Source organism: Xiphophorus couchianus, chromosome 4, assembly GCF_001444195.1.
Source record: "Xiphophorus couchianus chromosome 4, X_couchianus-1.0, whole genome shotgun sequence".
NCBI classification, from domain to species: domain Eukaryota; kingdom Metazoa; phylum Chordata; class Actinopteri; order Cyprinodontiformes; family Poeciliidae; genus Xiphophorus; species Xiphophorus couchianus.
The window spans coordinates 15,311,741-15,726,267 of NC_040231.1; the positions used below are offsets into that span (position 1 = coordinate 15,311,741).

The window sequence follows — 414,527 nt, forward strand, 5'->3', positions numbered from 1 at the left end:
ATATAACCACCATATTATGAATATGGTGGCATATTAGAGTAGCTCTGTTGTGTTGTTTCTGTGGACTTGTTCAAAATGTTGTTTTTTTGTTGAGACAGTGAACAACAAAAAACACACCATTCCCTCTATCTATGGAAGCTATGCAGCTGGAAAGATTTTTGCTTGTACTTTTACGCTTTCGCACATTTGTTATGACGCATAGACTATGACAACAAAGTCTTATTTTTACAACTAGGAGAAGATTATGATCAAATACTTCCAAGTATAACCCCAAATCAAAGAAGCTGAAAAGGAGGCTTCATAGATTCAGAGCAGGACCAAAGAGTACAGACAGGAGGAAGTTCAAACCATCTTCTCCATCGAGCATACCAAGCAGGATCATATCCCAACTCCAACGTCTCTCTGCCAGGTTTTCCAACCATGTGGCAAGATAGAGATTTGAAGAGGAGTGGCAAAAGCAAATGAGGTAGATTAGCATGTCCTCGCCATCAACTAATGGAGTCATCCAGGACATGCTACTATAAAATATCATTTCTGCTGCCTGGATACTGAATCATTAGCAAGTCATGATAGCTATGAAACTGTCATACAACAAATCTGTAGTCAGAGGCCTCTTCAGGTTCATTGCAAGACTGACTGTTCCTGGAGCTTCTTCCTGCACACAATAACAAACTATGACTCCTTGAAAATTCTTGGACAGACTTTTCTTAACGACAAAGTATTTTTAAATTTAATGTGTTATTTGTATTCAATAAAAAATTTCAGGGTTTTGAGCTAACATCGCTGATTTCTTCTGACTTTGTATTAGGTTGTGTATTATAGCAAAAATACTAATTTGCTGTAAGTGATTACAACTTAAAACACAATTCATTTCCAGAAATAAAATAAAACTTCATAAAAGAAGTAATTGTGCAGAGTTATGAGATTAAAAGATGCTGACTCAACACGAGTTGTAATATCTTAACAAGAAGCCTTTCACACAGCACTGCTTACCTGAAGCAGTCTTAAAAATAATCAATACAGTTGAATAAAAGACTGCAAATTTATTTCACAAATGAAAAAAAAAAAACTTCAGCAAGTATCTTGACACTTTAAGAAACCAATTTCATTTTACATTCAGTTCATAAAGGTTCTGTAAAAATGCCAAGTTTTTAAACAAATTTAAAGTTAATTCTGGACAGTTTTATCCAATACGAAGGCAGCTCTATAATGTCAAAATCTTTATCTAATTCCAATATTTAAGTGATTTAGAAGTCAATTAAGAACACACACCTGTAAGCAAGTTATTCAAACAAGCATCTAGTGAAAAACAAAATCCACACATTCTAATGACCTGATACATTTAAGACATTTTAAAAAGTACGGTAAATTTAAACCTATCTGTAGCCAAAACTAACATCCAAAAACATTGTGGAAAGTTATAAATAAGAAAGTTTGTTAGCATGAAGCAATAAAGTAGGTCAGTGTAGGTTTTTCCAGCATCAGGGTACATTTACATGTGAATTTTGTTTTAAACCTTAAAAAAATAACAATTAGAAGTCATCGCTATAGTTTTATTCTCACACCTTAAATTAGAAATTATTACAAATGCTTTATTAATAAGTTAGAACTTGATTTCAGTATGGCTACTACCTTTTCAATTTACAAAAGTCAAAACATTCTAGATCTTTTGCACGCATCTGTAGAACCAATTTCACAAAACCAAAATAACGGAAATATTTCATTTAAGAACAAATAACCTTTATCCCCTCAGCATCACCTTGTAAAGGTGGACCGAGGCCAACTGTGCATGTGTGGCGGCTGCAGTTGAGAGACTTCAGTCTGAAAGATCAGTGCTCCACCAATTCTTTCAGTGCAGGAGGTTTTTAATGTAGCATCATGCGAGTAGAAATGGATGCAAAATTTCAAGCGGAACTCCAAAGATTTGCACTGAAAGTCTTAACAGAGATCCAGGACCGATTTGTTAATGGTAGGGTTGGTCCAGTCATTCCTTAGATCATCCAAGTGGTTGTCAAAGTCAATCAAGTTCTCATAGGACCTGCCCACCAGCAGGGCAGACGTGATCTTCTGTGCTTCGCTCCAATCCTCAAAAGCGTCCCTTGAAAAATATCCAAAAATATCCACCCAGTAAACTCCGGTGAATATACTTCAGTTTTAGTAAAACAGTGTTTGTGTCTCAGGTACTTACGTTGTGACTTCTCTGACTTTCCACTTGTTTTCATGGTGATCGTGGATAAACACAATGGGCTCAAAGCAGCTCATTGTCAACCTGCTGCTGTCCACCTGTAGAAATCACAATGGAATAATTTGATGTCATGCATAAAAAGCCATGCTAGTTTAAATGATACAACATTACCATAACAATAGCGGCTTCACTGAAGTTCTCCGAAATCCTGGAAGCGACTTTTTGAGCAACCTGATTTGGTCTGAACATAGAAAAAATTATGCATCACCTTAATTTAATGCATTTAGTTTCACTGAAAAAGCAGGACTGGGATTTCCATTTAAATCTTTGTACCTTGAGTCCTTTGTCTGCTCATTGGCTTGATAATATCCGACAATGATGTAGTTGTTTTCTTTACACCAAGTATCAATCTGACATGAACAGAAAGGAAGCAAACAGGTAAGGTCAGAATGACAGCTGAGATTAGATTATGAACATTTTCAAAAGACAAAGAACAAGACCATTTTTGATTTACTGAATGCAAAAAGATGAAAACATTTTCACCAAAATGATGGCTATGTTAAAATTATATTTTATATCTGTGGACTTAATTTTAGGAGCTGCAGTGATATTTCTATGATCTTAAGGATTAATAAAGAAAAAAAACTAGAGTGGGTAGAAATTGGAAGTGATTTCAAATAATAATTTAAATCAATCAGGAAAAAGCTGATTTGTGTATTTGACAAAAACATCATAACCCCAGAACTTTTGACCAACCTATATTTTAACCCAGATATTATTTTTTTTTTTTTTAATATACATTTTATGTAGCCAAAATTGCACAACAACTCAAAAACCGGTCACATTGTGTTAATAAATTATCTGTGGGATCACAGGAGTGAAAGTTTCATTAATGACAGCACAGTGCAGCCATCTCTCCAAACATTAAAACACTAATAACAAGGATTTGTTGTAAAGATTCTTATCACCAACACCTTTTAGCAAAATCCTCCACATCAAGTCGAATAAAGAAAAGATGGTGGCAAAGACTGACTCGCATTCATAGAACTGACATAACCTCAACAACAAATGAGCTTTAAATAAAACTAAGCCCATACACTGTACCCCTCTTTTTTGAGGAGCACATTACTCCCAACCTGATCTGCCACATAAGCTAACAGCTGCATGTGGAGTTTAACTGGTAAAAAAGAAGAAAAAAAACTTACCAGTGTCAAAGCTACTTCCAGCATTGGTGCCAGAGCAAGAGTACCGTGGAAAAGAGGAACACAGTCCACGCACAAAACTGGACCACTGTGACCGTCTTTCTTTTTCCCTTTTGTCTTTTCTGCCACCAGCAAGCCATTCACAGCACAGTGAGGATATTTGGCAGTATGTAAAAGCATTTTACAGTACGCCTGACTAGTCAACTGAATAGGCATGTCTGTAAGAAAACAGGTGGACGGGCAGTTCCTTTTAAAGTGTCAGAGTGGCTAGTTGCGGCGAAGAGCGACTGCTGCTGCTAGCTATCGTTACCGATCATGCCAGAAAAAAAAAGTAGAAATCAACCTCAGCAGTTTCCTTAATGTCTGAACACAGGGAGTCTGCTATGCATTCAGATTGGTACCTATACTCTTTGTAGTTATTGTTAGTTATAACAGTATTTTCTGTAAAATGAGTAACTCGTGTTCAGTCAGAGGAGCTAATCTTACGTCCACCTTCTATTCGTTTCTGTAGCACCGGTGGAGCCGTAAACAAGTGAAACGTTGTCGTAAAGCGCCTACGTTCCAGTCGAGCTTCAGCTTATGTCAGCGGAGGCCTTACGTTCTTCCGTCCAGATATCCAGCGCTTTTCAGACCGTCGGCGGACAGGAGAAAGGAACGGTGCAGGTCGTTTATCTGTTATTTACTTACAGCTCTTTTATTGTGTGGCAATATAACACAGTTAAAGCTTATTTTACAATGTAACGTTGCGGATATAATAACATACAATACCTCATTCGGAACGGAAGTTTTATTCAGTTACTTTGTAGAGCGACTCTCGGCTAATTTTCCGGTTAGCTATCGTTAGCATTCGCAGGTACATTTTTGCACAGGGTGAATATGTGGATGTAGAAAACGTTTCACTGGTCAGACATAAGCTTAAGATGATTATTTTTTCTGTGCGTAAGAAATAAATAATACCACGATGTTGTTTTAAATAAGCAGAAAGGTTTTGTGGTATTTTTTTCCGGGGCACTGTGACCTTGTGTTTGTAGCTAACGCTAACTTTAGCTTGTCCTCACAATGAGCGGAACACCTTTTAGTTTGGTCAGCCATGTAACTGCTTCCATTTAATTTAAGTGAGTTTTATTAGTGATGGTCGTACGCAAATAACAATTATAGACCTGATGTATAAATAATTTAATTCAGTATGAAGTACTTTATGTACCAATTGTCATCTTTTTTTGCTATCTACAGCAAACGTTCTTTTAAGTATTTGATGCATATTCAGTTTATCACTGGGTCTGTGAGAAAATAGGCTGCGTTTCGTCTTAAGTTGAAGTATAACAAGATGTAAAGTTCCACAACTTGTTTTGCATTGTATTGTCCTATTGTTTCCACAGAATGCTGGCATCAAGAGCCCTCAGCCTTATTGGCAAACGAGCCATTTCTGCATCTGTCTGTGTACGTGGAGCACATGGTGAGTCCTGGTGCCAAGAGGAAATGAATATTTTCCTTTCCTGGCTGTTGATTATAACAATACATGGAGTTGGTTCCTGTTAAAATTTAACTGCTCGGAAACTTCATTTAAATTGTAACATTCAAAACTAGAGTTTATTGATCCATAAATGCAATTATCACAGAATGCAGCTACAAAGATTCCTGCGTCCTCTGCATTTCTAACAAATCATCTAATTCCTCATCTTACGTTGTCTGTGTGTAGTTTTAGATTTGTCACTAGGAACCCCTTCACTAGCAAATTATTTTACAGTAGGCGTACTAATAGTATATGTTGATGTTTTCTTGCCAAATCTTTATGGTATAGAAGACGATCGTTCACTTAGACTAGGGATCTCAAAATCCAGGCCTCAAGGTCGTATATCCTGAAACTTTTTGGTGTGTCCCTGAATCAAATGGCTTAATTACCTCACTATGGAGTCAAATTCTGCTAATGACATTATTTGACCCCTGCGTCAGACTGGCGACCTGTCCAGGGTGTACCCCGCCTCTCGCCCGGAACGTAGCTGGAGATGGGCACCAGCAACCCTCCCGACCCCATTAGGGACAAGGGTGAACAGAAAATGGATGGATGGCTGGATGGACATTATTTGACTCAGGTGTTTTGAAGCAGAGACACATGTCAAAACAAGTAGGAATGTAATCTTAGTCAAAGTATAAGACTGACAAAAAAGTGAATACTAGGTTGGCTGTTATTGCTGGTATGCAGCTGTTTGATATCCCACATGTGTGCTTTTAATCAGGAGTATGCAAAAAATTTTAGACATCTGATCAGATTGTTGTAGCGGTAAAGATCAAGCAATGAATGTTTTATATTCTTGTGGTTTGCAAAGCCTGCTGCATTCAGATATCTGTTAAATATGCCACCAGGGTTCAATAATCCCATTAAACTATAAAATAAACATTTCCAGTGGTTTAGTTAGGTGTCCTCTTATGGTTTCCATTGTTTGTTTTCAGAGAAGTCTTGTATGAGGTTTGGTACAAATAAATATCTACTTTTATTCTCTCATTTAACATGGAGATACTTATATGTTTTTGCTTGTTTTTTTCCCTACTTTGTTAAAATATTTTTTGTTTGAAAGTAATTAGTAGACAAATTCTAACATACATAGCCTAGTACTGTTACACCTATGGGAGGGTTCATATAAGAAATTGAAATTAAATTCTTGAAATTCAGATGCAAGAATTTAGCTGTTTTTCTTTATGCTGTCTTTTGCGGTAGTAGTTATTACTATAAACTGGCTATACAAATAAATTGCATTGTTTGTACTCTATATCGCAACCATCGAGTATAAATTGATGTTTAAATAATAAACTTTCACCGTCAAATTCACTGCGAGTATGGTTTATACGACACCCTATGAATGGATCACTGGTCCCCCCACGCTAACACAGCAGCGGTTGATTAGCTAATTTAAACACCTGCTTTACTGATGCTCTGTCAGTTTGTGTGTAGGTCGCCTTTTAATTTTTAAGCTGAACCAAAACACACCTTATTCCACAACACATCTGTCAAAGTCAAGCATAACTGAACTACTTCACTCTCCCTATTTTTTTTTCTTAGTTAAAACTTATTTCTCACCTTGTTATCTAGACATAGTGTAGACAGTTCATAGCAAAACGCTATTTAAATAATTTTTTAAAATAAGCTTACATTTAAGTCTAGCAGGAAAATGGGGGAGGGAACTTGCATGGGTGACATCATGCTGCAAGGAGTATAGTTTAAAATGACATTGGAGTTCATTTAAGAATATTGTGATATATATTGTTTATGGTGATATAGCAAAAACTATATATACATGTCAGAAGCTTGTTACTTTTGTATTTATGTTAGAACACATATATTGATTTGAACAAAGGTGTTCGGTTTAAAATTTCACACAAGTGTGTTTTTTTTCTGCAGGCGTTGCTAAGGTGGAGGACTACACTCTCCACCCCTACTTTGACAGGAGGGAGACCCCTCTTCCTGAAGTGGCTTATGTGCAGCAACTTACCGCAGAACAGAAGTCCCTGAAGGAGAAGGAGAAGGGCTCCTGGGCTGCTCTCAGTAATGAGGAGAAGCTTGCACGTAAGACTGGCGACACACAGCCTTTCTTTGCTGGTCAAAACCAATTTTAGCATAAGGAAAATATATCTTGCTGTTCTTAACACTCAGAAACTCTCCTATCAGCCATGTACCACCAATATGATTTGCGCCACCCATTTGTTGAGACCGGGAAGACATAAAGTTTATTGTGCTGTTCATAAATTTAGATCTTTGTGTCTTGTCTGTGTTCAGTGTACCGCATCAGCTTCAAAGACAGCTTCGCTGAGATGAACCAGGGATCAGAGGAGTGGAAGACTGTGGTTGGTGGCATCTTGTTCTTCCTGGGTTTCACTGGCCTGATTGTTCTTTGGCAGAGGAAATATGGTAAATAAGGAAATATTCATTTGTAAATGTCATTTTATCAACAATATCTTAGTTTTTAGAAGAACAAAAATGGCTTTCTTGCCGTCTATTGATCAATTTTACATTTTCCACTTGTAGTGTACGGACCTGTCCCACATACATTCGACCCTTTGTACAAGGAGCAAGAGCTGCAAAGGATGTTGGACATGAGAATCAACCCAGTCGAGGGCTTCTCAGCCAAGTGGGACTACGAGAACAAGCAGTGGAAAAAGTAATGGGTCTCTACAGTTACCTCCTGTGCTTAGATCCAGGCAAATCTAACTTGAGAGATACAAGAATATCTATATTTCTGGTTTTATCATTTGTTCAAAATACTGCAATCTGTGAATTGTGGAAGACCACTTCCTCCTAAGGTTCCTGTGTATAATAAAATAAAAAACGTGTTCAACCAAATAAAGCCTCTCCAGTTATTTCTTTGCGTTGAGTCTTCTTTTTCCATAAGGAATCCATAACCTAAAGACAAGGAATACACTATGGTTATCTTAAATATGCTTAGCAGTATTTATTTATGTAAAACTTTAAAATTATTTTTAAACAATTGAACTAATATTTGGATGACCATATTAACAGACGTTTCTGTTGCAACTGTCATTGCATACAACTCAGCTTCATCAAATATACTTTAGGGTTGTTTTACAAGCCATGGTGATGACTGGATTAAATCAGCTGTTTTGGCACAAAATGCTAATCAGAATTCTAGATGAAAATGTAAAGGTCCCTTAGATCCGTCAAATGCATGACAGCTTTCTGCTGTATTCTCAGGGTTTTCGTATAACATACGTAGTTGGCACAATAATTCTTAATTGTACCAAATGTGTCAAATTTCAGACCCATCTGTCTTGGAATAAACATCTTTTGTCCCTCTGTGTTGACTTTTGTCTATTACTTCCACAGCTCTTTTTCTGAAGCCATGTTTCCTGTTAAGCCATATGCAACAACTTGGATCTGCAAGCTCTTTTGTATTGTTATATAGGTTTTTATTTTGGAAATGCAAATCACAGGTCGATAATTTTTCCTACATCATTGATTTTGTTGTTAGTCCTCCAAACTGACCAATCTGATATTTTTTGTAATTTGAAAAAATATGTGCCATTAATTACAAAAACCCAGGATGTTTGGTTCTGATGCATACAGTAGCGTTTTATTGTAGATACAGTTAGATGGTATTGTTGCGGGGACCTTGAAAGAATTTGAGGAGTTAATATCTTCCATGCATGAGAAAATAGTGTAAACAAATTGCTTATTTAACCATCTAATGTCAGGTACTATCCAACATTTCTATTTGAATAAGACAGCCACCTAAAACAGTTTTTGCTAAAGACATTTTTAAGTTGAGGTGCTGATGTGCTGGTGCTCATTACTCCTTCACCCTCATCACCAAAAAAAAGAATATTCTACACAGACTCAGCATACAAAAGATTCATAATCCTCTATAGATCTCGCCAAACAAGTTCACCTACATATTTTAAACGGAATGTATCTATCAGTGGATCTGTTACGACAGTGATATAAATAATCTAAGCAAATAACTGCATATTTTACAGAAGGACTGAAAGTTTGGATCAAATATATCTTATACTATGTGAGTCAATGCATATTATTGGCTTTTGCAAGAGGTTTGACATTGATTATAAGCTCATTATGGAAAGGTAAGACTTTCTGGCAGATGAAGATATTATCCATTGTAAATTGAATGCGCGGTTTCTTAAAAAGCACTGAAGGTTTCAAATCATTTTTTTTTAATCGAACATTAATTACTGTATATTGAATTACCATTAAGTAGCTGGAATGCCATTATTAATGTTTGGAACAACGACAAAAGATTTATTGTGGTTTCTAATATATGTTACAACGGCCTGCCATAAGCAGCGTCTGAGTTGACTGCAGCACGCCGTGATGCCACTTACCGGATGAACAGTTGTTTCACGTCAAAACAATCCGGAAGACGGTAAAGCATGACGGAACTGCTGCTCGGCGGAGGCGAGGTCAAGGCTACGGTGATCCCAGATGTTCATAGAACTATAATCGGCTGAACCTGTGGGTTATCATGTACAATAGGTGTCGGCAATTATCTGCTTTATGAGCCAGGACTAACACACATCAGTGTTACGGTTTGCACTGCAGGTCCATGCTGACATAGCGCAGCTTTTCCAGATATCCGAACTGGTGTAGCTCCACCGTAAACAGGTCCAGCGACATCATGGGGAATGGAATGAATAAGGTCAGTTGTGCTTTTGCTTCCCTACTCAGGAGTTATGCTGTTTGTGGTCCCTCTAATGTAGCTGTGAAAAGCCTTCCTGATAGTCTGACAAGTCACTGTCAGTCAGACTGAGCTGATTGTCTATCGAGTTAGACCTCCAAGGAAATGCAAGTTAGATATGGAGTAGGCTTGTCTGGTATTTTGGAGATTCTTTAATGATTTCTAATGTCAATGCTTATTACCTCTTTACATAAACCATTACTGAAACTCATTTGTGATCAAAATGCATTTGGTAAATGCTAACTAACAGATAATAGCAAGGCTCAGATTGTTAGGCAGGGGGCGCTGTTGCAGAATACTCAAAAGAATACTCATAAATTATTTAGATTTTTTTTTTAAAATGATAAATAAATAATATATCTGTCATAATGATGTGGAAAATATGTCACTCTTGGAAAATACATTCACTTCTTGAAATCCTGTTATTAGGAAATTTAGGTACATTTGAGAAGATGATAATGCTTTATTCAATGACACACAGTGGGAAAATATATATATATATATATATATATCTTCACTGCTGAGAGGATATTAATGTTTATTAATGTTGGAATTCCCCTTTTTCTGACTCAGTGGTGACCGTTGTGGTCCAGAAGCAGCACCCTGGTGCCGCTCATCACTTTGTCCTGCATGGCCGCTCCAAGCCTTGTATGGCTGTGAGGACATTGCTAAGTTCTTAAGCCTTAAATCCAGCCTTACCTGACCTGGAACGAGCAGAGTTCTGGTCTCTGAGTTGGAATGGATGAATGAGTGATTGTAATGCAAGATGTCTGTGTCTGTTGCTTCACAGGTTGTTGATGGACTGTACCTGGGCAACATAAGAGGTAAGACAAACATGTTTCAAAATATGTTAACGCGTTAAGTTTAAGCTTAAAGAACAGACAGACCATGTTAGACTCTCAGTCAGCATATTTGCGTTGGATAACTGTTAGCATAGCCTATTTAGGATTGTTTCTTATTGATTGATGCAACACAGAGAGTCTTCCATTGAATCCTTTTTTAAATATTTAGTTTTATGTCAGTGTCAGTGGGTAATTTGGAGTGTACCTCCACATTTAAAAGCACTAGTAAATCGTATGCTCTTTGTGGTTAGTAGCACAGAACAAACCAACAGTTAAGCTGCATCAAACTGGCATCTTTTTTGGCCGCTTTTACAAACTGATTTCTGTTTGTGTTTCATCGAAAGGATAAATATCATGTAGAAAGAGTGACTGATGAGACTGCAATAAGAATCAGTAATCATGTGAGTGTTCTGATAACTGGTTTGGCTAGGTGCACACCCTCAGCCCAGCTAAGCTGGCATTTGCATTTCCACTAATTTTAGCTCCTCCACCCGATTGCAGTGGCACCACATCTAAAATTAGTCCAGCTGACAGGATCAAGTGATCATAGGACTAACTATTGCAAAGAACCTGTTCTCAGCTCTGTCTCAATTTGAACCTTTAGCACCGCTGGTCAAAGTTACGTTTGTTTCGTGTAAAATATTAACCCAGAAGTATGCATCCTCATTTTTACAACCTGTCCTTTACAGTTGTGTCTAGCTGTGGAGCTCACAGTAGTTCTGTTCATTTCAATGAAAAAGCAAAAAAATAAACAGCAGTTGTGGATGAAGCTGAGTATTGTGAGAAAGGGAAGAATGTTTGAGATGCAGAACTTTGGTATCAAGGCAGAAGACAGTGCCTATTCAAATGGAAAGCACAGATAGCAAAGTCTACAGTTTGAGTGCAAACTGAGGAACTAAAATTATTTATGGGCATTTATCAAGTAAGAAGGTGATTGTCTGATTTGGATAAAAATAAAAACACTACAATTCTGGCCGCAATCTGATAGACACTGACAATAACAGCTTGAGTTCTCAGTATTACAAAAGTGACTATTTTAATCTGGCAGCAACATTACAGTATCAGCCATCAATGCGTATGCTGACCTAATCTAATCCAGCTCTGGAGCAGTTTGTGTACCGAACTTCAGATGCATTTATTTCTAAAAAAAGAGCCATACACTGGTTTTCTTTTGTCTTTACTCTTTAATGATATTTATTCTAGAGGCTCATAGAAGAATCATAACCACTGTCTGAGTATCTTATTGCCTGTGAATGGAGTTCTGGGTTTTGATCCAGGCGTCACAAAGGAAGGGAAGCTGTGTCGAACCAGCCTCTTTACACAGCAGACATGTCTATACAGGATTTTTTTTTTGTTGTTGCTGCAAGGTTACCCTGAAGAAATACTTTTTTTTAGACTCTGAGTTAGCTGAGATTATTGTTAGATGATAGCCAGTCACAGATGAATTCATACTGACCTGTTTTTCCAACATTCTGTGTTGTAAAACCTGTTACAAAAAAAAAAAACCATTCAAAAATGTCTGGGAGGGGTAATTCAATCCATTTAATGCTGTGATTCCTTGTGAATATTCTCAGCCTGTTTCTGAAATTAGAACTTACTGTTGAGCTCACAACATGTAAACACAAGTTGAGCAACTGTTTGACTGATGTGTTTCTTGTTTTTCTTTTCGCAGATTCGGAAAACAGAGAAGGTCTCTCCAAAAACGGAATCACCCACATCCTCTCAGTATACAACAACGCTAAGCCAGTGCATGAGGTTAGTGAAGAAACCAGCCTGGGCGGTATTTTTGGCTGTTGCGTGGTGTGTTTTTAATGCATCAAACCAGTGCTTCCTGTGGAAAATTTTATCTGGTGATTTTTCTAAAGGCTTCTGTCTCTTTAGTAAGTGTAGTTCAGCCTGTCAGCCAGCAGGGGGAGCTAGTGACCTTTGATTGATGTAAAAGAGTTTGTGGCATCAACTAAAGTGTAAATTCAGTGTGTTAAAAGAGGTTTAGTTTAACTAAAAATGCAAAGCTCGTGATAAATAAGGTACACCACATTAAACAAAGATTTAAAACCAGCTTTAATCACAATCTGAATTCTGCAGTTGACTGCTTTTAATCCTTGTTTTTCAGGACATGACATACCTTTGTATTCATGCGGCTGATGCTTCCAGTCAGAACCTGTGAGTAAACAAGTGGGGTTATTAGGGCTTGTTTTGTTTTTGTTTTGTATGTATCATTAAGACTGTCTCGGTTAATAATGCCAGTGTAAGAATTAAAGAAAAGTTTATCCACCTCATTGCTAATTTTATTACTATTAATCTTTATATATTTAGTGGAAGGTTTTTTCTGTACTATTAAATTTAGCTCAAATCAGCTTTATTTATAGTAACTTCTCAGGTTTAGCGTATTATGAAATTTTGGAGGAAAAAACATCTTTATCCAAATGGGGAACTTGAGGTGAAGATAACATTACTGTGCCTCATGTTTTTATTTAACATAAACAAGGAATAAAAGGTGACTTAATAACTTAGAATAACTTATTAGTCTCATATTCTACACTCTACTGTTTATGTTGACCCAATTTGAGCTAACCATCACCTTTTGAATGGATGTTTTCACATTTCATTGCAGTAAATGGTCACTTCCTTACTATGAGCTCTCCAGTACCTTACAGTTAAACTGGGATGTTTTTGTTTAGGGTAGCAAGGTTGGTTTTCACCTGGTTTTCACCAGCCTTGTTACTCTGGGTTATTATCAGACATCTACAATTTGTGGTTGTTTATCTAAAGAAAATGCTATTTTTCCCGAAAGGTTTGTGGTTTATTTAGATGCAGTTTTACAAATCTAATTTGTATTAAAATGTTTAATTTTAAAGAGACCAGGCTTCCTCTCAGAAGCCTTTTTAAAGTAACCACACTCGGTCAGCTTCCTGCTCTCTCTAACTTCAACATGCTGATGGAGGCCTGTGTTGTCGCAGGTGGAAGCCTTTAGTTTGCAACTTCCCTGAGCATCGCATGGTCTGACCTCAGTGTGAACTTTACACTTCTGATAAAGAACAGCTGCTGTCTTGAATATTTTCAGCCATTTTATTTACATTCATATTCATGTCGCTTAGCGGACACTTTTACCCTGTCATATTGCTGTGATGGAGACCCATCATCTCGATCCGGGGCACGACAACATGTGGCAAGTTCGAGGATCAAATTCCTAACCTTATCAAAGATAGATAATCCTTCTGTTTCTGACAAATGGTGCTAAATATTTGTGACTGAAATTGTAAGTCAGTAAATTGGTTCGGAAGCACTTACTCGTTCTTTTAATTTCTATTTGAGCTGCAAGGGGGAACTTTATTTTGCATATGCTTCTTCTGCAGCTTGTAATGACACAAGGTATTATGTCATATGAGTTTGTTCATCTTTGTCATGTGATTTAAAGAGATATGAAAGGCGAGGTGTAATTATCTGATGGTTCTTTCATACCATTCCTATGGATTAAAGTCCATTGAATGAGAGTGTTGCCTGTTGCTGCACACTGCTGGTTAGCTAACTGAAATGAAAGCTTCTACATGTTTTCTGTACAAGAAAGACAGATTGAGCTATTCCCTATTTAAGGTGTAAAAAAACTATAGGTTTTAAAGTTATTAGGCAGTTTTATTTACTTTGAATTAAATGCTTTCAGTATTTACTAAACAGGTAGATGAAGTCCTTATGTGGTTCATTTAAAATGTTCTGCTAAACCAAACAAAAAACAATTGGTAAGTGCTTTGCATGGTTGCTTTCTTTTTTTCCCTCTATTACACATATTAAACCATCTTCTTTTGGTAGTTTTTCAAGCTTAAATTCTTAATATTCCAAACAGGTATTACAGTTTTTGTGTTACTCCTGAAATGCCTAAATTTTTGACAGACTCAAGTGTATCAAGATGATTGATCAAATGAGCTAAAAAAAAAAGGCCTACACTGAATTTTCCAGCCAAATGTTCGGGCAGAACATAAATCCTCCATTGAAAATTTCAGTATTATGTACCGGATACGTCATTTTTGATATGGGTGATCCAGATCCCTTTTATTATTAATGCAGGCCCTGCATTTATAGGAGGTAGAATTATAAGTAATAAGCTGCACATAAGACAGAAAGGGATTGAATGTGAGGCGTCTTTGACCCAAACTATGATCCTGTTCCAGAGAAGTAGAGCCTGAGAGGAAAACGCTGCTTCTCTACTAACAGTTAAACGAACCACAGCAGGTTATGTCTTCTATGTGTTTTGGAGGGAACTTCTGTGTTTTCAAGTCATCGGCAGCCAGGCTGAGTGTTTGCAGAGACATGAGCTGCACCTCCACTCTCAGCAGTGGCTGCTATCACAACACATTAGTCATAGCAGTAACATGTCTTTTGATTAGCTCTGTGACTTCATACGACACTGTTTGTTTTAACTCATAATTAAACACCGTGCTCAAAGAGAGGATACAAAAAACCATCGGTCTTGGTCAGTAGTTGGAGCATTAATGAGCCGTCTGCGTTGTTACAGTGCAAACTGATGACCGATTTTGAGATCAGGCTGAGAACTGCTCGACTTAGTGCTCTCTGTTTAGAGCTCTGGGCTGTGTAATTTATAGGGTGTTGGTGATGCTTCTGCCAGCAGAGTCGAAGTGTCAAGAGTGACTGAATACATTCCCGAAGAAGCCCTGACACTAGAAAAGCATTGATTCTGCTAGGTAATAAAAGAATCTCAAAGCAACAGAGTTTCTCCGTTTTAACCTCAGTTTCAGCGTTAGTAGGTTCAGTTATCTGGGCTCTGAGGAGGAACTCGCTTGAAGTAAAACTCTTAATGAGAATTTAACTGTTGTGGCTGTTTGGCTGTTCTTGATTGGGCCAGGTTGGGGTGTGGTGGAGTGGGGTGTGGATGTCTGACCTCCACTGTCGCAATCAGGCGTCCTTCCCTCCGGCAGCAGAGGAAGGAAACCTCCCAGTGACATCTGGCTGTTTGCTTCGACCACCCAGGGCTTTATAATAAACCCCCTCTGTCACAATCACTGGTCTGACTGAGGAGAGGAGAGGGTGAGGCCAACCGCCGTCTTGCCTTGCTTGCCATCACACAGGGGCCCCTACGGTCAGACCTGATGGCCCTTCTTATGTGTTCAGTGCATGACAGAAAACAGCATTAATGGTGTCTTGGGCTGCTGATTTGGTCTGGTTTAAGAGTGACAGCTACACTGCATTAACTGCTCTTTATAAATTTTATTCTTTGGCTTCTTCTAATGCAGCCTGTATCGGAAGTTCATCTTGTTTTTTATGAGCATTGGTTTTAATGCATAGAAATCACAGACCATGAAGGCATCAACTGATTTGCATCAGCATTTGCATTTGTGCAAGTCGTCCCCTAGTCCAAACTGGTTCCAAAACTAAGCAGATGATTGTAATTTAAGAAAAAAAAAAGGAAAAATCAGCATAACATATACCAAATATACCACAGATTTGCAGAAGCTCGTTATGCATTTCAAACATACAGCAACTTCTATCTGCTAAAGCTCAGTTTTTGCCCTTTTTCTGTCTTCTTAAAACCTCAAACTTCTCTGTCACAAGTTAGTTTTCTGCACATTGAACAAGTACCGCCGGAAACCTCTGTGCTAGACGAACAAAGCGAAGTGCTGAGGGAGACGTTTTAAAGAAGGCTTTGGATCTCAAGGAGGAGGGAAAAAAACCCGAAAAGCGACAGTCTATTTTAGCTCCAGTCTGTTAGTGAGTCTGCTGTTGAGTAACCAGCATCTGCTCCTCCAGAGGCGCCGTTATCAGCCACGCACTTCTTGATTATGCAAAAGCTAAAGGATATCATCGTTTTCAGACTGAATACACAAGAGGCCAGAGGACCATTTGTCACACAGCTACACCAGCTCTGTCCTGGTGCTGTATTTTGGGGCTGTTTTTTGTTGTATTCATTTCAAAGTGATGTAACTTTGCACATAAAGAAAAGGTAGACGGTTACTTCCCTTCTCTATCCTCGCTGTCTGTGCCCTGGTCTACCACAAACTCTCTGTTTGAGCCAGCCTAATACTTTTCTCACATGACATGAGTGGAAAAGTAGAAAGAGAAAAAAAACCCCTCCTGATAAGCAGTTTCTTAGAAAAGACTGAAATCTATTAAAGCAGACTCATGCTATGTTGTAAACCTTTCGGAGTGCATTTGTAGTTTCAAGTGTCACAGTCAGGACATCATCATAATTTCTGAAACAAATTGGAACCGCATCGCTCTGGCCTTTACAGAGGGTTTCAGTTCAAGGTGTCTTTTCTCAGATCCCATTTAACGTAACCCATTTTTAGCTCCACTACCTGCATCGCTGACAAACAAGATGCTTCTTTCCCTTAATTTATGAGTGACTATATTTGGCTTTTTACTTTAGACATTATTGCATGTTGCACAATTCCTATTTTTCTTCTTGTCAACATTTCTCTTGTGTTGCTTTTCCAGACTGCAGCATTTCAAAGAGTGCATCGGCTTCATCCACCAGTGTCGCCTCAACGGTGGAGCCTGTTTGGTTCACTGGTAGGTTTTTAAGATTTGAGCAGCTTCCTCATGGTAGCTGAGCGTGTCAAGTCTGCTCCCTAAATAAGGGTTATGAGAAAATCTCTTTCCAGATTAAAGCATTGTCAATGAGTGACTTGCTCTTCGGGTCTGAAGTTTACATGCTGTCAAAATAGGCATGTTGGTCTTTTTAATGGTGCATATAAATTTTGCCATGGTGTTTTTGCTACACAAGCGTCTGGCAGAAATCGTGCTGCATTTGGAAAGTTCATTTGAATATTCCTGGCTCAGACCGCTGCTGCTAAGAAGAGCCCACAACATCTCAATGAGAGTGTTGTTAGGGCCATTTCTGAAGCTTTATGGAAACCCACTTTATCCCAACATCAGGTTAGAACACCCCATTGGGTCCCAGGTTCCTCCATCTCTCACCCCAAACACTGAGTTTGACTTTAATATTGAAACTAAAACTGAAATGGAACTGAGGTTATTTCTCTCAGTTGATCTGATTTTATTAAATATTTCTATAAATAAATGAAATCTGTATGTGGTGTTAAGAAGCTTGAGAGGGGACGTTTTGTGAGCTGTTGCTATGGAAGTTGTTTAATATAATTGTAGCAACAGGTTCGTCTACAATCTGGTAGGTTTCCATTAAAATATTCAATAATATGCAATGGCTTGATAAATAAATAAACTAAATGAAAATGCTTTAAATGGAGAGAGAAAAATTTAGCTCTTAGTCCACAAAATAATATGTTTCAAGTTGTCAAAAGTGTGGACACAGTTCCAACTCCTAAGCATGGTGGTGGTAACATCATGCTGAGGGTCTGTTTCACCAGCAGGGGTGCTGCTGCAATGCTCAAACTGGAAAACAAGTTTGGGTCCAAAGCAAGAAACCAGTCCATTTAAATGAACTCAATGAATGCTGCCATATAGAGTGATGAAATCCAGAATTATGGCAGAAACTTGTTGTTGTGTGTTGGAGAGCCGCAACTTGCTGAGGGATTTTTAACCAGGTACTAATGGTTATGTGAATAGTCTGTATGTATAACTTTGTGCCAGTCTGAATGCGATAAAGAATGCAGACATATGCACCACGCTTTTTTTTTTTTTTTTTTTTTAGTAATGAAAGTAGTTTGTTGTATCATCATTCCAGTGCAAATGCATCAATGTGACATAATGCTGGTTGCTGAGTTACACAGTTCCTTTTTTGCTGTAGTCTTGCAGGTGTGTCGCGCAGCACCACCATGGTGGTGGCCTACCTGATGACCGTCACCCACTACAGCTGGGAGGAATGTCTGACTGCAGTGAAGGCTGTTCGCTCGTTTGTCGGCCCAAACTACGGCTTCCAGGAGCAGCTGCAGGAGTACCAGAACACGCGCGTCTCAGAGGTAAACCTGACAAACCCAAAAGCAGAGAGAAGCAAACGCTTTGGTGGTTTGAATGTTGAAACTAAACGCAATGCAGGTCTTTAGTTAAGATGTTTTCACCGTCTTAAGAACTGCAGGAATTTAGCGCTCTGTAAATAGTTTCAGGTGTTAATTGTGATTCAGTACTGAGGCCGGGACAGGATGTGACAAATGCAGCCATCACATGCAGACTGTGGTTAACCTGTCAACTGTTAATCGCAACCATCTCAGACACACTTTGAGCTGTCTCCCAAAGTGGGTTAATTTCTGTCTCCTGCAGAGGACAACGAGCAACTATGATTTGTTACCCTGTAAAGACTAGAGGTTATAAATACAAACCAGTTCAATAAATCCACATATAACTTAACTCTGCTTCTCAGCTTTACTTTATATGCATGACACTCTTTTTAGATTTTTCTTGGTAAAAAAACAAACAAACAAAAAAACCAAAAATGAAAACCCGACTGTTGCAATTCATAACAGTCGGGGGGCTATGCTGGCCCAAAAATATGAGATTTTTGTTTGTAATGTGAAAACATGAAAATGTTTAAGGGATTTGAATACTTTTGGAAAGCATTAGAAATTCCAAAGCATTCTTATCAAAAATTCTTTGTGCCAAAAACAAAGTAAAACTAAAATCTGAAATTTGAAGAAATCGGAGATATTTATAGATTGCATTTCTGTTTCACTACATTTTTAAGACAAAACGACAGTATACACCTCAGGGTCTGAATTAAGTCATTTTACAGTCATATTCAATAAATTACAATATGCAAGTATCAAGCAGAGGTTCTATTAACCTCACCTTTCTGCGTAATTCTTTTTAATTGGTAATATTCTAATCTTAATAGTCTTGTTTTCTTTAGCTGCATCCAGAAAAATCCTCATAAAGTCTTGAAATCGTCAGTCTGTACGAATTTAATCTAATGTGTTTCACTTAGTGAAATGATTTAAGGAAACAAATGAACTTTTCGGTAATTAAACAATATATTATGCCGTGAACAACTTACAAAACTCTGTTCACTCCATCATCTGAAAATGGAAACGGACACAACTGTCCACCTAACATGACAGGAGGCGACCAAGGAGGGTTTTATTCAGAGGATCATCCAGGAAGGCCACGGTGACTCTGGAGGAGCTGCAGATGACAATCTAGATTTTACTTTAAACTAAGTAGCAGTTCTTTTTGTAGTTTGCTGCCAGCCGAGCAGGGATCATACCAACCGTGTGAAAGAAGGTGCTCTGGTCAGATGAGACCACAATTGACTTGCTGGAAAATCACTTTGTGTGGTGGAAAACTGACACCGCACATCAAACTGAAACCAGCATCGCCACCGTGGAACATGGCGGTAGCAACGTCGTGCTGTGGGAAAGCCTTTCTCCTGAAAGGATAGGGAAGCTTGTCAGAGTAAAAACACTGTTGTACATAAACGCCAGAACTACAGTGGAATGGTTTAGATAAAGTGCAAATTTAAATCCAAGTGAATATCTGTGTAAAGACTTAAAAAGTAAAATTTATTAGTTAATTTAAAACAGAGTCAATTTGCAAAATGACTCTAAAAGATCTTTTACCAGACTTAACTTAAGCTAGTTTCCATCTGTTGTCCCTGAGCAGATAAGTTAATAAAACAGTCTAATATCCTAAAACATACATTTAAAATCCCCATCTACTCTAATAAGAATCACTGTAGAAAGTCATAAAATGACAAGAATATAAATAATACTAAATGCTAAACTTCTGCTCTGAAAATTGATGTCTACTGATGCTCTTCATTCAGTCTGACTGAGTTTAGGCTATTTTGCTGAGTAGAAAAATGAAAATAGTGGAGACCAGGTAGTTAATGGTGGTTCTACTAATTACTGACTCAAGCAGCTCAATGCCATCCTTTTCAGGTTTTTATTTGTAGAAAATGTTGAAAACCCACATGTGATTTTCATTTTACTTCACAATTCTGCAGTGCTTTATGTTGCTCTGTCTCCTAATTACCAGTAGAATTAAGAGATTAGGGGTGTGAATACTTATGCAAGGCACCTGCACATCTAATCTGGCTTTGACATTTTTCAAGGCAGAAAAATCCAAGTCAAAGTCCAGGAAAATCTAAAGTAAATTTAAGTGCCAGATTCAAATATTACTGGTGCACAGTTTGGTCCTTTCAACAAATTGTCTTTGATTCATCTGAAGAATGTGATCCGTACCGAATTGAACGCGTCCAACGTGAGCTTGCAGCGGCTGGCTGTTCTCAGCCTGTATCTTTTGCAGAAGACACGCAGAGTGTGTGATTCCATGACCAGCCCGTGTGAGAAGGGGAACTGCAGGGGGTTTGCTTGGATTGCATTAGCCTGGGTCTGCTCATCACGTGTTAAGCATTACTGTCAGCATCTTGCAACATAGCATGACTTCAAAAAAAAAAAAAAAAAAGAAACCTGCTCATTGTTTGAAAACGTTGCACTGATTTCTAGGATTAAAGAGGAAATGTGTTTTCTGCATCTGTGATTTTCCCACATGTGTAAGAGAGAAAGTAAAGCCTCCACAGATGATTTTTGTATTTAAGATTATCTGATTAACAAGAACTTTCAATTATTTATCTAAACACGCATTTGTTTGAAAGTGTTAAAGATCCTGCGGACCTGAGCAACCTTGAACGTTGATAACTTTATCAGATCATTACAGTTTAACCAATCCCTGCCTTTGAACTGGATCATTGTGTTATGATTAAAACATTTTGAAGGGTGAACATACATTTTAAAAAGTTTATTAAATATCAAACACTTTTATTAACTATTGTATTTGAAATTAATGGTTAGCGCCTAACAGTGGAGTTTTGAAATGTCTGGAAAAGTATTTAATTTACTTTTATATGGTAATTTTCCAGGCCTGTATGGTTGAGGAAAAAGGAAAATAGATAGACTTTTCTCCACACAAGAAAAAGGTCATTAGTCAAAATCAACAAACATGTTTTACAGAATCAGCATTTCGCCTGGGAGACTTTCTTCCTTATTTGACATGTGTAACAGTTGTAGATTTTGAAAAAGGGCTGCTAAGCCAGACGCCACAAAAGCAGCGGTCCATTAGCACACTCTGACAGCCAGCCCATCAATTTAAGCATTATTATTTTATTATCTGTGAAATCTTCTGATCGTAAGGCTTGACTACAATTTAAACAGATTCAGAGTTGAATGCCCAGAATCTTTTTTTTTTTTTAATCATTCTAAATAAATATTGTGTACATTTAAATCTGGAGAACTATAAAATAATATGTAGGAATCTTGTCAATATGATCCTGTTTTTGTTCAGCAGCTGCTGGGCTTGAGTTGTATCAACTCAGATGAACCAGATGTGACTAATCCTGCTTGTACTTTGTGGCTTTTGTGGAGTTATAAAATATTTCAAGGTGACACATTAACATTTTGCTAGTTTCTCTTGATGTTATCTTTACTCTGGTTTCATCTTCTTTAAATTCATCTCTTTTACAGCTGGGTTAGTGTAATGAGTCAGTGCTGTGGTGTTTGGCTCTTTGGATGAATGTGACAATACTAATTTAAGGAAGATGAATGTATTACTTTCACAATAACTTTCACTTCAAATAATATGTCATGGCACAAGTTAGTGGATAAATCCTGAATATAATTTTAACTTATGATGTTAAATGATATTCTTGATGTTAAAGAAAGTTTTTAAAGAAAGGCTCATATATGTAATTAAATCCAAAGTCATGTAAGCTGGACAGTAACATTAAGAATATATATTTTTTAAAAGATTACAATCCTTTCATTCTTTATTTTAACTCTTCTAACAAAATTCAAGTTCTGCTACAATTTCACTAAGAAGTTTCATTCTTAGGTTATTATCTGTTATATCAGGTATCTATTCAGCTCAGATGTTTGAAACATGGAAACAATTGTTCCAACAGAACAATGATCAAAAAGACACATCCAAACCGATTTTTGGAATGCATAAAACAGGGTGGCAACAATGGCATTTCTCAACCATGGGGATTTTTCTGCTTTCTTTAATATTTTAATATTACATCCGATCGATTAAAAAACTATTTTTAAGCAGAAACGTGAGCTTAATGAAAAGTGTGTTTAATACCTGCTTACAGGTTATTTTCAAAAGGTGCTTTTGACAAATAAGACTAAGTAAATTTGGTCTAAGTAAATCAGGAGATATATTTATTAAATATGATTGTACAACCAACCGTTTGTGGTCAGTTGGATGTTAAGGGAGGGCTGTATGTATTGTATGTAGCCTTGGTGTTTAATTTGGATGCTCAGTGGATTTGTGAAAAATCCATTATAAATACATATATATTTTTAAAAATCATGACATTTTTATGTTGTGATGTATTTCACCTTTGAGAAATACAATAAAAATGTTTTATTCATTATTATTATTCCTGAGCATGGCTCACCACATTATTTAGGGTAATGAAGGTCTTCATTGCTTGCTTCTTTTTATGTCTCCAGTACCGAGCTTGGCTTCAGTCCAGTTTTCGTCCCAGTCCGTTCAATGACCAGCAGGAGGTGGAGGCTCTGTTAAACCAGTATGCTGAGCAGCAGGAGAGCCAGGGCAGAGCGGTGGACCACAGCTGGATGAACCGGGGTGTAGACGCTGCTGATGCTGAAGGCGACAGCTAAAGCTCCAGCTCAGTGTACCAAGTCAGCCCCCATACCGAATTCAACTTTAGAGTTTGGATTAAAGAAATCGGGGTTTTTTTAAGCTCTGGATATTTATTTAGAAATTTGCTACAAACTTTGATTTCTTATATCACTGAGCACTGCCATTGCTATGGTTTTGGTGACGCCTTACAATAAACACCCCAGCACTTTAGCCATAATGAGTAACTTCCACGTATCTTTTTTTGTTTTGTTTGTTTTTGTTTTGTTTATTTATTTTTTTTTTTACCATTGACTCAGCAGCCTTACATCTGACTGATTAATGCTGTTTCGATTAAAAACTGTTTGCCTTTTTGAAAAATGAAATGCTCCAGTTCAGCCATAATGTCTTATTTTTACGTACATCCCTTCAGTTTCTCCAAAATAAACTATTTAACACCGCAGCTTGTGAAATCATCATGTGCATTTTTAAGTGCATCTGATTAACAGATAATGAGAAAGATTTTTTTTTTATTATTTGATCACATTACACAGACCAAAATGCATTACCTGGACCCCACAGTGAAACTTCCTGATTTGGTGGAAATAATGATGATGTGTAGTAGGTCACAGAGTGTTGCACAAACTTCTACTTTCCCTGCTCAGGAGGGAACTTAATGCTCCTTGTCAGGCTGTAAGTAGAAAAAAGAGAACAGTTAAACAATAAAAGCAGGAGGTAACATTTGGTGACAGATTGCTTTAATTGTCCACAATAATTTATGGCACTATAAACACATTGAAAATGTTTTAACATTTAGAAAATGTTACTTGAGATAAAATAAACTCAATGAACTTTGAAGAGTAATCACCCTTTGATTTCCAAACACCTGTCTTCCTTTTAATGCCTCTTTGTAATGCAATTGTGGATTTTTAAAAAAATATATATTGTTAAATTTCTGTTCTGTTTTAATTATGTATATATGATTTATTTTGTTGTTATGTTTTATAAAGAAATGCAAAATTGCTAATAAATCTGAAGCTCTTGCAATGAGTGTATAAGCCAAGTTGAATCATGTATTATAAAAAGAACTGATAAGGCCAATGAATCACGTTAAACATTTACTTCCTTTTTTTTTAAAAAAAAAAAAAACTTAATTATACTATCATTATTCATGAAATTCTGAAGAAATTGCAGACATTCAGAGATGGCATGCTAGGGCGTGCCGTGGTGGCGTAGCGGTTGGCGCGACCCGTATTTGGAGGCCTTGAGTCCTCGACGCGGCCGTCGCGGGTTCGACTCCCGGACCCGATGACATTTGCCACATGTCTTCCCCCCTCTCCTTCCCTGTTTCCTGTCAGCCTACTATCATATAAGGGACACTAGAGCCCACAAAAGACCACCTGGAGGGGTAAAAAAAATATGGCATGCTAGTCTTTGATATATTTTCAAATATACCAGAAGGGATTCGAGAGAAGTTTGGAGTGAACAGCATTTACTCTCATGCACCAATATGGAGTTTGCATGTTCTCCCTATGCATGCATGGGTTCTTTCCGAGTACTCCGGCTTCCTCCCACAGTAAAAAAGTTGAACCCGAATTTCAGTTTTCTCAGAAAATTAAAGACATGATGAGACCAATAAACAATCATCTATGATCCAGTAATATTAATATGTCAATATTAATATTAATATGGCCAGTAGAACCTTGAAGTACTGCTGGTGACCTTTCAGTAATTAAGCAGACAACTCCAGAATTAGAGGAATTTCATGAAAGGTTGTTGTTAAAGATCTACCTGTTTACAGAGATCTTGATGGGAAATTGAGTGGTAGAAAATTTTAGTCAAATAGGAAAATCACAGCTTTTTAGAGGATTGTGAAGCAAAGCCCATGTAAGACTTTAGTAGAGATTACAAGGCGTGGGAGAACAAGCTTCAAGAGCCACCATATATTTGGGCATTAGCTGTCCCATTCCGTGTGTTGAGCAAATCCTAAACTAGAGGCAGCACCAATAGAGTTTTACTTGTAATAAAACGGAAAATATCAAAGATCAGAATTTCTATTTTCAAAGAAAAACAAAAGAAGACAAGAAATGTTGCATTTCAGTTGGGAATTAATGTTCTTGAGTCTGGAGGAAGACTGGAGACATTCAGAATCCAAACGGTGACCATTTACGGAGCCATGTCACTTTTGTTCCACTGATGAATCAAGTCCAGTCGGTGCCTCCATCTGCCAGCACATTTTAGAGTACATCATTTTTCCTTCTGCTGATAAACTTTATGAAAATATTGATTTCATTTTCCAGGAGGACTCTGCAGCTGCTCACACTGCTGAATGTACAAACACTTGATCTGATAGCCATGATTTAACTGAGTTTGATTGGTCAGTCTGTGGAGTATTGTCCAGAGAAAGATAAGACATCAGATTGAACAATGCAGACAAAGTGGAGGACAATGTTAAAGCAACCTGAGCTTCCTGAACAGCAGAGTTGATCTCCTCCATACTACTCAGCACTGATGCTAAATTAATTCAGATATTTAGAGCAAATAATGTTTCTTTTTATTTATCTTGTGTTTTGTTCACATTAGCTGAACAGTTAGCTATAAACCCTAGTGGTAAAATTGAATAGAAACACCCTGGCTTGAGTTGCTAATGTGAGATCAGGCTACATAACACACAAATTTCACTTTTTTATTTCATTCACTGAAATAAACCAACGTATTGGTTATGTTTCAATTTATTGAGATGCTCAAAAAGTGGTTGTGTCTTTAGCCTTTAAACTGTCAACATTTGTATGGAGACAGTTGGACAGGTTTAGGCATGCAGCTTCCTGGCAGGAAAAACAAACAAACATACTTACAGTAAGTTTAGCAAGCTGTTGAAAATTCCCATTTCGCTCAGTCCATCCGGTTATTTCCAGATTTTAAACTATCAATAATAATTGTTCTCCGTTTACTGGAACATAACATTGTCAAATAAGTTCAATATCATAGGGAAATTGCACATTTTGAAACCTGGTGTGGAGATAAACATCTTATGTTGAACTCCAGTAAAACTAAAGGAACCTTGGGATTGGGATTGGGAGCACTCGGTCATGTGATGTTCGATGGAAATATTATTGAAAAAGTGCTCATCTTTAAATTTCTTGGCATCATTACACCCAATAGTTTGGGCTGGAGGGATCATGTTGATTATCGCTGCTCTAAATTAGCCGAAAGACTTCATTTCCTGCAGAGACTTGGGTTGTTTGGAGTCCAAGCTAAGATCATGCTGACTTTCTATGATGCAGTTTTCGGGAATTTAATCAAATACGCCATGGGCTTGGTTTGGCTCGCTTACCTTGAAGTCCAAATCTAGACTTGCTAACGTAGTGAAAACCTGGATGAAAATAAGCAGGACAAATTCTCAACCTCTTCCACTGCAGTCTGTCGATGACGCTGCAGTAATTAGACAGGCAATAAAGATCTTGACGGATCCATTTCATGTTCTGCTTGGTGACTAATAATGCCGTTACAGAGTCATTTGTTGCCAAACCAACTGTTTTAAGCAATCCTTTTCCAACCTCCATCTCTCTTCTTATTAAATTGTGACTACTATTTGGAGGATGACAGGGAAGGCCTTTGTTGCATTTCATGTTGTTATGTATCTTGTACATTCATTTAATTATTTATCTTTTATTTCTTTTTCTTGTTGTTTTATATAGCACTAATCACAAAAGGTCAAATTCAAATTGAAGTACTCATGATTCAGAAGAGGTACCAAAGCCTCCTACCCCACTGTTGTGATCCTTCAAGGATAATGAGGTAAAGACAATGAATGGATAAGTCAGAAGTTGAACCTTGGAAATGTTTGACCTTTTTCTTTGGATATGAGAAAGCCTGTTTATTCAGACAGAAAGATTACCATTGCTGAGGGTGTGTGTGTGTGCCATTACTTTGACACACAGTTGCATTAAAAATAAAATCAGCCCAGCCTCACCAACCAAATCAATCACTGTATTATGTTTCTACTTGGTTTAGTAGGAGCAGCAGAGTGAGGGAAATCCAACAGATTAAACAATCATGACATGCATGTTTTTGATTTTAATATAAGGTGGCCCTCACCCATTTTATGATTATCTTAAAATCATAAAATGGGGATTCCAGAATTTTTTCCAGAAGATCATGCTTTGATTAAAACATTGATTAGACAGAAGAAAAGAAAATAATGTAGAAAATAAAAGACTGCTGAGCTAAAATGATCTCAAATTATAAAACAATGACAAGGACTGAAGATGTCAGACCTCTCACACACCTGGGATCATGGATCAGTTTGAACACATTAAAATAGTAAAAGTGTTTCCCTCTTTGGGAATAGTGTTACCTCATCCCAAAGAGGAAATGCTCCCGAATGACGTGTTTCAACAAGATGTCAGACCTTTCTCCAAGCACACCTTCAACTGAGCAGACCAACAAAATGAGGTGTGGAGAGGCCAGTTCACATCTTGGACCTTAGCTTAATAGAAAAAAAAAATGTTGTGTGACATCAAGTGTGTCACAGACAAATCTAAGAAATTACAGAAAAACTGTGGAATGTAATTCAGTCATTCTTTTTGCAGTTTATACTGTTTTTAAACAAAAATAGACTCTGCTAATTGTTCTTTTTTTCCTTAAGAAAGATGATCAACTGACCAGTTTTTTTTTCTTAGAGTTTAATTTTGTGTGGCCTTTTCAATGCTTTAAAGCAATTTATGTATATAAATAAATGCTGTTAAACTGCTGGTTTTTACTCAATTTGCTATGATTGAACAAAACTTTATAAATGACAAATAATTGAGTTATTTACCTCTGTGTTGACCTTAAAATTATTTCAGACATGTAGCCTATTTTGGAACTAAGATGACATAATGAACATAGGTGATTTATTGCGTTTTTTAACACAAATAATAATTCTGAAGTCTATTTCTGATGCGCCCCTTGTGTGTTCTCTGGTTCTCTATTTCCATGGTTAATATCATGCAGGTGCATTTCTGAAGAAATCTGGAACATGGCTTTGGTCCACTCTGTACAAAGCGCCACTGTGGCAGCACAGCCGCTTTTTCTTTTGCGGTTTCACATTAGATTTGCGTGGGCGCGGATAGGAACGCACAACCTCCTCGTTCTGTCGCACAGAAATCCCCCTCTTCACACAGTAACTTGTGACTTTACGGCTTTTAATCAGTGCTCCCCGTCCTCGGAGCTTTCGGCGTGGGCAGAAGCTTTACAACCATCCCCTGTGTCAGGCCATTTCTTGTAAATACCAGCAGTTCAGAGAAAGAACCCTTCCTGAATGGGTCGTCGAGGCGCAGCCATTGGCTGGAGAGATTGGCTGGTAAGCCCCTCCCTCCTGTTTCATTCATGCAGCACAACAAACTTTATAGGCAGCTTGTTCAGGGGAGCGCACTTGATTTATCCTGAGGCATAAATCAGCATCTCACACAGAGCCAGGAGCTCACCAGCCTGACTTACTGTAAGTGATTTTACTTTTGGTTTAGCAGAAAACACTCACAGACTCGACTTACAATCACTCATTTAATAGTTAACTTGATGATTGCCAGAAAGAGTGATGGGAATAATTTAGATGTTTTTGTTCTTATTCTTATTATAATAATAATAATAATTATTGTTATTATTATTATTTAGGTAAAAGTGAACAATCTGAGGCAAAAAGACGCGCTGTCAAGATGTCAAACTCGGGTGGTCGCAGACTGAAGCAGTGGCTGATAGAGCAGATCCAAAGTGCGCAGTACTCTGGGCTGCAGTGGGAGGATGAAAGCCGCACCATGTTCAGAATTCCGTGGAAACACGCAGGAAAGCAGGATTACAACCAAGAAGTTGACGCATCTATTTTCAAGGTTTGAGTTTCCTGGAATCTGGATTTTTTCTTTCTTTCTGTTTGCTTTTTCTTGAGGCGCTGCAGCTAAAACGTAATTGATATTGAAGAAACATTTTGTTTATATGATAAATAAAAAAATCTTTCTGTATTTCTTTTTCTCTTCTCTCTTGCTTTTTAGCTCTCCTTCTTTCTTTCCTTTTTTTTTTTTTTTGTTCGTTTGACACCTTGCTTGATATTTTTTGCTTCTTGCCCTCTCCACAGGCCTGGGCTGTCTTTAAAGGCAAGTTTAAGGAGGGGGATAAGGCTGAGCCTGCAACATGGAAGACCAGACTCCGCTGTGCCCTCAACAAAAGCCCTGACTTTGAGGAAGTAACAGAGAGGTCACAGCTGGACATTTCCGAGCCATACAAGGTGTACCGCATCGTACCCGAAGAGGAGCAGAAACGTGGGTTTTCCTTTAAACCTGCTCACTTGTCATGATAATACATAATTAAGTTATTTCTGTAAAATCTCAACAGAATCGTAACACGTGTTTGTTTGTTTGTTTCTTTCTTTTTCACCCTCAGATGGTAAAATACCAGTGATGACCATGACAGGTACCGCCAGCTCTGGTGACCACACAGACATGGCCTGCAGCCCTACAGAAATAGAGGAGCTCATTAAGGAGGTACGGAACTGCCTTTCACTTGAAATAGTTAATCTTCACATTGCTTTAGCGTTTTGATGCTCTCAAGTTCATCACCTCTTTGTATTTTTCTCCTTTTGCGACACTTTTTGACCTTCAGTATCATACTGCTGTTCTCTCCTTCAACACTTGTTGCATTCAGCATGCATACCCTCCTCCCTTGTACACCACAAGCTAATGCAAACTGCTGTGTGTCTTTTTGCAGGAGGACAGCTGCAGCATCCAGGCCAGCCCAGAGTATTGGCCCCAGAGCAGCATGAATGGTAAAAAAAAAAAAAAAAAAAAAAAAAATTGCTCTCATGTTGATTATTTGAACTGTTAGCATTTCTCTATGTGTTGGACATGCAAATATTTATCTGCATCTAAATTTCGTCTCAACTTTGTAAGACTAATTAGAATTTCTGAGACATTGACTTTTTTTTTTTTCCATTAAAAATAACCCCAGTGGAAAGCTCTGCCGTTTGTCCCGGCTGCTGTGGGTGCTACATACAAGCTGTTTGCTTGTCTGTCTGTTGAATTCTGCAATGGAACAATTGACTAATATCCTGTTTAAGTCTGCTGACTAAAGTGATTATTTCTCTGTAAATCGTGCTAAGGGAATGCTATTTCTGATGATGCAGCAAAGAACAGACATGACACTGAGGTTGAGTCCACTACAGTAAAACAGAGATGAATTACAGGAAAAGTCATGCCTTCTTTTTGTAATTCACAGCTTTCTCTCTGCATCAGGACCCGATGCCATCAGGCAACGTCAATTCAGGTATGAAAACAGTTCCTTTTTCAGGGATTCTATAAAATCTATTAATTAAAATAAGTGTTATCATATATTCTGTCATTTCTAAACTTTTTTTCTTCCATTTCTAGGTTTCTCCCAGTTGATGATCTCTTTCTACTATGGAGGGAAGCTGATGTACAACACACTGGTTACTCATCCAGAAGGCTGCCGGATTTCCCCCCAACAGCACCTGGGTCGTGGCGCCCCCTACAGTTCAGACAGCATGCAGAACATTCACTTCCCCCCAGCAGAGCTTATAGAGTACGAGCGGCAGCGCTACTTCACCCGCAAGCTGCTGGGTCACCTGGAGAGAGGCGTGCTGGTGCGTGCAAACCAAGAGGGCATCTTCATTAAAAGACTGTGCCAGAGTCGAGTCTTCTGTAGCGGGCTGGGGGATGGCAGCTCCCAGTATGGCTCCATGCCCTGGAAACTGGAGAGGGATTCTGTAGTCAAGATTTTTGACACAGGAAGGTTTTTTCAAGGTGAGTCTCAATGTTTGGAAAGCTAAGATCAATGATTAAGACTCGTTTTCCAAGCAAAGGATGTGACAGAGGAGCGATGATATAATATGGTGGCCTAAAGGTCTTTTTCCTGTTGTCATAAATGTTGCAGCTCTACAGCTCTATCAGGAAGGTCAGATTGCTGCTCCGGATCCCTCGGTGACGCTGTGTTTTGGAGAAGAACTGAATGATGTTAGCAATGCCAAGAGCAAATTGATCGTTCTACAGGTAAGACCTGTCGACTCACAACAGAACAGCTGAGAAAATGTGAATCTGTTGAAGAGACACAAAAATCCAACAACAACAAAAAAAAACCTTCTCTCCTTTCTTCTCCTCCGACAACAGATCACCATGGTGAACTGCCAACACATGCTGGAGTCCCTGAACCTGCGTCGCTCGCAGCCTTACACCAGCAGCCCAAATGTGGAGATGAGCGATGATGTGGCCACCGAGCAGATGGCCAGAATCTACCAGGACTTGTGCAGCTACAGTGTTCCCCAGAGGCCGGCCTGCTACAGGGACAACATGCCCATCACTGCCTGACCAGCTCAACAAGATTCACCTATAAACATATCAGACATTCTATAGAATTTTCATGTGCACCAAAGAAGTGAACTGAAAGTTACTGAGGATAAGAAAGCATCATCTCCTCTCTGACAATAGGACTTTTAGAGGGAGGCTCAATTTTCAAGCTTCCATTTTGGTTTTGCATGGATTTTCTGTTGCATCCATGCAAGGGAGATATCAACTTTATCAATTTAAGATATTATGCTACAAGCAGGGATTGATAAATACTTTTCATTGCCAAAGATTCATTTAAACTAGGTTTATATAAGTAGGCAGTTATGTTCTCAAACTGGATTTTACTTGTTTTTTTTCACAGTTTCAGGAGCTTAGATGATTAATTCTTGTGTGTGTCAAAGTAAAAAGCAGTCGAATAATATCTAATTTCATACTATCGTATTTTCTACAGAAAATGAAAATATTTTTGTATTAGTTGACAAAAATTGCATAATGTTTGGATGCAATGTGGCATTAAAGTACAGATAGGTTTTACTATCAAACTGTTCTCTGAGTAAACTGTATTTCAAATAAAGAGTTTTACAGAAATGCACGTGTGCTTGTCTTTTAACAATTATCAAATCGTGTACAAGTTGAGTTTTAGGTCAACTTTTCAGACCATTCAGAGGACTAAAATTAAAATTTTCTCTCTTATTGTTAAATTTTAGATTTCTTTTCGCATGTGTTGCTTTTATAACTCATATAAACCTGTCTTGGTAACTAACCCCACATAAAAAAAACACAAGACAAGCTTTCGTGTTAAACTAATGTCTGTGACATGTTAGTTTCTGCTTCTTAAAGTCTTTGTTTAATCAGGCGTGAAACCAATATTTAAAATTTAACTGCACAGCGGGTCAAGCATATTTCCTCCCTCAATGTCAAAAATGCATTTATTCGATCTAAGATATTCCTTTATTATAAATAATAATAACTATTCTGGATGTTCCCTTTTATGTCAATGTTTTATTCTAAACGGCACAATGAATGTTAAATTTTGCAGCAGAATCTGAGACGTTAACACATGTGCTTCATATGATGGTTGGATGCACAAAACACTAATAAAGATGTATCCCTAAATTAGAACATCACTGAAAATTTTCAGTAATTCCATTCAACACTAATATATAGGTTCAATAAATTTGGCTTGCAGCTATATTTTGAATATTACATAAGATCAATAATTAAAAGGAATTTTGCTACAGGAAAGTCAATACATGCTTGCGGCACGTTTTTGTCTCAGTTACTGGATCAGAGAGCAGATCAGCTGTCGATGTTTAGATATTAAGGAAGTCCAGGCTGTAAATTTTCATCAAATTCTTAAATCAACATTGTTGCAACTGCATCTGTTCCTATCACGTTTTTTTTCTTTGACTCAACTTTCCAATAGAACTCAATATAAAACTCATCAGCGTATTTAGGAAAAATCTTTTGCTGCCAACCCTCCCTGAGGAAGAGTGCCACTGAATATGCTGTTTTACTGCTCTGATGTTGTATTGAAACGTCTTTTGAAACCTAATTTTGGTTTTTCATTAGTGAACTCAGGAGTTTCACATTTTGAACTAAGTTACTGTCCAGATAAAATAAATTACATTTATGATATTTTGATTTGTTTTTTGCTTTTTACATGTGCAGTCATGTAAAAACAAACAAACAAACATCTGATTAAAAGTTGACTCAATATTGTCTCATTTTATTTCTAAAGAAAGTGTTTTAATTTCACTTAAACAGCAGCAATTAACATTGTTTTACTCTTTGAACTAGACAAAATCAACAAAAATGTATTTTTGATCAACTGCTCTTTGCTTTGAATGTCAGCTATGGCGTTTATTTTATAAATCCTCCACTTTTAAACTTCTTTCCAGACAGTGAAATTATTGATTTCAAGCTCATTTATCTCTTTAAATCTTTACCAGACTCATGAGTTGCAAAAGTCTTCTCTTTGAAGGTTTCTGACAGAAGTTTCAATCATCATCAGCACCCAATATGATACATATTTAATTTTAGCCATTTAAATTTATTCCTCACTCAAAAATGCTCATTTTCTATAGTTTTCTTAAGTTATTTAGCAATGAGCAATTATCTAGAAATGAAAGAATTTTTTTTTACATCAATTTATGTTGGTTTGAAAAGAACACCACTTTCACATTTAAAATTAAATAACTTAATTCTCTTCAAAATATTTGAACAAAAGTGTAATCAGAGAGACCAAGAATATTTTAATCACACAACAAAAGTAAATTCAAGGGGGATTTCTTACTATAAATAATTATAAAACTTTGCTCAAAGGGAATTCCTTGATCTTTGAGGTATGCATTACTTACTATGAACACGTACTGAGTTTAAAAGGATGAAACTAAAACCTTATTGGAAAGTAAAAGAGGGATCTAGACAGGGAAGCTTCTAGACACTTTTTCCAGATGACTAACAGAGAAAGGACAGGAAGAGAGGCGACCAAGTGAAGCTGAGTGATTCTGTGATTCAGAGTGAGATTCCTTCATCTGCTTTTCCTGCTTTTCTTGCTGCTGCTCTTTGTTGTGCAAAGGAAGACATGATGGCATTAACCTAAAGGCCAAATGGCAACACTGTAAAAGAAGTGTGTTTACATTATGTGTCATGTAGGCAAACATACACACACTCCCACACACAATATGTTTTCAGAGCTGGACCTGCCGGTATGTATCATTGACCTACTGCGCGTCCCAAGTACACTCGAGGTTAAGGGCAAAAACGAATGACCTAACATTCTTTTTCAACATTTTCTGGCAGAGAACACAATTCCTGCTTCAGATACTAGATACTAGAAAGTCGTCCCGGTACTAAACAAGCAGCAACAAACCATGACACTACCAACGCATGTACAATTTTATTTTCCTTAAATACTGTAGATTTATGTCGGATAAAGAGGACATAGTTCTTTACATAGTTCCAAATACTTTGTTTCCTCAGACAGCTGAATATTTTTCTAAAAATAATTTAGAGCATCATAAACATGTTTTTGGTGAGCGTACGTTTGGCTAGCAGTGGTTTTAGCGTTGGAACTCTCCCACAGCTGCCATTTTTGCCCATCGGGGCGCTTTAGGACTGTGACGTATTCATCAGGGCGACATCCTGGGGAAAGAAACAGCTTTCTGTGGTGACTGGTGTTTTGCAAATAGCACTCGGTAGCTTCAACCTAGAGGTAAATGTCTAAACAGTTTGTGTCCAGACTGTGTGGGGTTTACAGAGAGATTAGCTGCCTTTGTCCTAACCTCTGCAGATGTAATTATTTGTTGCTCTCTGGATCTGTCCTGTGTTATTGATGAATGTCCTCAAGACAGAGTGAAGAATGGCAGACAATGATCAGCAGATCCTGTGGAATGTTGCATTTCTTAAGTTGAAACAGGAAGCACAACGAAGGACTAACAGTGCCAGTAATGACCATCTTAGGGCTTATATATCTTTTAATATGTTTTCATCAGTACATAAGAACTACATAAAATAACATATTAATACACTTAAATTAGATTTATTTGTCTGAAAGGTACATCAACCTTAATATTTATGTCCCTCCTGAACAAGCATCTGTATATATTCTGCTTTTTGAACATGAACAGTTTTTGCCCATGTCATGAATGTTAAGTCATGAATGTTTATGTGCATGTAAATACTCGATGATGTACCAACTTCTTAAAAGTGTCCCATTTCTGAGTTTTTTTTTTTTTTTTTTACTATATCTAAGTTTTTTTATCTATATTTAGTAACTTATAAAGGTATAGTTACTATCTTTATCTCAGTTTCACAAGTGTTTTGTAAACACCCTAAGCTTACACTGTACTTCTTGCTTGCTTATTGAGTGACATGTTAGCTATCTGAAAATCTCATACTCCAGTTAGGCAGAATCGCCTCCCTCGCAGTGACGAGGTACCAAACAGTGACAGTTTTAAAATGATTGTCGGGGTGAGTATGTGTGTGTTTCTTTTCAGTTCCCATTACAGAAAAGGCTTTAGTTTCTACAGATCATTTGAACACTTTTCGCTATTACTTAGTGAAATCCCAAATAAATGAAAATCCAGCTTTCAGTGAAACTTACCAAGGTATTTGAAAAAGTTCTAAAAGTATCGGGTTTCAAATGAGCTGAAACTCCTTTCAGAAACAAGACAACAATGTTCATGCAGGCCTTTCGAATTGTATTCACACCCCTTCACCTTTTGCTCGTTTTCTCCCATTATAACCATCGTTAGTAGATTTTACTGTGATTTAATGGGATCAGCCAACTCAAAGTAGAGCATTATTGAATCTGAGCAAAAATGATATCGGTTTTTATAGTAAATACAAATCTGATTAAGGGTGGCTTAAAATCTCAGCCCTCTTGAGCCAATAGCTGTATGGTTAGGGTCAGTGTCCTGATGGAAGATTAGCCTTTGCCCCAATCTCAACTCTTTGACAACATCTGATTGATGTGTTTCCATGACAGTAAAGTATTAACTCACACTCATCTCTCAATTAATCAGATCAGTTTTCCTCTACCTACTTACGAAAGCCACCTCCACAGCATAATACTGACACCACCGTGGTTTTATACAGATGATGTTTTCAAGTGGAAGTTCGGGCTGAGACTCTTAGCTGAGTTTCATGGAGTTATATATTGTGATTAAATCATTACAGGTGGACTCTACTGGCTATTTAGGATTTTTGTTGCAGTAGATTTTATGTAGGTGTATTAGATTAAAATTATACACCACAGTTTTTAGAGTGTTATTTACAGTTACAGGACAACAATGGTAGTACTTAGTGTTAGTCCATTATACAACATTTTAAGAAAATACATTGAGGTTTCCGGTGGTAACATGAAAAACCCTCAATGCAACTGCAAGTTAGTAGGCATGTATTTTTAAACACAATTTGATGCGTTAAAACAATCTGTGTCTAATTATTTTTTAACACAATGAGTCACAAAAATCACCTTGTTAAAGAAGTCATGTGCACTTCATACGACATCTCTGGATAATACCTTTCACTTAAATTAGAATACTGAGTGAATGGTTCATTGAACAAAAACACAGATGGAAAAGGGGGTCTCACTCCCTCTGTGTATATTTGTGTGTGGGCGTGTGCGGGTGTGTGTGTGTGTGTGCGGGTGTGGAGGTGTGGTATTATTATAATGAGTCTGTACTGTCTAATTTCTACAGAACAGGAAGTTCAGAAACAGTCTCAGAAAGCTGATTCTGTCTACTCTTGAAATGAACACAGTGTGTTTAGATGTAGCTGATATCTCCAGTAAATTCTATGAAACAGGCTAATGTGACCTCGGCTGATAATTTGTGCTTAATTATAGCATTAAACACTGATCAGGAATGTGTATGAAATTAGAACATCAGGCTCCTTCAACATTTTGTCTTTTATCATTCTAATAGGAAGGTAATCTAAAGATGATTTACAGACCTACAAAACATATCAGGGATTTGGTCCTCGTTTATCTTTTTTATTATCAGAACCAGCCTTTTTCCAGTGTCATGGTACCTTTTAATTATGTTTACATTCTATATAAATAAGACTCTTGTACTGGATGGTTTGCTTTGTCTATTTTATACTGAAAGTCTGGCCCATTTTAATGATTGATTCTCTTATTTTTATTCACTAATAGTCAACAAAAAAGTAGAGGTTAAAACATTTTCGTTTCTGCTGTCACTGACAGCACTGGCAGTTTAATTGGAGTTGAGAAAATGGCGTTTAAATAGAGTAAATTTTGGAATCAACTTCAGAACCACTTTGACACTAAGGGACTTTAAATACTATAAAACTTCTAAGATCTGATGCTAGCTACTCTAATCAGCCATGTCATTGTTTAGGAGTGTTGCAATTAATTTCATCACAAAATTTCATTTTTTAGTGTGCCTTGCTTTTTTTATTTCATCTTTGCAGGGAACTTTTGTAATTCACGTGTGTTTACATGTGTTTCATTTAATCTGTCTTGATCTGGGAACTATAGTAAAAGTATTATTTTGTGTTATAGCACTATTTTTTATTTTGCATGAGTTATTTTATGTTTTAATTTAAATAGGGGAAAACAGTTCATTGAATTTAGTTTATAAAGTGCAATAAAACTTACTGGAATATTTGTACCTGATGCTTTTAGGTGCCCTAACTGCAAACAAAAGGTAAGGGTGTCACAATTGGTTATAGGACAAGCATGCAACATTCACAGAGATAAATAATTGTTCTAAAGATGAACAAATCTCAACAGGTTTTTACCAAACTTCTTTGGAAAACCACTAATGAATCAAGAAGGAAAATAAATTGAAGCAGGATTAAAAAAAAAAACATTTTTGTTGTCCTAAATGTTTTTTGTTGTGAATAAATTAAACCAGTGCAGTGTTATCTTTGTTTTTAATAATACCTTTAGCTTGAGAAATCACCATGTTGCTGTTGCCACCATGAGCTTAGAAAAAACAAACATCCATTATGAGAAAAAACTGCAAAGAATAGAGCTGGGCATATACAGTAGGTATTACATACAAAAAATAATTGAAAGCTTCATTTATTTCAGTAATTCAATTCTCTAACTAAAACATTATGTAGGTTAGCTACACAAAGATTGATGTTTTCTAGTCTTTAATCCTGTTATAATGATTTTCTGCATACAGGCCAATATATATATAAAACATTTTAATGCAAAACGTATTCTTAATAACTCCTTAAAGGTTGATGTTATCAAAAGAAGAGCATACTCTAATTTATTGAGTTTGGAGCGTTAAATTAATCATTCTCACTTTATTTTGTCACCTATAGAAAAACGTGTCATGGTCAGTATTTCAGGTTATACGTAAAAGCTACCCTTCAAGCTTCTTAAAGGCTCAAGGCGACAGTTCAGCATTCTTTCATTTACATTGTTTTTTCTTAAATTGTTTTTCTTTATTCACATCTTTCCAATTAACTTCCTCTTCAGATGTGTTTACTTGTTTACCACTCATGGTGTTCACTATAGTACCGGCTGATCATTTACATTTTTGTGCCTCATGTGATGTCACTGATAACGCCAATCTGCATTTCATTATCTAGTTACGTTTTGCAATTGTTTTAAATTCCTTAGTAGGGAAACAAGCACTAATTGATAGCTAATTATATAGAAATACAGTGGACAAAAATACTGGAGAAAAATCAGAGCATGTTTAAGCTTTCATCCATCCATCCCTTTTCTTATACCCTTATCCCATTGGGGTCAGGAGGGGTTCTGGCGCCTATCTCCAGCTGTCAACGGGTGAGAGGTGGGGTCACCTTGGACGGATCGCCAGTCCATCGCAGGACGTTTAAGTTTTCATGTCCGACATATTGGGTTGTCCTACATAATCCATTCAAAAACAATGAGCTGCAATCAAGGAGATATCCTTTCCATATAAGACTGGATTTTCAAAGGCTATTGCCATTTATTATCTTTTAAGTCTTATAAGTCTGCACATGTGCTTAAACATATAAAGAAGAGAAACATACAGTACAAGTTGATAAACTGCCTTTCACAAAAACCTTTGCAGTGTAGTGATGACGTTAGTTTCGTCAGTAAAGACTTCTTTTTTTTACCGTAGAAATCTTTCATTTACAAAAAGGGTGCTGCATTCATTTTCATGTCAAACAAAACAAAAAATAAAAACAGAACCATCTGAACATGGAATAACATTTTCTCCCCAGTGACACTTTTACTTTTGACACCTTATTTCTTGGAAATGGCTCTTTACTTTCACTTAAATTACATTTTTAAGTGAATACTTGTAAAAAAAAAAATATTGTAATACTTAATGAATGTAATAAAGGATTAGATTTTTCTCAAACCTCAGAAAGGGAAGGAACTTAACTAATGCTTGTGTACATTTCTGCTCACATTCAGTGTCTGCAATCTGGGTCTCTTAGTGTCGCAACATATCTCTGCGGCGTCTGAGGCTTCCCACAACAAACCATCAGAGACGCTCAACAAACAGAACTGATGTTGCCATCATACGCAACAGTGGCCTTCTGCTCCAGCATTTCAGCTGCCTGTCTCTCTGCAGGGACGGCTTAAAGGAAGCACTTCTGATTTTTCAGAAAAGCAGCACTTCAAGGAAGCCACCCAAAAGCGGAATAGCTATCATTTGGAAGTCTTTTTTTTCCCTCTCAATTCAGTAAAAGGAAATACTTTTTAATGTGTTTTGATGTTTCAGGATTTTTATGTTATTGCTGACTCCTCAGTTATTGTCCCAGAGTGTGGCTGCAGGCTCAGCACTGACCTTTCTTTGAATTTGCAAAGTTAGCTCAAAGCACAAATTCTGACGAAAAAGAAATTAGATTTTATAAAGAAGTTCAAGGCGCAAATGATTCCGAGGCGCCGTTCATATCAAACTAGGCAAAAACCGACTGCAAGTGTAGAGAATATGGTGGGAAGTTATGATTTACCCTGAGCAGCTTGCGTTATGCAAGCTGAGGTGCTGAAGGCGTTGGTGGGGTCTCTGGGGAGAACTTTGGTTGAGAATCTGTGGCTGAGATCAGAATAGGTATTTAGAGAGGAACTGGGAGAATGCTGAGGACGCTGACACTGGAGAGGCAGGTGGGACGCGAAGCCCACATCCTGGGCCACCTAACCACACACGTTGTGTACCTACACACTCCTAGCAAGGTACTGAAGCCACTGACCGAGGATCATATCCTCTAATCAGTATCAGTTCATGTCCATCACACTAGAAGGTCCTTGTTGCCTTGCACTCCTTGGTGACTTCTTCAGGGTTAGCTGTAGACAAACAACAGCACGACGCACAGACATGAATGTTGTAAACCAGCTTTAAAGTGATCATGTGTCGCTTTCAAATCGTCAAACTTTAACCACTCGTCTCGTAATCCAGCACCATTAATTTTTCCTGATTACAAATGTTAATTTAATTTAGTTAATTTGCTGATGCTCTTACTGCAGTCCATGTATTTTACATATTCAGTTTACATTGTGCAAGTAGAATAAAGGCATTGTTAAAATAATAAATATACTTAAAGATACAACCCAATAGTGTTTTTTTTTATTTTTTTTAACAAAATCACAGTGCCAAAACAAAAGCATTTAAAAAAACAAAAATAAATCGATGTGCTTATTGTGAGTTTGGGTCAAATATACAGTAAAATACATAAAAACTTGGCTGACCAGCAGGTCTGCGAACAACTTTAGTAGATTTTGACTCAGATTCAGAATATAAATTGGACTTGAGAAAAAAAAGGGGTTCAGTCTTGTTTGTTTGAGATGCAGATTTTACTCTGAAGATTTGAAAGACATGTTGGTGGAACTGAAGTCAGAAATATGTAGAACATCTTCAGACCTCTAAGCTGCCAAAATATTTTATTTATTTTTTATTCTTCTATTAATCAGCTCATAATCCTCTCTTACATTTTCCATCCAGCTTGTTTCTATGCATTTGCCATTAAAATGTTGTGGTATTAACATGTACAATGGCACAAAATGCAGCCTGAACTCATGCTACTTTAACTCACCCAAAGAGCTTCTCTCTAAGTGCTGAGCTTTGTTTTTTTTTTGTTTGTTTGGATTTTTTTTTACTTCTTCTCTATGCTGCTGATTGAAATGATGGACAGTGTGAGTTTGCAGATGCATGAATGGTGGGAGCGCTGGGAAGATTGGGATCATTTGAATTCTGTCTGCCTGGTGATCATTTTTGGCCGTAGTTCTGCAGGAAACCTGGACCTGCTCTGTGTAAGCTGAACAAGTGGGATTGTTTTATTTCTTATTTTTCTTTTTTTTTTTTTTTTTGGTGAAATTGATCAGAAAAACTATTGATTAGCAGAACTTCAAAAATGACAAAGAAGCTAAATGAAAAGCTGTGGAGGAGAGTTCCAAGCTGCCATCAGTGGTGCATTTGATTTTCCAGAACAAATGTTCACAGACAATACAAACCTAACAGGGTAATGAAGTGCGCCTTCCCAAGCAAGATTCTCAAAATAAAGTGTTAAAAAGTTAAAAAGTGTTGGGGAAAAACCCCTAAAAACTTTAAATCCTGCTGTTACGACCTCACAAAAAGGTCAAAGTCAAGCTGATCAAACCACCTTCGAAGGAGGAATTTGATCAAAACATGTGAGTAAAAAAAACATGGAAGATCTAACCTGAAATGAACTCTGATCTGTTGCCTTTTGCCTAACGGAGACAGGAACTTGTTTTTGAAGGATGGCGGATTTTAGCTTGATTAAACAAACAAAGATGACTACATCTTTAAAGTGAGCCATACTTGAACCCCTCAAAGCAAATGTAGGAGACATGACACCGGATGTATCACATCTCAATGAGTGGGTGAAGGGACAGCTGAAGATTGCATCACTCTAAGCTCTTGTTGCTGCACTCTTTGACAACAGTGATCCTTGACCGCCTGATTTGTCTCTGGACAGGAAACACAGGAAGGAGCCCAAAAAGAAGATCCAGTGCACAACTTCTGCCCCGAAAAGAGGAACAGTTGGAACAAGGCCCAGTTGAAGAGTTGGACTGTTTAATCCTTTTATTTTTATAAAATAAAAACTAAATAAAAAAAACTGTCTTGTTTATCAAATGAAGGGAGTCCACCTGCCGGATTTCTAAACGTTAGTGTTTTTGACTTGTGATTAGAAAGACTACCTCAACAGACATGAACATAAAGACTGCCTATAAAAAATAAAAACTTTCATCCATTATGTGAGTAATTTAGTATGAGAAAAGAGCTGCTCTGTTTCATATTTGAGAAAAACAAAACCTATGAGATGAAGAAGGTTCTGGATGGTGCAGGGGAAGAACAGGGGTGGGGTAAAGGTCTCAGAGGAGCCCAAGCAGGGGAACGTTAGCGCTCACACCTCAGTGCTCATTCTTCTTACATATGTGTGTGTGTGTGTGTGCGCGTGAGCACGCCTGTGTGTTTGTGCATGCAAAGTACCGAAACGGCAGGATGTGGGTATCCGAAAAGGTGATTATTATGAGGTAAATGAAAGATACCTGGTAAAAATGGGTATTTTAACATTTCCTCTTAAATAAAAGCACGCTGCCTGTTTTTTTTAATTTAAAAATGTCATTAAAAAAAAGAGAACTGTTTTGAATGAAAGTTGGGAAGCAGTGGAATGTGAGAGGAAAAAATCACATGAAATCTGAGGTGTTGGAAATCATTAAAAAGACAAGCAAACAAAATAGATTCTGAAAATGGCAAAATTGCTTGCAATGTGCTTCAGAAAAGTTGTGATGGGGGTTGTGCACCGCAATGTCACTTCACTTCTTCTTTTAACAACTAAACAGTGTTTGGGATCCGAGATTAACTTGCGTTGATTTGAAAGTGAAAATATTTTGTTTGTTTATAGGATTTTAGCCTCTACAAGCTCAGGCCTCCTTTGTTTTGCCTTCTGTTTTCCTTTGTTGAAGTTTCTTGATTTTAAATACAGAACCCCTTTATTATGTTACTAGAAAATTAAAACAGTCTTACTTGAAAAAAAATGTATCTACACAACAGCATTTTTACATTTTCCCTGGTACTTTTTGAAATGTGCAAGTTTTTCAGATCATGCGCTCCAATTCACACCCACACTCTCAATGAGGCTCTCTTGTAAGTGAGAGAGACTGTAATGCTGAAGACAAGTCAGATATTCCCCCTCCTTCTTCCCTGGAGGTGGCACTGTCCAATAGTTTCCAAAAAGGAATTTCTACATTTGATTCATAAGAGCTGGGGCATTTTTCCACTTCACGCCGTTCCCCCTAACTGCAGAGGTGGCAAAGTTCACAGGAATTTAAGAAGCAAAACAATGACTTCCAGTACAGACAGGAGCCATTTTTATTCCAACCAATTTAGTTTATATTAACATAAATCAGGGAATTTTCTTTGGTGGCTCATTTTTTTATTTACACAAATATTCTTAAGTGTCCTGATTATTTTACGGCAAAGATTTTTGAAACTTTGAGCCACCTTGTAGGTTACTTTATTTTATATTTATACTGGGTTTATGTTTTTGTTCATCCTAGATTTGCTAAAGGTAATGAACTAACTAACTAACTAACTAACTAACTAACTAACTAACTAACTAACTAACTAACTAACTAACTAACAAATAAATAAATAAATAAATAAATAAAAGTTTGAGGAAGTGTAAGCGTGTTCAAATTCAAAACAAAAATCTTTTAACCACTGACTTTTCCAGTTCTCAAAATTTTCAGCTTTGTTTATTCAGTTTGATACACAGGATTAAACATTTTCTTCTACACTATATTTTAATTTCTTTCTCTACATACCCATTACAGCAATTTCCTACATAATTATTTTATGTAAAGATTTTTTACATGATCTTGATTACTTGTCTGTATTGTTGTTCATGTGTTCCTCACAACTGGTGAATTTTTGATTCATAGAGGAACAGAATCCTTGTGGCTTTTCAAAACTCTGTTTCTAATTATAAGGAGTGAGTGAATAGATCGGATTAAATACGTAACCTGCTTCTGAGTTATCTGCCATGACTCTGGCAGCAGGTGTTGATGGAATTTTAAAATTTGCTCTAAATTGGTCCCAGTGCAGCTGAAGGAGCTGTCGACCACAGACCTTAGCAGAAACTACAGTCACGTTGCATACTTCCTCCTTTAAAATACCAGGCTCCAAAAATGACCGACACATGATCATGGTGGAATTACCTGCTAATACCACCACCTTTTAAGCAGGAGCTTTGTTAATAAAATCAACAATTAGTTGGGCAGTCTGAGCCTGTTCATTTCTTTGCTACATGCATGTGGCCTGAGAAAAATCACGATGCTCCAAAGAAATGTATTTTTATTTAGTAAAGTGTATTTGGAGAAACATACAGCTCAGTCTTGCTGAGAGAAGAAAAATAGTGAAAAATTTACAGCAACCCTATAAGCTGCTGAGGTGTATTTTTATCTCTAAATTTGCATGTTTCTCTGTGAGGCTGGGCCCACTTGAAGAAGAGCAACGGCGGCAGTCCATGAAAGCGTTGATGCAGAACTTCTATGGCTGGTTAATCGTGGTAGTTCTCATAGTTTGCCGTGCACATCAATAGACGGGGGGAAATCCTACTTATGTAACTTAGGGGTTGGAAAATGTTCTCATGTCATAAGAGGGCATAAAAAACAAGGCAAGGGCAAAGTGAAACTTATAAAAAAAGGGGAAACACCTAATTCATAAAACTTGGTCTCTGTGTGAGGAATTTTATTCATCTTTAAGTTATTTTGTTGCACAAAACATTTTCAGAGTGAAAGAAATATTCAATTTTAACTGGCTGCTGAATTGTTGTGCATCACAACTTTGTACTGCCATCTAGTGGCAAACAATAAAAATGTAAACTCTGTTCCTTTGTTTCTTTGTTTCTCTCTCTCTTTCCATTTATGTGTTTTTTCTTTCCTTTTTCTGTAATATTTCATCCATTGATTTTATCCTGTTTTTATTTTTCACTTAGATTTGAAAGAAGCCAACAAATGATTGGTATGCAAAATAAATAAATTAATAAATAGAAAACGAACAGGATCATAGAGCAAAGTTGTCATTATGAAAAGATATCAATGGCCTTAAGTTTTAGCTCAGGAAAATCAGATCATATCTGTATCTCGTGTAGGCGGTCAGAGTAATTTTTGCAGCAGTCAAAGAACAGAGAGGTCACACATGTGACCACAACAACACAGACATGTCTCACTGTCAGCCATGACGCATGCACTTTACAATCAGTCTTACTTTGGTTGACTGAAACTTTTTGCTGATCAAAATGATAAAACAATTGATATTTTGCAATAGCTGAAGCACATTTTCTTTTTATGTATTTCCTCTCTGTTGGTGCATTTGCTTATATTTTGACATTTTCAGCTGCAGAAATAACTTAGACTCTCTTTGAAGTTAAAACCATCGAGGAGGAAACTCAGTTTGTGGTTTTGTGGATTCTCAAGTCTGATCTTATCTACAAACCAGTCATCCCATAAAACCACAACTGATAAGAGAAAAATCGTCATGAATCACTACTTGAATCTTTACAAAAGTGAATATTGAAACCGTTGTTTTACCGAGGAACGCAGTGTGAGGTTTTAAGACTTTTGGACTGAATCAGTAAACTGAATATTTGCCAAACTTCGACTGACTCACACACCTTGTTGATGCTGATGCACAGCTGTAGGAGTCTCTGAGTATTTGTTTACTAAATTACTAAGATGTTCCATAATTATCCCAGCCAGAATTGTTACCTGATCTATACAGAACGACTCACTAATCCTAATTGAATAGTTGGCAGAGAGTGCTGGTGGTGACAATGTGCACTCAGTCCATAAACCATCAGTCACGGTTTTTAGTCCCATTAGACACTGTATTTAGACAGAAAAGTTGAATCAACTAATGGATAACCTTTACCACGTGTCCTTGTTGCATCTGTGTGGGAAAAGTAGGCGCAGTTGTTTTTTCAGTGTTATTTGTGGCATGAAATGAAGAGTTCCTTCAAATTTTGGGGATGTGAGACTACCTTTTGTGGTATGAACAAGCATGTTTCTATGAGAAAGGGGCTTTCTTTTGCTTGTGCCTTGTGTGAAAAGAGATTCGTTTTTTTGTTGTTGTCTTTTTTAGTTTAGTTTAGTTTTTTATTGCAAAAAACAGTTCAGTCAAAAACCAGTAGGTGAAATTTCAGCAGGGTCTTTTGTTTGAAGAAAACTAAAACTTTGTCGAACGTGTTGAATAAAATGCAATATGGTACAGCTATGATAAGCACCAGACTTCGCGACCCTGCAAGGAAGTATTGATAATAAATGTATCTATGGCTGAATGGACTGAACACAACCACATCTCCCTCATCACTTAACAATATATTATCATGCTTTCTGATTATAAAGAGTGACTGTAAATTTGCTTATAAACTGCACTGGGAATTAAACTGTTTACCGTCTTACTGAATTTTTCCATTTATGCTTTCTTGTCAAATGTAAATGTTTCATACCACCAAAGCAAATATAATTTCAGACAAATAATCTTTTGAGAGAGTAATACTCCCCCAAAAAGAGAATTTCATAAGTGAAGTGAAAAACTATTCAAACCAACCTGGCACCATGTGAAAAATCCCCCAAGAAAAAAACTAGAACAACATCTAAAGCACCGCAGGCTTCACTTGCCTCGGTGTTCATCATATAACCATATGAAAGTGGCTGGGAGAAAGTGTCATCGGACTCCGAGGCCACTGCTGATGAGAAGAACACAAAGACTCGTCTCACATTGGCCAAAAAAACATCTTGAAAATATTGTTTCATCTGAGGAGACAAAAGTAGAACATTTTGGCAAGTGTGTGTTGTGTTACATCTTGTTTAAAACTAAAGCAGTGTTTCAGAGAAATAGAATTATACAAACCAGCAAATTTGGTGTTGGAAGTGTGACGGTGAGGGGCTGCTTTGCTGTTTGAGAACACGGACAAAGTGACATAATTGTTGAAACCAAGAGTCTTGGTTGTTCTACCTGAAAACCCTAAAAGAGAATATGTGGTCTTTTGATGGAAAATCCACCAAAACACATCAACATGCCCACCTTTGAATATCAAGGTCTTAAAGTGGTCTAGTGAAAGTCTGGACTGAAATCAGTTTGAGATGCTATGGTATGACCTTAAATCCTCTACCAATAGTAAGCAGGCAACCAGAAAGAAAGTTGCCTGCAACTGAAAACAAGTTGCCTTCCATCGTGTTCCTTAGTGTTGTACAACTCTGGAGGAGAGAGTTGTGTCTTTTATAGATTCCATCCTCCAATCCTTACAGTCAGGCCAAAGCAGCTGATGGGGTTGTCAACTTCCTCACTGCGTCCTCAATCAGCAGAAATCTACTGCAGAGTAGAAAAAGGACCATGTTCATCCTGCTGAGCCCCTCTGGGGGCTGAATTACGATTTCCTGAGTGACGGCGAGGCCTGGGAAATTGGTCTGAATGGCCATCCATAAGGGTGTCTGCATCCTCCAGAACAATGTGGTGACCCCTGGGAACTAAGAAGGTCAGACAAGGGAAGGTTTCCACACTCATGTTCATACACATATATCAAAAACATACGCGCTTCACACACAGAAGCGCACACACACAGGCACGCAGATACACAAAAGCACACTTATAGGTAGTCTAAGTAAAAACAGAAGAGATAAAATCTCTTTACCTTTGATAAGTCTCAGCAGACTAACTCAAATAAACCTCTCCAAAAGGAAAAGAGCTAAAAGAAACCCACTCCTGCTTTTATGTTCCCTTGTTGTGTGATACAGTTGTCTTGGAGACTACAGATAGCCGGAGCCCCACAATAAACTGATCCTGTATCAGGCTGCTAGTCGTTAATCTCCGCTGTAGGTGGAAAAGTTATAAAGTTGTGCGTAGACTAAAAGATGAGATTTCTCCGTATCTCTGTCTGGAAACCTAACAGATCTGGATTTAGTCTGACCCCAGACCTCCTACATACATGTCTTGCTGTTCACCACCCCCTGCCTAACACTCCTTTCTCTATCATCTATCATTTCAGCAGGACCACACACACATGCATGACATACACAAACACACACGCACACACACTCTTGATTAACCTCACGCAAATTCAAAGTCATCCCTCTGAGGTGGCAATGACTGTGAATAATACCTACATTATGTGCGAAGTTGGAAATGAGACTAACGTTTTATTATTCAGGTAGTACACATGAGAAAACATGTATTCATTTGGAAAAAATGTCTTCTCTGTGGGATATTTGGTGCCTGTAAAACATGAGCGCAGCTCTTACGTAGGTAGATCAACTCACTCCCCACTCTCTAATTGTGATCTACATCACTGGGTTTCCCTCCACAACCCCCCTCGCAGTACAGATGTGGTGCAGAGAGCCAGACTGGTGGTCATTCCGAACGCAATTTCCTGTAATAGAAGAGCGCTTTGAGACAATGAGCTCAGAGAAAGCCGATACCAGCCAGAGATACCCAGCGCACCGGGGAATTCTTCCCTCGAATGACCCCAAAAAACACTGCTCAAACATATTCACCAACATTTGGGGCTTGTTTTATCCCTACTTAATGTGAAGACTTTCAAACAACGTTGAAACCACGCAAAGAAATGCATTAAGTTAAAGGTTTGGTTGCATAAGTTTAAGGATGTGCTTATGACTGCAGATTGGCTATTTTTGTTAGTAAAGCAAGAAAAGAACATCTCTTTGATTGCTTTTTCTAATTTTCTTTCTTACATTGAGCATTAGTCAGACCGACTGTAGCTCCAGACCTGCTCTAACCGTGACCCCTAGCAGCTCTCACCTTTCCCACATTGACAGATCTCCTTCTTGTTTTTCTCTTCTGTGGCTGCAGATATATTTCTTGATGGATGGACCAAAACAAAGGACAATAATTCATAACAACCTGTTAGCCAATGCAGAAGTTCACCTTCCAACAGGACAACACAATCTGACATGAGCTACAATCGGATGGATCAAAGTACTTTCAGTTTAATAGGTTTTCTACTCTACAAAACTGAAGATCAGTGGTAAAACCTCAACGCTTGATGTTCACAGATGCTCCTCATCAAACTAAGCTTGATATTTGTTTTTTAAAGAATAGGAGAATTTTTAATTATTTTTTTCTAGATTGCAAACTTGATAGCGACATGCCAGTTGTCACTGCACAGGTGGTTCAGCTAGCATTGCTGGATACCAATGCTAGCCACATTTTTCAGACCTTTATTTGTAAACAATTATGAAAATTATTTGTCCATTTTCTCTTCAGAACTATCCTGTATTTTGTGTTGCTTTTCACATAAAATCCTGTTAAAATACAATGAAGTTGACTGAAACAGGACAAAAGGTTAAAAAAAAAGTTCAAGCTGAAAGAATATGTTTGCAAAGGGCTGTACTGTGGTTGTATAATATATCCTCTGACTAGGATTAGTGGAGTGAAAGACTAATTAACATTTGTTTCAAAGTTACGTCTGCTCAATAGTTTATGGACTAGTCTGCTCAAACGTCCTCCTCATGGTGGAGCTAGAGTAAAAGTCAGGGAACAATGAGTGAGTTCAAGAGATTTTTTGGTTGTTTACTAGGTTTTTTCAGACTTTGAACAACTTTTGAAAGAAAAACAAAAAACATTTCTATAATGTAATTCACCCTTGAGCTTTTCTTGGGCAAAAGTGTCTTTAGAAAATGGACATCCAAAAATTTTAAGAGAAAAATTCGAATTTGTATTTTTTGTCACTTTTGTGTTAACCGTCTTCGACGTCAACCTTTCAAGTGTTTACATTGCATCATTATATAGTGCCGCAGTCTTCTGTGCGTAGGAGCTCCATGACGAACACAACCTCAAGTGTTTAGCCTTCTTGTACTCCTGGAGGCTTCGGCAGAGCCAGCAGATTACTGTCTTGCATAAGCTTCAGCATCAAGTCACAGGATGTTGATAACATCCAGCAAAACTCCATCTCTCTCAATAAGGCCGTGCATTTCTTTCTTTCTCCCTCTACCTTTCCACCCACACACAGCAGACAGGGATTCGGTAAACGAAAACCAACACAAGATGAGAATGTGCGTCGGTGAATTTCGTAATGGGCCACAAGAATAGCTATAAATGCCTGCTGCTCTAATCACCCTGTTTGATTTATTACCAGCACCATATAATCGTCATTATTGTAGTGGGCAGGATGACGTCCTGTCCTGATTGCTAAAGAGTTTAAGAATTTGAAGAAAGAAGCAAAACCTCCAGGATCTTCTCTTCAGTTTGACCTCTTTCTTCAATAGTGGAGTGAAAAAATGTTTGCACCCTTACAAATTTTTAATAACCCTTATTAAATCATGATTTATGTGTGATTAATCACATTTTCAACTTCAACAACTAACCCAAGCTTGATTACCATCAATCCTACAGAGTCAAGAAATCACCTAAACTGAACTTGTCTGACAACTGGAATTTGGCTAAAATATTTCAAAATGTAACGCGAAATTCAACATATACCCATCAGTCATCAGAAAAAGCCACAAAGGCTTCAGCAAACCACAGGGAGAGCCTTTATCCACAAAATGAGAAGAGATACAACAATGGTGAACACTCTCAGGAAAAACTGTCGAGCCAAAATTACTCCAAGAGAGCAATAATATATTTTTTAGAAAGTCAAAAAAGAATCCAATACATCTAATGCCCTGATGAAGATGACTCAACAATAAGAAAACTACTGGGGAAAATGAATTCCAATGCCACATCTACAGCTGACTGAAAGAAGCAGAAAAGGTTAATATTATATCATTACAATTCCCAAGTCATGTAGGAAATTATTCTGTGGTCTGATGAGACAAAAATGGAACCTTTGGATCATCTGGCATAAAACAAACAAATCCTTTCAGGAACAAAAGATAATGGCAGTCAAATATGTGGCAGCAGTGATTAAATGGGACTGTTTTGCAGCTTTAAGGCTTAGTAGATTTGCTGTAAAAAATGGAACCATGAATTCTGGGCTCTACCAGAAAATCCAGAGGAAACATGTGAGGCCACTATGCGGTCAGTTCTTCACCATAAGCTCAAGTGTTATGCAGCAGGACAATAATCCAAAGCCCACTTGAAAGTCCATCCCTAAATGCCTCAAATAAAACAAAATTAATGTTGGGAAGGGGCCTAGTCAAAGGCTGGATTTATATCAGATTGACCTTTAACAGCCAATTCACAAAACCCTCCAACCTGTGGACCAAAATTCATCCACTGCAAGGTAAAAGACTCATCACCATTTGTTGCAGCCACTAGATGGCAGTTTCTATGCTTCAAGGGCATTTACATTTTCCAGATGGAGAAAGTTTAGTTTCAACAGCTTATTTCCCTATACCAGCTGAATAATCATTTCAAAACTTTTTTTTAGCATTTACTCAGGCTATCTCTGTTCAATATTTATATTTTCTTTGAAAACTTAATATATATTAAAAAAACTGAGAAAATTTCTGAGGGGGCAAATATTTTTTCACATCTCCATAACCTGTTCTTTGCCTTTGATTTCAACAGGGTAAAACCTATTTATAAGCGTCACCAGTAAAGTCCAGCTTGAAGCTAATTAATCATGCAGGTCATCGGTTCTCAGCAGCCACATATAAATTTGTTCCCCTCTCTCTGACATTAGATGGAGTGTGAGGGTTATTCTGCGTTTACTCGTACGCCTCCCGCAGGTTGGCAGCTGTCCAGGACTGCTCAAGCCCTTCGTCAGGTCCGGGACTTTAGGAAAGATCTTCTAGGCCTGATTACAAAAGTGTCACAGAATGACAGATGAAGGCTCTAAAGAGCTCTATCTTTAGCTCTGGGTAAGGCTGTCTCTGCTCCAGACTCCACTTGGCTCTTAAAGGCAGAATAGCAGGACGAAGAGGAAAGGAAGGACAGGGGAGAAAAAATAAGTCACTTCTTGGGAAGAAAGTCGCCTCTATGAGTGTGGAGTTTTTGTTGAATTATTGTTAATCAAAAACAAACACATGTGTAGAAACAACAGCAACAGATTTCCAAATGGGAAATCTTTATTCATGACCAAGTGTTAATAATGACTAATCTATGTACATCTAAAGATTCATCCATATTGTTTCTGAATAAGACAAAGCAGGATTTTCCCCCTTTGTGTCTGCCTCCCCCCACTTCAGGCCTCTGTTGGTTTAACCCTGGTGGGCAGCAGGCAGACCTGACAGCACCCAGACACTCTCATGTGATTTATAGTGTGCTCTGAGAGTGCAGAAGAGATGACCACTCCGATTTGACCTCTGCCATCTTATCAGCCACTCATCAAGAAGCAGAAAACACTCAGACTCGTTGTCGCTTACTCATCCAACCCTCGTACGGAGGGAGAGCTGAACATTGTTAGGTTAAAATGTTTGAATCTCTTCTATTTTGTCCTCTTGCAAAGGACCTTGAAACAATGAGTAAGATGGAAAAATTGTGCAGTCAACTTTACACAAAGTGTACTTTCCCAGATTTTCAAAAAGAGCGTCACTTGTAGCTTCTCATGCTTGAAAATTCAGATTGTGCATGACTTCTTTTTGTTTTCTGTAATTTACTGAATCGCTGCAAAGCATGACTCCAACAAGGGGACCCAACTTAAGTTCAGTATTATATTTCTATTTATTAGTAGCAAAAATAAGAATTTTACCATTTTTATTTTTATCAGAATTCCAGAAATCCCAAAACAATAGGAATATTTTTGGATTGGAATCTTGTTACTAATTAATGCTTCTTTAAATGATGGGTATTGTTGTCAGCAGGAATACTCAGCCACTAACCTATTTCTGTTGTAAAGTCCATGGCTTTACAGGCTGCTTCTCTTTCTGAATTAAAATAAAGGCTGCCCACCTTTCTGTAAAGCATGATAAATTGCATCACCAGTCACACACATTGTTTGATAATGTGCCAAATGTGTGTTTTCCATAATTTATTTTTTTTTACCGTAACAATACTGCTCACAATAAAGAGAGACTATTTGTTGCTGCAGAACTCAGATGTTCCCAGCTATCCCTTTAGAAGTGTGCAGAGGACAGCTGAGACTCAGTACTATCAGTTTCTTACAAGAATCAATAACAATAGGGAGCCCTTCAAAACTTGTAAAATGTATTTTAGTGTGAAAGACCAGCAGCTTCTGGCCAGTAGGGGGAGCCATACCCAACGCTTTGAAACTTTAAACCTTCTAAAAACGGCATCATCCCATCCAAGCACAGCTTTGAAAGCTCACTGTCTTTTCTCCTTTCAGTCATTCTAGAATAATAAAAAGACATTAATAAAATAAATTAAAAATGAACAAACAAACAAAACATTTGGAGCACAAAAGCTGTCCAAAATAATAATTTATAATTTAAACTCAGTGCAACCAGAGTAGGTCATGCACCTACACCTGGTGTCCTCTATTCCCAGTCCAACAAAAATAATTTTTTTTCCACAGAAATCACCTCAGAACATCTTTCAAAACAAGCACTAGGTTGGGTTTGAGGTGACGTAAACACAAATCTGTTTCTGTGGTTTTGGTACACCATGGATTTTTTTTTTTTTTTTTTTTTTTGGAAAAGGAACAGCAGCCCAGCATTACAACAACAGAGGCCACACAGACAGTGGCGATTAGTGCCTTTTTCTGGACACATGGACAGTCAGATGGATAAAAGCAGAATAAGACAGAAAAGGATCATTCAATGTTGTATGATTTCAGCAGATAACTAACAGTGAAAATGGCAAACAGGAGTAAAAAAGCAACGTAAAATCTGCTTGCTTTCAAGTTGGCGTACATTTACACATGACTGACTTGAGCAATGCATTAAACTGCAAGCAAATGCCGAGACATCAGAGTTAAGTACAACACTTTTATTCTTTCTTAAAGATTTTTACATTGCCTGGTTCCATAACAGAAGAAAAAAGAAGCAAGAAAAAAAAGTATTTGGATTGCAGGAGGGGAAGAAACGAGCCAGATCACTGTGGTAAAGTCACCCTGACACAGAGACAGAGACCAGACAAAAAGCTCCCCCTCGTAAACTCCAGAGTTAGTCTTCAGTGATCTGGCACAAATAGCCATGGAGTGACACTAACACAGATGCCTTCATCGACACCGAAGCGTTAGACATTTTGATGTACGCATGAACTCTGAGTCAGAGAGGATGGGAATTTAATCTGTGGGTGTATCTGAGCTCATTTTTATCAGCAAGTGGGATTTTTTTTTCCTGGTCTCCACCATGCAGGGATCAATCAGACAGGAGACAGCTGAGGGCAGGCGTCACCCACACACTCCTCCTTCTTTTCTGTGAGCCTTGGCCCACCCAATTCACTGCATCAATCAATGCACTGGCTGCCAAAAACTCTCTTCCCTAATTCAACAGGCCTCTCTGCCTCCCCAAACACACAAACACATCAACAGATCTTTGCTCACTTGCACTAATGACCACCTCTTCAAGGAGCAGAGGTGAATTGAGGGTGTTGTGGAGAGCGAGGCTTGCCACATATACAGTTCTGTGAGAAAGTATTTACCAATTTACTCATTTCTTCTGTTTATGCTGTTTTGTTGACCTGAAATGTGTCATCAAAACTAATTTAGATATAAGACAAAGATAACAAGAATGAAAAACCAGGTGGTTTTCAGCGTGAAGGTAAAAAGCTATCCAACTCAACCTATTCCTATGTGAGATATAAACACTGCCATCAAGTGTTTGGGAGTTTTCTTTACATAATTGTTTTAAATCAGCCACATTGAAGGGTGTCTGGAATTAGTCTTTTTTAGTTCATGCCAATAACAGAAAAAATAAATGTCGTTTTTGCCCAGTCTCTTTGTAAAAAACATAAACTGAATCAAGTGTAGCAGTGCTTCCAATGTTGCTTTGACTTTGTTTGTGACCTCCGGGATGAACTCTTGGAGTAATTTTGGTAAGTTGGACAAACCTGGGAAGGTCCATCACTGTTATTGGATTTATGGATAATGGTTCTCAATATCATTTGCTGAAGTTCCACAGCCTTAGAAATTAATATGCAAACCTTTTCCAGGAACATTTTAATAACTCTTTTCTGTTCTTGGATTTCTTTAGATTGGGGCATAACATGTTGCTTTTCAACATTATTTGTCTACAGCTCTGCCTAAGTTTGGCTTGTGAAGTTGAACTAAGATTTCCAATAACACATGGTTAATCACAACTAAATTATTACTGAGCACAGCCATAACTAATCTTTAAATAGGGTCAGGATTGCTTTTTTTCCCCTAAATAAATGAAATCATAACTTGTAAAACAGCTTTTGATAAAATTTAAATGGCTTTTAAGATATGATACACTTAAAGGGATGTGAGTTTCATAATCGGAAAGTCAGCTAATTTCAAATGCACTAGAGAAATGAACAATATAATAAACAATAATTGGAGCTTTTCAACATAAAAACAGATTTTGTCCATATTAGTAATATAATAATCACTTATGTTGAAACGCCTGCATGCTGTTCTCTTCATCCCTTTCGTAAATATGTGGGAGATGAAGATGAAGAGCAGATGATGTTCGGATATTTTGTGAGTTCTCAGTTAGTTCAATGTCTACAGCATATTTTTGCAACAAACCTCAGCTGAAACAAAACAAGTGAGGTTAGTCCGAAATAAAGATATTAGAGTAAGATCCCCAGAGAAAGCAATAATAAAAGCTCAACTGCTCTGTGGGGGTTTCAGATTACCTCCCATTCTTATTCCTGGTATTCTTCCACAGCAGAACCAGCGGTTGTTTGTAAAGGATTTGTAGGAAGCTATAAATGTTTCCGTCTTACGGCAGGCTGATGGTGACTAACCCGCCGCACAACCGTCACCAGATTCCGAGGCAGATAACAAGAACATTAACAGTGACATCATCCTCACACGCAGATGCCATTCGTCTCTTGATGCCCCTGAGTACAACAGGAAAATACAAACAACGGCAACAAGAACCGCAGAATAACAATGGGCTCAAAAATGGAAAAAAAACTCCATCATAACAGACTAAACAGAAAGTGGGATGGAGTGAAAGGCTTTGCTGACCCAGAATATCATGAAACAGACACAAAACTTGTTATTGTTGTAGTATAATCTTAGACTAGCTGGGCTTAATCAAGGTAAAGCACATCTTCTTATTTTCTCTTTTTAGTTAACTATTTTAGTATTAAAATAAATAAGTATGCTGTTTTAAATAAACTTCTCTCTCCAGGAATCCCACATCAGCCAGTGGATGAAGTAGCCTGACCAAACAGCTTTAGGACTCACAAGCTTTTGTGGAAAACAAGAACTAAAATCCAAAACATAAGTTTTTATTTAATAAAATATTAAGTTTTAGATGTTATTATCAAAAAAAGATTTAACTTTCTAATGTTCAACAGCAATTGTGATTTGCAGAGTTTTATATCAAATAAAGCGCTTTAGAATTATCATGTTAGAACTATATTGTTTTAGAATGTTGTGAGCAGCATGTACACAAGGGTGATTGACAGCCCTGAGGCTCCCCTCCTGGCTCCTATTAGTTGTTTCTGATGGAATGTTGTATTTGTTCAGATGACAGCAGGACTGTAGGGAGAAGGCAGAGGAGTTTGATATTTTCACAGATTGTCTGTCCCATACCGTACTGTCATGACAGAGTGAAAGTTTTAACACATATGTAAAAAGTATATCTTTTTAAATAAAAGTCATATGCTGCTGCTTTAAACCTGCTTTTTGTGTGATCGTGACGCACACTTGTGACATCATTAGTCAGTGCCTTTAGCTGACACAGCACAATTACCACCGCTGATTTGTATTTGTTTTTGCCTCTTTGCCAGGACTCCCTAGAAAAATTTATTTTTAGTTACGATGGGTTTTTATTCTGGTAAAGTTAAATAAAGTAATAAAAAAAAAACATTGTTCCATCTTCTGTAAATCCAAAAAGCCAAAAGAAGATGGCTGGTAAAAAAAAAAGAAAAAAGAAAAGTTAAACCTTCTTCAAGTTCTCAGTAATCACTGTTAAAATGTACTTTTCATTCATCATCCATGTTTTCATTTTTGACAAAAAGGTTTGCAGCTTACATAATCAAATTTGGAACTATGAGGGAAAACAATCTAATAGAGAAATGTCAGATTATGCTGCATGCATTGTCTAGTTGTATCTGCTCAGATTCATGTGTTTGTTAAGCTATGATGTACATGTGTTTGTGTTAAACTGCCACCGCTTGCCTACTTTTATTTCCCCTGCAGGGATACTGATAGTCCTTCAGATAAGCTCCAACTCCATTTACAATCACAGCTTCTGAGATTGAGTCTTTCTTCTCTAATAAGTAAATTACCTCTAATACCTTCTGCGATGTACTTGGATTCTCTCAGTCTGCTCGGACACTCATCCAATCCAGATGTTAGGCTGGTCTGCAGGGGAATACACGCAGCATCTAATGTATGGGAGAGCAACAGACAACCAAAGGCTCAGGCATATACATGTCGCCAGTAAATGTAATCGATAGCTTGTCTTTCTTTTGCTTTCTGCTTCAGTCTGAAATGAACCCCTCGGTGTTTGCAGTTTTATATATTTTCTTCCTCTCAGCTCTCTTTATTTTTCCCTCTTTTGTTGTACCTCCTGTTCGCCATCAGTGCAGCCCGCTTTATCCCCACTGGACTCGTTTCTTTTGCACAATAACAAACACAGGTTCGCATTAGGGCTACGGCCCATTCTAGCTGGCTAATGAGGATATCAATCGATCTTAAGGTGTAACACCACAAACTGATTTTTGGGGGGGGTGGGCAATTTTTTTGCTGATTAAGAACCCCACCTGGAAAACATATTTATGCACTCTGCTTGTTTGACATTCCTCAACAGCTGTGTATCAATGATGTAAACACAGCGAGGCTGCTAACTATTGCTAATGATATATCCTTAGTTTACAGATGTATCCATCATTGGTGGATGATAACTTCTGGTTTTGGACAGGGCAAAAAAGATTAAAACTGATACCACATGGGAAGTTCAAAGTATGATGAGTCTATTTGTATGTTGGAATGTGTGTCTTTAGCGGTCGAGGGTGGGAGGACAGTGTTGTAGATGGTCGCTCTCGCCATCAGAGGCCTCCATGGTGGCTGCTGGGCCATGTGTGCCAGAGGACATGGCTGTTTTGTTTCATGTGGTTTCCAAAAATATAGAGTTATGGAGACACAGTCAACCCCACACCATCGTCACCACCTCCACCCTGCACAAACACTCACAGAACAGAAAGAGTGAGAAAGCAGAGGGCAATCCAACATGTCTGCTGTTGGCTGTGACCCGTACCTGTTTCTGTGGGTTTTACAGGCAGCTTCACACCGTCAGGTCACGCATCGCTGCGCCGTAAGGTCTCTGAACACTGACTCTTTGTGCAGCCACAGTAGTGCGTGGGAAGAGCCTTGTGCCACACACCACACAATGTCTTCAAGATAAAATGTGTCACTACTAGAATATTATAAGTACGTCAAGTTCATAAAGTCGATATTTTAAAAATATTTTAAAAGGAGAAAAAAAACCATCCACTTGCATGACATTCCCCACTGCCGACTTTAACAATTAAACTTAATGACAATTTCATCTGACAGCTCTTCAAAATGCATTTACTGACAACTAATTTCTAAACATTAAGTGGAGAAATTCAGAGGGCAACCTAGAAACTACTTGTGAGTAGACGAGATAAAAACGCAATAAAAAGAAAGAGCAACTGGCATTTCAGCATGAGAGCCTTATGAACATCATGATCAAATATCAACTGTCAGGAGCAAAAATACTGGAGAAAAGTTTATTTTTATGATATGAGAAGATGCTGAGGAAGGAAGCAATGGATATTTTAGCCTCCAAAAACTCTAAATGATAAATATAAATAAAACCTTAATAGATTTCAAAGTATGAAATTATATAACTAGAAATATTTCTAAAAAAGATTTTATTAAATATGTTGGAAAGAAAGCTTATGGATAAACTTCATGAAATAAAATGATATCACTCATATATTTTAAAACATTTCCAAAAGTTTGTGATGAAATTTAGTAAAATAATAAAATAAAAATGCAAACATGGTTGAGATGACATCATGCTTTGAGCAGTTTTGTTTTATATGGGCGACATTATTGTTCTGTTGTATATTACGTGCATCTAAATTTCATATCATGTGTTCTATGCTTTTGTTTTAATAAGGTGAGGAATTGCAAGATGATGAATCAAAAACAGTAATAAACACTTGAATCTAGTTTAATAATATACAATAAAGCTTTAAAATGTTTACACAATGGGTTTTTTTTGTTGTTGTTTTGTTTTTCAGCATCCTGAGAAATGCTGAGAAACATTTTTCAGGATGTAGTTATACTGAGTCCTCCCTGCCTGTATGTCATATTTCACTTTACTTTTTGTGTTTGTGTGTGAGTGCATCTCCACTGAAGAACAGACGCCCAGGCTCTGGAGCAACACAGGCCAAACGAGGCCCATCTGGAAACCATTGGCAGAAGCTGGAGCCCTGCAGCTATGAGAGCTTCTGCCCACTTTATCCATGTTTTGTCTCTCCTTCTGTCTTTTTTTGTGTTTCAATGCATCTTTGTTTTTCCGCAAGTGTACATATAAAAATGTAGGTATGTAAAGTAGACAACCCTATAGAGGAATGTGTTTAACAGCGCTGCATATACAAAGAATGACTGACACGACGACCAAACACCCAACGACTTACATCTTGGTAATGGGCAGCATCTTTTCCATTTTGATCCCAGAGGGAAGTGGTGGAGATTCTTATCATTGCAGCCCCAGAGACACTGAGCTGATTGTGTGTGTTTGTGTTCGCATGTCCACATGTGTTAGTGTGTGTGCTCTCAGGGCTACGCTGTGTCCTGAGAGAGAGGTGGATGTAGCAGAGCCCTGAGGCCACAGGAAATCCACAGAGACAGAGAGACTGAGAGAGTGAAGGCTGTCAGAGGCCAGAGGAGACGGTGACATAGATGGCAGAAAAGCAAACTGGTGGAGCAAGATCTCCAGACTCTGCTGCAGTCCACCATAATGGAAAAGTTCAGGTTACAAGGTGCTGCTTTTCAACAGTTAATCTGTAGGTTGCTTTTGATGTTGATTTTTCATTCCTGTGCCTATCCTCATAGAATTTTGTGTTACAGTACATAACCAACGTTCTTGGTCAAACTTTCCAGTGAAATCTATTCATAGTTTACTTTTACTCATTTATGTAACTTGTCTCTCTTTAGTCATCCTGTGAGTCAGACTCGTTTCCCAGTTTCTCCTTTAGATGGTCGCTCTTTGAGCAGCAAGCATCAGGTCTGCTACAATCCTCTCCGACCTGACTTTGCTTGTCCAGCTATTTCAATCTATTGAAGCTTTATTGGGTGAATAAACAATCTCATGCATGTTTCTCCTAATGAAAGAGTTGCTCTGTAGAGGAGACCTGCCAGACTTGTTCACAGACCTCCACCATGTATCTGTGGGACACTGTTCCCCATCCCCCAACTTTCCTCTGTGTAGTTTTTGTTTTTATCCCTTTCATTTCGGCATATTATGATTTCATTCGGGCTGCTCCTGTGGCCTTTAACAGTTCACTTCCATTTGCAGTGTAGAACCTTCATGGGCCTGCATTCTGGTTTCAGAAGACCACCCACGTACCCACACATTCATCCGCTGCCTCACTCGCTCCCCACCGCCTGCAGGCCGCTTCATGAAGGCAGAAACTCACTGTCCAAACAGGAAAATAATCATACTTGCATCAATATTCCTGAGAAGAAAATAATCATATACAGGGAGAAGAAGGGGTGAAAAAAACCTGCAACAAAGAGTTAATCTAATATCCAGAAACTTTCCTCTCCTGTGGATTTATCAGATTAGGCGCTGTTGTCAGTTCGATTTTTGACAAACTCTTTCATAGCCTGTATTTTCTGGCAAAACATATTTTTCTGTATTATCTCAGCTCAATCAGCAGGGAGCGTGCTGTATGTTTAATGCTGTCCTGCTTGAAGGGAAAGATTCACTCCGTCCTCAAGTCACTCAAACCATTTTGTAGCATCTACATCCTTCATATTATGATGCTGCCACCACCATGTTTCATCGTGGGGATAGGGAGATGTTATCTTTTCCTTCGTCCATTGCGTTTACATGTAAGCCAACAAATTCAGTTTTGCTCTGATTTGACCAGAGCACATTTTTCGGGTATTTGTTGTTTTTCCTGGACAGCTTGTAGAAACTCCTAATGTTTCTTTTAATGACTTTTTTTCAACAATGTTTTGCTCTTAGATCTGTGGAGAGCAACTCAAACAGTTTTGGGGATTAATGTTTTATAACTCAACACTGCTTCAAACTTCTCCAAAACGTTTTTTTTCTTGATCTGCCAAATTTAACCAAAATTCCTTTTTTAAATTAAAAACTGTAAACAGTATTTTAACAGAAACACAATTTAGGTTTTTATAAAACTAACAAATTACCAAAAAAAAAAGAAAAGTTTATCTAAGCTTTTTTGACTTGTAAAAAGAATCTGATTAGATTTACTTGAGTTAAATTCAAGTGAGATTACCCTTTTTCCATTAAGATTTTTGTGCACATCAAAGCATGTGGCAGGCGAAGGGCACACACAAGCATATGTTCAGCCACCCACAGAGGATTTAAGAGACACAATGGATATCAGATAGATGGCAGATCCTCTAAAGCTTTAAAACGAAGCTCACAAATTACCCTCACCTCCTCCACTTCTTCAGAGGCATGTCCGCGTTCATTCGGTCCTACTCTCTCCTCCCGCCTCCCTCGTCCTCTGTCATGCTGCCTCTCGTGTTACTGTGTGTAGATTTTGTGGGGTTTACAAGACAGCTGAGTCTGGAGAAAGCCCAGGAACAGAGACAGGAAGACCAGAGAGCAGTTCCTGAAAAGGCTTTTCGGTGACATTGTTTTTATTGGCAGATGAGTGAGGGAAAAATGTTGCACATGTACAGCAAGGTGCGCTAGTAAAAAATAAAATCTGAATGATCGTACATAAATTAGAACAGTCTCACGGGTTCTGCTTTATTCCAAAAGGGAATATTCCCACAACTACAAAATGTTGTACAGAAGTTTGTTCTAAAAAAAAAAAAACATGAGCTGTAAAATATATGCATATACAAAAAAATAAACATGTTAATGTGCAAAATATGCTAAATTTTTCTTGACAGGCACAATACCAAATAAAGCACATTTTATTTATTTATTATTTTTTTCTGCATGGTGCTTATTCCATAAACTGAAGTAATTGCCACATTGAGGAGTTTATTATTAAGGAAGTAAAAACAATTTTCATCAAAACTTCAATAATATCTGCATTATTTGCATTTACAGATCATTCTCAGTTTAAAGAAAAAAATATTTTCTTGTAAGCATTGTGTAATTTTCTCTATTTCATACTGAACTTGTCCTATAAATGTACATGTATTCTCATGACAAATCTAAAAATTTCTTCAATTGTGCACGTGTGTGTATTCAAGAGAGAAGGTTTTGTGCATACAGTGAATCGGCATGTATGTTAGTGTCACTTGTATGTTGCATGGTACTATGTGTGTCTGCTTGGTGTATACTACTGAGTCGGAGGGAAGACATAGAGAGAGCACCTTGTTAGGTAAACTGTTTGACATTCGCATGGAGGATGTGATAAACAGGAAGCAGGACCCCCCACAGTGTCCCACAGCCACACGCCAGGGTCACAGCAAACATCCCCAGCATAAACACGTCCGATACGTAGACATTTATAGTTATCAAGCCTGTCAAAACATCAAAGGAAAAGCATGAAAGTTGTCTCCTTAGATACAGAACCAGATTTGGTGATGTCAGTCCCAAGCTTTGATAGCTTCGTTTTTTCCTACAGTTTGAGGTTAGACTTGCCAGAGGATAAAAAATGAACAGCACTTTTATGACAACACAAAGTGTTTATCCAGGGTTTTATGTTAAAGATCTGGGGTTTGTGGATTCAGTTCTTTTTATCATACCCATCGCTGTCTGACCTCTGACGTTTCTTTTGTTTTGTTTTTATTTTTTCACTACTGTTACAGTGAAACTTGAGGGCAGAAACAGAGAGCGTGTATTAAAACAATTGTTCCTGTCTGGCACTGGTACATCACTCTGCCAGAGATGTGGTAAATATTGTGCTTCCTGTCTCCTTCTAAACTCTCTGGGTAATTGGTTTGTGTTAACCTTGTGACCCAGTTATTGCAGGCCCGGACTGGGCTTACTTATTCTAATGTGGCATTTGTTTATAATCAAGAAAACATATTTGTATATATGTGTTTTCCCATTATTTTATTTCAGTAAATAACCAAACGAATATAATAGCATTCTTTTTTTTAGATATTATGTCTGTTTAAAGTCTGGAGGAATAGATTAAGTGTAATTTCTTTTTTTTAACATTGTTTTTTAGTTTTACTTGGTTTATTGTTTTTGTTGCACATTTTTACCTAAAACCTTCACAAATCAGATTTTGCACACATCGAATTATAACAATGTAATAAAATTTACAATAACACATAGAAACTCTAATGTGCATAAAATAATTCTGGTACAGAAATAAAAGAAATAGAATTGGACTAATGTTGGATTCTGGTAAATGCTTTCATTTTATGAAAAGGAAAAATAATTAGCTAAAAGTGAAGTGCAAACAAAGATTTAAAAAAATAAGGTTCTAATTTTATTTTTATTTTATTCTCAAACAGTGAGGCTCGATACTACGCTTTGTGTCAGTCTTGCTCGTGCATCAATTCTCCCTGTGGTGACTGAACGTCATGGAGGAAATCCAGTTCAGTGAACTCTCACCCTCTGCAGCAACTGAAACAGCAACGCTGTAGTGATTAAAAAGAGAGTTTGAGGTTATCTCTTCTTGCTTAGTTGTTCAAAAAAATGTAGGTCAGCAGCATAAGAGTTGAAATTAAAGGGGGTTACTGTTTTATGAGAATATAAAATATTGCAACCCAGTCCTATTATCAGAAGTAAAGTAGTTGCAGTATGTGCATGCGTGTGTTTCCAGGTTAAAGCTGGAAACACACTGCTGCTGAGTGGTTGGAGATACAGGAAAAAATTTGCAATTAGGAAGCTCCTCAACAGCCCTCTACAGGCCGATTAGATTGCAGAGACTTGCTAACAAGCAGGAGTGTTAGAAAAAGCTGATGTCCTCTGGTTCCTCTTTGTCTCGTCATTTCTTCCCATTTCAATTGAAAGTTTTTCAATTTTTTAAAAAATTTTCAAGTATTTTTAAAAATGAAAAACAAAACACCTCAAATTTTTGTCTTTAATAAGAAAGGTACCAAAACTGTAATTTTAACAACACTGTTAGGCTTTTCTTAATTCTAACAAAATAAATTCCTTTGACAGATTTAACACCGGCAGGATTTGAGTTTGAAAAACATTCTGAAAAATATACATGAACTTATACAATTTCCAAAGGCAAATGAATTGCTGTCCTACGTCTTGTTTCAGATTTTTATGGTTTTATTTAAATTTTTACTAGTGTCAGAATAACATTTTACACATTGTGATGCATAAAAATAAAACTTTTAAAAATGTCAAAGACAGCAAAGGATTTTTCATGAGAATTTCAGCTTCACTATTGGAAATACTCTGCAGAGCGATCAGAGTGGTGGAAACATTTTTACATCGGTGTTTTGAAAGAACTTATGATATTATGAAGTATTGAATATTTTTTGAAGTGTAATATTTGCCAAAGGGAAAAAAAACAAATAAGTTGCACCGTTAAAAAAGAGGAAAACTATATATATATTTTTAAATTGAAACATTGTTTTTGATAAAGTTAGAAGCTTTTAAGATTATATGTAAATATAGCTTCTTATATAACTTTTAATTTTTACAATGATCCAGAGCTTCTAACTTTTACTTACCTCAAAACAGCAGGAATGCAGCTTCATTATTATAATTACATTAAAAAACAAAGACCAAAGAGAATTCCTCTTTTCTTATTACACTCCAAGCAAAGTTATTCCTAAAATGATGCACAGCCTCCTTTAGCTAATTCTAAAGTTGTCAATTGTGCCTTTTCATAGCTTCTTCTCATCTTACAGTGCAGTAAAATTTCACAGAATAAAGTGCTACACATGAGCAGCAAAAATGTATGAACATAGCCTCCTTTTCTAAAAAATCAACTCCATCTGCAATTCGAGCATCTGCATAGCGTTGCACTCCAGGTTTGATGTTTCCAAGCAAAAACTCTGGTTGCATGTGTATTTTTGGAACAAAGTCAACATGACAAGTGGCCAGCAAACCAATTGTGAGCTCCTTTAGCCGTCCTCCAATTTGGACGCCTGCACTTCCACTCACCCATCTGGACCTATCGCAGTCAGATACGTCCAGTCCAAGCACAACATTTCTTTGTTTCCACTGGAACGGACCCTTTGAAAGTGCTGGCCTCGCCTCTATGAGCCTCGCCGATTGCATAAAACCATTTGGGGCTTGAGTGTGAGTATGGAAGTGTTCAACTTGCCTACAGACAAATGGTGCTTGTCCAACATACTAAAACTAATCGGAATTTTGCCACAGAGAATAAAAGACATAAAAAAGACCATGAGACGATGTCAACAACCTGTCAGTGCTTTGCTGCCTCCTCAGCCAAGTCTCCTAAGCACTTCACATCTGATATGCTTAAGTGTAATTCAGGCTGCACCAGAAAATGAAAGGCACGTCCTTTCATTCAAGGGATGTGTCATAAGGCTTGTTCAAGGTATCTACTATCTATGGTAGGAAAATGATGGGCTATTATGGACCATCCCTGGGGAGTCGGTCAAGAAAGATATGAGTGGTATCTCCAGTCACAGAGTCCATGACCTTAATATGTAAACAGTGGGAGGGACGATGATGCAGAATTGTGTAGCCAGTCTGGCAAACTCCGTCATTCTGCTTTTAAAACACACAATCACCACTATATTTCAAGAAATGTAACGTACACTCATTAACTATTTTTAAGTTTGTGACGTATGGTACATATTTTCATATTTAACACAATTCATATGAGAAAAATGTTATAATTTTCTTCTACAGCACGTTTTATTTATTGTGAATTCTAAAACTGCTGTAACTGATAAATGAAAAGGTAATATTTTAGAACTGATCAAAATTTTTATTACCCAAATTTCACTCAATATTTAGGGATTGAAATCGACTTTTTATTGAGAGGATCCAGTTTATTTGTAGTCATAAAATGAGGATGGAAAAGTTTGAGAAAGATTGGAGTTAGTTTTTTAAACACCATGAGATTTATGCATGTTCGAATATCCATTAAAAGGTAATTTAAAGATAAACTAATTTAGAATCAAAATTTAAGATTTATGTAAAAAGTAAAGTGACACCTCTATTACTCCGGAACAGGTGCATGCATTCAGAATTATATTTTTTCTTTACAATCACCAAACTTTGTGTATTTCATGATAATTGTGAATTGGACCGAAAACTATTTGTAGTTTTCAGGGGGGGAAGGTTTTCACAAAGCCAAATAAGAAAAGTGTGCTTTGCAATTATGATCAAACTCTTTAAATAAATTACAGGCATCTCAGAATGTAAGGTGAAAAGAAGTGTATTGAATATGAAAATGTAATATGTATTTGCACTGAATTTTTCTCTCTCTTTAGCTAAACTGCTTAGACTCAGTGGCATTGGAAAGAACATGACACAAATGCCGTGCGAGGTTGAAAAAGTAATGTCAGTAGGACCACTTCACCTCTCGCCTGGGTGGTCCTTGTGAGGAGAAGTATAGAGGACAAGCAAACATTCAGATGTAAACTGTAAACCAGCTCCACTCTAAAATGAGCCAAATGCTGCCGGCACTGGCCACAGAAACAACATGAGACTACTGCGCTGACATTTGGGGAAAGACATAACAATAATGAGAGAGAATCTGACACTAAACCGTGGAGAGTCATACAAATGTGATGAGTCACTGAAGTTCAGAAATAGATTAGCATGGGGGGTTTGCTTCATCGTACTTTGAGGAGCAGAGTGGTTGTTGTTGCTGTGAACTTCAGATACGAAGACCATTTAATAGCCTGCAAACTGTTGACTCTTTAATGATACCAGACAGCCACGTACACTTAAATGCACACATACACATCAAGTTAGAAGAAGTAGGAAATGACACAATTTGCTTGTGATTCCAACTGTCAAACATGAAAACGCTGACCCTGGCTGAAAAGGAGCAGTATAATCTCACAGCAATCAACTGTATGCTTAAAGCGGGCACTTTGTTGAGTCCACACAGCAGCAACTTAAAAGCTAGGTGAGCCCGAAGACTAGATGCCGACCAGTTGGGGGGAAGGGAGTCGACTTTAATGACAAATCCTCTCAAGTAGATGAACCAGAGAAACGTGCGTGTCTGGCTTTCTCACAGCCTCCTCTGGTACTTTGAGAAGGAGGCATGTTAAACTGGTTAGAGGAAACAGGAGAGTAAAAGCTGGCAAAGCAGGCGGGCAGGCTCTCGTCATCCCTCACCACAGGAAATTAAGGCAAACAATCAAGAACCTATATCCTGTCCAAGAGACCACACTGCACTCAGATCAAAATAGTTAGCAGCAGCGTGTGTTTGTGTGTGTTGGGATGTGCACCTAAGAGTGGGTCAAAACAGAGAAGCCTTGAGTTAAATTATTCAAATAAATCAGAGTTCTCCAGTCTCTTAAGAGTGCAGTACATGCAGTTGAATAAGTAAAATCAAACTATAAATACACGCAGCCACCTATTTGTGGACTCACCTATTGGCAGATTTTTCAGAACCTGACTCTAAAATATTTGTTGTTTTCATATGGTAAATCTAAATTATTTGAAAAGAAATAAAGCACATTGGTGCAGTGCTATTTTAAGCCAGTGTTTGCAAACCAGTCAGTCTAGGAGCACCCTTTATTTTAAGCATACAAAAGGTTTTAGAAACCAAACAGAATATGCGCTTTGCTGAACTGGAACTATATGCACGCCGCTCTGCAACTGCTCCTGCCTTTTCAGCCTCACATTTTCATCCCTATCCTCTCCTCATCGCTTCCTCTTTACCTTCGAGTCCTGCCCCCATAATCTGTCCACTTCCCCTGGATTCTTATGTCCTCTGCTCTTCCTCCTCTGCCTCCCCCTCGGGGTTCTCAGGTTACCACGCATCGCTGCTCCAGACAAGAGAGGGATTCTTTCAACGAGCAAATTACAGGCAATTAGGAGCCAAAAGGATAACATTTAGTGCGCAGGGGAAGGTCGCAGCACGAGGACGGAGGGGCGTGATTTTGGAACACCCAGGACCTGCATGGAGAGAGGAGGGCTGAGAAGAGTGTGTGGGAGTGTTTGTGTTGTATTAGGTGTATGTATACATGTTTAAACAATGTGCTGATAAGAACTGTTCAAATCCTGAATCATCCGTGGTCATCCACCAACCTCCTCGCCTGCGTCACAGTCTGCAACTGGAAGAATTTGAGAGAGTGACTGCAGCAGACTTATCTAAACTCCAAGATCCTTCACAAAGTTTTACAGTTTTATTCCAGTTTGGATCCAACTTTTAGAAAAGAGGGAGGTGATTAGATCTGAACTAGATGAATGGAAAAATGTATGTCAGCATCTTTGCCAGGCAGTGATTCCTTGAGGCATCCCATCCATCATATGTACCACTTGTCCTTGCAGAGCAATCACAGGATGAGAGACAGGGTGTGCCGTGGGCAGGTCACCAGTCCATCGCATGGCAACATAGAGACACAGAGGACAAACAATGACAAGCACAAACTCACACCTAAGGACAATGTAGAGAGACCAATTAATCTAAAAGTTATGCTTCTACACAACGGGAGGAAGCCAGAGTTCCCAGTGGAAACATGCAAACTTCATGCAGAAAGATCCCAGGCCAGGATTTGAACCACAACCTTTTTGCGGCAAGACGACAGCACTAACGACTTGTCAGCCCCTGAAGCATCTCAAACAAGTCCAGTTATGCTCCTTTAGCTGTGAATAAATTACATTTGGTTTGTGCTCCTTCAGAGATAGTGGCCTAGTTATGTAATTCAACCAGACTACTTCATTTATACCATGGACTGGAGAGTTTACAAACATTTAAATGTCCGAGCTCCACTGCACAATCAATGTTCTGTCTTTGAAATGAACAGATACACTGCATCAACACGGGGTGGGGGGAAGTACAGGAGGGGTGGGTGAGTGTGTGCAAAAACTGTTGCTCTCAAGCTGAAGCAAAAATGAGGCCTGGAGGAGCCAACATCTTAATTCCAGGCCCATCATAATCACCGCTCCATCACAAAATGGATTTTGTCAGGGCATGCCAAGTCTACTAAGAGCTGCTGCAGTTAAACATTAAGCAGCTGCTCTTGCCTCCAACTCTCTCTACATCACTGAAACATGCAAGGTAAAACACACACATGCATCAAAAACATCAGCACACATACAATGCTTTGCAGAAGCTAAGCATTTGTCATGTTATAAAATATATTGAAGCCTAAACCTTCAATATATTTCATTAGAGCTCTATGTAATATGTCCATAGCATCTGTTGGACAAGTCCAAACAAACATTTTTGGCAATTTTCTTTGCTAAATAGCTCAAACTCAGTCACTTTGGATGGAGAGATTCTGTTTTCAAGTCTTTTCACAGATTCCACATTGTGGTTCTGGCTAAATGTTTAAAGGGGCAGTATTTTGTAAATTCAACTTTTTTGAGCTTTACGTCATGTTCTGTTATTCCCTCATCAAAAACATACTTGGTGTGTTGCCTTAATGCTTTCAAGTGTGTTTGAGAAATTGTTCAGTCTCCCCTGGTAACCATTACGTTTGCAGAAATGTTTGCTCTCACTAAAGGCGCAGCCTTTTCCACACAGCTCCTCAGCTGAGTTTCTGCCTCACAGAGCACCCTGCCCCCACTCAGCTCCTTCAGACTAGCCTGCAGCAATTAGCAAACACCTGGTGGAACTGCACATCTGCAGAGCTCATCATACAGACCACTTCTCAGTAAAATGCTAAAGGCTTATTAGAGGAATGTTGTTGTGATGACTTGCTTAAGACGGAGTTTTGAAGAGAGCAGGAGCTTTTAAAAAGACAGAGGCCCAATTTCACTGTGTTAAATTGCGAAGTCAAAACATCATTTTCATAACTACTGCAGGTAACATAGTTACTCAATTGTGTTATAAAATTGCAGAATACTTGCTTGGAAAATAGATAATTCTGCCCCCTTAAAGCTGTTGTTTTAGTGGAAGGTGAATCTTCTGTCCAGTTTGAAATCTTTAGCAGCTTCCGTTCCAGGACTGTCCTGCATTCAGCTCATCCATCTTCCTAGTACATCTGACCAGTTTCCTTTTCCCTGCTAAAGAAAAACATTCCCACAGCATAATGTTGCCACCACCTTGTTACTCTGTTTTCAGACTAATAGGCAGTATAGGCAGTTCATCTCATGTGATGTTATATATTTAGGGTGAAAAGTTCAGTTCTGGTCTAATCTGACTAGCGTACCTTGTTGATTGTTGTGTACAAATTTAGTGCTTGTGTCTGCGTGTATTTCATACAAAGTCTGGAACTAGTTGGATTAGCTCTGCATCTAACGGTGGTGATATGTGCTGCAGTGATCTGCATTTTGCAGCAGCTGCTTATGTTGCGTTTGTGCGTGAACTTGTTGCTCGTACCTGCCGCCTCTCTGCTGGCTGGGAATGCTGAGAATGCTCGTCTCTGACCCTATGCCTTCCTTGTCCTGAGTGCCCTGCCCAGTCCAGAGGGACATTGATGGGGAGTTGTTGGGGTGGGGGTGAGCGGTTAGTGACAGTTCAGTTACTCTCACCAGAACCCGCCGTGTTCTGTCGCAGAGTGGCATCGCCCACCCTCAGTGCCAGAGAGGAGAGTTTATTTTTTTAGGTCCGGCTCTCCCGAGCGCTTGCTGCAGAGGACCACCGAGTGCGGGTCCCTCTCTCCCTCTGGCCTAAGCCTCTTCTACTCCAGCCGGAAATAGATTTATTGGGGATGAGAGGAATGAAAGCAGAAAAAAAAAAATACTTGTGACCCCCACTTAACTTGCAGTAAACACATGACTGTGGTAGTTTAATCAAAAGTGCATGGCCTGCTCTCACTGTCAGAGCAGCGGGGTTATGGGAGTGTTGTACACAGGTTGTGCCCTCTGTAAGATGGAAACAACACAACCAGACACTTTAAGATTTCCCTTAGAAATAAAATAGAAGCTAGGCTCAAACGCTGTCTCTGGATGAGAAAGTTTGGCGTAAGATTGCATTAAGCCATGTGTTGAATGATTCAGATGGTACAGAACGTGCTCCTGCTGAGGGCTTAAAACACACACTAGAAATATCCCATTTTTGTTTGACATCACATTTATTTTAAAAAATAAAGCCTCAACCACTTGTGTGGCATTTTTAAGCAAAGACTTTTTAGCCAATCAATCGGCCCATGTTTCAGCTGTATTTTATTGGATATATCCAAAGATGAGAAGATTTTTGTTGGTAGATTAATGGCATTGATGACAGCAGCAACCAGTGACAGGCTCCTGCATTCATTTCTAATAATTTTACGTTTTATTCCTGTGGCCAAATGTTTCAGCAGCGGTACAATTGAATGTGTCACCGTCTCTTTGCTGAAGCACAAAATGATTAGATAACATCCTCTCCAGTTAGTCATATTAGAATAATATGCGAAGCTGAGGATGAGTCCTACAAAGTGAAGGGCAGATATAATCAAAATGATTACTTCTTTGAGTTATCAATAGTCACCTCTAAAAAAGTGCAATCACGTTGAATTCATTAAAACACACAATTTGTGTTTTGAAAATTTGTATGTGAAATTTTTTACAGGTTAAAAATAATGGAAATTATTTGTATTTGTTCCAATTTCCCATCTTTATCACCCAAAAATGCATATCACTCAAAATGTATTATTTTCAGCATAATAAATACTATATATTCATAAGTAATCACACCCCTGGCAGATTTAGTTTTTAATAATGTTTTCTTGAAACTGAGCTGTTTCTCAGTAATAGTAGTTACAATGGATGGATGAATGGATAAGATGCAAGAAAGATGCAATAAAAAAAATAAGCCATACCAATGTGGCAAGAATGATTCATATAGATTTTATGTATTTTTCCTAAGTAGCCTTTGAGACTTGATATTTTGATGTTTCTAGTTTTAAAATCTTTAATAGGCAGGTGAACGATAATATTATTAAAACATGATTAAATCAATAAATGTCAGGGATTGTCCTAGTTTTGGAAAATGTTATTAATTTAACTATTTCTTCTTAAGTTGAGACTCTAATAATTCAGAAACACCCATCCATTCGCTGTTCTTTGAATTCTATCCAGCTTCCTCCAGGTTGCAGAACAATACAATAACAATAACTTGGTTTTCAGTTGCACCTTCCTGCTCTGCTTCTCTGTACCCTGGCCTTCTTCTGACCTCTTCACATCCTCCTGTTTCTCCTCACTTCCTGACATCTTCCTGGTGATGAATTCAGTCAACACAGAGCTCAGTGTGGACGCAGACAGATGTCCTGTGTATCTGAAAAACCACGCTGACCATTTTACAGAAAGGTCTGAGGATATGCACACACATCACTGGCCACCATCGGCACTAAATAAACAGCCTCGTGCTCCTCAGGGGTGATGGCAAATATAGTTTCAGAGATTTGACCAGCTCCGCTCACAGGGCAGTGGTTGTGTGGGGCCTAAGAACGGCCTTCCTGTCTAGACCTGTGGAGATAGAGTTAATGAAATTCTTAACGCTGTCTGAGTGTTGGCTGCGGCCTCCATCCTCGGTTCGTTCCTCCCGAAGCAGACCATCACACCTCTGGTTACACCTTTGTCTCCTCCATCCCACCCCCTCACTCTGTTTCCCTTCCACCCTCTGCTGCCTCCAAACACTGAAATACCCGCTCATTGTAAGTCTGGATTTCTTCTCCCACGTTTCTCATGCTTTCACGCGTGCGCTCCGTCTTTCCATGGAGGAGCACCGTTTATGAGACAGTCTAAGAATAAATAGTGGTCAGCAGTTCAACGCTTTGGCTCTAGCAGCTTGGTAAATATGGCTGACTGGACCCAGGCAGGGGGAAAATGTGTGAGAGTCTAAAACAGCGGGCACACAGCTCTGCCAGCGAGAGCACCTGGACGGTGTTAATCACAATTTAACATAAACAGCACTTCAAAACACACACGCGACCAACTGCGCATGCGCCCAAGCTTTTTCCGTCATATGAAAGGAGGTTTCAGTGTTGGCCTGTAGAACACTTCAATAGTAAAATGTGTGGTAATTAAGACCATAAATAAACACATTTTTTTGTAGCCTTCTCTTTTTTTTCCCAATTAAAAATGGGAACATTTCTGAGGATTCATAACAGAATTCATAATACCTGACTAGTGAAATTGCATTTAAATACTGTGCTAATGGGCAAAGCACCGGTCATTATGAACTTTTGCCACTCAAAACCTTTCAGCTCTGGTCATTTCAAATCAGATTTATTTTTTTTTTATAAAATATAGTCTTCTGCATGATATTTTATACTGTCTACCTTGATAATATTTTATTACAAGACATATCTGGTGTGATAAGTTATCATAGTGTGTCACATCTTGTAGAACTCCACTGGCGTAAATTTGGATTTAAAACTGTTTTAAGAGGATCTAAAATGTAATTAAAACATATTTACTGTTTATCAGCATAATTCATGAACCCATGTTAACTACACACAGAAAAGGTAGTCTGCCTGAAACTTGGAAAATTACAAGCAAGGTAAGAAGGTAAAATAGCAGCGTTTTAATAAGAAATATAATGAATTCACATTATAATAAGAAAATTTTATTATTTGAAGCTGGGTTCATTGTTTGTGCAATAACTTTAAATTGTAACATTCCTCTTGGCACAAATACTTCACAGTTTAAAATAAATAAATAAATAAATTGACTGGAATAAAATTGCGCTCAATAATCATGATACTAACTTTTCCTACCACTATATCCTTACAATATGAAAATCACCCATCTAAGTTTAGGTCTAATATTAAACTGCTCCCAGTTTTGAATCAGGAGCAGTGTCATTTGAATCAGTGACACTGTGATAATCAGTGAGCAGATGTTGTAAACATACACGTACAAACAAAGACTTGCAGCCACACGCACATTTAGAGTGAAGCAGACTGATTCCACCGCACGTTTTTCACAGGAATTTTTTTTTTTTCTGCAGCAGAGCTTTTTAACTTGGTCTTGTGGCACTTGGCCATCCAGTAATTTATCTCTGTGGATTTTGGACTCATGCACACTGTCACTTAACATACAGCCAGCACCGTAATAAGTAAACACACACTTTTTTCAGCTGTCAGACATCCGCCTAACAGCTAAACGTCTCCAGGCCCTCCAACACGGGGGACTCTTAGTCTGACTCGAGCATCAAGCTGGGTCTGCTCGAGTGCTTGTCGAGTGAAGAGGAGCTCCACAATGACAACAGCCATGCTTTATTGCCCAATATCTGGCCTGTGATAAACATGGAGGGGGGGAAGGGTTTTCTATGTGTCTCTGTATCAGTGTTTGTGCTTATCAGTCAGAAGAGAAAGATGTAATATCTGTTTAAAGGCTCTCGGTGAAGGCAGGCCACACAGCGGGCCTGCTGGTTGCTTCATTTAATCTTTCACAATCTGGCTTCCCTCTCATAACTGCAATACTTAACTTTTTTTTTTTAAATGTGCTAAAATTTCCATTCATATATCAACTTTATAGAATGATATAATATTTCAGAGTGAGCTGCTCTTGAATAGGGGATTTATTTTTTTAAAAATGTCATGTATAAAAATTGATAGATCATTTAACAAACGCACAGCTGTTCTCAAGCATCCTTGTAGCACTGATGCATTTTAATAAGAAATAATGAACATTTTAGGATTAAAGCTTTTTGTATGAAGCTTTGTTTTGCTGCCAGTCATCATAATTTGTGTGGCTATGTTGGTTATTTTATTTTTTCTATGATATTCCTTTAGAACAGTTGTTTTCATTCTTGTGTTAAAATCCTACAGTCTGACAGCGACAGTCTGCAACCTTTAACCACAACAGGTCAGGTCTTGGTTTTAAACATAGGCTCTGGTTTTAGCACGGGAGGCTGAGCTGATGAAGTGTGATCAGTTTAGAGAGATGTAACATCATATCAGGCTTGTAGATACAGAGAATAAAGCACTATTAAATAATTTATGCTCAAGTAGGTCATGGTAAAAGAAGAAACTACTTCATCTCTGAAGGAGCTACAAGTATTTTCTCTTTTCTTCCCCCATCAGATCCAGTAGGCATTTTATTTTATGCCCTTTTACAGAGAAACTTGGAGTGAACTTGCAACCTTAATTTTATGGGAGGCACTGCAGTGGTCATTCTTCTCCCGTGGAGCCAGCTGGAGGAGCTTGACTCCAAGCCCATTACCGCTCAGTACAGCTGTGTTTCTGCCAGACAACAAACCTGATCCATAGCACATTTCCAGCTCCCCCTGACTTGCTTTTTATCCTTCTTTTGCAAGGCAGCACACACTGAGCAACTGCTTAGTGCAAACCTGGATTTTCAGTGGCCGGCTCACACATAGTGACCTGTTTAGTTGTGAAACTCCAGACCTTCCCCCGCTTGCTCACTCATTGATTAACTCGGAGAGTGTTTGGCCATTAGGGTCTGATCTGCAGAAATCAAACCAATATGTGAACTTTGTGATTAGTGTCAAAAGTATTACAACGCCTTTCACTCAGAAGCTAGGTCTCAGTGCATTCCATTCCTGCTCCCCATATCTCTGGCATGAAATACAAATACCCTCCAATAAAGGAGAAATGCAACGGAGAGAAACAAGGTGGGGGTTATCGAGCGCTTACATATTTTCCGAGTCATTTTCAAGAACACATCATTGAGGAGCAATCTTTCTTCCAGCTTGAACACACAAAAAACACACACCCTAACACACATTCAGTTGTAAAAATATTTCTCCATCGTCAAATATTTGGGGGTTGTTAGGGAAACATGAGGCTCCCCAGCAGAGAAAGATCTGAAGAGCGGTCTGCTCTCTACCTGTTGCTCTGACAGACCTCCCTGAAACTCACCAGCTGCCATTCACCTGTAAAGGCCACCTCACTGCATAAATATAAGTCAATGCACCCAAAGGGCAAAAGAGACCTGCACAAAAGCCTTTTTCCCAGAACAGACTTTGACGCTGAGCCCCAGCCAAACAACTAGCTGCTGTATCATTTTCACCACCCAAAAAATGTCAAAACCAAGGACAGGAAGGAGGAGGAACGGCAGGGTTACAGTACAATGGCAGTGGTGTCTGAGCGACGGGGAAAGAAAAGAAATGACTTTCACCACACCGAGTGGGTGTCTGGGACCGGGAGACAGCAAGATGGTTGTGCTGAGTTGTCTGCTTTCAATCTTTAAAGGAAATTATGACATGACGAAAACTAATTACAGTTACCATGTTAGGGAGAATTGTTAAAGTAGCCTTCATGAAAATTAAAATCAGGATGCAGCAGTTTTATCCAGAAAAAAAAAAAATACAACTTAACAACTTAAAAATAACATTATTGGAATTACATTCTGCTGGGACAAAGCCACTGAATCTAAGTGGAGAGCTTAGGTGGGACAGAAAGAAAGAGAGAATGAAGGAATTTTGCATATTCATTTTTTTTTCACTTCACTTCATTACACTCAGTACTGATTCAATAAGTATGTGTTACATTTGTTCACTTTCCACAAAATGGTTGATGTTAATTTCATATTGTATATATATTTAATCATGTCAATTGCCTGTGAAACTGCAGCAAAGTTAAGCAGTACCCCTGCCTCTCTGAAGAGGGCGTCCAAGAGCCCCTGGTCCTACATGCAGCCTCTCCCTAGGCGGTGAGGATAATGCTCCTCTACTGTGCAGAGACGGTTGGTAAGCATCAAGAACTGACTGACTTTACTTAGTCTCAATTACAAAATACGAACAAACTCTATCTAAGCTCACAAATCTTAACAGGACTTGCGAAGTAAAATTAAATTGAAAATGGTGGGACTAAAATGAAGGAGACTGATGCATCCAAGTATCCTGGAGAGTGATATCTGGGTGTACGGTCCCTCTATAGCAGTACTGAACACTAAATTTGACACAAAAGGAATGAAGCAAAATTTGTGTATCTTTAAAGATAAAAACCTCTACATAAACAAAGCAAAACACCTGAAACTCAATCACAATTACACATAATCTGGAGGGTGAAGGAAGCAGCATTTCTGACCTCAAATTAAAATTTTGACGTAGCAATTTTTCCCTAAGGACAAAGAAAACGAAATAATCTAAATTACAGCATCACAATTGAGATACGATATCATGTATCTCTGAAGGCAGAAGCCAGGCAGGAAGTCTGCGATAGGAGCAAATTGTTATAAGGAAGGAAATGTTTAAGTCCAGAGGCATGATAGCTGCTGACTCTGTCATAGCTCTCCTCTCAAGACAACTGAAGGGAGTCTTAAAATTGTGCTGTGCTGCTTTTTACTGTTTTGAGATTTTTAGAGAGAAAAAAAAGCTGACTTTGGAAAACATAGGGAAGTCTTTAGCTAAAATATAAAGCTTTTCTTTTCTACTACAGTGTATGAGGTCGCTGACCATCTTTTAAACTTCTCTGTTAAAAATAAAATGTATGCTAAGGTTATGACCAAACACAGGGTTTTGCTCAATGAAATCATAGGAACTGCAAAGAAAAGCACTGAAGAAAAATGTTAGATTTGGATGAAGAAAACACACAACACTCTTTGTTTTATTTTGTTATGTCTTTCATTATCAAAATGCTCACACCTGCTACAATTGGGTGATGACGTGTGGACATATGAGTGGAGCATACATTCCTACCACAAAGTAAATGCAGAAGGTTTTTGTGTGACTTATTTTGTTGCTGTTTGGCTTCATGTGTTTTGGAAATTAGATGACATTGTGTTGCTCACGTCTGTGGAAACAAGACAAAGGAAGGCAGGAGTACAATGGGAATAATTTGTCAAACAAGATGTAAAAGTGTATCAATATGTTGCTCCAAATATAGTGCTAAACAAAACTCACAAAAATTGATAATTGGTAATGGTGTTTGTTTTTATTTGGTGTCATCTGGGCAGATGCCCGGGGTGAGAAGATTTACTTAATATGGATTGTTTAGGGGCAGCAAAATGAAATAACCAATCAAACCCCAGTTTCTGAACAGGTTTTGCATGTTTCAATTGAGATTTTAAAGAATTGATCTTTGGTGATTGATTCCAAGTCATTAAGTTTGGAAAGACTCCTTGCCATTGCACTAATGTTCTTCCACCTCCACAAATTTACCATCATATAGGTAAATTATGATGGTAAATCATAATCCAGAGAGTATTTTTGCTCTGGGCTTACTTCCAGTCAAGAAAAACAAGATAAAGGTTTACCTTAAGCCTAGATCTGCCAGCTGCACAGATAAGCCTAGGGTTAACTGCACGTTTGCCCTGCACTGGCTACTTGTTGAAAATATAATTCGTTCACTTATTTCTTAAATAACATCATTAAATAAATAATGATAAAAAAAAAAACTTAGAGAAAGACTTAGCCAGTCTCTTCACTTCTTTATCTTGAACAGCTTAATCAGAGACAACCTATTTCATTCTCTTTTGGATGTTAACTTTTAATGCCATAACTCAACCCATTGGGCTAAGGTTTTATAATTTAATTAAAAACCACATGAAAGTAAATTCCAGTTTAAATCAGGATGAAGTTTTGAATGGAATTTTGTGAAAAAGTACAGGTTACATGCAGGGAGGAAAAACTTCTGTGACTCTGTCATCTTGATGGGCCACATCTGTACCTCCACTGCCATGCCTTGAGATCACCAAATATGGACATTTTCATGCATTAACATGTACAGTCCACTTCTTTGCAATGGTTCACAAAGTTACCTCCACCCAAAACTAAGCCCCAATGTTGCAGTAGAGTTTTGTGAACATACTGTTGTAAATCTGAGTTGTATGCGTCCATATTGACTGAAGAATCAAAAACATATTAAAGGGTCAATTGAGCAAAGGAAGAATTAAAATAGTTACAATAATCTTATTTTTAGCAATAATTTTGTATTATTTAAATTTTGCAACAATTAAGGCAAACATAGGCAGCTGGAAATATGTTTTAAAATTATTACCATCTCTTGGAGCTTTATAAGTCATGTTGAGGTATAGTACCATCCACAACTTTGAAAACTACAGATGTCAACAATAGGCCCCTTTAGGAAAAAGAAAAAATTCAATGAAAGAAAGGCATTTAGGAAAGATACAAGGGAGAAATATACAAACAAGTATTTGCTTGCTCCAGCAATGTAAAAAATAGATTTGACAACTTATTTGGTTGTACTCCCTGGTCCAGGCTATTTTAATCAATATTTGTTACAGTTCATAGCTGAATTTTCTTTCAGCTAAGCTGTAGTATTTCATCCCAGAGTAAAAGATGCACATGTGGGCTGGAGTCCTGCAGAGGTCTGGAGCTCCTCTCTCCACAGATTTAGTCTACAAAAGCAAAAGACAACAGACTCCACATCTGGACTAAACCACCATTGGTGTCATCTCCGCTTGGACACTGATCCAAGGCACATCTGTGCCTGTGTGCCATATAGGAACAGGTCAAAATAGTGCAAGTGGAAATATGGACTGTGGCAACAAAAGACAGTATATCTATAAAAATTCAGATTTCCAATCCAACGATATGCTTGAGAAGTTTTGGTCTAGTTTTAAATCCCACCATAACACATAAACAGCTATTTTTAATGATGTGCTCTGAAATGTGGGCTCTACTAGCGCTGCTGTTTAAGACCTCACAGCTCTTTTTGACACAGAGAATCATGACATTGTTTTACCTCGTCTGGAAATGTTTCTGGGCATTAAGGACATTGTACTCCAATGGTTACAGTCATATTTGCTGAAAAAGAGCTTCTCCATTCATTTTGGCCAACATTCTTAATCAGCATCTTCTTTTAGCACCAAAAATCTTTTTACTGTATTTTGTTTTGTTTTACCACTGAGATAAATAACGAGAATGCATATTAGCTCCCTTCTTTTCTCATAATCAACAGATCTATTTGCTCATTCAAGCTAATAGCTCTCCTTCAGTCCATTCACTGCAAAATACATTCACATTTTACACATTCAGTCTTAAAAGGAAATATATTTAATGCAGACTGGTTTCAGCTAAGGTCACTGTCAAAGGTCAAGGTCTATTTATCCCTTCAGGAATTGGAAAAGAGGTTTATGCCATAACCACATTACTTGGGTTTTAGCTTCCTTGCTTTCAAATTTGTTAAAAAGTCATATTGAAACTTCATTTTTGGTTGATTATGTCAGATCACACTACTAATAAATCACTGATGTTCTCAAACCAGCAACTGTTGCAGATTCTTAAGTCCTTTTCAGCTCTTGTACCCAAACTTTGGAGAAATTTCTATTTCATATGAGATCTGTCCGGGATTATGAAGAGTCAAAAAACGTCTGAATAAAACACATTACCCAGACATTTTGCCTGCTTTGAATGTAATACTATGGCTTTAAATGAATTGTACAATAATTTAATTGCTTATTGATGTTCATACTTGTATTTTGTTCTTGATCAAGTTACTTTTAATTTATTATGCTGAGACCATAATATTTCTGTTTAATATTTAAAACATTTCTTTATGCATAGGTCTGTGAATTGCTGCAGTAATATTGTGGCGAGTCTTGACAAGGTGTTAGGGGGTTGTAAACAGATATGGAGCAGAACGGACTCTCGTGGTGCAGCTCCTAAAAGGCCGTTCACAGTTCACTTCACAGAGCACCCCAAGTCCCGCTTCCCTTTATAGATTTTTGTTTCTCTGCAAGTCTCCCACACTCTCCTCTGTCTTCTGCAAATTTTCAGAGCAGTGACTTGCGAATGTATTCAAATCTCTTGAACTTTTTCACATTGGGTCAATGACAATGTGAAACACTGATGATCAACTGAAATATCATCACAAAGAACTGCATGGGAGAGAAGCTGAAAATAATGCATGACTTCAAAGAGAAATTAAATGTAGCTCATTAATTCAAGATTCTTCAAAGAGTTATTGAAGAGAACGGCTGTGGCTGTGGGAAGGAAGGGTCTAATGTAGTGGTCTGTCATATTACAGCAAATTTGAAGACGTCTGACTGAAGACTTTCAGAAGTCACCTGGAATATACTTTCGAATAATCTAATCTCACGATTTACCAAATTGCTCCGTGAAGGCCTCAGAGGTTTGCTAGAGAATTTTAAGGAACAAATAGCATCACAAAGACTGAAGGACATCAGACAACTGCGATAGACTGGCAACCTGTCCAGGGTGTACTTTGCCTCTCGCCCGGAACTTTAGCTGGAGATAGATACCAGCACTGGTACCCGCTAGGGACAAGGGTTAGAAAATGGATGGATGGACATCAGACAAGTCAGAGATAAAGTTGTGAAGAAATTTAAATCTGATCAAAGATCTGCAGCAAGCCTTTAAAAATTGGAAAAATACTGAACGAACAAAGACTTGTTTTTGTGTCATTTGACCCCTTTCACATCCACACAAATTCCTGCAGATTCACGTTGGTTTCGTCAGGTTATAATAAGGCTACAATGTTTTCCGTCACCTGCTTTTCCTATTCCTGACTGTGACAGATGAAACGTGGGAGTGAAGGAGCATCCAAAGTCGCACATGATGGCAAAATTCCAGCAGCTGTACTCGGATGTCCCCTCTTCCTGCTATTCTATATATGTCACCAGGCCTTCTGCACAGGGTGCTTACAGGAGTCTTGTTGGCGAGAGACTTGTATTGCCATACTCGCACACTTTCGTTTCACACAAACACCTAAGCACTGGAGTAACACACATGCTTTACAAACTGACATGGACATCTAATGGGGGATCATTCGCAGTGTCTGCGTTTGGCTGACCGAAGGGTTGTGGCTGCACACCTCTCGCTGTCTGCGTGTCGCTGTCAGCCATGGGAAACACGGCAGTGCAGGAGGGCTGTGGTCAGGGAGTGACGTGATGGGAGAGCATGTGTTTCCAGTGGAGAGGTTTAGCCATGCATGCTGTCATGCTCAAAGACCTGTGGAGGAAATTCTCAGCACCCCTTGGCCTCTTCGTGTCCTAGGTTTTAGAAAAGGTGTACTCCAGCTGGCCAAACATGAACATATGCCTGGTATGTCATATTCAGTTCAAACTGTTACCATTCAGTTTACCTTATTCATCCTCTTTATTTGGCTTTTATTCTGTTTGTGCAAACACTCTTTGGCAATCTGCTGGAGCAATAAAAGTCCCTGTGGTTGTCTTACAGCTTAATAACACCAGCAGGAGTGATTCATTCAGTTTAACTGCGAAGGTTATGACTTCCCCCTGCTGCTTTCTAAATATAAGTCTGTGATAAAATCATCAGTCATTTATATTTAAAAGTAATCTGCATTTTAATTGTTCCCATTCCACCACATGTAGGTTCCCTCTGACAGATATTATGAATGACTTCAGTGCTAAATGGACTGTGACAATCCTTCTGTCATCATACAGCGATACGTCTTTCCATTCTTTCTCCTTTTTTCTTTCCTTGCCTCTTACAGAGTGTTTATTTCTCTCCCTGTCTCCCACTCTCCTCCCCACCCTGCTTTTTGCCCTATGATAGAATTAGGGATTATATGAACCGTGGAAATCGCACTTCCTAAAGAAACTACTATTAAACAGCTGTCGCTAGAGAATGTAGCATGGAATATACTGAAGAGGTAAAAAGGCTGTTTACTTGTAGTTCTGTTGACACACCAGAAAATATCCACGATGTCAGTAGGTTGGTGAGAGAGTTTGGGGTCAGTTGGATGTGCAGGTACAGATTTCTGTAGGACATCGAGATATAAGCAATCAGATCCTGACTGCAAGAAAACATATATACAACTGGAGGATGTGTATATGTTACTAGATGCTTAATGAAGAAAATGAGGAAAGAAGCCAAGATTAAAAAACTGTTTGGTAAAAAAAATAATAATTCGAGATTCATAACATCAATGGAAGTAATTGATGTTATGAAGTAATTTAGATTAATTATCCACCAAGCCAGTATTTTCTTAAGCTTGAAATTAACATTTAAATTTGGGATTTAAAAGTTAATTTAAATTAACATTTAAATTCTGTTAATTTGAACAGAACTCTGAGTTGCAATACAGCAACCGTTTGCAGAATAAATAAAGTGCATTCCAATCAGACCACTTTACTGCAAGGTTTGATTTTAAGTGTTAATTTTATGCATTTAAAATAAATGCAGCAATTATTCTATTTATGTTTATGCTCATTCATGCACACAATGAAAATGGAGATTTGCAGAAGCTACAGAAAATGCCTCCCTGCAGTGTGAGAATGCAGTTCTGTCATTTCTGCTGCTCAGAACTGAAACATGTGAAAGTTCTCTTATTTAGAAACTTGTCTCCACTTTTACATTTCAATATACACATTCCTAACTAAAATTTACATTCAGACGTTCCACTATAAAGTTTTTGAGTTTAATGAATTTTTTTGCTAAATCTCTTAAGTGGTATCTCCCAGTATACTGTACTTTTAATTTTGTACTGTTTCTCAGTTTTATTTTGGTGCTTTATGAAAGCAATTTATTGAATTTGTCAAAAATTTGTTTTCCTGGAATATTTTGTTCATTAAATTTTTTTTGCATGCAAGAGCTTCCAGACCGATGTACTTTACAGTATATTTAGGAAAATTGGTAAACGCTTGTGATGGTTGCTTTGGGCAAAACACTAAAACACATTCTTTAGTCGTCCTTCTATTCTATCACTGATGCTAGTTCCTAAAATCCTTTATTTTTTCTCACAACGAAGGTCTTCGGAACAAATACATACTGAAACCAGCTGTTTATTTTTGGAATGGTCTGTGTTAAATCTAATTTGTGTAGGATGGGTGCTGGGAGACCCAGGAATCCCCTGCAGCTTTGGAGGAGGAAGAAGAAGAATGTGACCCTCAGAGGTCAGTGGTCCCCTCTCCCAGGTTACAGGGGCTCTTGCACTCGGACTGGACAGGGGTCACAGGTCAGCAGGCTCACTCATTCAGCTCTGCGCTGGCGCCTGGCGGCACAGCCCTCAATTTGTAAAGCAGGAGAGGGTGACCCCAAAGGGCCTCTCCTGGCTTCCCTGGCCAAACATAGGTCTTAAACACTACCAGCCTCCCCATGATGCGCCTCGTCTTCCCATTAACTCCCTGCTCCAAAAACCAGGACCCATCAGTTTAATGCACATGCTCAACACCAGCCCAGCCTTAATAAGAGGAATTACCCCAGCAGAGGCTAAAAATCCAGGAGCGGGGGGAAGCATGTACGCTGTCATCCCTGCCTCATTACTTTGTGAGTTTATGTAGGATCATATGTTGCTTGCATAGTGGCATAGTGGCGGGTCAAGGATGCTTAACTCCTTGACCCGCTCTGTAAATAATTTGATTTAGATAATGCAAAACTACCTTCTTACACCACCATCTAAAACTACAGGATAAGAGTTAATTTGTGCTCAATTTTAATGTTTCTGGTAAGACATTTTTCACATTATGAAAAAAATACTTCCAGCACATTTAGCCTCTTGTGATAATGGATCCCCACGGTGATGCTAATCTCTGCAGGACTGCGCAGTGGAAAAAGCAAAAGAAACACTGAGTATATGACCGCCTGGTTCTGAGTAAGCTGCCAGTCTGTCTCTTTCCACTGATGAGACAGACTGAACTGATACTGACTGTTACAGAGAGACCAATTATCCTGACCAATGAGAACGGGCCTCTGACAGCATAATTACAGGCAGCTTTGCCCTGCAGCAACCATATGCCTGGCTACAGCCACCAGTTACCCAAAAGTCTGGAACCAGAGTCAACAGAGAAGTAGAGATGGGACAAGTGGGTTGGCCTCAATTAATTCACCAGGACCAAGTCTCCTGTCTTGTCCTGTACATGAGGGCTTCTCCATGCTCCGCTATTAGCCTGAACTGGGGCCTGATTTGGCCCAGCTGGAGGAAGCAGGCCATCAGAGTTCAGTTGGTGCAGACAGAAGTAAAGTAAACAGCCGTGGTCACTGGGCAGGCCGTTAGCAGGCCTCGGACAGATGAGCAGGGGGCGGGAAGACCACACACATACACTTACAACCAGACCACACAGGGGCCAGAGCATAGGGGCCTATACACGCTAGCACACGCCCCATCGGCAGGGTTCCCCTGTGGGCAAAAACACACTGCAGGTCACAGCGAAGCGGCATGGAGAAACAACAGACTGGCACAGACCTGGGCTCAGTGAGCTTGGATGAACCCTGACACAGGCCTCTGCGTGAGAGAAGAACCGGCTTGCCCGACCCGCTGACTGCAGAGTTAATCCCTTTTAGGCAGCAGCGCCATAAACACAAACAGGAAGAAAATCACAAGTATGCTGCTGTTTCCCAGCCAAATCTTAAAGGGCAGTGTGGAGAGTGAGTCCACCTCAATGGTGGAGGAGCATTTTCAGCTATGATGAAACGCACATTTCCTAGGAGATGGGTTCAAAATAAATAATTTTTAAATTGTCTTCGTAAAACTGAAGTAGTTTTCTCCTGTCATTAATATGATATATAACATGTTATTATGCCTAAAATTTGGACCTAAAGCAACCTTTTTCTTATATGAACTGTCTGCTTTAATGAGTATCCTTACATATTTGTAAAAGAGACATCTTTTTGTTGATAGTAAAAAAGTACTTTTACATTTTTTAATAGAAAATCACATTGACTGTAAAGAAATGAACCACCTAGCTGTGATGTAAAGAGCCAGGCTGTCAGAGACGGCAGAAAAAAAAGCTTATCATGCTTCACAAATCTTCTGAACACACAAGTTAGGAGCTTGGCAAACATATTAACACTCCAAGGCTAAACCCAAATAAATAAAGTGTGTACCACACAAACACACCCACTCGCCTTCTCTTACACACACACACACACACACACACACCCACACACACCCACACACACAACATACACCCTGTTTCTCTCACTTTCCTCAAGTCCACATGACCATCAGTCTTTTTCTTTATCTGGACAGTGTCAGAATGACCCATGGGAGAGCCTGTGCATGTGTGTGTGTGCGTGTGTGTGTATGTGTTTGTGTGTATCACTCTGACATAGGGTGGGGTGAGGAGTAGCGCTCTCAATCACAATTACTCCCCGCTGCCACCAGTCATGCCGCCTGCCTCACATCATCTCACCATGTGAGCGCTCACACTCGCACACAATCGCAAACAAGAAAAGACAAGGTCAGCGTTTCCACTGGAAAGACAAGATGTTCTGTGAGTCCAAGCTCACCTCCAGAGTATCCAGTGCAGCTGTCAGAAGCATCAGGCCAAGCAGCGCCGCACCGCACCATCTGCTCGCTCACAACACGCCGCCCTCCTGTGCAGCGGTAATCCTCGGCACCCTGCCTCCTCTTCTTTCAACGCTTATCTTTCTTGTTTAATACCACATTTATGATAACGAATGACAGGTAGCTTGGGTTGCCTTCTCTTTGCATCTGGCTTTCATCTCATGAGGGAACAAGCTGCATTTTTTGCGCTATCGCAGGAACCCTGCAAGCCTTCAGAAATCCTGATGACTGGGTGGGCAAAGCGCTCAGGAGAAAGATTTCCTGGCTTTTTAAGAACGTATGAGAAACGCAGCAGATACATTTTAATTCACAGCATTTTATTCGAGATAATGTTGGGTTTTATCCAGTGATACAAAAAGGATTCTTTAAGAAAATTTCAGTAGTTCTGAGCTCTGCAGATGTTGACCGTTTTTATCCGGGGGTCAAGCTGGACAAGGACGCAGATGTGGTTCAATGTCTGGACAGGAAGGGTCAGGGGCAGCCATTTGGGGTCATGGTTGCATGATGGAGGAAAAGAACTGGAAACCGTTTGCAAGGGTGGAAGGTGGTGGGTGATTTTTGTGGGATGGTGAGGTCCGATCGCAGTTATGGGGAGTCTGGGGACAGAGACTTTCAAGGGAGAGCTGGGCTCTTGATGTAGGGCAAGGAGCTGGAGAAGGTCATGCAAGAGTGAAATATGGCTGTTTGTCTGGCAGAGGGGAAGAAAAACACAGACTCTCTCCTTCCTGCACTGTGACAATCATCCTCACCATTCACACCTTCATCCTGCAAAATAATTGAAAAATCAGCTAAAAGTGAGACACGGTAATTAAGAGATACGTAACCACACAATTTTGGAAGAAGAAGACTATATAGAAATGATTAATTTTTGCATTTTAATTAGTATACAAGTAAATCTGATTTTTTTTTTATACCTGCCATTCAAGAAAGAAATACAGTTGTTCTCTATAGAATTGGCCAAGATCCATCAAATGGCAGAATTTTTTCCATTTTCAGGTGAGCAAGTTTCTGGTGAGACTGTGATCCTAATTAAATGACTGAAAGTCTTTGGCTCCGATTCTTCCATTGTTCCTCCAGACAGGAGAAATCCTGACTTCTCTAAATTAGTCCTTAATAAGACTCACGTAGGCCACTTCCTTTTGACCCCACACATCTCATCAGGACTTGTATCTCGGTTCCTTTGCGGAAAAAGGAGTACTGGTGAGGAAACCTTGCAGCGGCAGTGGAGCTGCGACGCAGGAAGGCACTGAGAGGTGACTCATTTGATGTCTGGAAGGATGGCATTTGAACTCTAAAACGCTTCAACACATTTAGTGCTTTGCTGCCAAAATGATGTGTCACATGCAAAAGTACAAAAGCATGGATATTTTTTTCTATTATTATTATTATTATTTTTAAACAACAGTAGCATTTTTCTCTGTTCAGCATTTTTCTCTGCGGTCAACCTTCAGCGTTTTGCTTTTTGATGGATGGAAAATGCTCTCTGTCTGGCTTTGAGAGGCAAAATATCATCAAACTTTTACAGCTTTGCAGGTGACAGAGACTTTTTTTAAAATTATTTTTGCTGTCTAACATGCCCACCACTGACGACGCCCCTGTAGGATTATGACCAACACATTTAGCATAAAAACATTCAAGCCCATAGCACACCTACGACTTTCTTTTTATTCTGCAGCACAGTGAAATATGTAAACCTGCACAATAAGCATTTTAGAAATATATTTCTCAATACAACATGTAGTTGCTTTTTTGTGTGACTTGGATAGGTTTTCAATGGACTCTTGGAGTAATTTTGGTAGAGTAGCATCCCCCAGAAAGATTCATTCATTGTGGTTCACTGGAGTCCCAAAACCTTTTAAATGACTTTGTGATCATTTTCAGACTGAGAGATTTCAGCGTCTTTCTTTCTCATTTGTTGTTGAATTTCTTTAGAAGTTCTTTATGTGTTAGTTAGTGAGATCATTTGGCTTCATGTTGTCAGACAGGTTCTATTTAAGCAGTGGTTTAATTTGACAGTTTTGTCAGTAAAATACCACTAGTGAAACTGAACTCAGCTTTCATTTTTTCTTAATATCAGAGATTATATTGTCAGCTTTTTACATTTCACCAGCTATTACACTTACTGTTCAAACAATTAAACTCATTGCTTCGAGTCTGATTAAAGGTATCTAAATGTTGACAGAAATTTTTTTTTTTTCAGATTTTGTGCATTAAATGCAATTCTTGCAAGTGAAATTCACTGTAAGATTCATAATTTCTCACAAAATAAACCAAAAACAGTGAAGTTTACATTTTTGTGGGGATGGATTTAGAAAAAAAAATACGCTAAAGAGAAAGTAAAACGAAATTTTCTGTTAACTTTCCTCCAGCATAATTTTTGGACATGTTTTTAATTAGATATAACTGTAAGCCCTTTTAAATAAAGCTCAACATTGCAGATGTGGATCGACAGAGTGCAAGGCGTGCTAATAGAACCCTCTAGATGGCGTCAACATGCTGATCTGTTGGTTTTTGTGTGAAAACAATTGACTACATGATGGCAAAAGAGAATAGGGAACTGAATGACTCACTGAGACAGCAAAATGTACAGATTTAACTTTATAGTGTGTATTTATTTCAATAATACACAACGTGGTGTTTTGAGAGGAAAAAAACTTAATATTTTAAAAGTTTTAAACCACAGAATGTCTACTTTTCTTTCTTCCACAGACACTTGTACACACAGTGACCAGGTTTTCATGGTTGTTGCCCTTTCACATATTTGCACATATCTATGGCACTAAATACTCATAATTGTTTGATCGGTGTGTCAGCTGGCTGCATATGATTGGGCCTAAATCATCCCTGCGAGGAGGTGGGCGGTGGTGGGAGCATGAAGCGTCATGCAGGCCTCTTACATCTAATGATTCGAGGGTCCCAGGGTCCCAAACTGTGTGGTCCTGCACAGACACAGCAGACTCAGTGAAAAGCAGAATGCCCCTCTGCCCCCCGTTCTCCCTCTGGGACAGAAACAACATTCATTCTCTGGATCAAATGGCAGCACAACACGCCAGTCGACGTCAGAAACAAAAGAACTGTTGTGTCACCCAATATCAGACACAAGCATTCGGGCAACTTACAAGGTCAGTGTCAACAAAATGACATGTGGTTTGAGGAAGTTACCTCAATATATTAATGTTCACAAACTAATCAATCCCACAACATATTACAAATTATTTAGTCTCGTAAAATATGACAATTTATTTTGAGTGTTCGCTATCACGCATTAATAGAAATATCAGATATTTTGCTTTTATTTCTCAAAATAATAATTTATTTACTAAAAATGATTACACTTCAGTACAAACTGTTAAAACAGGTAATTATTAAAATACTAAATTTAATGTTAATTAACCTAATTTACTGTAGGAAGCCAAACAAACAACACTGAAGAACAAATATAATGATGTTAATTTTGCTCTAGATCTTCAACATAATAGATGTTTTTGACTTGGCAACCCTTCAAAATACTAATTAACTTGATAAATTTTTCAAAAGAGCATTGTTCCTTCTATAATACAAGAAAGGGTGATGCAGCCTAAGTTTGATTGGATATTTTCTTTTTCCAGTCCTGCCAGGGTTAGAGCTAGAACCACTCAATGTGTTGGATAGAGGGCCTTACTTTCAGACCAACCTGCATTTCTGCTCTGGCCTTCCAGGAACACCAGACTCCTTCTCTCTCAGCTGGAGGAATAGTTCACTTTTTCTGCATTAACATTGTTGTTGTCCAAAAGGGAATTAGGGGACTTTGAATTCAGAAAGAGGCTTCCTAACACTTGAGTCCCTCAATTGGTGGAAAGAAACTTAGTATGCAGAGAGCCAATAATGTAAAAACCACAGAACAATTTTGTGATGCTGTGCATCAAATTCAACAGCATCTTGGGCATCAAGATGCATCAAATCCATTTTAATAAGCCCCAATACAAATGACATAACTAAATGAATGATTACAGATCAAATTTTATGAATCACCTCCACACATTCACCACATTTTTTGCTCTGTCACAACTAAACTTTATGCTGGATTGTCAAAACATACATCCAAAGGAAGCTGAGACTCCACAGTTTTCAATAATACTCGTCATAATCCTCTATGCCACGAGAAAATAAACAAAAGAATTCAACTGAGAAATGTATTGGAAATGTTTTGTTTTTTTTATTTATTTTTGTTCTGGTCAAACAGAAAAAAATCACTTCTTTACTTTCGTGATTTTGATATTGTCATCTGATAATCTGCTTATAGAAACAGTAATGGATTCAGAGATGACACCAAAGCCAAGTGGATCTGAGTGTTTTCCACCATAAAATGTCTCCCGGGGCTTCGCAGAGCATCAAAGGACAAAAGATGATATTTGGACAGGCCTATTTTCAGCCTACAAACAGGCATCTGGCAGCCTTTACTAAATCTTATCCTTTCATTTTCTCTTCTTATTTTTCACTTTAGTTCAAGTCTAGTTGTTTTTAACAAACTTTGTGTCTTTTAACATTATTTCTATGTGTGTCATTTAATTTGCTTGTTCAGAACATTTACCAATGTCTCTTTGTGCTCTTTATGGTTTAAAGCAGAACTCGAGAGGAAACCTTAATCAGAGAGAGTCCCTGAGGTGTTGATAGGGGTCGCAGAAAACCAGAGGTCTTCTCTGACCCATCACGAAGAGAAGCAATGAACAGGGACTCCTAATCATGCCTGCACTGTCATTCACATGAAGATTCTCACACACAGCCAAGTGGATGCACACAAAGGGAGGAATGGCTTCCCTTCTGAGTTTCTGCTCAAACAGCTGCCGACATCCCAGATGTTGTGCTATGATGAAAATGTAACCATCCAAGTCTGCATTTGACGTTTGTCCAGAACAAGACCAAAACACACCTACAACACTTAGAGATGAGACGAATAAATAGACATATAGAAACTGTTATATGGATTGATTAGGTGTTTTGAAATCATAGAGGATTGGGACACTGAATGTTAAATAAAAGAAAACAACAGACTAAAGAGAGAGTCGTGCACAGACCTCCACGTGAAGAAAGTCAGAGAAAATGTCTTCCAAACCAGATTGTTTTTTTCCACATCTTCCTTGGATAAATTATTGTCAAATTTAGCCGCATTCCTTTGCACGCATTATGGCCAATATTGGTGCTCATGTGAGAGAGAGTTGCAAGGCTTTGATTCCCCTCTCCCATTCGCGTGTTCTTGCTTCTTTGTGTGTGGGAGTGTGCAGGAATTCGTGTCAGTCAGCTCTCGAAGAGGTCTCAAGTATCTGTTTTTCTGATGTGTGATCCGTAAATATTTGAAGTGGAGAGGGCTGAGCTGCGTTGTTGGACAAATCTAATTAACCCGAGGCTTCCTAAGTCTTTCTCTGTCTGCTGATGTGTGCGGTGGTTCCATACATTGCCAATTCACCTCCTTAAAAAGGCTTGGCGATTCTAATCTTGATACATCAGCTGGACAGCTAACCTGAACTGGTGTGGATGCAGAGGAAAAATATTGTTCATATAAATATAAAGTTACAGAACAAAAACAACAAGATGCTGTTTTGACCCACAATGTCGTCATTGTTTCAAGACAATAAGAGAAGCTGAATTGATGTTTTCTGTCCTGTTTCTCGTCGGAGCATTTTAATAAAGTTAAAATGATCACTTTTGGCTCTTCCTCCTGCACATTCTATGTGTTTAGCACCAAACCATAGTAGCCTCTGATTCAGTGCATTACACATATCTTCCCCTCTGTTCTCAAGCTGACCCTGGCAGAAAACATAATGCCTCGGGAGCATTGAAGCACTGCAGGTTCTGAGATATTTTGCCATCCTTTTACTCAGATCAGACATGAAGCCTCTTCTCCCGAATACGCCGCCTGTCTTGGAACGTCCAATTGAAGATACGACTTGGGTGAGGATTGAAGAGATGAAAGGCGGTGTGTGGGGGGGGTGTGTGTCTCTGTTTTGAGGATTTGGTTTGCATGATTTCATTAGTGCGCCGCAGTCTCAGGGTAGACTCGGTTTTCTTAGCACTGACTCTGAGCCTCACTTTTCCATAACGCAGCACAGGATTCAGTTTCACATTAGAAGAGCCTGCTTAAAACATTTCTTCTGTGAATTGCTTCCTTTTTTACTTTTTATTTTTACAGTAAGTATTGAGGAAAATTAAGTCACTACCTCAATAGAAGTGATAAGACGCAGTGCTTTTGTGGGCTTTTCTTAAACTTATAACACTTTAGTCCAACTTTAGTCAGGGAAATTGCTTGATCCCTTGCAATTTTTCTGATTACTGATTCCATGTCACAAAATCCCATAAAGATTTAAAAACTTATGTTGCACTGCCTCACAGACAACCAATGAAATTTGTTTTGCTGTAAATGTGCAGTGTTGCCAGCTGTGACTGGATACACTGACGAAGAACTAACGCCTTGTCCAGATGTTCAATCACACACAGCTACAGGGGAATTAAATGAGACCTTGAATTAAAAAGCGTCACACACTGAGCATGTAGTTCACTTCCCCTGTGCTCCTCAGAAGTGCTATTTAATTTCACTGCATACCACCAACAGTGTACCACAGAGGCAAGATGATTAGAAGGGCTAATTAGGAGCTGCTAGATGGTGAAGAAGGCTTAGAACAATGCTGCTTTTATTATGATTTCTCTTTAGTCAATGTATTTGTGTGCAGTATGTATTTATAGCTGTAAATCAGTAGAATCCCTCTGGCCATCAAAAATGCCAGTTTTTTTTTTTTTTTTAACAAGAAAAGGTTTAGCTTTTCACCTAAGCTAGTTTTTAATCCTTATAATGACACACATATTTACATTGTTTCACTTACATTACAGTGTCTTGCAAAAGCAAGTCGGTTTGCTTTAGAAGCAAGTTCCAAAAGCATTTTGAACTTTTTCACATTTCCTCTCATCGCAGACATAAACTGCAATATTTTTTAAATAGATTGTTTTTTTGTTGTAGAGGAACATAAAGCAATAAATGTGAAATGGAAACTAAATGATGTTACGGTATAATGTTCTCTCGACCTGTAGATATAATCGTTCATAGAACAATTTTTAGCTGCAATTCTGATTCCAAATCTTGTGAGAAAAATTCCTGCCTATTCGTCTTTGCAGTCAGATTGGATGGAGTGCAGCTGTGATGAGTAAGATTCAAACTTTGCCCAAATTAGAGGTAGCACAAGAAAATGGTAGAATTTGAATTATTTCACTGTAGCGCTGGATGTGCTACTGGGAGGTGAACCTCCACACCAGTCTCAGGTTTTTTGCCGTCTCTAACAGGTTTTTTTCCCGCCCCCGGAGTCGCACTGTTTTAACCTCCATCCATCTTTTGAACAACCAGTGACCAGCTTTCCTGTCATATAAAAAAAAGACAGAAATAAATTACAATAAAGTCTATACTATATCAATGTATAGCTCCTCAGACTGGAGCAAATTAAGGAAAAAAGAAATTGTTCCTAAAATTGTTTAAGCCACAGGTGTATATGCTCCCAGTGTAATGAGACAACCAAACATTGTATCTGTGTCCATCAATGAAGATTTTCTTTAACAATGCGTCATAAGACTGTATTTATGTAAACTGCAAAAAACTTCAAAGATAGTGCGAAATTTTTTTCAAAGGTCGTAAAGTCTTTTTTCCGTCTAACACAACAGCTGCGACAATTTAATTTATGTCCTTGTCTTCAACATCAACTACAGCAGTAGCATAATCAGCCCTTCTCAGGCATGATACAGACTTTTTAAAAAGCTTTAACACAAGGAAATGTAGCATTTTCAGTTGCTTCCATCCATCACTGCTGTGTTTCACACAAACACCATTTTCTCAGCTTGCTATTATAAATAGTTATTGATATATGACATTTTGATGTGGGAAAAGCCCGCTGCTCTGAGCTACAGTTTAATCTTGTGCATATGCCAAATTTTGCACAGGGATTTGGACTCCCTCCATCACTGTCATAGACACGACTAAATGAAGCCGCAAGTAATAATGACTTTAAAGTGACTGACGTCTTAAAAGAATGACCATCATTACCTTCACAGATTGATGAAGCCATTAATGATATACATCTTGGGCTTCAAGAGGGCAAAAGGTCCACCTTCTGAAAGAACCTGTCTTCTCTGATTGTTCAAATGACTCTTTGACTGAACCTAAACCAACAGCTAGTTAGTATCTACATGCATCACAAAGTGGTGTCTGTAAGTAAAGCTAAGACATGGTGGGTTCATGATGGCTAAGACATGGTGGGTTCTCTCCGTTTCTTAAACCATTTAAGAAACTCTGGGTTGCCAGGTTGAGACTGGGTAGTGCAAAAGGTTACACCCACAAATAAGTAACATTGCCCCTGAAATTAAAGTATTTTGATGACTCAAGTGCAACATAGTTTAACTGATCAGGATTTTTGATGGCCTCAGACTAACATTGTTTTGCAGTTAAACATACATTTTAGAAATTCGATTGGGTGATTTCTTTACTTTAAACTAACAATGTTGTTGTGAAGAAGGTACAGAACAACAATATTTTCTTTTTTCAACTTACTTGGTGGGCTGCACAGTGGAGCAGTTGGTAGCACTGTTGCCTTGCAGCAAGAAAGTCCTGGGTTCAACCAACTCAGCAGGACCAACCATTTTCCTTTCAGCAAGGGGGGTGTTTTAGGTTTAGCTTGATTAGTCGGTCCTTATGTAGTATTGGTGTTTAATCTTGTTTCCCCTATTGTGTAAATGGTCAGGCCAAATTACTATAGAATTTACCCTTCTATATCTTTGTGTTGGGTAAGTTTGTGGTGTTAGATTACATATACTTATTTTTGCACAGTTCATTTTATGCAACGCAGTTTTTACAGTAAAGTTTTACCTATCGACCTCTTTAATGGGCTCAGTAATTACAATTTCAAATAACTTTGTATGTGCTATACAAATGGGTTTGTATAGTACATTTAAAACAGCAGTTGACCAAAATACTTCAAAATTTACACCAGCCATCATAACACAAAACAATGATTAGAACAATAAAAATAAAACACAGAGATATTTAACAACAAGCAGAAGCCATGTTGAACAAAAGTATCAGAAAAACAGCAACTAGAGATGTATTAAAAGCAAGTGAAAACAGATGTGTTTTTAAAAGAGATTTAAAAAGCGGAAGTGAAAATGTCTGTCTAATGTCAGAGTGCTGCTTCTTCCAAAGTTTTGTGCCACAGTCAAAAAAGCCAGATCTCATCTGAGCTTCATCCTAGTTTTGGAGATAACCAAAAGCAGATAGATTATCTTAGTGCCCGGGAAGGGATATAAGGAGAAATAGGTCAGAGAGATATGGTGTGCAAGAACGTGTAGGCATTTATAAGTCTTCAAAAGAATTTTAAAATCTATTCTATGACGCAAGGGGAGCCAGTGAAGGGAGGGCAAAACTGGTAAAATGTGTTCAGAACTACGAGTTTCTGTTAAAAGCCAAGTCGCAGGTGAAAGGAAAACCTGACCAACTCCAACATAAAGCACATTTCAATAATCAAGTCTGGTTGTAATGAAGGTATGAACTATTTTCTCAAGGTCAGGTTTAAGTTTAACTATCTGACTCAATTGGAAGAGATTTATTTTTTTTTTAAAAGTCTTAATCTGCTTATCAATGTTAAAATCAGAGTCCAAAATCATTTCCAGATTTGTAGCACTGTTTAAGATTCACAGGGGAGAGACCCCAACATAGGGCTGAACAAAATCACTTCAGTTTTATTATAAAAGGTTTGACGCCAGATTATGCTGCTCTTGTAATCTCTACCCAGTGCTCTCATCATGATAAAATGATACTCTGGTCAACAGTACCATAGGTGAAGTCCAGTAGCACAATGATAAACATTTGTGAAAATTACTATCTGTCTACTGTGTCCTAAATCCCTCACCTCATCTGTGCTCCATACAGGTGCCCATAGTTCCTATATATAGTCCCCTCAACGTGATCTCTTTAGTCAGCCAGATTACTGCAATGGACAGGAAAAGTAAAATGAATGCAATCAGATTTTTAATTGTTGTAGCAATGCTGCATCTCTCTAACTCACCATAAATATAATAAACATAGATTAACAGAAAACCTTTCACAACATCGCATACGGAGGAATCCGACATGGTCAGATTTGCTAAATCATCTATAACACAGCTGCCTTCAGCAGTGTAATGCACCGACAGCTGCGTTATCTCACACAGAAACAGCATTCCAGGGTAATCCAGCTTTAAAGCATTTAAATGGGTTTATTAGTCAGAAAATAATACAATGTCAAGAAAAAACACAGTGGAACAAAGTAGACATCTCTGGTACAAGTGCTTTACATTGCTAAACTGCTACTACCTCTTAATCATTTAATGCATTGATTGGTTCAGATGCTGCCGAATAAGTGGTCTATAACAGTGGTCATATACATCCGACAGGGATTGTATGCAATGGGATCTTTATCCTAGCACTGGGACAAGTCACTTTAACAAAAATCCCCACTCACACTGTCTCTAAACACAACATTTTAGTGTTTTTGGCCAGAGACAATCCAGATTTTGGAAACAGAATGTTTCTTATAGGAAAGACAGATGGCCACTATTAAATCCTGTTAGCATCAATTAATTCATGAAACTAGTTTCCTTGATTTATCTGCTTGATTTATCTGTCCACAGACTGGAGCAGAGTTAAAATATTTTAGCTTTTCTGTAGTACACAGGCATGGTAAGCTGAAAATGTTCTGCCTCATATAGATAAATAGCTCCCACTTCCTCCAGAGCATAGCTTTGGTGGATGCTGAAGAAAACCTTTATACATTCAGGGCGACTGTGGCTCTATGGGAAGAGTAGTTGTCCTGTAATCAGAAGGTTGTAGGTTTGATTCCATCTTCCTTCTGCCACATGTCAATGTGCCTCTGGGCAAGGCACTTAACCCCAAATTGCCTACCAATCACTATGGGTGAATGTGACTCTAGTGTAGCATGGTCTGAATGGTGAAAACGATTGAAAAGGGCTATTTAAGTTCAGTCTGCTTAACATACAACTATGCATATACGAAGTGCATCTCTTCATCTGTGACATCACTAGACATATACTACCTGACTTTCAGTGCAATTAAAGCGATCTGTTAAGAAAACAAATTTTACAAATTTTTCCTCTTCTAAAATTGCAAACATTTCATGTATTTGTTTTGTATGTTTTTGTTCATTTACATTTATTTTTGCAGTGAAAAACAAAACATTTGGAACGGCATCTCATAATTTACTGAAGGAACTGATTCCTTATGGTCTACATCACACACTGTAATAAGAAAGAGGATCAAGACTGAAGTACTGACGTATTTCTGCTGTTTTTGAGCTGCACTGAAAATGAAAGGCTTTGTCACATAACAAACGAGACATTACATAGAGTTGTTTAGTCTCAGTGGTTGTTTCTTGCAGACCACTTCAGGCTCTTCATGGCAAATACGAAGGAATTTGGTTTTGGTGAGCATTTTCTCAAAGCTTGCTGTCATAGAGAATACTTTGATAGGTTGTCACTGTATTAATTGTCAGGAATGTAAGACAGACATCCCATTTAAGCCATTTTGGATTTTGTCAATTAGATTTTTCTTTGCAATTTATACAACGGCAGACATGCCGTTTTGTGAGTTTCCCAGCTCAGAGATCAAGACTGATTCATCAGCTATGGTACTTAAATTAATACATGCAAGCAGAAAATAGCCTGGCCCAATAACAGCTCTATTTAAGTCAATTTGTCAGATAAAATAACTTTAAAAAGATCATGCATTAACCGGATGAGCTGACAAGCATCAAAGAATGTCTTTGTAGATAGTATAATTATTTAACTAGTTGTTGAAATGGGTGAAGAAACCGATTTGTGGAGCTTTAAGCTTTGTAATAATAGCTTCCCTCTTCCTCATCGCCCTCCTTTGGTCTTATCTAGCTTGTAGTGCCTGATGGTGAGGCAGTGTTGGATCGTGAAGGGAAAGAGAGAACACGCATGCCATGTCGTCAAGTCTGATAAGAGACCACTCTGAGTGTACCACTATGTTTAAGAGCAAGTTTATGCGTGTGTGCGGGTGCGTGCAGGCGTGTGTGGGGGTGTGTGGGGGTGTGCGTGTAAGTGTGTGTGTTAGGTCTGGGTCCCTGATTGCCTTTGCCAGGCTTCCCACATTAAAGTGGTCTCTGGCTAGAGGGGAGAGATTCCTGACTACACGGCAACATGCAGCAGGGTGGGGAACACAGCAAGGAAAAGATATGAGGCAAGGGAGTAAAGTGGGAGGTAGGGAGCATTTAGGTGAAAAGGAGCTGCCAACCAACTCCCAGGCTTCTTCTGGCCTGAATCCAACTGTCCGACACACACTTGTTCACTCTTCTTTCCCTCATTTTCCCCTACAAAAACACAAACACACACATGTTCTTAAGTGTGGACCGCACAGGGGGTAGCCCCCTAACCCCTCTGGCCCCATATCCCGTTCCTCTCTTCCCCCTCTCAGCTTTAATTGAGAAGACAAATGGATCTTTCAGGCCCCACTAGTCCGCCACCATACATCAGTCATGACAATGTTAGCTTTATAACAGTGAGCTCGTCATGAGCCGAACCATATGTTTGGCCCATGCCAAACACACGAGCGAACACCTCAGTGCCATGCTAATGGTGCCCCAGTAATTACCTGTTGTTTTATTATTAAAGACAATTTAGGTCCTAATGGAATTCATTTAACATTGTGCTCTAGCCCAACCCAGATGTCACTGTAGAGGGATTGTATTTCTCAGTGCCGGACGGCAGAGAGGTAAAGATAATTTTGACAAGACATGACACAGAGTGAAACTATCCTCCATTTTCTGACAGGCTTTGTTTCCCATTATCTTATAACTTTCAGTCATCTCTATTTTTCATTTGCAATAATTGGTAAGTTTGAGTATACCCCCTTCAAAAATCTGATGTCAGTCATAATAATATTATGACCTTGATGGAAGCAGTAAGTGTTTAGTGAGTACGGAGTTATTGTCGGGTCAATCTCATCCTAAACTCCTGGCTAATAGATGATTAGTTGTGACTCCGGATTCACTTTGCAAGCTTTCTCTTTCTTGAAGTGGAATTATCCAGAAAAATAAGCAACAAGAAAGATGTGACATTGCAGTAAAGCCATTTTTTTTTTGTTTGTTTGTTAGCTTTTGATATATTGCTAAATTCAAAAACAACTTCTGTAATAACTTTCAATTAATTTGGGAAATATTTTGTATTAAAAATAATTTCTTAAAAATTTCTTATTTAATTGTTTGTTTTTTGCCAGGCAGATGTTAGAAAGAATAAATTTCCCTTATTATTTTGATCAGCACATTGATGGACGTCAACAAGAAGACAATGAACAGCTTGTATGATAAATATATTTTTATACAAGCAAACATTTTTAAGGTTTATGTCCTACAGATGAATTAAAATATAATGACTTACAATGTGACATAAACTAGTTGCCAGAATTTATATCTATGAGATTTTTTTCTTTTTTTTTGAATCCTGTGACCAGTGCCACAGGTTTTCTGATGTGGCAGTTTCTGGTTGATGAGTCTGCAGAGAAAGGAGCTCTAAAGACAGGGTGGAAACTGCTGTGGCACCAAAGTTATGTAAGATCTGGCATAATTTTATTATGTCAAGCCAACCAAACCCAAGACAAAGTCAAAACCTTTGGGACTCTGGGAAAGAAAAGACCAAGTCAAAGACCACTACCACTGTGAGACCATTTTTAGGACAAGTACTGTTATCAAAATGATTTATTTGTTGCTGCAAACATTTGAAGATAATTTCTGTCACAGAAATAGTTACTCATGAAAGGAGTAGGAAGGTGAGCTATATAATTTAAACTTGAGGCCTTTGCCCAGCCAACAAGGCAGCTACATTGACTTCATTTGATATTATAGTTGAGAAGTTAGCTCTGTTGCCTTGTATCGTGAGGGTTCAAATCCCAACCTGGGGTCTTCTGCATGCCTGTTTTTTCTCCAGATAGTTTACCCTGTGTCTTGCCCATTGACCGCTGAAAGTAGGCACCAGCACCGCTTGTGACCTTTCTAGGGAAAAGCGTGTAAGATCATGAATGGAAGGTAAAATGATGCATAAAGCCAACACGATGCTACACGGACACTTGTTTGTTTGTTTGTTTTTTTTGGAAAACTCACAGTGGTGCGAGATATTCCTGAGTTCACATGTAATTTATAGATAGCCAGAGGGAGCACATAGGCGACTCAACTTTGTTGGTTTATGATGGAAAGAGGCATAAGACCAAAAATCTGAAACTGTGGTCTCAAGACCGGTGTCCAAGTACCACAACACTAAATCGAACCGTGAGCATGATTTGTGCTCAGGTAGATAAAAATCATCAGAGTTGTCTATAGAACAAAACAAATATTCCAGCCCCCTGGAAGTTAATTTTCATTTTCATTTAAGAAAATTGTGACAAATTTCTCCAGTAGCCATCTTTAAATCTTTAAAACATCTCTTTGCTTGGATTTTCAACCAGAATGCAAGTTTTAATTTGATTTTATTTTCCTCATGTTTGTGTTAGTTATGCATTCAGATCCTTTGTTTTTTAAATCTTTTTTTTCCCTTTTACGTTAAGGGTTTAACATAAATTACCTTTATAAATATAATTGGTCTTGAAACACTGACATTCAAAATAATCATTAATACCTTACTACACAGTTTTGTTCAAAATGTCTCTGAGCTTCAAATTTTTGGCATTTACCAGATATTAAAATTTGATGCAGCTGGCTGCATTCTAACTAATGTTTTTCCTTACTGTACTGAACCTCCACGTTTTTACATGCAGAATATGATGGTTGTATAGACAATAAGGATGATGACTACTTAATCAAAAGCAACACTTTTAAAATGAATGAAATATTTCCAGTCTGTTGAAAACATTCTTTCCACACCAGATTCATCAAGCGATCATGTGCCAAAACAAACAAACAATAACTGCTGGATAACATCATGAATGCCGAGTTGCTTCTCAGCTTGAAATAGAATCAGACGTGTTCATATAAGTGGTGGGACACAATTAAAAACAATTATTAAATTAATTAGAGGCCTCGTAGTTAATCACAATTATTAACAATTTTAGCAATTCTTAGACTTAATAATTATATTTTTCATTTTTAACAATATTTTAACTTATATAAACAAGCACCTAAATCATCCCTAACCTTGAAAACTAACCCTGGCTTACACGCGAACTACAGCACTAAGTCATCAGATGAAATATTCCGTATTAGGCCGTTGTGAACTGGAACAGAGCATTGAAGGATTATTTTTTGTTGTTCATGAGTTGTTTCATGGAAAGCCATTTGCTCCCTAAAGTGTACCTTTCAGAAAGTGAAAAAATTGCACTCACTCAAACGAGAAGCTAGCTCAAATGACAAATTTTGTCATACATGAGAAACTCTGCAGAATAATCATCCATTATGTGAGGCTGTTGATATTATTGAGTCGGAAAAAGAGAAATAAAATGCTTGTGCACTTACCAAAATAACATTCAGAAACCAATAATCTGCTAAAATATGAAATAATTGCATTAGGTTAGTGCTAATGAAAGGTCACAGAGAGCGCATTCATATATAGAAGCAAAACTCAGTGTGCTTATCAGTACATCTTGTAGCTTCCCCTTCCTTTTCTCCTAACTCTAATCTCCAGAGGGGTTTCTTTCCCTTCATTAAAGCTGATGTGTTGCTCTCTTATTTGTTACTGTACCTTTCCCCCCCCCCCCCCCCCCTTCACTTTTTTTTTTTTTTACAATTTCTAAGTGTATTTTCCATCATCATTAGTTCCTAACACAGGAAGCCAGTAGGGTGTCCTGGGACTATCATCCTTAGCTCTTCTTCCTGGTCGCTGCTCTCATGGCTTTTTATGCCTGGTATTCAGCATGCCTCTCCTCTGACTGGACACACTCTCATCTGAGGCCAAAAAAAACAAAATAACAATCTTCCCTCCCCTCATTTGTTCACTTTTACACTTTGGTCTGTTTTCCAGTGTCTCACCACAGATGTCATGTGACACCCACAGATCTCAGACAGCGTTCTCATGGTTTCTGTCAAAGCAGTGGAACTTATCGTATCACACAGAGCACAGTATGCACACAGAGAGGCGAAGGCAGGGACACTCTGTTTTATGACAGTTTTTCTCTGCCGTCATCCCCCCTCGCTGTTACTACTTTTTCTTCTTGTCTCTCTTGTTCCCAGCAGTTTGCAAATGTCGGCCAGGGTATTTTTGCTATTTTTTTTTATCAGAGGACTTCCAGCAGAACTCCAGCAGGCTTTCCCAGGAGAGGAGGCTACAGGAAGTCGTAGGCTGATAAAACCGAGTCATTACTGAGCCAGCACAGGACCCCAGGGTTCATTACCCCCCTCCTCCTACACTTACTCTGCAACTAGTGGACCACTGAGCCCTGCACACACCTCAGATATGTTGCACATTTTAACTTACACTTATCTTTTTTTTTTTTTTTTTTTGCATACTGTACAAATGATCCAAATAGATTTGAGAGATCTCTGGCCTGGGTGCAAGAACATGGCGAGTTTATACACAAGACCAGATTCTTAGATCCTTTAGAAAAAGCTCAAGAAATTCGTCTGCATTAAGTTATTGCTCAGCACTATGTAGAGCGGAGGTTGGGTGCAAGGAAAGAACATAAGAATAAAAACAGCTGCCTCCCAATCTGACGTCACAGCCTTGAACACAACTGATGTAGCTCCCAGGAATAGCACTCAAAAAAACGTGGAGCTGCCCTTCGTGTCTGCTAGCGTGGGGATGCTGGGAAATAATTGGCACTGATGATCTCGTAGAAGTGATGACAGCTGACAGAGAGAGCAGCTGCAGGTGAGAGAAACACCAGAGCTCAGCACCATGAAGAACACGGAATGAAATCACAACCAGGGGAAAAAAAGACTGAAGAAATTAGGTTAATGTTTTCACTCTGTTAATATGTACAGCATCAGATTTCAAAAGCATTTTTAAATAGACTGACATTTTTAAGTATTCTAAACTTTCAGTCACTGACAAGTAATTAACATGTTATTTATTAATTAACTAAAGTTTGCAGCTATAGACTAAAATTACTTCACTAAATTGAACAGTGATAAAAGGCAATTCCTGCATGAACCAATGTGTTTATATTGTGATATAGTCTGAGAAAATATTTTCACTTTATGTTTCAATCTTCTGTATTCTTTCTTTTCTTGCTACCAAACATACTAAACACAAACCCCTGAGATTTGGTCTTTCTATAGAACCTGCCTCTCCAATTGAAAAATATTTTTATTCATAGCCACTTATTCCATCCGGATGACATCCTGATATGCTCAAAATAAAAGACACCTGTGACCTTACTATGTGGTTACATAGTAAGGTCACAGATACACACATACTATGTGGTCACATATAGTGACCACATAGTAAGTTCACTTCCTATGTGACCTTACTTTCACACTTTCACATGTGTGAAAGTTTCTCTCATAATCATGGTCTTTATTACATGTCCAGAGGACAGTTTGTGTTTTCCTGCTGAGTTTCAGAATGGCAGGTGTTGCCAATTTGGAATTCTGAGCTCTGATTGGATGGAGAATTTGAAAGGACCAACCAGGACTCAGGATGGCAGGACAAAGTGAGCTCACCTTTAGGGCTTTCTCTCTCCTTCTTTTCCTTGATGATAAATGTTTTACATACCTGTGTTTAGCTCTGCTCCACATTGTTTAGTTTAAAGACTTTGGTGGAAGTTGGAAGACTGACTAAGTTTGGGGCAGCTTGGACGTTTTCACCCGTGGGTAGGTTTCTTTCCATCAGACACAACAGGTCAGTTGGCTGGCGTCATTCATGCAATGTTTCAGGTGAGCCTTTTGTTTGATAGGATATAGACAGTAGTATTCTACCTTTCTTTGTTTCTTACTTTGTCTCTTTCTTTTCCACTTATAATAGCTGACAGTTAAGCAAGGTTTTGTTTTGTCTCCTTGCCAACACTTCCTTTTTAAAATTTTGAAACTTAAACAAACAACAACTTTTTTTCACTTTACAAGGACTCAATTTACTGTGGTCTTTGTGTCACTGTCTCCCTTTACATTCAAGTGTTGTAATACAATTTGGGTCGTGTCTGTGATCTATTTTTCCTGCTCTGCAGACAACCACAGTAATGGATAAGTTATTGCAACTGTGTTTAAATATTAGCTTTCACTGTCAGGATTTTATTAGTGTTTCTTGTCATAAAAAGGTCGAGTTGAGTCATCGGGATGACGTGCTGTCTATTGCAGCTTATTTTAACATTCCTGTGAAGAAGCATGGTGGTAAAAAAATTTAATAAATAAAATAAGAATATTCTACAACAATCCTTGCAGGATAGATTGAGCTAGAAATCATTTGACTAAAAGTTAAATTCAAAGAACCTTAAAATAGTCCATAATTAGTTTTACCACTACTTTGTGATTAAATACTAATACACTTTTATTCAATTAAATTATTGGAAAAATAGTAATTTGGACATGAGTTGAACATTTGTTAACGAGTTGAACAAATGTAACATGGGGTTAAAGCAGGGCTGTCCAAAATTTTGCCAGTTGAGTCAAAATCAAAAAGTCAAAAGTGCTCACTGGCCAACAAAATAATAATACTAATAAAGAAGATTAAAATAAAATCAACCTATTAAAGTTGTTTGACTGTTGTTGGTAGAAAAGGAATTAGAATCACATCAAAACATTTGCTATATAAGTTGAGTAAAAGCTGATTTAGGCACAGCAAAGTCAGCTTTTTAATAAAAGTCTTTAGAAAAGAAAAGCTTGTTGGTAATTCACCCTGATTAAAAATAAAAGGTTGCAGCATCACACATTATTTTTTCAAACTTAGTTCTGAATGCAAACTGAGAAACCATCTAGAGATCCACCGACCTGTACTATAACTTATAGCTTACCAGTCTGTGTGATGACAGTACAGCTGTTTGTGCTGATATTTATCTGTCAGTCCAGTTAACAGACAGGAGTTTGGGAACGACATCAGCTGAAATGAGGAAGTTCCTGAAAGAGACACAATAGTCATGTCTGGGAGTGCAGTAAAGTGTTAATTTCTTTCTTTAGTGACAGTTCTGGTGTTAAAAGTTAACAGGTCCAAACGGTCTAAAGGCACAAAGATTGCTGAGAGGAAATAAAAGATCAGACTGATATTAAGATTACAAAACTGAATGTTTTATGAATCCTTATTTATTGTTTTACTTTGTGGCATGACTGGCCTACATTCACAGGAATTGGACAGGAAACAGACTGGGACACACAGGGGAAGACATCTAGCAAAGATCCCAAGGTCGGAAATTAAACCTCACTCTGCTGCATTGAGAACTAATAGCCTCTGCATACGAAGATGAATATATCTTAAGATGGAAAATAAATATTAGAATTTTCATTAGTCGTACTGTTAAACCAGACAACCATTTCTCAAGAGACAGCATACTTTACATATGTCTGACAGTTTTAGAACTACAAGTAGCAGGACCAAATGATTGGGCTGTACAATCTGTTCCTCTATTAATATGAAGTTAACTCCCTGTACCTACTGTTGGAAATAAAAAACTACCTCACTGCACACAATTTCTTGATAAGATTTGTTTCAGCAACAAATTAACTTGTGCTAAGACCTAAAATGCTTACATTTATATTCAAGAAAGATCCCTATATATTAGAGATGTTTTTGATAGCTGCTCAAATACTGAAATGATTTGACTTTGGGTCACAAAGACCAAAAGACATCCCATCCACCCCACTGTCTTCAGTAAGTAGGTCTATAAAATGTGTCTGGTTGGTTCTTACATTCCTTTACCAATCCAGAGAGAGCAGTCAAATGACCCTGTTGCTCTTGGGACTCCCTCCTCCTCCTGCTCTTTCTATAAAGGCCTCCCCCCCACACCAGCCCATCGGTGCAGCCAGTTTCCTTATCTGTTCTCCACTCAATTACCCTGGGCTGCAGAGGGCATTATAGAAGCTTCAGAAGCACAGCCTGGAGGTTACACTGGGCTAAACTGGGAGGAGACAGAGGTCACTGATGGCCTTTTAACCCTTTGCAGAGATAAAGAATAAAAGGGGAGGGATGTCGTGATAAAGTGGTTCTGTGTGTTTTAGTGAGTGTTAATTGTGCAAAAATAAAATAATGTATAACATAATACACTAATGTTTTTAATCGAAGAACTTAGGGTGTGGTAAAAGCTTTATACAAGGTATGTACAGTATTTAAAGTAGTCAATGCTTTATGTTCATTATTCTGAGAACCACCATTTGGAGGAGTTACAACTGGAAGCCTTTTGTAGGAATGTCTCTAACTATACTTTGCATTTCTTTTCCTTCTTTCCCATTCTTATTTGTAAAATAGCTCAACTTTGAACCAAATGGTTAATCCTTAATTAGATTTGGCTCTGGGCGTTTTTGTTCATCCTAACACAAAAATCTTTAATTTAAACAATTCTGTGGTAGCTCTGGTTTTATGTCTAAAGTTGTTCTATTGGAAAGTGAACCTCTACCTTAGTCCCAAGTATTTTGCAGGAATTAATGGTTTTCATCCATTGTTGCTCCATCCAGTGTCCCTGTCTAATGTTGATGCAACCACCAACATGTGTCACTGCGGGAATTATATCTTTCACTTAGGGAGAAGTGAAATGGTGGTTTTCACCAACAAATAACATGCAGCTCTTTTTTATGACATCTGACACCCAGAGCACCTTCTTAATCATGTTTGCTATTTCCTGCATAGCTTGTGGCAAACAGAACTACTTATGGCTTTCTTACAACCATTGCATGTGTCATTCCATGAAGGCTTGCAGATGTAACTGATTTTCCTGTCTACAGGTTATCCCACCTTATTTGTGGATATGTGCAGGCCCCCCAGAGTTATCATTGTTCTTTTGACTGATTCTCACATTTTCTGCCGGATTATGTCCTCTAAGGTGGGCAGCCATGTTTTGATAGGATTGCAATATAAACGCACATTACATTACTTCAAAAATTGTCATTTTAGTGAATTGCAACATTAATCTGTGGAATATTGCATAAATAAATGACCGTTTGAATGTAATATTTGGTAAGGTATTGCATTTCAAGAGTTAGGAAATCATGTTCTACAAATCAGTGATGGACTAACTGACCCGAATGCCCACTAAAGATATACATCTTCAGTGGTAGAGATGGAGGAGTGCATTGAGAAAAATTATGACATGAGATTCTGGTAAAAAAAAATGCCAAGTATCCTGAATATAATTGTTGATGTTCTCTGAGGACTTAGTTAGAAGTTATATTTATAGTGAAAGTGAATAAAACATTTGGTGATGATACATTTTACTTAGGGGTATCAGATTAAAAGCTGCAGAAAATAAATGAATGTTTTTCAGAAGTTTTTTTAATTAACCTGTTCTTTTCCTTTCATTTTAAAATTATGCTTTGTGTAGATTTATCACATAAAATCCCAGTGAAAAAACATTGGAAATTATGGTTGTAGTGTGGTAAAATATAAATACAATGGCATGTCTCTAGTTTGATTTAGCTGGTAAATAAAGTGAAATTGCTTGCAAATTCCTTCTGTGACAGCTAACTTTAAGCGTATTAGTTATATTACGATTTTAATTTTTTTGAATCCTTCTACTTTTTTAAGACTCTGGTTAATAAACCATACATCCTTCTCTTAATTGCAGTACTTATGTCTTCATCTTGCCGTCTGTCGCCACCTCTTTCATGGTCAATCAGACGTCCTTTTGCCACTCTGAGCTGTTATCTATCATCCGTTGGCACAAACTTATCGCTCTGTCAGCACCCGGCTGCTCCGTGTGAGCTATCACACTCTTTGTGACGAAGCATCCTCACCTGTCCATCCATCAAGGCAGAGGCGCTCGGTGGCATCTCTGGCTGTTTGCGTGTTTGACAGTAATTAGGAGGGAGGTGTTGAGAGTGAAGCCAGCTGCGTGCGACCCGTGCTCAGCAGTCAGCCAGACAACTCCGCTCTGACAGGAGACTGATGACAGGAAGAGACTTAAACTCTTCAGCACGTCTACTGGCAACTTTCAGATGAGCAAAGGTGGGGAACTTAGTCCGACGCCTAAATTAATAATTGTTGGAGAACCTGTGTATTTCGGCATACATGGACAGTGGTTCAGTGCTGAAGGGTTTTGGGTTTGTGCTCAAGGCCAGTGCTTTGTTGCATTCGCGGTTGCACCACAAGGCTTTTTAGTTGACGGGTGGTCTTTCCAGTCAGTACTCTGCTCTGCCAGTCTGAATGCCATCAACAGGGAAGGATTTCACAAAGATTTTGTTGGTTTGTGTATATGTGCATGCCTGCGTATGCAAAAATATGACTGAAACAATGCTCCCCCAACTGTTTTTGTCTTCATGTGTGTTCCACGTGTTGCAGCCACATTTCGGCAAATATTTATACCGGGCGTAAAACACTCTTGATCTCGCTCCCCTGTTTATTCTTCTGTTCTTTCTCCACATTGACTCTCACACTGACCTTTATTCATCCCGATCGAGAGTGACAGGAGGGCAGGCACTAAGAGACATGGGGAGGCCAGACCAAGACCAAGTGAGCATGGCGCAAGGTCAGGGGTGGAGACAGACAGGCAAAGACAAAATCTTGTGTGGAAGTGAGGGAAGTGAGTGTTCGCCTTGATGGATGACTTGTCATCTAACAGAAATCAAAAGCCCAATCTACCAAACCCTCTTGTAGCAAAAGCACACAGCGTAGTCATGCAAGGAGGTCCGTCGGGCTAATTGTGGAGTAATTTGACATCTGTTGACGCCTGAAAACGTGTTAGCTACTACAGAGAAAGAGAACGAGGGATAAGGGGAGGGTGGTGCTGTAATGATCCCTGCCTGATTTCTAAATGAGGCACATGCCTGCTGACCAAGCTGTTCGCACACGCCTCTGAAATGAGAACAAAAACATCCAGATCCAGTTACAGGGCCGAGTATCGCATTTGTGGTCTTTGTCATCAGCTCAGCTGCATTTGTGGCGGCATGATCAATGGGGTTTTTGTAATGATATTCAGCCTGAAACATGAAGTAATGTGTTGCTGAAACTAATGAGCTTTGTTGCTGGGTGGCCTGCTGGACACACACATACACGAACGTTCAAACACACCTAAATCATGAGTACCTTATCCCGATCTAAATCTCTCGAGTTTATTCGAGATAAAAGAACAAGAAAAAAAAAAATCGTGCGGCATCACAAACTGTGCACTAACAACAGACGAAGCATCCATTTTGAAAAATACAGGTGAGACCATTTTGTGTGAATTTGGATCGTCTCCTGTGCTTCCATGGATTTTTCTTCCAGTTTATCTTTTTCTTAACTGTTAACTTACTTGCATTTAAATTAATCGAAAGAGGGAAGATATGCATGAATGAAACAATGTATGTCTCCATTCAAATGTATGTAGATAACACAGTAAGTTATATACATGGTCTCAAAGCACCAGATGGCCGTTCATATTGAGCTTTTTTCTTCTGGAGGTCTCGCCCTGTTAAATGGTGTTTTTCCTTTCCACTGTTGTAATATGCTTGGTCAGGAGGAGGGATCACTGCACAGTCAATGAGCCAATCAAATGGGGATTCTTCGATAACTACTAACTACTTTTTTAGATACTAACAATCGGTGTATAAACAGTTCTTGACTGTATTGTGTTATAAATTGGAAGGACATTGACAAAGCATTTAAATATGTTTATGATCAGTCTAATATAAATATTTTTTAACTAAATTTATTGCTACAACATTGACTAGTTTTTCATTCATCATAGATATTTTTTAAATAAAGAGAAAAATTTATAAATTCATAAAATAACATATGAAATATGTAATTGCCAAATATCTGTCTCATTGTCTCTTTCTTATATTTTTGAGAAATACATTTATCTGCTTTCATTTTTGTTTTAATTTACACTGTATTAAAGATACTTATACACCTGTTTGAAATTATTTGTACATTTTCAAATACTTTTTTCAATTGCAGAGTGCTTTTGTTAATACTTCGCTCAGCGATTTTAAACTGGGAGCAGGACAAAATGGCAAGAGATTGGCACAAAATAAGGGTGTGAAATGGAAAAAGGATGGGTTGACCCAGAATGATATGGGTGAATCTATAATTATGGTCTAGGAAATAGATTAGAAATAACCTATGGATTTAAGCCTGTCTAACAATGGCATTAAATTAAAAATATCAGATAGAATCAAAATGTTTATCTTAACTTATGTCTACCAATGGGTACTAAAATAGAGAATTTCTTGAGCAGAAAAATTAAGAGCTAAAATCCAACAAACTTCTAAATGTAAAATAAACAGTAAAAACAAAAGGACTAACCACAAGGATCTGACTATGTAAACTTAAAATCTTGCAGTTATACATGCTGGCATAATGATTAACTAAGGCAGTATGGGTGCAAATATAAATAAGCCAGAGCCCAAATTAAAGGAAGACTGCATTAAACAAAAGTAAAATAAACAACAACACAGACACACAGAACAACGTAAAGAGCAAGATATTGGTGTGTGGGTTATTTCACATCGCAGAAATAACCCAAAAATCCAATTACCCCAACTCTGCAGGATGAAGATCTGAGTCAATGAATATAATGAAGCTGGTGTTAAGAATAAATAAAAATTATATTATTGTAAGTGTGCCACATAAGCAAAGAATAATCAATGAAATAAATGTGTTTTCAAGCTGTCCCCAGATATATGGACTCAATTTAATAACCTGTTAAATCATTAAAATATCAGCAGCAAAGAAAACATTTTCCTGTCAAAACTGCATCAGACAGCTTAATTCATGAATTATTTTTTCAATAAATGACATTTCTGAGTTGCTAACAGGGTGCTACCACGTCTCCAGCTGTGAGGAGTCCTTCAGCTTTACCTCGACATTCTTTCCAGAGTGAAAGGTTCTCTGCTTGTGTAAGGAAACAGATCTGGTAGCTGAATTTCTCTGCAGTGTTTTTGGCAAAAAAGTCTGGAAGAGGCTTTCTAATCATTAGTGAGGCTGGCACGAGAGGTTGACGAATATCTGTTAACACTCTGATGTTATTCAGCTAATATGGAGACAGTTCTTTTTCCCGACTGCAATCACAGCAGCAGTTTGATTCTCTTTTAAATGTCAGCTGTCAAAATAGGCCTTCTAGCACTAAATCGCCAGGCAGAACCCACCCGGGCCAAATCCTTGCCTTCCTCACAGTCCGACCTTGCAACAGATCTGCCTGACTGGCCTTGCTGCTTTCCGAGCAAACTCATGTCGAACAGCTGACTTAGATGAAAGAGGATTCCAGAGTTCAAGACAAACAATTAGAAGAAAGTCACAACGAGCAGACGAGGACAAAATGGAAAAGCGCTAAGATTTGGAGGAAAGCTGTCCTCTCTGGACAATGACATCATAGCATTCCCAGCTTCCATTAGAGCCTAATAAATGAAGGGCTAACAAGGCAGAGTGGGTGGGAAACACTAGGGGAAAAAGGTGGCGGGGTGCCCTTCCACCCCCGAGTCTCTGTCAACTCCTTCATGAACACTTGAAGGAAAGGTGGGAGGGGGGGAAAATATTTGCAGCAAAGTAAGGGTGCAAGGAGGTTTAAAAAAGAAGAAAAAAAAAAACTCTCGGCCCATTAGAGAAATCAGGCTGGGACTCTAAAAACACCCTGAGAGCAGAGAGGCCGAGTGGCCCTCCTGTAAACATACGGTGGGTGGCAGCCCCCGAGCGCTCTGACAGCCAACAGCGGCCATGATGGATCTGCGGAGTTATCTCATTTTCCACTGTTTTAATTAGAGGCCAGCCTGTGAGCCTCGGCAGCTGGCTCTGCTGTACTGACTCCTGCGGCCTGACAGAGAAAAATGTCCACCAACGCTGCAGCCAAGTTAGGAACGACCAGAGGACAACACCAGAACGAAATCCAACCTCTCGGTTCCATCGTTGTGTTTACTGCGCAACAATCGACAACATAATTTAATATTTACAGTTTGCCTCTATCTGCCTTTGATAATGTTTTAGATTAAAAGTTTAAATAATAGGCCACCTTTTGCGTAATTTGCAGGAGAAAAAAAAATTACCTGCATTTACAGCAAATTAGAGCCACGCATCTTTGATGACAATGAAGGGACGAGTTAAGGTATCAGGTATCCGACCACAAAATGGCTTGGACTGCATTTAAGAGCGTAACCTGTTATTAGGTGGCACTCCCAGGCCTCTAATTGAGAAGGATACTGTGGGGATCTGGTAAAACAAAACAGAGACAAAAGGCCAAAAGAGAGAAAAAAGAGCTACCTCACACAGTTACTATGGAGAAGATATGCTTGCAATATGCACTTAGAGGAGGCATAATGGAAGAAAAAGTCTTTTTTTGGAAAAATATATGAGAATTCTTAATGTTAATTTTATTGTTTTCTTATACCTGAATGTAAATGAAATGTTGCAACCACTACAGTAATTTTAGGGTTGTTGGTTAATGTAATAATTTCAAAAATGTTTTTATAAAGTTTGTCTACAGTATCTAGAAGAGAGTTAAAAGCTCTCAGAAAGAAGTACATTGTTTAGATGTGTCTTTTCAATGTTTTTGTTTTCTTTGCAGATCCAATAAAAAAAATCACAATGTAACAACTGAACAATAATTTCTGAAAATGTGGCTTTCGTTTTCAGCTTCACTTTTCAGCATATTTGTGTCATCATTCTTTGCTGCTAAAATGGTGAAAACGTTTGTTGCAAAAGCGAATACAATGTGAAGTTTTCCCTCTGGTATCTCCACTTCACAATTATTTTCCAAATCCATTAACAGTGAATCAAATCACCGGACTTGTAAAACAAAGAGGAAATGATGAGAAAGGAATGTTTTAAGCTGTGAGAAATAAATCCTGAGATATTATTGTAACTTATGCTCATCGAATCACTAGCATATACTGTATATATTACACACTAATGCAGTTGACAGGCCTGTAAAAATGTCAAGGAGAAATGGAAAGACAGTCTGAGAAAGCAGGTTTACCAGCGATCTGGTAAACCTGGTAAAGTGGTGAAACTGTGGAAATGAAGAAAATAAAATCATGTCGTTGTTTATATCTGAACCCCCAGCGGTAGGCGTGTGTGTGTGGCTTTGAATTTGTTACAATGCAATGACCATTTTCCTAGCACACACTACATTATGGGAACCAACTGATCCTTATGGAGCTGCATAAAAAGAAGTGCTGTTTCTGGGTTCTGGGTTGGGTTTAGGACTAAGATCTGAAGTGAGTTTAGGTTATAGGTTAAGGGTTAAGTTATTGACGTGAGTGGAAGTTTATTCATTTATTCATTAGGATCCCCATTAGTCTCCACTGAAGTAATTACTAATCTTCCTGGGGTCCAACTGATAAAATATAACACAAAGTCCTTGTGTAGATAGAAAGACATACTGTGTGTGTTGGGGGGAGAAGTCCAGCCATTCTCACTGTTTACACCTTGTGCTATCCTGTATTGACTTCATAGGAAATTTGTACATTCACAATCATAACAGAAATATTCAAACTAACTTTAAACTTAAACTCTCACAAGTACTGTAATTCACTTCGCAAGATGATTTTAAATGGAAACTGAGTGAGCTTTTAGAAGGAAGTAGTTTTCAGTTTAAATTTTTATCCAATAACTTTTATTCAATAACTTAATGAAATATAAACTTTACACCAAATATGTATTAATTTAGGCTTGCCTCAGAACAGGTTTGGATCAGAACAGGGTTCAAAATTTGAGCACATACAAACACCTCAAATTTCACCAACTTTAATATTTTTTTTCCTGAGCACCTCAAATGTCCCTCCTTGACTTTAGATGTAATCAAAACTATCTGTTCTTCCTTCTTGCTCTTTGTAATTACAAACAATATGTAACCAAGGGATAGAAAACAATCTAAGACATGAAAATTAACGATTGTGTTAAACTTGAATGATTTTTTTTTTCTTATATATCAAATGTTTAAAATATTTCATTTTGAAGATCAATGCCTGAACACAGCTTAATCTGTAGAGGTAGAGTAAAATTAGCATATTATATTTGTTTTCTCTGCTATGGACTGGTTACCTGTAATGGTGCAGATGACTTGCCACCTGAAGACTCCTGTGATTGTCCAGTCCATATATTTCCCTGGACAATGAATGCAATTTTGCCTAATTCTATTCGGTCATGGCAATTTTTATCTGCACGGCACCAATTTACAGTACTCAGTTCAAGGCATTTTCTTTGAGAGACACACATGCCATGATTACCCAAACATTGTATATGCAATTCACTTTATTCCAGTTCTGCATACGTACACAGAATGACAAAGTTCATCACAGGAAAACAAGTTATTTGTTGCTGTGCCAGATATTTTTACAGCAGGCCTAAACATTAATGCAAATGGATGCATATTATTTGTTCTCTTGACACTTTGCCAACATTCTGTTGGTGGTATCCTGCTCACAAAATGCAACTTCTGTTTTTTACACAACCAGAGCCTAATCTAATGCCTTATTTCCATGATGTTGCTGCTTAATCAGCCTCTCCCTATTAACACACCTCAACCCACCACCCCTTCTGCCTTTCTGCCTGTTTTTAGCAGCCTCCATTGCAGAATGGCAGGGTGTTATGACAGCACGCTACTGTTAACTGTGTTTGGTTTGGGAGGACAGGAGAACACACACATACTGACATTCTCCGACACATACGCTCAAAGGATACTGACATCTTCATCTCCAGAACTGGCATTGGACAAGAGAGAATGCACTCAGGCATATTTGTGTTTCCAGCATCATCTTCTCCAGATGGAGTTCATCTCCACTCTATTCAAAGCCATATTTTGACTGTTTACTCAGAATTCCTCCATATCTGGCTATTGTTAATCCTGCTTGTCTCTGTGAATATATTCAGAAACATGTTTGAAGTGGGAGTATATATCTGCTGCATGCTCAAGTCAAGTAACACACAGCCCATGTGTGCTCACTTAGGGAAAAAGTGAGAAAGTTTTCACAAGTTCTGGTCATGCTTTGGTGAGTCCATAAGATTGTGAACTGTTTGACCTGCCCAGGTGGATGCTGTTCTCCGAAGTGCATCCTGCTTCCTGAAGACATTTGTTTGTACACACGATGAGTTAGTGTTCGCTGCAGCAGGATGTTTGGGACCTGCACACGTGTGTGAGTACACTTCGGTATGTGGGTGGCTGAATCGTTGGTGTACATTTGCGCCCAAAAATCAACTGTTGGAGTTTTCAGTGACCTTACCATAGACATCGAATTCAGTTTTTTAGTTAGAAAAATCTGTCCTTGTCCTAAAATAATGCATTGGGTTTGCTAAGAACCACAGATTATGGAAATATGAAAAATAAAATTACTCAAATCAGAAGAATTTTGAAAAAAAAAACAGAATGATCGACAAAGTGGAGCCTCAATGTGCCATTGTCTTCCCCCATCGCCACATTCAGTTTTTCCACATTTAGCGCCGAACACTTTGATGCATGCTGAAGGAATGCAGCTCGAATAATCACTTGGGGGAGCATGAAGAGGAAGGAGAGAGGTGTGTTCCTCTGATGAACCGAAGAGGTGATGGAGTCGATTAAAGAGGCCACAGGGTGAGAAAAGATGGACATTTAAGAAGAAAGGATTGGAGGACAGAGAGTCAGAGCAGGAAGGAGAAGCAGAATGAAAGTAACTGGGGGCCTCCCTGGCTGTTGTTACGCTGTGTGCGATCACTTGGCTTGATTTGGATTAATGCTTTAATTGGGAAACACACACAGACTGTTACCATCTGTATCCCATAGCAGTGGAGCAGATGCCAAGACAAACCATTTCTGCGTCACACTGACAGATTCCACCGCGGTAATAAGAGAGCTCAAATAAAGGCTCTGTGTGAGAATGATAGGGCTTTAAGGACAAAATAGTTTGAGACTGGGTGGCTTTAGGTCATCAGAGCGGCACAGCCAACCCAGAGTTAACATCACAGAGGCTGTTTTGAACAGCCCGGGATGTAGAGGTTTAGAAATCCCTTATGATTGCAGAAAGACTTCTACTTCTGCATGAGTTTTAAAACAGTGACCATTAAAAACAGGAGATAAATTAATATTTTCAGTTGGAACACACTCATTTACCATAGTGCTATTAAGGTATATGTATGCAGGTACGGTAATTAAAAAACGGTGAGGGCTTGTTATGCTTTTGCTGTGTATGGAGGAGAGTGCACTATAACAGACAACAAAGGTAATATAAATAAATAAATGTTTAACATCGTTACAGTATGTCTTTGCTTGTCTCAAATGTATAATAATTTTAAAAAATTCTATGCATTTAAGACTGTCTTGCCAGTAGGGACAGAAAATTTGCTAAATTATTTTAAAAGGTGAGTTCAGATTTGTATCTAGTCAGACATACATTGTCTGTTTTAGGCTGAACATGAACCAAACACACATAAATGTGTTGTCTGTGTTTCTTAAGGATATGAAGGTTTTGAGTTTGAGGTGTGATTAATAATTAGTTTCCACTACTCTAAATCTGTACTGACATTTCCAAAAAGCTCACAAACTAACTATTTAAAGTTGGGTTATAGAATCCTTAATTTTGACTCTTAATGAGTCTAAAAAACTACATTTCTCAATTTAAAATACTTCATTATCAAATATCTATATATATATATATATATATATATCTATATATATATATATATATATATATATATATATGTACAGTCTCATTTTAGACTTGTATATAAGTCTAAAATGAGAACAAAAACATAAAATTTGCTGTGATATTTAGTCTTATGTATTCACAGAATGTATGTTTGGTATTATGTCATTATGTTTGCTGCTACCTGTAATTAATACAAGTTTGAAATAATTTGACCTCTTTTTAAAGGTAGGTATAAAAATATATTTTCATAGGCAACATATTTTTGGTATTTTACCATTTACCCTTTTAAGATTGTCAGCAGAAGTTTCCAATGAGCAATAGGTTTTTTGAATGCTTCAGTGTAATTAGAAGATTTGGAAACAAATTTGATATTCCTTTACTGAGACAGACATGCAGAACATTAATCAGATTAATCCCATGATAACTCTAGAGGAGCTTCAAATATCTAAATGTGGGAAAATCTGTCTGTGGGTCAACTATTAGTTGTTCACACATGAAGGAGTGGAAACAGTCATTGTTGAAAGAAAGAAAGGGCCACATATAAAGTTTGTTGAAGAAGCCAATATTGTCAAACCAAAATCAAATTTGTTGTCCTGGATATAAAATGCTATACACGGTAAACAACTGGCACAGGAAGTTCTCAGCAACCTGAGAACACCATGCACGTGGTCAAACATGGCATTGGTGGCAGCATCATGCTACTGGGTCAGATGTTTTCAAGATGGTCAAATTTGATGAAAAGTTGGAGGAAGCGGAATAAAATGTCTCACAAAAAAAAACAGTTCTGGAACTGGGGGAGATGTTCATCTGAATGATCCAATTATCCGTTGTAGAATGTTTTGCACAACCTACTATTTTGCTTGTTGGTCTGGGTAGGAGTTATGAGAATGTGTTTAGTCTATGCATAGGCAGTTTCAGATGGGGGCAAACAAGGTCCAGTGGCCCTGTAGAACTATTCTGGCCACTGTTGTGGTTCCAATGATAAAGACATGGGTGTGATGGACAGGGGGTATGTATAGGACATCCCCCCACCTCATGCCAAATGCCCCAAGTACCTTTTTCAGTCATTACAATTTCTTAACTTGGTGTTAACATGCAGCAATGTGGTTTTCCGAGCAGTCTTTAAATGCACCATGAGAGCACTTTGCTATATAGTGTTGGTTGTAATTTTGGCGGCTGGCATTACGGAGATGCAGCACTGTGTGTTGCTCTGCAGACAAAGTGTAAACGCTCGTATTGACTATAGTGGTTGCATAATTACTGCGGAGTCGGTTCTGTGGCGGAGTGGAGATGGAGTGGAGGTGTTGACGGCGGTGTTACACCTGTCCATCACCGAAAGAAGACATGCTGCTGAGCAATGGGTTTCCACAATACAAAGAACAAAGTCAGAGTGGAGAGATTAGACAAGCAGCAAGGACAATGATGCAGAATCCTCTTAAGTAAGGAGAAATTATGACTTGCTGAAAAAAAATCTAAATGTGTTGGAGACATAAACTCTTTTCAGGTAATTATTCTGGGGAGAAATTGAAAGTTATATATCATTTCCTTTCTAGTTAATCATAATTGTGAACCTACGTGTTGGTTTGTTACGAAAACTAAAACAAAATGCTTTGAATGTTGTGAATATAACATGACAAAATGTGAAATAAGGATTGTGGCAAAACTTTTTGAGTTGGTTTAATTGCATGTTTTCTGCTGATTTATAGCATCCACTGCAGCATTTTGTTCTGTCAAATTCAGTTAAATACACTGAAATCAATGGTTGCCATGTGGTAAAATACAGTAAAATTGTGATTAAATATAAAATGTAAATGTAAACTGTAAAAAAAAAGAAGGCTATTAATACCTTCTCAAACCATTGCACCTTTAGACTTCTGTCCAGCACAGAATCAGTAAACACAATTCTCTACTTTGTAATTAAATTTAATAGTTAAATACATGAGCAAACACATTCTTACAGACAATTATGAGAAACTGCTTTCATTGTGACAGGCCGTCTTTCTTACCAGAGCTCTGCAGCAGAACAATGTAAAGCTACACACCCTGTCTGTGTGATTCTGTGACCTGTTGGACCCCTGGGCTCTGGAGCACCTCTGTGACCCAGACCGAGTCCCCGCTACAACATCCCACTGTTGACCCCCATTCATTTGGACCGACCTTTCTTATCAAGTCTGCCAGTTTTGACTCCTACACACATGTGTCTAGCTCCCTTCTCTCTTCTACCTTCCCTGAGACCATTCTCCTTCCCTCAAAACCTTCAAGTCCTCTCTCACCCATCTGAAACCAAGCTGTGGGAAATAATGTTGACTCAGCAACAACTCAGGTGTCAATGCCTCCGTTTTAAAGCCGAAAGCCAAGAAATCTGACGTTGGGTGAATAATGACGCGATAAACATTTTCAGAATAATTGAAAAGCCAAAGCCTTCCCTTCAGGTTCACCAAGAATGCTAACACAGAGCTGCCAGGAGGGCTTTATTTTTCCAGTTTTTTTTTTAGTCCTGCCATAGTTTCACATGCAGCCCATTTCATTTTGATCACCCAGGCCAGCATAACACTGACATCATTGCACTCAATTAACAATGAATAGTGCGAGGAAAGTACATACTCAAATATCTACTGCATATTATCCCCCCTGGCAAGAACATCATGGTCATGGTTCCTCACTTACTGCCTGTGAGATACATGCAGTGACCACTGCTGCAGCAGCAATATGCAAACAATCTCTGCAGCAAAAAATAAGAACTGTAGCCAGAAACAAGAATTAGGAATTAAAGGGGAAAAAAACAACACACATGAGCTAATTTCTTTCCGCTACAGGAGTTACAACAGGATAAAGGTTAAGGGACATTTTTGTGATTTTTAAACTTTATTCTATGCAGAACCTTTGTTTTTGCAAGATTGCAGATCTTGGTATAAATTTATTACATTTTTCTTAAAGCTTTCTACCTTTTTAAACAAATAGAGCACTCTTTCCATTTGGCATTTTTTGGGATACAATTTTGTCTCATTAGAAATTTATTTTTTGATTCACTACTACAACAACTTAATTTTTGGTAAAGAATATTCACATGTTTAAAATACCTAAATTGTATGTTTGTTTTTTTTATTATTATTATTTTCAATCAGATTTTTTTCATGTATTGCAAGTGTACACATTTATTACATATATGTAATTGGAAAAAAAAAACACGTTCTTGAGGATTAAAATAAATGGAGTTTAAATAGTACCATTTAAGTAGTTAAAACTTTTGGAAATTTTAAAAATATTAGCTTTACATGGGGAGGTGGGAAGCTTTAAATGGCTGTCATAAAACCTTATGAAGAAGGTTTCTTTTGCTATTAGAAACATGTCAGATATGTCTCTTCACCCCATATAATATTTGAAGAAGTATAACACATAATGTTTCTGTGGCAACCTACAAATCTTTTCTGCATCATACATGGGATGAGGGGTAAAAAGTCTCCTTTTTATGTTTCTGTCTCTCTCTTTGAGTCTCTTGTCCAGTTGTGCTGACCACTCATCACCTGCAGAAAAACACCAACTAAAGAAAAGACAGATCAGAAAAGGTTCAAGGAGGATAAACATGGGGTGGGCAAAATTACCGGTGCTAAAATGTGGCAGAGAAAGGTGGTTTCTCTGTGCCTACTTACGAGCTAAAAATACCTCAATGACTAGCCAAAAGCACCGCCAGCCTACAGAGGTATCCTTGCCAGCACCTTTCATATGAATCACCTTCTCTTAATTTGTGAAGTGTAATGAGCATCCTGAAACATCCAATTACAGATTCCCATCTAACGAAGTAAACAGCGCTTCAAACAGAGCTCCAAACAGAGCTCTCGATGAGGAGTTTGTTGTCAGGTAATGCTGGATGTCTGCAAAGATGTGGGGGTGTAAGTGTTTTCCTTGATAGAGCTGCTCTGGTGTTTTCCCATATTTACGTCAGTACACATGCGTGTGTGTACAGGCCCATTGAGAGGTTTACATATGGAGAGTAATAGGATAACTCTGGCCTCAAGCAGCAGAGAAACAGGTGCTTATCTTGTCAGACAGTTGTGCTAAGCCAACCTTTGACCCTTGGTTAAAAGCCAATTGAGAAATTAAAGCAAGAAATTTGCACACTTTAAGCCACCCTCGCTGCTTTCAGCTCCCCTTTCTCTTACGTATGCACTTCAGGACACAAAACCTCCTGAAAGAGGTAAAGGTCAGCAAGACGATGAACCACTTAAATAACCAATTTCCAATATTCTACTCAGGTTCTTCGGATTAGGGTTATGGTTAACCCTGGAAACATCAGCAGAAAGTTCTCATTTCTGCTGATGTGAAATGGGAACTAAAAGACAATAAAATGGCAAACTCAGTAGGAACAGCGGGTTTGAGATTGTCATTTTTACAACATTAAGCATGAAAAGACCCAACCATGGGGGAGCAGACAGGGTAAAGCTGACTGATGTGTGGGGTCTGACTCACATGCATTCACCAGTGAGGTCTGGGTAACTGATTTAGTTTTTTCAAGCACAAGACATTGTTCAAGTTTTTTATTTTGTTTTGCAATGTCTGCCAAGCTCCTTCAAAATATGCCGCATTCATTTACTGGAATCTATGACAAACACACTGACTGGCTCTGGGAAGTGAATTCATTTGGCTTGAAAAAAAATCAGTTGTATTGGAAACGTTTTAGTCTTTTGTGCTAATAAAACCTAAATTTGACTCAATTATTTCAGACAGACGTGACATATTTTCCAGCTATTTCCAGGCTCAATACAGCAAGAGGTTTCCTCTGCTATTGTATGGTAGTACTTTAGTCTTCTCATGACTGCCGTAACTGGCATCATCATTGCAGGTGAAGTCACTGCAGAGTGGTCCTTATGAGCAAATCATCAGAGTGTGAGATCACTCTGGGGAGAAACTAAGACACTGGTGATGGATTTCCAAAGACTGCCACACCAGCACCGATGAATATCTGGGGAATGATCATTGAGAAAGTGTACTCACTTGAATATTAAACAGGACCAGAGCTGCAGCACTGATATATTTTACAGAAAGGTTCAGAGCAGACTTTACCTTGTGAGGAGAATGAGGAAACATTGTCTCTACCAGCTTAGCAAATCATGAGACTCAATGGTAATCTGGCTTTATGTTTGGTGTCCTTGTCTTGCTGGAACGTACGTCCCAGGTTCCAGTCTTTTTACAGGTCTTGTTCCAGATTTGTTAGATATTTAGATCCACCCATTTTCCCATCAGTTCTCAGAAGTTTCTCTGTCCTTACCAAAGAATAGCATCCCCACAGCAGGAAGCTGCCAAAATCATGTTTTGTGGTAGAATTGGTCTGTTTATTATTAGATTTTCACCTCATATAATGTTTTCCACGAGGACGAAAAAGTGGCATTTTGGTCTTGGTAAGAAGATTCTCCCACAACTCTGCATCTCTTTCAGATTTTTGCAGCTCCTAATTTTTATGATTAATACCGACCTTGTCCAGCTTGTCAGTAAAGATGGACAGCCCTGTCTTGAAGACTTATAGTTGTACGATATCCTTTTCAATTTCAGAAGACTGACTCAAAGATGTGCTACTTCCTCACAATTTTATCAATATTTCTTGGATATTTTTGGCAGACAAGTGGTTGAACTTGCTTTCATTTAGGGGTATCCAATTAAAGGGGGTGAATACAAATGCAAGGTACTGCATTTGAGTACTTTGAGAGAAGTCTAGTTTCTTTCATTTCTATCAGTGGCGCACACAGCAAGCATAAAACAGACGCTCATGGGCGTACCGACATTCACTCTCGTTTTAAGCACATAAACATAAATGCATAAACAAGCAGTGGGATAGCTGAAGGAAATCCTCAGTCACACCAAAACAGGAACACAGAGCAATTATACAAACCAATAACAGCCAAAAGCTTAAGAGAAACCCAAGCTTAGAAAAACATGTATTTTAGAATGCAGCCTATGAGCATCAAAGACAGACGAAAACATACAGTTCACAGCCATCAAAATACAATATGACACTTAAAGGAGAACCACATGAGGTAAAATGAGAGACATAGATCTTGTCTTACCAGGGGGACATTTTCATAAAATCTCTCTGAGAACTTGGAACGCTAACAAATAAAACACAGTGGCTATAACACATTAGATCTAAAAGAGGTGTTGAAAAATAAAGGAGTTGTGCAGATAGAGACAACTCTCAGCTTCTTTCATAGTTACACGTTACAGAATGCAGAAGCTGAAAGAGACGGAAATCTGGCAAATGCTCACAACCTCAGTAGTCCTGCTTATAAGTTGCTATTAGCAGGACTAACAGACTCCAAGCATTTTAGACACAATCCTGATTTTTCCTCATGAAAATGAATGATCTTGTACAATATGTTTTAAGAAGAAACCTTCACATTATTGTAATAAGAATGTGATTTGAAAGAAAAGCAGGTAATTTGGCAAGCCGCAAAAATTTAACATCTCAAAATAAGTTAAACTATACATTAAAGGTTCCTCATTCTAACTTTCTGCTAGTTTAGTGTAGAACTTATGAATCTCTTTTTCCTTTTTTGTGATTACTGTAAAATGTCTCAGCTTTGCTTTCCTCCCCAAAAGAAGCTGCCAAGTATTCGGGCTTTCTTTGTTAAACCCAGCCTCCCTGTTTCCCCAATAATCTCCGGGCGGTGGAAGGTGAAGAGCAGTGTGTCCTGCTGCAGCCTGAGGGTTCAGGGTGGATCTGGGACGGCAGATGATAATGAGCAGGGGGGATAAAGTAGAGTTATGGAGGTCTTATCACCCTGAGCCCCTGGGTCACGCAGTGCTGCTGGTGGTCAAAGACCCTTTAACTATTAAAAATGAAATAGAAATGTTCCTTAGAGTAACAAATTATATTTTTTTATTAGGGGAAAAAGTTATATTTACAGCTTTTGTGGAATACAAATACATCTGCAACTCTGTCAAACTGCCTTCTCAAACTAGCAAACCAAGGAAAGAAAGGCTTGACCTGAGGTTTCTTGAGGTCTGATTGATTTTAATCCTTGGTGCTGTCCCTGGATACTATACGCTGTGTGGGGGGTCAAACAGGCAGACAGGGCTGGGTGTCACTGGAAGGGGCGGGGCACCCAGACCTCACGCTGTGATTTGTTGAGGTGCATCAGACGGGAGTTGACCAGATTCTGAATAAATCACTTTAGTGGCACCAGTGACAAAACCGTGATAATATCCTTGAGATATCTGCAGGAACGTGTGTGTGTGGGGGTGTGTGTGTAATAAGACAGGACAGCTATCTCACAAAGATTCAGCAGGGACATAAATGAGAAAACTCAAATATTTGTGTTATATTTTATTTTCTTTAAAAATACTGTTTTAAATGGAATTATTTTTCTCTTTCAATTTATATTAACAATTATTCTTGTTGTAAAAATAAGCTTCAATATCTAAAAACTCACACCTGAAAAGAGTCTACAAGAAAGGTAGTGGAGCTAATATCGAAGTCAAATGTTAATGCTGATAGTGAATATGGATGTTTCTCAGGGAAGGACAGATTGACATGCACTGGAGTAACAACGGAAATAAAGCTGCAGAGGAAGTGAAGATTTAAACTCAAGGACAAACACTAAACACTGAAAACTAACTTATTTCACAGTTGGGTTTGTATGTTATTTAGTTCATTGAGGACTCTAGTTTCATTTTGTTAACATGATGAACAATAGTTTGTTGTTTCTGTAGAAATATTTGTTGGTTAAATAAACAGGAAGAGTCCAAAGCAGAGATCTGAATGAGTGTGGAAAGAGAAACAGGACTAGAGTTTGAGGAGTCAGACGTGAGGTTCACTCTTTTTCGTAACACATATTAGAAAATGTCAAAATGTGTGGTTTGTGAAGAGTGTTTGAAAATTACATGTTTAGAAAAAACTATAATTAAATTATTTTTTGATGTCTAAAGATGATTATTACCACACAATAAATTACGTCATAAAACACAATTTAATTTTGTTTAATCATTTAATTTTGTCCTGAGTTTTTTTATTATTATTATTTTCCATTTGCTGAAGCATTTGTGATTTATATCCTGAAAGGTGCTATATATATATATATATATATATATATATATATAAAACATTTGTTACTTACTTTAACTGCAGTAAAGGATTAAAAACACATTTTGAGTTTGCGCTGATGTTTCCTCTGTGTGCTTATTTTAGCTTTATTGTTATTGCTTCATATCCTAAAACATAAAGACAATGTCATACATGCCTCAAATTATCCCATCTCATTATTGGGGGGGACCATAAACAGGAAAATTTCTTAAGACCAATTTTTGGGGGAGTTGGCGAGTGTTACCCTGCAACCTCGGATGGCTGAGGGTAGTAGATGATCTTCCCTCAACGTGTGATGCTGCGATATGGAAAAGACGAGACACACACGTTGAGCTGCTTTTACCTTCAACAGGAAGATTTATTCTTCTTATGATGACCGTACTCCATATACAACACAACATATGCAATACTTCATATCAAATACTTCAGGTATCACTGTATAACTTCAACAAATAACCCTTCGATTCAGTACATTACAAATGACTGCAATATCCCTTTAAACCGAACAAGAATTATTTTTAACATGCTCCATCATGAATTTTATTGAATGACAAAATACTTTAGATAGCTTTTAATTATCCAAACCAATTAGTTTTGTTTTAACTCAAATATCTTGTCCCTTTTCCTCAGACCTTTTGTATTTTTAACTGTCAAAATAAAAATATATGGATTTGCTTTTAACTATTTTAATAGCTTTTACAATTTTTATTCTGCACAGCATATACTTTAATATTTAAGCAATGTAGCTTTTAACTGTATCCACTGTTTTAACAACATTACAGTATTTTATCTCTTACACAAAAAAACTACAAACTGCTCCGTTAATACTGTCTCTTCAACCATTTCCTCATTGAGTTTGACAACAACATTGTTTGTTATTGAAATAACCCATAAAGAAAAGACACCAGAAAAATGTCTTTTACCATTTCAAAAGTGAAAAATACAATAAGTTCAAAATGAACTCAATCTCTAGTCCTTCAATTGTTTCTCAGCTAGCTCAACACATGCACATAGTTCGCTAGCATTAGCATTAGTTAGCCTCCCGAAATACGTCCCGTTTTCTACACAATGTCCATCCAAAGCTGTACAAAGTGACCCACCAGTTGACTCTCGAGTCTATAACCTCTTAACTTTTAAAGGACACCACATTTATGCATCAACATACATTTTTACTGACCTGCGATATGGAAAAGACAAGACACACACGTTGAGCTCCTTTTACCTTCAACAGGAAGATTTATTCTTCTTCTTCTTCTTCTTCTTTTCCTTTTTTATGGCGGTTGGCAAACAACTTTTAGATGTGCATTACCGCCATCTACTGGAATGGAGTGTGGATCGGGACGCTAACTATATACACCCCCCTCAAAACAAAACAAAACAATAAAATAAAAAAAATAAATAAATAAAATAAAATAAAAATAATAATAATAATAATAATAAAAGATTTATCCTTCTGGTTGTGCTCAATCTTTTCTTGGTCACCAACGCGTCAGCGCCCCTAGCGGCCATGTGTAGAATTGCATGGACTAACTGAAATAACACTACAGAACTTATTACGATGAGAAATTAAAGATACAAAATGAAAAATTATGTTGGGGTGCCTATTTTCTTACTTCTTGGTTTTGTTTACTAACAACTTGTTTTTCACCCCTCTACACGAGGTTCCATTGAAATCTACCGTAAAACATTTTAGACCACATTCAAGCTGCAGAACCAAAAAGGACTAGTAATACACATCAAATGTGTTTTTCTAAGTAAGCAACCTGTTGAGAAGTAAAACTAAAATTCAAATGTTGCTTAGACATGAGTTTTGTTTAGTTTGACTGATTTAATCTCTACTCCACCTTTACAAAAATTTAAGGTTCTAAATAAAAAAGCTTTAATGTGTAACTCCTCTTAATAAAATTCCTCATAAACATTGATTTATTGTAATGGTTCCCAATATAAGTTATGGGCTATTTAAATCATAACTTGTTAAGTTGCTTTATTTTTAAGCCTTTTTTAGTTTTGTCATGTCCTGGGTGACTGAGAATAAATAAGTAGATAGAAATGAATATCTGGGAAGTATCATAATTTAAAGCACCAGGGTTTATATTGAAAAATATTCAGATTTTATTTTGTGGTTTTAAAGGCTCTACATTGTAGACAGTAAAAAATAAAGGCAGCTTTCTTTTTTTTCTATCTGTTCTCGGCTCCCAAACACAGAGCTGGGTCCACTTGCTCAGCCTCTCCCTCCCGTTTCAAACTCTTCTAACTAAAAGATAAAGAGTTAAATATGAATGAGATGTTTGCTACCTTTGAAAGCTTAAGTCTATGAAAGCAGTGTAGCAGTTTTGCTAATGAAGCAGCTTATCAAGATTCAGCCAAAGTAAGAAAATAACAAACTGCAGTCTGATTTTTATTGTTAATGTGTTTCTTCTTATTGAGCAGTGAATGTAAATAAAGGTTTACATGTCTTTTGTTTTAAGTATTTACTTACTGGAGGGTTTTATGTTTGTGCTGCAGAGCCACAGCTAACAGCTAGCTCCTCACGGCTCTGATTTGCCGTTTCTCAGCTGCTGTTGTCCTCCTACACTTTGGACTGAACCATTATTCTAATAATGGTAGGGGGGGGACCTAAAAATTTATTCTTTTTTTTTTTCTCTGAGATAAATGGCAGATTTATTTCGTTCTTTTTTTATTTTGCCTTCTCATGCTGATCTTGTTTAAATGCAAACGTTTCTTCAAAGATTTTTTGGGGGGGGCAAATTCTAGACTTTTCCAAGATTGGGGGGTCCGGAACCCGCTGCTCCCCCAGGATTTACACCTATGTTCCTATACACAGATTTTGAGATGAACGCAAATGTTTTCCTTTTTTTTGCATTTGTGTTTTATATTGCACAAGTTTGATTATTAAAGAAGAGCACCTCTAATTCATTTTAATGAATAACTTCATGTTTTTCACTATGTGGGAGCGGTATTCTGCTAAAATCAATTTAAAGTTCCCGTGGCTAATGCACAGTGCAGCAGACTGGAAAGATGAATTTGCATTGGCACAGTACAGGGACAGGCAGGTCGGTGTAACCTGCAGGAGTATCATGAGCCCAGCCAGGATGAGTCAATGAAGGATTGCCTTACCATTAGCATTCTCACTGCAGGCCAACCACAGACCCAGAAGCTGATGAAAAGATTGATTGGAGAAGGTTAAAATGCCATTTGATACTGCTGAGTTTGATTTAATGACCCACTTTTAGGATTAAAAGAAAATCAGCAGCGGTGGACCAGCAGGCAGACGAGGTGACAAGTTACAGAGCTTTTCTCGGCTAATCATTGTTATCCAACTTGTTGGGCCCTAACCCCTGAAACCGAAAAATAGTATATTTTTTGCAACAAATAACCGCCTGAATATCAGGGACAAACAGCAGACATCCATCAGCGTTTCAATAGCTAACAGAGCAAGAAAAACGGGGGAAAAAAATAAAACAGGAGCGGGCCTCCACCTCTCCCCTCATGTCAGTATGTATCCCATTATGGTTGTACTGTGCGGACAGAGGAGCTCTGCCTGCTCACCACAGCTTTATTTATTTTACTGTCTTTCATCTGCAAACCACCGCCAATCTGCATCAGAGGGAAATCCACTCTGTGTATCCCATAGGTGTCATTTAGGATTGATTCCCTGGAATTAGCAGATGTCAAAGTAGAACCATGTGGCTGTCGGTCTGTCTGTCCTCCCCAACACCTGTGATAAGACTGTTTGGATTCAGGGGAACCTCACATGAGAGCCTCTGGTGCCTCCACATTAATTTAGCATTATGGATTCATTCTCAGGGTTTACATATTCAGTGTCTGCTAAACATTAACATGGAACTGTGAAATCCAGTTTTATCTGATCGACCCTGCTTGATAGAATGCTGTTTAGCTAAAATATTCAGTTCAGAAAAATAAAGACAAAATGTTTAATAACAATGTTGCCAAGAATTTCTGACTCACTTGTGTAAGATCAATACCATTCTAAAGACTGTGTGTGTGAACAAAAATAGTACAACCTTTATTGATTTTAATACAAGAAAATGAGACATTTAATTAGAAGTATGCTTAGGCTGTGATCCAACAGATATTAGAAGTATATAATATCATAATATGCCACACATGGTTAATGTTATGTATCATTAGGCTGCAGGATCCATTTATTTAGAGAAGTGGGCAGTGTGAATGCTACATATCCTCTTAAAAATGTGCAATAATATGAGTATAGGAAATAGCAGGACCACCAGCGACTTCCTCTTTGCTGAATTTGTTTCTGACAGTGTTTGTATTTGCTCTGGACCCCACCACGCAAACACGGAGAAGTCATCAGAAGGTCTTTAAGTGGTTCTTGAATTTGGCAAAGATTAAGACCCCTAAGCTAAATTTAAATGGAACCGAGTGCTTTCGCACGTGAAATGTTGCACAAAACCGAAATCTCACATTTCTCTTAGTTTATGATGTTTCTTTGTCCCACATATATTGAATATCATGTAGAATTATGGATAAAAGCATCACAGAAAGTTATAAGCTTGATTTGTGAAAGTTTATTGTAAACATGTTCATAACATTTCATAGTTTCATTAAAGGCAAAGTCAGTGATATAAAAACAGAAGTCAAAAAATTGCAATACAGGAATGAGCAGCAAGAATGGCTGTAGAAGAAACTCTCATAAATAACGGTACACACATTTACAGAACCTTAAAAAGTAATAATACTTATTTGACATATTTCATGATTGGATTAGAGACAAACTTCAGTGTATTTTATTGGGATTTCTTGTGACACAGTACTGCATTATGGTAAAGTGGATGAAAATTATACATGGCTTGAATATATTTATTTTACAAATAAAACTGTGAACTATTGGTCTGCATTTGTATTTAGCTTTTCTGACTCAACACTGTGTAGGAACAGCGTTAGCTGGAGTTACAGCTGCCATACAGCTGGGAATATCTTCTTTAGCTTTGTTCCTCTGGAGACAGATTTTTAATCAATTCTTATTTGTAAAATAGCTTAAGTTCAACCAGACTGGATGGAGAGCAGCTGTGAACATTGATTTACGGGTCTTATAAAATGTTTTACAAGAAATGTTGTTCCAGGCCGGGGGTGTGCAACCCTAACAATTCAAAGAGCAATTTTTGCCCTTTGCCCAGCTAGATAAAACTTGTTTAGAGCAGCAAATGTTAAATAAAGTTTTGAAAATATTTTGATAAATATTTACTATGGAAAATCTGATGTTATTATTAAAGAACCACAATGCTATTTCTATTTTTAGACTTTAAAGCAAATTCAAACTTGAAAACTGTTTTTTCTATTGGATGTTATACAGCTATGTAAAATAATAGTTTCCTAGTCAATGACAAAAAGAATGTGACTTTTAGTTCCATTCTGTTGTAGAATTTCAATGCAATTATTCCATGAAAAAACTGGAAAAACTACTGAAACATGCATTTGTTAATATATGAGTATTTAGAAACATTAGTTACTAATCTTTTTTTTTTTTTGCTAAAGTTTTAAATAACCATTGTGGAAGGTCCAAAGAGCTACTTGCGGCTCTGGAGCCGCAGGTTGAGGACCCTTACTCTAGACTGGCCGAAGACACTAGCTGTGTTTACGGTTGTTGTCCTGCTGAAAGATAAACCTCCACTCCAGTCTCTACTTTAGCCTGTATTTATCTCCATTTACCTTTACTTTAACTCAGACCAGCTTCACAGTCCTAAGAAGAAAAGTGTCCCCTCAGCATGATGCTGCCACGACCATATTTCATGGGGTTGCGACATGTATTATTTTCCCTCCACACAGTCTTTTGCATGTTGGCCAAAACGATTGGTTTCGTTTTCTGTGTCCCCTCCATGGTTTATGGGATACTGTAAATGAAACCTCATTTGGCTTTGCTTTAACAGTTCAGCGTCACTCTTCCAGGGAGGCCAGGTGTGTGAAGTGCTTCAGCTGCAGTGTTCCTGTCAACAGATTTACTTGGATCTCTGCAGCTCCTTTAACTAACACCTTTAACTTTTCCAGGATTTCCAAACCTCTGAGGCCTTTGCAGAACAGCTGGATTAATTCAGAGATTCAATTACATACAGATTGAACATTTACTAATTAGGTGTTTCCTGATGTGCACTGGGTTTTTTAGGGGGCCAAAAAAATTAAAATGGGTTGAATACAAATGCACACCACAATATTAGATTTAAAAAAAATGATCTTCACATATGAAAATCATTTGTCATTTGCACAAATATGCGTTTTGTTTTGTTTTCACAATTTTGCTGCTTTAGACGGCATTATGCCTGTTTTTAGTTGAGGAAGTCGAAAAGACAGAAAGCAGGGTAGAGTTGCTCAGTCCAACACCAAACATCTGCCACCTGAGTGATTGCTGATCCAAACTGCCCATGGCGAAGGCTCAAACTGTGGCTTTTAAAAGAGTCGTTTCAGCCTAATACATGGCCCATTACCAAATGGCCATTCATCACATTAACCCCATGTCTAAAGAGCCGCCAGTGCGACAAAAAGTACAGTGCCATAGCGCTCTGTGTCTCCGTTCAGGACACACTGAGCAGAGAGTCCACTTTGCCATAACTGTGTTTACCTCAGAGATACACAAACGCAGCCTGCTGCCAGCTCTATTAACAACGCGAGTCTGGATCTCTGCTGATCTACAGGCATGAACTCATTAACTATGCAGTGTAAAAATGAGGATTTTCTGTTTGTACCACAGACTACCACACTGCACTTGGTACTAGATGGTCCAGGCAGTGCAAAAAATGCAACAATATGCTCGCTTAAAAAAAAAAAAAGACGTCTATATTTAAAGAAAAGAAAATGAGAAAACTAAACCTGTGCAGCAAACCTTTAATTAGCACAAAGTTGGAATTAAGGAACTTCAGGCCTGGCTGCGGTGAGCCTGATTTCTTAATAACATGGTGATAAACACAACAATCAATCAAGGCTCCTGACAGGACTTACAATTCAGGAGAGATTGGCCAAAATAAGAGTGGTTTCACTCTCTCATTGTGGCGGTGTGTATGCTGGTGTGTAAAAGGACACCGGCTGCAGTCTGCAGCGAAGCTACTCGCACCAAAGTGGTGATGGAAAGAGTAAAAAGCATCACTTTAATTTTACAGGACACAACAGCACCAAGTGAAGCCGCGTCTGGAAAACAACAGCTGTGCAATCCGTACTGTAAAGTCACTCAACCTTCAGCACAACAATGACGCTTAATGTTTGAAAAAGCAGAGGAAGGCACAGTAAACACAGGGATGTGCAGCCCTTTGGTGTTAGGTGTCACTTTTGATTTAGGTACATCATCATATATGACAGTGTAATTTACATTATATTATTCTATCATTCTAAGCATACAAACACCTCAAAATAAACTAATGTCCCAGTATTTAACATGCAAGAAAATAACGCTAACAATGTGTCGTTAAAACTGTTAGATTGGTTTGTGCACAAATTTCTTTGCATATTAACAATCAAGACCTAAACCTTTAATTTTAGTCAGTGAATTGATAACAATGACTGATTACAAACCTGACTGACATGCAGATTATAACCAAAAATTGAGAAAATACAGCTTTTCAAAAATGTACAGCTGATACACTTTAGCTTTTCATTTACATAGTATGTATTTTAAATATTATCAAAACCTAATTATAACAGAGAAATGGCTGAATTACTGTATACCTATGGAAGGTAGGATTATAAAAAATAATAATAACTGTACTGGTAAAAATCAAAGAACACATTCCTGTGTGTTGGATATGAACACTCGTGACTTTAGTTTTGGCAGTGTTAGGACAGTTTTAGGCCAACGCAGTTTGTGGAGGGAAACTGTCACCCTGAACATGCGAAGAAGAATGATGGTTTGCTTCGTACTTTGCTTTTATCCACAAGAAAGGTGTACATTTCTGAGAGTTGATGGAAAGATGGATGGAGATAAATGTGCAGTAAGAGGCCACCAAAGACTTTTGACTGGGATAGAGGTTCACTTTACAGCAGGACAACGAATCCAAACAGCATCACAAGAGCTCAAAGTCACACTTCAATCAAATTGAGAATTTGTGGCAAGATTTAAAAAGAGATAGTCACACAGGGCTCCATCCAATCTGACTGAGATTGTGCAGTTGTAATTTCAGAAAAAGGTAGTTTTGAGTTCTGAGTCAGAAGTCTGAATACAAATGCATCCCACTTTTCATAAATTTTATTTTATAAAAAGTTTACAAACCATCTGTAGTTTAAGTTGGAATGAGTCGTTTACAAAAGATAGAAAATGTTTATCGAGACAATTTTAACTGATCCCTGATTCAGAGAAACATATTAGAATGTGAACATTTCTAATAAAATCTCATAGAATGCATTAACTAATATTCAGATTCCATCAAAGTTTCTGAAAAGAGCTTGTTTGAAGCTGGGAAACAGAAGCACACCTACCCCTGCAGCGATTACATGCTCTGCCCCAAGCAGTCTTTGCTTTCCTCGACTACAATCCTCAGCTTTTTCTGCTGCTTTCTGTTGGAAGATCATTTGCTCAGCAGAGGTGATGTGAAACAAATAACGACTCTGAGAGGTAAATCACAGCAGCTCCTCTCTCTCACCTCGCCACTTTTAGCAGACCGTGGCTGATTTCCTTCCTTGCGTGACTCCGGAGTGTAAACACTCGGCAAGAGTGACTCATCACTATTTGTCACTTCCATGGCCTGATATAAACACGAGAAAGGGTCAGGGGTCATCTTGGGGTGGCGTGTGGGTGGCGGGGGTGCAGCACATCTCCCCGTGAGACATCTTCCATTCTCCGAAGAATTCACAGCTTCTTGTGGCCAAAGCCGCACGCCTGCCCACTCGAGCCTGGAGGAAGGAGAAAGAGAAACAGTTAGACACAGGCAGGGAGAAGGACAGGCGATTTAGGTGACAGATTACCTTCCCTACCACACGGCTCTTCAGCAAAATGGAAAGAATGCAGTAGAGATGAGCCTGTGTCTCTTCCTTTACTGACAGGCACAAGAAAAAGAGTGATAACTGGAGGCAAGATGGAGCGGATAAGGTTGGATCTGGCCGTGTAGAGTAAATGAACTTCATTCTGCTTCATCTACTGAGAAACTGATTAATAAGCCATGAAAGGATTGTTTACATGGGTTTGCCAACTTGTTCTGTGCACCAATTGGCACTAAGAGAGCACTGATCAGCACTTTGGCCTCTTTAACCCGACATTATTGCAGGGTAGTTAGGGTGGAAGGGAGGGATAGCCACTTCCTTTCAGGCCCCCAGTCTGAAGACGGGCCAAACGGAGTCCGGCATCAATCACTATGCACTCCGCAGCTTTCTCAATGCCATTGTTATAGAGCAGACCAACGGAAAGAGGCCGGTAGCAGGTGAAAATAAAAAAGCCCTCTGACAATTACAGGGTAAGATTTCTCTCCCAGCGTCGTTAGCGTTTACACAAGCCAGAGGGAGCAGAGCCTGTCCACTAACGCGCATACAAATATTTAGTCAACAACATTCTCCAACTGGCACTGACACATGAATACATGCGGCTACAGGCAGACATTACGGGCGCATATAACCGGCCGCTGACATACAAATGCGTGTGTGCACAGAAAAGTAGACAGATTTGCTCTAATGTCTGCTAATGGCACCATTACAGTAAGAACAAAATGAAGTGTTAGACCACAAATAAAGGTTATGGCATCACTCTGCTGATATGACTCAAATTCGGTGCTTTGCAAATGTATTCAAGCGCTCTGAACTTCCTATTTTGTCAGTTCAACAAATACTGATCAATTTGTGGAGAAGATTACAGCTGGATTACGTTCTAAACTAAGAAAATTAAAGATTGTGCTAAGCTATCTATCTATCTATCTATCTATCTATCTATCTATCTATCTATCTATCTATCTATCTATCTATCTATCTATCTATCTATCTATCTATCTATCTATCTATCTATCAAAGAATTGAATCAGATTCATTAGCTGTTAATAGCCTGTTGATCCTTCAGGAGTATTCTTAATGCATTTTGTGCTTTTATGAGTATTAAAGCAGGTAAGCAAATAATACAAATTTTATTATGTTGTAAAATTGAGGTGCCAGAAGTAAAATTACTTTTTTGTTGCATAGACGTTAAATATATCTGTAGTATCTGTAGATCTCTGTCACACGATGCCATACATGTGATGCTTCACTGGGACCCCCCTCCGCTCAGGAAATGCTTTCGGCCTTTTTCCCACCCCGGTGTTCCAATGTGGAGAGTCGGGCATTATATGACTGAATCCAGTTACCATCCCAGAACATTCCTGGCTGATTCCAACCACTGCTTTTGGCTACGAGTTCCCACAGACAACGAGGATATGCCCCAGTTTGAAACCGGCAGGGGCACTGACTATCAAGCTGTAAACTACCAAAGCTGTTTATGCCAGAACAGAGGAGTTTGAGCTCCACAATAGGCAATTATGCCCACCCATCCCCCCCTTCTCTTCTTCATTCAATTTGTGGTTTCTCTGTAGGTGGATTGGGTTGTGCGCAGATTAAAAATAGTCGGCTCATTCCAGACAAAAACTGTGAGGGACACTGAGCACACATTGCACCAATGATATCTCCCATTGTGGTGCGTTGTTTGGGAATTCTTAATTGCTTTTTCCGAAGCAGTGTGCCACAGGAAAATCCCCCTTCAGACGAGAGCAGAAAAGGGTTGGTGGGCTGCGTGTAAACACCATAGATGTTATGTAAACATGGACGTATAAACCCATGTTGCCCCATGTGCACCCATCAAACTACCATCAAGGGGGTATCAAAGGAGCTAACCTGCAGCAGAGCCAGTTGTGGCCTGCGAGTGCCCTCCCTGTCTCTTTTGTGTTCTCCGCTGTGGTTTCTGCTTCAGCTCTCATTATTGATGTCTCCCCAAGTTAGACAGGCCATGATGGACCAACTCTGGGAGGTGTGCGCGGGCCTGCAGGGTGGGGCCCCAAACAGGCTCCCACTCACCGAGAGGCCGAGGCGTTGCAAAGAGGCCAAGCCAGCAGAAAGAGAATTGAAGCTAAAAAAAAATAATAATAATAATAATAACTTGTAAAAAAAACAACATGTTTTTGTGTTAGCATTTGCCTCATTTTACAAAAATAAATTACACATCTATAAAGCTTTGCAACTAAGTTAGATGCATCACTATGTTGCATCTTAAAAGAAATACAAGTGTGGAATCATGAGGAATTGAGTTAACCTAAAACCCAAAGTCTGTGGTTCTTTAAATCATCATCTTGACAGTAAAATAAAGTTAATGAATGTTTTTTCCAGTTTTGAACTGAAGCAATCATTTGCGTTCACAGCCCTCATCCATTAGACAGATGTGAACACCCCCTCTCACTCTCCCACACACACACACACACACACGACAAGCAAAAAGGAACCTGAAAATTTACTCAAAATGATCTCAGGATTCTTAGAATTGGAAAAGAAAATCATGAAAAATCAGAAGGGATAATAGTAAAAGATGAACTACTATTCTGGAAAAAAGTCATGAAAGTCATGAAGCTGAAATAAATATATTTGTTTCTCTAAAAACTCATTAAATTAAAAATCACAGCCTTGTCAGATTTAAAAATGCTACATTGTGCTATTTTACCTTTCAATTCTAAATGAACATGTTTCTGAAATGTTTATTCTGTAATATTAATTTCTTTTTGGTACAGCTGTTTTTTCTTCTTCTTCTTCTTTTTAATCCGAAGAGCTTGAGTTGAGTTTAAACAGGTATAAGCAATGAAACATTATGAAACATTTTCTGTGCAACCGTAAACCACATCTGGACGGTTGGGAGTTTGTAAAAACTCTGGACCTGCCAAACCCTTCCCTCTGCGGCCTTCATGTTCATTTATGTTGTGGTGTGCACGGAACCTAACATATAAAAGTGACTAAAAATGCCACGGTCATCCGGTTAATCAACTTTATTTCATTAATATTTGGTACAAACAAGTGAGAGCATAAATAGGACATTAAATATTTATTTTTAAAAATATGGCACACTGGGGCTCATTCGTGAAATGTTCTTGATCAGGATGTTTGGAGTTCTCATAATAACATTTGTGGAAAAATACCCACACTTTGGTTGAAATCGTACAAGTGTTAAATTTAGAAAAAAAAAAACAAACAAACAAAAAAAAAAAACATAAAAATAGCCTGATACAGGTTAAAAGCAACAAAGCAACAGAGCTTTTCAGGGAAGTTTTCACCCCAAGTCAAACTGGCTTGATTTCAGCTTTGAAATTAGAAATCTTTATTAACAACTTTAATGTGTCAATGTTATTTTTCGTAGGTCCAATTTCTAGATATCACACATATTTTCCATGAGTCCTGCTTGCCCAGGTGAAGTTGCTGTAACAACTAATTGCAGCTGTAGAGGTTTGCAGAATTAAGCCAGAAATAAACCAATGCCAACCATCAAATGTAACTATTCTTTTGTCTCAATTGTGTTTGTTTTGGTTTACTATATTTTGCTTATTTATTTTTGATTTCTTGCTGTTAATTAACTTTTATACAAGTTGGGGTTTTCTTTTTATTTATTCATTCACATATTTACTTATTTCATCCTTTTTGTTTGTTTTTATTAGTGTCTTGTTGCCATTAACAAAGTTGACTTTGAAACTTGCATTGTAGTTTGTTAACTAGGCCTTTCTGTACATCATTTATTATTCCCCACAATTTACCGTGTTTAGCTCATTATTTCTCCCTTTCTCTCATTGTTGTTTGACTTCCATCGCCCTTTGATTTTATCTTGCGTTGCGCTCGTTCGGAATGGAAAGTGATATGAATAAAGACAGATTGACTGAGATTATTTTCTTCCTTCAGAAGGACGAATAATTGCACCTTATTTCATTCTTCCTCATATCACTGTGCAGAAAATAAACTGTTGTCGTCATAAAACTGTCAGTTAGTTGAATGTGTGAGTTAAATTGCTCCGCTTCTTTTAATTTTAAAAGACTTTATTGACTCGATGGTTTAATGTAGCGTCAGATCGAAATGAGTTTTTAAGTCTTTCCTATGAATAAATTCAGCATATAAAACAACTTTATATTAGATTCTCTATTCTCTCTTTTTTTAGATGAAATTAACGAATTTGTTGAACGCAATACCCGCAGCATGATATGCGCATCATCCGTGGCACATTTTTGACTTAAAAATCACCAAATGCAAAAGAAACAGGCTCCAATGTGTCCATCTCGAATGACCTAAAATACCCTGATGAGGGGTTTTTTTTGTTTGTTTGTTTGTTTGTTTTTTGGACATTTATTTCAAATTATGACCCCGGATTCCACATATATCCTTATTGTTTGAACAGTTTGTCATCTGAAAATGAACACAAATCAAAGGGAACATAAAGACTAAGTCTCTGCGCCGCGACGTACAACGAAGCACAATTCAAATATCGGTTTTGGACGCGCAAAAACCCATTGAGCGCATTTGCGCCGCGGCTGATTGCTGGCGGCGCCCATCAAACCCGCTTCGCATTGACGCAGCGACCCAATGCGCGCAATCAGCGGTCTGCGCGCAGCCCAGTCCCTTCCCGATCACATAAACAGCACTTCAACGAAAATATACACGGCCACCTACTGCGCACAGGGAAAGTGATGGGGTGGGGGGGGGGGGGGGGGGGGGGGGGACCCGCGTCGGCTTTACACTGTTTTCAATTAAAGTGACAATGCTGAGTGAGCTGCAGACGACCCCCAGGAGGCAAAGGAACACAAAAAAAAAAAACAATTTATATCGCAATTAATCCATAAATACATTTAATTCGATTGAATAGTTCAACTGTCATTAATAAATATGTGGCATTAAGACTCAGATGCATTGATTAAACCAATTAGTTTCTTTTTAATTTGTGAGTTGTGCGTAATACAAACTGTGTGCCGGCTCTGTCTCTGTTATTCGCCATATTATATAACTTAATCATTTATTGCCGCCAATCATGGCCAGAAAATTATAGAGATAAAAGACAAAACAGAAAATGCAGCAGACTTCAAATCAATTGCAGGCCCGCTGATGCAAATGAAGAGTCTCTTTAACATATCGTTTAAAATATGTTGGCATTTGAGTCTTTTAGTTGCATTTAATTACATTACTAACCGTTTCGAGCATATATTTTTAGAAAATATGCTCAGTATAGTAATTGAGTTAACATCACGCGCATTTCCTCTTGAGGCTTTGGGGGCATTTGGGTGATAAACCTCCGTACGCTGACCTCAGAAACAGAGATTTCTCCCAAAACTTGACTCAAGTTCAGTTCGGATGGACTCAGGCCCAGTTGATGGATTTTTCTGGAGCGCTGTCCTCCAAACAAAGTCTGTGCGGCCCCTCGGTGACCCTCTGCCGCCCTCTTTCACCACCCAGGAGACAAACTGTTGAAACTATTACTCAGAGGTGATGCTCTGTGGATGAAAAATTCAATTTATGCTTAACACTTAAAATGCGAAGGCGGGTTTCGATGTGCCAATGTTTCAGTTCTGTCCTGCTGACCACTGCTACTATTGGATATGTGATTCACGGGCTACTGCAGGTGTCATTTCTGAGTTTATCTAGATAAATACATTTAAAAAATAAATAAATAATAAAAAAAAAAACTAAGGATGGCCAGGTAGGCCCAGATGGCTCTTAATGTTTCCATACATCACAAAGGTCACCTACAGATGCGCCTATAGAAGGTTTTGTAAAGGTTTCACTAATAGAGCTGACACAAACACGACCCTGTGTGATAATACGAGTTTTATTCAGGTAGGTTGCACTTGCTTATTAGCTTGAAATTTAATCTGAAAAGAATTTTTTGTATGTTTTTTTTTCAAACAACCACAGTCAGTAAATTCATGTTTTCAAGCATCTGCTGATTTCATTAGTTAGAACCTGTGTTTTAGTCCCTATGAAATGATTAAAAATACTGTACGTCTCCTAGCTTTTGAATGAAATAGAAGAAGCAACTCCTCAAAGACTTTCCTTTGCTCACTTAATTTCATGTGTTTAGTGTTTGATACTTGGGGCCCACGGTGGCAAATTTATGGAGGTGGTCATTGTCCCCCTGGATCCCTTGAACTCGCCACTGATCATGTATTTGTGTCTCGTTTTGTTCTGAACAGGCGCTAGAAAAGTTTGTGTTTTTTTTTTTTTAAATAAAACACCATTAAAGACTGAAGTAATTCATAAGACAATGACGATGTTCCAATTATAAGGAGCAGTCGTAAGACATGTATAAGTTAATGTAACATGCATTTTTGCGCTTGACATCTAGACTGTGTTTAATGTTTCAGAGTGTTGTACCTGAACTGAAGTGACTGAACATTCCTGAGGGTGCAGCGCTGTCAAATATTTCATGTTGGGACGTCATGGAAAAGTGCAGGACTTTGTCTGTGACGGAGCAACAGGGAAGCTCTGATCTCGGCTCCCAAGCCTCTGCATAAAGTAATGAACAAACTAATCTTTTTTACCACTTTCTCATGGCAGCGTTTTCCTTTGTGGCTCAAACTGTTGAACATGTTGGTAGAAGGTAGAGTGACATTAATGAATGGCCTCTCCTGAACGCGCAGCTGAAACGTGGAAAAAGGAGAAGGCCACTTTGATCGCCGAATCATTGTCCAACACTGATGGATACACATTTTTATGTTACAGAAACTGACAGAGCCGGCCTGATGCACAAGCAGACTTTGCGGCTGCTGAAGGCCACTGCTGGCCTGGGAGCCAGGAGGAAACCTTTTCTATAAATTAATGAGCTTTTAGGTTTATGAAATGTTTTGAAAGATAAGTCAAGGTGGCTGCATTTGTTTATATTATCGTTTGTTTGTTTATTTATCATTCCCTTGTACATTTTTATTATAGTATAGTGTTACATTTACAGCATATAACATAAACCTTTTTCAAAGCTGCTGAAGTGACTGAAACTTAAACAGACTATAAAGCCCGAGCCTTTTCAGTGTCATTCTGAAATCTAAATAATTCCTAGCTTAATTTAACATATATTTACATTATGAAATTATCTTATGAGAAATTGGTGCTGATTTTATTTTTTTTAAACAAGAGTAAATATACGAGATAAATTTTTCTTTAACATTTGCTCGCTGCCTACTGGATCTGGGATATTGCTAATTGATCTGCAAGTCAGAGAAACGTATTGGATTTTGCTGTCTGCAGAAATGTGGTGAACATAACTGCCTTTAAATCTCTGAATCCTTTAAACGGTCTAGTCATGTTACCCAACATCTGCTGTTCTCATGTTTAAATTCATTTTTTTAATCTGATCTTTTTTTAAATCATACTATAATGATTTTCCTCTAAATTAACCATGATGCTGATTAGACTTTAAGGAAATGATCACATAGTTTTTACTTTTGTTTGACTTTGACATTAGCGTAACTTTAGAAGTTATAACACAATCCACCTAAACACATTACCAGACAAACAGTGTTGCTTAATTTTGCTATTTAATTAAAGAGCAATGAAAAAGCAAAAGACGGTCCTGTATAGAACAATTTGAGAAATACTGAACATAAAAATGAACACTTTATTCCAAATGGCATTCAGTTATAAATGAGAAGTGATTGTGTGCTTATCGAGTTAGAAACAATCAGGACTTTGTGTGAATTGAATCCATTCATTCATGCTCTTTACTCGGTTGTAAAAAAGCTGTGGGACGTAAAATTCAAAAATGATGAACCAAAGTTGTGCTGTGAAGTGGGCCCCCCTCATATGAAATCCCGAATTAAGGCCTTGGTCCTCCTTGAGCCGTCTCTGGAAACTGGCCTGAGACGCATGAACAAAAAACTAAAAAAATAAAATAAAATAAAAATAAAAAATCTAAATATGCCTTCTCCTTTTGGAGTAATATGACATGAGGCGACTGAGCGTGAGAGAGAGGAAAAGCCTTAATGGAATGAAGTCATCAGCGGTAATTAAATGCAGTGGGCAGAGGGGAGCACGGGAGCGCGCCTGCCTGTCCCTGGTGCGCGCTGGGTGGTCCGCTTCACTGTTGAATATGCGGCTCTCAGTGCAAGCGAGCGGCCGAGCAGAGTCGAATCAGTGACGCATATGGGCATTTATGTTCGACTTTAACTCTTCTATATGTCTGAAACAAAGGGCGACATCTAATTTCCAACATATTTACCTTTTTTATTGTGAAATATGTGCATGTGAAGCAGCCATACACATATTAACTGAGAGATCATTTAAAATCGTCATGTAAATCTGTTACCTACATATTTACACGAAGGCGCTCTATCCAGGTGTTCTCTGATTTTACGCAGAGGCCAGATGTTTACATTTTTTTTTTGAAGCTTCAAAACAGCCAAGTATGATTTTCACGCAGAATGAGAACCAATAAATAAAACAATGGAAAGGTTAACTTAACCCGCGGGTTTCGAAGAAACTGAAGGCTGCAGCCATCTGAGATCTCCTGGGAACAATAAGGAACTTACTGTCAACAGTTTTAGGCTATATGGACTGATCTCACTCCCAGGGTGAAACAGGCTAAAGCCACAGGTCAGCGTAAAAATAACAAAACAACAACAACAACAAAAACATGCACACGCAAACTTGTGCGCAGCGTCCTCTGATTGATCTGTAGCCCAGTCATAATTTCTAGAGCTGCATGCATGTTTTAAACTCAATCTTAGTCTTTCCATCTACTCCATCTCCCACACAGCGAGCGCAGAGTTGCTCCTAACGCGCCGCGTCTTTAAAGCGGCCACAGATCTCGTTGTGAGTCTGGTGAATCCTTACCTCGGATCCCGGATCGCGCCGTGATTTCTCTCCCCTGCAGGAGTCGATCTCAAGTCCTCCGTCCGAGTTTGTGCGCTCCCAGCTCGGCTGAGTCTCCACCTCACTCCTCCCGCGTCCCTGCGTAAATATTATGACTGTATTGCACAAACAATATACATTTGTAAAAGAAGAGAGAGGGGGAGAAAAAAGTCCAACATGTAGCCTGCCGTAAGGACGACGCGCGTTTTTTTCTTGCCATATCTCATTAGTTTGTGTGGTATTAGCAGATCTAACCAGGCTTTTGCCTGATTTTCTTATTTAAAGAAGGTCCGGGAAAATGTTTACATTTTGTTGTATAAACATCCTGCCCATGTCCCTGACTATCTTTCACAGAGATCCGGAGGCAGATTTTGAATGTGAGGAGCGCGTTGTCTAGTAGATATAGTTTTATACTTTTTATGTTGTTTTTTTTTTTTTAAGTGTTTAATGTGAGTCATATCCTTCCTGCTGCAGCTTCAACGAGGCTCATTGACTCACTCGCACATTTAAAAGGAGACATACTGTAGAGATTGGATCATTTCAAATGAAAATTTTTATTATTTTTGTTTAATTAAAAATATATATATTCATGCATAAAAACAAACATAACCTCAAATTGGAACACAGTGTGACACAGATCCGCAGCTGAAGACAGATGCATATAGTTATTTTTATGATCCAGGGGTGGAATGAATAAATTAATTTGCTCGAGATAACATATAAAATCCATATCTGTTAGATATAAAATCATTCTACTAAAAAAAAAAGTGAGCGCATGCACGCAGATGTGCATGTTTGCAGCCCACCACTGGAGTAGGAGGGGACTGGGCGGGCCCCCAGCGTTAGGATGACAAGGCGTACAGCTTCCAATGCGCCGATGGCAACAGATAAGTAAAAAGTGAGCTCCGCGGACGCACGACAACACAGCAACTGAAGTGGAAAGCGGCTCCTGTTCTGCTCCGCGCTCTATTTCGGACGTTACCTTAAAAAAAAAACAAAAAAAACAAAAACGGCTTCAGACAGGACAGAATTTAAACCAACGAAGGAGAGTCTAAAAGACAGTCGTCCGCTTTTGGGTTTGGGGTCTTTTCCCACCCCTCCTCTTTATGCCAGGGAAGTGTTGTCAAACTTTCTAACCGTAAGTGGAGAATTTTTTTTTTTTCTTTGTCTTTGCCACCTCGAAGACTGAATCCAGGCAAACTAATGACGGCAGAGGTCCAGCAGCCCCCAGCGCAGCCTCCTGCCCAGAACAGCCCGATGTCCGCGCCGGAGAAGCCGCATGGACAGACGGTGGTGATGGAAACCGCGTCCTCTACCACGAAAACCAAGAAGACGAACGCAGGGATCCGGCGACCAGAGAAGCCCCCTTACTCGTACATAGCCTTGATAGTCATGGCCATCCAGAGCTCCCCAACCAAGCGGCTGACGCTCAGTGAGATCTACCAGTTCCTACAGAGCCGCTTCCCGTTCTTCCGGGGCTCGTATCAGGGATGGAAGAACTCCGTGCGTCACAACTTGTCTCTGAACGAGTGCTTCATTAAGCTGCCCAAGGGCCTGGGCCGACCGGGGAAGGGCCACTATTGGACTATCGACCCGGCCAGCGAATTCATGTTCGAGGAGGGCTCCTTCAGAAGAAGACCCAGAGGCTTCAGGCGCAAATGCCAGGCGCTGAAGCCCATGTACAGCATGATGAACGGCCTGGGATTCAACCACATTCCCGAGGCGTACAACTACCAGGGGAGCGGCGGGGGCCTGTCTTGTCCGCCCAACAGCCTGTCTCTGGACAGCGGGATCGGGATGATGAATGGACACTTGGCAGGTAACATGGATGGGATGGGTCTGTCCGGCCACTCCATGTCTCACTTGTCGAGCAACAGTGGACATTCCTACATGGGAAGTTGCACGGCGTCCACTGGGAGCGATTACCCCCACCACGACAATTCCGCCTCCCCGTTGCTGACCGGCGGGGGAGTCATGGAGCCTCACCCCGTCTACTCGAGCTCGGCTTCGGCGTGGGCCTCGGCCCCGCCAGCGTCGCTCAACAACGGGGCTTCGTACATCAAGCAGCAGCCGCTGTCTCCGTGCAACCCGGGGGCGAACAGCCTGCAGCCGAGCTTGCCCACACACTCACTGGACCAGTCGTACCTGCACCAGAACGGACACAGCAGCACAGACTTACAAGGTATACTTAAAGCTTACGATGTCACAAAACTGTTCAATATTCCGCGATGCTGCTGCTGTGAAAATTAACACACACACACACAAAAAAAAAAAAAAAAAAAAGACCACACTCCTAAACGAGAAGCACCAAATTTAATTCACACGAAAGAAGTAGATTTTTTTATAGGCTGCATGAAAAACGGACACATAGGTTACTGTGCCAAATAAGCGCAGTGCAAACAACACCGTCTTAATTCTGCTGCCTTATTACGGAATATCCTAAATTAATGCCACCAGGGGAAATTACCACCTATTTTATCCTTCTGAAATTAACGTGCAAATATCAGTTTCCCTTTGAATAAAACTTGAATGAGAACGAGACGTTAACTTTCTTTTATGGAAAGGATAAAGACAAATAAGGCGTGGGGATGGCAGAGAAGCGTGCCAATCTCGGCGCTAGAAAAGCAAGCGCGGTAAGGTCCAGCCTGCCTGGCCCCGAGGGCCCCGAGGGCCCCGGTCCTCCGGGACTGGCGTGCAAAAGGGCCGCTGTCAATTAACCCTTTTTAGCCCGCCTCTACTTTCGATGATCTTGATTCTGCCTCTTTAATGGACTTCGGCTTTGTGAGAAAGAGAAAAACAAAACAAAACAAAAAAACAACAACGTGTTCAACTTACCGTTAAAATTATGCAAACAAAAGTGTAATTTGGAAAATTTTAAATTAAACCTGAAAGAATGTGTTTTTGTGTAACTGTTTAGAAGAGCCAGGATTATATTTTCAGTTTACATATTCTATGCCAGTATAATAATTTTTTTATTGCTCTTGTATTTATAAATAAATCTACAATTTTTTCAATGAACTTATGGCATCTTCAAAATTAAATTTCCCAGAATTTATACACATATGATTTTTTTTTTCTTTTAATATTCCCCATCCTCTCTCCGCAGGTATTCCTCGGTACCATTCCCAGTCGCCCAGCATGTGCGACCGGAAGGAGTTCGTGTTCTCCTTCAACGCCATGACCTCCTCCGCCATGCACTCACCGGGAAACAGCTCCTACTACCACCACCAGCAGGTCTCCTACCAGGACATCAAGCCGTGCGTGATGTGAACCCCGCCGGGACACGCTGCACACCGCATGGACGGTGTGGGAATGTGTGTGTGTGGGTGCGTGTGTGTGTGTGAGTCACTCGGACTGGAGCCATGCAGACAGCAGCACGGGAACAGAGAATTAAAACAACAACAAAAATCACCACTGAGAGACTTTTGTGCTGAGGAGAGAGAGCTCCTTGCTTCCTGTAGACCGGAGTAATTCCCTGTGTTGTTGGACACCAGACGACTGAAGCCACACAATAATAAAATAATAATAATAATATATAATAAAACAAACAATTCCATACCTTCAAAGTGGCATAACAAAGAGAGAGAGAGAGAGAGAGAGAGAAACGTGCAGTTTGGTACTAAGTCCTGCGGAGCGGATGACCTCTCACTTCTCACATGTTTAATCATTTTTTGTAAAATATGCACACCTTCGTTTTTTTTTTCCGTTTAAAGTTTTTTTTTATTATTATTTTTTATTTCTAATTTTCATGTTGTTGACAGATTAGCTGGAACAAAAATACCCGGCGTTGATTTCTGAATAAATAATTATGGACATTGCATAGGCCTATATACTGTACGTCCATACTGTATACTGTGTAAAAAAAAAAAAAAAAAAAAAAATTGGCACTTTTTGAATCGCCTATAAGCGCAACTTTTTATTTATTCTCCAGGCCTGTATTTTCAGTTTCCGGCGAACTGGCCAAGGAGTTCCGTGCTTTATTGGCAATATTTGTCAAGATGCGTGTTATTTGTTTTTTTTTTTTTTTTTTTAAATGAAAATAAGGATATATTGTAAGCACTGTCTCGTTTGTCAAATTTATGTGGACTATTACTTCTATCACTTAGTGTAGATATCAGGAAAAACAGCGAGGGTTCATCCTGTGTGAGCTGATGTTTTATCTTTTTTTTTTTTTTTTTATTAAAATAAAACCACCCGAATTCCGGGGCTGTTTGACCTTCTAAGTCCATAAAACGGGAGTTTATCTTGCATTTTAGAGGAATGTTGTGAAGAAATATGTAAAGAAAAAACGGCAACCATTGGGAACCAACGTGCGTTTCGCTCAACAATAATTCAGATCCCTTCTTCCTAAAATTAGGATTTATTTTTTTAAAAGAAATTTGGAGAGGGGAAAAAAAATCACTACGTTAATTCATTCAATTTGAAAAATGATCGATTCCAAAGGAAAAAATTAATAAATCAAATAAACTTTGATTCACAAAGTCAGGTGTTTGCGCTGGCTGGTATTCAACATTTTTTGTTGTAAATAAGAAACAAAAGATATCTCACTCCAGCGTAAATTTCAGATATATTACTCAAAAATAGTCATAATTTAAAGTAAAATAACATAAAACTAGAAAAAGAATCTCAATCTGCATCAAAAATGCTAATGAATTGTTTCTGCTACAGCCTTACTCATTCAGGGCTACATAAAAAATACATATATAGGCTATATATAGTTGTGCAGTGGAAAAAAACTACATAATGACGAATAACCTAACATTAACTCATTATTACACGAAACAACACGACACAATTAATGTAAACGTAAATAATGAATATGTGTAGACCAGCGTGTTCTAGACCCAAATCAAAACATAACTCAGCATGGTGAACATTTATTAAGATTTTCTATGGGCAACATTTTTGGTTGCGGCTCTCGTTTCTTTAGTGTCATCCTTTGAATTAACCCCCGGAAAGACGCTAAAATATATTTTGGTTCTAGTCTGAAGCCAAATGCAACGCCACCTGCTCCGACTCGCAAATCTTATAATCCGGAACACACAGGATCGTTTTGCTCGTCTTAGTCTGTAGGATCTGTTGGTGCTGGAGTCCAGGCGCGCATCCTCACAGAGAGCAACGCACTTCCATTTAGTTGCTCTGATATCTCGCATGACCACTGACTGAACCCCGGTGAAATACCACGCTGCGCGGCCTGAGCAGGGGCAACGGCACTTTAACTAACTGATGGCATTTGCTGAGGTTCACGACTCTGTTGGGGCTCAGGAGAGAGAGAGAGAGAGAGAGAGAGAGACAGAGAGAGAGACAGAGAGAGAGAGAGAGAGAGAGACAGAGAGAGAGGGACGGGCAGCTGTTCCCAGGCCAGGCCTGGTTGACAGCTCCATAAAAAGCCCGAGCCCCGCTCCGTGCAGACAGATGCACCGCGGGCTGGTGTCTCAGAGGAGCCGGGCTTTAGAGCTAACAGAGCTGACACCAAAGCGGTCATTTGTCAGGTAACATTGAGATCTGTAAAAAAAAAAAAAAAACAGAGCTACAATACATTACACACCAATCAGGATAAGGGGATTGTATGATTGAGTTTCAGATGAATCTCTTGTGAGAAGCTCAGGTAGACAGGTTCAGAGGTGAGCTGCAGTGAGAACTTCAGAAAGGCAGTGACTCATTAGGAAAAAACTTCTGATTCGCTCCACTTTTAAAGTGCAACTGGCGTCTTATGTGTTACATTATCACCCCGTTTTCAAAAAGGAAAATGATTGTCTTAACGTCATGCATAAATGTAAGCTCTACCATTTGGAATAGCTTTTAGTTTGAAGACTGAGCTCACATTTCGCATCTCCCATTTTAACAAAAGGGCACAAGTTCGTCCTCTTCAACATCCATCACAACCAGAACAAAGTTTGGTGCAACTGTTTAATATGGGGGGGAAAAAAGACAAATGCTGTCTAGTTATGACTGGGTGCTTTAATAGTGTTATCAAACAGATTAAACAGAGGATCGAATCAGGATGTCACAGTAAAAAAAAGTTCAAATGACTAAGAAGCAAGCCTGCCTTAACGTAACAGCTTTACACAAAAATACAAACAATGATCTTAAACTCGAACTACAACACCTGAATTTTGCAGGTTAAATCACACAAATAACTCAAAAAATAATGACGGCCAAACTAGGGCTCTCTAGATTTACATAAATCTTAGCTAAAATAGCACAAAAGGTTTGACTTTGAGTTTGTCCAGTGGGACATGTGTGGTTTCAGTGGTTTCCAATGCTATCTTAAATACAAAATTTGACAACACTTCTGTTTTTTAGAATTTGATCAAAGAAAACGAAAAATGAACGCTTTAAAAATATATATAAATTAAAGACATGGCAACTTTGTGCATGCAAGTTTTCTTGCAAACTGAAAGGTTTTTGAAATGTCACTGTAAAGTCTCATGCATCCATAATCAATATCATTTACACGGTTTCCAGATGGTGGGAGTCATTTGCGTCGTTTTTCTTGTTTAGTTTTTTTTCCCCAGCAGACTATCAGCCCTAAAAGCTTTTTTATAGCTGGAAAAGCTTGACTATGAAAAATACATTTAGTGCGTCTTTAAATTAGAACAGAAAGCTACAGAAACATCATGACCTTCAGCAAGACATTACACAAAATAAACCTTCAGGCAGGAAGATCACCTAAACACATGGAGTGAGAGTTGGGTGTAAACAGAGAAAGGCACATGTGGGAATCTTTAAGCTTATTTCAAATGTTACAACAAATACAATTCAGGAAATGTTTGATACTGACCCTACGTTTAATTTCCTCACACCTTCAAGTCTTGTTTTTGCTGGAAAACTACAACGAACATTAAGCTCATGTAACAGATTCCATTTGAAATGATAAAAACAGAACAACACTTCTAAAGATATTAAACATGCATTAATATGAAGATACTTTGTGGCGGTACGCTGCCTGCTGCTGTTACTGATCAGCCTCCTTGGCGGCGTCACTTTTAGCATCTGGCGGGGACGCTTTTGACTTCGCAGCCGCGGATGGTTTTTGTCTCTGTCCGGACCTTTTGTGTCCCCGCTGGCTCTTGGCCAGCTCGGCCTGCAGGCTGTGACCGTTCAGGCTCAGATCCTGCAGCGCCTCCAGGGCCTGGTCTGCCACCTGAGGGTCGCTGTAGTCCAGGAAGGCTCTGTGCTGTGCGCCCTGCCAGGTGAGCCTCAGCGGGGCGGCGTTCCTCTCCCTCAGCGCGGTCTTCAGCTCGCTGACGCGCAGCCCGGCGGGGATTCCTCCCAGGTACACGGTGGTCACACTTTGAGGGAGCTTCCTCTGGGTCGTCGCTTCACCTCTACCTTCCTCTGGGCCCTGCTCCCTCACCATCCTCCTGCTCCTACCTTTCACCGCTTTGCCAGCCTCTCCCTCCTCATCTCCTCTGCCACTTCCCCTGCTGTCTTTCCTGGCTCTAGCAGGCTGCTGTCTGGGTTTCTGATCTGGCTCTCCTTTTTTCTCCTGTCTAGATTCCTGGCTGGTTTCTCCCTCAGTATCCTGTTGTGTATTCCGCCTTGGCCTCCGTCTGGGTTGTCTTTTCAGTTGATTAGTTTGCAGACCGGGCTCTGCTGCATGCGATGCTGTCCCCAGAGTCACGTCCTTCCCAGCCTGTTCCTCCAGAGCACGCAGCTTCTTCAGGATGGGAATTTTCTCCAACTTTTCTGCGTCCAGCTAAAGACAAAAGAACCGGTTTTAGCCCATACTGCCCGCCGTTAATAAATATCTTTACAGCCTCAGGATATTTCACTTCCCACACAGTTAAAAATAACCGCTGCCGTCTTGATTTGTTGGGTCTTCAAGTGTCCTGGCAGCCTTTGATGCTGACCAGTCATGTAAAGGATACAAGCCTATTGTTTTTCACACTGGCCGTTCCTCCTGAACCCTGCAGAGCCAAGGTGGCTGGGCAGAGCCGCCTTTGATGATCAGACTTGGCCTTCCTGGCTGGGAGGTCAGTGGGCCTTGTTTACTTACATGTGTGTCTGAGAGAACCCAGAGGTTACACACAACATGGCCACACGATGAGAATGATATGCTCATCGTGTCTGATGAGAAGAAATATTATCAACAAGAAATTCACACACAGTCTCTGCCAGTGGAAATAAATAAGGAGGAGGATTCAAGCCACACGATATTATAAATACACAGGAAAGAAAGTAATGATTGGACATCACACAGAGAGGATACGTTCAAACAGCAGATGTATTGTGCATTGAGGGCTATATGAGTGAAACACTTGCATAAAGAAACACTTTTAAAACACTCGTGTCTCATGAGAACATGAGTAAGCCGGGTTGGCCCACTAGGAGGCAGTGTGACCTTAATAAAGTACGTAGGTACTGAAGCTCAGTCTGGGGTAAAGCCTTTAAGGTAAATTACATTTGCAAAACCTGCCTGATCAAAACCTAGAGGCAGACGACTGCCAATATGAAACAAGAACATCAGCAAAAGCATCTGCAAGAGAAATAAGCAAGCAAGTTCACCGTTTCAACAGAAAAAATAAATTCAATAATATTAAAAATTGTATTTCTTTATATAAAAGAAATTAAAAATATCTTATAAATATTCAATATGTGCATTGGGCAGAGGGGAAAGACCCTAGAAGTACCTAAAATGCAGTAACACTCAGGTAAAATAGTTAATAGGAAGTGAAAATATTGACACATTTTACTAACTTATGACCAAGTTATATAATTATATAATGTATCTTTATATCATTATAAAGGTACAATTATAATGATTTAATTGTACCCTTTAATTACAATTTTATAAATATATGCCAATGTGCCTCTAGGCCAGGTCTCCATCAAAAAAGACATTTTATCTCAAAGGATTTCCAGGTATAATGATGCTAAAAATGACAAAAAAAAGAAACAAATAGGACTGATGCAGTGCCTTAATTCATGCTATTGCTTTTCTTTGCAACTTCTTTTTTATTTTATAGATATATGTCATGATTTTTAACATAACCATGACAAAGCAAGAAGTGTTTCAATGCAGAGGAGCAGCTAACTGGGTTTATGAAAACCAAACAAATACTCTGATGCTGGATGAGTAAAAAATTTAATATCGCTGTGGTTTGAAGCAAAGCCAGTGGTGAGGAGGATTATGTTTATGGAAGTTTTCTATTCATATGTAATTCATATGTAGTTTCCTGGAAAATAAAATTGATATGTTTGGGTCATTGCGAAAGAAACAGCTGAAATACTGGAAAGGCAGTATTGTGTGCTACAGACAGGCAAGGCTGTGAGTAGATACGACCAAAACAAGCTATACACAGGCTTTGGTCAAAGTATGGAAAAAGTGACAAAAGTCAAAATGTATTCCTCAATACATTCACCCACGCAAAATCAAAGGAAAAATTCAGTTGACTTTAGAGATTAATCTAAAGTCAGTAGAAGTTATAAATGCAACTTCAAATGGACAACAGAGAACAATGTCTGACATAAAATAAAAAGATTTTATTGGTATAACAACCTTTAAGTAAGAGTATATTCTCAGTTTTTACAGAAAAAAAATTACAACATAAAACAACATTTAATTTATTGTATTTAAAGCATAACAGCAACAATTGTTCCTATGCTGCAATTGAATCTATTAAATATATTAATATTAAAGCTTTAGTTTTTGTGCAAAAAAAAAAAGAAAAACAACAACCTTTGAACTGTAAGGGTCCCTTTCTGACTACGTTTCAACTAACATGATATATTTCTCAACCTGAGAAAGTTAATTTAAATCATCATGCCAAAAGAATAACCAAAATGTAATCTCACACTAGCAGTACACAAGCCAGATAAATAGCCTTAGCTTTTACCTTAGTCCAGATGATTCCCTGTGGTTTGGGCAGCTTGCATTCAGTCTTAATGACTCTGGTTGGTGTGAGGATGTAATCAACAGTCAGGTCATGACTTCCCATCAGCTCCTCTGGAATGTCTACCACCTAAAACACAAATGGAGCAATTTAATCATTTCATTAAATGGCAAAAAAATACTATAAAACATTTGCAATTTTCCAGAAAATCAGACAAATACTAACCTGGCAGTCATGGACAACAGTGACGACCACAGTGGAATCATTCACAGCTCCCATCGAAGCCATCATGGCCCACTCCAGATCAGCATAACCCTCTCCCTTTCCAATCCGACAACCTGCAGAAGGTGCATGTTCAGGCATTTTTCAAAGAAATGTTTATTTTTTGTATTATATAACAGACAGAATTAAGCTAATAATAATTAAAAAGAAAATGTTTGTCAACAGCGTTATTTTATTTGGGTGAATAAATGAGAAAATTCCAATACTTTCAGATCTGAAGAAACCATTTTAAATACCATATATATATATATATATATATATATATAGTTTTGGGGGTTTTTTAAACAGCAGTCTTTGGTCAAAAAGAACAAACCTTTCTCAGAAACCGCCACTGAGCCAACCACCACCAAGTCAACCTTCACTTTTGCATCCAGGCCAACAGGAACACTGAAGTCCTTCACACCCTGCAGCAGATTTAAAAGTTACAAAAACTTAAGACAATTAGAAGAACCTCTTAATTTCTCTGACTCTTATGAATACTGTTTCAGGTTGAAATTGCAAACCTGAGATGAAGCACAAACACGCAGCTGTTCTTTGTTGGCACCCTGCGGCGGGGTGATCTTGTTGAAGAGACCAGAGCGAAGACGAGGAGTTGGAACCAACAAAGTCTTCTGTGCCTGTAAATTATGCCAAACAATAGACCACTAAAGACTGGGAATTAGACTAACTTTAATTAAACATTGATATATGACTGGCATATATCAGAGAACTGTAGAGTGAGGATGAAAGTCGCAGTAAGATTCAAGATGAAATGACATACGTACACTGTTGCGATGTTACTAATTATATAAAGTAAAAAAAAAATTAAAACTCCACTAAATAGTTTGTTTTCCATGTACTGTTTTATAGATTTATATCTCCAGATTAATCTGAGCAACTACAGTTTTTTCATAAAAATGCAAAGAATTTTTTATTTTTAAGAAAGTGCTTTTTGGTGCTTTTCTTCCAGCAGCCGCATGCTACCTGCAGCACCGCGAACCGAGCACCCTCCAGAGGTTTGTCAGGATCCACCTTCACCTCGGCCGTCTGGGCGAAAGTCTGCAACTCTGCCACTTTGCTGCAGGCTCCGAAAGCCCCCTAGAGAGGAAAGAATAGCAATTCACACAAGTTTGTTTTTTTTAAAACGTTTGGTCAACTTACTTCCAGCGTGATAAAGCGAGCCTGCTGCTGAGGCCTGTCTGGGTTTACTTTCACTGTCTGGCTTGAACTATACTCCTGAAGCTCTGCAAGCCTGTTGCATGCTTGATTGGCTGCCTGATCAATAAACACACAATAAGAAAATAAACCAGAAGAATAAATAAATAGCAGGTTTCTGCTATTACTATTTTAGAGGCAATGTAGCAAATAAATTTGTGTTTACACCCGATTTAATTCAATTGGGTATCAATCAGTTTAATGAACACTACTACTGAGAGGTAGTACTACTTGTCATGTTTACAAGATAATTTTGTCTTAATTGTTCCCTGATTTGTAGCAAGTATAGCTAAAAACAGGGAACTTTGTAGCAGGTTTCTAAATCAATTAATCTGTTGCCCAAATTTAATTAAGCTTAGAGGACAACTTGTAGATATATCATAGCTGTAGTACCTTGCCATAGCATCCATTTTTATTGAACATTATATTTTCCCACATTAAAAGCAGAGAACACGCATTCTTCACTAAAGTTACCCAACAAACCTCTGAAGCCTTTGCAGAGCATCTGTATTTACACTGCGGTTAGTTTGCACAAGGGGTGGACTATATTTGATAATTAGGCGAACTTTTAAATCAAGTGGTTTCACTAGATTTAATTTAGGCGTATTAGAGGAGGCACACAAATTTAAATTAAATTGTAAGTTTTTAGAATATTATGTAAGATTTTCCTTCCACTCACTTCTCCATGATTTACTCTTTTAAGCAGAGCCCACCACATAAAAACCTAATAAAATATTGTAGCAAAGCTGCGCATTACCAGTCTCTTCCATGCACATGGTGTCGAATATGCCACTCAGCAGAAAACCGACCATGTGACGCAAAACTAAAAAAGGAGTTTTGGAATTAACCCCGTCAGATTGCATAGATGATCATCTTTCTCTGTAGAAGAACTGCAACGTTTGTCTGTGAAGTATCTCTCCTAAGAAAACTGAGAAAAACAGTTGTTCCGTGCTATTTTTAGGGTCCCTAAAAAATAACGACCCCAGAGACCCAAAATAGCCCACAAGCAGCACTCATGGTGGAAGAACTATTAGCATGAACAAATAATAAAAAACGTACTACGATGTCGGAACACGTCATTTAAAAACGCGGTGGTTCTTCTGTAGTCGGAACTTGCCTTAAAGTTTGGGATTCTGTTGTGGACAGGCCTGGGAAAGTTAGCCAAGTTCTTTTCCTCTATGTAGTCCCAAACCCTCTGACGGATGTCCCACTTCGACGCTCCTGGACGTCAGAAGAGGGAAAAGAGGTTAGGAGAAGTCCAAACAGACGAAGCTACATCAACGATGGTAGCGACCTGGACAGAACCTTAGCTACATTTATAAACAGAAGTAAAGCGAGGAGGAACATTGTTCTTACCGGGGTTTATTTTAATGACAGGCTCCATGATGTTGTTGGGGTTAGAAATGAGCTGCTTCTTCAACACTGACTTGCACTGGAAAATCTTCCACGTGAGCGCTAACATGCAGAAACAGCTGCTTGTCAATGTTTATCACTGCTACGGAAGCTTCCAAAGGACAGTTCTTTTTTTTAGAAAGCGCGAACTCGATTTCTACGCAGCCGTGAATGCAAGTATTTCATAAAAACAATGTCTTTCAAGTTTCGCTCTTATCAAGAAGCAATGTCCAGTTGATGTGCAGACAAAATACTGGCCTTTTTTTAATCCCTGAATTATTTAGAGGTCAGAGAAAAGCGATCTAACAAACAGAAACATTTTCATTTAAATTTGATCGGGATTTAACTTTAGTTTTTTTTTTTTAAATAAAGTAAAATAAAGAAAAACGTAAATAAAGAGTGAAGAAAAAAAAACTCTGGCTCATTGGAAGGAAATCATAAATTAGCATTGAATGTCTGTTTTATACTTGAGATAAAATCTAACTTTTCACTTCTAAGTTTTACAAAAGAAATTACATAAAATATTTGTGCTGTCTGTTTTTCTGATCAAACAGCTCTCTCAAACACATTCTTCTTTCTAAATCAAAAATTGTGTTCTGACAACGTGACATTATCTCATTTTTCCAGTAGAGGGCGAGCTGCACCAGCTTATTTTACTGGGAAGAGGGAGGCTCCATTTCCTTCTTATCTAAAGGTATGGCAATTTCTTTTTTTTCCTCTAACAAACTGTCTTTGTTGCAGTGAACAGCTCTTCACTGCCATCCAGACACCACGCCTTAATTTTCAATATTTCACACTAACTGACCCAACTGGGTTTGTCAACTTGACTAATGGGTTTGTGTCCCACTCATGCACGTGTCCTCCCTAGTATTCCTCCCACCAGCTTTCCATCTCCAGTGGTCCACTGCTCCCCCTGACTCCCCCACTCTCTCTTGCAGTCTGGGCAGCTGGCCAGCCCAGCCCTCCCCATTTTTCTCTTTCTCTCTCCTCTTTGCTCTGGATTGCTCTCTGTTTTCTGCACACACACCGAGCCAAGCCTCACAATGCTGCGTTTACCAAAGCAAGTGGCTGATAAATTTGCTGTGATGTCGCCGTTGCCAGACCTCCCTGTCCGCTCTGTAGTCTTCACATGGCTCTGATGGCAGAGCGGGACAGGTGGACTGAGCTGGAGGAGGAACTCCACATCTCCTCTTTGGGACAATTTGCACAGCAGTAGAGAGAGAGAGAGAAAAAAAGGGAAAAGGGTGGAACGGAGCCAGTTCAGAGCTTAGGTCTCTCTGTGTCCACCCACCTCCACCACCCCCTCTTTACTCTCTCCTATGCACATTCACTCGCATACATTCCCCTTCCCCATTTGTGTCCTCCACTCTCCGATGCTGGTGTGGTGAGCGGCAGAACACTCTAGGCTGAGCTGCATGGAGGCACAGGGAGGGGCAGGGAGCCCAGGTAAGAGCCATTTTCCTGTTCTTTCTTTTAAATGCAGGGCTGAAGCAGAATCCTGTCTCGCTCCAGGAGGCTTGTGCTAAAAATTATGTCTTTTTGTTCCCTTTTTTTCAGATATACTGTGTGACTATCTCTGCTTTTGGTCTCCGATCTTAAGCAACTCTTGAAGAGTTCATTAACGATATATGTGGTTAAATATAGCACCAAAGCACTACTTATCATTGTTCTTTTACAAGGGATGTAGTAAAGGAGGGTTGATTTTTTTTTTCCTCCCCATTCACACAGTTTAATCTGCTTTTAAATCAGCTCACAGGAGGTCAACCGTGCAAAGGCTGGACTGCTGAAATACAAATTGTGGAACAATAGTGTAGCCTTTGTGTAAAAGCCACCCAGAAAAGCCTGTGCTACGGTGGCACTGAGGACGGCTTTATTACGGCTGCTGGACAGAATCATAATTGAAAGTGATGACATTACAGCTGCATTTTGTGTTTAGCACTGGTATGCTATAGATAACAACACGCCCATTAAGCTGTGATGAATAAAAGGGGGATGTTCAGTTTATTGAATTTTGTTTGGGTGGGTAATAAGACATGAAGACAAAACAATTGTTTTTGACAGCTGAACATTATTGCTCTATAAGTCATTCAGGATTACCAGAAATTAATTGCACATATTCTTCTGTTCTGATAGATAAACTAATCATAAAAACACCCTGTGCTTTGCATTTCTATTACAAACATCTGCGCAAGTTTAATAATCGAACAAGAATTCAGTTAAAAGTGAGCGGCTGCAGCTACTTTATGCTGATGCAATTGGTAAGTGTGGTTTGTACACCATTTCAAATGGAGCATTACCAATTCAGATCCAGCTGCTGAGAGGAGTCAGTGTTACAAAGTCATAATTGTCCTATAATGAGGTCCATAAGCCACCAGCTAAATTACAGAGCTAATCTCATGGAAGTTTTCAATACTGAAACAGTTCTAAATTATTTATAAAAGAGTTGTCCTTAAATTAACGCCACAGATATATATATATAAAAAAAAAAATAGCAACAAAATACAAAAACAACAAGCACCTAAATGTGTCTGAAAAATAAATCAGGACTGAAATAAATAATTTGTAACAATCCCAATTCATGACATGAGTGTACACTTGCTGCTAAATCAACCAGGTTTTAAATGATATTTACCGTTCTCTGATTTCAGTTACACAGAAGTGGAGGCGTGACTTCATTTCAAACACTGAAATACACACTTTAAAAACTAACACTTTCTTTACTCTTGAATTTGTAGCATCTCTGTTTTCCCAATTATCCCAGTCATGCAGCACCGGTACAAAAGTTGAAGACATTATTAAAATGTGATTCAAAATTATGGGACCTATGACGGTTCCTTGTGGAATTCCTATTTCAATTCTGGAATATTTAATGCGATCAATTAGAAAACATTGTTTCCCCAAATTTGGATATAATTCAAAGCATGACAGCGGCTTTTCAGACAGATTGTGTCTTGAGTGATTTGAGATTAAGATATTGTGTTAAATGCCTTCCTATGCGGTAGGATTTCCTTTGCCAAGTAGCTGACAGTCTCCACCAGTGTTTGCATGCTAAAGCAAAATGTGTCCTTAAAGGGTAAAATAAAAGTCAGTAAAATGACACATTTCATGAAGGTTTAGTGTATAAGTGCTATCAGGTAATGTCAGGTCATTTGTATTTAATTATTGCTCATTTGTGTTGTCATTGAGTACTGTGGAGATAAACTCGGATCGTTTGCCATCTATGCCGTCTAATTATTGGAGGAAAACCTTTCCTTTGTCATCAGTTCTACTCAGATTATCTGTGGTTGGATTGTTAAGGAATGCGCCATGTGTTTGCAAACCCCAGCAATTTCCTATTGCTGGCTGACCGACATGAAACAAGACAACAATCGATGTTAACAGCAGAAATTATTTTTGACTTCATGACTGTAAACCAACTCAGTTTGGCAGGAGATGTTGACTGAAAATATAAAATCACCTACAGAATGAAGTTTGTGTATACTTTACATATACAAACACAGAATACAGAAGAAACATTGACGGCATCTTGAATGGTGTATTAATTTGTCCCTCTTGTCCTGCAGTAATTGAGTGTTAATTCGAGATCAAATTCAATCTGACCCCAGATAATAATCTCACTCTAGACCATTGTCATACTCCTATCTATTCGTCTTCCTTCACATGTCCTGGGTTAGCGTCTGCAGAGACAGTTGCAGCAGACCGGCGCAGTCAGAGGGCAGCCGCATCCTGAGAGAGACGCATATATGACAGCCAGCTTTGTTTTTATGTGTAAGCCACCCTTGCAATTGACCCGAGCTTCTTCAGCAGGTGGCTGCTTGATCAGGCCAGCTGGGTAAACTTCTTCTCCTCACATGTAGATGATACTGGGATGTCTGGAAAGGCTCTTTTTGTCTGTTGCCATTTTTATATTCTGACTGAAGTCCAGAATCATCTTTCGCCAAAACCACAGATGCAAAAAAAAAAAAAAAGAAAGGGAAAAAAAACTCTGTGGGAACTTTAACATGACATGCATTCTGAGCATTAGACATAGAGAACCGTAAAACATCTTGCATTTTAAAACTGTTTTTACATTCAAGTTCAGCTTTTATGGATATATGGCTGAACAGAGACACTGCTGTAGAAACTGAAACCCATCACGCTGTCCAAATATTGAGTAAACATTTCATTAGGACTACAGAGGTTAAACTGAAATCTTTCAAGGCTCAGCTCCTCAGTGGGGGAAATAAATCAATACCCAACGAGTGCCATTGCTTCTCAAAGGCATATCACAGTATGTCCATCTTCCCCCCTCGCTCTACTGCATTCAGCCGTCTTTGTTCCAGAAATTTAACAATCTTTGAGCATATATTGCACGGAGAAATGGTGGCTGCCATCTGCTGAAACCCATCTGCTGCACTCCCACACTGCACTGCAATAGTTCTTCAGGTCTGATCGTTTCTCCTTAAAAACGGAAGATTTTTAATATCATTGTGTAGTTTCTAGTTGCTCGACCCACCGTCAACACTCTTGTATTTCGGTGAAATGTGCAGCACCTTTCATGCACCTGTGCTTTTCTTTGCCCAAACTTTGTTTTCAGCTGTGTCTTTGATGTCTTAACCCCGATCAAGCAGAACCTCTGTGGAGCATTAACTCCTAAATGTGAAAGTGTGCTATTATAAATTCGTTCTGTTTAGTGACTTTAGAAGTGAAGAGGATGATTGTTTTCTAGTCAACCCTTAAAACACAAACTCATCAGCTGAAAGAACGTGACTGCATGGTGATGAATGTCACATCTGAAAATGAAATGAAACATAACATGAATACCTAAAATTCATGTGATGCTCCATATGCCTCAAAGAATGTTTTTCTAAACTTCCTCATTTTGTTAGATTGATGCCGGTCCAGACAGTTTGATCTAAAATCTAAGCGAATGTTGTCTGCTGAGATCAGATTAACACAAGGACAACACATTATGACTCGCATAGTTTTTCATTTTCAGTGATCTCACGAGGTTTGTTGACTGACGCACTGTAAAAAAAACAACAAAAAAAACTCTTCTATTAGAATAAAAAAGAGCATCTTCTTTATCTACACCAATTCAGTCCACCATACTTTTTTTTTTACCCCTCCAGGGGGTCTTTTGTGGCTCTAGTGTCCCTTATATGATATTAGGCTAACAGGAAACGGGGAAGGAGAGGGGGGAAGACATGCGGCAAATGTCGTCGGGTCCAGGAGTCGAACCCACGACGGCAGTGCGACAAGGACTCAAGGCCTCCAAATACGGGTCGCGCTAATCGCTACGCCACCACAGCACGCCCCCAGACCACCATACTTAACGTGTAAAATAACGGAGAAGGTGTCGAGAAACTTTAGCGTTGAAAGAGAAATGATCACACTTTGCCTCTACATTTGTCTGTTCATTTCTATTCAGTATTGCACTAATGCACATTTACAGTATCTCTGCTGTTAAATGCTCCTATTGATCACAGTGCTTGTGTGATTTGGGTTCTTGTTGAAACACCTAGTTTTATCATCGATCCTTCTGTCTTTCCAAGAGCATTTCCATCACAGGACTTTTTTTTCCCTCAAGGCAATTATGTTTCTTTCTTGTAAAAATAGAAATAACCAACAGTTTGGTTTTTCATAAAAGATGAGAATGTTGTCCTGGTTATGTCTGCTTGGTCAAGCATATGTTTTCCATTTTTTTCTATGATTATAATCTCTTCTACGATGTTTAAATTGTGTTTAATTAAGGCATAAAATGGGAAGTTAACATTTTTCCAACACAGGAATCAGCACATTGACAGCAATGGCTGCAGGGACACAAAGAAAGGAACATTTTCCTCATCAACAATTACTTTAATCTTTGATCATGAGAACAAAGGAGGGAATCAGAGAAATGAAATCTCATTTTGCGTATTCAGTTTCAAAGCTCAACACTGAGTGGCTCAGTGTGTGTCTTCACCTCTTTCTGCGTTGTGTCTGTGCACTGCTGTGTCAGATAGAGCTGCTGTTTCACCACTAAGAAATGTTGCTTTTTTATGACATCGCTTACCAACAAGCCTAAAACTTTAGGGACTTTGGACAAAAGTGGAAAAGCAAACATTTATCAACAGGGACATGATCACTGGGTTTCTTTAAATAAAATTAAAAACAAAGGTTTATATTGGAAAAACCATTTAAAGGTTCTAACAACAAAGATGCTCACATATTTTTCAAACATGTTAACACTTAAAATATACGTTAATATGAGCTGTGGATAAAACCTGCAATTTTGAGTCATAAACTTGACTAGAGGTTGTAAGAATGAAAAATCAATCACATAAGCGAATGTAACAAAAATGATTGGTGAACACAGAGTTTTTTCAGTACAGAATATGTCTAACAGAGTATATACACAAACTTGAAAAGCATAATATAAAGTTTGAAACGTTTTCTAAGTCTTGATAAATATGGAAAACTAAAACAGAGTATGAAACATTTTTCTTATTCCCAGCCTTTATTCTTTGATTGTCTAAATGTTTTAATCTTTCTGTTTTGGCACTCTGTTTTAATTTTCTACCTTTTTCCCTCCACCCTACCTTTCCTGCCTTATTTCAAGTCATTCATCTCATTGCCACTTTTCTTAGGTGTTTTTATTCCTTTGCTATCGTTCGGTCCCTTCTCTTTGGAGACAATGAAGATGTCTGTGTCAAGCTGACACTCTGTTCTGAGAGTCAGATTTCCACATTCTTGTAACACTTTTGTTCCTGATTTTTAAGTGGAGATCAAACATATAGAAAAAAAATCTAATTTCCTAAAATGTTTTTTTTTTTTTTTTAAATGACAAAAATCCTTGGATCAATAACTTTCTTTACCTCCACTCTCTCCCTTTCTGTTTCTGGGACCATGTGACGATAGAGCCCAACAAAGACATCCAGAAGCTACTGAAGCCGTCCAGCTCAGGGGATTTATCCAAGGAGCTGTTCCAGCACCCGTCAGGGGAGGCAGAGGGCAGCCTGTCGGGCCACACTGCCAGCCTGCTGCACATCAGGGAGAAGAGACGTAAGTGTCAAAAAGATGGGTAAAGACAAGGAGATATGAGGCTAAGAAACATTTGAGAATATTGCTTCACTAGAAAGGAACCCTTTGAACTTTTAAAAGTGAAACTTTCTGACAGATTAGCTGCCACACTTCTCGAGGAAAAAAAAAAGAAAGGCGCTTTCATTGTTAATGATGATAAAAACTATGTTGATTTAGATCACATCTAGCATGCACTAATTCTAAATTTTTAAGCCTTCTTAACCGTCTCTGTCTCCTTTAAGTATTCTGCTCCACCAGACTGCAGTGACACAGTTTCATCTGAAAGGACTCATTGTGTCACACAGAGGCTCGTGTACATGTGCCACCAAACCTCACGGCCGCTGAAGCACAGCAACTGAAAATACAGAAGCGACATAAATGACAACAAGGCCACTTTTATCTGCTTCACTAACTAAACAGGTCTCTGGGATTTAAAGTGACACATTAACCAGCCTTGGTACCTGGCAGGTCAGATAATATGCTGAGACAGGAGAGGGAAATTAGTGAGAAGACAATGCTTGAGGAAATAAACGACCAGAATTTTGGTTTAAATGCAAGATATTAATGATACTATTTTAAATAACATAAATTATTTTAAGAAGATCTAATTAAAACTTTAAGTGAAGCAAAAGATGATCAACAAATTATATACATTGAGATCAAAGTGACTCATGTCTAAGAAATATCAAGCTAAACTCCACTCTGTTACAGTTTTTTTTACTTGTAAAATACTTTTGTAACTTCAAATCGAAACCATACTACATGTACCACCACAAATTTACATAAACTATGGAAAGTTTTAACTCCCTAGACCCTAGAACATTGTTACTCAACCTCATGCTGCAGTACGCAGAATCTCTGTCTGCCCTAAGGAAGATTAACTCAGTTTATTGAATTCTTGAAGAGGCTGAAAGGGCAAAGGTTTGGAACTTTTTTCTGATAAATGCAGCTAAAAATTATTTGACCAGTTGCGGTGGAATTTAGATCATTAAACTTTCAACCCTAGACATTTAGGCCATATTTACAAGACAACAATTTCTGGTGAAAATGGAAGAGTTTTGTTGTGTTTGTACCAGTGACGTGCGGTCAGGGGAGGCAGAGCCTTACCTGTCATCATGGAAAAATAATATATAATGATAAAATTATTTATATTGCTACTTTCACCCTGTAGTTTGTACTATAAAGTACCTATTTTTCATTTAGCTTACCGATTCTGATTATTTTTTCTTCAAAATCGCTGAATTTTCGCATTTTCCCATTCAAATGCTCGGAAGCGCAGCCGGTGAGGCAGCAGCGAGCTGAGCCTCACCTGGGATTGCGCAACCTCTGGCTAACTGCACTGGCTGCCATTCTATGAGAGCATGCTCCTCCTGTCTGTACGTCGCCAATAACATGGTTTAAAAAACTTTTAATATATAAACTGATTTTCCATCATTTAGCTTATCTATATAATGTACAGTGCTTGTTGTCACCAACTGTGTGTGTAACGTGTTTCGTGTCCTGAGGAGCGATCAGAAACGGCAGAGATCAGATTCGAGGTGAGGCAGGCAGTTCTCTTGCCTCATGGCAGGGGGCGCTCATGATCCCAGACATTGTGACTCCACAACTGCAGAGTAAGAGAGCTAGCCATACAGTCAAGTGCAGCGACATGTTTATAGTTTTCTCCTCTTACCACAGCAATCACTTATTAATAATCGCAAAATAAACATTAAGCCTAAAACCAAACTACTGCAACAGGCTGAATGTTCTGCTCTTTGTGTGGGGAAATATATGAGTGTTTTTTTTTTCGTTTTGCGGCGTTATCAGTTGCTATGGCAACGAGTCTGCGCGCAGCTGCGCTGATACAGAGAGCGAGAAAGACGTGGTTTTGTTTTGAGTTGTACTTTAACGATTTTTCCCTTTGCTGTGGAGCACAGCACGAAATTAATAATATCTACATGTCCAAGTTTGATCGAGTTAATTATTATTAATTATTCTGCGGCGCCAGCTTTGCCACCTAATCAGACACACATAGTGCCCAGTATCTGGAGGAGCGGTACCTGACGGGGAAACGCGAATCGACGTGCCTTCAAGTAGAACTATTTTTTTAAACACTTGCGCACCTAGCACCAACTAGTGGCTTGGCGAGGGCATTACACCTTTTCGATGTGTACCGTTACTGTGTAAACAAATATTGTAATTAGAATGTCTTCATGTAAATGTGTTAACAGAAATGGAACAAAATTAAAATTTTTGTTGTATCACTGTCATGTAAACAGGGCCTTACGGTGGTCATAAAATATAGTTTGGTGTGTAAAATAATGTGTGGCACACGCACACAAAGGCAAAAGTGCAGCAGCACATCCTTCATTTCAGAACATGAAGGAAGTGTAACAGACAAATCAGCAGCATATAAACAATCAACAGTAGAAATCCATGACATAGGTTGATATTTCACAAAATGCACATCATTTCTTAAAATTTGACAGAAAACGTTTTTTTTTAAATGCCAACATCTATGGCAAGATAAGAAAGATTGTTTGAAAGATAAAGCACCAATAAATAAATAAATAAATAAATAACAGAAACACTCAATTAAAGTACTGTGTGAAATCTTTTTGTTATAAACCAGCAGAAAGGAAATTGCAAAGGAAAAAATATACATATGATCTAAACCCTGCTTTCTTATTTTTTTTAAAGACTCAACCCGTGTCTAATAGTTGTCTATCCTGCCCTTTTCATTGAATTGTGTCAAATCCATCATTTTGCATGCAGAGAGAGATTTATTTACATGTGCTTTAGGCAAAAAAATTCTTCCAGTTTTTTCGGCTTCAGCTAAGGCGTGTCTCAGCAGGATTTAGTAGTCCTCCCCAATCATGTCTCAGAGGCTCTCTGATCATCTTTTGAGATGAGGCAGTTGTTTCAGTGCCTGCCTGGGAGTGAAATCACACTGATCAATAATTTAAGAAGTAAAAGGGCATAGAGGATGCAAAAAAACATGAGGGAAAAAACCCCCAAAAACGTCTGAAAAGGAAGCGTAGCTGATTGGGAATTATGTTGCAATAATAAGGAACATTTTTACCACATTATGTCTTATACTTATGTCTTTCTTCCCTTCTGTTATTGTTGCACATTTATCATCTCTCCTGTAGCTTCAACTCTCCCTACTTTCCCTATCATCCTTCCTCTCCCGCTTTTCTTTTCATCTCCTCCCCCACAATTCTCTTCATGTCTCATTGCCTCTAGTTTCCACTTACCTCCGAAAAAAGATGCTCATAAAAGTAACTGCTAACAAGCCTCTTTCAGTGAACTAAATGAAAAATGTATTCCTTGAAATACTCAGACATAATTGTAAATGATAAAATCTGTCTATTATCTATATTCTCTCATTTTTACAGCCTCCTTGTTTCAATCCCACATGTCTCCCGCTACACCCTGTGTTGAATGTTCTTAATATATTTGACAAATTACTCATTGCTACTATTTCAGCATGATGGATACTCTTCTATAAATCAATATTGGGTCTGTTTGGTGTAGAATGGAGGAAATGAGGTACAGCAGACAAAGAAACCAGCAGGAGATTTGGCTCTGCCTCTTCAACATGAAGCAGCCTTGAAAGCGGCATGCAGACGGGATAATAGCAGTTTTCAGCCTGCCATTCTCCTTTTGTTCTCCTCTCAACGTCTGACCCAAGAGCTTTGCTTTAGACTTTACAGGGTAAACTGTTGTCAACTAATTTATGAGGAAATCACACGTTCATCTGCTACTGTTTCTTATCTAGATCTAAGCTAAAAAAACCAACATATGTTGTTAAAATGCCGTGTTCTTGAGATGTAAAATCATGAGACAATAAAGAATCATTTTAAAAGTGGATTCTTATTAAGTTTAAAAACATGTAATAAAACAAAAGGTGCAATAACCTGAGTGCATAAGTATGCTTTAAGTCAGTTTCAACAGTCAGGTTCTTGAGTTAATGTCTGCCATTTGTTAGGAAAACTAATTAAATATAGTAAAGTTCAACTTTCTAGTCAGACACTCCTAACATTTGCACATTTGCATTCTTCTACTAAAGCCATAATTTGAAGAGATGTCATAAACTGGGAAAAATTATATTATTGTACAAAGGTATTAGTCTGGAGAGAGTCCAGGACAGTTTGTATAAATACCACAAGAACAACAACCGGCAATAACAGGAGATAACTTGGAACCACAGAAACATTGGAGGTGCTAGACATTCTTCAAAAAGTCCTAAACATAAAAGATGGAAACTGATCACAGTGGCTGCCAAGAGACTCATAGCAACATTGAAAGTCCTGTGGGAATTTGTGCCCAGCATTGGTACACGTGACAGCAAGCTCCTAGTTCCCTAATCTGTTCTTCCAAAGAAAACATCCATATGTGGTTAACATCTTTTAAAGTTTCACAGTGAAATATGGTGGTGGCTTTATTCTGCTCTGAGGTTACTTTTTAATTTTAGGTTAATTTTGCAAAGTAGAGAAATGAAACAAAGGATCGTTCAACTGCTCTGATCCTTTGGTGTTCGGTTTTTGGTTTCCTTTAATGTTTCTGCTTTGATCATTTCCTTTAAAGACGCAGTATTAAGTATTTTAAAGGAACATAGTGCAACTCTATAGCATATTTATGTAACTATGTTACCTTCTGTTGTTGCGCAGTTCCACCAGGTGTTTGCTAATTGTTGCTGGCTGGTCTGAAGGAGTTGAGTGGGGGAGGTGCAGGGAGGGAGGCAGAAGCTTGGTAACTTGGATACTGCATCGTCGAGGAGAAATAGCCACGCCGTGAAGGTGGTGCTAGGTTAAATCAGTTGTTTTGGACAGCTGAATAGTTGTCTCAGGCATTTTGTCCTTGGGCAAGACACTTCACCCACCTCGCCTGCTGTGGTGGTCAGATTGTATGGCAGCCTTGTGTCTGTCAGTCTGCCCAGGGCAGCTGTGGCTACAGTCTAGCTCACCACCATCGGCATGTGTGTGAATATGTGAATTACTGGGTGTAGTGTGAAGCGCTTTGGGAGTCCACTGGACTAGGAAAAGCGCTATGTAGCTGTTTGTGCATTGGCTCTGCCAAACGAAACCTAACAAAAATAAACTGTTTTGAAGGTGGGCACACTCACTCAGTCAGGTTATTGCAGCTTTTTTGATGTTTATCTTTCTTCCTGCTTTAAATTTGTTTCTAGTGGAATTTCGTAAGATATATGTGAAGGTAGTGAAAGTTTGTAAAGTGATTAATCATTATATCAAAATCTGCTTTTGTATTGCAGTGTGCACACTTTTTGAGCTTCTCACTTTAACGATGGAGAGAATAGCAAATGCTTTTAGACTCCTGCTGCACTGCATATATAAATTCCTTGCGTTTCCGATTAAAATTTTACCCTTGCCTCAGTGCATTACCAATTCAGCTCCCCTGGATACCTGGTTGCAGTGCTGAGTCACACACTTTAATGCATGCTACATGTAAATATGACCCTGCTGCGTAAGGCAGCAGAGCGTTTGACCTGATGAAGAACAAGCGTTGGTAATAAAATGAACAGGTGCAGCGTAGGGGAGAAAAATGAAATAGTGGGGTGGTAAAGAAGTGGCTGTATTCATCTCCTTCCAGCCTACAGTCACACACACAGGCGTCAAGCTAAAACAAATACACTCAGTGTACAGCAGTGAGCACTGATGAAACTGGAAATGTTTAAAAAAAGACACAGAAAAAGAATAATTGTCCAATAATCTGTAAGAGAAATAACAATGTGCACAACTAGTATATTTTTAGCCCTTCCTCCTGACTGAGAGCATGCTGGTTTCGTCACTGTTGTCCACAGAACCTCTGAGCAGTGTGTCGTCTCTGGAGGTCCACTTTGACCTGTTGGACCTGACTGAGCTGACAGACATGTCTGACCAAGAACTGGCCGAAGTCTTCGCTGATTCTGATGAGGAAAACCACAGAGAGTCCCCAGCAGGTAAGCCCTGTGCTACAGTAAACGCAAAGGAAGGAAGTAAATGAAAGAGATTTACAATTATTGCTTAAGTAGCAGTTGTAGCTCTGAAAAGACAAAAACACAACAGTTCAATCAGCTCAATTGTTCTCCTCCATCCAGGAAAAAAAAAAGAGCTCTATCAGACATAACTCGGCCTGGCACAGTATTCAACGGATGACAAAAGAAATCTACAGTAACAAGAGAAATGTAAAGAATCGCTAACATTGAACGAAGAATGTTGATAAATGTGTCTGACCAATCTCACAATAGAGCTGAGCCATCCATTTGCAGATGAGTCTGTTTCAGCGAGTTACAGTTTCAAATGATTATCGCAACAGGATCCGAAAAACCCTGCTGAGCAATGAAGAGCTCAAAGGTCAAGTGACCCTCAGCGTCACAGATAGTGTTCATATTTGTGGTGAGATTTTTTTTATTTATAATTATTTTTAATGATAAATACAGAAACAACCATAAAAATTAAAGCATGAACAATAGTCGTAGTAATATTAATAATAAAATAATATTCAGTGCAAAGTAGCCTACAATGTCTTTTTTTTTTTTTTTTGGTGGGGGGCAGTGAGGGACCTGGATAATGGATAGGGGGGCGCTGGCCCAAAAAAGGTTGAGAAACACTGAGACCAACACAAAGTAGCTTATATTAATGAAGTACATGCTTCTTTAGTTAAAAATATGAAGGGAGATAATCTCTCTTCATTAGGTTTTAAAATAACATCTTAAACTTTTGAACATCTCATTGAACATTGTTCAGTCCATCATCTGAAAACCGGAAGACATAACAAACCTAACAATAAATAGAGACACACTGAAACTGACAGGCTGGGCGAAGGGAGGATTAATCAGAGATGCAGCCAGGACACTCAGGGGAACTCTGAAGGAGAGATTTATATCTCAGGTGGGAAAATCACTTCACAGGACAATGTGGCCTTCGTGGAAGAGAGGCAACGAGAAAGATTAAAAAATAAAAGAGGCAAATGCCTTCTGTCGCAAGGGGACAACTCAAACATAAGGAGGGTTGAAAACTTACACTTCAACCTCAAAGTGAGTCATGGTGGTGGCATGATGGTGCTGAACCTCTTTCTAAAATGGTTCACCGTTTTTGGTGAAGAAAGAGACAAGACATAAGTCTTTATGGCACACCAGCAGTCAGGGTGATGAGGAAAGGATGTGGGCAACACAAACAAAAGCATGAAATACATGTGCAGAAAAGTTCAGACTGAACTCTTAGACGTGGCACTGAAATGTGGAAGCAGTGTTTGCTCAGCTCTAGCAAAGTGGCAAATCAAACAGATTTATGTAATCAGTCTCATGGCTGCTGTCTCACATTCACCTCCGAGCTAAAAATAGCATTTTTGTCATTTTCTCCTTGAACAATGCAAACACCTTCATCTTCAAGAAATCCACCCTCTCCCTGTTCTCTTTTCTGTTTATTACTAAAACTAAAAAAAACATTTTTTATTTTTATTTTAGTCTCATTGTACAATGAAAGTGGAAGCATTGTAATCTTACATTTTATAATTGTCTGACCTTGAAGAAAGTATTAAAAGTTGTCCAAAAAAAAACAACCTTTCCTCTTTATTTTGGCATTTAGAAGACAGAAATCATTTTGCTGATCTTAACAGGCCTAAAATAGAAAATGTTTGGTATGATTTAAAATCAGACAGCGAGAAAAAGGTTTTGCATCTTTTAAAACAGAATTTGTGAAACTAAACAGGATCAGATTTTCAGGCAGCTATTCACAAAACACGCGGAATGTTCACAGAGCTACGGAGATTTAAAAGCAAGCAAGACGCAGCGATATGCAAGATTAATTCTTTCTGACAGCTAAAATACACAAGTGAACGAAATATCGGTTTTACATTGGATTCTACTTTTTGTGAATTGTGAGGTTTCCACTCAAACTCGGATCAGATAGCGTTAAGCTTTGGTTGCGAGAGAAAATCGCTCAATGGAAAAATAGTGAGGACGTATCAGGGTTCAGACGATGGTTAAAGCGGGGAGAGAAGCTGAAGATGGGTGAGTGAGTTCAGGCTAAATGCAGGCTGTTAAATAATTGATTTTCCCCTTCTGGAAACAAAGCCTGTTTCTTCTCAAGCCATTTAAGCACAACCAGAATGCAAGGAATTCCTTTGTGCACTTTGTCTTCCTAGTTTCAAATCTTGTGTCGTCTGATTTTATTTTCACCTTCCTTCAGGCAAGCAGCAGTCTAAATCCCTATTTAGATTGTGTAAGTTTGGACATGTGGCAAAGCATGTTCAGTCTAGAAAGCTCAGAACAAATAGCAATTAAAGGCTTTTTATTCTAGAGAATCTGAGCAAAAGAATGACGGGGATTTAGTTGGTTTGCTCTTCGTTTTATCCTCAAGTCAGATTCACGAAACATAAAATTTAGATACACACAGACAACCCACCACGGGCAGAGATTTGTCACTTCAGCTGCAGGACGAATGTATGGATTTCAGAGAACAAAAATTAAACACAGAAGCATTAGTCCAGGATTTTACTGAAGAGAAGCATAGAGTGCACAGAGGTAAGGGCTTCTTATTGGAGAGAAACAGAACGAAACAGAGGAACGCTGAGCTGGTAGTATCATCTGTGAGACGATAAACAAATAGAGGAACATAATGACCAAAACATCTGCCTCTCATTCTGCTCTTTAAAATTTAGGAGCTGCCTCCTTTGGAAACATATGAAACAATTATCCGATCTCACAATGCAACAATTTTGGTCAGGAACCAATGAAGAGAAGCCAAAATTGGGAAAAATTAGCTTTTCTTTTAGTTTTGATTAGAACTCCTGCTGCAGCATTTTGGATCACCTGACCCGTCATCCACACTACACTTGTCTTTATGCAATTGCTTGAAATGCAAACAGAAAAGTTAAGTTTGATCCCACAAAGTGTACATTTAACAGCTGCTTTCTCTCTTCAGCCATTCAGCTATGTTCCTCCTTTGGGAGCATGAGTCTGTCTATAAAAGCACCATTGAATGTAAAAAGGTCAGGTTCCGGCTCAAACTGGCTGCCTTTAGCACTTACCTAGGCCTTTAATTACTTCCAGATCATTATCAGCAACTGCTTGCCCTAGTTCACAAACGCTGGTTGAGCTGTGCAAGAAAAAAAGAAAACAAATTGTTTTTTGCAGAATTTGGGAAGAGCTGATATGGATTTTTAGACATAATTACTTTGACAGTTTACAGTGATGTAGGGTTTATTACAATGTCTTCAAATGAACAACAAGACATCTTGAGCTGTAATCATAGGACTACCAACTGTTATGTAGTTTTATAAGCTATACCTTACAAATTAGAGGAAAACTGCAGACATCTTGTGATTCAGTAACACTAAGTGAATCAGAAACTCACTGACTGAAGCAGAGAAATCTATATTTATAGCACTGTCTGTCTGGGAGCTTAGACAAAGCTGGCGCCTGCGAAAGCAAAAGAACAAGGGACAAAAAAGAAACATCTCAACTATTGTAGTTTGTAGTTCATAAATATTTTTTCCATTTTGTCTTCTCATGTTTTCCCGCAATCCAATTGTCAGGAGAGATTCAAACAGAGCACACAAAACAATCATATGTGCATTACACAGGCAGGATTCAGCTTGCACCCGTTGCAGACATTTATTTCGTGGCGTAAATGCACCAGGGAGGTTTCTCTCATGGCACATGTTACTGCGGAGTCCTCGCTGCTTCACATGAGTTTGACATCTCATTAAATCCAGCAGAGGCAATCAATCATCTGAGATCAATATTTGTCTTATTCCAACGCCTCTCTTTCTTTTGTCGCCTCTCGGTCTTTAATATATGGCAGAATACGGTGTGTCTCTGGGGAGATATCTACGCGGAGAACTTGAAAAGACAAGACCCAACATCAGGCTGATGTGTGCAGAGGACAAGAGCTTTACTTCACTCATTTAAGGCTGATTTTATGTTATTGACGAAGGTTCAACAACACCACCAAGTGGCGTGAAGTGGCAACAACACCAACACCTTAAAGTCTGTCCCATGTCAGATGAGAGAATGTTAATATCTTCACTCTCTTTTGAGAGATTAATTTGTTTATTCTATGTGATGGTCAGGTCTCTTTTCTTCAGTGAATTTCTGTCACATTTCCAACACAAATATCAATGTGTTTAATTGGAATGGTGTGCCCTATAACTGTGAAGTGGAAGGAAACTAGTTAAAAGAATCTGGGATTTTTAAACAATTTTTTGTATAAACAAATGTAAAATCTGGCTTTTTATTTGTATGCAGTGAGTTTTGGGATTTATATTTACCAACTTTTCACATTTAGAGATTGAAATTATTGCACATTCTAGTTTGCAAAATAACTTGAGCTCAGTCATGGGGAGTAGAGAATTTATAAGCAGCTATTTTGAAGCTGTTACATATTGACTTAATTAAGAAATAGGTTTTGACTTGGCTAATCCAGTGGAAATACATTTTTTCACATAAATCATTGTATTACAGCTCTCTTTGTGTTTGTTTTCCTGTTGGGAGGTAACTCTCCTCTCCTGTCTCCAGTCTTTTCTTCCAGAACTGTCCTGTATATAGCTGGTGAAGCTAAAGTGTTTACAGCGAGGTTTTCTTTGTCTTTTTTTTTCATCCACACCATAAGTCAGAAAAAATAAGTTTTTGGCTTTTGATTTAACATGGGTTTTCTAGTTGAAGCTCTCGTATGAAGGCCAGATTTTAGAAATGCACAACCATCTATAGTTCTTCCACCTGAGCCGTGGATTTCTGCAGATCCTCCAGAGTTACCATGGACCTCCTGGCTTTCTCCACTAATAATGTTGTCCTTATCCAACCCAGTAGTTTAGAAGGATTGTAGGTCTTGGTAGGTCTCTAACAAACCTCTGACATCTCCACAGGACAGTCGGTGTTATATTAAGATTGAATTACATCGGTGGATTCGGTTTTTCTTTTTTTAATGAGGTAATTTACGAAGGTAAAGGGTTTGACTGAATTTAAAACAATAATTTTCCTTCCACTTAACAATGACGTGCTACTTTGCTTGTCAATAAAAAAAAATTTTAAAAGGCGATTAAATGTCCTGGTTGCAAAGTGACAAAACACTAATCATTTCCTTCAGGTCTTTTTATGGAAGAGGAGTTTTCATAGTATATTGCTATAATTCTGTTTTATACTATATACAGAAATAAATGAGTTCCTGAGATAACTGCAAGTGTACTTTTGTAGGGTGCAACATTACCAACGTTAACACTCTTATTCTCCTTGCATAAACTGTTTCTGAACAGCCTGATTTATGTGCGTCTCTTTCTTAAAAACCCTCAAGCTGTTTAGCTCCAGTGATGTGTTTGTGGCCCTCAGGTTCCCACCAGCCTGTGCTGCCTAGGAGCGGCTACATGCGCTCTCCCTCGTGGACGCGCTGCAGTAAAGTGGAGCTGCCTCGTGAGAGGAAGCACCACAGTGACTCAGACACAGCAGATCCCTTAATGAAGCTGGAGAGAGCGAAGCATCCATAAAGCTCAACCCGAAACGAGCCTGTTGGACAGACGCAGTGGTGAAACCAAGCCACCGAGACGCCTCCATCTGCCACTGTGCACGCACGTGACGCCCCGCAGTGCTGGCGCGTTCAGGCTCAACTCTGGAAACTCGGCTCTCTGCTCTACAGACAATGATGACGTGCAATAATCTCACTGTTCCCGCTCATTTCTCACACTAACTAACCCAAGCAAACCTGTGCAGTCATCGTGTTTTTATAGCGGAGGGTTCTTATTGCACTCTGAGCTGCCAGATGATTTAAATATTGTTTGTTTTTTTTTAGATAGACAGGGTATGAGGTCAACAGAGTATCAGCACCTTCGTCCTTACAGCACCTCAGGGTGGGCCAACATTATGAGATTGGCAGCAAAAGTTAAAGCCACAATGATGGCAGATCTTGAGAGGTTAGATGAAACATAAATTAAAACATCCTTGCGCTTATTGAGACTTACAGTTTTTTTATTAATTCATCAGGGGTTCCTGCTGCCTGTGAAGTTAGCAAAGTTAGCCCTAATGAAGATATGTGGGGTAATATCTTCATTATTACAATAAATGTGTGTTGGAATGCAAAAAGCCTGAATAAAAAAGTTGCACTTCTTTCTCTAAATTGTATAGCCAGCGCCCCCTGCAGGATTGTAGGTGGTGTACACAAGCAAAGTCAAGTAAATACACCCAAGTAGCAGCAACTTGCAATAATTTGTTCCATACACAGATTTCTTTTTTTTCTTCTTTGCTACCGATTCCCTCCCTCCAACCTCCAACCCTTAGAAAAATGTGTGGCTGCCACAGTCGATGCTGCAGGGATGCAAATGAGCAGAACTTGAAATGAAAATAAATTAAAATAAATTCAAGGTCATCATAATTTGTGTGGATGCCAAAAAAAAAAAACGCAACAAAGTGCCAACATTTGTTTTAATAGTAAAATTAACTCAAGATATTTCTTTACTGTCAGTGAATGGATAACAGATTGCTTGGTTTGTCACATGTTCAGCCTGCCTATAGGAGGACTGTCAATAACTGAATGCTGTGGATCAAATGTGATGCTAGAGGACGGTTGATGATTCAATAAAATTGTGGCTCCTTTTAAGTTTTGTATTGTCATTTTCATATCCAGCAAACACCTTTCTTTTTTGAAAGAAATTGTATAAATGTAAATTAAAAATGTATAAAATTAGTAACATTGCAAAGAGAAGCCAATTTGGTGTCTGCAACAGGTTTACCCACAGGATGAGTTAAAAATGTTTAATTAATTTCTATTTCAATAATTTTTAAGACTACTAAGACTCAGTTTCTGCAAATAATTATGGATATGTCATTCATTCTCATTTCTAATTTTAAAAAAAACATTTTAAAAAGTGTCGTATTTTGCAAATTTTGAACAAATGTTATAAACCCATTTGTTCTGAGCAGGAACAGAAAACATAAACATTGAGCTAATGTCATTTACAGACAATATAAAGTTATACAGTGGTTTTCATGTCCATGAATTAAAAGAGCTTGTCTTGCTCACATAGGTGGTTACAGAAATATTTGCATCTGAAACGTCTGCCTGGCTTTAAAGTTATGGAAAACATGACGGTGAAGGCATTTTTTAACGTCATGAAACAAAATAAAACAAATCTTCTAAAATCCTAATTTAAAAAATGTATTTTCTGATAAATAAAAATGGAGTAAAGGACATTAATTTGTCTCTATTTCATGAAGGAGATGATCAAGTTACAGTAATAACTTCTTTCATATGTCCATAGAGCAAATTTTACAATGAGTGAAAAGTGGGTCAATGGGCATTACGGTGCACAGAAAGTCTGCTACAGCCACAAATTCATCTTTATTGGAATGTTACATGTTGTACCAGCACAAAGTAGTGAATTGAAATTACTGAGTTGGGAATAAAAACAATTTATAGCTTCTAAAAAGTGTGGCATGCATTTGTATTCACTGATAATGCTAAATAATCAATTGAAAACAAGGGATTATAAATACTACAAAGAAAACATGTGTGTCATTTATTATCTATAAAACTGCAGCTATTTCATGGAGGCTTCAGAGATCATTAACATTAATGGAAAAAACAGCATCAGGAAGACCAAGAAATAGAGCAGACCAAACTGGGAGAAAGTAGTGGAGAAGGTTAAAGCGTAGTTAGAACAGTTTGTTAAGCTATAAACATGTCACAGAATGCTGTTAAACACAGTGTCTGAAAATAAAAAGAGTATTACACTGCAACCTGTCCAAGAGTTTTCTATGAAGACCAGCAGCGTGGTCTTCATAGAAAAAGTGTCAAAAAAAAGCCATTTTTGAAGGAAACTCAATGAATTTCAGGGTGCAGCTTCATGCAGATGACATTACTGAAAACTAATGAGAGAAAGTGCAGAACAAATTCTCAGCAGAAGCAGCTGTTGCCAGCGTTGATGGGGGATGGATGTAGCTAAATCCAGGGTAATGATGGAAGAAAACCTGCTAGAGGCTGAATGTAATGATTCAGATCAAATGGTTTAGATCAAAGCAGAGTGATGAGCTAATCAAAGGGAGAAGATCATATTCAATTTAGCAATCTATCATAAGATCTGGGTATTACACATCCACTCTTCCATACATTTTTGCAGAAACTGAAACATTTTGCAATCAAGGCAAATATTTCATGTAGATTTGGTTCTAGAAATGTTTGAGTCATGGTGAAAACATCAGCCCTTTTTGGAGATTTGTAAAAAAGAAAAAAAAAACTCCCTTGCTTTATAGTGGTGTACAACATAAATCCCCATCAAATATGGATGGATGGATGTGGTTGTAATGTGACAAAATGTTAAGTTCAGGGGATACTAATATTTCTGAAAGGTGCAGTAAATTTGTTAATGAAGCATGTGAAAAGGCGATTTGTTCTGTTTTTCATCCTCTCCACACTTTAGTCCTTCAGGTTGTGGAGTTTCCTCTTCATATTCTAATGCTTCACAAAGCTCCTCATATGAGCCGTTCTCTTGAAAAGGCCGAGGCCCAAGGAGCTCCACCATGTCCGTTCTGTCCAGAATCTCTTTTTCTAGCAGACGCTTCGCCACCTGTAAAACAGAAGTGCTCTTTAAAATGCGGAAGTCTGCGTAGGGCACAGCAGGTCAACGGGTCGCACCTTTTCCACCATCTCCTTCTTGTCGACAACAAGCTGAAGTGTTCGCTGGAAGGCGACGTCTACAAGCGAGCGGACCTCCTGATCTATGAGCTGCGCTGCTGACTCACTGTAGGGCTTCTCTGTGACGGCGTTTTGCTGAAGATGGAGGTCAAAAGAAACATGACCCACAGCCTTGTTCATTCCGAACTGAACAACCTGAAGAAGCAAATGGAAATGTTCACTTATAGAGTGAAGGTTTGACTAAAAATCCAACATGCGAGACAAACGTTTCAAATTATGTTAAATCTCGGCGGCGGTCCGGACTGCTCATTGAGCTGATTACCTGCTCGTACGCCATCTGTGTGACTTTCCTGAGGTCGTCCTGGGACCCGGTGCTGACTCGTCGAAAAAAAACCTGCTCGGCCACGCGTCCTCCTAACATCATGCACATCCTGTCGAACAGCTGGTCCTGGTTCAGCAGGTGCAGCTCCTTAGATAAATACTGTGCATAGCCCAAACCTCTCCCCCGAGGAGCAATGGAAACCTGACGGTAACGTAAAGTAAAAATCTTCCAAATCAGATAAATAAATGTAATTACTAGGAGCTTATTGGATTATCCGGACCGGGTCCAAGGGAATACCTTAAGCAGTGGTTCTGCATGCTCCAGGAACCATCCTGCTACGGCATGACCAGCCCTGTGATACGCCACGGTTGTCTTTTCTAGAAGCTGTAACGGCTGAGTGTTTTTATCCAGACCTCAGATAAAAGAAGGTGCCTTACAGAATCAGTACTTGGCAAAATAATATTCCAAAAATGTTGCATGAAATGCCTTATTTTATTACATTGTTTAAAAATAGATACAAATAGTATGTATTCACATCAAAAAGTGATTTTGTGACACATGATGTAAGAAAACTTAATGCTGTTAACATCTGGTGGGTGAATCCGCACAGAAACATTCACTATGAAAGAAAATAATCCAGTCATGAAAAAATGATATTAAATAATCAGTTCTTTATTAAAAGATGCTTTCTTTTAATAAAGAAAGCATTTTGATATCAAATGCTTTTTTTTTTTACAAAAGAGTTGAACTTCGACAACAAAAATGAACATTGTTGCTTAATAAAATTATTCATGTTAGTTTTAGGTTGACTTACCTCCAATGACCCTCTCCACAGCCTGCTCAAAGTGCTCAGCACTGATGCACTGGCTGACATGACGTGCAGCTCTCAGTGCAGCTTCATTACAAACATTGGCAATTTCAGCCCCTAACACACAGGAGAAACAGCCACAATGTATCTAGTGAAACTGACTAAAGCTGGGACTAAATCGTTTTGTTCCAGCCTCTGCAGCAAAACGTTCAGCTTTTTTTGGAAAGTTAAGCGGTAAAATTAGCATCAGCAACAAATGCATGAGCCCCACTTTCCATTCTTACCTGTAAAACCCGGGGTCTGTGCAGCTAACTTCCTGGACAAAGCTTCTAGGTTTAAACAAGGCTCCAACTTCAGAGGTCTCAGATGCACTTTGAAGATGGATGCTCTGCCTTTTATATCAGGCAGGCCTACAGGAAAGAGAAAACAAGCCTGGTATGAATTTTACAGTACATTTCTACTGGAAAACCAAGTTCATTTGCTGGAGGAGGAAACTGTCATCTGAATATCTAAATGAACTCAAAAAGTAGTGACACAGAACTGTGAAAAGGGGAGCTTACATTGAAATTATATTCAACTGTCTAAATAACTTACAAGCTATAAATTTAAAAGATCTTAAGGAGAACCTTTCTTTGTAAGGTATCTCAAATAACAATGTTTATTCCTTAAATTTAAAAGGTTTGTGACGTTACAACTACAAACTTTAATATGTTTAAAGTCACATAAGTGATTTTTTTCTTTGCAAGCTGATAAAATACATTCTTTGTAAAACATTAATTTATTTACGAAAATAAAAATGCTGCAAAAAAAGGCAACTGAGTAGAAACAGGTGAAATAAGTCTTGAAACAGGTATTAACCTTGCAGATTAACATGATCTAAGTCTGTAGAGTTCTGCAGAAAGAAAGATATACAACTAACTGCAACTTCAAATTAGTAATAAACAAGATACTCAAAAGCAAAACCCTCTGATTTACTGTTAACATTAGTCCCAACCCGAAGGTTGGTCTCCAGTTATCTTACCATTATTTCATAAAAGAATCGGTTTCAATCAATTATCATATTTGTTTTTGTCAGCAATAGACCAGCTTGTTACGAGCAAATCAGATTTTAACTGGAACAAAAACGATCAACCATCTCCACCAAAACATAAAAGCAGCCAGACAAACACAGCATGGCTTAAATGACATTAGAGGAGAGCAGAGATGAGAAAATATGTGCAAATTTGATAAACTTCAAAGACTAAGCTTGGCATCTTATCTACAGAAAAAAAAACTAACACTGTTATGCCCGGGCGTTGTTGCGACTGCTGTCGAGTTACAGCAGCAACAACGACGACACTCATGCGACACAGCATGAAAAAGCACCATGTAAACAGGAAAATGTTGCAATTAAAATTAAATTGTTGTAAAACACTTACATAAGAGTAGAAAGTTATACAACAAGACGGGGAATAAATGAAAGGGAAGTGAGATTCCCAAGAGTTCAGAGAAGAGTCTGTGCTGTACTTCACCCAAATATACATGTCGATCAAAGCGGCCGGGTCTCAGCAGAGCCGGATCTAGGACATCAGCTCGATTAGTGCCGGCTAGCACGACAATGTCGGTGCTGCTGTTGAATCCTGCAGTCATACAAATAGGCCGGGGTTTTAAAATGTTGCCTAAGGAATTGGAAAAATAAATGTGCTTAATTGCTCACCATCCATTTCCACAAGCAGCTGGTTCAGAGTGTTTTCCTGCTCGCTCTGCCAGCCAAAGCTCCCGCTGCCTCTTTTCCTGCCGACCGCATCGATCTCATCGATAAAAACAATGCAGGGGGCCATCTTGCGGGCCATGGCAAACACATCTCTCATCTGACAGAAGACCAGATCATAAGCGATTTGTAACACGGACAGATCATTTTTTTAGGCAATTTGTGAGAATGGAGGACTGACCCTTGCAGGGCCCACCCCAGCAAAAACTTCCTGAAACTCGGAGCCATTAACTGTGATGAAGGGGACACTGGCCTCCCCTGCTGTGGCCTTCGCCAGCAACGTCTTCCCAGTACCAGGGGACCCAGATAACAGCGCACCCTGAAAAGACAAAATGCATGTCATGAGTAGCATGTCAAAATAATCGTGACAGTAGAAATCTGAGACGCAATCAAATATGAAAACACGCACAGACTTACCTTTGGGATCTTGGCTCCCAACTCCCGGTACTGATTTGGGTTTTTCAGAAAATTCACGAACTCCAAGATCTCTAGTTTGGCCTCTTCGCAGCCTGCCACATCCTTAAAGCAAACATTTCCAAAGTCTTTAATTATCTTTGCTTTAGATGCTTTCATGCTGAATGGATTTCCTTTCAAACTGCCGCCGTGTGCCCCGGCTATGGGCCCCTGTCGCTTTGCAAATAGTAAGAAGCCAGCCAAGAGGAACGTAGGGAGAACACTTAAAACCATCGTCCTGAGGAGGAATGAAAAGGAAGTTGGTGTTAGGACAGATGCTGGAGAAGAAAATCTAATTTACATGTTGCTTCAGCTTGAGGAAAGACTCTCACCCGTCACTTTCACTGGTGTAGAGGACGGGTACTTTCTGTGTGGAGTCCAGGCCCATTTCCTCCTGAACCATCTCCAACTTGTGTTCAAATGAGGCCACGCTGCCAATGTTAAACCACAAATAATCCTGAAACACAAAACCAAAAAATGGCATAAGAAGTGGCCCCTTCCTGAAGAGAGTCAGGTCACGGCACAGTATTATCTTACTAACCACTTCTGATGAGTTCACTCCATCGGCCGGAAACACTTTGACGTACTGTTTATTGACCACAGCTACACGACCAACCTGTGTGAACAAAATGATCTGTTTACACTATTGATGAAAGGAGATTAGCTGAGAAAGACTCCAGGAGCGGCACTGAACTAGACTTACCACGCCTTTGCTCAGATACAGAACAAAATCCTGCCAGGAGATCTGGACTCCAGTTTCCCTGAAGTGGAAGTACAAAAAGGCCGTGGTCATGCCCGCAGCGCCGAGAGCAAAGTTCTGCACAGTCCTTTCATCAAAGGCAAAATCTTTCTGGAGGACGAGGAAACGTTGAAATGAGAACAGATGAATCAGAGCTTCTGACCACTGTCACATTAAGTTTTAAATATTAAACCAAATGAAGCCCAAATTAAAGGTAAAACCTTCCACCACATAAGTAAAGGTGAAAATGGTCAACTTAGTTAAAACCTTAAAGCTCAACCATTATTTCACCTACTTAGCTTTAAGCATCACATCAACAATACCATGTTACTACAGACTAAGGGTTTTGTCATTTCTGAAAAATGTAATTAAACTGTGTAATTGTGGTGAAATGTGAACTATTTCATAAATATATTAATTATATATTAATTAAATATATTAATTCTGACTTCTACATTTTCTATGCACTGTAAAAAAAAAACGTCTCTAACTTGTACACTAAAATTCTGGCAACAACAGCTGAAGGTCTTTTACCGTAAATTAGAGACTTTCTTTTTTTACAGTGCAGCAATTTTTTTACACCTTCACTTTGAGCATTAAGTATTAAAAATCCCTCCGTATCCATACGAGCAGTAAATCACCTTTTCAATTTAAATGCTTATGCCCCGCTTTTACTTGCATCCACAAACAGAACCGAATCTTTAGCTGAACAAAACGTGTCACTGTTATAAGAAAACAATGTGAATTTCAACAACTTTGGAACATTTCTATTTGAAACCATGTTGGACCCAGTATGAAGCCTTACAGGCCCAGAGGTTCTGAAAGCAACATAAACTGCTTTAAGTCTTTGATCTATAGGATTAAGTTCTTTTTTTTTTTAATTTATAAACCTTTTATTGCTTTGTTTATCCATAAAATGCTCAGCATTTGGAAACAAACTTCCTATTTTTTCACATTGTGGTAGAAAACAACAAAGCCTGTCCCTCCTTAGTAAATCAGAACAATCTTTCATTAACAATTTATTGGATAAAAAGGGTTTTCTTTGTTTAGCTATAGGCCAGTAAAGTTACAGTCAATTGAGCCTCGTTTCAAATATTGCTTTATAACAAATAAACTGCATAATTATAAAACATAATTTAATTATTAAATATTATCTTCTCATTTGAAGATAAAAAAAGACATTCCTGTGCTTTTCTTATCCAATCTTTCTTTTCTATGAAAGTGTTAAACTATCGCATACAACTTTATTTTACAAAACAAGATAAACGAGTCTCACGTGTTTAAAGAATGTGCAGAACATTTTGACAACATAACTAAAGTAGAGTCTTCACCTTGAATCGTTTCCACCACTGAGATCTCTCCTTTTCTCCTCCTCCTCTTTCACCCCTGCCATCATTCCCTTCACGCCTTTCGGTTCGAAGTGAGTCTTGCTCTCTACTTCTTTTATCTAAACAACAAAAACCAGATATAAATTGCAGAAAAGCAAACCACATAGCAATTTAAGAAATGCCTCTCTTAATGAGGACTTTTTTTTTTTTCTTCCTTCACTTTCTGCTGATGTTCGGCTGCCAGTTCCTTCCTTTCTCTTCGGGAACAACTTTTCAAAACCTGAAAGAACAAAGGAAGTTAGGAAATCAGATGGCTAACACTGGCCAAAAATATTTGGGTCACTGGGCCTGGTCAGTCGGATTCATTGTATTGTGTGACAGAGTAAGATGGCTTGCTGAGTGCTTCGCGTACCTTTCAGAGGCCTGTTTGAGCAGAGCAGCCGTGCAAAGCTGTGTTGATGCAGTTCTCCACATCTTCCCTGAATGAGCAATGCCATCTGCAGTTAAAAATATTTGACAGGAAATGAACATCACCAAGGTATTAGCAGAAAAGGTTCACTAAAAGCCCTACGATTTATGGCAAGCGAGGAGTTGTTAGGAAAAATCCACCACCTGTTTTCTTCCAAACTTTACAGGATTATTGAAATCTTATTACATTAGTTAAGTCCTTGTTGCACTAAACTGTGGGACATTTCACCTCGTTTTATGAGGTAACAATGGCCTTGCTAGTATCTCAAAGACAATAATATTGTTTTAGTCAATCTAACATAACATATTGACTCTTCTGTCCATAATTTGTGCAAAAGCAGAAAGGGAAAAACTTTTCCCACTGCAATGCTAAAAAGAGACTTCCTTCTCATCCATCATGTTAAACTAAGGACTGCAAAAAGAACATCATGGAACTGAGGAAACTGTCTCATAAACTACATAATCAAAAGAACCGGGCCTCTTGGTCCCAGGAGAATACAAACAGCCGAGGAATGATGCAGAAGCAGAGCTACTGTTGTTTGTTTGTTTGGGGCTTTGAAGGGCAGCTGTCAGCAGAGATGCAAAGTTTTTTCTCACGACAGATATGTTCATGGCTCATTGTAGGAACTCACGCATCTTACAGCAACTGCATTTTTCTATGTAGAAATATATATATATTTTTGCAAAGTTATACATTGTTATACATGCATCCATTTTACTTAAAACATTTCTTCTTACCGAAGCCCCTTTGGAGCGCAAAGTAGCTGAAACTGTGAAAAAGTTTTGTCTCCACGTCCGAACCGTCCGCGCTCGGTTCCGAAAAGACCACATGCTGAGGACGAGGATTCCTGTCAGACAGAATAACGAGGAGCCACAGTCCCCCTCATATCTGCTCCCATCTGCCCGCAGACGCGCATCGGATGAGCGGAGAGGAAGCTGTGCTTTGCACTCATTAAAGACCAGCGCAGCGCGCACCTAAGAACAAGTTCAAACCAAAGATCTCGCGAGATGAAAGTTAATTGAAGACGCATTTAAAGTGGAATGTAAATAAATATATCTCGAACATATTTCAGTTTATTACCATTATTTATCTGGTGTCTACTTTTCTAGTTTATGGCTTTGTTTCAAGATAGCACCGGACGTCTCCAAAGGGACACCCTCTTCATGTGACCTCACAACATTTTTGTTATGTAATCTGACTAAACTAATGCAAAAGCTTCAATTTGGATGCATGCTTGAATGTGCTGAAAAACAAAATTGCTTTTCATCCTCAGCTGTCTGAGACTTTTGACGGTTTTAAGTCAAAATTGATGGACATTTGAAACTGCTCATGTTTCAGCTCTCTTAACAAAACCTTTAGAGCCACGTGGGTACAGTGCTCCATTGGTGATGTGCAATCTGAAAAAAACTTCTCCTCTCATCTTTTTACCACATTTGAATAAATGTGCCTTTACCAGCATCATGTAATGGGTGTTTCACTGGTGCACTTCACAAATCAGATGGCATTTTCTTTTTGACAGGAAAGATTATGTTAAAATATAGAAAAAAAAAAAAAACATTTCAAAACATTAGCCATAAAGTTTATTTATTTCATGCACTGACCAGTCGTTTTACAACAAGGCATTGCTTTCACCAACAGCATGTATGGTCATTAAGTTAAAAAAAAACAACAAAAATAAAACCCAATATATTTACAGTACTACAGCGCTGCTGAAAAAATAACACAGCCAAAACATTGATATTTTAAAACAAATACTTTGTTCAAATGGTTAACAAAATTGCCACCTTATAAACTCCTCATGTCTACACAAAACTTGTTCTCAATAGCATAAGACTGAAACCATCAACACAATGACATGAAGATGTTTGGATAGCAGCTGAACATCCAACCCATTAGCTACATCCTGAATGTACGGACGAGTTCACAGATTTAAATAACAGAGAAGCAAAATTAACTCCTTTAGTCCAAACTGTACTGCAGAGGCATGCTTCGGTTAACCTGTTAGTGCAGATTCAGAATATTGTTATAATCACTTCTTTTTTTTTTTATCTCATCAAATTATAATAGTTAAAGTTTATTCCTCTACTAACTGACTGACAGAAATATGAGCATAAATGCATACTGAATGATGCAAATAAATATTGCTGTTTGCCCTGTAGTTGTGTTTATGTAAAGACTTCATAAACTATTTAAAACTGATTATTAGGGTTTGATTTGAAAAAAAAAAGAAGAAAATATTCTGAAAGAACCTGCAGAATCAGGACAGAATTAAAATCTGTATTTTTCTGTTTAGTTTTGCCACAATAATCGATATTGAGCACATGATTTTAGTTTTATATGAAAAATCACAAAACAAGAAGATGAGTAGTATATTTATGATGGCTAACATTTTTCCATGTTGTAGTGAAAAGCAGGGAATTTCGACTTAATACATCAAAACATTTTATTAAAGGACATACGTTTAGCTGCAAGAAGAGAAATACACAGTTTCTTCTGGCGTCATCTTGGACTCATGTCAAGAAATTGTTCTAAAGGGAACTGAAATGTGATCTTACACCAGGAGCCATGTTCACAAATATTCCAACAGTAGCACTGGGTCACCTGAGACGCACAAGAACGTTCAGTACACCAGGTTCTAAATGTTTTAGTTCCCTGTTTCACATTGTAGTGCACAGAAGAGAAAAAGACAAATCAAAAAACAAGTCAAACATAATACCGAGACGGGAAGCTAGTTTGGCCCCGACTAAGAGTAATGAACATGTTATAAAAAACAACTTGTGCTTCTTCCTGGAGTCTAGCTCATTTCTCTTCTTCCACCTCATCCTGTTGGCGGTCAGTCATTCGAGCGCATCGTGGACAGGTGGTAGAGTTGTCATAGTAGCAGTCTCTAAACACATACACGATATATGCAAAATATAGACAAGTTAAACAGTTGCTTTCTTAACTAGAAGAATGACTCAGCAACTGCAAATAATACAGATACTTGATTTGTTTATGTCTTTAAACTTGTAAAAGTGGTGAGAGGGTCAGTTGAGTTTGCTTCTCCGGCCTACATGTGTTAAGTATCTGCTTAAGGCTTACGACTGTTTCCCATCAGGCATTTTGTGGTGCTCTGCAGGACGACGGGTCTCTGGGTGGCTTTTAGTGGCCATCTGATCCCTCTGTGGTCAAAGCAACAGCTGTGTCTGTTTTGTCTGCATGAATTTGAGATTATTCCCAGTGCCATGACCAAATGAAAGAGATCCTGAATAAAAGGTGTAAAAATTATCTTCCTCTTACGTGGAGAGAGTTTAGATTTATGGCCTGAGCCAAATCCAACCTGAAATTCGGGCCAGATCAGGTCAGATTTACTGGCTTACTATTGCAATATGTACAGTCAAATGAGAATGTACAATAAAGTTCTGTTAATCTACTTATCACAGCCTAAATGGAGGATTAGACAGATGAATACCCAGGGGTGTCAAACTCACTTTCATTTCAAGCCACATCAAGATCACAAATGTCCTCAAAAGGCCGGTTGTGGGAGAACGTATTAATAAAACTACCCATTAACAAACTGTTAGGGTATTAATGAAAAGCTGTCTCTGAATTCAAATTGAATTGAAATTAAATACTATTGAACGTCTTTTCATATTGAAGCAATTTGGCAGTTTACAGCTAAAAACTACTGATTGATAAAATCATCTTTAAGAACACAACTGTCATCTTGAACGTTATTTTTTTATGCTTCCTTCTAGAATCTAGAGGGCCGCATAAAAACATATGACGGGTCGATTTTGGCCCTCGGGCCTTGAGTTTGACACATGGTTTAACCTGTTGAGGAAATAAAGGAAGTTAATCAGACTGACACAAACACAGTCTGACTTACTGTGTTAATCAGCGGCTTTGCCCTGCTCTGCTCGAGATTTCCTTACGTCTACAATTTCAGCCTTAAAAGTTGAGAGATTTCAGTTTAATTCAGTTTAAAAGGTTGGTGGCTCCTCACCTGTGGAAGACGGCAGAACACTCGTGGCACACTGAGGTGTGACTGTCAAACGGAAACAAGATGTCTCCCTCCTTACAAAGCTCACAGACAAAGCCTTTGGCCTGACAACGCTACACACACACCACACACACACACACAAGTACAACACAGAAACGGAACAAGAGTGGCATCAAGTTTAGATACTTAATGAATGATATTTTTAACTGGTCCCGTAGCTAAAGTGCGAATAGAAAGCTGTATAACGTTTAGTGGACTGGGCTCACCTCGCAGTCCAGCTTGATGTGCTTGGCAAATGTTGTGTGGATCTCAGTGAGGGAGCAGCTCAGCCTCCCAGTGGAGATGTCGATCAAATCCTGTAGTGAGTACATGTCGTCGTTTTCAACAAAGTGCTGGCGATCCTGCAGCTGTGGAGCAGAAACACAAAGGAAACATGAAGCAAAACCAGAGCAGTGTAGCCTAGAACCTGTGCAGGCAACTTGAACGCAGCAACTCTCAACTTTGAAAGAAACGGGTGAATTATAAATTAGGAAACGGATAATTAAAATAGTCACTTGTATGTTCTAACGTGTTTAAAGTTTTTATTTCTAGGTTTCCCATTCCTTCTCCTGAACAAAGAAACTTCTGTTTTGGTGCTCAAATGGCAAAAGTGGTGATTATTTATTATTCTGTAATCATTCATCTTTAACAAGATAGTAGCCCAATAATAATGTGTTCATGGACATAACAGAGTAGAATTGAAATGTTTGAAAATTATGAGTTTCTATATAACCAAAGCAAATACTAACCATAAAATAATAATTTAAAAAATCCAAAGAGGATTGTTGAAATTAAAATGCTCAACATTTGAGAGATTCTATTAAACACTACCGCCTAGATACTTTTACTAGGTGCACAATTCCACCACAAGAGGGAAAATGTTTCACTCTGTTTTACTGATTAAAAAGAATGCTGCTAAGTCATTTTGATGTTTGTTAAGTTGATAACTCAAATAGTTACTGACCTGCAGCAGCAGCCGAGCCTCCATCGCCTCCTTGCAGGTAATGAAATAAGGTTTCATCAAGAGGATATCATGGCGAAGTTTCTGTGAATCCAAGACACATACAAAAATAAATGTTGTTGTTGGAACTCCCAGCATGAGATCGCCACCCTCAATTAAAAATGTGGTTTTTTCTCATTACAATTATCAGCAGCTGTAAAACAAATTTATGAAGAACCAAAATATTAATGAGACAAAAAATCTTTAACAGAAGCCATTTTGTTACATATCACTCAAAAGTTTACAAGTGCTAAGAACAGCTCTCTCTGTTTTACTTAAATATCATATAAAACTCACAAAATCAGTCTGTAACAACAGCAGTATTAAAGAGAACTAGAACATTTCTGAAAAAAATTAAACAGGGCCTGCCAAAGTGTCGGCTGGAACCCAGTGTTCTGATGCTAAAAATTAGCATAAATGCTAAATAAGATACAATGTACTCAATAACAGGTGGAGAGTCACAAGCATGTTAAATTTAGTGTATAAGCTCAAAGTAGCCAAAATGTTGTCAGTGGCATGGGGTGTAACTAGCATGTTGTCTTACATTGACTTCCTCCATTCAGTGTGCTGAACATGGCTAGTAAATAAACAAAATAACTAAACAATATATTTTAGGGAAATGGTTACTGGTAAGGTGGGCAGTAGCTTCTGGTTGTAAATATATTATAAAACAGACATTCAACACAAATGTAAAAATCTGATTTATACTTCGTGGCAGTTCGTTACCAGAAAAAAAACGCTCATCTCTTAGCACCAAATTAATTATTGCTCATAAAACATAAGCTCTTTTGAAATACTCCTTACCTGCTTAGACACAAGAAATTTGCAGCTGATAAATTTTGCAAAAGTAAAAATCAGATGTTTACTTTGCGGCACTTTGTTAACAGAAAACGCGCTCATCTCTTAGCAGCAGATCTCCTATGCTCTGCTATGGCAGGCTCCAATTAGGAAGGTTTAAAAATATATAAAGCAATTTCAGCTGTGTTTCAGCACTGGGTAACATTTAATTTGAGTTTTCTAATGTACCTTTAGGTGTAACAGAGCTGGTTTGAGAGCAGCAATCCAACAAAGAAGGGTTTAAAATGAGCTACCAGGTCAAAACTCTACACATGTCCCCAAAATTGTGAACTCAAAGTGAAATTTAAGATTTTTAGGAAGAGAAATAAATCAATTTCCTCACCCTGATCTCAACCAGTTCCTCCACAAAGTTGAACAAAAGTGGGTTGATTTCTTTCAGCTTCAGCACAGGTCGAGGCATCATGAGCGTCAAGTAACGCATGGAGGAACGACAAACCTGGAACAGAGAAAATGTCCTCTGAGAAAAGATACTTTTACACAAGAAACAAAGATGTACCTTTCTTATTATTATATATCTAGCACTCACTTCCCAAAAAAATTGAGAATAGTGTCAGTGCCATTTTTAAGCAATCTCTGAAGTGGTCAAAAACAAAAATCTTGATTGGTTGTGGTCTAACAATCACTTAAATTTTTGGTGAAATCGCCATCCATCCATCCATCCATCCATCTTCTTCCGCTTATCGGAGGTCGGGTCGCGGGGGTAGCAGCTTCAGAAGGGAGGCCCAGACTTCCCTCTCCCCAGCCACTTCGTCCAGCTCCTCCGGGGGAATCCCGAGGCGTTCCCAGGCCAGCCGAGAGACATAGTCCCTCCAGCGTGTCCTGGGTCTTCCCCGGGGCCTCCTCCCGGTGGGACGTGCCCGGAACACCTCACCAGGGAGGCGTCCAGAAGGCATCCTGACCAGATGCCCAAGCCACCTCAACTGGCTCCTCTCGATGTGAAGGAGCAGCGGCTCTACTCTGAGTCCCTCCCGGATGACTGAGCTTCTCACCCTATCTCTAAGGGAGAGCCCAGCCACCCTACGGAGAAAACCCATTTCGGCCGCTTGTATCCGCGATCTCGTTCTTTCGGTCATGACCCAAAGCTCATGACCATAGATGAGGGTGGGAACGTAGATCGACCGGTAAATCGAGAGCTTCGCTTTTTGGCTCAGCTCTCTCTTCACCACGACGGACCGGTACAGCGCCCGCTTGACAGCAGACGCTGCGCCAATCCGCCTGTCGATCTCCCGCTCCCTTCTTCCCCCATTCGTGAACAAGATCCCGAGATACTTAAACTCCTCCACTTGGGGCAGGACACCCACCCTGACCCGGAGAAGGCACTCTACCCTTTTCCGGCTCAAGACCATGGCCTCGGATTTGGAGGCACTGATCCCCATCCCGGCCGCTTCACACTCGGCTGCGAACCGATCCAGCGAGAGCTGCAGATCACGATCTGATGAAGCCAAAAGGACCACATCGTCTGCGAAAAGCAGAGATGAGATCCTAAGGCCACCAAATCGGATTCCCTCAACACCTTGGCTGCGCCTAGAAATTCTGTCCATGAAAGTGATGAACAGAATCGGTGACAAAGGGCAGCCCTGGCGGAGTCCAACTCTCACCGGAAACGAGCCCGACTTACTGCCGGCAATGCGGACCAGACTCTGACACCGGTCATACAGGGACCTGACAGCCCGTATCAAAGGGCCCGGTGCCCCATACTCCCGGAGAACCCCCCACAGGGCTCCCCGAGGGACGCGGTCGAACGCCTTCTCCAAGTCCACAAAACACATGTAGACTGGTTGGGCGAACTCCCATGCACCCTCCAGGACCCTGCTGAGGGTGTAGAGCTGGTCCAGTGTTCCACGACCAGGACGAAAACCACACTGCTCTTCCTGAATCCGAGGTTCGACTATCCGACGGACCCTCCTCTCCAGGACCCCTGAATAGACCTTGCCAGGGAGGCTTAAGAGTGTGACCCCTCTATAATTGGAGCACACCCTCCGGTCCCCCTTTTTGAACAGGGGGACCACCACCCCAGTCTGCCAATCCAGGGGAACTGCCCCCGATGTCCATGCGATATTGCAGAGTCGCGTCAACCAACACAACCCTACAACATCCAGAGCCTTAAGGAACTCCGGGCGGATCTCATCCACCCCCGGGGCCCTGCCACCGAGGAGCTTTTTAACCACCTCGGCGACCTCGCCCCCAGAGATTGGAGAGCCCAACCCAGAGTCCCCAGGCTCCGCTTCCTCAGTGGAAGGCATGTTGGTGGGATTGAGGAGGTCTTCGAAGTACTCTGCCCACCGGCCCACAACGTCCCGAGTAGAGGTCAGCAGCACACCATCCCCACTATAAACAGTGTTGGTGCTGCACCGCTTCCCCCCCCGAGACGCCGGATGGTGGACCAGAATCGCCTCGAAGCCGTGCGGAAGTCTTTCTCCATGGCCTCTCCAAACTCCTCCCACACCCGGGTTTTTGCCTCAGCAACCGCCCGAGCCGCACGCCGCTTCGCCCGCCGGTACCCATCAGCTGCTTCCGGAGTCCCACAGGCCAAAAAGGCTCGATAGGACTCCTTCTTCAGCCTGACGGCATCCCTCACCGAAGGTGTCCACCAACGGGTTCGAGGGTTGCCGCCGCGACAGGCACCGACAACCTTGCGGCCACAGCTCCGATCGGCCGCCTCGACAATGGAGGCACGGAACACGGTCCACTCAGACTCCATGTCCCCCACCTCCCCCGGGACGTGTTCGAAGTTTTGCCGGAGATGGGAGTTAAAGCTCCGTCTCACAGGGGATTCCGCCAGACGTTCCCAGCAGACCCTCACAACACGTTTGGGCCTGCCAGGTCTGACCGGCTTTCGCCCCCACCACCGGAGCCAACTCACCACCAGGTAGTGGTCAGTGGACAGCTCCGCACCTCTCTTCACCCGAGTGTCCAAGACATACGGCCGCAGATCCGATGAAACGATGACAAAGTCGATCATCGAACTGCGGCCTAGGGTGTCCTGGTGCCAAGTGCACATATGGACACCCTTATGCTTGAACATGGTGTTCGTTATGGACAATCCATGGCGAGCACAGAAGTCCAGCAACAGAACACCGCTCGAGTTCAGGTCGGGTGGGCCGTTCCTCCCAACCACGCCCCTCCAGGTCTCACTGTCGTTGCCCACGTGAGCGTTGAAGTCCCCCAGCAGAACAAGGGAGTCCCCAGGAGGAGCACTCTCCGGTACCCCCTCTAAGGACTCCAAAAAGGGTGGGTAATCTGAACTGTCGTTCGGCCCGTAAGCACAAACGACAGTCAGAACCCGTCCCCCCACCCGTAGGCGGAGGGATGCTACCCTCTCGTTCACCGGGGTAAACCCCAACGTACAGGCGCCGAGATGGGGAGCAACAAGTATGCCCACTCCTGCCCAACGTCTCTCTCCCTGGGCAACTCCAGAGTGGAAGTATGTCCAGCCCCTCTCAAGGAGACTGGTTCCAGAACCAGAGCCATGCGTCGAGGTGAGACCGACTATTTCTAGCCGGAACCTCTCGACCTCACGCACTAGCTCCGGCTCCTTCCCCACCAGAGAGGTGACATTCCACGTCCCAAGAGCCAGTTTCTGCAACCGAGGATCGGACCGCCAGGGTCCCCTCCCTTGGCCGCCACCCATCACACAGTGCACCCGACCCCTTTGGCCCCTCCCACGGGTGGTGGGCCCATGGGAGGGGGGGCCCATGTTTCCTCTTCGGGCTGAGCCCGGCCGGGCTCCATGGGTAAAAGCCCGGCCACCAGACGCTCGCCATCGTGCCCCCCCTCCAGGCCTGGCTCCAGAGTGGGGCCCCGGTGACCCGCGTCCGGGCGAGGGAACACCAAGTCCAAGGTTTTCCTTCATCATTGGGGTCTTCGGGCTGCACTTTGTCTGGTCCCTCACCTAGGACCTGTCTGCCTTGGGTGACCCTACCAGGGGCATGAAGCCCCAGACAGCATAGCTCCTAGGATCATTGGGGCACTCAAACCCCTCCACCACGATAAGGTGGCAGCCCATGGAGGAGTGGTGAAATCGCATCATAAACAAAATGCAAAACTTGCAATTCTGTTCTTTTTTTAAAGTAAGAGCATTTCCACATGTACAATGCAAAGAAATCTCATGGGATTAGGATTTAACTGCTGTCTAGCCATAAGAAAACCACCGATCATTAAGCTTACATACCAAACCATTCAAGATTGATTAGACAGTGTTAGGATCTGAGGTGGCAGCAGGTGATCGTGTCTACATTCAGTAACTTTATGTGTCCAAAGCAGCTCTTCAAAGCAATGTGAATCCATGTGATGTCCAAAACAAAAAAAAAAAGAAAAACATGATTTACCGTGAACTGTGTTTTAGTAGTTAACTGAGTTGCTAGGAAAATATACCCATAATCTACCAAATTAGAAAGACCATGAAACTTATTTATTTATTGGCATTCCTCTCAACAAGAAAATAGAAAATAAACTGAATTAAACCGTGAAAGACGCGGAAACATGATTGTAAAATGGGTTGAAATCATGCAGTTATTTTGACTGCCTGGGGTTTCAGTTGCTAAGGTCAGTAAGTCCTGCCTCTGGACTCATTTCCAACAAGTCATTCTTTGGTGCATCAACTTTTATCGCATGCCTGCTGATGATACCTTGCGCGGCTCAAACTCCCAGTTGTGGATGACCCGAGCTGGAATGATAGCCGTGTCGTTCCAGTGGCACGTGCTGCAGTAATACTGGCCTGTGTAATCACATTGCCTGGCCTCGCTGGGAACACCTCCTGGAACATAAACATGGCGCATTACAGTAAAGCTAAAGTAAGTAAAAAAGTAGAGAAATTAAATCATGCAGCAAACAGAATCACAGCCTCATGTTGTTCATTCAGAGATTTAGGATTATACTTACTCTAGTGGAGGGGGAGTACAGGACTCCTGCACATTTCTCAACATACTTTAACAGAATGACATTTATAGGTTCCCCATTCTTATTTTAGCCAAATTTTAAGCAATAAATTCAAAACCTCACAATGAATTAATGGCAGATTTTGACAACTTTCCATCTCATTTGTACTCACTCAGTGAGATAGGAGTGCGGCATTCTGCACAACGGTAGTCTTGTCGATCTAGTCCTATTTCTGGGCAGATGCTTAGTTCATACTCCGACTGGTGGCTCACCTTTGACCGGACGCAGGGCTTCGTGATCTGGTTCATACACTTGCTGTGGCAACGGTAATAGCATCCTGAAACAAGAAAACACAATTGCATGCTACGAAAAGCAAAAAAGAAATATTTTCACTTACTCAGACAAAGATTGCTTTTATCTCGAATGTCTTAGAGAAAGCTTTAGTAAATGTTAAAAAAACTAAAACTTAGTTTCCTTGTGACTTTAAACTGTGATACTCATGAAGTAACAAGAACCTGAACGAAACCTGCTTCACACAAACAAACTGATATTCTCTTTAACTTCCCCTCTAGCAGAATCAGAGCTGAACTGTTCGTTTCATTTCTTCATTTAGACACAAACTGACCTTCAAAAAATTAGTAACAATAAAGTATTATGAACAGAAACATAGGCAATGTTAGTGGGATTTTGGATAATCTTTCTGAGTAAAATAAACCCTTCATTGTATGAAGGGTTTATTTTCAGAGTGAAGCTCGGGTTCGGCGTGGAAAAATGTAATCATCTAGACAAAACAAACGTGCCTCAATCTGTGTGATGATGTAATCAGAAACATGCATATCTGTGTGACGACATCATGGTGAACGTTGTGGTGCAGCTCAAATTATTCTATTCTAAACTTGAAAAATGTGTTCATGAATAAATGCTGCAAACAGTTTCATTAGCAGTTCATATCAAATGCTTTTGAGTTAAACTATTAAAACTCCAGGGTCCAATTAAGTCCTTTAGTGTGAACGACAAACACCTTGTTGCTTTCTACATATTCTGTGGTGCTTTGTAGTTTTCTGCACTAACACACCCTGCAGTGCTGCATCAGTGTATATTATGGTTTACCTGTGCAGGTGTACCAGGTCTGGATTAGACCCCAAATGATGGTACTGCACTTGTCACAGGTCTGTTTCACACTTTTACTCTTCTCTTTTGAAAAGCGGTGCTCCAGTATGACTCTCAGATTAGGCTCATCTTCCTCTGGGTCCTTCAGAGGAAAACAGCAAAATGAGACTCAGATTTTGAGATAATGTGGTTGGGTTTGTGGATATATATCAAAAACAGGGTTTAATTCGAAATAATGATTCATTTCTGTAATCATCATTCATCATATGACCTGAAGTGTAATGCTGTTAGTTCTGAATAATTCCCAGTGTGCCACTCAGATTTGTCAGGAATATTTTGAAGAAGAAAATAAAAAAAGTTACTCAAATAGAAAAATAAAACACAGAGGAACACATCATCCATCCTCCTGAAGCAGCATTAAAACAAACATCCGTGTTGTGTCTTCGTCTCAGTTCTAACCTTAAGTTCCTGCAGTTTAAGTCGCAGGTGGATCAGTTTGACCACAGTGTCTTTTTGTCTCTCTGAATGCTCCGGCAGCTCCAAGATCAGCTTCTTACATTCTTCTATGGCCAGTTTCAGCTGTTCAATGTCCGAAGCCACAAAGGAACCCTGAAAAAACATTTTTTTAAAAACAACAAAAAAAAACATTAATTTAAGATGGAAGTCTTTCTACTTTGCAACAGTTTGATTGAATCTCAGCAACAGCCATTTTGGTTAATGTCCTGTCAGCAACAATGGTTGTATCATGGCTACAGGTTGGAATAAAAGTCAGATTATGTAAGATGATTTGTTTAATTAAACAGATCAAGCAAAAAGTATAACAAGTCATGGTCGAAAAATAAACACCAAACATTTGATTTTGGTCAGTCTTTTTACCCTGCGTCTATTTATGAGAATTTTCAGTGCTCCAAGACATTTCTTAAATTAAGGAGTTCAGCAGTTTAACACTTTCATTGTGTTAAGAGCAAAGCACAGCTTCAGCAACAAAACAGAAACAGGGATTCACTGATCCTGGCCAGTTTACACATCTTACTTTCCAACTGTTACAGAAAAACATTTAAAACTCACCACAGGTCTGGAAAAATGGTCCTCAGCTAGGCCAAGGTCCATGGTGCGGTCAGAACTGTGGGTTTTGGTCCCAGAAAACAGATCAGAGCTTCCTTCTGAAAACACAGAATCACAACTTTAAAGTTAAGTTAAAGTTAAGTACTGGTTGCTCAGTCCTCCATACTGCCTCCACACACAGGAGAATCACAAACTGAGGAACAAACTGAGAATTGTTTTAATTACTGTCCAGTAATGTGTAACCAAGCTGTTTAAAAGGACATGTGATCACCGTCATAACAAAATGTAGATCAGCTGAGTAAATGAACTCTGAAGTTTAATTCATTCTGCTGTCAGTGTTTTTTTTTTACATCCACTTTTTTAATAGTCATTTAGACCAAAAATAATTTCTCCTTTTACCACAAATTCTGCAACTGCCACTTATTTATTTGACTACGCTGTGCATTATGTCAGCAACTAAGCAGTAAGTCATAATCATGTTGCTTTCTGATAAGACATTAAAACTGAAAATCTGACACCAACATGTTTTTTTCAAATGTAAATAAAAGCAGCAGGCTGTTTAGTTTCTAAATTGTTCCTATTTATGAGCCGGTGCCTAGCAACACCATATTAATCCAGATAAAAGGGATTACACTATGGCAAAAATGCACATTGGGTATATATGCTTTACCACATATGCCACATATGCTTTACAAAACTACAAACCACTTGTAAATCCTAGCAGTTATTGCATTTTTTTGTCATTTTAAAGTGAAAATACATAAAACTGCATCAAAATTTAACAGAAAAAAAGGATACATTTTTGTAAAAGCTGCGTTAAATCAATATGAAAAAAAAAACAACAAAAAAACTTGTTAGTCCAAGAAGAATAAACATAACTAAAAAGACTAAAACTTTCTTTTCTTTTTTTTTTTTCGCAAAGACTGAAGATAATCCATTTTAATATCTATCAAATTCATTTGGCTTAAAACTGAAAAATGCAGAAAAATGTATCCTTTACCTGTGTACACTTCAGAGCAAAACATCTTTAACTTGAGTGTCGAATCACTTGCAATGTAAGGATCAGCGCGGATAAAGTGTTTTGAGAAGTTTTGCTTGAGCTCCCAAATCCAACAACCAAGGAAGTGTTACTAATTTCCTGCTTACACTTTTGCTTCTCATTTGTTCTGGTTTAGCTACAACATTTCCCACTTCTTGTTTTACAGGCCTGGAGTTGGTCACAAGAGTCCATTTGGCTTTTTTGTTTTCGCTAGTATTTGACTGACCTTAAAACTGTTTCATTATGTTCAACCATTTCTTAAAAGTGGATTTTAAGAAGGAAAGTCCTGCACCAAATGTGAGGAAGTTTGCAAGGAAGTGACATTAACAAAAAGCAGATAAAGGGGAAGCCCATGAACGCAGAAAAAAATATCCCATAAGAAAAAATAAAATAAAGACTTAAATGTATAAACTTTCTAAAAGTGAAAAGACAATGTTTGTGATGAGTATTTTGTTCTCTCCATTCAATTAGAGACCACATTTGGGAAAGTTTTTAATCTAGAGTCAATCAAATTTTATGTATATATCACCTTTCAGCAACAAGGCATTTCAAAGTGTTTTACATCACAAAATTACAAAGTCATAGAACACACAGTCAACAACATTACATTTTCCACATCAGATTATTTATTGTTTCATGATTAGGTTTCAAACGCAACTCTAACCAGATGGGGTTTTAGTCAAGATTTAAAGGAACTCAGTGTTTCAGCTGTTTTGCAGTTTTCTGGAAGTTTGTTCCAGATTTGTGGAGCATAGAAGCTGAATGCTGCTTCTCCATGTTTGGTTCTAGGGATGCAGAGCAGACCAGAACCAGAAGACCTGAGCGGTCTGGAAGGTTGGTACAACAGCAGCCGGTCTTTAATGTATTGTGGTGCTAAGCCATTCAGTGATTTATAAATAACAGCAGTATTTTAAAGTCTATTCTCTGAGCCACAGGAAGCCAGTGTAGGGACTGTAAAACTGGTGTGATGTGCTCTAACTTCCTGGTTTTAGTCAGAACACGAGCAGCAGCGTTATGGATCAGCTGCAGCTGTCTGACTTTTTAGGCAGACCTGTGAAGACACTGCTGCAGTAATCAATGCAACTAAAGATAAACGCATGGATGAGTTTCTACCCAACTCTTCAGTCAATTCAGTAACAAGTCACTGAGGTCCAAAAGTACCTCAGTGCAGGTTCTGTTGGACCTCTGTATTTTATTTATTTAAGACTGTGGTTCTTCCACAGTCTGTGTTTATATGGATGTCATTGAACACCTTGACTAGGGCAGTCTTCACATTGTTTTTACAGCATAAAAAACAACTGATTTAATGTAGTTTGTAAACTTTTTACAAGATAATTCTTGAATAAGATGATGTATGATAAGTAGACAAACCAAACATAAGTCCAAATCTGTATCCCGATAAGTGATGAGTAAAACAAGCCAGGTTTTTGGTGTTAAACTGTAATTAAATACCTTTCTTTACCAGAAGAAAAAAAACTGTTAACATTTCTCTTATAACTTGTTTTTGTCTCATAGTTATATATTTTTGTTTATACTTGTGTTTTCCTACTTAGCTGTGATTAACAATAATTTTCTTTACCATGTTGCTGGGTTGCCCTCCCTCCTTCAGGTTCTTCCTCTTCTCCACGATCAAAGGGATTGAGGCGAGTTTGACGGAAATGTGCAAGTCTCTCATCATACTCCATTTTATCGGCTACATCTAAGAAAGACAAAAACCAACTAAGGTGACACACAGGCAGTCAAATTCACTTCTCTTGTTCTTGATAGTCAGGGCTAGTTTATAGTGGAAGCTGGCTAGCTAATGTGTCCACTTGCTAACTGTACATTGGAAAATGTTCTGCTGCTATAGAAAATATTATGTCAGTGAAACCCTAATTATGATTTCAACAATCCAGAAAACTAAAGTATGAATGCTTTAGATTCATAGAACTGTATGCCTGGTACCTTTAAAGGTGTCTGTTAAAATTGTTAAAAGCTCACTCAAAGAAGGAATGACTAAAAATGAATGGCAATGACAATGCTTGTCATACAAAGAACTAATTTGCATGTGTTCTCTGTCTCTTCTCAGAATCTGAGAAACAGGAATGAGTTCAGATAATTAAATAACAGCTTAAAGCTTACAGCCAGTGCAAGTAGACGCTTCATCACCTCATTATAAACCAATCAGGACTCCCGTCGAATGGTCACCTAACGCAACGCTTCACATATTACTGCCGAAAATAATCTTGAATATGGAAAACAACAAGTTTCAGCCATCCTACCACCATGAAATGGCAAATAAACACCATCCCGGCTAAGGCTAACGAGCTAACCAGCTTCAAAAAACAGTGTTTTCTTCTGTTGTTTTGATACTAATTCTGACGCATTTCAGAGCGAGTGTGTATAAAAGCTTACCCCGTTCTTTACCGTGTTAACATCAGATAACAAGCAGCTAGTAACGCGTATTTTGTAGCGACTAATATTGTTAATATGGGCTGCTCTCGGAGTGTTGTTTTGCCCCTGTCATCAGCAACATCACAAAGCGAAGTGTAAATTTACCTCCGTCTCAACAGCTGCTTCCGGTTTGTTTCCTTCAGAATAAAACCCTTAGGCGAGCATCTGTGCACTTTTGACGTGGGTTATTTTAAATAAAGTAAAGATTAAGATCAAATCAATGCATTTTATACGTTTAAGAGGGGCTTGATTTGATTTAAATGCAATAACAAAGTTTAAAGTGATGTTTTAAGCTTTTATTTTGAAGTTTTAACATTTTCAGCCCCCAATCCTTCCAATAAAATAGTTGAAATTTGCCTAGTGATTTTTCACTTCATCCTATGTAGAATAGCCAAATAATTACTGCTGAATTTACTTTGAAATTTAATTGAGGCTCAAGTAGAATAAAATAGACAACAATCTCTGATTGTCTCTCATTGGGAAATTCATCAGCAAGACTTATTGGTAAAAAGAAAAATAAACTTGCACTCACATAGGATTCACTTTTTAAATTGAAGAGTTTTAACTTTTTTAATTAAACAGAATTTTGAAATAAGACTGAAAAATGCATAACGATAACAGCTCTTGGATTACAATTATAACAATTTTATAACTACTACTATGTTACTGCTAATAATAATATTAACAATAACAACAACAACAAAACTAGAAGAACAAGAAGGAGGGCACGGAAAGACTATAAACTAAGACATACACCAGAAATGTTGATCCTGAGATGCACAGCCATGTTAGAATTAAGTTGGTATTTGTACAAACTGCTTTTTACCTGTGTAAAACAAAGCAGAGACCAATAATCCATTTCCAGATGATGTACGGTGTTCTGTGAGATTTTTCAAAGCTTTGGATAGTGTTTTGTATTTTAGCTCTACTTCAAACAATCTGCTGTGTTCCTTCATGACCGGTTGGGCGTCTAATGGTCAAACACCTTCGAACTTCACAGAATGGCTTTGTAAAACCAAATGAAAAACAAAGAGGCACCTTCATTTTCATTTCATTAGTAATGAGAGACCAGTCCTTTGGATAAATGTGGGAATTCCCCCATAAAGTAGACACTTTGACCAAGAGAGCATTACCAAACTGTCTAATTCCAGCAAAGTATTTTATCTTATCTTCTTTGATCATGCCCACCACCCGCATGCAACAACGACTGTCTTGTAAATTTTAACATAGGGATTTTTATACATCATTTGAATGTGTGAACATTTTTCACAAAATGCCAATGGCTCTTTGAAGAGAGTTGAATGATATTATTCAGTGACTTTTCAGAGTAAAAGGCTCATAACCTGAAGCACTTTGCACTTTCCTAGAAACAGTAATCATGAGGGCGTCATGTTGAAGCTTTAAACACGAAATGACAGTAAATATAAGCATAATTAACTGTGAAATGTACCACTTGTTGGCTTGTCAGCCACTGGAAAGGATTAGCAAACCTAAAAATGATTTAAGAAATGGTGCAAAAGATAAAGAAACATTGTGGAAGTTCACACACATAGTGCCCAGTAGTAAAGTATTAATATTCTATTAAAAATAATATTTTTTCTAAAAACAATTAGTGCTTATAAAATAAAGAGGTGTAAAGAGCAGCAAAAATCCACTTTATGAATAAATGTAATCAAAAGCTTACACTATAATAACTATTCTGTAAATACTGTACACATCGCTCTTGATGATCTTAAAATCTTTAGGTTAACAGTATGGAAATTAATTATGATTGCATTAGTTTTTTGCTGGAGCGATTTGGTCTGTGCTATGAACAAAGCTGTGCTGTATGGAAGGAAGAGGAAGTCATAATCCTGCCTGACTCTGAAAACGCTGTTCCCTGTAAATAAAGCAGTGACACTGTCCCCTAATTTATTGTAATGAGTTATAATTAAAGTCAAGTGGCCTCTCCACATCAGATCCACTATTAGGTTCATATGAAGAAGAAAGAAAACTGATGCAAGTTTTCATAATGTAGTACTTGTGTCACTGATTTGACATAAAGCAGTCAAGGTGTGGTTAAAAGGTGAGTTTAAAGATTTATTAAAAAACCCAGTAATCTCTCATGTGTACATAATCTAAAATGAAGATTTTTGCAGTTTTGTGACCAACTGTGATCTAAACTTAAGGATGATTAATTGTCGCCGGTGTTGAACAATGTTTAGTAGTTGCATATTGTTACTCTGGATAAGGACATTGCTATCCTGTTGCTCTCCTCTGGGTTAGAGAGGTCTAAAAAATCCAATGATGACCCATTTTAAGATTCCAAGATTACTGACAAAGACTTATAGATCTTTAGTTAAAATGTCCCGGTATTTGAAAGCGTCCATGGCGGCATGAAGTCTAGAAAACTTTCTGGGGCTTTTCGAAGAGAAACAGATCCACTGGATCACAAATAGTCCAGCGGGCATGAAGTGGTTTTCCACAAATCATCCTTTGTTTCCTGTTAATCCTGCATGAAGTTTTTTCTCAATCTGACTCTCATCTGACTAAAGTATATGGTTACAGTTCACGTCGCAGTGATTTTAGAAACATCAAAAATGTACAAGAAATACCTGGAGACAAGGTCTAACAGTTATTTGGAACGTTGATGACCCAACATGCAATGTTTTGCCTCAGTTTCTTGGGTTTTGTTCCTCCTACCTTACCATCCCACTCTAAGGTAGCTGAAGTAAAGCCTTAAGATGATATCTAAACATGTGAAGATAATGTTCTGGCTTCATACGACCCTAAGAAAAGAAGGTTTTAGCGTTTGTGGTAAATTATATGTGCATTTCTTCTCAAACAGGGTGTTGAGAAGAAAACTTGTTCCAAAAGATTCAGGACGAAGGCAAAGATTCACATTCAACAGGTCAGTGACTCTCGACATACAACCAGGACTAATGTGAATGAATTCATATTAAAGTATATCGCACGCTAGTACGACCAAGTCAAAGAATCATAGCAAGACTTGAAATCTGATGTTCAGGCATCATCCATCCAATGTCTTTAATCTTGAACTATTTTCAAAATGTCCAGCAGACATGCACAGCTAGAAATATCTCAAAGAATGGCAACTCTGTTTGCAATGAAAGGTGGCTTCACAAAGCATTGTCAATGACAGGCCCTGCAACATAAAGCATGTGAAGACTCCTTGGAGTAAATTATTTTTTTTGTTGTTGTTTTTTTTTTTTGATAAATAACACATTTTTAATTGAACTTTTTTTTATTATGAAAACAATAAGACTAGAAAAGTCAACTCTCTTTTTTTATAATAGTGTCACACTGACCATTTCACACATAAAACAGGTAAAACTACAGCTTTCATCAGAAATATTTTACCCCCAGAGACACATATTTGCAAGTTTACATACAATAAAACAGTCTTTAGAGGCCCTGAAATGGCTATGATTGTTGTACAATCATACAGAAACAATAAATACTAAAGACACAATTTGTCATTTCTCTTAAAACATAATTACTCATCTCCTTTCCAAGTCTTACATGTAGAGAATGGATCAGTCTTGGATCTCCTTAGTCGAAACAGAAAGGCATCCCTTAGCTATGAACTAAGGTTTTGCTTAGTCTATTTACACAGAAAGCTTAGCTACATTTTTTTTTTCCAGTTAGTATTATTAATCATTTCTATTAACCTGTGTTTATTTTAGGAACAGGTGTAAGAAAAAACAAAGAGAACAAATAAGATAAGATGGAGGTTTTGTTGTGTCAAAAAAGATTTTGCTAAGCCATTTCGATTTCATTGGCTACAGTGATGTACTAAAAGCTGTAAATACAGTGGTACGCATTGATTCAAGTTATCGTATGTAAACCTAAAACTTAAATTGAAACTTTTGAAACGGTAAATAAAACTATAGAACAAGAAGCGCATAAAATAAAGAAAATAATCACAGCTTTACATTGAATTTCTCTCTGAGGTCAATATAATAATAATAATAATAATAATAATAATAATAATAATAATAATAATAATCTTCACTAGCAGAAAGATGTTCAGACCTGAGCAGACTAAACTCAAATCCGGAACCGCCGCGTCTTTGAAGTTTCCCGGGAATCACGTCTCCAGAAACAGCCTTACTTTGATTAAGCCTCCTTTCATAAACGTCCCATGCAATGAGCCTCGGGCGTTGAGCTGCTCATGTGATTTTTTTTTTTTTTCCCCATCAGTGTTTTTTTTTTTTTTCCTCTCCGCGTCTCATTCGCACTTTTATTTTTGGACGGAGATGTTGACTGCAAGCATTGTTTAAGAAAACAAGATTTCTGGAGCGGAAGGATCGTTTCAACAAGGCGCATTTTGAGAGGCAGTTCAATCGGTTAACTTTATTGGAACCACGATTTACTGAATCAATGCAGTGAATAAACTTAGTCTTTTTCGAAATAAAACCCCCAAAACAAAACTGTTTGGGTTTTTCTTTTCTTTTTTTGTTATGTAAATCATAAAATATACCTTAATATTTATTCTTTTTTAGATTTATCTGTTTATGGATATTGTACATTAATGAACATTTTTAACAACACAAATGTAAATTGATTACATCCGACGTCAATTTCTATTGTTTGCCCCCTACCAGATGGTTCATGCTGAAAGATGTTATAAGTTATTGCAATAGAGATAATATTGCTTATTATTATTATTATTATTATTATTATTATTATTATTATTATTATTATCATTATTATTGTTGTTGTTGTTGTTGATTTGGTTATTGATTATAGTAAAATACCATACGCATCTTTGTTCTTCATCATTTTATTTTTTCCTCCCTCCATTTTTACCTCCAAACAAAACCTTTGGTACCATATATTTAAGCCGTTGCATATCAATATTTGTTTATTTTCAGTTGGTTTGTGAATTATGGAAATGAATAATCATAAAGGTAACTCCCGTATATTTTAATCCAACAACGTTCTGCGGATCCCCGTTCAGGCCTCTTACAAAAAATATTGCAGATTAAGATGCCGAATAACTGACTGATCCGCTGGTGGATATTTCTTTTGTTTCATAAAATGTTGAAATCTAATATTATATTTTCTTGCAGCATAAAAAAAAGTCACTTTAAGTAACTGATTGTCAGACGAAATGTTGACACAAATGATCACAGAAAATATGTTTTGTTTCTCGCCTAAATTCTAGGCGGCTGTGACCTTCTAGCTGTCAAATATTTCACTGGACTTTGATATTTATTAATGTAAAGTTAAATGACTATTTTTAGGTTAAAGATCTCTTGAGTTATCTGACAGCATTGTCAAAGAAAAGGCCCTGAAGTTAGAAAGTATTGGGCATTGAGCGTTCTCGAGCAACAATGAAACGGCAAAATCTCCCAGTGAAACTAATCCCAGCTCCATGCTGGCATTAGTAAACGTCTTCATAAGATTCCTCCTTCATCTTGTAAGTGCTGCGTGCAGCTCGAGGACCAGTCCGCCCAATAAAACCTTCACAGAGAAACAGTTCTTCGGATGAAAGATCGCACGTTGACCTAATTTGCCTCAATTTACCGGTGACGCGCACGGCCGCTACATGCCAAAGCACCAGGAGCACAGGACCAGCTCCTGCAGGGTTTTGCGCAGCTCCTGGCTCCTGTAGGCATAGATGAGCGGGTCGATGAGGGAGTTGCAGATGATCAGAATTAGGAAAAGGTTAAAGTTCCGGAAGAAGCAGTTGCAGAAGGGACTGGTGGGGCAGGCGAGGATGAGGATGAGGTGGAGGAAGAAAGGCCCCCAGCACAGAATGAAGACACCGAGCAGGATGGTGAGGGTGATCGCGCCCTTCATGCTGGTGGACTGGCGCCTGCCTTTGTGAAACGCGGTGATGCGCCGCGAGTGCACGTGGGCCAACACGAACATGTGTAGGTAGAGCGCCGCGTTGAACACCAGGGTGATGCAGAAGAAGGTGACCAGGCACACGATGACGGCGTTGTCGGTGTGGTACACGATGAAGAGGATGCTGGAGGCGACGCTGGCCAGCCACACCACCGCGATGATGCTGACGGCGCGCTGCGTGGTCATGATGCTGTGGTAGCGCAGCGCGTAGAAGATGGTGATGTAGCGGTCCGCGGCGATGGTGCACAGGAAGGAGAGCGAGGACACCACGGAGCTGCAGATCATCACGTCGATGACGTTGTCCAGGTGGCGCAGCATGCCCGGGTGCACGTCCAGAAGGCCGTGGTCGTTCAGGAGCATGAAGATGGTTTCCACCACGTTGCTGACGCTCACCAGCATGTCGGACACGGCCAGGCAGCAGATGAAGTAGTACATGGGCGAGTGCAGGTTGCGGTTCCTGATGATCGCCAGGATCACCAGGATGTTCTCCACCAGGCTGACGATGCCCAGCGCCAGGAAAAGCTCCTGCGGGATCCGGATCTGGACGCAGCTCGACAAGTTCCGCTCACCGAGCGTGGAGTTCGTTTCGTTCTCGTCCATGATTTCAGTCAGCGGGTTGAACTCCACGTGGAGATAGCGCAGCGAGCTGTTGTTGAAATCCATGTCGGAGTTCTGAGTAATGATGACGGACAGATTTCAGCTTACCTGGAGCAACAGGGGGAGACTAAGTTTCACCAGTCCATGGGAAGATGATTGCGCATCGGCTGTTTCAAATGTGTCCTGTGATAATCAGGCAACTCGCAAACCGCTTGGAAGCTGGTCCCAACAAAGCTGAGTTTGTCCAGACGACCGTAAGACCCAGGGAGTTCTCAGCTGTGAAGGCGAAGTCAGGAGAGACGGCGCGTTTGGCCATTTGAAAAATCCGTCTCCTCTTCCAAATTTTCCCCACTGTCATCGAAGCAACTCTACTTAGACAGACATCCATTAATTATCCACGAACGCATTTCTCTTGTCCGTCATGATTCTTAGTCTTTGCGCATCTGATCTGCTAGAACCATCCAATCCGTTCTGGACAACACAGTAAAGAAGGAAAACTGGAGACGTCTGTTCCAGATGGAGAGTGAGCTGCTTGAGTCATTTTGAAAATAATCCTGAGCGACTTTACCAAACTCCTCCTCTCATACAGACGTCAGTTGGAAATGGTCCCGTCTCAGAGTTTGGGTTCAGCGATGTTCAGTGTTATGTAAAAATATTTATATCTTAACAAGGACATTCACAAGAAAGCTCCTTTAAAAAACACACCAAGCAAATGCTGTAGTTCTGAATTTTACTCTCAACAAGAGTTCATGACAGAAGACTTCTATGCTTCTGAAGGCTGCCGTTTACCAGAGAGCTGAAAGGTAAAAGCTTTTATTATCCTCCCAAAAGATTTTACAACCTAGAAGAATCCAGAGCAATATAAATCTCCTTATTTCATAAAGCAGGACAAATAATTAAGGACCTGCTTTTTATGCTTTAGTTGGCAGTGTTTTACTGTGGAGCCTAAAGACTGTTCAGGATTGGAGGATTTTGATGAGTGAGACATGGCTCACTGCCCAGGGCATCACAACCTTGTGGGTGGCACATGTACTCCAAATGAAAAGACGGACGGACGATGGGAGTTTTAAATACTTTCAAAATGTAGTTAATTCTAAAATATTTTGCAGCCCTTTTCAGATCAGTAAACACCCAACTATAGATCACTTAATCCTTTAACATCATAAAAGTTGTTTTGCCATTAGCCAATAGGGGCACAGCTTATAACTCATGGCATTCATTGTAGCACAATGCACATCTAGCATTTATACAATATCTGCCAGAGGTGTGGCAGATATTGCTGCTGATTAGTTTGCACTGCTAAACACCAGTACCAGAAATGTTGATTTCTACTGGGATGTACTTTTAAAGAACACTGCTACTGGAAACTTTTTCCTCCTGAGACATATTTTCCCTTATATTTACTGTAATTTGGCCAATCAGAATTTGATATTCAAGAAACTTCTTGTTTTTAAAATGGCTTAACTAATTTCTAATAAACTATAATTGTACTTAAAACATATGAATGTTTTAAGTGCATAGTTTTAAGTATATGTGTACTTAAAACACATAGGTTTCTAAAATCATCTCAGGGGTGGAGCTAATGAGATAGAAATCTTTTATGCAGATTTCTAATAGACCTTTTTAACAAGACAGCAGCCAGAATGACTTAAATTCACCTCTATAAACGTTTATAAATATGTGTTTATAACACATTTATAGAGTTGAGCTGTGAAAAATCCCTTTGTCTTGTTTGTGAAGCTTTGTTAGATGTTCTGTTGTTTACAGCTGCATCCCTAAAATGACATAAACAGATCTGAGGTCATTAGGTCAAATTCCTCTAGACAGTGGTTATGTAAAAGAAAAAAGGCTAAAAATAAATGTACTTACTTGAAATCAGTAGACATTTTATGGATAAATGGAATAGATTCATAAGATTTCTGTGCACTCAAGTGTATTTTAGCCAATTTAAAAGTTGTACTTTTTCAAATTACATCAATGTGAAAAGATGTTCAGTATTATTTCTTTCACGAAGACAGCAGTTCATGAATATTTTTTAATAGTTTGCTAACGGCTTTTATCAACACATTCTGTTGCAACAAGCGTTCATGATCTCGATAAAGCCCAAACATTTATTCCCATTTGATGGATTTTGGGATATCTGTCATGAAGTGGGGTGTAGATGGTGAGGAGAAAAGTGGTAGACCCCGGTGGAAATGAAGGCAGTGATGATTTAATGACAAAAATCTCAACAATCCAGACAGCACAGGTGAGCAGAGGCAACGACTCACACTGGTAGTAACTGGACTCGACTAGAAGACAACAGACAAGGACCTGACAGAGAACAAGAAACACAGGTGGGTATAAATACACAGGGGGTGATCAAGAGAACTACACACAGCTGGGATCAGTCAAGGGGGAGACGAGACAACACAGAGACTCAACTGACACAGAATCCTAAATAAACACAGAAAAACTCAAATCCTTACAATAACACCTAGTAAAAATACAATGTTCCGTTTCTCTAAAAACACTTGAGCGTCACATCATAACAATTAAAAAAGGGGGTTTTGGATACAGAAATGCTGAGTCATGTTATTGCCAACACAATGCAGGGGAATGCTGCCAACTCAACAGTCATCCAGCAGACAGCCATCAATATTCTCCAAAGAGTTCATACCTAGAAAGGCTGGCTGTTCTCACACTGTTCTACTTACTGTATTAATGGAAAATTTAGCGGAAGGAAAAAGTGCGTACATGCCCACAGATATAAAACTGCAAATATCACTAGCAATAATTATGGTATCACTGCGCTTTACTGCCCAACATTGTCGTGAGTGTGTATTTAATCAAAACGGGAATCTCACTTTTTAACTGAGGTGAATCTCAAATTGGGACTCTCAAAAATGACATGAACTTTATTTCACCTTTCACACACTTCCAAGTGTATGTGTAAGCCTTTAAATAGAAGAATCACATAAAAAGGTCTCCCGACCTCAGCCGTAGCTCCAGGTGGACTTCAACAATGACATCCATCCACACCATGTGGCTTATTGAGCCACAAAGTCAAAGTAGCTGCAGTCGCAGCTCATGCTGCTGACATGCACTGCAGCAGTATGCATGTATCCACAGTCTGTTAAAATGTTAACATGTAAAATACAGGAAAAAAAAAGAAAAAAAGTACGCAGAAGCTCAAAACTAATGAGCTAGAAGTGATCACGTTTCTGCACTAGGGTATTTTCTTGTGCAGGAGGTTTGACAGGAACACCATGATAAGCACAGCATGAGGCAAAGTCATGATTCAGTCAAATTAAGTTATATTTAGGCTCTCTGCTCCCTATCAGAAATGACAACATTTTCCTCCAGAGATAAACATCTGTATAAACAGCCTGACCAGACTGAAACAAATAGCGAACAAAACCAGAGATAAATAAGCATAATTTACTGTTGTGGCGCTGGGAGGAGCAGCGTTCTGCTCTCAGAGTTTAGTTGCTGCAGCGAAAGCCTTCCATGGGAAAACACCGAGCATCTCGGCAGAGAGGAGAGGAAAATACTCAGTTCAGTAATCAGTTTAACAAATACAGAAATATCTGCACTTTCACAGACTTGTGTTTAACCTAATAACAGGCTGACGGAATAACTCGGAAAAAATCAAATGCTTGTAAACTGACCCAGATATAAATGTTACTCTGACAAACTGACATTGTGGGTGGATTTCAAGGCAGAAGCAGAGCTTAAATACGATGTAAATAAGTGGGGAAAAAATCAACCACAAGAAGGTTTCAGCAGAATTTCTCTTCTTTTCGGACATTTCTCCAAATTATTTCTTAAAACTTTCGCTTTGGTGTATGATAATCTCCAGTTGAAATTTCTCCTAGCTCAGCTTATGTATTGATCAGTGTCTCTTCACTGGGTGAAAACCACAGCAAGAAGCTTAAGTGCCTCCCAAAAGTATTCACACCACCCCTTTTTTTTCACATTACCATCACAAATTTCAATGCATTTTATTGGGTTTTATGCAATAAGCCAATATGTTATAAAACAGTCAAAGACTGTAAGGCAGCTAGTTTGGGATTAGCAGTCCCTCAGTCTCTCCGTCCATCTGCATGCTTCACTGTGGAGATGGTGTGCTCAGGATGAGTTTCCCACCTCACACAGCAATTTGCATGTCATGCCAGAGAGTTCAAGTTTGTGCTTATCTGACCAGAAAACAATTTTTATTTAAACATTTGCTGTAAACTGCAACCAGGGCTTCCAACAACTTCTAGACTTCTACAAAGAACCTGCACATAGCTGTTAAAATGCTGAGGAGTCAAAAATGTGCTTTAATTACATACAGCTGATTTTATTCATCAATTTGTGTTCATATTCACCTAAATTCAAGTGAAACAATGTTGTTTTTATTGTATTAGCTTAACATCCTAATCATAACTGACTGATTTGATTAAATAAACAAGCATTTTATTGAATAGAAAATTCCATGTTTGGAAAGTGAAGAATGTCATTGGCAACCTCAACTATTATTCAATAATAGTTGAACAGGAAAAAAAGTGTTTTTTCCCCATTAGTTTTATTCTGTTGTAGAGTTTTAATGCAGATTTTGAACCAAACTACGTAGAAAAACGGGTATAGGTCTGGTTTTATTAAAATGTATTTTTATAAAACATCATTCGACAAAATTTTGGACAAATTATTAATAGCCAATACATGGACCCGAAGGGACAAAGATTGGAAGACCACTGTTCCCTGATAACAGGTCGCAGTTCCTTTCACCACATGCTTGCTCTATATGATGGATTGAACGTCTTGATTTGAACTGAATTTGGAAAAACGTAGATTCTGTATTTGGATATGAATTGGGCCCAGTAGTTTTAGAAAACACTTGAGGTTCATTTATAAATTGGATTTGTTTTTAAAACAAAAAAAAATTGTTATTCAGTAAATTCAAACAAAAACAATTCTACCAAAAATGAATTTATTGATATATTTATGTCCTCATACATATGCAGTGTCAACTCTCCCTCACAGCACAATCTTTTATTACACTTTAATAAATTCTCTGTGCATGTTTCTATAAATGTTTCTTCATTAAAAGTGTTTTTTTTTCTTATTAATCTGTGTATTTAATGAGAAATAAAACTGTAATGAGTGACAGGTGGACTTGATTATTTAAAGAAAACAGATTAAATATTTAAAGTCTGGAAACTAATTAATGTTCCACAACCAATATAAAAATTTTCTCTGCTTCATATATTGCCAATAATATTTTCTCCACTTTAAGAATGAATTGCTTTTAAATTAGATTTTGAAGCTGTTATGTATAACCGTAGTTAAACATAATTGTTCTCACAATAATAAACGGACTTCATTTTGTCTGCAAACCAGAATGATCTGAGGAGGAGAAAAGATGCCTGTTATTTGTCATTGGTAGATTAGTGAAACTCAAGACATAATAATTTACTTGCAGTTTTTTTTTTTTTCTGGGGTTGCAGGAAAGTTCCCCTCGTTCAAACAAATTTAAATTTTCTTTTCTAGACAAATTTTTAAAAAAAAGCACAATTAAGATGTCCAAGTCCAAATGCTCATAGCCGTAAGAACATGTCTTCTGTTTTTATTTCAACTCTTTGCATTTTGAGCGCTGCTCTCTCAGTCCCATTCGTCCTCGTCCCTGTAGGGGTTGTCCTCTCTGGGCGGCTCCTGGAATCGGATGTTTGCCAGCATGTCCCTCATGGCCACCATCAGACGATTCACCTCCTGGTTCAGCTCCTGGCCGACTCGCGCTACTTCCATGTCATCCTCCTGTCTCAGTCCGCCCTGAAAATGAGGGGGGGGGGAAACTTCATAATTTAACTAGGAACCAGCTCGATTATTCTCTACTGTTGAGATCAGGTGGTTTTTGTAGCAAACAAGATGATGCATTTCCATGTAAAGAACATCCAGACTCTCTCTCTCTCTCTCTATATATATATATATATATATATATTCCACTTTACTTTATTACTTTTATCCATTTTATATCTCTTCCTCTCTTTAAGTAGATAATAATATCAGGAAGGATGCAGATGGAAACATGTAGAGGGCATGTCTGTTTACTCATGTACAGCTGACCCCAGGATGTTCATCTGTACAGAGTTTAGTAAAACTATTCATACACCTTTAACATTTCTAGCAGAAAACGAACACTGCCCATCGTCCGGAACACACCGCTGCTATGGTAAAACATGGCGGTGGCAACATCCTGCAGTGGCATAAGATATTTTTCTTCAAAAAGGCATAAGTAAGGCTCTACAAAGTTGTTGACTAAGGGCGTTTAAATAAATTTGCACAACACAATTTTTTAATGTGTAAAAAATAGAAGAAAAGGCAAACAAAGTACAGCTAAAATACTTTGAGTTTTGTAATTGTAACATGTCAATGTTTAGTGGATACTTTTGCAAAGCAGTATTCATGTTTATGTACGGTTGGGTTTCTTAAGTTACAAAAATGCATTGGATTACAAGAACATTGACGAGGGAAAGTGAGTAATACTTATGAACCCCTGAGTACACACGTGTCTCTGCTTAACCTCGTTTAAGGTCGTTCTGCTGCTCGCGAATCACAAGCAGCATCCTGTAGCAGCACTCTGCAGCCTTTAGGTCCCAACCAGTGCACATATTATAAGAACATTACTGTCCAGGGGATCCATCCATCCACTGGTAAATGGTAAATGTCCTTTCCTTGTGTAGCATTAGTCATTCAGCCATTCGGTCACACGCTGGGCCAGTCTGACAGCAGTGAGGCTGCCACGCACCGCAGACTCCTGCTGCTGCTGACTTTATTCTGCATCAAATCACTTCGTTCCACAATCTTCTGTTAGCCCTTACAGTTTTCAGTGGTTATGGGTTTGTGAGATGGACCACAGGCACAATGCTAAAGGTGTGACTTCAACCCGTCCTTCCGTGTTGGGACCGTTCAGTTGGTCTCAAGGATGGATAAACACATGTAGATCAATGAACAACATGATCGGAAAGGGGCTTTTCATTTGGAGATGATCTCATCCTCGTTCTAATTTTGACAGAAGAACAAAAGGAGAAATGGCCTTATAACAAACAAAAAGGCTCTCGATGTTCTTTAGGGATTAAGTTAGGGATCTGTTTCTGCCTCACAAGATCAAGATCCCAAGTGTTTTGTATTTTTGTTAATGATAGATGGCAGGAGCCTTTCTGGCCTGAGAACACTTTGGGATCCTTCAGGAATAAGCTGGAGACAGTCGTTGGCCAGAGAAATCTATGGATTATCCTTTTGGACCCGTCACATCTGCAACCCGACTTCATGCGAGCCAAAGAGGGGTTGATGTACGGAAAGATGGCAGGTCGGTGCATGACCTTCATGTTTCAGATCTGCCTGCAGTCAACAAAAAGCCGACGCTACGACACGAAAACTAAAGCTCACTTTAAACAAGTCAAGCAGTTTATGCACTGCTGTTGACCCAAAACAACTTTTCACTTCTTTGAAAACCTGATTCATTCCCCAAAAAAATTCTATTCAGCAGATGTAATAAAATTCACATTTAAATTAAGTTTTGTACAAAATCCGACAGTACGTATTTTGTTTTTTTGCTCTCTTTTTTTTAAGGAGCGTTCTGTTCCTGTTAAGAAACAAAGACTTTCAGTTCTCAAAGATGGGATGCTAAAAGCCTGAAACACTGTAAAAAAAAACACAACAGATAAAAGCTTTGGACAAAATGAAATGATCAACTTTAGTTCAGTAAAACCAACTTCTTAATGTACCACAATCACAACAGCTTTAATCAATTTACTTAAAAGACAATCAAATCAAAATTCAACAAAATGAGCAACTGTAAACTTTATTACACACAATTCAAAGTTTGAACCAAACAACATGTCTAAGAAGGTTTGACTTATTTAATCAAAAATGATTTAACACTAAGAAAGTACTGTATGTGTTACCAAAATGCCACAGCTTTCTCCTGGCACTTTTCTAAAAGCCTTAGAGGATAGTAAAATATGAAAATAAAACTGGAAGATCAACTAGGGGAAGTCACCTATTTATTTTCCACACATCAAGGATTCTATATATAAAAAAGAGGTTGAATAATAACTAAGGAACTCAGTGACATTTCCACACAGCAGTCCTTCATCATCCCAATGAATAAGTCTCATTAATAGCAACCATGCTGCAAAGACAAACAACTTTGTGAATGTTTTCATTGTTGTTCACCAACACGCTGGCAAATGGGAGACAAAATTAACTGCAAAAAGGTCATATGCCTTAATAGATGCTCTATAGTTGTTGTCCCTTTAGGCTAACCATGAGCTTTGGAAGGAAATGTTTCATCAGTCAAGGGCATGTGCTAAAATACAGTATTTCTTCCTAGCTGTTAGCAGCACAAATGTTTCCACAAAGCCTGCAGTGTGCTGCGGCCTAATAGCTGTATCTATGTAACTGCCAACCAGAAAACTAGAGATGAAGCGCCACAACAATGTTTATGAGGGCTCAGGCAACATCATAAAAATTAGTGAAACTATGAGGAAAAGAACAAAAAGTCTCAGAAAATACTTGGAGGATTCATGCGTAAGATTCACGAGTACGATCGGCTAAGGGGTTTGCATTTAATTCAGCATTTGTAAAAGACCAAATAGTGGTCCTTTCAAGCACTTGTGAGTTAATGTGGAAAGACAGATTCAACCTCCATGCAAGCAGATTAAATTGATCAAGAGGTCATGACAATGATTGTCTTCAGAGAAATTACATGGGATTCAACAGCAGTAAACACATGCTGACCTAAAAACATCCTTCCATATATCATATTTAAATGGCAATCCCTTAAACACTAGAACAAATTGAATCAGGTGATAAACAAGATCATTGGTTCAAATAAGCTCTCTGTGAATAAATTATGATTCATCCATGCATAAGGTCACATGCCTTAGTAGAAGTAGAATCATTGCTGCTTACATCTACAATGATTCTTTCTATTCTCCTAAATCAGCAGTTTGAGCTCAAACAGCACAAAAAAACTGCTACAGGAATCCTTTATTTATTTATTAAGTTAAAATAATATTGCTATCTTCGCTGCACACAGATGTATTATTTTTTTTTGTTATTTTTTTCCCCATTAGTAGATTTGCTTGTTTATGGATGTGCTGCTAAACAACCCAAGTTGGCTTTGTCTCAAAGTCATGAACCGACAGCTGGAAATTGTTCTTTGGGATTTTCTGGTGGGAGCAAAGTTTATGGTCCAATTTTCCAGATCCTGACATAGCAACCAAATGTGTCACTTATTATGTAGTCAATGAAATGGGCTTTGATGAGATGAAACACTCAGGAGTATTAAAAAAAAATCTGCAGAGCAAAAGCTTTTTCAAATCGCTGTTTGTAAATGTTTTGATAGGTAGATGTATTGATTTTTATTCACTAAGATCTTTGTAGAGGACATTTCTATTTCATGTAAATTCAATGAACAACAAAGGGTTTATTTTAGATCCACTGTGGTCAAACTGATAGAATTACCACTGGTGGTGCATGGACTGTCAAAGCATGAAAGGTTTTCTTTGGATTCTGTTTCGTTCTTTGCTTGTTTGCAGTACAAACCTGAATAAAGCAGCATGTAGTGAACAAACACATCACAAAATATGGGTCACACTAAATAACATGTAAGCAGCAGATGGCCAGTATTTGAAAGTAATCTCTTTGTTGGTTGTAAGCAATTATTATAATAATTATTATAATTATGTTAAAATTGTGCACATTTTGACATAATAAAATCTAGGAAACTGGATTAAATTGTCTCCATGTCTCGGACTGTTAAAGTGCTCAAGTTATGCTCACTTGAGCATAACTTTTCTACTTGAATGAATTTTACATCAAAATTAATAGGCTTAAACTCAAAGATTCCCCTGAAATTGGTCAGGTACTCAACATGCCTGAAAAAGCAAAAACTCTGAAAAATCTCCAGAAACCTAAAGAGCACACTGCAAAAAAAATAGCAAAGTAAGACTCGTTGGTAGTAATGTGGGATGATTAACTTTACAGAGTTGTGAATGCATTAAGAATTATTCACCGATGCATTAATCTCATAAAATCAGAGAAGCATCCATAACAAAATAGCACATGTCCAGGTCAGTCATTTACAGGCACTAGTTTCATCACATAAAACCAAGATCTAAAACCAGGACAGAACTTTGCAGCGTTTAGATTTCTAGTACAGCATTTATGATTTCTTTTTTTCCCCAAACACTACATCAACTTTCTCTTATTTTTGCTGTAAGAGAAGCTTGGCTCTTATTTGGACAGAGGTTAGGCACATCCCTCTGTCCAAATGTGACAGGAAGTTCTGCATAAACCCTTAAGGCTACAGGAAGTAGAATATTAAGGACTGCTTTACTTCCCGCCTGTCGAAGAAGCAAGTTTATATCGACTGTAATGACCAAACTCTGGACACAGAGTAACAGAATTTAAGAGACAAATAACTTGTGTCTGTGGGGTTTACAGCTGTGATCACATGTCATCTCCACATGCACAGCATGGGTTCTTAATTAGTGCTTTCAGCTCATATTCAGTGCCAATGTCTTTGGATATATTAGCAGTTTCCTCTTTAGAGCGTAGAGAGAGAAATTCACAAACTACTCCTGGAACCCACCGAGTTGACATCAGGGTAATAATGTGGGTCTTTATTGTGATTTTGTTCTGCCATTTATGTGACATAATTTGAATGATTTAATCTTTCCAAGAATCCAGCAGCAGAACTTGTGTAGCTCACCTGAAGGTTGAAGTTTGGGAGCAAAGAACGGAAAAACAGCGACAGCGTGCTCTCATTGGATGCACCAGCATGCTGCCTGAATGTGAAGACACAAAAATCACTAAATCGGGACAACGCTTTAAATTTATAATGAACTAAAGTTAGAAGAATGCTTGTTCTATGAAGATCAGAAATGCATGCACATGAATGCATCACATCACCTTTCTGGTCTGGTGTATGAAATCACAGAGTCCAGTGGAGGCAGAGGGTCAAAACCCATCACAGGCTGAATGGTCACCTCCTACAAGAGTCAAAAATATACCGTACATTTTTTTAATTATCACCTTCAAAGAAACTATTGGCTTTTTAAACTTTCTGCTGCATTGCTGATGGCTACAGCCTGGAAAGAACAGAGTTCATCACAGCCAAGAAAACGTCTGGACTTTAAATAGAAGAAACACGAGTGTGTTCTCAAGGTTTGGATCATGAGTTGGTAAACTTTGTTGTGGAGTGGAGCCGGGCTTTTTTGCCTGTCGGTTTGAAGAAGAAAAAAAAAAAAAAAAAAAACAAGAGCATGAGGATATGTTGAAATTTGTAATCTGTGTGCTGGAGCTGTGGAAATGTTGCTTCCATCAGCCTATTGGTGTTACGGCAATAATAATAGATAGGAAACCATAAAGCAGGGATGAGCTGATCAAGACTTGAGACCAATCAAAACTGGTCATTACATATTATAGTTAGAATAAAGTTATTGAAATCAGTGCTCCATCTATGACTGACAGATCAGTAGTGCTAGAGAAGAGTGAACTGGGATGCTGCACTTCACCAGGCGCATAAGCGACTGAGTGCTTTGTAAGAGTGTTTATACTCCTTGAACCTTTTCACATCTGTAGTTGTGCCATACTCTTTCCATTTTCATATGAAAGCTTAAGAAGTGCTTTGCAAGCTGCTTTATACTTCTTTACTACTGTCACTGCTGTGCTTCTTAAATCTTCATTCTGCTGTTTATTCACTCATTTTCTCCAAAAGACCCATATGAAGTAGCACAACATGTGAAAATTAAGGCCGATTCCACCACAATGTTTTACTGCAGCTTTAATTCGGTCCAGTTGACATGAAAACCACAAACTGCAGGGTGACGACAGCGATCAGGAGTCATCCTGATGACTCCTGATCATCAGGAGTCATCAGGATGACTCCATGTTAGTCTAACATTAGTCTAACATTGAGACTAACATGCCTCAATGTTAGTCAACATTGAGGCATGTTGACTAACATGCCTCAATCAAGAGCCAGATTTAAAACTTGGGGTCGGAGTATCGACATGCTTGCTAAAAATAGAGTAAGTTTTGCCATATTAGAAAACAGCTGTGCAGGAGATTTTAAAGATATCTACAGAGAGAACAATAAATACGCTCAGATATGGATTTGTTTTTCTATTTAATAAACCCATCAAAACTACAAACTCCTAACATTTTCAGTTTAGTGCATCAATTCACACCATGTGTTTTAATGCAACTTTTATGATATTAATAAATAAAGAAAGTGTTAAAGGAAATGGAAATATGCAGGATGATTCATTCCTTCATTTGTTGCATCAAAACTACTGTGACTATCAAATAAGAACATTATGTTTTATTCTCCTTTGAAATCAAATTTAATCCAATTTAAAGAAAATCTGATATTGACATCAGCACATAAAGCCTGATCCATTCAATTTTCTGAGAGACAATGTCATTGGAAACTCAGCTGGTTACTTCTTACAAGAGGCAGAGTCGAGGTGGCTTCTTTAATCTCAGAGAGGAGAACATGGCGATGGATGTTTCTTGGTGCACTCTGGTATCTCTGCTTTCTCCTAGAACAGAGCGATAAATGACAACACTTACCAAAATTAATGAACTATTAATATAGAGTCCAAGTTCATCCGAGAATAAATACGTTGAACCCACTTAGCTCTTTAAGCAACATATGGTTGATCTAAGTATTGGCATTTTTACGTAACATGGCTCGTCTTCGTTTGACGCATCACAATGCCGGCAGAAATATGGGTGAGGGCAAGCAAGCAGGAAGTGTACAGCTTACTTGTTCTCACAGTCCTCTACGAGAGGATCTTTGGCATCGACCCGGCGAAGCACCTCCTTCACTGACTCCTCCAGCCAGAGCATTACCACCGCCTCCTTCCACAGGCTGTACGTTCTCCCCACATACAGAGCCGTGAGCTCAGCCAAAGCTGGTGGCTGCCTGGAGACACATGACGTTTGGTGGATTTGAAACAATGATCTTTATCTGCAGCATATGTTACATAAAGTTTTTTTTTCTTGGTTATACAGTGTGGACAGATCAATTTTAGCATGCAGCATTTATCCAGTAGCATTTGTGCGTTATGCGCTACACTAGGAAGAAAAAGGAGACCTACCCTATCTGACTCTTTGGACCAAAGAAGCTATGGGAAGAGACTGTGCTGTCAGGCTGAACAGTGCATAGATCCAGCAAAGGCATCAGAACTGCAAAACAACACAATTACAGCCGGAAATAAATTATGAAAACCTCTCTATAAGTTGTGCTCTTAAACAGAGGGTGTGTGAAGGATTTCATCTAACCTCCAGGGAACATTATGAGAGCGCTCTGCAGCATCTGGTCAGCTTGTTGCCTCTGTTTGTCACTTTCTTCAGGATCCACATCATCTTGCTGACTCAGGTGGAAATGACAGAGTGCGCAGGAGAATGCAAAGTTTGGCAGCTGAGACAGATTTCTATGCTCCTGGAAAAAAAAAAGAGTTATATAAAACAATTTCAGTATCAGATTTCTAATGAATTAAGTGTTGCACACAAAGGCCCAATTTTACCTCCCAGTCCTGATACAGCTGAAGGAGAGGCTTGTACTCTCTGGAACGAAGCATGAGGAAATCGATGAGCAGCAGCATGCAAAGCGGGTCGGAGTCTGGGTCTAAACTATGAGACACAAAACCACAAGTAAAGCAGTCACTTAAAGCACTTAGAAACATGTAGACATAATATAATGAGAAGTCTAATATTGTTTTATAATGATTTACAGAAAACTGTGAAAAATGTTTCATTTAATGGTTTATTTATATGTAATGAAGCATCAGAACCTATATTAATATTTTATCTACGAACATATTCATCAATTTTAAATCTGAGGTACAGATCAAAGACAACAAACATTGTTAACATATCTGACTAAAGCACCTTCTTCCCTGATCCAGCCTGTTATTGTAGACAGACAGTAGCAATCCGCTGTGATCTTCAAAGTCTTACTTTGGATCCAGTTTTCTATCCTAACCCCAATTTAAACTTCTACACAAGTTCATCCCTGATTTGTCTGCTGTGTTACGTTGTTTTCATGATGTTGTTTGTTCGCGAATGTTGTCTGACTAATTCTGTGCTCTAATTGAGAGGCTTCTCTGGGCAATTGGATGTTTTCAGAGTGAACTGAATACAAATGTCTGACTCACTTTTCAGATTTGAAAAAGTGTTGAAAACATCCTTAACTTTTGCATCAGAATTATGCAACATATTGTGTTGGTCTTTCAATGAAATTCCCAAAAAGGCGAAATAAAAATTGCTGAAGTTTGTGGAAAACATTAAAAAGATTAAGAGGAAAGAATACTGTTGCCAAGAACAGTAATGTCGGCATGCAGAGCAGCAGCTCATGGGACTCTACATAAACTACTCTTCTAAATATTGCATCCAGTGCAACTGTAACATCAAGTACTGAGATTCTGCAGCAATTTTGATCCAGTGAGTAGATCGACTTCGGATAATCACTTTTAAGAGAACTACAACATTTTCAGGAAGTGCAGCAAAACCAAAATATCAATACTTGCACACAATACACAAAAAATTAGGGCAAATGTCCATCTAAATTTCAGACAATGAGCAGCAGACCAGTTTATGAATGCAAAATTCATATTCATGGCTTCCTTATTTAAATAATACCTTGCATGTATCATAATAGTCGCAGCTTGAATTTTCTTTTTAATGAACAAAATGCTAGTCAGAAATGAATTTAAATAAACCCATAATAATTCAAAGTGAAATTCTGTTAGGTTTGACTTTCAAAAGACTTTCTTCTTTTACCAAAGGATCAGTTTGCAGTACTCCAAAGCGGTCCGTGGGCATCCTCTCTTCTCCAGGAACATCATGTGCTTATAAAGAGCCAGATAAAATGCTCTGCAAACAAGGATTATTAAATTACTGGATTGCTGAGCCATAAAACATAATGAATTAAGTTCAAATCGTTAATCTGGGGTCAAACTGACGCCTTCCAACACCAGGAGATAAAAAAAAAAAAACAAGAACACAGCCAACCTGTTTTCTGGTCGCAAATAATCCAGCTGGCTGGTTCCTGATGTTAGGCTGAATAAAGGGTGAAAAGCACACTCGAAGCTGTACAAAGCCCGTTCTGCACAAAGAATAAAAAGAAAAGACATTTTTCTAAAGGACTTCATAACATATATTGTTGCTGCCCAATGAGGAAAAGCAGGGAACAACAATGAAACAAACATGCTCTGGCAGTCATAATCTTATTTACAATCTTGCCAGTACGTCTTTACAACCTAAAATGATCAAAACTGAGAACCTCTGTCTTATGGTAAAGTTGGGCTGATGGCATGTAAATCAATTATCCAGGGTGGAAGAGTCACAAATTACATTTGTGACTCTTCCACATAGACTAAAAAATGTTAAAGTCCAGAGTCTGTGATAATAAACATAGCATTGTGCTTTAAATGAAGCCTGAACCCTGATTGCCTAACAGAGGCTGGTTTGTTGAGTCACATTTTGCAAAAGCGCACAGCTCTGAAATGATTCAATTTGATAAACTCATAAACAAAAATAGGATACATCAGTTTATTTGTCATCATTTTTGGCCAAAGTCACTGACAAACATAATTGTAAATGTGAAGCAAAAAAAATGCACTGATCTCTGCAGGATTTTAAAAAGTAGCTTTTTAATTTAGTTTCACCTTTACTTTAAGGATTCTCACAAGACCAAGAATAGTGAAATGTAATGATCTAGACACAATATTCCGCTTGTCCTCTTAGGATACGATGATGAAAACCAGACTTATAATTGACAGCATTTTGTAAAGAGAGGCTGCATCGTTTCATGTTTGTGCCAAAATCAGTTGTCTATAAAAAAAGGACAAACTTGGAACAGATCGACTTTGTTTTCTAAAATAGATCAGCCTGCGAGGCTTTATGGACGAACCGACAAATGAGTTAGAATTGCAATATGAAAAACCACCACGTTCAAATCAATTGAGGAATGTTTTACAGGGTCGTTTGTGGGTAATACTTGATACTAACCAAAGTAAATAAACTTAAATCTTCACATCAGGCTTTCAGAGTGCATGCAAAACACAAATCATTTGTTCCTAAAAAAAAAACTGACATTGGGTGCAAAGAGTTCCTCTAAAAACTTCAGCTCATAAAACTCAATGCATTCTAGTTTTGTCCTCACCGATGAGGTCGCGCGCCATCTCTTGATCCTCCTGTATCCTGCAAACATCAGAAAGCTGCAGCAGGGAATCGATGTGATACGGGTTTAGCTGAAGCAGAGCCTGCAGAAAATAAAGCGGAAAACAGAAATATACCGCTGGATTTTAGTAAATAAAGATAAATTTAAAATATGGAGTTTCTGCAGGCAGTGCCTTCTCTGATGTTAAACAGTCGCCATCAGAAGGAGGAAACACTAAAACGGGACCGATCCGAAGGATCCGATAATCTCCATATATAAAGGTGGAAACATCTCAATGTTTTCTATCTAAATGTTTAGTAAAGAGCCATAACCAAATTAAATACATACAATATGAACTTCAAATATAAAAATAGAACAATTTAAAACAAGCAAAAATAAATAACTACAAGAAAGTAAAAAATTAAAACAAAACTCAAACATAAAATAAACCAATATCTGGAAAAATGTCTTATTTTGCTTTTTATCTTTTGTTCTATTTAATATAACTGTTTGTCTGGTTGGACTCAATAGGTTCACTTTGAAATTAATTTTCTGACAATAAGTCATGGTAAAATACAGGAGGGACATTAGACATTAATTTCTTTACAGCAAAGTAAAGACAGATATCTATGATTATATTTGCTGCCTTGAGATGACCACAAACAGAGCAGCAATGGAAAACTAAAGGACTTCTTTGTATCTTTATGTAGATTTTGAACACCTTCTCCTGTCCATGAGACTCTTGATTCTTGATTTAGGATTTTTGTTCATAAAATACACAATATTTTATCGCATGTTGAAAATTTGGACCATTATTATCTAAGTTATATAAGTTGGCAGTGAGCTTTCCATGTCACTACCTTTTTTTCTAACCCTTGGTGATTGCTGCAAAGGAAACAAATAGATGCAGAACATCTTAATTTTTACATATGCAAATGTTTAAACTTTAAAAACTTTGTGCTTTTAACTTTGTTTGAAGCATTTACAGACCTTTTCTAAGAATTTTTAGAGTTCTTAGAAAACTTTTTGAGTTCTTTGGCACACATGAGGTGTTTCCAATATGCTTCCCTCAAAACCTAATTACAGTGAACCCTCGTTTTTCGCGGGGGTTACGTTCCAAAAAGAACCCATGATAGGCGAAATCCGTGAAGTAGGAACCTTTATTTTTTTTACAATTACTATACAATGAAATACTCCATAATACATTGAAACCAAAGAACAAAACCTTTTTACAGGCCCAAGCATTTGTTTAACAAATAAAAGTACTGTATAAACGTTTTTTTTTGTTTGTTTTTGTTTTTTTACAAATAACTACTGTACTGTAAAATAATAATTTCAATCATCAATACGAACTGAAGGCTTCAAATTGCGGAGATCAGCGCCGCCCCACCGCGACCCGAGTCCTTGGATTAGAACGGGAGAAAATGAAAAATGATTATGAAAAAAACAAAACAAAGTACAGTAGGACAAATAGTGACTTACATGTCACTACACTGCTCTTCTGACTGAGCCGCTGCATCCTGACTCCGCTCTGTAGCGTTTTTTGTTTTTTTCTTCTAAAGCCCACGGTGCAGGTGTGTTTTTTCGAGAGAAGAACATAGTTATCGGTAGTTGTTGTCGCTCTTTTTTCTTCTGGGCAAAAAGATTCTTGAAATTGGCAAGCTTTTTCACGTACGTGTACATATTAAACCGCGACGTTACTGACACACAGGTAGAGAAGAAGCGGAGAGACTGTTTAGCCAATCAGAATGCAGAACACAATGCACAATGCAAATCCGTGAAGCAGCGAGACCGTGAAAGGTGAACCGCGATATAGCGAGGGTTCACTGTACACTGAATCGTCCCTGAATAGTTTGATGTCTGTGTTTTAACTGCTGGAGCTGTTTAGGCAAACTATGTCCTACTGGAGCTGCTCCTCTGACTACAGCCTGGTAAAAAAAAAATGTGGGTTGTTAATAAAAGTGCATTTCCACTGCAGGAACCATTTCAGGAAGTCCATCCATCCATCCATCCATCTTCCTCCGCTTATCCGAGGTCGGGTCGCGGGGGTAGCAGCTTCAGAAGGGAGGCCCAGACTTCCCTCTCCCCGGCCACTTCTTCCAGCTCTTCCGGGGGAATCCCGAGGCGTTCCCAGGCCAGCCGAGAGACATAGTCTCTCCAGCGTGTCCTGGGTCTTCCCCGGGGCCTCCTCCCGGTGGGACGTGCCTGGAACACCTCACCAGGGAGGCGTCCAGGAGGCATCCTGACCAGATGCCCAAGCCACCTCAACTGGCTCCTCTCGATGTGAAGGAGCAGCGGCTCTACTCTGAGTCCCTCCCGGATGACTGAGCTTCTCACCCTATCTCTAAGGGAGAGCCCAGCCACCCTACGGAGAAAACCCATTTCGGCCGCTTGTATCCGCGATCTCGTTCTTTCGGTCATGACCCAAAGCTCATGACCATAGATGAGGGTGGGAACGTAGATCGACCGGTAAATCGAGAGCTTCGTTTTTTGGCTCAGCTCTCTCTTCACCACGACGGACCGGTACAGCGCCCGCTTGACAGCAGACGCTGCGCCAATCCGCCTGTCGATCTCCCGCTCCCTTCTTCCCCCATTCGTGAACAAGATCCCGAGATACTTAAACTCCTCCACTTGGGGCAGGACACCCCCCCTGACCCGGAGAAGGCACTCTACCCTTTTCCGGCTCAGGACCATGGCCTCGGATTTGGAGGCACTGATCCCCATCCCGGCCGCTTCACACTCGGCTGCGAACCGCTCCAGCGAGAGCTGCAGATCACGATCCGATGAAGCCAAAAGGACCACATCGTCTGCGAAAAGCAGAGATGAGATCCTAAGGCCACCAAATCGGATCCCCTCAACACCTTGGCTGCGCCTAGAAATTCTGTCCATAAAAGTGATGAACAGAATCGGTGACAAAGGGCAGCCCTGGCGGAGTCCAACTCCCACCGGAAACGAGCCCGACTTACTGCCGGCAATGCGGACCAGACTCTGACACCGGTCATACAGGGACCTGACAGCCCGTATCAAAGGGCCCGGTACCCCATACTCCCGGAGAACCCCCCACAGGGCTCCCCGAGGGACACGGTCGAACGCCTTCTCCAAGTCCACAAAACACATGTAGACTGGTTGGGCGAACTCCCATGCACCCTCCAGGACCCTGCCGAGGGTGTAGAGCTGGTCCAGTGTTCCACGACCAGGACGAAAACCACACTGCTCTTCCTGAATCCGAGGTTCGACTATCCGACGGACCCTCCTCTCCAGGACCCCTGAATAGACCTTGCCAGGGAGGCTTAAGAGTGTGACCCCTCTATAATTGGAGCACACCCTCCGGTCCCCCTTTTTGAACAGGGGGACCACCACCCCAGTCTGCCAATCCAGGGGAACTGCCCCCGATGTCCATGCGATATTGCAGAGTCGCGTCAACCAACACAACCCTACAACATCCAGAGCCTTAAGGAACTCCGGGCGGATCTCATCCACCCCCGGGGCCTTGCCACCGAGGAGCTTTTTAACCACCTCGGCAACCTCGCCCCCAGAGATTGGAGAGCCCAACCCAGAGTCCCCAGGCTCCGCTTCCTCAGTGGAAGGCATGTTGGTGGGATTGAGGAGGTCTTCGAAGTACTCTGCCCACCGACCCACAACGTCCCGAGTAGAGGTCAGCAGCACACCATCCCCACTATAAACAGTGTTTGTGCTGCACCGCTTCCCCCCCCTGAGACGCCGGATGGCGGACCAGAATCGCCTCGAAGCCGTGCGGAAGTCTTTCTCCATGGCCTCTCCAAACTCCTCCCACGCCCGAGTTTTTGCCTCAGCAACCGCCCGAGCCGCATGCTGCTTCGCCCGCCGGTACCCATCAGCTGCTTCCGGAGTCCCACAGGCCAAAAAGGCCCGATAGGACTCCTTCTTCAGCCTGACGGCATCCCTCACCGAAGGTGTCCACCAACGGGTTCGAGGGTTGCCGCCGCGACAGGCACCGACAACCTTGCGGCCACAGCTCCGATTGGCCGCCTCGACAATGGAGGCACGGAACACGGTCCACTCAGACTCCATGTCCCCCACCTCCCCCGGGACGTGTTCGAAGTTTTGCCGGAGATGGGAGTTAAAGCTCCGTCTCACAGGGGATTCCGCCAGACGTTCCCAGCAGACCCTCACAACACGTTTGGGCCTGCCAGGTCTGACCGGCTTTCGCCCCCACCACCGGAGCCAACTCACCACCAGGTAGTGGTCAGTGGACAGCTCCGCACCTCTCTTCACCCGAGTGTCCAAGACATACGGCCGCAGATCCGATGAAACGATGACAAAGTCGATCATCGAACTGCGGCCTAGGGTGTCCTGGTGCCAAGTGCACATATGGACACCCTTATGCTTGAACATGGTGTTCGTTATGGACAATCCATGGCGAGCACAGAAGTCCAGCAACAGAACACCGCTCGAGTTCAGGTCGGGCGGGCCGTTCCTCCCAACCACGCCTCTCCAGGTCTCACTGTCGTTGCCCACGTGAGCGTTGAAGTCCCCCAGCAGAACAAGGGAGTCCCCAGGAGGAGCACTCTCCAGTACCCCCTCTAAGGACTCCAAAAAGGGTGGGTAATCTGAACTGTCGTTCGGCCCGTAAGCACAAACGACAGTCAGAACCCGTCCCCCCACCCGTAGGCGGAGGGATGCTACCCTCTCGTTCACCGGGGTGAACCCCAACGTACAGGCGCCGAGATGGGGAGCAACAAGTATGCCCACTCCTGCCCGACGTCTCTCTCCCTGGGCAACTCCAGAGTGGAAGTATGTCCAGCCCCTCTCAAGGAGACTGGTTCCAGAACCAGAGCCATGCGTCGAGGTGAGACCGACTATTTCTAGCCGGAACCTCTCGACCTCACGCACTAGCTCCGGCTCCTTCCCCACCAGAGAGGTGACATTCCACGTCCCAAGAGCCAGTTTCTGCAACCGAGGATCGGACCGCCAGGGTCCCCTCCCTTGGCCGCCACCCATCACACAGTGCACCCGACCCCTATGGCCCCTCCCACGGGTGGTGGGCCCATGGGAGGGGGGGCCCATGTTTCCTCTTCGGGCTGAGCCCGGCCGGGCTCCATGGGTAAAAGCCCGGCCACCAGACGCTCGCCATCGTGCCCCCCCTCCAGGCCTGGCTCCAGAGTGGGGCCCCGGTGACCCACGTCCGGGCGAGGGAACACCAAGTCCAATGTTTTTACTCATCATTGGGGTCTTCAGGCTGCACTTTGTCTGGTCCCTCACCTAGGACCTGTCTGCCTTGGGTGACCCTACCAGGGGCATGAAGCCCCAGACAGCATAGCTCCTAGGATCATTGGGGCACTCAAACCCCTCCACCACGATAAGGTGGCAGCCCATGGAGGAGCATTTCAGGAAGTAGGAAAGTTTTTGTCCCACCTTATTCAAATCAGGAAAAAACAGACCTGTGAGGAAGGCAAGACCCTGAACTAAAGATGGAGTGGTGGGAAGGTGGTAAATATTTCTCAGTTTCTACTCATATATAGTTCACATTTTCTGTTAACTTTAAATTACATGGCACATTCAAATACACTGATAAAATTTATCAGACCTGTATTAAGAGAACATTTGTAAAGGTTCCAAAATGTTAAAATATTAACATTATAGTTACTTGGCAAAACAAATTGCAGAAGTTTAAGCTGGAACAAAATATTTAGCAATGACTCCACTAGATTCACAAAGCTTCATCTTGTAGATCAAAAGATAAAACAGGTTTAAGCTCCATGAGAGGAAAACTCACCACAATGTTGTTGGGATCCATGGACTCAACAGCATCTAAGAACTTGAACTGCGCTTGTTGGTAGTCCCGGTTGTGCTCAAAGGTGAAATAATGAACGCCATTCTTGGACTCCAGCAAGGTCATCGAGATTCCTGAGGAGGCAGAAATTAGGGTTACAAACTAAAAAGAATTTAAATACAAAGCATATGAGCTAATTTATGTTAAACTTGTATTAATATAACAATAAAAAAGGGGGAAAAAATTATGAATTAATTTTGACTAAAAGGGAAAACTATCAAATAAACTGGATTTATTTAGTAAAGCAAGATTTTATGTAACACTCTTTATTCTAAGGAATAAGATTTATACAAGCAAACAAAAAAAAGATTATGAGACTACTTTACTTTCAATTCAATAAAATAATTAAAATCTACAACAAGCCAAACCGTCAACTTTAAACCCAAAGATTATAATGCAAATTTGTGGTACCCTGCAGTTTAACATGACTAGTAATGTCGCTATTCCAGTGATTGTAGATTTTAATCACCGCTAAATTACTATAAAATAGATAAAGTAGTATACAAGACATTGTGGGTCAGTACGCATAACAGAATAACCTATTAGGAATTGCTCAGATGACCTGTTTAAAGCATAAACAAAAACAGGAACTGCGTGAGCAAGTTACTAAACACCTAAAACACAAGGCTCTGTGTGCAGATGAGGCTTGGCTTCAAAAGTTTCATAACCTAAATTGATATTTGTGGGGGGGAAAAATGCCATCAGGCCATGGCATGAATATCCATCAGACAGATAAGGTAATGAATCAATAAGGTTTTTCAGTTTGCGGACAATAAGCCAGTCTTTGTGATGACGTCATGGTCCCAAAAATGCTTTTAGTCAGTTTTATGTTGCCTGCAAATCTGGGAAACAGAAAAGTTTTGCTAAGCTACTTTCAAGCTCTTGTAAATGTTGCTATTCAAGCTCTCGTAATGAGAGCCTGAATAGCAACATTTACAACATTCTCGTAAAAGTTGCCATTCAGGTTTCCTAAAGAACAGCTGGATGTTGTAAATATTATTTAAATTAAGGAGAGTTGAACAGATATACAGAACAACTGAACTATGAAATCATGTGGCTCCTTATCATCTTGTGTTTTTGCTAAAATATTCATAAAACAAACTTTTTATTCAAAATATAACACTTTACAACCTCACACTTTGGTATATTTAATTGGGATGTTGTGTCGCAGACTGACACCAAGTAAAGCGTTTAACTTTACAATAATGTAGAAGGTTGTGTTGGTCAATCACATAAAAATTAAATATTTTGTTAATATTTAGTACTAAAGACCCACCGGGTCGGCTAAAGCGAGGCCAGCTCTCCTTTGGGCTGGTAATCCAAGTGCTGCGGTGAAAGTGCCTGTTTCTTTGCCTAGGTCTGTTCAGAAAGAAAAAAAACAACTTTATGAATCTTACACATCAAAATGACAAATACTTTTCATTTTTAAAACCTCTTACCTTTGATCACCCAGAACAGCCCGAGCTCCAAAGTATCTCTTCAGTTCAGTCTCTGGGTTGAGATTCCTGAGGAAACAGTCACTTTGTCAACATTGATGAGCTTCATAATTTTCAGTCTAAAACAAAATGTTAGACAACGATGAGAAAATTTTGTGGCAGGCAGGATCACTACCTTCTGGCAGCTAACGTTTCCCTAAAAATTAATCACGATCTAACAATCTACAACAATATTAGGAAAACATGTGATTTGCAGTAACACTGGTAAATGTTGCAATAGCAATATGACTCTAACAATGAATGTTGATGAGTGCTACAGTCTTTCTGCTTTTGGTAATAGCAAATATTGATGCCAGATCAAGAAGATTCAAAATGTCCACCTCAACAATGATTTATGGAAGAAGTTGCTCTGGTTACCGTCTGCTCTTTCAGCATTGGGACACCTTTACTCTAACTTCTTAATGCCTGGTCCACCTTACTACCATTTATCATCCAAACCTGTCCATGCTGCATTAAACTACTGATCAGATACTGGGACAGAGAGCTTGAATGCATGGCACTTAAAATTACTGGCCCACATTTATGATAGTCCAGTCAGTTCTTTTTGATAATCTTGTTGCGAACAGTAATACTGAGAAAATGATCAATTTGCGATATATTGTGCAGCCCTGGTCACAATGACCTAAAGATTAAAGTTGTGACATGTAAGGATTGACCACAACCAAATTTTTTTACAAACAACAATTTAATAAAAAGGAAAATATTATGTTTCATTAAATCTGAAAACATAAAACTCAATGCATTTATTTTTTATTCTAATTTAATTAAAGCATGATTTTCATCCTCTTTAGCTGCAATCTAAACGCACCCGACAAATCCGGCAGCAACTTCATGCTTTCACGCTCTGGTTTGAATCTATAAAGCTATATTTCTCTGCTTCTCCTATCTTCAGATGATAAGAAATATTCCAGCCTCGTCGATAATTTTACTCCATTGGAATCACTAATTTTCTTACGACCTTTATTTTAAGTCTGTGATAGAATGGCCGCAGTGCTAACTCTGCTGAATTGGCTCCTGTTGTGTAACAACTGAAACATGTAATCTTGCTAAATATATCCAATGCGTTATCATGACAGAGCACATTAAAATCAGAGTTGTGTTCATGTTTTTTGTCAGGTTTCTATGCATCTTCAGCATCAAACAGGTTGGTGTTCACACCTGTGTTCCACATGAAGCACAGATCTTCTGACTGAGCCGCCGCAGTCCTCACTTTGCAGACTCACACCGTTGGACAGCTCCAGGTTCTCCAGCAGTAAATCAATATTTTCAGGTGCGGCTCCCTAAAAGTAATAAAAATGCATGTTGAGTGAGTTGTGACGTCATATTAACTGTTATGTTGTTCCCAAGATTAGTAAAGATTCTGTGAACCGAGGCAGCACTGACTCCATAAACTCTATAACTGAATAATTAGCTGTAAAACATTCTGCCTTATAAACTGTTCTATTATTCTATGGATGTAAATTAGGCTCAGACTGAATTATGGAATTGTGCTGTCAGAATTGGATATATTCCATACATTTAATTGTCCATCCTCTGATGTCGTTTTAGTTTTCTTCTTTTTTTTCTTCTTTTTAACTCTGTCTCCCGACTGTAAAAGAAAAAACAACACAGATGACAGATACAAAATGTATCTTTAGATAAAACAGTACATTAGGAAGATAACTTCTTTCTAATTGTTTTAACTTTACCTTTGTGGACTCTTCCTCATGCTCTTGACCTTGATTCTCAACATCTTTGTTATTATTCTTTTTGGTTCCACTTGCTTTATTTTTCCCTGGATCTTCATCGGGTGAAACTCTATCTGACTCATTTTCTGCATCACATATCTGATAAAAAGAAGTCAAAAAGGTGTATTGGTGGGAATAAACCATAAAGTGTCAACATATTGCATGATAAAACTGGTCTTCACCAGATTCTAAAATGATTTCAGTAACTTCAAATGTACAAAAGCACACAACAGATCCTGAATTGACAAATGTTAAAGATAAAGCAGTCAGTCAGTGTCAGTACTCTGACAGTCAGCATATGCCAATGTATTCTCTATAACATTTATATTTTTGAGTAAGAGGCAACTTTACAAAGCAGAAATTTGTCCTAGATACATAATTTTTACACCAGTCAATAATGTAGGAATGAAACTAATTTACCCTCCACTCTGTTATTTTGGTTTCTCGCTAGACAAGCTTTAATTGTGTTAAACTTACCAGTACCTACTGAGTTGTTTAGTCTAACAAAACTACAGCATGTTAACATTTAACTGAGATTAACTGTTAGCATGTTTTAGCCCTGTAAGCTACCAGGAGCTGATGTAAACAACTGGAGACAAAAAGTACCGTTGCTGTACAAGAAACGCGTCACTCCATTTTTAATCGTCACCTTACCAGTTCATAAATGTTACTGAAGTTTTCCTGAGCCTTATTTTTCTTTGTCTTTCGGCTGCTACTGCTTTTGCTATTGGAAGGAGGAGAAACATTAGCAGCATTAGCAGCATTAGCAGCATTAGCCGTGTCCAGCTGCTCCTCCCCAACCTCAGCTTCAACCTGCTCCTCCGGGCTGTCTCCCAAACTTAGGTCCCCGAGGTCCAAGGCCTCCTGACCCCTCTGTTTCCCTTTGAGTCTTCTCAAGGCCCGTGTAGACATTGTAGGCTATGTGTGGCTTGACTAAATATAAACTGTATAGTGTTAAAATGTTGTTTTCATAGCTGTCAATGCCACACCAGTCAGATGAGGGTAAAATTCACAGACTCTTTCTTCTTCTAAGTGTTTACGGACAGTTAGGGTGAGGTCTCCCTCTAGAGGTTAGAGTGAACATAGCATCACTCCTTTTTCTTCTTTTTCAAATAAAATCAATTGAAATGTACTCAAGTTTGACAAATTGCTATTATTAAATAATGCATTTATTATATTAAAACAAACTAATCAGTGGAAACAACACTTTTCTTAGCATCACCAAGGGATGGACAGTCCTTCCTGGCCACCCAGTATTATAGTGATGGCCAAGCATAGCTACTTTTTCTACCTCGTGGAGGCTTTATTATGCAAAATTAAGTTTCTAAACTGTTGCAAACTGTGGCAGTCAGAGTCTGGTTGAGTCTGAAATAGCAAAGGATTTCCGTTATTTAGCACTACACTATGTGTCTTTTTTCCATATTTACTGTCATTTAGAAAGAACAGTGTGGTGTGTGACTGGTAGTTGTCTTCAAAATGCCGGTGTGAGAATGCTTCAGGGGAAAAAAAGACTCTGCAGACACAACTTCAGTTGAGCAGTGAAGGATTTTATTTCAAACTGCAGCTTGTATCAGAACAACCCAATTATGAGGATATTTGGCCCAGTTATAGAGGCCTCTAGACAGCACATACACAGTACCGATGTATAAGTCTTACTTTCAACAGAGTTTTTTCTACACCTTACATATCAGGTCTTCTTTAGATATTGGTTTATTTTGTCTCCACATTGTGCTGGGATCCATACTTGTCATTATGGATCCAATATGGGTGTGTTTGGAGCTTAGAGGTCTGCACCAAACACACCTGTAGGCCTTTTTGGTTTGTTTAGTTTTACTGTTTACTTTTAGTTTGTTTTTTAGTCATCAGCATTCTGGCTATTGGGCTAGCTCTATCTAAAACCTTCAGATGATATTTCTACAGACACTAGCTGGACATTCATATTTTTTATTGTACTCATGCACAAAAATTAACAAATCTGGGGATATTTTTCTTTTTATTTACAAAAGCAAAAAATACTCTCTGAATTTTTAAATCATGTTCCAAAAAACAATTCATAAAATAGAAGTTAGAAGAAATAATACCTCAAATACTATGACTATTAATTTTTTTTGCAGTTGTTTTTGTATGTAGAGTAAAATTAATTATTTCATTTTTGAATACATTAAAACAGCTATTTTTCTTATACACACACTCTTTGAACTTGAGTCAACACTGTGGAGCAGAGTTTCAGTCTGAAACCTTTCAAGAACTCTGCAGAAATGTGATTGCAGAGTTCAATTTATCTCTTCAAACTTTGAGTATAACTAAAATCCAGTGGAAAATACGCTCCAACTTCCTGCTATTTCAAACCTAGATATTTTAAAATTCTTAAATTGGAAAAATGGCAACCAAACTGAGACATGCTTTCAGATGTAACATGAACTAGACTGTCAGACTTATTGAAAGAAGGAACCATTTTTTTCATGGTTGAGGTTTCCAAACAGCCAGCAACCCATTAAAGATAAGCTGTGACCAGTAACAGGATAAAAATAACAAAGTAGAAAACCCTGTTTCATGAGCAATAAAATGACTCCAACATGCAAAACGTGTTTCACGAGCAAATCTATAAATACACTGCTTCCCTCTTAAAAAGAATAATGGATCATATTTAGCATGATTGTAGACAAAAAGAAAAAATACTTTGGAGGACAAAGGGAATTTCTGTAATACTGAAATCCAGTTGTTGCGAAAAGAGGAACTTGCAAATGTCATTTCTTTAATTATTTTTTAAAGGAAACAGAAAAAACAGAAGTCTACAACCAACGATTCAAAGGAAGCAAAAGATTTATTTACAAGATAATTAAACTATGACTAACACCAAAAAACAAATGATAAAAAGGACAATATCAGCTGGAAACAGCTAATGTTATCTAAAGGTATAAATAGTACCATAAAACTGTAAACAACTGTAACCCAAGGCTTTTAAACACAAACACACAGAAATTACAGTTACGATACAAAATTCTTCCATAAGGCGTTTGCATGCTAATAAGAATTTACAAACTCAAACATAAAGCAGCATCAGGCTGTGACCTTTGCTTCATCGGACCGGTAAGCGCTAACATCTAGCATACAGTACTCTAAAGTGACAATAGTTGCCCTTGGTTGCAGTCTAGCAGCTACAGAATTAAATTTGCCTGCAGCATATTTTGTTCATCAAAAGTAAAAAAAAAAAAAAAACTAAATTTCGTCATTTATTTTTCTCTGAACTATAGTTCCAGTAATCCGTGACGTAGGAAGGCTCTGCCCGCTCAGAGGCATCAACAAACTTCTGAAAACTTTTTTCATCTACAGTCACTGAATCCAGGGAGCTTCCACAATGACTGTCATTTTTTGACAGAGGAGGGTGAATAATAAGGGCATAGTTCTGGACCTGTTACTCATCTGCAGTAACTGGGATGGGGTTATCATAGGCAGCTGATTCAAGGTCCTTTGCTTGTTTCCTGCGCATCTCTGGAGGAGGTCTTGGTGGTGGGTTCTGTGGAGGATTCTTGATGCTCTCTGCGACTGGCTTTCGCACTTCTTTCCGTGGAAGAATGGGCTCCCAGTGCTCACCTCGAATAGCTGCCTGGAAAACAAGACAAAGACATTTTGAGTCTTTTGAGCATCTATCTAGCTACTAAAACTTATAAATAATAGTAAGCTGGTTATTTTCTAAACATTGTTGTTTGTAAAGCTATAAAAACTGTGCTTTTAACTGCATCAACTGTGTACACTTTATCTTTAGCTTGACCATTTTGAGCTATTGAATAGTTCAGCAACATCTTTGACCGGTCAAGTTTCAAAACTCTGAGGTCATGTCGCAACTGTGGAAGGACTGAGCAACAATCTCTTCCTTATTACAATTTCCTTGTTTCTGTACTTCCTTTCTTAGAATTCACAGTTATTAACCTGCTCAAGTGGAGCCAAAATCTGATAAAAACGTTTTTAAAAAAGTCAATTTACTGCAAGGTAGATGAGGCTGGCAATGCCGAGGCAGACACATCCAAGGACAGTTGCTAACATAAAACCTCCGGGAACACAGATGCTGAAAAGGAAAAACAAAGGACAGAAGGCGATGGAATGTTAAGCCTTTTGTTTAGCCAGATTAAATGAAGAGGAGGAATGCTGTTTTACAACCCGAGTAGGCCAATCCCACCAATCCATATTTAAGGCCTCCAACAAACTCATCAAGAGAGATTCCAAATGTGCATAAAACCCAAATAAACTCACGCTGCATGTAAAAATGCTCTGACGTAGTAGTTCCTTGTCAGCGGTCCAAAGGCTTTTACGCACACTGTGAAACAATACTGGCCCCTAACAGACAGTAAATAAGCATCATTTTATGATCATCACATAACATGAGTGCAAGGCAGATGAAGAAAATAGAGAGAAAACTGCAGCACTGCTTACGTTCTTTCCACACTTGTTCCTTTGGCCCTCTTGCCTCTTGGATATTCAAGCAGACACACAAACACGCCAGCGGCACTGGTTTTCTGTCAAGGCTGACACTTCATTAATTCCTCACAACCAACAAAAGAAAGTGTGCCAGTATAACCAAAACAGTCAACAAGACAGTCATTTAAAAAATACTTATGGCAGGACATTAACTATACATCTAATGCACAACGTTTTGCAGATATTGTGCCTAGCACAGATTTACAGACAGTACTGTCTATAAAAATTGACACTTTTTAAACATACTTGTATTTACTCCAAAAACTATTTTATACATGCCTTTAATATAGTATTTTAAACCTTGTCAATTTATTTTATGAGATAGATAGATAGATAGATAGATAGATAGATAGATAGATAGATAGATAGATAGGGTGACTATAGTTCCACATTTCCTGCATGCAAGGACTACATGAAACTCCTTAAAAAAGGAAGTTTTTTTTAAAGGAAAGGAAAAGAAAAGAAAGCTATATTTTCCCCCATCATCTGAATTTTTTGAAGTGGGTTTTATTCCTTGTCAGGTGTAAAGGATACACTGCATAAGCAGCAAACTCCCAGCCTCTGAACTGGCCAGCCACACCTACTATTCCTCCAGCAAGAAGAACTGAAAGAAGGAAACAGGAAGGTGAGATTAAAACAAAGCACCTTCTGTGACTCCACGCCAAAAAGCCAGACTGTGTTAACATGTATTCTAATTTATCGTGATGTTGCAGTAAATTGTTTTTGCAGAAACGCTGAGAGAGAAACGGTTCCAACTTATACGTTATGAAGTCAATTAGTTCTCTCAAACCAAAATTTTAAAATGAGCTCAATTTATTTGAATTAAGTTTTCATACTCACTGAGCCCCGAAGCTAGAGCCTGTTCATTGGCCCACATCGCCCACTCTATCTTCCCCATCGCGACCACCTGGACAGCTGCTGAAAGTCTCTGAAGCGCTGCGGGAGGGAACGGAGCGCCACAAGGAAGAGACTGTGTTTACGTGATTAAAAGCACGCCGATTTAAGGGCTGGTGGGCGGGGCTTGCGTTAACCTGTCCCTATTTCGCTCGTCATTTCCGAAAAGTTGCCTAGACAGCAGAGAGGAGGGCTTAACAGCTCCGAACTTGCCGGACGGCAACGACAACTGACGGGAAGAATGAGGGCTGGACAAAGAAAACATTTTTTTTTTATGTGTAACTTTTATTTACCTGTAGAATGTTTTACTGGTGTTCTCTTCAATAAGGAAGATGTTTTTCTAACTTGCAGAATCTTTATTGATGGAAGAGAGGATTATTAGTAGCTATTGGGACAAACCAGATATGCATGATTTTGAAAAAATGTAGTTTTATAATAAATTTTAATTAATAAACGTGATAGGCCATTACTGTAACTTTTAATCATCTAGTGCTCCACCTGTCATTTTAAGAGATTTCTTTCTAAATCTCAGCAATATATGCATATACTTTTTTAATGCAATTATTACCTTTAGTTCTCACTATACAAAACTAGTAATGAATATTGAAACCCTTAAATGTACGTTTCAACAATTCCATTTTATCTTTTAAAAAAAAAAACCTGACATGGAATATTATCCAAACTGCTATATTTGCATGAAATGTAAACAACTCTTCACCATATGGACAATAAAACATGACATTTAAAGGTATCTCAACACCCCGGAATGGAAAATCATACAGAAAGTATCAAAATCAAATTTAAACAAAAAGTGCAGAGATAGCTCAATTTAGTTTAAATGGCATTTAAATTACATTTTTAACAAACAAAAAAACAATACAGAACTTGGCCAAATTTTATTATTTGCATCAACATCGCTGAAGTTAATTAAAATAAAAATATTTATGAAAAATACGTAAAATTCAAGGAATCCAGAAGAAAACATTTGACTAGATTTAAAATCACTTGACTGGATTTACACTTTAAAATAAAAACAAAGTACGAACTTGGTGCCAGAGTACACATTTATTTACGATGTGACTTTCTAGCTAACAACACATAAAAGAAAATGTAGAGAGCTACACAGGAATTTGAGAAATGAGTGTTTTCAGATTGATGAGGAATTTTTTAAAGGGACTTACTGAGTGGTAAAATCTTATAAAAAACAGATTCTTTTTTTAATACAAAATAGAAATAAAATGCTTCATCTTGTAAATTTCAGATCTCCTGAGTAAGCTTTATTGCCGCTGAGCAGAATTAGCTTCTTGGGGTAAGAGACTTCTCAGACCGTCTTCTTCGGTAAACCTTCTGCTGAGAGGAGGTGCTCAGACGGATCGTCAACAACACGAGGGCCTGGTCCAGCCTAAAAGGTATCACACATCATTAAAAAAAAGACAAATCTTGTGTGCGCACATTTGTTGAAAATTATTTTTTAATTGTGCTTCTTCAAACCTCTGTGCTAATTATGTAGTTGATTCCCTTTGGAACGGGCTCTAGGCCAATATTCTGCTTCAGCTCCATGGAAAGAGCAGCACCCTTGACGGGAAGACCTTTAATAAAACTAAAGATAAGTAGCAAACACTTAGTGACATCATCCAGAGAACTAAAAGCAAACACACCCTACTAGGTAAACATGAGCTTCAACAGGTTATATGTAGGTGGCACCAGTTTATTATTTTGTCATTGTTTTTGCCTGTAGAGGACCAAGAAAGTTATCAGGCAGCTTTCCTTTTTGTGTTCTTTAATTTGAAAGAAAGAACCAGCAGAAATCTTACAAATTAAGCTATTATCTGAATGGGTGTCTATATTGAGAAACTGTTTCAGATTGATAGCTGGTAACATGGGCAACATCAGAACATATTTATAAAGGTTGCCAAATGTGGGTCATTGTGACTTATTGTAGCTTGACTTCTGATTTGCTAAATTCATATAAACTACGTAAGATCTTTTTTGGCACCACTGCAAAATAAATGCAAAAATGTCTTCTATGGAAAGCTTAAAGTGATTGTTCTGAAAATGTTCAAAACTAATGAAAAAAGCTGATAAAATGACTGATAAATGAATAAATCTAAAAAGTACATTTATCTGTTAACGTACTCTTCTCCATTTCTGTCTGGGGGGAAGAAGTGCTGAACCAGCTGCACAAACTCTGGAACAAACTGCTGCAGAGTGAAGATCACAGCGTTGGGACCTGCATCAAAACTGTAGGCCACCTACAAGAGAGCAGACAGGGTGTGAAGAGCAGCTTGAGAGATGCTCTTTCCTGTTCCTCATTTCAAAAACAACCTGCAAGTTTCACATCTTCATTACACAACCGGACAAGTTCAGCTGCAACAAATTAGGCAAATTTGTGTTTTAAAAAAAAATAGACGAAGATAATGAAAAGTTTGCCAATGTAAAAAGGACTAGTGAGGTTAGTTTGAAAGTTTAAACTTTCACAGTTTTTAAAACTAAATATCTAGTCATATTGGTATGAGATCTTAATCCATCAAAAAATATAATTCCTTTAGCTTTCTGTTGTCAAAAGAAATAATAATAAATCATAAAGTAATAAATCAATATTTGTATTCAAACTGAATTTTCACAGGTATTTTACACAATGACTTTCTCTGCTTAGGAACAGATTTTCCAGTTGCTCACCCTGGTCTCCCCACAGTATTTGTTATACCGATGCACCAAGTGAATGATCTGCTGGGAGACACTGTTGAGGTAGAAGATAGGTGGGTGGGTGTCAAGGCAGGTGGCATGAAACTGGTTGCTGTCCTTCATGGTCAGCTCTGCAAATGCAGGAAAATCCTTTTTTCGCACTGCTTCGATCATATCTACCATCCGACGTGGGACGATAGCGTCTGCTCGGTGCTACGCACAAACACACAAATCATGCTCAGTGTTTCAACCACTCCGATTAAAAACACAGTGTTGGACTCAAATAAAGTACCTGTAACAGTAAACTTGTTTGTACACTGGTTTGCATCCCAGAGGTGCTCCCTATTGGTTTCCGTTCAGAACTAGCCTGAAAAGAAAAAAGAAAGTGTGAGGTTACTCAGCGAGGAAGAAGCCATTACTCCACAAGAAACACAGAAAATCAGATTACACTTTGCAAATGTACGCAGGGACAAAGTGAAATTTTTGGGTTCATGTTTTCTGTTCTGATGAAACTAAAGTGTTTGACCATAATAACCACACAAGCACTGAAGTAACATCTCAAGATATCAGCCAGGAAGTTGAGGCTTGGGTACACACAGGTCACAGAAAAATTAAAGCCCGTTTCAGCAGAAATAAAGGATTATGTGTCTTTTTATACAGAATAAGTATAAAAATACCTATTTCAATATTTTTAAACTACTGTGAAAAGCTAATCTAATAACCACTTTATTTGTAGATATAGAAATGGCAACAACAATTCACAAGAACATTTTTATTCCCGTTTGTGACAGTTTAATTCTCAGAGTCAGACCTACCACTAGAACAAGAATCCTGAGCTCAGGCCAGTGACTCTCTGGCTCCACCTGCTGGGCTACACTGTCTTTCCCATCCTCTTTGCTTCCCATGATCCACTGGACAAACCCGCCATACATGCTTCTGCAGGCACTGCCTGAGCCCTGACGAGCAATCCCAGACAGCTCTCCTTCCACACCGAATGCCTGAGCCAGAGTATAAACTGCAACACAAAATGCATAGAACAAAAAACACTGGTAAAAAAAAAAATCTACCCAATAATAGTAACATAATAAAATAGTCACTTTTGTCAAGCACTATAACAGCGGACACTAAGAAACAGAGGTGTGACCAAGTCACTGTGTTGCAAGTCTCAAGTAAGTCTCAAGTCTCTGTCCTCAAGTCCGAGTCAAGTCTCAAGTAAAGACAGGCAAAAGTCGAGTCAAGTCTCAAGTCAGGAACCTTTAATTTCAAGTCATTTCGAGTCGTTTTAATTATTATTTTTTTTATAATTTGCAATTATACATAAAATTCAAATAATAGACCATTTGTTCGTTTTAAAATATGTATTTATCTCAAATGATCGAACATGTGTAGCTGAACACAAAGTATAAAAAATATTTTTAAATTGGACCACTTTATTGCCCAGTTCTGTTAAACTTGATATTCAATAAAAAAAGAGGAAAATGCTGACATTTCCACAGCACAATACAAAGAACCATAACAGCAGTTTTTTCCTCTTTTCTCTGACCTGTCAAAACAATATATTGTCAATATAATTTCCCAACGTAGATGTCTTCAAATACACCAACCATCCTTAGATGATACTAGACCCGGCTCATCATCATGATGGGACAGAGAGACTCTGTTCCCTGTGTTCAGGTCCAGAATCTGCTTTCTGTTCCGGAGCCCCGCTCACTATCCACCGGCTTCCTGAGCTAACACGGTGCACATTATTTGTGGAGGCATTTGAAGGACCGGATTTATGGTAAATCATCACCAATTTAACCCGGAGTACACATGCTAACACGAAGTTAGCTAAAGTCAACTATCTTACAGCAAAAGAAAAGCGCCACCTACCGATCTTTGTGAAGCTTCAAATGCCGGACAAAGTTGGACGTCGTGGCATCTCCATCCGATATTCTCTTCTTGCATGTTTTACAAGTTGCAGTTCGTTTTTTAGTCGAAAGTTCATAACCTACGTAGTCAAAAGAAATTACTCGCGGAAGCATATTCGAGCGGTTATTTCGTATTTCGTTCCCTGAGCTCTGTAGCTTTGCTGCGTTTTTTTAAATGTCCAAATCCTGTTAATTTGATTGGTTGTGCTGCAGCTACGTACACATACATACATAAGGAGAGAGGAAAACCATAGTGACGGTCTGCGCATATTGATACGGAATGAGTGAAATTAATTAATGACGCCACTTTATAAATAATGTGTTTTAAATTTTAAGACTTTGAGTAAAAAATATCAAGTCTTTTCAAGTAAACAGCTTCAAGTCGAGTCAAGTCCCAAGTCAATGGCATGAAAGTCAAAGTCAAGTCCGAGTCTTTGAGCATTTTTTCAAGTCAAGTCTCAAGTCGTGATTTTAACGACTCGAGTCTGACTCGAGTCCAAGTCATGTGACTCGAGTCCCCACCTCTGCTAAGAAATACACAAGCTCACCAAGACAAGCAAATCCAGCTGCGGAAGAGGCGAGTCCAGCAGCAGTGGGGAAGTTGTTAACAGAGCAAATGTGGACTTTATGAGACAATCCCACTGAATCAGTCGCACGAGCGTCTCCATCATTACGTCTCTTCCTCGCTAACCGTCTGACTAAATAGAAGAATAAAAATAAACGGATAATAGCCTCTGCTTTACTAGAATAACATTTCTGTACTCTACAGATTTCAAGAGGAAAAAATAAGCAGACATGACTTACTTTCCCTCAGACAGGACTGCAGTCTTTGATGGGTAATGTCCTCCTCTTTGCCATTGAGCCACAGTCTGTCCTCCTGAAAGGATCGGCTGATTGCAACTGTTGTTGTCGTTTTCAACTGAGCATAGGAAATAATGCAAGACAGGTTTATACCACATAGCATTTAACTACTGATGTCATAAATTATCATCATGTACTCCAATTTACACAACTCAATGTCCAAAAGAAAAGCAAGGTTGTTTTTTTTTCTAATTTAAAAGCTTGATATGACCTTCAAAAATGTACAAAGAAAGGTTTATAGATCAAGTCAGTCACACATTTTAACACTGAAGGGTTTAAGTTCAAAAGCACGAAATACAACAGGCATCCAAATGGGAAATGGGATGGTTAGATAATCTTACATCATGATCATTTTGAATAAAGCTATTATGGTCCCGTTGTTTTTCACGCAACGTAAAACGAAAAGAATAATACAAATGCTTTTGTAATCAGTTGTAACTACTCTTGTTTGTTCTAAAATATATTGCTTATTCTGTATTACTAATATTGCTGCTAAATTTTCATTGTATACATAATTCATATACAAAAATCTTAATATAAAAAACACTCCTGCTGAGTTTTTTTAGCAATACACCAAATTTTTACTCCATGTCTGCTTGTGTTACTAACAAGCCAATATGCTGCTTATTAATACTTACTAAAGTATGTATTAATAAGCAGTGCTAAAAATTGCAAGAAGGCCTAACTTTTGTTATTCATTAGCTGCGATCAGAAACAGTTTCCCCAACCTGGTCTTGATGCAAAGTGACGCTCATAGATGAATTGATGGGTAAAATTAAATCTTCATCCCTCTTCCCCCCTGCAATATAAGGTAGTCACTTTAGTAACAGATGAGTTAAAGACTATAAAGGATGATTTTCACTCAAATGGTCACAAATATGGAGTTTTTAAACCACCATGTAAAGATAATGTAATGTAATGGATGTTTTACATGTTTCACGACTATTACTAAAACAATTGAGGTTAAATCAAGCAAGTCCAGGCGGTACTTACAGTATTTAATGACAGCTATATTCACAGGAGCGGTGCACGTAACTATACTCGGTTTGTCCATGCTGTCTTCAGGCATAGTTCTGTCTGTGAGCCGATTTTTGGGCTACCTTCAAACTTAACCTCCTCTGTACGAAGGGTTTCGTGTGTTTAGCATGATCTCTACTGCTAATCCAAGCACACCGTAGCTGTTTCCTAGCAAGCTCTTCTGATTGGCTGATCATAAACATGTGGCTTTACCCTCCACCAATCAAATGGAACTTAATAGACGTAAAAGTCCAACTGGCCAATGAGCAACCATCTGACCACGGTCGTGCAGAAGTGGAGCAAGGACACACGCCTACACAGAGACTGGGACATGTTTTACTGTAGCAAACCAATAAGTTTTCAAAAAGCAACATACAGGTTACAGCCTGATAAACTTAAATATCACCAAAACGTTCATATATTTTAGTGACTCAATTCAAAAGGCCATGATCTGAAGTATTTTTATTGGCTTTATTTTTCTTTTCTAAAAGCAGAATTTGAGTTTTTAAGTACATGGTATCCCTAATCGGCAAAAATTAACAAACAAAATGCCTTTGTTTGCTTTTAACTACTTAAAAAAAGAACTTTTTGCTATATTATTTTACATAATTTACAAATCTTTCATTTGTTAACTTTGTATTAACTGCATCTGTGATAACTTGTAATTCAGCATCTTGTAGCCATTTAGTAAAGAGTATTTTTGTTTACTATTATACAATATTAGTCAGTTGGTAGCACTGTTGCTTTGCAGTAAGAAGGTCCTGGGTTCGATTCCCGGCCCGGGGTCTTTCAGCATGGAGTTTACATGTTCTCCCTGTGCATGCGTGGGTTCTCTCCGGGTACTCCGGCTTCCTCCCACAGTCCAAAAACATGACTGTTAGGTTAATTGGTCTATCTAAATTCTCCCTAGGTGTGTGTGTGTGTGTGTGAATGGTTGTTTGTCCTGTGTGTCTCTGTGTTGCCCTGCGACAGACTGGCGACCTGTCCAGGGTGTACCCCGCCTCTCGCCCGGAACGTAGCTGGAGATAGACACCAGCACCTCCCGACCCCATTAGGGACAAGGGTGAACAGAAAATGGATGGATGGAAAACAAGAAATGTAACTACTACGATTAACGTACGTGTCCAACGAAAGCCAGTGCTTTTCTGCTATTTCCAGCGTCCACCGGAAGTAGGACCCATAATGGTTTCATTCTGCCAGGAATAAGGTGGATAAATGTGATACAGATTACAGTACCCCGAATCCTATCTGCTGCACTCATGGGTTCACGTTTCACTGCTGAACAGGTTTTAGAAACTTTTTTCTTTTTTAATGACCAGAAACACAACTGATCCCAAGAAGTATCAAAAAACAGATTGGGAGGAATCCAACTCATTGAAAGATGCAGATTTAACCACAGAAGAAGAAATGCCTCAAGCTGAAAGAGTCTTTTCTGTTAAAAAATGAACAAATACCATGGCCCTCAGCAGCATTCAAATACTGTATGACACGATAACAAAACAAAATGTCATGAAGATGTATCATTAAAGGCCAGTAAAATATGGGATCAAGTCATGTGTGACCTGCGATGCCAAAACCAACTACGCTTAGAAGATGCTAATCAACCATATGGACAAGAAGCCAGGCATCATCCTAGACAATTACAATAAAGGAGGTGTGGACAACCTAGATGAGATGATTGCAACATACAGGAACAAAACACTTTAAAATCTAATAAATTACAAGGAGATAAAGACAGACATTTGTACACGTTTTTTATTTTCAACAGTTTTTGGATACATTGGCAATCTGTTAACTCTGGCTTTGGAAATTAAACCGAAACTTGAAAATATCATGGTTCCAACTTCCCGTGCAATTAAATGAAACAGATTAATTTGCATAAATTCTTAAATGAACCATGGTTATACTTGAAGGTGGAAAAAAAAAGGTTTTAATGTATAAGGCTTTTTGTATTATTATTTTTAATGAAAACTTTAGAAGCACGAGTCAGCAACGAGAAAACAATGCAAGAGAAATGTTCAAACCTAACAGGACATTAGTTCTGAATAAAAAAAAAAGATTTATTGCAGAACAGTTCAGATAAAATGAATGTCTTGCATCCCATGTCTGCAAAACAGAGTTTAACCATAAGGAGGGAAATAAAAAGAACAGAACTGTTGTGAGGAGGAGTCAGACAGTGTCATCAGCTATCATGGGCCTGCAAAAACCTTTGTGAACACTGTGTGCTTCCTTTAAATCCCCCTCCACGCAGGAGAATATTAACCTAACATCTTTGTTCTTCTGTTTTGTTGTCTCCGTTCCAAGGACACAGAAGGTAGTGTGGCATCCCAGGAATTTAATGAGTAGACACGAGTCAGAGATCCTCGCAGAATCCCAGCAATGCATTTCACCTCCTGGAATTTTTTTTGCCTCATTCCAGCGCTTTTGTCTAAACTCAGTAATCATCCTCATCGTCTGAGTCCATCACCCTCCGTCTGTTGAACTGCCAGTCAGGCACAAAGCGCAGTGTGAGGCGAGATGGACAGAAACTGAATTGATGGTTTTAAGGCATTTCAGGGGAACTTACTGTAACTGTGGTCTTTTTCTCCGTTTGCTGACTGACTTTTTCTAGAATCTCTATTAAGCCGGACTCAGAAATCTGAAAAGAGAACATTGCTCGTAATTCTGCCGTGGAGATGATAAAAAGCACACAGTGTTTTGTTCCTTCTGTCTTACCTTTCCTCCTAGCTTTCCAAATCGAGCCATCTGAATCAGATAGTTCTCGACCGCATTTGCCTTCTCTGGCTTCACCAATGCAAGATTGCTTACTGGAAACAAATATGTAATAAAAATGTGTGTAATGGCATGCAAAATATGCATTTAGTAAAATCTAAATTTGAGTGTGCCCTTACATCTTGCTCGAGCAGACTGGTCCAGGACTTGAGCCAATATCGAGTTCCTCATTTCAGTTTCTCTGTAAATAAACAAAAATAACATTTCCACATTGGTTCAGCTGAACCCAGTTAAAAACAAAAACTGAAATGAAAATTATTTTAAGCAAAAATACACCAGAACACCTGTACAGACACACAGTTGCAATGACAAATATTACATTCATGGCTGAATATTTACAGGATTTATACAACTCAAGAAACCTGATGTTTAAGCTGATGGTTGACAAAGATCTGCACCGCGCATAACCAAAGTACAATAAAGTTTAAATAAAATGAGTGTTATTTATTCTGAAGTGCAATAAATAACACTCATGTTCTTGAAGTTGTTTTATTTAATTATCAGCCAGGGGAAAGAAAGGTTCAGTAAACTAAGCGGGTTGTCCAACTTTTAAAGGACAAGTAATAATGATGGAATAAAAATAAGATATTGCTTTGAGAAATATCCAACATTGCTTAAGTGCCAAGTGCTTCCTGAACCGCTCCAATCTTCTGTCTTAAAGCAATTCTAAACTGTGGACAAGTTAGAATGATCAATTGTTTTAGTTTTTAATGTATTGGTCAGGAGTCCATTTCAATACTTGATTGAGATCAGCTCAGAAAATCCCAAACAATAACTGTCTTGTATGAGAGGAAGGATCAGTACAACAAAAGGAAAAAATACTAAATCACTTTAGCTCCATGATTTTAAATATCCCAGGAACCTTACCTTTGTTTAGCTTCTTCACCATGCTGATTATTTGAAGCATCCTGAAAACAGACAGCACAGCTTTACTCTATTAATTCTGCACTAAAATTACAGAACACAGCCTAAATGTTTACAGTTCTTCTTAAATACATTACTTTAGGATTTCTGCTCTTGGTTGGTATAAATTTGTGCAAATAAGATAATGAATCATCCTGCAACCCACGCGTCAATGAGCCTCGGATACATTTTATTGTCAAATCAAGTTTCTTTGTACTGTACATTTCAACAATGATGGCATTTAGTCAAATAATCGAGAATAATCATTATCAAATATGCATCATTATTAAATATTATTAATCAAAGGCCACTCTAAATAGATGAGTTTTAGCCTTGAATTGTATTGTGTTAATACAGATGCACCGATTACATTTACTGATTTCTGGTTTCCTTCAAAGAGATCCACAACTAGTTGTAACAATAGACTTAATTTAATAAACATTTATATCAGATGTAAAAACAACTCTGTAAAACTACTGTAAGTTTTTTTTTATACATTTAAATAAAATATTATCACAGAGACATTGCCATGCTGTTAAGGCTTAAAATACATTTTGGGTAATTGACCTATGCTAGTTGATGGAGCGCTGGCTCAGTCCACAAAAAAAACCTGTAATTTTTGCGCAATAAGTAACGTTCAGCTAATAAAATACCACTTCAGAAGGGAATTAAATACTGCAAAGAGCTCAAATTTCTAACAAGATGCAACATTTTTGAAGTAATTATTAGTTTTCTATATAACAAAACTCGAGTTTTAGATGTAGAAACTAATGTCTGCACTGGTACTTTTCAGTCAGTTTTGCTGTTACCAAATTTTCCTAAAATGTTTTTCCTAAGTGTTTACATTTATGAAAATAACTCTGATCAGTTGCCTTATGTGATGTCACACAAGACGTATGTGTGAAAGTTTAATTTGGTACACTTTTATCCTGATTAAGTAATGATTTCCAACTGGACAGCTAACCAAATAGAAAAAAAAACAATCAATGCTATAATATTCTATATATTTTGTTAATTGATTGAACACACAAAAAAAAAGACTGGCTTGTAACTTTAAACATTTATTAAAAGCTTCAAATCGAATAATGAATATCAAAATACTTTACCATCTTTAACCCAACACTTAACGGTTGTATTATTAAACGACAAAAAAACAACACTATTTTTACAAGTCGACCAGTTTTTGTAGAGTTTCAGATTGCAGGGGGTGTGCGCTGACACAACAACACAAAGCTAACGCCGACATGTTGCTATGCATCTGGTTAACCCGACCACCGGAGGAACGTTTTACACGTTGATCGGACTTCGCTTCGTTTCTTTGCGTGATCTGGTAATTGGGAAAACGACCCTGTAATCAGATGGTTTTCAGTGTTTAGCATAGCTACATTGTTAGCAATGAAAGGACTGAATTCAGCATCTCCTTATAAGGGGGCCTCCATCACGTTTCCAGCTCCGGTGCACAGTCCTCACCCCTTGCTTCGCCTGCAGTTCCGCCATCCTCTGCCGCCTTATCGCCTCCAATTCTTCGTCTGCCATTATTATTCACGGGAACGTTCTCCTTCGGATGTAAAACGAGATAAGATACTGTACCCGAAATGCACACTCCACTCAAATCAGAGACAAGGCCCTACCTTAGCACAGCCCCAGATGGTCGAGAGCAGATCACACAGATCAAGCGCTCAGGCGAAAGCAATGGAACACAGATGGGGATCAATGAAGCTGCTGAGCCGAGTTTTCTATTTGAAACTCGCCTCAGTTCATTTTTTCATAAATAAATGTCAATGTCAGTGTCGAAATTATTTATACAGCACTTTAGAAACAGGTTTAAAACGTGCAGTACAAACATTATAATAAAATAAGTTGATGAAAAGAAAAAGAGAAATAATACAAGAAAAAAAAATATATACGAGGTATATATGAGGTAAAAATAATAAGAGTAATAATAAGTAAAAAAAAAAGAAGAGACTTTACATGAAGGAATATAAGCTTCCAAGTGAGGACTGATGCTGTCTTGTTCAGATATCATATGTGGGTGTTCTGTGTGTGATTAATCAATTGATGACATAGTTCATTACTGTGGCATTTACCAAATGTAAATAATTTTGGTAATTCTGACTGACCTAAAGCGAGAATTTTGGTTAAAGCAAATTCTAAGAATTATGGATTTAACTTTAGAAAGTGAGCAAAAACGTATGTATTTTCATTGTCAACTTCTGAATCAAATATGGGGGGGAAAAAACACTTTTATTCATTATAACTATAACTGATAACATTTCCAGATCCAAATAAAAATACTATGATTTCATATTTGCAGAAAATGAAAAGGGTTAATGACAAAAATACAATACTTGCAGTGTGACTTTAAATGCTGAAAAAAAAGTTTGTTTCACTTTTTGAAATGCACAACACTGAAGAAGAACAATGACAACAAGGCATTTTCATTGTGAAAAAATCTATTAAAGTAAACATGTTGCTATATTTTACATTATATAAATGATGCATAGTTTATATGCATAATTATATACATTGTGAATAATGTATACAATGTGACACTATTGACATGTAAATTGTGATTAATTAACACTGTTAATAATCACTTAATTGCAAGCTAATCATAAAATCAGTAGAATAAATACCAAAGTTTAACATTAACTCATGCTGGTGTTTGCACCAGACTACAGTATAGCTTTGTGGTAATACATATAACCATTTATTTTAATGGTTATTTTATATGGTTAATGGTTGTAGTGCTACTTTCTTCAAGGAAAATAAGCAAATAGATATTTCGCCAGTTGTGCTGCCAAGAGGGTCATTAGTGGAGTTGCTAAAGCTTTTTTGCAGTCAGATCGTGATAAGTTGATAGAAGGTTACTACAGATGCTCTCTAGCTCCCCCTGTATGTGCTGAAGGAGAAACGACTCACAAGCAGCGCCACGTGATACCTCTGGCCTGGATCAGTTATAGTGAAAACAATCTGGGTGGAAAAAGCAGAGATAAGCCACTTACGTACAGCTCTGTCAGTGAGGTTACAATTGTTCACATGTTCATAGGAGTTGTGATTGAACTATGGCTGGCATTTTCTCACCTCAACATAGGGATAGAAGGAGGTCTGTCCCATACTGGCCCAGTACTGACCAGTCTCAAAGTGCAATTTGTAGACAGCAGGTAGAAACTGCTGCTGTGTGATCAGTCCTGGACATCGCCCATCACTGTTAGTTGTCCTGTTGAGAAACAATAAGCTTTTAGATGCGTGAATGGATATGACTCCCAGTAGATCTATATTAATGGTGTTACCCAGAGGTTATCAGATGCCAGACATCGGCTGAAGGGTCTTGTTGGTAAAGTCTGATGGTCATGTTTGATCCTGGGACCCCCAGAGCAGTGTTCAGCACATGGGTGGTTAGAGGACTGGGTGAGCCTGACATAGTTGTGATCTACAGCAACAGAAATTAAGACTTGATGCAGATGTAATGTTAAAACAGATAGGTACTTTTGTTTACCTAAATATCAAGAAGGAACCGCAGACAACGTTTATGAGTTTTCAACCAAACTTCTGCAGAAGGAGGAAGCATAGCAAACCACTTCTCCAAGGTGTTTACCGTGCGTTCTGATTTTCTGTAGCATAGCCTGTCTTTTTATTAAGCAGGAGAAAGAAAGGGAGTCAGAATGAAATGTGGGAGAGTTATAAATCAAGGGGTGGCTATTCTGAAACAAGGAAGAACTACATTCTACACACAAGCAGTTCAAGGAGAATCCCAAGATAAGAAGCAGCTGCAGCGTCAAGGTTTAGGGAAAAAGCAACGTTTTGTCTTTCACACGGTTTAACAAATTCCTCCTCTCTGGGGTGTGAATACTAAACCTTTAAATGAAAAACAAACTGGTAACTACTTATGTAAGAATGATAACAAAACATAATTATTCTAACAAATGTATCTATCTCAGTCAATTCTTTTGTAGTCCAATTGCTCAAAATAGATGAAAACTGGAATCGAATTGTCTTCCTTCACATATTAACTGGGGGAAATTAAGAGACTGGAGAAACATGTAATAGATGCAAAACCAAACTTTAACTTTTAAAGAATCTCTAGACTTAGTTTCTGTCTTTGTACTGAGCATTAAATGTTGTCTGTTGGCTGCTAAAATTTGAGACACTTGATGTAAACAACAAAGACACTTCAGATTCAAAAATGATTTATTTAGAAGATCACATGATCTGTCACTTTCAACTTCAGTTACATTTTAATATTAGCCTAGGACCATAAACGAGTGGACAGTTTAACTAGCACTATCCATCCATCCATTTTCTGTTCACCCTTGTCCCTAATGGGGTCGGGAGGGTTGCTGGTGCCTATCTCCAGCTACGTTCCGGGCGAGAGGCGGGGTACACCCTGGACAGGTCGCCAGTCTGTCGCAGGGCAACACAGAGACATACAGGACAAACAACCATGCACACACACACTCACACCTAGGGAGAATTTAGAGAAACCAATTGACCTGACAGTCATGTTTTTGGACTGTGGGAGGAAGCCGGAGTACCCGGAGAGAACCCACGCATGCACAGGGAGAACATGCAAACTCCATGCAGAAAGACCCCGGCCGGGAATCGAACCCAGGACCTTCTTGCTGCAAGGCAACAGTGCTACCAACTGCGCCACTGTGCAGCCCTTTTTAACTAGCACTAATTTAATATAATTATTGCATCAAAATTGTCTTTTTTACTGTATTTTTAATCTCACCCAGAGCTCATAATAATGGCTTACATAATATGTTAGACAGTAAGTATAAATTGAGATAAAGTTTTATAAAAAAGCTCTCTGCTTACCCGACTTTCAGAGACAATGTGACTCTTCAGTTGCTGCAGCCTGAATTCACTCATGTTCACTTGTAAATAATGTGACGTGGTTCTGCAGTTTTTACTGTTACGTTTCACTTAAATTGATAGTTTGATGAAAATAATCAAAATTCTACTCACAATACGCCTGTAAAATCCTGCATACAGTCCCACTCGGTCAGCACGGCTTTCAGTACACAGAACCTATCTTCTGTCAACAGTAGGCCTGTTGTGCAAGAATTTCCTTTGGCCACAGTTTTAGTTCAGCTCTTTGAACTTAGATGAGGCATGGCAGAGCACAGTCAGCTGTTGCGGGCCTGATAAATAATTTTGCATAACAGTTTTTTAATGAATTCTACCTATGTATTAAGGAGTATTGTGTAAAATCAAGTTTTTTGAGCTCCTCCTTGGCGCTGCAGTCTCCAAGCCGAACTTTGTCCTATCTAGGTCTTGACATCTGTGAACAAAACTCTTCATCCTTATTTTAAAACAGTAATGTGAGGCACTGACCATGAAAACGGTCAGAAAACGGCCTTCAAGGGTGCCGGGACTCTCATTTGAGACTTTTCAAGCTTCTTTAAGCTCCAACTTCAGTTTCTCAATGACAGTATTTTTAACTGATGAGAATCAAAGAGGGACATAAACCCACAGCTGGTGGAGGCCATTACGTTGCTCCATGCAGATTTATCTAAGCTACATGGATCTATACGTCTCACTCTAAATGATTTCTCTCTTAAAGACACAGCTGCTGGAGGAATTGCTGGAGCTGTGCTTGTTGCTCTTTCCAGCCGTTTTGGTAAAATAAATCAGATTTTATATCTGTGTAACAAATCAGCAGGATGCTGTACGTTGATGATAAAAAAGACAGAGCTGTAAAAATATACAGATTAAAAAATATATCTGTTTCTAAGATGCTTGGTGCCAAGGATATGTATTATCACACAGAGTTTTCAGACAAATTGCTCTATGTGGAAAGAGTTTGCAAACAGTTTGTGTATCAAGTGTGAATATAGATGTATCAGCCCACATCCACACAGAGTGAATGCTACTGAGTAAAGCCTCTTTACCTTTAAAATGAAAAACTTTTTAACTCCTTTCCTCTTTTGTGTCTTTGTCTTTCTAAATGACATCACCAAACAATGTGACGCACACGTTTATACTTAATATAATAACACATTTACTACAGGGACCATTAGTGTTTGCATTTTTTATCTTAAAAGTGAAAATAGAAACAGATAACACGTGAAGAGACAGATATTTATATATTCTTTCTTTTAAAAAGTACCACAAAAGAAGTTCTAAATTAAGATATGATTCAGAGAGCTAAATGCTTACATAGTAGTAGACAATAACACACAATGTTACATGTTGATCTTGGCCTTTAGACATTTTAAATGTCAAATATGTGGAGGGGTCTTGAGGTGAGATTTTATTAGGATATCTGATGCAAAAAAATCGGAGAAAGATGGAATGGTAACAGCTGATTGTTCATAAAGAAACAACTGGCACTCCTTCATTCTCATTCATGTTAGGGTTTTTATGCATCAGGGCATAATAAAATCATTGGTTGTTTTGGATTCCAAAATAATTTAAAACTAGCTTCACAACTTTTCATTAAACAAAACTGAAGCCATAGCAGAGAAGCAAGTAAATCCTTCCAATGAAAGCCATAGGATTTCAGAGGGAAATAAGTAGCAGGTGGATATGATTCAAACATCATAAATATATCTATATGTATATATATATTTTTATTTTTTATTCTTTGCCTATTTCCCAAATTGTACAAAAGATTTCTCAGTGGAAAACATTTAAGGCAGAAATTTTAAAAAAGGAAACACAAAAGAAATATAAAACCTTCATTTTAGACTTTGCAGACCTCAGTTAGCTTATTAATTGTTAAAGTGCATGACAGTGCAATTTTAAAAAAAGTTAAACAACTATGGATTGCCAAGAGGTTGGCCAAAAAGTGTGCCTTGAAACGAAACATTCCTAACACAACATTAGATCAACAACAGAATTACTGAAACAGGGAAAAATCAAACCATTGCAACGGCTCAAAGTCCAGACCTCAATATGACTGAAATACTGAGGTGGGACCTTAAATAAACGCTCCGTAATCAAACATCAATAATGAAGTGAAGCAAGATTGTAAAGTCAACCAACATTCCTCCACAAAATGTGAGAGACTAATAAAGTCATATGGAACAAATGACTTCAAGGTTGGTGCTGCTAACGTTGGTTATATTAAATCATAGGATGTGCTGAGTTTTTCACACAGCACTTGATTTTTCTTTGTCTTTGTATAAAAGATAAAACATTGCAGTATTTGTTTTTGTGCACTTCAGGTTAGATTATTTCAGAACCTGGTGAAGATCAGATAATTTTTCTATTAGGTCCTGACGCATGTAAAACACCAGACCTAAAACAAGGTAGAATCTTCATTGACCACAAGCTTGTATGCTGCGTCTGCTGTGGGTTTTACTTGAAGGTTAATGTTTCTCTTCCTCCATGTTTGGTATTTGATCCACATCTTTCATATTTTCCTCGCTTTCTTCCTCAGGGTCAGAACTGTCACTACTCATCTGTGACCGACGGGTAGAGAGAACGGGTAGGGAGGAGGAAAACAAAGAGGATGTTCATTAGCTGCCAGTTCAGAATGACTCAGGAAATTCTCACATGCACCTTTAATGATTTGTCAAAGGAGAAAGAATGCACATACTATGTGCTCATCATCTTCATCATCATTAAGCACCTTCCTGTCAGGGCTCTCTTCGTAGATCCAGTGGCGGGAACTGGGTGGGAAGAAGGAGGAGAGGGAATTCTCCGGACTGCTAGCTAACACGCTGAACGTTGAGCTGAGCGGACTGTCCGCTCTTGTGGGAGAGTCTGCTAAATAAGATGAAGCAGAGGCACTACTTTCAGCTTTCACACAAAAGATAAACCTCAACTCGCTCCTGAGATTTAAGCACAAAACAAAGTCAGTAAGTACCTTTCTTAAACTGATAGCCAAGACGGCGTAGTGTGTTACCAACAGTGTGCTTGGTGACTGTGGTCCCAACTGCCATCAGGTCATTAACAAGCTCCTCCCGTGTTGTTGTGGGCTGATCCACCACTTTCCTTATGATCATCCTCATCCCTTCAGGCAAGATCTTGCATGGAGCTCCAGATCGAGGACGATTGACGGTCATTTTATACTTCTTCCATTTTCTAATAATTGCACCAACAGTTGGCACCTTCACGCCAAGTTTTTTGCTGATGGTCCTGTAGCCCAGTCCAGCTTTGTGCAGATCCACTATCTGGTCCCTGACGTCACATGACAGCTCTTTGGTCTTGCCTATTCTGTGGGAGAGGTTGGAATGAGAGAAACTGAGCCTGTAAGCAGATGAGTTTTATTGGATTTTAAAAACCATTTCTTTATTCCACACAGTGTCAAACTAGAGTCTATTTCAGAGAACAGTTTTGTTCCGTGATTTTTCTCAATGAAAGTTTGAAGTCAGAAATACATTTTACACCTGGTTCTCCTCAGGATATATCCCCAGTACAAACTGTAAGGTGTAAAGTGGAATTGCAGAATAAGTGAGATGAGGTGATTGCTGCAAAAGCAGCATGACTCAGCGATGCAGGCAGAGCAAAGGAAACAGTCTGAGCAAGACTTTGCTCAGCAGAATCTGATGCAGATGTTTCTGATGCAGAGCTGTGATCTGAAAGGATCTTAAACTAAATCTTAACAATAATTAAACAAAGATATACATTATATATAAGATATAGATAATATACATATGCATAAACCAGCAGTAATATTTGATCATGTATGCAGAACATCCCATTTATTTTGAAGAAGTCCTCTCAGAATGATCGAGGCTACTACCAGAAGCTTAGGATATCCACAATAATATCAAAAAGTTTCTAAAAGTTTCAACAATTTCTAAATAAAAGTAATATTCTGTCAGTGAACCATGTTTCTGCCTAATACCAGTATGAATTTTACGGATTTTGGGATGTATTTATTGTATGATCACATCATAAAAATACACAATTTTCCTGAATTTACCTTAAATTTTACATTAATCTTACCAAACCACTGCTGGAAAAATTTAAACTAAGTAATGTGGACTTAATTTTTGTTATGGAAAGATTTGCTAGCGTCATAACAGCATTGCAAAGGTTAAAGAAAAAAACCTTCTGAATATTGTCTCTGTTGGCCAAAGCCAATGGACCCAAAATATACTGCTCAAAAAAATAAAGGGAACACTTTAAGTGTTAAACACCTGTTTAAGTGTTCCCTTTATTTTTTTGAGCAGTGTATATGACACCTCACCTTTGTTTGGGTTTCTCGTCTTGCTGATTATTTGAAGGGTCCTGAAAAAAAAAATAAGACAAAGAAATAAGACAAAAGAATAAGAAATAAGACAAAAAAGTCACCTGAAATATCCAAGTATTTGGTTCTGTTCGCTTATTGCAAACCTTCATTTGAATTACTTTTTACAGAATCTAAGATAATAATGGGCTGGATATTATTGATATCATTGTTAAGCTAAATCGTTAGTGTTGTGAACAGGTTTCAGTAAATTTTACACCCAGTTCCGCCTCACCCCGAGCTCTGCCTTCTGCTTCTTCGCTGCTCTCCGCTTCCTCAACTTGTCTGCCATTTTTGGTGACAGAAATGCAGACCCACAAATATTTACATGACAGAAGGCATCGTTAGTTCACGTTCCTCTCAAAACAGAGGCGACAACCTACCCACTGACGGGGAGGCGTAATCAAGAACAGAAACAATGATCCAGGATTCAGGGGGAAGCAATGGAACACAGACAGAAGATCACAAACCAGGGGCTCATTTCTACTGAACAGAGAAACTATAAATCAATAAAAAAAGAAGCATGTTTATGGACTCAACAACAAAGCAAAAGCAAAGTTTGTTCCTTACCTGATCTTAAAAGGTAAATACACAATTAAAAATATGACCTGAACTAAAAACAATTTGGTTCTTGACAGGTAAAGTATCTAAGCTAGGATGTCATCACATCCAAAAAGGCAACCACTGGAATCAAACTACAAAAGACGTCCTATACGTCCTGTAAATATTCTATATAACTTAGCTTTTAAAAAAGCAAATCAAGGAAAACACATACAAATACTGACTTCAAAGATTTATTTCTGGACACTCATTTGGCCAAAATATTAATGTTCAACTCAGCAGTTGTTAATTTGGATGTGTGCTTGCACTCACTGTGATGTTGAAAAATATTTATATACCTTTTCATCTTCAACTTTCTAGCAGACACCTGAAGGTTTTGGATCAAAACAGATTGGTGTTTGGAACTTTGGCTTGGTATGAAGGGTTAATAGTCATGCTTTTCCTGTTTCTAAAACAAATACCTGCTGGACTTAAGCTTATGCATATTATTCATAGTGCGCATTAAAAGGTGCAGTCAACATCTTGTACATAATCTTTTTAAATAGTGTTGGAAGTATTTGCCCTTTCTTGACATGTTTAACTTTGCTAAAAGGCGGGACCCTTCAAACAGTGCAGTTTCAACAACTTAAATAAGTTTACTGTAAAACAATTATACTTCTTTTCTTTTTTATTGTTACTCTCTTTAGCTTTACAGCTTTATGTTTGTAATATTTCTATATTTTTAAAGCTGTATTTTACTTGACTCTTTATTTACCAATTTACTTAACAATATATTGTTATTTAACTAACACATTTATTTTAACAGCAGTGAAAATAAATGAGAATACAGCATTTTAGGTTACATCACCATTTCATCAAATCACTTGCACCACTTCATTTTAATGGGGTTCGGTTTTAAATCAATGTCAATATTATGCCAATAGAGTACAATGTAAAGCACAATACAGACAGAACAAATATTGTTCCTTAAAAAAAATACTTCACTCATTATTCACAGCACACTTGAGTTATTTAGGTCCCATTTTGAAAACAGAATCAGTTATTTCAGTTACGAAATACATCTGCAGTAATCCCTGTCGTTCTGAGTCAGCCAGCGAAAAAGGCGGTTCCTTATAGTTGCTCTCTAGCTCCCCCTGTATGTGCTGTACGAGAAACGACTCACAAGCAGAGGGACGTGATATTTTTGGTCCGGGTCAGTTATAGTGAAAACAATCTGAAGAACAAAAGCAGAAAAAAAAAAGAAATTAAAAGAAAGCAATAGAAAAGACAAACAATCTCACATTCTTATATTAATAATGTAACAAGGACTTGAATTGAATAGAAAGTACTTCAACTTCTTTTCTTGATTGCTCATGATTTCAATTATAATCCAAATTGCTTCTTAAGTTGTACATTTAGATTAAAGACATACTATTACAATATTATTCTTGTCATAGTTAAACATATTGCACTGTGTTTTGAATCAATGACTCCAAGACATTCGTCTTACACTTAATGTGGATAATTTTCCATTTTTCAGATGTGTCGTACTTGAAAAATCTAGATGTAAAGTGTGAAATGCTGCTGACACATTTAACATGTTGGTCTTGTTGGAATGGATAGAATATTTAGGGAGGAGGCTTTTAGATGATTGGTGAAAACAAGACAAGAGGTGCTGTTGCTTTTTATTCAAGAGCTCAGACTGCCTTTTGCTTAATAACTAAAAATCTAAGCCACCAACAACAATGTAAATAATTCAGCAATGCAGCTTAGAATGAAAAGTCACGGTTGGCCTTTTCCTACCTCAACGTAGGGATAGAAGGAGGTCTGACCCATCCTGCCCCAGTACTGACCAGTCTCAAAATGCAGTTTGTACACACCAGATTTAAACTGCTGCTGTGTGACCAGTCCTGGACATCGCCCATCATCATTTGTTGTCCTGTTGAGGAAGTACACATTTTAAACTTGGAGATATTGTGAAAACGTATTTGCCGCTTTACGGGTTTCCTGAGATTTTAGACGATCTGAAACCTTTAAAAAGTAACAACTGACAAATACGCCAAAGGAGGCAAATACTTTTTCACAGTTTACCATTTTCAAAGAACATTACCCAGTGGTTATTAAGTGCCAGACATCAGCTGAAGGGTCTTGTTGATAAAGTCTGAGGGTCACGTTTGACCCTGGGACTCCCAGTGCAGTGTTCAGCACATGGGTGGTAAGAGGACTGGGTGAGCCTGACATAGTTGTGATCTACAGCAACAGAAAACAAGACGTGTTTAGCTACTTTAATCTGGAAACGACCACATTATGAATTTGTTAAACGACGTCAAATATAAAAACCTTAAATTTGAGACAAGTATGTATTTCTAGGTGTACACATTTTCAGTGTTCACAAAAGTCCACTTTGACTCCCGTACTTCAATAAGAGACAGAGGAAAGTACTGAACGGAAGGAATTCCATTCAGTACTTTCATATTACCAATAGTGCTGGCTCTGTTCTGATTCTAATTTGGTTTGTATGCAATTCAATTTGGGAAAAAATGGAAAGAAAATATTAATTTGCTAAATTTGGGTGCTCTGATTTAAGCTGTGAATAAATCAGGAAATCCAGTTATTTCATCGGTAGCTGAAGGGGAAGCTCATTTACACATTAAATTTTATATCAAAATATTACAAAAAGAGGTATTTACACCATGGTGCCACTAAGAACAACCGTCATAAAGATTTATGGTTCCAAAATTGAAATAGTCTATAAATGAACTTTTAAAAATATGTTTAAAAATACAATTTATACACAACATCAAGTGAATAAAGAATAATATGTCAGTCCTGTTTACAGAAAAATAAGATATAAACTCGTTAAAAGCTTTCTGCTCACCGTACTCTTAGACAGAATGTGCCTCCTCGGTTGCTGCAGCCTGAATGCGCTGATGTTCACTTATAAATAACATCGGATGTGGGTCAGCAGCTTTGCTGAGAAATTTAACTTGATTTTATGGTTAAGTGAACAAAATCATATTTTTACTCACACTAAGCCTGAGAAATCTTGCACACTGTCCTACTCAGCACAGGAACTTATCTTTTTGTCAACAGTAGGCCTGTTGTTCAAACGTTTCCTTCGGAAACACTTTTAGTTCAGCTTTCTGAACTTATATGAGGCACGAAAGATCGGAGTTTATTGGTGGGGGAGTTAAGAATCCGTGAAAAATAATGCAACAGAGCAATTCTTTATTATTAATGTATAATAAAGGATTATATCAATATTGCATACAGGCAATTACCTCCGTGTGAAAGGTTAATTTTCTCCTATGTAATTTTCTTCCCATGGTCCAAAAACATGCAAACATGTGACTGTGAGTTGACCTTCGTGGTTAGATGGCTGAGGATCTGTCTATGCAAGAGAAGAAAACCTCGCTGAAAAAGGTGCATTACTAAAGAAAGTGGTTTTTGGACAAACTCAACAAGCATCTTAAAGCTCCAAGTTCATTTTCTCTGTGTGTATATGTTAACTGTTGGAAAAGAAAGACTATAATAAACCCACAGCTGGTGGAGGCCATTTCATTGCTTCATGCAGACTTATTATGTTAGCTATATGGATGTGTCCGTCTCCCTCTCATTGATTTCTCTCAGGCGTACTCGGTTTATACAGAGGCAGCTGCTGGGGGAACCGCTGCAGTTGTGCTTGATGGCTTTTTTCAGGACTTTATTAAGTAAATCTGATTTTATGTCTGTGCAGCAAATCAGCAGGATGCTGTGAGCTGCTGATAAAAAGGATGGAGCTGTAATGCATACAGATTTTTAAAAAAATGTATCTGAGTTCTTTATCTGTTTCTGCGGTGCCAGGATGATGTATTATCACACGGACATTTAGAGTCATCGTTCAGAGAAATGGCTCAGAGAGGAAAAAAAGCTGCAGTTTGCAAACAGTTTGTGGAGTATGTGTGAGATTACAGATAAATCAGGACTGGCAACGTGTGAATGTTACTGAGAACCGTCTCTTTACAGATGTGCTCTTTAATAAACACATCTGAGGACAGAGTGAAAAGAAAGATTTGAGGTCATTGGGTAACAATTTGATCTGGACTCAGCTGTTCTCCTTTTTCTTTATGGTGTCCAAATTGAAGAAAAATCACTCTTGAACCTCGACATCACTTCTTCAACCCTTGTCTTTTATTCTTCTTCCATTTCTGTAACGGTCTTTCAAGATAAAAACATACCACAATGTGCTGCATACATACTCAATATGAAAATACTTTCACTACAGTGACAACAAGTATTTTATCTTGATAGTGCAAACCAAAACATGTAACAACATAGGAATTAGATAATTATTTATAACATCGTTATTTTCCTTTAAAAAGTACCACACAAGAAGTCCTAACTTAATATTTAGTTCCAAGAGCTAAGCAATTACAGTAAGGTATACAGTAATACACAATATTACACACTGATTGGGGCCTTTACACATTTCAAAGTGCCAAATATGTAGCAGAGGAGACCTGGAATATTTCACCAGCACACCTGTTGCAGAGAAAGTACAGTTCCTTACAAAAGTATTCATAACCTTTGACCTTTTCCACATTTTGTCACGTTTCAACAGCCAACTTCACTGAATTTTATTGAGAGTTCATGTGAAAAACACGATGCAGAAAGTTATGAAATGTAAAGAAAATGAGATGCATGTTTTCAAAAGATTTTCAACAGTAAAAATCAGAAAAGAGTGGAAAAAAAGCCCCCTTCACTCTGCTACTCTTGAATAAATTCCTGTTGTCTTCAGAAGTTGAAACCAAAAGTGAGCTTTTGGTCTACATGCACGACACTAACACTGCACATCAACGTGGATACACCTTCCCCAGGGTAAAACATGGTGGGGGCAGCATCATGCTTTGGGTTTCCTTTGCTTCAGTCAGATTTGGCAGAGAAATTGATAGAGCTATAAAAAAAAGAAATGTTTATAGGGGTAGACAGGCCTTCCAGCAGATAAGTGACCCTAAACATACAGCCAGAGTTACAGTGGAAAGGCTGATATCAAAGCCCATTAATGTGTTGTATTGTATGAAGTTGTTCTCCATCCAGTCTGATTTAATTTTTTCCTTTAGATCTGCAGTTGTTTCACTTTTGAAAAAAGTCTGCAATGTATCTATGCAGTGATTAATGCTGGTAATTGTGTTATGTAAAGAAAAGACAAATGTAAGTAAAATACATAGGGAAGCTTGTGATCAGAACTGATTCATTTTCCATCAGTGTGATTCATGGGGAGTATTGCTGTTCTTATTGATCCATGCCCTCGGCGGAATCGATTCATTTTAAGTAGTGAGCCTTTAATCTTTACTCAGCTTCCAGCTTTAATTTACATTTACGTTATATATAGAATCAGTGCGTCATTCTGTTTCTTTCAAGGTAATCTGAAATAATCTTAAATCTATTCATGTTTTGTTGTCACATCCTTGTTTCTAGGTCAAATAAATCCAAGCAGCTGTGGTAATAATGAATATGTTGTCTGATCTGATATGTCCAGGCCGTGTTGAGCCTCTGTTGGTGGGTGTTAACTTGAAGGTTTAGGTTTCTCTTCATCCATGTTTGGCACCTAATCCACGTCTTCTACGTTTTCTTTTTGTTTGTCCCTCATATTTCCTCCTCAGGGTCGGAGCTGTGGCTGCTCATCTGTGACAGACAAGCAGGCAAAAAGACAGACGTGGAGACGGGGAGGTGAGAGGGACAGACAAAGAGGAGGTTCATTAGCTGCCAGCTCAGAATGACTCAGGAATTTTTTTTTTTCTTCTGTGGAAATAACTTGATTTCACAGACTTGGTTCATGTGGAACTTAGGAGACAGAAACTGGAATGTCTCACTCCAAATGGCTACTTTAGGAGAATAATGAGCCACTTGTTCCTTAGTGGGGCAATGTTTGGGGGGGTTTCAAAGAATACAAGCAACACATGATTGTCACACACCTTCATGTCGGGACTCTCCCTGTGAATCCGATGGCGGGAACTGGGTGGGGAGAGGGAGGACAGGGAATGCTCCGGACTGCTGGCCGTCACCACATAAGACAAGCTGAGCGGACTGTCCTCTCTCAGCGGAGACTCTGGAAAACAGGATGAGGGAGATTATACCTCTTGGAGATGAGGAACTAAAATGAAGGATTTTCGGTGAAACAGTGTGTAGAAAACGAGCTGTGACCGGCTGGCTTTTGTAGCGGATGACAGGCAGACCATCAGAGTGGAAGTGACGGGATGAAGGACAGATGTGGAGTGAGTGGGAGGGAGATGAGAGGCGGATAGGATGCATGGTGACGGACAGACGAGTCAAATGATGGGGGGGTAAATTAATATAATGATGAAAGCTATCAATCCATCAAGGTCCCTCAGCTGCATCTCACACAAGATGTGGATTGCTCCACAGGGACTCTGTGTGTCCTTTGTGTTTCTGTAGATTATCAGTTTGTTTAAAGCTACAATTTAAAGTCAGTTTGCAAATAGGATCACAGGATTTTGGCCCTTTCATTTGCATATTAAGCGCCTTGCAAAAATATTTATTTTGACTTGAACCTATTAACTTCTTTTCATGTTAAGCCAAAAATGTCACTTTATTTTATTGAGATTAAATGTGACACACCAACACAAAGAAGTGTATAACTGTGAGACAAAAAGAAATTTACAAATGTTTTTCCCCAATTTTTTTTTTGCCAACTAAAAATCTGGAAAAGTGAGGCATGCTAATGTATTCAGCTACACTTTATCCTGCCATCTTCACTGCATGACACCATGACTTTTGGGATTTGTCTCGTCCACTTTTTCATGTCAAGAAACTGAAATGTCTTCTTTGCATAAATCAATCTCATTCATATTGGGTGGAGAGTTGCGTCCTGACATATATTGTCAATTAGATGTACAAACTTTACTAGACCATTCCACCACAAGAACTTGCTTTAATCCACCCCATTCAAACCAGTCGTGGTTGCTCAGTACCATTGTCCTGCTGTGAGGTGAACCTCCACTCCAACCTCAAGGGTTAAGCAGCTTTTTAAAAGTTTTCTTCCAGAATTAGCCTGCACAGTATTTAACACCATTCATCCTTTAAAATATGATCAGTTTTGCTGTCATCACTCAACAAAACCACACCCACAGCCTGATGCTCCTGTAGCACATTTTAAGATTGGGATATATCATTTTGGATATAAACATTATATAAAGTAAATTTGTATGACTACAGCATCTTTTTCCATGTTTGCTGTTTTATTTTTCTTCTAATAGAGGCATCGTTCTCTTCACTCTTCCAGTGATCCAACATTTGTTATGAGCTACAAAATCTCTACCTCTGATGTGGACCTCTGCAGCTCCTCCAGGTCGGCTTTTGGCTACTTCTCAGATTAGTGCTAACCTTTCGTCAGTTTACGGGGAACAGTCTTGTCTTTAGTATATATGCAGTTTTCTCTCCATTTGAGAAGCATCAATTAAAGGGTGGCTGTAAAATGTTCAAAGCCTGGATGTTGTTTTATAACTTAACTCTGCTTTAAACTTGGTTCCTTGGCCTTCATGGTGCTTTGTTCCTTAATATGCCTAAAAATTAACATTTAATTCCACACATATGTGAAGCTAACATACCTGGTGACTTCTAAAGGTAATTATTTGAACTACATTAGTCACATATTTAAAAATGTTTCTGAATATTTTTGCAAGGCAGTCAGTGTTATGTTTGCAAGCTGGTGTAACTAATGATAAACATCCACACGATGGCAGCAAAATCCACGCAGTACTTTAGGTAGTGCTCACATAGTTTCCTTATCTTACTCCACATATTGCTTAAAACTATAGCTGTGTTAATTCACTGTGGCTAGTATTCAATTTGAAGCATATCATTACTGGATGATGGAAATAACGGACTGATTAGTTGAAAGAGTTGTGGCTTCATTCATGCATAACATTCCCATCCTCCTCTGCCCCTGCAGCACCAATTCTGAGTCATTATGGTCTGGACTGGTGCCTGCCAGGACTAAACCAGAATGAATCTGAAAGTAGGCGCATCACACTGAGTCTGTTTTAAAGCGATTTTGATGCACCAATAGATTATCTATCGTTTGATCTCAAATCCGTGTGCCTCCGGCGTCGTTCTGAATGAGTGTCTCACCTTTGTGGTCGTTCTTCTGTGTGTCCATCCTGTCAAGGCTGTCAAGAAGCCCATCGATCTGTGTCTTTATCAGAGTCAGCTCTTTTTTAATCACCTGCAGCTCTTCCATCCCCACTGAAGGAAAGAGGGAGAGGGAGGTAAGCGACAATAAGAATTACAGAACCTGAAGTGCCTTTCAGTTCAGCAGAGGTTCAGGTCTAGCTAGTATTTTTTTTTAAATTGCTGCAGCTTGGTTCAGCAATGATAATGTATTTTAGGAGGAACAGTGCAGGTATTTGATTAATACTTTACATCAGTATGTTTATGTTTCAGGGTATGTTTTTTCATATGGCCTATATGATGTTTTAGTTTGCTCAGGTATTTTCAGGCATCAATCACAAACTTGAGTTGAATGCTTTTTTTCTTTTTTTTTTTACCATATTCCCTCATTCCATCCTCCTACATCATTAATCCCTTCATCCTTCACAGCGCTTCACTTATTCCACATTTTGTTATATTACAGCTTTATTACAATTTGTATTAGTCATCTCTGCAACCAACTTCCTTAAAGTCTGAACAAACGGTTGGCTGCTTTAAATCAGAACTAAAATTTACTGAAGCTACTCCAAAGATTTAAATACTTTTTTAAACAATTAGCTATTTTCATATTTTATTTCATATTTGCATTTTGTTGTTTTTGTTTATTTTTATATGATGTTTGCACACAGTTTTGTCATGTTTTCTTCATCTTTGGTCCTTAATTTGTAAGAGTTGGAACCTAAAGCTAGCTTCTCTACCAAATGCTTCTGTTATAGCTACAAGGTAGCATTTTTTTTCCACACCGTTTTTGAAAAGCTTAAGTGAATCTGCCTCAGCCCATTCATATTACTCACACTTGGCCGTGTTTGAACTTGTGGAATGGGCTCTTGAGCTCTTAGAGTGGGTTCTGTCTCGACTGCGTCTGTGCCCAGTGGAGTAGGAGTAGGAGTAGGAGGAGGAGCGGGATCTCTTGGCCACACTTGGTCCTGAAGGGACAGGAGAGAGGGAGGCTGGCACACGCTGATAGTCACACGCCCTGCAAATTAAGCAGACAAGACAGTTTTCAAAGTAACTTATATTTAATTGCGACTGTATGCAACCGGTTTTGTCTGTGTAGCATGTAAAGCTTTGTTACGGTCTAGTCCAAGTGAGACGGAAGCAACACATTTAGCCACAAACAAGAAAAAAAATCTAACAGATTCTGAACTAAAATATTTCTGAGATCAGGAGAAAAGACCATGAGTCTTATTTCACTTTTCTCAAATTTTAAAATGATTTATTTTTAGAAAACTTTACTAAGCATATGTATTTTATAAGAAGCAGTTGTTTTGTTCACACAAACACACAATTAAGACCAAAATTATTCTTTAATCAATAAGAACAAGTTTCTTCTGACTGTAAGAGATCCTAATGTTTCGGCACAACTCACCTAAAGTCCTGACTTGATTCTGAGTCTGACAGAGAAAATGTGTCGAGAGCTTAAGATTAGGGTGATGGCAAGGAGGCCTTCCAACCTCAAAGACTTGAATTTCATCACTACATATGCAATAAGCTAGTCTGTAAATATTAATAGGGTTTAGTCCTGTTATGCCATAAAAAATTTTCTATTAATTACTGAGAATGATATGGTTTTTGACATGTCACTCTTTAACAAAATGTAGAAAAAAAACAAACAAATGAATAGTTTTAATTTTTTTCAAAACCTGCAACTCTTTTTGAAGTATTTTACTGTTTTTTAGAGATGCTTGTCTCATTGCCTATCAAAAAAAACAAAAAACAAACTTGGTTGCAGAAACAATATTTTACATTTAAATTTACCACAGGATGGGCAGCTTTGAGCCCAACTCTATGTGTAATAAAGCTCAATATTTCTGATTTGTTCAAATCATTAATGGCCTAAACACTTTCAATTATTTCATCAATATTCAAAACAAAGTCAAATGCGGTAACATTTGTTCTACTGTATTCAGCCAAAAGCAGCAGACTGTAGACATTGAAATAGATTAAATAAACTAGGTAAAATGAGGAGGCAGCTATTAAAACAAATACGCATCTTTGCACTGTTCCTTTGTTTTTTTAAATTTTGTCTCCAGAGCAAGAGAGTGAAAGTGTTTCCTCTGGCGCCGGCCTCCTCTCTGCGGACCGCTCCATGTCTCTATCTGTCACTGAATGTAATTGGTTCTGTCAGGGCCAATCAATAGCGCCCCGCCAGGCTGGTAGTGCTGCAGACAGCGGGTGTATCACAGTCAACCTCTATAGTGGTTACAGAAATGACACTTTGTGCATAACTGTTTCTGTAGAGAGAGAAATATGGTGGCGATTTAAAGAAATAAACAAATAAAAAGAAAATCCTCAGCACTCACTGACCCACTGAGTAGGTGAAACACAAGCCACAAGATCAAAGTTCACCATTTAGAGATCTGTCTGCACTCAGAGTATTGCATCAGTAAGGACAGTCAGTAAAAAGCAGCTTGAAGTAATTATTAATATTTTATTGCAGTAACATAGTCTCACACTGAAAAATGTTGTAAAAATCAGCAGAAAATTACACAACAGCAGCATTTTTTATAATTTATACTTCTTAAAGTTGATCAGAACGCCTACAGACTTTTAATTATTAATCCACATCTTTCGTTTTGTTTTTTTCCTGGGTAGAAATATGTATGATATGATATAGTGATAATTGTCTATGAGCCACTAGCCTGGATGAGTCTGGACATTTACTCATCTCTTGATGTGACAAAATTGGAGCCCAGACACAATTCAGATTTTACATACATATATTGGGCAGTAAAGATGCGAAATCAGTTTATCTTGAAATGTCTAAAAATCAGAACTGACTAAAAACGAAAATTCAGTAAGGGTGCAAATACTTTTTCCACAGCGCTTTGTAAATTAAATCTGGGTATTAATCAGAAGCAGCGAGCATCCAAAAAGAGAACTGAAATCATGATGGTGAAGTAGATCCGCTGATTGAGTTGTCATTGAGTCGCAGAGCTGTGAACTCATTTCTATGTTTTGTTTTCTGAGAAGCTGTGAATCCTGGCAATGAGACCAATGGACATACTGCGTGGTTCTGCACCTCCAGAATAGAGCGTCGTCACGTGGATGAAGTGCATCAGGACACCATAACTGAGTGAGTTTACGTGATTTGAGCAGCAGGGAGTCTCATTCTCAGGGAGCATCGGGAGAGACGGCAACCAAAGACTTATTGGAGTTTAAAGGCTTTTCGAGCGGTTTGCAGGGGGCAGATACACAACGTGATGTTACACCGGCTTTGAAGTGTCATCCCAGAGAAAGGAAGCTCAGACAATGAGAGAAAGCAGACGGGTGAGGATTACAGAAAAGTGTGTGGGCGTATGTGTGTGAGAGAGTGTTTGTCTCTGTGGATTAGACCGTGCATGTAAAGCAGCTTTGTCAGCTAGAGCTGTTATCAGTGTGCTGAAAGACACTTTACTTTTGTGTTTGAACAACAGGACAGTCCACCAAAAGACTAATTTCTCTCATCCTCACAAAGTGACGCTGTCAACAACAAACACTGAAACACAAATGCACGCATCATGCATATGCACACGCGCGCATAGACTTCGCAGATTTAAACCGAGAGGGATATGCATATAAAAATAAATATTTCATTTTTTGCCATACACATTCACACACACACACACACACGCAGCTGTCTGTAGTGTTAGCCAATAGCACGGAAAATAATCAGGCACTGTGTTAGACACAAATTGAAAATCAGTGGCGAGTGTTCCCCCTAAACAGAAAGAAAATGCAAAAGAAGAAAACAACAGAGAAAAAAAGACAGTGGAGCAAAATTGACATTAATTTAAGCAACTGATGAACAAACTTAGAAAAAAAGAACTGATAGAAAGAGATGCACATTAACCATGTGTGTTTGTGTATAAGTGTCCTTATGTATTGTGACCGTTTCCAGTTATTCAGATGTGCTGAGTGCAGCAGTTAAGAGTTTGAGCCTGAGGGATGGAGGGGGCTCCCAGAGCAATTTTAGTAGATGACTGATTACACGGAGCCACTCACCACCTTGTCCACCTGACTGCTGAGCTTACAGTGCAAACATTTTAACTGCTCAGCCAAGAGTTTATGATACTTACTCAACAATAATGCTTACACAGTTTTACAGAGACATGTTGTCAACTTCTCCAGGCAGCGAGACAGAATGAAAATCAAAAGGAAAAAGCTTCAAGGATTCCACTTCCGTTTGAATTGTGAGACAGTTTTTTTTTTTTCTTTTTTGTGGGCTCTAGTGTCCCTTATATGACAGTAGGCTGACAGGAAACGGGGAAGGAGAGGGGCATGCGGCAAATATCGTCGGGTCCGGGAGTCGAACCCGCGACGGCCGCGTCGAGGACTAAGGCCTCCAAATATGGGTCGCGCTAACCACTACGCCACGCCCTATTTTTTGTTTTTAAGCATATGCACTGACTGATGGCACTTTTTAAATTTCGTTGTTCTTGTGACAATGACAATAAAGATTTATCTTATCTTATCTATCTTATCTTCTCTGATGTTCAAATCTGAACTATGAATTGGTTGGAATATCATCACTTGTGGATTTATACTTTTCTTCCTTGTTTATTCATTAACAAGATATGATGAACTATTATTACACCATTTAAATGTGTTGGATGTAATGATGCCCTTGAAAATTCTTGACTGATTATAGAAAATGTGAATGTTAAACTACAAATGAACCATAATTGAACAAGAACACTAATTAAAGATCAGATTTAATAATATTTGATAATACTGATTTGTGAAAATTCCTGTATTTTTACAAGATTTTCTGTTTGACTTTGTAAGGCATCACTTTAAAACGCATTGATCTAAGAGTAAAGCCTTGTGGGATCCCTGAGGCAGGACAACCTGTTCCTCGTTAAACTTTAATATGCAAGACATGACAAAGATTGGGTATCTGATTTAAATCTGGACTTTGAAATGGTCCTTCTGACAGGAATATGTTTATCTTAACAGTTATTAAACTTTTAGGTCTAATTTTATATTGTTTTTAGCCAAGAAATTGAACCTCCTTCAATTTTGGTGTCTTTCCTCAATATAAGCAGGTCTACTGATGGTTACTACTTGTAAATGGGCATGCTTAAGTGGAATAAATGTTTCTGCATCCACCCATTGGCTTACACCTTACTAATACCAAAATCTAAAACCAGATGCTGAATAGGGTTTGCTGTAAAGAACAACACACATTCCTGCAGTAAAGCATGAAAACATCTGAACAAAGCAGTTCTTAAAAATCTTCAAAACATTTTACTATCATGGAGCCACCTTTTTGTTTTGTTAGGCCAGTGTAGCTGCGTCTTTTCCCTTTCAGTCAAATGTCTTTTATTAAACCACACAGTGTTTTTATCCAATCCACAACCAGGAATTGTGCTGACAGCGGGTTTGCAGCGGTCTCTATAAAGGGAACTGCATCTTTTTCAGGTTTGCAAATGTTTAATGCTTGATTGTGACTACTAAAAGCCAATACTAAACCGAGACAGAAAGATGGACAGGCTGAACGTAGACAGAAATCAAGACCGTAAAATCCCGTTGCTTTGTGTGACACACAGACATGCAGTGAGGTGTGTGAGAGACCCGACTTTCTGACAGTACCTGTCGTAGTAGTCCTCGTGGTAGCTGTCGTAGTCCAGATCAAACTCTGACCTGCAGAACAGCGAGAGATAAAGTCAGATCAGATGGTTGGATAAAATGTTGACAAAACTTTGATGAGGCACTTTTGTTGCTGCTGTCATTGATTTCAGTTAAAGGCTGTAATTTGTTGAGGGGTTAGTGGGTAAATGTGAGAGTAAACACAGTTTTTGTTTTTTGCTGCAGCCTCTTCATCTGGAAAAAAAACACTGCGCTCATGGTCTCCAGCCAGCTGAAAGAAAACACTGGGTTTTCTTTTTCTGCTGCGGCATCCAGGTGGAAAATCCATAAAAATTGGATCGCGCTGCAACCGTATCACCCACTGAACACATCGATGTTTGAGCTTGCTGTGGTGAGCCACGAACCATGAGAGACGGGAAGAATGAAAGGCAAATGAATGATGTGACAGTTAACTTATAAACGTTGGTGTAGTTGATGCATACCTGTAAAAAAAAAAAAAAGGACTCGAGGAAGAGAGAAGTCACACTAAGCTCCAGCGAGAGCACATTCTGGTGTGTCAGACCTCATCGTTCCTCCCAAATCCCTGCAATGAGTCTCTATTAATCCCTGCATGTGGCTCACCATCCCTCAGTCTGCTTCTCTGTCTCACTGACTCTGTCCTCATCATTATGTCCTTCTTTTTTTTAAACTGACTTCAGTCTCTGAATTAAACTACAAAACTGTCCTTAAATACATGTTTAATAAAATCATCGTAAAGTTTCAACATGTGGAATATTCATCTGTCTTTTACATACAAAGTGACTGAAAGCAAAGACAGAAGCTGATTCGGTGAAGACACTGTAAAGGACGGCCACTGTGAGATTTCTCTACTGGTTTGTCATAAATCCATAGTCATCTGAACATCCATAAGATCTAGGAAACATGTCCAGCCATGGTTGTGCTGCACTGGAAGAAAAATCAAATAACTGACTCAAAAGATGTTTTTTAATGAGAATATATGACGAATAAAATGTCAAACAAAACACCAAAAATGGAAAATGTTTCATCCATCCATGGACACTTTCAAAATCAGGATAAATACAAAGGAGCAGACAAAAGTCTGACATTTTATGCATTGTTTGATTTTGTACAAATGATTACGGACAGTGTTATGGAACCTAGTAGCTTAAAAAACAGCAGTTTTATGGCTACTCACCAATATCAACCTATTCAAGTAGTTTGTTATATAGTTTGTCTATCCATTGTCTACACTGGATTATCCTTTGTTAACAAATAGAATATATTGATGAAAATGAAATTATTAGCATATTTTATCTGCTGTTGTACTTACATTCACCTCATATTTTTGTTTGTTAGAACATGAAGAGCAATAAACTAAATTTAATGCTGAAGAATGCGCTGCATGTTATTTTTGTATATTTAAATATAAATTATAAAGATCCATTTTATATTGCTCATTTTATATTAGCAGAAATTGATTTTTGAAAACTTTCCTCATATCTTTCCTACTAAATAAACAATCTGTTTATCAATTTTAGGGTAATCCTACTGGTGACTCATTGTTCTCAGCCTCTGTCATATTATTAGAGGAAGCTAAAGTGAGCACTTCACATTATTAAAGTCACAAAAGTGTTCAAAAGAAATGAGAAAACAGCAAAGGGAAAACTCTCACAACCTATTTGTGTAATTGTGTGAATCTGAACTCTAGACTCGTTTTGGATCAGATCGTAATCACATTTTCTCCAACTCTGCTCTCACTGTCTGCACTGTCTCATGCCAACTAGTTTGCTGAGCTCATGGGACAGAAAACCTCCAAATAATTTATAGCAAGAGCTCATTTACTACAAATGTACTGTGCAATTTCAGTCCAATTTCAAGGAGGCCTTTTTGTTGTCCCATTTCATACAGAAATGATTCCTGTGTTGTTGTAGCTCTTTCTGTCAAGCTACATGAAACATCTTTGTCTTCCATTTGAGGATTCAATATTATGAAGGCATTTCTGGCCTTTTACATCTTGTTCCTGTAAAAGAAAATCCATGTGGAAGAGGAACCGAGCACAGAAACAAGCTGCAAATCCTCAGCTTCTCAACTAGGCTGACCTTTGTTTTTCTGAGTGGATTCATCTTGAAGAGAAACAGAAAATAACAGTCATTGAACGAAATCCTCACTGAAGGGGAACCGAACTGCTGCTCGGTTTCTGTTCAGTGCTTTTCCTTGTGGATTTCTATCTTGGGATCGAGTGTTTGGTGGACGAACTGCCATTCGGTAAATAATCTTTTTGGAAAAACAATAACATCAAATAGTAATAATAATTCATTTGTGATGTTCTACTTGTAACAGTCTGACAGAACTACAAATTATTACTAACAGAACTCAAAAGTGCAGAAGAAATTGCACAAAATACCTCTTTAGATTAATTCAGTGGTTGTTTCATGTGGGATTAAGCAGGTCCTGTGACCTGATCCTCTCACAGCAGCATAGATTAGGTTTACTATTGTAATAAATCAATTTATTGCTTGTCCCTTTGTAGCAGGCACTCTTGAAAATGCATCTAACCAGGATGCCAATGTTACATGTCTACTAAAGGTGTGAAAACAGTATAACAACACAATCTTCAATGCAAGCGATGTGAAAAAAAAAGACTGCAAGTCAAATATTTTGAGAATAAATGAGATGTTTAAAATGACCAATTTTATTTATAAAGAACTTTAAAAGAACCACAGCAGAAAGAAAGAGCTGCACATAACTGTGCACCATAAACATACGAAACTAAAACATATAAACATGACGTAAGATGATAAAACACTAAACACAAATAAAACAAATTTTCGCTGATGTTAAAGGAATAAAAATGGGTTTCAAGACCAGTTTCAAAAGTAGGCCGTGAATAAAGCTCGCTAATGTGGAGGGGTAATTTATTCCACTGCTGAGGAGTTGCACCGGTGAAGGCCCTATCCCTCTAAACTTCCTCCTAAACCTTGTACCTGCAGGAGGTGAATGCATTGCAAGAGCATTCAGGCCTTTAAAAACGAAACAAAAAAGTAAAATAAGCTCTAAAATTAACAGGCAAACTGGTAATGTGTTCAGTTTTAAAAGTACTAATTAAAAGTGTTTTGAACCGGCTGCAGACGAGGAGGACTGACTCACCCCAACATACAGTCTATAGCAGTGATGAAATAAAATCACTGTTTCAAAGAGCTGCCAGAAAAGTTTATTGTTTCCAATTCAATTCAAAAATACATTATTTATCCAAAGGGGAAATGAAATGTTACAATCTAAATGTAACACATATTAATCTAAGGTTCTTCAAAGAGTATTTGCAGATGGTTGTGGGAAGGAAGGACGTTATGTAGCAGTCTGCATTACAGCAAATTTGAAGAAGCAGCCTCTGACTGAAGACACTTTGCTTTTTTATGACAGTCTCGTAAAGAGGATGCTCAGGGTTATCCATAATTTTCTTGATTTTATTTTTACCATCTTCCAGAGATTCCACAGTAAGAGTAGAACAGAACCATTTGATAAAATTGTAAGAGCAGGACTTTAAAACTGGCCTAAGTTTAAAATCATACAAATTGTCAACATTTGGTTTGATAGTCCAAACGTGGACTCACTGGGACCACTTGGTCCAAACACCATCACCTCTGTTTTCATTTCATAAAAACTTAAGAACTTCAGGGCCAGTTAAGCTTAAATATCGTAAAGCTTTTGCAATGAAAGCACCGCCCTTACATAACAGGTAATTGTTTGCTCAGCGGACAGACCAATATTTAGTGTGATAGATTTAACTGTGCATAATATCATAAACAAATATTTAATTCTTCATTGTTTGTAATGATGGCCAGGTATTGTCGCTGAGTTGGAGTAATGACACGTTGTCAGAGTTTTCACTTGATTTAGTGGATATAAATCTTCCACAGGTAAGGACCGCCCCTTTAAACAACAATTACATGCAAAGAAAGCAGCCAAGCGCCTCGGCCAGCAGAGAGAGAGAACAGCAGCAGATGGACAGCGGGGTCACTAAAGGCTAATTAATTTCTTTTCATAATTTCTCAAGTGCCAAAGCAATCCATTAGACGTGCTTGGCAATAAATCATCTTGGCCGCAGCGTGCCTCTGTGTGTGTTTTGTGCACACCAGTAAAACGGCAAGTGGCTTTTGTGAACAGGACATCTCAGAGATTCCTTCCAGCAAGCAGAACTCAACTAAGGCAAGAAAACATCAGTATTTTACAGATTCAATGGGGGAAAAAATCCCTAGAAGGTGTTTGGGATGAAGTATTGACATGTTTAAATGGTTTAAAGTTTGACAAATGCAATAAAAATGTAGGTGACAGAAAATCAATGACTGGCATTTTTCTTTTTTTTCTCATTGATTTTTTGGACACTGCGACATCTTTGGTGACAAATAATGATTCATTCTTTTATATTAAGGCTTTGTCCGATTAGAAGATTGTTTGAACTATTTTTGATGGTTTAAGTGATACTTAGAATCGATGGGATATTTAAAAGTCATAATATTCTTACAAAGAAAATAATTTCAATAATAGGAGATTAGCTCTTCAAACTGTGTGTTTGTTTTAAAGACTCAAGCCACAAAGTCAAACTCAAGACTCACAGGCACAGAGTGGCAATCTTAAAAATTAAACCCAAAATAGACTTACTATGCGCCGATCATCTTTTGAGATAACACTTGTAAGTCTAATACTCAGAAATATTGCAGATTCATTACTGCATGTTATAAATAAATCTTACATTGACTAATTAGTTTTAATAATTGTCAATATTGAATAACAGGAAATGTGTTATATTGTTACATTTTGCCGTTTTCACTATGCTTTGTGCTTGGTAGGTCTAATTGCATAACTCCTTGAGAAATACATTTCTCTTGCACCGTTTATAAGATTTCAGCACTTGTCCCTGATGACAATGTGTAACATTACACATATTTATATATCTTACCTATCTTCTGCAATCTAAATATGCTCTACAGCTTTGAAAACTATACTGACTGAAATCTCTCCTAACCTGCTGGAATTGGTAGACAAAGTTACAAAAAACGTTACTAAACTGATTTAGTATGAGTGTAACAGAAGGAGAACAATTGGGTTTTTTTTTTTTTAATTATTCACTTTTCTGTTTGTTAGCATATCATTAAGTGCCCAAAGTCACTTAATTATAGAAAAAAGTTGATTCTCTATTTATTTCGTCAAGTTTGAAAAGATCTCACTCTGTCAGAGATTCATATTTTCCAGAGAATAATGTCCAACTCTCAACTTCAGATGAGAAGCAAAACATCTTCATCCCCATGCTCCTCCAGCTTACACTTCAAACCACTGTGTTTTTGCTCAAACTATGTGGTGCAGTCAGTAAACCAACATTGACCTTGGATTAGAAATAACACACCAGAAATACTTTCTTACTCAAATCAATTCTAATTGAGATTAATGCTACACTCACAGAGAACAGGACTCTAATGCAAAGTTTAGTTTAAAATCATAATCTCTGCCTCTTCTGTCTGAACTGCTGGACTGAAAGGCATATTTGCATTCTTCCTTTATGTAATAAGTCACACAGTAGCTTTGGGAATGTTTAATATTTGCCAAACATAATAAGCCAACAGGATCAAGTTACAGTGTGAGTGATGAAAATGTGTAGAAAAGTAAACTAATAGAGTGATTTTGGTTTCAAGTGAGGAATAGAGTGAATAACTGAAAGAACACAAAATTATTGCGATTATTATTCTTCAGGTTTTCTCTTGATGAATTCCTGTTGAAACCTAAGCTGTGACTTTTTGAGCCTAACATTATTTATGATCTCATACAGATTTTGGTGGCTATGTTACCTCCTCACCTTAATGTTTAACAAAGCTGATTGGTGCTGATCCGTTGATTTGGAGAGTTTTTGGCGGGGGTTTTGAGAATTTTGTCCTTAATTCAAATGATCCTTGCCTCTCTGGAAGCCTCCTCTCAGACCAGACACCTGATGAGCCATTAAGGAGGTTTTGGTGGAAGAAGCTAATAGGTGCAGCTGCAAAGTATCAACGAGTTTTGTCACAATAATGATGTTCTTTATATGAACAATTATTCAGGAGAGCAAGATAACATTAATTCCTTTGAAAAGGAGCCTATTCATTTAAGAAGGTAGCTCTAATAGGTGAGCTAAGGATTCATTTGGGATAAATAATGGAATCCAGGCAGGAAGGCAAACAGTTTCTGCAGATAGATGGTCAAAATTAAGAAGTGGGTATCACTCCACATTCTACCTTTGTGACAACAAAAGGTTTGTGTGTTTTGTTCTCATCAACAATCCTGACATCAATCCCCAGTATCTGATAAGGTCCAGTGGACATGAGTTAAAAATGTGTCTCCCATAATGCATCACTACTTGTTTCCTTCCGAGGCTGTGGTGGATGCTGAATCTAGTTACCACAGCTCCTAAAGCACAGTGGTTTACATAATGTGGATGAGCAAAATCTCAGTTATATAAAAATGTATGGAAAGCATAATGCAGCACAACAATCAAGAAAGAACACAACCACACCTACACAGAGAAACTGAAAACAGCATGAGTGGAGAGGAAAATGAGATTATGTCTGAAAAAACTATGCAAAGCCATTTTCCCCCTTGGCTTTAAAAGAAATTAGAAGAAAATTGGGAGTGTTGGTGGACTGACAATTAGTGGAGAGACGTAAAGAGAAAGAAGAGAGACTGTTGGATTTTGACCATGATCAAAATGAGAGCAGAGAGGCTTTGATGAGGGAGGAGAGGAAGATAAAGAGAGAGCTGGTAGCATGTTTGCCCTCTCAGACACTCTCAAAGGACAGACTCTGAGCTAATCTCTGTCCGCTTCTGCTTTCATTTAATCACTGCCACTATTTGTCTCTCTGCTCCGCTCACACTCAGTACATTTCTCTTAACTGCTCTTGTTTCTTGTAAAAATATATCAGTCTCCTTGCACAGGAAACTGCTCTTTAAAAACACTTATATGCAATGAAACATGGATTACAGCCATTTGTGCAGCTTTAATATTTAATTTATCTCGATTGTTCAGCAATACTGAATCTCTGAAAATGCATGCAGTATATTAAATACTTTTTATATATTTTTTTGCACCTTTTAATAAAAATCCTTACTGCTTGTTCTGTTAGAAGTTATAATGACAAGAGAAAATAACTTGCTATATCTTCCACATGGATCCATTTTGCAGTGTTTGGTGCTTGTTGTGACCTTGTTTGCTGTACATTTGCAGCACAATATAATTTCCATAGCTATTCAAGGGATAATTTATTATTATTCAAGATAGATGTAACCAATGTCTTAGCAACTGGTGGACTTTAAGTGTATGATATATATGTTTGGCTTTTTATACATTTCTTCTTCTGACAGTTTTGGTCCTCTATAGAGATCAAAGTGTTGTCAAGTATTTGAATTGTCCAATCAAAGACAAAACCTAAATGTGCTCTGGGGAGCTGGCAGGAGTGCTGACGGACATCTTCAACCTGTCCCTGGCCCGCGCTGTAGTACCGACCTGCTTCAAGTCTACCTCCATCGTCTCAATCCCCAAGAATCCCAACCCAACCAGACTCAATGACTACCGTCCGGTAGCCCTTACCCCCATCATTACCAAGTGCTTGGAGCGGCTGGTCCTAGCACATCTCAGATCCTGTCTCCCCCCCCGCACTAGTCCCCCACCAATTTGCATACAGGCAGAACAGGAGCACAGAGGATGCAGTCTCTATAGCGCTGCACTCTGTCCTTTCCCACCTGGACAGTAAGAACACTTCCGCCAGACTGCTGTTCTTAGATTTTAGTTCAGCATTCAACACTGTCATCCCATCACAACTCATTACCAAACTCACAGACCTCGGCATCAGTCCACTCATGTGTAACTGGTTGCTCGACTTCCTGACCAGTCGACCTCAACATGTCCGGCTGGACAACCACTTCTCATTCACCATCATCATAAACACCAGAGTGCCACAAGGTTGTGTGATGAGTCCCTTCCTCTACTCCCTCTTCACCTACGACTGCAGACCTGTCCATGGCTCTAACGTCATCATCAAGTTCGCAGACGACACCACGGTGATCGGCCTCATCAGAGATAATGACGAGGCCGCTTACAGGGAGGAGGTAGACCGTCTGGCTGAGTGGTGCGACAAAAACAACCTGCAGCTGAACACCGAGAAGACCAAGGAGCTTATCGTGGACTTCAGGAAGAACGCTGACCTACGTCCACCCATCCACATTAAGGAGACAGTGGTGGAGCATGTGGACACCTTTAAGTTCCTGGGAGTCCACATCTCCGAGGACCTGACTTGGACGGCCAGCTGCTCCAAACTCATTAAGAAGGAGCATCAGCGCCTCTTCTTCATGAGGACCCTGAGGAAGAACCACCTGTCCTCAGAGATCTTCACGAACTTCTACCGCTGCACCATTGAGAGCATCCTCACCAACTGTATTACAGCTTGGTACGGGAACTGCTCTGTCTCCGACCGGCAGGCGCTGCAGAGGGTGGTGAAAACTGCCCAGTATATCGCCGGGGCACCGCTCCTTGCCATCAAAGACATCTACAGGAAGCGGTGTTTGAAAAGGGCCGGGAAAATCACAAAGGACTCCACTCACCCAGCACACACACTCTTTTCCCTCCTGCCCTCTGGGAGGCGTTACAGAAGCCTACGGACCAGAACCACCAGGCACCAGAACAGCTTCTTTCCCACAGCTGTCACGCTTTTGAACGCCTCCTGACATAAAACATAAACTATAAGGACTGTACTCCCCTATCTTCTCATACAACAATAACACATGGACTATCCTCACACACACACACACACATCACGGACTGTTTTCTTCACACACACATAAACCTGTAAATTTTATCTGCCATTATTTATCTATAATCCATTCCCTAACATTCTTGTATATTGTGTGCTGTGGAAAAATTACAGTTAGGTTACACCTGCTAGTTGTATTGCTATATGTTTATTCTAAGTTCTGTATATTCCCACCAAGTTAAAGCTGTTTGCGCTACATGCACAATGTTGGACGTTGTTTTTCCCCAGCTGCATGGGAACCAGTCTGATTCCCATGCTTTGGATCCCTTATCCCTTTGTACAAAACTCATGTGTTGTCTCTGCCTGGGAGAGCTTTCCGTTTCAGACTTGCTTCATTATTGATTGTCCTGTGAGCTCTCTGAGTTGTGCACAATTCATGAATAAACCTGATTGAGTGATTTTACCTGAACAGTGCTTGGAAATAGTTTTTTTCCACGACATTCTGTATATTCTGTATAATCTGTGCATATAGCTCCCATATTTATATTTATACACAATATCTACAGTATATCTCTTGCTATAACCCCTTATAGTCCATACATACATAGTCTTGTACATCTGTAAATAAATATTTATATCTTGTAGAGCACTTCTGGATAGATGCAAACTACATCTCGTTGCTTGTACTTGTGACAGTGCAATGACAATAAAGTTGAATTCTATTCTATTCTATTCTATGCTAAATCCAACTTAGAATAAGTCTTGAAAGTTGCTATTCACAGACTGCTGGCTGATCAGTGAAGACGTGTCATCTGGAGTCATAAATCAATTCTTTGTCTGACACTCCAATGGACATGTCTGGGTTTGGCAGTTGCCAGGACAACAGCTCCTAGCTGAGTTCATTGTGCTAAGTGTAACATTTGGTGGAAGGAGGATTATGGTGTGGCACTGTTTTTAAGATTTTGGGTTCAGCCCCAAGATTTGTTTAGTCCTAATGAATCAGCACTAGCAATGCTCCTAACTTTGTACGAACAGTTTGTTGAATGTCCCTTCCTGTTTCAACATGACTGTACAACAGTTCATAAGCATAGTTCATCAAAATATGGAAGAGTATCTGCTGAGGAAGTAGTTCACTGGCTTATACAGTCTGGATCTCAACCAGAGAGAACAACTTTGGGAAGAATTTAAGTAGAAACTACAAGTCACATTTTCTCATCCAACAACAGCGTCTGACCTCACAAATGCTCTTCTGGGAGAATAGTCAAAAACTCACAAACGGGTCCAAACAGGTGCAAGGAGTGGTAAAACATTACATTTGATGTTGGACCACTGTAGCAATGGGATGTCACTCAAGTTCAAGTGTGTGAAGCAAATATTTTGGCAATATGATTTCAACCAAAACATTTGGAATAAACTGAAAAAGCATTGGACTGCAGCTGAACAGAATCTACAGTTGCAAAAGATTTGTTTGCCATAAGAATGGATTTGTTTACTTTTCTACATAGATGAATAGGTAAATTGTTATACAAAAACAAATTGCTAAACCTATGATATTGTATTATATAGCCATATGTACCATTTATTCTACCAAAACTCTCTTACTTATAGTACTACAATAAATATATGCAATAACACAGAGGTACCTACAGAAATATACAAGGTTTGAGCCAAACAACTTTGATATTTCCAGGGAAACAACTTAAACATGCGGTGATTACACACTTTGCTGCTTCAATCAATGACACATATTGTAGTAGCTAATCAATAGTCTGGTTCTACGTATCTATTACTGCTTGGTCCACTGGCCTGCAGAGTAATGGCAAGCCAAGGAGCTCATAATTTAATTCCCAACAGGCATCAAGGTTAAATTACAACCTTGGAAAAATTTATTCACTCTGAGAAATGGCAGCAGGTTGGTAAAGGCGGTGTGTCAGACTGCACTCAGTCGTCCTCTCTTTACTAAACAGCTGACAGTCCTTCGGGTCTGATTGCAGAGTCACAATCAGAAAGAGGCACATTAGATTAGTTCATTGATAGAGAGGAGCTGCGAAGTGCTGCAGCAGCAGGAAGGCATTGAGCAGACCCCAGAAGGATGGCAAAGGCGGCGCATAAAAGACAGAACATTGCCAACAACAGAGAGGATGTAGGTTTTTTTTCCCTGACATCTCCCATCACATCTATGCAGATGACATCCAGCTGTATGCATCTTTTAAACAGCACCAGCTGGATAGGCTTTCCACCCTCGCCCGATGTTTACCTCGGATCAGTGACTCGCTCTCCAGCAATTTTCTGGTTTTAAGTTTCAACAAGGCACAGACCTTGGTCACCCACTTACCATAATCAATCAGATTGTTACTTCTTTTAGCCAGTAATCAAGTCATAAGTCATTGAATATGGATAAAGCATGTAGGAGTTACAGTTACACTTTCCATCTACGTAATCTCTTCCTCTCTACTAGATTCAAATCAGATGATAGCAGCAAGTGGCTCTTTGTTTATGGTGTTAAACCCGTCTCCTCTTAGAATAGCCTAATTTTCCTGCTTTCAGTCTTGAATGAGCAGAATAATAGATTCTTCTGCATGACTTAGGACCATCTGCACAAAACTCAATATGTAACGAAATGAGCGAGCGGTGCATCTTTTTATTATTTCGCCACTTTGAAAACAGCTCTTTAATTAAAGCCTGTCTGTGTGCATGTTGTATTTCTGTTTGAGACGGCCATCATGCACCAACAAAGAAACTGTGAATTTACTGGTTCATCAAAAGCAGTGGATATGAAGAGGAGAAGTAATTGAAATTTCACAGATCACGATTTCTGGTGCCATTTAACAGCATTACACCATGAGATGATAAGTTACAGTCAGCGTGGCTCAGTCTGCACCCTTGGAGAGTGCGAGGCGCCCAGACGTTCTCTAACAGGGTCCCCGTCACAACGCAGCTAAGCTGCCAAGTTAAAAGGTTACTGGAGGCAGCCGGGAATAAATAATCCTTCCAGTCTTTAAAGTTCTTGCAAGTCCCTGTGTCATTGTCATGTCCTGGACTACTCTATTGTCCTGAAATTAGTGAAGTATTAAAAGCTAAAAGTAATTTTGGCTCAGCTGCGTGAAGGGCAAAGCAGCACAGTTATACTAATTCAGTCATTTTCTTTCACCTTAACGTAAAGTAAAATAGAAAAGGAGGAATAGCCAAGAACAAAATGTGATTTTGTCTTGAATAAAATTAGGTAATTAGAAGAGAAGGTGAGTGTTTAGGGACATCCAGTACAAACAACATGCTGCCATTCAGAGCTGTTCTCAGGAGAACCATTCTTGGTATTCAGCTTTGATCGACAGGACTGACATTTGTTGAGTCAACTTCCGACTGGAGTCTGCAGTTCTCACTGGACAAAACTTTAACCTCAGCTAACATCAAGCCCTGCTCTGTCAATATGGTCTGTGTATCTTAGTCATTCCTGTTAAGACGGAGAGATCAACAGAGTCAAATATCTGTCAAAGGAAGGCAAGTGTCCAAGTCTACGACTTCTGAAAAATAAACCATCCAGTTAAAATACGCTGTATGCATAATGGAGTGATGCAAGACTAATGAAGCATAACAAAATGAAGAAGCAGCATAAAATTGTTCAGGGCATACACTTTACCTTTTATAGATAATTACTGGGACTCCATTTTAATAAAATTGCTGTTTTGAGTTTTGGTATGAAGTGATAAAAACACACAGATGTAAAAAGTTAGAGATCTTTTTTTTTCTTTTAGGAAATTGAGATCGTTCGACACTGCAGTTTTTCATCCGTTGCTTTAGTATGAACTGCTGCAAATTTACAGGATTATAAATCAATGGGTAGTTCCAAATGATGACACAATTGATTACACACACCTTTTAAAATTGACTTACTGCTTGTATTTCCCAGGTTTTTTTATTTTTTCAAGTGATCCATAGCCCAACACTTTTGTTCTTTTAAACATCAACAATAAGCTATAGATTTTTTTTAGAGGGTTCATTATTTCACGCCTTAACAGCATATTGGTATTGCAGTACAAACTCAGTTCAATCCAAATTTAAACTGAGATTTTTATGCACGCTGTACACTCCTCTTGGCTTTTTCTGTTAGAAAATGACTGCCATGTTGTCCTCAAGCAGAGTGAAGGGGAACTTGTAGGGTAAGTGGTAGAAAGTAGATAATATGAGTCATTTTGAACAGTAAGAGACGATTTTATGTCTTTAGAACATTTTCTGGTAGAAATATTGAACTATTTTTAATGGTCTCCTGGCTGGAGTCTGAACCAAAATGATATGTTAATGTTAAAAGACAAACATTAACTCCCCACAAAAAAATGACTGATTTAAAATCAGACTACAGAACATATGTTTCTCCAACCCTTGCTAAAGAAGATGAGCAATGATGCTAAAAATAATTCATGCAGTAAGTTCATAAGGGAGGAAGACAGCAAGACAGCAAGCTCCCTGTTTTGAACTGCCTGGTTCACATTGACAATACATCTCAGAAAACCCAAACATTTGACCCAGTACTTTTTTCTTAAATCTTACCACCCACTGGAACATAAACTGTCCATCATTACAGCTCTACAGAGATGAGCCGAACATGTCCGCACAAGGAACATAATCACATCAAGAAAGCCCTTCAAACCCGTGAATATCCTATAATAAGCCATCCAGGATTTCAAGAAAATGCTAAAGATAAAAGATACTGAAAGATAAAAGAACACCGTCGTTACGTATTTTGTTAGAGTACCTGAGAATCTAAAAACGATACTTACCAAACATAATATTGCAGTGAATCTGAAACCTAACAGACCTCTGAGACAGAAACTGGTTCATACGAAGGAGAAAACACCCAAACTCAAGCTCAGCAGTGTTTATGCAGTTACATTGGAGAAACCAAACAGCAGCTACACAAATGAATGGTCCAATGCAGGAGAGCAAATTCATCAGATCAGGAATCAGCCTTTCATTTACATATTCAACATTCATTTGAGGATAGCAGCATGCACATTTTGGACAGGGAAGATAGGTGATTAAGTGAGGTAATCACCTGTCATAAAAGTCGATAAAATATTGACTCATTTTGAATAGTAATTGCCTAAGTTAAAGACAAAAACCTTCACTAAACGGAAGAAGAGGAATCAGATTTAATTTCAGCTGCTACTCTGCAGCTCTGACTCGTCTCCATAGGAGATTTTTTTGCTATTTACAACTTGGGACATGTGACCATCATCTAAAAAAAGCCAGGGTTTCATCTAATAACACCACTTTTTTTCTTTTATCTTTGTAATACGCCTTCAGAACTGTAATTTAACAATCCACTTGTGTTTAATAGTATTGTTGTACTGGTGTAGACTATATTAATAGGTAAATAATTAGCATTTTGGATAACGTTTTTCCATTTTTCTCTCTGATTTGGGTGCAGTTACTATGTTGCTTAGAACCTGGTCTCAGTACAATATTAACCCTGTCAGAAATACAGCAACCCCAGAGCCACAGACATAATTGTTAATCCAAAATACTGATGCCTTTTTTTTCTGCTTCCAACATATGAACTGGAAGTACTAATCACTTGTTTTACAATCCCCACACCTTGACAGGCCCGTTTTTTTAAAGTGAGGTAATCACTATTATTAAACTCAGCTATCACTGTTTTCATTTTTGTTTTGACAAATGCATCAGCAGTTATTCTGCTGTAATAGCATTGTTAACTAGAAGGAATGATGGAGCCCCCTTGCACCCAGTGACTCAATTTTCTTATACTCAGATGCTCATTTTAACTCCCCCTTCCTCCCCCTGCTAACCCCCATTACCTCTATGTGCTGACAGACAACTTTTGCAGTCCAAGCCACAGAAAAGTCTCTACTGCTGCCTCCCAAATGCTGACATACTCAAACACACCGCTCCTGTCCCCTTCCTCTGCCCTCCCTGAGTCGCTCACTGCTTTTTATTGCCTCTCCCTGGCCCCCGTTCTATCTTTGTGTCGCTCAGCAGCTTGCTGTGCCGTTAAAATGACCTCTGCTAGTTTGTTGTGTGTTTCGGTCCCTGGTTGCGCTCTGTAAAGTCACTTTCAGCATCATTCTGGTGACCTGGGCAGTCATCGAAAGAGAGAGACAGCACTGCAGGGTTCACATTCCCTCAGGAGCAAAATTAACGCACTTAGCATGAGACAGTAATGAAACCAGTTTTTTTTTTTCAATTTTAGCAATTATGCACATAGAAATCTGTGAAATGCACACTTTCCTATGTGCAGAAATGTGGCTTTTTGAATTTTTAGTTTGTGTCGTAAGATGGTAAAGTGGAATGGCTCAGGGTTAAAGCAGGCGACCCATGTATCATATTCCTCCTTTCTCTACGCGGCCGTCACAAGTTCGAATCCTGGCCTGTTAACTTCAGCTTCATCTCTTCACTTTCCTGCCAATTTACTGTGAAATAAAGGCAAGTAGAAAAATCCTTTAGGATAAAAAACATTTTTTAAAGGACATTTTACTTTCCAGTGCCTGCTCAGTATGAAGGATTGCTTCAAAATCAAAGAATAGATGCCATCAGGTGGGTTTCCTTAGGCTTTATTTTTCTTCTACCAGTTGCATCAAACTTGACTGCACTGTTTTTAAGCTAGAATTGAATTAGAATGTATTTAATAGAATTTCAATCCAACTTTAAGATCAGTTTGAATGTTCCTGTATATTAATTGGATTTGTTTGTTTTTTGAAAGTCCCTAAGAAAACCGCTATAAAATATTGCCAACCAGATTTGTTGCCTGGGAGCAAAATGGTTTAAAAAAGAAGAGAAGGTTTGAAATTTTTTTTGCACCGTGTTGTAAACTACAGTACCTTGACTCAATTTTTCTAAGTTTGAGACTCCACTGAAAGTCACTTTGGGACTGCTGTTTATAAGTATTGTTATTTTTACTGAGCCTGAAGTGGCAAGTTGCTCCCCTAAGCTGACTGAGTGTCTAAATGCAGGCTGGTATTGATCGTCCTTCCTCGGGCCTTTCACACAGCCTCACTGAGGACACATTAAATGCGTTATAAGTCATTAAGAGCTCCGGGCCTTGAATTTCACCCGTCTGGCTTAAAAATATATCGACATATTATGCTCGGACAAAGTTTGTATTTTTCCAGGTGCCCTGTAGGTGTGTAAGAGCACCGGCATCTCTGCGCACCTCGCCCTCTCCTTACTGTGCTGAACACTGGGGAGCATGTGTCAGCGCACGGCTGGGTTGGGAACACGCAGAGACATTGAGTCTGTGTGTGTGTATAGGGAACAGGATCGTCCTCTTTCTGCCCCGGGGGGCTCAGAGCCCATTTCCTGTTGTGCAGTGTGATAAGTTTCCCTGTCAGATCCTCACAGCACCACTATATTTCTGATAAGCTCCACTGCTAGTTTTCCCGACCTCTGGCACAGAGATCAATTTGAGATTGATTCCGAATGCCCTGCTGGGCCGAGCTGGAAGATCAATTTGAGATGGATTGTTCACGCCAGGGGGGCAATGACACGCAGTGCAGTGCTCACTAGCTTTCTCTCCCTCGCTTTCTTCACCCCTCACGCTCCGTGGCTGCTGTTATTTCTATTCCATCTGCATTTTTCTCTCCTCTTTGCTGCTCTTTCGTTCAATTGTTTCACACTTGTCCTTCGATGGTCCTTTGCGTTGCACCCTGCTTGTCACTCACCTTTCCACATTAATCCTCATTTATGCCTTCTGTACTCTGTTTTCCACCTGCTTCCCTCACTTTTGTCCAGGCAGCTGAACCTACAATATTTAAAACTAACCTAGTAAAAAAAAAGAAAAGTCGACCTGTGTATAATTTAATCTCAGTATAAGTCTAACATTTCTGTGAAGATTTAATTTGTTTGTCAGAGAACAAACAGCAGCACCAAAATGACCAAAGAACACATCCAGGCAGGCTCCAGGAAAAGTAGTGGAACAGTTCAAAGAAGGCTTGGATTAAAAAGCTTTAAACATCACATGGGGCATTGTCCAATTCATCATCTGGAAACTAAAGGATTATCCCACAACTGAAAGCCTGCCAAAAAACGGCTGTCCACATAAACTGACGGGCCTGGAAAGAAGACCTTTATTCAGGGAAGGAGCCAAGAGGCCCATGGTATCTCTGGAGGAGCTGAAAAAGCCCCACTGGAAGGGAGAATTAACGGAGCATTTTGTTCTCCACAAGCCTGGCCTATATGGAGGGTAAAAAGGAGAAAGCCATTATAAAAAGAAAGGAATAAGAAGTCATGTTCCTATAAATAAGGTCACCTAAACATGTGCTCTGGAGGAACGAGATAAAACTTCAACACTGTGTGTCATCTTGAGCATATCATCCTCACAGTGCACTATGGTGATGGCAGCGTCATGCTGTGGGGATGCATTCTTCCACAAAGATAAGGAAGACGGTCAGAGCTGGTCAGGAACAGACAGAGCTAAACACACTGCAGTCCTGGGAGAAAACCTTAAGAGTTTCCAAAAAAAACATGTGACTGTAGTGGTTCACGATGACATGAACATACACATGCAACCAGAACAACAGAATTTAAATCAAAGCATATTCATGCAGTGAAATAGCAAATAAAGTCCAGATCTGGAGTATCTGTGGTAAAATCTGAAAACTGTGGTTCCAGGTTTATCCAACCTGACTGAACTCTAAAGTGTGGTTCTACAAAGTATTCACTCAGTGGGCTGAATATAAATGTAAGCCAAATTCTTACATTTTTATGTTTAAAATCTTTTTATTTTAAAACGTGTGGCCTTTTACTTTCATTTCACAATAATGTGCTACATTATGTTAATATGTCTTATATGAAATACATGGGAGTTTGTCATCGTAGCATAATAAAATATCTCATAATTTTTATTTTTTGCTCTGCAATTTATCTCCCCGTAACATCCTGTCTGCAGCCAGGATGTTCTGCCCACCGTCTCCTCCTCTCTCTTGTTTCCCACCGTCTCAGAGGCTTTGTCGGTGGACCTGAAACTATCTGATGCACTTTCCTTCTTCCTCTGCGGGGATTGACCTTTTCCCCAGCAGTACATCCACCTCAGTCTGCACTGACCTTTACCTACAGTACGGCTCCAGTCACCTCTTAGGAATGGACTGCAAACAGCACATTGTCTGTGTATCCATGCAGAGAAAAAGCTGTCAGGGGACAGAGAGGGAGGCTGGACAGCAAAGTGAAAATGGCAGTTAGGCTGTAAAATTGATGTTAAAGTGGAAAGGGGAGGGAACAGCAGACTTTGGTGCATAGTTAGTGGGCTGTTTTTGGCCACAGCGTAAGTGAAAACTGCCACCACGGTGGCACGCTTGCCAGTGACGGTCTGTCACCCAGTCTGCCAGTTAGTCATGCAGCTATGCACACATCATAAGAGTGACATGAGAGCAGAAGCTCAAGAGATGAAAATCCTGGTCTCTTGATTGATTTGGCATTATCCAGGATGGATAGATGGCTTGGAGAGGCTATCTAAATCAAATCAATCAAATCCTTTTTACTATAAGAGGCAAGAGGTCTTGTGCCACTTTTGCAAAATTTTCCACCACAAACCTCCCACATGAATAATACATTCATATGTTTCTGCCGTCATTTTGTCAGATTAATTGTTTGATTACTGCATTTGAGTGCTTCCTTTTGCTTTCCTAGATTGCACAAGTTTGTAACTGAAAGTGCAGATAGGTACAACCCAGCACTATCTCATTATAGATTATCAGACAGAGAGAATATCTGAGTAGCCAACTAAAAGATCAGTCAACACTCAGCTGCAGGAGTAATAAAACAGACCAGATTACCACGAATCAAAGTTGTAGTGTCACCTTCCTCCACCGATCTGCCAAACAGTGTGTTTTGTGTAAAGTCTAGCATGGAAAATGAAGGGTAAATCATTCATTTTGTCCAAGAGCTAATCAGTGTGACTGTAGCTGTTAAATGTGAAAGACACAGACGGCATCTGTTTAAGGATTGTACTTGAGAACAAGGATAAGGAGAACAAACTTTCAAAGGAAGCGTCATAAAGCCGGAAAATATATAATGTCATTGTTACAGTGGATCTACTGTCCAAACAGTAAAGCATGTTTGACAAATATGATTTTAAACTACATCTTTGCTCATAAAAAATGAAATGTGTCCTAATGAGAGAAAACACATTGCAACAGTCCTCCAATCATTACTAGGATGAATAAGATAAAGCAATGGTAATAAAAGCAATAGGCTGTCTGCTGACACCTTAAAGATATTTAAACAGAACATCAGGAGAACACAACTCTTGTAACAATAGTTGAGAAATTTCTTGAACAATCCTGTGTCCCATTATGACAGGAAATGGGTTTGCCGCTGATGGTGGAATACAAAATTGGCACTTAAGTCATAACTTGAGTATTTGTTGATGATACCCATGTCGTTTAGAGATTTTAGGAGCTGATAGAACTTCTCACTGAATTAGTCTCTCGTTTTGAAACCCAAAATAAGAGGCTTTATATCTAAATGTTGCTGCAGGGAAGAAATGTTAAAATCAAGACATTAACATTTAAAGTAAATGCTTGCAATAGTTGGAGAAGAGATTAAGGTACCATCTCATCTGTTGTTTTGCAGCTGTTTTGACACCCAGTCCAGGTGATTGGAGCAATCTGCATCTGCTTTTACATGAGATTGCAAAATGGTTTTTAACAGCTGTTTTGCTTTTTGTTTTTCTCTGCACAAAATTGACCACCAGCTTTCAACGGGAGGTATTTTTTATGCATTCTCTGAATGAAGCAAACAACTCTAGTCTTTGAGAAAATATTTTTTACCAACATTGGGGTAGGGTTCATTACTACAAAACTAACGGTCACAATGTTATAATGGCAACATGATATAATTCAGAATCATTTGGCTTTTAAGTGAAAGTGCACTTAACTGTTAGTGTGTAGTGCTCTTATATCGTTTTACATTTGGCCTGTTTGTGTCAAATCTGAGTGGAGTTATTGTCAGCCACAACATTTCTATTTATTCTGAAAGCACTAATATATCCGTCTCTTAGATAAAGAACTCTCTGTATAACAGATTTTTTTTTTCTTTTAGCCACTGTGCAAGCATAAGAAAACATGAAAGCTATTCTCAAAGTGAAATTAAATGGGATGATGTCAATCACCGTAAAGTCATAAAGCTGTGTGATGTTTTGCCTTTTGTTTTTCATTTGTACAAAACACACCTAAGCTATTTGTGAAAGACATTTTGTCAATCATAACAGGATACCAACTTTTGCGTTCTGCAAGGAAAAAAAGGTCATGAAGTTTATTATGTCTCCATTCAGGGAGGCAACAGAATCCCAAATAAATCCATCTCCTTGACATTCCTGTTCATAAATTATGAACAACTTGATCAATGTTACCACTGAAAGAATTCACACTATTGGTAACACATTTTTTTTCTTTCACCTTCTACCAGTTGTCTGCTTTTTCTAATTTCAAGAATTTAATACATTTTTATCTGACTCCTACTTTATTATAATTACAAAACTGATAATGTTATTAATGGTCATTTTTGATTGGTTCAGATTTATTTCAAACATGATGAAACAGATTCACTATATCAAGTCACGTCTTCATAATTTACATTTCCTTTCTCCATATTTGATAAGCAGTAGATAGAATTGCAAACTTATATATTCCTGTCCAGTTACAATGTTAGTCAGCTGCTACTGAAACATTTACAATTTCAAAATAATATCTAAATCTTTCAACAACAACAAAAACATAACACATGATTAAACATGTTGATGTGCTAATAAAATGTTGCATGATAAACCTCTGAACTGAAATGAAAGTAGATGGGATTTTGTTTGACTAGCAGGAGTCAGAAATTTATAGACTGAGTAGAAGGAGTTTGATCATAAAAGCCAATGAACTTCAGCTTTGCCCCTTGGTTTCCCACAGCATGTGGCGCATTTACAGATGTCAGCCAACGACGCTGCAGGCTGGATACACATATACAATCTGTCACACCACACCAAGTGTCAAATATTGCACGGAAAAAGAGATAAATAAACAACAACTTTGTATGATAAGTTTCTCATTGCATCTTTCTGGTACAAAATGTTTGTTTTTCATAGTGAAGAACATGGATTAAATTTAGAAACATTTAGAAACATTGCCTGTTCTTACTTTATACAGAAGAATAAAGTAAGAACAGGATGATATTTTAACCTGATCAGGACAAAACCTCTTACAGACAAGTAGGACAAGGTTGAAGCTTTAATGGGAGCAATGTTAACAGCAATGGAGGTTTTATTCATCTTATATTATCGGTTATTTGACCCTGGCTCATAATTTTCAGGATGAAAAAAATTGTAAAGGCTTGGTTGTGAGAAATGTCGGTAGATTAGCCTTTTCTTAGATGTATTCCTGTGAATAATAACAAAACCTGAAATAAACACAAAATTCAATTGGACCACTGTTCTCTCATCATCCTTCTTAGATGTATAAGAAAAACCATCAGGTTGCTGCATTTATTCCATCCTATTTCCAGCACTTGGATGACTGTCCCTTCTCATAATTAATGATAATGACTGATTATGGCAAATTAAGAGGTGGAAATGCACATACACTCTGCTTGATAGTCACACAGCGTCATCCCTGTGTGACTCCTTCCTTTCCCTTTGCACAGAGGTAAAATGAAGCAGATAATGCAATTAGTGATGAGGAAACTTTGTCATACACTGATTAAAGCAATGACCAAACAAAAATGAAGTCGCCTATGTTATTTCTTCAACCAAAATGCTTGCTTTATTCTGAGAAGATACGTTTAAGGTAAAAATACCGGGCTAAAAATGATGATCCTGTTTGGTAAGAAAGGAAAATTTAAGGAAGAGCAACACCATTACCTACACAATGGCCTTTTCAGACTCTGAAGAACCTCTTCCTCAGGATGACATATGAACTGGTAAAAGCATTATAAAATGCTTCTATATAATAATTTAAATATCAGTGGGTAGTGTTAGTACTTTAGTTCTCACTAGAGCACAAGTTTGTTGCATTAAGTTGTAATAAAAGATGCCCCAACTACATTTAAATCATTTGTCTGGCAGCATTTTGGGTCTCCAGTAGGAACTATAAATGGCAACAGTGTAACAAGCAAGACACAAACAATGTTAGCTGTTCAGTCGCTGAAAGAGGAAGAAAACGTCGCTATAACAACCAGTGCATGGACGTCTAGGGGTACACTGAGCTACTGAACAATAACAATAAACCTTATCAAAAGCCACTGGGAAATGCACTTATTGTACAGCAGACCAGTTGAAGCACTGTCCGAAGGTCTGAAAAGATCAAAATAAATCAGAAAAGGCATATAAGTTTGTTGAGTTAATATAAAATAAATGCCTTTAAGAAATTTGAGTTTTCTTATGAATAACATCAAAACCTCATCTTGTCCCAGTATCGCGTCTCATCTTGCTATTGTTACACCCCTACCAAATAATAGTTGCTTGGTAATAAAGGTATTTTTGATAGCTTGGGCTGCACAGTGGCACAGTTGGTAGCACTATTGCCTTGCAGGAAGAAGGTCCTGGGTTTGATTCCCAGTCCGGGGTCTTTCTGCATGGAGTTTGCATGTTCTCCCTGTCCATGCGTGGGTTCTCTCCGGGAACTCTGGCTTCCTCTCACAGTCCAAAAACATGACTGCTAGGTTAATCAGTTTCTCTAAATTCTCCTTATGTGTGTGGTGCATGGTTGTTTTCCTGTCTGTCTCTGTGTTGCCCTGCGATGGACTGACGACCCGTCCAGGGTGACCCCGCCTCTCGCCCGTTGACAGCTGGAGATAGGCACCAGCACCCCTCCTGACCCCAATGGGATAAGAGTGTAAGAAAATGGATGGATGATTGTTAGCTTTAATGTCAGATACTTATCGCTTTAACACATTTCTTGGGTTGAAAGTCTTACCCGGAATGCCATGTCAAATCTGTAACCCAGCCCTGTAGGGCCAAATAAACCCAGGCCAGGATTTTCTTTTACCCTCTACATTATGTAAATAAGTAAAGAGTAAAAGAAAAACAAATCCCTGAGTCCCAGTTTATGGGTTAGCGATTAGCGTAAACATCCTTTAAGACCCTTTGTGTGGCACCTGAGCCTCTTTATGAAGGCCACACAGAGTAGTGGGCTCTTATAGTTGTTCACCGGAGCATAAAGAGGCCGCAAAGCAGTAGCATCTGTGTCTGGGTGGGGAAATGCTTGCCACTCTCTCAACACAGCTGGGGTTTACTGAATTAAAGGACACCTGTGTCTGTCGGAAAGTAATAATAAATGATAACACCCATGTGTTGTCATGGCCGCGCTACAGGAAACAGCCTGAGGGGAGACATGTGAGGGTAAAAAAGATGAAGGCAACGGAAAAAAGGCATGTACCTTTCCTTCATGGAAGGCTGCCACCATCAAATGTGACATAATTTGTTCATACATAATATGAAAAGACTTTACTGGGTTGGCCATCTGAGTTTGAAAATGTAATCATGAGAAGACTAATCAAACTCTCCAGTAATTAAATCAGTTCAGAAATGTTGTAAACCTGCATGGAGTCAGCGAGCAGATAACGGGACTTTAGTGTCTTACAGAGGAGGTTGAGTTTTTTTTTGTTTCCTGAATTATCTGGGCCACAGGCAGAAGTGTTTGTTGGCCGACTCTGTGAGAATGGAGAGAGGCGGGAGCAGACGGGGCTCTACGCTGCCAGCCTCACGGCGAGGGGGGGGTTGGAGTCTGGACAGAGAAATTTTTGGTAGCTGTCTCCACATGATTTACATTTGTGACTGTGGCTGTGTTGTAGTTTCTGGCTCTGGAAAATTTATCATGTACCCTAAATTGGAATAAGACACATTTGACTTATCTATTTTTTTGGAATTGAAATCGCATTTTGAGTTTGGTGGTGGAGACTGACTTCTTTTGTACAATAAAGTCATATTTATGCTGTTTTCCATCCACATGTGACTAGAGGCAATATGACAGGATATTGGATTTGCAATTTTTGTGTGTGTTTGCCAAATACAGATGATTCAGCCATAAACCTTTGCAAAGACTATAAAGGGATAAAGAGGAGCAGGACTCAATGATTTGTATCAGCTTCACATATTTCAATAAAAAATGTACAATGCAATTCAGTAGAAACTGAGCAAATATGAAAGTCTCTTCAGACTGTTTCAAAAACAAGCAGAAAAAAGCTTCTTTATAGCTCTAAATCACACCCCAAAAACCATTAAATAAGAGCAATCTATCCTGCACTGCATTCCTTGGTGTTCACAAATAATGTTAAAATGTGGTGCTGAAAGCAAAAAAAGCAATGTTAAGAGGAAGTGACTCAAGGATTCCTTCACAAAGTTGACAAACAACATTTTGAAGGAATGAGGCATAGAGCGAAATTTTCACAATATTCCAGTCGAACAGTTCACAAATCTGAGGTGAAAACAATTTCTTTTTTATTCAAGTTTTCCTTCGGATACTTTCACAGAGGATTATTGATAGCAATGGCGTAAATATGATACTGAGATGTGTGTAAGCATTTACTACGTTAAATGTTAACATCGCACTCGTAGTGTGAAGGTGTGAATGTGAAAAGCCTCACAGACCTGCTGGTGCCGTTTTAGACTGTTTATTTTCCATTTGTTATCGGACTTGACAGGCTCCTTTTATCATCCCCATAAAACATCACATGGGCGATATCAAGCTGTATCAGTGGTGAGACCTCAGGTGTTTTTCTTTGTGAGCATGCATGTGTGTGGGGCTGTATGACTAACCTCATTAATGCAATGATGCATGCTGCTAAAAAACAACATGGGGGACAGTGCGAATAATGTTCGAGGTTAAGGTCAGAGAGAGACGAGGAGAAAGAGAGAGCTGGATTAAAGATATTCTGCACACGGAGAGGGGCAACCTGGGGACACAATATATTATATATATTATGAATCCTAACACAGCAAAGTAATGTCCAGTGTCAGTGTGTTATGTCAGGGAGATAAACCTGGTGGATAACCTAGAATGTAACTGGCTTGACTAGAAAGAGATAGATCATTTATATAATATTTATTGTGGATTTAAGATATGTGTCATCTTTTTACTGGCTTCCCTTCCAATTCCATAGCAATTTTATTATTTTATCGATTTTAAAACAAGTACCTAAAGAATCTGGCCTGGGCTAAATTTGTCATATCTTGTCAGCATCCACACACAGGTCACAGCATTCTGAGTAGGCCACTGCTTTGGCTTCAATGCTGCTACATTCAGCTGAAAGCAGAATGTTGATCAGGCTTTTGCCTCATCAGTTTACCTTAAAAGCAGTCAAGTGGCAAATTAAAAGCAGCTAAGCAGCTATTAATTAAATCATAATTAATTTCACTCAATTATGAGCTACTTGAGGTTTGTTCCGTATGCCAGCTGTTCTTTTCATATGAGAGCAACATTGGACTTTTTCACCTTCATTCATAATGTCTTGTGTGGCAGAGAGCTAACCTCACACATCTCATTGAAACAAGCCATTCCCACTGCAAAACATGATGCTGGCATCATCATTGTGTGGGGATCCTTTTCTTCAGCAGGGACACAAAAGCTGATCAGAGTTGATGTGAAGATGGATGAAAATAAATACGGGTCAGTCCAGGTAGAAACATTGCTGGAGACTGTAGAAGACTTGAAAATTCCTCTTCACAGACTGTAAGCGATTAATATAACTGTACTTTAACTATTTTGCAAGGATGAATGGACATTAGGGTCGATATGGATTTTAAGTTTTACCACAACATTTTGTAATACTGATACTGTGATACTGATAAAAGTGGCGACAACTTTAGGTACGACTGTGACTGCCTCACACAGCAATCCCATCTCCACAAACACAATTATTGCTCTTGAACAAAAGTATTGACATGCTTTTGTCAATACGTTTGTTCACACACATAAAGTGTGATTTGTATCGCTTGCACATAGTCACTGCAGTTAATCAGATTTTCAAATTTATTGTATTTATTGATATTCTTAATTACAAAAGAAAATGGTAAAGCTAACAATCCCAACATTGCGGACATTAATTGGAAGTTATCATGACAACAATAAATCTAAATTCTTATGATAAAAAATTTATCACAATAACTGATACATGATATGGCAACTGCCCATCCTACATGGACTTTAGGTATTAATTTTCTCACGTTTATGCCGATGTGTAACATTTATCACAAAATTTCCAAAAAAACCCCATACATGCCAAAATAGGAAGCAGTGCAGCAGCAGGTAAAGAAAAAAACAGTACTGCTGTTTCTCCCCAGACAGCTGTAGCTTGTTCTTTCATTGACTTCCTTTACCTTTTTCTGGAAGTAATTAACCTTTTTAGCACACAGTCAAAGTTCAATGACTTCAGAATCAGGGCATATCTTGCCAGACAAACAAACAAAACAGAACAAAAGAAAACCCTCAGTTGTTGTTTAGGCTTCTTGAGCAAAAATCTACAGGTACATACCTCAAACTGGGTCTTTAATAATCTCACATTGGGAAGCACTTTCAAAAATTTGGAAGGCAGTGTTTACATATGGATGAGAGTTGACTGGAGAATGGTTTAAAAAAACAAAAAAAACAGTCAATGTGGCTTATTTAGGGGCTTTTAAGAACTCAAAGAATATGAGAAATAAAAAACAGCATATGGACTTTCAGAAAACACACCAGACAAAAAACACAAATGAGGCCAGTAGCAGAACATGAGTCAATAAATGAGAATCTACTCCAGCTTGAGACTGATGCTGCAGACACTGAAACCAGCAGTATCTTTATGTTTTGTTCTTGTTAGAATGTATAAACAAACTCAACAAGCCAATGCAAAGTCATCTCTCTCCTATGCCCTATCCTCTCCTTCGAAGCACAGAGCCTGTCTAGCTCCACAGTACTGCACTGACCTGCCGGCAATAGACAGCAATCAGCTCCAATCACACGTGTGCTCTACATCAACAAATAAATTAAAACACTGACTGATGGAAACCGCACCTCTGGCAGAAATCAATAGCCGCTTAAACACACAGCAGGTATGAAGCTAATAACGAATAATGCTGCATTTATTGGAAAGCTGAGATGCAGCAGAGTTGCAGATAAAGGGCTGCAGCAAATAACACAACACATCATTATCTTTGAGAGTGTGAGGGAATTAGAGTGTCTGTAGGGGTGTGTGTGGGGGTATGGGGCGTGTGTGTGTGTGTGTGTATGACTAGGTGGTTCATACTCACCCATAAGTGGTGTTGCTGGCCCTCTTACTAGCTGCCCTGGAGCGACTCGACTTCAACTCTCCACTCATGCTCATGTCTGCATGAAAGAGCAACCAATTAACTTTGTGCTGATGGAGTCAAGAGCAACAAAGCTAATAAACAAAGTGGACAAAACAAACAACAGGAGGAATGCTCAGATTAACTAGAAAGAATCCATTCTGCACCAAGTTGGTTTTATCGGCACAGGAAAAGACTTGTTTCATTGTACCTGTAGTCTCAATTCGACATTGACTGGTTTCTGGTGTCTGTCTTTCTTTCCTTTTTTATTTCTTATTTTTAATTTTTTGTAAGGACCCATTTTAGTCCCAAAGTTCCTAGGTGGAAGTTTTTTCTGGGGTGGATTATGGCCACAGAAATACAGTCATGTCATACTTCAGTAAAGGCTACTGTTAACAGGCTTAAAAAATACAAAGCAAAATGATATTCTGTAAAATAAGCACTTGAGAACTACAACTAAAGTGGCTCCCTCTAATCATGTCTAATTATACTAGTTTTAAATAAAAACATTTTTATCAACATAAAATTCATAATCAACATGTTATAAAATAGAAGAAGCAATAATTAAAGTGTTGTAAATTTTAGTTTAAAGTTGTGTAATTGATACTATTATAGTTTTACTTAGTCTCAAATTTTCCTGCTGCTCCATTTTTGTCTATAGTTTGCAAGGTGACTTCAAACATAGGCCACCTTATGGCTTTGTTTCCGCCATCCTGTCTGCATACATATCTTTACACATGTTCTCACCAGATAATTAATCATAAATCACCTTGATTATAGTGTCTGCCAACAGTTCAGTGTTTGCACTGTGGTTTTGGGTGTTGATTTGCCCAAAGAGAGGCATAAAAAGGCAGAAAGGCAAAGGGGGAAAAAATGAAGGAGTCCGGCTTGACACGGACAGATGGGTGTTGAATGGAGTGTGACTGGGCCAGCTGCATATACACTCACACAGTATGACTGTCAAATGGCTGGGAGCTACAATTAATTAAGTACGGGTCTGAATGTGTGGAAGGAAAATTAGACATGTGTACGCGCCTTTGCCTCCCACAGCAGAGATATTTTTCCGACAGTTTGTGGCCCAACAGCGCCCTGTTGGAGAGCTTTTCTGCAGCCGGCAGTTTCTCTGCTGGTGGGCAGCTTGCCCCCACTGCAGACAGCTAAACTATGTCTCATTTAGGACCAGGCACTCGAACACATCCTACTGGTTAATTAAAAATACAGTTCAAATAACACATATTTGAAATTTGGCCAAATGCACAAGTACAAAAATCCAAAGTATCTGAGCAATCAAAACAAACATAAACATGCATATTTTAACTCTGCGTATTTCATCCTGCACAGGAAAATCACAAATCAAGCATGGAAAACAAAACTTTCTGATGTTTTATGATGCATTTACTAAGAAACGCAAAGACGGTGTGATTGACTGCATGATGAAGCCATTAAACAGGACAAGATACCAGGATGCTGCTGAGCACAGTTGTCTCTCTCAACGGGAGCAAAACCTCAGGTGGTAATCAGCGTGCCTATTCGTAAACAGAATCCTACACGCCATAATTAGCATCACCAGAGCAGACTTCACATATAAGACACACACAGACCGACAGACACACATACAAGTTGTTTTTCCCCAGATTTATGTTGGTGACACACGGATAAATAAGCTAAATGGTATTTGCCTCTTTTATTACAACTCAAATAAAGAGACAGCACAAAAGATATAATGCTGTCAATGGATGTTATGTGCGCTGCCTTGTTTTTATTAATGAAGTTACAGTCGTCACTAAATTCTCACTATTTCTAGTGTGTGTTGATTTAGAGAAGAACTAAAAGGATGATAGCGGAGATAGATGGTTGTTTTTATAGAAAACATACCAAGTACATATTGACAAAGTGGAGAGGAAAAGAGAACAAAATGCTAAATTTTTGGGCCCTTTAATTCTGAGGGTAACAGAGTATACAAAGAAACAGAAAACATATAAATCATGAAATGTATTGATCGCATAGTTTATGCTTGGAAGATCAATAAAATTGCTTTCTATAATAAAAATGGCACAACCTTAGAACTCCATCAAAACCTTATAATCTTACAAATGAATTTGATGGTTGGATTTAATGTTCCAAAAGAAAATCTTCCTTTTGATGACATTGATAATTATACATGGGCCTGATCAAAAGTGTTCGTACTCTAAGCTTTTTCACCTTGTGCTTCAGTACAACCACGGACTTCAGCATATTTTTTATGATACACAAACCAAAGTAGTGGATTATTATTTAGTGGAAGGGAAAAATATTGAAACTATTTGACAAATAAAAATCAGAAAAAGTGCACCGTACATATGTTTTCAGCCTCTTACCTCTGATACCCTAAATAAAGATGAGTTCAACCATTTGCCTTCAAAAGTCCAAATGGTAAATGGCCTGTACTTACATAGTGTTTTATCAAGTCAGAGGACTCCAAAGCTCTTCACATTTAAATCAGTAATTCATGCACACACTGATGGTGGTGAGCAATATTTCAGCCTCAGCTGCTTATTGCTCAACATAAATGTGTTTTTGTTTATCAAAAAACACATTTATGTTCTGGAATGGTCTAGTCAAAGTTTGGATGAGAATCCTATCATTCCCCCCTCATTACAATTGCTACTTTGAATATCCTAATGTCAGTATACTAGTATGTGGCTTTAAAGTGTCAAAATGTAAAAACTTCAGGAAGTAGTGATCACTATTACAGGTCATAAGAACGTTGTAAAATAGGTAATTAACTACTTCTGGGCAATGCTTTGGAGCTAATATTTTAAAAACAGACATAAAACTGACATAACTATAATCTGATGTTTAAGTTTAGTTGATAAAACTGGATTAAATGACACACAGAGGTCACATTCAATCAGCCATAATGAATTATAAATCCTCTGCTACAGCTTACAGCCTGTCACTTTGCTTTATAACAGGCCTGGAGCCAGACTGATCCCTCATGCAGGCACAAAGTCAAAGCTGACCTAATCTTACTGGAAACAAAATCATACAAATAACAACAAAATAAACATTTTCTTATTCAAAATCTCAGCAGTTTCTCCAAAAGACAGTCACCAAGCAGCTACCCTGAGAGATGGCCCTTAAATTCTCTGCTACTCTCAGAAATTATTATTAAAGCAAGCCATTAATGTATGTAGAAATCTGAAGCTCGACACTTTTTGGAGGAGGGATAATGTTCCAATCAGATAAAAAAAAGTGATAGGGCAGCTTCTCTCACCCATTCCTGTTTTTGACATTTTTATGCAGCGCCTAAAATCCCATTTTAAATTATTTATCAATTTAATTTAGTTCAACTTTGATGTCATTTCAGCAGATATTTCACATGTTTGAGAATGTGACAGCTACTCAGATAATTGAAAATAAAATATCTTTAAAAATGCAGTACTTCTGTTTAATTAACATCTCTTCAAAAACCCACATCTAAGTCAATTAATTTACTTGGTAAAGTAATCATCAAGTGGTTTTAGTTAATGCCCATTGAGATCATTTTAACTTTTTGTCTGCCTGTTCTCTAGAACTGCTGAATCGTGCTTAGGATTGAGGCGAGGATGAAGACACCCCCAGCAGAATTTGAACAAGAAGCGGTGCACCCCTATGGACAGGTCACCAGTCTATTACTGGGCCAACAAACACAAGACAAACCCACACACTAACACCTCAGGATGACTTGGAGCTGCCAATTAGCCTCACATCGTTGGTTCTGGACAGCAGAAGTATGCCTGATACCAGGAGAGAACCCCAGAATCCATAGGACTCACTATCAGAACCACCCTTAGAATCACTTTTTGTCATTTTGGTGTTTTTTCATGTTCTTCTGCAATTTTTAATAGACTTTTTAGATCTGATTCCATGTATTGCTCATTTTATTTATCTGAACAACATGTATTTACAAATAGAGCAGTGCAAAGTGTTTTCTGATGATATGTTTATATGACTGTGCAGAACAGAACCCTTATTTTCTTTTCTGCATGTATTTTACCCCCCCCAGTATGTTAATTTGATCAGTTCATCAACATATTGTGTTAATTATTTAGTTGTTGCTGTTGTAATAATACAGTGTGCTTTTTTGAGATTATACAAGCAAGACTATAGTTTGTTTATTGTTTGCAACTGCTGCAAAGTCGATCTATTATTTTTTAGTCTGGTTGTCTACATTTAAACATTGTTTCATAGCATTCACGCTTCTTGCTGACTTGATCTACTCCATACCTTTTTGCGATGCTACGGACCTGATCAGGCTTTGCGTCAAGAGCCAGCTATAAAGAATTTAATTTCCATACTGATGGCTTTGCAGTGCAACTACAGGCAGTAATGTCAATATATGATATTCATCAGAGACAAAAGAAAGATAGAGAAAAGATAATGAAGGTTTATGTGTTATGTGAAGAAAAAAGCTGTCAGATTCAGAGAAATGGAAGCAAAAACATTCATATTGTGCAGGATATCCAGAGGTGTCCAATGTTGAGCTATGCCACCAATGCTCATCTCAAAAAATAACTCTGAAACAGCCAAATATGAATCTCTGTTTCACTGTTAAGTCTGCACTGAACTTGCCTCAATCCTCTAAAAAACCCCCCCAAAAAACAGCTTTTGGGAGAAGACTGTGGTGTCTGCGTCCGCTTCAAAGTACAGAGTAGAGCTGCTGCTCCTGCATGCCGGGGAAAGTAATCTTATTAAGGGTTGATTTTAAGGGTGACATTCACTTTACAGCAGAACAACAACAGACAAAAATGCAGGTTTGTTCCTTCACTAAAGAGCGGGAGCATGACAAAATTAGGCTGACAGAGGTTTTGATCCCACAAGCCTTCACAGTCTGAGACCAGGTTCTGACCTTGGCAGTGTTACAAATAGTTACACTTCAACTACTTCTCACCTCTGATGTAGAGGAAGTAAAGGAACATAAAACAACACTGTCTCAGTGCAAAATAAGTTAAGTATAGCTTTATATTTTACCAGCAGATTTCTCCTAAATTAATCTGTCTGTGCGTGTTCTGAACATGCGATGAGAATGATAAAAAGAATAATCATAAGGGAAAAATATTTTAGGAAGAAATACAGGGGTAACAAAAACTACAAGCTGAATGGACTACCGCGCTGAGGGAGATGTAGAGAAAATTTTAAAAAGCACACCGCACCATGCAAACATTCACTAACACATGCATGCACAGAGATAAAGAGGTCTGACTGAATACTCACATCTTGGACTGAACAGGGTCATATCAGGGAGGCAAAGCAATGAAAAGCAGAGTAGAGGAACAAGCCAAGGGATTTCTTTGCTTTTATCTCGAAACTCTTCTTATGTTTTCGCTCTTGGGGTGAGTGCGTGTGTGTCTGTGCGTGTGTTTGTGATCAAGATGCTGTTTGGCTGGCTGCTGTGGTACTACTGAGTCAGTGACAAACCAGACAGAGAAGCTCCAGTGGGTTGTACCAAATGTCATCATGTGGCAGGGGTGGACAGTGGTGCACTGGGTTGTTCCATAAAAGAAACAGGGAAGAGGTTTGGATGAGCGTGCAGCTGGTTCCCTCTCCGCAACAAGACCATCGCATGTTCTGTTTTTAGTAATTCAAGTCTGGCGAAGAGGAAGCTGCAGCCGCAGGGGTGACTATGTGTGTGTCTTAATGGAGCGTCTGGTTAACACTCTAAAAAAGCATCTCACATTCTTATTCGTTTGTAAATTAGGAGTTAACTAAGCACATCTTTATAAATTTAGCAGAAAAAGTGGTTTATTTCTAGTATCATGATGTCAGATAATTAATCAAAACAGACACTAATCAGTTATTATTGTTTTCAAAATAATTATACAGGATTCCCTTTTTTTACATGCATCACATTGTCTATGCTCATTTGAGTTGTGCTGTTCTAGTCCTACTCTTTAGGATGTTTAATCTTCCTTTCTCCTGAGGAAGGGCTTTCATGTAGGTTTAATTAGCTTTTTTTAAACAGTCAACCCAGGGCAATGGCTGGCTGCAAGCCAAAACTTAATCTTAGTCAACTCTAAAAAAAACGATTATTACCTCTTTTCACACCACACTTAACCCAGAAACAATTACATTATTAAACTGTTAACCCCTCAGTAACCGACTTCCAGAGAAGTGAGACGCAGCTGAATTTTATGGACGTCGACAGATAGTGAGGAAAATGTTAGAAAATAAGAGTGATCTGGCTATATGGTTAAATAAAGAGCTGCATGCAGCCCACAATGTTCAGCTTTGGTGTCACCAGAGCAGCTTCTTCCATGTTTGTTGTGTTAGGGTAAACAATATAGAAATAATTTAGTTTTTATTCTTTATTTCTTATTCTCTAATAGAATAAGAAATAAAGTTACATTTACAGTATTTTTGGCAATATTTAGTTTGTCAGTTACATTTTAAAAAATAAATGTAATGGGATAAATAAAATGTCCATCAAAGTTGTACAAAAGACTGTTAATTATTTGTTTTCAGCCCTCTAGTTTAGGTTTTCTTCGTCAAAGTATTTTAGGTGCAGTAATTTATTTCAGCCACTGGGTGGCTTCATGTTCATTTTTGTTACAGCTTGTTTATGGATCTGAGTAGAGTGTTGCGGTTCTCAAGGCTGACTTCGTTCATAACTTCTTTCTATTGTGTGCGTCCATTGAATGTAAGTAATACTGTTGCTGATTAGTTCGGTTTCGTAAATGTCTAAGAGCTGTAGTTGTGCTTTGTCCCGTTGAGTATTATAGTCGCTTGCTGTATTTTACTTGTATTGTTGAGAGCTAAAAGTTAGCCGTTTAGCATTAAGCTATTAAGCTCGGTTAATTAGTTGCAACTGTTATTTGTGTTACCATGTGCAATTGAAATGCGTTATTTCTCTTGTATGTTTACCGTGTGACACTATTATTTGCAGGGTTTATTATTACTATGTATGCATAATTATTATTTACATTCTCATAGTCAGACATTAACACATTTATTCATTTGTGGAAATTAGGTTTATTTGTGAAAGGGTTTACAGACAAATTCTCATAATTTGTATTTGTTTATCTTTATAGGAAACCACACACACGCCACACACACACCTGTGCTCTTATATGTATAGCTGAACCTCCAGAGCTAATTAAAACCCAAGTAAAGCTCAATTCTGGACTTGAACATTCTCTTCTTTCACTAACTCACCTGAACATATATATCAGCTGTTCTAACCCGACACCCTGGAGTGATTGTTTATCCACAACTGAACCAGCTTCAGTCTTCATTACAAAAGTATTTCTGATTCTGGATCCAATTTTTTGCAAGAAGGAAAGCTTGGAAAGACCTAGAAAGATAGTTGTATCTTTTGAAGATGACATTTGCATTTTAAATATTTTGGCAGACTTACAACTTAATGCAAACAAAATGCGTCACTTTAACCAGGTGTCTCTGTTTAGGCCTGTGTGTTAATATGAAAATGTGTAATTTGAGTTGACAGCTGAATGAAAGCTATCTGGAAACACTGTCTAGGCTTAATATTGATTAGCTCCGTGTTTGGCTAGTTAGCCTTGCTGCTACGCTACACTCTTCTAAACAACTAAGGCAACAGGTAATTTCCTCACATTAGTATTAGTACCTCTACTCCTGTCACGTTTTTCTTCGCCTTCTTTTCTCTTTTCTTTCTGTTTTTTCTTCTTTCTGTTTTTTCTTCTTTGGGCACCGGACCAGACAATTTGCGGCGTTTCGTCATGATGCTTTCTGACGTCACTTCCGTTACAAAACTCACCCACCCGGAGCGCGACTGCCTGAACAGCGCGTGCGGAGAGGTGCGTTGCCGGAACAAACCAACTAGTAGAGAAGGAGGGGGGACCTAAGCAGAGTGTCATTATCTGTAGATACAGTATTTAATATTTTTTGCTATGCAGCTAAATTAGTTCTGATTATTATTATTACTAAACTGTATTATTACGTGTTAGCTTAAAAATATAGTTAAAGGATTTTTTTTTTCTTGTCTGTTTTTATGGCGTCCCCCAAACTCCTGGCGATTTTAGCATTTGCCTATACTGTCAAGCCAAGGCCAGGCCCTGCTTGTCCACTTTGGATCGTCAAACTGCAGCTTGTGGTTTTCATTTCGCAATGGACCTTACCAGAGGGGCCGCTTTTCATTGGCTGATGCCCATTCTACGTGGTCACGTGCGTGGCCATCTCACAAACACACGCAAATTTCAGATCTACCATAACTGACTGACACCTGCTGGCCTCAGGTTTGCAACCAGCTTGTGACTGAGAAACCAGTAACCTCCTCCCAGATGATGGCATGAACTTGTTAGTTGGGTTTGTGAGACTTGCAGTCACGTGGGTCGGTTGTGGGCGGAGCTTGGTAAGGTCCATAGCTTTCTTGTTTTAAGTCTTCCATTAAGGCCAGATTTGAAGAGACATATTTATAGTTGTTCTATCAACAGATTCTCCTACTTGAGCCTCGGATTTCAGTTGTTCCTCAAGATAAATGGTCACATGATAGCTGGTACGTTTTAGCCCTTTTAGGTACGTTTTAGTACATTCTTCCCACTTTCAGGTGAAAAATAAACAACTTCACCTGTTTATTGGTAAATTTTATCCCAAGCTTATGATAAAATTATCCCAAAGCTTTTCCCCAAGCTTTGGGATAATTTTATAACATGTCTATCCCTGCTTTAACCTTCTTCACAACTTTTTTTGACCTGCCTGCTGTGGTTCCTGTTTGTTCTCTAATGTTCTCTTACAAACCTTAGATGCCTTTAGAACAGCTGAATTTAAAAGGAGATTTTATGACACGTAGGTGGGCTTTATTTATCAACCAGGTAACGTCCGCAGGTAGTTTGTTACACTGGGTTTCATTTAGGCTTATCAGACTAAAGGGAGTAAATCTGTATTCAGGATTCAGGAAAATTCTAACCAAGCTGGCAGCAATATAGTAAATCAAAATCACATCTAAATTATTATCTAACTAACCAACATTTTGATGTGTAATGATGGCACTTGGAAAAACGTAATGTTTCAATTGTTGATTTTAGTTTTTATGATGTAAAGCACTTTCAACTGCCTTGTTGCTGAAATGTGCTATACAAATAAAATTTCATTGATTGATAGAACAATAAATAAGAAATAAGTAAAAAATAAAACAGAGCATCCTTTTACTATTTTTTCAAGCTAACACGTAATAATACAGTTTAGTAATAATAATAAGCCTATTTAAACCCAGTAAATTTACAGACACAATGAAAGATTTGAGTGAGAACTATTAATCAAAACAGACACTAATCGGTTATTATGAAAGATTTGGAAAAATTATTTGTTTTTGACAGGGGCATTAGAAAGCTGAACAAAATAAAATGGACAGTTTTTGGCTGACAATGCAATTCTTCCTAACCTGTCTTTAAAAATTCAGGCCACACTTCTCAGATTTTTATTAGTAAAGTTGAACGTATTGTTCCACTTCATAATAATTTGCTTCTTTGTGTTTGTACATACTCCAATATATTTACCTTTCCTAGGCTGTTTTGAATGATCACATTGACAGATTTGTAGCAGTCGTCATAGAGGGGGAGGATTCTCTGTTTCTTTCATCTTTATCAGCACCTAATTTGTGAGGTTTAATGAACGCTCATGTTGCATTCATTATACCTCAGAAGAAAACAAAAAAATGTTTGCTTATTTCTTTTTGTTTTGTGTAGATGGTACCTTGGTGGAGCATTGGATGAAACAGGAACGTTGTATTGAGTTTCTTTCTCAGTCCCAGTTTTCTAATCCATCAATGTCAATCCCAAAGCTTTCTGAACATCATTTAATGAAAGATTTAATTCATAGTTTCACTTATTGATTCTGAGTAACATTCAGCATCTCTATGAGGAAGTAAATAAATCTCACAGCAGGTTTACAGGTATTTTCAAATTCAATTCAAATTCAAAAGAACTTTATTGACCCCAAAGAGAAATTAAATAACCATAATGATACTTAGATCTATACATTAACCAAGACTATAAAGCATTTCACTTTATGTAAGATGTGGTGGCTCATTTAATCAACCTAGATTCAAACTGAGATCTATAGCAACTATTTGTACCTTAATGAACGTACCTTTGTTTCTTTGTATAAGATCAATATCACAGTAAAGCCTCGATGTTTGTGGTCTTTTCCATTTCTGAGGGAAATAAGTGACTCTTTAGCTTCAAAGTGCACAACTATACTTACCAAGTTGGTGTGTATTTGTATCTCTTCCTGATTTTTTCTGCTGAGAAGGTGGGTTATTTTAGACTCTTCCTCTTTGTAAGTTACAGAGCTGCCCGCTGAGGTGTAAAATGATGCTATTAGAGCAGTGAGAGAGAGCCAAAACAGTAAAGTTTTGAACACGTACAACTGAATAATGAGCTGAGACTCTCTACAGCGGTACATAAAGTTAAGGAGGAACTGCAGCTCTAGGTTTAGTTTCTCCACTGAGTCTCTGCTGAAGGCTCCCATCTTTTTGTCTTTCCACAGTGTGCAGATGAGATTAGGTGTTAGGGCAGGTTTATGCCTAATTGCAAGTTCAATCTTCTCAACCACTTAACTACTGAAGTGTCTCTGAGCAAGACACAGAACCCTGAGAGGCTCCATCACTATCGGTTTGTGGAGGGAATAGACCATAACTCAATGCACTAAATATGGAATTGCCTGGATGTGTAATAGTATAATAAACTGCATGATAAAATGTTAATTACAGTTCTTGAGTAATAGTAACAACTATAGAGAAAATATCAATTGCAGCCTCTTTAAGAGTCGCCGTGGATCTCTCTGAAAGATGTTTATAGAGTTATAAAATACATAAAAAACAATTCCTGTTCTCATAATTCATATGAAGCTACAAGCTACAATAGGCGTCCTCTCTTTTTGGGTGTTAACATCAAGGCAGGCAGGGAAGACCTATAACGAATAAAAATCAGTGTTTGGTGAGGTATCACCATATTCTGACATGATAATCTTCTTTTTAAATGCACCGCTGCACTCTCCACCCCTCATCCCCCACCATGGAGCACAGCAGACAGCTCATACATTATCAGTGAGTGCCTTTTCTCTTTCGTTCACCTTCTTTCTCTGTGTCACACCCACCGACGTCCCCCTCTGCCATCCCTCCTGCACTTTTTTAAACTTGAGTTTCTCCGAGTGAAAACCTCATTATATTCTTCTGCCGGACCTGCAAACTCAATCGGACAGAAGGTTAGAGAGACCCTGCTCTCGAGTCGCAGTAATAGGGTTTGTATACATGTATGAAAAGTTGCAAAAGAACCAAAGAGAGCACTATGAATGTGACAGTGTCCACAATGAGCTCATTTATTTGTTTATTCAATTAACTGACAGTAGCACCGGACTTGTTTTTGGATATTTTGATTGAAAAAAGCTTTTTGCTCTCTTTCTCATTTCAGCTGGCCAACTGGATTTTACGATTTAGTTCAAATGACCTTTCAGTGTATTGGCTCTATAAAGCTATTTATAGAGGTTTCTTAAAAATGATTCATGTTTCATCTTATTTTATAAAATGTTGTTGAACCATTTTTGTTTAAATTAATGTCAACATTACTGTGACTGAGGTCACTGTTGATACTTACAGAAAGATTTAATGCTTTATGCATAAGTGGGGGTTATCTCATGATCTCTCCATTTTCAGGTAACAGGGAACCTTTAATATTAACATCACACAAATTACTTTGTACGTTTAAGACTTGAAGTGATCCAAAATCCAAATTAGACCTCAAAGAAAAGCAGAAATTGGCAGCCAGTAAATTCTAATCAGTGCATCTCTAAATTATTTCTAATCATGAACCCAGAGTCCATCTTGGTTCTGTGGTACTTAAACGTGCCAGTATCTTCTAGTTTGAGCCCAGCTTTGGATGTGTCTGTTTTTCTATGCAGAGTCTTTTAGACACAGTCCACACACATGTGTGTGATGTGTTAAACAAACAAAACTGGCTCATTGAAAAGCACAGCAGGTTCTTTTTTAGAGGGCAATCCAATTTTTGTTGGATATTCTCTAAAGAGTAATTAGGCAGAGGATTCAATTATTGTCTGAGAAACTGAGAATCTGAATCTTTGTTAACTTTTTTTATTGCCTGCTCTTTCATTACATCTTGCGTGGAAACAGACAGAGCATCGAGTGAGGGTGAACTGAGTTGCATTCTCAAACAGCCCCATTCATCATCCTCCACAGCCCTATCTTCTCGCGTCAGGGCTAGCCTTTTGGCTGCCCATCAGTGACTGAAAAAAAACCCATCTTAAATATGCAAACATGTATACTTGAGCTTGAAAGGGTGATAGAAATAAGAACAGACAGAGACACGTAAAAACACCGAAGACAAAAATGCCACAGGGAGAGTATAAAAGCCAGTGAAAATAACACCGCAGATAACAAGTTTTAATATTGTTTAAGTATCAGGAAGGGTACTGTTTCTTCATATTGGTCCTGCTATGCACCAAAATAAAGAGGCCTTTTTGCACCATTTTCATAAGAAATTGATCGATCAAAAGATCAATTTAATTTCATATATCATTTCATAAACATAAAGGTGGATGCTTAATAGTGTACCCGCCTCTGTGTTGAAAAGTCATCCCATCTTAAAAACAATGATGCTACAATTTATTTATTTAAAGTGGGTTATTATTTATTTTTCAGGCACATTGTGCCATTGGTGCTGCAATAAAAAGAAAGGTCACAAACACAAATGTATGAGAATTCTGGGTTAAGATAAGTAAAGAAAATAGCTTTTCTCTCATTTGGATGGATCGATATCTTCCTTTAGATGTGCTGTTTGATTTTAGAAGATAAAACCTGAGATTAGCATACATCTGTTTAGATGTATGCAATGAACGCATCGCCTCTCTTCTCACAACAAGCCACAAAGAAACATCCACCATTGAGGTGCTCAGCTGTCTGGTTGTGTGCTTCCCCACACCCAGTTGATTACTCTCTCCTCAGGCAACTCTGGACTGGGACAAAGTTTAGCCCCTCTTAAGTACTTAAAATGACATCATGCTGCAACAGGTCAATAATCACTGTCTGCCATTCACTGAGATTGTCAACTGACCCGTCCCCTGAAGCCAATTTGCCGTAATGGACCTGACAATGTGCCAAAGTCCCCAGAATAACAGGGAAGCCCAAACTCGTCCAACACATTAAGTTGGCAGTTCTTCAGGGTGAAACTAATGCAGCATCCCCTACTGGCTCTTTATTGCTTATTGTTTATAACCATTTCGTGTGGATAAAAGTTAAGTTTTATAACTTAGCATACATTTGAATACATGTATAAGATCCATACTATACATTATTTCACTTGAATGGTACACTTGTAGATAATCAAGTCAAGGGGAAGTATTCAGTATTACGAATATAATCTCAATCCCCTGATCTTGTTTTAATTTAATCAAGTTACATAGTATCAACCAATGTCTTATTATTGGTTCGAAACGTGAATAAAACTACAATATAAACTGACTGTAAAAGATGATTAGACTGCGTCAGGTCACTAAACTGAATCACACCGAATCACTCTTGAGGGACTGAAGTGATATATTAAATTTTGGAGTTTAGACTGACTTGTGTCTCTGCATCTGATTTTACTTGCTGGTCTCGTCCTATGATTGTCTTCACTGTTTCCATCAGTGTCTCATCTGTGTCTCTGAGTATTTATGATCCTGTCTTCCCTTCTGCCTTTGTTAGCTTGGCTCTTCATCTTGCTTCAATTGGCTCACCAGCTCTTCCACCCTTTTAACCTTGTCTTTTCCTTGAATTATCACTGGATTTCAGTTACCTGCCTCTGTTTCCCAAAGATTGTTTGAACACATTATTGTCTAAGTTATTTAATTCCTTCTCCAGCACCACAGACTTGTAACTTGATATAATTAGGTCCTTTGTTTTTTGCTCCTTATCAGTAATTATTCTTCTAGCATAATTAAGTTGTAGAGAGATGCATAATCTGAATCTTATGTTTCCTTTTGTGCACAGAATGCAATGCACTGGAAAGCAAGAGTTTATTCCCCAGAGATCTTTTCACAACTCACTGCTGCCAAATCTTGCATTCTGATATCCAGCCTTTGCAAGTGAGAAACCATAACATACCAGTGAAACTTGTGAAACACTTGGGGAACATAAACATAGCATAAATGAACATATGCTCACATAACAGGTCTTGATGCTCAATTCCAATATTACAACATATGTATCAAGTCAATGACATGAAAGTTTGATTGAAGGCGACATGACCGTTCTGACTGCAGACGATTTGAATTCTATTAAATCAGTATTCAATTTAGTACAACATATGGGACTTGCAAAAATCTTAGTTTTTGGAGAGGGGAAGACTAGAATTGGGCCGTTCAGATTGCCATGAAAAACTTGGATGTCACTCACTTAAGGGCAAAAAATCTGATCTTAGTCACATTTGCCTGCTGTGTGAACTTAGACAAGACAGCTTGCCTATTACGTGTAAACTGCTTAATCTATTTCACATATTTGTAAGTTAGTAACCTGGTATCCAGTGGTACCAGATGTTTGGCTTCACCTTTTGAGATCCTCTGCAAAGGTTTCAGACTACGCTGTGTGTTGGCTGACGCTTAATGCTCTACTGTCCTGCTGTGAATAAAATAAATCCCACGTTCCATTTACATCTGGTGTTTTCCAGACTGATTGAGATGCAAGTAGACAAGCCTAATAAAGACCCGTCACACTACATCTGGTTTTTGTCCATTAAAACATATAATGTCATAGGCAGGACAACAAACAGAACTTTACCACATTTCTCTTAAATCTCAGATGCATTCACAGTGACTTGAAATGCATGTTATTCAGACTTCAACGTCTGAGTTGCACTTTTGTGGACTTATTATAGTAAGAAAGGTAAAGCTGTTTACAGAATTAATTTATGTAATTGCGTACAAGTACTTTCGCTGCAGGCGGCAAGTCACGCCAGGTCAGTGAGTGATCCTTCAATTTGTTTGGGGATGCACTGCATTTAGACAGCCAAGCTAATACAGAGACAAGTGCCTCAGCCATCTTCAATTGCTTTAAGTGCAATCACATGCTTCCTGCTCTCTGCATGCAACCAGTCTGATCATCTTGGTGATGAATGGGTCACTGGTAATGTTTGACACTACAAGTTTTTGTAATTAGGCTACCTAACAACATTTTGCAAGCTATGATCCTTCTGTTGATTAAATTCAGGTCAGGGAAAACAGTAATTACCGGTATGTCAAAGTTTTATTTGTGCTTAAATGCACTAAAAATGGTGAGTGTGCATCTCTGATACTATTGTTTTAGTGCTTGTAGTGGTTATTATAACAATTGGCAATCCCAGTCCTAAGCTTAGGAGGCATTAAAATACCATCTCATTAGATTTAGTAGAACCTAGTCGGTTAGTTGAAGTCACAGTTAGGTATAACAGTCACTACAGATAAGTTGCAGTTTAGGATTTTTGAGGCTAACCTGCATGAATGTCTTTAAAAGATAAGAATGTCTGTGCAAGCATGTGTTGGTGTTTTGTTTACATTATGAATATATTATGCAGGTACTAAGAGCAGAAATAGCATTCACTTATCTGCCGGTTTGAAAAATAGTTTTCGTTTTCGACTTTGCATTTGCAACATAATTACATATTAAAAGCAGCAAACAGCAAAGCTGCCAGAGTTCAAACTAAAGTCCTCAAATGGAGGGCACAAGAGAAAGGCCTGGTGTTTGAAGAACAAAAGATGAGATTTCTTCTTGCAAGCTGATTCTAAATCACAAAAGTTAAAGCTTGCAAGCAAACACTTGGATCAACCTTGGGAGACACTGAGGTGAACAATCTAAAAGTAAACATTATGAAAATTTTAAGGGGAACATAAAGTACGCAAAAACAATTATTTGAAAAGGCTTGTGCCATATTTGCTGTTACAGGTGGAATGTTAAGGAACAAAGCAAAATCAATGTGGTCTTTTTATTTCTGATAAAGAGTTGGCAGTTCAGAGTGCTGTGGCTTGCAGAATCAAAAATAGAGAAACAAAGAGGAATGCAGCATATGCAACCTTTCTTTGTGTGATTGTGTTTTTTCATAAGAATCAAAGTCTCACTTGTTCTGTGTTTTTCTACAAGGTGCAAATCAGGCTATTTGGTTGACATTCAGTCCACTGATATCACAAAAAGGAATGCAGAGAGAATCATAATTGTGTGAATGTTTCACATTTGTATTGCCACACAAACGGCTCTTTTCTGCACTGAAATATGTTTTTAATTCAATGTTATCAATGTTGATGGCTTGTAATATGTCATGTGCTGCTTGGTAATCAATTAAGATGATGAGTAGACCTTTAAGAGATGTACAGCTACTTACACCTTTTCAAACTATTATTATACATACTGATTAGCTCTCTGTTTGTTTATCTATGAAGAAATCATCATAATGTATTCCACTAACTCAATGGCAGGTCCTTGTTAGCCAATATTTATGAAAAAGCTTTTGTTTTTTTTACATTGCCTAGATTACACTATATGCTGGTTATAAACTCATAACTTTTTACTTTGTAAAATGCATTTTTTATGTTTTGGAGAAGAACGTTTTGTTTTGTAGAAGTATGTTAATAATGTCTGTACATTTTAATGTCTGCATCACACTGTTCTAATGATATAATAAATCGTACTTAATATAAACTGGGTTTTATTAAAGTGTCTTTCTGTGACTTTGTTGTAAACCTGTTATATTAGCTAGGCTGAACTCATCTAGCTTTATAATCTGATGCATTTAGGCCTATAAACATATAAATGTGTTACTCAAATATCATGTGTCAGATGATGTAACTTGTCAAGAATCAAAAAAAGTTTGTGTCAGGTTTAGTTTAGAGCAACTGCGATGACACAAGCGCTACTTTTTATAAATAATTATTGTCCCTCATTGATATGAGCTGCTTGTATTAAACCTAACAACCTCCATTTCTGAATATTTCCTCTTTGCCTTCAAATTATCATCATCTAACCGATTTTCCACTGATGATGAGCTGCAGCTCCGGCAGATTATCCTTTCTCAAAGCACGGCTCCTTTTCATCCTCTTCAGCACCTCTCATCCACCGAGCCATTCAACACATGATACACCCCTCCTCACTCAGTTAGGGTGCGCCACTCTTTGAAGTTAATGAGTCAATACAATCAGTCCTTTCGCTTTTAATTAGAAAACAGTCAGAATGATTACATTTTTAATTGAAGCTGTCATTTTTAATTAAGATATGACATCCTTGAGAAGCCTCTCTCCATTCTCAACCCTCCATACATTTGTTTATCAAGAGTCTTTTTATAATGTTCCACCCATTTTGCCTCCTGGTCTTTCTACTCTTTTTCTCCCACTCTCTTGCTGTAGGGGATCCAACTCGCTGCTGGCAAAAATATTTATGTTGTAAGGAACATCTTTTGCTTTCATTGTGGGGTATATTTTCAGTCTTATCTTATTCTGATCAGTTTATTCTCTAGTTCCCCAGCGCGGCTGTTCCCACTCTTTTTCCCATTACCATCCCATTGTAGCCCGGGGCTTAATTCATAACAGATTTGGTTTGTTTGACTGCCTGTTGAAGCAACATTAATGTAATTTTCCACAAAGCTATCGCTTAAACAGGAGAAACAGAGATTTTGCAGACAGTCTAGAAAAGTAATTAGGAAAAATGTTTAGTTTTTGATGCAATTCTTACAATTGTTCTTATGTATTATTTTCTGCAGAGAGTAGTCTGCAGACTGGATATTTCACAAAGCCAACACAGAAATAGAATAATTGGAGACATGTCTTTCTGTTCAGTAGGCATTGCTTTCTCTCCTAAAACTGCCTAGCCATTAAGAAAACACAAAGGTTAAAGTAAATCACTTTTTTCTTGCTTGCTTCAGAAATGCCACATACATTTAATTCACTCAACCATGATCTCTTCACCCTGCTCAGCCAGTTGTGATTTATGACCTCATAAAAACATATTTACAGCTTTAGGAATGGAAAACTGCAAATCATGTTTTCTTTTTTTTAATGTAAAACAGAAAAAGTTATCCCTGACTGCAAAAAAGGATACACTCATAATGTGAATGTGTGTGCTGGGACTGTGAACGGACTGGATCCAATAGGTTGTGTAAAACACTGCAGAAAAACTCACCCCTGCAACCCAGTGGCTTTTACAGCCAAACCCCAAATTTCTTTTAGGCAATTTTATTACGTTCAAATAATCCTAACTCAAATGACAAAATGTATTTATTTATTTTTAAATGTAACAAACATTTAGCGTCAACATTTTATCTCTTATCCAAAATGTGTCTCTAGCTTGAAGATAGGTCAGGGGTTCCAGGCTTGTAAATTACTGTTGATACAATTACACCTTTTAGGACATTTAAGTTCCCCGATAGGGTTCTTAAAGTCACATGAGTTTTTGACTCACTCGGTTATTTGACATTAATTGCTCTGCTACTGACATTAACAGCCTGTTAGTGTGATTGTTTTCCTTCAATTTAAAAACTTGACTCTACCAACTCAAATTCATAATTAAACAAGCCTTTTGAATGCAAAACAAGACGAGGAGACAATTTGCCTTCTGTTTATGCACTAAGCGTTGCCATGTCTGATATTATTAAGAAGCTACACCAGCAATTTAAATATGGGTTATCCATCCCAGTCTTTGTCTCTCATACATGAAAACATCATGGTTGCCCCAAATTTAATTTTACTAAATTCAAAACAAGATGGGTCCCAAAGAACACTTGCTCAGTTTTACAGACCAAAAATCAGCGTGAATTCCAATCAAAATGGATTTTGTTATATTTTGGATTGTCTGACACAGGATTTTTGTTGTTGTTGTAGAAAACTACCTCCAGCAAATCCAAAGGTTTTAACATGAAGAAAACCCACCTTCTGAATAGACCTGAAATGAAAACTTTTGGCTGGGCTGGATGTCCAGTCAGGTACTGGATTGAGCTGTTGGGTCCATGTGAGCTATATTGGTGTTTCGCCTGCCTGAACCAGTTCCAATAGCCATTCTTTCCATTCCATTAATTTTCACACAAAGGGAGTTGACTATAAATCTGTTGCCATTATTCTTCTTCCACTACCCTGTGACAATTTAATAAACTGGAAAAAAGTTTCTGATTTTTCAGTATTTGAACTGCCAGTCACTGATTAGAGCCAATCACTGCAACATTTGTGAATCCCAATCACTGGCTGACTGACTGACTAATTCCTATGGAGGCATATTTGTTTCTTGATTAACGCAATCAAAGAAAAGAGCTATCCTAAAAAAAAGTTTTAAAAAGAAACCTATACAAAATTGATCTGATGCTGAATAGTTTTAGCTTTTGAGTCATCAAAATAAAATGTTAAAACTGTTCAAATAAAATTCTTCTAAAAGGGGCTATTCCTAATTCATTTATTTATAACCAATTAAAGCTGCAAAACAATGGCTATTGGTAATATAAAGAGAAGACAAACTGTGGTAGCATCAACCATCTTCTACAATGTGGTTTGTTGACGCAGCAACTTATCTTCAGCTGAGAGGAAGCAGTTAGATAAGATCAATGCAGGTGGGAGACAGAGGAATTCTGGCATCACTTGTCATATTACATCAGTGTTGGATGATGTAACATGAAGCTGTTGCAAAACCAGAGAGTTCCTTCAGTGACAGACAGAGAATGACAACATCCTAAATACAAAGATACTAAAGAGCACCATTGCAGATCCTTCACAGCAAAAACACAAAATTGTACAAAAAGTATTTTTTTAATGCAAATATGTTAGTACACGTGAAATAAGACAAAACTAACTTTTCAACAGATATGGGAGCTTGTTTGAAATAAATAATTCCTTATTATTGATTTTAAAAAGTGCTAGTTTCACTGGCAGATTATTTCACTTATAACTTGGGAAAATGTGCTGTTAAGAGTGAAAGAGTGTGGGAATTTTTTTTATTATCAATATCAAGAAATTATTTACCTAAAACAAGCTCATAATTCTTCTTAAAAAGTTACCTGTAAGTCAGTGTTACCATTTGTTTCAAATATACTGATACATTTTCACTAGATAGACCAATAAGATTTTGTTTTTGCAGTGTTCCTCCCAGCAGCAATCAGACTTTATAACCATCACTGCTCCAAACAAGTTCAATAAGTGTTTTTTACATCCTTGCTGCTATTTGCAGAATTTTTCTTTTTGTTTCAGTTTTATTTTTTTATTGTGCCCTGTCCAGCAGTGTAGCAGTCAGAATTGTCTGAATGCCAAAGAGAAGCTGAACAGATTTACTTTCACTAGTGGAGCATTACGCTTTCACTGTATCACCATCCAGCAGCCACAGCGATGAGTCCACTAGGTTGGGCTCCTTTTGACATGCAATTTTTAATAACTGTGCAGTATAATTTTCTTATGTTGTAAATTTGCTGTTATAGTACAGCAAATTTCATATATTCTTTAACTTTCTGTATTTTAACTTATCTTTGTTATGCTGGCTGCTGGTACACCTGAATTTCCCCACTCTGAGACATTAACTGATATTGCTGTTTTATTTCTATTTTATTGTACTCTAAATTAAATCTGACAAATGCTGAAGTTTTTTCTAGATTTATATATCACAATTATTTGACTGCAGGAGTGATGTTTCAGAAATATCATTGCTACTTAAATGATTGACATGCCTATTTATTCTCAATGAACAACAGTTCGAACTGCATAGTCTGAAAAGTCCAACTCAGCTTGCTGTCAATGTTAGCTTGGACAAAAGTTTATAGTAAGTCAGAGTTCAGAAGGTCGTTCTGAGATTGGCAGTCAGTAATGGTCTCTAATGGGTCTGGGGTTTTGGATGTCGGGTGGTTCCACACATCACTCGGTGAGGTGTAGCAAAGTGTGAAATGCAAACAACCCCACCCCCAGCCTGTCTCATGACTGGAGCTGCTTTCTCTTTTCAAGCATTTAACCATTTCATTGAAGAAAAGAGCAATTTACATTTAAAGTTTAGACCCATTACCAAGCAGCATTGAAATTTACTGCTTATTATGACTTTCTGGATCTCAAAATTGATTTAACCCTGAGAAAATTAGTAAAATTAGTATATAGTTATCTCATCTTAGGAGACGCTGACTTGTTGAAGGCAATTACAAAGAGCATTAAAACATTGCTTAGAAAAAACAATGAGTGGAACTTAGTTTGTTTTCTGGCTGAATCTAAAAAAGCTTTTGAAAGGTCAAATCTGTTTGCGCTGCAGTAGCTGGGGCACATCAGAAAACAGCGTCACTAAGGGGAACTGGAAAAATGTCCCCTTCTGTGATATGTGAGTGTGTTGGTTTACAAAAACAATAAGGTAAAAAAAACAGAGAATTTTTCTTCCATCAGTGCTGACTGACAGTCATCTTATGTGAGCCAAATTTACATCTAAATCGAAAGCACTCAGAAACCACATAATATTAACATCTCACACAGATTTCTTTTTTTACACAAGAAAGGTACTATTCTTTATATACACAATTATTTTTTGATGTGTGTACAATTCACATTCCATTAAAACCACAGGATTTACAAGGACATACAGTAAGTGCAGGGCGTAGTTTTTTTCTTCTGCAGTGTAAAAGCTTGGTTGTGTAAATACAGTAATTATCAGTCATTATATCTGCACCCTGAGCCTCCATGCCTCAAAAATGCATGACTTTCTCTGCACCTCTCTGCCTCCTTCCTCTCTCCTTTTCCTCTGCTGAACCTTGAGGAGTGGCTGGCTGTGGCTCTTTGCAGTCCATTTCCTGGTGAGGAGGCTCTCAAGTGCAGCCCTAGCCATTATTTGCCTGCACAATGCTGTATTCTCATTAACTCTTATCAAAGTTCATCTTGCATCCAAATGCTGTGGGAAGCTCAACACTGACTGCTCTGAAAATAGAAAATAAGGGAGAGAGAGAGAGAGGAAAAGAGGAGAGAGGGAGAGAGAGCGAGAGTGTGAGGGGGAATGGTGTAGATAAAAGAAGGGCAAATAATTGTTTAACAGTGATTGAGGATGAGCATAATCATTGCAGTCCTTTGACTACATTGAGATTAAACAGCTTTGATGCATATTTCTCATGTTTTCTGTAAACAAGTGGATGCTTTTGTCCTTGTGATTTTTTTTTTCTAAATCTGAAAAGCATTTAGAGAAAACTTAATTAAAAGCAAAAACATTTTTGATAGAATTCAGAATCTTTATTAAATCTTACTCTCATAATAGAAAGCCCTTGTGTTCTTTGCTTTCAGTACAGCAGTGGAAAAGAAATGCAAAAGCTGGGACAGAAAGCGAATAAATAGGAATTGTGAACACTCTGTTCCACTTCTGGTAAACAGTCGCTGAATAAAGACATGAGATGAGTGCTGAGTGCGGTCCTTCCTTGATTTGTAAAGATGATTAGAAACCCACACGGTAATTCTGTCTGTATTATTTCCCCCCTCCTTATAAAAATAAACGGTTACTCCTCCGCTTGTATCATCAGATCCCCACAGTACAGCTGGAGTTCCTCATTCAGATGTAAAGAGCGATAATTGGAGGCTGATTGCAGATATATGAGGGCTTTCATCTAAACTCCGGTTTTATAATATCACATGTGAATTGGAGATTTCTGAGGCGGGACTTGAGATCTACCGCTCTATTTTCCCATTTGTGGAAAGGACACTAAAAATGCGAAAAGAAACATTCTTATTTTATCTCAAATAACATCATATTAAAGTTAACATCTTAATAATAACGTACATTGAGATTTAATTATTTTTGATCAAAACCCTGATTTTGAGTGTAAACTCATGTTCACAGAACTGAATTTATATTTACATGATCAAATTAGCTGCGTTTGTGGAAAATATATATCGTAATATTACAAAAATCATGGGAATAGTGCAATATTAGATCAAAGTGTAGCAGTTTCGCAGCAAATATTAAAAAAAACCTACAAAGAAAAAAATATGTTTATGTTTGGTCATGTTCAGACCTGGTAGATCACAATTTTCATGTTTAAAATCAAGCAATATGTTGAAGAGGGCAAAAAATACTTGACTGTAAAAACTCTGGAACGTATGCACATGTGATGCATATTTCCCTATTTTTCCCTTTTTGGTTTTACTTTTCACTGACCTTTTTATCTTTATTCCATCCATCCATCCATCCATCCATCCATCCATCTTCTTCCGCTTATCCGAGGTCGGGTCGCGGGGGTAGCAGCTTCAGAAGGGAGGCCCAGACTTCCCTCTCCCCAGCCACTTCTTCCAGCTCCTCCGGGGGAATCCCGAGGCGTTCCCAGGCCAGCCGAGAGACATAGTCCCTCCAGCGTGTCCTGGGTCTTCCCCGGGGCCTCCTCCCGGTGGGACGTGCCCGGAACACCTCACCAGGGAGGCGTCCAGGAGGCATCCTGACCAGATGCCCAAGCCACCTCAACTGGCTCCTCTCGATGTGAAGGAGCAGCGGCTCTACTCTGAGTCCCTCCCGGATGACTGAGCTTCTCACCCTATCTCTAAGGGAGAGCCCAGCCACCCTACGGAGAAAACCCATTTCGGCCGCTTGTATCCGCGATCTCGTTCTTTCGGTCATGACCCAAAGCTCATGACCATAGATGAGGGTGGGAACGTAGATCGACCGGTAAATCGAGAGCTTCGCTTTTTGGCTCAGCTCTCTCTTCACCACGACGGACCGGTACAGCGCCCGCTTGACAGCAGACGCTGCGCCAATCCGCCTGTCTATCTCCCGCTCCCTTCTTCCCCCATTTATCTTTATTGTTTAAAGATATTCAAATTTCTCAGTAATTAACAGTTTTATGTTAAATATTCACGTGGAGACACACACCATCTTGTAGCTACACATATATTGAGGACTGATATTGAAACTGGAGCATATTTAAGACTTTTTCAGGCCAATAGGATTATTACATTTAAGGCTCAGTATGAACGTCCAAGACCTCACATAAACCCTGCTCGAGGTAAACATGTCGTTAAAGAGCACTGTTGCCCTTTGTAGAGATTTGTTTTGGCAGCAACACTTTTTAAAGCAAATTAATTTGGCCAAATGTCTTTATTTAAACTTGTGGGTCACAGAGCTGGGCAGCACATGTTCAGTTTGCTCACAGCTCAACCGAGCAAACACTTTGTGGACCTTTCACCCGCTGTTGGGACTCTGCTTCAGCCGGCAGATAAATACCCAGAGGAGACTGTCTAATTCACTAAATGCCTCCAAAACTGTAACCATGATGTATTGGGTTGAAAAATATTTTTGGCTTTCCCCGGACCTATTTCCACTGACTCGCATATTAAAGCATTTTTAAATTGGCAACTTGTGCTACTAAAGCTGTGCTGGTTAAGTTATTTAGTGCACACTGGCAGTGGCCCTGTAAAAATCAGGTCTGCAAGAAGAAAAACTAGTTTACAGGATTAGATGTTGTTTGAAGAAGCAAAAATACAACAAATTGTGTGTGTGTGTGTGTGTGTGTGTGTTGCTCTGTCTGTGTGCTTAGAGAGAGTTTCAGGTCTACAGGATGGCACTGTTTGCCTGCTCCCACTTTAATTGGCTGCTGGCCCCTCAGCCTTGCATGAATGGAGAGTCATTTAGAGACCTTTCACTCTCGCAGAGGATTGTCGGCTGCCGCTGAAGGAGAAATTGCATTCCTGTTTCCATACAATAGCTGGACTGAGTTGGAAGGGCCAGGAGTATCACTGTCATTATCATGACAATGGAAGCTAATTCCACTGCCACCAGCACCATTCTGAAACCCTCTGCTGCGGCGCCGGCTTATCGGGGGGCACCATGAGAGCAGCAGGAAACCGAGCGAGCAAATCATATGAGGCAAATACTCGCTCATTCACTGTACACTCTCAGGCAGACTCTTAAACATTCTGCACTCGCAATCTTTGTAGACAGCCAAATACTAACACATCAGCAGAAAGAAAAAAAAAAGAAAAAGTTTATTACACAGCACATCTCATTTAATGACACAGTATGAGGTCAAGCTTATTCTGCCTCACTCAAATACCCGCAGCTCTGGAGATGTCCTTGTCGAATCGCCGTTTATGTGTTGGAAGAAAGAGGGGCAAGATTACACCGAGTTATTTTACATTAGTTGTATGTTTTTGTGTGATGAGTCAATTAGAGGTATCACACACTTTCAGAGGCAGAAATTTGAGAAATTGAAACTCAGTGGAGCATAAGTGTAATTAGTAGAGTTTAAACTTGTGAGCTTGTTGCTGTTTTTCATTTGCATCATTTCACCGCTGTGTCTGATAGTCTTTTTTTCAGCCTTTCACTCGTTTCTTCGTATGCATCATCATCTGTCATTCTGAAGTCTCTTTCTCTGTTCATCAAGAAGACAGCGTGATTTTCACCTCACATTGCTACAGAGGTGAAACCTTTAACTTGGACCCTGTTTTCCAAGAGTTTGGAAATAAAATGTTGAAACTATGGTTTTCTGAGAACTCCATGACCAGAAGCTCAGTGGAAAGCTGTAGGTCGATTAAACAGAGACAACATCTGTGTCAGTTTGTTTGTACACGCAAACAGGCTCGGATTGTTATTGTGAGTGTTGCGTGATAATTGGAAAGATGCTTACAGAGGCAGGATTTTTTGCTTACAGACTTAAATTAAAGTTCTCATTCATTGCACTTAAATAACCTCTCCTATAAAAATCGAAACCCAGTTGCAGTGGTTTTTGTTAGAGTGGGAAAAAAATCTCATGAAAAGAAATGGTTTTATTTACAAATCAAAACGATCTTTATTAATGTCACTCCAAGCTATTTCTGTGCAGTACATGTTACTGAAGCATATTTGTGACTCATTCACTGCCATGCAAAAGCTTCCAGATTTCCTCTGGTTCTTGCTTCTTTTCTGTGGAAATGCTGAAATCTTAAATCTAAGTTTTAATATTGGACAACGATAACCAGACAGACAAAAAAAATTACATTTATTCATTAGTAGAAATAATATATTCACATGAACCGAAAAATGTAATTGCCTTTATGTTGAATCATGAATTAACTACCAGTTAATCCCATTTTTGGTTAAATTTTCAGGCCCACTTGAGTAATACCAGACCTCCAAACAGAGGCGGTCCTAGCCTGTTAGGCACCCTGGGCAAACAATCCCACCGGCACCCCTAACTCCCTAACCCTCACTCCAGTTTTGTGGAGAGAGGGTGGCAGGGGAAGTACCACATTAGGCAATGTTATAACACTCACATCAGCTTAAAATGTCAGAAACCGACACATCCTGCAGAATCAAGAAGTCCTTTATGTAGAACCTGTCTGACAGCGTGAAGTAGGCTAATAAAATTTCCATAATTGCTTACTTTAACGTTACCACTTTTACAGATTTTATGTTTTTCAGGCTTCCACCTTTAATTATATAAGGGTCACAAACAGGCCTTTGCAGAACTTTACGGCACGCTGAGCAGGTAATTCAACCATTTGCTACAAGTTTGTTGGAGCAAGAGTACAATCAAAAAGCAGGAAGACTTTTTGAAAAAAGAGAAGAGGCCCATTTTGAAAGTGCAGAAAGCAAATAAACAGCGACTTTTCTAATTGGTACGACAAGATAATCCTTTATCAATTAGTATTGAAGTAGAAATTCAAGTAGCAAAAAGTGGACTTTACAAAATAAAAGCAAAGGCTTCATAAAACATTCAATTATGCACAGTATTTACATAGTAGATCTAATCCACACTTATCCATTCAGCCGAAAGCATACAGGTCACCTGGATTCCTCCCACTGTGCAATCTGCTCTGCATCTGTAAAATGCACAAGTACACACACGGCCCATGAACGTATTGTATATGCAACACATACACCATGCTGAGAAAGAGACTGAACATAAACATGGAAGATAAATGTGTGGAAGTGTCTGAGTCTGAGCCAGTTCCTCAGTTGTTCTTCAACTCCAGTAAAAAGATGTGAGAAGAAGAAGTTGCTAATGAGACATGAAGCGTTAAATTCTTGTCATGCACATAATGGGGCAAAAAAGGATGCCAAGCACACACTTCCTCTGTAGGAACACTGTTCAGTCTTTGCCTTAGGCATGATATCCACTTATCATTTTCTAAGCAATTAAAAAAGTAGAGCATTTTTTTTTTCTAAATTGCTTTAGTTGTTTTTTTTGTTGTTTTTTTTGTTAGAGAAATTTGCTGCTGAAATCTTTGACTGGGGAAGAATAAACTCTTGCGGTTAGCATAATTAATAAAAAGTTCAACTACAAGAGCAAGCCCTCTTGACAAAATGCAACCCTCAAGCAACGTTTTTGACCACAATGTGCTATTTTTGTACCACAAAGAAGTGAGACATAGTCGGGTCCCCAAAAAGCCGTTTGTAAAAGCTGGTGTCAACACTGACCGCATTCAGAGCAGATTCAGCTTCAACGGATCGATACCAGATGACACACCAGAACTTAGCAAAGACAGCCGTAAATGGACAACGCTAAACATCTGCCACCATCTCATTCTTCTCGATCAATGTAAGTAGTATGTGTGTCCAAACAGTGGAAGTCTTTGTGAAAACGACAAATATTGATCGCTTGGGGGTTCTTGATGGTAAGCACTGAGTGCGATTGATTTGTACTGAAAAGCAGGTTTAAACGTGTAGTCACTATCACACCGAGAATTTAGTTGTTGGGGTTTTTTTGGACACAGAAGATTAACATTTTACTCTTAACCCCCAGTGATTACCAGTGACACAAGGTACTGCTAATTGCGTGGACACGGAGGAGAACAGCAGGCCAAGCGAACGACAGCTGGAATTTCAAAGGGCAGAAAAAGAGCCAACCAGCTAAAGTAAAACATGTTTTTAAGCTTCCACCGAGGTTTTGACACATTCCGGCTAGTAATAGTAATTTATGAGTCGTAGCTTGGGGGTTGTAGATCTGACTTTAAACTTGAATATCAAAGTAATCTTTTCATAATTTTTAATAAGGGTATAAAATTTCCAGTCAATATCAGTTACATAAAAGAAGTAGTAACTTTCTAGCACCAAATGTTACCCTTTAAGCAAACGGCTCAGTTTCACAGCCTACTGGGTTTTGGCCTCAGTGCAGCTGGTGCTACAAATGCACAACAATACTGAGTTTGGGGGAGAAATATGAGAGAGCAATTCATTGTTCCGCTGAAGACCACCATGAATATGCTCCTGTGGTTAAATGGAAATGACTTAGTTTATAAACCCACTGTCCCTTTTTGCATTCAGAGCAAAAACTCATTATTTAACTTCTGTTCCTGAACAGATACAGATACATTGTTTTTGTCAATTCACAAAAAGAGCTGTAACTTCGGCAGAAAAAGCTTCACACTGATGACATCGCACACAAATACAGATCCTGTGGTCAGCAAGTGTATTTTAAGACAAGAGGGTCTAACTGTGTATCAGCAGTGGGCATGTAGAGAACCTTTACCTCCTTTTATACTTCTATTAAGTGTCTGCCTGCAGGGGCCTTACCATGCTGGCAAATGTGTCGGTTCCTGGTTTTGCAGCGCTGATCATTCCAGTTGAAAGTGCTCAGTGCCTGCAGTTCAACACAGTTTCCGAAACTGCACAGAAAATGAGAAGCTGTAAATAATAGTAAACACAGGCCTCACCTGCAGTGTTACTTACAAGAAAAGAAAGAGCTGTTTCAATGTTGAACTCCAAACATCTGCTCATTTAAAAATAATTATCTCTTAATTAACAGGTAGCATTATTATTCAACTATGCTACAAGAACAAAGAGCATAAATGTGAACCACTTATCAGTAAATCAGGAAATATTACTGTCCTCGGTTCAGAAAAAAACCCAGCGTCTATACAGAAACACATTTTTTCACCTGCTGATGTGTTTCATTTGTTTATCTAAGTCCCAATGCCCTTAGCTGTCTGTGTTTATGATGCCCGCCACTGCAGCTTAAGTCTGCTGTGAAATATGCTTCATACCCTTGGTTGTCAGGTTGCCCAAAGGCAAAGCTGCTGAATCGAAGGAACTCTCCTGTGTCCCAGCAAAATGAGTCTCTAAGAGGCTTATATGTCAAACCTAAAAAAAAAAAAAATACAGAAACATTACCACTTTATTCATGTGCCCACTAAACGGCCTAAAACAGAAACTAAACAGATGCAAACTAATCTGACCTGCTGTGTAGACTTATACCAATGTTTATTTGATGTGCCAGTGTGAATGGCTGCACCTATCCAGAAGTTTCTCGTTTCAAAGTCGGTGTTGGTGACTTCATTGCTCGCCTCCAGCTCACTTACATAAAACACTAGGATGTCCTGAACTTTCTGGCTGTGAATCTCAGCTAAAGTTCCCCCCAAGTCCCTGTTTGTTAAAAAGAAAAAAAAAAGAAATGCATTGACTCAATGGTAGCGTAACTATCTCCATTTATTTGGCCACAGCTCTCTGTGATGCTACTATATTCTCACCTGGCAGCGAGTTTTGGCCCCATAGTAGCTGTCAGCTTCTGAAGACACCATGAAGCAAGTTTCATCTATTATCAGATCACAACTGTGAAAAGGGGAACTGCACCTTTTCTGATGACAAAAGTAGTCGGTACACAAAGAAAAAAAATAATTATATGAACCGTCAGACATGGGTTTTAATCAAAATACAGTCTTAAATATTTTCCCACACTTGAAAGTATTTGTAAAAGCTGATGGACATCCAAGCATCCAACCGAACCGGATAATGTTTGGTTTATTTCTTATCTGTATTAATGGATTTATTGAATAAGCCCATTTTATTCAAGAAGATGTCAAACACAAGATGCCTCTTAAATAAGCAAAACGAGATTGTAAGATATAAGTGACATTAAAGAAACAGAATTAACTCACCAACAAGGTTGTACTAAAAGAAAGAAAAAAAAATAAACAGAGCTCTGTTGTATCATTATGCAACAATTTGATATTTTTCCCAGTGGTTTTGTCCTCGCCATGACATAGAATAAATGCTAAAATTGTGACTTTGCATAAGAATAGTGAACATCCTGCACTAGAGAGTAACATGTTTTGAAGTGATTTATGTAAATTTTTTTGATGAGTATTTATGCTTATTTTTTTGAGAGTCCTGGATTTGAATTTTGACCAGGGATCTTTCTGCATGGATTTTGTATGTTCTCCCCCTGCATGACTAGGTTCTCCCTGGCTCCTCCGGCTTCCCATGGTCCAGAAGCATTCATGTTATGTTAACTTGTCTGACTGCATGATTATTTGGTTTGATCATCTCTGTGTTGCCCTGTGATGGACTGGCAGTCTGTCCAGGATATACACTGCCTCCCAATCAATCATTTCTGGAGACAGGAATAATCTAATTGATTATTTCATTGGTATTATTGACTTATTGTTAGCCGCTGTCTTAAGACACATAATACAGTAGTTCTCAATACAAAATGATTGCAAAATTCCAAATTAACAACAACAAAAAAATCTTTGAGATAAAATAAAAAAATAAAATTGCTGGAAAAAAACAAAATGATGTACACTAGGTACAGAATACAATAGCTCTTGGGAGGAGCCGGAAATTTGAACCTTAAGTTGAGACTCCAAATGAACAGCAGGAAAATGTAACACAGACCGAGAGAATTAAAAATAAAATAAAAACATGTGGTTGAATGTGTTCAGAATCAGATATAAGGGAGCCCTGGGTCCTGCAGAGGACAGTGAAGGGATCCAAAAAGGTAAATTTATAGTTCCTGCTTTTTGTGCAAAATCTGTTTCAGAGGTGCTGCAGAAACAAGGCATCAACCCCTTTCAGAGACCTGACAGTCGCTCCATAAATTCTTTAAACTGCTGCAAACAGTGCTGCAAAATCAAAAGCAGAACCTGCTGCACAACTTTCTGCCTCAAGCTATTAAAACTGGCCTGCTCTTCAGATTATGTTCTTTACTTTATGGCCATTTTTGTATCTACACTGAAAAAAGAGAATGGAGCGCCAACTTTTAAAAACGTATAATCAAATTAAGTTCCTCCAAGCAAATGTTTTAAGTTTACTAAGCTGTCATGTTGAACAAATGTAAATAAAGTAAGTATGACAAACTTAATTCGATCACATGTAGCAAATTACTATTTTTTTCTTAAGTTGGAGATCCATTCTCATTTTTCAGGGTATTTATTCTTTGCTCCCAGTCATTTTTTATGACCCCAGGTATACACTCCCATTTTGTTGCATGATATTTATTGTATTGAATGTATACAAATGTATATCTTAACCTGTAACGTTAAGGTGGTTTTTGGTTTCTAAGCTGGTTTATTTTGACTTCAGTTTAACAAGTGAGAAATGTTTTATTTTGGGGTGGGTTCCCAGCAGTTAGTTGTAAAATATAGTATATGTATAGTGTAGAGTACTGTACAGGCTGTTAGTGTTCTGTTGCAGCCTGGTGAGGTTAACATTCAAAGGAATTTAAAGAAAAAATAAAATAAGACAAGCTGGGCTCACCTGCGCACTCAGCACCACCGTAGCATCACATCACACACACAGGAGCATTGAAAGGGCCGTGAAAACACTCCATGCTGCATCTTACTGTCCAACAGACAAGGCACATATAGATCCGACTGTTCAGCTTTCTGTTTATGAATTATAACAAGACAAAATATACACAGAATAACAAGCATTACTTTGACAGAAGCAGCCGGTGAATCCCAGGTCACACTCGCATTTGCAGGATGTAAGATTAAGGCGGCCATGTTGCTGCATTCTGTATGGGTTCTTAGGAATTTTTGATTCATAAATAAAAACAAGCAGGATGCTAATCCACACAAATCACTTCAAATGATCTCAGGAATAAAATACATTTTTAAGATTAAATAGTCTTGCCACACAGTCCGCCTACGTGGTCCCACATTCGGAAACAGCCAGACATGGAAGAGGTGCAGAAAGAGCAGTACGGCCCTCGCTTATAGGGTGTCACCAGGCGACCATTCATTTCCCAGTTACCCCTGCATCACCAGTAGCACAGTATGTAGCAACCCACAGGGAGACACAGTGGCTGGATCGATTTTCTACAGCTACCTGTATTCTTTAACATAGAATTATATAAATCTATTGAGGGGCAGGAAATAAAAAGATCTTGTATCGTCTACCTGTTCCTTTTCTAACAAGTTATGTAAAATTGCATGTCAGTTGGCATGATTATTTGACTAATTATTTTTACGTTTTATTTCCTTTTTGAAATAAATTAATAAATATTGATGTAGAGAGAAAGGACAAGACTTACTCTGGGTAATACACCCCGGCAAATACAGTACAGATCAAATGTTTGGACAGTTCAGACCAAACGTTTGGACACACAGTTGTGTCCAAACTATTGGTCTGTACTGTATCTTCCAGAGGAGCCCATCTCTCAGACACTGCTGGCTGGCACAGCCCACATGACTTGAGGTAGCCCAAACCAGCTGCAAACAGCAATTGGATCAATTACTCCAAGTCATTATTTTTTATAAAGATAAAACTACAAGTCTTGTGAATAATTACAGTATTTCACAAAGCCCAAACACATATAAGGAGATTTCTATGTTACCTGTGTGTAGTGCTGACGGGTTGCATTTTCTCTACATCGCCCACTATAGTACAGAAAATATTTTTCCTCCTCAAACCAGTCATCAGTGATGTTGGAAAACGAGGCGGCACCATCAGCGGGGAGATGCATGTTCCAGCCAGTGTGACAGAAGCTCGGCGAGTGGAGAAGGGAAGCGTCTTTGTTGCACAACGCAGCCTGCTGCTTAGCAAGCACAGCAAACTGCTCAACCCATTCCTGTAAGCACAGACAGTAGTTGTTTGTATTGATTTTTTTTATCCTGCAGACAAATATTCATCTTTAACACCTGAAGGACAGTAAATATAGCATTAATGGTGAGCAAGGTTTACAAGCAAAACTGTCAACAAGTCATTTCCAAGGGTGATTTTGTATTTATGTTTAAGAGGATTTAAATCTATTCTAGTTTAACATAGTGAAAATTTCCAGGTGTAGGTTAAATGCATTAGGCCCAGCACCTGTAAATTTCCCATTCTAACTACCGTATTTTTTGGACTATAAGCTTCTACTTTTTTCCCACGCTTTGAACCATGCGGCCTGTAGCCCGATGCGGCTTTTCTGTGGATTTTTCTTCAACCACCAGGAGGCTCTTTAACAGGAACAACAGGATTGTCAACAAAATGTATGCGTCATTTCAGTGATTCTTTGGAAAACGGAAGAAACAAGTTGTTATACAGAAATGCTTTACAAACAAATGTGCTGCTTGTGGAACAAATATAACAAATAGAGAGCAGGAACATGAGATCAAAGACCTGTACACATAATGCAAGAACAGATCCTTCTCCCAGGGCTGCAAGAACTAAACTATGTCGTTCTGTTCTTGCCATATACAAATTCTGCAGTGGGAATGACATGTGAGGACTTCCCAAGAGTTCTGCACTTGAGTTCATGAGAAGCAGAAAATGTCCTGGCCAGAAAGATCTGTTCTTGTTCTTGCCACCTCCAATAAAATTAGAAGTTTCCCTGTTCTTGCGGAGTATGTTTTGGCACTGAGAAAAAAAAAAACCCAACAGAAAAAAAAACTATGAGAGATGTGACTACGGCTTATATCAGAAATGAAAAGAGTTGGTTTTGAGTGTCTGTCTCTCCTTTACCATTATTTACTGGCACCTGCTTTCCGAACATATAAGCTGTTATAGATAACATAAGGAGAGACAGATGATTTAAGTGTCTAAAACAAAGCTGCAGCAACTTATTTTACCTCAAACCTTTTCAAGTTATGCATCCAGACAATTTAGCTCGTGAAGTAAATAAATCTCAAGGAGCATGTCAAATCTAATCTAAAACAACAATTTATAAAATCCTTTCAATTATTTAATGTTCAAGACATAAAAACAAGTGACTGCTTAGTTTCCAGAGGTAAAAGATGTGAAATCAAATTCACCTCATAGACTGTAACACCCCTCCAGGTTCATCTCCCATCCATGTCAGTGCTTCGCATTTTGTTTTCAGGAGATAATTTTCATTTGGTGTTCACCTTGGTTATTACTCTTTGTAACTTAGTTGCGTTTTTTTAGGTTTGGGTATTATAACTGCTTAAATGATTATAAGTAGTACACCCTGGAGCTCCATCACATGCTTTTACGGAAGCAAAGGACATGAAATGTGAATTTTCTAGATCTCTGGAGACACTAAAAGAAAATGTTCTGCAGCTACGCATGAAACCTTCCTCTTAAATTTATTATTTTGACAGATATGCTGGGTGAAGACATGCACACCACATGCAGATGCACGTACGGTAAGACGACCTTTGTTTCAAAGGTATTTCATAATCCTCTGTGAGACTATAAGACACAATAAAAAGAGATTAAGCTATTTGAGTTCCACAGTCAGCTTGGATGTGTTAACTTTCTGATTAAATGTAGCTTTTATTATATTTATTATTAAGAAGAAAGGTCAGAATGTCCGCTAGCATTTTTGTAGCTAGTTTCCCACTTTCTGTCCATATCTCCCGTCGCTGCTGGAACACTAGACTAGTCTAAAGCCTCTAATTTTGTTGAAAGGAATTACTTCTGGTAAAAAAAAAAAAAAAATGGGGGGCTGAGCTGTCTCTCATCCGGGCCAATTCACACTCGGCAGCGAAACGCTCCAGTGAACGCTGAAGGTCATGGCCTGAAAATGCCAACAGAACCACATCATCCACAAAAGGCAAAGATTTGGCCCTGAGGCTTCCAGACCAAACACTCTCCTTCCCACAGCCACACTCTCAGATCCCGTCTATGAACACCTCAAACCGAATCAGAGATGAGAGTCAGCCCTGCTACATTTAAGACAATAGTTCTCAACCAGGAAATCTGACCTGCTCTGACTCAAACTCAGGAGTTCAAGTGTCCTGGTGTCTTGTTCGATGCTGGATTACAATAAAGATTTATTTTAAATATGTGGAAAGCAACAAAGTGGACTGGGTTTAATCCTGGCACTCACTAAGAAGCAATTATTGTAAAATATATAACACTATCAGTATTTTTGTTGACAAGCTTAATATGATCTACTGTATTAATCTGTTTAATACATGAACACACAGGACCTTGTGTGGTAATATGGGAGTTCCTCCTGTTGTACTGATGCTCAAAGCAAATATTTGGTTTTCATGTTCTGCTCCTCCCTCACTTCTGGGAGGAGCAGAAGTGAATCAGGGCATTAATACCTCCTTAATGCTCAGGAGGTATTAAGGTGATCGTATTCTTATGACCATAAGAATACACAGTTGTTTGGTTTGGCCTATTTTAGAGTTAGATAGTGTCCCAATGGAGAGAGATGCTTTGGTTCCCCTACTGGTTATGTTTAAAAAAATTATTTTAAAAAAGGTTTTAACAACAGCTATTGTACTGCTAGTACAGTCAAGATACATATCATGCAATAGTTTTAAACCACATCTTTTGTTTTCATTAATTGCTTATTGCATTATTTCCTAATCTTTTAAGGTGGTTCTGAGCAGTAATTATTCAGGCTTCAGGAAGATCTTTAAAAGTTTTTTTTTTGTTTTTTTTGATAACCAAGTTGGGCAACAATTCCAACAAAGAATTCAGCTAATTTTTAAGTGGATTGTGCTCGACTAGTAGGTCTTTGGGGAAAACAAATGAACTTCACCAAAATACTGATTCATTCCTTCAGATTAATAGATCAGAGTAGATCTTTCTTTCAATAGGAAAAGAAAAAATTGCACATAAACAAAGAAAGTCCAAAGAAACATTTTGATACTCCTGCAAAAAATCTGGAGAAATATAACCAGACATTCAGAGATTCAAGGGAGGTTTGGCCTCCTTAACAAACAAGGAATATTTTAAGTCTTTTAGAGGTAATCTGTGACCTTGCTAAGTCTTTGAAGCTCACACTGTCAAAATAAAGGCAGGGCTTTCAGAAATGGTAAGATAAGTGTGATAATAAAAAAAATACAAACAGAGGTCAAAGGCTTTAAGGAAATCATAAAGGCTTAACTTTAATTTCTTTCTCTACAGGTGTTGATATAACCTCCTAATACATCTGGCTTGAAAAACCTGGAGAGAAGGCATAATGATGAAAAAAAGAGGGAAATTCAGTTATTCTTGAAGTGTTAGTGTTTTATCTCATTCAGAAAAAAAAAAGCCTTAAAGCCTGTATAATAATCACTCCATTATAATCTCCACACAATGCCTTCTGGTTCATTCTTATATGCAAGAGGCGAAATCGTTTTCAGATTTTCACAAACACAGCCAAAGCCCTGAACCTTTTAACGTTTATCAGTAAAGCTCTTTAATTTGCCTCTTCAGCTCAGCAAAGCTTCCTGCGAGGGTTTTTACGGGGAAATTACCTGTAATACCAGAGCTGAAAATGTAGGCTGATTATCCACATCCTCTCTTCCTCATTACAGCCTTATCAGTCGAGAACCGTTCTCTGAGACTGGAGAGCAGTCGAAGAAAGAGGCTCTCTCTGTATGGGTGGCTCTAAGAATGTAATCAACGATGAAGTGACAGTACGCCCTCGCACAAATCTTATATTAGGCCCAGGAGGTATTAAGTCTCTTATCAGCTTCAAAATCCATCATTATCAGCTGCTAATAATCATACACATAGGACAATAGTGCAGATTAGCACTTCAGGGCATACAAATTTCAGCTAATATAAAACATGCTGAACATTAGAATAATGAAAGTGAGTCTCGTTATTCGAAAACAACCTAAACTTATTCCCAAATTTCTTTTTTAACCTAAATGTTTCAAACGGAGGCAGAAGAAAGATTCATTGGTGTAATTTTGTAGAATTACCCTTACAAAAGTCTTTGCACAGCTAATTGATTTTGGCTTCATTCAAACTGTCAACGTTATCAATCAGCCTGCAGCGCGGCTGAGCAAATGTGGCACTAACAGCACTGTTTCACATTCCTGAGACTATCAACGCATTTCTCTCAGAAGGAATGATCTCCAGTGAAACAACACTGACGCAGTCAGTGGAGTGAAGCTAAAATGTGAAAATTTATCTTTATGAAGATAGTTGCAACACTGCCGGTCTCATTCTGGGAATAGCAGGCCGCTCGGATCTGCCCACACACATCAGCGGCAATGTTTTCTATTCTGACATCTGTTTCATCAGCACAGCTGACAGCACCCTCATCATCATTACCGTGTTACTCTGCTCGTAAGAAAAGGGGCCGCAAGCACTGGGGGAGCGTTACGTGTGCCCAGGAGCTGGAGCTGCAGCACCCCCTTGTGGTGGCTGCAGGATCAAAACGCTTCACTCAATAAATTTTGAACAACCAGTGAAGAGAACATGATTTGATGAACAAGTGTTGTTAGCACTATTATTATGTTGGAGAGAAAAAAACAGTTTTGTTTTGGACTGTTTTTGGATAGTGAATGTTAATCCAGTGTTCAAATAGAACAAAATCTTAATTCTGCAGCACAGCTTGGGGCTTCAGGATGTTAGAAAAGTCCCAGCACAACATTTCAAGTTTTGCCTGTCTTTAAATATGCAGCAGCTGATCTGGCATGTACTTTCTGGTCAAACAGATTATTATAAATTTTTTTCCCATAGTTTTGGAGAAGATTGTGGCTCAATAATTAACAAGGAGAATGACATAGAAATTTGGTTTTCATTCTTATGATTCGGTTGAAAATACAAGATGCTACTTTAATGAACAGAACAGATCCTTACCTGCTTAATGAAGTTAGAGCAGTATTAATTTATTTATTTTCAAAAAGTAAGTGACATTTAACCAGGATATTCTCCTACAACAGTAATCAATAATAACATTTCAAAGATAAACGGGTTGCTCAAATTATCCGGTTAACCATAAACAAAATATTGTCAAAAATCACAAGAAATTATATGAAGATTGTCATGGAAAGGTCATTATTTGTAAGGCATGAAGTTCGCTTGATTTTAACTGTTTCAACATAAAGTCGACAGTTATCAACTCAAAATGATGTGGTAAAGTAGAGACATTTTTTAGATTCAGTTTAGAGCATTTAGCACTATCAGATGTTATTGCAACTTCCACATCTTTAAATCTGCTTTAAATCTTGATTCCAACATGTGAATGCAAAATGTTACCCACTTCCTATATGCCCACACATAGATACACATAGAAAGTTTTGCACTCTGAGTCGGAGTGTCACTGCTCTCACATTGAAAGTGTGTTTGCCATTGGTGTCAGAAATCCGCACATCCGGTGTCTGCGCCAGAGTTTAGCTGGTCCAGCTCAATGCTGCCAGCAGAAACAAACTGAGAAGCAGATCCAAGCTTCTGGGAGTTATTTCAGAGCCCATGATGAACTCCCAGCAAATCCTTGGCAGCAGCAACGCTTGTTTGGCTCTCAGTTATCCTGCCTCCCTGCTCCTCTCCTCCCCCTCGTCTGCAGCCAATCACATGTCCTCACACAGGCTGGAGCAATACGCTTTTCAGAGTTTTAATGGGTCTTCATTCATTTGCTAAAATTGTTCACGTCACATTTTCTAACCTTTTAAAAGTTGCTTCTTTGTAAAACCTAACAACAAATCTTAGAGAATGAATAAATAAACACTTTTTAATAAAACACTTAAGCTATTTAACTCCATAAATTAAGTGTGTTTGAAAACATAATATTTTGCTCTGACTTGATTGATTTATATGAGTATTTGTTTCTTATCCATATTTTAGGTTTGGATGAAGTGAAGCCATCCATCCATCCATCCATCCATCCATTTTCTGTTCACCCTTGTCCCTAATGGGGTCGGGAGGGTTGCTGGTGCCCATCTCCAGCTACGTTCCAGGCGGGAGGCGGGGTACACCCTGGACAGGTCGCCAGTCTGTCGCAGGGCAACACAGAGACATACAGGACAAACAACCATGCACACACACACTCACACCTAGGGAGAATTTAGAGAAACCAATTGACCTGACAGTCATGTTTTTGGACTATGGGAGGAAGCCGGAGTACCCGGAGAGAACCCACGCATGCACAGGGAGAACATGCAAACTCCATGCAGAAAGACCCCGGCCGGGAATCGAACCCAGGACCTTCTTGCTGCAAGGCAACAGTGCTACCAACTGCGCCACTGTGCAGCCCATATGAAGTGAAGCATATTTTCCAATTCTGACTGATTTGTTAAATGAAATGCAGATAAAAATTTGGATTTTGTGCTCTCATAAATCAATAATCTAATAATGTAATGCTAGCCTTCTTTAAAATAATCTTATCTACGTTTTACAACCCCAAAAAGATGATAGCAATTAAATTTAAGCAGCACATACAATGATTTTTAACAAAATTACAAAATATATGTAAAATAATTGTATTTCTTAATTAATTAACTTAAATAACTTAGGTTAACAAATTTAAATGGCTTGAGGTCGAGTTACTCATCAAATGTTTACAGTGTGTGTTGTAAGGTAGTAAAAATCAAGTAAAATGTGTGATTTATGATACCATATGTTAACATTTCCTATTTAAATGTACATGTTTTAATTTATTTAGAACAAATATGGATTTATTGAAGCAGAATTTCAGAAAATTAGAAATGTTTAACATCAATTCTTTTTTTATGTACTCTGACGACTCAAGCTAAATATTTCTCAGACTTTAATGTGCATGTCAAACGCTTCTAAAAATCTTGGAAAATGAAGGCTTGAGCAAGTTATCTGAAAAAGTTTTGATCTGATTGATTACTATTATAAAACTTGGTAGCACTGGGAAGGACAACAAAGTTGTGGTTAGTTTACATTTTCCTCCTTGGCAGGTACGCCACTGTAGTGTCATAGTGTACTTTACTAAGTCAGCAGGCTGAAGAGATTTGTATATTATTGCGATTAGATCTACTTTGATAGACTGGTGTTTGCATGCAACACTAATCCCTGGAACTGAACTTTTATTTTGAAAGTGTAGGTAACAGAGATTGTTTTTAGATTCAGTGCTTCAGCATCAGAGCATATAATATATAGGAGATAACTTAAAATGAAATCAAATGAAGTCGAATTGGGGTAAGTTCTCCCCACACGTCCTTTTTTCCACATCTCCTATTGTAAAAGACACAAATCAGGATCTAAGCTTTGTGCTCTGATCTAATCGTGATCTAAGCGCTGTGCTCTGATCCACAGTCTGAGGACGGCTACAGAGCGGCGCCATAGGCTCATGTCTCTCTTTGTGGGCTGCTTGCTTTGAGGATCCGGTTTCCATCTTTGTCATGTTCTCCTTTATCTGTGTAAGTTTGGTTTCAGCAAGGACTTGTCTTATAGCAGTCGATTCAAATCCCCATCTGGAGCCAGTCAGAAAAGCCCACCTGCTGAGGTGATTTCTCAAGTCAATCCAGCAACCAAAGGAGCTATTGATGGCTGACCCCATAACAGGTATTTAAAATCACAGCAGTACAAAATTAAACTCATGCAGATGGCAAAACTTTACTAAAAGAGTACAGAGATTCTGTCTTCATGTGTTTTTGTACTTATTTGACGGATTTAAATTCTCAAAGACATTTTATCATCTCAATTTAATTTCATGTCTGCATGCACAAACACATTCCTTTTTACTGCCTCATATTTGACATTAGCTTTAAAACATACAGACCACCAGGATAAGTATTTTCTAAAAACAACAATTCTTTCTTGCCACATCTTTCTCAGGAGGAAGGATTGATGCAAAGAAAACAACTCAATGCAATGTTCTTTAGTAGATAACGTTTACCAGCTCAATTATAAACTGAATTTGCATTGTGCTACGCAAGGATTGAAAAATACTTTATTTAATTTAGCTTAAATATGACTGGGTTTTATTGGCTTCATTTGTTTGTGAATTGTGAGACAGTTATTTTTTGTTTTTAAGCATATGCACTGACTGATGGCACCTTTTAAATTTCGTTGTCCTTGTGACAATGACAATAAAGATTTATCTCTATCTCTTATATATTTGTGTATAACTGGGCCTGGATTTGACTGGTTTGTTAATTTAGAACCTTACTGTCATAACGTATATCATTATCTCAAAAACCCATTTACTTCAGGCTACTTTCCTTTTTCTTATGTTTGTCGTATATTTTTCACTTTCTTCCACTGTTTCTCCTTTCCTTTCAGTTGGGATCTGCTACAACCTTCGACAGCCTCATGTAGGTAAAAGTATCATCTTCCTTAAAACTTCATAAAATGAAGTACATGCATCCTTGCCCTTTGCAAGGATGCATGTACAGTATGCACATGCTCCTGCAGAGGGCACAGCTTCTCTAGCTGCTTGCATAGAGAGGAAGTGCTCTCCAAATTAAGTGAAGGGATAATAACATGGTCACATTTTTCCTCCAAAACTCTTTCCCCTGATTGGTTGCTGTAAAGTAAACCCAGCATTCCACACCATTTAGCTACAGCAGCTTTTCCACTCAGGACTATTTCTTCACCTGACATTCCCGCTCCCTCTCAGGGAAGCTCAGTTCAAGTTCACTCTGCTGATAGTTTTCAACACACCAAAGGACTGCGTACTGGAAACATGTTTGCATCAGCTGTGAATCTCATTGCTTTGGTATGTGTGTGCTCTCTCCATCCTGCTTTTGGACAGGTAAGAATCTCTACAGAAAAGAAGTTCCTAACTAATGTGCAGAATGTGTCGAAGTTTGAAGTTTAATTTAAATAGTTTCAGGCTCTCATAATAACATTTGCTATTAAGGGTTAACTTCTCACAAATTCCTTTATGCTCCGAGGTACTCATGAGTATGATCATGAAAGTCCTCACTGTACTAAAGAGAGAAAAGCTTCTTTTCCCTCTGCTTTGCACGCAAGCTTCTCGAACAACATGCCACATTCCGCCAGGGCTGAAATCACGACCGTATCTGTGCTGTGCTTCACTGCAAGGCTGCAAAACATTTCCAGGAAGCTCAGTGTGTCTGTGAATGAGTCTCTTCACTTCATTACATCTATAACTGTACCTTCGTGTGCAGTATTTGTTTGCATTCTCCTGAGATGTGGTCAACCTGAGCAGGTTTATAAATAAATGTAAGAACATGAGTATGATCATTTGGGTCCTTTAAGCAGTACATGTACCCATATGTTGCTTATTTTGATTTGATTTGTTTAGATTTTTACCGTAATTCCGTGCCAACTGTGGAAACATCAGTGAATTCACATTAGTGAATTAGTGAAGCCATGTAAAATCGCTTCTAGCGCAAACAGAAAGAGGCCTTTGAGAGCAACGCTGTGAACTCCAGCCTCCATCTCCACCAGATGACTGAAGTCTTTCCAAACCTCCGTTGAGCCTAAATAAAGAAAGGTGTTTCCAACAAATATTTGCATTTCTTATATAACCTCCCCCAGATGAAAACACTAATTGGTTGTGCAAAAACATGCATGAGCGGCTGGGCAGGTGAGGGAATGATGGAGATGAATGAATGAATGTAATGAAGGGAAACGTGAAACCTAAAAACAAGAATCTAGCCCTCCTTTCCCTCTACATCCACTTACATGTAGTGATTTAACATAGGGAAGGCAGCTATAGTCCAAACTGAACCCAATTGGTTTTGTTTTCAATCTATTTTTCAGTGAAAGTAACATAGATGCATCTCTGGAAAAAAATGAAGAGCCCACTGCACTGAACCCCTTTGAAAACCTCCTGGTTTCCCCACCAAATACTGATTTCTGAACTCTTCCTGAGATAAAACATTAGTATTGCTGTTTCTAAATGAATATGAACTTGTTTTCTTTGTATTATTTGAGGTCTGAAAGAACTGCATCGTTTTTCATTACTTTCTGCTAATAAATCCAAACTTTTTGCTTCTAATTTCAGAGACATGTTGTCAGTAGTTCATAGAATAAAAGAACAATGTTCATTTTACTCAAACATAAACCTATAAAGAGTAAAATCAGAGAAACTGATCCTTTTAAATGGTCTCTGAATGTTTTCTAGTGTTTTATATGTATGTAATTTTATGACTTTTACACAGAATATTCAATCTAAAACCAAAACACATGTTGCACAGAGGGTTTGTGACTAAACATTAGCTTTCTAATGAGGAAAGTTCTGCTTGTATTTCAAGTGACGACTTTTGAAGTATATACTTTTGAAAGTATTTATATCTTTGAATTTTACCACATCTTTGTCCCATTACAGCCACAATCTTTGGAGCGTTTTGTTGGGATTTTGTTCATAAACGTAGTGCACAACAAGTGAAGATACTTTTCAAATTCTGACATGCCTTTGTATTCACACCACCAATCCTTCTTCCCAGCCTGTCCTTGTGGGGATTTTTTTTTTTATCCCAAAATAAAATCTTTATGCTTTGACATAAACTCTGTCATTGTAAGAATAAATAAGTTTTATTCCAGGATCACCCTGTATTTAGTTCCTCTTATCTTCTCACCAGCACTTATAGCTAAAAAAAGTAATCCCACAGCATGATGCTACAACCACTATGTTTAGTGCTTTGCGTGTTGACCAAAAGGTTTTGGTCTCTTCTGATCAGAGCAACTTCTTCCAGTGTTTGCTTGTGGAAAAAGTTGCAAAGGAAACCTAGAATTGGTTCCATTCAACAAAATTCTGAACTCCATTTTCTAATTTGTCGATTTCCCAAAGCTTGTTGTGGTGAAAGGCACATTTCCGTCCACTTTGCCTTTTTGCACTACTTTGTGTTGAACTATTACATCAAACCATAGCGAAATGCATCGAGGTTTGCAACAGTCATTTTACAAAATGTGAAAAAATAGTGGCTATGAATGTTTTTCCAAAGGACTGTATGATCTCCTCCACACATTTGTGCTATCTAAATAGCACAAATCTTCATTTTACACTTATGTTTGTGGCCATACACTGAAGCTCTTTGGCATCTAGAAGATAAAATGTTTATGGTTTTAAGGTGATTTATATATGAGATTTGTTATTTAATAGATCTAGAAAAAGTTATCCGCTGGCTCATCGGTCAGTGACAGAAGTGGCTTGTGGTCTCTCACTTCAGAAGATCTTTCTCTGCAGCTAAATATTTATCTTCAACAGGAGTAACTGCTGCAATGGAACATAAATAAATCAAGGAAACCAACATTTTCTTTGAAGAACACTTCAGAAGAACTTTCTGTAATTTTAAACATTTGTAGCGTAAGCTTTTGAAGAGTCTAGACCACAACATGCAACCAGTTAAGGTTTTAGGATCTATTGCAATCTGCTGCAAAAAATACTGAAAATTGGTAACACTGCCGTTCTGAATTTTGCTGACTGTTCTGCTTTGTGCCAGGACTGTCCAAACAGGCAGGAAATCCAAGTTACGCTGAAGCAGGTGCAGAAGCTTTTGTCGGCCCATGAAGCCTCCTGTTTGCAAAGTCTGCGCAACCTGAGGAAGAAAATAAATTTACTTCAGAGCAGTACAGCGAAGCAAACAGCAAAATCTACAAACAGTAAGTTAAAATGTAAATAGATTAATTTTAGCAAAAGTGTATTTTAATTTTATGTTGATGTTTTTGTTAATGTCTCTATTTTTGCAAGGTACTTGTCCAAAACTCGACGAACCCATTAATGGGAGGAAACTTGGCAAATCCCACAGAGTCGGCCATGAGGTCCACTTTCTGTGTGACCCCGGGTATGAAATTGTGGGATCAGAAAGCAGAGTTTGTCAAGAAAGCCTCACCTGGACTGGCCAGCAGCCGACATGTCGAGGTTTGCGTCGAGTCCTGTGCTGTGTGCCCTCTGTGCTGAGACATTTCCTACATTTCCTTCTTCTCTTCCTCTTTTCTCTCAAACAATCCCTTTACTCTCTCATCACTATATTTTTTTCATTTTGACACCGTTTCATCAGAAATGCTACTGTTTTCCACATAAAGGTGAATATTGAATGTGCTCTGTGATCACATTTCTTTTTCCCAATATGTTGGTTGTTGCCCAGAGAAAGTCTGGCATGGGACATTCCACTCCAGCCTCTTTGTCCCGCCTGATTGCTTCCTGACTTTGAGATAACAGCTCAAAGGCTGCTTGATCAAACATGCATTTTCTTACAAATTGGCGACACCAAACATTAGTCTTCTTTTCCCTTATTATTTTCTCATATTTCTATCTCACGCATCCATATGTCGTGATGTCCTGGTGGCTCGAGGATCAGGGTTATCAAGTTGTACACGTCACATGATCTGCAGCGTTCAAAAGTACCAGCAGTGCGTAACCTCGTCTGCGTCTTCCTCTCTCAGACTTCAATGAGTGCGCATCGTCTCCCTGCCTGAACGGTGGGACGTGTGTGGATGAGTTGAACCAGTTTTCCTGTGTCTGTGCCAAAGGCTGGGCTGGAGAGACCTGTCAAAGCCCTGTGCCAACATGTGAGTTTAAAGCACAACATGCCCACGCTATGCATGTGTGAGAATGGCACTTTTTGTTTGCCAGTTTTCCTTCATCGTATGTTAGTAAAACATTAAGATTTTGCTCTTGAGTGATAAATGAATGTACAGCACATGTAAATGCAGTTTAAATGTGACTAATTAAATTGTCTATGTCAGAATCTGTCCAAAAGACACGAGTTTCTTCAAAGTTTCAGTTTTACAACCAACAAAGACATCTTTTATTTGTGACAAATCTCCAACAATATCTATAGGCTGAATGTGAACTAAAGTAAGAATAAAATGATAATACCAAAAAATCTCTAACAATATGTTTGGTAAACACTACTTCTCTCATATTTAAAGACCTCCTGGATCATTGAACCAAAAATGCTATTTTTCTGCACACGTCTAAAAGGTGGGCCAACCAGAGGCATCTCCAGCACTTCCTCTTCAAATGTGCAACGTCTACACTTCTGAGCATAAAAGGAAAAAATGACAAATCAAAATATTGTTCTGGAATTGATCAAAATACTTCACTTATTGATCAAAATACTTCACTTCTTATACAACTGTCTTTGTTGTTGGCAGCTCTGATTGAGCTCTGTCCCATTGTGTCAGATTTAAAAAAATGGAGTTGACACAGAGCACCGTTAAAGAAAACTACATCAAACTGAAAGCCTTTTCTGCATCTGACCGCCACTCCTCATCCCTCGTCTCCTTCAGTCTTCATCACCACAACAAATACTTCGGCTGGCTCCACTTTGGGTGCTTCCACCTTACCAGCTGCCACAGCCGGGGCGTACGTTCGTCCGTCACGCTGCACTATAGTGCAGGGGACCACCCACTGCACCTGTGAGCCAGGATACACCATCTCCGGTAGAGACAGCTACAGCTGCACAGGTATGCTCCATAGTTAGTCAAACTCTAACTACAAATGCCTGTTTGGGATGTCTAATGTGTGTTCATTGTGCGTTGCAGATATAGATGAATGTGAGCTCTTCCATAACGGACCAGCAGGAAAACTGTGTTTACATAAGTGTGTTAACACCCCTGGAGGCTATCGCTGCTCCTGTCCTGCTGGGTATAATGTGACTCGTGACGGACGCAGCTGTAAAGGTGAAGAGACACTTAGGGAGTTTGGAGACCAGCTTACTACGCCCATGTCATAGAAAATGAAGTTGAAACATCTAAAAATGTGTTTTAAAGATACAGAACAAGCAAACTGGGGCAAAAACCACAAAAAAGTTACGATATTATGAAAGAAGTGGGTGCAGCCTTGATGTAAATGGAAACAAAGAAAAGAAAAATAGCACGCTATAAAAAATTAGATGTTTTTAAACTGTGCCAGTACATGAAGACTACCTACTGTATAGTGTATTAGGAAAATAAGAGTCAAGAATATGTATTTTTATGTGCATAAACTAAAAAAGATATATGTAGTTTTATTAGCATATTTTCTTCTCAGTTTGAACAGCAATAAAGTGTTTAATCATTGAAACTCCTGGTCCTTTTTCTTTCTCAGATATTGATGAGTGCGCTACCAGGCAGAACAACTGCACAAACGACCAGATGTGTGTTAACACATACGGTGGCTTCCAGTGTGTTCGGGTGGACTGCCCCAAAATCCCTCATGCAACATATGTCAAAACATCTCCCATGTGAGTAAAACCTTTAATACTGTCTCTAAAAATCAAGTAAAAGTTGGTCTATTTCTATTTCATTTCAACACAAAATAAGGAAAATAAAATTCAGTGCACATAGTCCTGATAGACAAATAAAGGGTCTGATCCCAGAAATCAAAGTTCTTGTTGTCTTTAATGCACTTTGGAGAGACACAGCTCAGACACTTTCAATTAACGTTAGACTGTGTTAATAATACATATATTCACAAACACTTAAATTATTAAAAAATGTTTTTAAATATTTTACTGTAACAGTTTTATTGTCATAAGCATTTCTTCTCTGAAGACCATGTTCAGTCTAAAGTGATGTAATGATGGATGGATGAGAGTTAAGTTTCCAAATTCTCTAAGGTAACTTTGACAGCAATGAAAAGAAAATATGATATTTAACGTAAAAGGATGAAGTAGAAAACAAACTAACAGCTTTAAATTCTCCTCTGTTCTATTCCAGGCGTTGTGAACGTAACCCCTGCCCTTTGGACAACAAAGCCTGTTCTCAGACCCCAACCTCCTTTTCCTACCATCACCTCGCTGTTGTGTCCAACCTGTCCGCCCCACGCGTCATGTTCCGGGTCTCAGCCCTGCGCCAATTGGGCGACACGCTTCGCTTCACCTTACTCGGGGGGCGGCAAGCACGCCACCACTTCACAGTCCAGCGCTCAGACCGTCAGACGGGTCAGCTGATGCTGGTGAACCCCGTCCAGGGCCCCACCGCTCTGGAGGCGGAGGTGGAGATGAGCGAGCTGGAGAGACGGGTCCAGCTGGGAAGGTACATCACCAAAATTACCATGTTTGTTTCCCAGTATGAATTCTAAAAAAAAAAAAAAGAAAAAGTGAAATAAATATTTTACAAAGATTGAGAAGATTGTAAGTTGAACAGAAAACCAGCGTTCACATGACGCCATGCAAGACATAATTAAACTGTCTGTCCTGAGTAAAACTACCAAGCATGCTGTGACGATACGGGTGATGAGTGAACGTTGCATAACTATTATTTTGCTGCTTTTTATTCTGGTTTTAAAACTTGTGTGATAGGACTTCATATTTGTGCCTGGGTGCCGTTATTAAATATCACGTAAACAATTTAAAGTCTTGCATTTGTAAAACTTCTTCAAAAAAAAAAAAGAAAAACATGTTTGTTGAAATCTGTAAATACACTGAAAATAAAGTGAAACATGCTGCAAAAACCAAGGAATGCATTGGAAACCTGATAAATGTGAGCTGTGGTTGTTAAAAACCAGGAAGTCCGACAGGACAGAGCGAACACTGTTTGGAGAATTTGAAATTAAGCTGCTGAAAAGGGCTTCTGTGATTAAAGTGCAAGTATAAATTTAACTTTAGAAAATGCAAAACAAGTCAATGTTCCACGCACCCCAGATGCTTGATCTGTGTGATTGTTTTCCTGTCTTTAGTGGAAGAGCAAGTGCCTTCCAAAAGTATTCATAAAGCTTTAACTTTGTCACATAACGGCCACAAACTTTAATTTAGAATGTTAGTTGTTAAATCTGACAGGGAAGCCACATAATGCAGTGATAAAGCGTTGCATGAACACAGTACAGAATCTGAAAGAAGTTCTCGTGATCGACAGGTGTGTTGGTTTTCATTTGTGTTTATGTGTTGATGATAATTTCCTTATTGCTATGTTCATAAAGTTTTTGCCATATTACAGTTAATTTCTTTGTGGGCACTAGAATGATGTTGCTGTATTAGGTCATTCTTTTGTATTTTCTTAGTCTAGCCATGTATTCTGTTCTTTGTGCATTGGATTTTGTTCTCTTATAACAATACTTTTATTCTTTCCCTCCTTGATTTGCAGTTTCTTTGAGTTTAACTATCTTGTGTTTATTAGTCTCTCCCTCAGTTTAACCTGCATGCATTCTGCCCCAGCTGGTCCTCTTTGTCTCGGATTATTTCATCTGGTTCTATGTTATTCTCCTTAGTGTATGAGGTCACTGGTTCTCACTGTTCATCTATGGGTTGTTCTGTTCCCTATGCATTTCCTGGACCTGATCTCCCAGTGTTATTTTCTGTAAGTTTTCATTATTTTATTAAAGCATCCTGTTTTATCACAGTGTCTCTCTGCATTTGAGTATTTTATAAACACAAGCATGACAGAAGCAGCCAGAGGTCAGCGGAGAGGTCCACAGCTCGAGTGGAAGAATATTGAGAAGACAAATAATAATGTAATAATAAGAACGCCAAGTGCTGGTTGCAGTTTTCAAACACATGACAGTAAAAATTAAGGTTCTCCCTTTGGATAAATCAAACTAAGCTATTTGGCCAAAAGTCAAAAATGATATTTCTGTTATTATAAGTATCATAAGTAATATGAGTGTATTGTCCAATAAAGTATTAGTTCCCATCCATAGACCCAAATAAAACTCCCACTCATCTACATCTCACATTTTCTATATTTTACTTCTGTATTGTTTCTTTCCTGATACAATCATTTCTACACAAACTGAAACTGCCTCCCAGAACCATTTATGTTTATTCCTTCAGCTCCAAAACCTGTTCTCTGAAATGGACAGCAATAAAAGTATAATAATGAGTGATTACAGAAATTAATAACATGGTACTGTCGTCAGAAAACATTACACTCACTTTATGTTACCATTGATAGTGTTATTTGGTTTGTTAGTTGGCTTATTATGCAACACTGCCCCCTAATGTTCAGAGCTTAGACTAAATCTTCCAATATTCCAAACAGATGTATATATTTTTTCTTACTATGATGAGAAATAAATCATGCTATTATGGTTCAAAGAACTGGTATGAAGCACAGCTTCAGGATTTTCTTTTTGGGTTCATTTTCACTAGTGTCTAGGTTGTAGTAATAGACCTGATTTCCTACCTACTGGTTGGTGGTTCCTGCATCCACTATAATGATACTCAAGAAACAGATCCTTCAGCACTGGAAGTCCCTCCTAGAGAAGGAACATACACAATTTATGAAATATTTAAGTGCACTTCCAAGGCAAGTTTTTTTTAAAAATTGTATTATGATGAAACTATTTCTCTTTTTGTACTTGTGCATGTTATGGTCCAGGGGTTCGAAGTTTTACTTTGCTTTTCATCAACTATTCAGTTGTAGTTAAATTTGTATGGAAGCCCATTTCCGCCACTCTGTTAAAAAAAATAAAAATAAATTATCTCATTATAATGAGATACTATCTCAAAATAATGAGATAGTAACTCAAAATAATGAGATAAAATTTTTTTTTACAGAGTGGCGGAAACGGGCTTCCATACAAATCAGACTGTCACTCAAGGATTACATACTATTAATAAATAACCGTTCATTTTAAATAATCAACACAGATAATCTGATGAATTTTACTTTTCGAATTATTCCTAAATAAAATCAACTAAATCCAATTTAACTTCAATTCTATTTAATTTTTGAGACTTCTTTTTCTTTTTTTTAAACGATGCATGCAAAAAAAAAAGAGTATGGCAATTTACAATAGTGCAAATCTACAGAGGGCTTCGCAGAGACAAACTTAGAAATGGGAACACAAAAGCATAAGTGATTTAAAATATATTAAATGAAACTACAAGTGGACGATTATTTTGGTTTTAATATGCATCAATGAGCAATTCCATTAATATTTCAGTCAGGTATCCATGTTTTAATATATTTCAGAGATTCCCAATACCATTGGAATTCAGATTTTTTTTAAATTAAAAACTGGGGATTATCTTAGCTCTCTTTGTTTATGAATAAACATTTTTACCAGACAAAATATTAATTACAACACAGTTGTAGATTTTTGTTATTCAATAATACTCCAATTATTCAGCTTAAATGACAGTTTTCTTTCTGTCACCAATTATTTCATTTTTCCTGCTGATTCTACTCATTACATTTCAGTAACTGTTCTCCAATTGAACTCATATTTCTGCAAATTTCAGCAAGAGCATTCAATGAATGCAACATGTGCCCTTTTAACATACAGTTAAGAAGCTACTTGTTAAAGACACTTCCATTTTTATAGAAAATGCAATTGTTCTTGTTACGTTCTAAGACTTTAAACATATATCTATAAAAGAATCTTTAAAAGAAGACGGCATCAGAAATGAGAAAAATTATACAATTAAGATGGGAGACACCAAATTATTGAAGACAATAATCACACATTCTTTGTACAATCAAGAATAATAAATGATAGTTTACAGATGGTATTACATTTCCTGTAATGGACAAAGGTATCTTAATGTATTTGAAAAGCTTGTAGACAGCTAAAAATAAGACTGTTTAATATAATTTGAAACAAATGACAGCATCGGTTTCAATCTCATTTTGCTTTTAAGACAAACCTGTCAACACTTCCGACCCCCTCCCCTCATCCCTTACCCCCCCTAATTATTCATATTCATATTCATAACCTGTCATATTGAAGTTTGACAAGAGGCTGTACCTACAGTCATGGCCAAATGTTTTGAGAATGATTCAAATGTTAATATTTACAAAGTCTACTGCTTCAGTTTTTATAACGGCAATTTGCATATACTCCAGAATGTTATAAAGAGTGATCAGCGTAACAGCAATTAATTGCAATGTCAATATTTGCCTAGAAAATGAACTTTATCCCCCAAAACACATTTCAACTTCATTGCAGCCCTGCCTTAAAAGGACCAGCTAACATTGTTTCAGTGATTGCTCCATTAACACAGGGGTGGGTGGTGATGAGGACAGGGCTGGAGATCAATCTGTCATGATTAAGTAAGAATGACACCACTGGACAATGATGCTTGTCCAGTGGCATCACTGGTGCTTGGCATCATTGTTTCTCTTCTGTGAACCATGGTTATCTCGAAAGAAACACATGCAGTCATCATTGCACTGCACAAAAATGGCCTAACAGGAAAGAGAATCGCAGCTAGAAAGATTGCACCTCAGTCAACAATCTATCGCATCATCAAGAACTTCAAGGAGAGAGGTTCCATTGCTGCCAAAAAGGCTCCAGGGCGCCCAAGAAAGACCAGCAAGCGCCAGGACCGTCTCTTAGAAGTATTTCAGCTGCGGGATTGGGCTACCAGCAGTGCAGAGCTTGTTCAGGAATGGCAGCAGGCAGGTGTGAGTGCATCTGCACGCACTGTGAGGCGGAGACTCTTGGAGCAAGGCCTGGTCTCAAGGAGGGCAGCAAAGAAGCCACTTCTCTCCAGGAAAAACATCAGGGACAGACTGATATTCTGCAAAAGGTACAGGGAGTGGACTGCTGAGGACTGGGGTAAAGTCATTTTCTCTGATGAATCCCCTTTCCGATTGTTTGGGACATCTGGAAAACAGCTTGTTCGGAGAAGAAGAGGTGAGCGCTACCACCAGTCTTGTCTCATGCCAACTGTAAAGCATCCTGAAACCATTTATGTGTGGGGTTGCTTCTCAGCCAAGGGAGTCGGCTCTCTCACAGTCTTACCTAAAAACACAGCCATGAATAAAGAATGGTACCAGAATGTCCTCCGAGAGCAACTTCTCCCAACCGTCCAAGAGCAGTTTGGTAATGAACAATGCCTTTTCCAGCATGATGGAGCACCTTGCCATAAAGCAAAGGTGATATCTAACTGGCTCAGGGAACAAAACATAGAGATTTTGGGTCCATGGCCTGGAAACTCCCCTGATCTTAATCCCATTGAAAACTTGTGGTCAATCATCAAGAGACGGGTGGACAAACGAAAACCTAGGAATTCTGACAAAATGCAAGCATTGACTGTGCAAGAATGGACTGCTATCAGTCAGGATTTGGTCCAGAAATTGATTGAGAGCATGCCAGGGAGAATTGCAGAGGTCCTGAAGAAGAGGGGTCAACACTGCAAATATTGACTTCCCGCTTATACACTCTTGTTACTGCAGTATGGGTTAAAAGTTGTTACTCTCTTTAATACTGAAATACTTCAATATATATTATACTTTACCTTTGTAAGCATGATCATGCACTTAAACTCAAATATTTATGCAAATTACAGCAGTAGCGTTCAGCACTCACTACATTTTCAAAGGAAATGCAAGTGATCACGTGACTTTGTAAGGAATTAATCAAACATATATCTATGCGTAGAGATTAAATTAGTTTCAACTTTAAGAAAAGATAGTGATCTTTAATAGAAAACAGCCACAGCAGAAAATAGAAAAATTATACAACTACGACAAGCTACACACCAAATTATTGGAGAGAATAATCACACATACTTTGTACAATCAAGCACAATCAATGAAGGAAAATATGTATATTGCATTTTCTAAGCAAAAGGGCATATTAATTTATTTGAAAAGCTTTTATATAGACAGGTTAATATAATTTGAAACAAATAACAGCATCAGTTTCAGTCTAGTTTTGCTTTAAAGACAAACCTATCAAAGATTTTTTTTAATACAGTAAATTTCAAAGTGCAAAACAATTACCGTAATGAAAATCTACAAAGAGTGCACAACAGCACATTTTATTTTGGATTAAAAATGTATTAAAGTAAACCTCATTCACCCCACTCATTCTTTCCATACAGAATAATACAAATCAATACTTCAAATTCATATTGTACATCTCTAAGTATCCAAATGTCAAGATCCAAATGATCACATTTAACAAATTAGAAACTTAAACCATTTTCCCACTTTATAAACAAGAAAGCCCTCCAGTTTTCATCTAAATGACTTTTATAATGAAACTCAACATGGGACAAATATGGAAAATAGTTCTACGGCTTTTCACCAGTGTGAATCATCATGTGCCGAGTTAAATCCTGTTTTTGACTAAAACTTTTTCCACAGTTCCCACATGGAAACGGCTTTTCACCGGTGTGAATCATTATGTGCCGAGTTAGATGATGCTTTCGACTAAAACTTTTTCCACAGTTCCCACATGAAAACGGCTTTTCACCAGTGTGAAGCATCATGTGCTGAGTCAAATTCTGTTCATGACTAAAACTTTGTCCACAGTTCCCACATGAAAACGGCTTTTCACCAGTGTGAATCATCATGTGCCGAGTTAATTGATGCTTTTGACTAAAACTTTGTCCACAGTTCCCACATGAAGACGGCTTTTCACCAGTGTGAATCATCATGTGCTGAGTTAAATCCTGTTTTTGACTAAAACTTTTTCCACAGTTCCCACATGAAAACGGCTTTTCACCAGTGTGAATCATCATGTGCCGAGTTAATTGATGCTTTTGACTAAAACTTTTTCCACAGTTCCCACATGAAAACGGCTTTTCACCAGTGTGAATCATCATGTGCCGAGTTAAATTCTGTTTTTGACTAAAACTTTGTCCACAGTTCCCACATGAAAACGGCTTTTCACCAGTGTGAATCATCATGTGCTGAGTTAAATTCTGTTCATTACTAAAACTTTGTCCACAGTTCCCACATGGAAACGGCTTTTCAAGGGTGTGAATCATCATGTGCCGAGTTAAATTCTGTTTTTGACTAAAACTTTGTCCACAGTTCCCACATGAAAACGGCTTTTCACCAGTGTGAATCATCATGTGCCGAGTCAAATTCTGTTCATTACTAAAACTTTGTCCACAGTTCCCACATGGAAACGGCTTTTCAAGGGTGTGAATCATCATGTGCCGAGTTAAATCCTGTTTTTGACTAAAACTTTGTCCACAGTTCCCACATGAAAATGGCTTTTCACCGGTGTGAATTCTAATATGATCATTGAGAGCATATTTGGCAGTGAAACGTTTTTCACAGATGACACATGAGAAAGGTTTGCTTCTTCCCTGATTTTTCTTCTCAGCTTCAGCAGCTTCCTGGAAATTGACTTGGTTCCCGTTTGGTTCTGATTCAGTGTGGTGTGTTTGCTCATAAACAGTAGCCCCCATGAAGGTATCAGTCTCCTGTTTTGATGCACCTGTTCTTCACTCTGACTGCAGTAAACTTCTTTCTCTTCCACTTTTATCTGCTGATGTTTTAGATCCTCCTGCTCTTCTTTTCTCTGTTGATCATCTGGCTCTTCCTGTTCTTGTTTCCCCTGCAGAGGTTCTAACTCCTCCTGGTCCAGAGTGGAGCTCCTCTCCAGGTCACATAGCTTCTCATAAACGTTTTGTCGTTGGCGATCTAAAGAAAACAGAAAAAAGAGGAATTGTTAACTTTATTTATTGAAGTAAATGAGAGAAGACTTTAATTTAATCCCAAATTTGTAATTGGAAATTTTTAATTAACTGCAAGTTATAATTATTTCTGTTATTTAGGAATTATTACATTTTATGTTGGTTATGTTAGTTAAATGTCAGTTTTATATTCAGGATTTATAGTGGCCAGTGGGAAACTACGTAAACTTACTTACACTAATCTAATCTATTTATACATACAAAAAAATAAAAAATAATCACATGCATAACCTATAATAACGAGGCATGGTTACAAATGTCTTTAGACTCGTTTTAGATGGCTGATCAGCGCAGAGTGCAGGATTTTTTTCTTTTTTTAAAAGATTTTTTTAAATGCCACATCATGCAGATGGCTTTGTCTTTATGTGCCAAAGTCAGGTGAAAATTTGTTATTATGCACAAATGTACATCCTGGAGGAACTTTGGTCTTGCTTGGTCTGTAGTAAGATGATCATCTTTAGTAAGATCTTACTAAAAGATGACAACATCTTTTAGTAATTCAGTGCACTGAACATAGGCCATACTTTGTGGAAAGGGTCACAAAGTATGGCCCTTTACAGAGTGGGAACTCTCAACTGAGGGAGTGACAGTGATGTAGAAGACGTAGGATACATGCAGTACATAGTGAATATTCATCCACTATGCACTGTATTTATTTAGCCTTCATATTTTTTTATCTGTCTCCCTTTCTCTTTCAATTTTTATCAGCTGTGTCTTTCTAATTATCAGAAAGATGATTTTGTGGGGAGACAGTAAAAGGGCTTTTAATTTAAACATAAATAGCTAAACATGTTTGCAACCTTTCAAATAAAATAACCATGTTTATTAATACACTCTAAACAATAATGAGGCAAACAAAAATGCTGAGTAATCATGTTAGTCTAAGAACCTAATATTTCCAATCTTTGAAGTCTATTTCTGTAAAAAGCTTCCAGTCCAGGGAGGCACGGCTAACTCCGCTGCGGGGCTGGTTGCCATGCTTACGTTAGTCTTCTTATAAATAACGGATGCATGCGGGGATAAAATTATCAATATATATCTTCAGTAGAAGACCTTTTAAAGAACATATGTACAAGATATTTTACTTATAGTTGATTATTAAAGTATTTTATGGACCTTACCAAGCTCCGCCCACAACCGACCCACGTGACCGCAAGTCTCACAAGCAAAGCCTCACAGCGCGTTGTTTCTGTGTAAGCATGACTCGATTAGTGCATCATTTCTACCGGATTTTCACAATATATCAGCTACTACAATGGACAGAGGAACTAACAAGTTCATGTCATCATCTGGGAGGAGGTTACTGGTTTCTCAGTCACAAGCTGGTTGCAAACCTGAGGCCAACAGGTGTCAGTCAAGCTGGTCAGTTATGGTAGATCTGAAAGTTTGTTTGATGACGTCAATATGAGAAGCTGCAGACTGATAGGAGGAACCAAAGAGCTCTGTAAAGGTAAAGGCAAATCTTCTGAAGTTGGGATATAATTAATTTAATTTCACATAATTACCTCGGTAGAAGCCATTTGTTTGTTAAAATTTTATGAAATATATTTGTTCTATTTGATGTTTGTTGTGAATGACGTAAACTCACAAACAACGAGGTAATTAGTTCAACGTTTAGAAACTACAGCGGCTGTAATGCGCCACAGCAAAGGTAAACAAAGGTAAAATAACCCGAACAGGTGATCAACTCAAAACCACTCCTATCTTTTTACTCTCTCTCTCTCTCTTTGTAGTTTAAGCACACCTGTTACCGTGGTAACCGCCTGCGCCCCGGAAGCCGAGCAAAGATTACGTTAAAAACATAACATTCAGTCCGTTACGATATCAAGTTTCCAGGCTTGATATTTATTTCTCGATTATTAATCAGCGCTTCCCTGAACACAGCGATGGTTGATCGACTAGCTGTACTTGGTGCTAACGTGGCTAACACGAGTAACAGTTTAGTCCAAAGCCTTTTCTGCTAAAATAAAATCTTTAGTGTATGTCAGATACAGCACACATTGCATATTGATCTGTTTAGCTAACGTCAGACTGTGTAGCAGACAGGCTTCAAGGTGTAGAAGTTGTATCAGTTCTGCCATTATGCTGTACTTAGCTAACGTGAAGCTAACGGTGTGTTTGTGAGACGGCCACGCACGTGACCACGTAGAATGGGCATCAGCCAATGAAAAGCGGCTCCTCTGGTAAGGTCCGTTGACTTGCTCTTGTACAGGCAAAACGTAAAGATGCCTGGTCATGTGACGATTCGCCGTAGTTAGATGAAACTGATATAACTTAAGAGTAGACAACCCATTATATTATTTTAAAACTTTAACCAGGACCCAAAATGTCAAAGCAACATTTCTAGATTCCGAAAGTTAGAAAAAATGTCTGGCCACAATCGTTGCCGGCGAGACGGAACACCAAACGTAGGTGTTTCCTACTTATTCGGTGTAAGATTATCTGGGGAGTCCGGGAAAAAGCCAGCAGTCTGCGCTGATCGTCCATCTCTTCCTCCGACTCGACGGTTATTTCGTTAAACTCTGTGAATGTTTCTTCCGCAGCTCTTAACCACTTGTTCATGAACTTGTTTAAGCTGGACCGAAGAAATGTTTAAACATTCACACGTTAAACAAAACAGACCATGTGCCCTCCGGCTTCATCCTCTACAACGGCTTCTTCTTCTTCGATTTTTTTTTTGGCGGTTCTTCTTCTTCTTTTCCTTTTTTATGGCGGTTGGCAAACAACTTTTAGATGTGCATTACCTCCATCTACTGGAATGGAGTGTGGATCGGGACGCTAACTATATACACCCCCCTCAAAACAAAACAAAACAAACAAAACAATAAAATAAATAAATAAATAATAATAATAAATAAATAAATAAATAAAAATAATAATAATAATAATAATAATAAAATAACAACACTTAAATCTTTTCTATCAATTTTGTTTTCTTAAGATAATTAATTAAATAACTTATATCTTTAGAATTAGAAATTTTTCCCAAAATATCTTGTAAATTTAACTGTAATTTATTTTCTTGTAACCGGCTAACTAATTTCCTTCTCTCAACAGAATATTTGGTACAGAACAACAAAACATGTTTTACTGTCTCTTCTTGACCACAAAAATCACAACTTCCAGTTCGATGTTTTCCTATTTTAAATAAATTACTGTTTAACCTTGTATGTCCAAAACGTAACCTAGATATAACTGTTTCCTCTTTTCTATTTCGTCCCGTTCTCCTCATTGCACCAACTTTTCTTTGAATACTGTACATCCATCTACCAGTTCTATCTTCCTCCCACTGTCTCTGCCATCTTTCCTTAACCTTTTGTTTAATAATAGATTTGATTTCTTCTCTACTAAATGGAACTAATATATCAATAACACTATATTTTGAAGCTTGTTTCGCATATTTATCAGCCAACTCATTCCCTCTTATTCCTATATGTGATGGTATCCATGTAAATATAACTAATAACCCCATTGCTTGAATTCTATATGTTATTAACTGAATTTCTAATAAAAGATCCGGTCTACTAATAGCATGATTATTTTTTAATGAATATAAAGAAGAACTTGAATCAGAGCATACTATGCTTCTCAATGGACGGACTTCCTCAATCCATCCTAAAGCTAAAATAATTCCCATCATCTCTCCAGTATAAACTGATACTCCATCAGTAATTCTTTTACAGTTTTTAACTTTGAATTCTGGAACAATGAAAGATACCCATTACTGCTATTTGAGTTTTTAGATGCATCTGTAAAAACTTGGACATATCCATAGTACTTACTGTCTAAATATGATTGAACCAAATATGGATCTGAAATGTTTTCTCCTTTCCTTTTCTCCAACAAAGTTAAATCAACAACATTATTATGAAATAGAGACGGATAAACTGGTGAAAGAGGAACTGTTTGACTAATGTTTATATCAGATAAACCAAAATCTTTTACAACATTTTCTATCTCCCATCCAAAAGAATTTAATTTCTTCTTTTCTTTTTCCCAACTAGATTTTAAAATGTCTTGACATGGATGATTTCCATCATGGCCCTTTAAATTACACCAATAATTGGACTTTAACTGTAATCTTCTGAGATTAAGTGGCATCTCTCCCATTTCTATTAGCAAAGCTGACGTTGGAGTTGTTCTAACTGCTCCTGTACATAACCTCAAGGCTTGATACTGAATACTATCTAATTTTTTTAATAGTGTTTCTGATGCTGACCCAAATACAATACTTCCATAATCAAATACAGACCTTATTAACCCAGTATATATTGATTTCAATGCCTTCCTCTCAGCACCCCATTCACTTCCCACCAAACACCTCATTACATTTAAAACTCTCTTACATTTATTCACTACTTTTTGAATATGATTTTTCCAAGTAAGTTTTTCATCCAACCATAAACCCAAAAACTTAAATTCCCTTACCCTTTCTAATTCATGATTATATAGTTGCAGTTTTAAATTTTTAGATGCTTTCTTCCTTGTAAAAAATAAAGTCTTTGTTTTGTCTACAGAAATTTTAAATCCCCATTTAAATGACCAGTCTTCTATAATACTAATTGCTTCTTGTATCTTTTAACAATAAACTTTAAATTTTTCCCCCTCTTCCATATTGCTCCATCATCAGCAAATAAAGAACACCCCATTCCACTTTCCAAATTTTCAAACATATCATTAATCATAATAGAAAAAAACAAGGGACTCACTATACTTCCCTGAGGTGTACCATTCTCAACAAAAAACTTTTCTGACAATTGTTGTCCTATTCTTACTTGTATTGATCTATCTTGTAAAAAATCTTTTATCCAATAAAACATTGATCCATTAATTCCCATTTTTTTCAATTTAATTAAAAATCCATCTTTCCACATCATATCATAAGCTTTCTCTATATCAAAGAAAACAGCCACTACACTCTCCTTGTTAACTTGCCCTTTTCTGATTTCATGTTCTAAACATAATAAAGGATCCATAGTGCTTCTCCCTTTTCTAAATCCACTTTGACATTTTGATAAATATCCCCTCTTTTCAACAAAGTAGCTCAATCTTTCATTTACCATTCTCTCCATTATTTTACAAATATGAGAAGTTAAAGCAATGGGTCTGTAACTTGCTGGATTTGACTGATCTTTACCTGGCTTTAAGATTGGAACTATGATTGCTTCTTTCTATGCCAGAGGTAAAATACCCACTTCCCATATCTTATTATAGAATTCCAATAAAACCTTCTTAGATGAATTGCTAAGCTTATTAAGCATAATATAAGAAATATTATCTTTTCCTGGAGATGAATTTTTTGATTTTCCTAAAGCATTGTTTAATTCAAATAAAGAAAAGGGAGTATTCAATAAATCATTATTTCTTACACTTTCTTCTAATAAATTTACATTTTCATTAATTGTACAATTTCTTCTGCGGTTTTCTTCTGCGCTTAAATTATTACAACTATGAACTTTAACAAATCTTTTAACTAACATATTTGCTTTCTCCTCCTCAGTCACAGCAATATCATTTCCATCTTTCAAAACTGGATATCCATATTCCCTTCTAATTCCATTCATTCTCTTTATCATTCCCCAAACTTTTGAAATCTTTGTTTCCCTACCTACAGAATCACAAAAATTACTCCAATAAACCTTTTTTGCATTTTTCACCGTTCTTTTAACCAGAGCTTGTGACCTTTTATATTCAATAAAATTCTGAAAATTCTGATTTCTCTTTAACAATCTAAAAGCTTTATTTCGATATTTAATTGCACCATCACATTCCTTCGTCCACCATGGAACAGTTTTCTTCTTATATTTTCCTTTTTTCCTTTGGATTGTTTCTCGAGCAGCCCCTAAAATGGCCTCACAAATAGAAGAATTTACCATATCAACATCCAAATCTATATTAACTTTTTGCATCTCTTCATCATTTATTATTTTATATTTTTCCCAGTCAACATTTCCAAATATCCATCTTTCTAAGTTCTCATTAACACTTTTTCCTATTTCTTTACCAATTTCAATAATTATAGGGTAGTGATCACTACCTATAGTTGATTCTCTCAATATTTTCCACTTACTAATCCCAGCCAAATTCTTTGAAACTAAAGTTAAATCTAACGCTGACTCTGATCCATTTCTAATATTAATTCTCGTCCCTTCTCCATTATTAAGACAAACCAAATGTTTTCTATCCATTATTTCTTCCACCACTTCTCCATTTGCATCATTCCTATTACCCCACAAAGTACTATAAGCATTGAAATCTCCACAACAAACGAACTTTCTTCCTATATTTTTAAACATTTCCTCCATTTCATCTAAATCCAATTTTTTACACGGATTATAAAAATTTAATATATTAATACTTTCTTTATTAATCCAAATTTCCACAGATAACCATTCTAGTGAAGCTCCTTTTCCTAAAAATCTATACTGTATTCCTTGTTTTATAAATATTACACATCCTCCTCCACTTTCTTGTTCCCTATCTCTTCTAATACTATTATACCCTCTTATGACAAAATCTAACTCTGGTTTAAGCCATGTTTCTTGAATACAAATAATATCTGGTTTATTTTTCAAATAGTTTAAATATCCTTTAAATTCTTGTCCATTTGCTAACAAACTTCTTGCATTCCATTGTAAAATAAGCATTAAATTCTTCCTCCACCTTGCTTCCCATCTATTTCAAGCCTTTTATTTATCAACTCCCAAGATAAATCCTTCACAGCTAGAAATTTTTCTGCACCTTTCACTATAATCTTGATTTTTTCAGTTTTCTGTTTCACTTGATCAGTACAATTAATAACATAAGCCATGAATAAAATTAATTTATCCATTGTAATTTCCATTCCTGACATTGTTTTTTGACTTGATTCACGATTTGGACTAGAAGACACTTGCTGATTTTTCTGAACTATTCTTTTTTCTTGAACACTTTTTGCTGCCTCTGCATAAGAAATGTTTTTAACTACTTTCAGCTGTTGAATTTCTGCTGCCTTTTTCCTTGCTTCACACCCTCCATATGCTACATTATGCTGACCACCGCAGTTACAACATTTCAACTGTACATCTGCTCCACATTCATCATATCGATGATCTCCACCACATTTAGCACATCTTTGCTTCCCTTTACACACTGATGCAATGTGACCATACCTTTGACATTTGTAACAGCGCAAGGGAGGAGGAATATAAGGTCTAACAGGAAAACTCAAGAACCCAATTTTCACTTTATCAGGAAGAACATCACCTTGAAACTCCAGAAGTATAGAAAAACTTTCTATTTTCTCCCAATCCACAGATTTTAACAATCTTTTCAATCTCCGCACTTCACCACCATGTATATTTCTTTTAAGTTTTTCTAAATCTTCCTCAAGCGGAATACCTGTGATTACACCACGTGATACTCTGTTTTCTCCAACAATTTTCTTTTCACTCACAACCTTTTTACAAATGTTATCAATCTGCATGCTTTTATTCTTTTGTTCTTCAGACTTACATTTTATCAACATATTACCATCTCGCAAGATTTTTACAAACTCAACCTCCCCTATTTTCTTTTTTATTTCTCTAGACACTGCTATCGGACTGAGGTTTATGTTCATATCTTCCTTCCTGAATTTAAGTATTACCTTAAACTCCTCATTTACCATTTTCCTCCTAACCACTCTGTTTTCTTCATCTGAACTATATTCTTCTAAACTTCTCTTACTATTTAGGTTACCAATCTCTCTATCACCTTTCGAAACTTTTTCCTTCCCTCTACCCCTTCCTCTACCTACCGTAGTCCATTCATCAAAATCCATATCATCTTCATCACCACCCCCATCTACCTTTGTGGTCATCCCAATCCAGTCACACTCCAGTTTATGCCAACCGCCAAAATAACAAAACCCTTTGTAAAGTTGTTTCAAAAACTCTCGCTGCTCGAATAAGCTGCTTACCAGCCGACTCCTCTTACCTTCCTTTTTGGCGGTTGGCAAATCTATGGAAGCCCGTTTCCGCCACTCTGTTAAAAAAAATCATCTCATTATAATGAGATACTATCTCATTATTTTTAGATATTATCTCATTATTTTGAGATACTATCTCATTATAATGAGATAATTTTTTTTTTTAACAGAGTGACGGAAACGGGCTTCCATACATATGAAATAATCATAAATAGGGATTCAACAATTATGAATACAGCCACAGTTGTCGCTTTAAAAACATATTCAATACAGAAGGAGACACAAACTGACTAGAAAAACCCTGTGTATTTTAGTGAGTACGTTTTCTGTATCGCCACCTCTGGCACTACAAAGTGAAGGTTGTAATTCCTGCTTCCAGCTCTATTACGATGATGAGCCGCTAACTAACCCAACATTACTGCAGGGCTCCTCCCATTGACTGGCCCCCAGCTTCCATTCTCCTAAAAAAAAAAAAAGGAGAGAAGAAACTCCAGTGTTATCCTGAATCCATGTAGCAACTTTTCATATCCCGAAGTAAGTTGTGTTAAATGTTATTTCCAACACTAACTTATCCAATCAGAGCATGCGGCGTAAACTTACCCATATGAACTTAAACAGAGTTACTGTAACTTTATCCAGCTTCTTCTTCTGCAGGGAAGGATTGTTTTCAAACGGCTAACTTTAGCTTAGCTCTCCAGATGTTGAACACAAGCACTGGTGTACATTTTTTTCTGTGTACTTTTGTATTTAACTAAAATATAAAAAGCTAGCGACCTTTAAGTTAGTTTTTGTCACTTTTATATTTACTTGCGGAGTTTACTCTGTCACAAACAATGGCGAGCTAACTGTTTCCCTGCTAACAGAGCAGCGCTGTTACTCCGCTGGGTTGAAAATAACAGGTTTAATGCGGATTATTGCTTTATGTTTAACGTACTTGAAGGAATATATTACAGCGCATACACTTAACATCTTATTTTCATCAAAAAAATATATGATGGCAGTTTCTTGAGTAACTTCAGACGGGAAATAAATACGAAGATGTCCCATTTTAGACTTAAAAATGACTTTTCTTGTCACTTTATCGAAGTGTTGCTGGAAAACGATTTATTTCAGTAATTAAATAACTTTTACGATTTATTAATAATTATGTGCTTAAAATACACAACTAAATTTGATGTTGTTTCCATCCAAACCAAAAATATTTTTGAAAAATGATACAATTTCCAATATAAATACATTTCAACACCATAAAACCAAGTCGGTAAGTCTATAGCAATGGTATACTTGGTGTGCAGTGGCATATACTGTAATACTATAATATTTTTTGCTCGGGTCCCTCTTGAAAATGAGATCTAGATCTCAACGGGGTTTACCTGATTAAATAAAGGAATATGTGAAATGTTATTTATTTTATTACTCTGATTTTTATGCAGGATATATGCATTTGCATCAGATTTTAATTCATTTCTGCCACCCCCCCCAAAAAACTGATATTTCTAGATTTGTAGCTGTTTCAAATATTTTAAATGCAATTATTGTGAGCTTTTTACTGACATTTCTAGAAATCTATAATGGGGTGAAAAAACTCTTGATTGTATCAGTTGATACATTTATACCCATTATGATGAATTAATTTAGTTTAAAAAAAACTTATTGTCACTCTTATGGGTTTTACTGTAATTATTGTGATAAAGAGCTCTATTTTCGTTTTTAAAAAGTAATCTATTTCTAAAAGTAACTAGCAAAAGTCATCAATTCTTCTGTTAAGCTATAAATGAATTTTTAACATGTGGAAGCTTGAATTACAGATGACTGTTTTCAAGCCGGTTAACAAAAAGAAGAAATATTAGTGTCTAGCATTCAACAATCGTATGACATTAAATAAGTTGAAAACCATTCTCAGTTGATTTTTTTCTGCTTTTTCCACAGATGACAAGTACATAACTTTGCTGCACAGAGGAGGAGAGACAAAATGTCTCCCAAAGTCCCTGCCGGCCAAGGCAGAGAGGACTATTCTGCCGTCCAAGTTGCAGTTCGAGTTCGTCCGCTGCTGCCCAAGGAGCTCCTGCACTGCCATGAGAGCTGCATCACCGTGGACCCTGAGCTGAACCGCGTCACCCTGGGTCATGATCGCCACTTTGTTTGTGACTTCCTGTTTGAAGAGACTTGCTGTCAGGAGGAGGTTTATTCTGCCTCCGTCCAGCCGCTCATAGATGCATTCTTTCAAGGTTTCAACGCCACAGTGTTTGCCTATGGCCAGACAGGCTCAGGCAAGACTTACACCATCGGAGAAGCTAATATTAGTAAGTTTTTCTTTTTTCTCTCTTTGTAGTATGTTTCTTTAAAGTATCATAGTACTATTGCTGTAACTTTTTTCTCATTGCAGTTCTTGAGAAAATGCTTCCTTTCTGCATTCGGCTTACAAATTTGATACCATGCAGTTCTGAAAACGTACCTTCATGTTTAGGTTCCTTCAGAGATGAGGAGCAGGGCATCATTCCCAGGGCTGTTGCTGATGTTTTCAAGCTGCTCGATGAAAACGACCTCACAGACTTCTCTGTACGAGTTTCCTATTTGGAGGTCTACAAAGAAGAGTTCAAGGACTTACTGGAGGTGAAGACGGCCAGCAAGGACATCCATATCCGGGAGGACAAAGGGAACATTGGTATGGTTTTCCTTACTGATTTTTATGGTGCAAAATAAATACAATGTAGTATTTGCTACTGTAAACTTTATGTCGTGTTACTTTCCAGTATTGTGTGGCGTAAAAGAGAGTGAAGTAGAGGGTCTTGACGAGGTGTTGAGCTTGCTAGAGTCAGGAAACACAGCCAGACACACCGGATCAACCCAGATGAATCCAAACTCCAGCAGGTCTCACACCATTTTCACCTTGCATATGGATCAGCGTCGTGGAAGCACTCGACTTTATGCGACCGCTGGAAGCACTGGACCGCAAGTGTTATCTTCCAAGTTCCACTTTGTAGACTTGGCTGGGTCAGAGCGGATCTTAAGGACTGGTAACACTGGAGAGAGACTGAAAGAAAGCATCCAAATCAACAGCGGCCTTCTGGCTCTGGGTAACGTCATTGGGGCCCTCGGTGACCCAAAGAGGAAAGGCTCTCATATACCATATAGAGACTCTAAAATCACAAGGTATGTCTGTTTAGGTGATATTTTCCTCAAGAAAAATGTCCTTACATGACAGGTCTTATAAACTTAATTTTTCTTTCAACTAGGATACTAAAAGACTCTCTTGGAGGAAATTCAAAAACACTGATGATTGCCTGCATCAGTCCGTCATCCTCAGACTTCGACGAGAGTCTGAACACACTGAACTATGCAACGAGGGCCAGAAACATTCAAAACCGAGCTACGGTCAACTGCAAGCGCGAACCGGATCGTGTGGAAGGACTGGAGCAGCAGATCAAAGCCCTTCGAAGGGCTCTGGAAAACCGTCAGCGCTCCGAGACACGAATCATTGCTCACGCCGATCCAAACAGGAGACCTAGAGTCGGAGAAGCAGAGATCAGCAGGCTGCAAGCACAAAGCGCTCACTACAGGACTTGTACAGACACCGCTTACAGGTTCGAGTCCATCTACTAAAGGAGTTAAACTCAAATTTTGATTATAAAAGATTTGGTTGTTGGCTCACACTGCAAAAACACAAAATCTTACCAAGTATTTTGGTCTTGGTTCTTGTGCAAATATCTTAGTACACTTGAAGTAAGATAAATCCACCTTAAAAGTAACTCCTCAGAAATATATAGGAGCTTGTATTATGTAAATAATTCCTTAATATTGATTTTAAAAAAAGTAATAGTTCCACTTGGAGATTTTTACACTTAAAACAATATATTTTCCCATGTTATAAGTGTCAAAAATCTGACAGCAGAATTAGTATTTTTTCGCAGTGCTGTTACTTAAAACAAACTCCTATACCTTGCCGAAAATGTACTTGATATTTGCATTATAAACTTGGATCAAAAATACCTGGTAAGATTTTTTGTTTTTGCAGTGTAAGAATTTGCAAAAATTGAGATCAGAAATAAATTCCTTTGTAGTTTTTCGTACATTGACATGACAGTCGTGGTTTATAAAACTGAACCCTTGACGGTATTGTTTAATTAAAACTATATACACATAAAAATAAAATTATAGCTTCTGCCGTTACAGTTTATGCCAAGCAATTTTTAAATCCCTATTGAAGCCAGATCAACAAAAATGTGAAAGAAAGTTAGTTTTGTTAGTTAATTGGTGTCGATGTGTAGATTTTCTTCTAGTCCACTGATCGATTTCTATTTGAATCAATTTGTTGTTTTGTCAGGTGTGAAACGTGTCTGTAATTGTATTGATTTCAGCCCATTTAGCCATTTGGACGACTTGTATTGATCTGTTCTGTTGGTGTGCAACAGGTTGCTGGGGGAGCTTCAGAGCGAGGGGACTTTAACCGCAGAGCAGAGTCTGAGGGTGAAGGAGTGGCTTTGCTCGGTGGAGGAGGAGCGGAGCGGACTCACAACCGCCTCCGGACCAGACAGCGGCATCGAGAACAGCTCCACTGAGGACAGCGTCGCGTTGAGAAGAGCCAGGCCTTCTATCAGGAATCAGGTCCGTTTCTTTCAGATGGATTTTAGTCACAGATCGCTGACTTATGGGTAATTCACTGATTTGGCTAACAACTCCTCTCACAGGACACAGAAGCTGTGGAGGAGAGCTGGGACGATGATCAGGACCATGAGAAAGAAGAGAGTGTTGTTCATCTTCAGTCGGAAATCCAACGGCTGGAGAAGGAAAACACTGATTTCTTAGCAGCACTGGAGGACGCTATGGAGCAATACAAGCAGCAGGTTAGAAAATGTGATACTCCTTTTTTTCTATTCACAGAAATAACTAAATTATCCTCTAACTTGTTCCCACAAGATGGCACATAACATTATATTTACAGGATTTTCTTTTCTTGTTCATCAGAGTGACAAGCTGCAGGAGCAGCAGGACCTGATAACAGAGCTGCAGTACCAGCTGTCCACTCTGGGGCTGATGGGTATGGGGCTCAACTTGAGATTTAGACCACACACCGCCCCCATGGGCTCCATGCAGCATGGGCAGAATGGAAACACATATAGACAGGTAACAAACTTTTCCCACTTAGAGAAAATCTTTTATTGTTTTTAATTTCGATGCAAACTTGAACAAAATCATCCTTTTTGCAGATATACACCAAGTCAGATCTCCCACAAGACTTAGAAAATTTACTTATGGATCACTCTAACTATTTTAATGTGCAAAACTGCAGCTTAAGTGAAGTTGCATTTCCACACTGCACAGTGGTGATGAAGGAATTTTCAGTGAGATAGTTTTCATTAAACAACAGGAAAGGACATTTAAGCTCCTTTAAGTTTTATTTGTCTTGTTACCAACCCAAATATTACAAACCAATCCCCCATAATCACCAGATTTATGGCTTTGGAGATAATGCTGACAACCCAAAAAAATTAAGAAGTCAACTTTTTTAGTAGGAATGTTGATCCCGGCGTTCACAAAATGAAATCAAGGCACAAGTTATGGTTTTTTTAAAGTTACAGTCCTCAAACTTATGTAGTGCTTCAAATTAGTTCATGTTTGGTCTTTTAACAGTTTTCTGTGTGTATTATTAACAGGTGAGCTTGATGGGTCATATTGGACAGGTTCCTGATCAGGATGGAAAACTTTATGAGGACCAAGAGATTCCAGGAGGAACAGAGAGCTGCAACAGGGAAAAAGAGGCCAATCATCCAAATGTCAGCCAGGAGAAATGCAGGTCAGTCTGCTCCAGTGCAGCGTCATCATGCAAACGTATAAGCAAAAATATTTTATTTTTAAAATTTTATTTTTACTTTAGTGTCTTACAGGATAAACTATCATTTGATTTATGTTAAATTGACATGCTTTTGTCTTTGATCTGCCACCTCACCTCATATTTATATTTCACCCCTGTATTTTTGTTTTTGACATTTGTCTGAGTGAATGCTTAAATATCAATCAAAAGAGGGAGATTTTACAAGCTGCTTGATCTCTGTACACCTTAAATTAAATGAGAAATGAATCCTTTGGTTCTTAAATCTGGTTTAAAATGGTAAACTGAATTTTGGGGGATTTTTGCATTGATACTAAAGGTACCAAATTACACAACCTGTTCTTTAAAAGATGCTCCATTCCTTGTTTGGCTAGATTTTGAACTAGAGCTGGTCTAATTTAGTTGCTGAAAACAACTAAGAAGTATTCTAACAATCATAAGTCATTTTCTGCATTGTATGATTTCATGATTTTTGAGGCATACAATGATTCGAATCAATTACTTCTCAAGTTCAAAGTTAGAAATTTGATATGGAAAAAAATTGTACTGAAAAATGTGCACTTTAAACTGTTTGTTGCATCAGGCCAGTGAACCTGACCTGGACCAAGCGGGACTTGCTTTCAGGAGGACTGAAGGCTCCCTCTTCTCAGGCTGAGCTCGATCAACACCCATGTTTAGCCAGAAAAGCATGTAAGTCTAAACCCTGAAAATTAAAGTGATGACATTTCAAAGAGTTTGAATTCTTAGACTTTCTATTTAATTAATTTTCACCTGGAGGGCAGGAGTTTTCAGGGAGTGCTGATACCAGTACAGATTTAATTTTACTCTTGATTATTTCTGAAAGATATTATCTTTAAATTAATCTGTATTTTGGTTTTAATTATACGCCATCAGTGTAGAATAGCATTAGTTTCTGACAGATTGCCCACAGATACAGATTACTATATCATTTCATTGTTTTAACATTTTCCTTCAAGGTTTGCAGGTCTGAATATGAGCTATCTCAAAGTTTTGACCCATTTCACTTCACATATATGCTTTTAAATCTGTGAAGCTAATTCCAGCAGCGGGGAAAGTCTCAGAAGCTTTGAGGGAATATCAGAGTGCGGACTTCTTCAGGCACAGCAGAAGATCAGGGAGCTGTCTGTCACCATCCGCATGAAGGAAGAACTCATCAAGGAACTGGTCAAAACAGGTAGCTGTCCTGCACCTCCTCTGGAGGCCATTCCTTTTATTGTTTATATCAGCTGATTGTCTTTCCTTTAGGGAAGGATGCTCAGGCCCTGAATAAGCAGTACAGCCATAAGATCTCGGCTCTGGAAAGTGAAGCTGTGCAGGCGCGTCAGGAGCTGCAGGAGGCTCAACGTCAGCTGCAGGATCTGGAGAAACAAGAGAGAGAAATAAGCACAACAGACAAGAGCAGAGCGCAGGAATGTCGCAGGAAGATAGCTGCTGCTCAGAGCAGAGTTCAGGTTGGACGGATAATCTTCTCGATTTAATGGACATGGATTAATGTAGCGCCTAAAGTGAAACCTTAAGCTAGGTTTTAAACATTGTAATATTTCTGTTTGAATGTTAGGTGCTCAGTCAGCGGCAGAGGGATACGGCTCGCCTGGCCAACCTTCCTGTCCAGAGTGAGCGCCGCGTGTCAGAGCTGGAGAGAAGCGTCCAGTCCATGAAGCAGCAGCAGGAGCAGCTGCAGAGGCGTCTGCGTGAGGAGAGCCAGCAGAAACGCCGCCTGGAGACTGAAATGCAGCGAAGGACTCACAGAGTCAAGGTAGAGCTAAGCAACATGAGTTGAGCATGATCAAAAGTTCTTGTTTTAATAAACAAACTAAGGGTGTATCGGTTTGACTGGGTGGAAAGTGTCAAAAAATGCCAAAACTTCACTTCTCAATTGTGAGGAACAAGCGAGGCGGCAAGTTGTCCTGTACAAAAACTTTCTATGTTTGGTTTTCTGGATTTCCTTCAGCATTTCCTACGTCACGCAAACTGCACCAGGCTTAACTTGCAAGCGAAGCAGGACTAAAGTTTTCAGGTGGACAGAGTTTGCCTGTTTAGTCTGCATCAGAGTTCAGATGAGATTTCACACCTTTTTGAATAAATTGGACTGTCTGAGAAAACAAACTGTGGTCCATTTAAAGTACACCAAGCACCTATCAGGTGAAATTTCCTAGAAACAAAAAAATGTATGTCACCGTTAAAGAGCTGATTCACAGATTATTTTTTTCAGTTAAGACATGATTCTTAACAAGATATAAAACAGAAAGCTATAAATACAAAGATTTCAGGCAGCTGGAACTATTACTCTTTCTTCAAGAGCTTTTTCAATCAAAATCAACTCTATAACACCTTAAAACAATGAAAATAATCTAAAAGGAGGCTATGACAATGAAATAAGGCAAGAAACATTTATTTACTGTGGAATGTCACAGTTTTCCCCTATTTTTGCCCAATAATCTATGATATTTTTGTTGTTACAGGAACTTGAGATAAAGAATGAGCAGCAGCAGAAGATCCTGAGAATAAAGACGGAGGAGATTGCAGCCTTCCAGAGACAGAGACGCAGTGGAAGTAATGGATCTTTGATTTCATTAGAAGAGCAACAGGTGAGACAAAAACTGGCCTAAAGCAATGATTATAGCTTTAAGTAGTTATGAAGAGTGGTGGTTGACTGATTTTGTGTCTTGACCCTGCGAGGGCAGAAGATTGAGGAACAAAAGCGCTGGCTGGATGAGGAAATGGAGCGAGTTCTAGATCAGAGGAGAGCGCTGGAGGATCTGGAAGGAGAACTGACGAAACGAGAGGAAATCCTGGCCAAGAAAGAAGCTTTGCTGCAGGAACGCAGCGGCCTGGAGACCAAGAGGCTCCGCTCCAGTCAGGTATCCACAAACACAAACAACTCCAGTTTACCCGCGCTGCAGGTTTATAATCAAGATTACTGAGTCAATCTTTTGCCCAGGCCTTGAGTAAGGATTTGGTGACACTTACTGGGCGCATCGAGACACTGGAGCAAGAGCTAAGTGAGAGGAACGGCCTCCTTCGCAGCAGCAGCGCTCAGGACTCCCAACATATACGACAAGAGATCTCCAACCTGCGGCACGAGAAAGACTCGCTGCTCAAGCAGCGTGTTGAGCTGGATGATAAACTGCGGAAGGGAAACCTGCTCTCACCCGAGGTCAGTTCATTCCTTAAACCAAACCTTTGCTGTGAATGAGGCGCATCGAGCAATCACACAACCACATTAACGGCATCATTAACCGTCGCTGGAAGTTATTTCACATCATCGTACTCAGCTGTTTACTGGGTTTGTTTTTCAGGAGGAGCGGATTCTTTTCCAGCTGGACGAGGCGATTGAAGCTTTGGACGCTGCCATTGAATACAAGAATGAGGCCATCACTCAGAGGCAGAGGCAGCTCAGGGCTTCTGCCAGCATGCTCTCCCAGTGGGAAATGAACCTCATGGCCAAGCTCAGCTATCTGTCCGCCTCTGAGACCAGAGCTCTGCTGTGCAAATACTTTGACAAGGTTTGTTAAAATCTCACCATGTTCTTTACACGATATACTATATATGTAAGCTGTTAAACTTAATTAATTAATTGTACAAACACGCTCTAATTGAGCAGCTGAATGGTGAACCTACATCTGAAATCTACCACATAAGTACTCTGAACTATGGCTGCAACTAATGATTATTTTGTTAATCAATTTTTCTGTAGATCTTTCTGGGAGTCAATGAGATAAAAATTGACACATTCTTTTTTTGTTTAACCACTTAAGCCTTTGTTATACAATATTTTAAATACACTAAAAGATGTATTTGAAATACATTTTTTAATATGTATTTTACACACTAAAATACATACCGAAACGCTTCTCCGAATCAGTGTCTCGGAGAAGCCGAAATGCTGATTTAAACAATTCGATTTATTTTTTTAAATAAGAAATTAGCGTTTTATTGCCTAAAATTCAACACAACACTTTACCAAACGCTTGATCATTTGTATAAAAGGAAGCATCTGCAGCTAAAAATACTTCTAACATCAACATGTGAAAAGCTCAGCCTTTTATGTTTTACCTAACACCAATACAGTGCATGGCTGATTTGTTGATTATTATTTTACATTATTATTGACTTGCAAAAGGTTCTTAATAGGAGTTTTTTGTTTTTTTTTTACATAATTTGAACCAGGTGAAGTTAAAACTTTGCCACTCTGAGTAGAACATATTTACAGACAAAAAAAGGATTTTATGTCTTAATTGCAAAATGTATACATTTTAGTAGTTTTTTGCAGTTTTGGCTTACTTGCAGCTCTGAATGTTGTTTTTTTCTGCAAATTGCCTTTTTTTCATTGTCTTTATATTCTATTTAATGATTAATCGGTTGCTAAATTACTTGATGACTATTTTAATAATCAATTTATCATGATTAATCCGATTAATTGCTTCAGCCCAACTCTGAACAGTATTGGTGTGGCTGCGTTGTGTAGGTGGTGTCTCTGCGTGAGGAGGAGCGAAAGCTGCAACTGGCGCTGGCCGAGCTGGAGATGCAGCTGGACGAGCAGCAGCGGCTGGTGCAGTGGCTGGAAAATGCCCTCGACCGCGCACAGCTCGACACAGACCGGCGGCTCACGCAGCAGCAGAAGGAACACGAGAGGAGCATGCAGCTGCTGCTGCAGCAGTGTCGAGGTGAGAGCCTCGACAACTAGGACTACAAAAATATCATCCGCTAACATCACAAATCCTCCCAAACCAGGCTCACTAAGAGCGAAATTATAATCACTCCTTTTGCTAAAAAATATCTTTTTGAAAAACATTTTTAATTTCAAAAACCACTATTGAGGTGCAAAGCCTGTCAAATAAAGAAATAACTCAAATAGAACCTGTCTGACAGCATGAAGTAGACAAGAAGGTTGCAAAAACGTACACATCACTCCCCAATCTAAAGACAATTCAAGAACAGATTAGGAATAAAGTCACTGACATCCGTCACTCGGGGAAAAAGTGTGTTTCTGCAAAAAAAAACAAGTCTTGGATGGTCACTTTTCGAACTGATAAAATAGCTCTTCAGAACCTCATGCTGACAGTCAAACATGTTGGTGGCAGTGTGACGGTCTGGGACTTTGTTGCTGCTACCAAACCTAGATGACTAAAGAGTTTAACCATGAATTCTCTTCTCTACTTGAACCAAAATGTCCTGCCATCAGATCCTGACTTTGGCGTTTGAGCACATTTGAGTTATTCAACAGCACAATAATTTAAAGCACACCAACAAGTTCACCTCTGAAGCACTAAACAAAGTGAGATTTTAGTTTGGCCTTGCTGAATGGAATTGAGGTGCTGCAGCATAATTTTAAACAAGCAATTTATCCTCCAAAGTTTGACTGAATTAAAGTGTTTCTACAAAGCAGAGTGGACCAAAGTGTCTCCTCGATGATGTAAAAGATTCCTTATCAGTGATCACAAATGCCTGATAGCCGTTGTTGCCACCAAGCATAGCATAGCCATGTATTATAATTTGGGAAATTGCTTGTTCATTTAGGGGGCGAGGTTGGTTTTAATAGCTTTCACTTAATAAATAAAATCATCATTTGAAAACTTATAAAAATATAAGAAAGCAAATCCAGTTTTGCCATTTTGGAAGTACATTTGAAATTTAAAGGTGAAACTAGAAATGTATTTACTGAAGTCTGTATGCTATGCTGTTGTAGATAATGTCTGTAAACCTTTATGTTTGTCTTCCGGTCGTAAAGAACAAATGGACGAAGGCCTAGCAGGACGGCGGCGGCAGTACGAAGGACAGATCCATAATCTTACCAAGGAACTCAACCACTACAGGACAGCAAATCTGGAGCTTAGCAACAAACTGCGAGATGTCTTTGGTTCAGTCAGTCAGCCTAAAGAGCTTCCCAAAGGTAAAGTCTAAATATCAGGAATACAGTATGACACTAGTCTAAATGAAGGATTGTTACTTTGACTAGAAACACTTAACATGTTTCTCAGTACATTTCACAAAGGCAGATTACTGGTGAAGCACCATTTCCTGCCTCCATTTCAAATATAAACAATCATCAGCTTCCCAGTAAATTATGCAAACATTGAAGACAGTTTATAGGTCCATAAAATACTGGAAATGAAAGTATTTTTAGGGCAGATCACTTTGGTTGTGATCTTAGATTAACTGTTTCTTTTGGCCTCTGCAAATAACCAATCTGGATTTACAGGTGGTCGCTGCTAATCTTTGAACTATCTTTGAACTCTCTGTAGCCAGATGAAGATAACTGCTCCAAATAAGCAGACTTTTAGCCCACAGTCCTTATTACATGTGATGATTTTCTGCTCCTCCTAACACTTTACCTTTGTGCTGTCTTTCAGTCTTAGCCTCTGATGCCAAACCTAAAAACCTGGGCAGCCGAAGCCCTGAGGACGGTGCTGGAGGCAGAGGGACAGGACATCCTGACAAACCCAGCAGGTCCAGGGAGGAAATGAGAGAACTGGTGAACACCCCTCTTCCGTCCACGTGGAGGCGCTCTTCTCTCCCATCAGAGGAGCCTGCTGTCATGGAGGAACTGTGGGTTCAAGCAGCCGGAGACTCTCCTGTTAACCGTGTAGTTCAGACGGGTATGGGGTCCTGGGGGCCGCAGACCACCCTGCCTGCTGTTAAATCCCGCAGAGAGTCTCGTCGCTCCAGCCTCAACTACGCACAACAGCCATCAAACAACGTTTTGATTGACGTACGGAAGAATCCTGTATGAGTGGAACTGAATCCACAGTGAAACTTTACCTTTTGGTGGCTGAATTATGTTAAATTTGCTATTTTGTGTTTTTTTTTTTTAAATTTTATCCAGTTTCATATAATGTTTTCAAAAGAAATTCCACAGATTTTTCTGCAAAGCACTTTTTCTTAAAATAAAATTGTTCTCATGCTGATATTAAGTCTATGTACTTACCATGTTTATAGTTTTCTGACTTTCTTTTTAACATTGTAGTATTTTTTATAAAAAAAAAAAGATTGACACATCTTGGGCTCGCCTTATATTTCTTACAGATTTTTATAAAAGTAACATAGACATGACTTTTCATAGTCATTTGGAGACTATGAAAAGTCTCCAAATTTCTGTTAAGATGCCAGGTTATTATAACAGAAAAAAAAATGTAGACAATGAATCATTTTACAACTTTTTGTGACATTTATCTTGCACCAAAACAATTTTATTAAGATAATTTTAATTGTCTGGTATTTAGAGATTTCAACCAGACCTGCATGCCTTTTTTAAACAATTATTGATTACTTTCTTTAATGTTTTACAACATTTTTCTAAAACATTTTCCAGTCAGATTGTTCTCATTTGTACATTTGTAACATCTTCAAACTATGACTTTAGCTAAAAGGATGCAAATTTCAGGAAAATCTTTCTAATACAGCTGAATTTTATTCACTGAAAATTAAATATTTTTTAATTAGGTAGATGTGAAATTAAGAAGATTGAACAATGAAAGTGAATCAAAAGGTGATTCAGTTGTTTCAGTGTCTTCTGTTTGTTGACATTTTGTTAATGTGAAATAAGACGTATAATAATTGGACGTAACAGAATAGCGTACGGTGAGAATACCATTTTGTGCTAGACTGGTGTCCAGACTAAACACTAGAGGGCAGCATAACAGTTCTGAACATTTAGCTCAGTTATACGTCTTTGTTTTACTATTCTTCACACAGACAGAATTCCTAGTTTTCTCCTTTAAACCAACAGAAATTAAATTCGTAGTCCTTAACAAAATAACATATATATATTTATATATATGTATATATATATATATATATACTGTATATATACAGTACAGACCAAAAGTTTGGACACACCTTTCTAATTCAATGGGTTTTCTTTATTTTCATGACTATTTATAAGGCAAGAAATCCCACTTATTAACCTGACAGGGCAACACCTATGAAGTGAAAACCATTTCAGGTGACTACCTCTTGACGCTCATCAAGAAAATGCAGAGTATGTGCAAAGCAGTAATCATAGCAAAAGGTTGCTACTTTGAAGAAACTAGAATATAAGGGGTATTTTCAGTTGTTTTACACCTTTTTGTTTAGTGCATATTTCCACATGTGTTATTCATAGTTTTGATGCCTTCAGTGTGAATCTACAATGTCAATAGTCATGAAAATAAAGGAAACTCATTGAATTAAAAGGTGTGTCCAAACTTTTGGTCTGTACTGTATATATATATACGTGCAACCATATTTACTTCAGTCACTGTTGACAGAAAGTATGCTGGGAAAAAACAGATAGTATTTTAAAGCTGCAACATCTGCAGCTTAAAATGAAGATTGAAGACAGAGATATTATTTTAGCCAATCTATTTCCTCTATGAAACTTTTTCCACATTTTGTGATGCCTTATTCAAAATAAAATTAATATCTTATCCCAAAATCAGACATCGCTCTATGACGATGTGGAAAACAATTTAGACATTTTTTGGGGCTAATTTAAGCCCCAAAATTTGGGGAATAATTATTGTTGAAATAATCTTCCCTGAAAGCAGTTTGTATAGATAAATGGAAGGCAGACAGACAGACTGGTTCAATATAATTGACTGTAATGTACACACAAATGCATAAAACATGAAAACACGCTTCTCTGTAGTACCGCTAGGTGGCGACATATTCTGGGTATACTGTACTGTGGTCTAGTTTGGCGAACATCATCTTCTTGTTGCATTAAGATCAACGTGTTCATGGAGACGCCGTTTATTATCTGCAGAAGCATTGATACACGAATAGTAAAAATTAATGGATGTTGGCTATTTAATTTCAACCAAATATTCATTTAGTTATGTCTGAAAAAAGAGGATCTGATTCTTTTGCATGAATCTGTTTTTCGCTCATTGTTTAATTGGTTCACGTGACCATACACGTTAAAATTATATCCCATATTCCCCGCCAACGCAGCTCCAAAACACGCACCGACGCACCGAAGAGCTCCATTCCCATTGGTTACCTTCAACCTACCGACCGCGTGGCGTCAGCAAAGGGAGGAGGAAGTGTTAAGAGGAGAAAAGGCAGCAGGGAGGTGAGAGGGGACCACTGTGAGACTGTCAGGGGGGCACATCTCAGCCTCAGGACCGGAGACCGAAGCGCGCGTTTGGACACGGGGCGGATGAAAAGGTTCGCCATCCGCACGGAGCATCCCGCGTCTCTGACGGAAACCAGATCCTCCTGATGTGGTTACAGGAGCGGGAAGATGTCTCATTCACAGCCCCATCATGCAGCCGTTCCGCAGATGATGAGGGTGGGTTGGGGGGGGGATTATCGATCTGATCCACGCCGGGACTCACCTGGCTGTCAAAGCAGGTGTGGACAGAGAAACTGGAGGCTCAAGAAGCGCTGTGGATGTTTTTATCTCCTGGATGCAAAGGACGCTTCGGCAAACCCTGAAAAGTGAGCTATTTGGAGTATGTGGTGTCTATTATTATTCCCATACGCTTAAATTCACGTAGACATGTCTTTTACTCCCAGATCTATCAATTTGAATTATGTTGAAGATGATTCGCCTACTGGGTGATGTGTACATTTTCCATTTTTATTTTGAGTTACGGTGTGTCCGGTTTAACAAAGACAACGTTGGACAATTCAAAGAAACCCGGCAGGCCTTTTGTGTTTTATTACTCTCTTTCAATAACGCTAACTTTGCACCAAGAGTCTGGCAATTATAAACGCCACTTAATTTAAGCAAAGACAGCACTTATAATGTGGCCTGTTGCGGAAATTTATGTTACAGAAAGACTGGCAGAAATGTCTTTATTTGCTGATATTTGTCAGTGTTTTTACTCAGCTATGCAAAGAAAGTGACGCAGCCGTTGTGAGTGCATCTATTCTCCAATTAAAACATCTGACGTCAGACGCTCTGACCTAAAGAAGCGTCAGATCATCATGAGGCTAATTTGAGTTTACGTTTGTAATCTAAAGCTGTGCAGGGGAATGACTGTGCATAGAAGCTGGTGAATATTTTTAAGGGTGAGAAGTTCATGATTCTACAAACCAATACGGCCGAAATGTCATTATTGGTTAAATTAATGGCAGCAATAATTAGAAATGCTTTTTTTAAATCATTGTGAAGAGGTATTGAAACAGGATTAATTGATGGAATTCAACTTTAATGTGGATGATTTGAGATTGTATTTAAACAGTTTAGCAGCACAAAAAAATAAATTCAGCCACTACAAGTTTTGATCTGTTCCTGAAACTGAGATTTTCACCAATAATTTTAGTGCTTCTGTATTTTAATTTCTATGACTAAATTAACTAATAGGCTCAAACCTGCAGTAACGTCATTCATTCTGTGATTTTCCCAGGAAGCCTCAGCTTTTCCAGTTTACTGCTCTGACGAATGAAGGAGCCTGTTCCTGTCTTTGGTTATCTAGCTGTATGAGTGTAAACTCTCCATCATAAAGCTAGATAACCGAAAGCAGGAATGACCTCCAAGGCTTCGACCCCTCAGCTCTTCTGAGAGGAACCCTGGAAAAAGAAAGAAGCATCACATGATGTGTTCAGGTAGGTCTTAATTTGTAGTATCCATAAATAAATGAGTGATTATTTGTCTACGTGTGTGTAGAAAAGAATAGCAGATTTGTATGTATAATTTTCTCTTTTTGTCAAAATAAAAAGTTGTAATTGAAATCAATTGGAAATGAAAACCCTTTTCTCTTTCTTGATTATTGAAGGATTACACAACAAACTAGCTGGAAAACTGCAACAGTTGAAATTCCTTCATTTTTCAACCTGAATGTTTAAAGCAACCTATTCCTGTCAAAACAAAACAAAGAAAATTAATTATTAAACCCCTAAAAGATACATCTGAAAATCTTGCTAAATTGCTGAATTTCAACTGTTGCAGTCAGGGGCGCAACTACATACTTTCTGAGGTGTATGCAAACATGTCATCGGCAGACATGTACAGCTCATCTTTAATTAAAGTATCAATAACAATAAATGTAATAAATGTACATATATGTGAACAAATTGCTGCCTACAGGGCAATTAAAAAGAATGAAACAAAAAACAGGGCAATTTAATTTAATTAATTTAATATATTTGAGCTAAAGAGCCACTTCTGTTAGCCTGTGTCTAGAACCGCCTGTGGGCTGCAGGTCTGAGGCATTTTGTTAGCATGTTTTCTATCATTCTTATAGCTTGAGGAAGCCTTATTCAAACTGACAACCCACATTAATAAAATGGTGAAATAATATTGACCACAAAACACTGTATTTATAAAAGATATTAATATTTTTCCTACACAATCCTAACAAACGTTTTTAATGTTCTCTTCACAATATTTATTTACCATTAATCTATTTGCATGATTTGTTCTTTAAATTGCCATTTATATTATTTTTCGGTCTCAGGAAATGATTGAGGGATGAAGAGGCTGATGTCTGGTTCTTTAGGTTCTTTAGGTTCTGGCGGGTCTGTGGTTCCACTGTGCGCCGCTGAATGTCGCCTACACATTTATTTTAATGCCCCTTTTAAACTTCACTGTGATTGTTTAGCCTGTGTCTTCCCACTACCGTCTGTATTTTTGCCAGAGGTTTTGCTTCCAAGGACGGTCTAATATCGGGTGGACATTTTAAAAAGACGCGGGTTGATAGCAGCTAAACCGCGGCTGCGTAGCAACCGTCTCTAAGCAACCGTGACAACAGCGGCAGTTCGTGGGGTTGGTGGGAGTCCTATTTAGGTCCCGCAACGACAATTTAGCTGACCCTAATATTTCCCGTGTTTTGTTATTGTTGAGATGTGTGTTGTAGGTGCGTCTATCAGACATTAATACGGAATAAATCGCGTCCCGTATTGGTTCAATACGGGGCGGAGAAAACAACAACCGCCTGTCATTGTAGGCTAGCTTAAGCTAACCTGAATATTTACAACTCTCTTGTTGATACACTGACATTACTTACCTGCTGTCTTTCAACCACTTTGAAAAGCTTTTCTTCGTCTCTCCAACATCTTTATCCCTCCCCCTCTTCCGTTTTCTGTTTTGTGCCCCGGAGGTTCTTTTTTCTGCCGCTCCATCTTTAGCTCCCTGTTGTCGAGGCATTACTACAATTCAAATTTAACTTACTACAATTCAAATTTAACTTACTACAATTCAAATTTAACTTACTACAATTCAAATTTAACTTCCTACAATTCAAACTTCTAGAAGGCGCCGAGGCGCTACCTGGGAGGGCCGCCTGATCAGTGCTGTTCCTCTGTTATTGACCATTTTATACACAAACAGCTGTTAAGTACTTAAAATACTGACTAGAAAAACAATTCCCCACATCCTTTTTTCGCCCCATCGAGTGCAGTGCATACCTACTTTTTGCGCCACTGGTTGCAGTTTTCCAGCTGTATGTATATATATATATATATATATATATATATATATATATATATACAGTGAACATATATTCTGTGAGAGGTCAGCCTCCATCGCTGTGAGAAATGCTCCAGGTTGTATGTTTCTGACTCATTCTGATCTCACTGCTATCTTTAAAATCATTGTGCTGCATTAGACCAAAGATGATTGTTTTTGGTTCATGATGGTTATTTTAATATAAATGCCCGATGAGCAAATTCAAAGGCTTCCTGCCTTGGGCTTCTCCCACTGTGAGATCTTCCTCACTAGGGACTTGAGCTTTCCACTAATTATTCGAGTCACATTTCTGGGGCCTCTCAAAGGCCACTCTGTGAGTCACTGCAGAGCTGCCACTGAAAGCTGAACAAAAACTGACAAAGCTGGTATTTTGATGTGACATTTTGATCATGTGATTCATCCCTGTGGTTTTCCCTCTCAAAAGGTTCACAGGGATTTTACACTGCTAATGGCTGATAAATTAGATGATTCTATTAAAATCTGCATGTCATCAGTTCAAATTAATGTTGTTCTAAATGGTTATAAAGAAAATATGGATAAATGACTGCAGTGTATGGCTGCAATGTGACATAATGTGAAAGAGCTCAAAGATAAAATACATGCAAGGCATTGATGTCTGCAACTTCCATACAAAAAAGAAAGAAATTATTATATTATTGTCTATATCTTTGTTGTGTTTTTAAAATCCAGACTATTGGCCTCTTAACAAAACTCATGTAAATTGGTTTTAAAAAATAGATTAAAGATGCAGATAATTGTTAAGTGTATAAAAATAAATCACAAATGTTCCTTTCCTGAATATTTTTCAGACGATGAAGTCTTTTGGAATCTAGTTTAAATTGCACTGCTTACTTTTTGCATCTCATTAACAACGACTGTAAATGTATTTTTGAAACACAAAACAAGAATAACTGAAATAAAGGGAGGACAAAACGCAATATTATTATTTATACACTACTTCTTTCAATAAAATTTCAAATAAATAACTCTAAAAATCAAGCAAAACAAATAAAACCAAAGAACCTGAAAATAACACAGACAGTTAATTTACCAGAAGAAGACTGGAGGTGAAAATAATTTTTTTTTATTTTACACAATCTTTTTGAAAGCTGCAAAGAAAGGAAACGAGTCTACTGCATAAACTGCTTTTGTTAAAAGTACATAACAATTTAACACTAAAAAAAATGTGATTTCTTTAATTGTCCCGTATTTAAATTTCCACTGATCAGATCTTAAAATCTTCTTACACTATTTTTTCTTAATTATAAACGTTTAGTTTTGAAAGATTTTTTTCATATTCATATTCATTTTTATTTGTTTTTTTCCCCTTGTAAATAAATGTGAGGATTAAAAAAAAAACAAAAAAAAAAACATGCAACGCGGGAAAGCGTTTTCTAACCCAGGGCCTAAAAGCCTGAGATCCGGTCAATAAAGTACGGCACGCTCCTGCAAAGTGAGTGCTGTAAACAAAGAAGTGTTATTCATCATTCTGCTTTGGAAACTGTAAACTGGAGATATTGGAGCAGCCTGGAGGCGGAGATCCTGGCCGCGGCGCGCAGGACAGTTTCAGCCCGTTTATCTGATGGGTTTCTCCTGCAAATCCCACGATGAGGGAGAAAACGCTGCCAAAAAAAAAAAAAACCGGGAGTGAAAGACAACGGTGTAAAATAAAGGAAACAAACTCCAGCCGATAATGAAAAGGAGGCAGACAAGCTGGGCTCATTAACATAATTGCATAGAAACTGGGAGCAGGCCTGTTTAAAGGCGCAGCGGCGGCGGCGGCGGCTCGCTGCATCACCAATCACACAGCTTCATGCTTTAAAGCTTTACACTCAAATTCACTGCGATGCCCTTTTTTTTTTTTGTCTTCCTAGCAATGATTGTATTTTATTTTTCTATCATGATGTAAATATAGCTCGTTTTAGCTGCTTGGAAACATAATGGGGGGACTGTTCCTTTATTAGGAAGCAGGCTCTAATTAGCCATGCAGCCTGGGGGAGGGCTTAGAGCGAAGCTGCTAATGAGCGATGCACAGATACCTGCTTCTTAATGTAGTATTTAATTTCTTAAAGTGTAGATTTTTGTCATCAAGATTTATTCTAACGACATGTTTATAATTGTTCGTAGATTTATCAAATCCTAAACCACGGGGTTTTAATGAGAAGTAAACGCCCTAAACACCTTACATGCACCTGCAGCTTTGACTGAGTCTGTGCTCTGGGTCGGTGTTTGGTGCTGCAGCTGCAGGAGACCTGTTGGCCTGTTGGTAAACACACTGTCCAGGGCCCACATTATAATTCTGATCCTGGCTTCTCGCCACAATGGCTGCTTTTGTGAAAGGAGCACTTGACAAAGGTCTGCCACTTCTCCTTGCGTGTGTGTGTGTGTGTGTGTGTGTGTGTGTGTGTGTGTGTGTGTGAGAGAGAGAGAGAGAGAGGCTGGTGCAGTAAACACAAGGCACAGGTGGGAACCTCAGTCCAGACCAGACAGCAGATGCTTGCAGTAGAACAGCAGCAATCACAGCAGCTCCTGGAAAGTTTTTCCTTTGTGTTCCTGCAACTGCATCTGTGTGTGTGGGTGTGTGTGTGTGTGTGATGGGCGTGTGATGGGGGTGTGTGTGTGAATGTGAAGAAATGTGGTGTTTTACAGCAGAGCTACCGAAGCAGAATGTGTTCAGTTTATATGTGAAAAAAAGCACCTTCCTTAAAATCTTAGTTTAATTCTTACATAAAGATTTCTCAGTACTGATAAAGAAAACTTGTTCGGTATTATGTTGGTATATTAGATTTTACTAATTATTTTTTGCAGAAAGCTTTAATTCCAGAGTTTAGTAACCTTTTAAACAAGACATTTTTTTTTCTCAAATGCAAAGCAAAGATAATGTAATGGTTCCACTGCAGGATGATTGTGGTCCAAATATCAGTACAGGAACCTGATGGAGTAAGGAGTCTTCTCTCAGGCAGGACTCTTCAGCTTCATTCCCCATTTTTTCCAAAAAACACAGCAGCTGTGATCCCATCTTAGTCTGGGGATAAACATGATTATCCTGCTATGGCTTGTTCTTGGCTTTGTAGCAGCGACAGGGGACCTTTCAGAGCGCCAGTTTTCCCATGGTTCAGTGGGTCTGATCAGCTAAACCCCTCGTGTGGACCAGTCGCAAAATATGAGCTTGAAACCAGAGCAAACTAGCAGACAATGCTGCAACTGTAGAGACATGCAGCTATTAAGCTACAGCTTATCTCTAAAGATCTAAAGATTCATATTGCTCACAATATTACATCCATGATTTTTGAGTATGTGATATATTTCTCACGTTAACAAAAAGTAAATAATTTTTGAAATAGTTTTAGTAACTACCAAATTCCTTTCTTTTCTTGTTCTTTCTTCATAAAGAAAACACAAGTGGGTTATAGAAGTTATGAATTTAAGAGGATGGAGGCCAAAGTTAAGAAATAAGGGTAACACTTTGTTTGACGGGTTGTGAAAAAGACTGTCATAACACCGTCTTAAACATGATATAATACCTGTCATAAACACGAGTAAGTCTTCATGAATATTTATGACTGTTGTCATAAAGTGTCTTTTGGTAAATTATGACACTTTTAATACAAAGTTGACATAATTCAAAATGTCTTTGTTATGACAACTTGACATTAACCAAGAAATCATGATCTGACATAAATTTGTTATAAAAGTATCACTGATTAAACTTTTAAAATTATGTAGCTCTGTGTTTTTAAAGCTAAAGTTTAATCAGTAATACTTTTATAACAAATTTATGTCAGATCATGATTTCTTGGTTAATGTCAAGTTGTCATAACAAAGGCAAATTAAAGTTTTCATATTTTTGTGCTTTTTGCATAAAAGCCAAAGTTGTGCAAAAATAAAATATAAAACAGGAGGTTTTGACTTATTTTATTCTGTCTTTGCTGTTTCTGCAGTGGTTGACTGTAGTTATAACTGCAGCTTTTGTCCAGAAATTATTTTCTTTGTATTTGATAAATCACAAAGACAGTCATTTAAACTTTGTCAGATTAAACTAACCAAACCAAAAACAGTTCCTCATTCATGAATTAAAAACAGGAATTCAAATTAATAACATTAAAAACCGAGTCATTTGAAGCAAAATTTTCCCAGGAGTGAATTTCCATTTCAACCCGCCGGTCGTTCATTATGACAGTCAAGTTCAAGTTCAGAGGGGCTGAAACGTCTCGACTCTTCAGACTCTGCCGTCGCTCCTCCCCAACACTCCCCTCCTTCTGCACTCTGCGATGACTCCGTGGCGTTACCATGACACAGAGGCTGTGGTGTTGTTATGGCAGCGGGCTGGACAGCCCGGCTATGCGCTGGTGAAAAGGACAGCCTGTCAGAGAGACCAAGAGAGACTCGGGACCCCCACCCCATCACTACCCAACAGCTGGGCACAGTCCCCCACCTCCCTGCCACCTCCTCTTAGAGCTACCCACCCTGAGGCTTTTCAAACAGCACCCAGACCCTGGGAACAACTAAACATTTCACATTCATCATTCTCTCTCTCTCACACACACCCCCACACACACATCTCAACCTGCTCCTAAATCAACTATTTGTCCCTAAAATCCAGCCCCTAATGTAATGTCACACTTCACCTTCAGCCATAACACTCCCACACATGGAAATCCTCTTTCTTTTCTTTCTACCCACCTGCGAACTGTAATAAATATTTCAAATTCGAAACACATAAAATTTGAACAAGGCTGATATTTAAGTCCTTCTACTAACTCACTCTGTGTGTGTGTGTGTGTGTGTTTGTGGGAGCAAAGAAGATTTAGTTGAGGTCTCATTCAAGTTTGAGCTTGAAAGGCTATGCATTTGCATAAACTGCATGCTGTCTGAGGGGCTGGGTACGTGTGCGTGGGTGTGTGTGTGTGTGTGTGTGTGTGTGTGGGCATGTGTGCGCGTGTGTGTGTGTGCGTGTGTGTGTGTGTGTGTGTAGGGGCGGAGTGTCTCTGAGAAAAGATATGAGAGAACATGAAGAAAAAGGGGGGACAGCAGAATGCTGCCTTGTGAATCTGAAGAAGAAAGGGGAGGTTTGAATAACAGAGAGGGTGAAAATTGGTAGAGAAAGAGACTTACCATGTCCCCCCAATGGGATTAAAATGTCCTGGACCCTTTTTTATGTATAATTTGGTGAATCTGGCAGCAGCATGGCTGTGGGGCCGGGGTGGCCCAGAGCTCATATGAACTGACAGGAGTTATGCGTAAACTATGCAACTTTCGTTTGCGTCATCTAACTTATTTGCTGCATGCTGGCAAACGACGATTATTCCTAGCAAGTTGGATAATTTGCATTAAAAGATTTTCTCCTTTTTTTTCTGTAGCTAAAACAACGATGAGCCTCAATCCAGCCATGCTTCAGAATGAGAGGATCAGCACATCTTCCACCAGCATGCTGGGATCTGGCAGCTCGTCTGAAGATGAACACATGGAGCTGAACTCAGACTGAACAGTTCAAACAAACAGTAATATAAAGACACAAAGATGTAGCGATGCTTGTAAAGTTAGTTAGGTAAATCTTTTCATATGAAAAGTGAGAATGCAGGTTTATTTCTGCTAAATATTTTTTTAAACTATTAGATTAGCCTGGACATGTCTTAAAATCATGTTCGATAGAAGAAAGTATGTCTGTTTAGCCTCAACTTAAATAATTTTTATATTTAAATGGTGTTAATAGACGTGATATCCTTTTTCTTTTTCAAAACAAAATGCTGAAAAGTGGATTATTTTAATGTAAGCTGTTCAATTATCCATGTCTTCAATAAAACAGATTAAAAGTAAGAATGTAGGTGTGATTATTCCTGGTTTTACAGGCAACATGAAGCTGGTTTGCGTCAGCACCTTGGACAGAGGCAGACAAAAAAGTGTTGCAGGTTTTGAGCGAAAAGAGCTAAAATTTTGAACAACAGAGCAAGAAATTATGGATCCTTCATGCCAAAGTGTGTAAAGCCATTTGTTACATCAGTGGGATAATTCACGTATAAAAATTTAATGTAACAAGAGTCGAAAAGGGTCCATTTAGTTATTACAGACCTCATATCATCACATCTGCACTGGTAAGAAATAAAAAAAATCTCATTCCACCAATAAATGTAACTAAGAAGGAAATTTGTGACAGCTCTGGTATTAGTCTTTAACATGTTGCTGCTTAAAGTTCAGACACAATTATTATCCTGCTGCTGGTCAGAAGGTCTTGACCTTTTGGTCTGCTGGGACACAAGTTGACCTGAGACAAGCCAAGATACGTGTGCTTCATGCAGAGAGACTCATGTTATTCAAGCAACTGTTAAAAATATTAAAAAAATTAAAAGAAAACAGCCTAGCCTTAAAGCAAGAGAGGCAACATTTTAATAGCATTTTGAGGGTTTTAAGTACATTTCTTGATAATTTAGGAGTAACAATTGGAACTGCAATTGTTTTTTTGTTTGATTCAGGTTGGTATTGTTTAATCTATTGGCTTGATTTTAGATTTATTTTCCCCTATTATGATTAGAATTAGAGATCACATACAGAATTTGTGTATATAGTCTGCATCTATCCAGCTGAGATTCTCACTCTCTGCAGACAAAGATGTTCTTATTAGTTCATGAAGTATGTGAGGAGTTAGGATATTTACCATGTGGCAGAAGAGCGATTAACTAATTGCACTAAATTTAACAATGTTGTGCGTGTCTCATGTGTCACTCTGAAAGCAGGAAGTGAGATGTTACAGGGAAGTCGCTCATGAATGACGAACAGGCCACTGCAGAGCCGGCTTGTGTCTGTGGACGGCTGCGGAGGGTTGTCCGGTCATTTATATCTTCCAACTGAGTGAGCTTTACGTCTTGTTCTCTGCGTTTGCATGAGAATAGAATCAGGTCCTGTGAACTTCCCCAACCTATTGACCCAGCTCCCTAGACATGAATAGCTCTGCTTTGAGGCTCCCCAGCCTCTCAAACAGGCTTTAACCATGCTTTAAGTCCCAATCATGGTAATTTAATATATCTTAAGCCTCTGGCTGTTGGGCTGGAGCCCCTCCAAAGTTTGTTTTAGGCATTTTCTGCTTCTCACCTCATCATCCAGTCTCGACGCTTAATTCAAGAGGTTGCTGCAGTATTCTGGCAGCTCACATACTTAGAAAAGGTATGCATGTATTTTGTTCCCCAATAGACTTTTTATATTGAAAAAGAAGGGGGACCTAGTGAGGGCAAAAGATCTGAAAAGAATCATGAAACCAATCAACTCATGATAACAGACTTGTTGCATTTCAGCGTACTTTTTAATACTTTGGAAATCCTCAACATTTGTAACGACAGAACATATATGTACCGAAGAGAGTCGGACAAAGTGTCAGCTTTATGTTAAGAACAAAATGTTTTTGTTTGGGTTTTTGTTGATGAAAGTGGAAGTATTGAAGTTGTTACAGGAGGAAAATGTATGGAGGTAAATCTGCACCAACGGCATTAAGAAGATTAAAAAGCTCATATTTTATTGCCATAATATAATCTAACACTAGAGAAAATGTCAAAACCCCAACTTTTAATTTGAGAGATTTATTTCTGTAAAGGAAAAATCTCTCATTAAGAAATAATTGTTCACTACAATAACAGAAATTTGACTCTCAAACCTATAAAGAGAATCTGTCTGCAGCAGCGTTTTCAGTTTATATCACCTTTGGGCAAATGTATTTTTTTTAATCAACGTTCTGTTTTTTATTCTTTTTTATTTTTTTAGAAAAGATGTTACATTATAATCTTATTAGTAATACATTTGAGTACTTTTATTGGCATCCTGGAAGTCAAATCCTCCTTAAAATTGTTGACCAGCTTTTTGCACGTTTCTACTCATATTTTGATGAGCTCTACGTCTGTGAGAAAGGAATGTCTTTAACCTTCAGATTCTTTGTCAGACTGAAGTCCAGCTCTTCTTGGGCCCTCCACCTTGTTGGCACGTCAGGACAAATTTGCTGGTCAAAGCAAAAGATTACTTTAAACTAAATCTGCAAGGGGTATGAAACATTTTGTATGAAGAAATAACAAGAACTTTCGCTCACTTATATATTTTTAGACATCTGTAAGAAATTGTAGGTGTGATATTGGGGCATAAAATCAGTACACCAAAATACTACTACCAGAATCCAGTACCAATAAAATAAAAAATAATAAAGTAGCTGATATTGTAAATTTAAAAAAGAGGTCCTGCAAATGTTTTACAGTTACATTTTTTACATGTGATGTGTCTCTGAACACATCTTTCACGAAGAGAAAGGGTGGTACACTCATAAATTTATTCAATGCAGGCTCATAAATACAACTTTTTGCAGCTATCTAATAAGAATTCAATAGAGCAAATGACTGAATCTAGCTATTCCTCTTACCTCATACATCTTATAAAACCACAGGTCTCCATGTGTGACCAGTAGTCTCTTAAAAAACCTCAACAGTGGGAATAATTTAAATGGGTTTACAATCGTAAAGATATCAAGAAGGTGAAGACAGCTGTCTTTGTTCATACCAGGACTTTTAAATATAATACTGGAAACTGATGCTTTAAACACTTAATAAAACTGTGACTGTATAGTTTGTAAACCTGAAGAACATGACAAAAGTGAAATAAAAACAGTAGTTACTACTCTAATTGCAGAAAAGTTTTTCTATAATTTTGAGCTATAGAAAATATTATTTATTATTATTATTATTATTATTATTATTATTATTAGATATAGTTAGAGAAAAAAGAGAGTTGGTGATAATGTAATATTGCTGCTGTAGCACCCCCTGCTGGGGAAATGTTGCGATCTGTTGCATCATTCACAATCCCCTTAAAGCTGTTTTAATGTCTCCCTCTGCAGAAGCAAATATGTAAACAGTGAATGTTATTTGTTAGATTTGGAAAGTAGACAGTAAAAGTGACACAAAAGGAGAAAGTTTTTGGGTTACTACTTCCCCGTTAAAGCCTGTGATTTCAATGTGGACAAACATTCCTGCTCAAATTTGAATTCATTTTTTGACTCTTCAAACAATTGACAGAAACTTCCTAATAAATAGTGCATAATTATGCACCAATCACATTTGGTAGTTTTGTTATGTCCAATTGTTGATTTTTCTAAAGTTTCAAAAAGCTTGATTCTAATGTTCATTTTTCTTTGAGAATGATAAATATTTTTTCTTGTATTCCCACTATTAATGTTCATTAGTTATTAAGAGCAATGGTAGCATTACTTCATGTGGGTAAGAAAGATTCCCTGCAAAACAGGATTTAAGTAATATTCTAAATCAAAGTTTCTATTTATAGCAGTTTTTAATACATGTGATATATTCAGCCTTCTTGTTATCTGTTGTGAAGTCTAACTCTCCCTCAAGTAGCAGGATGAATGAATAAAGACAAATACCATATTGATTCAGTTTTCTTCCTTCAGTGATAACTTCCACACCAAGGTGTGTCGATGTTCCTGCAAACTAGCCAGGCTTGGATATGATGCCTTAGCAGACAGGAAAAATAGCAGATTTTTTATTTTCCAACTGGTCCAGCAGGCTGCCAGTCTGGTCACCAGACAACCTGACACAAACTAAAAATAGAAAAACAATTTAAATTTTGTGTCATCTATGCAGCTAAATAGTTTTAGATGTATTTCTTTTATTAAGAACAACACTTCATGACTTAAGTGGAAATAGATAGTCTGACTCAAACATATTGTCATGTTTAAATTCTTCTCTTTACCCAATGAAAGCCATGCTGAAAACAAGCTGATGTATCTCAAAGATGCTGATAATCAAAGATTTATTCTTATTCCACAGAGCAGAGTGCAGGACACTCTCTGCTGCCTGTTTCATGCTTTCTTTGGAGAATATTACTGCTGCCCTTCTGGATCGCTGATGAACTGTTGGATGTTTTCCCATGTTGAAGAGATGGGACTGGTCCTGAAACAAGGACCTCATCAAAGCTTAGCAAACAAAAGACTTACAGCTCAGCAGATACGTAAGCCTCCAAGCTGATAGATTTGTTCAAGAAAACAAAGCATGCGTTTGTTTCTTTTTTCCTCTGGTCCTAATCAAGGCATCTAATTAACACGCCTTCTTTTGAAATAGTAGCAATTATCAGTGCAAACTTTGATGAGGGGGAATCCATTGCATTACTGGCTGTATGTTCGACAGCAATGTCAGTCTCTGATCTGCTTGATTGAACAGCCAAAGACTCGTTTAGTTCGCTCTGCCAAAAACTAACTGTTTGTACATTATAGTGCTAAAAAATTAGGCATACACACGGACAACACTTGCACTTCTTGGCACATGTATGCATATTTTGTCCTTTATTGATTTAGTTAGAAAACCTACTTTAAAAATAAAAGAAGAAAATATGGTAAAACGATAACTATGTGGATTCAGGTCAAACTGTACTGAAAGAAAGAAAGAAATCCTGAGTAGGGTTTTGAATCTTACAGATTTTAAAACGTTACTAGAGCAGCCTACTGCTCTGGGTTAAGTTAGATAAACAGGTTTGAATTGAGCTGAGGCCTCTACAGAGTTTGACTCTTCTTTTTCTCTTTTTGGCACTCTTCTTTTCAATTTCATCTTTAAAAAACTGCATAAGCTTTGGTCTTTATGCTGATAAGCTCTGCTCTGTTAATGTAAGAAGCGGATCAGTTTCTGGGGCATTGTGCTTGTCTTATGAAGTCCAACAAGATTTCTAGATTTCAACTCTCTAATTTCAATAACAGGGATGTAGTTGTTTGTTTGTTTCTATGTTTTTTAATTAAAAATAAAGTATCCAGTCATTAATTTATCCAGTCATCGTTAAGGACTTACAATCTGTCAAAGGTGTGAACTAGAGATCGGCACTAACTCGTCAAAAACCTGGAAAAAAGAAACACTTTTAATATTAAATATAAAGTCTTTAAAGGTACATAATTGTTTGTAATAACATTGTGTTGCCCTTAGGCTCAGAAGAACTTCCCTTTATATACTGCAGGCCTGGTTGGCATTTCAGTCCTGCACCACATCCTATCAGACTGGTTTAGGAAATATGACCTCCTCCTATCTAACCATTTAAAAGTAACTATTATTCACTAATCTTTAATAAGTTCTTGTTTGGTACACACCAGCATGGCCAATGTAGATCCAAGAGCCATTGCTCCAGGTTGTGTGCCAAATAAAAGTATGTCTGAAATCTCTAATTTTTGTCTCATTTTTCATTACATATAAAAAAAAATGGTTCTAAAAAATGACCACAATAAATTTTAACAAAATAAATACTACTATTAGGACTAAGATTAAGATTAGCATAGCATTATTTGAATGCATTGCTAGTTATGCTATTTTGCACCTTTTATTGCTAACAGGTCCAAAGTAGTCTTTGGTTAAGCAGCTGCTACTAGTAGCATTTATTTCCAATATCACCAACTTGAAATTTTCAGTAGTTTGTTCATATTTGTCTCTTAGAGGCCAAATGTCATCATAGTTCAAAATCATGAGATCTGTAAATATTGAAATTTACAAAACACAAAATCAGTTTAATCAACCTTTATTGTTTTTCAAGACATGCATATATTTTTGAATGCATGAATAGTTTAGAAGCCACATCTCACTTAAAGACAGAAAAGGAGCACTGACTATGCAATTCATCTCAAAATTATTAACACCCCATGCAGATTATGGTTCAAAGTAATCTTTTAATTTTATCAACTTGTTTCTTCTAACTGGAAGTAATATTGACGGTTCTAAGTGGCCCAGCCAAAACAAAATGGAATCTGATAGAGAATGTGTGCAGAAAAGTAGAGATTAGGGTCATGGCAATGATGCCTTCCAACCTCAGAGACTTGGGGCTCATTACCAAAGACAAAACATCAATATACCAGTGAAAATCACCTTGGTAAACTAAAGACAGACTGGACTTTAAGCAGAGTATTTTTTAAATTCCTCCCAGAGCCGGTTTGTTAGGTCTCTAAGCTACTGCTCTGTTTATTCTGTTATACATCCCAGACCAAATCTAACTCTATATACTCAGGTTTGGACTGGAAACTTTATTATCTCTACTTTTGACTTGGATTTGGTTTGTTTTTATGCACCAATTCCTGAGTTCGACAAACCAAACATAATAGTATCACTTTGAGGCAACTATCAGCCATGTTTTCAACTGCCTCGCTCACACTTTATTCACTTTCTGAATATGTTTCTCGAATATATTGGAAATGAATACAACTACTGTGCACTAAAAGTGAACAAAGAGGAAAAATTGTAAAAAATTATGATACATGCTTTTTAACAAGCTTCATAACCCATTATTTTCTATTTCCCTTCTGGATTGCCTTGTAAATAAATCCTTCCAAACTTTTCTACTAAGTACCTGTCAACAGACAGAAGATAGGTACTATAATAATAATAATAATAATAATAATAATAATAATAATATGCTACATTGATTTAAAACAAAAAAAGAGCTGGGGGACACTGAGAAGGAAAAGGCTTGGATTTCATCAGGGCAGCACACACAGTGTGTCTCTATGGCCAGGCGAGCCGCTGTGGGCACATCACATTTTGTGAGGCTCTGACAAGATGTGACAGCCCAGCTTTCACTCAGAGATCCCAGAATTTAGTCCATTTTTCTGCCTTTTTCATTTACAATGCTTCAGTGGAGATTTCTTTATTTCAGAACGGACAATGGTCTCTTTCTTTCTCATTCCCTACATCTCCCTCCCTCCCTCACTCACTCACACACACGCACACACACGCCCACACGCACACACACACACGCGCACAGACAAAGCCTCGCTTGCAGACACATGCACACTTGCTTGCTGTCATGCTCATTTTGATGGTAATTAATGACATCACTGCTGCGTGCAGGAGCATGGTGGTGTGTGTATGTTTTGAGGGGTGGGAGTGGAGGAGTGGAGCGCTGCGTTTGTTTGTTGAGCAAACCGTGGGAACAGGGAGCTCTCCAGGGTGGCGAGTCAGGGCCTCCAACAATACATATGCTGTTGCTTTTCACCCAAACACCCTCCCTTCCCAAGAGAATCATTACTCTCCCCACCTCTCCTGTCTCCGTCTTTCCCTCCTTTTTTCCACAAATTTCCCTCCTTTGCTTGTCGCACTGTAGGATTACCGCCCCCTCTCTGTGCAAAACAGCTTGTGCAATTCCTGCAATCGTTTTAGAAACTAAAAATTTATCATCTTTACTGGGCTTAAACTAAATGCATCCATAGTCATTTCTAGTAAAGTAGGTGTCAAAGTAAAACACCCACACAACAAAAAAGGGGCATGAGTTACTATTCGTTCTGATTTCTTCCTCCATTACAATCCAAGAAAGCAAGACCTTTAATATTTTGTAACTGTATGGAAAAATAAGTGTCACTGCCCTCTTCCAGAGAAGCTCACTCTTTCAGTTTTTGACAAAAAGGAGTCACTTTTTTAATGATCTATACTCAACACAACTGAGGACGTTGTTTCCCTGTGGATTAATAATAATCTTTATTTTACACAAAAGAGATAGATAGATAAAAAGAGAGAGTCTTTTGCAGAGGTAAATGCTAATTAGGGGTTATTTCTGCACATTTACCTTCTTTAATCATACACAGCAGGTATTCTGGCTCTCAGACATTAACATGTATTACTTTGACTTTGATTTGTTGATAATGCTTTGGTTGCATTAAGTAAATTGTTGGTTTTGTCGACAAACTCTGGGGGTTTGTTGAGGATTAATCATGTGCTTCATTTTTGGTGTCCTTTACATTTATTTGTCCAGGAATTGGAATTTCAACTTAATGCAAAATGTTAGCAAGTGAAAATATTTTAGCTTATTTTTCTTTGGCTTTTCTATCTACAAATATTTAGCATCCTATATGAGCTTAAGTTTAATATTATTATTTTTACTTAATGTCTGAAAGATGAGCAGCAAACTCTGGGACACCAGGAAAGCCTTGCAGGCCTCTAAGGGCCTCCCAGGCTGCAGCATGAAACACTTTTTAATCTGTTGAATCTAGTAACTATATATTATGCGCCTAAATGTTTCACTGTTATTCCGTAGGTTATGCCAGATGTTTCATAGTTGGTAAAGCATGGGCCTACTCCTGTACAAACTGCACAACCTAAAGAGAAAATGATCATAATGCTGACAGATGACATAGAAACCTAGAAAGAAAACAAGTACAGCATTTCAACGCCAGGAAAATTCAGTTATAGTTAAATAATTCCTATATTTTTTACTATGCATGTTTTGCCCAAATGTCGATATTTCTGTCACTGATTTTCTTTTAACTAATATATTTTTAAAGTGCTCGATTAGTTATTTCTATTTTTAGGAATTATGTTAAGTGTCTTGCCAGCTTCAAACAGATATATTTACAGATGTGTCTCCTCCAGATTTATTGAAAATGTTGCCGATTTCTATTTGCAAATAGAATAAATTAAAATAAAAGACGGAAAAAGCGTGGCTTGTCTATGTACATATGCCCCCTCCTGATTTCCCAGTAATAAAATTCAAGACGTTTCCCCCCCTCATCAATGACTTATTTTGTGAATAGGGTTCGCATTAGTGAACAAACGACTTAATAAGAACAGACAGGCCAGAGAGAAAGTTTGAAAGAAGTTGACAAGTCCACTATTGGTCCTATTTGGCTTCATGAAATTGTGGCAACAAAAAACAAACATTGCTGGGAAAAGTCATGAGAAGTCTTGTTTAAAGTAGGTGACGCAGCAAACATGTGGAAGATCGTCTACTGATCAGCTGAGACTGAAACTGAATGTTCTTACTTGCAAAACGTTAAAAAAACTAATAGCACAAAACACGATGTTGGCAGTATCATGCCAACGTTATGCTCTGAGATGTCTTCCTTTCAGTTTGGCTGAATCTGAGCTACTTTACAAGGAAAAGTGGGGACAATTTTCAGTAGGCTGTGCAAAGGTGGGTTACACACGCAACAAAAGGCTCACACTCTTTACTGTAGCAGAAAGTGTTTCTACAAAGTACTGCCTCATGGGTGTTGGGCATAATATAAATGTCTGACAAACATTTCTGGTTTTAATTTTTTTAAAGTGTCATTTTCCTTCCAGTTCACAAGTAAATACCTGTAAAAATAGATTAAAATTACTATTTCATGGGAAAGGGTAAAAATCCCATCATATCTATAAATAAATTACCTTATTAATGGCAGAATACATGGCCCAGCAGCATAAGGTAATATAGATCTAATACCTGCTAAGAATTGATTAGCTCTCTGATCTGCAGGTGCATCTAATTAGCCAAATCATTCACTTTGGATTCCTCACATATTTTTTTAAACCAGCTTTCGTTTCTCCTTCTTTCAGTCCAAGCGGGGAACCAGTGGCCTTTGTGACCAAATCTCCAGCTATGAATAGTGATTCCACTGGTTTTTCCTCCACACCAGTGCTTGCTGAGAGGTCTTCCCCCCCTGAGACCTTCCCCTTTGACCCCAACAAATGAACTCCTGCGAAGCACATTAAAAAACAGGTTCACGGTCCTTCATTGGTTCACGGTGTGCAGTGCTGTGGACGGGACTCTGTATGAGGAATTTAGGTGAAATGCATGAAGACCTGCGGGAGATTTATTACCTTACAGTAGGAGTTGAGATCTTGCCCCTTGGCATCGTGTGATCATTTTGTGAACACAGAGAAAAGGTTTAGGACGCTCCGTCTGTGTTGAAGCCCGGCTGGACTTGGCAGCCTGCTCCAATCAGCTCAAACAGATGATATAATTGCCAAGGCAAGATAGGATGAGGCCATCGCCTCTGCAGTCCTCCCGTCTCCTTCTTGCTTCTATCACATCTATTCTCTCCAGCTCTATACTCGCTGATTGTCCTCCCCTCCCTCATTGTTCCACGATCCCTCCCCAACAACAGGCCAATTTGTCCCTCCAGCTTGGCTCCCGCCTTCCCTCCTGCTGCGTTATTTAGCCTCTTTTCTGCACTTCAATGGCAGGTACTGATTAGGGAACTTCCACGACATCTTTGCGAGTCCTCAAAAATCCCTCCTCCCCTTCTCAGCTGCCTTTAATCTGATTACAGGCTTTTCAGAGGAGTCCAGTCCCAGGAGGACAATAGCAGACCAAGTGGTTTCACAAACACTCTCCCCAGGGTCATATGATCTACGAGGAGAGGTGTGTTTACTCTCCTCTGGCATCAGGTCCCTGGAAGAGCCATAATTTAAGAGAAACATCTATTTTAGCAAACGCTTCCTGATCCTCCTCCATCTTTTCTTCAAAGAAAAATTCTACATTCTCTTAACATGCTTTATTTGAGTTAGTATTTGTTGTGTTGACCTGCTTTTCTATATATAACATGATAAAAAGCCATTTTCAAACCTTTTAAACATACTAATGCACCAACATTCACACAGCGCCATAGTGAAAATGCAATTAAGCCAGTGGTTTCGTTTCTGTGCTCCAGTCTGTTTCATATGTTTTATGATGTGCCTGTCAGATTTAGTCTTGAAAATATATATTTTTCTTCTTTGGTATTTTTTGCCACAATCATCAAAGAACAAACTTTTTTTTTCTCCAGAAAACCTCAATAGCGTTCCTTTAATTGGCTTTAAATACTCTTAACTTTTCTAAATTTAATCACAATTCTCTTGAAATTGTTTTAAAGCTCTAAGCTTGTTGTTTAAAATCCAAAGAATGTTTAAAACTTCTGAGTTTTGATGCCTTTTATACCGGAAAACAAACCTTAATGCAACCCTGTAGTTGAATGCACCATCTTTTAAGAAAGGCATTTAAACGGATAAAGACCCGGACTCTATGTGGAAGTTATTGTACTCAGACTCTGAGGTGACAGCAGCAGCTTCAGCCCTCAGTTAACCTGTTTAACCTCATCCTTCAATAAAGCTTCTGCCAGCAGATAACCTGACAAAGCCAGCATGCAGCATATGTCCAGCCTCTGTTTTCGCAGTTCATTAATGTCACAGTGATTGGTCAGGAGATGATCCTATTGACCGGTCTGTCCGGGCATCATTACCATCAGAATGAAAGGGTGCGAAGAGGCCAGAGGCCTTGGGGCAACAAGTGTCCAAAGACCTCAGGGAGCCGCCTTAACAATCTGAACCTCTCCATCCTCACAGCGGACGTCACAGAGAAAATGTTCCTGCAGACGGCTCTCAACGAGTCTCCTTGCTTCTACAGCTTGTTGTCAGATTCTGCTTTTTGAATATTTATGACTTTATCATCGTGTGATGCTTTAAAAGCTTACAGTTGGAGCCAAAATACTCTACTTACTGTGCGTGCCGTGGTGGCGTAGTGGTTAGCGGGACCCGTATTTGGAGGCCTTGAGTCCTCGACGCGGCCTTCGCGGGTTCGACTCCCGGACTTGATGACATTTGCCGCATGTCTTCCCCCCTCTCCTTCCCCGTTCCCTGTCAGCCTACTATCATTTAAGGGACACTAGAGCCCACAAAAGACCACCTGGAGGGTAAAAAAAAAATTAAATAAAATACTCTACTTGCTGTAATCAAATACCTGAAAAATGTGCTTAAAAATGAATGTGTGGCTATTTCACATCATTTTTCAAAGTTTTTGTGTATACGCTAATTTCTAATTTGGACACAGGATTGTTTAACATCTCTACATTACTGAACGAATCAAGTAGAAGTTAGCAAACCAAAAAACGTTAACATTTTCAGTACCATGAAAAATGCAATTGATTTCTGGTGAGGAATAAATAATAACCAATATGTTTGTGGGTCTAGAAAGGGATTTAAAGATGTCTTGAAAGAATGTGAAGTCAGTCAATTTTCTGTTTAGTAGTTTGCAAATGGAGGATCATCAAAACAACAGAACTTAGTCCTAAACAACAAATTATATGTCACAAAACCCTAAAAAGTCAACACAACACAAGAGTCTATTTAATAAATATGTGTGTTATTTATTTATGTGTATTAAGTTTTTGCCTGTATAATCACAAAGAGACTGAACAGATTTGACTGGAGATGTTTTCAGAGAGAACACAGATGAATACCAGGACTCCTATAATAATGCTCTTTGGACAAACAAGTCTAAAATTAAATAACCTGCACACCAGAAGAAAAGATGTGTTTAGTATAACCCAAGTGGAACATTACAGATATAAAAAAAATACTTTGCTGCAGCAGAACCTGACCAACTCTAATTCGTCATGTATCAGAGAGTACTTAGGAAAAATGTGAGAACATCTGTAAAATGAAGCATAATTAGTCCCTGCAACATCACAACGACCCCAAATCTGACAAAAAGTGGACGAAAAATAAAAAGCAAAAAAAAAAAAAAAAAACAGGTATTTATCCTGAAATGGACTAAACATGTATAAAAAAAACCTCAAACACAATCACAGAGAGATTGGTAGATGGCTGCTAGAAGTATCTCACTGAACTTACATACCAAAGAGTATCATTACTGCAGGTTCTATAATTGTGTAAAAAAATCTATTAATTTTAAGAATTAGAAAACAAAAATAGATTAAAAAAACATTTTAGCCTTTTGCCAGTTTGTTGGTGAAATGTGTGGCGATCTGGATAGATTTTTATTGTATGTATTTATCCATTTGCTTTGCAGCTCTGTTTCTGTGTGAAGTGTCAGGATTCCAAAGGAGACAATAAATTATATTCTAGAAAACAATCTGGAGGGAAAAAGGTTGTTTAAGGCATCAAACCCCTGAATTAGTAAATGACCCCAATGTCTGTGAGACAGTAAGACCAACAATAATGTTTGTTTTTTTCTTGTCGGATTGAAATAGATTAGATAAACTTGACTGGTTTGTTTCTGCAGTGCTGAAATAGAAAACAAAAATAAAATCCATTGTAAAGAAAAATATTAAAAATGTCAGAGATTCATGAAAAGCTTCCTGAATCTTAATGCATGACTTCAGAGTTGCACATTGTTTTATTACTAACATCTCCTGCTTGAACAATTATTTCTACTGTTCTCTCATTTACTGGTAGAAAGCTCTATATAGGCAAAACATAAATTTTGGCTTGTTTATGGATAATGTTTGGCCAACAGACTGTATATTATCTTTAATGAAAAATAGACTAATAAAACTCTTTAAGTTACGCCCTACAACCTTGAACTGCACTAATTTGTGTTCAGAACAGATACATTGTTTATGTGTGTTATGCAGCGCCACCCTGTGGCTTAAAGTAGGAAAATCCAGATATTTATATTGTTGCATTATTTTACATCTTATTTTAGTGCAGGAGAGAAATTCGCCCTTTTCTGGGAATTATTTTATTCTTATTTTCCTCTGATATGTCTTATCACAAAAGCCACAACTTCTGCCATTTGTCATATATTTACATTCAAGGAGTAAAGTTTCGCTCAGATTTTTCTTACTTCTTAATATTTGTGTGTGTGTGTGTGTGTGTGTGTGTGTGTGTGTGTGTGTGTGTGGAAATCTGGTGCACATCTTTGCTTTTCAAGCATCTTAATTTTTCCATTGATGCATCTTGTAATTCTAAAACAAAGTACTAAATAATCCACAAACTGTGACATTATGATTCCTCAGAATTTTTTATTTTTTTTATTTCAGGTAAATACAATTTCATCTTACAAAATCTAGAACAATAATATGTCATTAAGAGAAATAACTTTTGAAACTGTTAGAGTTTCAAAAGTTATTTTGAAACTCTAAAAAATATGCCAGAAAATATGTCTGGCCCATTATTTTACATACGACTGAGGTTTTATTGGTGGTGAGGTTTCATGCTGCATACTGATAAAAACCTTCTTTTTTTTTTAAATACACAAGACTTTTCAACCCCTACTGTCTCATAAACCTTTACAAACAATTCAAAGGACTTGTAATTAAATATTTAAACAGTAGCTGTCAGAACAAGTCCTGTTTTTCTTAATAAATATCATCTTAGGACAATCCTGTTCGTGAGATGCAGTCATTAATGGAGCACACGTTTGTTAGATGTTTGAAATCTGAGTTTTCCTGGTGGTGCACTTCCTTTGGCAACTGGAGTTAACAATCAACATTCCAGCAATCAAACTGAATAAATTGTATCATGGTTACTCTGTAAGAATTAATGATAAATGCAGACTACTATGGAGGTAGATACATTATTCAAACCTGTCATATTTGACAACACCAGCCTTTTTCAAACCTGATTATTTCCTGTTTGCATTACATAAAATAGCACATTTTAAAATCCTTTTCAGCTACACAATTTTCTGTAGTAAGTTAAATTGCTTTAGACATAATTACATTGAAAAACTATTGACAAAAATCAGCTTATAGAACATAAAAACATCCAACTTCACATCATACAGGCTGAAGTAAGAACCATGGTCACAGCAATAATTTATAACATTTGTTCCTCAATGAAACGTCCACACTAAATCTGGTTGAATTAATTTTAGATCTAAAAAACAAAACATACTTAACATTTTAGTTTCCAATAATCAGATCCTGATTATTGTATCAGGTGTAGAAGCCGTCAAAAAAGAAAAAATGGCAAAGTGAAAACCTTTATAAATTATGTTGCTGAAGAGCTGCATTATGTTCAAATTTAAACAGCTTGTCTCTAACTCTGCTCAACGCAGAAACTGGACTCGGTTCTGCCAGAAACACAGAAGAAAGTCACAGTTAGCTAGAGGTTCAGAAAAAAGGGGCAAAAATAGTGTAAACGTGTGAATACGCTTACATGTCTTGGCCTTTGTGAATCATGTGGTTGTTGTACTCCAAAACAGGAGGAAGAGTCTCCTCCTCTTCCTCAGGAAGCTGCAAAATTATGTTGGTTAGAGACGTAATTTAAAGGGAAAGAGCACCACCTAGTGGTGGAAAAGGTGATCTTACCTCCCAGTAAGCCTCATCGTCGAAGCAGTGATCATCAGCAGCGTCACCCCAGATAGGAATCTTCAGGATGAACCCTTTAAAAAAATAAAATAAATACCTCTGGCGTCCTTTGATATCACATCTCAATGTACATGTATGCTCTTTTCATAAAGAAATATTAGCATGTTAGTAATTGTCAGTTGCTAACATGCTAAGTCAGTCAGTCTGACTCAGATTTAATGTTTTTTTTAATATGCATTGCCAAAATAAGCACAGAAGCCAACTGCATCCCACTTCTTTTAAACTCACCAACAATGGCTCCTCCAACCAGTCCAAAGGCAATCGACACACATGTCCCAGCAGCTTGATATCCTCCCTGCGTTCCCATTCCTCTGTTTGCATATTTGCCCTCCTTATCAAATACATTTATCAGCCTAGGTGGAAATAAAAATGTAGATAGAGATGTATATCAGATTTTAATGAATGGTTAACACATCTTTACATCAGTTGCTGATGAAGTAAGGAGATTTTTCCAGTAGCACTATCTGTCTGGAGAACCAAGGTCTGGGGTGTGTCAAAAAGAAAACAACATATATTGTCTCTCTTTTCTGCATCTTTCTGGTGATTATTTCAATATAAGCACCAAATCAGTGATTTGACCGATGACTGACCGATAGTTGTGCACCGCTTTTGGCTGACTACACTGAAAGTGGAAACTGAAATGCTTAGGATTTGGCCTATGAGTGGTCTTTGATTTGTGCAAAATGGCCCCAAATTGAGTCGAATATCAGAATGTAAATCTATAAATTAATAAATCAAAACAAAAATGTTCTACAGCAATTACATTTCTTAATATTTTTGTTATTATTCCCTCATTTGAGAAAACAGGCAGGGCTAGTACAGGGAACCACCACTTGAATGAGGTTTGAGTTATGACTGTGTTCATTTGGCTCACCCTTCTTTACTGTAGACATCCTCACTAGCCGCTGCAGCAACGACAGCACCGAGGAAGCCGCCAAGCATTCCTGGGACGGCATGCAGATTGTGAATACCGCATGTGTCCTGGAGCTTTAAGGTTTTCTCCAAAAAGGGCTGTCAACAAAATTAAAGTTGTTTCTCAATCTGTCCATTTCATATTGAAAATGTAGATGTGCCTAAAATAACTATTCTGAATAAGTTGGTACTTTCCTGCCATGCTGCCAACTTCCTGTTTAAAACACATTCTTGTCTTTTTTCCACCTCTACGTCTGCAGATGACACAGTAAAAATATGCAAACTTACTGTGACAAAGACGAAGCCGAAGGTGGAGATGATGCCCATGCAGAAGCCCACAATAAGCGCGCCGTAAGGAGTGATCATAAACTCTGCTGCCGTTCCCATGGCTACAGCACCTGCCAGAGTGGCATTCTGGATATGAACCTGTCACATAAGGGGGAAAGAGGACATGTTATTCATGACAAATATGAGAAATATGCCTGATTATTGATTTATTAAGAGATTCTGCTTTAGCAAATGTACCATATCCAATTTTCCTCTTTTATGGAACATGCTGGACAAGGCAACAGCAGTGAGAACGGAGGAGGCGAGGGCGATGTAGGTGTTTATGAACGCTCTGTGCTGTCCGTCGCCGTGGTCTGCGATAGCTGAGTTGAAACTGGGCCAGAACATCCACAGAAACAATGTACCTGCAATCAGATTAATAATTTACCTAAAAATCTGTGAGAGAAGAGTTCCAAATTTTAAGCCAAAATAAAGCTTTAGTTACCAATCATTGCGAACAGATCCGAGTGGTAGTTGGACCCGTGGAGCTGTTTACTTTGATGTAAGTTTGGTCGATAGAGCACCCAGGAGATGGCCAGTCCGTAATACCCTCCAAAGCAGTGGATGACCATAGATCCACCAGCATCTCTGCACTGCAACGTAAGCAACACGTCAGGAAAAACTCTCTCTAAAGTGAATGAAATCTGGTTTGATTGGTCAATCAGACTCACGTGAAGCAGTTCAAGGATGATGTATTCCTCCACAGCAAACAAAGTGACACCAAACAAGGTGACAACCATGAGCTGGACGGGACTCACTTTACCCAGCAGGGCACCGAAGGCGATCAGAGAGCCGGCGCAGCAGAAGTCTGCGTTGATGATGCTATTTGGAAGAAGGAGAGTTCAAGCTCAACTGGAAATATGTCTTTTGCAGATTACATCAGCTGACAGGTGAAAGAATGTAGTTTCACTTTAGTTACATAACAAACTCCACAGGGAAAAGTACTTACTTCTCAACCCCAATGTAGATTTTTCCAGTGTCCAGATCAAGGGAGTGGAACCAGCCCTGCATGAGAAGAGCCCACTGCAGGCCGAACGAGGCGATCAGGAAGTTGAAGCCCACGCCGCCGTAGCTGTAGCGTTTCAGAAAGGTCATGAGGAAACCAAATCCAACAAAGATCATCACATGGACGTCCTGGAAACCTGCAGGAAACATACGCCGGGTTGTTATGTAACAGCTTATTCCAAAGAAGACAACGCAGTTTCTAAAAAGAAAAACCAAAAACCAATATTTGTACAACTCCAAATCCAATCTGCATGATTTAAAAATGAAGTCAGTTTATTTATGGAAGTTTCATTTATAATTTTATCCTATATGTGCAATAATATTTCATGAGAGTAACTTGTAGAAGACAAGGATTTTTGTTGCAGAATATAGTTTTGTTCAACTGCTGCCAGGCTACCCATATAATAGATATGACAAAAATAGATCATCTTTAATTAAATATTTCCCCATAAATTAGCTCTTAGTTGCTGTAAACACCTGGTGTTTTCTTTGGCTCTGTGGAAAAGTACCTACATTCTTCCTGGCAGAGAAAGAAACTGGCAAAAGCACATACTGCATTCAGACATTTTTTCTCAAACATCCATCACACCTGCATTAAAATCTCTGGCAACTTTTTCATACTTACTGGGATATCTGAAGTAGAAATCATTGTCAATGTCGGTGAGGTTATTTTTATGTTTGTACTCCACCCAGTGTGCGTCTGATTCCTTGTCATAGCGGATGAAAACCCCAAACAGGATGATCATAGCAATCTGCCAGACAAGGCAGACGGCTGGCAGACTCACACGGACGTACGTGTTCTTCTGTGGACCCAATCTCTCGCAACAGTTTCCCATGATGATTGTGATGGTGCTGACCCTCTCCTGGTACTGGTCCTATCAGTCCGGTTCCCCGTCTGTGTCTTGCATTAGCATGTCATCACTTTTATAAAGCGATTTGTGTCGGGGGCGGGATCTTGTCCACCACCCAGAAGCAAGGTGTGGACTCACTACACCTGCTGAGAACAAAGCCACTCCTAATCGAATGTTTCCAGACTGGTAATATCACTTCTAGAAAAGTGCTGCGGGAAGTGGAAAGCACAACACAGCACAGACAGAACGTGCTACTGAAATTAATTATTAAAAAGGAAAATGTTTGATGTTCTCATGTTGTGCTACTTCTCTAAATGCTTTTAAAAATGTTGCACTGTTTGTCTGATTATTGGAAAAGGTTTATTGGTTTCAGCTTTTTGAGAACAAGTTAAACTTTTACCTTGTAACTGGTAACACAGAGATATCAGAAACACATAAATCTCATATTAGTAACTTATAGTTAATGTTCTAGGGACTGTGAATATTTAAAGGAATTAAATTTTTAACTGTAACATATGAAATGTCTTTGCTCCAGCACAACACAGGGAAAAGTAATGAATATCAATAGGCAAAATGCAAAGCAAATGTATAAATAAACAATATACAACAGATGACTAATGTTGACAATTGAACATCATAAAATTAGACACAGTAACAGAATCTCCTATGATCTTTTATGGCTGATTCCTGGAAAAGGAGAGCTAACCTGAAGAAACTGGGTGCAGAAGATCAGTGACTTAAAGAATACTGCTGGTACGTTTATTAATTTGGAAATGTTTGGATGGGAGTTACTGCAAATCAGATAAAGTGTGTGGGTTTTAAAGGATCTTGGATGAAGAAGTGAAGAAGGTCTGTATAAAAAGTTTCCAAACTGGCATCAGTACAAAGTAATTCTGGGAGAAGGTGAAGTTTAACAAAAAATCAAGCTTGAATTTCAGAATGTCATTTTCTAAAACCAGAACTCAAATTTCTGGTTTGAGTTCCAGAAATTAAAAAAACTCTTTCACTGGGATTCAAAATGTGCACTCAGTTAATCTTAAAGCAAAATATTGTGGATTAAATGAGAAGATGAAAGAAAAAACACTTCAATGTCTAAAATATATGCTGAATATCAAGCTGAAAAGAAGATTTTTTTCCACATTTTAGAGTAAAACCTGAAATGTAATTTTTAACTACTTTTAATGAGATTTAAAATAATGACAATATACATGTCAAAATGTCATTAGAATAACAAAACATATTTTCTTCTTCATTATATTCGTATTTTACCATTTTAATGTCTCACTGCTAGCAGTTTTGACCATTGTCTTCGTGGAAGAGTGTGAGGAACATTTTTGACGTACAAAGTCACATGCTCACCACCTTTGAAAACGTTTTGTGTGCTTCATATCTCACTGATCATCTGACCAAAGATAAATTACAGTTAAAGAGTTCATCATATTTCAGGTACGGCTCCTTGAGTGACACCTAGAACATTCCACTAGATATCTGTTTTCTCATTTAAACATACTTTTGTAACACTGGCTTATCAGAGATCTTGAGATAAATTCCCAGTATTTTCTAAGGAGCGATGAACGATAAAGATGGTAACATTCGATTGAACAATGCTAATAATATTATTTTTGAGTGCAGAGTTAATGGTCTGGAGTTTTTTAGTGCTGCGTTTTTATTTGACGTTTTCAGTTTCTAAAAGAGGTCATTTGTTTACAAGAATATCTAGCCCTTTCATGCATAGTGGTCACTACAGTGGCCACTAAAGCCATGTTCTTGTGCTTCCTGTGGATTTTTATGTTATAAATGCACACAGACCACTGAAGTGGACACTAATGCATCATAAAATATACCATCAACTACTGGCCATCAGCTGCAAATGCAAGAAATTATTTTTGTTAAATACAATATGGCCGACAGACAAAAAAGCATGAGAACCGACCCGGTCCCTCCTTCTGCTGTAGACGACTCTTGCAAGTAAAAAAAATATTGTGACATCAGATAACCCCTAAGGAACAATACTACTGATGTATTTTTCAAATAACAACTTTGTATTTGGACAAAATTACAATTGATCACATAAAATAAATAAATTTAAAAAAATTAATTTTTACAAAACAATTTTCCTACCTTTTTTTATGCCTTAAGAAAAAAAATTTAAAAAATGGAAAAAGAATTCTGACACAAAGGATCATAATTCATGCATGAAAGGGCTAGAAAACAAAACATAAATATGCTTTCTAACTGAGTTGAAAGTATAGACACAAAGTGTATGTTAAGTAATTTATCTTCTTGTGTTCTTAGAAATATGCGCTGAATGCTAAATTAATGCAAATTTCTAAGCAAGATTTTGTATTTCAAGTGAAAAAGTATCAGATCTCTTCCACATTTCTTCTTGTTCCTTTTTTGTACACTGACATTTTTCAGATAATCAAACCAATTTTAGCATCAAAAGTTTCTGAATTATGATTTCCTTTATTCAGTGAAGAAACATATAAATTCAACCTGATCTTATGTGAAAATTATTCACCCTAAACTCACTTGGCAGAAACAAAAATTGGTGAAAAGGATGCGTGACAACTGGCAAAGACTCACTCATCACTGTGGAGAGGTTTGTTAATTCATCCCTATTTGAGGATTTTCAAATATAAATATTGGAATCAAATCAAAGTCCAGACTTTGACTAGGCCACTGCAATCCTTCTCATTTTTAGCCATTTAGAATCGGACTTGCTAATATGTTTTGCATCATTTTCCCAACTGGCTTAGAGCTTAAGTTCACAAACTGGTAGTCAGACTTTCTCTTTTAGGATTTATTTATTTCTGCAGAGCTGAATTCAGGTTTCCATCACTTACAAAGAAATCATCCAGAACCAGCGACGTCTCTCCAGACCAGCATGTTTCCACCATCAAGTCTGACTGCTGGTATTAATTTAAGCTTTTAACCATTTTCAAACCAATAGATCTCACTACCTTTGTTTCTCATCTGCTCTTAGAGTCATTTAAATGAAAGTATAGAGTGTTGATGTTTCTGCCTACTTCATGTTGTCAGACAATTTATTCCTATGTGTTCAATTCAACACGTCATGACTGGATCAAACTGAGCTCAACTTTGTAAAACAATTGTTCATTCACAGTCGTTGCTTAAATCAGATTGTTTTGGATATTTATTTTTTATTTAATAAAAGAAACCGTCATTAAAATTTTTATTTTAAAGTGTGTTGTGTTTAGTCAGAATACATACATCCTCAGGTTATATTTGTGTTATTAATATTTAAAAGCTTAGATGGAATAGCTTGTCGGCGAATAAGCAATTTCCCCTTGGGGCTCAATAAAGTCTATTCTATTCTATTCTATAGATCTGATGCTCAAATCTGTTAGAAACATTTTGATATAATCTACAAAGGATATATGTGGGGAAAACACTTTACAGCTCGGCATGTTTTTCATCTTGTGCAGAACTTTTGATCATCAGGACTATATTTTCCATTTTTATCATGCTTATTTTCCACTATATTTACAATGTTGTTTAGTATTTCAATTAGCCAATATGACCAAGTCAAAATTAAATCAACTTTGTCAAAGTTGACAAAAGCATAAATGCTGCATAAGTGGTAAAGCGATAATGATGCATCTGTTAAAAGGCTCTTTTAAAGGAGCACTTTACTCCTTTTGGTTGATGAAAATCTTGTTTACAGACACAGAGAGTCCTCAGTCAGGAGACAGAGAGCCATGAAAGTGAGGAATGTCACTCAGTCACAAGGTCACATTTAGACATTTATACACAGAAACATTCAGGCAGCTGAAACCCCCTCAAGCAAAAATAAATCTTGTTGTTATTCAGTACTTTGTAAATATTTGGGCCATGCTGGAAATGCGGCTGTCATATACAGTAAGTTTACAGAGCAGATAAATGACCAAATGTTTTATTAGAACTATATGATTTTATTATGTTTTCATGCAAAGTATAAACATATAGAAAGTTTCCACACCAAAATCATTTACATTTGTCAGTTTATTTTGGACGTAGTTGGATGAATCAGAAAATACAATTTTTAAACTCCCTAAGCAATCATCAGCTTTAGTCAGTTTTCTTGTTCAGCTACAAAAAAAGTCAGGAGTTGTTGAGTTTATGGTCTTTAGAAGTTAAAGAAGGAAAAGTTTCTCTGTTTTAATGCATCTAATATTTATTTACTTCCCCTTATTTAACAGTGAAACCAGCTAGCCTTTAATACAGTGAGAAAAACTGATGTAAGTTAGAAAGTACAGAATTAATTCAAACAGAAACTGTATGAAAGCATAAGAGCAGGGCATTATTAGAAATAACCTCCCACAAGAGAAAATGTGTTGAACAATACTTAAAATCAATTCAATTCAGTGTATTTACATAGCCTCAACTCACAACAAATGTTGTCTTGAGTCATCGTACAAAAAAATTCAATTCAATCACACATATATACCAATTAATTATCTTCATCAAAAAGTACAATATGCTCAATTAATTATTCGGTAGTTTAAAAAATGTTTGTCTAAGGAAACCCAGCAGAGTGACTTTGTTTTGTTGACACAACAAAAAATATCAATGTAAAAAAGTTCACACTAAAACTCTTAAAACACACCATCAATTATCTCCCGGTCATCTCTCGTCAACCACTCCTTCAAAAGCTTGGTTAAATATTGAATAAACAAATGATTCTGTTTACATAAATGAGTCCTTTACCTACGCTCTAGCTTGAATAAAACCTCCTGAGTGTAAAATACATGTTTTTGTATCTAGAAAAGTCAAAATAAGTGAATAAATCACCAGATTTATATTGTTAATCTCTCACAGAAACCACCAACCTAAGCAGATCGGGGAACTGTGATGTATGTTAAGATTCCCCCAAGGACCCTTTAATATTGGAAATGCAGGATTAAAGCCTTAAGATGTTTTTTTTACATCTGCTGTGTCAGTTTAGTCCTGACTAATAATCATATTTTAAGAGTTTTCAGCTGGATTTAGCTCAGAGCCTACAGGATGCTGTTTCAACAAGAGTTGAGGTGCAACAGTAGCTTTTGTTTACATGTCGCTGTTACAGATTCCTCTCAAGTCTGAGTCACCTGCAGACTGCACCAGCAAAGACGACTGCATTTTATCACCTTTATAGTGAGAGAGAGCTCTGTTACAACACAATGTTCACTTTACATTCTCCATCCATTGCTGCTGAGGGTGGGACAAAAATGGAATGAATTTTTGAACAGGGAGTGCTCAGATTTGCTTGGGTCAAAAACAAGCAACAAAATGATCAATGCGAGTAAGAATATTCTTTAATATACGTGGATATATTCATAAAGTATGAGTACATCCAGATTTGAAGTGAGAGAGTTTGAGATTAATGCTGATAAGAGCCAAACCAGACCTGCTTTGTTCCTACAGCAGCTTAATTAAAGTTTACTTTAACTTATCATTATCGTCAATCTTCTTAAACTTGCTTCAAGAATCACCAGGACCAATTTATGGGGAGGCAAATATTCTTAAAAACTTGGATTATTCAAAGATAACTAGTGCAGGGAACACACTGAATGCTGATGATGGCTCTACAGAACCCCACTTCAAAATTTTAAAAACAATCTTTTCACCTTTTTTTATATTTGTTGTTGTAAATGGGTTTTAGATGTAAAACTTACACCTGGGATTATTATGAATTAAGCCTCAACTGTGCTAAAGAATAAACCCTGGTTATTTTCATATAAAATGTCTTATAAAGTAAAAAAAAAAAGTTAGATAAATAAAAGTTTTTGGAAAAACATTTTTTTTAACGCGAGTTTAAAACACATGCTCATATTTTCTTACAGAGTGACAGATAAGTCCACAGACGACAGAGGACAGGAGCTGCAGACACAATGATGACGTTTTGAGCAGAAAAGGGAAGTGACTGTGGAAATGTGGAAACATCTGTCTGTAAGCCAAGTGATAAATACTAAGAAATGATAAAATATTGCCCTGAATAGACGGAACAAGAGACAGAGGAGCAGTATGGAGGTTTCAGATCTAATCCAAAGAAGGAATCTAAGTTATGCTTCGTCACATGGTTTGGCGCACAGCACTGGAATGAACGCAGCAAAGACACAAAGAGCGGCTGTCAATCTCAGGTAAGTGAGCCATACCACAGTTATTTAAACAAAAATAAAACTTTAAAGATTTCCCTGTTGTTTGTTTAGCATTGTCTGGTACTGTGGCTGATTAAATGGAGATGAATGCACATCCAAACACAAACTGCCACAGTACACGAGTCAAATTGGGCACACTTTGATTTAACGAGCCAACCTGCAGAAAGTGACTAATATTGGAGGAATTTCTCTGCAGGTACAGAAACCGCACAAGGACAGATGCCATGGAGATATCATAGAGTCAGCCGATCGGTCGGCTTGTTGTTGGTGACGGAAATCTGCCCCACCGCAGGCGATGTTCCTTTCTGATAATTTTCAGCATGAAGACCAGAGGTCGCCTTGTCGGCCAGCATCTTTGCTCCTCACATGCTGCCTCATGCGACAGCATGCAGAGATCTTTCTGCAGGAGTTCAGTCACATGACGCAGGGAGACGCACAGTAATGACTGTGACCGAGAGCAGCCTCCATTCTCAGATGGAGCAACATCAATTGTTGTTGCACTTGGAGTTTCTTCTTCTTTTTCTTTTGCGTGTTTTATTTTGTAGATCAGAGAATATCCCGTGTTTATTTTTCTATTAAAATGCACACTGATGTTCAAAATACAAGTGTCATGAGGTGAAGCAGGTTATTTTATCCTCCACATTATTTAAATAATGTTTCTCTGTCTGGTAGCATATGTGTTTATTTTGGAACGTGGTTTATTTTAAAAATTAAGCTCACATAATCCACCTTATTTGTTTAAAAAAAAATTCAAACATGATGATTCTCATGTTGGAATATATATAGTATAATCATCCAAACAACAGATGTGATTATTTCTCTTCCTCCTGTAGTTTGCTTATGATAAACGCTAAAATATGTGTGAAAGAAAACATTATCTTGAAATGAAAAATATTGAATTAAAAGCAGTCTTATTTTTAAATTAAAATATATTTGTACTTACAAAATGCTTAGAGAAATAGGATATGAAAACAGATGGGGGAAAAACCATTACTGTTTTTAGAGTTTTCCCTAAATTGTTTTCCAATTGTGGTTCACTGGAAAAACATTGGATCTTAATTAAATATTTATTTTCAAATTAATTTCTAACAGTTCAAAACAATAAAAAAAATCCACTTTTTTCCACTCCAATGACTACTGGAGAATTACTCCAGTAGTCATTTTTACTACTGTTGCTGTAAAGAAAAAAATACACTGAGATCATTTTAACTTGAACATCTAGTTAGTAAGAGTTAATTTATTGTCTCCAGACAGATTTACTATTTGACGAAACAGTTAAGGTACCAACTCTAAAAAAAAAACAACTCCCTGCTGTTGTCTCACACAGACACTTTAATGGTGCTGAAATCAAATGTGACAATCTTAATTTGGTCAAATTTGTTGTGTACTTATCGCAGCTAAAAACCAGACGTGCCTGTAATTCTGGAAGTTGACAAATGATTTGTCTGATTAACTAATCGATCACTCAAGCTGTCAAAAGAGCAGGGAGGAATCTTCTCCTAGTGCAAGAACTTTGTTCTGTTCATGTTTTGTTTCCTTGGAGGCAAATAAATCACAACTCTTTCATCAGACGAACTAAACGTTACAGAAAACAAGCTCAACCAGTGAGGTTTCAATTACAAAACCGCCTCAGGGGGGATGGAAAGCGTCGACTGATGAGGGACACACCTTCCTCTTTGCACAAGCTGTATAGAGCTTTATCTAGTCTAGAGGACTCCAAAACACCTCAGAATACATTCAGTCATTCACGCACTGATGGTGGAGTTACATTACACTGGCAGAAATAAAAACGGCTCTACTGGACCCATTGGCCACCAGGAGGCAAAGTGGATGAAGGTGACTGAAATGGACACACCATCAACCCTGCAGGATGAACTCTGACCTCCTCAGTCGCTGTCGCCCCATCATTCTCATATATAACTTGTTTGGGAATTTCTAGCCGTGATATTCAATTTCTAATAAAAAGTAGCAACAGTTATTCATATTATACTTGAATGCCTGAAAGTTTTTTTTCTCCCTTTTATCTACAGGATTAATCTCAAATTAGGTTTGTAGCATGAAGTCTCAAAGCATGTTCTCACTGCAAAGAGGATTATCCACACTGAAATGTCTAATCCACATTACATAAACGTCAAGAAAAGAAGCTGCACATATTTTCATGATTATTTAACTTGATTTAATCTGTGCAGCTGATACAAAGGACCAGACAAAGGTGTTTTCTTAGGTCTCTGGTGACAGTATGTAACCTCTGAGTTACCATCACTAGCAGACAGGTTTGTCACTCAGCAATGTCACCTGCTGTCTCTAAAAATGCAGCTGTTAGAAGTTTTTCTCTCCTGTCACATGACAGATTTGAACAATGTGTTGTGTAATAGTTTCTGTTTTGGCAGGGGAAAAAAAGGCAAAACTATTCATTGTTTTTTTTTATTAATTAACAGCAGGAAACAAGTCCCTACACTGGCTCCCTGCAGCTCAGAGAATAAACTTTAAAATACTTATTTTAGTTTATAAATCACCAAATGGCTTAGCAATAAAATAAATAAAAACAATTTGTCCATTCATCTGAGGTAACACTTTTATGCACACAAGGTCTACGGGGATCTGGTGCCTATTTTCAGAAATGAAGGGCTGAGATGCAGGACTGCACTGTGGACAAGTCACAACAGCAACACAGACAAGATGGCAATTATGGGACGCCCCCTTAGTCATGAAGTCTCCTCATTTTACGATGTCACCAGGTGACTCTGAATCCATCCTTTCACTGATCAGGTGCTTGGAACAAATCAATGTGTGGATGTTACCACAATGTTCTCCAGTTGAACAAAAACAGAACTTAAGTTATTATCTTTGGACATAAACAGGAACGATCCAGAGTCAACACAATAGATATTACAGATAGAAACTAGAGATCAGGCATGAAATCTGAGTGTAGTGATGGATTCTGACCTAAACCTCCAGAGTCACATAAAGACAGTTACAAAGTCAGCCTTCTATCATCTTAAGAACATCTCCAGGATTAGAGGACTAATGCCTCAGTGAGATCTAGAGAAACGTATCCATGCGTTTGTCTTCAGTCGCATTGATTATTGCAACAGCATCTTCACAGATCCGTCTAAAAAAATCAATCCTCCAGCTGCAGCTGATCCAGAATGCTGCTGCTCGCATTCTGACTAAAACCAGGAAGTTAGAGCACATCTCCCAAGTTCTAAAGTCCCTACACTGGCTCCCTGCAGCTCAGAGAATAAACTTTAAAATACTTATTTTAGTTTATAAATCACCAAATGGCTTGGCAACAAAATAAATAAAAAAGCTGCTGGCTGTTGCTGTATCAACCCTCCAGACCACTCAGGTCTTCTGGTTCTGGTCAAAATCTTTCATAAACACTTTCCTTGCAGAAATCCTTCCTATAAGGACTGAAACAGCATAGGGTGTGTCGACATTACATTAAACCTCGTGGATTAACCATGGGATGTTCCTCAAGTTCACACGTTGTGAAGCAGGTATAGTTTGTTTGGGAAAATGTAAGTATTGAGTCGATGCACTGAATGCTATTATTTTTTTAAAGTTATTTTGATACAACAGAACATGCAGCAGAATAAACAATTTATCGCAAACTGGTTATAGATGTGAATGAAGCAGCAACATTTCACCACTTGTTAGAAAATGCAGCTGTCTCTATTTCTGTTGTAGCTGCACTTCATGCGACTCCTGCTTCAAACGTGTCAGCAGCAGCTCACTGATATTATCTGCTTTTACACTGGTCACATCTCAGCTTTTATAAGATGATTTGTATTTATCTCAAAGTTAAACAACAAAGCTGCAGATTTTGACCTATTAAAACAGATTCATACCCAATTTCTCTTTGAATTAAATATTAATTCAAATATTTATTTATAAAAAAAAGTACTTTTTGTTTTTCCATCTGTTATTTGTACACAAATGGAAACGAGAAAAAATTGTAAAAATTGTCTGAGTGGATACAGATCAAAAAATATTTATACAAGTGTAGAGTGGCTCCTACACATCAAAGTGCAAGCTTGTGTTTTCTGCAACGTGTTTCGTTACTAAAGGACAACTTTGTGTCAGATTCTCTCCTAGTGCTGCACCCAAACTCCAGTTCACTGTCATCATATGAATTTTCTCATTGACTTTAGAAATGAACTCTCCTTCAAATAATTTTCACTTGTCCTGAGATGTTGCAGCTGCAGTTGATAATGACTCTAGGAAACATGTTTCTAAGGAAATTCCTCTCAGCTAAAACTAACTACTGATCATCTTTTGGGAAAAAAAACAAGAAAGCTAATGAAAACATTTCCATGTACTAAAAACAATTTTTCCTGACAGCTGCTTATTTAAATAGTATGACAAACCTTTTGAGTCATTTTGCATTTTTTTCTTTAATCAGAACAGAAAACTGAATAAAAGTGATTCACTTTGCGTTCATACCTGGAACCAGTTCACCAAGCTCTCTTTCAATGGGATATTTTTAAAGGAGTTAAGCAAATTATAATTTAAGATCATTTATACATGCATCACTTTGTATGCTGCTCATTGTTTTACCAGGCTCAGTGGTGCTCTAGCTTTGATACATTATCTAAAACCTAAATTAAACAATTCAGTGATTACTAAATGAAGTGAAAGCTGTGTAGATCTGTTTAAAGTGAGATTCCAGCTATCACTGGTTTCTAAGCTAATCTCTCCAGCTACAGACTTCTGCACCAGCACCAGGCCATCTCTCTTGTTAAAAAGCAAACCGCCACTCCTTCTTTATTTGAGAAAGTTGCAAAGCGTTGCACAATCTTTGAGAGGCGGGACTGGAGCAGGGACTATAACTCATCTAGCTTTATAGCTCTCTTTCTCTCTCTCTGCATGATCCAAGGACGTTGGATCGGCTCCAGATGAGTATGTTGAAACAGGTTTGCACACACCCTCGGCTTACTACTCATTGCTTATTTGCACTTTGAATTACAACTTTGAATGGACTGAATCTAGAAAGATTATTATGTCTGGAGTTTATAAATCTCTGTTGTGGGAACAATTTTTGATAGGTATTTTCTCAACCTATATAAAAGGAACTTGTCTTTTTATTAGAAGAGAAAGGGAGTGAGTGGAATGTGGGAGAGTGATCTTAACAAAACAGGGGGGGTAACACTGATAACAAGTGAGGATAAACAGAACTAAACTCTACACACAGACAGTTTTACAACTAAGGAGTATCTCAGGAAGGCCCCCTAAAAAACACTTGTGAAAACGTGAGTGAGTTCAAGGAAAAGTCTTACACACAGTTTATCAAGTTCCTCCTCTCTGAGGTGATAACACTAAACCTTAAAACTAAAAAACAACTTGTAATATAAAACTACTAATGTAAGGAAGATAACAAAACATAATAATTCCAACAATTTTAATTAATAAGTTTACAGACTCACCATGGGAATATTTTGGGAGCGTTTCTTTGTTATTTTTTGTGTCTTTTCTCTGTGATCCTACGAGGAATGACCTCATTCAATTTTAAAAACAATACCTGGGTCACAAGTTTGAACGTTTTTGTGTATTTACACCAGAAAGGTTTGAAAAGCTCAGCTTACACTAATGCCGCCAGCAAGTCTCTTCCACATTTTCTGCAGGATATTTGATCACTTTTCTTGATAAAAAAAAAAAGCCTTTGTATTGTAGTTTGCTTTTTTCACTTGGGTTCCTGAAGCTTGATGAAAGTCTGCTTTTTTTATTCCAAAGTTAGTTTTATGTATCCAATTGCGTCCAAGTTTCAATCATATGTTGAAAAGAAAATGGCAGCCTGGCAGCCCCAAAGCATGATGTTCCCACCACCATGCTTTACAGTTCTGTTACTTAGTCTTAAATCCCCTTCTTACTGTAATCCCTCCAAACATAATTTCTGCTCACTGAGGCCAAATCGCTAAATCTATGGACGTTTGACAGTCTTAATTAGCAAAAAGCCATCCGACATCTCCATGTGGGCAGCTGCAAATTTCAGCCGAGCTTGAAGGTTTTATTTTTGTCCATCTCCGTTTGATGCTTGGTGATAAAATTTTAAATCATTTGCAGTTTCCATGGTGAGTCCTGGGTTATTATCTAACATCTGGAGGTAAGAGTTTAGGTCAGCTGGCTTAAACATGAACACAAATGGGGTTTCCAGTAGGTTAATGATTTAAAAATATATAAAAAAAGACTTTTAAATGGATAAAGCAGAAACGCATTAAGCTTCTCGAATGGTATCAGCTTCAAACCCTTTGAAATATAAAGTTTATTCTTAAAACCAGATCCACACTAGGAAACCAGAAAACTTAAATGAACTCTTATAGCAACAGTGCTA

At 38.3% G+C, this 414,527-nt stretch overlaps 23 protein-coding genes and 3 long non-coding RNA genes across 42 annotated transcripts; 9 read left to right on the top strand and 17 right to left on the bottom strand.

The window, feature by feature from the left end:
• Window positions 1-1,023: 1,023 nt before the first annotated feature.
• Window positions 1,024-3,895, bottom strand: emc8 (ER membrane protein complex subunit 8). Its single transcript, XM_028015105.1, has 5 exons — window positions 3,391-3,895; window positions 2,519-2,595; window positions 2,357-2,426; window positions 2,189-2,283; window positions 1,024-2,098 (listed from the first exon to the last, which is right to left on the bottom strand). Exons 1-5 carry the CDS (start codon window positions 3,601-3,603, stop codon window positions 1,939-1,941), a joined length of 615 nt encoding a protein of 204 aa, XP_027870906.1. The 5' UTR covers window positions 3,604-3,895; the 3' UTR covers window positions 1,024-1,938.
• Window positions 3,896-3,920: 25 nt separating this feature from the next.
• cox4i1 (cytochrome c oxidase subunit 4I1) lies at window positions 3,921-7,740 on the top strand. Its single transcript, XM_028015108.1, has 5 exons — window positions 3,921-4,050; window positions 4,767-4,843; window positions 6,785-6,949; window positions 7,160-7,291; window positions 7,409-7,740. Exons 2-5 carry the CDS (start codon window positions 4,768-4,770, stop codon window positions 7,543-7,545), a joined length of 510 nt encoding a protein of 169 aa, XP_027870909.1. The 5' UTR covers window positions 3,921-4,050; window position 4,767; the 3' UTR covers window positions 7,546-7,740.
• A 1,500-nt stretch (window positions 7,741-9,240) lies between these two features.
• dusp22a (dual specificity phosphatase 22a) lies at window positions 9,241-23,983 on the top strand. Of its 2 annotated transcripts, XM_028015286.1 has the most exons (8): window positions 9,241-9,367; window positions 9,455-9,551; window positions 10,381-10,414; window positions 12,105-12,187; window positions 12,546-12,595; window positions 16,880-16,954; window positions 18,150-18,321; window positions 22,807-23,983. In XM_028015286.1, exons 2-8 carry the CDS (start codon window positions 9,531-9,533, stop codon window positions 22,975-22,977), a joined length of 606 nt encoding a protein of 201 aa, XP_027871087.1. In that variant the 5' UTR covers window positions 9,241-9,367; window positions 9,455-9,530; the 3' UTR covers window positions 22,978-23,983. The 2 variants fall into 2 exon arrangements, with proteins under 2 accessions (XP_027871087.1, XP_027871086.1); XM_028015285.1 differs by having other exon boundaries at window positions 9,254-9,551.
• Window positions 23,984-28,310: 4,327 nt separating this feature from the next.
• Window positions 28,311-31,854, top strand: irf8 (interferon regulatory factor 8). Its single transcript, XM_028016033.1, has 9 exons — window positions 28,311-28,418; window positions 28,592-28,803; window positions 29,046-29,229; window positions 29,351-29,451; window positions 29,675-29,732; window positions 30,182-30,229; window positions 30,334-30,726; window positions 30,857-30,972; window positions 31,090-31,854. The coding sequence occupies exons 2-9, from the start codon at window positions 28,633-28,635 to the stop codon at window positions 31,285-31,287; spliced, it is 1,269 nt and encodes a 422-aa protein (XP_027871834.1). The 5' UTR covers window positions 28,311-28,418; window positions 28,592-28,632; the 3' UTR covers window positions 31,288-31,854.
• A 97,484-nt stretch (window positions 31,855-129,338) lies between these two features.
• Window positions 129,339-142,900, bottom strand: LOC114142507 (uncharacterized). The gene is made up of 2 exons (XR_003595039.1): window positions 142,555-142,900; window positions 129,339-133,656 (listed from the first exon to the last, which is right to left on the bottom strand). It is a non-coding gene; the product is annotated as an uncharacterized LOC114142507 (long non-coding RNA).
• A 392-nt stretch (window positions 142,901-143,292) lies between these two features.
• foxf1 (forkhead box F1) lies at window positions 143,293-146,591 on the top strand. The gene is made up of 2 exons (XM_028015177.1): window positions 143,293-144,754; window positions 145,679-146,591. Exons 1-2 carry the CDS (start codon window positions 143,776-143,778, stop codon window positions 145,840-145,842), a joined length of 1,143 nt encoding a protein of 380 aa, XP_027870978.1. The 5' UTR covers window positions 143,293-143,775; the 3' UTR covers window positions 145,843-146,591.
• A 1,922-nt stretch (window positions 146,592-148,513) lies between these two features.
• Window positions 148,514-155,406, bottom strand: mthfsd (methenyltetrahydrofolate synthetase domain containing). Of its 3 annotated transcripts, XM_028015174.1 has the most exons (9): window positions 155,244-155,406; window positions 155,005-155,108; window positions 153,834-153,947; window positions 153,657-153,770; window positions 153,197-153,310; window positions 153,007-153,097; window positions 152,637-152,749; window positions 152,415-152,540; window positions 148,514-150,274 (listed from the first exon to the last, which is right to left on the bottom strand). In XM_028015174.1, exons 1-9 carry the CDS (start codon window positions 155,347-155,349, stop codon window positions 149,531-149,533), a joined length of 1,626 nt encoding a protein of 541 aa, XP_027870975.1. In that variant the 5' UTR covers window positions 155,350-155,406; the 3' UTR covers window positions 148,514-149,530. The 3 variants fall into 3 exon arrangements, with proteins under 3 accessions (XP_027870975.1, XP_027870977.1, XP_027870976.1); XM_028015176.1 differs by lacking the exon at window positions 153,657-153,770; XM_028015175.1 differs by lacking the exon at window positions 153,834-153,947 and having other exon boundaries at window positions 149,531-150,274; window positions 155,244-155,349.
• Window positions 155,407-156,035: 629 nt separating this feature from the next.
• dbndd1 (dysbindin domain containing 1) lies at window positions 156,036-174,704 on the top strand. Its single transcript, XM_028015009.1, has 4 exons — window positions 156,036-156,725; window positions 162,159-162,302; window positions 168,124-168,261; window positions 173,629-174,704. Exons 1-4 carry the CDS (start codon window positions 156,695-156,697, stop codon window positions 173,781-173,783), a joined length of 468 nt encoding a protein of 155 aa, XP_027870810.1. The 5' UTR covers window positions 156,036-156,694; the 3' UTR covers window positions 173,784-174,704.
• Window positions 174,705-175,585: 881 nt separating this feature from the next.
• Window positions 175,586-184,286, bottom strand: LOC114143193 (AFG3-like protein 1). The gene is made up of 17 exons (XM_028015006.1): window positions 183,530-184,286; window positions 182,736-182,820; window positions 182,544-182,603; window positions 182,327-182,442; window positions 180,960-181,106; window positions 180,798-180,872; window positions 180,589-180,713; window positions 180,221-180,494; window positions 179,985-180,122; window positions 179,750-179,903; window positions 179,565-179,672; window positions 178,338-178,463; window positions 178,060-178,170; window positions 177,543-177,658; window positions 177,246-177,446; window positions 176,924-177,118; window positions 175,586-176,855 (listed from the first exon to the last, which is right to left on the bottom strand). Exons 1-17 carry the CDS (start codon window positions 183,620-183,622, stop codon window positions 176,652-176,654), a joined length of 2,328 nt encoding a protein of 775 aa, XP_027870807.1. The 5' UTR covers window positions 183,623-184,286; the 3' UTR covers window positions 175,586-176,651.
• Window positions 184,287-184,359: 73 nt separating this feature from the next.
• def8 (differentially expressed in FDCP 8 homolog) lies at window positions 184,360-199,300 on the bottom strand. 2 transcript variants are annotated; one of them, XM_028015007.1, is made up of 12 exons: window positions 199,158-199,300; window positions 198,343-198,462; window positions 195,728-195,822; window positions 195,119-195,268; window positions 194,660-194,801; window positions 193,722-193,886; window positions 193,300-193,427; window positions 188,994-189,107; window positions 187,778-187,858; window positions 187,041-187,181; window positions 186,778-186,887; window positions 184,360-185,679 (listed from the first exon to the last, which is right to left on the bottom strand). In XM_028015007.1, the coding sequence occupies exons 2-12, from the start codon at window positions 198,446-198,448 to the stop codon at window positions 185,592-185,594; spliced, it is 1,320 nt and encodes a 439-aa protein (XP_027870808.1). In that variant the 5' UTR covers window positions 198,449-198,462; window positions 199,158-199,300; the 3' UTR covers window positions 184,360-185,591. The 2 variants fall into 2 exon arrangements, with proteins under 2 accessions (XP_027870808.1, XP_027870809.1); XM_028015008.1 differs by lacking the exons at window positions 198,343-198,462; window positions 199,158-199,300 and adding an exon at window positions 196,725-196,849.
• Window positions 199,301-199,752: 452 nt separating this feature from the next.
• Window positions 199,753-207,111, bottom strand: mc1r (melanocortin 1 receptor). The gene has a single exon (XM_028014197.1). It carries the CDS (start codon window positions 205,713-205,715, stop codon window positions 204,747-204,749), a length of 969 nt encoding a protein of 322 aa, XP_027869998.1. The 5' UTR covers window positions 205,716-207,111; the 3' UTR covers window positions 199,753-204,746.
• Window positions 207,112-210,586: 3,475 nt separating this feature from the next.
• tcf25 (TCF25 ribosome quality control complex subunit) lies at window positions 210,587-231,926 on the bottom strand. Its single transcript, XM_028014195.1, has 18 exons — window positions 231,540-231,926; window positions 230,847-230,984; window positions 230,675-230,746; window positions 230,317-230,438; window positions 229,102-229,167; window positions 228,939-229,021; window positions 227,606-227,736; window positions 221,854-221,953; window positions 220,701-220,794; window positions 220,470-220,562; window positions 219,215-219,320; window positions 218,970-219,129; window positions 218,786-218,873; window positions 218,452-218,610; window positions 218,134-218,224; window positions 216,591-216,670; window positions 216,391-216,466; window positions 210,587-211,442 (listed from the first exon to the last, which is right to left on the bottom strand). Exons 1-18 carry the CDS (start codon window positions 231,795-231,797, stop codon window positions 211,275-211,277), a joined length of 2,085 nt encoding a protein of 694 aa, XP_027869996.1. The 5' UTR covers window positions 231,798-231,926; the 3' UTR covers window positions 210,587-211,274.
• Window positions 231,927-233,690: 1,764 nt separating this feature from the next.
• On the bottom strand, window positions 233,691-236,361 carry cyba (cytochrome b-245, alpha polypeptide). The gene is made up of 6 exons (XM_028014198.1): window positions 236,202-236,361; window positions 235,896-235,965; window positions 235,317-235,391; window positions 235,137-235,220; window positions 234,870-234,951; window positions 233,691-234,492 (listed from the first exon to the last, which is right to left on the bottom strand). The coding sequence occupies exons 1-6, from the start codon at window positions 236,257-236,259 to the stop codon at window positions 234,301-234,303; spliced, it is 561 nt and encodes a 186-aa protein (XP_027869999.1). The 5' UTR covers window positions 236,260-236,361; the 3' UTR covers window positions 233,691-234,300.
• A 160-nt stretch (window positions 236,362-236,521) lies between these two features.
• mvda (mevalonate (diphospho) decarboxylase a) lies at window positions 236,522-242,903 on the bottom strand. Its single transcript, XM_028014196.1, has 10 exons — window positions 242,705-242,903; window positions 242,440-242,510; window positions 241,655-241,769; window positions 241,399-241,548; window positions 239,756-239,955; window positions 239,233-239,307; window positions 238,935-239,153; window positions 238,392-238,507; window positions 237,747-237,855; window positions 236,522-237,657 (listed from the first exon to the last, which is right to left on the bottom strand). Exons 1-10 carry the CDS (start codon window positions 242,778-242,780, stop codon window positions 237,577-237,579), a joined length of 1,212 nt encoding a protein of 403 aa, XP_027869997.1. The 5' UTR covers window positions 242,781-242,903; the 3' UTR covers window positions 236,522-237,576.
• A 1,562-nt stretch (window positions 242,904-244,465) lies between these two features.
• pdcd5 (programmed cell death 5) lies at window positions 244,466-248,164 on the bottom strand. 2 transcript variants are annotated; one of them, XM_028015147.1, is made up of 7 exons: window positions 248,035-248,164; window positions 247,874-247,961; window positions 246,368-246,408; window positions 245,620-245,681; window positions 245,444-245,535; window positions 245,295-245,366; window positions 244,466-245,210 (listed from the first exon to the last, which is right to left on the bottom strand). In XM_028015147.1, exons 2-7 carry the CDS (start codon window positions 247,937-247,939, stop codon window positions 245,163-245,165), a joined length of 381 nt encoding a protein of 126 aa, XP_027870948.1. In that variant the 5' UTR covers window positions 247,940-247,961; window positions 248,035-248,164; the 3' UTR covers window positions 244,466-245,162. The 2 variants fall into 2 exon arrangements, with proteins under 2 accessions (XP_027870948.1, XP_027870947.1); XM_028015146.1 differs by having other exon boundaries at window positions 247,874-248,040.
• Window positions 248,165-248,187: 23 nt separating this feature from the next.
• LOC114143270 (5-hydroxyisourate hydrolase-like) lies at window positions 248,188-259,114 on the bottom strand. 4 transcript variants are annotated; one of them, XM_028015143.1, is made up of 4 exons: window positions 259,009-259,114; window positions 249,697-249,836; window positions 249,488-249,623; window positions 248,188-249,376 (listed from the first exon to the last, which is right to left on the bottom strand). In XM_028015143.1, the coding sequence occupies exons 2-4, from the start codon at window positions 249,825-249,827 to the stop codon at window positions 249,287-249,289; spliced, it is 357 nt and encodes a 118-aa protein (XP_027870944.1). In that variant the 5' UTR covers window positions 249,828-249,836; window positions 259,009-259,114; the 3' UTR covers window positions 248,188-249,286. The 4 variants fall into 4 exon arrangements, with proteins under 4 accessions (XP_027870944.1, XP_027870943.1, XP_027870942.1 ...); XM_028015142.1 differs by lacking the exon at window positions 259,009-259,114 and adding an exon at window positions 251,375-251,525; XM_028015141.1 differs by lacking the exon at window positions 259,009-259,114 and adding an exon at window positions 251,225-251,368.
• Window positions 252,426-256,259, bottom strand: LOC114143268 (uncharacterized). 3 transcript variants are annotated; one of them, XM_028015140.1, is made up of 5 exons: window positions 255,826-256,259; window positions 255,552-255,592; window positions 254,223-254,572; window positions 253,953-254,122; window positions 252,426-253,815 (listed from the first exon to the last, which is right to left on the bottom strand). In XM_028015140.1, exons 1-5 carry the CDS (start codon window positions 255,880-255,882, stop codon window positions 253,723-253,725), a joined length of 711 nt encoding a protein of 236 aa, XP_027870941.1. In that variant the 5' UTR covers window positions 255,883-256,259; the 3' UTR covers window positions 252,426-253,722. The 3 variants fall into 3 exon arrangements, with proteins under 3 accessions (XP_027870941.1, XP_027870940.1, XP_027870939.1); XM_028015139.1 differs by having other exon boundaries at window positions 253,953-254,119; window positions 254,223-254,605; XM_028015138.1 differs by having other exon boundaries at window positions 254,223-254,605.
• On the bottom strand, window positions 256,372-259,117 carry LOC114143272 (5-hydroxyisourate hydrolase-like). Of its 2 annotated transcripts, none has more exons than XM_028015148.1 (4): window positions 259,009-259,117; window positions 258,241-258,380; window positions 257,934-258,069; window positions 256,372-257,364 (listed from the first exon to the last, which is right to left on the bottom strand). In XM_028015148.1, the coding sequence occupies exons 2-4, from the start codon at window positions 258,369-258,371 to the stop codon at window positions 257,275-257,277; spliced, it is 357 nt and encodes a 118-aa protein (XP_027870949.1). In that variant the 5' UTR covers window positions 258,372-258,380; window positions 259,009-259,117; the 3' UTR covers window positions 256,372-257,274. The 2 variants fall into 2 exon arrangements, with proteins under 2 accessions (XP_027870949.1, XP_027870950.1); XM_028015149.1 differs by having other exon boundaries at window positions 259,014-259,052.
• A 1,161-nt stretch (window positions 259,118-260,278) lies between these two features.
• Window positions 260,279-309,842, bottom strand: LOC114143606 (heterogeneous nuclear ribonucleoprotein C-like). Of its 5 annotated transcripts, XM_028015809.1 has the most exons (9): window positions 306,419-306,539; window positions 304,531-304,764; window positions 296,892-296,967; window positions 270,780-270,854; window positions 269,913-269,963; window positions 265,133-265,314; window positions 264,261-264,374; window positions 262,085-262,218; window positions 260,279-261,794 (listed from the first exon to the last, which is right to left on the bottom strand). In XM_028015809.1, the coding sequence occupies exons 3-9, from the start codon at window positions 296,963-296,965 to the stop codon at window positions 261,756-261,758; spliced, it is 669 nt and encodes a 222-aa protein (XP_027871610.1). In that variant the 5' UTR covers window positions 296,966-296,967; window positions 304,531-304,764; window positions 306,419-306,539; the 3' UTR covers window positions 260,279-261,755. The 5 variants fall into 5 exon arrangements, with proteins under 5 accessions (XP_027871610.1, XP_027871611.1, XP_027871609.1 ...); XM_028015810.1 differs by lacking the exons at window positions 304,531-304,764; window positions 306,419-306,539 and adding an exon at window positions 309,748-309,842; XM_028015808.1 differs by lacking the exons at window positions 304,531-304,764; window positions 306,419-306,539 and adding an exon at window positions 302,163-302,360.
• A 12,793-nt stretch (window positions 309,843-322,635) lies between these two features.
• On the bottom strand, window positions 322,636-329,512 carry LOC114142708 (C-type lectin domain family 18 member A-like). Its single transcript, XM_028014108.1, is given in 9 exon segments — window positions 322,636-323,648; window positions 325,342-325,433; window positions 325,812-325,908; window positions 326,060-326,190; window positions 326,284-326,391; window positions 328,290-328,386; window positions 328,482-328,583; window positions 328,681-328,802; window positions 329,460-329,512. Coding segments are annotated over 9 exon segments (840 nt in total). The 3' UTR covers window positions 322,636-323,610.
• An 8,662-nt stretch (window positions 329,513-338,174) lies between these two features.
• On the top strand, window positions 338,175-345,870 carry LOC114142538 (fibulin-7). Of its 2 annotated transcripts, none has more exons than XM_028013871.1 (8): window positions 338,175-338,389; window positions 341,049-341,220; window positions 341,297-341,467; window positions 341,992-342,117; window positions 342,841-343,017; window positions 343,096-343,233; window positions 343,640-343,775; window positions 344,251-345,870. In XM_028013871.1, the coding sequence occupies exons 1-8, from the start codon at window positions 338,321-338,323 to the stop codon at window positions 344,612-344,614; spliced, it is 1,353 nt and encodes a 450-aa protein (XP_027869672.1). In that variant the 5' UTR covers window positions 338,175-338,320; the 3' UTR covers window positions 344,615-345,870. The 2 variants fall into 2 exon arrangements, with proteins under 2 accessions (XP_027869672.1, XP_027869673.1); XM_028013872.1 differs by having other exon boundaries at window positions 338,177-338,389; window positions 341,049-341,208.
• A 4,007-nt stretch (window positions 345,871-349,877) lies between these two features.
• On the bottom strand, window positions 349,878-354,577 carry LOC114142461 (gastrula zinc finger protein XlCGF8.2DB-like). The gene is made up of 2 exons (XM_028013757.1): window positions 354,335-354,577; window positions 349,878-351,858 (listed from the first exon to the last, which is right to left on the bottom strand). Exon 2 carries the CDS (start codon window positions 351,621-351,623, stop codon window positions 350,496-350,498), a length of 1,128 nt encoding a protein of 375 aa, XP_027869558.1. The 5' UTR covers window positions 351,624-351,858; window positions 354,335-354,577; the 3' UTR covers window positions 349,878-350,495.
• A 5,712-nt stretch (window positions 354,578-360,289) lies between these two features.
• Window positions 360,290-372,705, top strand: kif7 (kinesin family member 7). Its single transcript, XM_028015819.1, has 20 exons — window positions 360,290-360,393; window positions 361,789-362,162; window positions 362,327-362,524; window positions 362,613-363,012; window positions 363,096-363,443; window positions 364,272-364,464; window positions 364,548-364,703; window positions 364,825-364,983; window positions 365,514-365,653; window positions 366,273-366,379; window positions 366,744-366,884; window positions 366,956-367,161; window positions 367,269-367,466; window positions 368,173-368,298; window positions 368,395-368,571; window positions 368,652-368,867; window positions 369,010-369,216; window positions 370,179-370,377; window positions 371,442-371,603; window positions 372,064-372,705. The coding sequence occupies exons 2-20, from the start codon at window positions 361,832-361,834 to the stop codon at window positions 372,441-372,443; spliced, it is 4,044 nt and encodes a 1,347-aa protein (XP_027871620.1). The 5' UTR covers window positions 360,290-360,393; window positions 361,789-361,831; the 3' UTR covers window positions 372,444-372,705.
• A 2,082-nt stretch (window positions 372,706-374,787) lies between these two features.
• On the top strand, window positions 374,788-383,922 carry LOC114142492 (uncharacterized). Its single transcript, XR_003595031.1, has 3 exons — window positions 374,788-375,133; window positions 376,048-376,246; window positions 383,468-383,922. It is a non-coding gene; the product is annotated as an uncharacterized LOC114142492 (long non-coding RNA).
• Window positions 383,923-397,586: 13,664 nt separating this feature from the next.
• LOC114143643 (ammonium transporter Rh type C 2-like) lies at window positions 397,587-402,121 on the bottom strand. The gene is made up of 11 exons (XM_028015875.1): window positions 401,831-402,121; window positions 401,150-401,342; window positions 400,872-401,022; window positions 400,646-400,793; window positions 400,399-400,565; window positions 400,162-400,299; window positions 399,836-399,972; window positions 399,190-399,314; window positions 398,902-398,975; window positions 398,750-398,826; window positions 397,587-398,663 (listed from the first exon to the last, which is right to left on the bottom strand). Exons 1-11 carry the CDS (start codon window positions 402,039-402,041, stop codon window positions 398,630-398,632), a joined length of 1,455 nt encoding a protein of 484 aa, XP_027871676.1. The 5' UTR covers window positions 402,042-402,121; the 3' UTR covers window positions 397,587-398,629.
• A 5,766-nt stretch (window positions 402,122-407,887) lies between these two features.
• Window positions 407,888-408,798, top strand: LOC114142620 (uncharacterized). The gene is made up of 2 exons (XR_003595077.1): window positions 407,888-408,178; window positions 408,393-408,798. It is a non-coding gene; the product is annotated as an uncharacterized LOC114142620 (long non-coding RNA).
• The last annotated feature ends 5,729 nt before the right edge of the window (window positions 408,799-414,527 follow it).

Excerpts from the sequence above, each read along its gene's own strand:
- emc8 (XM_028015105.1), bottom strand. The coding sequence starts at position 3,603 with ATGCCTATTCAGTTGACTAGTCAGGCGTACTGTAAAATGCTTTTACAT. Across the intron at positions 2,284-2,356 it reads GTGAAGCCGCTATTGTTATG|GTGGACAGCAGCAGGTTGAC; the intron begins GTAATGTTGTAT and ends TGATTTCTACAG. Across the intron at positions 2,099-2,188 it reads AAAGTCAGAGAAGTCACAAC|GGACGCTTTTGAGGATTGGA; the intron begins GTAAGTACCTGA and ends ATATTTTTCAAG.
- cox4i1 (XM_028015108.1), top strand. The coding sequence starts at position 4,768 with ATGCTGGCATCAAGAGCCCTCAGCCTTATTGGCAAACGAGCCATTTCT. Across the intron at positions 6,950-7,159 it reads TAATGAGGAGAAGCTTGCAC|TGTACCGCATCAGCTTCAAA; the intron begins GTAAGACTGGCG and ends GTCTGTGTTCAG. Across the intron at positions 7,292-7,408 it reads TCTTTGGCAGAGGAAATATG|TGTACGGACCTGTCCCACAT; the intron begins GTAAATAAGGAA and ends TTCCACTTGTAG.
- dusp22a (XM_028015286.1), top strand. The coding sequence starts at position 9,531 with ATGGGGAATGGAATGAATAAG. Across the intron at positions 16,955-18,149 it reads GGAGCCTGTTTGGTTCACTG|TCTTGCAGGTGTGTCGCGCA; the intron begins GTAGGTTTTTAA and ends TTTTTGCTGTAG. Across the intron at positions 18,322-22,806 it reads AGAACACGCGCGTCTCAGAG|TACCGAGCTTGGCTTCAGTC; the intron begins GTAAACCTGACA and ends TTATGTCTCCAG.
- irf8 (XM_028016033.1), top strand. The coding sequence starts at position 28,633 with ATGTCAAACTCGGGTGGTCGCAGACTGAAGCAGTGGCTGATAGAGCAG. Across the intron at positions 29,733-30,181 it reads GCCCCAGAGCAGCATGAATG|CTTTCTCTCTGCATCAGGAC; the intron begins GTAAAAAAAAAA and ends TGTAATTCACAG. Across the intron at positions 30,230-30,333 it reads ATCAGGCAACGTCAATTCAG|GTTTCTCCCAGTTGATGATC; the intron begins GTATGAAAACAG and ends TTCCATTTCTAG.
- foxf1 (XM_028015177.1), top strand. The coding sequence starts at position 143,776 with ATGACGGCAGAGGTCCAGCAGCCCCCAGCGCAGCCTCCTGCCCAGAAC. Across the intron at positions 144,755-145,678 it reads CAGCAGCACAGACTTACAAG|GTATTCCTCGGTACCATTCC; the intron begins GTATACTTAAAG and ends CTCTCTCCGCAG.
- mthfsd (XM_028015174.1), bottom strand. The coding sequence starts at position 155,349 with ATGTTAGCGCTCACGTGGAAGATTTTCCAGTGCAAGTCAGTGTTGAAG. Across the intron at positions 153,771-153,833 it reads CTCGCTTTATCACGCTGGAA|GGGGCTTTCGGAGCCTGCAG; the intron begins GTAAGTTGACCA and ends TTTCCTCTCTAG. Across the intron at positions 152,541-152,636 it reads CTGTTGTCCATGACTGCCAG|GTGGTAGACATTCCAGAGGA; the intron begins GTTAGTATTTGT and ends TTTGTGTTTTAG.
- dbndd1 (XM_028015009.1), top strand. The coding sequence starts at position 156,695 with ATGGAGGCACAGGGAGGGGCAGGGAGCCCAG. Across the intron at positions 162,303-168,123 it reads GCACATCAGGGAGAAGAGAC|AACCTCTGAGCAGTGTGTCG; the intron begins GTAAGTGTCAAA and ends TGTTGTCCACAG. Across the intron at positions 168,262-173,628 it reads CCACAGAGAGTCCCCAGCAG|GTTCCCACCAGCCTGTGCTG; the intron begins GTAAGCCCTGTG and ends TGTGGCCCTCAG.
- LOC114143193 (XM_028015006.1), bottom strand. The coding sequence starts at position 183,622 with ATGTGGTCTTTTCGGAACCGAGCGCGGACGGTTCGGACGTGGAGACAA. Across the intron at positions 182,443-182,543 it reads CAGCCGAACATCAGCAGAAA|ATAAAAGAAGTAGAGAGCAA; the intron begins GTGAAGGAAGAA and ends TTTGTTGTTTAG. Across the intron at positions 180,873-180,959 it reads TGTATCTGAGCAAAGGCGTG|GTTGGTCGTGTAGCTGTGGT; the intron begins GTAAGTCTAGTT and ends TTGTTCACACAG.
- def8 (XM_028015007.1), bottom strand. The coding sequence starts at position 198,448 with ATGGAGTATGATGAGAGACTTGCACATTTCCGTCAAACTCGCCTCAAT. Across the intron at positions 186,888-187,040 it reads ACATCAAGCTGGACTGCGAG|CGTTGTCAGGCCAAAGGCTT; the intron begins GTGAGCCCAGTC and ends GTGTGTGTGTAG. Across the intron at positions 185,680-186,777 it reads TGTTCTGCCGTCTTCCACAG|AGACTGCTACTATGACAACT; the intron begins GTGAGGAGCCAC and ends GTATGTGTTTAG.
- mc1r (XM_028014197.1), bottom strand. The coding sequence starts at position 205,715 with ATGGATTTCAACAACAGCTCGCTGCGCTATCTCCACGTGGAGTTCAAC.
- tcf25 (XM_028014195.1), bottom strand. The coding sequence starts at position 231,797 with ATGTCTACACGGGCCTTGAGAAGACTCAAAGGGAAACAGAGGGGTCAG. Across the intron at positions 229,168-230,316 it reads GTGCTTCATGTGGAACACAG|GAATCTCAACCCAGAGACTG; the intron begins GTGTGAACACCA and ends CTGTTTCCTCAG. Across the intron at positions 216,467-216,590 it reads TCATACACCAGACCAGAAAG|GCAGCATGCTGGTGCATCCA; the intron begins GTGATGTGATGC and ends CTTCACATTCAG.
- cyba (XM_028014198.1), bottom strand. The coding sequence starts at position 236,259 with ATGGGGAAGATAGAGTGGGCGATGTGGGCCAATGAACAGGCTCTAGCT. Across the intron at positions 235,966-236,201 it reads GGCTCTAGCTTCGGGGCTCA|TTCTTCTTGCTGGAGGAATA; the intron begins GTGAGTATGAAA and ends TCCTTCTTTCAG. Across the intron at positions 234,952-235,136 it reads AGAGCATTTTTACATGCAGC|CATCTGTGTTCCCGGAGGTT; the intron begins GTGAGTTTATTT and ends TTTCCTTTTCAG.
- mvda (XM_028014196.1), bottom strand. The coding sequence starts at position 242,780 with ATGCCTGAAGACAGCATGGACAAACCGAGTATAGTTACGTGCACCGCT. Across the intron at positions 242,511-242,704 it reads TATAGCTGTCATTAAATACT|GGGGGAAGAGGGATGAAGAT; the intron begins GTAAGTACCGCC and ends CTTATATTGCAG. Across the intron at positions 239,154-239,232 it reads AAACAAGTTTACTGTTACAG|CACCGAGCAGACGCTATCGT; the intron begins GTACTTTATTTG and ends GTTTGTGCGTAG.
- pdcd5 (XM_028015147.1), bottom strand. The coding sequence starts at position 247,939 with ATGGCAGACGAAGAATTGGAGGCGATAAGGCGGCAGAGGATGGCGGAA. Across the intron at positions 245,536-245,619 it reads CCAGTCTGCTCGAGCAAGAT|TAAGCAATCTTGCATTGGTG; the intron begins GTAAGGGCACAC and ends ATTTGTTTCCAG. Across the intron at positions 245,211-245,294 it reads AGAAAAAGACCACAGTTACA|TTCAACAGACGGAGGGTGAT; the intron begins GTAAGTTCCCCT and ends CCTGACTGGCAG.
- LOC114143270 (XM_028015141.1), bottom strand. The coding sequence starts at position 251,278 with ATGAGTGAATTCAGGCTGCAGCAACTGAAGAGTCACATTGTCTCTGAA. Across the intron at positions 249,624-249,696 it reads TGGCATCTGATAACCTCTGG|GACAACTAACAGTGATGGGC; the intron begins GTAACACCATTA and ends GTTTCTCAACAG. Across the intron at positions 249,377-249,487 it reads CCTTCTATCCCTATGTTGAG|ATTGTTTTCACTATAACTGA; the intron begins GTGAGAAAATGC and ends TTTTCCACCCAG.
- LOC114143268 (XM_028015138.1), bottom strand. The coding sequence starts at position 255,882 with ATGGCAGACAAGTTGAGGAAGCGGAGAGCAGCGAAGAAGCAGAAGGCA. Across the intron at positions 255,593-255,825 it reads AGCAGAAGGCAGAGCTCGGG|GACCCTTCAAATAATCAGCA; the intron begins GTGAGGCGGAAC and ends TTTTTTTTTCAG. Across the intron at positions 254,123-254,222 it reads TGGCTATCAGTTTAAGAAAG|CAGACTCTCCCACAAGAGCG; the intron begins GTACTTACTGAC and ends CATCTTATTTAG.
- LOC114143272 (XM_028015148.1), bottom strand. The coding sequence starts at position 258,371 with ATGTCAGGCTCACCCAGTCCTCTTACCACCCATGTGCTGAACACTGCA. Across the intron at positions 258,070-258,240 it reads TGGCACTTAATAACCACTGG|GACAACAAATGATGATGGGC; the intron begins GTAATGTTCTTT and ends CTTCCTCAACAG. Across the intron at positions 257,365-257,933 it reads CCTTCTATCCCTACGTTGAG|ATTGTTTTCACTATAACTGA; the intron begins GTAGGAAAAGGC and ends TTTGTTCTTCAG.
- LOC114143606 (XM_028015808.1), bottom strand. The coding sequence starts at position 302,184 with ATGACCCTGTTCAGTCCAAGAT. Across the intron at positions 296,968-302,162 it reads GACCCTGTTCAGTCCAAGAT|ACATGAGCATGAGTGGAGAG; the intron begins GTGAGTATTCAG and ends TCTTTCATGCAG. Across the intron at positions 269,964-270,779 it reads TATGGATTTATGACAAACCA|GTCAGAGTTTGATCTGGACT; the intron begins GTAGAGAAATCT and ends GCTGTTCTGCAG.
- LOC114142538 (XM_028013871.1), top strand. The coding sequence starts at position 338,321 with ATGTTTGCATCAGCTGTGAATCTCATTGCTTTGGTATGTGTGTGCTCT. Across the intron at positions 338,390-341,048 it reads TCCATCCTGCTTTTGGACAG|GACTGTCCAAACAGGCAGGA; the intron begins GTAAGAATCTCT and ends GCTTTGTGCCAG. Across the intron at positions 342,118-342,840 it reads TCAAAGCCCTGTGCCAACAT|TCTTCATCACCACAACAAAT; the intron begins GTGAGTTTAAAG and ends CGTCTCCTTCAG.
- LOC114142461 (XM_028013757.1), bottom strand. The coding sequence starts at position 351,623 with ATGGGGGCTACTGTTTATGAGCAAACACACCACACTGAATCAGAACCA.
- kif7 (XM_028015819.1), top strand. The coding sequence starts at position 361,832 with ATGTCTCCCAAAGTCCCTGCCGGCCAAGGCAGAGAGGACTATTCTGCC. Across the intron at positions 367,467-368,172 it reads GAAGGACTCACAGAGTCAAG|GAACTTGAGATAAAGAATGA; the intron begins GTAGAGCTAAGC and ends TTGTTGTTACAG. Across the intron at positions 370,378-371,441 it reads GCTGCTGCAGCAGTGTCGAG|AACAAATGGACGAAGGCCTA; the intron begins GTGAGAGCCTCG and ends CCGGTCGTAAAG.
- LOC114143643 (XM_028015875.1), bottom strand. The coding sequence starts at position 402,041 with ATGGGAAACTGTTGCGAGAGATTGGGTCCACAGAAGAACACGTACGTC. Across the intron at positions 401,343-401,830 it reads TTTCTACTTCAGATATCCCA|GTTTCCAGGACGTCCATGTG; the intron begins GTAAGTATGAAA and ends TGTTTCCTGCAG. Across the intron at positions 398,664-398,749 it reads ATTCACAAAGGCCAAGACAT|AACCGAGTCCAGTTTCTGCG; the intron begins GTAAGCGTATTC and ends TGTTTCTGGCAG.